Source organism: Elephas maximus, chromosome 17, assembly GCF_024166365.1.
Source record: "Elephas maximus indicus isolate mEleMax1 chromosome 17, mEleMax1 primary haplotype, whole genome shotgun sequence".
Lineage (NCBI taxonomy): Eukaryota > Metazoa > Chordata > Mammalia > Proboscidea > Elephantidae > Elephas > Elephas maximus.
Window position 1 is genome coordinate 49,730,998 of NC_064835.1, and position 576,716 is coordinate 50,307,713.

Below are 576,716 nucleotides of genomic sequence, written 5' to 3' on the forward strand. Positions count from 1 at the left end.
GTACATTCTTCTCTGTTAAATTTGCGAGTGTTTTATTTTGGAATTTTTGCAGCAATATTCACTGTAGATTTTGTTTTCAGAATCATTTTGGTTTAGTAAAATGAGTTGGGAGGCATATGTTCTTTTCTAGCTACTGAAACAAATGTTGAGGTATTGAAGTTATTGCTTTCTTGCAGCTTTGAAAGACATCATCTGCATAACCATCTGGGCCTGGCATTCTTCTAAGTAGTAACAATGTGTGTGTGTGCGCGTGTGTGTGTGCTGTTATACAGTGAGTAAAGGCTGATGGCTGCTTTTAAAACAGTGGATTAACAATATTAAACAGCACTTTTTAATTGTTTACTATTTTCTGCCTTGATTTTTACTCTGTTTGATAGTAGCTTCTGTGATGGTTAAGGTTGTGTGTCAACTTGGCTAGGCCATGATTCTCAGTGGTTTGGCAGTTATGTAATGATGTAATGATGTAATGATGAGATCTGCTATGAGCAGTTAATTAGTTGAAAGACAGTTTCCTTGGGACGTGGCCTGCATCCAATATATATGGATTTTCTGGCAAAGCTCACTGGCTTTTGTTTACTCTGGATCCTGCACCTGGCTTGTCGTCATCTAACCTTGGGTTCTTGGGGCTTGAGCCAATGGCTTGCCATATTGCCTGCCTCTCTTGAGATTTGTCAGTCTCTTCAGCCCTTGAGCCAGCAGTCTGCCATCTGACCTGCTGATATTGGGTTTGTCAGTCCCTGCAGCTATGTGAGTCAGAAGAAAGCTCCAGTCTGAAGCCTGACCCACGGACTTGAGACTTTCCAGTCTCTACAACCTCATGAGCCATTTCCTTGATATACATCTCTCTCTCTTTTTATTTATATGTATATATACATATATACATATCACTGGTTTTGCTTCTCTAGAGAACCCAGCCTAAGACAATATCTTAACAATTTTCTGAAAGAACTGTTGCAGATACACCTCTTCTGAAAGAACGTGGTTGAAAATGTTTACTTTTTCTGAGTCTTCTAAAACTGTTAAAAAAAAAAAAGTAACTTATATTTATGATCAAAACTGATCTCTTTAGTCTTTGCCATCTTGAATTATACTTTCTTTTAAAAAAATGCTCCCTTTTTAAATCTTTGTTTATAATCTTTTCTTAAATGAGCCATGCTTTCTTTGGTTTTTGAGACATGTGGAACTGGACTCAGCTGCATATGACAGAAAATCCCCTAAAACCCAGTGCCTTAAATATCACAGAAACTTGTTCTTCTCCTCCATTAAGACACCTGCGAGTAGGCAAGCTGGACCTGGTATAGCAGCTCCAAGGTCCCAGGCTCAGGACTGAGACCCCTTGCAGCTTCTTGCTCCATCATCCAGCATGGAGTTTCTATCCTTAGGGTTATTTCCTGGCCCTGGGTGAGAGTGGGAGCCTGACTTATGTATTCAGTGTGCCCTGCTACAGGCCAGGCCTAGGATGTGAGTAACTGATGCCTGGGTCCAGGGAGGTAATGCCTGCTAGAACCCAGGTGTTTCTGAGGATGAAATGAGAAAATAAACCTCAAACACAGAACACAATGTCTGGCACCCAGGAACAGCTTCAGCTTTTTCTATTGATGTCACTTCATTCCAGGACCTGTTTATACAACTCCCAGATTCAGCTTCCTTACTTGGCCCCCAAGCCATGTTGCTAAGTTCCGGCCACCAAGGCTCTCAGCCTAGACTATCTGAGCTGTAACTATTATTCCGTCTGTAGTTTGATTTTCTATTTACTTTAATGGATTACCCTGAGGGTAAACATTTTATAAATAGCCCAGTTCACTTTAACAACTCTTATTTCTTCAAACGTCAGGGAGCAAGATAAAAGGATTTTTTGGAGGATTAAATCCATGGTCAATTTAGACCACTAGTCTGGACTTCCACTGAGTCTGATTCATGGAGTAGTATTTATATATTTCGTTGTTGCGAGATGCCATTGAGGTGGCTCTGACTCATGGCGATCCCATGTACAGTAGAATGAAATGTTGCCAAATCCTGTTCCATCTTTATGATTGTTGAATGCTTGAGTTTATTGTTGCAGCTACCATGTTTTTTTAGTGCCTTCCAACCTTGCAGGCTCATTTTCCAGCAATATATTGGACAATACTCTGTCATGATCTATGGATTATTAGGCTAATTTTTGGAAGTAGATTGCCAGGCCTTTCTTCCTAGTCTGTCTTAGTCTGGAAGCTCTGCTGAAACCTGGCCACAATGGGTGACCTTGCTGGCATTTGAAATACTGATGGAATAGCTTCTAGCATCATAGCAATATGCAAGTCTTCATAGTACAACAAGCTGACAGATGGGGAGGGGGGGTTATGTATTACTCTCTCCTTTTTAAAAATCATCTTCTGTGAATGGTGATATATCCTGAGTCTTATTTTTTAACTTTTTATGTTGAAATAATTTTAAACTTATAGAAATATTCTAAGAGTATAAAGATTTCCATATATTCGTCCCTTAAATTCATCAACTATTAATATGTTGTCACATTTGCTTTCCTTTTCTCTCTCTCCACACACATATACGATTATTATTATTTTGCTAAACTCGTTGAGAGTGAATTGCAGACAAGTGCCCCTTCACCCCTAAATACTTCAGCCTATGTCTTCCAAGAACAGGACATTCTCTTACCTATCCACAGTATAATTTCCATAATCAGGAACTTTAACATTGATAGAATATTATTATCTAATATAAGGCCCATATTCAAATTTCACCAATTATCCAGTAATGTCCCTTACAGTATTTTGTTTTCCAATGCAGAATCTAATGCTGACTCAAGCACTGCATTTGGCTGTCATGTCCCTTTAGTCTCTTAATCTGGAATAAGTCCTCAGCCTTTCTTTGTCTTTTGTGATCTTGACCTTTTTGACAGGTGAATTGTTTTGCAGACTGTCCTTTAATTTGAATTTGTCTGGTGCTTCCTCGTGATTAGATTCAGGTTGTGCCTTTTTGGCAGGAGTATCACAGGCATGATGCTGAGTTCATTTCAGTGAATCATATCAGGAGGCATATAGTGTTGATTTATCCCATCATTGGTGATGCTAGTTTTAACTTGTTCTTTTTTTATAGAATGAGGAAAACAAAAACACTAGATGAGTGGAATCATCACATGATAAGCTTAGCAGCATCCTTCTTTCATCATCGAGAATTTTCTAGGCCTTTGTCATATTTAACATCTAGAGACTTAACTAGTGTTCTTTGACTGTGCTGTCTTATCTCGATGTGGCATTTTCTGCCTATCTTTTACTTGCAGTGAGACATCATAGGTGGCAAGTTGGTGTGTATGTCTATCAGTCTTTAATTACCCCAGCCCTGGTTTTTGGCAGGGATGTTTGGAATAGGGCTATGATGACAAAGAAGTTTAGATTTCCTCCAGCAGTCCAAGTCTGCCTACCCCAGAGTAGTCCATGGAGTCCCCAGGGATTAAGAGATTAATATGGAACCTCTACACAGCACTCCAGCACATGACTCTGCTGGACGTCAGTGACTTGAGGGGCTCAGCATCCATCTACCCTGTTCTTAATAGTGGTTCCTGATTTTCATTCAAAAATTTATTCCTTCTTAGTTCGCTTTCCCTGTGATTCTAATGATTCCAGAGGCAGCATATGACCTAGGTTTAAACTAATCAGAGTCTTTTGCTACCCTGACCAGTGTGATTGGGCCAGGGATGGGCACAAGACCTAATTCAGGCTGGTGAAAGTTAGGTCCAGGGTTTTTGTTTAAACTGGATGGAGAAAAGTTTTCTTTTTTGCTGTTCTTACACCTGGGAGGGATGTAGTCTTTGAGCTGGAGCAGCCATATTATCACCATGAGGAGGTTCAGTCTGAGAAGGGAGAATTCATAAGCAATACTGAGAGATGGAGTAAGAGAAACCAGGTCCCTGTAACATGGTTTGACTATCTCCGTCAGTCATACCTGAAGCAAAACCTATTCCCTGGACTTCTCATTTACTTGAGCCAAAAAAATCCCTTTTGCTTAAGCTGGGTTGGATAAAGTTTTTTTTTTTTTTTTTTTTGGTCACAAATCAAAGAATCCCCATGATACACTGATTGTGTACCTTACAGATTTTTTCCTAAGAACAAGCCAGATCAAATAATCTAGACATCTGAGTAGCAGGAAACAAAATAAGGGACAGCTTGGTAGAAGATAACATTTGGACAAAAAAAGTGGCTCAAATAATAAGTCCTTTTTAGCCACAGATACCTCAGATGAAGGTCTTAGAACTGCACTGATGCAGAAGCGAGGATTTTTCTCAGTAGACTTGCCTCCCTAGAGAACAGGATTTCTCCACAATGCACAAAGAATTCTTGGCTATGGGATTAACGGTTTTTATCTGACAACCAGGGGCCAAGTTCTTGTGGTCCTATTGACTTCTATGAGTCACAACGCTTTAATGTAGAAATAGACATGAATGCTACAGAAATTCAGAGTAAATGTTGAGTAAATCCAGACCTGTGCCAATAGGGTTGTATCTTACACAGTGTTAAGGGTTCAGCCTTCTGAATTTCACTGGGGAGATGAAAAAAATAAGCTTAGTGCCCTTTTAGTTTTAAATCAAGACACAAAACTTCATCTTCCCTGATTTTGCCATTAATCTGGGTTACCTGTTTGTCTCTTCTGTGAGAGAATGAGGTCTAGGAGAATCCATTTTGTTTATTCTGAGCAACCACTTAACCTACAGACTTTCTGGGTGGTGCAATGGTTAAGTACTTGGTTACCAACTGAGGGGTTGGAGATTCAAATCCACCCAGGAGCACCTCAGAAGAAAGGCTTTGAGATCTACTTCTTTTTTTCTATTGTGCTTTAGGTGAAAGTTTACAGCTCAAGTTAATTTCCCATTCAAAAATTTATACACATATTGTTTTGTGACATTGGTTGCAATCCCCACAATGTGACAGTATACTCCTTTTCACCCTGGGTTCCCTGGGTCCATTCAACCAGTTGCTGTCCCTTCCTGCCTTCTCATCCTGCTTTTGAACAAGAGCTGCCGATTTGGTCTTGTATATTTGACTGAGCTAAGAAGCACATTCCTCACGTGTATCATTTTTTGTTCTATAGTTCTGTCTAATCTTTGTCTGAAGAGTGGACTTCGGGAATGGTTTCAGTTCTGCGTTAGTGGAGTGTCCAGGAGCCGTAGTTTCTGGGGTTTCTCCAGTCTCTGTTAGTCCCTTAAGTCTGGTCTTTTTATTTGAATTTGAACTCTGTTCTACATTTTTCTCCTGCTCTGTCCAGATGAGATCTATTTCTGAAAGGTCACAGCCATTAAAAACCCTATGGAGCCAAACAATAATTTACCTAAACTAGTAAAGGATTGCATAATGCAGGTTGATAACTTGAAGCACTTACTAATGAAGACCAAAGACCAAAGACCACAGCCTTCAGTATGGATTGCACCTCAACAAAAAGAAAACAAAAACCCTCACAACTGGACCCATGAGCAACACCATGATAAATGGAGAAAAGATTGAAGTTGTCAAGGATTTCATTTTACTTGGATCCACAATCAACAGGCATGGAAGCAGCAGCCAAGAAATCAAAAGACGCATTGCATTGGGTAAAGATGCTGCAAAGGACCTCTTTAAAGTGTTGAAGAGCAAAGATGTCACCTTGAAGACTAAGGTGTACCTGACCCAAGCCATGGTGTTTTCAATCACATCATATGCATGTGAAAACTGGACAATGAATAAGGAAGACTGAAGAAGAATTGATGCCGTTGAATTGTGGTGTTGGTGAAGAAAATTGAATATACCATGGACTGCCAAAAGAATGAACAAATCTGTGTTGTAAGAAGTACAACCAGAATGCTTCTTAAAAGCAAGAATGGCAAGACTGGGTCTTACATACTTTGGACATGTTGTCAGGAGGGATGAGTCCCTGGAGAAGGACATCATGCTTGGCAAAGTAGAGGGTTGGTGGAAAAGAGGAAGACCCTCAACGAGGTGGATTGACACAGTGGCTGCAACAATGAGCTCAAGCATAACAATGATTGTAAGGATGGCTCAGGACCGGGCAGTGTTTCGTTCTGTTGTACATAGGGTCGCTATGAGTCAGAACCGACTCAACGGCACCTAACAACAACAACAGTAAAGGATGGAAACCCTGGTGGCGCAGTGGTTAGGCGCTATGGCTGCTAATCAAAAGGTTGGCAGTTCGAATCCACCAGCCACTGCTTGGAAACTCTATGGGGCAGTTCTACTCTGTCTTATAGGGTTGCTATCAGTCGGAATCGATCTATGGCAACAGGTTTGGTTTTGGTTTAGTAAAGGATGTCTGCCTTGAGCACTGTGTTTTTTTGGTGAGCACTCACCAAAGATTTATTTAACTCACAAATTAAGGAACAAGTAGGCTTACAAATTTCAAATGCCTGGTTCAGTGGCAGAATTCTTGCTTTCCATGTGTGAGACCCAGGATCATGGGTCAATGCACCTTATATGCAGCCACCACTTGTTTGTTAGCAGAGGCTTTCTTGTTGCTATGATGCTGAGCAAATTTCAGCGGAGCTTCCAAACTAGGGCAGACTAAGAAGAAAACCCTGTGGACCACAATGATCCGATCTGCAAATGATCATGGGGCTGGAGCAGGACCGGGCAGTCTTTCATTCCATTGTGTTTGGGGTTGCCATGAGTTGACAGTCAACTGGACAGCAACTAACAACAATGGGCTTACAAAGTGAATTCAAAGGATAGATACATATGAAAAACTTGAAATCTTACCAATTTTCTGCATGTTAACTTTGATCTTTACAAAGCCTCGGTTGTAATAAACAGCAAGTAGTAAGTCAAACAAAGTTACATTTTCCCATAGAAAGTCAGATGACATTTAAGCAGACTTAGCATAACTTTGAAGGGCATGAAATAATCTTTTGCCTTTGTTTTAGGCTGGGTTTTCTGGAGAAGTATATAATACATATACAGATTTATGTCAAGGAAATGGCTCACGTGGTTGTAGAGGATGGAACATCCCAAATCTGTGGGTCAGGCTGGAGGCTTCTACTGATCCATGTAGCTACAGGTGCTGGCGAACCCAAGATTGGCAGGTCAGACAGCAGGGCTCTTGCTCACAGGCTACAAAGGCCAACGAATCCCAAGATTGTAAGACAAAGCGGCAGGTAAGCTGCTAGCTCAAGTCCCAAGAACCAGAGGTCAGACAAACAGGAGCCAGCTGCAGGACCCAGAGAGAGCAAAAGCCCATGAGCCTTGCCAGAAAGTCCACCTATATTGGATGCAGGCTATACCCACAAGGAAACTCCCTTTCCACTGATTAGCTACTCACAGATTTCATCATGGAGGTGACCACATTATAGCAAATCTCATCATGGAAGTTATCACATCATCATACTACTGACAAACTACATCATAACTGCCAAACCACTGAGAATCATGGCCCAGCCAAGTTGACACACGATCTTAATGATCACAGCCTTATTTCCAAGTTTTGAATAAAAAAATTTTTTTTTCAATTGTGCATTAGGTGAAAATTTACAGTCCCATTCGGTAGTTGGTACATAAGGTGTTTCATGGCCTTGGGTTTCATTCCACACAATGTGTCAGCAATCTCCCCATTTCCTCCCTGGTTCCCTGTTTTTTGTCCTGATTTTCTACCCTTCCTGCCTTCTCAACTTTGCTTTTGGGCAAATATTGCCCTTTTGGTTTCATATAATCCATTGGTCTAAGAAGCACGATCCTCTCAGGTATTACTGTTTATTTTATGGCCTTGTCTATTGTTGGGCTGGAAGGTGGTCTCCAGGAATGGTTTCAGTTCTAGGTCAGAAGGGTGTCCTATGACCATTGTCTCGGGGTTTCCTCCAGTCTCTGTTAGACCAGTAAGTCTGGTCTTTTTTGTGAATTTGATTTTTTGCTCTACATTTTTCTCAGAGTCGTGTAGGCTGTAGTGCATGTGGTCTGTTAGTCCTTTGGACTAATTGCTCCCTTGAGTCTTTGAAGATTTTCTTCACTGTCCTTTGTCCTAGATGAGAAGAGACCAATAGTTATATCTTAGATGGTGGCTCACAAGCTCCTGAGACTGCAGACACCACTCACCAAAGTAGGATGCAAAACATTGTCTTTATAACCATGTTGTGCCAATTGATGCAGATGTTCCCAGAGTCTTTGGTCCTTTGCATTCGAACAGAGGAACTTCATCTTGTAAGGTGTTTGGTTATTTCTAAGAGGTTTCCCTGGCTGTGCCCCTTGTGTGCTCTTTTGTCTATATTAATATGTAAGGAGAACCTACAGTCATGTATGTAGACTTATCCACTACCACACCTGTATCTGCTGGTGGGTGTGCTCCCTTACACCCTCCCACATCTCTTATTGTTGAAGTGTTGGCATTTTCTATACATTTTAGTGATTAGACCCTTGTTGAATGTGTCATAGCCAAATATTTTTTACCAATCTGTAAGTTCTCTTTTTACTCTTTTGTTTAGCATACTTGTTTAATTTTTAGGAGGGCCTAATTTTTTTTTATTTATCTAGTTCGTCTTCTGCTGTGTGTGCATTTTTAGTTACATTTGGCATTCTATTTCTGCCACATATTAGGGTCCCTAGTGTTGTCCCTATAAGTCAGAATTGACTAGACAGCAACAGCAACAGCATTTTTTTTTCTCTTAGTGTCGTCTCTATTTTTAACTCCATGATCTGCATAGTTTCAGGTTTTATTTTTAGGTCTTTGATTCATTTTGAATTAGTTTTTGTGAATGGTGTGAGATATGAGTCCTGTTTCGTTTTTCTACAGACAGATATACTGTTTCATGAGCACCATTTGTTGAAGAGACTGTCTCTTCCCCATTTAATGGACTTCGGCCCTTTGTGCATCAGTTGTCCATAGGTGGATACATTTAGGTCTGAGTTCTCAATTCTGTTCCATTGGTCTATGTGTCTGTCATGTACCAGTACCAGGCTGTTTTGATTACTGTGGCTATATAGTAGGTTCTGAGATCAGGTACTATAAGGCCTTCTACTTTGTTTTTCAATAATCCTTTACTTATCTGAGGCCCCTTTTCTTTCCATATAAAGTTGGTGATTAGTTTTTCCATCTCGTTAAAGAATGCTGTTCGAATTTGGATCAGATTGCATTATATCTGTAGATACCTTTGGGTAGTACTGACATTTTCACAACCTTGAGTCTTCCTATCCATGAGCACTGTATGTTTTTCCATTTATGTAGGTCTCTTTGGTTTCTTGCAGTGGTGTTTTGTAGTTTTCTTTGTGTAGGTCTTTTCTATCCCTGATTAGATTCACTTCTAAGTATTGTACCTTTTGGGGGACTATTGTAATTGGTTTTGTTTTCCTGATTTCTTTTTGAAGTTCTCTTTGTTGGTGTAGAGGAATGAAACTGATTTTTGTTTGTTGATCTTGTAGCCTGCTACTTTGCTGAAAACTTCTATTAGTTTCAGTGGCTTTCTCGTGAAATCTTTGGGATTTTCTATGTATAGGATTATATCTTCTGTGAATAGGGATAGTTTTACTTCTTCCTTACCAATTTGTATACCCTTTGTTTTCTTTTCTTGCCTTATTGTTCTATCTAGGACTTCCAGCATAATGTTGAATAAGAGTGGTGATAAAAGGCATCCTTGTCTGGTTCGTATTCTAAAGGGAAATGCTTTCAGTCTCTCTCTGTTGAGAATAATGTTGGCTGTTGGTTTTGTATAAATGCCCTTCATTATATTGAGGAATTTCCCTTCTATTCCTATTTTGGTGGGAGTTTTGGTTTCTTTCAGTAGAGTTTTGTAGTCCAATGGATACTGGACTTTATCAAATGCCTTTTCTGTGTTGATTTTGTGATTCTTGTCTTTTGTTTCATTTATGTAGTAGATTATGCTGACTTATTTTCTATTGTTGAACCATCCTTACATATCTGGTATGAATACCACTTGGTCATGATGTATTCTTATTTTTGATATGCTGTTGAATTCTATTGGCTAGAATTCTCTTGAGAATTTTTGCGTCTATATTCTTGAGTTTTTATATTCATGAGGGATATTGGCTTACAATTTTCTTTTTTGTGTTGTCTTTGCTTGGCTTTCATAGTAGGGCTATGCTGGCCTCATGCAATGAATTTGGGTGTATTCCTTTCTTATCTATGCTCTGAAATAGTTCGAGTAGTACTGGTGTGAGCTCTTCTTTGAATGTTTGGTAAAATTCACCAGTGAAGGGAACCAGGGCTTTTTTTGTTGTTGTTGGGAGTTTTTTGTTTTTTTTAATGACTTCTTCAATTTTTCCTTTTTTGTTGTCTGTTCAGGTTTTCTACCTAAATTTTTGTTATTTGTGTAGTAGTGTGGTTCTAGAAATTTTCCCATATCCTCTAGGTTTTCAAATTTGTTGGAGTACAATTTTTTACAGCATACTGTTTATTTCAGCTGTTTCTATTGTAACATCATGCATCTCATTTCTTGTATGGGCTATTTGCTTCCTCTCCTGCTTTTCTTTTGTCAATATGGCCAATGGTTTGCCAATTTTGTGGATCCTTTCCAAGAATCAGCTTTTGGTTTTGTGGATTCTTTTTATTGTCTTTCTATTCCATTTCATTTATTTCTGCTATAATCTTTTTTATTTCCTTTTTCTGGTGACTGTGGGCTTCTTTTGATGCTGTCTTTATATTTGTTTGAGTTATCAGGTTAATGTTTTGGTGTTGTCCCTTTCTTCTTTTTTGAAGTGTGTTTATTGTCCTCTGATCACTGCTTTTGCTGTGTCCCAAAGGTTTTGGTAGGAAGTGTTTTCATTCTCATTTGAGTCTAGGAATGTTTTTATTTCCTCTTTGATTTTTTCTATTACCTGGTAGTTTTTAAGTAAGGTTTTACTCAGTTTCTATGTATTTAATTTTTTTCCTTGCTCTTCCTGTTATTGACAATTTCAACTTTTATACAGTCGTGATCAGAAAAAATGCTTTGCATTATTTTGATGTTTCAGAATTTTATTAGGCTTGTGTTATGGCCTAAAATGTGGTCTAATATGGAGAATGATCCATGTGCTTTGGAAAAGAATAATGTATACTTTGCTGCTGTTGGGTGGAGTGTTCTGTATATATTTATGAGGCCAATTTGGTTTATTTTGGCAATTAGATCATCTGTATCTTTTATGAGTTTCTTTCTAGTTGTTCAGCCTTTCAGTGAAAGGAGTGTGTTGAAGTCTCCTACTGTTATCGTGGAACTGCCTATTTCTCTTTTTAATGTTGTTAGCTTGTTTTATGTCTTTTGATGCCCTGTCATTAGGTATGTATATATTTATTATGATTATGTCCTCTTGGTTGTTGTTGTTGTTAGGTACCACCAAGTTGGTTCTGACTTATAGTGACCTTATGTACAACAACATGAAACACGGCCTGGTCCTGCACCATCCTCACAATTGTTGGTATGTTTGAGCCCATGGTTGTAGCCACTGTGTCAATCCATCTCATTGAGGGTCTTCCTCCTTTTTGCTGACTGTCTACTTTACCAAGCATAATGTCCTTCTCCAGGGATTGGTCCCTTCTGACAATCCGTCCAAAGTATGTGAGACAAATTAATTGTCCAGCTTTCGCATGCAAATGAGGTGTTAGAAAATGCCATGGCTTGTGTCAGGCATACCTTAGTCTTCAAAGTGACATTTTCGCTTTTTAACACTTTAAAGAGGTCTTTTGGAGCAGAATTGCCCCATGTAATACATTGTATGATTTCTTGACAGCTGCTTTCAAGGGGAAGAAAATCCTTGACCACTTCAATCTTTCCTCCATTTGTAATGATGTTGCTTATTGGTTCAGTTGCGAGGATTTTTCTTTTATATTGAGGTGGAATCCATGCTCAAGGCTGTAGTCTTTGATGTTCATCAGCAAGTGCTTCAAGTCCTCTTCACTTTCAGCAAGCAAGGTTGTGTCATCTGCATATCGAAGGTTGTTGATGAGTCTTCCTCCAATCCTGACGCCATGTTCTTCTTCATAGAGTCCAACTTCTCAGATTATTTACTCAGCATACAGATTGATTAAGTGTGGCGAAAGGATACAAACCTAATTCATACCTTTCCTGATTTTAAACCATACAGTATCTCCATACAGTTCTGTTCAAATGACTACCTGTTGGTCTATGTACAGGTTCCTCATGAGCACAATTAATATTTCTGGAATTCCCATTCTTCACAATGTTATCTGTATTTTATTATAATCCACACGGTTAAATCCCTTTGCATAGTCGATGAAACACAAGTAAACATCTTTTTGGTATTCTCTGCATTCAGCCAAACTTCATCTGATACCAGTAATAATACCCCTGGATCCACATCCTCTTCTGAATCCAGCTTGAATATCTGGCATTCTCTGTTGGTGTACTGCTGCAACCATTTTTGAATTATCTTCAGCAAAATTTTACTTGCATATGATATAAATGATATTCTTCAATAATTTCCTCAATCTGTTGGATCAGGTTTCTTTGGAATGAGTGTAAATATGGATCTTTTCCAGTCAGCTGGCCAGATATCTGTATCCTAAATTTCTTGGCATAGATGAGTGAATGATACCAGCATTGCATTCATTTGTTGAAACATCTCAGTGGGTATCTTGTCAATTCCTGAAGCCTTGTTTTTTGCCAATGACTTCAGTGCGGCTCGGACTTTTTCCTTCAGTAGCATGGGTTCTTGATCTTATGGTGCCTCCTGAAATGGTTGATTGTCACCCATTCTTTTTAGTTCAGAGACTCTGTGTATTTCTTTCATCTTCTTTTGATGCTTCTCGTGTCGTTCAATATTTTGCCCATAGAATCCTTCAATATTGCAACTCAAGGCTTGAATTTTTTCCTCAGTTTTTTCAGCTTGAGAAATGCCAAGTATGTTCTTCCCTTTTGGTTTTCTAACTTCAAAGGGCTCTGCATATTTCATTATTGTCTTAGTCATCTAGTGCTGCCATAACAGAAATACCACAAGTGGATGGCTTTAACAAAGAAATTCATTTTCTCACAGTCTGGTAGGTTACAAGTCCAAATTCAGGATGTCGGCTCTAGGCAAAGGCTTTCTCTCTCTGTCTACTCTGGAGGAAGGTCTTTGCCCTCAATCTTCCCCTGGTAGAGGAGCTTCTCAGGGTCCAGACCCCATGTCCAAAGGATGAGCTCTGCTCCTGGTCCTGCTTCCTTGATGGTATGAGGTCCCCAACTCTCTGCTTGCTTCCCTTCCCTTTTATCTCTTGAGAGATAAAAGGTGGTACAGGCCACACCCCAGGGAAATTCCCATTACACTGGATCAGGGAGGTGACCTTAGTAAGGGTGGTGTGACAATCCTACTCTAATCCTCTTCAACATAAAATTACATTCACAAAATGGAGGGCAACCACATAATACTGGGAATAATGGCCTAACCAAGTTGACACGTATTTTGGGGGGGACACAATTCAATCCATGACAAATATAATAATTTACTTTGTTTTCTCTAGCCACTCTTGGAAATCTTCTGTTCAGCTGTTTTACTTCATCATTTCTTCCATTGGCTTTACCTGCTCTACATTCAAGAACAAGTTTCAGAGTCTCTTCTGACATCTATTTTGGTCTTTACTTTCTTTCCTATCTTTTTAATGACCTTTTGCTTTCTTTATGAATGATGTCCTTGGTGTCATTCCATAATTTGTCTGGTCTTTGATCATCAGTGTTTGATGCATCTAGTCAATTCTTGAGATGGTTTCTAAAATTCTGGTGGGATATATTCAGGGTCATATTTTGGCTCTTGTGAACTTGCTTTCTTCAGCTTCAAGCTTGAACTTGCATATGAGCAATTGATGGTTTGTTCTGGCCCCTGGCCTTGTTCTGACTTTTGATATTGAGCTTTCCATTGTCTCTTTCCACAGATAGAGTCAATTTGATTCTTGCGTATTCTGTTCGATGATGTCTACATGCATGTTGAAAAAAGTATTTCCAGTGAATACGTCATTGGTCTTGCAAAATTCTATCACGCAATCTCTGGCATTGTTTCTGTTACCAAGGCAATATTTTCTAAGTACAGATCCTTCTTTGTTTCTCACTTTTGCATTCCAGTAATTATCAATGCAACTTGATTGTGTGTTTGATAAATTTCAGACTGTGGAAGTTGATAAAAATCTTCAATTTCTTTGTCTTTGGCCTTAGTGATTGGTGAGTAAATTTGAATAATAGTCACATTAACTGGTCTTCCTTGTAGACATATAGATATTATCCTATCACTGACAGTGTTACATTTCAGGATAGATCTTGAAATGTTCTTTTTGATAATGAATGTTCTTCAATTTGTCTGTCATTCCCGGTGTAGTAGACCATATGATTGCCCAATTCAAAATGGCTAATACCAGTCCATTTCAGCTCACTAATGCCTAGAATATCGATCTTTATGTGTTCCATTTCATTTTTGACAACTTCCAATTTGCCTAGATTCATACTTTGTACATTCCACATTCCTATTATTAATGAATATTTGCAGCTGTTTCTTTTCATTTTACTAGTGCCACTTAAGCAAATGAGGGTCCTGAAAGCTTGACTCTATCCATGTCTTTCGGGTCAGCTCTATTTTGAGGAGGCAGCTCTTCCCCATTCATATTTTGAGTGTCTTCTAACCTGAGGGACTTATCTTCCTGCACTACATCAGACAATGTTCTGCTGCTATTCATAAGGTTTACACCAGCGAATGTTTTCAGAAGTAGCCTGCCAAGTCCTTTTTCCTAATCTTTCTTAGTCTAGAAGCTGTGCTGAATCTTGTTCATCATGGGTGACCCTACTTGTACTTTAAATTCTGGTGGCATAGCTTTCAGCATCACAGCAACACACAAGCCACCACAGTATGAGAAACTGACAGATGCATGGTGGTCCTCTTGGTTGATTGACTCTTTAATCATAATATGGTGTCCTTCCTTATCTTTTATGGTGGATTTTGCCTTGAAATCTATTTTATCAGAGATTAATATTGCCACTCCTTCTCTTTTTTGTTGTTGTTTGCTTGATATATTTTTTCCATCATTTGAATTTTAATTTATTTTTGTCTTTGTGTCTAATGCATGTCTCCTGTAGATAAAAGAAATAGCATATTGATATTGTTTCTTTATCCACTCTGCCACTCTCTGTCTCTTTGTAGTAGAACATAGAGAGATTCATATCACGGAAATGGCTCACACCATTGCAGAGGTTGTAACATTCCAAGTCCGTGGGTCAGAAAAGGGGCCTCCCCCAATTCACATAGCTGCAAGGGCTGGTGAACGTGAGATCGGCAGGCTGGAGAACAGGGCTGTTACTCACAGGCTGTGAAGATCAATGAATCCTAAGATTGGCAGGTAAGACTTCAGATAAGCTGCTAGCTCAAGTCCCAAGAACTGGAGGTCAGACAAACAGGAGCCAGAATGAGCCAAAGCCCCACCTCCCAAGCCCTGCCTGAACGTCTTCCCACACGCCATGCAGCCCACATGCCCAAGGAAACTTTCCTTCAACTGACTGACTACTCACAGAAGATCCCATCATGCGGGTGATCACGTATCAAATCTCAACGGGGAGGTGATCACATTATATGACTGCCAAAACACTGAGAATCATGGCCCAGCCAACTTGACACACAACCTTAACCATCACACTGATGGTGATTCTCTCTTCCCCTCATGTAGTTAGAGGATCCCTACCGTGACTGTGCCATTTTTACAAGGACCCAGAACTTAGGAGATGCTTACTGAATTGTGGTTGAATAAATGAAGAAAATAATGGATTGATTAATAACTGTAGCTCCTCCAGTTTGTCTGGCTTATTGATTTGGGCCAGCCCAGCCTGCTTACCCACCCCCCACTCCCTGCTGTGTGCTTCTACCCAGACTTCCAGTAGTAGTGTTAGCTTCCTGGGTTTATGACACTGTAAATGTCTTGTAAGTTCATCCTGCCCTTCTCTGGGCTTAGTGCCATAGGCACCAATTTTATCATGAACTTGCTTTATTGTCTTTCTATACAGGGTTGCTATGGGTCAGAATCGACTCGACAGCAGTGGGTTTGGTTTTACAATGTGTTGGCCACAGAATTAATTCATGATACTTATTTGGAAGCTTGTAAATCTGTCTCCAAAGCAGTACTGTGACTCCCAAGGTATTTTCAGAGAAATTCCCTGGTATAGGATGCTTGGTTTTTTCCTCTGGAACTTGTAGCAGAGAAATAAAGTCACATAGATGAGCAAAAGTTCTATTTCTCTGTTAAATTACAGCTTCTGTGATTTCCCACAGAATCTGAATTCCTGCTAATTCTCCCTCTGCAATATCTTTCCTAAGTGGCACAAACAGTTAAGAACTAGGCTGCTAACCAAAAGGTTGGCAGTTTCAGTCCACCTAGAGATGCCTCAGAATAAAGGTCTGGCAATCTACTTCCGAAAAATCAGCCTCTGAAAACCCTATGGAGTGGTTTTACTCGACGCACATGGTGTCACCATCAATTGGAGTTGACTCAATGGCAGCTGACAGCATCTTTCCTATCTGCCCCACTCTCCGATTCCTACACCCAGCTGTGTGTTGAAGCCAGTTGGCTCCAGCTTGCTAAGCTAATTGAAAACTTTCAGAAAGTGTGCAAACTGGTTGTTAAACTGTAAGAAGCTTGAAATTGGCAATATTTATGTCATGGAAATCAGTAAATGCTACAAATCAGCTCCTTATCCCCACCCTGAACACAGAGCTGGTTGTTGAACCTTTTACCAGCATACTGCTGTGTACGGAACTTTCCCTAGTTTAAGTCTTCATTACCTCTTGCCGGGACTGTCACAGCATCCTTGCTGTTAGTTGCCTTCGAGTCAGTTCTGGCTCATGGTGACCCCCTGTGTGCAGAGTAGAACTGCTCCATAGGGTTTTCAAGGCTGTGATCTTTCAAAAGCAGATTGCCAGGACTGTTATCCGAGGTGCCTGTGGGTGGGTTCGAACCACAAACCTTTCTGCTAGTAGTTCAGCGCTTAACTGTGTGACACCCACGGATATCTTCACAACATCCTGCTAACTGACATCTCTGCACCTAGACTGTTCCCATTCCAAGTGATCATTTTTCAAGGGCTTCTGACTAACGAGTATCAGAAAACCTAACTGCAGATTTCTTAAGTAAAAGAACAATTTATTATTTCACATAACAAGAAATTCAGAGAGAAGGCATTTTCAAAAAAATTCAGCAGCTTGAGAATTCAAGCACCCAGATTCCTTCCATTTTTCAACATGGCCACCCTCAGCATGTCGGTATTTCCCCTCACGGCTTCAAGATAACTGTTGTAGTTCAAGCATTACGTCCTCACCCAATGGCATTTGTACCATTTTCTCATGTCCTTCTTAAAGGGCAAATATGATCTTCTCAGAAGCCTCCCAGCAGCATTCTTCTAAGGTCCCCTTGGCTAAAATTGTAATCCACACCTATTCTTAAATCAATCACTGGTCAGGTGAATGGAATTATCATAATTAGTTCAGACCACGGTTCTTAACCCTTTAAAACCAGCATTTTGTTTTATATAAAATATTTTATAACAATCCTCTTTCCTGAAATAAAAATCCAAGATAATATAACCCACACACACATATTTTCGAAACATAAATAAATGCAAGCCCTAACTGGAATACAAAGGTAAAATAAAGGTAAACCAATTGCTGGAGAAGGACATCATGTTTAATAAAGTAGAGGGTCAGTGGATATAAGGGAAGCCCTCAGTGAGATGGATTGACGCAACAGCCACAACAATGGATTCAGACATACCAAAGATCATGAAAATGTCACAGGACTGGGCAACATTTCATTCTGTTATACCTTAGGTCACCGTGAGTCAGAGTCGACTCAATGGCAACTAATAACAATTTATATAAAAAAATGGTACACGTATTTCAACATATGTGGTAGATTGTATTGCCGCTCCCAGTTATCTTCTCCTCTCTTAAACATCCCAGCCTGATGGCATGTGACTTTCAGTGTCACACCCCAGTGAAGTCAGGCTTGGTTTATGATTTCTTTGGCCAATGTGATGTCAGTGCAAGTGTCATATCTGAGAAGAACTTGAAAATCCATTGCACGGCTCTGCCCTTCCTCTTTCCCTCTGCCAGGACAACAGGTTATCCCAGATGAAAACTACTCCTTTAGTCTGGCTCTCAGAATAATAAAGACTTGTGGAACAGGAGCAGAGCTGTAACTGATATGTAATACGAAGAAGAAATACATTTTTGTTATTGTAAGCCATTGAAATTCTTTTGAAATTGTTTGTTACTGCAGCATAATCTATCAAAAGCTGACTAATATAATATGGCACAACTATATTCAAGCCCATAAAGCAGCAGTCTGTACCTTATGTATATATATGTTTGCACCTATACATAGTGGTAAGGATTGAATTGTGTCTTCCAACGAGGTATGTTGAAGTCCTAACCCTTGTACCAATGAATGTGACCCTGTTTGGAAATAGGGTACTTGAAGATATTATCAGTTAGGTTGACATGAGGTCATACTGGAGTAAGGAGGGTCTTAATCCTATGTGACTGGTGTCCTTATAAAAAAAAGGAGAAGATACACAGAGACAGACAGAAGAAGGACAGCCATGTGATGACGGAGGCAAATACTGCAAGACAATGAATACCAAGAATTGCTGGGAACTTCCAGAAGCTAGGAGAAAGGTATGAAATAGCTTCTTTCTCAGAGCCTTCAAGAGGAATCAATATGGCTGATACCCTGAATTGAACTTCTAGCCTCCAGAACTGTGAGACAATAAATTCCTGTTCTTTATAGCCATCTACTTTGTGACATTTTGCTACGGCAGCCTTAGAAAACTAATACACACAGCGTCACCATGAACCCAGCAGGCTCAGGTTAACACTGATACAATTGTGTTGTGTCAACAGTTAAAAAATCAAGACAGATATTGCTTTCAGTGCCATGATTTTCTGGAATGGTGAACAACTCTTAGAAAAGCTCCGGATTTAAAAAATATGGCCATCTCTCAATTTATATGGTAGTTGCATTCCTGGAAAATTCAGTGTATATTAAAATTGTGCAACATTAGTTGTGGCTATTAATTATAAAGAAATGTTTCACTTACATGAATGTCTGGTGTTCATAAGTCACGGCTCCATTTACATAAAGTTCAAAAACTGACAAAATTTATCCATGCTGTTAGAAGTTAGGATAGTGGTTACTTTTAGTAGTGGTATGACTGAAATGAGGCACTACAGTGTTGTGATGGTTAAGATTGTGTGTCAACTTGGCTGGGTCTTATTCTCAGTGTTTATATGTGATCACCCCTGTGATGAGATCTGCTGTGAGTAGCCAATCAGTTGAAAGGGAGTTTCCTTGGGCATGTGGCCTGTGTCCAAATATAAGTGGACATTCTGGCTTTTGCCCGTTCTGGATCCTGCAGCTGCCTCCTCTTTGTCTGACCTCTCATTCTTGGGACTTGAGCTAGCAGCTTACCTGCCAAACTTGGGATTTGTCAATCTTCACAGCCTGTGAGCAAGAGCCCTGCTCTCTGACTTGCCAATCTTGGGGTTCTCCAGTTCCTGTGGCTACATGAATCCGAAGAAGCTTGTATCCTGATCCATGGACTTGGGACATTCCAGCCTCTACAATTGTGTGAGCCATTTCCTTGATATGAATCTCTCTCTGTATATATTTATACACTTTACTGGTTTTGCTTCTCTAGAGAACCCAGCCTAAGACATTTGGTACCGGGAGCGTGGTGCTGCTCTAACAGATACCTAAAATGTGGATGGGTTTTGAAACTGTGAATGGATAGAAGACTCAGAAGGAAGTGAGGAGAACTGTTAACACCTGAGATGGCACAGATGGTGAAAAGCAACAGCAGAGAACTGACAACAGTAGAGGACCATCAGCAGCAGACAACCGGCAGCAGCAGAACTAGGGGGCCAGCTTGTGATGACTGTGGAGCTGACCCACGGAGCAAGAGAGCTGAGTGCCTTCCAGCTGAAGTTTACTGGCTGAGTGGGATGCTTCCAGGCACTTATCAGTGAAGCTACAGAGCTTTGGAACACCTGCTCTAGCAGGGCAGACTTGGGCTGAGAGGCCTAAAGGGCTGAAAGGCCAAGTAAACAGGAAGCAGAATTTGAAGAGACAAGGAACACAGGAAGCCGGGTTGCCTCGGTCTCAAAGGGTATGGCCATGATTTCTGGGGTCTCAGAGGGTGGACCTGTGGCCTCTGACATTTGTAAGGGTGGAGTTGCTGCTCAGATGGACTAGGAGAGTGGTGCACCCAAATTCGAGGAAGCCGAGTTGCCATTCCAGTGGGTCTGGAAGGCAGAGCTAAAGCCCAGAGCCAAAGGGGCTCCACTCAGAATCCAGAGAGTGTGGCCAATACCTAGAGTCTGGGGGGCAGGGCTATTGTGTGGATGGTCTCAGAGGACAGAGGATTATTTTTAAGACTTAAGGGTTTAAAATGCGTCCTGTTAACTTGCTTGGTGCCTGTTATGCCTTTTTTTCCTCCAATTTCTTGTGCCTGTTCCACCACTGTACTTTGGAAGCAGTTAACTTGTATTCTAGATTTCACAGATGAAGAGGAATTTTTGGATTTTGGACTTAGAGTTGATTTAAGACTTTTGTTATATGATGGGGTGAATATGTTTTACATGTGTCAAGGCCATGAATTTTGGGGGGCCAAAGAGTAGAATGTCATGGATTGAATTGTTTCTCCCCAAAATATCTGTCAATTTGGCTAAATCATCATTCACAGTATTGTATGGTTGTCTAGCATTTTGGCATTTGATGTGATTTCCCTGTGTTGTAAATCCTATCACTACGATGTTAATGCGATGGATTAGCCTATTGATAAGATCTATAAGATTAGATAGTGTCTTAAGCCAATCTCTTTTGAGATATAAAAGAGAGAAGCAAGCAGAGAGATATGGGAACCTCATACCACCAAGAAAGCGGTGCAGGGAGCAGAGCACGTCCTTTGGACCTGGGGGTTCTGTGCAGAGAAGCTCCTAGTCCAGGGAAAGGTTGTTAAGAAGGACCTTCCTCCAGAACCAACAGAGAGAGGAAGACTTCCCCTGGAGCTGACACCCTGAATATGGACTTCTAGCCTATCAGGCTGTGAGAAAATAAGCTTTTCTTTGTTAAAGCCATCCACTTGTGGTATTTCTGTTATAGCAGCACTAGATGACTAAAACAAGGGAAGATCCTAAAATAAGGGAAGATCCTTTCTTGTCCCTCCTGGATTCTGGTAGCATCAGGTGTTTCTTGGCTTGCAGCTGCTCCATAATTCTGTCACCATATGGCTGTTTTCCTCCTTCTGTCTCTCTGTGTCTCTTCTCCTCTTTCATAAGGAGTCATGCAGATTGGATTAGGACCACCTACCCTTCTCTAGTATGACCTCATATTAACTTAACCGATGACATATTCAAAGACCCTATTTCCAAGCAAGGTTACTGATCAGTTACCAGGGATGAGGACTTCAGCATCTTTTTTTGGGTGACACAATTCAATCTATGACAGGCACCCACTGGGTGCTTAAAAATACATGTTAAATTAAACTGAGCTATAACACACCCTCTGAATTTCATAGAAATCGGCTACCCAAATAGCCAAAAAAAATTTTTTTTTTAACTGGTTAAGGTTTACAGTCCCTATCTGGGTAATATACAGTTTTCTGTCAATAGCCTCAGTTGTGAGTTAACTGTATTACCTCTCATTGTAATAGGATTGCTTTCTGGATTGGGCCTAGGGAGGAAAATGCAGATGTTTGACTTCCTTGAACCATTGTTAACTCCCACAAGCCCATCATGCTTTGCTTCTGTCAGTGCCCAATAGAATGAACAACAAGATAGCAGGGGGTCTGGTGGCGGCTCAGCTTTAGCATGGCCAGGATGGAGCAAGTGAGACTTGTGGTATTTCAGTTACAATTCAATACACATGTATTGAATGACTACTGTGTGAGTCACCAGTATCAATAAGGATCCTTCTTCATTTAGTCTAATTGACATGTATTTCAGTTACTAGTGGGAAGGTACAGAGAGGAGTTGAGAGGAGAGAGAGAATGTCTTTGGCTTGGAAATACAGGAGGGCTTATGGGAGAAGCTGATAATTGGTGAGGCCTTGAAGAATGGCTAATACTTGAGTAATCAGAAAGGAGCTGGAGGACCACTCAAAGTGGAGAAAACCTTCAATGGCAGAGAAGAAGGAAGGAAAGGGCCAGAGAAACTCCCTGGTTTCCTTAGCTCTTTGGAACCAGATATGGACATTGCTTACACAATCTTCAGCTCTCTCCTCTGAATTGAAAATTTGAGGCTTAAAAGCTGGGAATCCTTAGCTCTTCATGAGATTAAAAAACCAAAAAAACCTTTTTTATTTAAATAGAACATACATAAAGTGCTTGCGGTGCACAAAGCATTTGTTGACATCTTGTAATCCACTGTATATCAAACTTGTTCATCCATTCTGTCAATGGCTATATGGGTTGTTTTTGCTTTTTGACTAATATGACTAAAGGTGCCAGGAACATTCTTGAGCATGTCCTTTGGTGGACATACGCACTCATTCCTTTGGGATAGTCCCATGTAGCAAGAAATAAAAATGGCAGGTTAAAGGGTAGGAAGGAGTGTGGCTGGGGTACTTCAATGGTCTTTGACACTCGAGGTGAGGTTCAATGCCTCCTTCTCCATGAAGCCTTCTGAGACTTTCATGTGATCTGGTAGGATCAATGACTGGGAGGGAGGCGGGCCTCAAGTGCGGCCTCAAGGCTGGACTACTCTGGGGTTTTATTATTTTTATTTATTTTTTATTGAACTTTAGATGGTTTACAGAACTAGCTTCTCATTAAACAGTACACATATTGTTTTATGATATTGGTTTACAACATCACGACATGTCAACACTCTCCCTTCTCGACCCTGGGTTCCCTATTACCAGCTTTTCTGTCCCCTTCTGCCTTCTAGTCCTTGCCCCTGAGCTGGTGTGTCCCTTTAGTCTCGTTTTGTTTTATGGGCCTGTGTAATCTTTGGATAAAGGGTGAACCTCAGGAGTGACTTCATTACTGAGCTAAAAGGGTGTCCAGGGGCCACACCCTCAGGGTTTCTCCAGTCTCTGTCAGGCCGGTAAGTCTGGTCTTTTTTTGTGAGTTTTGTTCTACCATTTTCTCCAGTTCTGTCTGGGACCCTGTATTGTGATCCCTGTCAGAGCAGTCAGTGGTGGTAGCCAGGTACCATCTAGTTGTACTGGACTCAGTCTGGTGGAGGCTGTGGTAGTTGAGGCCCATTAATCCTTTGGACTAATCCTTTCCTTGTGTCTTTTCTTCATGCTCCCTTGCTCCTGAAGGGGTGAGTCCAGTACACTATCTCTAAATGACCACTTACAGGCTTTTAAGACCCCAAAGACTACTCACCAAAGTAGAATGTAAAACATTTTCTTTATAACCTATGTTATGCCAATTGAGCTAGATGTTCCCTGAGACCATGGTCCCCACAGCCCTCAGCCTCTGCGGTTTTAATCTTAGGTAGTGAGATGTCTAGGTACTCGTTCCTGAGTACAGTTCAGGAGCCCGGATGGGGTGGGGACTGCTAGGCTTATCTTATAAACTATATGTGGTAGAATGAGATTTCTGAAATGGCAATTCATCACCCTCTTATCCAAATCTCCTTTCCCCACCTGTCCCCATTCAATCAGCTTATTATCTCAAGAGTGGAAAAGTGGCTGTTGGATCTCCTGATGTCTTCTTAAAATTCCTAGGAAGAACAAGGCTGTCATCAGCCTTCCCCATCTCCTGCCCTCTCAAGTGTCATCTCCTCCCCCCTTGCTCATTCCACTCCAGCCCCAGGGGCTTTTTGTTCTTTCCCAAACTCCTCAAGCACACGCTTACCTCAAGACCTTTAGACTCGCTGTTCCCTCTGGCTAGAACCCTCTCATCCCACCCCACAGGTGTCATGTCTCTTCCTCACATCCTTCCAGGTCTTTGCTCAAAGGTTCCCTTTTCTGGAAGGTCCTCCCTGACCACCTGTTTAAAACTGCCATTGCACTCTTGATCCTTCTTTCACCTCAACACACTTATTCTTAAAAGGTCTCCTCACCAGCAGATATACTGTGTTAAGTGGTTAAACCAGAAGTGATTCCCTGTTTTATTTTATCCTCCCAACAGGGTCTATTACGATGCCCCGGCGAGTAGTGAGTTTGACACAATAAAAAACTCCACTGGCTTTGATTCCGACTCACAGTGATCCTATAGGACAGAGCAGAATGGCCCTATAGGGTTCCCAAGGAATGTCTGGGGGATTCGAACTGCCGATCTTTTGATTAGCGGCCATAGCCCTTAACCACTATTACACCAGGGTTTCCAAAAGGACTAGTAGATGACCCAAATGTCGAGTTGTAGGATCCCCAAAACACACACTTGGCCCTGAATCTTGGCTCCCCTACTCACTGGCTATGACTTCAGCAAATCCCATAGGCTCTCTGAACCTGTTTCTCCACCTGTAAAAGGATAATAATCATGCCTTCCTGATAGAGGGGCTGAGAATGAAAGCGCCTAGCACAGTGCCTGGTACACAGCAGGCATTCAGTAAAGCTTGATGACCACCTGGTTGGCCTCCTAATGCGTTTTCCTCCCTTATTTCTCTTCCCCAGGCCCACTTGCCCACTGACAGCACAGGTCAACTCACTCCTTTATGCAAAGCCAGCAGTGGCTCCCTCTGTCCAGGCGTTCCCAGCTCTGGTTTGGGGTGGCTGCCTGACATACTAGCTAGGTTGTAAGTTCTTTGCGGACAGGCACCATCCACAATTCCTATTACCTGCCCTCACCCAGTGTCCAGTCCCTCTTCCCCAGGTAAAAATGTGGGACAAATCACTAAGCAGTGTGCCCTCTTCGCCTTCCTCCTTAAAGAAAAACTCTACCCCTAGAATCACAAGTCTTTCTTCTACTCCTGAACACCCCGAAGCTCTGGGACCCCTCTCCCCTAAGCCCCTCTGGGCTTGCTTCCCCTACCCCTTTCCCGCGGTCTAGAGAGTGTGACCCTGAGGGGGCTCTGCTGCCAGCACCATCCCTCCCGCCACATTCCCATCTTTCCTGCACAGGAGGCTGCTCAGCTCAGCACTCCCTCTAACGGCGAATGATTTTGTGGAAGGTTTTGAGCTAGTGTTAAAAGACAAAAACCTAGGCTGTTCTCCATGGCTCCTCTAGTCCTGATGTTCATACTGTTTCCCAAGATCCCCTTAGTTTTTGTTCTAATGTCTTCTCTTTTAAACTCAAAAAGGAGGCCTCTTCGAGACTTTGTGACTTCACTCAACTTTCCACATCCCTGATTTGATCATTTTCCTGTTTCTTCCCAGTCTTGAAATCACCCGTCCTCTCCTGGTATGCGTCCTCTCCTGGTATGCGTCACAGCTATGAGGAAGCCAGAGGGAAACAGCGGGACTATAAAAGCTTGTCAAAAACAGATCCTGCTCTTTTGGAAAATCATTTTCCAAAGCAGCTTCCAGGAATGACCCAGTGGGGTTAAATTTTACCTGGATTTTTACCAAAACTGCATTATAAGCAACAGCTGATAACCCAAGAAATCTTCTGGGGAAAGAGACAAAGCCAAAATTACAAATGGTCTCTCAGAGCCAGCCATTTGTTCGACCTCCCCCACCCCCGCCCCGCCCCGCAGCAGGAACTCAGACTCCAGCGCGGAGCTTTGCTACAGAGGGACTGTCCCTGCACGCTTAACTAAGAGACTCAGACCACGCCAGCCATGCCACGAGGTGTGTTTTATTTTCATTAATCATTACAAATAATTTTCTATAATATCCAGGGCAAACCGGAGAATTTGGTAGTCCCTTCAGAGACCCACAGGCCGGTGGCATCGGAGCGGAGTGCCCGGGTTCACAGTGCAGTTTGTCGCTCGTGCCATCTTGCAGGTGGCTTTTCCTCCACATCACAACTTGGGTCTCAAAGATGACGGGGTTGGAGAATCCTCCAGGCTCTTAGGAAATTTCACTCCGCTTCTCCTGCTCAATGGCTGTGGAGAGCGGGAAGCGAGCATTGGGGGAGGAAGGCACCTCGAAAATCCCCAACGGCGGCGCCTACAAACCTGGTGTGGGCGAGGCACCCACGAGGCCTGGGGATTAAGAAAGAGGCTTGGGGCTGGGGAGACAAGGCACTTTGTGTAATATAAAGGGGGACTGGGGCTGCCCAGGCCGGGGACATGGGCGGGGGGACCCGGGTTGGCACGGGAAGGGCGGGTTGGGGGGCTGGGCTGGGGGCCCGAGGGCCTGGAGGCGGGGGCGCACTCACTCTCTTTGGTCGGCAGGGTGTTCTTCTCCTGCGTCTCCGTTTTCTTCAGCTTGGCCTTATCGAAGCTGGCGATTTCTCCCATGTCCGGCTTGTCTGCCATTTTCTTAAAACGATCCTAGTGGGCAAACCAAAGCGGTCGGCGTGGCGCGCCGAGGCTGGGGGCCCGTGTCCCCCTCGGCGCTCTTGGCCGACGCCTCTCGACGTGGCACTCCTGCCGGGGCGTTCCCGGCAGCCCCAAGGCCGAGGGTCTGGGCGCGTCCCGCAACCCCCTCGGTAGCCCTCGGCCGGCCCGGGCGTCCCGTCCGGGAAGCCGCCTGTGGCGGCGGCAGCGCGCCTGCCGGGTGCCCGGCTCCGGCTCCGGCCCCACCGCGGTCGGCCCCCGCCCCAGCACGGCGCTCACCGAGGCGTCCCGCTCCCAGCCGAGGTTCCGGGTGCTCCCACTCGCGCCGCTGCAGCAAGAGACAAAAGAGCGGCGCCCGCCCCTCGCCTTAAATACTCCGCGCTCCGCCCCGCCCCTCGGCCGCCGCAGCGGGGGCGGGGCCGGCACCGGAGGGGCGGGGCCGCTGGGCAGCTCACCTCCCCGCCGCGCCTTTCCCCCGACTGCCCGCGGGCTGAGGCGCTGCTTCTCCGGCGCCCTCAGCTCGCCCTACCCCCAGGTTGGGCGCCTCTGGCGCCAAGGCCCCGGGCTTCATTCTCTCCCCCCCGACCCCGGCCCGCCCCGCCCCGCTGGGAATCTGCTGCTTGCCCCGCAGAATGGGCGTGGAGGCCGGCGGGGGAGGGGTGTGGGTGGGGAGTGTGTGAGTGTGTGTGTGTGTGTGTGTGGTTGTGGGTGTGGATGTGCGAGCGTGCACGCGTGCTCTGCGGCCATCCTTGCTGGCAGAAGACACCCCACCTCTGTGTGGTCCCCAAGTCTCTTGTCTGTGCCCCTCCAGACCCCTCCCCCGCCCACCCTTTTCCTTTCTTCCGGGAGGCTGAGTCCTTGCTGGGTCTCGCACCAAAACGGTCCGAACCGAGGGCTCTAGAGCTGAAAGGGAGGGCGGGGAGAGGTGGACCCATAGGTTGCCAGTGCCCTTTGCTCTGGTCGGGGGCCAGTTTCCCTCTTGTCCCCCTTCCCTGAGCGGGGCGGGCCCTGCAGGAACCATGGCGGCGGGTGCTTCTTAAATGCTTGTCGCCTGTGTTGTCTGAAGGGTGGTGGTGGGAGTGGGGAGTCCCGAGAGGGCTGAGGCCTTTCCCAGGCTTCCTAGGAGCACTGGGTCGGAGGGTGCGGTTTTCCTCCTTGAGTTAACCTTGAAGATGCTTAGATCTGTATTCCCGGAAACGTTCTTGTTTTTCCTATTAACCCAGTAGAGCAGTGGCAGAGTGCAGTTATTCAACTCTTTCAGCTCGTGCAACACCTTTAGGTAATAAATTCCATACATTTACAACCCACGGGGTGAAGCTGGTCATTGTTTTGTTTGACCTGAACTTTCCTTTTGCAAGCCTTAGGGAGTATTACTAAGTTCTGTTAAGGAGGGGTTTGGTGGGAACATCCTGAATTCTGTCCAGTCCCTTCCTGATTTTATCTACTTTTCTCACATGCACTTAGTGTATTTGGGACAGTGGGGGAGAAGCTTAGGCTTATAAGTTTGGCAAAGGAAACTCCTTCTGTGACCTTGGGCAAGTCTTTTCCTATGCCTCAGTTTCTTCATCTGTAAAACTGGGTTGATATAAAGCTTAAATAAGGAGCCCTGGTAGCACAATGGTTTATAAGCCCATGGCTGTTAGTCAAAAGGTCAGAAGTTCTAACCCACCAGTTATTCCAAGTGAGAAAAGATGTGATGATTTGCTCCCGTAAAGATTACAGCTTAGGAAACCTTATGGGGCAGTTCTACTCTGTCATATAGGATTGCTATGAGTTGGAATCAACTCACAGGTACACAGCAGCAACAACATAAAGCTTAAATGTGATAAAGAACAGGCATTAAGTGGTCGTTTAATGTGGCCTCACACTCTCACTTTGTGTATCAGTCAACTGTTACTACAAAAATGCTATGTAAGAAGCTACTCCAAAACTCAGTGGCTTAAAATAATCATTTATTCTTGCTCAGGCATCCGTATGTCAGCTGGTGCTGGGCTGGGCTAGGCTGAGCTTGGCTCCAAGCTTCGAATTGCATCCAGGTCTGTTCCCTGGATCTCTCATCCTCTTTAGACCAGGGCACTAGCTGGAGCTTGTTCGTCTCAGGGTGATGGCAAAACAGCAAGAGAGCTGTGCCACAAGAGATTGTAGACATGTTGAAGTATGTATAAATGCACTTCAGGCCAGCCTCATGTCCTCTAATATTCCATTGGCCAAAGCAAGTTATATGTCCAAATCCAACATCAATGGGGTGAGGAGATACCTTCCACTCATGGTGGAGGGGGAGAAACACAATATTCCCTGAACAATAGTCCAACTTCATAGTCAGGGAAGGCGAACTACTGTGACAAATAGCCCCAAAGCAGCTTAATACAATTAAAATTCATTTACCATTCATGCAACTAAGCTGGTGTTCCTGGTTCAGCAGGTCTCCTACATGTAGTGATTTAGGCACCCGGGTCCCTTCTTTCTTGTGACTGCCCCTCTCTAAGTCCTGGAAGTCCACTCCATTTAGTCAGTGGATGGGGAAAAGAAGGAGGGGATGGAGGGCTGTGCTGGCAGTTTTATGGTCCAGGTTTGCAAGTAATCTCCATCACTTCTGTCTTCATCTCTTTGGCCAGGACTCAGTCACATGGCCTCATCTAATGGCAACAGAGGGTAGGAAATGCAGTCTAGTTGAGTGCCCAGGAAAAAAGAAAGCAAGGTTGGATGTACTTGGAGCAGTCTCCACCATACACTGTTGAAGGATCTGCCAAAAATTGAGCTTAAAAATATCAGGACACCAAGACAGTGTCTCTTTGGAGAGCTCCACTGGCACTCGATTCCTTTTCAGATGCAATGCCAAGCATTACTTAGGCATCGCCTTCTTGGCTCCCCATCTTTAACCTAAACATGGAAATATTCAATTTTCCTAAGTGTCTGAGTTTCAGTATTATTCACTCAGTGAGTGGTCTTCTAGCTGAGACCTTGCCCTGAATATTAAAATTACTTTCCATGGGGCAGAAATTTCATAGACCCATGGTGAACTCCAATTCCAACTTCCCTTTATTTGGGAAACAAAGAAATCGGTTCTTCTAAATATATAGGTATGGAGACACAAGTTCAAAGATAGCAAGGACGCAGGATTCTCAAACAAAGGAGCTTTAAGCAGGCTGGCAGACATTCCCGTTTTTCCTCAGTGCAGCTCTGTGGCCCATCTCTCAGAAAGCAGGCAACCTCTTTGGCATTTGTTACCTAACAGTGGTCAGATTTATTAGTATCAGCCAGTCCCATGGGTAGTTGTCGTCAGGTGCTGTTGAGTCAGCTCCGACTCACAGCAATCCTGTGGGTCAGTAGTGGTTTTAAAACATCTGTATGTTCTTTATACCCCTCACACCGTTTGAGAAGATGTATCCTGTTGGTGCACAGTGATGGGCAAATCACATTGATTAAGGGGAGGGTTGCACAGCCAATTACGCAAATGCTGTCAATACATTGTACACCTGCAAAAAGTTGAATTGGCAAAAGTTGTATGATAGACATATTTACAGCGATGACACACACACACGTAAATGAGTAGCTGCTGAGGCTGCTTATGTACAAGCAAACACCTCATGGGATTTTGTTCCTTATTTGGAGGTTTAGGATCATGGTTTCTTGGGACATCCCAGTTAATTGACCTAATAGTGTGTTTAGTGCTTCTGTTTTATCTCCTAGTCCTTTGCATAGTGCCTGGGGTCTTAAAAGCTTGAAAGAGGCCATTTGAGGCACAACAACCGGTCTCTAATCACCTGGAACAACACAGGAAGAAGGAGAGCCAGAAATAGGAGGAGGAAATGGAATGTGTGGCTAATTGCCTCCATGAACAACTGCCTCCTTCGCCATGAGACCAGGAGAACTGGATGGTGCCCAGCTACCACTACTGAACATATTGGTCAAAGGTTCTATAGAAAAATCTTAACCAAAATGCGGAAAATGCAGAATGGAATTTCAAATTCTCATGAACTCCAGACTTTCTGGAGCCATGGAGTGTGGGTGAACCCCTGAAACTATTGCTCTGAGGTAATCTTTAAACCTTAAACCAAAAATATCCCGAAGTCTTCTTAAAACCAAACAATAGTTTAGCTTAAGTAGTAAAAAATGTCTGCATCGACTATTACGCTCTTTTAAGATCTATATAGGATCAAACTGACAACAGCAACTTGAAAGATTAGATAGGACTCTTACGGGGCAGAAAAGGAGTTGGTGGTGCACTGGTTAAGTGCTTAATTGCTAACCGAAAGGTTGGTGCCTTGTACCCACCAGCAGCTCTGAGGGAGAAAGATATGTCAGTCTGCTTCCATAAAGATTAACCCAAACCAAATCCATTGCCGTCAAGTTGACTCTGACTCAGAGTGACCCTACAGGACAGAGTAGAACTGCCCCATAGAATTTCCAAAGTTGTAATCTTTTGGAAATCCTGGTGGTGTAGTGGTTAAGTACTATGGCTGCTAACCAAAAGTCCAGCAGTTCAAATCCACCAGGCTCTTTGGAAACTTTGTGGGGCAGTTCTGCTCTGTCCTATAGGATTGCTATGAGTTGGAATTGACTCAAGGGTAATGGTTTTGGATTGGGGCAATGAGTTTATGTTAATGAGGTAGGAAAACTTAGAAAAGGAGAGTGAGAATGGCTGCACAGCTCAAAGAAAGTAATCAATGCCACTGAGTTGTACATGTTGAAACTGTTGAATTGGTATATATTTTGCTGTGTATATTCTCAGCCACAACACTAACAAAATAAAAAAATAGATTTATCGTGGTGAAATATATATAACAAAATATTTGCCACTTCCACCACTTTCACGTGTACAATGCAGTGACATTAATTACGTGGAACCGTCACCACTATCCATTTTCATTCCCCTTAAAAGAAATTCAGCACCTATTAAGCGATACCTCCCCATGTCCCCCTCCTACCCACCTGTAGTAACTACTAATAAACTTTGGTCTCTCTGTGTCGTGGATTGAATTGTGTCCCCCCAAATATCTGTCAACTTGGCTAGGTCATGATTCCCTTGTACGATTGTATGACTGTACCATTTTATTATCTGATGTGATTTCCCTGTGTGTTGTATATCCTACCACTACGATGTAATAAAATGGATTAGTGGCAGTTATATTGATGAGCTCTACAAGATTAGATGGTGTCTTAAACCAATCTCTTCTGAGGTATAAAAGAGAGAAGTGAGCAGAGAGACATGGGGATAATATACCACCAAGAAAGCAGCACCAGGAGCAGAGCATGTCCTTTTGACCTGGGGTCCCTGTGCCTGAGAAGCTCCTCAACCAGGGAAGATTGATAACAAGGAATCTTCCTCCAGAGCTGACAGAGAAAGCTGTTTCCTGGAGCTGACATCCTGAATTTGAACTTGTAATTTTTTTTTTAACCTACTAGACTGTGAGAGAATAAATATCTCTTTGTTAAAGCCATCCACTTGTGGTATTCCTGTTATGGCAGCACCGGATGATTAAGACACCATACATTTGCCTATTCTATGTATTTCATGTAATTCCTCCCACCATTTTTTATATGGACTGGCCTTAGTGACTTTCTCCTAATGAATAAAATGTGGCAGAAACGAGACTTATAAGGTGAGGTCATAAAAGGCCAGTCACATTCTTCCTCTCGCTCTCTCCTTCTCTCTGTTTTTCCCTCTCTGGATGCCTCCCTGCTGTAAGGAAACCAAGCACCTCCAAGGAAATGCCACCTATAGGCATTCCAGCCACAGCCTCAGTTGAGCTCAGCCTTCATCAACCACCAGACATACAAGTGACTGAGCCTTTGAACTGCCCCTGTTAATGCCAAGTGGAACAGAGACAAGTTGTCCCTGTCCAAATACCAGATTCATGAGCAAAATAAATGTTGCAGTTGTTTTAAGTCACTAAGTTTTGGGTGTTTTGTAACACAGCATCAGATAACTGGAACACCATGAGATGGAAAAATCATGAACCTAGCGGTGTCAGGGTCACAGATCCCATCTGGTGATTTTTTTTCTGTCCTCTACAACACTCACACAATAAACACTTATTGAACACCCATGGAGTGCCTTGCATTGTACTGGGTGTGGAGGATATAAAGATGATGAGGCCCTTGAGTTACAAGTTAATTGCAGTAGATGAACGACTCTAAGTCAATCAGTTATGCTCATGTTTATGACTCATGTCTACTTATGACTGGAGGTGTCATTTACGCCTGACAACATTTTGGCCTGCTGGTTGGAACAGATTGTATACTCTTCACAGATGGCAGAGAGAAAGCCAAACCACTCAACTCCAATTACATTTCCATCTTCTTTGTCGAGAAAGATGCTCTTGAAAATGTAGAGCTAATAAGAGGGACATAAGGGAGACTGCCTTGGAAGAAGTATAGCCAGAATGCTCCTTAGAAGCAAGGATGGCTAAACTTCATTTCTTGAGATTTGGACATGTTGTCAGGAGGGACCAGTCCCTGGAAAAGGACATCATGCTTGATAAAGTCAGGGAAAAAGAGGAAGACCTTCAACGAATGAGATGGATTAACACAGTGGCTACAAAAATGGGCTCAAACATAGCAAGGATTATGAGAATGGTGCACGACGGGCAGTGTATTATTCTGTTGTACATAGGGTTGCTATGACTTGACTGCACCTAAAAACAAGGGAGACTTGATGACTGTCAACCTAGGGGGAAGGCTTTGGAGGTTTGCCATGAGGCTCCATTCCCTCAGGCTTATCCAATTTGACATTTTGATTAGGGACTCCAATGGCGGATTACATTAGGAAGGATACAGCTCTGTAAGCCCTAAAGCAAGCTGGAATTAGGGGAGAAATGGACAAAATATGGATGAATCTCATAGGGACAGAGATGAAGCCATCTTGGCCCAAATACCAACTCCACATGCACAGGATGGGAAAACATAATTAACTTGGTTAACTCTCAAGTGGCAGTGAGATTTGTGGCTGTATGAATGAGAAGGAACCCAGTCCTGGTTTCCTTTGAATGTAAAGAAGACATTCACTCCTGCTTCAAGGGCCTTTGTCCTCCCTGTTCCCTCAGCCTGAGATGCTCTTCTTAGTTCAGATACTCACATTGTGTCCTCTCTACTTCTTTTAGGAACCTGCTTAAATGTTCCCTCCTCAGACAACCCTCCTTGGTTACCCCATATAGGGTAACACGCCTGTCATTCTCTAGCCCTTTACCTTGTTTCACTTTTTCCTGTGGAATCCATCTCTACCAAACATTTTATATATTTATTTCTTTGTTTACTGTCTATCTCGTGCACTAGGAAGTAGGAGACCTCATTTGTTTCATTCACCACTTGATATGAATTGTGTCCCCCCCAAAAAATGTGTGTCAACTTGGCTAGTCCATGATCCCCAATGTTGTGTGATTGTCCACCATTTTGTCATCTGATGTGATTTTCCTATGTGTTGAAAATCCTTCCTCTACGATTTTAATGAGGTGGGATATATGGCAGTTATATTAATGAGGCAGGACTCAAGTTACAAGATTAGGTTGTGTCTTAAGTCAATCTCTTTTAAGATATAAAAGAGAGAAGCAAGCAGAGAGACATGGGGACCTCTTACCACCATGAAACAAGAGCAAGGAGAATAGTGTGTCCTTTGGACCTGGACCTCTGGCTGAGAAGATCCTCCACTGGGAATATTGACAACAAGGCTCTTCCCCCATAGCTGACAGACAGAAAGCCTTCCCCTGGAGCTGGCACCCTGAGTTTGGACTTCTAGCCCTATAAACTGTTAGAAAATGAATTTCTTTTTGTTAAAGCCATCCATTTCTGATATTTCTGTTGTAGTAGCACTAGATGACTAAGACACCACTGTACCCCCAGCCCCTAATGCGAGGCCCGACACGTTATAGGTGCTCAATCAATATTTCTTTGAACAATTGCATAAACTTTCTAATCAAAATGAAATAAGTTACTCTGGGTGGAGGTGATGAGTTCCCTGTCATTGGAGGCATTCAATGAAAAATGGATAGCCAAGTATTTGTGAGTAGGCTCACAAGTGATCGAAACTGCTATTCCCTGGATGACTTTCCTGGCCTTTTTATTGCTGCTGTTTGAGTTGTGATATAGTCTTCTTTTGGGTGCCAGTTTTGCTAGCCTGAAAAAGAGATATGACTCTCATACAAAGGAGACACCAGAAGCAAAGAAATCAGGATGAGACCTCTGAATTTTGCATGTCATCTAAATGTTGTTTTTCTTTTTAGGTCATGGAGTTTAAAGACTCATTCAGGATAAAATTGTGAGGTCATGTGGACCTTTGAGTAATGGTTGTTCTTCTCTGCAGATGTGTGGATTAACCCCTGAATAAACCAGCACAATTGCTTAGGTAGCCCAAATGGCTAACAGTGTGAGTGAGAATAGTTTTTTTTTCAGTTTTCACCTTTGGTGCTAAAATAACAATAATGACAGCAAGTAACATTATTGAGAAGTTATTGTGTTCCAAAACCTGCATTAAGGACCTTACTTGTACTATCTTACTTATCACCAAAATAGTGTGAATGGTACTATTTTTATCGTTTTTGCTTTACAGAGGAGGAATCGGAGCTTGACCAAGATCGTACAGCTAGTAAATGGCATTACTAGGGCTTATATTCAGCTTTTGCTTATTCCAAAACCTGAGCTCTTAACCACTGCACCACACCTGTCTAGGCCTTGCACCAGGATTTGCATACTGGCAGCCTGGACGCAGCTGGCATATGTATTTTTTTTCCTAGCCGCAGCCTGTTAAATTTGTCATTTTGCTCTTTTATAGCCTTTCTAAATTCCTCTATTGCTTTTTCTGTGTGTTCCTTGACTTGCCTGATCTTCTTCCTGATCTCTTGAAAAGCTCTGAATCTTTCGATTTCTACCTCCCGTAATTCTAAGATATTATCTTCCTCTGGGAGGTTTCCTGGTTCTTTGTTTTGGCTGTTTGCTGGAGCCATCATGGTCTGCCTCTTTATGTGATTTGATATTGACTGTTGTCTCCAAGCCATCAATAATTTATTATATTTATTTATTTATTTTATGTTTGCTTACTGTGTTCTAGCTTCTTGTTTTGTTTTGGTATGCCCAAATATCCTGGTTGTGTGAGCTAGCTTGATTATTGGTGTCTTTGAAGCCCTCACGTCCTGTCATCTCGTGGGTAGAGCTGCTACTAGGTGTGTGAGCCCAGGAGTAAAAACCCCAGACATCATGAAACAGAGAGGAGCTGCCCCTGTTGGGCCCTGTCTGATTTCTAACCTCCAGAAACTCTGAAATCATATACACGATTGTTCTTGTTTTAAGTTACTAAGTTTTCACGGATGATTTGTTATGTAGTCAGAGCCACTGGAACATGCAGTGAAGTTTGTCTTCTCCCCTGCTCCCCAGCTCTCCCATTTCCCTCTCTAGAAGTGATCACTATTACCAGTTTCTTGTGCACTTTTTTAGAGATACAAGCAAAAAACAAAACATATATAAATGTTCTTATTTAATGTTATATACGTTCATTTATTTGTTTTCACAAATGATATCATATTATTATACTTCCTGTCCCTCACTTTTTCTCCTTAATGCATCTTGGAGGGAAACTGTGGTGGTGTAGTGATTAAGTGCTACGGCTGCTTACCAAAAGGTCAGCAGTTCAAACCCACCAGGTGCTCCTTGGAAACTCTATGGGGTAGTTGTACTCTGTCTTATAGGGTCACTATGAGTTGGAATTGACTCAATGGCAATGGGTGGGTGTATCTTGGAGATTATATCGGTATCATTGCAACTCTGGAAAGGAATGTGAAAAATGTGTGCTTTCAAGCAAAACCGCCTTTTCTGTTGAAAACCTAGATGTATGTTCATTATCCTAGACATAATGAACATAATAATACTTACAGCTAAATTTCTATACAAGTACTCTGTGTCCAGGATCCAGTGGGTGGTTTAGTGGTAGAATTCTTGCCTTCCATGCAGAAGATCTGGGTTTGACTCGCAGCCAGTGCATGTCATGCACAGCCACTACCAGTCTGTCAATGGGGGCTTAAGTGTTATAGGACCAGGCAGTGTTCATGGAGGCAGCATGAGTCAGGGGCCAACTCAAAACGGCAGCTAACAACAACAACACTACGTATCCATTTCTGTTCTAAGTGCTTTACATGTGTTAAGTCTTTTAACCTCACAACAGTTCTAGAGCAAAATACCTCTCTATTTACAGGTGAGGAGATGGAGGCACAGAGAAATTAAGTAATTTACTATTGCTCATCTTGTTAGTGATAGAGCCAGGTTTGAACCCAAGCAACTGGGCTCCAGAGTCCACTATTTTTTCTTTTTCTTATTAAAGACTATCTAAAAGTCCACCATGTGAATGTATTATAATATTTAACCAATAACCTACTGGTCTACCTTTACATTGTTTTCAGTTATTTGCTACTACAAACCTGGCCTACTCCTAACATTTGCAGGACCCAGGACAGGAGTACAAATTGAGGCCACATACCACATGTGTAAATATTTCAGTTATAAAGCAAGCTACCATACTGGTAAATATATTCTGTTTTCATGAATAACAGATATAATTTCCTAACACAATTTTAAGAATGAGAAAAATGTGGTAAAAATATCACAAAAGACAGAATTTAATAAATATTATGTAGACAGGGTGATTTATTGATGGACTTGGATATTTGAAAGAAAATGGACTTGGGATATTTGAAAGAACAATGAAATAAAAATATATAATTTATAAGTTATTATAAGGTTATTCCAATTTTTTTTCTTGCCTTTGCTTAGCATAATTACTAATTATATTATCAGTATTCTCATATGACATGTTCTATAGACAGTAATGTCCTAAAAGATTAAAAAAGAAAATGTGACTGTATTGGAAGTATATAAAATTTGAATATAATTTATAAAAAATGTGAATTCAGTTATGTAAAAAAAAACTATAAATTTCATATATGTTTTAAAAAAGATATTTTCTCCTAAAATATTACTGTTATCTACTAATAAGGTAATAATAAGGTAAAGTACAAATATTTATTTATGAATGTCAAAATTTTAAATCAAACTTATTTAAAAATAAAGTATTTAATTTGAAATTTTGTAGATATAATTGAATTAAATGAATAATTTTATACAAATGAAACTATTTGTAATTCTACCATTCAACATTCATTTCGTGGGCAACGCAAAGAAGCTATATTTTGCTTCCTGTGTGTTGTGCGTAGACCTACATGTATGAAAATTTAAGAATAATATAAATTTTTCACTACTGCAAAATATTCTTCAGCTGTCATATACAACTGTTGGGAACACTCTGCTAATTCATGAGCAGCTCTGGAGCCACAGGCTGGAATAGGAAGAGAAGTAAGAAAATGGATATTTAGCACCCTGGGAATAATCATTATGCAGGAATCTGTGACATTCATGTGCTTGGAGAAGAAAGATTTGAGTGACAGAAGCATTTACCTAAGCCCATCTGTCACTCAAATCATCCCTAAACACTGAAGCCGAATCATCCGTCACGCTGACAGTGGAACAACCCACAAACCCTGGCATTGAAGTGCAGTCACCCTTTGCTTCCAGGATATAGAGCAGGGGGAGCCTGTGGGTTGCTTGTGTACGGGGGAGGGTGGAAAGGGTGGAGAGGATAGGGATGGAGAGGTGATGGGTGGGATCCTCTCACCAGAGCCGGAGGGTGGTACCGCTACAAACAATGCTGCTATGAATTAAAACAAGCAAACAAAACTTGTGCAAGTGCAGGATAAATTCTCATCATTTCTTTCTTAATTTTTGAAGTTTTCACCAATTTTCATTCATTTCTGGCTTCTTTTAATTTGAGTAATTTCCAGAAAATTGGCCCCGGCTTCATACTATGTATTTTATCCTCCTCCCTAAAGAATATGCAAAACCTCCATTTTCTTTCTAGTTAATTCACTTCTTTCAGAATTCATATCCTTTTTCTGTCTTTTTTATGACAATGTGCTGCTCTTTGGCTTGGAACCAAATTCCCAGACCCTGTCCCCCAGTTAAGCCTTGTAAAAAGACAATAATTTGTAATAGGCAAGATAGGATAAAAGGTTTCACTTACTATCATTGCATCCTTGAAAAGGTAAGTGTGTGAGCTTTCAGGCCAAACCTCCTCCTCCAACGAACAACTAGACATATTTATGAAGCACCTTGGGTATCATACGGGGTCTGGGGTCAGGAGACCTAGGTCCAAGTGCTGGTATCAACACCTACCTGTGCCCTTGGAGAGTCACTTTATTCTCCTAACTTTAACTTCCTCATCTAAGAAACGAGGATAATAAAAGAGCTGTCATGAGGATCGGTGAAACCAAGTGTCTGAATACAAAGGGAAGTGTGTCTCAGCTAATTTTATTTATTAATTTATTTGAAATTTTATTTATTTTATTGTTGTTGCGAATATACACACCAAAACATATACCAATTGAACAGTTTCTACATGTACAGTTTAGTGACGTTGATAATATTCTTTGTGTTGTGCAGCCATTCTCACCCTCCTTTTCTGAGTTGTTCCTGCCTCATTAACATAAACTCGTTGCTCCCTAAGTTTTCTATCTAGTCTTTCCACTTGCTGTTGTCAGTTCAATCCCATATAGATAGTTCTTAAAAGAGCATAATGCTGAAGGCAGGTCTTTTTTTTCTTCTTCTTGTATTGTGATTTAGATGAAGGTTTACAGGGCAAATTTGTTTTTCATTAAACAATTAATACACATATTGTTTAGTGACATTGGTTGCCAAACCCATGATGTATCAAATTCTCCCCTTCTCAAACTTGGGGTTCTCCATTACCAGCTTCCCTGTCCCCTCCTGCCTTCTCGTCCTTGCCCCTGGGCTGGTGTGCCCATTTAGTCTCGTTTTGTTTTATGGGCCTGTCTAATCTTTGGCTGAAGGGTGAACTTCAGGAGTGACTTCAGTACTGAGTTAAATGGGCATCCGTGGGCCATACTCTCAGGGTTTCTCCAGTTTCTGTCAGACCAGTAAGTCTGGTCTTTTTTTGTGAGTTAGAATTTTGTTCTACATTTTTCTGCAGCTCTGTCCAGGACCCTCTATTGTGATCTCTTTCAGAGCAGTCGGTAGTGATAGTAGGGCACTATCTAGTTGTGCTGGACTCAGTCTGGTGGAAGCTGTGGTACTTGTGGTCCATTAGTCCTTTGGACTAATCTTTCCCTTGTATCTTTGGTTTTTTTCATTTTCCCTTGCTCCAGAAAGGGTTGGACCAGTGGAGTATCTTAGATGGCCACTCACAAACTTTTAAGGCCCCAGATGCTACTCACCAAAGTAGAATGTAGAATATTTTCTTTACAAACTATGGCATGCCAATTGAGCTAGATGTCCTCAAGACCATGGTCCCCAGCCCTCAGCCCAGTAATTTTGGTGAGTAGCATCTGGGGCCTTAAAAGCTTGTGAGCAGCCATCTAAGATACTCCACTGGTCCAACCCCATCTGGAGCAAGGGAGAATGAAGAAAATCAAAGACACAAGGGAAAGATTAGTTCAAAGGAATAATGGGCCATGACTACCAAAACCTCCACCAGGTGCAAGGAATTCCAAGGCTTTTTGGCCCCCAGTCTCTCGATGTTCGTGGTCACAGACACATAAATAAGTAGATATGATGGGCATAACAGGTCAAATTTGTAACCAGAAGTCATGGGGGAGTGGACTGCTCCACATGGCTGTGGGTCCTATGAGGCAGTTAAGCCCTGGACCTTTGGCCCTCTGGGGAGGAAGAAAAGAGACAGAACCCCCAAAGACTGAGCATTTTCCTTCAGCGGGACTGGGTGAGCCCCTAAGAGACTGCTTAAACAGGGAGAGATTGGGTTATCATTAATCGGCTCACCCATTCCCGGTCTGCTGGAGTGAGCACTCAAGCATACCCAGACATGTAAAGAAAACTGCGTTTTCCCCCACCAATTTGGGTTCAGTGTATAAACTTTGGTCTCTCCCTCAATTATACAAGTTAAAAGTCTCTCCCCTTTGCTTTGTCTTTTTCCTATCCCTATGTCTGTACGTTTTCTGTGAATGAAGTATAGTAGTTATCACAGTGGAAATATGGTGATTCTCTGGGTGACTGTTTTTTATGTCTGTATGTTTTCTGTGAATGAGGTATAGTAGTTATCACAGCGGAAATATGGTGATTCTCTGGGTGACTGTCAATTGTGCTCTTTAGATTGCAAGCAGCAGAGACTCGTTCAGCTTCCTAAAGGGACAGAGGTGTTGCAGGTTGGGTTTTCCATGAAACTGGCTCTGAGGATGTTTAATTAGCAGGGTATTTATTAAGGAGTGCCCTTGGGGTTAACTTCTGTTGAAAGAGAGGAAGGAAGCGGTATTGGGTAGAGGGTGAAGTCGAGCTTTGACATAGGCTTAATGAGAGCCTCAGTCCCTGTGCCGGCCCCCTCCCCCTGCATCCCCCCAGGAGAACTCTGGATTTAGATTTATCCTACAATGTACTGAGATGGCCACTGGAAGGCTAAGGCAGCTCTGTGCAGCTGAGGCACCCCCTGAAGGGGTTGATGTCTGAAAGCCAGCTGGAGCAAAAAGTCTTCCCCTGAAGGGGGATCTGGGAAGTGCCTCACAGCCTCACATTCTCCATTCCTGAGGATTTAGGGTAAGGATGCCTGAGGCCTGGAATTGGACTGCTGCCTGAAGCCCCAGGGAACTCAGAGTTTCCCTGTTCTCCCTTTTCCTTCCTTGGCACCACCTGGATGGTCCTTGCTGTGTTCTCCTAACCAAGTTCTGGAGAAGCCATTCACATTGACCTAGGTCTGTGATTCCCAAACTGCATTCCATGGAACATTAGTTCTGGAAATGTTAATGTGTCCTTCAAAAGCTGGGTAATAAATACATGTGGGTTCAGTGTACTCTTCCCTTTCTTTTAGTATGTGTTTGAAAAATCCCCAGAATAGAAAAATATATAAATATATCTCCTTCCTAAAGAAAATGCTAGCTGACAGTGAGAGGTAGTATAGGGGTATAAGTTTGGATTCTGAAGTTAGAGTGTGTGAGTTCAAATCTAACACCTACTGGTTGTGTGGCATTGGGCAAAGAACTTAGTCTGCCTAGCTGAGCTCTGCTTTCCTGAGCAGGGGCTGTGGCCAAAATGGCTCCTGTTAGACAGGGACACTGATTACTGGCATGTTGTTATATGGAAAAATATAAATTCCCCAAGTGTATTTTTAAAAAATCTTGAGGAAGCAGGCCAAGATGGCAGAGTAGTCAGATGCTCCATGTCATCCCTCTTACAAGAAAGACCAGAAAAAACAAGTGAATTGAATATATATGACAATTGTCTCTCAAAGTGATGGTGAAATTAGGACATTTCCAGCTAAACAGAAATTAAGGGAATTTGTAAAAACCAGGTCAAAATTACAAGAAATATTAAAGGGAGTCCTTCATTCAGAGAACCATTAGCATCAGACAACAATCCAAGATTAGAACACAGGGCAGATCAACCAGATACCAACCCAGATATGGACTTCTCAAAAATAAAACTAAACTAAAAGACTGAAAATAGGCAACTAGAAACATCAATATGTAAATGACAGTAACATCAAAACAAAAAAGAGGGAATAAATGGTGTAGTTCTAGAACTTCCATATGGAGAAGTCAAGGTGATATCAAGAAATAAAAGACTGGTTTACACTTAGGACAAAAAAAAAAAAAAAAACCCAGTGCTGTCGAGTCGATTCTGACTCATAGCGACCCTATAGGACAGAGCAGAACTGTCCCATAGAGTTTCCAAGGAGCACCTGGTGGATTTGAACTGCCGAACCTTTGATTAGCAGCCATAGCACTTAACTACTACGCCACCAGTGTTTCCACACTTGGGAAAATAAAGGTAAATTTCAAGGTAACCACAAAAGAAGCTAACAAACCTATTCATCAAAATAAAAAAGAAGAAAAACATAAAAACTCAGCAAACACAAAATCAACAATAACCAAAGAAAACCCATAAACGAAAAGAACTCAGCACAGAAAATTAAGCAGAACAAAGAAACCATCAACACCACACACACACACACACACACAAATACAGCAATATGACATCAGTAAACTCATACCTACACTGATTGCAAATAACTTAAATGCACAGGTAAAGAGACAGAGAGTGACAGAAGGAATAAAATGAAAAAACAAACAAAACAAAAACCACTATAAATCTGTGTACTGTCTACAAGAGACAAACCTTAGACACAAAGACATAAACAAACTAGAACTCAAAGGATGGAAAAAAAATACCAAGCAAAAAATAACCAAAAAAGAGCAGGAGTGGTACTATTAATCTCTGGTAAAATAGATTTTAAAGCAAAATCCACCATAAAGAGTAAGGAAAGACACTATATAATGATTAAAGGGTCAATACACTAGGAGGACATAAACATAATAAATATATATACACGCTATGACAGGGCTCCAAAATACATAAAACAAACTCTAACAGCATTGAAAAGAGAAACAGGCAGTTCCTCTAAGATAGTAGGAGACTTCAACATACCACTTTTGGTGAAGGACAGAACATCTAGAAAGAAACTCAATAAGATACAGAAGATCTAAATACCTCAATCAATCAACTCAACCTCATAGACATATACAGAACACTCCACCCAGCAGCAGCAAAATATTGTACAGATGATATAATCCTGTACATTGAAAGCAAAAAAAAAATCCACAAAAAAGCTACTGAAACTAACGGAAGGTTTCTGCAAAGTGGCAGGATAAAATATTAACATACAAAAACCAGTTGGATTCCTCTACGCCAACAAAGAGAACTTGGAAAAGGAAATCAGGAAATCAATATCATTTACTAGATAAAATACTTAGGAATAAATCTAATCAGGGAGATAAAAGACCTACACAAAGAAAACTACAAAACACTACTGCCGGAAACAAAAAGAGACTTACATAGATGGAAAAACATACCATGCTCATGAGTAGAAAGACTCAACATTGTAAAAATGTCAGTACTACCCAAAGCAGTCTATAGATAAATGCAATCCTGATTCAAATTCCAACAGCATTTTTTTTTTTGCATTCCGTTCTTTTTTTTTTTTTTCCTTTTTAATTTATTTATTGTGCTTTAGGCAAAAGTTTACAAATCAAGTCAGTCTCTCTACAAAGAACCATACCCATGCCACCATGCACTCCCAGCTGCTCTCCCCTTAATGAGACAGCACATTCCTCCTCTCCACCCTATATTCCCCATATCCATTCAACCAGCTCCTGTCCCACTCTTCCTTCTCATCTTGCCACCGGACAGGAGTTGCCCACATAGTCTCATGGGTCTACTTGGGCCACGAAGATCATTCCTGACCAGCATCATTGTCTATCTTATAGTCCAGGCCAATCCTTGTCTGTAGAGTTGGTTTTGGGAATGGTTCCAATCTTGGGTTATCAAAGGTTCTGGAGACCGTGACCGTCAGTGTCCCTCCTGCCTCAGTCAGACCATTAAGCCTGGTCTTTTTATGAGAATTTAAGATCTGCATCCCACGGTTCTGCTCCATCAGGGATTCTCTGTTGTATTCTCTGCTGGGGCAGTGATCAGTGGTAGCCAGGCACCATGTAGTTCATCGGGTCTCAGGCTGATGGAATCTCTGGTTTATGTGGCCCTTTCTGTCCCTTGGGCTCATATTTACCCTGTGTCTTTGACGTTCTTCATTCTCCTTTGCTCCAGGTGGGTTGAGACCAATTTATTTATGCATCTTAGATGGCCGCTTGCTAGCGTTTAAGACCTCAGACGCCTCTTACCATAGTGAAATGCAGAATGTTTTCTTAATAACATTTTGTTATGCCAACTGACCCAGATATCCTCTGAAACTATGGTCCCCAGGCTACCATCCCTGCTACTCTGGACTTTGAAGCACTGTATCTATAGATCATTTTGGGCAGAATAGACGTTTTTACAATGTTGAGTCTTCCTATCCACGAGTAAGGTATGTTTTTCCACTTATGTGGGTCTCTTTTGGCTTCTTGCAGTAGTGTGTTATAGTTTTCTTTGTATAGGTCTTTTATGTCTCTGGTTAGATTTATTCCTAAGTATTTTATTTTCTTAGGGGCTACTGTAAATCGTGTTGATTTGGGGATTTAGTCTTCAATGTTCTCTTTGTTGGTGTAGAGGAGTCCAACCGATATACGTATGTTTATCTCGTACCCTGATACTCTGCTAAATTCTTCTATTAGTTTCAGTAGTTTTCTTGAGGATTCTTTAGGTTTTTCTGTGTATAAGACCATGTCATCTGCAAACAGAGACACTTTTACTTCTTCTTTGCCAACTTGGATGCCTTTTATTTCTTTATCTAGCCTAGTAGCTCTGGCTAGGGCCTCCAGCGCAATGTTAAGTAAGAATGGTGATAAAGAGCATCCTTGTCTGGTCCCCATTCTCAAGTGTAATGCTTTCAGTCTCTCTCCATTTAGGATGATGTTGGCTGTTGGCTTTGTATAAATGCCTTTTATAATGTTTAGGAATTTTCCTTCTATTCCTATTTTGCTGAGAGTTTTTCTCATGAATGGGTGTTGGACTTTGTCAAATGCCTTTCTGCATCAATTGATAAGATCATGTGGTTCTTGTCTTTTGTTTTATTTATGTGATGGATTACATTGATTGTTTTTCTAATGTTGAACCATCCTTGCATACCTGCTATGAATCCCTCTTGGTTATGGTGAATTACTTTTTTGATATGTTGTTGAATTCTATTGGCTAGAATTTTGTTGAGGATTTTTGGGTCAAAGTTCATGAGGGATATTGTTCTGTAATTTTCTTTTTTTTGTGGTGTCTTTACCTGGTTTTGTATCAGGGATATGGTGTCTTCATAGAATGAGTTTGGGAGTATTCCATCCTTTTCTATGCTCTGAAATACCTTTATTAGTAGTAGTGTTAACTCTTCTCTGAAAGTTTGGTAGAATTCTCCAATGAAGCCATCTGGGCCAGGGCTTTTCTTTGTTGGGAATTTTAAAATTACTTTTTCAGCCTCTTGTTATGGGTTTATTTAGTTGTTCTGTCTCCGTTTGTGTTAGTTTAGGTAGGCAGTGCATTTCTAGAGATTTGTCCATTTCCTCTAGGTTTTCAAATTTGTTAGAGTACAATTTTTCATAGTACCCTGTTATGATTCTTTTAGTCTTAGTTGGGTCAGTTGTGATATCACCCATCTTATTTCTTATCCAGGTTATTTGCTTCGTCTCCTGTTTTTCTTTTGTCAGTCTGGCCAGTGGTTTATTGATTTTGTTGATCTATTCAAAGAATCAGATTTTCGTCTTGTTGACTCTTTGAATTGTTTTTCTGTTCTCTATTTTGTTTAATTCTGCTCTAATTTTTATTATTTGCATTCTTCTCTTTCCCGAAGGTTTCTTTTGTTGCTTTCTATTTGTTCAAGTTGTAGGGATAATTCTTTGATTTTAGCCCATTCTTCCTTTTGTATGTGTGCATTTATTGATATAAATTGATTTCTGAGCACGATTTTCGCTGTGTCCCAAAGGTTCTGATAGGAAGTGTTTTCATTCTTGTTGGATTCTATGAATCTCTTTATTCCGTCCTTGATTTCTTCTATAATCCAATCTTTCTTGAGCAAATTGTTGTTGAATTTCCATGTGTTTGATTTCTTTCCCCTGATTTTTCTGTTATTGACTTCTAGTTTTATGGCTTTTATGGTCAGAGAAGATGCTTTGTAATATTTTCATATTTTAGATTCTGTTAAGGTTTGCTTTATGGCCTAATATGTGGTCTATTCTAGAGAATATTCCATGTGCACTAGAAAAGAAAGTATACTTGGTTGCTGTTGGGTGGAGTGTTCTGTATATGTCTATGAGGTCAGGTTGGTTAATTGTCGCATTTAGCTCTTCCGTGTCTTTATTGAGCTTCTTTCTGGATGTTCTGTCCTTCACTGAAAGTGGTGTGTTGAAGTCTCCTACTATTTTGGGGGCGCGATCTCACTTTTCAATGCTGTTAGAGTTTGTTTTATATATCTTGAAGACCTATTGTTGGGTACATAAATACTTAATATGGTAATATCTTCCTGGTTTATTGTCCCTTTAATCATTATATAGTGTCCTTCCTTGTCCTTTGTGGTAGATTTAAGTTTGAAGTCTGTTTTGTCAGAAATTAATATAGCTACTTCTGTTTTTATTTTGATTGTTGTTTGCTTGATGTATTTTTTTCCCATCCTTTTAGTTTTAGTGTGTTTGTGTCTTTAAGTCTAAGGTATGTCTCTTGTAGGCAGCATATAGATGGATGTTTTCTTTTAAGCCATTCTGCAACTCTCTGTCTCTGTATGGGTGCATTTAGTCCATTTACATGCAGCGTGATTATAGATAGGTATGAGTTTAAAGCTGTCATTTTGATGTCTTTTTTTTTGTGTGCTAAAAAAAAATTTTTTTTTTTTTGTTGACAGTTTCATTTTTCCACTTATTTTTTTGTGCTGAGTAGCTTTTCTTTGTAAATTGTTTGTTCCTCTTTTTCATTTTAGTTGATTTTGTTTTTGCTGAGTCTTTGTTTTTCTTGTTTTTTATTTTGATGTGTTGGATTGTTAGTCTTCTTTATAGTTACTTTAGTATTTACCCCTATTTTTCTAAGTTTAAACCTAACTTGCATCTCCCTATGTAGCCTTGATTTCTTCTCCATATGGAAGATCTATGACTATTTTATTTATTGATTTAATATTGTCATCTTTTACATAATGACATTGCTGATTCCCTGTTTTGAGAGTTTTTTTTTTTTTAAATCTTGATTCATTTCTGTGATATCCCTATCTTAGTTGATACCTGGTTGCTCTGTCCTGCATTCTAGTGTTGGGTTGATATCTGATATTATTGATTTTCTAACCAGAGAATTCCTTTTAGTATTTCTTGCAGTTTTGGTTTGGTTTTTGCAAATTCTCTAAGCTTCTATTTATCTGGAAATGTCCTAATTTAGTTTTCATATTTGAGAAAAAGTTTTGCTAGATATATGATTCTTGGCTGGCAATTTTTCTCCTTCAATGCCTTATATATGTCATCCCATTGCCACCTTGCCTGCACAGTTTCTGCTGAGTAGTCCGAATTTATTGATTCTCCTTTGTAGGTGACTTTTTGCTTATCCCTGGCCACTCTTAAAATTTTCTCTTTATCTTTGGTTTTGGCAAGTTTGATTATAATGTTTTGGTGACTTTCCTTTGGGTTCTACCTTGTATGGGGTTTGATGAGCAGCTTAGATAGATATCCTTCCATCTTTCATGATGTCAGGGAAGTTTTCTGCCAACAAATCTTCAAGAATTCTCTCTGTATTTTCTGTTATTCCTCTCTGTTCTGGTACTCCAATCACTCTTATGTTATTCTTCTTGATAGAGTCCCACATGATTCTTAGTGTTTCTTCATTTTTTAAAATTCTTTTATCTGATTTTTCTTTGACTGCTTTGTTGCCAAGTGTTTTATCTTCAATTTCCCTAATTCTGACTTCCAGCTTCTCGATTCTGCTCTGCTGACTTTCTACTGAGTTGTCTAATTCTGACATTTTATTGTTAATCTTCTGAATTTCTGATTGCTCTCTCTATGGATTCTTGCAGCCTATTAAATTTTTCATTGTGTTGTTGAATAATCTTCTTAAGTTCCTCAACTGCTTTATCTGTGTGCTCCTTGGCTTGTTCTGCATTTTACCTGATCTCCTTCTTGATGTCTTGAAGAGTTCTGTACATTAATCTTTTGTATTCTACATCTGGTAATTCCAGGAATATATCTTCATCTGGGAGAGTCCTTGATTCTTTGTTTTGGGAGTGTGTTGAAGCAAACATTGTCTGCTTCTTTATGTGATTTATTATTGACTGTTGTCTCTGAGCCATCTATAAGTTATTGTATTAATTTATTTTATGTTTGCTCACTCTGCCCTAGCTTCTTGCTTTGCTTTGTTTTAGTATATCCAAATAGGCTACCAGAGTGAGCTAACTCGATTATCGGAGTCTTTGAAGCACTAATGTCCTGTTACCAGATGGCTAGAACTGTTACCAGGTATATGAGCCTAGGGGTCCATTCACTATTTTTGTATAGATTCAGCGCAGGTGTCCCGATAGTTGGTCACCTAGTGTGTGGTGCAGGCTCTTACCTATGATCTTAGAGGAGCAGTGGTGATTGCTGTATGCACAGGTTTCTGGTAGCTGCAAGGGTCACACTCTGAGGAAGGCGGGGCCTGACAACCTTCCCCCAAGTGTCTGTGAGGAAGGTACATCCCTGTTCTCTACAGCACTCTGGTGGGTGGGTTCTGCAGCCATATCATAGGCACCCAATGCTTTTAACTGTGGGGACTGGTAGACACCACTTATCCTTGGACCCCTGTCAAGTGTGGCTAGGTGGTGTAGGTGGTGTGGTTGGAGCCTCTAGTCCTCAGGTCCCTGCTGTGGGTAGGTGAGGGCTCTATTTAATAGGCAGAGTGGTATCAAATATCAAAAACCTGCCTCTCCACTGCACAGATGAAATAGTTACAGTCAGACCTAGAACAGATTCTCCCTTACAATATAACAGCCAGATCCTATCTGGTGTAATGGAGCCACCTGGATCCATGCAGGGGTGAAAGACAAAGTCTGTGAATCACTTGTGCCTGGACTGGAGCTGCTTCTGCTCTGAGTTTCCAGATAAGGGGAGTCAGTAGAGTATTTCCCCCCCAATTTTTAATTTGCTCCTTCTCTAAATCCAGGAGAATGGCTCAGGAAGTGCAGCAGGACCTATCTCAGGCCTAGGGAAATCAACTGTTAATGAAGCCAGCTAGGACAGAGGGAAAAGGGATCAAGTAGATAGGAGATAGTTCTTTCAAAAGAAGAAGCTATTAGATCCACACAGTAAATTAGACAAAATCACTTATCCTTTTCCCAGAGCTCTGTTTTATCTCCTATTATGGAGGCCTGTATAGATTGTGTGTGCTGGCTGTGTCCCCACCTCAATCACCCCAGGGGGTCAGGGCTGCATCCCCACGCTTGCCTTCTTTTGCTGAATCAGCTGAGTCTTAAACTCTACTGCCAGCACTACTACACTCACACCAGGGGACCAGGGGTACAGTACTTAGGTTGCCTTCTTTCACCAAAGCAGCCGTGTCCTAAATGCCACTGCCAGCCTCTCTGCAGTCACACCACAGGGTCAGGGGTGCACCACTTCGCTTGCCTTCTTTTGCTGAAGCAGCCATGGCCCTGAAAACTACCATCAGCTCTGCCACAGTCGTGCTAAGGAATAGGGACTGAGGCGCTGCTGTGGACTCAGCAACTCCTTGCTGCTTCTGCACCATCTCTCCCTTCCCCGTCACTCAGTCCGATTTCTTAACTTTGCGTTTGATGTTCAGGGTTCCTAGTTTGTCATATATATAATCGAATCACTTGTTTTTTTGGGTCTTTGTTGTAAGAGGGACCACTGGAAGCATCTGATGACTCTGCCATCTTGGCCTCACCTACCCAACAGCATTTTTAATGGGATGGAGACACTAATCACCAACTTTATATGGACAGGGATGAGGCCCCAGAGAAGTAAAGCATTATGGAAAAAGAACAAAATGGGAGGCCTCACACAACCCAATCTCAGAACCTACTATATAGCCATGGTAGTCAAAGCAACGTGGTACTGGTATAACAACAAACATGTAGAACAATGGAACAGAATTGAGAACTCAGGGGTAAATCTATCCATCTACAGGAAGCTGATGTTTAACAAACCGACCAAGGTCCATTAAAAAGGGAAAGGACAGTGTTTTTAACAAATGGTGCTGTCATAACTGGAATGTCCATCTGTTAAAAAATGAAACAGGACCCATACCTCAATCCATACATAAAAACTAACTCGAAATGGATCAAAGACCTAAATATAAAACCTAAAACTATAAAGTTCATGAAAGGAAAAATAGGGACAATGCTAGGGGCCCTAATACATGGCATAAATACAATACAAACCTAACAATGCACAAACACCAGAAAATAAACTTGATAACTGGGAGCTCCTAAAAATTAAACCCTTATGTGCATCAGAACACTTCACTAAAAGAGTAAAAAGAGAACCTATAGACTAGGAAAAAATTTTTGGCTATATCATATCTGACAAAGTTCTAATCTCTAAAATCTACAAAATACTTCAACACCTCAACAACCAAAAGAAAAATAATACAATTTAAAAATGGACAAAGGATATGAAGACACTTTCCCAAAGAAGAGATTCAGGTAGCTAGCAGATACATGAAGAAATGATCATTAGCCATTAAAAACAAAACAAAACCCACAGCCATCGAGTCGATTCCAACTCATAGCAATCCTATAGGACAGAGTAGAACTGCCCCATAGAGTTTCCAAGGAGTGGCTGGTAGATTCAAACTGCTGACCTTTTGGTTAGCAGCTGTAGCACTTAACCACTATGCCACCAGGGTTTCCAATTAGCCATTAGAGAAACGCAAATCAAGACTACAACAAGATAACATCTCACCCCAACCATACTGGCAGTAATCAAAAAAACAGAAAATAATAAATGTTGAAGAGGTTGTGGGGAGGTTGGAACTCTTAAACACTGATGGGGGAATGTAAAATGGTACAACTACTATGTACTCGATGGCACTGTGGTGGGGGGGTTACTATGGAAAATGATATGGCACCTCCCTAAAAAGCTAGAAACAGAAATACCATCTGATCCAGCAATCCCACCCTTAGGAATATACCCTAGAGAAATAAGAGTTGTTACATGAATAGATATACGCACACTCATGTTCATTGCAGCACTATTCACAATAGCAAAAAGATGGAAGCAACCTAAATGCCCATCAACAGATGAACTGATAAACAAATTATGGTACATACATACAACGGAATACTAAGCAACCATAAAAACAATTCTGAATCTGCAAAACATCTCACACATGGATGAATCTGGACGGCATTATGCTGAGTGAAATAAGTCAATCACAAAATGGCAAATACCGTATGAGACCACTATTATAAAATCTCAACAAAGGGTTTACATGCAGAAAAAAATAAATCTTTGATGGTTATGAGGGAAGAGAGGGGAGATCACTAACTAGATAGTAAACAAGTGTTAACTTTGGTGAAGGGTAAGACAGCACATAATATAGGGGAAGTCAGCACATCTTGACCAAGGCAAAGGCATAGGAGTTTCCTAGACACATTCAAACGCCTTGAGGGACCAAATTGCTGGGGCTGAGGGTTGGCGGCCATAGCCTTGGGGGACATTTAGATCAACTGGCATAACATAGTTTTTAAAGAAAGTGTTCTACATCCTATGTTGATGGATAGAGTCTGGGGTCTTAAAAGCTTGCAAGCGGCCATCTGAGATATATCTATTTGTCCCATCCCGTCTGGAGCAAAGGAGAATGAAGAAAACCAAAGACACAAGGAAAATATTAGCCTAAGGACTAAAGGTCCACATGGACCACAGCCTCCAGCAACCCGAGCCCAGAAGAACGAGATGGTGCCCAGCTACTACTACTGATCTGACAGGGATTGCAATAGAGAGTTCCAGACAGAGCAGGAGAAAAATGTAGAGCTAAATTCAAATTCACAAAAAAAGACCAAACTTACTGGTCTGACAGAGACTGGAAGAACCCCAGACACTGTGGCCTCTGGACACCCTGCTGGCTTAAAGCTGAAGCCACTCCCAAAGCCCACTCTTCAGACAAAGATTAAACAGGCCTATAAAACAAACAATAACACAAATGAGGATGGTGCTTCTTAGTTCAATCAAATACACGAGACCAAATAGGCAACTCCTGCCCCGAATCAGGACCAGAAGGCAGGAAGGGACAGGAAAACTGGACAAATGGACACTGGGAACCCACGGAGGAAAGAGGGAGAGTGGTGTTGCATTGCGGGGATTTCAACCAATGTCCCAAATAATTTGTGCATCAATTTTTGAGTTAGAACCCAACTTGTGCTGCAAACTTTCACCTAAAGCACAATATAATTATATATATATATTAAAAAAAAGATGAATATATAAAAAAAAAGATTACGTACTATATAATTCTGTTTATGACATTCTAAAAAAGAGGAAACTATAGTCATGGAGAATAGACCATTTGTTATCATAGGTTAGAAGTAGGGGAGGGTGTGACTATAACGGGTAGAAAAGGGAGTTTTTTGAGGTGACGGAACGATTTTGTATATTGATTATGGTGATGATAACATCTATGTTTTGTTGTGTGTCTTTGAGTACACGTGCTAAAATTCATCAAACTGTACAGACGCACACAAAGTCAACTTTACGGTATTATAATTTAAATTCATATTAGCAAATTTTAGAAAATAAAATTATTTCAGTAAAAAAAAATAAAAAAACTTCATACATATGTATACAAAGACCAGCTGGAAAAAAGAGAATAATTTTATTGATGCTTTATTTCTGGGAGGCTCTAAACATATTTTTTCTCTGTAGAGATAGGCCTTTGCTTGAAGTGAGTATGTCCGTCCACACTTGGAGAGAAGTTGCCACTTGGACTGGAATTCTGTGCCCACAAGGAAGTCCACAGGCGCCATGTTGTTAGCTGCCATCAAGTGGGCCCTCGACTCATGGCAACTCCATGTGCAACTAAGTGAAAAGCTGCCAGGTCCTGTGCCATCATCATGATCATTTGCAGATCGGACTGTTGTGATTCATAGGGTTTTCGTTGGCTGATTTTTTAGAAGTAGATCAGCAGGCCTTTCTTCTTAGCCTGTCTTAGTCTGGAAGCTCTGCTGAAACCTGTTCAGCATCATAGCAACATGCAAGCTTCCACTGACAGATGGTAGAGGCTTGCTTGTGGTGCATTGGCTGGGAATCAAACCTGGGTCTCCCACATTTAAGGCGAGAATTCTATTACCGGAGGAAGGAAAGCATATCCCCGATTTCTTGAAGTTCATCAGGAAAATTCTGGCCAAGTTCTTTTAAACCAACTTAAAAAAAAAAAAAACCAAAAAACTTAAGAGAGTCTTAATTATGGCCTACAAGTGGGAGGAATGACTCTTTTTCAGTTAAAGGTGAAGTCTGTGAGGCTCAGCGCCATATTGATTTCTATTCGTGTGGCAAAAAGAACCTGCTGTTCTGACAAACAACGGACTTCTGGCAACAGATGTAAGAGGCAGGAACGGAGAAGCCTTCCTCGTCGTAAAGTATCAATTGCCAGATTCCAGGGTGGATTCCAAAGGCTGGCGGGGTCTCAGGGGCCAGATGAGGGTCAGAGCAGAAAGACGACCAGAAAGACTGTGGCTGGTGCTGCTGGAAAAGACTGGCCAGGCCAGCAGGTGCAGCTCTTGGGGTCACTGTTTCTAACAAACTAGTCATAGTGGGAATAATAATGATAATACTGATGTTTTCTTTGACATGGGTTTTATTCATGGCACTATTCCCTGCAGCATTATTTATAATCTTGAAACTTGGCCAATAGATGATGTTGTGGAAAACTGTGTACCCATTAACCCAACCAGTGCATTGAGTTAGGAAGAATAAATATGCCTGGAGGTGTAGGGCACACTCTCAACTGGACTAATCAAGTAGTGTGTGCTCAAGGAGAAATCACCTAAAAATCATTACAGAAGTGTGCATTACATTATAAAGGCATACTTGTTATATAAACAAAACAAAACAACAAAAAACAGCAGTACAGAAGCATGCTGTTGTTGTTAGATGCTGTCAATTTTCAACTCATAGTGGCCCCAATGTGACACAGTAGAACTGCCCTATCGGGTTTTCTAGGCTGTAATCTATATGGAAGCAGATCACCAGGTCTTTCTCCCTTGGAGCTGTTGGGTGGATTCCAACTGCCAACCTTTAGGTTAGCAATGCTTAACCATTGCGCCACCAGGGCTCCTTTACGGAAGCACAGAGAATAAAAATTGAAAGGCCCTTCTTCCTTCCCTTTACTTTCCCCAACCTGTACCAACTCCACTCCCTCCCCAGAGTAAAGGTCAGCAATTTAATGTGTCCTTCCATCCCAGAGCATAAAGATCTACCTCATTCTTTCAGATGGTCAAGCAACTTTCCATAATGAGGATTGTTTGAGATTTTTCACTGTTACAATGTTGCAGTGACCCTAGCTCTGTGATTCCCAGAGCGCTGTGTGTGCACATGTGTCAATATTTCCTTAGGGCAGATTCCTACTGTGGAATTTCTAGGTCAAAGGGCATGGACATTTTAAACGGTGCTGAATTGCCTTACAAAAATCCTTTACATTCTTACTGGGTATTGCCATGCTTTTATTTTTGCTGGTTGGGGAGGTGAAAATAGCACCTAGTTGTTTTAATTTGCTTTTATTTGATTAATTAGAAAGTATTTTTTCATTTGTCTATTGTATTTCTCTCTCCCTCCCTCCTTCCCTCCCTTTGCCTCTTTATGATCTTTGCAGACTTTCCAACTAAGCTCGTGTCCTTTTTTTTTTAATTAGGAGATTTTCTGTAGTCTAGATGTTATCTCCTCGTCAGTTTTATACATTTTGCTAATCTCGTTATACATTGCATCATGTCTAATCTTTACAACATCCCTGTGAGGGGAGTGTTATTATTTCCATTTTGAAGACAAAGAAGCTGAAGTTCAGAGAGATCCTGTGACTTGCCCAAGGGTTCGCTCCTCCATGCCACTGTGGCTGCAGAGTAGGGGGTGCTGCCACCTGGGCCACAGAACATGATCTGGAGGTCCATTCTGGGAGTTAGTTCTGCGAAGCTTCTTGTTTTTCCCTTTCCCTCACATCCCATCAACCACCAAGCGCGGCGATTCTGCTTCCTTACTGTAACTTTGCTTCTCTACATCCCCGGCTGGAACCTGGTCCAGCTTCTATTGGCTGTCCTAACAGGTCTCACCATTTTCATCTTGCTCCCTCCAATTTCCCCTCCATGCTATAGCCTGAGTGAGCTTTCTAAAGCTCACTTTTGATTATGCAACTCCTCTGCTTAAAACACTTTGATGGCTCTGCAAAGCGATCGAGATGGGCCAAATTCCTCAGCCCAGCTCACCTTCACTATCTGTTCACTGTTTGTCTCTCCCTCTGTCACTGTTCCCTGCCTTGGTATACGTGTCAGCCAGACCCAATGCTGTGAACACAGCTAACTCTTTCTCATGCCTCAAGGCCTTTACCTGTACTGTTCTCTCTCCCAGGAATGCTGTTCTCCTGGCTAACTCCTACTCAATTTTTAGGAGTCCGTGTAGACCTCATTCTATTGGGAAATTTTCCTTGACACTTCAAGGCTTGCTTATGGGTTGTTGTTATGTGCTGTTATGGACCCTAGTTGCACTCATCCTAAAACCAGTTGCTGTCAAGTAGATTCCCACTCATGGCACCTGCCTGTGTGTCAGAGTAGAACTGTGCTCCACAGGGTTTTCAATGGCTGTGATCTTTCAGAAGTACGTAGATCAGTACATGGATAAGCCTTTCTTCTGAGGTGCCTCTGGGTGGATTTGAACCTCTAGCCTTTCAGTTAGGAATCAAATATATTAATGACCGTTTGTGTCACCAGGGACTCCGTACTCATTCTAATCAAAAACCAAATCCATTGCCTTCGACTTGATTCCTACTCATAGCAACCCTACTACCTTGAAATTTCCTTTTTGTCTGTCTCTTGGTCCTAATGATTAGGATCACCAGGCAGCTTTTAAAATACTGATGCTGGGGCCACACTCTCCCGAGATTCTGAGTTAACTAACCAGGAATTGGGCCTGGGCTTTGGCAGCCTTAAAAGTTCCCCAGGTGATTCTAATGTGCAGCCATGAGTGAGAACAGCACTCTAGAGAAAGCTTGGTGGGACCTGGGGCCACGTCTGTCATCGTCATCATTGTAAAGCTAACAGTTGGCACTGAAATCTTCAGGTATTTAATAAAAATGTGTTGAATAAATTAATGAAGCATCCATTCAAAAGGGATTCAGGATCCCTCAAGGACTAAAAATGGTACATACCAGATCTGCTTTGGCTGGCAACTTAGAGTTTTTTAAAGCTTCTAGAGAACAGTCATTATACCAGAGTCATTATACCAAAGAGAATTAGTCGATGTTCAACCATTTCAAGAGATGGCATATAATCAGGAACCCATGGTACTGAAGGAAGGATTCCAAGCTGCTCTGAAGGCATTGGCGAAAAACAAGGCTCCAGGAATTGATGTAATATCAGTTGAGATGTTTCAACAAACAGATGCAGTGCTGGAGGTGCTCACTCGTCTATACCAAGAAATATGGAAGACAGCTTCCTGGCCAACTGACTGGAAGAGATCCATATTTATGCCTATTCCCAAGAAAGGTGATCCAACCGAATGTGGAAATTATAGAACAATATCATTAATATCACACACAAGCAAAATTCTGCTGAAGATCATTCAAAAACGGCTGTAGCGGTATATTCACAGGGAACTGCCAGAAATTCAGGCCGGTTTCAGAAGAGGACGTGGAACCACGGATATCATTGCTGATGTCAGATGGATCCTGGCTAAAAGCAGGGAATACCAGAAGGATGTTTACCTGTGTTTTATTGACTACGCAAAGGGATTTGACTATGTGGATCATAACAAATTATGGATAACATTGCAAAGAATGGGAATTCCAGAACACTTAATTGTGCTCATGAAGAACCTTTATTTACATAGATCAAGACGCAGTTGTTCAGACAGAACAAGGGGATACTGACTGGTTTAAAGTCAGGAAAGGTGTGCGCCAGTGTTGTATTCTTTCACCATACCAATTCAATGTGTATGCTGAGCAAATAATACAAGAAGCTGGACTATATGAAGAAGAATGGGGCACCAGGATTGGAGGAAGACTCATTAACAACCTGTGTTGTGCAGATGACGCAACCTTGCTTGAAGAGGACTTGAAGCACTTACTAATGAAGGTCAAAGACCACAGCCTTCAGTATGGACTACACCTCAACATAAAGAAAACAAAAATCCTCACAACTGGACCAATGAGCAGCATCATGATAAATGGAAAAGACTGAAGTTGTCAAGGATTCCATTTTACTTGGATCCACAATCAACAGCCATGAAAGCAGCAGTCGAGAAATCAAAAGACTCATTGCATTGGGTAAATCTGCTGCAAAGGACCTCTTCAAAGTGTTGAAGAGCAAAGATGTCACCTTGAAGACTGAGGTGCACCTGACCCAAGCTATGGTGTTTTCAATCACATCATATGCATGTGAAAGCTGGACAATGAATAAGGAAGACCGAAGAAGAGTTGATGCCTTTGAATTGTGGTGTTGGTGAAGAATATTGAATATAGCATGGACTGACAAAAGAGCGAACAAATCTGTCTTAGAAGAAATACAACCAGAATGCTCCTTAGAAGCAAGGATGGTGAGACTGGGTCTTACACACTTTGGACATGTTGCCCGGAGGGATCAGTCCCTGGAGAAGGACATCATGCTTGGCAGAGTACAGGGTCAGTGGAAAAGAGGAAGACCCTCAACGAGGTGGATTGAAGCAGTGGCTGCAACGATGAGCTCAAGCATAACAATGATTGTAAGGATGGCTCAGGACTGGGCGGTGTTTCGTTCTGTTCTGCATAGGGTCATTATGAGTCAGAACCAAACCAACTAGACAGGACCTAATAACAATAACAAAAGAGAACAATCGCTAAGTTGCCCAGTACTCAGAAAAGCTCCCCAGTTATTCAAGTCACTTAAAAAAAAATGCCTATAGTTTTCTTTACATTCATAGTAAAAATGACACATTTAGATCATTGTCACTTGGGTGTGACTGGGCTCCCTTGGGAAGTCCTATCTCCTTCCTGCCCACCTTGAAGCCAGAGTCCTCACTGTCAGGTCCCACAAAACCCACCTCTCAAAGGTTAGTGTGTAATTTAAATTTTACTGAAAATTTTTCATTACACATGAACAGTAAAACATAATCAGAATTCCCTGGTTAACCTCTCTGCCCTCTTTCCCCTCCAACAGCCATCTCCAGTCTCCTTGTCTCTAGTGTTTTCACCCTCCCCACCCCTGGAAATAAAAATCCCTTTACCATCCAGCAATTCAGCACTTTCCCTTCCCCTTTCTGTTTTTATTCCACATAGAAAGTCAAAAGTCTGAAGTAAGCTGAACAGTGACCATCTGTTGTTTCTCGAGCACTCTCCTGGGAAGCCTCAGTTCCTCCTGACATAATCTTTAGACCTTTCTGTCAGGAATCATTCATATAGGCACCAACACTGTACCAGTCTTCCAGGAACAAATTACCATTTATCCCAGCAGAGTGTCAGCCAAGTGGTATGCAGGGAGGGAAGGGGCAGGAGAGCAGGGATAGAGGAGAATGAAAACATGTCAACATGGGGAAAATGGCTGCCCTCACAAGGGGGAACCCTTCCGTAAGAACACTGAAAGCACAAGGGATAGCTTGTGGGGGCTGCTGAAAGTCCCTCAAGTAGAGCCAGAGACCACCAGGAACACTCCTGTAGTTGAATCAGAAAATTACAAAGGTTTGAAATCAATGACCTGATGTTCTACCTTAAGAAGTTGGAAAAAGGGACTTGGGCAGACATGGCTTTGGTAGCATGCTTGTCTGTTTTCCCATTCTTGCCTATTCTGTAATATTCTTTGGACTTGCACAGACATGGCTGTGGCAGTAATCTTGTTAATTTTCCCACTTTTGTTTATTCTGTAATAATTCTTAGACTCAGGCAGACACAGCTCTAGCAGCATGCTTGTCCACGTCCCACTTTTGCCTTTTTAAATATCTGCCAAATAAAACTTTATGCTTTATTAAAATTTGTGATGTTTTTTCACTACAACAGTTAATGGCTTAGTCATCAAGGATATCTGAAGCTATGAATTCAGTCAAACCCTTCAATACCAACAGGGTGAGTACTGTCAGAAAATAAGCCTTTGCTTATTCCTTTTTTCTTCTCTTTCTCATGTTTTCTTGAGCTTTGTTCAGCATATTTGTTTGAAAAACTGGTTGTTTGATTACGGAGAATCTCAGATTTTTGCTTGATGGTTTGGTTAAGAGTGACATTTAGTAACTGTTTTGGTGAATAGCAGTTTAGGTCCGGATTTTGGTGTTTGAAACATTAAAGAGGTAATTCTATTTTCAAAGAGCTTTAGGTCACTGTAAGCTGCAAAAATTTGGCAAGAATCAACCAGTAAAAGCCATTAGGGTGGTCTCCAGTGCTCATCACAAGCGTTAAAGTCTCCAGGATAAGGTGGTCGCGAGACAGGCTAGAGCACTAGACCACCTGCTTTCGTACAGTGAAGGTACTCATGGTCTAAGCAAAACACTGTCCAAACCCTGAGGTGCTCCTCATTAGGTTTCTTTTTGTGTGGCTCAGAGAAAACCTGGAAAATAGTGCTTTGTTTTACCAGATTTGCAGGGCTGTGTGGCAGCTCCTGACCTGTGTTATGAAATTTATGGGAGAAGTGGTAGCTCCGTGCCTGTTTCATGATATAATTTCTCAATAAAGAATCACAACGTTAAAATTAAAACCATCATTGGCTACTTTACTGTCCAATTGGCGGAACTTGTATATTTAAGGTCTAAAATAAGGGACTAGGTCTCTAGCCATCAGAATGAATTAAGTTCAAAAAGAAGGAAACCAAAAGCTTGAAGCTTAGAGCTTAATATCTTTGATTTTAGCCTGGATTTCCTCCCTACTACTGAGACACTGGTTTGGGGTTCCTATTTAAAAACGCTATAAACTGAATATACTAGAAGTAATTTGGAAGATCGGTGACCATTTTGAGAAAATGAACTTTCATTTGTGCTGTCCGTTCTTTCTCCTCTTTAGGGAAATTTTGCTTGATGCTCAGGTTTTGCCAAAAGGTCTAATATTCCTCCATCCGAGGCTCTGGTACGTTAATAAGTTTTATCTAGAACCTGTTTTTTCCGCTGAATTGAGTCAATCTTACTAAATATTGCTATCTACACTTTAGGAAATTAGAATCCCCATATCCTTGCTTTGTGCGGTATTGTCTTGTGAGTTTATGTGGTCTTTCTGTCTTGTTTTGTCCTGAGAGCTTGCTTCTGGTTCGGAGTGTTGTGTCTAAGTTTCTGTCTTGTATCAGGTTAGGGGCAATGACTGAGAACTGCTGTTTTTTGTAAAGCTGCTTTAGAACCTAAGTTCTTTCTTTGTCCAGAAAAACTGCATCTTGTTATCTGTCTTATGACTTAGATTTAGTAGCTACTTAGGTGAAAACCCTGGTGGTGTAGTGGTTAAGTGTTATGGCTGCTAAACCAAAGGGTCAGCAGTTCAAATCCGCCAGGCGCTCCTTGGAAACTGTGGGGCAGTTCTACTCCATCGAGTCGATTCCGACTCAACGGTACTGGGTTTGGTTTTTTGGTTAGTTACTTAGAGAAACTTTGATAAAAATCAGTCTATTTGAAAAGTACACCAAGATCTTTATGTTCTGTATGCCAATCTTAGATATTATATGAAATGTGTTTTATTTAAAGAAAAAGGTTAGTTTTGTCTTAAAGTGAAAGTAACCATTCCAGAACAGTAAAAGGGAAAGAAGTTAGTTATTTTTTGCCTTTCAAAATGCCTAGGTCAACTTAAACATACGTAAATGAATTGTAATGACCTAATCTTGTCTTCTACCGTGACTCAAAAATACTCATGGGTGGGGTCGGATCAGGCCTCCCCAGCCCCAGTCTCCAAGGTCATATAGCTCCAGGGAAGTTTTTGAAAGATGCTTTCCAACTAGATGAAGAACTTTTAAAGACAAAAAGATAAGAAAAATTGCTGCCTTACTATAGTTATCAGAAATTGTGTGGATCCCAATCATAAAATATCTGTGAACAAGTTCTCTCTATTGTAGGGGAACTTTAAGAAGCCAAAAAATAGAAATCACAATGAGACACACTTAAAATGGCCTGGAAAACTGTTTCCAGCAGTAGCCAGACACTTAAGATTATAGCCATATCAATGAATTAATTGGTCAGTTGAGCAGAGACTTTGTGGTTTCCAAAGCCAGTTGATAAAATCTTTAAAGGCTAAAACTGGATTGGAAAAAACATGAGAAATAGTAAAAGTTGAATGAAAACTTGGAATATTTAAAGAGCCTTTATTTCAACTACAGTTATGTTTTATGATATACAGGCTTAAAATAATTTCTAAGACTTTTTAGGTAACTTCTTGATGTTAAATTGAGTTAATAGATATTTGTCATAATTTAAGTTTATATACTTTTCTTTTTGTGCCACAAGAGAAAGGATATATCTATGTGTATATTTGGGTCTGCTGATGAGTGTGCTCAATTTTGTCATTTTAAAGGGATGTGCAACAAAGACAACATTTAAGAGGTTTATTGAAAAAAGAAATTTATTTGATAATGGTCAAAAGTTTTATCTGTCTGACTGAAGTTTAAGAATTGATAATCTTGGTGGATTCTTAGTATATCCTTACCATATGGTATTTTGTTTCAAGATCATTATGTATTATATCTGAAGCTTTTTAAAAATATGGTTAATGGTTATATTTAGAAATATTTTTATCTAAAGTTTTTTTTTTTAAACTGATTTTATTTGGTCTTTACATTAAGTTTGTAATTAATTTCTATCAGGTCTTTCATTATTAAGAGTTTTTTTTATAAATTAATCATGGCCCTATTAAGTTTTATCATCTGCAGATAAGTTTTTACTTTGTGGATTTCCTGAAAACATTTGACCAAAGTATCTCAACAAAGAGATGGACTATATTGGACTTATGAAAAGGACTGTGACTAGATTCAATCAAGATTTCCAGAACTCCTATGCAAAATCTGATGGTTTTGCAGATGGTGGCTGATCCAAAATCACGTGGAACAGAAATTAACTACATAAGACTGAGTAAACTAAAGGAAACTATGCGTTTTTACATGGAAATATTGCTGATGTTTTAAGGTCTTTCTTTCTAGAAGTAAGAAATGCTTTAAAGTCCTGCTTTCTAGATAGAAGAAATCATTTTCCTTTCTCCTAAATTATCTAACTAATGGGTTTAGATATTGTAACTCTCAAATTAGAAGTTCCTATTGGTAAACTTAGCAAAGTTGTAAATGTCATAACCAGGGAAGTGTCTGAAATTCGAACTATGATTTTACAAATTGGAATAGCATTAGCTTTCCTGTTAGTTTCTCAAGGAACAGTTTGTGCCTTAATTGATAAATGTTGCTGTATTTATATTAATATGCAATCTGAGGTTTTGCAGAATGTAGCTAGTTGCTGCTGAGGCACATGAACAGCAGTTACTGATGTTGCTTGTGTATAAACAAACACCTCATTAGATTTCCTTTGTTCAAAGACCTTAGGGTCATGGTTTCACTGTTTTTTTTTCAGACATTTGGCTTAATATTATTTCTAGTGTTCCTATTCTACTTCTTGGTTTGCTATATGGTGCTGGGATCTTAAAAACCAGATGGTGCCCAATTATCATTTATTGAGCATTTTTGATCAATGATTCTATAACAAGATCATGATCCAAAGGAGGGAACCCATAGAAAAGTTGTAATTCTTCTGGAATCCAATTTTCTGGCTTTCTTGGAGGTTAGGGCGACCCACACAGGCTACTTACCTTTGGGAGTCCTTTTGAACTTTGAGTTTTGAGAGAGAGAAATAGAGAGAAAAAAAAAAAAAGTGGTTCCTGAAGGCACTTTGAGTCAAACAATGGTCCAGATAAATGAGTAACACTGTTTTGCTCTGGGTGTTGTGCTTTTTTTTTTTTTTTTAAAGTTCATTCGGTTTTGTAAAACCGATTCCAAAGATCAGACTGAAAGCTATGTTTAAGGTAAAACAGTAATAGTTTAATCAGTCTTCAAGACAGTGTTGTATGAAATACCTGTGTAATGTTTGTAATCAAACTCTCGCCCTCTTGCTCTACAGAAAATTATGTATCTTAAAGAAACCAGATTCTCAGAAGAGATTGATCTCACGGCTCAGACTCCATTTTGTCTTAGGTTCCACTTCTGCTTCTAGGAAAGTGACCCATGACTGTTAATAGGTAAACCAAGGAGGGGCAGCTTGCCCTTGGTAAGAACACTTAGTATGTTTTAAACAGATTAATTGAAGACGTCCAACAGGAGAAGTCCATCCTGTATTGTCTTGCTGATCATGAATTCTCTAAAGGAAACTGGTTTGTCACACGTAAATTTTTCTATACCTTCAGTTTTTTCTAGACAAACTTTGAGTGCCCTTTATGGATAAATGGTTTAGTGTGGTAGATCCAGCTAAACTTATTCAGATGATTCCTTTCCAACTGATAGTGAATTTAAGTGGGCAATCTCTTGTTTAGATTCCTGACCAATATGTGGGCAATCTCTCTGGGAACTTTAAAGAATTATCTTTAGATATTCATAGTATTGATACTAGTAAATGTTAGAAAGGTAACGTTAAATTGTTACACATTGTAAAATTAAAGTCAGATGAAAACTCATTGGTCTAACACTCAGGGTATGGTTGGTAGCTTTAATTCCTACTTATGGTATATTTGAATTGGAGAAATCTTCAAGGAATTTATCAATTACTATAGGACAAATTGGTATAGGGATGGAAGCACAACAGCGATCTCTGACCTCATTGATTGAGGTGGCATTAAATAACGGATAACCTTGGATTTTTTATTAGCCCAAGAAGGTGGAGTCTGTGCTGTAGTAAATACCTCTTGTTGCATTTGAATAAATAACACAGGAGAAATAGAACAGGATATACATAGAATTAGACAGCAAGTTAATTGGTTACACACTGTAACGCCCTTACAAGCACCAGGTTTATTTGGTTGGTTACCATCAGGAATAAGCACATGGGCTAGATCACTACTGCATGGCATGGTTTGAGTCTGTTCACTTCCAGCAATGCAATTGATGAGAACATTGCTATTAAGATCCTGGTAAAGAACCAGATGGTATCCAGTGGAAAATCAGCAGTGTGAATTTAAAGAGCCTGAAATGGCTGCCATTTAGGAGCTCAGCTAAGTCCAGGTATTGATCATCAATGTGGTATCTCCAATCTTCGATCAAAACGAGTGAATGATTTAGGAAATAATATTGGAATCATTATTCCCTGTCCTTAAGCATAGAAAATGTGACCCAGCTGGAGGTAGGCTCCTAAGGACTCACAAGAACACATCAGCTGGGCCCTAAGGTATAAAGACAATAGTTAAGATAATCTTGGAAAATATCTTTTAGGGAAACTTTCACATAAACCAGTCAAACAGAACACTTTCCGCTCTTCTTCTATTAGCATTTAGTGAATACAAAACTTGTTGGGCCAATGAAGACCCTCCTGACTGTTGTTACTGAAACCTGTGCCAATGATTATTAAGAAAGACAATTCAAAATACAGGATCACAGTTTCTAGCCATCTGTGAAAAGGTGAAGCTTTCAATGGTTTTGCCTATTTGTAACGTTAATCTATACTGATGACTCTGTAACATACTTCGGACTTGGGGAGACATGGCTGTAGCAGCATGCTTGTCCATTTTCCCATTCTTGCCTATTCTGTAGTATTCGTTGGACTTGGACAGACATGGCTGTGGCAGTATGCTTGTCCGTTTTCCCATTCTTGCCTATTCTGTAGTATTCGTTGGACTCGGACAGACATGGCTGTGGCAGCATGCTTGTCCGTTTTCCCATTCTGCCTATTCTGGAGTATTCGTTGGACTCAGACAGACATGGCTGTGGCAGCATGCTTGTCCATTTTCCCATTCTTGCCTATTCCGTAGTATTCGTTGGACTTGGACAGACATGGCTGTGGCAGCATGCTTGTCCGTTTTCCCACTTCTGCTTATTCTGTCATAGCTCTTGGACTCAGGCAGACATGGCTCTACCAGCATGCTGTCCACTTCCCACTTTTGCCTTTTTAAACACATGCCAAATAAAACTTTCTTTATGCTTTAAAAAAAAAAGAAAAAGAGCAAAGTAAACCCAAAATATGTAGCAAGGAAATAACAAAGAACAGAAATCAACCAAATAGAACAGACAATAAGAGAAATTAACCAAACTTTGTCTTGCTTTGTGACATATTATCCCTACCTTCCCCCTTCCCTGCAGCCACTGCTGACAGGTCAATAACTCACTTGGTGTGGAGGAAAGAGTATGAAATAACAGGTAATTTTTGAGTTCCTGATGTTTTCTTTACAAAACTAGAGGAAAACGTTTTGGTGTTTTCTTTACAAAACTAGATGAAAACGTTTTGCCAGTAGGTGGCAGCGCTGGCACCTGAAAAACCCCGGCAGGCTGTTGTGCGATGGCCCGGGGACAAACGATTACTGCCGGCTGAAATGAGGGAGTAATTTGTAGACAGGAGAGGAAGTCAACTCCAGAAAGAAAATCCAAAGCTAGCAATTTCACAAAAGCACCCGAAGCCTAAACTTCCATGGAATCAAAGCTCGAAAGGCTTGGCTCTTTGGGACTGCCTCCCCCGCCCTGCGCAGGTCGGCCACAATTTCTACTAGATTCTCAAAGTGGAGTGTGACTTGAAACAATTAACAGTCGCTTCCTCAAACGCCCTGTTGTATACCGCTCAGAAGTTTATCACAGCATGGGTGGGAGCTGGGGCACAGCTAGCTGGTTTTATAACTTTTTCCTTCCTGAAGGATCAATGCTGTGATCCTTGTGGGCGTTGGAGAGGAGAGGGAGCGACGACATTTTGCAGGCCTACTGCGTGCACCAAACGAGGTGCTTTTCATAAATGTCCTCATTTAATCTTTGCAGCAATCCTCCGAGTTCGGTGTTAACATCTTCAATATTGTCTCCAAGATCCCCTTTCCAGGGCACTTCACGGAGTGCGGGCTTTTGTGGGCCGGGACTTTCGGTGGACTCACTCACTAACCACGCTCCAATCTTTTACAGACAACACTTCCAAGCAATTTCCTTTGTTTAAATTAACTTTCCTTTAAAAATTGCCTTCCATTTGTTTCTTTGATCTATATCTTGCCATCAAGAGCCACCCTCAGCATTGGCAGCATAAACACAGACGTAAGGGCTGGAGCCCATACGATTTTAGGTTGAACGTAGAAGACGGGGCTGAAACTCCACTTTTCCCTGCTTGCCGGGCTCACGGGGTGGGCGGCGGCCCCGGCTGGCCTCCGGCGGGAGAAGCCAGGCTGGGGGTCGGCGCCCGTCTCTGCGAGGGGCCGCCGGGCGGCGAAGGGGGGGGTTGGGTCTGACCCCACGTGGCCGCCGCCGGCCTCGCCCGGGCCCCGCCAGGAGGCGGCCGCGCGAACTGCAGGAGCAGGCGAGAAGGCCCGGGACGCAGGCGAGCGCCCCCGGCTCCCAAGCCCGGCGCGCCATGGCGGACGCCCCGCGCGTCCGCAGCCCCGCGTCTGCCGGTAGCCGGCCGGGAGGAGAGCGCGCCTCGGGAAGACGCGCCCGGACGCTCGGGCTGAGCGGCCACCGCTGCCTCTCTCCCTCCCTCAGCGGTCACGGCCTCAGAGCCGCTGTGAGGAGCATGAGTCCCTGGAGCTGGTTCCTGCTGCCGACCCTCTGCCTCCTGCCCACTGGTACAGCCCCGCGGCGCGGTGCGCCCCCCTCCGCCAACTGCGAGCTCAAGCCCCAAGTAAGGCGCGCGCCGGGCGCGGGCGAGGTGGCCGCCGGCACCTCCCGGGGGGTAGTTTCCTTCCGAACTCGGGGAAGCACCGTGCATTCGGACCCCGAGACGACTCCCCGGGCTAGTCGCCCACCTCACACGGCGGCGCAATCTTGTTCGCGCGCCCGGCTGCACCCTTAACTCGCAGGGGCGCAACCCGCTGGCTGCATGGGACCGGGTCTCCAGACCCTCGCCCTCCGCCAGCCCATGGGAGTGCCTGCGGGACCCCCGGGGTCTTGCCAGCCTGCTTCGCGGGCACTAGAGGGTACAGTTCCGTGTAGGCGAACCAGAGTTGGGACTTGGGAACATTTACTTTAAAAGTTTGTTCTCCCCAGCGTTTAATTTCTCCTGGTCTTATCTAAGTTTTAAAAGCACCCTGCAGTTGCTTGATTTAACCTTGGCTTATTCAGTACCTGAGTTAGAAGGGATTTTAGGGAGCTAAAGCCATTAAAGCCATTCCCCCTGTTTTACCGATCTGGGAAACGGAGGCTCAGAGAGGGGCCCCACGTGCGCCAGGTCACAGTGCATTCACGGAGCCACCTCTGTCTGACAGCCTCGCATTTCACTCACACGGCGCTTCCTTAGATATTCGCATCAACGTTTTGCAAAGGAGGCTCGGTGACCTGCCGGCGTCCACCCTCCCTAAGAAGCAGAAGCGGAGCGGAAAGCCGGCTGGTCTCCCGACTCCGAGGCTGGACGACGTCTTTTGAGATGAATGTTTCCTTTTCCTGATCAAGTTTCTTAACGCTCGGAAGTTAGTGTCGTTCTCAAACCTCTCTTGAGCGCGGTGGAGATTGAATCTTGCGTATTTGTATTGGTAGTTTCGATCTCTGTGCGTCCCTCGTGCTGAGAGGGTGATCCCAGACTTGCCCTTCGGGTCGCCTGTGCGGCCTCGAACCCTGGGTGCTGGAGTTCAGGGGTCGGCTCACCCTCGGTGGCACCCTGTGCAGCTCCGGGGCTCCCCTCTATCACTGGCCATTCCTAATTTTTTCCGTCATCCTAACCACAGCAGAGGAGAGGGTGATGACCTAACTGAGCTCTTCCTGGGCTGCAGCGACAGGCGAGGAAGCTACGCTATGCTCCCTAAGGCGCCGCCTGGCTGCGGATAAACCGAGGTTCTCCTGCTAGGAAGGCAGGGGGCGCTGCAGGCGGAGAGGGAAACCGGCACAAGGGACGCCCGCCGTGTGGGAGCGGCTGCTTGTTGTAAAAAGCAGGAGTCCATTTCTTACTATGAAAGCACACGTGTCTTTCGCTTTTGGAAACGATAATACCAGCTCCTTTGAGGAGTGTGTCTAGGTGAGGGATCTGTCTTCATGAGTCTTTTACACCGGGGATTCTCAAGCTCGTTGGTCTCAGGGCCCCTCTACACTCTAAAACAGTACTGCGGACCTCAAAGAGGTTTTATTTATGTGGGTTAATGGAGAAGTTTGTAAAACTCAAGAATATACAAGCACACATTCCATTAACTTTCAGAGCAGTGATGTCATCCCAGGTCATGTAGCCTCTGGAAAATTCTATAGTACACTCGTGAGAGAATGACGATGAAAGAGAAAACACCTTAGTATTATGAAGAAAATAGTTTTCATTTTATGGTCTCCTTGAAAAGGTCTTGGGGACACCCACTGGTCTCCAGACCACCACACTTGGAGAACTGCTGCCCTATTCTGTGGGCAAACTCGGTCTTACCTCTGCGGAGGTCAGAAGGTCAGTCAGTGTCAGGGCTGGACCTGCCTGCTGTGGAGGACATTGTGGGTGAGTCCCTGAGGGGCTTGGGTCTTGAGATTGTAGAGTAGAAGCTCTGGAATCCAGCTGCCAACCTGGCATGGCAGCCCCCTAGAGGATTCTAGGACTGTGAGTCTGAGAACTGGTTTGCTTTTAGGTGCTAATCCTTAGAGTGCCAAGTGGGTCCCCAGTCACTGCAGCGTTTACTCCCACACCACACAGGTTGAGCCTCTTCCTTATCGGTCCTCAAACAGAACTCTTGAGTGCTCTTTGCTGTTCCTGCCCATGGACTTTTACACTGGCTGTTTCTTCCCCCTGGAAAGCTCTGCCCCAGATGGCCACATGCTTGCTCCGTTACTTCTTCCTTCTGGTTATGCTCAAATGTCTCTCAGTAAGACCCTTCCTGCCTACACGATTAAAAGTTATGCCACCCCTCCCTCCCTCCCCTCCCTATCTACCTTCCCTGCATGATTTTTCTCTGTAGCGTTTAGTCACCATTCAGTAAAAAAAATTGTGTTTATTGCTGTCCTCCTCCTACCAATGTAATCTCCATAAGGATAGGGATTTTTATCTGTTTGTTTGCTGCTGTATCCCCAGCGCCTAAAAGAGTCCCTGGCCATGGTGGATGTTGTTGTTGTTGTTAGCTGTCGTTGAGGATCGGTTGTCGATCGACTGTTGTGATCTATGGGGTTTTCATTGACTGATTTTTGGACGTAGACCAGCAGGTCTTTCTTTCTAGTCTGTCTTAGTCTGGAAGCTCTACTGAAACCTGCTCAGCATTGTAACAATACACATCTCCACTGGCAGGTGGCTGGTGGCCGTGCATGAGGTGTGTTGGCCAGGAATTGAACCTGGGTCTCCTGCATGGAAGATGAGAATTCTACCACTGAACCCCCACTGCCTCCACCCTGGCCGTAGTCGATGCTTTGTTGAATGAAAAGAATAAACTAAAGCCAACTTAGTATCATCCTTGCTGGTGCACTGAAGAGCACTCACTCTGATCATGCCAGCTACAAGTGCGGCCATCACAGGCCTCAGGATGCTGGGATGGGAGGAGCTGAAGGCTCTAGCATCAGGGAGCTAGCCTACACTACACAAGTTGTCATTGTGTTCCTTGTTCTGTTTCATTGCATGGATTACACAGGTATCTGTGAAAATCTTGCTTTGATTCACATTTGACAGCACTCAACGTGTCTCTGTCATCTGTGGCCTTTTCTTTCTCTTTTGGGGACAGTTGCAACAAGGTGTGGAAAAAGGACATGTTAATAGTGTTAGGTTTTTTTTTTTTTTTAAGTTATCGTAACATTTAAATATGTGGCTTCTTCTAGCAGGATGTGGTGGCCATAATTACAGTGAAGTGGTATAGTAGAGCAAGTGTGTGTGTGTGTGTATGTGTGTGTATAGACACACAGCCCTACCCCTGAGGGTGTCAGTTTGAGGGAGGTAGAAGCAGTTGCACCTGCGGTCAGCGCAGTGGTCTGGGGCTCACCAGTGGCCAAAGGCAAAGTAAGAATTCCCTGATCAGGAACCCTAAAGACGCTCTTTCAGCTGTGCCCCGCCAAAGGTGTGCCTGGTAGGTCAGTGTGGTTGGTTGGATGCTGGTAACCATACCCAGTGGGATGGTTCCCGTGCACAGAGTGGGAGGTGTGTGTGCACTCCCAGTCACTGCACAACTGGATTTACTGAAGAAGATTCTATAGGTATTCATCACTTAAAAAAATAACATTTTTGAGCTCCTTATGTGAGAACGTGAATAAGATGCAGCCCCTGCCTTTGGAAAAGAGAGAATGGGAAAAGCTGGCACCCTGAGGATGTAAAGATGTCAACACGGTATTTATTTGGGCAGGTTGTTGGGGCTGGGGAAAAGGAGCTGGGTAGAGCCTTTTAGATTTGGGGTCAGGTAGCGCTTGTGAGCAATAGTGTACCTGTAGTGTGCCCTCAAGTTGATTCTGACTCATAGCTACTCTACAGGGTGGAGTAGAACTGCCCCAGAGGGTTTACTTTTCCTAGGCTGTAATCTTTGCCAGAGCAGATTGCCAGGTCTTTTCTTTTGTGGAGTGGCTGGTGGGTTTGAACCACCTACCTTTTGGTTAGCAGCCAAGCACTTAACCACTGCACCACAAGGGCTTCCTTCAGTATTCCTCAAAAACCGAAAGCAAACCTGTTGCTGTCAAATCAATTTCAACTCATAGTGACCCTACAGGGCAGAGTAGAACTGCCTCATAGGGCTTCCAAGGAGCCCCTGGTGGATTCGCACTGCCAACTTTTTGGTTAGGGTTCGTAACTGTTAACCACTACGCCACCAGAGCGCCTCAGTACACCTAGTGGGATAGTAATTGATAAAAGATTTGACTCTGAATCAAAAGTAAAGTCTGTTTTTTATGTAAGGCCATGTAATACGATGTTCAAAACTGAGGCTCAGCAGCCAGCCTGCCTGGCTTGAAATCCTAGATCCACCATTTAGCAGCTATGAGACCTTGGATAGAGTAATAAACCTCTGAGGGCCTCAGTTTCTCCATCTGGCAGTGCCTGTTTAGTAGTGCAGCCCTCCCAGTTTCTCTCCTGAATGGGCACAGGTGTTCACCTCCACTGCTCCACCAAAACTGTTAATCTAGGTCCCCAGTGACCACAGTGTTACTAAATCCAAAGGACAGTTCTCGAATCCTTGTCTTCTTTGACCACATTTAACCTAATTGCTTACTTTCTGTCTTTGGAGCACATTCTCGAATTGGCTTCCCACTCTCCTGGTGGTTCCAACAACCTCTCTGGCCACTTCTCATTCTCCTTTGCTGGACCCCCCCCCACCTCACCCCAACTTCCCAAAGTTAGAGGGCCCCAGGGTTCATTCCTTGACCTTTCCTCTCCTATCAATACACAGTCCCTTGGAGATCTCATCCAGTCCCGTGGCTTTCAAATAACATCTAAACAGGGATTATGTCCTCAATTTTATCTCTGGCCCAGGCCTCTCCCATACTCCAGACTCATATTTCCACTTGCTGACTTGGCATCTCCACATGACATCTCATTTCAACACGTCCAAACCCAAAGAACCCTGTCCCACCCCTGTCTTGCCCATCTCAGTTGATGGCAACTCCCTCTTTCACTTAACAAATTCATCAAAATCCTGTTGTCTCTAGCTTCCAGAATATATCCAGAATCTGATCACTTCTCACCGATTCTGTCATTACCACTCTGGTCTCTCCTTTAGATTATTTCAATATCCTCTTAGCTGACTAACCTTTTTGCTGTTTGTCCTTGTCCCTCATCACAGCAGCCAAAGGGATCCTATTTACACGTTACGTCGGTTTGTGTCACTCCTGTCTTACAAGCCTGTGCAAGCTCCCACCTGCTTAGCATAAAAGCCTGAGCCCTTACAGTGCCCTCAACCAGTGTGATCTGGCTCCTGCTCACCTCTCAGACCTGATGCCCTCCTTCTTTCCTCATCAGTCATTCCACTGCAGCCACCTGGCCTCCTTGCTCTTGGAACACACCAAGGACCTGGCTGCCTTAGGGCTTATGCATTGCTATTCTTTCCTGGAATGTGCTTCTCCCAGATAGTCCCATGATTTGCCCCCTCATCTCCTTCACAGAGAGGCTTAAATGTCTTTTCGTATATTCAGTGACATTCCTGATCACCCTGGTTAAAATCTGCCTCCCCCTCCCTTCCTTTCCTGCTTCTCCAGGGCAACTATCATTACCTACTCTGAGGCCAAGGACCTGTGTTTTATTCACAGCTGTATCTCCTGGTGCCTAGAACAGTGCCCCACCACTCATCTGTCAGTTTGCTGTACTGTGGGGGCTTGTTCGTTGCCGTGACACTGGAAGCTATGCCACCGATATTTCAAATACCAGCAGGGTCACCCATGGCGGACAGGTTTTAGCGGAGCTTCCAGACTAAGGCACAACTAGATAGAAGGATCTGGTGGTCTACTTCTGAAAAGAATTAGCTAGTGAAAACCTTATAAGTAGCAGTGGAATATTGTCTGATATAGTGCCGGAAGATGAGTCACTCAGGTTGGAAAGCACCCAAAATACAACTGGGTAAGAGCTGTCACCTCAAAGTAGAGTCAACGTTAATGACGTGAATGGAGTAAAGCTTTCAGGATCTTGATTTGTTGGTGTGGCATGACTCAGAATGAGATGAAATAGCTGCAAACATCCATTAACAATCAGAACATGGAATGTACAAAGTATGAATCCAGGAAAATTAGAAGTTGACAAAAAGAAATGGGGTGCATAAAGATTGATATCCTAGGCATTAGTGAGCTGAAATGGATTGGTATTGGCCAGTTTGAATTAGACAATCATATGGTCTACTATGACAGGAATGACAGATTGAAGAGGAACATTCATTATCAAAAAGAGCTTTTCAAGATCTATCTTGAAATACAATGTATCTACAAGGAAGACCAGTGAATACAATTATTATTCAAATTTATGCACCAACTATTAAGGCCAAAGATGAAGAAATTGAAGATTTTTACCAATTTCTGCAGTCTGAAATTGGTCAACCATGCAATCAAGATGCACTGATAATTACTGGTGATTGGAATGCGAAAGTTGGAAACAAAGAAGAAGGATTGGTAGTTGGAAAATATGGCCTTGGTGATAGAAATGATGTCAGAGATCACATGATAGAATTTTGCAAGACCAACGAATTATTCATTGCAAATACTTTTTTCCAGCAACATAAATGGTGACTATACAAGTGGACCTCACTGGATGGAATACACAAGAATCAAATCAACTACATTTTTGGAAAGAGACGATGGAAAAGCTCAATGGCATCCATTAGAACGAGGCCAGGGACTGACTGTGAAACAGACCATCAATTGCAAGTTCAAGTTGAAGCCGAAGAAAATTGAAACAAGTCCATGAGAGCCAAAGTACAGGCTTGAGTATATCCCATCTGAATTTAGAGACCATTTTTTTTTTTTTCTCAATAATAGACTTGACGCATCGAACACTAATGACCGAAGACCAGATGAGCTCTGGGATGACATCAAGGACATCATATGTGAAGAAAGCAAAAGGTCATTAAAAATAAAGGAAAGAAAAGATCAAAATGGATGTCAGAAGAGACTCTGAAACTTGCTCTTGAAGGTGGAGTAGCTGAAGCAATTAAAAGAGCTGAACAAATGATTTTAAAAGGCAGCTTTAGAAGACAAAGTAAAGTATTATAATGAAATGTGCAAAGACCTGGAGTTAGAAAACCAAAAGGGAAGGACATGCTCGGCATTTTTTAAGCTGAAAAAACTGAAGAAAAAATTCAAGCTTAGAGTTGCAATATTGAAGGATTCTATAGGGAAAATATTGAACTACGCAGGAAGCATCAAAGAATGGAAAGAATACACAGAAGATGGAAAGAATACACGGAGTCACTGTACCAAAAAGTATTGGTTGATGTTCAACCGTTTCAGGAGGTAGTGTATGATCAAGAACTGATGATATTGAAGGAAGAAGTCTAAGCAGCACCAAAGGCATTGGCAAAAAACAAGACTCCAGGAATTGATGGAATACCAGTTGAGAGAGATGTTTCAACAAACAGATGCAGCACTGGAGGTGCTCACTTGTCTATGTCAACCAACTGACTGGAAGAGATCCATATTTGTGCCCATTTAAAAGAAAGGTGATCCTTTCTTTCAAATGGGAAATTATTGAACATGCGGAAATTATTGAACAATATCGTTAATATCACATGCAAGTAAAATTATACTGAAGATAATTCAAAAGCTGTTGCAGCAGTCCCTCGACAGGGAATTGCCAGAAGTTCAAGCTGAATTCAGAAGAGGACGTGGGACCAGAGATATCATTGCTGATGTCAGATGGATCTTGGCTGAAAGCAGTGAATACCAGAAGGATATTTAGCTATGTTTTATTGACTAGGCAAAGGCATTTGACTGGATCGTAACAAATTGTGGATAACAGAACACTCAATTGCACTCATGTGGAACCTGTACATAGACCAAGAGGCTGTCATTTGAGCAGAACAAGGGGATACTGCGTGGTTTAAAATCAGGAAAGGTGTGCATCGGGGTGTATCCTTTCACCATACTTACTGAATGTGTATGCTGAGGAAATAATCTGAGAAGCCGGACTATATGAAGAAAAATGGGGCATCAGGATTGAAGGAAAACTCATTAACAACTTGCGATATACAGATGACTCAACCTTGCTTCCTGGGAGCAAAGAGGACTTGATGCATTTACTAATGAAGATTAAAGACTACAGCCTTCAGTATGAATTCCACCTCAACATGAAGAAAACAAAAATCCTCACAAGTGGACTGATAAGCAACATTATAATAAATGGAGAAAATATTGAAGTTGTCAAGGATTTAATTTTACCTGGATCCACAGTCAATGCCCATGGAAGCAGCAGTCAAGAAATCAGATCACGTATTGCATTGGGCACATCTGCTGCAAGAGACCTCTTTAAAGTGTTCAAAAGCAAAGATGTCACTGTGAGGATTAAATTGTGCCTGACCCAAGCCATGGTATTTTCAGTTGCTTCATATGCTTGGGAAAGCTGGACAATGAACAAGGAAGACCGAAGAAGAATTGATGTCTTTGAATCGTGGTGTTAGTGGAGAATATTAAATATAGCATGGACTTCCTGAAGAACGAACAAATCTGTCTTGAAAGAAGTACAGCCAGAATGCTCCTTAGAAGCGAGGATGACGAGACTTTGTCTCACATACTTTGGACATTTTATCAGGTGGGACCAGTCCCTGGAGAAGGACATCATGCTTGATAAAGTAGAGGGGCAGCAGAGAAGAGGAAGACCCTCAACGAGATGGATTGACACAGTGGCTGCAATGATGGGCTCAGGCATAACAATGATTGTGAGGGTGGCTCAGGACCCCGCAGTATTTTCTTCTGTGGTGCATAGGGTTGCTATGATTTGGAACTGCCTTGACTGCACCTAACAACAGCAACACAGTAATTTGCTAATGTTGTCATCATGCCAACCCCCAAAGACAAATAAAAATCAGACTTATAAAGATTCTGCTAATAAAAGGCAGCAATAATGAAAACAAAACAACAAAAAAATGAGGTATTTGACTTACCTCAGAACCAACTTGTGACGGGTCATTGAAACAGAACCCTGTCATAAATAGAGGGCTACCTATCTTTAAATAACCCCTGGGACGCTTATTACTCCAAAAGGGGATGCCTGGGGGCTAGAGACCCTGTAGGTGATTCATCTCCTACTACTAATTTAACCACTAATAAGTTAAAAAAAAATAAGAAGTTAAAAAAATTGTTTTTAAAAACATTCTTTCTTTCGTTTCAATGAACGAATTATTCATTTATTTAACAGTTACCTGTCTAATTTGTTTATACCATAACCTTACAACATGGGTTATAATCTAACTTTTTCAGAGGAGGAAACTGAGGTGCAGAGAAATGAAGTGGGTTTTAAAAATCTAAGTGGGGTAGCAGAATTTAGACTTATTTTGCCCAATTAGTGCATCTTTGAAAAGATGTATGTATGTGTGAGCAGAAATGTAATTTAAATCCATTAAAAACCAAGTCGCAGTCTGGGGGCTAGTGAGATGTACTTTGTTTGACCTGCATGACATTTAAGAAAATTGAGGCGACATTTAAAAATTGGAAGATTTTATTTAAAATCAGAAATTTCTAGTTTCTTCTGAAAAGTCCATTCTGGAGCACCAGGCCTGTGTTCTGTGTCCAGCGCTGGCTGGCCTGCTTAGCAGTATCCTTTATGGGGAGTTGTAGGCTCAGTTCTGCTGACCTCCCCCACTGCTATCTCACCCCGAGCCCACGTGCTTCCCTGCCTGCCTCTGCCCTTACCTGGGTGTGCCGTCCTGTCACATGATGTTTTTGTGGAAGGTGGCAGGTACTGGGTGGGAGAAGGGAAGCTGAAGGCTGTGAGGGTAGTGCTCCTGCTTCAACCAGCCCCACTCTAACCTGTCTTATATTTTGAGGTCCTGTGTCATATTTTATTTGAAAATGAAAGAGGATGGGGCAGTTTACTGCTGCTAAATAATCACACACAAATGCAAATAGTTGGAAACTCCGACATCCAGGGGAGAGTGTTATATAGAAGCCTCTTGTAAAGGGAATGAGTTCCAAATTTTCTTTCCCATAAACCTGAGTTTTCACATTTCCCATTGCAGGATGCGTGGTTCACGCCAGACATCTGACCTTTACGCTATGTGCTTCTTTGTACAGCATCTCTTAATAAATGGACCTTAATGAATGCCTGCAGTTGAGACTGAGGGTGTCCCTGGGTGGTGTAAACAGTTCACACACTCGGCTGCTAATGGAAAGGTTGGAGGGCTGAGCTCACTCAGAGGTGCCTCGAAGGAAAGGCCTGGTGATCTCCTTCTGAAAAATCAGCCATTAAAAACCCTATGGAGCACAGTTCTACTCTGACACACATGGGGTCGCCATAAGTCAGAGTTGACTCAGTGGCAATTGGTAAACTGGTCGAAACCTAGAGGGTTCTCTCTGTTGAACCAGAAAGCCTTTGTAAGAAAAAGAGCTTAAAGGGAGAGGCACAAACTGTGAAATCAGGGGCTCATTAGGACAGTGATTTCAACCTTGGCTGCACATTGGAATCACTGGGGGAAATAAAAAAAAAAAAAAAAACCCGAAACCCACTGCCATCGAGTCGATTCCGACTCATAATGACCCTATAGGACAGAGTAGAACTGCCCCATAGAGTTTCCAAGGAGTGTCTGGTGAATTTGAACTGCAGACCTGTTGGTCAGCAGCTGTAGCACTTAACCACTACACCACCAGGGTTTTCATCACCAGGGGAGGTTGAAGAATATCACCTCCGAGTCCCACCTACAGAGATCCTGATGTGATTTAAAAGTTCTAGGCATTAGACTTTTAAAAGCTTTTCAGGAAATTCCAGTTTGCAGCCAGAATTGAGAACTTCCACCTTGGGAAACATTGGATCTGAGATCTGAAGAAGCAGAGACCATCCGGTCTGCCTGGGAGGTAACAGTGGACTCCTCAGGTATATATTTGTGCGTCCTCAGAGTCCTCTGGGAAACCCTGGTGGCCTCGTGGTTAAGAGCTACTAACCAAAAGGTTAGCAGTTTAAATCCCCCAGGCACTCCTTGGAAACCCTATGGGGCAGTTCTGCTCTGTCCTATAGGGTTGCTATGAGTCGGGATCGACTCGACTTTTTGGTTTGGACTCCTCTGTGACTCCCTTCTTTAACTTCTGCCTATTTCATAAGGTAGGCCTGGGGCAAACCCAAAGCTGGTGACTGCTATTGCTTTCTCGTCTGTAATAAACCTTTTGGTGCAAAAGGTGGGAAAGAGGGCTGAAATGCAGGCTGCGCTGAGGACTCCTGCTCTTGACACACAAGTCTAAATCCCACTTTGATAATTTCTTCCTGCAATTTGGTTTGTCTAATTCATTTTCTCACATTCCTGACCCTTCATATCGTGCCTTGTTGTTGCCTTTTTTGTTTTAGCAAAGTGAGTTGAATTCTTTCTTGTGGACCATAAAGCGAGACCCACCGTCTTACTTCTTTGGCACGATCCATGTCCCGTACACCCGGGTTTGGGACTTTATCCCTGACAACTCCAAGGAGGCTTTTCAGCGGAGCAGCATTGTGTACTTCGAGCTGGACCTCACGGACCCCTCCACCATCTCGGTCCTCACCAGGTGTCAGATGCTGCCGCAGGGCGAGAACCTCCAGGATGTGCTCCCCAGGGACATCTACTGCCGCCTCAAGCGCCATCTGGAGTATGTCAAGCTCATGATGCCCTCCTGGATGACCCCAGACCAGCGTGGCAAGGGCCTCTATGCTGACTACCTCTTCAATGCCATCGCGGGGAACTGGGAGAGGAAGAGGCCCGTCTGGGTGATGCTCATGGTCAACTCCCTGACTGAAGTGGACATTAAGTCCCGTGGGGTGCCGGTCTTAGACCTGTACCTTGCCCAGGAGGCTGAGCGACTGAGGAAACAGACTGGGGCGGTAGAAAGGGTGGAAGAGCAGTGCCATCCACTGAATGGGCTGAACTTTTCACAGGTAAGACTCTTTGTGTGAAGCGTTGGGTGGTACATGATTGTGTGGGTGAGTCTGTTAGAAAATAAGCCTTTCGGTCAGCTAGATTGTTTATCTGTGTATTGCATAGAAAGAAAAGTTAATTTTTTTCTTGTCATCCCAACAAATATTTACACTTTGATGCCTTATTTTAATTCAGGTTATTCATTAAGAAGCTGCTTTGAGAGGATGTAGAAAGTGTGGATGCCAGATTGGTTGTCACAGGGTACACTGCCCAGTTTGAAAATGATACGAGCCATGGTTGCTTTAAGTAACATCAGTCCCTTTGGATTGTGGCTGTCCGGCCCTCTTAGGACGCTCCCCTCAGGACAGTCCCTTTCCAAGGCAGAGTTATGCACCTCTTACCCGTGGTTTGTAGTTGCTACTCAGGCCACTGGGATTCAGGCTGATGTGCAAGAGTTCTCTATTAAATTTCGATTGTTTGTTTCGGTGAATTTTTTTTTTAAAGTGTGTCAGATACATCTGGGAGGGCTGATGGGAACTTTGCAATAGGAAATAAGTATTCTTGTTTTGCAGATATTCTTAGTGGTTGGCCGTGGAATGTTGTCCTCAGCATTTGAGATTCCTGTTAACTGTCTTAGTGTCCTAGGACTGCCGTAACAAAATACCACAAATTGGATGGCTGGGAAGAACAGAAATGTGTTGTCTCATAGTTTTGGAAGATGGTGGCTCAAATACAGGGCACTGGCAGCGCTATGCTCTCTCTTTCTGGTAGTGCTAGGAGAAGATCCTTTCTTTTTCTTTTTTTCTAGTACAATATTTTTTGAACATTTTGTTATGCTTAGGTGGAAGTTCATATAGCAAATTAGTTTTCCAACGAATGATTCTTACACAAAAGGAGATTCTGTCTTATCTCTTTGAGCCTCTGTAGCGCTGGGCATTTTTTGGCGTTCCTTGACTTGTACATGTTTCTTGGCTTGAGACAGATCGGCACGTGCTGTCTTCCCTCCGGGCGTGACTCTCCCTGTGTCTGTTCTCCCCTTTTATAAGATGCCACTCGGAAGGGATCAGGTCTAGGACCTACCCTACTATAGTATGACTTAACTGATAATATCTTCAAAGAAAGGCCCTATTTCCCAAGACAAAGTCACATTCACAGGTATGGGGTTAGGACTTCAACGTATCTTTTTGGCGAACACAGTTCAGTCCATAACACCAACTGTCTTGGCCTTAGCAGATCTTAAAATGCTGAACTAGGATTGTTATTTCAAGGATTTAAGGACATTCAGTAGTTTAAAAATAGTGTTCCTGAGTGGATAATGAAATTTTTGGGGAATTTACCTCGCTAAAATTTTGTAATACTAACAAATACTCGGATGCTAGACTATAGCATTTGTTTGGCACATTGAGATTTATAGAAAAGATCACCAATTTTTTTTTAAATTATTATTTGGAAACCCAAAGAGCCAATATTCTAACTTTTTAAATGTCTGCACTTAATCCAATGTTTTGAAAATATAAGATTCTCAGTACTTTGATTTAAAGGTTCATTGATTTTTATCTTACAAGTGTGAAATTTGTGAACATTTTAACCTGAGCCAAAGCCTTCTTTCATGCTTCTAGTGGGGGAAAAAAAAAAGGACTTGGAAGTAAATTTTAGCTTAAGGAAGATACCTTTGTAGGAAAGTGTGTAGCACCATTAAGAGAACGTATTCAAGAAACATTTTAGAGCCCTACAGTTAGAGACTGGAGTGTCATGTTGATTTCATGACATGCTTCTAGGATTCATGTAGGTATTTTATATTATAAAGTAAATTTCTTATAAGATCTTGAGGTTAAGCTAGTGAGATTAGAGTTGTTTAAATTTAAGAGGAAATCCTTATATGACTCGTGGCTCAGACTTTTTTTTATAGTCTATTCTTCCATGTTGCATTAATAGAAGTCAACATTAAACTGCTCAAAACTTCAGTGTCCAGCTCAATGACTTTTTAACATATGCGTATACACATATAACCATCACCCAGATCAAGATATTGAACATTTCCATCACCCTAGAAAGATAGCATGAAGTTTTTATTGCAGCGTAACTATGTAGAAAAGCGCACTCGAGGAATTTACACACGGTGAGCACAGCCATGGGTCCAGCACCCAGGTCAGGAGACAGAACAGCACCAGCTCTTCCGTAACCCCTCAGTCCTCCTCCCCCACAAGCAGGACTGGATTAAGGCGTGTGAGGGCCCTAAGCACTGATAATCTGTGATTCTCCCTCCTCTGCTTACTCATGTATTTGAATGCGATATGTGAGATACATATATATATATATATATATATATATATACATATATACATACATATATATGTGCATGTGTTTCACTGGCTAATGCTTTTCAGAAGTAGACTGCCGGGTCCTTCTTCCTAGTCTGTCTTAGTCTGGAAGCTCAGCTGAAACCTGTCCTCCATGGGTGACCCTGCTGGTATCTGAATACCAGTGGCGTAGCTTCCAGCATCACAGCAACACACAAGCCCCCACAGTACGACAAGCTGACAGATTCCATGGGGAAAATATTAAATGATGCAGGAAGCATCAAAAGAAGATGGAAAGAATACACAGTCATTATACCAAAAGGAATTAGTCGATCGATATTCAGCCATTTCAAGAGGTGGCATATGATCAGGAACCGATGGTACCGAAGGAAGAAGTCCAAGCTGCTCTGAAGGCATTGGCGAAAAACAAGGCTCCAGGAATTGATGGAATATCAACTGAGATGTTTCAACAAACAGATGCAGCGCTGGAGGTGCTCACTCGTCTGTGCCAAGAAATATGGAAGACAGCTTCCTGGCCAACTGACTGGAAGAGATCCATATTTATGCCTATTCCCAAGAAAGGTGATCCAACCGAATGTGGAAATTATAGAACAATATCATTAATATCACACGCAAGCAAAATTCTGCTGAAGATCATTCAAAAAGGGCTGCAGCAGTATATTGACAGGGAACTGCCAGAAATTCAGGCCGGCTTCAGAAGAGGACGTGGAACCAGGGATATCATTACTAATGTCAGATGGATCCTGGCTAAAAGCAGAGAATACCAGAAGGATGTTTACCTGTGTTTTATTGACTATGCAAAGGCATTCGACTGTGTGGATCATAACAAACTATGGATAACACTGCGACGAATGGGAATTCCAGAACACTTAATTGTGCTCACGAGGAACCTTTACATAGATCAAGAGGTAGTTGTTCGGACAGAACAAGGGGATACTGATTGGTTTCAAGTCAGCAAAGGTGTGCATCAGGGTTGTATTCTTTCACCATACCTATAACCTGTATGCTGACCAAATAATACAAGAAGCTGGACTATATGAAGAAGAACGGGGCATCAGGATTGGAGGAAGGCCGATTAACAACCTGCGTTATGCAGATGACACAACCTTGCTTGCAGAAAGTGAAGACTTGAAGCACTTACTAATGAAGATCAAAGACCCAGCCTTCAGTATGGACTACACCTCAACATAAAGAAAACAAAAATCCTCACAACTGGACCAATGAGCAACATCATGATAAATGGAGAAAAGATTGAAGTTCTCAAGGATTTCATTTTATTGGATCCACAATCAACAGCCATGGAAGCAGCAGTCGAGAAATCAAAAGACACATTGCATTGGGTAAATCTGCTGCAAAGGACCTCTTCAAAGTGTTGAAGAGCAAGGATGTCACCCTGAAGACTAAGGTGCACCTGACCCAAGGCATGGTATTTTCAATCACATCATATGCATGTGAAAGCTGGACAATGAATAAAGAAGACCGAAGAAGAGTTGACGCCTTTGAATTGTGGTGTTGGCGAAGAATATTGAATATACCATGGATTGCCAAAAGAACGAACAAATCTGTCTTGGAAGAAGTTCGGCCAGAATGCTCCTTAGAGGCAAGGATGGCGAGACTGCGTCTTACATACTTTGGACATGTTGTCCGGAGGGATCAGTCCCTGGAGAAGGACATTATGCTTGGCAGAGTACGGGGTCAGCGAAAAAGAGGAAGACCCTCAACGTGGTGGATTGACCCAGTGGCTGCAACAATGAGCTGAAGCATAACAACGATAGTAAGGATGGTGCAGGACCGGGTAGTGTTCCGTTCTGTTGTGCATAGGGTTGCTATGAGTCAGAACCAACTTGACGGCACCTAACAACAACAACAACAACATATGTGTGTGATACATATGTGTGTGTGTCTTAGCTATCCAAGATATAGCTTCTATTTAAATACGGCTGTAATATTAGCAATTGAACACAAAAGTGGCATATGCCATTTTAGTGGAATGAGATGAACTGGATTATAAGATTTTTAGTGGATGCGGGGTACTAAGGTTTTTCCCATATACCACATTTTCTACAAAAAGAATATTCCACATATTCTACAACAAAGAAAACAAGTCAATGAACCTAGTTGTTTCAACCATCAATGCAAAATTCTGTTGATCTCCCAGAACAAAAAATTAACTTTCGCTGGTTTTGCTTTAAATGGCTCATACTTCAATTTTGATGCTTGTTTCATAATAAATGGTGTAATTATAAATGAACACACAAAAGTATGCCATAGAAGAAAATTTAATGATTAGAAAGCAAATAATACAACAAGTTACTATATTTTATTTTAAGGTGGATCTTTCATGTCTGACATGTTATAATTAAAAACATTTATTTCTATTCTTTGCTCTTATAAATTCTTCAATGATTTCATCACAGTGAAGCTGCTGAACAATATCTGCTTCCATACATAATAAGGATAATGAATCGAGTCTTTCTTGAATCATCGTTGTACACTGAGGATTTTTGAGTCTCTTCAGGGTCAGAAATGATCATTCTTTTGTGCAGTTTGTGGTCGTTAAAGTTAGGAATATATATAAAGCAATTTCAACATTGGGAAATGCACATTGTATTTTATCTTTTATTGTGGAATCAAACATGCCTACATGAGTAGAATTTGTCTTTTCTGAACCCGGAAACTTAGTACTCATGAGAGAATGAAATTGTCCTACTTCTTCATCAAGGTTTATATTTAATTCATGGGAATAAGCCTGCACTAATTTCTTGCCTGCCTTCATGTATTCTTCATCAGGTATATCCGCATTGTTTAAGAAGGAAAATCGATTTGAAAGAACTTTATATGCTTTTGTCCTTCTTTTCATGCAAGACTCAAGTGTGTCAATGAAGGTGTAATATGTGGTTAGGCAAAACTGATCTTTGGCACTCAGTGCTTCTGGAGCACTTCCGTCATTTACTTGTTTCTTTCTAATGCTTCTGCGATGGTGAACTGCTTGATATTTAGTATTTGGCAGTATTTGTTTTGTTGTGTTTCTAAAATTTCCTCTTACAGTATGTAAATACCCTGTTAATGAATGATTGAGATCTGTGCATGTCTTTAAGTTTATTTCTGAATCTTGGAGAACTTGACTCATCTGATGAAAATGCTGCAATATATTATTCCACATAAAAAATATATTATTCCACATAACCGGCATAAATACATACTCTAGTGCCTGCATTTTGTTGGCAATGTTTTCAGTTTCTTTTTTGCTGTCTCCTTTTTCTGTCTGGTCTTCAGCAATGTTTTCTAAGGCATCTAGAATCTGAATGTACGATTCCAGGATTGGACTCATTGCTACAGCATGCACTTCCCAGTGTATGATAGAAAGACATTTTAATACTTGATCATTGCCTAAATATGTTTTAAGAACAGCTCATTGGTGAGTAGAGGTGGCAGAAAATGTGTTGAGTAACTGAACAGGAGAAAAAAAATCAACTGTTTCTAGACAACCGCCTCCTGTGCTAACTCCTGCGAGATTAAGTAAAGGTGCAGCACATGGTATGAAAATGGCGCATTCAGTATGCTCTAAAATTGTCTATTGCATGCCTTTATAATGCCCTGACATATTGGCAGCATTATCATAAGACTGGCCTCTGAACTTAGAAAAATCAATTTTGCAAACTTCACATGAATAGTGAAGTACTTGATTTGCAGTTTTCACCAGTATGACTTTTTAAGCTAGTAAATGTGATAAATTGCTGGACAGGGATATTTGAGTTACTCCCAAGAGACCCACCAAGATAAGGAGTTTCAATTACACAGGTGGGGACTGTAGGAGACAGATGTCAATGAAGGTGTTGAGGTGGTAGGGGCCTCATAGCTTAAACAACCTTGCTGGTGGTCGCCCTCGTGACTCTGCATCAACTTTATTTCCAGCTGGCACATTCTCACACATTGGAGCTGGTATCAGTTTCATTTAGTGTCCTGCCAGTTCCCTTCCACTGTGGCACTTGCTTTTTCCTTGTGTCCTGTCTGCTTGGCATCTATGGGTCTTTGCTTTGGACAACTGATGCCACTGTTTTGTTGATGTCCTAAGCACATGTTTACCTTGCTTATTGGCTAATTTGTCCGTGGCCCCCAGGATAACCACTATCCTGACATCTTTAAGCATAAATTAGTTTACCTGTTTTAGACCATCACATACATGGAATTATTCAGTATGTCCTCTTTCTTAGTTGGTGTTCTCTAGAGAAACAGTACCAGGAAGACATATGTGTGTGTATGTATGTATGTATATGTGTATATATGTGTATATATATATATATAAACCAAACCCAGTGCTGTTGAGTCAATTCCAACTCATAGCGACCCTATAGGACAGAGTAGAACTGCCCCATAGAGTTTCCAAGGAGCGCCTGGTGGATTCGAACTGCCGACCCTTTGGTTAGCAGCCGTGGCATTTAACCACTACACCACCAGGGTTTCCATATATACATATGTATGTATGTATAACCCACATATATTTATTTACTTTAAAGGATTGACTCAGGCTGGAGTCTTCTGCAGGCATGTGTTCCAAGGTCCATAGGTCAGGAGATGGGTAAAGTGCAGCGTCAAGAGATAGAGATCTGTCAAAATATCTATTTATAGTCTGGGGGCAGGGCACACCCTAAGGAAACTTCCCTTTCAACTGATTGATTGATTACATTATGGAAGGTGATTAAATTGCATTGCATTACATTACATTAAGGAGCAACTAGTCTAGTATTTGGCCAAACTACTGGGAACCAAAAAAAAAAAAAACCAAACCCAGTGCCGTCAAGTCGATTCTGACTCATAGCAACCCTATAGGACAGAGTAAAACTGCTCCATAGAGTTTCTAAGGAGCGCCTGGTGGATTCGAACTGCCAACCCTTTGGTTAACAGCCGTAGCACTTAACCACTACGCCACCAGGGTTTCCATAGTCTAGCCAAATTGACAGATAAAATTAACCATCACACCCCTTTTAGTGTTTGGCTTGCTTCACTCATCAGCATGCTCCTGACTCGCTCAGGTGGCTGTGTGTAGTTGTCTGCCATTCATTCTCATTGCTGTGTAGAATTGTAGAGTTCTAGAAGATGTTTTGGGATCATGTTCAAAAGAGTCTACCGTCTCAGTAAGCCCAGAGTACAGTGAGATCATTTGTACTTATTTTGATAGAAGATGAGCCCTAACTCATTTTTCAGGGCCCCTCCCTTCCCCTGCCCATTTGAGGAGTGGCTAGTTCCTTCCTCCTTGTTCTCTATTGCTCTGAAGAAGGGTGTCAGTGGGCCCCTGCTATACAGTGAGGTGGGGGGCGGGGGGGGGGATAGACTCCACGGGCTGCTGAGCCACTTCCCCAACCGGCTGTAGCGAAGAGACAGAGGGCAGAGGAGCAAGGGGAGCCGAGTCTTACCTTCCAGACATGGGAAGAGTGCCCTGTAGGCAACCCTGTGGGCCTGTACTCCAGGGCTTTCCCATCTACGGCTGGATTTGTTGGGTGGGCCAGATTGTGATTGAGAGGCAGCTGAGGCTGGGCCAAAGCATTGAAGAACGTTCTGCTGGTAGTGGAAGGAACACTGGACCTGGGGTCAGATGTTCTGGGGTTAGAACTCCTGCACTGTCACTTACCCATATGTGACTTGAACCATTCACTTAACTTCTCTGAACTTCAGCTTTGTCATCTTTTGAATGGGGATTATAATACTTGCCCTACCGTCCTGTTGTCAGAAGCAAGTAAAACAGTAAGTTGGAAAATAGTTTCTAAATATTATACACCAATAAGGGAAGGGGAACTAATATACTTGCCTATTGCGAGCCAGGCCTCATCCTAATTTTGCATTTAATCTTTGCAACTTTTCAAGATAGGCAGTATCATACCCACTTTATAGACGAGGAAACTGAGGCTCAGTGAGCTTAACAACCTTGCCTTAATCATATAGATAATAAATGGAGGAGTTGGAGTTTGATTCCAGATGTGTTAAAGTTCATGGTGACTTGAGCCTCCAATAGAATATGGTGGTCAGCATGCGACCCAGAGGGTTCTGGGGCTGTGCTGCCAGTTCATTAGCCACTAGACACAAACAGCTGGCTAGTCAGCACTTGAATGATAGCTAGTGTGACTGAAGGAGGAAATCTTAAATTTTATTTAATTTTAATTAATTAAATAAAATATACAGTGGGTTTCAAAAATTAAGTATGACAGAACAGAACATATATCATGTGTAATTTTTTAGATTGATTGAATGTTGAGATAATAGTGCTTTGGATATATTGGGTTGAAGAAAACACAGCATTAATGTATTAGTGTCCCAGGGCTGCTGTAACAAAGCACCACTAACAGGGTGACTTATCAGAACAGAAATTCATTTTTTCACAGCTGTGGAGGCCAGGAGTCAGAAATCAGGTTGTTGGACTGACACCCATTGCCACAGAGTTCTGACTCATGGCGACCCCATATGTTATAGTGTAGAATTGCTCCATAGGATTTTCTTGGCTATAATATTTATGGAAGCAGATCTCCTTATACCATGGTGCTGCTGGGTGGTTTGAACTGCCAATCTTTAGGCCAGTCCAATCAAAACCAAACCCAGTGCCGTCGAGTCGATTCTGACTCATAGCAACGCTATAGGACAGAGTAGAACTGCCCCATAGAGTTTCCAAGGAGCGCCTGGCGGATTCAAACTGCCAACCCTTTGGTTAGCAGCCGTAGCACTTAACCACTAAGCCACCAGGGTTTCCCTTTAGGCCAGTAGTTGGGTGCAAACCATTTGTACCATCCAGTGACCTCTAACTTAACTGATAACTTCTTCAAAGACCCTGTTTGCGAACAAGGTCATGTTCATTTATGTGGGTTAGGACTTCAGCCTATTTTTTTGAGGGACACATTTCAATCCATGACTATTGAATTTAACTTGGTTTTTTCTCTTTGAATGTGGCTATTAGACATTTAAAATGATGTATGTGGGGCATACCATCTTTCTTTGATCAACACTGACCCAGGATGTTTCTGGATGGGTGTGTCTCAGTCAGGCCCACTTGGCGGACATGCTACCTGTGATCTGCCCCGTCTCCATATCTGTGGAGCCAGCCTTTGGGACTCAGTCACATTCTAGGTTTAGGCTCTGAGCCATGGGATCCAAAACGTAATATGTATGTAGCCAACAGGTGTAGGGCTGCTCTCTGCTTTCCATACGCAAGACCTGCATCTTTGGGATTTACGCTTTCCGAGAGGCGGTGAGTTGGATGTGAAAGTCCTTTGCAAACCCAAAAGTGCTCTTCATACTATCCTCAAGGATTCTTATTTAATTGGTATTGTGCAAAGAATTGTTTCTTTGTTGCTCTTTACTCTTGCCAATAGATGGCACTAACATATTTCATGTTTGCGTTTCAGCTGTCACGCTTCCATGCCCTTCTACAGTAGTTTCCTGCAGTAGGTATTTCTACCACATCTTGCCCCTTTTACCTCTAAAACCCTGACGACTCACTCTTTTAGCTGAAAGTGAAACCTTCAGCAGTGGTTTGGGCCCAGTGGACGTACTTTGCGTCTTGTGAAGGAGTGCATTTCCTGAACCACACTTCTAGGGAGCTGGGAAAGTGGAATCTTGCTTTTTTGGAGCAAGTTCTCTTCAGTCTGGTCAATCATCGAGTAGAAGGAGCAACTGGACTGTAGAACAAAAGAGTGAACATAGTTTCAGGAAAGGTCCAGTGCCAGGCAGAATAGCAGTGTTAGCGTCTGTCCTTGGAAGAGGCAGGGCAAATTCCTAGAAAGACGCTGTATTGCTCCCTTTCTGGCTCTTAAGGGCAAGGTAAACATGAAGGGGGCAGTGATGACTCAGTGATAGAATTCTAATCTTTCATGTGGAAGACCCTGGTGGGATTCCTGCCCAATGCACCTCAAGTACAACCACTACCCGTCTGTCAGTGGAGGCTTGTGTGTGGCTGTGATCCTGAATAGGTTTCAGTGAATCTTTCAGTTTAGGAAGAAAGGCCTGGTGATCTACGTCTGCGAATCAGCCAGTGAAAACCCCATGGGTCGCAATGGTCCGATCCGCAACCAATCATGGGAATGGCGCAGGGCCATTCCATCGTACGTAGGGTCGCCCTGAATCGGAGGCTGACAACAACTGCTACAGGAGTGAAGTCCGATTTGCTGAGGGAATTCCCTTTCCCTAATCTTAAACCCCAGAGCCCTGTTGGCTCTGTGGTTAAAACTCGGCTGCTAACCGAAAGGTCAGCAGTTTGAATCCACCAGCTGCTCCTTGGAAACCCTTTGGGGCAGTTCTGCTCTGTCCTATAGGGTCACTATGAGTTGGTATCAACTCAATGGCAATGGGTTTTTTTTTTTTTTAATCATAAACTACCCTCAGCGAGATGGATTGGCACAGTGGCTGCAACAGTGGGCTTAAGCATAATGACTCTGAAGATGGCGCAGGCAGGACTGGGCAGTGTTTTGTTCTGTTGTACATATGATCATTATGAGTCAGAACCGACTCCATGGCATCTAACAGCAACAAGAATCATAAACCCTAGTAAAAACAGAGAGTTTCATGTTTGAAATTGACCTTGATGCTGATGGGCAACTTTTCCACTTTTTACTTAATTGAAATGGAATGAGCTTGAAAAGGGAGATTCTAACATTTTATTTTCCTTAGTATGTTTGCCTTTGATTTATGGTGTTGGTGAAGAATATTGACTATACCACGGCCTACCAGAAGAATGAACAAATCTATCTTGGAGGAAGTATAGCCAGAATGTGCCTTAGAAGCAAGGATGGTGAGACTTCATCTCATGTACTTTGGATATATTATCGGGGGGACCAGTCCCTGGGGAAGGACATCATGCTTGGTAAAGTTGAAGGTCAGCGAAATAGATGAAGACCCTCCACGAGATAGATCGACATGGTGGCTGCAACAATGGGCTCAAAAGTAGCAGTGATTGTGAGGATGGGGCAGTACTAGGCAGTGTTTTACTCTGTTGTACATAGGGTCACTATGAGTCGGAACTGACTCCATGGCACTAACAACAACAACAACAAATATTTGGTTTAAAATAAAGGGCCAGAAAAAATATGTGAAATCTGCCCTAAAATATGGGTAGATTTGTCTATGGACATGTAGTACAACACCCTTGGTAGTGATCTCTGTGAGCACACGCTGTTCCTACGCTGGCCCCTTCCCTATGCTGTCCCTCTGGGCTGTGGCTGATTCATCTAACCCATCATTTCCTCTGTGAAGGCTTCCTGTTATGCATTGAATTGTGACCCCCAAAATATGAATCAGAATCCTAACCCTTATGCCTGTGGATGTAATCCTGTTTGGAAATCGGGTTTTCTTTGTTAGCTTAATTAGATTATACCTGAGTAGGGTAGGTTCTAGATCACTTCTGAGTCATAAAAGGAACAGATCAGACACAGAGGCAGGCACATGCTGGGGAAGACAGATGGCATATGAAGATCACCAAGAACCCAGAAACGCCGGGGACAACCTGCAAGGGAGGAATCCGCATGGCCGAGACCCTGGTTTGGACTTTTAGCCTCCAGAACTATGAGAAAATAAATTTCTGTTCTTTTACACCATCCTCTCGTGGTATGTGTGTTACAGCAGCACTAGGAGACTAAGGCACTTCCCGAGTTCAGAGTTGGCCTTCTGTCCTCTCTGCGTCCCCCAGGAAGCCTCTGCTGGAACCCTGGCCACTCATGCTCCTGGGAGTGCAGGCTCCGCAAAGGCTGGCCCATGTCCTCTTGGTACTTGCATTCCTAGCTCTTAGCACGGTGTCCGGCACACGGGAGGTGCTCACAAGGGTTGTTGGAGCCCTGCTGGGCCACCGAGGGTGTGTCAGCTAGATGGGACTTATAAAAGTTGAGTTTCAATGAGCACAGCTTGAAAACACCAATGGGAGATCAGGGAACTTGTAGGTACTGTGGCAAAAAAAGGCACAACAGGAAGTATGTGCTGTTTACTTAAAAAAGTTAAATACAGTCTTTGTCACAGCTGTGTAGATGTAGAACTAGCATCTAAAATTCACATTAAGTCCTTTTTTTTGGTGGTAGATTTGCTTTTATTCCATTCTTTTGCTTTTTTTTTTTTTTTTTTTACATTCTTCTCCAACATTCTGTCATGGAGAACTTGATGAATGTGAATCAACATGAATCCAATCTGGAAAATGTGGAGATTGACCCAGTCCCCACCTTCTCACTTCACCACCATTTCTGACACCAGCTGCTCACTTGGCACACTCTCTCTCTGCCCCTAGCCACTGGGAGCTAGGTAAGAGGTCATGAGCTGAAAGGACACTGTCCTTTAAACTGCCAAATAGGCAGATGCCAGCTGCAAGTTTGGGAATCTACATGACACCCTCATTTTCACTTGCTGGTTCCCCCTCCTCCTTTGGGTTAGGTAATTCACTAGAACAACTCGCAAAACTCATTGAGAGTACTATACTTAACCTGTTGCTGCCAAGTGAATTCCCACCTGTAGCAACCATGGTTACAGATTTATTATAGCAAAAGAATGTAAATCAGGATGGTCATGAGGAAGAGACGCATGGCGAGGTCTGGGAGGGTCCTCAACACAGAGGTTTTGTGTCCCAAATGATGCACTACTCTTTTAGATGCATGGATGTTTTTGACCAACTAGGAAGCTTTCTGAGCCTTAATGTTCTGAGCTTTTATTGGCCAGTCCTGCATGATAGGTAAAGTCATGCTTCCTGAAGCGAGTTGATACCAGCCTTTGAGATGAGTCTTCTGGTTTCAGCCCCCATTTGCAGCACAAATCTTCAGGAAGTCCCAGACCAAGGCACCCCAATTACTCCAAGGGTTATCTTTCAGAAACTAAGGACAAAGTAAAGTATTATAATAGAATGTGCAAAGACCTGGAGTTAGAAAACCAGAAGGGAAGAACATGCTCTGCGTTTCTCAAGCTGAAACAACTGAAAAAAAAGTTCAAGCTTGAGTTGCAGTATTGAAGGATTCTATGGGCAAAATACTGAACAATGCAGGAAGCATGAAAAGAAGATGGAAGGAATATACAGAGTAGCTGTACCAAAAAGAATTGATCAACTTCAACCACCTCAGGAGGTAGCATATGATCAAGGACCGATGGTACTGAAGGAGGAGGTCCAAGCTGCACTGAAGGCATTGGTGAAAAACAAGTCTCCAGGAGTTGATGGAATACCAACTAAGATGTTTCAACAAATAGATACAGTGCTGGAGGTGCTTACTCATCTATATCAAGAAATTTGGAAGACAGCTTCCTGGCCAACCGACTGGAAGAGATCCATATTTATGCCCATTCCAAAAAGTGATCCAACAGAACACGGAAATTATCGAACAATATTATTTGCAAGTAAAATTTTGCTGAAGATCATTCAAAAGCGGTTGCAGCAGTACATCAACAGGGAACTGCCAGAAGTTCAAACCAGATTCAGAAGAGGACATGGATGAGAAATACTATTGCTAATGTTAGATGAATCTTGGCTGAAAGCAAAGAATACCAGAAAGATGTTTACCTGTGTTTTATTGACTATACAAAGACATTTGACTGTGTGGATCGTAACAAATTATGGATAATTTGGGAATTCCAGAACACTTAATTGTGCTCATGAGGAACCTGTACGTAGACCAAGAGGCAGCTGTTTGAACAGAACAAGGGCATACTGCATGGTTTAAAGTCAAGAAAGGTGTGCATCAGGGTTGTATCTTTTCACTAACTCAATCAGTATGCTGAGCTAATCTGAGAAGCTGGACTATATGAAGAAGAACGCAGCAGCAGGATTGGAGGAAGGCTCATTAACAACCTGTGATATGCAGATGACACAACCTTGCTTGCTGAAAGTGAAGAGAACTTGAAGCACTTACTGATGAAGATCAAAGACTACAGCCTTCAACTAGTTTGTTCTGTAAACTTTTACTTAAAGTACACTTAAAAAAAACAAAAAACTACAGCCTTCAGTTTGGATTGCACCTCAACATAAAGAAAACATAAATCCTCACAACTGTACCAATAAGCAACATCATGATAAACGGAGAAAAGATTGAAGTTGTCAAGGATTTCATTTTACTTGGATCCACAATCAACATCCATGGAAGCAGCAGTCAGGAAATCAAATGACGTATTGCATTGGGCAAATCTGCTGCAAAAGACCTTTTTGAAGTGTTCAAAGGTAAAAATGTCACTTTGAGGACTAAGGTGTGTCTTATCCAAATCTTGGTATTTTCAGTTGCCCCATATACATGTAAAACCTGGACAATGAATAAGGAAGACTGAAGAAGAACTGATGCCTTTGAATTATGAATTTGGTGAAGAATATACCATGGACTGCCAGGGAATGAACAAATTTGTCTTGGAAGAAGTACAGCTAAGAAGTACATCCTTAGAAGCAAGGATGGCAAGAGTTCGTCTCACATGTTTTGGACATGTTTTCAGAAGGGACCAGTCCCTGGGGAAGGATATTATGCTTGGTAAAGTGGAGGGTCAGCAAAAAGAGGAAGACCCTCAATGAGATGGAGTGACACAGTGGCTGCAACAGTGGGCTCATAACAATGATTGTGAGGATGGTGCGCGACCGGGCACTGCTTCCTTCTATTGGACACGGGGTCGCTATGAGCCGGAACTGATTTGAAGGCACCTAACAACAACAATAACAAGGACAAAGCTCTTCTTAGTTTGGGTAAAGCTAAATTCTCTACTCCACTACGTAATTTTTTCTGTTCTTATGCTTAGCCCAGCGGTACTGCTGCAGTTCTGATGTCAGAGTTTTTGACATCTGTTCCTTGAATAAACTTTATCTCTGCTTTTGCATGGAATATTGACATGAACATTGTGGGTGGGTGTGGTCTTCATACGTTTAGGAACTCTGAGCTGGGCCCTTAGTTCTCCCAGGGGGATCTTTTACAGCACTTCTTTGCCTTGGCCATCCTTCTACTTAATTCCTTATTTTGTGACCAGAAACGGAACACTGAATTGACCGTATACTTATGGATGTGATGTTCACAAGCCTCCAGATGCAGACTTTAAGCTCAGTGTTTCCAGTAAATGTCCTTGTAGCTCCTGGGAGCATCCTGTGCAGGGCTTGAGTTCTCTTTCTTTTTATTGTAGGCTTTATTTGGGGTGCATTTCTTAAGTGCTCAGCATGGACCAGGTACTCTGTTTCTCATTTTGGGGAATCAAAGACAAAGCGGGTGTTGTCCTGCCTCCCCCTGGCCCAGGGCAGCCCCTCTAAAGTCCAAAGTGAACTTTTAAAAGCACTAGGTATTTTTGTCCATGTGCAAAGGCACCGCCTGTGTTGCTGGTGTGATGCCTGTGCCTCAGCTGGACCTGACCCTGCTTGGCTGCCAGTAGGGTCACAAGAGAAGCAGTTCAAGGGAGGCTGTGGCCTAGTTTCTGCCCCAGTTCCCTGCCTCCCACCCTGGTGAACTATGCTAGGTGTTGTTAGTACCTGTTGAATTGCCACCTACTCATGGTGACTCTGTGTACAACAGGATTGTTTTAGAAGTATATTGCCAGACCTTCCTTCCTAGTCCATCTTGGCCTGGAAGCTCTGCTGAAATATGTTCAGTATCATAGCAACGTGCACAAGCCTCCACTGACAGACAGTAGAGGCCATGCTTGAGGTGCATTGGTTGGGAATCAAACCCAGGTCTCCTATATGGAAGGTGAGACTTTTACCACTGAACCACCTGAAACCTGAGCAGCCAGCTCTTCTTCCTTGCTTTCTTTTTACCTGAGTCTGACCTTGACACTTCCGTTGGTGTATCAACCCAAAGACACCTGTAGACTTTAGGAATAACTCCCAGCATGTCTCTTTAGGAGTGGTAATGGGAGTGTGAGAAAGCTCAATCTCCCCTCCAAAGAGCCCACTTCCCAGGCAGGCATGGATGAGGGAGAGTCTATCCCACAGCAAGGAGCAGGGAGGGGAAGGAGACAGGTAGAAGTGGAGTTAGCTGTTGCTTGTGACCTCCAAAGAGCCTGTGAAGATCTCAGTGGGTTGAGGTTCTCCGTGGCCCAGGGATGGAGTGAGGGAGCTGCCCTGAACCTGGAGACGGTTGTTAGTGGGGTTGTATCATGTCATTCCATGGGCATAACGGCCCCTCTTCTCCATCGTCTTTTCCGTTCTCCCTCCTGACATTGACATTTTGTGCCAACCTCCCTCTGTACACCCGTCCAAGGTGCCCTTGCCTTTGCATTCACAATAACTCAGGGCTTAAAAGGGTGTGAGCAGGGCTTTGGTGCCAGCTGCAGCAAAAGCTGTGGAATCATAAAATGAGAGCGCTGCTAGAATCCTTGGGTGGTGCAAACGGTTTACACACTCTGCTGCTAACTGAAAGGTTGGAGATTTGGGTTCACCCAAAGGCACCTTGGAAGAAAGTCCAGGCAGTCTTCTTCCCAAAAAGGGACCATTGAAAACCCCATGGAGCACACTTCTACTCTGACACACATGGGTTCGCCATAAGTTGGAGTTGACTTGATGGCATCTGGTGGTAACTGGCTAGAGACCTGACAGGGTCTCTATAAGTCTGAACTGGCTTGACAGCACCTCACAACAACAACAACAATTTCAGTTATTCACAACTGCTCAAGGTCACCCTTCTGCTGTGTAGTCATTAGTGGTGTTAACTGAGTATTTATTTCCAGCTCTTCACCTTCCCAGCACCTGGTAGGATCTCACTTCTTGGCTCTTTGGGTTTAGGAGGGGCCATGAGGCTGGTTCTGACCAAGGAGTTGTGAGCAGAAGTGACATGTGTCACTTCTAGGCTGGAGCATTTAACTGCCAATGGGAGACCCTCCAGAGTTCTCTTTCTTTCTGGTATGGTGACCAGCAATGTTTGAGATGGTGCCTCTCCACCAGCCTGGGTTCTGGAGTGACTGGGATGAGCGCGGCCCCTGCAGAGATTTTCTTTTTTAACCAGCCAGGAAGTGAACCTGACCTTTCGGTTCAAACCCACCAGCCACTCTGCAAGAGAAAGATGTGATAGTCTGCTTCCATAAAGATGACAGTGTTGGAAACCCGATCGGGCAGTTGTACTCTATCCTCTAGGGTCACTATGAGTTGGAATCGACTGGACGGCAGCGGGTCTGGTTTTTGGGTTAACGATTCCGTATGTGGTTAACTATGTGTGATTAGCTGGTTATTTGATTAGAACAAGTTTAGCGCATTCTTCACAGTTTGTTGCCCCTGAAGCTTGGTTGTCTTGTCACAACTTAAAAAAAATTTAAAGGGAAATTACCTTTCGGGCAATAGAAATAAAAAGAATAGAGATTTCTAAGGAGGGACTGGGATTGTCTGGGAGTACTTAGCAGGGGTTGTGACTTTGCCTAGGTCTTGAAGAATGGGGAGATTGATTACCCCAGCATTGCGTAAGATTTGGGGAAAAGGGGAAGTGGATGTGCTCAGTCTGCCATTGGAGGTCAGGGTGGGATTTGGGAGAATTGCGGGGGAAGGAGAGTAGAAAGGAGAGAGTGTGGTCAGGAGACCTGTGGCTGGCACTGCTGGCCTTCTTCCCACCACCAAGGAGAGGAGAAGGCTTGGAAGGGGTTCAGGAGGTGTTAGGAAGAGAAAAGACGGAAGGCCCAGGCTCCCTGGTGCATTCATCTGTGCTCTCTCAGCGTGCTTTCCTGGTGTTCATGTTAGGAACCATTCCCACTTAGAAAATGGCTGGAATGCCACTGCAGATCTGTTTCTCTGGTCCTCAGGCTTGAGACCTTTTGCTGAGAAGAGCTCAGGTCCATGTTTTGAGAAGGATTTTTTCCCCTGAAAAGCAGACCTCAACATCCAAGGAAGTATGCAGAAGTCTTAGCCCCCAAGTCTGGCAACAACTATTAACAGGACAAAAAGCAGCAGGGATTTTCATCGCCATCTTGCTTTGCTTGGCCAGTCTAGATAGCCGCCCAAGGCAGTAGACCCCTATCATGTAGAAAAGGAGGAGGGTTTTTAAGGGTGGCTGGGATGGGAGACAATGGGCCTCAAAAGGACATCTCCACTGCCTGGATGTCTAGGTGAGGTGGGAGAGGCAAGGACCATAAATCCTCAAGCTGTCTTAAAAAATCATCTGAGTGGAATGGCCTGAAGACAAGGGAGACCTTCCCCTACTGCTCCCAGACTACACTTCAAGGGATCGAATGGTTCTCAAAAGTGAACTAAGAGAGAAGAAGACACAACAACCCAATGCCCAGAAGGTGAGGCCAGGGCCTGAACAGATGGGAGGCCCTTTGTTCGGGGAGCTGGGGGACTGGTGGGGTGGCACGAGGCTCCCTTGAGGCACATAATGGGCGGTGCCTTTCATATGCAGAGCAGCCCTTTGATCTGAGGGGGATGAAAGTGCTGGAAAGTGGAGAAGCTCACTGGGGGGCCTTTGTCTTCGCCTGCCCCTTTAGTCCATGGGCTCCCACAACAATGGCCCAACTGGGACCTGGGTCTCCCCACAGCTGAAGAAGTCTCAGGAAAGAGAAAGAGGCCTGCTGCAAATGTGGCCAGGGAGCTTAATCGATTCTTTCCACAGCTCAGAAAAAAAGGGAGAGAGAAGGAGGGCTGTGGGGAGGCAAGAAGAGAGTGGAAAGAGAATTGGGGGGGAAGGAAGGGTGGAATTTGCAAACCGAAGTAAACGGTCTGATAATATGCTAGTTGCTTTCCCCAGTGAACACGGCTTTTCAGAAGCCAGTGCAGATGGAGTGAGTGTGTGTTACTGGAGGGACGGAGAAGGGTATTCAGCAAATAGCAAGAGGTTATTGATAATCATTTTTATTGATAATCATTTTTTAAAAGCAGTAAACTATAAGGCAAGTGCTAATGTGAAAGCAGAAATCAGTCTATTGGTCTATTTTCTCTCAGGGAAAAGTAAGTCCTTCTGTCTTCACATCATCAGAAACTCCATGCTAATGGGAGTTTTATCATAATTGTAATGATTTCCAGTAGTTCTCCCTTTTTTCTTAACTTTCTTAAGATCTAAAGTAATTCAAATTAAAAGGGACTTGATACAAAGCAGTTGGTATCTGGCCCAGAGATGAGTATTTTCTGCTTTCTAGGTGTGATTTTGAGCCTGTTCTGTGGAGGTAGGTGTACTTTTTTGAATTTAAATTTCATGACTTAGCTAGTGCCCTTACGATCAAGTGGAGTCCCTGGGTGGTGCAACGGGTTAAGCCACTCAGTTGCTAACTGAAAAGTTGGAGGCTTGAGTCCCCTAAGAGGTGCCCCGGAAGAAAGGCCTGGCAGTCTACTGCCAAAAAATCAGCCATTGAAAGCCCTGTGGAGCACAGTTCTACTTTGATTCATGTGGGGTTTCCGTGCCTCAGAATCAGCTGGATAGCAACTGGTACGATGTCCACATGGTTTGGGGAGGGAGGGAGCAGGTGGAGTCATGGCCTATGTAGGGCTGTCCCTTCCAGGGGCTGTGGCTTGGGTAGGAGGGTGGGGAAGAGGGGGTGCAATGATTTGGCACCTCTGCTACACCTAGCAGGACAGAAAAGTCTGAAACAAGAAGAGGAGAGTTTTGTGGATTTTTTTCCCATGCGGTGGAAATTGCCTGGACACAGTGACCTCTGTGTGAGGGGCATTAGTTAACAGAAGGTGGAGGGTGACGGATTTGAGGCTGTCTCTGAATCTTCTTACCTGAGTGCTGCTGTGCTGACCAGGGCAGGGCCTTCAGGAGAAGTAGGTATACTGCCTCTCCTCGCTTCGGGTGCACGCGTCCTAAGTAGTGAGGCCTTGCCTTAGGAGAGGTTAACTTTAAACACCTTGGAAGGGTCAAGGTCAGTCTTACTGTCCATCCCCCTGTTATTTTATCCAGTCTTTTTAGTGGAAAGAATGTGCATGAATTTGGAGACGGTGGGATCTGAGTTTGAACCCTGGATCACCCATTTCCTAGAATTGTGACCTTGGGCCAGAGATCAAACCTGTCTGAGCCTGTTTCTCATCTGTAAAATGAATGCAATGAAACAAGTGTCATGGGAGTGTTGTTGTTTGGTGCTGTTGAGTCAGTTCCGACTCATCGTGACCCTAGGTACAACAGAACGAAACACAGCTCGGTCCTGTGCCATCCTCACAGTCATTGCTATGCTTGAGCCCATTGTTGCAGCCACTGTGTCAATCTATCTTGTTGAGGGTCTTCCTCTTTTTCGCTGACCATCTGTTTAACAAACTGTGATGCCCTTCTCCAGGGGCCAGTCCCTCCTGATACCATGTCCAAAGTATGTGAGACGAAGTCTTGCCATCTTTGCCTCTAAGGAGCATTATGGCTGTACTTCTTCCAAGACAGATTTATTTGTTCTTCTGGCAGTCCATGGTGTATTCAATATTCTTTGCCAACACCATAATTCAAAGGCGTCAATTCTTCATTGGTCTTCCTTATTCATTATCCAGCTTGTGAATGCGTATGAGGTGATTGAAAATACCGTGGCTTGAGTTAGGGGCACCATAGTCCTTAAAGTGACATCTTTGCTTTTTAACACTTTTAAAAAGTGGTTTTTTGCAGCAGATTTGCCCAATGCAATACATCATTTGATGACTGCTTCCATCAGTATTGATTGTGGATCCAGGTAAAATGAAATCCTTGACAACCTCAGTCTTTTTTCTGTTTATCATGACGTTACTTATTGGTCCAGTTGTGAGGATTTTTGTTTTCTTTATGTTGAGGTGGAAACCCTGGTGGCGGAGTGGTTAAGTGCTATGGCTGCCAACCAAAGGGTTGGCAGTTTGAATCTGCTAGGCGCTCCTTGGAAACTCTATGGGGCAGTTCTGCTCTGTCCTATAGGGTCGCTATGAGTTGGAATTGACTCGACGGCACTGGGTTTGGTTTTGGTTTTGGGTTATGTTTAGGTGTAATACATACGGAAGTCTGTGGTCTTTGATCTTCATCAGTAAGTGCTTCAAGTCCTCTTCACTTTTAGCAAGGCCAGTTCTGTCACCTGCATAGCACAGGTTATTAACAAGTCTTCCTCCAACCCTGATGACCCGTTCTTCTTCATATAGTTCAGCTTCTTGGATTATTTGCTCAGCATACAGATTGAATAGGTATGGTGAAAGGGTACAGCCCTGACACACACCTTTCTTGAGTTTAAACCACGCAGTATTCCCTTGTTCTGTTCGAATGACTGCCTCTTGTTCTATGTATAAGTTCCTCATGAGCGTAAGTGTTTTGGAATTCTCATTTTTCCCAATGTTATCCACAATTTGTTATGACTATTGCATAGTCAATAAAACACAGGTAAACATTTTCCTGGTATTTTCTGCCTTCAGTCAAGATTCCTCTGACATCAGCATGTTCTATTCCAAATTGGGCTTGAATTTCTGGCAGTTCCCTGTTGATGTACTGCTGAAACTGGTTTTGAATGATCTTCAGCAAAATTTAATTTGTGTCTGCTATTACATTAATAATAATATATATTTTTTTTTATTAATGATATTGTTTGATAATTTTTGCATTCTGTTGGATCACCTTTCTTTGGAATGGGTACAAATAATAGATCTCTTCAGGTCAGCTGGCTAGGCAACTGTCATCCAAATTTCTCGGCATAGACGAGTGAGTACCACCAGCACTGTGTCTGTTGGAACATCTAATGGGTATTCCGTCAATTCCTGGAGCCTTGTTTTTCACCACTGCCTTCAGTGCAGCTTGGACTTCTTCCTTCAGTGCCTTTGGTTCTTGATCATATGCTAATTCTGGAAATGGTTGAACATTGATCAGTTCTTTTTGGTACAGTGACATTTCCCCCCAGCCTGCATGCTGTTTTCTGCAGACACATGTTTTACTCCCTTCATTCCTCTTGCATAGTCCCTCCTTAGTCTTAGGCATTCTGTTCTGGATTAAGTTAGCAGGAGAGACAGGAACAGGGTTGGGGTTGAATTCTGTTTCTGAATCTGTGGTTTGCCACCTTATATGTCCTTACTTGCCTGTCTTGGTGCTCCCGTGACCCACTCCCTTGCCAGTGACTGGTTCAGGAACCTGGGCTTAAGCCAATCAGCACACAGCATTCCCGAGCTACTCTTATTAGTCTGGGTGTTAACATGTGTCCTAAATTGGCCCAATTAAAAGGAAGAGGAGGCAGTGGTTAGAAGGGAGGTTCTCTTCTGCTCTGGCTGGGCTTGAATTTTCCAGTTATAAGGGAAGTCCAAGGATAAAGCAGTTATATAGATAATAGGGGAAACTCTGGCGGTGTAGTGGTTAAGAGCTTGGCTGCTAATCAAAAGTTTGGCAGTTCGATTCCACCAGGTGCTCCTTGGAAACCCTGTGGGGCAGTTCTACTCTGTCCTGTAGGTTCACCATGAGTTGGAATCGACTCGATGGCAACTGGTTTTTATAGACAAAAGGAGCCCTGATCTTAGTATGCTGGGGCCTCCCCTGTTTTTGGACTTCCTATGTGAAGGTCCTTTTCCTTATGGTTTAAACCAATTTGAGTCTCCCTCTGTTTATCTTGATTCTTCTTGCCTCTGTAACTGCTCGATGTAAACTCCCCATTCCTTACCTGAAGTCACCATTTTCTTTACAGTTATACCGAATATGTACCTTAAACAGCATGTCGTTTGCTCTTGCTTTTGAACTGTTCTGTAATTAGAACTATATAATTTTTAATATGCGTTCTTCTGTGTCTTGCTTTTTCTTCAACATCTGTGCTAATGTATATAGCCACCATTGCTTTTCACTGCTGTTTATCCACTCACTGGTGCCTATACCGTGATTTATTGGTTCTCTTGATGGACATTGGGGCTGTTTCCGGTGTTTTGCTATTACAAATTGTTTTGCTCTAAACGTCCTCACAGTTGTCTCCTGAAACCCATATATGAGAGTTTCATTCTGCGATTGCATGCTTTTCCTTTTTATTTAATTAAACTGCAGAAAGGAAAGCCAGAGTGACTGTCTAGGGATGCTTCCGTGAGCCCTGGCCCCCACTGCTGTTTCCTTCTCTGGTGCCTGTTTAACCTGCTCTCTGGGTGACACAAAGGATTAAGCACTTGGCTGCTAACTAAGAGGCTGAGTGTTTGAGCCCACCCAGAGGCACCTCGGAAGATAGGCTTGGTGATCTGTTTCTGAAAGTCATAGCCTCAAAAACCCTATGGAGCAGTTCTGCTCTACATACATGGAGCTCCATCAGCTGTAATCAACTCAACAGAAGCTAACATCAACAACAACAAAGGTCACTTCTCCTTGGTCTCAGGAATTAGGTACCAGCCTCTTGCCACCCCTCTGTGGCACCACCTGCTCCTCAGCAGAGTCTTGAACGCCATGCTTTCCTCTCCCAAGAGGCAAGGCCACTGTTTTCGAAGTAGGACTGGCTTCGGATTCCTCAATAGCCAGTCCATCTGGGTCTCCTACTTGCAGAACTCAAACTAGCTGGAGATGGGCTCCTCCCCTGTTTGCAAGATGCCCCAGACTCCTTCATAAGCGGGTGTGGTCAGGGGATAGCCGGGTCTGTAACCCCTATTGCACCATCTCTAGTGGTTCCATAGTGGGCTAAGGAGGTGATTTTCGGGTTGCTTTGTCTTCCTCTGCTCTGTGGTGACTTTCACCTGTCCTGTGGCAATGGGAACCCTTCCAACCAGAAGTTCTATTCTCCATTCCTTTCCTTCCAGGTTTCATCATTGGGCTGGGAGACCCTGGCTTCCATCCCATTCACTCATGGGGCCCTCATCTTTGATCTTGACCAACTTTGATCTTGGGCACTTGCTGTCCTTCTCCAGGTTGCTTAGCATTCTGTTCCACCATTCTACCTTTCATCTTCTTTCCTAATGCCTCTTGCCTTGCCCACAATTGCTATTAAAAGATTGACAGTGAATGACAAGGACTTATGTGAGGGCATCTGCTATGTGGCAGTTTTTACTTAAGAGAGTTCATTGTAATTACATCAGCAAAACAGAGTTGGTGCCAACAGCCAGGAGGATGAGTAGCTTGGCAGGCTAGTAACCATATGGGAGCCATTAGAGGAATTCTCCTTGGAGCGTGCCAGGGCTTTCCGAAGGCTGGATTCCAGAACTTGGAATGTGGATTTCTTTTGAAATGATGTTTTAAATGGTAGTTTCTGGGTTAGTCCACAGAAAGGCTTAGGCTTGTGTGGAAAATTATAGAAAGCAATACTGTTGTGGAAGCATGGTGGCCCCATCTGCCAACACCCTGACGACACACATCCCCCTGTAAGAATGAGTCAGACTTTGAAAACTTTGATGGCAGGATGCCATCCTGCCTCCATCCTGGTGCAGGGAATTGTCATTCACATGCCCATTGGAGAATCGAGCTAGGAATTGACTGCAGTGCAGCACATACAAACAGTTCTCTGAAGACATTTCATATTTGAAAGAGTGGACATGTTAGGTATTCATTTCTTTAGGTTCTTGAAGCTGTAACCCTGACTTGAGTTCAATCAGTGGTTTGCAGCCTGGCTTGTACATTGGAGTCACCATGGCTAGGGGTGGGCAGGGAGCAGGGGAGAGAGAGTTCAATGTCCTGGCCTCACCCCAGATCAGTTGAATCAGAAGCATTAGGTGTGGGGCCTGGGGATCAGATAAAAGGTCCCCAGATGATTCTAACAGTGAATAGCCAGAACTGAGACCATAAAGTTAGACTGTCTAAAAACCAGCTGTATCCTGGGTTGGCATGAGCGACTTTTAACCTCAACCTGGCCAGCTGCGCGTCTCCCCAGGCTTGCTCCTCAGGCCTGGTAGCCCTTGTTCCTTGTTCACACCTAAACCATTCCAGATGTTCATCACATTGCTCATGGCCACGCTCTTCTCCATCTCCTCCATCTCCAGGCACAGACCTTGAGACCTACTGAGGGAGAGTTAAGGCCACAGTTTGGAACCCCTGTGGCCTCCTCTCCTTACACCTTCCCACCCCCAGTTTGCCTGTCTCCATCCCCACTCACCTGCCCCACAGGCAGAAATGTCCTCTCCCACCTAACTCTACTGAGTCCTTTTTGGCTGTCCTCCACCTCTTCACTTTTGTCTGGGACCTTGCTTCTTCAGCCTTGTTTGGTTAGCTGATACCTTTCTTTTTTCGAGAACCCATAAACATACTCATTGTCCTTTTACTATAAAAATAGTTATTCCTTATGCCTGTCTTTGGCGCTAGTGTACATTCTTCTATTGTTCACAGTCAAGATTCTAGAAAAATTACCTGCTGTTTGTGTCCCTTGGTTCTTCCGCTCATTCACGCATCTCCCTGCTCTAACCTGGCTTTTACTTTTACAGCTCCACTAATTTGGTTCTGGCCAAGGTGTATTAATTATTTATTACCTTGTAACAAATCTCTCCAAAACTAGCAGCTTAAAACAGCAAACATTTATTATCTCATACAGGGTTAGTAATCCAGGAGTAGTTTAGCTGGGTGATTTTGGCTCGGAATCTCTCATGAATTTGCATTCAAGCTGTTAGTCAGGGCTGCAATCACCTGAAGGCTTGACTGAGACTGGAGAATGTGCTTCCAAGATGGCGCCCTCAACATGAGTTTTGGCTGCAGACCCTAGTTCCTTGCTGGCTTTTGACAGAAGGCCTCATTATCACCACATGGACCTCTCCACAGGACTACCTGAGTGTTTTCAGGATGTGGCAGTTGGCTTCCCCCAGGGCAAGTGATCCAAGAAGAGAGTGAGAGCAAGCAGGACCTAGTCTCCGAGTTGTAAGTAGCCACTTCCACATTATTCCATTAGTTAGAAGTGAGTCACAGAGTCCAGCCCACACTCAAAGGAAGGGCTATGAAAGAACATAATTTTAAAACATTTTTTATATCCAGTGAAAACGCTTCAGATTTTCTACTGGAACCCTTGCAGCCTTTGACCTCCTACACTGAGTACTCCTCACTTTCCTATTTTGCCTCCAGCTGCTCCTCCCAGCTTTTAAGTCAGTGATCCTTGCCCCTTGACTGTACCTTTAATCACTAGGGCAGCTTTTAAAATGTTACTGAGGCCAGGGCCTTATTTCCAGGCCAATTAAATCAGACACCCTGGGTGTGAGCTCTGAGCATCAGTATTGTTTTAAAGTGCCTCACATAATTCTAGTGCACAACCAGAGCTGAAAACTCAGTCTTAAATACTCCCTGACTTCTCTCCTGTTGTTGTTGTTGTATGCCATCAAGTCAATTTCAACTCATGGTGACCTTCTAGAACAGAGTAGAACTGCCCCGTAGGGTTACCTAGGCTGAAATCTTTACAGGAGCTGCTGGTGGGTACGAACCACCAACCTTTCAGTTAACAGCTGAGCACTTAACCATTGAGCCACCAGGGCTTCTTGATGCCTGTCCTAGACCCTCCTATGCTTTCCCGAAGCCCTGGGGACTTCAGGCATTTTCAGCACAATTATAATCCCAATGATTTAGGAATCAAGCCCCACAAGACTTTATTTGTGCTTGTTATGAAAAGGGAAGCCCTGGTGGCTTACTAGTTAAGCACTATGGTCGCTAACAAAAAGGTCAGCAGTTCGAATCCACCAGGCACTCCTTGGAAACTCTATGGGACAGTTCTACTCTGTCCTATTGGGTCACTATGAGTCAGAACCAACTAGATAGCAACAGCTGTTTTTTTATGGTTATGAGAAGGAGGTAGAGGGATGATGTTCAATAAACTATCTTTGCTGCTGCCTGCCGCTGGTCCCCTGGCCCTGGTTTCCTGCCCTGTCTATTGGGTGCTTGTTGAATGAACGATGCTTCCTGTCCCTGGGAGATGTAATCCACTCTCTGTTGCCCATTCTGGGTAAGTGACTGTGGCAGCTTGGCGTTCACAGCGGAGGGCCTGCCTGTGTATGGGATACACTGATGCAGGATCACTTACTTTTCTCATCTGCCTAGGTATCCTGATCACTCCCCACTCCCTCGTACCACCTGGGTCCACCTTGTGTTTCCACTTAACTTTGCAAGTGCTGAGGGCCACAGTGTTTCTTAGACTTTAATGTGCATTACCATTCCTGGAGGGCTTGGTTAAAATACAGATTACAGGGCACACCCCCAGAGTTTCTGATTCATTACGTCCAGAGTGGGGCCCAGGAATTTGAATTTCTAACAATTTCTCAGGTGATGCAGACTCTCTTGGTCCAGGGATCACACTTTGAGACCCACTGAGTTAGGGAGCTAGTGTTAGGTCCAACTTATTTTGTGGAGATGAGATCGAAGGGTGTTGGGACTTCCTTCCAGTTCTAAGGGGGAACAGAAAGAAGCTCGGGTAAGGCAGATGCTTGGCCAGTGCCTGAGGCAATTTGGGCAGGGAACAAATATTTACTGTTGTCTTCAGGATATTTAAAACCTTTTCCCTTTAAAAAAACAAAACCATACCCGTTGCCGTTGAGTAGATTCTGACTCGTAGTGAACCTATAGGACAGAGTAGAATTGTCCCATAGAGTTTCCAAGGAGTGCCTGATGTATTCAAACTGCTGACCTTTTGGTTAGCAACCGTAGCACTTAACCACTATGCAACCAAGGAACCTTTAATATAAGAAGGGTATCCTATACCTGATTGAGCTCAAGCTACACAGCAGTGCAGCCCTGAAGGAAGGAGACAGACATGTATAAAAATGAAGTAGGTTAAATACAAATAAACACCTTATGTGAATAGTTTTTTTGGTTCAAAAGTTTAGATGCATGGTTTTGTGAACCTCTACAGTCAACTGGCCTAATATTGTTTTTAGAGTTTCTGCTCTACCTCCTAGTTTAGTGAGTAGTGCATAGGGTCTTAGAAGCTTGTGAGCAGCCACCCAAGATACAATAATTGGTCTCTCTTCACCTGGAGCAACAGAGGAAGAAGGAGACCAGGAATCAGGGAATGAAATGGAATGCAGGTCATATTTTGAGTGCCTTCCAAACTGGGGGACTCATCTTCTAGCACTGTATCAGATAACGTTCTGTTGCTATTCGTAAGGTTTACTCTGGCCAATTTTTTAAGAAATACATTGCCAGGCTCTTCTTCCTAGTCTGTCTTCATGTGGAACCTGTTCACCATGAAAGTCTTAGTTATCTAGTGCTGCTATAACAGAAATACTACAAGTGAATGACTTTAACAAATACAAATTTATTCTCTCATGGTCTTGGAGGCTAGAAGTCCAAATTTAGGGCACCAGCTCCAGAGAAAGGCTTTCTCTCTCTGTCAGCTCTGGGGGAATGTTCTTGTCATCAGTCTTCCCCTGGTCTAGGAACTTCCCAGCACAGTGACCCAAGGTCCAAAGGAAGCACTCCACTCTGGCTCTTCTTGCTTGGTGGTAACGAGGTCCCTCTCCTCTCTGCTTGCTTCTCTCTTTCATATCTCAAAAGAAATTGACTCAAGACACAATCTAATCCTGTAGATTGTGTCCTGCATCATTAACATAACTGCCTCTAATCCTGCCTCATTAATATCATGTTGTTGTTAGGTGCTGTCGAGTCAGTTCCAACTCATAGCGACCCTATGCACGACAGATTGAAACACTGCCTGGTCCTGAGCCATCCTTAGAATCGTTGATATGCTTGAGCTCATTGTTGCAACCAATGTGTCAATCAACCTCGTTGAGGGTCTTCCTCTTTTCCGTTGACCCTGTGCTCTGCCAAGCATGATGCCCTTCTGCAGGGACGGATCCCTCCTGACAACATGTCCAAAGTATGTAAGACGCAGTTTTGCCATCCTTGCTTCTAAGGAGCATTCTGGCTGTACTTCTTCTAAGACAGATTTGTTCATTCTTTTGGCAGTGCATGCTATATTCAATATTCTTCGCCAGCACCAGAATTCAAAGGCGTCAATTCTTCTTTGGTCTTCCTTATTCATTTTCTAGCTTTCACATGCATATGATGTGATTGAAAATACCATGACTTGGATCAGGCACACCTTAGTCTTCAAGGTGACATCTTTGCTCTTCAACGCTTTGAAGAGGTTCTTTGCAGCAAATTTACCCAATGCGATGCGTCTTTTGATTTCTCGAGTGCTGCTTCCATGGCTGTTGATTGTGGATCCAAGTAAAATGAAATCCTTGACAACTTCAGTCTTCTCCGTTTATCATGATGTTGCTCATTGGTCCAGTTGTGAGGATTTTTGTTTTCTTTATGTTGAGGTGCAATCCATACTGAAGGCTGGGTCTTTGATCTTCATTAGTAAGTGCTTCAAGTCCTCTTCATTTTCAGCAAGCAAGGTTGTGTTATCTGCATAATGCAGGTTGCTAATTGATCTTCCTTCAATCCTGAGGCCCCGTTCTTCTTCATATAGTCCAGCTTTTTGTATTATTTGCTCAGTATAAAGATTGAACAGGTGTGGTGAAAGAATACAACACTGGCGCACACCTTTCCTGACTTTAAACCAATCAGTATCCCCTTGTTCTGCCCAAACAACCACCTCTTGATCTATGTAAAGGTGTCTCATGAGCACAATTAAGTGTTCTGGAATTCCCATTCTTTGCAATGTTATCCATAATTTGTTATGATCCACACAGTCAAATGCCTTTACATAGTCAATAAAACACAGGTAAACATCCTTCTGGTATTCTCTGCTTTCAGCCAGGATCCATCCCGACGTCAGCAATGATATCGCCGGTTCCATGTCCTCTTCTGAAACCGCCCTGAGTTTCTGGCAGTTCCCCGTTGATATACTGCTGCAGCCCTTTTTGAATGATCTTCAGCAGAATTTTGCTTGCGTGTGATATTAATGATATTGTTCTATAATTTCCACATTCGGTTGGATCACCTTTCTTGGGAATAGGCATAAATATGGATCCCTTCCATTCAGTTGGCCAGGAAGCTATCTTCCATATTTCTTGACATAGACGAGTGAGCACCTCCAGCACTGCATCTGTTTGTTGAAACATCTCAATTGATATTCCATCAATTCCTGGAGCCTTGTTTTTCACCAATGCCTTCAGAGGAGCTTGGACTTCTTCCTTCAGTACCATCGGTTCCTGATCATATGCCACCTCTTGAAATAGTTGAATATCGACTAATTCTTTTTGGTATAATGACTCTGCGTATTCCTTCCATCTTCTTTTGATACTTCCTGCATCATTTAATATTTTCCCCATAGAATCCTTCACTATTGCAACTCGAGGCTCGAGTTTTTTCTTTAGTTCTTTCAGCTTGAGAAATGCCGAGCGTGTTCTTCCCTTTTGGTTTTCCATCTCCAGCTCTTTGCACATGTCATTATAATACTTTGTCTTCTCGAGAGGCCCTTTGAAATCTTCTGTTCAGTTCTTTTACTTCATCAATTCTTCCTTTTGCTTTAGCTGCTCGATGTTTGAGAGCAAGTTTCAGAGTCTCCTCTGACATCCATCTTGGTCTTTTCTTTATTTCCTGTCTTTTCAATGACCTCTTGCTTTCTCCGTGTATGATGTCCTTGAAGTCATTCCAGAACTTGTCTGGTCTTCAGTCACTAGTGTTCAATGTGTCAAATCTATTATTCAGATGGTCTCTAAATTCAGGTGGGATATACTCAAGGTCATATTTTGGCTCTTGTGGACTTGCTCTGATTGTCTTCAGTTTCATCGTGAACTTGCATATGAACAATTGGTGGTCTGTTCCACAATTGGCCCCAGCAGATCACAAAATGGAGGAAAACCACACAATACTGGGAATCAAGGCCTAGTCAAGTTGACACACATTTTTTCATGGACACAATTCAATCCATAACAATTGTGACCCTGCTGATATTTGGAATACTGGTGTTATAGCTTCCTGCATCACAATAACATATAAGCTACCACAGTATAACAATCTGACAGAGGTTATATATGGTTTAAGGAGATGTGCACAGGTGCCAAGTTGAAAACAGGTCAGCTGTGATGGTTAAGTTTATGTGTCAGCTTAGGTAGGCCATGATTCTCAGTATTGTCCGTCATTTTGTTATCTGATGTAATTGTCTTCCATTTTGTGATCTCCCATAAATAATATAATATAATCACCTCCATGATGTGATCTGATGTAATCAGCCAATCAGTTGTTATAGTAGTTTCCTCAGGAGTGTGGCCTGTGCCTAATATACGTATGGACATTCTAACAAAGCTCGCTTGCTTGCTCTGGAGCCTGTTTCTGGCTCGTTGTCATCTCACCTCTGCTTCTTGGAACCTGAGCCAGCAGCTTATAGTCTGACCTGCTGACTTTGGGATTTGCCAGCTTCTGCAACCCTGTGAGCAGCAGCCTGCTGTCTGGCCTGCCAATTCTGAGTTCATCAGCTCCTGCAACCACGTGAGTCAGGAGAAGCCTCCAGCTGATGCCTGATCCACAAACTTTGGAACTTGTCCGCCTCCACAACCATGTGAGCCATTTCCTTGAAATAAATCTCTCTCTATGTATACACACCACTAGTTTTGCTTCTCTAGAGAACCCAGCCTAAGACATCTGCTCTTGAACACAGAGTAGCTAAAGCGAAAGGAAGAAATGATAGCATAAAAAAGCTGGACAGAAGATTTCAAAGGGCAGCACCAGAAGACAATGTATTATAATGAAATGTGCAAAGACCTGGAGTTAAAAAATCAAAAGGGAAGAACATGCTCATCATTTCTCAAGCTGAAAAAAACTGAAGAAGAATTTAAGCCTTGAATTGCAATATTGAAGGATTGTATGGGCAAAATATTGAATGATGCAGGCAGGAATCATAAAAGAAGATGGAAAAAATACATAGAGTCACTGTACCAAAAAGAATTGGTCAACATTCAGGCATTTCAGGAGGTAGCATGTGATCAAGAACCAGTGGTACTGAAGGAAGAAGCCTAAGCTGCACTGAAGACGTTGGCAAAAACAAGGCTCCAGGAATTGACGGAATACCAATTGAGGTGCTTCAACAAACCGATGCAATGCTGGAAGTGCTCAGTCATCTATGCCAAGAAATTTGGAAGACAGCTTCCTGGCCAACTGACTGGAAGAGATCCGTGTTTGTGCCCATTCCAAAGAAAGGTGATCCAACAGAATGCAGAAATTATCACACAATATTATTAATATTACAAGTAAAATTTTGGTAAAGATCATTCAAAAGCAGTTGCAGCAGTACATCAACGGGAACTTCCAGAAATTCCAGGTGGATTCTGAAGATGACCTGGAACAAGGGATATCATTGCTGATGCTAGATGGATCTTGGCTGAAAGCAGAGAATACCAGAAAAATGTATTCTGTGTCTTACTGACTATGCAAAGGCATTCGACTGTGTGGATCATAAAAAATATGGGTAACATTGTGAAGAATGGGAATTCCAGAACACTTAATTTTGCTCATGAATTAGCTGTAAATAGACCAAGAGGTAGCTGTTTCAACAGAACAAGGTGATACTGCGTGGTTTAAAATTAGGAAAGGTGTGTGTCAGGGTTGTTTCTTTCACCATACTTAGTCTGTATGCTGAACAGATAATCCAAGGAGCTGGAATATATGAAGAACGTAGTTTCAGGATTGGAGGAAAACTCCTTAAACACTTGTGATATGCAGATGACACAACCTTGCTTGCTGAAAGTAAAGAGGACTTGAAGCACTTACTAATGAAGATCAAAAACTGCAGCCTTCAGTATGAATTACACCTCAACATAAAAAAAAAAAAATCCTCAAAATTGGACCACTAAGCAACATCTTGATAAATGGAGGAAAGACTGAAGTTGTCAAGGATTTCATTTTACTTGGATCCGTAATCAGCGTTCATAGAGTTAGCAGTCAAGAAATCAAACGCATTGCATTGGGCAAATTTGCTGCAGAAGACCTCTTTAAAGTGTTGAAAAGCAAGGATGTCACTTTGAGGACTGACCCAAGTCATGATATTTTCCGTCATCTCGTATATATGCCAAAGCTAGGCAATGAATAAGGAAAACCGAAGAAGAATTGGTGCCTTTGAATTATGGTGTTGGTGAGGAATATTGAATATACCATGGACTGCCAGAAGAATGAACAAATCTGTCTTGGAAGAAGTATAGCCAAAATGCTCCTTAGATGTGAAGATGGCGAGACTTCATCTCAAATACTTTGGACATGTTATTGGGAGGGACCAGTCCTGGAGAAGGACATCATGCTTGGTAAAGTAGAGGTCAGTGAAAAAGAGGAAGACCTTCAACCAGGTGGATTGACACAGTGGCTGCAACAATAGGCTCAAGCATAGTAATGATTGTGAGGATGGTGCAAGACTAGGCAGTGCTTCATTCTGTTGTATGTAGGGTCACTATGAGTTGGAACCAACTCGGTGGCATCTACCAACAACATTATAATAACTCCAGTATTTGTTTGTGGAAGGGCTTTAATTTGTCTACTAAGGACCAAAAATCAAAAACAAAAAAAGGGGAGGAAATACCTGTCTCTCTGTGCAGTAAAAGGTTAACTCAGCAGGTCTGGGTTGTCCACACCCTGAGCATTCTAAAGAAAAGTTTGACCCTTTTCTGGCTCCTGGAAGGTACCCTCTAAGCCCTTAGAGCGTCCTGCCTGATGAGTGTCTTCATTTACTTGGGGGCTGTGCCTAAAAGTCTATGCTAACAATGTGGTTTATTGTGGGGACCTTGGGCCTCATGGTATGAACTTGACTCTGGAGAGGTTGGAGCCATGCCTACATGACTGACCCCTGATAAGAACCCTGGACACCAAGGCTCAGGTGAGCTTCCTTGGTTGTCAGTACTCTGTGTGTGTTGTCTCACATTGTTGCTGGATAATTAAGTGCTGTCTCTACTACACTGTGAGAGGACACCTGGAAGTTTGTGTCTCCTGGACTTTGCCCAGTGTGCATTTTTCTGCTGCTAATTCTAATCCATATCCTCTCACTGTAATACACTGTCACTGTGAGTATAATGACTTTACTGAGTTCTATGAGATCTTCTAACAAATTATTGAACCTGAGGGTGGTCTTGGGAACTCCTGAATACAATCGACTTCCCTCCCTCCCTCCCTCCCTCCCTTCCTTCCTTCCTTATTACCTGTCTGTTTGTCTGTCTATCTATCTATCTAATCTGCTTTTATATGCAGGGACTGTCCATGGAAAGAGATACAAGACACTGGCAGCAGTGATTGCTTTTAAGGAGGGTGACTGGGGAACAGGAATGGGAGGGAGATATATGTCTTTTAGGTTTGAAATTTTTACCTTATGCATTATTGTTTTTGTTGTTACCTATATGGCCAGCCGTGGCCTGACCCAAAGGTTCTCCCCAAGGAGAGCCCTGCCTGCACTGGGCTTAGCTCCAGGGCAGCTCTGAGGCATGCATATTTACTCTGATGTCTAAGAATTCTGAATAGTAAAAGTGCTGCAGCATGGAGGAGAGAGAGCTAAATGACACTGATATGGATTGAACTGTGTACCCCTAAAAGACATGTTGAAGTCTTAATCCCTGGGACCTGTGAATGTGACCTTGTTTGGAAATAGGGTCTTTGAAAATGTTACCAGTTAGTCACCATGAGGCCATACTGGAGTAGAGTGGATTATTATCCAATTTCAGTGGTGTGCTATAAAAGAAGAGAAGAGACAAGGAGGGAAGACAACCACTGAGTTATGTTGCAGCTGCCAGCCAAGGAACACCCAGGGCTACCAGAAGCTGGGAGAGACAAGAAACAATCTTCTCCTAGGGCATTTGGAGAGAATATGGCCCTATAAACCAAAAAACCCGTTACCCTCAAGTCGATTCTGACTCATAGCGACCCTATAGGACAGAGTAGAACTACCCCATAGGGTTTCGAAGGAGTCCTTGTTGGATTTGAACTGCCAACCTTTTGGTTAGCGGCCTTAGCTCTTAACCACCACGCCGCCAGAGTTTCCCGTGGCCCTACGGACACCCTGAATTTGGACTTGTAGCCTCCAGAACTGTGCGAGAATTAATTGCTGTTGTTTGAAGTCACCTACTTTGTGTTACTTTGTTACAGCAGCCCTAGAAAACTTGTCCAGTGACCCACCTCTTTGGTCATGTTAGGTGGCATGCTAACAAGTGCTCAGGGTCATCAGGGGAGCATTCAGACTCCAAGAAAACCCTGTAAGGACTCTTTGACCTCACTCAGAGACTTTTTCACCAGAAACTCGTCTTTGGTCTTTTTCCAGGCAGCCTGAGTTCAAGCAAGAGCTTTCCCACCTTAAAAGTAAGCAATGCACAGAGGCTTCCCCAGATCCCTGCTAAATCAGTGGGAGTGGGCATCCCCTGGTGGCTGTCCCTGGAGGTTCTCCTCTGAGCTTTCATCTGGTTTTCACTGAATGCATTTCATTCACCAGCTTGGGCTCTGCCAATGGGCACCATGTGCCAGAACCCCTTCTACCTCATCTCTTAGGTGGTCTCTTGAGGCACACTGGTAAATGGCTTATGGTGTGCTGGATTTTAATCTGCAAGATGCTAAGCCATTTCAGAAGTAATTAGGATATAAACACAGTCTTAAAGCCACGCTTCCCCAGGTCTTTATTTGGGGTGGTTGCAGCAGCTCCAGAAGGAAAGGCGTGTGATAATTACAGGAAGTTATATCAAAGATTTAAAAAGTGCATTTCTGTGGTTTTTAGCAATGAAAGAAAGATTTAGCATCAACTCAGATTCACAGTCTGCTTGTCAAACTTCCTTAAGACGCGTGTTTATAGTATGGTCTCTGCCTGGGTAACACAGGACCTCTTTCCCCAAAAGGCAAAGCAGCGAAGGGATAAACCTTAAAAGAGTTTTGAGTTGCTTATGTATGGAGCTATCCTGGCAAGTCTGAAATCATGGAGTGAAAGTTTAACTTTGGGCCCTTACCTCTTATCCTTGTTCCAGAATCTTCTATAATACACCAGACCCCTTTCCCACCCTCTTTCTCAGATTGCTCTTGACAGGCCCCCACCCCACTAAGGTAAAGTGGAAGCTCCATAAGAGCAAGAATCTTGTCTCCTTGTTCCCTACTGTATCTTTGGGAGTCCTTGGGTGGTACAACCAATTAATGTGCTTGGCTGCAAACTGAAAGGTTGGAGTTTCAAATCCACCCAGAGGCACCTTGGAAGAAAGACCTGACAATCTACTTCTGAAAAAAATCAGCCATTGAAAACCCAATGAAGCAGTTCTACTCTAACACACATGGAGTCACCATGAGTTGATGGCAACTGGTTTTTTCACTCTATCTTTAGTGTTTGGAGCAGTAGGCATATAATGACTTATTGACTGAATTAATGAACTGAAGAAGGAATGAGTAAATGAACTTCAAGGATGTTTAGCACTTTACTGGCTTGGATCTTATCCTTTATTAGTTGACATAAGAATGAACTTTCATGACACCTGTCATCACCCATTATGCGCTCTGGTTCTTGATGATGCTCAGTCTGCCAACCACTCAGTTTCCAGAATCCTCGAGTAACCCTGGGTTATGGTTGGCATTTTCCTTCCCTTCTCGTCCCTCCTCCTCTTCATACCTCTGCTGTCCCCAGGCCTCCTGGTCCTTTAGGACCAAGGCTCAACAGGGAACTTTAATGGATGACCAGTTCATCTTCTAACAGGGACCCTGTGTAATTCTGAGCAGGGAAATGCCTGATATGCTGATTCATTGTAATGCACTGAACTCCCCATCAACTGTTTTATATCACAGGGAGTAGAAACAGTACAGGGGTACGAGTTGTATGCATCTCCTAGGGCTGCTGTGACAATGTACATAACCTAGGTGGCTTGAAACAACAGAAATTTATTCTGTCATGGCTCTGGAGGCTAGGAGCCTGAATTCAGGGTGTTGACAGGGCCATCCATGCTCTCTCTCAGGCACTAGAGGAAGATCCTTCCTCATTTTCCAGCTTCGGGGTCCCCTGGCACTGCCTGGTTTATGGCAGCGTAATTCTAATCTCTGCCTCTGTCTTTACATGGCCATCTTTGCTCTGTGTCTGTCTGTGTCTCTTGTTGTAAGGATACCCATCATTTTTGTAAGGAACGGTCATTTTTATAAGGAACATTTGCTTTTTGTAAGGATTAGAACCCACCCTACTCCAGCATGACATGTTAACTTAAATTACGCCTGCAGAGATGCTCTTTCCAAATAAGGCTACATTCACAGGTACCAGGGACTAGAACTTAAACAAATCTCTTTTCGGGACACAGATCAACCCATAACAGGAGGGAGGCTTGACGTCCCAATAGCATGTCCAGTCCAGGCTTGGAAGATGGCATGAAGAAGGTAATTTCGGCTAGTGAGAAATTTCAACTACGGAGAAAATAAAACAGGATAATGGACTAGACAGGAGCCAGGGTGGGACACTGGCTACCTAGATAGAGGTCAGGGGAAGCTTCTCTGAGTGCTGAACTAAGAGCAAAGGTGGAGAAAGACCCTGGGTGACCGAGTGTGCCAAAGGAGGGAATAGCAGACCGGGAATGACCACAACTGGGCAACCAGCTTTAGATGGTCTATGAGATATTAGCTGAAGTTTTGAGGCTTACTGTTTAATAGGGCAAATATGAGAAATGACATTTTTGAGCCAGAGAACCTTTCATGGCTGTGGAGATGGGGAAGGATTGAGGAGTCTTCATGATCTCTTGGATTTAGTTTAAGGGATTGAAGCCTCCTTAAGGTTAGAGGGTTGTGGTCAACACTGTGTTCACCTCCTTCTGGTTCCCAACCCCTTCCTGGTACATGAGAAGACTACATTTCCCAGCCCCTTGCAGATTAAGCAAGGCCATGGGACTTCTAGCCAATGAAATGTGGGAATTCCAGGCTGAGACATTTAAGTGCTGGTAGGTCACCTGCATGTTCATTCTCTTCCCCTGCTATGGCATCCCTGGAAACTATACAATGGAACAGCAGTGTCACAAGATAAAAAGAACTGAATCTCTAAGGGACTAGGTGGATGAAAGAGCCACTCACCCACATCAGACTTTGCATGAGTCAGCTGTAAACATTTACGGGCTGAGACATTGAGATTTCAGGTTTAATTGGCTATCGTAACACAATACCTGACTGATACAAGGGGAGAATATGGGAGCTTAGAAAAGGGAGGCTTGGGTGGGACAAGCACCCAAGGAAGAAGCCCAAATGCGGGACTCCCAAAGCTGCTTGAGGCATAAGCTCAAATAAAATGTGAGTCTAGGGGTGGGGTGGGGTGGGGTAAGCTCAAACTGTCCTAGAGGGCAGTCTGTTAATTTCTCAGCCATTTTTACTTTTTTGAGAAGTAGAAGTGAACACTAGCGAGTCTGGCTTTCCTGGAAATGCTTCCTGTTTGGCTTGGTAGGCTGGGAATTTGCCAGGCTTGTCCTATGAGCCGCCATCTGCCTCAGACTTTAGATCTTGATGGAAGCATTTCTAAAATGTATTAACTCACTAAAGGTTTGTTGAACGTTTGCTGCGTGCCAGGTCCTGTGTGCCAGGTGGCAGAGGTATAGTGATAGCTGCTGCCCCTGAGGAGATAAAAACGGGGCAGTGAGATTAGTGGTGGGAGCGTTCACAGGGTAGTCCAGTGGCAGAATCCTCACCTTCCATGGGGGAGACACAGGTTCAATTCCTGGCCAAAGCACCTCAACACAGTCTGTCCCTGGAGGCTTGTGTGTTGCTAGGATACTGAACAGGTTTCAGCGGAGCTTCCAGACTAAGATGGACTAGCAAGAAAGGCCTGGGAATCTATTTCCGAAAATCAGTCACTGAAAATCCTGTGGATCACATAATTGGTCATGGGAATTGCACAGGACTGCGTGGCATTTTTTTTTGCTGTGCATGGGGTTGCCACGAGTCAGTGGCTAACTCCATGGCAGCTAGTGACAAAAAGAAAATTCACAAGATGTACTCTGGGCAAAAAGAAAATGGCAGCTCGCTATGAGTGGGAGTTAGTGATGGGAGGCTCCCCCGAAGAGGGGGTTCTTTGGTTGAGTTTTCAAAGGATGATATGTATTTTACTTGTGGACAAAGGTGGGAAGAATATTCCAGGCAGAGGGAACAGCACATGTGCAGTTACAGCACATGATTTCCCTGGTGTGCTGCTGGGGCACGTCAATGAAGGGGGAGGGAGTAGTAGCTAAGATTGGGCTTCTTTATAAAATTTGCTTGGGAACATTTTCTGTTGTACTACTTAATGCTTATTTATGTATTTTAATGGAGAATCTTAAAAAATTTTAGTTTAACTTAAAAAATTTTTTAAAAAATTACATTTCTTTAATAAAAAAAGTAAAAAGTTTCTAGAAAAAAGAAAACTCAGAATCTTTTAAATAGTTTGTATTTGTTGATTCAGTAGTCCTGGTCTTGTTGTTGTTGTTGTTAGGTGCCGTTGAATCAGTTCCGACTCATAGCGACCCTGTGGACAACAGATTGAAACACCGCCCGGTCCTGAGCCATCCTTACAATCTTTGCTATCCTTTAGCTAATTGTTGCAGCCACTGTGTCAATCCACCTCGTTGAGGGTCTTCCTCCTTTCCGCTGACCCTGTACTCTGCCAAGCATGATGTCCTTCTCCAGAGACTGATTCCTCCTGACAACATGTCCAACGTATGTAAGACGCAGTCTCACCATCCTTGCTTCTAAGGAGCATTCTGGTTGTACTTCTTCCAAGACAGGTTTGTTCATTCTTTTGGCAGTCCATGGTGTATTCAATATTCTTCGCCAGCGCCACAATTCAAAGGCATCAATTCTTCTTCAGTCTGCCTTATTCATTGTCTACCTTTCACATGCATGTGATGCAATTGAAAATACCATGGCTTTGGTCAGGTGCACCTTAGTCTTCAAGGTGACATCTTTGCTCTTCAACACCTTGAAGAGGTCCTTTGCAGCAGATTTACCCAATGCAATGCTGGGAATGACAACTTGAAGAGGAATGGTGTTGCATTCATCGTCAAAGAACGTTTCAAGATCTATCCTGAAGTACAACGCTGTCAGTAATAGGATAATATCCATACGCCTACAAGGAAGACCAATTAATACGACTATTATTCAAATTTACACACCAACCACTAGGGCCAAAGATGAAGAAATAGAAAATTTTTATCAGCTGCTGCAGTCTGAAATTGATCGAACATGCAATCAGGATGCATTGATAATTACTGGTGATTGGAATGCCAAGGTTGGAAACAAAGAAGAAGTCCTGGTCTTAGGAATATGAAAACAGAAAAAAACTTTCTGTTCACAGATAGTATTATTCATGATAGTTTTTTAAAAATAATTTTTATTGTGCTTTAAGTGAAAGTTTACAAATCAAGTAGTCTCTCATACAAAAACCCATATATACCTTTCTATACACTCCCAATTATTCTCCCCCTAATGAGACAGCCCACTCTCTCTTTTTGTGTCCATTTCGCCAGCTTCTAACCCCCTCCACCCTCTCATCTCCCCTCCAGGCAGGAGATGCCAACATAGTCTCAAGTGTCCACCTGATCCAAGAAGCTCACTCCTTACCAGCATCCCTCTCCAACCTGTTGTCCAGCCTAATCCATATCTGAAGAGTTGGCTTCGGGAATGGTTCCTGTCCTGGGCCAACAGAAGGTCTGGGGGCCATGACCACCAGGGTCCTTCCAGTCTCAGTCAGACCATTAAGTCTGGTCTTATGAGAATTTGGGGTCTGCATCCCACTGCTCTCCTGCTCCCTCAGGGTTCTCTGTTGTGTTCCCTGTCAGGGCAGTCATCGGTTATAGCCGGGCACCATCTAGTTCTTCTGGTCTCAGGATGATGTAGTCTCTGGTTCATGTGGCCCTTTCTGTCTCTTGGGCTCATAATTGCCTTGTGTCCTTGGTGTCCTTGATTATTCTTTGATCCAGGTGGGTTGAGACCAATTGATGCATCATAGATGGCTGCTCAGCTAGCATTTAAGACCCCAGACGCCGCTCTTCAAAGTGGTATGCAGAATGTTTTCTGAATAGATTTTATTATGCCAATTGACTTAGATGTCCCCTGAAACCATGGTCCCCAGACCCCTGCCCCTGCTACGCTGGCCTTCGAAGCATTCAGTTTATTCAGGAAACTTCTTTGCTTTTGGTTTAGTCCAGTTGTGCTGACCTCCCCCGTATTATGTGCTATCTTTCGCTTCACCTAAAGTTGTTCCTATCTACTATCTAATTAGTGAATGCCCTTCTCCCACCCTCACTCCCTCCCCCCTCTTGTAACCACAAAAGAGTGTTTTCTTCTCAGTTTAAACTATTTCTCAAGTTCTTATAATAGTGGTCTTATACAATATTTGTCCTTTTGCAACTGACTAATTTCACTCAGCATAATGCCTTCCAGGTTCTTCCATGTTATGAAATGTTTCACAGATTCCTCACTGTGCTTTCTCGATGTGTAGTATTCCATTGTGTGAATATACCATAATTTATTTATCCATTCATCCATTGATGGGCACCTTGGTTGCTTCCATCTTTTTGCTATAGTAAACAGTGCTGCAGTAAACATGGGTGTGCATATATCTGCTCGTGTAAAGGCTCTTATTTCTCTAGGATATATTCCAAGGAGTGGGATTGCTAGATCTTATGGTAGTTCTATTTCTAGCTTTTTAAGGAAGCACCAAATTGATTTCCTAAGTGGTTGTACCATTTGACATTCCCACCAGCAGTGTAGAAGTGTTCCAATCTCTCCATAGCCTCTCCAACATATATTATTTTGTGTTTTTTGGATTAATGCTAGCGTTGTTGGAGTGAGATGGAATCTCATTGTAGTTTTGATCTGCATTTCTCTAACGGCTAATGATCGTGAACATTTCTTCATATATCTGTTAGCTACCTGAATGTCTTCTTTAGTGAAGTGTCTATTCATATCTTTAGCCCATTTTTTAATTGGGTTATTTGTCTTTTTGAAGTTGAGTTTTTGCAGTATCACGTAGATTTTAGAGATCAGGCGCTGATCAGAAATGTCATAGCTAAAAATTTTTTCCCAGTCTGTAGGTAGTCTTTTTACTCTTTTGGTGAAGTCTTCGAATGAGCATAGGTGTTTGATTTTTAGGAGCTCCCAGTTATCTAGTTTTTCTTCTGCATTCTTTATAATGTTTTGTATACTGTTTATGCCATGTATTAGGGCTCCTAACATTGTCTATTTTTTCTTCCATGATCTTTATCATTTTAGATTTTATATTTAGGTCTTTGATCCATTTTGAGTTAGTTTTTGTGCATGGAGTGAGGTATGGGTCTCGTTTCATTTTTTTACAGTTGGATATCCAGTTATGCCAGCACCATTTGTTAAAAAGACTGTCTTTTCCCCATTTAACTGTTTTGGGGCCTTTGTCATATATCAACTGCTCATATGTAGATGGATTTATGTCTGGATTCTCAATTCTGTTCCAATGGTCCATGTATCTGTTATTGTACCAGTACCAGGCTGTTTTGACTACTGTGGTGGTATAATAGGTTCTAAAATCAGGTAAAGTAAGGCCTGCCACTTTATCCTTCTTTTTAAGTAATGCCTTATTTATCCGGGGCCTCTTTCCCTTCCATATGAATTTGGTGACTTGTTTCTCCATCTCATTAAAGAATGTCGTTGGGATTTGGATCGGAATTACATTAAATGTATAGATCACTTTTGGTAGAATAGACATTTTTATAATGTTAAGTCTTCCTATCCACGAGCAAGGTGTTCTTCCACTTATGTAGGTCTCTTTTGGTTTCTTGCAGAAGTGTACCGTAGTCTTTTACATCTCTGGTAAGATTTTCCTAAGTATTTTATGTTCTTGGTGGCTACTGTAAATGGTATTGATTTGGCGATTTCCTCTTTGATGTTCTTTTTGTTGGTGTGGAGGAATCCAACTGATTTTTGTATGTTTATCTTGTATCCTGATAACTCTGCTGAACTCTTCTATTAGTTTCAGTAGTTTTCTGGAGGATTCCTTAGGGTTCTCTGTGTATAAGGTCATGTCATCTGCAAATAGAGATACTTTTAGTTCTTCCTTGCCAATCTGGATGCCCTTTATTTCTTTGTCTAGCCTAATTGCTCTGGCTCGGACCTCCAACACAATGATGAATAAGAGTGGTGATAAAGGGCATCCTTGTCTGGTTCTCGATCTCAGTGGGAATGCTTTCAGACTCTCTCCATTTATGGTGGTGTTGGCTGTTGGCATTGTATAAATGCCCTTTATAATGTTTAGGAATTTTCCTTCTATTCCTATTTTGCTGAGAGTTTTTATCATGAATGAGTGTTGAACTTTGTCAAATGCCTTTTCTGTATCAATTGATAAAATCATGTGATTTTTGTCTTTTATTTACGTGATGGATTACGTTAATTGTTTTTCTAATGTTGAACCATCCCTGCATACCTGGTATGAATCCCACTTGGTCATGGTGAATTATTTTTTTTGTATGTTGTTGAATTGTACTGGCTAGAATTTTGTTGAGGATTTCTGCATCTACATTCATGAGGTATATATGTCTATAATTTTCTTTTCTTGTGGTATCTTTACCTCTTTTTGGTATCAGGGATATGGTAGCTTCATAGAGTGAGTTTGGTGGTATTCCGTCCTTTTCTATGCTCTGAAATACCCTTAGTAGTAGTGGTGTTAACTCTTCTCTGAAAGTTTGGTAGAATTCTGCAGTGAAGCCGTCTGGACCAGGGCTTTTTTTGTTGGGAGTTTTTTGATTACCTTTTCAATCTCTTCTTTTGTTATGGGTCCATTTAGTTGTTCTACCTCTGTTTGTGTTAGTTTAGGTAGGTAGTGTGTTTCTAGGAATTCATCCCTTTCTTCTAGGTTTTCAAATTTGTTTGAGTATAGTTTTTCGTAGTAATCTGATATGATTCTTGTAATTTCAGTTGTATCTGCTGTAATATCGCCCATCTCATTTCTTATTTGGGTTATTTGCTTCCTCTCCTGTTTTTCCTTTGTCAGTTTGGCCAGTGGTTTATTAATTTTGTTGATTTTTTCCAAAAAACCAGCTTTTGGTCTTGTTAATTCTTTCAACTGTTTTTCTGTTTTCTATTTCATTTAGTTTAGCTCTAATTTTTATTATTTGTTTTCTTCTGCTGTCTGTGGGTTTCTTTTGTTGCTCTCTTTCTATTTGTTCAAGTTGTAGGGATAATTCTTTGATTTTGGCCCTTTCTTCTTTTTGGATGTGTGCATTTATTGATATAACTTGGCCTCTGAGCGCTGCTTTTGCTGTGTCCCAAAGGCTCTGATAGGAAGTGTTTTCATTCTCATTGGATTCTCTGAATTTCTTTATTTCATCCTTAATGTTTTCTATAATTCAGTCTTTTTTGAGCAGGGTATTGTTCAGTTTCCAAGTGTTCAATTTCTTTTCCCTGCTTTTCCTGTTGTTGATTTCCACTTTTATGGCCTTATGGTCAGAGAAGATGCTTTGTAATATTTCAATGTTTTGGCTTCTGCTAAGGCTTGCTTTATGACCTTCATGATAGTTTTTTAAAAAAATAAAATCTAAATGTTTCACAGTAGAAGGTGTTTAACTAAATTATGGCATATGACATAAAATGTGATGCTTAGGAAGAGTTTAGTCATGTGAGAAATGGCTACGTTGTCACACAAAAGTTCAGGATGCTAAATTTTACACATTAGCCCTTGGTATCTGCGAGTTCCACATCGGAGAACTCAACCAACAGCAGATCAGAAATATTTGGGGAGAAAAGAGTTATGTTGTTGCTGACACGTACTATGTAGTTAGGCCTAGGATGGCTGCATCTGTACTGAAAATGTACAGACTTTTTTTATTGTCATTACTCCCTGAACAATACAGTATAACAACCATTTACACAGCATTTATATTATATTAGGTATTATAAGTAATCTAGAAATGATTTAAAGTATATGAGAGGAAATGCCTAGGTTATATGCAAATACTATGCCATTTTATATAAGGGACTTGAACAGCCTCAGATTTTGGTATCCATGGATACGGAGGAATGACTGTATATAACACAGTCACTGTATAAAATTGCGTAGAATGTACTGAAAGGAAGTATACTCACATGTTGTTCAGGAGCTGTAACCTGTGACTGATGAAATTATGGGCAATTTAAAATTTCTTTTTTATACTTTTCTGTTTCCTAAATTACCTGTAATAAATGTGTGTTGCTTTTAATCTGAGTAGGAAAAGGCTTTTAACATGCCTTCATATTTGCTTTTCTTTCTACCCTTTTCCTTCTGTTCTTCCCTCGCTCCTAATTTTAGGTTACTCAATCCTTAGTTTAAGCCTAGTAATTTAAATTAGACAATATGACAAAAACGAATTACTGCCACTTGATAGCAGCATACCCTCATGTTCAGCTCAGTGGTGAAGATCTTGGGCTCTGGTATTAGACTGTTTTGGTTCAAAGCCCAGCCTTGGTTTACTAAGCAACGTTCCTTTGAGTAAGTTATTTAACTTAGTGTTGCCTCATTTTTGTCACCTTTAAAATAGATTTAAAAATAGTTACCACCCCAGGATTGTTAGAAGAATTAAATGAGACCACAAACAAAGCACTTAGCATGCTGCCTGATATGTCCTAAACACTCAGAAAATTATTAATATTATTGGCTTAGTTTTAATATGTAAACTTCTTTAAAGCTTCATCTTCAAAAGCAAATCTAAAAAGCAAAGACAAGCATTCAAGCAAGGACTTGTAAGCGTCTCATAATAAGGTGAAATATCTTAAATGTGAATAGCATTTGTGTATGTTGAGAAGGGACCGAAAAAACAAAGTACACATTTAATCTGTGATGTGGCCCATACCTAGTCTTAACCAGTTTGCAGACTGGCGTGCCTATTAGAATGGATGACTCATTCTTCTCTAAATACCAAGAAACCTTAATTTTTCAAAATCATTGGGAACTCCTGGAGGAAGTTCTGCTAAAGACAGATAACCTGTGTGTCTTAGTCATCTAGTACTGCTATAACAAAAATACCACAAGTGGATGGCTCTAACAAAGAGAAGTTTATTTTCTCATGGTAAAGTAGGCTGAAAGTCCAAATTCAGGGTGTCAGCTCTAGGGCAATGCTTTCTCTCTCTGTCAGCCTTCTCATTAATCTTCCACCGGACTAGGAGCTTCTCCGTGCAGGGACCCTGGGTCCAAAGGATGCACTCTGCTCCTGGCACTGCTCTCTTGGTGGTATGAGGTCCCCCGTTACCCCTGCTTGCCCTTTCCTTTTTATCTCTTGAGAGATAAAAGGTGGTGCAGGCCACACCTCAGGGAAACTCCCTTATATTGAATCAGGAATGTGACCTGGGTAAGGGTGTTACAATCTCACCCTAATCCTCTTTAACATAAAATTACAGTCACAAAATGGAGGACAGCCACACAATACTGGGAATCATGGCCTCACCAAGTTGACACCTATTTTGGAGGGACATAATTCAATCCATGACACTGTGCTTGTCCTGAATGCCTTTTAACTAAAAAAAAAAAAAAAAAAACAACTTATTGCCTTTAGGAGAACAGAAAAATCCATCCGTGGCTATTTGTGATCCAGCCAGACTTTGCAACTTGGTTTAGATGAATCAGACTGAGAGAAGATGTCTGATACGTTGGCCTGCGCTGGCAAACCTGTGGATGTTTCCTAATGTCCCCCTCCCTCCTCTCCAAAGGTGTGTTCATCCAGGCAATCTGAAGTCAGCTAGCAAATCCCATTCCCAGTGGAACTACTCCCAATTCCAGCCAGTGGCTGTGGATTTGCATGGCTTTAGAATCCAGCAGGGCTGTGGAAGGCTCTTTCCTCATTTAGGCCCTAATTTGCAGACATGCAACTGGCGTATCTACCTCTCTTGACACAGCCGTGATTACACGCCAACAAGCAATTTGTTAGCTCAGTTTGGGCTCGTCACCCACAGAAGGATAGGGAGGATGGGAACATGGTGCGACTCAGAAGTTCCCGTCCCAAGATAGAAGAGACTGGTTTGCAGGTCTTTTGGGGAGATGGCCTTCAAGAGACGCTGCTGGAAAGGTCCCTGCTGTACAGAAGGGGGAAGTGGCTTTACAAAGAAGGATTTGTCCCTCCTCCCCCCGTTGGTGAAGGCCACATGACAGGGACAGCAAATATTACAGTTGTCAAGGGAGGCAGGAGTGTGGAAGGAGGGTCGCATATGGGTGGGAACTACCACAGTGGCCTGTGGGAAGCAAAGCAACAAGCCACTCACAATGAGGAGGAGAACGGATGAAAGGATAAAGAAATGGGGTTGGGCCGGTAAGATCCTTTGCTGACTTGAGACCTGTAAGTGTGTCATATCCAGAGAATTTAAAACTTCTTGCTGAAGACCTCATGGCTGGAGTGCTCAGACAGATGAAGCCTGTCTGTATTTCAGCAGAGGTGGAGGGAATGTCTTAGTTTTTTAGTGCTGCTATAACACGAATGGTGCCCTGGTGGTGCAGTGGTTAAGAGTTAGGGTGAGCTACAGCTGCTGACCAAAAGGTTGGCAGCTCAAATCCACCAGCTGCTGCTTGGAGACCCTGTGGGACAATTCTACTCTGTCCTATAGGGTTGCTATGAGTCAGAATCGACTTGACAGCAATGGGTTTTTTTTTTTTTTTTTGGTTATAATTGAAATACCACAAGTGGGTGCCTTTAACGGGCAGAAATTTATTTTCTCACAGTTCAAGAGCCTAGAAGTCCGAATTTAGGGCATCAGTTCTAGGGGAAGGCTCTCTGTATCAGCTCTGGGGGAAGATCCTTGTCTCAGCTCTATAAGCGGAGCATTCCTTAGTCCTTGGAGATCTCCGCGTGGCATCTATATTCCCCCCATTTGTGCTTGCCTCTCTCTGTGTCTGCCTTGTTCCTTAAAAAAAAAAAATTATATCACCTTATATCAGGTTTAGTACGCACCCTACACTGGCATGGCCTCATTAACATAACAAAGAAAATCCTATTCCCAGATGGGATTACATCCACAGGGATAGGGGTTAGGATTCCAGTGCATATTTTTGGAGAACACAATTCAATCCACAACAGAGCATTCCAGCAAAGGCAATATCCTGTGTACCGATTACCTGGGGAGCATGTGGAAAGTTATCTGTTAAAGGTTCTATGTCAGCATCATGCCTGTGGGGAGAGAGAGAAAATGCCACAGATCTCTAGTGCTGTCCGGAGCCTTGAAGAGAGTGACTGGCCCCAATTCCCACCTGATGACAGAACCTCCTCAGCACCCACCCAGCTCTCCAGTGTCAGGCAGAGTCACTGCTTTGTAATATTCCTTGAATCTGGAATCTGAATCAAAGATGCAGTGAAGCCACGTAAAATTGTGCACTGCAGATTAGTAAGTAAGCACAAGTAAGCCTGTGTGTACCTTGCTTACTGTAAGCCCGTGCATACCTTGCTGACTGGTTAATCTGCCCCGGGTGGAAACCTGTTTGTGTCTGTCTGTCTGTGTGTCTCCAGCCTCTCCCTGCCCCATCTCCCCAGCTTCTTCAGCTGTTCCTCACAAGCTCTTCGGGTCTCCTCACCATCTTGGTCACTCTTATGGGAGAGTTCCCGGTAGACTGTGTCCCTCTGAAAGTGGTTTCCCCAGTGTGATCCAGGTGGGGCTGATTTGGGCAGAATTGTCTTCCTTTTCAAAGTCCCTGAGTGGCGCAAACAGTTATTGCGCTCGGCTGCTCACCAAAAGGTCAGAGGTTGAAGTTCACTCAGAGTTGCTTGGGAAGAAAGGCTTGGTGATCTACTTCTGAAAAATCAGCCATCGAAAATCCTGGGGCTCGTAGTTCTCCTGTGGCGCATAGTTCTCCTGTGGCGCGTAGTTCTCCTCTGACACACCTGGGGTCGCCACGAGTCAGAGTTGACTGAACCGCCACTGGATGTCCTCCTTTTCTTCAGGCATTTTCCGGGGACTTGTGTCACCTTTTTTAGCAGCACCATCAGCGTCCTTCCATAAAGAGCACAGAGGTGAGGCTGTTGCAAACCATGGACAAAAGAAATAAGGCAGCTAATAGTTGTCTTGTCAGTGAACTTCAAAGGGACCTAAAGTTTTCTCCCCTCTTTTTCAGGTCGTCTTTGCTTTGAACCAGACACTCCTGCAGCAGGAAAGCCTGCGAGCTGGCAGTGTCCAGATCTCCTACACGATGGAGGATCTCATCAAACACTATAATTGTGGTGACCTCAGGTCTGTCATCTTCAGCTACAACAGCTCCCAGGTGAGTGCCCTTGTCCTCTGCCGAGCTTGGTGTGCATTGAAGTACTAAATAAAGACATTACCTGCTGACACCGGCAAGTGGGTACAAAAGAATGAGGTCATGAGGGGCTTTAAAAATAAAATTGGGCCGATTTAGGTGTCATTGAATGAGATGCTGTAGCTAAGGAAGACATTTTTTTTAATGAAACTTTTAAGGAACGAGAGGGGCAATGATGAGGGTTGATTCCAGGATTCCAGACGAAGGACAAAGCTTCAAAGAGTTCAGCAGCAGAACTCATGGCTCAGGCAGTGGGTGGCATGAGCTAGCCTTAGAAACTGGTTGTGATCTGAGTCTGATGACTTTGTTAATACTTTTGGGAAATGATGGAGCAAAACTTTGGCTGCAGCTTTCAGTGGCTTCCAGGAACATACGAACATGATGAGGTGCATGAGAAGCTGGGAAGGCTACCAGCATTTCCAGATGTGGGTCCCATCCTGCAGTATTGCTGGATGAGGGTGGCTGAGCTGGTGGATCCAGTGTAAACACAGGACAGGCCTTAACTGTGGGCCATCAGAGGGAAGGAAGTGGCGGTCAGACCTCAGAGGACTGACTGCAGCTTCACACAGGGGGGAGGTGGGACAGAGGTTTGTTATGGTTTTATTAACAAATTTCTCATGGGATAAACCATTACCCTTCCCCCCACCCCTCAAGGTGATGTGGAAGTGGCAGGTACTAGCTGACCTTCTGAGTGGGTGAGCATGTTGTTGCCACCTCTGAAACCAATGTCTTCATGCATGATGGTGGGTGGGAAAGAGAGAAGAGAACTAGTGGGTGCGAGTGATGCTGTCCAGGTGGGTGTTAGGTTTGGGGACCTTGCCATAAGGAAACATGCATGAACAGAAGAGGTAAAGAAGAAACAGCAGCCTTGGAGAGAAGGACAAGATGAGCTGAGTCCAGCATCAGCCCAGGAAGGGGACATTTCACTAATAACAGAAGTGTCAGAAGATGTTGTCAGCTTTCCAGAGAGTCTAGTGTGGAAGGGGAGTCCCAGGCTGATGCAAACAGTTAACATGCTTGGCTGCTAACCAAAAGGTTGGAGGTTTGCATTCACCCAGAGGCACGTTGGAAGAAAGGCCTGGCAATCTACTTCTGAAAGCTCAGCCATTGAAAACCCTGTGGAGCGTAGTTCTACTCTGACACACATGGGGTCGCCATGAATTGGAGTTGACTTTCTGCAGCAACTGGTAGACTGGGAGGAAGTAAGGCCAAGGCAAAGTGTGTGTGGGGGGGGTGGTGGATGGAGCGAAGAGGAAACAAGAAATACGTAAGAGAAGGAATAGTAGAATTTGTGGTGATGATGATTCTTGTGTACACTCGTGGTGGGGTTGGGGGAATGGGGAGACAGATTAAGATGAATTGGGAAATTAAAATTTGAGGCAGCAGAAAAAAGCTAACAGGGAGGGATTTGGAAGTTCTCAGGGCAAATGGTAAAACTGATGAACCAGTTGCGAGGTGGATATCTTACCTGTGGCTCCTACATACCTGTCCTGCTCATGGAGTCTCTTCAGGAGATGTGGGATATCAGGGGGCATGCCTGCCATTGTGGAATGAGGGCTGGCTGGCCAGGGCTGAGTGGTGCAGCCCGAGGGTGAAGTTGGCGTGTTCCAGCCTCTTCCCACACATGACCCAGAATATGCAGGGTGGAGCAGGATGGTAGCAGAAGGCCATCCCGCATATTCTGGGTCGCCTGTGGGGAAAGGCTGGTACATAGGGAGTGAGTGCTCTGCTGAAGGGAAGAGATTTTGGGAAATTGACATGACTGGAAAAAAAAAAAAGATGACAGTAAAAGATAAAGGCCTTGGTTTTAAGGAAATAACAAAAAGAGATCTGTTACCATAAAATGGAAATTGATGGCTAGATAACAGTGTGAGGACTTTCAAAGGTCTTTGAGAGGCAACTGGGCAATAGGAGAAGCAGGCAGCTAGAAGTCCTATTTTATTTTTAACTAAGGTAGTGGTTAACCTTGTTAAATCCCTGGGTGGAGGAGAGAGCATGTGCCAGGAGAAGGTGTGGGGAGGCCGACGTTAAGGAGGCCAGCAGCCCAGAGGGTGGAAAGAAAACACAAAGTGTTAGCTTTAGCCTAAGCCACAGAGATGCAAAAATCACCCCCGAATGTCACAAATTTAGACATAACTGCACTGTCCTTAACCCAAATACTGAAACCAGCTAATGTGTGTACCTGAATCAGCTGAAATCTTTGCCAAGAACATTGGAGGAAGTAACAGAAAAAGAGGAAATGGAAAAATAATAAAAAATTTAAATTAATGGAATTTATAAAACAGTCAAATGTTTTTAGATTTCCCATGAATTTGGTAGTAGAATCACAGTTATAATTCTCAGACACATAATTTCATCTAAAACTTATTTTTATAGTAACACGTGAATCAAATGAGCTAAAACTATGGCTGTGTTTTACCTCCTTATGTCAAGAAATGGTCTCCTATGTCATCACATGACATCAAACGGAACTGTTTTAAATAGCCTGAGAGTTCTTTCAGTGTAGGTCTCTTAGTATTTTTTCACTTTGGTTACAGAAAATGCTATTATAGTTTGAAAAAACAGCAGCAGAGACTCCAGAAATGGTGCATCACTCCTCACCCCTCTTTTGATGCCATCTTGATTGTCTAGGCTAGGTGATTTGTGGCTCCAATGAAGCAGCTTCGGTAATAACTCTGTTGCCCTTAATTTTTTCTGTATTTTTATTTTGGCGGAGGTTCCCAGTTTTATTAATGCCACACTACCGCCTGAGGAGCTTGTCACTGCTCAGGAGATGGACAGCTACTTCCGCCAGGAACTCATCTACAAGCGCAACCAGAGAAATGGGGAGGCGGGTGAAGGCCCTCCTGGAGGAATTCCCCGACAAAGGCTTTTTCTTTGCCTTTGGAGCTGGTGAGTTGTAGGTCACTTTTGATTAGACCCTGGGGTCTGATGGTTCTACCATGGGGAAGGGGATGCCGAGGTGAGCCCCTGGTCAGGGCCTGTGTTAGCTGTGAGGTGAGATGAGGGGAGTGATGCCTCCCTTGACTTATTTCTGTCACGAAGTGATTCCTCCTGGTGCCTGAGTACCCAGCGTGGTTGAAACATTGCCAGACAGCCTGGTATACGTGGCGTCTCCCATGACCTCTGTCTCCGCTCGAGGCTCGTGATTATTCCCCAGCTGGGAAGGCATTTCTCCCTTCTCTGAACTTGCACTTAATCTCAGCTTCTTTTATGGGATCTTTGACTTTTTTTAACTTTTACTAAAATTTGTCTGTCTTTCCTCTCCTACCTGACTATGCGCCTCCCAAGTGTAAGGCTATTAACTATTAATAGCATACATAGACATGGACTGGGAAAATTATTTTATTTTCTTTTTGAAATAAATTCTCTCCTCTTCTGGAGTGGCTCTAACATAGCTTTACAATCTCAAGAGCCTAAGGACAGAAATGCCAGCGGCTGGGTAGTGTGTAGAAAGAGCGCTCTCTGGCCTGGTTTTTCTCTTCTGGATTCATCCACTGTCTTAATAAACTTGGACAAGTCACTTCCCTGTTTCTTCAGCAGCGAGATGGAGAAATGGGGAGAAGCACTTCTGGAATGGTGGAGTGAGGACCACCCAAAATCCGCTTGTACACAAATATTTATAGCACCATTATGCATGGTACGCAAAAAGTGGAAACAACCCAAAATTCCCATCAGCTGATGAATGGACAGTCAAAATGTGGTATATATCCATACAACAGAATACTGTTCGCCATAAAAAGGAGTTAAGTCGTGGTACATGCTACAGTATGGATGAACTCTTTAACATTATGCCAAGAGAAAGCAGCAGACGCAAAAGGCCACACATTTTAGGATCCCATTTATATGAAATACACAGAATAGGCAAATTATAGATACAGAGTAGGTTAGCCTTAGCCAGGAGCTGTGGGAGGGCTGGGCTGGGCGCAGGATGGAGCATGACCACTAATGGGTATGAGATTCTTTTTGGAGTTGTGAAGATGTTGTATACTTCAAAAGGGGGATGAATTTTATATGTGAATTATGTCCAAAAAAAAAAAAAAAAGAGGGGTTGGATGCCTACATCTTGTTTATTGAAAAGTTCTATGGGAAAACAAATTTCAGAGTCTGTGTGGGCAGTTTCCGTCTTCTGTACATGTCATGTGCCGCGTTTGGATTGTGGACTGTGTGCTTTGCTACACTCTGCCCACGTCCGCCTTGTCCCAACACAGGGCTTTCTCTAACAAAGCTGTTACTCAGAGTCTGTCATCGAGGCACTCTGACAGCGGTGGAGGTCCCCAGATCCCCCCTGACTTGTCCCCTAGTGGGGATGATGGCGGGCCTGGAGTGGGGCTCCACCGAGGCGCTGCATTATACATACAGTACACAGAGTCCTGGCTCTGTCCCAGCGGGTGGCGCGGTCTGAACCCATGGCAGGCGCGCAGGCCGCCAGCCCCGGGAATCGGCCTTCGCTTCCCGCTCCTGCGGGACTAAATTCCCTTTTAAAAGCTTTTCCTCTTGTCCAATGTCGGGATAATGGGGCTCTGGGTGGAAGCTCTGAGATGAAGGCGACGCGCGCGGTAGCTGAGCCTTTGCCAGGGCGCACGCATTCCTGCGCGGAGGGAGTGCTGAGCTGTTTGGAGGGCGGGCCCTCAGGATATGGATTGTGCTGGTAGATGGCCTGGGTGACTCTGTGACACCTGGGCCTGTGTAGTGCTCAGGCAGGGTCGGATATTTTTTTTAAGGTACGCGCAGGCTTGTTTGTGCTTATTTACTAATTCGTAGTGAACTATGAACTATGGGTTTTACCACATCTTTGATGGGGGTGGGAGGTGGTGGGTCAAGGGGGAGGCAGGTGAAATTGTGCAGTACAGATTAGTAAATAAGTTCAAGGAAACCTGTGCTTACCTTGCTTACTGGATGATCACTCCCTGTCAGGAATTGTAAACTTGAAAAGAGGTTTTGATCCTGTGGGACGGTGCTGTGGGCTTGGGAGAGAGACAGATGCTAGCTGTATTTAGAAGCAGAATCTTTGATGTGGTGAAAAAAAGTGAAATTGTGCATTACAGATGACCTGGTAAGCAAGGTAAGCACTGTGCTTACCTTGCCTATTGGATAATCCACCCCTGTACATGTCACCCCCTCTGGGAAGTCTTCTTAGACATTTGGAGTGGAGTTACTCCCTCCTCAGTGTTCTCATGCCGTTTGTACTTGTTACCTTTAGAGAATTATTCTGTGGAGTTATATTTATTGGTCTGCCCCGTGTGTGGGGCCAGGCGGGGGCCAGGAACAGCCTGTTTCCCAGTGCCTGGAACATAGACTGTGCTCAGTAACTGTCAGACGGGGAGCAGCATGGACTTCAGTCACCTCTCCTTGCTTTCTAAGTAATAAGGTGCATGATTTAGAGAAGGGCTTAAAGGAACACACACCACCATGTATACCCAGTTCACAAGCTTACTGCTGCTTAAATTTCTTTTACGAGATAAAATGTAAACATTTTAAATTTTGTCTACTCCTTTTATCTGGAGCCCTGGTGGCACCAGTGGTTAAGAACTCAGCTGTTAACCAAAAGGTCGGCTGTTCAAACCCAAAACCCTATGGGGCAGCTCTGCTCTGTCCTATACAGTCACTATGAATCAGAATCGACTCGATGGCAGTGGGGTTTTTTTTTTTAGAATCTACCTGAAACTTTCTATGAGTGTCTGATACCTTCGGGAATTAGGTTAGATTCCAATTTGTCCTGGAAGAAGAACCTTAACTGTTCCTGTTTTCAGCTAAGGCCAGGAATCTGTTCCTTTCAGGCCTTTTCAGTTAAATACCTTGGAGGGTGAATGCTGTATTCTGGGGGGCAGCTCTGAGACCCCCTCTTGGGAAGCCATCCACACGTCCAGTAATGAGCGGGAACTGACTTTGTATCCAAACTCCCCAGCTTGTTAAAAAAAGGAAAACCATAAATCAAACAGTTTTTAATTTTTACAAAACTCTCTCTTTCTGGCCTGGCATGTGGACTATGTATAGAATTTTCCATTCCAACAGAAAAACTTGCTTCCATAATGGCAAAGCATTGTTAATAGGGGCCGTTCATTCACTCAACAAATATCTCTTCATTGCTAACTGGTTGAGAGCGTGGACTCTGGAGTCAGACCACTTAGGTTTGATTTGCAAGTTGCTTAATCCCCCCGTGCCTCATTTTCTTCACCTGTAACACGGAGGATGAAATGATATGTGAAGTGCTGAGAACTGTGCCCAGCACCTAGCAGTGCCCAGAGTTAGCTATTTTTATTACAGTGATTGCCCTCTGCCAGGTGTGCTTGCTAAGGGCTGGGGGAGTGAGGGTGGGCATACTGAGGACTTGGTTTGGAGGCAGAAGGTTGGGTTTGGTGTCGGGGTACTCTCCTTAGCTGTGTGACTCCAGGCAACTCACTGCTCTGGCCCTCAATGTCCTTGTGCCTGACATGCTGCTACTTACCTGTCCTGCCTGCCTTGCAGGGCTGTTGTGAGGCTCCATTCCAGAAGCTCCCTGGAACTGTCCTTTGCTGGAGAGCTGGGAGGGGATTGGCAGGGTTATTTCTTTGTGCTGGGGTGTGTGTGTCAGAGGGTATGTTTGGTGCTCCTGAGAGCTGCAGAGATTCTGATTGTTTTTTCTCACTGCAGGTCACTTCATGGGCGACAACACAGTGCTTGATGTTTTGAGGCGTGAAGGGTATGAGGTGGAACACGCCCCCGCTGGACAACCCATCAACAAGTAAACTTCCTGTGCTTCTATCCTGGTTGGGGAGCAGCTAGGGGAGCCAAGACCCCCACAGGGCTGTCTGGGTATCAGGGTGGGTTGTTATTCTGAGGGTCTCCAGAAGACCCCAGCAGAGCCGTTTTCCCCAGACCCAGCGAAATGGCCATTAAATGGATGCTGAGTACCTGGCTCAGCTGACATTGATGTGGCTGGGGCTTGCGTCAGACAGTTGGCTGGTCACACTGGCCTTTTCCTCAGCAGTGTTTGGGACAGAAGGGAAAGCGAAGAGGAGGTTGCTCCATGGGCTTGGGGTCTCCAGGAGGGGTGGTTAGGTTAAATGTTCAGTGCCCCTTGGCCTAGGCTTTTGGAAGTTTTAGGGAGACAGAATGGTGGAATCAGGCCCACAGTGATAAAAAGGTCCGAAGGGACCAGAGGTGCAGTGGGGCCTTCCAGACCTATCTTGGGTCTGGGAGCAAAGCCCTTTCTCTTTCTCTTAACTGTTTCTCCACCCTAGATTGATTTATTTCTTGTCTTTATGCAGAGCCTCCCTCTGCCCCTGTGGACCTTTCTGTAAAGAACTCAGGAGGTTCAGACCCCAGTTCCTCTGATATCTCACTGGCCTCCCAGGCTAGTCTTCTACCTGGTTTCCAGTTCCAGTGGCACGGGTGGTCCCTCTCCCCCTTTCCTCACGCCCCACTTCTCCAGATCCATGGTCACTAGCGCCTCCTCCTGGCAGAGGTCTCAGTTGTAGTGAGAGTTCTCTAGGAGGCAAACGCTTTTCCCCAGGGGATAGAGACAGGGCATGGTCCAGCTTCCTGTCATGCCCCTCTTTCTCCTTGGAAGACCCACCCTCACCTCCATCAGCTCAAGCCCACTCCACTCTCTGTCCCCTCACTCCAGAGGCTCCTGCCTGGCAGTCCAGTTTGCATCCCTGGAGCCGTGATCCTCCTAGTCTCCCTTGGCTACCTCCCAGGCTTGTCTTTCTGCCACCTCTCTTCATACCCCATACTCAGGGTGTCAGTAACAACAGTTCTGCATATTTCTAAAGCACTTCCCAGTTTACAAGAGCTTTTACGTGAGACTTCTGATTTTTAACCTTCACCAGGGCCTTTGGTTTCCTCCATTAAAGCCTCTCTCAAGCTGCCCCTCTTCTCCAGTCCCATGGTCATCGCCCCCTTCCAGGCCCTTCTTTCTCTGGTTCATTCCTCACTCTCTGTGGGAATAATCTTGTAAGTATCCCTTACTCAGAAGCCTTCAGTGGTTTCTTACTGTCCTTTGCAAAAGTCTAGTTCCTTCATGCTGAGGCCTTGGCACCCAGACACTACCTGGGTGGTAGATATGCTCCTTGCTTCAGAAAAACATCTGTCCTGGTTGCAGCCTTTCCGTGTTTGCTAATGCTATTTCCTGTCTGGAGGGCCCTCCCCTCTTCCCTTGATTGGGAATAGTGTGCTTCTCCTTGGGTCAGCTCTGCTCAGTCTCTATCCATCTCTCCTGCCTGTTCTCCTTCAGCTCTGGAGGGAGAGCTGAGCCCCTGCTGGTTCTCTGCTCATTTCAGGGGAACTGGGGGGTCTTTCTTCACCCACTGGACTGTGTGCCAGAACCCCTGGTCTTTTCTCAGCTGCTTGCCCCAGGCTGGCTGACTGGACCAGGGTTTGTACACAGTCCCTGTGGGGAGCTGGTTGTTCCCAGGCTCCCTAGTTCTGCCTCTAACCCTGATATCTGCCCTGGGGGAAGAGAAGTCAGGAATCCGATTTCTAAAAGGGCTCCAGAGGATTCTGATGCACAGTGAGGGTCGAGAAGCAGTGCGCTCATCAAACTGGGCTGCTCGCTCTTCCAAGGGAGGAAAATGACGTTTGTTGATCACTTGTCAGGTGGTGGTAGCCAGGTTCACATACACACTGTTAGTCCTTAATCTGCCCTGTGAGGTACATCATTTACTGGTGAAGAAATTGAAAAGTCACACAGCTAACCAGAGCCACACGGATAGCCAGGGCCACACAGCTAACCAGAGTTTCCTATCAGGGATTCGAACACTCACTACTTCCACCCCCGACTCTTTGTATCAGAATCTGTGAGATTTGGCAGAAATACCACATCTTCCACCACTGCTCCAGCCTGGGGTCATCCTCTTGTGTGATCCCAAGGAGTGTGATTTGTGCCTCTGTGGTGGCCCTTCTTGCTTTCACTAGAGTCTTCAGGCCAGGGGCTACGTCCTACTCAGGGTCGGATGCGCAGCAGTACCTACCCTGGCGCCTGGCACACAGTAGATAACCAGTTGGGCTTGGTTGATGTGCAAATATCATCATTGCATGACCGCCCCTGTGCATTCATTTATTAGCCAGTGCAGGGAGAGAGTGTCTAAAAGCTTTTAGTGGTGAACTAGCCTATATTCCTCCTGGTTGAAGCCATAAGGGAAGATGAGTTCTCCAGAGGGGCTCCTGTTCGGGGGCGGGGGGGTAGGGGTCGAAGGGCCCAGATCGGGGAGATGCCCACAGTGGGTAAGTTGGTGAGGAGAACCAAGACAGCTGTGGAGATACCTGCTTCCCTCCTCCCTCTATGGCAGCCCTGGAGACTTGAGGGATGATTCTGATCGTATGGAACTTGAACTTGGGGCAGGCTGGTGTGGATGGGGGACAGGCGGACTGTAAATGGTGACCGAGCTTACTCCATGCTCAGGCCCAGCCCCAGGTGTGACCCTGAGTTTTGGGGTAGTCCCATCTTAGGATAGGGAGTGGTGTGTGTGTTGGAGGCAGGAGGGAGGTTGGCAGCCACTACCTTCCAGCTATCAGGAGGCTGGAAAACACAGGATGTGCTCCAGGCTTTAAAGGTGCCCTTCCCTGGACAGAGAAGAGGAAGCAGGAGTTTCCTGCTGGGCTGATCTGCAGAGGGTTTAGCCAGTCCCTCCCCCTACCCCGGGGATAATGGATACTGTATTAGTTTTCTATTGCTACCGTAACAATTACCACAGACTTAGTGGCTCAAAACAACACAGATTCATTATCTTACAATTCTGTAGATCAGAAGTCTGACATGGGCCTCACTGGGCTAAAATCAAGTTGTCAGCAGGGCTGTGTTCCCTTCTGGAGGTTCTAGGGGAGTGTCTTAGTCATTTAGTGCTGCTATAACAGAAATACCACAAGTGGATGGCTTTAACAAAGAGAAATTTATTCTCTCACAGTCCAGTAGGCTACAAGTCCAAATTCAGGGCATCAGCTCCAGGCGAAGGCTTTCTCTGTCAGCTCTGGAGGTCCTTGTCATCAGTCTTCCCTTGGTCTGGGAGTATCTCAGCACAGGAACCTCAGGTCCAAAGGACACACTCTGCTCCTGGCTCTGCTTTATTGGTGGTATGAGGTCTCCCATCTCTCTGCTTGCTTCTGTCTTTTATATCTCAAAGAGATTGGCTGAAGACACTATCTAAGCTTGTATGTCTCATCGGTTTAACCACCACTAATCCATCTCATTTCATCATAGTGATAGGATTTACAACACATAGGGGAATTACATAAAATGGTCAACAATCACACAATACTGGGACTTATGGTCCAGCTAAGCTGATGGATATTTTTTTGGGGGACACAATTCAATCCATGACAGGAAGAATCTGTTTACTTGCCTTTTCCAGCTTTTAGAGGCTGCCTATATTCCTTGGCTTGTGGCCTCTTTTCTTCACTTTCAAAACCAGCAGCATGACATCTCTCTGATTATTTTTCTATAGTCATATTCCCTCTGACCATGGTCAGGGAAAGTTTTCTGATGTAAAGGACTCATGTGATTAGATTGGGGCCACCCAGATACCCAGGATAATCTCCCCATCTCCAGGTCCTTAACTTAATCACAACTGCAAAGTTCCTTTTACCATGTAAGGTAACATTCATAGGTTCTGGGGACTAGGATGTGGACATCTTTGGGAGCCATTGGGCAAGTCAGTTCATTTTCCTGGCCCTCAGTTTCCTCATTTGTAAAGTGGGTGTTATGATTCCTCAGGACCCGTCACCTCAGAAATTTGAGAAAGATGTAAACCAGGAAGAGTGAAGCTAATTTCTTCTGGACCTCCATTCCCCCACGCCTCAGCCCTACTCCTGCCCAGAGGGCTATTAGCTTGACCCTCAAGCCTTGGCCTAGGCTACCTGAAATAACTGGGCTGAGGTCTTAATGTGTTTGTGAACTGAACAGAACCAAAGCTGTGATTTGTCCCACTGTGGATCCACTGCTTGAAGCCATAGATACCAGACGTAATGAGTTTGAGACCATGTTCCTTGCTAAGTTAGAGCAACAGACAGTTCTTGAGGGCCTACTGTGTGCCAGGGCCTGTTTAGGTCATATGGAGGCCAAGAATGACACAGATAGTCTCTGCAATTGAAGTCTCATCAGGGCCTGGGCGTGATGGCTGTCTGCTGACCATCTGATTCTGAATTCCGTAGAAGGCCACTAGAATCTTAGAAAGCCTTAGTTTGGTCACTTGCCCTCCTTGGGCCCCAGTTTCTTTGTTGATGGTACGACAGTTCTGTGCCAGATTTTGTGTTGGGCTCTGGAGACAGGGATGAATATAACAGGTCCTGTCCTCCAGGGGGCTTCTATCTCTGACTGTTCCTGGGATTCCCAGCCTCAGGTACAGTTGTTGCTGTTTTTAGGTGCTGCTGAGTTGGTTCCAACTCATAGTGACCCTATGTACAACAGAATGAAATGCCGCCCGGTCCTGCGCCATCCTCACAGTTGTTAGTTTGAGCCCATTGTTGCAGCCACTGTGTCAATCCATCTTATTGACGGTCTTCCTCTTTTACGCTGACCCTCTACTTTACCAAGCATGACGTCCTTCACCAAGGACTGGTCCTTCCTTATAACATGTCCAAAGTATGTGAGACAAAGTCTTGCCATCCTTGCTTGTTCTTCTGGCAGTTCATGGTATAGGTTTCAGAGTAGGGTCTTGTATTCTTTCTTTACCATCTGAGAAATTCCCTTCTTTTATCCTTTTTGCCTGACCTGTTTCTCTTTTTCATTTTTCTTCTTTTATACCTTCCCCCTTCCTCGCACAGGGCCATGAATGCTAACTAGCCTCTCAGGTTCTGTTAGGCTGTGGTCAGAACAGGCATGATTTCTTCAGGTGGGCAGTTTCTCAAGGCTGAATCAAAAGGGAGTAATCAAGGTCTTACATGTGCTGGTCTGCTGCACCCACATCATTGGAGGAGGGAAGCTGGCAGCATGGCACATCCACTGCTCCCCTTCCTCAGGCAGATGGAAGCTTCAGGCCTCTTGCTGCCTTTATAAGGAGACAATGGGATTGATCTCTAGTTGCTGGAATTCTTCCACTCACACCGAAGACCACTGACAAAAGACCTGCTGTAGGAGGAAACTTGGTCTTTCTAATGGCTTATTTCTTCACTGAAGTAAGTGTTTAGGGCCAAAGTCACCTTGAAGGATAAGTAGAAATAAGTTTGTACTTTCCACCAGTTGTGAAAAACATACCTTTCCTTTGGGAAATTTGGTTTGTGGCCAGACCTGGGGTGAGGTGGGAAGAAGCCAGCCCTGTGAACACTGACAGTTCTTCACCTGGGACAACAGCCAGAGGCTTTTTCCAAGTACTGCCCTCATAATGGTACAGGAGGAATTAACAGGGTTAAAGGCCACTATAACTGTTCCAAGCAGCTGAAGTGGTGTAATGGTTAAGCGCTTGGCTGCTAACAGAAAGGTTGGCAGTTTGAATCCACCAACGGATCGGCAGGAAAGAATTCCTGGCGATCTGCTTGGGTAAAGATTACAGCATAGGAAACCCTGTGGGGGCAGTCCTCCTCTGTCCTATAGGGCCGCAGAGTCAGCATCAACTCAAGGGCACACAACAACATAACTGTTCTAAGCAAATGGCATTTAAACACTTTTTATCCATTTAAATACCATAACCTTAGTGACTTTCTACTGACAGTGGTGACCTGTTGTTAGGAAAGGGCAGTAATTATATGCAGCTAAACAAAACAAAACAAAACCTCATATTTCCTCTTCAGGGCTGGGGGATTAGGAGAGAGTACGGTGGGACTGGTGGTGCAGTGGTTAAGAGCTGGGCTGCTAACCAAAAGGTGGAGCTTTGAACCCACTAGCCACTCAACAGGAAGAAAGATGTGGCAGTCTGCTTCCATAAAGAAAGATTACAGCCTTGGAAACCCTATGGGGCAGTTCTACTCTGTCCTATAGGGTCGCTATGAGTTGGAATCCACTAGACGGCGATGGTTTTTCGGGGCTTATGGTGGAGTTATATAAGGGAGAAATAAAGGCATCAAAGTGATCAACTCTCGAGGCTCCTTCAAGAACCAGATAATTCCCACTTTTCTGGTCTCGTCCTGAACTTTCCCGTTATCTGCCTTTCGAGAAGTCCCGAACTGTAAGAGCAGGGTTAGACACCATGCCGTGTCACCTTCCACCAAGTACCTCCTCCTCCCATTCGGGTTTACAGAGAGAAGAGTAAAGTGCCCTCCCCACAGTGGGTCCCCTCAGCCATCGCTGCTCCGGAAGTTCCCGTCCCACCAGCGCCGGAACCGGAAGCTGGAACCGCGGTGCACTCACTGGTGCCGCCATACGTGTCCTCTTCCGGAAGTGCTGACCTGCGCATCGAGGCGGAGCGGAAGTTCCAGAAGAAACGAAGGTGGCTGCCGAGAAGGCAGCAGCTCCGGCAGTTCAGCGACCTGTGGGTCCGTCTGGAGGAGAGGTGAGGCGGGTGGCCTTGGCGTCTGCCCTCACCCCGGGAGTAGGGGTGGGGCGCAGCCACAAGAACCTTCCTTACACTGCTCCAGGGGGAGATTCAAGACTTTGGTAGGGGTGGGAGCCCCCTCATGGAGCAGCCTTTCTCTTTGGGTCGGCAGCGGCGCGGTTTCTGTCCACCAACAGAGAGGAATCCAGCGTTAAGGTGGTTGCTTCTGGGCAGCAAGTTTATCTTTGTTAAAGAACACATGTAGGGGCATGGATGGGCCTGTTACAAGTAAGGTGAGGCTGGAATAAAGGCTGAAGTAACGAGTTTCCAACCCTTTCTCTGCTGCTTTGCGGAGCTGAAAGTAACTCCGTGGGAATGGACTTATTCAGTCCCACGTTTTACAGGGAGGTTGGTGACCACAGAATCTCAGAGATGCCTCAGGGTGGATCAGAGGTGGATGAAGAGCCAAGGGTGGTGACCCAGCCTGGAACTGCAGGGCACAGGCCGCTGGAAGAACCATACCGGCGAGGTCTGGGGTCCAGGATCCAGTTCACTTCAACCCACATTTTATAGAGTCCCTCCTACGTGCCTGCTGTTGTGTTGGGTGCTCTGGCTGTGGCGCGAACGGGACAGACGCTGGCCCTGCCTTCATGGAGCTCACAGTTTGGATGTGTCTGGAGGAAGCCAGATTTTGAGTCCATGTTCTCCAGGGACATGTAGAGTGCTGTGGGAAATGTGCGTGGGTGTGAGTGTGTGTGTGTCTGTGTCTGTGTGTGTCTATGTTGGGGCTGTTTAGGGTGGAGGGTCAGAAAGGTCTCCCTGAGGAAGTGACCTTTTAGCTGATACTGAGTAGAAGTCTGGCAAAGTGGAGCCCAGTGACTAGAGCTTCTGAGTCTAGATCAGGGCATTCAGGGACGCAGTGCTTGCACAGGTGCACAGTAAATGCCAAGTAAGGAGCCCTGTTGGCACAGGGCTGCTAATGGAAAGGTTGGTGGTTTGAACCCAGCAGCCACTCCACAGGAGAAAGATGTGGCAGTCTTTCGTAGATTTACAGCCTTGGAAACCATGTGGGGGCAGTTCTACTCTGTCCCATAAGAACGCAATGAGTCAGAATAGACTCAACAACAAAGGGTTTGGTTTTGTTTAGAATTTCGAATGAATGAGTGAGTGAATAACTGAATAGGGAGGGAAAGGAGTCCCAGGCAGAGGAAACAGTGTAAAAGCCTAGTATAGGAAAAGCATCACATTAAAGAAACCAAAATTAGTTCTGGCTTGAGCCCAAGAAGGGAAGGAGGGTTGGGGTAAGATGGGTCCAGATAGGTAAACAGGGAAGCGTGACTGTGAGAGCCTCCTACCTGAGGGAAGGAGGGAGCCCCTGAAAGCTTTGATAATGTGCTGTGTGGTTTGCATTTTTAAATGAACGGAAGCTGGCAGCCAGATGGTACCTGGAGACAGATCCTGTTGGTGTCCATGTCTCCTATGGTGCCTTACCCAGGGTGGCTCCTCAGCTATCCATCATTCACGACGGAGTAGATGGACCTGCTTAGAACTTTTTTACCCTGGACCATTTTCTTTCAAGGTGGCCATGGGGTTGGTCACTTTAAACCTGAGCTGAGCTGAAAGGACCAGGTGAATGTGAGGTTGTAGGCTTCTCAGCTTGCATTGTCTTGACCTGGGATGTTTGTGTGATGTTCACACCAGCCCTGAAGTGTGGAAGGGAGAGAGGCAGAGACCCAGGGAGGAGCCCCCATGACCTGGCGTTCCTCTGTGGGTAGCCTGTGAGGAGGGCCCTTGTCTGAGGTTGTCGACAGGTTAATGGTAACAGACTCCGATTTGGGCCTTCTTACAGCAAGAATTTTAATAATCAGTGAGCCAAGAACCAAATAGCAGGGGAAGAGCTGGCCAGTCTGCTAGTCTCAGTGCCCTGTATCATTTGGTTTTCTGGTAGCAGTGGTAAAGAGGGCCAAAGACACAGGAAGCCTATTGACATACTAACACCCATTTCTGTCTTTAAAGAGAAAAGGTGAAAGGAAGTTGTTGGAGCATCTGGGGGCTTTGGAGTGTGCAGGGGTTCCTGCTGTGCCCTGAGACTGCCTTCTCTTTGCTTCCTAGTGCTGTGGTCCCACATGTCCAGGTCCCCATCCTAGACAGGCATATCTCCACTGAGCTGCGGCTCCCTTGCCGGGGGCATTCCCACCATAGCCAGACGGTGGCCAGCAGTGCCTGCCTGTCTCTCTGGACTCTTGTGTTCTGGATGCTGGTGCTGGCTTTGCAAACAGAGACTCCCCTTCTGTAATGGCTGGGGCACCCAGGCCAAGACCTTGACTCTGACCCTGGGACATGAAGGACGGCTGCTCCTGCACTCCACACTCTGCTCTGGCCTTGACAGGCCCAACCCAGGAGAGGAGACTAAGGATAAATGCCATTGTTGATTCTTCTCTTCCCAAGGAATGACTCAGGGTATCCAACAATGTTGGGGGGAGGTGTACAGTTTTGGAACATAGCTGTAAATGAGTTATATGAAAATAATTAAATGTTTTTTTGTATAGACTTTTTCCCCCCATAATGTATATATATATCAGGCAGACAACTCTTGCCCACATCCTCTGAGGGCTATCACTACTTCATTCCTGGGCTCTATGCAGCTGCAACTTCAGATCCCTTCGTGTGCTGGCCTTGGATCCTGGTCCTTTTTCCCACCGCTTTTCCTCCCCGTAAGCTCCTGGTTCCGGATGCAGGGGAGTCAGCAGGCCATGGCACCTTTGTTCTGCCTCTCCCTATTCGAGATCTGAAGAATTCTGGGCTCTGACCAGTACTTTGATTCCTGTATAATATGTGACTATATCTCCCAAACATGCTGAAGGTGACAGGGCTGATGGATAAGTTTAATCAGAGGTGCTGTGCCAGAAAGTGATTTTCAGATTTTGTGCTACCAGTTATTGCTGTCATTGCATCAGCCTCCCACGTATTGGGCTCTGAGCACAACTTTTTTGGTCTAAAGATGGAAGAATCCAGGCCATGTGACTGAAGTGTGTACAGGGCCTTTCATGTTTGTGTGAAGAGCGAGGGGCCTGGTGGGTAAGGGGTGCTGAGTCTTGGCCCTTTCCAGGGCCCTAGCAGGTTATTGACCACACATGGGTTGAGGTGGGTGCTTGACGTACTGCTTTCACATCAGAGCTTTGATTACCAACAGGAAGAAAAACACTTTATTGTAGGTTATGTGTGACATAAAAACTGCTTGTGCCGCCCTTTTAAGTCAAAGCAGAAGTAACATTTGTTGTGGTCACATATAAATCCTGCAGACTTTCTCCCATCAGGAGGGGAACCAGCTGTCTGGCCTGGTTCTTTGCCAGCACTGAGGAGACACCTTTTCACTCATTAAGCTGGCAGAGCAAGGCCGATCCCTTGGCAATCCAGTAGTCTTTGGACCGCTTGGAGGGTAAGAGGACGGTCACCACAAAGTTGGTGGAATGACCTAATTAAGGGTACAGAAAAAAAAAGTTATTTCAAGGATAAGCCCTGGTGCAAAGGGCACTATATTGGGAGTCAAGACACCTGGGTTCCAAGTAGTTCGTGGGTTTCAGTTTTATGCTCTAAGATGAAGACAGAACAAATGATCCTTTAGGGCCTGTTCAGTTTAGACTCTGTGTAACTTTATGAGCTGTTTCAAGTTCTCCGCAGTCTGGCTTAGTGTTCGCGTGATGTGTAGTAACCTGTGGGTGCAGAGTGGCTGCAAACCTGACTCGGGGAGCACTGGACTGGGACCCAGACCTGAGCTTTCACTGGGACACAGGGGGATGCATTTTGTAGGTTGAACATCCACTCATTCACAAGTCCGTCTGTCCATCCGTCCATCCATCCATCCTTTGTTCTACCCTGCAGTGGTAGCTACCAGGGAAACAGATGAATAAGCACAGTTACAGGTGTCCTGTCCTCAGCTCTGGGACATCTGACGGAAGAGGTTGTTTTTGCAGCTTCTTCAGTGTGGGCCTGTGTGAGGGGCCACGACCAGGGTGAGAAGGAGGTCCTGCCTTCAAGATGGGAGCTGCTGTTTCTGGTTCTGCACATACAATAGGCCCAATCGGTGTGGAGGTTGGGGAAGGTGCTGGTGTTCCTGGCAGAGAACGCCCCTGTCTCCTGCTCTCTGCCTTCAGATGCCATTCCCTGAGTGGTGGCATGCCAGATGCCCTGGTTAAAGCCAGCACTTGAGCGACAGCCTCCCAGTGCCAGCAGCCCACACGCAAGGGAAAGCAAGCCTGGACAGACTTCATATAGAATTACCGTTTTTCTGTGGCCCCGGAATTTAGATCAAGGTCCTAAACACCCCCTCACAACCTCCTCTGCCCCCAGTCCAGGCTTCCCAGGGCCAGGTTCAAAGTTGCTGCTACCACCCCCAGATAATCAGTGACTGCCCATGGAGTCTGCAAGACTGCATCAGGTCCCCTCCTCTGCAGAAGCACTTGGAGGCATAACCAAACCTTTGGATCCATCATCTCAGAATTAAATGGAGTAAACTCATTCTTGGGCAGAAAGGAACCCTGGTGGTGCAGGGGTTAAAGTGCTCAGCTATTAACTGTCAGGTTGGTGGTTCGAACTCCCCAGCTGCTCTGCAGGAGAAAGACGTGGCAGTCTGCTTCTGTAAAGATTTACAGCTTTGGAAACACTGGGGCAGTTCTGTTCTGTAGCGTCACTACGAGTTGGAATCGACTCCATAGCAATGGGTTTAGCCAGAAAGGAAGTCATGTGCCTTTCAAAATTCTCAGTCTCACACCCACCACTGCTTTCCAGTGGGTTCACTGTGAAGGGCTGCTGTGACTCAGCCATCAGGTAATGACTGTCCTGGGGTGTGTGTGGTCCCACATCGTGTTCGCAGCCCACGTGGTCTGAGGCTCTGGGAGGCCAAGGGTGGGTTGGGACATCTGCCACAGTGGCTGCAAAGCCTGTGGTAAAATCAAGAGTACAGATGCCTCACCAGCTGGTTAAATGGTTACAAGGAAGTAGGCATGGGCTGCTTATGGAAGAGAAGTGGGATGATGAGAGGCAGGCTGCGGGTAGCTGCGTGTGTGTAAAATGGGGGTAGGGATGAAGATTCTATTCCTGACCCGGAAGGGTTGGTGATGCTTCATTCAGTAGGTGAGAACCTGGCAGGCAGGGACGGATGGGCCTTGGAACCATCAAACCAGGTAAAAGGAAAGAATGCTACCTCCATACAGGCCAGGGTCTGTCACTGGGCCTTGAGGGACCAGCTCCGAGGAGGGAGGGGCTGCAGCCCCAGTGAAGGAGTGTGTTTTGTTCCGGCCTCCGCTGACTTGTAATAATGTGAGAACCGACTGTGTCATTATCCCTTACACTGATACAGCTAACAAGGGACTTGGTTGTGTATTCAGCATCCTTCTGTAACTTCCAAATTAAGAAAAAATATTGAGGAATATTAAGACTGCACCGATCCATGATCCAAACCTACTATTAACGTTTTATCATTTTTCTCTCTTAGTGGGAATAGCAAAATATTATGGATGAAATTGAAGTTCTTTTTGTCCCCCATCCCCATCACATCCATGTACTCCTCCCAGATTGTTTTGAAGCAAATTCCAGACGTGTCATTTTATCTGTCAGTATTTTAGTATGTATCTCTAAATCGTGGCTGTTAAAAAACATAACCATATATCATATCTTAATGATTCCCTAATGTTAACAAATATTTAGTCATTGCTTAAATTTTCCTAGTTACCGTGTGCACATGCATGTGTGTGTGTGCGCGCCTGTCTATACGTCTATATATGTTTTTCTTTTTAACTCTGTGTGATTTAGGATTCATACAAGGCCCATAACTTGGGACAGTGATGTGTCTCTTAAATCTCTTTTAATCAGTAGGTCCCCCTCTGCTGCTTTTGCCACCCCTTGCAGTGCATTTGTTGAAGCAACCAGGTTGTGCATCCTGTCAAGATTCTGAGTCAGTACTTTGCTGACTGCATTCTGTGGTGATTTTAAACACGTTCCTCTATACTTACAAAGGTGTGGTTAGATCTAGAGGTGCAGTCACATTCAGGCTCAGGTCTCTTGGCAAGAAATACTTCATAGGTGTTGTGTACTTACATGAGGAAACCCCTCAGGTCTCATTGCCTTTTTTTGGGGATATTAGCAGCCAGTGGTGATTATTGCTTAGAACCCTTATTTCATTAAAAGATCAAACCAAACCAAACCGTTGCAGTGTAGTTGATCTATAGGCTGTAATCTTTACGGAAGCAGACTGACCTCTTTTCTCTCGCAGAGTGGCTGGTGGGTTCAAACTGCCAACCTTTTGGTTAGCAGCTGAGCGCTTAACTACTGCGTCACCAGGGCTCCTCCATAGAAAAAAGATTACAGTTTTGGAAACCCTATTGGGCAGTTCTACTCTGTCCTCTAGAGGGTCACCATGAGTTGGAATAGACTCGATGGCCAGGGGCTAATCTTTAGGAAGCAGACTGCCACATTTTTTTTCCCAAGGTGTGGCTGGTGGGTTTGAACCACCGACCTTTCAGTTAGCACCTGGGTGCTTACCCAGTGTATCACCAGGGCACCAAAAAGCTGCTAGAACTAATAACTGAGTTTAGGAAGGTCTAATTCTAACAAATACTAAAATGTAGCAATTAAAATGGTGTTGCACTGGCACAAATAGATCGAATGCACTGAGTACTGTACTCACGTGGGAACTGGACATATCCTAGCAGTAGCATTTAAAATTGGTAGAGAATGGAGAAATTATTCCATGAATGGCGTTGGGACGAATGGTCATAGTAAATTTAGATCCTTATCTCATACCACTTAAAAAATTAAATCACTGATGGATTCTATGGACTTAATCATCACTAAACTTTAAAAAAGGAGCCTTGGTGGTGCAGTGGTTAAAAGTGATTGACTTCTAACTGAAAGGTCAGCAGTCGGAAACCACCAGCAGCAATGCAGGAGAAAGATGTGGCAGTCTGCTTCTGTAGAGATTTACAGACTTGGAAACCCTGTGGGATCACTATGAGTTGGAATTGACTCATTGGCAGTGGGTGGTGGTGGTGGTGGAAGTTTTAAAAATTATTAATCCCTAATGAAATAAACTTTAAAAATGATTGATCCCTAACGAAAGCTAGAAGGATGTTCACCTGTGTCTTACTGACTATGCAAAAGCATTCGACTGAGTGGGTCATAACAATTATGGATAACATTGCAAAGAATGGGAATTCCAGAACACTTAATTATGCTCATGAGGAACCTGTACATACACCAAGAGGTAGTCGTTTGAGCAGAACAAGGTGTTACTGCGTGGTTTAAAGTCAAGAAAGGTGTGCATCAGGGTTATATCCTTTCATCATACTTATTCAGTCTATATGCTGAGCAAATAATCTGAGAAGCTGGACTGTATGTAAAAGAGCTTGGCATCAGGATTGGAGGACTCATTAACAACCTGCAATACGTAGATGACAAAACTTTGCTTGCTGAAAGTGAAGAGGACTTGAAGCACTGATTGATGAAGATCAATGACTACAGCCTTCAGTATGGATTCCACCTCAACATAAAGAAAACAAAAATCCTCACAACTGGACCAATAAGCAACATCATGATAAATGGAGAAAAGATCGACATTGTCAAGGATTTCATTTTACTTGGATCCACAATCAACAGCCGTGGAAGCAGCAGTCAAGAAATCAAAAGATGCATTGCATTGGGTAAATCTGCTGCAAAGGACCTCTTTAAAGTGTTGAAGAGCAAAGATGTCACCTTGAAGACTAAGGTGCGTCTGACCCAAGCCATGGTATTTCTAGTCGCATCACGTGCATGTGAAAGCTGGACAATGAATATGGAAGACCAAAGAAGAATTGATGCATTTGAATTATGGTGTTGGCAGAGAATATTGAATATACCATGGGCTGCCAGAAAAATGAATAAATCTGTCTTGGAAGAAGCACAGCCAGGATGCTTATTAGAAGCAAGGATGATGAGACTTCGTCGCACATACTTTGGTCACGTTATCAGGAGGGACCAGTCCCTGGAGAAGGGCATCATGCTTCGGAAAGTAAAGAGTCAGGGAAAAGGGGAAGACCCTCAATTCAGTGGGTTTACGCAGCGGCTGCAATAATGGCTCAAGCATAAGGACTACTGTGAGGATGATGCAGGACTGGGCAGTGTTTCCTTCTGTTGTACATATGGTCGCTCTGAGTGGGAATCGACTTGGCACCTAACAACAACAACAACGAAATAAAAAAAATTCCATAATGATTACAGGCAAGAAACCCTGTGGAGCAGTTCTGCTCCGTCACATGGGATTGCTAGGAGTTAAAAATTGCCTCTTATGGCACCCAACAAGAATACATTAACACATTACAAACAAGCATTACTTATATAATGGCAGTCCGTACTCTATTAGAACAGGTAGAATTTAGAACATTTATAAATTTGTACACCATAGTTAGCTTCATTTTAAGCCTGGTTAAGTGGCCCAGATTTCTCTGTGTAGATTACAGTTTAGTGTCTGGATTTGCTCATAGTCGTATTCCGTCATTATTTGTACCAATCTAGAACATCCTCACCTGTGGTTGACAGCGTTCCTGCCCGGCCCCCTGTTTTATAAAGTGGGGAGTGGTAAAGTGTTGGGCATGGCTCGTAATTCTGTTGAGGTTCAAAATGCACCATGGGCAGCATTGGATTCATCTGACCAGGCAATGCGTCTTCTATCACCATCTCCTTATCATCCCATCGAGAAGCATCCATGAACATCCCATGAACAAGAACGCCATCTTCAGGAGAGGGCAACTGAAAGATACCCAGAGGTTTAAAGGTAGGAGGAGAAGGGGATCAACGGTTGTGGGCCATGTTCTGTGTCCACGGCCTCATCAGTTAATTCTATAAACCACTCTATAGAGTGCTGGGCTGCTTACACTTCCCAGAGGAGGATACTGAGGCTCCCAGGGGTTAAATAACTTGCTTCTCAGTTTGACACCAAATCTCATGCTTCACATGTTTCTCCAGGATATCTATCAGAGAATACCCACTTCTGGGTTTCACATTATCTGCTGTCATCATGTAATTACTTCTCCCCTTGGGAGGCAGATAGGGTAAGAGGGCTGTGATTATCATCGGGTACTCTCAACAAGGCCTTGCAAGGATCTGGGTGCCTTTCTAGATCTAGAAGGTAGATTATTACACAACTGCAATAATATTTGCAAAGTGTCTATGAAAAATTCCTCTTTTTAATATATATAAATTATTTTTGCTTTTTAATGCTTTTATTAAAGAAAGAGAGACCCTGCCCCTCAGTGTCCTGTGATTGGATGTCACCACTGGTGTACAATTTCTGTCCTGAGAAAAGTCGTAAAAAGGCTCCTCCTTGGAACCGGCAGTAGGGTGGGCTTTCAGAGGCTCAGGTGCAAACTTCAGGCACCCCTGAGTCATCATTCCTCCAACTGTGAGTGAGTGGTCAGTTCTGGGGCCCGGAACTTCAGCTAGTTGGAGCCTTGCACCTGCAGGCAGAGGACCCAGGAGTGTGGACTATAGGCAGTACATTTTATAGTGAATGAAAGGAGGGGAACTTCTTTGGCTGGCTTCTGCTTTGTGGTATCTGAGCTTTCTGTCTTGGTACAGCAGGTAGGGTTGGCATTCTTGTTTGCCGGGCTGCTGTGTATGCTCGGGAGCCCTGGTGGCACAGTGGTAAAGAGCTCACCTGCTAACCATCAGAGTTAGTTTTTGACCATCAGAGCCAGCCAGTGTGGCACAGAGCAGACCAGCATCCTGAAGTCCTATTCGAGGGCTTTTATGTGAGTGCTGCTCTGCCCTCCTGCAATCTCATTCCTGACAAGGGATGCTGTCCTGCTAGGAGGGTCTTGAAGTAATGAAGAATGCATCTCTAAATTTGTTTTCTCCTTACTTTTAAAGATATTTTGTTGCTAAAACAAATTTCCTTAAAAATGTAAGCCTTTTACCATTATAAGACACAGGCAAGGAGGAGCCATGGCATGTTACAGTATTTCATAGGTTGAGCCATGGCATGTTACAGTATTTCATAGGTTAAGCCATGAATATGTATAGTTTTGTTAATCAGGGCAAAAAGTAGATGAGTCAGATCTGAGTGGGGTGATGCAGATATAATTACCCAGTAGTGATTAATACTAGTACCGTGGTATTTTAAGGAAAGTTTAGTAAAAGCTACTCACCCCAACTACACTGATTGCTTAGCGAACCCTTTCTTGGCAAAAGCAGTCTGGAGCAGATCTTTGATTTCATGGCATGTATGTCCATCTCAGCACACCTAAGCTGGGCAGCCTAGACCTATGGCAGTGGTCCTCATCCCTGCCTAGCCACTGGAATCACCAGGGGGGCTTTAAAAAGTTGACCTGGGCCCACCCCTAGGGATTCGGACATAGCTGGAGTGTGAGCCTTAAAAAAGCTGTACAGGTGATTCTGACCTGCAGCCAAGGTTGAGAATCACTGGTATTCTACAGCAGTGGTTCTCAAACCTTAGGGGCTAAGAACCACCTGTAGGACTGTTACAACACAGATTTCTGGGCTGCACCCCGGAGCTTCTGGCTCAGGAGGTCTGGAGCGGGACCCGGGAATGTGCATTTCTAACAAGACTCCAGGTGATGCTGGTGCTGCTGACTGGGGGAGCGAACTTTGAGAACCACCGCTCCTGAGGGAGTAGGTAAGCTATGTAAGTAAGCAGTTTAAAACTGCTTCTTTAGCGCATTCCTGCTGGTTACGTAATGCAGTTATGTTACATAACTGTAGCAGACCATCACTTCTGCTGGGAGGCAGCTGAATGAATGACAGAATTGTGGGCCTACTATGTGCTGGTCCTGTTACATCAGCTATGTCATTTAATCTGCACCGCCACTGTCAGGTTGGTAGCATCAGTCCAATTTTATAGACAAGAACACTGAGGCACAGACATGTTACTCATTGCTCCAGCACACACAGCTGGTGGGGGGTAGAGTCAAGATTCAAGCTCAGGCCTGATTCTGAAATGCTTGCTCTTTAAAACTTCTACTATATTGGCTCCACAGGGAGAAGAAAATGACTGTAGGTATCTAAAGAAATAAAACAGTTGCTTTAAACCATCTCTACAAATCAGACTCATTTAGGCAGTCCCCCAGTGGTTAAGTGACACGGGTGCTAACCAAAAGGCTGGCAGTTCTAATCTACTGGCCACTCCTTGGAAACCCTACAGGGCAGTTCTAGTCTGTCCCCTAGGGTCGCTTGGGTCAGAATTGACTCGATGGCAATGGGTTTGGTTTTCTTTTAGTCATTGCTAGTTGGTGAGTTTGACTTGGGCACGTGATTCCCATCCTGTCCCTCCCTCTTCCCATGTAAGCAAATGGGAGGCGGGGTGGGGAAGGGAGATGGGTGGAAATGCAGAATGACAGTGGGGTCCAAGCTGCTTTGCTGTGACAGTAGTCAGGTGGACAGTACCTCCACGTCCATGGGCAGTTCTTGTCCAAATTTCACTGTCTTGGCAGCTTCTATCACTGCAGCTTGGTCCCGATAGGCTGGAATCACATTGTACTTGAAACTAAGCTCGTCTATAGGCAAATTGTATTTCCGGGCATGATTCTGAAGAGTTCCTATAATACAAACGAGAAGGTTGGGTCCTCCAAACAACACCGCTCAGCCTGAGCAAGAGGTGGTGTGGCTTGGTTTGAAGGGTGACCCCAGGCCCAACAATCTCCCCAACCCTGGTCAGTGCCTCCACAGGCTGCTCCAGCATTCGAGAGTTCTAGTCTCCACAAAGAAGACCCAGTCATCAACACCTTATTCTGGAAGCCTAAGTCTAAGTGTAGGGCTCTGCCAGAGAGGGGCTGTGGGGGTTTGAAGAAACTTGGGCACTGGAGACTTTGGGGAGCAAGAGGAGGGGCTTCAGAGCCCAATCTCCCTCACTTTAGATTCTTGCCCAGCTTGTCATGTATGGGCTGTTACTAGAGATCCGCATGGGAGAGATTAAGGGCTGGACTGTTTGCATCTGGATGTCCAGACCCAATGGGGCTCCCTAACTGGATTCCCCTCCAGCTGCTGGAGGGACATCAAAAGCATTTTTTAGAGGGAAGGAAGCTGGCCCCAGAGCTGGGGCTGGAGCAGCTGGAGAGCAGCGGGTGCCCAGAGCGTGGGTCACACTGGGGAATGGAGCACTCAGCATTCACAGAGGCAGTGGTGCCTGCACTTGGTAACCTGAGAGGGCAGGAGTTAGGTTGCTAGGGAACATCTGCTGTGCATGTCATCCATGTTCCTCGTGGGCTAGAATGAGCAGCGGGACTTGTTGGACTGCCGCATCCTCAGGCCATTAGCAGCCATGCCATTTTCCAGCTCCTAGAGACCCACATGTAACAAACTGCGGCCTTTCCTGTGGGATTTTCTGGCAAAAGCACTGGTACCTGTTAGAAATCCTTGAGGAAAGAAGAAACCGGAGATCCAGAAGGACTTCGGCTGTCCTCTTTTAAGCCACAACTGAAGGAGAAACATTACACCATAACACACTTATTTCTGAGATAGAGTTTGCCGTCTAAACCAAAGTCATGTTCTGGAGGGCCTCTCAGGAGGCAGGACCTAACCAGTCCAGGGTTGTCACTGGCTTCATTCTTACTGCTTGTCCGGCCAGTCTTCCTCACCCACCTAGCCTGACCACAAACACAGAGCCTGGTCATTACGGGGAACGTAAGAGGGAGACAGCAGCAAGGCTACCTGTCTCAGACTGGTTCTGTACCTCACAGTGGGGCCCCACAGATTGGATCTGAAACCCCAAGGATGGCCTGGAATTAAAATGGAATGTGGGGATAAGGGCCTAAGGCAAACTACGTTATAACGAGTCTAAGACTTTCCAAGTGATAACCATTCTAGAAATTTCTGTTTCTCTGGGCTCAGATGATCCCTCAATGGCTGTCGATATTTCGGTTACCCAGAGCTTCCTAAGAACCTAAGGGGCAGCCGAGGCACCAGATTCATCAAACCCCAAAGTAGTGAATTTTCTTACATCCACAAATGAGGTCCTCAGAATAAGGTCTTTGACCCACGATCCTAGTGGCTTCAGGGAAGGGTAGGCTGTGTTGGACCATAGAGAAGGGACCTGGTTGTTGAGGAAACTGTTATAGACCTTTTCCATTTCTTCAGACATCACCACAAGTCCAGCAATGGCTTTGTTGAGCGTTTCTAGAGAAGTCTGAAAGAATAAAAAATGTCGGTGCCCTTCACAGAGGTAATTTTCAAGCATGAATGACACCCACAGTGGTAGAGGCATAGCTGTCTAGGGTGGGTGCTGCCTTGGGCTGAAGGGCCCCTTTGCTGGGTTCCATCTTCTCTGCACACTGCCTCCTGGGCCAGACCCTCCAATCTTGCTTGCATTTTTATAGGATGACACCATGGTGGTGTAAGATTTGCGGGTGGAGAGCGGTTGAGGCAGTTAATGGCAGAGTACAGGGCAGTGGAAAATGAGTGGATTATCCAATAAGCAAGGTAAGCATGGGCTTACTTACTAATCTATAGTGAACAGTTTCACATTTTTCACCACATCAAAGATTCTGCTTCTAGGTATGGCTGCCATCTGTTTCTCTCCCAACCCCACAGCACCTTCCTATAGAATCAAGGCCTCTTTTCAGATTTACAACCCCTGACAGGGGCGGATGACCCAGTAAGTAAGGTAAACACGGGTTTACAAGTGCTTACTAATCTGTAGTGAACAATTTCACCTGGGTTTCATTTTGATGTGGGTGGTGAAACTCAGGTGAAATTGTTCATTGCAGATCAGTAAATAAGCACAAGTAAACCCCTGCTTGCTTTGCTTACTGGATAATCTGCCTTTGAGTGAAAGGAGGGAAGCAAGGGAATGTCCCCTAAAGCTGAGAGAAATGGCTCTCGGTCCTCCTTGCCACTATCTAGCTCTCCTTCAGGCCAGCGGAAGAACGGGCTTGATGGTTAGCGATACGGGAACCAAGTGGGGAACCTCGTCATGCCACTGGCCAGCTCTGCCCAGAGGGCAGCCCCGGAAGCTATATCAGAAAGGGGAGGATTCTTAGATGAGACCAGTCTTCCAGCGGGTACTGGAGGGTCTCCTCGTACGAGAAGCATTTCTTTCAGACATGAGCCTTATCATGCCCTCCAACAAAAGACAGGGCAGGCGTAGTGCTGAGAGACGGCTGGCCTGGTAGTAGCTATGAGAAATACAGGGTGATTCTTGCCACTTGGCCAAGGACAAAGGTAGGGTGTATAGTTGGTCATGGCCCTCAGGGGTTCCAGTTATGTGAGCAGTACTGTCATCTATTGGGAAAACACAATAGGAAGATGTTAGAGGCCAAATTTACATTGATTAAAAAAACAAAACAAGGCCCAGGATGGCATGCACACAGCCCCAGAGACAGTATGAATGAGACAGTCACCCTCCCATCCCTTCACTTTACAGGTTTATTCCAGGGCCCTTTCCACCACCTCCCCACGTCTCTTTCCACAAGAGGCCGTAGCAGGAAATAAAGAAGGGTTATAATTAGATTTGTTTTTAGGACCTGAGAAACCATTGGCAGCAGAGTGCAGGAAGGAGGCCCTTAGCCAGAGCCAAAACAGTATTCCATCTTAGACATTGAAAATGGAAAAAAAATAGCAGCGGACTTGTCTAAAATGCAGGGAGAACTGATAAATGAGAGCGACTGCTAGGCCCCTCCAGCTCTGCTTCAGGTAGACAGGGGTCACATTGCAGTTGATTCTCCAGAAGGAGGCAGTTAACACGCAGGTGTATTAAATGGAAGAAACCAAACAAAAAAACCAAACTCGCTGTTGAGTCTGCTCTGACTCACAGTGACCCTAAAGGACAGAGCAGAACTGCCCCTTAGGTTTCCAAGGAGTAGCTGGTGGACTCAAACTGTCCACGTTTTGGTTATGAGCTGAGCTCTTAACCATTGTGCCACCAGGGCTTCATAAATGGAAGAAAGCACACCTCAAAATGTTGCTGTCAAGTTGATTTCGACTCGTAGTGACCCTATATGGCTGAGTAGAACTGCCCCATAGGGTTTCCTAGGCTATAATCTTTATGGGAGCAGATTGACAGGTCTTTTCTCCCACGGAGCAGCTGGTGGGTTTGAACCACTGACCTTTCAGTTAGCAGCGGAGCTCTTAACTAGCACTACCAAGGCTCTTTCCCCTAAGGCTAGATGCCTAAATAATGGAGTACGCTTGTCACTCCTAGGACCTGCCTTGTCCCTCAATTATACAATGATCTGGAGGTGAGAGAACCACCCAAGATGGAAGCCCCTGAGGCCCCTGGGTGCTGCCGCCTGCCCTTGGCCCTCTAGGTGAAGTGTAGGTGAGATTGGGAACAACGCCAGGCAGGGACTGGGGCAGAGGCTAGGGTGTAGAAGACCTCTAGTGAGGCACAGAGTACAGTGGTGTGCTCCACCCCACTCTCCCTTCAACGCCGGTGCGTGGGGAGTGAGTGCTCCGCTGTGACCCCTGACTGCCTGACGCTCCAGCAGTTGTTGTGTTAGATGCTGGGGTGCAGGGATGATGAGATAGAGTGATAATGAAGCCGATAAATGGGGGGCCTAATACAATTGAGGTGAGGAAAAGGAAGTCAAGATAAAGCTGTTTTTTAGTCAGCATGGATGGAGGATGATTGGAGGCAAAGACTAAATTAGAAGGTGACAGGTAACCCAAGTGTGAGTGATGGAGGTCTGAAGTGAAAGGTTGTAGGTGGATTAGAAAGGGCAGATGAAAGACAAGGGACAATGGTGGGTGACTGACTGGATATGGAGGGGACAACTATGACTGGTGATTTATTGGGAAGTCAGGAACTGAGGACTGGAGATTAACCTAAACTTAACCCAACCCCTCAAAATATTTGAACAGGGATAGTTAAGAAGATAGTTGTCAGGCAGTCTAAAAGGGCAAAGGTCACTGCATCTTCCCAGTTTCTTGTCAAGGATACTAAAAAAGACTTAAGTAACCAATGTTAGTTATTAAGAGGGGCAAAGAACTCTCAATTTACTGTGGGAATACATTGCTTGGAACACTAAGTCTAGAATACTGTATCATTCATCACCGCAGGCCTCCTGTGTCCCAGTATCCCTCTCCACTTCTTCCTTTGAATAATCACACCCCCTTAATTTTAGCTAGGCACATAGCAATCGGACTCAACGGCACTGGGTTTAGTTTTTTTTTGACATAGCAATCCGCCTAGAGACTACATTTCCCATCCACCTTTGCAGCTGCCGTGTGGCCCTGTAACCATACTTATGCTAATGGAATACAAGAAGAAATAACGTATGCAACTTCTGGATCACATTTTTATGAGGAAGCTCCTTGCCCTTGGTCCTCTCTTTCCCCCTTCTCACTGGTTGGCCAAAAGGACAACCTGCAGCAGCTTTAACCATCATGTTGAGGCTGGAAGAGCTGACCTGCTGTCTGGGATTCCTAAAAAGGCTTGAAAAGCAGAACTGTCTACCCTCAACAGGGCTGCTTCTGGGCTGTTGGCTGAGAGGAAGGGAATTTCTATCTTGTTACTGTATTTTGGGGCCTTCATCACAGCAGCTTAATCTGTACCCCATTTCATTCAGTACAGAGGGTGATAAGCCCTGGCCCGGGCTGCCGAGCCTGCTGACACTGGTGCATGCCTCACTAGATGCCATAGTCCCAAGGTGGGGACTTCTTATACTCAGCTGACCCAGCGCCCACCTAGCCACTGAACCCAGGTGATGCCAGCCAAGCAGCAACATTCAGAGATGCTGTGTTCTAGTGGGAGACCTACCCCACTTCTTCTCTAATCTTATCTTGAGCCTTGACTCTCTGCTAGGTATTTGATTCCCTGATCAGCAGTAAAGCTTTTCTAGTCAATGCTCAGTATTTGGCCTCTAACAGTCTTTATTTTCCCTTAGCAAAGTTATGCACAGAGAAACTAGACCACACTTAGCCATCATTATGAATGCAAGGAGATCCAGAGAGAAAGTATCCCTGAGCGTAAGACGAAGGACCAAACAGTTGTTCTCAAATTTTAGTTTCTTTGGAATCATCTGGAGATTTCATTTAAAAATTCATATTTCCAGGCAGGCCTTACCTCAAGAAATTCTGATTCAGTAGGTCTAGAGTGGGATCAAGGATCCCTGGTGCTGCAATGGTCAAGTGCTTGACTGCTAACTGAAACGTGGGCGGTTTGAACTCATTACCCTCTTTGTGGCTGGTGGGAAAGATGTGGCAGTCTGCTTCCATAAAGATTACAGCCTTGGAAGCCCTGTGGGGGCAGTTCTACCCTGCCCTATAGGGTCACTATGAGTCGGAATTGACTGAATGGCAACGGGTAGGGTGGGATTAAGGAATCTACATTTTGAATATGCACCATAGGAGATTTTAACAGCAGGCCTTTTGTGGCTCACATTTTGAGAAACTCTTTCCAAGGGCTATGCTATTAAATGTAAACTAGACATCAGAAGCAAGCCCTGAATCTTTCTTAATCTTGGGTTTAAGTCCCTGATCAAACTTCTGGTGAGTAAATGATAATTCCAAGGGTGTATGTTCTCAGAAGAAATACAAGAATGCTCCTTAGAAATGAAGATGGCAAGACTTTGGCTCGCTTACTGTGGACATGTCATCAGGAGGGAACAATTGCTACAAAAGGACAGCAAGCTCAGTAAAGTAGAAGGTCATCAAAAATGAGCAAAACCCTTATTGAGATGGACTGCCACAGAGCCTCAACAATGGGCTCAAATACACCAAAGATCCTGGCGATGGTGCAGGGCCATGCAAGGTTTTGTTCTGTTGTACATAAGGTCTCCATGAGTCAGCCGACTCAAAGGCAACTAACAACAACAAATGTTCGGGTGATGGGGAGACCAAGGATTTGTAATGGCACACATTCGCTCAGTCATTGAAATAGGGGATGCAGACACATTAGAGAAGGATCGATTGAATTTTAGACAAGTTTGAAGAGATGTGAGCTTATTCAAATAGAAATGCTGAAGTGATAGAAGTGGAACATCCTAAGCACACTCATTGTACAATTGTCTACGAAGCCTTGATACCCAATAGCAGTGATGAAAGTAAGCTCTCATACATGTATTAACTTCAGCAGATTGTTAAACCGGTCCACTTCCTGTCCAAGAACAGTGGTCAAGGAGTTAAGGCGTCCTTGAGGATCCTTGGTGAAAAGGCTCTCGGAAGCACCCTCCATTTCCAGTGTTTCTGAAACACACACAGTTGACTTCTCAGATCAGTCATCACTGTTTCTATCTGTATAACTTTGTTATTGTAATGTGCTTATCTTAACATTTTAAAGCCAATTTCTCCCATTGTTCAAGTCGTATGTACAGGGCTTAAATCTGACAAAATCTCTATAATTTAGAACTCTTTGATGATTCAACTCTATTATAGAAACAATGAGAGAAAATCAGGCTTAAATTCAAGCATACCAGGAATCAATCTGTCTGTCTATATCTATCTGTCTGTCTATCTGTTATCTATCTATCTATCTATCCTGTCTATCTACCTATCTACATATCATCTGTCTATCTCAAATGTTAAACTAGTTCATTTTGTTTTTCACCTTAAAGCATGTTCCTCATGGCCATTTTCATCTTCTCTGCCAGTCTAAGCATGGGGTCTGTGATCCTGGGATGGGGAGGGTAGGTCCTTGACCGCTGAGGTAAAATACTAGAGGCTGGCTGTGCTACCTGAGGTGACTGTGGGGGAGAAGGGAGAGGTAGAGAGGGGAAAGGATGAAGTGAGAGGTCAACACAGCCCAGCGGTATCTTAGAATTTGAGTGGGGGTTTTGCCTAAAAGGGTCTCTACAGTGAATGAGGCGGCTTTGCGGGAGGGCATGAAAAAATGGGCCTAGGCCTGGGCCTGGGCTGAGTGGGAGTCAGTCAAGCAGACTTCAGGGCAAGACAAGGGACATCCTGTGACCAGAGGGCACTGTCCTGGGACCCGAGTCTTGCCCTCTGCCATGCGGGTGTGTGAGCCACGGCTCTTCCCCAAATTCCTTCCTTGCATCTAGGAGAGAAAGGACTGGGGTGGGAGACAGAGATGAGAGAGACAGCATTTATCCCAAGCTCCTGAGCCTCACTCAGAGGAACTGACTCATTGCACAGGCCAAGGTTTAAACTGGATGAGAACTTAGCTCTTCTTTCCTCTACAATCCAGCAGGTGAAGAGCCATAAAAAAAAAGGAGATATAAAAAAAAAGAAAAAACTGCATTTTCCTTGCATATCTGAGTGAAGTGGAAAAATTAGGGGCTCCAAAATTCATCCTTATTTTAATAGGGAGCACCCTTTGCGTTTGTTGGCAGGCCACACCCACCCCCCACAAGGCACCTTCTCAAGCGCCACTATGCCGATCCTCTTCCATGTGTTGCTTTAAAAAAATTAGCATAGCATGCGTACAGAAACATCTTGTGAGGGGAAGTCCTGATCAGCAAACAAATGCAGACAGAGCATGTTATCTGCATAAAAACACGATGTATCAAATTTCTTCTTAAGCGCTCACATTTTGGCTGCTGGAGGAAAATCACACAGCAGTGTGGGTAAGCACAATCTCCCTGGGCCCATGGTGCTGCTGCAGTAATGTGTCCCTGGTCTTTTCTTCCTACCCTTCCCCTCAGGGCTATTCCAAACCCTCAATTCACAAACCATTTGCATTCCTGTACCCTCATTCTTAGTAGATGACCTTGCCTTTCAGTTTCATAGTAAAACTATAGGCTTTATGATGCTTGGAGAGAGAAACCTACATGTCAGTAGGACTCTGTGAAACAAGTACATTCTTTCTCTGGTCATCCATCCAAATATCCATCTCTGTTCCATTCAGCCCTCCATCTTATATTCATTGAATTGAAAATTGCTTTCTGAAGTAACCAACTTAGTTTACCTCTACATCAACAAAGCCCTCTACTCAAGTAGCCATTCTTTTGAGGGCCTGCTCCAAGGAGGAGATAATGGGTTCTGAGGTCACACTTCTCCTTTCTCTGGGGACCTTCAGGGTATTGGTGAGACTCAGTTACTGGTCTCTTCTGCCTCGATTTTCTTTTCCCTATAATGACATCTCTTGCAACCATGAATAATACAAAAAAACAAAAACAAAAACAAAACCCATTGTCATCAAATTGATTCTGACTCATGGTGACCCCATGTGTTACAGAGTAGAACTGCTCCATTGGGTTTTCTTGGGTGTAATCTTTATGGAAGAAGATTGCCAGGCCTTTCTTCTGTGGTACCATTGAGTGGGTTTGAACCTCCAACCTTTCAGTTAGTAGCTGAGGACAAACTATTTGCACCACCCAGGGATTGGACCCTGGAATGACAGACTAAGAAAATCTAACTCTACAGCCAATCTAAGAAAAGTGTGAAAGTGAATCTCTTGTCATCATTCAGAAGATTCCTTAACTTAACAGAAAACAAGGTGAAATTAATTTAGCCATTTCTCCTGAATGGAGAAAAAAGAAAATAAAATCAATTCTAGAGCTGGGCTGCCCAATAGAACTCTTCACAATGATGGACACATTCTATACCTGCATTGCCCAATATGGTAGCACTTGCAATGTGGCTCGTGTGACTGAAGAACTGAATTTTTAATTTCTTTTTATTTACATTTAAATTTAAGTAGACAACATGTGGTTAGTGGCTGCCGTCTTGCAAGGTGCTGGTCTAGAGATATCAATAATGAAGTCAAGGGAAGCTCAGGAAAAGGTCTGGTTAAAGTTACATTGGGTTAGAAACCAACTTGCTCCTAATAGTTCTGGCAGTTGAGCTGTCAAGGTGCTGTAGGCTTCTAGTCTACAAATGGAGAGCTCCATGTCAGAATGCAATGAGTAAAGAAAAGTCCCTACATCATAAGCAGGTTTGGACACTTGCTTATCAGTTGGCTCACTTTGAGCTTATTCTTAAAAGTGCCACTGCATACAGATGCTGGGAATTATTTATTACCTAGAACTCTGGCCCGGACAGAAGCAACAAGTTCTTGGACAATTTCATCATTGCTTTTTCCTTCTCCACCTGAAGAGGACCTTGGCTGAACTTCAAGTATGGTGTTGATTAAAGTGTTGGTCTCTTTGTACTGTAAGGGTGATAAGAGACAGAACAGTGAAGACTCAAATTCTTAAATCATTCTGTAGCACATATAGTTTACTTATAGAAATAATGACAGTTCTCAAAAACAAGGGAAAGAAATATATGTTGAAGATAGAGTTTGTAAAAAGTGCTTATTGGAAATGCATAGTATATAGTTGTTGGTGTTATATTTTAATATCTTCAGCTAATCATTTAAAAGGCAAATATAAAAATGAGGAAGAAATCATGAGAACACAGTTTTAGGACATACTTTTATTTAAATAGCATTTTTCCTAATTAGAAAAGTAATATAGCTTATTATAAAAAATTAAAAAAAACAGAAAAGTATAAAGAAAATCTACTCACAATCCTGCTGTCCAGAGATAATTATTTATAACATTTTGGTTTTCTCCTACTTTGGACATTTTCTACATATAGGTGCATCTAGTTTATGAGATTGGGTCCATATAATTTATATAGTATTCCTTCTTTTTCAGTTTCCTTTTTCAATATCGTGAGCATTTTCCCATACCACTGAAAATTTTATACAAACCTTGCTTTTAGTAACTATGTGTCATTCCGTGGTATCAGTGTGCCACAGTTAATATAGTCATTCATCTACTTTTTTGGACATTTTTAGATCTTATAGAACTTGGGAATAGAATCTATATGAATTGCATACTCTACCTTTGAAAGTTTTAAAATGATAGATTACTAGAAGGGATGTTTTTAGACTATGTGTTACCACATGGATGGCTAAAAACATTGTATCAATTTATGCTCCCAACAATGGTGTATCAGGGGACCTTGTTTTTCTGTGTCTTTGCAAGAATTAATATTGTGTCAAAATTTAGGCTGGGTTCTCTAGAGAAGCAAAACCAATAAGGCGTATATATAAAAGATATATAGAGAGAGATTTATCTCAAGGAAATGGTTCATGTGGTTGTAGAGGCTGGCAAGTCCCAAGTCTGGGCTTCGGGTGTCAGGCTAGGGCCTTCTTCTGACTCATGTAGCTGCAGGGGCTGAGGAACCCAAGATTGGCAGGTCAGATGGCAGCCTATTGGCTCACGGGCTACACAGGCCAACAAATCCAAGATTGGCAGGTGAAACGGCAGGCTGCCGGCTCACAGGCTGTGGAGGCTGATGAATTTCAAGACTGGCAGGTAAGATGGTAGGCTGCTGGCTCACAGGTTGTGGAGACTGACAAAGCTCAAGATCTATAGGCAGTATGGCAGGTCACTGGCTCAAGTCCCAAGGGTCAGATGACAACGAGCTGGATGCAGGCTCCAGAGCAAGCGAGTGAGCTTTATCAGCATGTCTACATATATTGGATGCAGGCCACACCCTCAAAGAAACTCCCCTTTCAACTGATTGGCTGCTCACATCAGATCACAAAAGTGGAGGATGACTACACCATTACACAACTACCAAATTACATCATTACATGACTACCAAACTGCATCATTACATAACTGCCAAACCACTGAGAATCATGGCCCAGCCAAGTTGAAACACAACCTTAACTATCACAATAGGTAAAAATGGTTTCATATTGTTTTGCAATTCTTTGAGGATTAGCAGACTTAAACTTTTTAAATATGTTCATTGGCCAAATGTATTATTTCTTTATATTCATGTAATTTGCACATTTTTGATTTTTTGTGTTTTTATTATTGATTTATAAGAGAGATGGTTTTTTTGGGTATGATAGTTGACTTTTTTTTGTTTCAAAAATATTTTGGTTTGCCATTTATAGTTTGATTTTCTTGTGAACTTTCTGATATGATAAAATCCACTGGCCCTTACAAAAGCAATATATTTTCCCATTGCTTTTTATGCTTAGAAATTCTTCCCTATTCCAAGATCAGTTAAATATTCTCCATTTTTCTTCTGTTCAGGAGCAAGGTATCATTCTCATTTCCATTTGTTTGAATCTCATAGAGATTCTCACAGAGATTCTCATAGAGAATCTCATAAGGGTAATTCTCTTGGTGTTCCATGTTTAGATATCCATGTGCAATAGTGCTTCCAGGATGGGTGGTGGGATGTTTCAGGTACAGTATTATCTAAGTCCCTCCAGATCAATCCCACTCCAATCTCTAGTCCTTGACCTTGAAACTCCAGCCCTAACATTTGTCATCCACTTACCTGAGTGAGAGAAGCTCAGAAAATATAACCTGGGACTCTAGATCTTGATTATTGAAATTATAGTTTACATAATAGACACTTTCAAATATTACATCTGACATTTCATTAGGTGTTGAACACATACGTCAGGTTATTTACTTAAAGCTATAGTTGAGCAGTTTGGTTTCCTTGTTCAGTGCCAGTCATTTAACATTATGTCTTCTCCATTTTAGTTCTTGACGTCTTGTTGAATGGAATGAGTTTTGAAACATTTAGTATGCCAGCCTGGTATGGGTAGAGACTTCTAGTGTGCACCCATTCCTAGCTCTCCTCTCCTTTAGGACATAGCAAGGATTACACTTCCACACACCCTTGCAGTTAGGCGGGACACATGATTAGTTCTGGCCAATGAAATGTGAGCAGAAGTAATGGTGGAATTTCTAGCTGAGGCAGTGAAAAGCCTATGCGTAGTTCTCTAGTGTCTCTCTTCCCATACTGCAGTGAACAAAGAAGCAATTTGTTCTAGTTAATGCAGCTACGGTGTAATAAAGCCTCTGCCAGACTGGGTCCCTGAGTGACTCTGTGGAGCAAAGCCCCTCTGCCAACCTGCCAACACAATCATTGTTGTATTAAACCACATGAATTTGAGTAATTTTGTTAATTGTGGCATAACCTAATCCATCCTAATATGGTAGCATTTTTTTTTTTTTTTGCCGGGGGGATGAGGAGTGGGCCAAATGTTTATATGACCTTTTTCTTTATTATTGTAGTTCCAAATTTGTGCCAGGATCTGTCCAGGCATGGCTTCAGATTTTTTTTTCCCAGCACAGCAAAAAGTAATTAAAGACCTTCTTGAAATATTGCTTGTTATTGTTTCGTTGGATCTCCTTGCACTATTCTCCATACCTATTATCATCTGTTATAATTTTCTATCTTTTTTGGACATTTTAATCTCCATTCTGGAATGCTTATTAAATTTGTTCCCTGTATCACATGTGTGATGATCTATATATCAGTTCTGGTCTTCAGGTCCCCAGAGCAGATTTTGATTCTGCTATGATTATTTTTTGGTTCCTTGGAACATTTCGTTCTCTCTCATCTCATGGCATCCTTTGTATTTACATTTCAGCCTGTTCTCACATTCTGGCTCTCTCTTTTGTACAGGCTAGGTTTTCTTATATCCTTTCCTAGATGCCAAAACACATACATTTTTCTGGTTCCTGCAGTAGATGATTTGCAGAAGGTGACTGAGTCTTCTGGATGGTATTTTGTATCCCTTATTTTTTTTTTTTTAATCCTTGAAGAGGAAACCCTGGTGGTGTAGTGGTTAAGTGCTACAGCTGCTAACCAAAAGGTCGGCGGTTAAACCCACCAGGCACTCCTTGGAAACTCTGTGGGGCAGTTCTACTCTGTCCTGTGGGTCGCTATGAGTCGGAATTGACTTGACGGCAATGGGCTTGGTTTTTTGGTTTGGCTCCTTCAATATGTGTGTTTGTTTCCTATTTACTCAAACCCTGTTGGTTTTTTCTTTTCATTTATTCAGCCTTTAAGGAGAAGAGAGATAACAGATCTGAGTTTGCCCATAAACAGTCTATGCAGATGGCCCTTGACTTATGCTCATTATCCTCACTGGAGGCAAGTTTCTTCCTTGTATTCCCAGCTGATGTGCACAGGTCAAAGTCCAAATTTCATTACTAGTTTCTAGTAACATCTATGTAAGTACAACTTGCTGGACTGAGGAAGGAATCATTTATATCTTTTCTATTAAGACTCTTTTGGTTGCAGGAGGTAGAATTATCTATCCTAAACCAGCTAAAGCATAGACAAGGAATCTGTGGACTCATATAACTGGAAAGAAAAGAACACAAGTTGCATGGTTCTTGGGCATGAAGGGATGGATCTAAAACTCTGTTCCCTGTGCATGATTGGCTGTTTCTCTCTAGGCTGCCTTCATTCTCTCCTATGGAGGATGAGCTTCTTTGGTGTAGTTGTGGGAGAAGAGGTGGGTTGGGGGTATCAGGGACAAGGCCTCATAGACAGCTGCAGATACAAAGCATCCTAGCCAGTGATCCCAGAGGAAAACATGAGCCCTCTCTCCTTGCCCCTCTTCCCCTCCCCAGCATCTCTATATAAAAACTCAGGAAAGGACTCTCATTGGCCTAACATGGACCATATGACTACTCCTTGGACCAATTAGCATGACTAAAGGGTGGGGTGCAGCTTTGGCCAGGCCTGAATCATATATTTGCTTACTTATGTGGGGGTGGAAGGTTGCTGGAAATTTTATCAGAAGTTCACGGAATGGGGAAGGAGCAATTGCCCCAAAGGAAAGGGATGAGAGTGGGGCACGTCCTATACCACAAAAATGGGGGAAGGGAGGCCAAGCAGGAAAACCTACCAGCGGGCTGCCGCATGCCTGCTGTTCCATTCTTAGTCATGCTGATCCAAAGGGAAATACAAAAACCACACTCCTAGGTACACACTACCGACAGCTTTACCCGTACAACACTGCTTCATTTCTTATAGAGAAGCCTCCACGGAGACTTCCCCTGCCCTCCGCCGCGCTTCCCCGATCCCCTGGCAGCCTGCGAAGCCACAGGTTGTAACTCTGCTTGGCCTGAACACGCTGCTGCCAACCACAGTTTGAATTTGGTGCCACAATCCTGCGCATGCGTGAACCAAGATTTTGGCGCATGTGCAAGACCTGAAGAGCTGTGTCCTCAGTCTGTCCTTGGACCTGAACATCACTGACATGATTCAACATCCAGACCTCCAAATGTGGACATGGGAGGGCTAAGGGCTAAGGGCGGAGAGTTCTGGGCCAAACCCAACCCCCAGATGACATGGGAGATAAAAAGCTCCCCTACTCCCTCAGACATTGAGCACCTGGCCTTATACGTCTCAGTAGACCCAGCGCGGCTCCTTGTGGGCGCAGACAATAAATTTCCACTTTCTGTTTCCCTCGCAACTGGCGGTGTGGCATCTGTCTTATTTTGATCGGCTAATAGGACAGGACACAGGAACCCTTGTTCGGTTACAATAGGATGTGGTGAGCCTTACCATATCCACATGCCCCTTTCCCTCTTTCCCCCACCCCACCCACCCCGGAGCAGTTACGGGTAAATGTTAGCACTAGGTTTGGCCACGTCTTTTTCCTCCTGAAAGTAGACTGTATCTTAGAAAACCAAACTATATTATTTTAACTTTCTGCCCAATGGCAAATTTAATGGCAGAAGGCACGAAATAAGGTGTCACTGCACTGGCCTCTTGGTGTTCTCTCTGAAGGACTCACTGTTTTTTGTCTGTGTGTGTGCGTGTATGTGGGTTCCTTAATATCTAGGCAGACCTCACCCTCTATCACTTGCAGTGAAAAAATTTAAGTTGAAAAGAAAGATGATTCGCCTTAAGGCTAAACCTAGTCCCCAACCTCTAAAGCTTTCCAGGGTCCCCAGGAAGACACCTCATTTCATGATTTTGGCTCACCTACAGATGATTTGGCAGTTCAAATCTGCCAGGCACTCCTTGGAAACTCTATGGGGCAGTTCTACTCTATCCTATAGGGTTGCTATGAGTTGGAATTGACTCGATGGCACTGGGTTTGGTTTTTGGTTTTGGTTACAGATGATTGACCACGGTGGACAATGTAACTAAGAGCGCTGGCGGTGCCGGATCATGAGGGAGCCTTGACTGCTGTGCTGAGGACCTTGGACTGTCCTTAGGTAATTGTGAGGCATTGGGAGGCCTTACACAGAGGAGAAAAAGAAGCCAGTTTGCCCTTTGGACCCATCGCTGTGGTCTGGCACTGTGACCTTGATGAATCATGCTTCGTAAGAAAATCATTTTAATTTATCTCTTTGGACATTCGTTACTGTACTTTCATAACCTAATCATCTGTGGATCCCAAACCTTTGTGTGATATGATGCGAATGTGCCAGCATGGAGGGAGATGGGCAAAGGAGACAGGGCTGTATTATCATCCAAATCCCCACGCTGTGGTAGACTGTGAGCGGCAGATTATGGACGAGGCAGAAGGCAGGGAGGTGGAGGGGATCCGTAGTAACAGGGAAAATACATGATGAGCTTAGAATTCTGTGAAGGGCCCAAAGGTAACAAGCTGAATACTGAAGTCAAGGTGGAAATCTTTATTTTATTTTTTTATTTAAGGATATTATAAATTACAGAACTAGTGAGGTGGTTCCTGAAGTTTCAAGTTTATATAAACAAGATGAATATGTTTTTTAAGTTGCAAGGCCACATACCTGGAAAGCTAAGTTGGCATTTTCATGCATTCCAAATACTTCTGGGTCATCTATCAAAGGCAGATTTTCAATGTAGTCCCTAAACTCTTGAAGGCTGTCAGCCAAGGGTGCAAAATAGATGCCTGTGATTAAAAAGACAGAAGGTAAACATGTCTCAAACAGACTGGCTTTATACTGCTGGGTTTGGGGCCTCCTTTCTTGGCTCTGATGGTGGTTCCAGCTAGCTGCCTCACAGAGAAAAAACCCAAACCCACTGCTGTCGAGTCAGTTCTGACTCATAGCAACCCTATAGGACAGAGTAGAACTGCCCCATAGAGTTTCCAAGGAGTGCCTGGTGGATTCAAACCACCGCCCTTTTGGTTAGCAGCTGTAGCTCTTAACCACTATGCCACCAGGGTTTCCTCACAGAGAAAAGGGACTGTTTTTCCCAGCCTCTTTGCTTGCACTGCTGTGTTTAGTGTTATCACCTTTTCTTGAGGCCTTGAGCATCTGATCACTCTCCTAAGTTTTTGGGTGTCTCCTCCAGAACATTCCAAGCTTCTGAGAGACTAGGGCTGTGCTGCTGAAAGACAGCACCCGGACTGCCTCCTTAAGGGCTCCAAATTTATGCTGGGTTAGACTGCTTTCTCATTTGTTTGATAAACAACAACAATCCTCCCAGTCCTCCAAACCAAAAGCGATATATGCAAAACACTGAAATCTAGGGTACTCAATTTTCCATAGACATTAGAGGATATACAGTTGAGTCTTATTAGTCTCTTTCAACTCAGTGGTAATCGCAGCCCTGGTGACGCAGCGGTTAAGCATTTGGCTGCTAACCAAAAGGTTGGCAATTCAAATCTACCAGCCACTCTTTGAAAACCTTACGAGGCAGTTCTACCCTGTCCTATAGGGTCGTTACGAGCACGAGTCAGAATCCACTCAATGGTAATGGGTTTGTGCACTAATCAGACTGCCCCCTCAAAAGGGGTCGACAGTTAGGAACCATTAATTTACTTGCTGAGCTATCACCAACTCAAGGACCTGTTTCTTACTCAACTCACTGTAATGGAAGCTCTCTTTAATTGCATTCCAAGTATATTAGAAAACATATTTAAACTAAACAAAACCAACTTTAAAAGAGAAATTCAAAGTTGTTACTGCACAACATGTATCCCTGTACTTTTACTACCAAACCAGTTTTGAAGGTTGTCAAGCATGGCAGTGGGGTGGCGGTGGGAGCTGGTGGTGACGACTGGAGATAGAGAGCTGCTAGGTGGAAAACTGAGAGATGCTGTCAATGGTTTCTTGGCAAAGGTCTTTTTTGTAATATTGAAAAGTCATTTACCTGATTCCGAATATTTATAATCGGCTTCTAATGTCTCAGGTGAAAAAAATTTTTTCAAGACAGTACGAAGGCATCGTTGATCCCAGGTGTCTGTAACTCTACCACCGTATGTAATTTCACCTGAAAAAGAGTTTGCATTTTAAAATAGTTTATTGTTCGTTTTTTATTGATAAGCATACCCAAATTTTAATAAAACATACCAAATAAAACATATTTATTTGGTGCTGAATATGGAGATACCACATCAGAATTTCCTTCCACTGCCCTTCAAAAATAGAATACAAGGCAATTTTTTAAAAGGCAGAAAGGCAATATGGTATATGTACTTTATTTTGGGTTTTCCAAATAATATAAAATAAAGCCACAGAATTCTGTGTATTCCTTCCTTCTTCCTATTCTTTTGCTTCTAAATCTTGATTTTGGGTCTTATCCTGTCATTGACTGGAGTATTCTAGAACACACACACTTTCCACGAAATAGTGCTTCTTTCTGGGGCCAATAAGAAAAATATTTGCAGAAAAGCATTCAAACTCCAAGTTGCTGTTGTTAGGGGCCATGGAGTCAGTTCCAACTCATAGGGACCATATATGTACAACAGAACCAAACACTGCCCAATCCTGTGCCATCCTCACAATTGTTATTATGCTTGAGGCCATTGTTGTAGCGACTGTGTCAATCCATCTCACTGAGGGTCTTCCTCTTTTCTCTGACCCTCTACTTTACCAAGCGTGATGTCCTTCTCCAGGGATTGGTTCCTTCTGATAACATGTCCAAAATACATGAGATAAAGTCTCACCATCTGTCATAGATTGAATTGTGTTCCCCCAAAATATGCATATCAATTTGGCTGGGCTATGATTCCCAGTATTGTGTGATTGTCTACCGTTTTGTGATTGAAATAACTCTCCTATGTGTTGTAAACCCTAAAGCCGAGGGAGAAGAGTTGCTGTCCTTGTGGGCCTGGAAGGTGGAGCTGAAGCCCGGGGCCAAGAGGCCTCCACTCAGAATCCAGAGAAGTGTGGCCAATACCAAGGGTCTGGAGAGCAGGGCTATTGTGTGAGTGGTCTCAGAGAACAGAGGATTATTTTCAAGCCTTGAGGGCTAATGTAATGTGTTCTGCTAACTTGCTTGGTGCCTGTTACCATACGCCTTCTTTCCCTCCAATTTCTTCCATTTGTAATGGAAATGTCTAACTTGTGCCTGTTCTACCATTGTACCTTTGGAAGTAGATAACTTGTATTCTAGATTTCACAGATGAAGAGAAATTTTTGGATTTTGAACTTGGAGTTAAGATTTTGCTGTGATATGATGGGGTGACTATGTTTAACATGTGACAAGGACATGAATTTTGGAAGGCCAAATGGTGGGATGTCATGGATTGAATTGTGTCTCCCAAAAACATGTGTATCAATTTGGCTGGGCCATGATTCCCAGTATTCTCTGATTGTCCACCATTTTGTGATTGACATAATTTTCCTATGTGTTGTAAATCCTAATCTCTGCCTGTGGTTAATGAGGCAAGCTTAGATTACGTTAAAGAGGATTAGGGTGGGATGTAACACCCTTGCTCAGGTCACATCCCTGATCCAATGTAAAAGGAGTTTCCCTGGGGTGTGGCCTGCACCACCTTTTATCTTACAAGCAATAAAAGGAAAGGGAAGAGAGCAGAGAGGGGGGACCTCATAAGACCAAGAAAGCAGTGCCAGGAGGAGAGTACGTCCTTTGGACCTGGAGTTCCTGTATGGAGAAGCTCCTAGTCCAGGGGAAGATTGATGACAAAGACCTTCCTCAAGAGCTGACAAAGAAAGCCTTCCCCTGGAGCTGACACCATGAGTTTGGACTTTTAGCCTGCTTGACTGTGAGAGAGTAAACTTCTGTTTGTTGAAGCCATCCACTTGTGGTATTTCTGTTATAGCGGCACTAGACAACCAAGACACCATCCTGACTTCCAAGGAGCATTCTGGCTATGCTTCTTCCAAGACAGATTTGTTCATTCTTCTGGCAGTCCACAGTATATTTGATATTCTTTGCCAACACCATAATTCAAAGACACCAATTCTTCTTTGGTCTTCTTTATTCATCGTCCAACTTGCACATGGGTATGAGGCAATTGAAAATACCATGGCTTGGGTCAGGTGCACATTAGTCCTCCAAGTGACGTCTTTGCTTTCTGACACTTTAAAGAGGACTTTTGCAGTAGATTTACCCAACGCAATAAGTCATTTGATTTCTTGACTGCTGCTTCCATGGGCATTGATTGTGGATTCAAACTCCGTAGACACCTTATAAATTACGCCAAGCTAGGGAGGAGAGAGAGAGCCAAGGTGAAAGAAACGATGTGCCTCACAGAAATTATGTTATGGGGAATTAAGACTCACTGGTATCTAGCTCTTTCCACAGAGTGGCTATGTTCAGCATGCTCCACTGCCATCTCAAAATTACAAGTAGGAAAGAACCACACTGGAATGATATCTATTACTGATATAATTCTTTGGCAAAATTCCAGATCCATTGCTACAATTGATTATTCACCACTGTAGTATACCTGGAAGAATCTCATCCTTGGTACTGACATTGTCAACTTCTGAATCCCCATTCTCATTTCTATCTCTTCTATTAGGTGAGGAGGAAAAAAAAATTTTTTTTCATTCTCTTTCAAACTGAGATTGTTGGTTGAGTTATTTCAGTATTTCGGTCTTGGAATCTCAATAATTTATTTCTTCCGAGATAAGAGTGTATTTACTCTGTGTCTCCTGTAGGAACACCTATCTTTCGTCTTGTGTTGGAGCACCCTTTGTTAGTCTTGTTGGATTAGCCTCTCACTCAGGGAGAAAGGAGGGGGAGTAGGTACCAGGGCTGATGATCAAGTAGCTGAATCTCTGTATTAGCAATTCTAAGAGGGAAGGAGGAGAAGCTGCTGTAACTTCCTGGGAATATTCTTCAGCCATTCCCTGGTAAGTCTAGGAACACAAAGTTGGGTTAAATTTCTGCAGCGGATCCATCAAGGCCAGCTTGAAGCTTTTCTTGGATCCTTGGGGCTGGATGAGAATGTAAAGCTCAAGGTTCTCCAGCTACATGATGGCATTAAGAAAGGAGGATGGCCAGGAAAATTTAGACTCCAACACTTAGTGGTGAGAGAAAAGAGTTTCCTTATATTATTCTAAAAAAAATTTTAATCGAAAATCTCTATATTTTGAGAAGTAGCACAAAGATGTTTTTCTTATGAATTAAAAGATTTTGTGCTTGTCCATCCAAATTTAGTTTTATCCTTTTGCTTGGCTCAAACCTAGTAAATAAAGAGCTCTACCATTTTGACTCAGGGTAGATGAATCACAGTTCAGGAAGGAGTCCTGTGGGCACGCTCTTCCCAGAAGAGGGGCGTTGGGGCTATCCACCATACATGCCCACCACCTGGCCTGGCCCCAGCACCAAATTCCTTCGGTCTTCACTGCAGAGGCTGAGTGGTGGCTTCCTTCTTCTCTTCTTTTCCTATTCCCATGGCCTGGCTTGGGATGGGCCAATGCAAACTGGACAGGCCTGAGATTGGGCTCTGTCCTTACCTATTTTGAGATCAGATACGTCTCCAACAGCACTCCTGAATTTATGCATTGCTGGAGCCCACACCGTGAAATTTTTAAGACCCTTCCCCACAACTCAAAGTACCTTCCTATGTATATAAAGCCCCCCAAATATTTCCCTGTTTGTTCTCTACTGTCTAGTTTCCCCACGGCTGTTACTAGAGCCCCTTGTTCAATCCATCATCTTGCTTTTATTGTAGCTTTGTAAATTGTTGTACCTTTCCCAGCCTAAAAGACTTTAACTGCTAACCATTGCTTACAAGGTAGAGCCAAAATTCATTAACATGACACATAGGCCTTTGAGAGTGTGGCCCTAGCTCACCTTTTTAAGTTTTGTTGAAGATAATTTTTTTCTCTATTCGCACTTTCCCTTTGTACACACCTCTGTTCCAGCCCTACTGAAATACTAACTATTTCTACAGTCAAGCCACACCTCACACACTGCTGGGCTTTTCACATCACTGTCCTCTCTGCCCAGTGTGCTCTCCTGCCTCTTCTCTCCTGGTGAGCCCAACTTCCCCACTGTTCAGCACCCAACTCAATCAGTTCAACTTCCTTGGTGAAGCTTTCCCAGATTCCTCCCGATAGTATTAGTTGATCCTTCTAAATCCCCACAGCATTGTGTATACACTTCTATTTTGGTGATTATCATAACATTATGATTTACTCATTCTTCCTCACTCCCTAACCCATGTGCTTTTGGTAGACAGGGAATATGTCATCTGTGTATTTCCAGCATCTATCATTGTGATAATATCTTCTGAATGAATTCATAAATGGCTGCCTAAAATTCCACCATTAGCAAGTATCACCACCTGGATAAAGCATTGCCTTTTTGCTCCTATCCTTTTTTAAATAACAGCTTCTTGTTATGTGCTGTTGAGTCAGTTCCGACTCATAGCGACCCTATGCACAGCAGAATCAAACACTGCCTGGTCCTGGGCCATCCTTACAATCATTGTTATGCTTGAGCTCATTGTTGCAGCCACTGTGTCAATCCACCTCGTTGAGGGTCTTCCTCTTTTCCCCTGACCCTGTACTTTGTCAAGCATGATGTCCTTCTCCAGGGACTGATCCCTCCTGACGTGTCCAAAGTGTGTAAGACACAGTCTCGCCATCCTTGCCTCTAAGGAGCGTTCTGGCTGCACTTCTTCTGAGACAGATTTGTTCATTCTTTTGGCAATCCATGGTATATTCAATATTCTTCACCAACACCACAATTCAAAGGCATCAATTCTTCAGTCTTCCTTATTCATTGTCCAGGTTTCACATGCATATGATGTGATTGAAAATACCGTGGCTTGTGTCAGGCGTGCCTTAGTCTTCAAGGTGACATCTTTGCTCTTCAACACTTTAAAGAGGTCCTTTGCAGCAGATTTACCCAATGCAATGTGTCGTTTGATTTCTTGGCTGCTGCTTCCATGGCTGTTGATTGTGGATCCAAGGAAAATGAAATCCTTGACAACTTCAGTCTTTTCTGTTTATCATGATGTTGCTCATTGGTCTAGTTGTCAGGATTTTTGTTATGTTGACGTGCAATCCATACTGAAGGCTGTGGTCTTTGACCTTCATTAGTAAGTGCTTCAAGTCCTCTTCACTTTCTGCAAGCAAGGTTGTGTCGTTTGCATAACGCAGGTTGTTAATGAGTCTTCCTCCAATCTTGATGCCCCGTTCTTCTTCATATAGTCCAGCTTCTCGGATTATTTGCTCAGCATACAGATTGAATAGGTATGGTGAAAGACTACAACCCTGATGCACACCTTTACTGACTTTAAACCAATCAGTATCCCCTAGTTCTGTCCGAACAACTGCCTCTTGATCTATGTAAAGGTTCCTCATGAGCACAATTAGGTGTTCTAGAATTCCCATTCTTCGCAACGTTATCCATAATTTGTTCTGATCCACACAGTCAAATGCCTTTGCATAGTCAATAAAACACAGGTAAACATCCTTCTGGTATTCTCTGCTTGACCAAGGTATAATTTTACAAGTCATAAAATTTACATACAGTTTATGTGTTCAATTCAATAATTTTTAAAATAAATTTACGAAGTTGTGGAACCATCACCACAATCTAATTTTAAAACATTTCTATCACCTCGAAGAGAAATTTCTCAGCCATTTATGATCCCTCCCCATTTTCAGTCCCCTGTATTCAACCACTAATGTACTTCCTGTCTCTATAGGGTTGGCTTTCCTGGAATTTTCATATAAATTCATACAACATGTGGTCTTTTGTGTATGGCTTCTTTTATTTAGCACAATATTTTCAAGGTTCATCCATGTTGCGGCAGTAATTTATTCCTTTTTATGGCTAAATAATATGTTTTATCCATTCATCAGTTGATGGACATGGAGGTTGTTTCCACTTTTTGGCTATTGTGAATAATGCTGTTATAAACATTTGTGTAGAGATATTTTTTAATTTTTCCTGGGTATATACCTAGGAGCGTAATTACTGAATTGTAAGGTAACTTTATTTTTACACTTCCCAAAGCAATGGTGCCATTTTACGTTCCTACCAGCAATATAGGAGGGTTCCAATTTCTCCACATCCTGTTAACATTTGTTATTATCCTTTTTTTTTTTTTTTTTAAATAGCCTTCCTAGTGGGTATGAGGTGGTACTCATTATGGCTTCAATTTTCATTTCCCTAATGACTAACTGAGCACATTTATATGTGTTTATTGGCCATTTGTATGTCTTCTTTGGTATATTCAATATTTTTTCAAATCTTTTGTTCATTTTTTAAGTGGATTACTTTTCTTCTTATTATTGAGTTGTAAAAGTTCTTTATATCTTAGGATACAAATCCCTTGTCAGATATATAATTTGCAGATACGTTCATTCTGTAGCTTGCCTTTTCACTTTCTTGATGTGTTTGTTGAAATGCAAAAGTTTTAAATTTTGATGACATCCAATTTATCATTTTTTACTTTTATTGCTTGTGCTTTTGGTGTCTTATCTAAGAAATGATTACCTACCCAAGGAAACAAAGATTTACCTCTATGCTTTCTTCTAAGAGTTTTATAGTTTTAGCTGTTACATTTAGGTCTATCACCCATTTGAATTAATTTTTGTGTATGGTGTGAGAGAAGCATTTATATTTATCCTTTTGCATGTGAATATCCAATTGTCCTGGCACCTTTTGTTGAAAAGACTACACTTTCCGCATTGAATTGTCCTGGGACCGTTGTCAAAAATTAATATGGCATAAATGCAAAGGTTTATTTCTGGACTCCTAATTCTGTTCCATTGATCTATAGGTCTACTGTTATGCCAGTAACACACTGTCTTGATTATTGTAGCTTTGTAGTAAGTTTTGAAATTGAGAAATGTAAGTTTTCCAATTTTATTCTTTTTTTAGATATTGTTTTTGCTATTTGGAGTCCTCTGCAGTTCCATGTGGCTGTTAAGATTAGCTTGTCAATTTTTGCAAAAATGCCTGATGAGATTTTGAAAAAGATTGCGTCGAATCTATAGATCAGTCTGGGGGAGTACTGCCATCCTAACAATATTGACTCTTCCAGTCCATGAGCATGGCTATCTCTCCATTTATTTAGATCATCTTTAATTTCATTCAGCAATGTTTTACAGTTTCAGTGTACACATCCGTACTTCTTCTGTTAAATTTATTCCCAAGTACTTTATTCTTTTTGATGCTATTATGAGTGAATTAAAAGAAATATCATTTTTGGATTGCAGTTGATAGTTGAACATTGCTTTTATATCCTGTGACCTTGCTGACTTTGTTTATTACTTCTAGTTGCTTTAAAGCCAATTTTGTAGGATTCTCTGCAGACAAGATCATGTCATCTGCAAATAACAACAGGGTTACTTCTTCCACTCCAATCTGGATGCTTTTATTGGTTTTTCTTGTCTAATTTCCCTGGCTAGAAGCTCTTCTGCAGTGTTGGATACAAGTAGTGAGAACAGATACATCCTCTCTTGCTCCTTTCTATTCTTTTAAAAACACAATTACTTCCACAGCAGTAAAGATTGAGGTCCCCTGAAAGGTCAGATGTTCTAGGAATGAAGGAAGGGAGGGAAAAAAAAGGAACAGGAAAATTCAGGGTGAGTAGAGTAGAGGGTGCCAGAGAAAAATTCTGCCTACATTACCATTTCACTAATCAATCTTGGCCCTATTAGCATAGCTGAAAGCAGAAGTATAAAATATCCCCTTCTGACTGGCCTCCTAGATTCCAGCCCTCCTCTCGTGATCCATCCTGGGGACTGGTCCTTATCCATCATCACTGTCATTTCCCACCCTCTGCTCAAACATGTCCCAAGGTTTCATCTGCCTTTCAAGGCTCTAGATTACCTGATACCCCTCCGTAGTTCCCCTTTCCCCTTACTTGCAGAGGAAAACCGCCCATTCCCAGACACCAGTTCTCTCCTCTGCCCTTTTCAGACCTCTCTCCTTCCCCCGTTCTCAGGGCAATTCTTCCCTCCCTCGTTACTTGGGACCACATGGTCAAACTGGATTTAGTTCTGGCAACAAGATCCCCACATGGCTATAATTAATATTTGCCATGACTGTAATTCCTGAAAGATTTTTTCCTTTTTCACAAATATACCAAATTCAACAGGTCTCTACTAGTCAACAGATTTTTACATTCTTTTGAATTTAAGACCACTGACTCTGGAGGCTAGACTCCTCGGATTCAAACCTTGGCTCCACCACTTATAAACTGTGTGCTTCACTTTCCTCATGTGTAAAAGGAGGGTAATACTAGTCCTCGCCTTATGGAGTTGTTAATGAGGATTAAATACACTGATTCATGGGAAATGCTTAAAACAGTGGCTGGCATGATTTGCTGTTATTGTTGTTTGGGAAAACATCTGCCCCATTTCCATGTGTAAATATTTTTATGATGTTCTTATTGGGTTTTCTTCTCAGGGTCTTATCTCCACAAGGGGAATATCAGAAGTCATCATCACCACCACCAAACACTGGGGAGGACACCGTCTTCCTAAGGGCTTGGACCTGGTGGGCAGAAACCAACAACCTTGTGGGCACAGCTGGATGCCCTGGTCCTGTGGAATACTGACCAGTGATGTAAATCAGGGCATCCCAGGGGATCTTTCCTTCCTGACAGTAAAGGTTGAGGTTCAGCAAAGCACATTCCCTGTCACTGTCGTTAAACTCATAGCAGATATTCCAACCCAGAGGGCCAAACTTTTTTCTCTCCTGGAACAGAAAATGAAACCAGTTTTAAATAAAATTTGATGAAATCAATTTTGTGTAAATTATTGAAAATTTAGAGGTTCCTTTTGCAGTAGGGCACCCTCATACTGCAAAATCTGTAAAAATCTTCCAGTTCAACTTTAATTAGGTTTTTACCAAAGATTGAAACAGAGGAGGCATTTCTTCCTCCAATACTGCTCCCCCCCTTATATTCCCAACAGAAAATTTGTAATTACTGGAAATTTGATAGACCTGCCAAAAGAACATTTGTTCATCAGGGTAAAATAAAGTAACACATTTTCCCATCAAAATATGAAAAAAAAAAAAAAACCAACCTCTGAGTTTTCTGACATAAAAATACTGACACTGTTATCATAGAGAGCGCTAACCTTTCAGTCATGCCATGCTATGCTGATTCCATACTAACTTCTCCATAGTAATAGCTTTTAAAAAAAACTGATACACAGATCCATAATCCTTGTCTCATAATGTCCCATATTGAAATATTTCCCCTCTTATTATCCCTTTATCCCACCGTAATTTCTTAATTATGAACTGATAAATCAGGAGACTGGTCCCATGTTCCCTCCTCTTCATCTCAAAATTTCCCCAAATCTTAAACCAACTCCTCATCTCAGCTGCTTTTGTTAGTGGGACAAAGGCCTCATACCCAGAGCCCCTGATCCCATCCCCTTGGGCTTCCTCTAGGACCTTGTTCACTTATATCTTGCATCCTTAATTTTTTTTTCTTCTTCTTTCTGTTTCTTTTCCGTTATGTGGCATAAATTTGAAAACCAGGCAGCCAGTCTAATCCAGACATCATCTAGAGGTATGTAGTCAGAGAGTCAGAATTCAGGTAGAAAGCCACAGGATGGATACCAGAGCAGAGCAGTGAGGTTTGAACACAGGGAAGCAGAAAGTGGTGCCAAACTGAAGGTCATCTTTCAGGAGACTTGACGCTCCAGGAGACTTGATGCTCCAGTCATAGGTGGGGAGGAAGCTGTTAAGGGTGCTGAGCCCCCTTGAACAGGAACAGGTAGGAGAGAAATTATTGCAGGAAAAATAAGGAAGACTCGATGACTGACAAGATATATGTTTGTGAAGAAGGAAGAATGAAAATAATCTTGAAGTTTTGACTGAAGGTGACTGAGAGAATGAGACTACCATTTGCAGAAAGAGTCTGCAGGAGAAGCAGATTTTGGGAGTGATGCAGAACTGAGGACATCAATTTTGCGCTTGTTGAATTTGACCTACTGCATTCATCCAGGTGATGGTGTTCTGTAGACAGAGATCACAACAGAGATGGAAGCTGAACCTGGGAAATACTGAGGCAAGGGGGTACAGAGATTGGTGCTGAGTTAAAGCAATTTGGATTCAGACACAGAACTGGGCCCTCAGAGTCTCCCAATGCCATTTGTGACCTTTCATTTAGCTTTTTCTTTTTTAACAGAATACACCTTTCTTGTTGCTGTGAAAAAGCCGAATTGAATATACCTGAATAATTGCGTGAAAGAAACAGATGCCGAATATTATTTGTCTCCATTTTCTTCCAAGTATATTTTCTTCAAAAAATGAAGGTGTCATTTCCGTAAATGCTCGCCTGATATTTGCACGTAAGCCTTTTGGAGGCTCATTAGTTACCTGGAGTTAGACGGAACATACATGGGAGAGAGTTTACAGATTTGAACTATTTCTAATTAACACACATGTACTGAGGTCATTAAGCAGAATGCCCCCAGCATAGTCCAGCCTGCTGTGTATTTGGCTGAGCCATGGTCCTGGGAGAACAGGGCCTGGCCTGGCCCTCAGACCTACAGTGAGCGAACCAGCTGCATAAGGACCTTAAATACTTCTATTTGGTGCCCATTTCTCTCAACATGGGCCAGAAAACATGCTCAGACCTTTTCCATTGGATTTTTCAGTCATCCCAACATATGGCATTGTCTTACTCTTTCACTTGATGATGTGGGGCAGGGAGGGAAGAGGCACTCCTTTGCTCCCGGGTGAACATTCATATGCAGAGGCATCCTACGTACTGGAACTTTCTGCACTGAAATCCAGCAACCATATCACCTGTGCTTTCCTACCTCTCAAGTGCTGAAGCAGTCCCCTAACTATGGGAGGGGTTCCATTCTCATCACTTGGCACCCTGGACATTTTCTTGTAGAGAGCAAGAGGGGGAGGAGTTGAATGACCAACAGGACTAAGGCATCCTGGGATGGGCAGTGGGTTGGGGAACTGTTTCCCAGCTTGCTATATAAGGTGAAAGGATGTTGGCTTCCACCTCCCCACCCTGGCTGCACAGACCTCAACGTGGCCCTGTGTGGGGCCTGAGCCCACTGGACCTACTAGGTGAACGCTCCGAGGTCAATCATCTGACGTTGTTCAAACAAGGCATACGTTACCTTGACAGAATTTTGAAGAACTGTGACAGGAAATGTGTTACTAGGCATGGAACTTAAAAAAAGCCGAAAAGTGTCCTTGATAACAATATCTGTTTAAAACAAAGACAGAACAACAAAACAAAAAACTGTTGAACTCTTAGTAACATTTTTCTATAAGAAATAATTGTTATAGGGTAGGAAAAATGATGTAAACTCTGTTTTAGGACCTGGCTTAGCTAGTTTAAGTATGTGGGGATGGGGAGGTCTTTCTGGAAACTTCACATCGGAGGGCTTGGCAGTCTAGAAGCTGGCACACTTGAGTAAAGAAATTGGGAGCATGTTAATTTTCAATACGTGGTCAAGATGTTAAGAGATTTCCCTTTGAAATGGGAAAACTCAAAAAAAAAAAAAAAAGGCGATAGTTACTGCCGGTGCATTTGTACTTTTTTATTTTCCCATTAAATTTAAGGCAGATGGCATGAAAGTGATCAGAAAAGCTTTCTCCCTTCTGCATAGAAGCTGCAAAGGGAATGAAGTAGCAGGGATACAGTGAGATACGTTTACTTTCTGAGCTGTGGGCAGAGAACCTAAAAAAGGACAAACTCTACTCTAGGTTCAAAAGGCCAAAATGCAGTCGGAAAACTCATTGTTCCCATCACCGGAAGACACAGCACTGTCAGAGAATGACTTTCTTAGCATTGGCGTTTTGTGTGTGTGTGTGACATCAATTACATTCAGCATATTGTGCAACCATCACCACTATTCAATTCCAATTTTTTTCATCACCCTTAACAGAAACTCTGTACCCCTTAATAATGTCCCCCTTTCCCCTCCCACCGGCCCCTGGTAACCACTAATGAACTTTGGTCTCTATGCCCTTGGTCTCTATGCCTACTCTAGATATTTCATAAGGAGCCCTGGTGGTGCAAGGGTTAAGCACTTGGCTGCTAACCGAAAGGTCAGCGGTTTGAAACTACCAGCCAGCCACTCTGCAGGAGAAAAAGACATGGCCATTTGCTTCTATAAAGATTAAAACAGCCTAGGAAATCTTATGGAGCAGTTCTGCTCTGTCCTATAGGGTTGCTATGAATCAGAATCGATTCAGTGACACACAACAACAGATAAATAAGTGGGATCGTGCAGTATTTTGTTCTCTTGTGTCTGCTTTATCTCACTTAGCATAATGTTTCCTAGGTCCATATTGTAGCAGGTATCAGGACTTCATTCTCTTTATGGTAGACTAATACTCCATTGTATGTATGTACAATATTTTGTTTATCCATTCATCTGTTGATGGACATTATGATTGTTTTAACCTTTTGGCTATTGTGAGTAATTCTACAATGAACATTGGTATACAAGTACTTGTTTGCGACCTTGCTTTCAAGTCTTCTGTGTATGTATCTAGGAGTGAAATTGCTGGATCATATGGCAATTCTATATTTAACTTTTTGAGGAAATGCCAAACTGTTTTCCACAGCACAATTTTACGATCCCACCAACAATGGATGAGGGTTCCAATTTCTCCACATCCTTGTCAACACTTGTTTTCTGTTAGCATTGGTTTTTAAGTATACATTATTGTTGTTAGGTGCTGTTGAGTTGGTTCCGACTCATAGCATTCCTATGTACAACAGAACGAAACACTGTCTGGCCCTATGCCATGCTCACAATCACTGTTATGCTTGAGCCCAGTGTTGCAGCCACTGTGTCAGCCCATCTCTTTGAGGATCTTCCTCTTTTTCACTGACCCTCTACTTTACCAAGTATGATGTCCTTCTCCAGGGACTGGTCTCTCCTGATAACATGTCGAAGCAATGTGAGATGAAGTCTCACCATCCTTGCTTCTAAGGAGCATTCTGGCTATGCTTCTTCCAAGACAGATCTGTTTGTTCTTCTGGCAATCCATGGTATATTCAGTATTCTTTGCCAACACCATAATTCAGAGGTGTCAATTTTTCTTTGGTCTTCCTTATTCATTGTCCAGGTTTCACGTGCATATAAATGCGACTGAAAATATCATGGCCTGGGTCAGGCGTACCTTAGTCCTCAAAGTGACATCTTTGCTTTTCAACACTTTAAAGAGGTCCTTTGCAGTAGATTTGCCCAATGCAGTAAGTCATTTGATTTCTTTCTTTTTTTTAAATATTATTAATTTTTATTGTGCTTTAGGTGAAAGTTTACAAATCAAGTCAGTCTCTCATACAAAAATTTATACACACTTTGGTATATACTCCTAATTGCTCTCCCCCTAATGAGATAGCACACTCCTTCCCTCCACTGTTTTCGTGTCCATTAGGCCAGCTTCTGGCTCTCTTTGCCCTCTCATCTCCCCTCCAGAAAGGAGATGCCAACATAGTCTCATGTGTCTACTTGATCCAAGAAGCTCATTCTTCATCAGTATCATTTTCTATCCCATATTCCAGTCCAATTCCTGTCTGAAGAGTTGGCTTTGGGAATGGTTCCTGTCCTGGGCTAACAGAAGGTCTGGGAGCCATGACCACCAGGGTCCTTCTAGTCTCAGTCAGACCATTAAGTCTGATGTTTTTATGAGAATTTGAGGTTTGCATCCCCCTGTTCTCCTGCTCCCTCAGGGGTTCTCTGTTGTGTTCCCTGTCAGGGCCTTCGTCAGTTGTAGCCGGACACTATCTAGTTCTTCTGGTCTCAGGCTGATGTAGTCTCTGGTTTATGTGGTCCTTTCTCATTTGATTTCTTGACTACTGCTTCTGTGGGCGTTGACTGTAGACCCAAGTAAAATGAAATCCTTGACAACTTCAATCTTTTCTTTATTTATCATGATGTTGCTTATTGGTCCAGTTGTGAGGATTTTTGTTTTCTTTATGTTGAGGAGTAATTCATACTGAAGGCTGTACTCTTTGATCTTCATCAGTAAGCGCTTCAAGTCCTCTTCACTTTTAGCAAGCAAGGTTGTGTCATCCACATGCTGCAGGTTGTTAATGAGTCTTTCTCCAATCCTGATGCCCCATTCTTCTTCATATAGTCAAGCTTTTCAGATTATTTGCTCAGCACACAAATTGAATAAGTATGTGAGAGGATACATCCCTGACACATACATTTTCTGACTTTAAGCCACACAATATCCCCTAGTTCTGTGTGAATGACTGCTTCTTGGTCAATGTACATGTTCCACATAAGCACAATTAAGTGTTCTGGAAATCCCGTTCTTCACAAAGTTGTCCATAATTCATTATGATCCACACAGTTTTTTTGCTTAGTCAGTAAAACACAGATAAACATTTTTCTGGTATTCTCTTCTTTCAGCCAAGTTCCACCTAACATCAGCAGTGATATCCCTGGTTCCACATCCTCTTCTGAATCTGGCTTGAATTTCTGGCATTCCCTGTCAATGTACTACTGTAGCCGCTTTTGAATGATCTTCAGCAAAATTTTACTTGAGTGGGATATTAATGATATTGTTTGATAATTTCCACATTCTTTTGGATGACATTTCTTTGAAATGGGTAGAAATATAGATCTCTTCCAGTTGGCGGCCAGAGAGCTGGCTCCCTCCCCAGGGCCTTTGCACTAGCTGTTCCCTCTGCCTGGAATGCTCTTCCCTCAGATCCTGTCACTCTCTTCAAGGCTTGCTCAAAGGTCACCTTCTCAAAGTGGTCCACCCAGACTTTTTAAAATTGCTACAAGTCCTTGCTTCCTACCCCTATCCCATCCCATCTCAAACCTTCTAATCCTCCTTACCCGACTCTCCTTTTAATTTTTTCAAATCACCTAGCACTTTCAATCATACCATAGGAGTTATCCATTATCTGCCTCCTGCACAAGGATGTAAGCTCCACAAGGGCAGGGATCTTTGTTTTGTTCACTGACATGCTTTATACACCTAGAATGCTGCAAGATACATAGTAGGTTCTGAAATATTTATTGAATGAATGAATGAATGAATGAATGAATGCAGATCAAAAGCTGAATTTTTGCTTCTTGGTTTGGTAGTATAAATTTGTGAGCCACATTAAATAGCCAGAATTAAAAATTAGTTTTAGTAAAATTCTTGAGCAACACTAAAGTTACTTGAATGGTAAAAACAAGACAAAACAAACAAACAAAAAACTCCTAGTCATAGAAGTCAAATAGCTACTGTCTTAGGCACTTGGCTACTTATACGCAAAACCAGTAATGCATATAAATATATATAGAGAGAGATTTATATCAAGGAAACGGCTCACACGATTGCAGAGGCTGGAATGTCCCAAGTCCATGAATCAGGATAAAGGCTTCTCCTGATTCACATAGCTGCAGAGCCCAGGCAACCCAAGATCTGCAGGTCAGAGAGCAGGGCTATTGCTCACAGACTGTGAAGATCAACAGAGCCCAAGACTGGCAGGTAAGGTGCTAGCTCAAGTCTCTAGAACCAGAGGTCAGAAGAACAGGAGCCAGCTGTAAGATCTAGAGCAGGCAAAAGCCAGAACATCCACTTATATAAGATCACAGGCCACACGCCCAAGGATACTCCCTTTTGACTGGCTACTCACGACAGATCCCATCGTGGGAGTGATTGCATATAAACAGTGAGAATCGTGGCCCAGCCAAGTTGACACCCAATCTTAACCATCACAACTACCAAAATCTTAGGGCTAATGATTTCATTAACCAAAATACCAAAGAATGGAAAAGGCCAGGTTTGGAGAAGCATTTTTTTTCATACTTTTTCTCTTATAATTTCAAAAGTACCAAGAATCTTAGCTTTCATGGATATCAGAGAATTTTAGAGTTGGGAAGAAATCTTAGAAAACATCTTACAATGGAACATGTAGCAATGATGTTATCTAGTTATTTTATAGCTGGAGAAAACGAGGCCCAGAAAGATGATGTGATGGGCACAGTCAGGAAGTGGTAGAGGCAGAACTCAAACAAAGGTCTCAGAACTTCAAGTCCTGAGTTCTTTTTTTTCTTTCCCTTTCTCTTTTAAGTTTATTACCTGAATGTATTTTGTGTTATACTGGTTCAAGTTAAACGTCAAAACTCAAATGGTTAGGTTGAAAACAATTGCAGCAAGGGCCAAAAGAGGATTTTTCTACCCACTTAAGCTTTAGTGAGCCAAAAGCACTTAAAACTCACAAACTGAACTTTGGTCAGCTTCCATAGCCAATCAAATCTACTTGAAGAACTGGGAAACGTGCTTGTCCTGGTTATTGGGAAGCTGAACGATGGCTCGTACTCTGGAGGTTCACATAGTACCACTGCAGCAAATTGCTTTTTAGTGTCTTCCCTAGTATTTTTTAATAATTATAATCCCGATCATCAGAGACCCCTGAACAGAAGCAATCAGTTACCAGCTGCTGTTGAAATAATTCCAGCTCGTGGTGAGTCCATGCGTATCAGAGTAGAACTATTCTTCATAGGGCTTTCAATGGTTGATTTTTCAGAAGTAGAAAACCAGACCTTTCTGATGAGGTGTAGGCTGGCCAGTCTGTTAAAGGAATAGCTCTCCACCTTAACTGTTGTTGTTATTGGGTGCCATCGAGTCAATTTTCAACTCATAGAGAACCCCATGTGACAGATATTTACAGGAGCAGAGTGCCAGGTCTTCTTCCCATGGAGAAGCTTGTGGGTTTGAACCACCAACCTTTCAGTTAGCTGCTGAGCACTTAACTGTTACATCACCAGGGCTCTTTCTCCACCTTAATACGTAGCAGTAAATAAGGTCAACTTGTAAGATTGTATAGTTCTCGCCTTCCCAGGATGGTTTCTGTGGTCAGGGTACAAAAGGTGCCCAAGTGAAAGGACCCTGGATATCCCAGACAATGGCTCTCTCCTATGGCCTCTAGGTAGTGTGGTAGAGGGTGTCCTATGTAGTTTGTTACCAACAATGCAATTGCTAAGGTTTTGATTATTTTTATACTAACATTTTCATATGAGTAGATTCTAACTTCACTTCTTATCTCTTGCCAGCCATTATACTTTCTTGAGTAGGAAAAGAAAGTGGTGCTATTATAGTATAGCTAGTACCAGCCACTGTGAATAATGCTGGGCACACCCTGGGGTGTGTGTGGCTATGAGGCACCTGTGAAAGTTAGTTGTGTGGGTTACAGGGAGTATAAAGTGGTAAAACACTGCTCTAGGGAATTAGTAATTTGAACTCTGTTCCTTAACGTCTCTTACTCTACAGGGAGAGATTTAATTTCCTTTCTTTGCCCTAAGTCCATTTTCCTATTTCTTTTTATCAGGTTATCATGCCTATGTGTAATATCTTTTAAATTCAAATGTCCTTCCATAGAAGGCAACATGAAACAGAAATGATACAGTGGATCATATCCTCACTTGGAGTCTGAGGATTTTATTTGAACCCTAGTTGTGAAACAACTAAACCTCTCTAGGTCTCAAACTTTTCCTCTTTAATATGGGGAAACACAAAGCCTACAACAAAGATTTGTTACAAGGGTTAGATTCAGTAACCAAATTCTACATAAAAATGGGTGCTAGGTGCTCAGCATACTTGGATCTGTGAAAGTTTTAATTAGTTCCTCCATTGCCAGCATCCAAGAAACAGCAAGATGGCAGTTTTGCAAAAATACCCAGTTTCCTGTTTTCATTGCATCCTTGATCATTTTCTCAGCAATGGGTCCTTGTCCTTGCCCCAGCGAAATTGACTGCACCCTGAAGTAAAAAACAACAAAAGATTATTTAATGCTATTTGTAAGCAATCTAAGTATTAAGAAATGTAAATACAGTAGGCTGTTGTCTAAAATATGCAGACATTTCCAATGTTCATTCTGATAGCTCATATTCTCACACATATGAAGGGTCCTACCATTGGAATAGTGCCCATACTCTAATGAAAATATTTTTTCTTGTTTTTTTAAAAAGACATTTTTATTATAACACACATATTGAAAAAAGCAAAAAGAAAACCAAAACAAATATAAGCTGTATGAATTATCACAAATGGACATCTGTGGTTGAGAAGGGAACTTTGTCAACATCCCAGAGATACCTACCATGTCCCCCACCCCATTATTTCTCCATTCTCTTTCCAAAAGGTAACCATTATCCTGACTTAACACTATAGATTAGTTTTAAAATTTTTGTAAAAAATTGAAGCCTAACATATGTACAGAAAAAGTGTACCAATTATTTGCAAACAGCGTAATGAATTCTCCCAAAGTGAACGTACACATGTTCCACCACCGTGGTCAAGAAATAAACATTGCCAGCACCCTCCCAATCACTGTCCCTTCATTCCTTAATGCAACAACTATTTTGAATTATAACACCATAAATTAATTTTCCTTGTTTTTGTATTTTACATAAACGGAAACTTAGTATTATTTTGTATTTGACCTATTTCAATTAACGTTATGTTTTTGAGATTCATATATGTGTTGCATGACATTTAGTTCAGTCATTTTCATTGCTGTATGTTACACTGGGTGATTATACCACAGTTTATTCATCCATTCTGCTTTTGGGGTGTCAAAGAGAGAAACTGATAGCAGGTATCTTGATTTGATTTGGGGTTTTCTAACTTAGGAAGCCAAATATTCACTTTAAAGGATTTCTGACCAAAATTAATCTGCCAGAGGCTTTTCTTTCACTCAGAGTTGCAAATCCTTTCTTTCCTGTTTGAAGCCAGGTTTACTAAATTTGAATTTCGAAAGATATGGCAGGGTGGAGGGGCAGAGGCCATTTTGTAAACTGATATCCTGTGATCTCAGTAAAAGGGAGCAGACTGGGTTCAATCAATCATGTTAAGATTAGCCAACAATTGATCTTCTATATTTCTCCTTCCTCTTCTCTTCATAAGCCTCATTGTACCTAGCTTCTTCCAGCCATTTGCTTTTTTTGGAATTTTATTTTATTTTTTCTTCCAGCCATTTGCTTTTTTTGGAATTAAAATGGTCTTCCTATGTGCATATAGAATAACTGCTCAGAATAAACCTTATGTTCAAATTCTGTTGAGTTTATTTTTAACAAGGGTATTTCTGGTGCTTGGTTATTACATACAATGAGTCAATAAACATTCTTGTACCTGTCTTTTGGTACACATACGCAAGTGGAACTGCTAGATGACAGTTAACTTTTGAAGATAATATTAAGCTGTTTTCTAAAGTGATGGTACCATTCCACACTTCCATCGGCAGTAGAGGAGAGTTTCTGTTCCTTCATCTCCTTGCTAATACTTAGCAGATGAATAGTGGTATCTCACTGAGATTTTAAACTGTTTCCTCTATTAATGAGGATTTGCACCTTCACACAGGCTAATTTATTGGCCATTTGGCTCTTCTGTTTTGTGTGATCTGCTCTCCCATCTTTTTTTTTTTTTAATTGGGTTGTCTGTCTCATTGATTTCTAAGAGTTCTTTATGTAGGAGATAAGCCCTTTTTAGTTACATTTGCAACAAATATTTTCTCCCACTCTTCCAGTTGGGAAACCCTGGTGGCGTAGTGGTTATGAGGTATGGCTGCTAACCAAAAGGTTGACAGTTTGAATCCACCAGCCACTCCTTGGAAACCCTATGGGGCAGTTCTACTTTGTCTGTAGGGCCACAATGAGTTGGAATTGACTCGAAGGCGAAGGGTTAATGGGTTTTCTTCCAGTTGGCTTTTTTTCTTTTTTTTTTTTTAATTCTTTTAATGTTGTCTCTAATGAACAGAAATCCTAAATTTTAAGGTGCTTCAGTCCAATTTATCAATCTCTTTATGGTTATATTTTTTGTGTCTGATTTAAGAAAGCTTTCCACATCAAATGTCAGGATGATATTCTCTTATTTATTTATTTGCTTATCTATTTATTTTGCCTTCTATGTTTAGAACTACAATCTACCCAGAATCGATTTATGTGTACAGTGTGAGGTATGGGTCACATTTCATTTTTTCCACATCCAACCGACTCAGGACAATTTACTGAAAAGATTGTTTTTCTTCATGGCCACGTGGTACCATCTCTGTCATAAATAGTGCCCATATAGACATGCATCTGTATCTAAACTCTCTATTCTGTTTCATTCATCTATTTATCTAGCCTTGCACTGTCTGAATGACTGTAATTTTATAATAAGTTTATAGTAAGTCTTAATATTTGGTAGAAGAAGTCCTCCCGCCTTGTTTTCCTTCTTCAAAATTGTCTTGGTTGTTTCTTTTTTCTTAATTATTGAGATAATATTCACATAACAAAAATTCACTATTTTAACTGTTTTAAAGTATACAATTCAGTGGCTTCCAGTACATTCACAATGTTGTGCAACCATCACCTCAATCTAGTTTCAGAACATCGTCATCACCACAAAACAAAGAAACAGAAAACCCATATACATTAAGCACACACTCCCCATGCCCGCTCTCTCCGCCAGTCCCTGGCAATCACTAATCTGCTTTCCGTCTCTATAGGTGGAAACCCTGGTGGCCTAGTGGTTAAGTGCTATGGCTGTTAACCCAAAGGTTGGCAGTTTGAATGCACCAATTGCTCCTTGGAAACTCTATGGGGCAGTTTTACTCTCTCCTACAGGGTCACTATGAGTTGGGATTGACTCAACAGCAACAGGTTTGGTTTAAGTGGTTTGGTCTCTATAGATTGCGAAATATTTCACATAAGTGGAACCATACCATGTGTGGCCTTTTGTGTCTGGCTTCTTTTACTTAGCATAATGTTTCCAAAGTTCATCCATTTTATAGCATGCATCAGTACTTCATTTTATGGGCAAATAATATTTCATTGTATGGATATACCACATTTTATCCATTTATCTGTTGATAGGCATTTGGGTTATTTTTTTACCTTTTGGCTATTGAATAATGTTGCTATGAACATTCATGTATGAGTTTTGTTTGAACACGTGTTTTCAATTCTTTTTAGGTGTATACCCAGAATTGGACTTGCTGTGTCACATGGAACCATAAAACTGTTTCCACAGGGGCTGCACCATTTTACATTGCTACCAGCAGTGCATGAGGATTCCAATTTGTCCACATCCTCACCAACACTTACTTTTTATTTATTTATTTTTATTATACCAATTCTAGTGGGTACGAATTAGTACTTCATGGTGGTTTTGATTTCTATGAGCAGGAATCGATTCAGTGGCAACCAGTTTTGTTTTGTTTCTTCATTTTTTTAATAACTAATAATGTTGAACATCTTTTCATTTGCTTGTTGGCTATTTATATATCTCTTGGGAAGGTCTATTGAAAGTACTTTGCCCATTTTTGGATTGAGCTCTCTTTTTGTTGTTGAGTTGTAATAGTTCTTTATATATTCTAGATCAGAAACTCTTACCAGATATATAACTTGGAATTATCATCTCCCATTCTGCTGGCTCTCTTTTTATTTTCTGGATAATGTCTTTCGATGCACAAAAGTTCTAAATTTTGATGAATTCCATCTAATCTATTTTTTTCTTTTGTTGCCTGTGCTTTTGGTGTCATCTATGGGAACACATTGCAGAATCTAAGGTTGTTAAAAATGTACCCCTATGTACAGTTTTAGCTCTTATATTTAGGGCTACTGCCATTTTGAATTAATTTTTCTGTGTGGTTTGAGATACAAAATTCATACTTTTACATATGGTTATCCAATTGTCCCAGGGCTATTTGTAGAAAAGACTATTCCTTCCCCCATTGAATGGTCTCAGCACCCTTGTCGAAAATCAATTGATCACAGATGTATGGGTTTATTTCTCAACTCTCAATTCTATTCCATTGACCTATATGTCTATCCTTATGCCAGCATCTACCACTTGTCTGTCAATTGGTCATACTGTGGTCACTTGTGTGTTGCTGTGATGCTGGAAATTATGCCATCAGTATTTCAAATACCAACAGAGTCATGCATGGTAGACATATTTCAGTGAAGCTTCCAGACTAAGACAGACTAGGAAGAAGGACCTGGCAGTCTACTTCTGAAAAAATTGGACAGTGAAAACCTTATGAATAGCAGTGTAACACTGTCTGTTATAGTGCCAGAAGATGAGTCCCTCAAGTTAGAAGGCACTCAAAATATGACTGGGGAAGAGCTGCCTCCTCAAAGTAGAGTCAACATTAATGATGTGGATGGAATAAAGCTTTCAGGACGTTCATTTGCTGATATGGCATGACTCAAAATGAGAAGAAACAGCTGCAAACATCCATTAATAATCGGAACCTGGCATGTACGAAGTATGAATCAAATTGACTACATCTGTGGAAAGAGTTGATGGAGAAGCTCAATATCATGGGTCAGAACAAGGCCAGGGGCCAGAACAGACCATCAATTGCTCATATGCAAGTTCAAATCAAAGCTGAAGAAAATTAAAACAAGTCCATAGGAGTCAAAATATGACCTTGAGTATATTTAGAGACCATCTCGAGAATAGATTTGATGCATTGAACATTAATGACTGAAGACCAGACGAGTTGTGGGATGACATCAAGAACATCATACATGAAGAAAGCAAAAGATCACTAAAAAGACAGGAAAGAAAGAAAAGACCAAAATGGATGTCAGAAGAGATTCTGAAACTTGCTCTTGAATGTAGAGCTGCTAAAGTGAGTGGAAGAAATAATGAAGTAAAAGAGCTGAATAGAAGTTTTCAAAGGGTAGGTTGAGAAGACAAAGGAAAGTACTATAATGAAAAGCGCAAAGACCTGGAGCTTGAATACCAAAGGGAAGAACAAACTTGGCATTTCTCAAGCTGAAAGAACTGAAGAAAAATTCAAGACTCAAGTTGAAGGACTCTATGAGGAAAATATTGAAGACATAAGAAGCATCAAAAGAAGATGGAAAGAATACACAGAGTCACTGTACCAAAAAGAATTGGTCCATGTTCAGCCATTTCAGGAGGTAGCATATGATCAGGAACCAATGGTATTGAAAGAAGTCCAAGCTGCACTGAAGGCATTGGCAAAAAAAGTCTCCAGGAATTGATGGAATACCAACAGAGATGTTTCAACAAATGGATGCAGTGCTGGAGGTGCTCACTCGTCTATGCCAAGAAATTTGGAAGACAGTTACCTGGCTAACCGACTGGAAGAGATCCATATTTATGCCTATTCCAAAGAAATGAGATCTAATAGAATGTGGAAATAATCGAACAACATCATAGTATCATATGCAAGTAAAGTTTTGCTGAAGATACTTCCAAAGGGGTTGCAGCAGTACATTGACAGGGAACTGCCAGAACTTCAAGTCATATTCAGGAAAGGAGGTGGAACAAGGGATATTATTGCTGATGTGAGATGGATCTTGGCTGAAATCAGAGAACACCAGAAAGATATTCACCTGTGTTTTATTGACTATGCAAAGACATTCGACTGTGAGGCTCGTAACAAATTATGGATAACATTGTGAAGAATGGGAATTTCAGAACACTTAATTGTGCTCACGAGGAAGCTGTACATAGACTAAGAAGCAGCTATTTGAACAAAACAAGAGGATATCGTATGATGTAAAATCAGGAAAGGTGTGCGTCAGAGTTGTATACTTTCACTATGCTTATTCAGTCTGTATGCTGAGCAAATAATTCGACAAGCTGGGCTATATGAAGAAGTTGGCGGCACCAGGATTGGAGGAGGGACTCATTAACAACCTGTGATATGCAGATGACACAACCTTGCTTGCTGAAAGAGAAGAGGACTTGAAGCACTTACTGATGAAGATCAAAGACTACAGGCTTCGGGTATGGATTACACCTCCACATAAAGAAAACAAAATTCCTCACAACTGGACAAATAAGCAGCATCATGATAAACAGAGAAAATACTGAAGTTGTCAAGGATCTCATTTTACTTGGATTCACAATCTATGTGCATGGAAGTAGAAGTCAAGATATCAAAGAAATTATTGCATTGGGCAGATCTGCTGCAAAAGACCTCTTTAAAGTGTTAAAAGCAAAGATATCATTTTGAGGACTAACGTGTGCCAGACCCCAGCCATGGTATTTTCAATCGCCTCATATGCATGCAAAAGCTGGACAATGAAATAAGGAAGACCGAAGAAGAACTGATATCTTTGAATTATGTTGTTCGCAAAGAATACTGAATATATCAGGGATTTGCAGAAGAACGAACCAATCTGCCTTGGAAGAAGTATAGCCAGAGTGCTCCTTAGAAGCAAGGAGGGTGAGACTTTGTCTCTCGTGTTTTGGACCAGTCTCTGGAGAAGGACATCATGTTTGGTAAAGGAGAGGTTCAATAAAAGAGAGGAAGACCCTCAGTGAGATGAATTGACAAAGTGGCTGCAACAATAGGCTCAAACACAGCAACAATTGTGAGGACGGTGCAGGACCAGGTAGTGTTTTGTTCTGCTGTACATAGGTTTACTGTGAGTTGGAACTAACTTGATGGCATCTAACAACAACAACAACAGCATGCCATTCCACATATCTTGATTACTGTAGCCTTGTAGTAAGTTTTGAAATCGAGAAATGTGAATCTTCCAACTTTGTTCTTTTTTCTTTAAGGTTGTGTTTGCTATTTGGAGTCCTTTGCATTTCCATATGAATTTTAGTATCAGCCTGTCAATGTCTGAAAAAAACATTTCCATATGAATTTTTGATAGGAATTTCGTTGAATCTAGAGATCAATCTGGCAGTGTTACCATCTTAATATTAAGTCTACAAATCCAGGAACAAAGGATGTCTTTCCTTTTATTTAAGTTGTTAAGTTTTTTCAACAACGTTTTGTAGTATTAAATATACAACTCTTGCAACTCCTTGGTTAAATTTATTCTTAAGGATTTTATTCTTATTGATGCTATTGTAAATGGAATTGTTTTCCTAATTTCATTTTCTGATTGCTCATTGCCGATGTATGGAAGTACAACTGATTTTTGTTTGTTGACCTTCTATACTGCAACTCTTGGAAATTCTTCACTATTTTTATTAGTTCCCCAAGCTTTCAAACATACATCTGTTTTTTTTTTTTTTTTTCTATTTTGTCCAAGTTTCCTATTTGTTTTCTCATTGGAAAAATTGGTTTGAGTTCTTAGTCTGCCACTACTGGAATCAGAAATACTTAAATAAGAATAAAAAACCAAAAACCAAATCTGTTGCAGTTGAGTAGATTCTGATTCATAGCGACCATATAGGACAAAGTAGAACTGCCCCATAGGGTTTCAAAGGAGTGGCTGGTAGATTCGAACTGCCGACCTTTTGGTTAGCAGCTGTTTTAACCACTGTACCACCAGGGCTCCAATTAAGCATAAATTACCTTTACCTCATTACTATACCCCACCAGTTTTTGATATGAAATATTGTTTTTGTCATTTATTTCCACTTATCAGAAAATTTCCATTATGATTTCTCTTTAACAGATGAATCATTCAGAAGTGCATTTTTGGCTTTCCAAATATTTTAAAAATTAACTATTATGATTGAATTCTAATGTAATTTTACTGTGGTCAGAGACTGTGCTCTGGTTTATTTTTGAAATGTGTTGTCTGTCCTTGTGATCCAGTTAGCAATGTTCCATGTGTACTTGAAGATCTTGCATTTGTTTTATTTGTTGGATGTAGAAATGAGCTTATTAATTTCATTGTCTGAATAGTTTACATCCTTACCAATTTTGCCACTTTTGTGTACTTTATAATAGGTTCTATTACAGATGTATTAAAATTTTCCATATTAATGTTGATTTATCAATTTCCTCTTGTATTAATTACTCCAGTTTTTGTTTTACACATTTCAAGCTTTGTTGTTGTATGCATTTTCACAATTGGTGTCTCTTCTTTGTGGCATGTTTTGTATATTATGTAGTTTCCCTCTTTATCCCTAATAAACCAAAACCAAACCCACTGCCACTGAGTCAATTCTGACTCATAGCGACCCTATAAGACAGAGTAGAACTGCCCCATAGAGTTTCCAAGGAGTGCGTGGCAGATTCGAACTGCTGACCCTTTGGTTAGCAGCCATAGCACTTAGCCACTACACCACCAGGGTTTCCTTATCCCTAATAATGCGTTTTATTTCAGACTCTACTTTGTGATGCATTAGAACAATTACTAGCTTTCTTTTGGTTAGTATTTGCATGGCATATCTTTTGCATCTCTTTATTTTTTACCTTCCTGCATGGCATTTTCTAAGCAGCCTGCACTTGAATGTAAAATTTAAAATCCAATCTAATGATCATTATCTTTTCATAGGTGAGTTATATATTTGTACTTATTTAGGTATATTTGGATTAATTTCTCCATTTTGATTTTTTATCTTCTTTCCTACTTACTATTGTATTGAAATATTGCACCTCGTGTTCTTTTGCCACTCTACTGATTTGGAAGCTACAGATTATATCTTACTTAAATTGGTTTCCCTTAAAATTTCAACATATCCATTTGACCACTAAATTTCTTAAGGGAATCTAGAGGTACTCTGTATTTCTTTTTTCCTTCTAAACACATTGAGAACTTAGCACCCACTAACTACTTATTAACATCCTTCCTTACTTTCTTGTTATCCTGAATTCTGCCTTTACCTTTAATAAATATTATAAAATATTTAAGACTGGTGCAATGAATTACTTAATATGGCCCTTCTAGCCATGGTCTTTGTGACTCACACACAATGATTGAGTGAGACTATACAAATAAGGTATATGGCACCTGTGATGTTGGGTTTATGTGTCAACTTGGCTAGGCCGTGATTCCTGGTATTGCGTGGTTGTCTTTCATATTGTGATTTGATGTAATTATCCTCCATTTTATGTATTGTAAATCTAACCTTTGTATGTCAATTAGGCAGGATTAGTGTAGGGTATATTTTGAGTTAATCTCTTTTGAGATATAAGAGAGATAAACCAAGCTGATCAGGGAGACAGAAGCAAGGAGAGACGGGGGAAGAGAGATGCCAAGCCACATGACGACCGCCCAGGAGCAGAAGCTCAAAGAGACAAGGACCTTCTCTCAGAGCTGCCAGAGAAAGAAAGCCTTCACCTAGAGCCAGCACCCTGAATTTGGACTTCTAGCTTCCTAAACTGTGAGAAGATAAATTTCTGTTAGTTAAAGCCACCCATTTGTGGTATTTCTGTTACAGCAGCATTAGATAACTAAGACACTCATCTGTATTAACATACATCCCCCAACCCACTGCCACTGAGTACATTCTGACTCATGGTGACCCTATAGGACAGAGTAGAACTGCCCCACAGGGTTTCCATAGAGTAGACTGCCACATCTTTCTTCCGAGGAGCAGCTGGTAGGTTTGAATCGCCAACTTTTTGGTTAGCATCTGAGTGCTTTAACCACTGCACCACCAAGGCCCTTATTAATATATATCCAAGCAAAAATAACCTGTTGCCGTCGAGTTGATTCCAACTCATGGCAACCATATAGGACAGAGTAGAACTGCCCCATACGATTTCCAAGGAGCGCCTGTTAGGTTTGAACTGCCAACCTTTTGGTTAGCAGCCGTACCTCTTAACCACTATACCACCAGTGTTTTCATTGACATACACAGTTCTAGTTTATTCATTCAATTCTATGAATATACCATAATTTACATACTCATTCTTCTATGTGGACATTTAGGTTGTTTCCAACTTTTTTCTGTTGTTGTTTTAAAGTTTTTATAAATGTTCTTTTACATGGTTCCTTGCAAACACGTGACTAATTTTTTTGTAGAGTGTAAATTCAGTAGTGACTTGTTGAGGCATAGGGAATGCCATCTTAGACTTCAGTAGATATTGCCAAATAGCCCTTCACGTGATTTTTATCATTTTTTCACTCCCATCTGCTATATGAGTGTCTTCATAGCTGTATATTTTTGCCAGCATTTTGCCAAACTGATGAGCGTGAAATGATATCTCATCTAATGGTTGTAATTTATTGTTTCCTAATTACTAGAGTTTGGATAACTTTTCATATGTTTTTCAGGCATTTGGAGCCCTGGTGGTGCAGTGGTTAAGTGCTATGGGTGCTAACCAAAAGGTTGGCAGTTTAAATCCATCAGGCACTCCTTGGAAACTCTATGGTGCAGTTCAACTCTGTCCTGTAGATTCACTATGAGTTGGAATCAACTCAGTGACAGTAGGTTTGGTTTGGTTATCAGGCATTTAGGTTTCCTTTTCTGAGAATTTCTTGTTCATATTTTTGTCTTTATTCCTTTTTGGTTGTTTACTTTTTTCTTATTGCTTCATAGAAGCTCCTAATAATTCGGGATACTAATTCTTTTTTTGGGACTTCGGAACTAAAGGCAATGCCTAAGGTCACAAACCCCAAGTGAACAGATAGGCTCCATCATCCCATAGTAACCCCCAGTCCAGGGACCAGGCCAGACCAGCCAGACCATCAGAGCTGGAGAGCACCTCGTGGATCTGAGAACCTTCTCTCCCCTGCCACTCTGTGGCCTTGTGTACTTTCCTGCCTACCTGGACTCCATCTCGGAGAGGATTGAGGAAGAAGTGGAAGTCAGGAAGACTGAGCTTTCATGAAAAAGAAACCAAATCACCTTACACTGAAGGAGACAATTAAATCAGAAAAAAATATAATAATGTAAACGGGCAAGTTTTAACTTCCCTCTTCCCCTTATTACCCAGCAGAATGGAGGGTCCTGAGAAAGATGAGATTAAAAATAGGACATAAGGAGTTCTTTTTTTTTTTTTCACATTTGAGTGTAGGGAGTAAACTGCAATCCTTTTACAGTTGCATTAAAGTCATGTCTTAAATACCAAGCAAGGTTTGATCACTCTGCCATTATATTATTACGATTTAACATTTTAAGCAACCTCCCTTTTTCTTAAATGAAATTTACATCTGCTTGTATGATTTTTAGACCCCATTTTAACAACACAAATATCTAAACTTATTTAGTAAGGAATATCTGAATGTAAGAATTGACACTCAAGGAGGGAATGAATGAAGGCGAATTTCAACAAGGAAACGTTCATAGTGATTATTAAAACTGCACAACGTGACCTTACCTTTCTGAATACCCACTTTCTCGGGCAAACCTCTGAAATGCGCCCATGGGATCTGAGCCTGTGCTTAAGATGAATATCAGAGGGGTGTTGAAGGCCATGTCTTGATACAGAGTCGCCAGGTCCACAGGTGGTGTCTCTATAAACTGTTTCCCAAGATTTTCTATCACAAAGTCTGTAAGAGCAAAAACCACCTGAAAGTTGAAAAGATAAACAAACAAACAATATATTAGATGAGGATTCTTCATAATTTTATTCTAATTCTCTTCTCTTAACACCTCAGAGGGCGGTGCCCTGTATTTCTGCATTCATTCTCTCTTGGTGGGGCATATCTCTTCCTATTGACATAATACTGTGGATTTGTAAACCTATTATCTGCTGACAGCTATAGTTCTCAAGACTTCACAGAGCAAGATGAACCACTAGACCAGAAAAAGGTTGTCCTTCATTATTCCATCTATCTTCAAACCTGCCATCTCACCACCCTCACCTCCTGTCCCTCCCTCTCGTCTTCTAATTGGCTTTACTTTCAGTGCCCCCATTGTCTCTTTCTGTGTTATTGCTCTTCCCTCTATCCTGATCTCCCCATCATCATACATTAGGCTTCACTATCTCTCATCCCTAGAAAAAGCAAAACATAAAAACTGAAACTTCCCTTAATTATACCCCCTTGCAGCTGCTATTTCAATTCTGTGCTCTCCTTCATAAACTAATTTGATGCCAAATATTGTCTCCCCATGCCATCTCTCATTCACCCATCCACCTCTTCTGACTTTTCTTGGGAACCAGTCTCAGGCCTGGTGATCATGACCGTGCCTGGCCATTACCTACACTGGTGTGTTTCCTTCACTGACCCCATCCTGGCGTCTTATTTTATTCCTGCTCTTGCATGCCTTGTCAGAGTTTTACTCCAGGTCTGCCCCTATATGGAGTCTTTGTGTGAGGCATCCTTTCCTCAAAGTATATTACTTCAATGTGCCAGAAAGTGTCACGCACGCCTACAATGTCTACAAAGTGATGGCTCCCTCAAGGGTTGTGTATTGCACATCCCACACAACGGTAAGCAGCAGCCTTGCTTTAACCTTATCTCTCTATTTGATACCATTAGTTATTAACACTGCCCTGTCTAAACAAGTCTAATCAGTTTTTTTGAGGGGATGGAGAGGCGTCTTAAGCTGGTCCAGGGCCATGGCCTTTGATCACAGCCTTCTGTGGCCAACCTGGAAAAAGGTGCTCCCATGTTTGCCCATCTAAGTGAGGGTGCATTGTATAATCATAAAGGCTGCATGGTTCAGAAGGGACAGCCCTGCAACAGGGCTGAGTGTTTGGGGCTTTGTTTTAGTTCTGTCACCATGTGTTTTGCCGGGTCTCACAAGTTTTCCACCTTTGACAGGGTGCAGTCTTACCACTTTTATTTTAAGCATTGAAAAATGTGTGCTTTATTTTTTAATTAAAAAAAAATTATTGTACTTTAGATGAAGGTTTACAGAGCAACCTAGTTTCTTATTAAACAATGTACATATTGTTTTGTGACACTGGTTGCCAGCCAATGTCAACACTCTCCCCTTCTTGACCTTGGGTTCCCCATTACCAGCTTTCCTGTCCCTTCCTGTTTTCTCCTCCTTGGCCTTAGGCTGGTGTGCCCATTTAATCTCATTTTGTTTTGTGGGCCTGTCTAATCTTTGGCTGAAGGGGGTGACTTCATTACTGAGCTATAAGGGCATCCAGGGGCTATACTCTTGGTGTTTCTCCAGTCTCTGTCAGACCAGTAAGTCTGCATTTTTTGTGTGTATGTAAATTAGAATTTTGTTCTACATTTTTCTCCAGCTGTCTGGGACCCTCTACTGTGATTCGTGTCAGAGCAGTTGGTGGTGGTAGCCAGCCAGGCACCATCTAGTTGCGCTAGACTGTGGAGGCTGTGGTAGCTGTTGTCCATTAGTTCTTTGAACTAACCTTTCCTTGTGTATTTTGTTTTCTTCATTTTCCCTTCCTCCAGACAGAGTGAGACCAGTGGAATATCTTAGATGGCCGCTCACAAGCTTTTAAGACCCCAGACGCTACTCACCAAGGTAGAGTGTAGAACATTTTCTTTATAAACTATGTTATGCCAATTGAGCTAGATGTTCCCCAAGACCATGAGTCCCCACAGCCCCCATCCCAGTAATTTGGTCCCTCAGGGAGTTTGGATGTGTCTGTGGAGCTTCCATGACCTTGCCTTGGACAAGTTGTACTGGCTTCCCCAGTGTTGTGTATTGTCTTACCCTTCACCAAAGTTACCACTTATCTATTGTCTATTTAGTGTTTTTACCTTCCACCCTTCCCCTTCCTCGTAACAATCAAAGATTATTCCTTTTTGTATGTAAACTTTTTCATGAGTTTTCATAGCAGTGGCCTCATACAATATTTTCCTTTTGTAATGGACTTATTTCACTCGGCATAATGCCCTCCAGATTCATCCATGTTGTGAGATGCTTTGCAGATTTATCATTGGGTAATATTCCATTGTGTGTGTGTACAATAGTTTGTTTATCCATTCATCTGTTGATGGGCACCTAGGTTGTTTCCATCTTTTTGCTATCGTGAATAGTGCTGCAATGAACATGGGTGTGCATATGTCTATTCGTGTGATGGCTCTTAGGTCTCTGGGATATATTCCTAGGAGTGGGATTGCTGGATCATATGGTATTTCTATTTCTAGCTTTTTAAGGAAGCACCATATCATTTTCCAAATGGCTATACCATTTTGCACTCCCATCAGCAGCGCATAAGAGTTCCAATCTCCCCGCAGCCTCTTCAACATTTGCTATTTTCTGTTTTTTTGATTCATGCCGGTAATGTGGGGGTGAGATAGTATCTGTATTAGTTATCTAGTGCTGCTATAGCAGAAATACAACAAATAGATGGCTTTAACAAAGAGAAATTTATTCTCTCATAGTCTGGTAGCCTACAAGTCCAAATTCAGGGTATCGGCTCCAGGGGAAGACTTTCTCTCTTTGTTGGCTCTGGAGGAAGGTCCTTGTCATCAATCTTCTCCTGGCCAAGGAGCTTCTCAGCACAGGGACCCTGACTCCAAAGGACGAGCTATTCTCCTGGCTCTTGTTTCTTGGTGGTATGAGTTTCCCTTGTTTCTGCTTGCTTCTCTCTTTTATATCTTAGAAGAAATTGGTTTAGAACACAATCTAATCTTGTAGATTGAGTCCTGCCTTATTAACATATCTGCCACTGATCCCACCTCATCAACACCATAGAGATAGGATTTACAACATACAGGAAAATCACATCAGATGACAAAATGGTGGACAATCACACAATCCTGGGAATCACGGCCCAGCCAAGTTGACAGACATTTTGGGGGGTCACAATTCAATCCATGACAATATCTCATTTTGGCTTTGATTCACATTTCTCTAGTAGCTAGTGATCTCGAGCATTTCCTCACGTATCTGTTAGCAGCTTGAATGTCTTCTTTGGTGAAGTGTCTGTTCATATCCTTTGCCCATCTTTTAATTGGATTATTTGTCTTTTGTTGTAGAAGTGTTGGGTTTTCCTGTAGATTTTAGAGATTAGACCTTTGTTTGATTTGTCATAGCCAAAATTTGTTTTCCAGGCTGGAGGTTCTCTTTTTACTCTTTTGGTGAAGTCTTTTGATGAGCATAAGTGTTTAATATTTAGAAGATCCTAGTTATCTAGGTTATCTTCTGGTGTTTGTGTGTCGTTAGTTATAGTTTCTATCCTGTTAAGGCTGTGTATTAGGGCCTCGAGAGTTGACCCCATTTTTTCTTCTATGATCTTTGTAGTTTTTGGTTTTATATTTAGGTCTTTGATCCATTTTGAATTAGTTTTTATATACGGTGTGAGGTATGGGTATTGCTTCATTTTTTTGCATATGGACATTCAGTTTTGCCAGCACCATTTGTTAAAAAGACCTTCTTTTCCTCATTTGATGGATGGACTTTGGGCCTTTGTCAAAGACCAGGTGATGGTAGGTGGATAGATTTACATCTGGGCTCTCAATTCTGTTCCATTGGTCAATGAGTCTGTTCTTGTACAGTACTAGGCTGTTTTGACTACTGTAGCTGTATAGTAGATTCTGAGGTCAGGTAGTGCATGTCCTCCTACTTTATTCTTCTTCTTTAATAGTGCTTTACATTCTGGGGCTTCTTCCTTTTCCGTATAAAGTTAGCGATTAGTTTTTCTATCTCTTTAAAGAATGTTGTTGGTATTTGGATTGGAATTGTATTGTATTTGTAGATTGCTTTGGATAGAAATGACAGTTTCACAGTGTTAAGGCTACCTATCTATGAGCATAGTATGTTTTTCCATTTATGTAGGTCTCTTTTGGTTTCGGAAACGCTGGTGGCATAGTGGTTAAGTGCTATGGCTGCTAACCAAGAGGTTGGCAGTTCGAATCCGCCAGGCGCTCCTTGGAAGCTCTGTTGGGCAGTTCTACTCTGTCCTATAGGGTCACTATGAGTCGGAATCGACTTGATGGCAATGGGTTTGGATTGGGTTCTTTTGGTTTCTTTCAATAGTGTTTTGTAGTTTTCTTTGTATAGGTCTTTTATATCCCTGGTTATATTTATTCCTAAGTTTTTTTTTTTTTTTAGGAGCTACTATAAGTGGTGTTGTTTTCCTGATTTCCTTTTCGTAGTTTTCTTTAATGGTGTATACGAATTCAGCTGATTTTTGCATGTTGATCTTGTATCCTGCTACTCTGCTGAATCTATTAATTCCAGTGTTTTTCTTGTGGAGTCTTTTGGGTTATATATAGTATATCATCGGCAAATAGGGCAATTTTACTACTTCCTTACCAATTTGGATGCCCTTTATTTCTTTTTTTTTGCCTTGTTGCTGTAGCTAGGACTTCCAGCAAAATGTTAAATAGGAGTGGTGATAAAGGGCAACATTATCTTGTTCCTATTCTCAAGGGGAATGTTTTCAGTCTGTCTCCATTAAGAATGATGTTGACTCTTGGTTTTGTATACATGCCCTTTATTATGTTGAGGAATTTCCCTTCTATACCTATTTTATTGAGAGTTTTTATCAGGAATGGGTGTTGGGCTTTGTTGAATGCCTTTTCTGCAGTGATTGAGATGATCATGTGATTCTTTTCTTTATGTACAGGATTACACTTATTGATTTTCTATGTTGAACCATTCTTGCATACCTGGTATAAATCCCACTTGGTCAGAGTGTATCATTTTTTTGATATGATGCTATTGGCAAGAATTTTGTTGAGAATTTTTGCATCTATATTCATGAGAGATATTGGTCTGTAATTTTCTTTTTTTGTGTCTTTGCCTGGTTTTGGTATCAGAGTTATGCTGGCTTCATAGGATGAATTCAGAAGTATCACTTCCTTTTCTATGTTCCGAAATAGTTTTAGTAGTAGTGACGTAAGCTCTTCTCTGAATGTCTGGTAGAATTTTCCAGTGAAGCCATCTGGGCTAGCACTTTTTTTTTGTTCTTGGGAGTTTTTTTCTTTTTTTTTTTTTAAATTACCTTTTCAATCTCTTCTCTTATTATGGGTCTGTCTAGATTTTCAACTTCAGTTTGTGTTACTTTGGGTAGGTAGTCTATTTCTAGAAATTTGCCCAGTTCCTCTAGGTTTTCAAAATTGTTGGAGTATAGTTTTTTATAGTACTCTGTTAATGATCCTTTTTATTTCAGTTGGGACTCTTGTAATGTCCCCATTTCATTTCTTATTTGTTTTTTTTGCATCCTCTACTGTTTTTCTTTCATCAGTTTGATCAGTGGTTTGTCAATTTTGTTGATCCTCTCAAAGGACTAACTTTAGGTTTTGTTGATTTTTTCTATCCTCTATTTCATATATTTCTGCTCTGATCTTTATTATTTCCTTTCCTCTGGTGGCTGTGGGCTTCTTTTGCTGTTCTCTATTTGTTCAAGTTGTGTAACTAAGGTTTTGATTTTGTCTCTTTTTTCTTTTTTGATGTGTGCATCTATTGCTATAAGTTGACCTCTGAGCACTGCCTTTGCTGTGTCCCAGAGGTTTTGGTATGATGTGTTTACATTCTCATTTGATTCTAGGAATTTTTTTATTCCATCTTTGATTTCTTCTATTACCCAGTGGTCTTTAAGCAGGATGTTATTGAGTTTCCATGTATTTGATTTTTTTCCCTTGCTCTTCCTGTTATTAATTTCTACTTTGATGGCATTGTGATCAGAGAAGATACTTTGTGTTATCTCAATGTTAGATTTTATTGAAGGTTGCTTTGTGGCCTAAGATGTGGTCTATTCTGGAGAACATTCCATGTATGTTGGAAAAGAGTGTGTACTTTGCTTCCATTGGGTGCCATATGTCTATGGGGTCAGGCTGGTTGATTGTAGCCTTTAGACCTTCAGTATCTTTGTTGAGTTTGTTTCTGTACTTTACCAAGAGTGGTGTGTTGAAGTCTCCTACTATTATTGTGGAACCATCAATTTCTCTTTTCAGTGCTGTTAAGACTCTGTTTTATGTATTTTGGAGCCCTGTCATTGGGTACGTAGGTATTTATTATAATTATGTCTTCATGGTGAATTGTCCCTTTAATCATTATATAATGCCCTTCTCTTTGTCTTTTATGGTGGATTTTGTTTTAAAGTCTATTTTATCTGAGATTAGTATTGCCACTCCTGCTCTTTTTGATAGCTGTTTGCTAGATATATTTTTTCCATCCTTTGATTTTTAATACATTTAGGTCTTTGTTTCTAAGGATCGCTATAGGGTTGCTATGAGTCGGAATTGACTTGACAGCACTGGTTTTTACTGGGTCCCTTGTAGACAACATATTGATGGGTCCTATTTTTAAATCTATTCTGTCACTCTCTGCCTCTTTATGGGTACCTTTAAGCCATTTACATTCAGTGTGATTATTGATAGGTATGAGTTTACTGCTGTCATTTTGCAGTGTTTTTTTTTTTTTTTTTTTTGTGGTGCTGATGGGAGAGAAGAAACCAACAATCAAACAAAGAAAAAAAAATCAAAAAGAATAAAAACAACAACAACAAATATGGTGGTGGGGGTGCTGGTTGTTGGGGGTGGGTGGAATTGCGGTGGCAGCAAGCTGACGTCTCTCTCGCCAGGTGGCACTGCACAGCCAGCTAGGAAGGGGTGGAGGCAGCGCAGGGCCTAGGTGAGTGGAAGGAAGAAAAGCAGAAGGGGAAAGGTAAAGAAAAACAAAAAATATAGCACTGAGGGAGCTGGCCTGTGGGGCCAGAGCAGACCTGGGGAGGCCATGTGCCAGAGGCTCTCCAGCCAAGTGGTACACAGCCCACCAAGAAATTAAGGGTGGTGCACAGGACTGGGTGGATGGGAGAAAGGAAGGGAGAGAGAGAGAGAGAGAGAGAGAAGAAACAATAACAGACCAAAAAAAAAAAAAAGAAAAGAAAAACAACAATGACAACATACAATAAAAACCAAGCAAACAATAAATAAATAAAATGGTGCTAAGGGAGCTGGTTGGTGATGACAGTACAGGCCCGGAAGGCCACACACGGTGACTCTCCAACTGAGCTGTGCAGCACAGCCCCTCCAGAAGTGGCAGGGGCAGAGCACAGGGCTGGGTGGGAGGAAGAAAGGAAAGGAGAAAGAGAGAAGAAACAGATAAAAAGAAAAAAAAAAAGGACAAAGCAAATAAACCAAAAAATCACAGCCCATCAAGAAAAGGAGTGTATGGCACATGGGCTAACTGGGCAGGAGAAAGGAAAGGAAGGAAGGGAGAAAAAGAAACAACAACAAAAAAAGCAAAGCAAACAAACAAAATTACAAAGAAACAAAAAAACAAAAAATGGTGCAGAAGGGGCCAGCTGGTGGGAGTGGGGTGGACTTTGGCAGCAATGATCTTGTGTCTCTCTGGCCGAACACCTGTGGCCCATTGGCAAGCAGCTGAGGCTGCATAAAGGGAAGAAGGATGGGGGGTGGGAAAACGTGTATCCCTGGTTACTGGGTGCTCTGTCTCATGTTGGGAGCTCTGTGAAGTTGCCTTCCCATATTCTCTGTCTGAGTTCTTTGGTGGCTGAAGCCCAAGACAGTGAATCTGGCCATGTTAGCTGGTATGGGGCCTCCACTGTGTAGCTCTCTTCATTCTCTGTCAGTTTTTTATTCCATTTAGTGCTTGATCGAGTTCTTTATTCCTTCTTTTGGTATTTAGGCTTCCAGGATTAATGTTTGTATCTGTTTTACTTAGTTTTTTGGGTCTTTGCTGCAGAGTGGTGGCACGGTGCTTCTGTCTATAGCACCACGTTGGCTCTGCCTCCAGTCTTGACCATTTTTCTTGCTCTCTATTAGTGGAAAATATTCAAGTTTTCCTTCTCTGACAGGTTTCCACCTTACACAGGTTTTACACAGGCTTTTCGGCTTTTGCAGGCTTTACTGTATAATTCACTTAGCCTTTATAGTTTCAATTTCTTTATTTAAAAAATTTTTCTTTACTGTTTTACATTGATTTGTGTTTGTTTTAAAAATGATGACATGTTTCAGAAATTCAGAAAGTAACAATATAGAACTATGTGTTCATGACCCAGCTTTTACTTCTATCAAATCCTAGAATTTTGTCACAGATTTTTTTAAGGTTTTTTTAAATTAACTTATTTTGTTCTTGTTGAGAACACATACAATAAAACACACACCAATAATTTCTACATGTACAGTTCAGCTACATTGATTCCATTCTTTGAGTTGTGCAACCATTCTGACTCTCCCTTTCTGAGTTGTTCCTCTCCCATTAATGTAAACTCACTGCCCCCCCAATCTTTTGAGTTGTTGTTGACACTTTGATCCCATACAGATAATTCTTAAAAGAGCATAATGCTCAAGGCAGACATTGTTTACTAGTTAAGCCAAATTATTATTTGGTTTTAAGAAGACTTCAGGGGATATTTTTGGTTTAAGTTTTAAAGATTATCTCAAGGCAATAGTTTCAGGGGCTCATCCAGCCTCCATAGTTCCAGAAAGTCTGGGGTCCATGAGAACTTGAAATTCTGTTATTTTCCCCCTTTTGATCAGAATTCTTCTATAGAATTTTTGAACAAAATGTGCAGTAATGGTAGCCGGGCACCATCCAGTTCTTCTGGTCTCATGGAAAAGGAGGCAGTTGTTCATGAGGCCATTAGCCACACATTCTATATCCTCCTTCTATTCCTGACTCTCCTTCTTCCTCTGTTCCTCCAGGCAAATAGAGACAAATTATTGTGCCTTGGATGGCCACCTGCAAGCTTTTAAGACCCCAGGCAGTATTCAATGAACTAGGAAGTAAAACAGAAGCACTAAACACGTCATTAGGCCAATTAACTGGAATGTCCCTTGAAACCATGACCCTAAACCTCCAAACCAAGGAACCAAATCCTATGAGGTCTTTGGTTATACATACATAAGTAGCCTCAGCGGCTACTTTTTTTTTTCTTCTGGTCATTGTAAATACATCTATCACACAACTTTTTCCAATTCAGCTTTTTACAGGTGCACAACTTATTGACAGCAATTACAGTAATTGGCTGTGCAACCCTACTCTTAATCAGTGCTATTTTTCCATTACCATTAACTCCCCTTTCCCCCTCCCTTCTGCTCTTGGTAGCTGCTAATAATCTTTGGTCTTATACATTTGCCTTTTCTTATCTTTTTATATAAGTGAGGTTGTACAGTATTTACGCTTTTGTGATTAACTTATTTCACTCAGCATAATGTCTTCAAGCTCCATCCATATTGTAGCATGTATCAAGACTTTGCTTCTCCTACTGGCTGAGCAGTATTCCACTGTATGTATGTACCACATTTTATTTATCCATCTACCTGCTGATGGGTATTTAAGTTATTTCTATCTTTTTGCTATTGTGAATAGTGCTACAATGAACATTGGTATACAAGTCTCTGAGTCTCTGCTTTCAAGCTTTTTGGGTATATACCTAGGAGTGGAATTTGTTTTTATTTAAAACATTTTTGATGGCATAAAATATTTGTTTTTTAGTTTTCTAAGAAGTGCTTGAAAAGTTTATAATAAAGGACAACATACAAAGCACCAATAAGCTATTTCTTAGGGCTTCTAGCTAAATACCAAAGTGGTAATACACTCATGAAATGTTTTTGAACTCAAAAAAGTTGGAGAACTATTTCCCTTGTAAACAGGACAAACTGCCATTAATATTATACTGAGATCTGAGTTTCCAATGCCTTTATTAATGAAAGGTCACAAGCTATTGGTTAAACGTACAATTTCTCATGTGAATGAATTGATTTTTGTTACGGAACATTTCAAATATGTAGAAGCTAAATTTGCATAAAACATACACTCTGTTAGATTCTGTCCTATCCAATATATTTCCAGGTCCCTGGCTGGCTCTCCAGCCTTTGCTTTTATCATTCTTTGTGTAAAACGCTATGTTCTAGGAATAACATGGAGTCTCTATTTCTGATGAAGTAAAAGAGCTGAACAGAAGATTTCAAAGGGCAACTCAAGAAGACAAAGTAAAGTATTGTAAAGACACATGCAAAGACCTAGAGATAGATAATTAAAAGAGTAGAGCACGTTCGGCATTTCTCAAGCTGAAAGAACTGAAGAAAAAATTCAAGCCTTGAGTTGAAATACTGAAGAATTCTACAGGGAAAATATTAAATGATGTAGGAGGCATCAAAAGAAGATGGAAGGAATACACAGGGTCACTGTCCCAAAAAGAATTGGTCAATGTTCAGCCATTTCAGGAGGTAGCATATGATCAGGAACCGATGGTACTGAAGGAAGTCCAAGATGCACCGAAGGCATTGATGAAAAACAAGGCTCCAGGAATTGACAGAATACCAACTGAAATGCTTCAACAAAAGGATGCAGTGCTGGAGGTGCTTACTCATCTATGCCAAGAAATTTGGAAGACAGTTACCTGGCCAACCAACTGGAAGAGATATATATTTATTCCTATTCCCAAGAAAGGTGATCCAACCAAATTCAGAAATTATCAAGCAATATCATTAATATCACATGCAAGTAAATTTTTGCTGAAGTTCATTCAAAAGCAGCTGCAGCAGTATATCAACAGGGAGCTGCCAGAATTCTATTCAAGCCAGATTCAGAAGAGGACATGGAGCTAGGAATATCATTGCTGATGTTAGATGGATGGTGGCTGAAAGCAGAGAATACCAGAAAGATGTTTACCTGTGTTTTATTGACTGCAAAGGGATTTGACTGTGTGGCTTATAACAAATTATGGCTATCAGTGCGAAGAATGGGAATTCCAGAACACTTAATTGTGCTCATGAGGAACCTGTACATAGATCAGGAGGCAGTCGTTCAAACAGAACAAGGGGATACAGAGTGGTTAAAGTCAGAATAAGTGTGTGTCAGGGTTTTATCCTTTCACCATACCTATTCAATGTGCATGCTGAGCAAACAATCTTAGAAGCTGGATTATTTGAAGAACGGGGCATCAGAATTGGAGGAAGACTCATTAACAACCCGAGATATGCAGATGACACAACCTTGCTTGCTGAAAGTGAAAAGGACTTGAAGCACATACTGATGAAGATCAAAGAGTACAGCCTTCAGTATGAATTACACCTCAACATAAAACAAAAATCCTCACAATTGGACCAATAAGCAATGTCATGATAAATGGAGAAATGATTGACGTTGTCAAGGATTTCATTTTACTTGGATCCACAATCAATGCTCACGGAAGCAGTAGTCAAGAAATCAAAAGATGCATTGCATTGGGCAAATCTGTTGCAAAAGACCTCTTTAAAGTGTTAAAAAGCAAAGATGTCACCTTGAAGACTAAGGTGTGCCTGACCCAAACCATGGTGTTTTCAATAGCCTCATATGCATGGGAAAGCTGGACGATGAATAAGGAAGACTGAAGAAGAATAGACACCTTTGAATTGTGGTGCTGGTGAAGAATATTGAATATACCATGGACTGCCAAAAGAACAAACAAATGTGCCTTGGAAGAAGTACAATCAGAATGCTCCTTGAAAGCAAGGATGGCGAGACTATGTCTCACATCCTTTGGGAATGTTATCAGGAGAAATCAATCCCTGGAGAAGGACATCATGCTTGGTAAAGTAAAGGACCAGATAAAAAGAGGAAGACCCTCAACAAGATGGATTGACAGTGGCTGCAACAATGGGCTCAAGCTTAACAGCGACTGTGAAGATGGTGCAGAACCGGGCAGTTTTTCGTTGTTATACACAGGGCCGCTGTGGTCGCTGTGAGTTGGAACCAACTCGACGGCACCTAACAACTATTTCTTAGAGGCATCTCCCAAAATTGACCATTTGTACACTCTAAATAACTAAATAAGTCTAACCAATTTATGAATCATAACTGCCATGCTGAGCTTTAGTAGAAAGAAGTATAATACAGTCCTTTAATGAAAAACAAAACAACAAACAAAACCCTACCATTTGGTGTAAAATGCTGTAGCCTCTGTGAAAAAACAGTTTGGTGTTTCCTCAAAAAGTTAAGCATAGAATTACCATATGATCCAGCAATTTCACTCCTAGGTACGTACCCAAAGTCTTGAAAGCAGGGATTCAAACAGATACTTGTACACCAATGTTCATTGCAGCATTATTCACAACAGTCAAAGGGTAGAAATATTATGGAATATTATGCTGCTATAAAGAGAAATGAAGTTCTGATACATGCTACAACATGGATGAATCTTGAAAACATTATCCTGAGTAAAATAAGTCAGAAATAAAAGGATAAATATTGTATGATCTCACATCCATGAAATATGCCGAATGTTATTGTTCTTAGGTGCTACAGAGTCGGTTCCAACTCACAGAGACCTTATGTAAAAAAGGCGGAAACACTGCCTGGTTCTGTGTCATCCCCACAATTGTTGTTATGTGGAATAGATAAAAAATTTATTAGTGGTTACCAGGGCCTGTGGAGAGGAAGGAATGAGGAGTTATTACTGAAGGGGTACTGATGAAAATCTTTTGGAAATGGATAGTGGTGATTGTTGCACAGCAGGGTAAATGTAATTAATGGCACTGAATTGTACACTTAAAAATGGTTAAAATGGGAATTTTTTTTGTTAAATATATTTTACCATAATCCAAAAACAAACAAAACAAAACAAATCCTACCTTTTCTTCTTTACAACACTTAACAAGAATTAGCTTATGGAAAGAACTCAATTCTGGATTCCAAATGTCTTGTCTCATGGCCTCATTTTCCAGAATCATGACCTGCTCTTCTGATTTTGTCTTACAATAGCCTTCCCAGTCCGGTGGGTTAATATAAGTCTCAAAAGACCCTGGAAACACAATTGAAAAAGATTCTTTATATTTGTTTTTTACTTTGAAATTAAATAAATGTATTTTTGGTAGCTTAAAAAATTGCTACATTTACTGTCAGTTTCAACCACAAATATAAATACGTTAATCTCCTACCCAACCAAATTCTAAAGAATTTAAAATTAGATCAGAAAAAAAAATCCAACAGCAAACCACTTTTACAAAGAGCAAAACTAAGACAAAATAACAGAAAGGATACATAAAAATACATCAAGTAAATGTGAGCATAACACCGAAGTGGTGAGATAAATTAGAATATTGGATAAATTAGAATTCAAGAAAAATACAATTCAATGGGACAAGCAGATCAAGTTATATTTATTAAAATAATAAAGAGACAATAAAATGACCTTATGTGTGCCAGATAATAGCATTAAAATACATGAAATAATCACTGTGGGAGGTAGAAGAAAACCTAGAAAAAAACCCCATGGTAGTGGTGGGAAGTAATACATAACTACCAGGCTAGGACTGATGAAGTAAATAGAAAATTCTGGCATAGGTAATTTGAACAATATAAATAAGTATCTTGACATAAATTCAACTTCTGTCCCAATAGATAGAATACATCATTCACTGCCCACCTTCCATGCAACATTTATGAGGAATGGATTTGCGTCTTACATGAGGGTTAGGATCCTCGTTAGCCCTCACAACGCTTATAATGTGTAGCAAGAATTAGCATGGGAACTTCTGTAGGGACAGGGCACATGGTGTGCTGGAAGCCTCTCAGCAAGGTCACACAGCCAGTGTGTTCTTCAATGACGGAACAGGCTCCTTGGGTTGAACGTTAGGCAAAATAGTGGGTTGCATTTCAGAGCTGGAAAACTACTTTCTCCACCTAGTCTGCTGAAGTTCTTCTCTGAGGGTCTAACAATGGCAGTCAAAGAGCTGCTGACAGAAATTTTGTGACACTCAGATGAGGGCCCTGGAGTAGTGTGCTGCTCTGCAAGACTTCCAATTTCTATATAGAAGACAGAGCTTCACATGATACGAGATCACAGGGCACACCACACCACAGTGCTTTTCAGCGGAAGGTGGCTACATTGCTCTGAGGACCAGGTAGCAGCACCATTTATTCCAAAAGGACTGCTTTTCTCCTGAGGTTTCATTATTTATTGTATAATCACTAGGACTTGGGCCAACAAGACAAGATCTAATCATGCATATTATAAGTGATAAATCTCAACTAATAGGGCATGGAGCACTTGGAAACCTTCAAAGACAAAAGATTAAGGCAATTAGGAAGCTTTTGAACATAAGAATGACATTGGAATTACAATTAAACATCTCTTACAAAAATCTAAAGCTCACTTTTAGAACACAAGCACGAAATTTCACACATGTACAACCTTCATAATTCTGCAGGATTTAGAAAACAAACCGTGAAATTTAACAAATGAAATCAGGGAAGGTGTTTTAATTTAGTTTGCTGAAATTTTGAGTCCCAAGTAACGGATAAGATCGTATGGTGCCTTTTATGGAAAAGGAATGAATGATCCCCAGTATTACTTTGCTTTTCAGCCTCCACCCATTCCCTTTCTTTGGCTCTGTATGTATGAGGATCTATCTAGCACTTTCTGCTTTGGGTCTGTCTCTAACATGCCCATCTCTGGGCTTCTTCTGAGTGTTTTTCTTTTTGGGTTCACCTCTACCATTAGTTGTCCTGTCTAGCTGCTCCAGAATACAGAAAATGTTTGAAATATATTTACCGAAGAACATTTTAATACTTCTAGTCTTTATTATCCTCACACATCTGTCAGCGTGTCATACTGTGGTGGCTTGTGTGTTGCTGTGATGTGAGAAGTTATGCCACTGGTATTTCAAATACCAGCAGGGTCACCCATGCTGGACAGGTTTCAGTGGAGTTTCCAGACTAAGACAGACTAGGAAGAAGGACCTGGAGGTCTACTTCTAAAGAAAAAATTAGCTAGTGAAAACCTTATGAATAGCAGCAGAACACTGTCTGATACAGTGCTGGAAGATGAGCCCCTCAGGTTGGAAGGCACTCTAAATGCTGCCTCCTCAAAGTAGAGTCAACCTTAAAGACGTGGATGGAGTCAAGCTTTCAGACCTTCATTTGCTGATGTGGCATGACTCAAAATGAGAAGAAACAGTTGCAAATATCCATTAATAATAAGAACCTGAAATGTAAAAAGTATGAATCTACGAAAATTAGAAATTGTCAAAAAAGAAATGAAACACATAAACATCGATATATTAGGCATTAATGAACTGAAATGGACTGGTATTGGCCACTTTGAATCAGACAATCAAATGGTCTATTATGTTGGGAATGACAAATTGAAGTGGAATGGCTTTGCATTCATTGTCAAAAAAAAATTTCAAGATCTATTGTGAAGTAAAATGCTGTCAGTGATAGGATAATATCCATACACCTACAAGGAAAAGCAGTTAATACCACTATTATCCACATTTACACACCAACCACTAAGGCCAAAGATGAAGAAATTGAAGATTTTTACCAACTTCTGCAGCCTGAAATTGATCAAACATGCAATCAAGATGCACTGATAATTGCTGATGATTGGAATGGGAAAGTTAGAAACAAAGTGGAAGGAAGAGTAGTTGGAAAATATGGCCTTGATGACGGAAACAACACCAGAGATCACATGATAGAGCTTTGCAAGACCAACGACTTCTTCATTGCAAATACCTTTTTTCACAACATAAACAGCAACTATAAATGTGGATCTTGCCAGATGGAATACACAGAAATCAAATCAACTACATCTGTGGAAAAGATGATGGAAAAGCTCAATATCATCAGTTAGAGCAAGGCCAAGGGCTGACTATGGAATAGACCATCAATTGTTCACATGCAAGTTCACAGTGAAGCTGAAGAAAATTAGAGCAAGTCCACAAGAGCCAAATTACAGCCTTGAGTATGTCCCACCTGAATTTAGAGATCTTCTCAGAGTAGATTTAATGCACTGAACACAAATGTCTGAAGACCAAATGAGTTGTGAGATGACATCAAGAACATCATATATGAGAAAGCAGGAGGTCATTGAAAAGACCAAAAAGAAGGGAAAGACCAAAATGGATGTCAGAAGAGACTCTGAAACTTGCTCTTTGGGTGAAGAGTAGCCAAAGTGAAAGGCAGAAACGAAGTAAAAGAGCTAAACAGAAGATTTCAAAGGGTGGTCTGAGAAGACAAAGTAAAGTATTACAATGAAATATGCAAAGACCTGGAATTAGAAAACCAAAAGGGGAGAACATGCTTAGCATTTCTCAAGCTGAATGAACTGAAGAAAAAATTCAAGCCTCAAGTTGCAATATTGAAGAATTCTGCTGGGAAAATATTAAACGACACAGGAAGCATCAAATCAAGATGAAAAGAATACACAAGGTTACTGTACCAGAAAGAATTGGTTAACGTTCAGCCATTTTAAGAGGCAGCATATGATCAAGAACCAATGGTACTGAAGGAAGAAGTCCAAGCTGCACTGAAGGCACTGGCGAAAAGCTGGGCTCCAAGAATTGATGGAATACCAACTGAGTTGTTTCAACAAAAGGACGCAGCACTGGAGGTGCTCACTTGTCTATGCCAAGAAATATAAAGACAGCTCCCTGGCCAACTGGCTGGAATAGATCCATATTTGTGACCATTCCAAAGATAGATGATCCAACAGAATGTGGAAATTATAGAACAATATCATTAATATCACACACAAATAAAATTTTGCTGAAGATCATTCAAAAGCGGTTACAGTAGTACATCGACAGGGAACTGCCAGAAATTCATGCCAGATTCAGAAGAGGTCATTGAAGGAGGAATATCATTGCTAACGTCAGATGGATCTTGGCTGAAAGCAGACAATACCAGAAAGATGTTTACTTGTGTTTTATTGACTACACAAAGGCATTTGACTGTTTGGATTATAACAAATTATGGATAACAGTGCAAAGAATGGGAATTCCAGAACACTTAATTATGCTCATGAGGAACCTGTACATAGATCAAGAGGCAGTCGTTTGAACAGAACAAGGGGATATTGCATGGTTTAAAGTCAAGAAAGATGTGCCTCAGGGTTGTATCCTTCCACCATACCTATTCAATCTGTATGCTGAGCAAATAAGCTGAGAAGCTGGACTAGATGAAGAAGAATGTGGCCTCAGGATTGGAGGAAGACTCATTAACAACCTGAGATATGTAGGTGACACAACCTTGCTGGCTGGAAGTGAAGAGGACTTGAAGTACTTACTAGTGAAGACCAAAGGCTACAGCCCTCAGTATGGATTACACCCCAACATAAAGAAAACAAAAATCCTCACAATTGGACCAGTAAGCAACATCATGATAAACATCATGATAAAGATTCAAGCTGTCAAGGATTTCATTTTACTTGGATCCACAATCAACAACCAGGGAAGCAGTAGTGGAATCAAAGAACTCATTGCATTTGGCAAATCTGCTGCAAAAGAACTCTTTAAAGTGTTAAAAAGCAAAGATGTCACTTTAAGGACTAAGGTGTGCCTGACCTAAGCCATAGTGTTTTCAATCACCTCATATGCATGACAAAGCTGGACAATGAATAAGGAAGACTGAAGAAGAATTGATGCCTTTGAATTATGGTGTTGATGAAGAATGTTGTATTTACCCTGGACTGTCAGAAGAACGAACAAGTCTGTCTTGGAAGAAGTACAGCCAGAATGTTCCTTGGAAGCGAGGATGGTGAGACTTCATCTCATATATTTTGGACATGTTATCAGGAGGGACCAGTCCCTGGAGACATCATGTTTGGTTAGGTAAAGGGTCAGTGAAAAAGAGGAAGACCCTGGACAAGACAGATTGACACAGTGGCTGCAACAAAGGGCTCAAACATAGCAACAATTTTGAGGATGGTGCAGGATCGGGCATATTTCATTCTGTTGTACATAGGATCGCTGTGAGTTGGAACTGACTCGGCTGTACCTAACAACAACAGTCTTTATTAAAAAATCAAATGAGTGTATTAGAACCCTAGTAGTGTTGGTCCACATAGACTTTAAATGGCCACACTTACTGGGTATATTCAGTTAAATAGATATTCATGTTCTAAGTATAAGGTTAATCACTAAATGAATAGAAATAGAACACAGAACTTCAAATCAATAGAGGGGGAAATAACAAAAATAAGAATGTAGACAATTCACCTGAAGTCAAGAAAGAAGGAAAAAAAAAAAAAAAAGAAAGTCTGGGAAAAAAAATCTCCACAAAATAAGATGATAGAAGTCTAAACAGGTTAGGGTTTCTCAACCTTGGTCCTATTGGCATTTTGGACCAAGTAATTATTTGTTGTGGGAAGCTCTCCTAAGCACTGGAGGATGCTAAATAGCATCCCTGGCCCTACCCGCTGGATGCCAGTGACTTCGCCCCAGTTCACCAAATCTGTCTCCAGAAATTTCCAAATTTCCCACAGGGGACAAAATCTTCCCCATTTGAGAACCACTGAAATATATCAACAATCATAATAAACATAATTGGATTGAACCTTTCCTGTTAAAAAGGAGAGACTATCAGACTGCTCAAAACAACAAAAAAATCCCACTAATGATGTACCAAAAACATGATGACACAAAACGTTGAAGATAAAGCATGTAGAAATACATAGAGGGGGAATGCTAACCCTGGTTAAGCGTTGTGCTGCTAACCAAAATGTCAACAGTTTGAATCTACCAGCAGCAACTTGGAAACCCTATGGGGTATTTCTTCTACTCTGTCCTATAGGGTGACAATGTGTCAGAATTGACTTGATGGCAATGGTTTTTTTTTTAAAAAAATAACAATATTAATATTAGAAAATAGATTTTATAGCAAAAAGAATTTTCAGTGTAGAAAGAAATATTATTTGATAATAAAAAGAAAAATTTACAGAAAGATAATAATCTTAAACCTAAATGTACATAATAACCCAGTTTCACAAGATATACAAAGGGAAAAATCCCAGAATACAAAGAGAAATTGCCAACCATACTGTTACATCTTAATATACCTCTCTTAGAAATGACAGGTCAAGTGTATAAAACATTAGTAAAATAAACATAATTAATAAGTTTGAGCTAAAAGTTGCATATAGAACCTTGAGTTAAAAAATAAACACATGGAACATTTTACATAAACTGAACGTGCACTAGCTGGCAAAGAACATCTAAACAAATTACGAAGCATCCATTTCATGCAAACCATGAATGTAATTAATATAACTAAATTATAAACAATAAACATTTAGAACAGAAAGGGCTACATACTGAAACTTGGGAGGAAAAAATTAATTTGGAATGTTATAACTCAGAGCAGTAGCTACCTCTGGGAAAGGGAGAAGGGATGGTGGGAAGGAACATGAGGAGATTCTGGGATGCCAGTGCTTGCCTGTTTCTTGATTTAGGTGGTGATTAGATAAATGTATCCGGATTTGGATAATTAATCAAATTGTACAACTTGAATTTGTGCACTTTTCTGTTATATGTCATCCTTCAAAAAAAAGTTAAAAAAGATGCAGGTCAAGCTGTACTTAGAGATAAACTTATAGCCTTAAAATGGATATAATAATAGACATGAAATATTGAAAATTCATGGGTGAAGCATTAAAGGAAGAATCAGAAAACACAGTTTTTTAGTAATTAAATTTCCTTTGAAAAATACTGATATAGGAGAAGAGGTCAAAATAAATGAGGCATTAAAGTTAGGATTCAAGAGGCTGTTTATGACCCCTTGCAGCAAATTCTTTTTGTCATTTTACCTATGCGTATGGAAATTGGATGTAGCAATAGATATTGTGTAATTCCTTTAAAAACTGGAAATGATTCTTCAAGGTCACAGCATGTGAACCATGTGACAGTAAGTAGCCAGGGAGCTTCAGGCTTAGGAGGACGTTCCTATTAGAAGACAGAAAGCAATAATAATAATTCAGAAAGACAACCATGAAATACATTTTCATTTTGTCTGAGTGAGAAAATCAATCTCTAATTAAAAAAAAAAAAACAACCAATGCCCTTGAGTTGATTCCGACTAATAACAACCCTATAGCAATCCTATAGGACAGAGTAGAACTGCCCCACGGGTTTTCCAAGGCTGTAAATCTTGACGGAAGCGGACTGCCATATTTTTCTCCCTTGGAGCGGCTGGTGGGCTTGAACCTCTGACCTTTCAGTTAGCAGCTGAACTCTTAACCATTGCGTCACCAGATCTCCTTCCAATCTCTAATAGCATGTTACAAATAACCATTTACCTAGGGCAAGTAATAAAAAAATGGTGAAACAGAAATGGTTTTGAATCAATCCTGACCCTTGCACAGAAGTGTAGCTGATGGAACTTTTTCAGGGTGACATTACAGAAAGCAAATTTGACCTGATGATCCCTCTTGGGGTTAAGGATTTCATTTCTTCTAGAAAACTGCAGTCTCCAAATCAGATCCCCAGATTTTCTAACCCGAGGAGGTGGAGAATGCCGAGTAGTGGAGCAGTGTGAGTAGGAAGGCTGATGGCAATCTCAGCCCGGCTGGGACGAATACATGTCTAATCGTTTCAGACAGGCTTAGAATGTTCTGGGAAGTCATATTATGCTAGATGTTAATATTTCATGATGCGCTTATATGTGGATTAACAGTTTAAAAAAGACGGAGAAACAGCTGTGATTGTAGACTGAAACTAGTTCTTTGAGAAATATTGTGAATATTTGATTGAGGCCTTGGGCTGCATTTTCAAAAAATAGCTTTATGGAGATACAATTAACGTATTATGCAATCCGCCCATTTAAAGTGTATAATCTAATGGACTTAAGTATAGTCACAGATATGTGCAATCATCAACACCTCAAGTTTAGAACATTTCATCACCTCAAAAAGAAATTGTCCCTTTAGCTATCACGTCCTCATCCCTGTAATCCTGCCGAGGCATCCACTAACCTACTTTTTGTCTCTACAGATTTGCCTTAATACTACAGATATTTCACATAAATGAAATCATATAATATGTGGTCTTTTGTGGCTGGCTTATTTCACTTAGTCTAAGGTTTTCAAGGGTTATCCACATTGTGGTATGCATCAGTACTTCAGGCCTTTTTATGATGAAATAATATTCCATTGTATGGCTATACCACTTTTTATTTATTTATTCATCCCTTGATGGACATTTTTCTTTCCACTTTTTGGCTATTATGAATAATACTACTATGAACATTTGTGTACATATTTTTGTTGGATATATGTTTTCATTTCTCTTGGATATATACCTAGGAGCAGAATTGCTGGGTCATATCCACGGCACTGGGTTATGGTAATTCTAGGATTAATTGTTTGAGGAACTGCCAGATTGTTTTCCAAAGCAGCTGCGTCATTTTACATTTCCCCTACCAGTGAATGAGGTTTCTGATTTCTCAGAGGAGTCTCCTCTGAGCGTTTCCAGCTTGCTGCTTGAGCTACAGATTTTGGGCTCGTCAGCCCCCGTAATCATGTGAGCTAATCCCTTGAAGTAAATCTCTCTCCCTCTCTATGTATATGTGTATCTTACTGGTTCTGTTTCTCTAGAGAATTCTGACTATTCATCTGTTGATGGAAATTTAGGTTGTTTCCATCATTTGGCTACTGTGAATAGTGCTGCAACAAACACTGGTGTACAGGTATTTACGTTCCTGCTTTCAATTCTCTTGTGTATACACCTAGGAGTGGAATTGTTGGATCACATGGTAATTATATGTTCAAATTTGGGGGAACTTCCAAGCTGTCTTCCACAGAGGCAGTACCATTTTACAATCCCACCCGGCAATGGGTGAGGGTTCCAATTTCTCCACACCCTTGCCAACACCTGTTGTTTTCTCTCTCTTTTTTTTTTGATCATAGCCACCTTGGAGTAAAGCATTGTCTTATGTGGTTTTGCTTTGCATTTTCCTAATGACTGATGACATTGAGCATCTTTTCGTGTTCTTGTTGGGCGTTTGTATTTCTTCTTTGGTGAAATGTTTATTCAAGTCTTTGTTCATTTTTTGATTGGGTTGTCTTTTTGTCATTACGTTGTAAGAGTTCTTTATGTATTCTGGATATTAAACCTTTATCAGATATATAATTTTTTCCCCAATCTATAGGTTATCTCTTTACGTCATTGACAATGCCCTTTGAAGAACAAACATCTTAAATTTTGATGAAGTCCCATTTATCTACTTAGTCTTTTGTGCTTCTGGTGTCACATCTAAGAACCCATTGTTAAATACTAGGTCTCGAAGCTTTACTTCTATGTTTCTTCTAAAAATTTTATGGCTTTAGTTCTTAAACTTATGTCCTTGATTCATTTTGAATTAATTTTTGTATACAGTGTGGAGTGTAGGTCCAGCTTTATTCTTTTGCATGTGGAAATCCAGTTGCCCTAGGCACCACATTTATTAAAGAGACTATTCTTTGCCCATTGAATAGACATAGCACGCTTGTTGAAAACCAATTGACTATGTACGTATGGGTTTATTTCTGGACTCTCAAAATTGTTTTTATTGGCTTATATGTTTATCTTTATACCAGTTGTTGTTATCAGTTGCTGTAGAGTTGATTTCAACTCATGGTGACACCAAGTGTGGAGAGTAGAACTGCTCCAGAGGGTTTTCAAGGCCGTGACCTTTCAGAAGCAGATCACCAGGCCTGTGTTCTGAGGCACCTCTGTGTGGGTTTGAACCATCAATCTTCTGGCCTATCATTATACTAGTACCGGGCTGTTCTGAAAGTGTAGCTTTATGGTGTGTTTTGAGATAAGGAAGTATGAGTCCTCATACTTGGTTCTCTTTTTTCAAGATTGCTCTGGCTATTTGGGAGCTTTTGCACTTCAATATAAATTTGATGGCTAGCTTTTCCATTTCTGTAAAAAGAAGAATGCTGAACTTTTGATAAGGATTGCATCAAATCTATAAATTGCTTTGGATAGTATTGACATCTTAACAACAGTAAGTCCTCCAATCCATGGACATGAATGTTCTTCCATTTATTTAGGTCTTCTTTTTTTGCACAATAATTTTTAGGTTTCGGTATTCAAATCTTTCACTTCCTTGGCTAAATTTATTCCTAGGTGTTTCATTATTTTAGATGCTATTTTAAATGAACTGCTTCCTTAATTTCTCTTTTCAGCATGCTCACTGATGATGTATGAAACCAAACTGATTTTTGTGTGTTGACGTTGTGTCCTGACACTTTGCTGAATTCATTTATTAGCTCTGGTGGCTTTCTTGTGGGTTCTCTGGGATTTTCTATATATAGGATCATTTCGTCTGAGAAGAAGGACAGTTTGAACCTCTTCTATCTCAATTTGTATACCTTTTATTACTTTTTCTTGCCTAATTGCTGTGGTTAGGACTTCTAGTACAACACTGAAAAGCACTGGTAAGAGTGGTCATCCTTGTTCCTGATCTTAAGGCAAAAGCTCTCAGTCTTTATTGAGTATGTTAGCTGTGGGCTTTTCATAAATGCTCTTTATCAGGCTAAGAAAATTCCCTTCTAGTCCTAGCTTGTTGGATTTTTTTTTTTATCATGCAAGGATGTTAGGTTTTGTCAAATGCCTCCTCTGCATCGATTGACATAATTGTGTGGCTTTTTTCCCCCTTTGTTCTATTAATATGGTGTATTACATTGATTGATTTTCTAATGTTGAACCACCCTTGCATTCTTAGGACAAATTCTACTGATCATGTTATGTAATCTTTTAAATATGTTTTTGGATTCAGCTTGCTAGTATTTTATTGAGGATTTTGCATGTATATTTATAAGGGATATTAATCTGTAGTTTTCCTGTTGTGTCTTTGTCTGCCTTTGTTATCAAAATGAGTAGAATGAGTTAGGAAGTATTCCCTCCTCTTCTATTTTCTGGAAAATTTAAGAAGGATTAGAGTCACTTCTCCTATAAATGTCTGGTAAAATTCCCCAGTCCTGGACTTTTCTTTGTTGGGAGGTTTTTGATTACTGATTCAATCTCTCCTATTTCTTCTTGAGTCAAGTTGGAAATTTATGTATTTCTAGGAATTTGTGCATTTCACTTTGATTTTCCAATTTGTTCGTATACAATTGTTAATTATATTCTCTGATGATCCTTTTTATTTCTGTAGGATCATTTGTAATGTACTTTGATTATTGATCTGAGATATTTACATCTTCTGTCTTTGTCAGTCTAGATAGAGGTTCTTCAATTTTATCAATCTTTTAAAAAAACAACTTCTAGTTTCATTGATTCTCTATTCTGTATTTCACTTATCTCTGCTCTGATCTTTGTATTTTCCTGCCTTTTGGTAGCTTTGGTCTTAGTTTACCCTTCTTTTTCTAGTTTTTCAAGTTGTAGAGTTAGGTTATTGATTTTAGATCTTTGCTCTTTTTTAATGTAGGTGTTTGCCGGTATGAATTTCTCTTTGCTGTGTCCCATAAGTTTTGGTATGTTGTGCTTTCGTTTATGTTTGACTCTAAGTATTTTCCAATTTCTTCCCTTCTTTCTTTCTGGACTCATTAGTTATTTAACAGTATGTTGTTTAATTTCCACATGTTTGTGTTATTTTCCCTCTGTTATTAATTTATAATTTCACTTCATTGTGGTTGGAGAAGACACTTTTTATTATTTCCATCTTTTTAAATTTACTGAGACTTGCTTTGTAACCCAACACATGATCTATCCTAGAGAATGATCTACGTGTATTGGAGAAGAATGTATATTGTGCTGTTGTTGGGTGGAGTGTTCTATATATCACTGCTGGTCTAGTTGGCTTATAGTGTCATTCAGGTCCTCTATTTCCTTATTGATCTTCTTTCTAGATGTTCTACCCATTATTGAAAGTAGTATGTTTAAGTATTCAACTATTATTGTAGAGCTTTCTATTGCTCCCTTCAATTCTGTGAATGCTTTATATATTTGTAACTCTAATGTTAGGTGCATTGTTATATCTTCTCAGTGAGTCGACCCTTTCATCATTATATAATGTTCTTCTTTGTTATAACAGATTTTGACTTCAAGGTCTATTTTGCCAGATATTAAAACTGCTAGCCAGCTGTCTTTTGATTATTATTTATATGAAATATTTTCCCCATTCTTTCACTTTCAACCTATTTTTGTCCTTGGGTCTAAGATGTATCTCTTATATGTTAGACAACACATAGCTGGGGCTCATTTCTTTTTTTTTTTTAAATTGATTCTGCCTTTCTCTGCCTTTTGATTGGAGCATTTAGTTCATTTATATTTATGGTAATTAACAATAAAGAAGGACTTCTGTCATTTTAAAAATTCCTTTAATTTGTGTCTTATGCCTTCTTTGTCCCTACTTCCTCCAATACTGCCAATCTTTGTGTATATATGTATTTTTCAATTTTTTTGTAGTGAACAATTTTGATTCCCTTCTCTTTTCTTTTTCTTTATATATATCTAAAGGTATTTTCTTTGTGGTTACCATGATAATTACATTCAACACCTTACATTTATACCAACCTGGTTTAAATAAATGCCAACTTAACTTCAGTAACATAAAAATAACTCTATACCTAAACCACTCCTTCCTTGCTCCATGTTTATGTTGTTGTTATCCCCATTACACCTTTATATGGCATGTGACCTGTAACATGAATTTATGTTCTTTTCTATGCATTTGTCACCATAAAGCATGAAAGACATAACATTTAGAATTATCAAGAAAAAACACCTTAAGATTTGCCTTTATACTTGCCCATGCAATTACCTTTATTAGAGAGCTTTCTTTCTGTGTTTGGCTTTGAGTTACTTTCTAGTGTCCTTTATTTCTCATCTGAAGTTCTCTAAAGGACTCTAAAGGGGTATGTCTAATGGTTATGAACTCTCTCAACTTTTATTTATCTGGGAATGTCTTAATTTCACCCTCATTTCTGAAGGACAGTTTTGTTGGGTATAATATTCTTAGTTGACAGTTCTTTTCTTTCAGCACCTTAAATATATCATTTTATGGTCTTTTGGCTAAGGTTTCTGAGATGAAATCCACACTTAATCTTATTGGAGATCCTTTGTATTTGACTATTCTCTTGCTGCTTTCAGGATTCTCTCTTTATCTTTAGTTTTTGAGAGCTTGATTATTATGTATCTTAGTGTTTTTTTTTTTTAGTGTAGATCTCTTTGGGTTTATCTTACTTTGAGTTCATTGTTGTTCTTGGATTTGCAGTTCATGTCCTTTGTCAGATTTGGAAACTTTGCCATTATTTCTTCAAATATTGTTCCTCTCCTTTTCTGTCATCTTCTTCTGGGATTCGTATGATGCATATGTTAATTCGCTTAATGATGTCCCACATTTCCATCAGGCTGTGCTCAGAAGTCTTGAGCCTTCCCTCTTGGTGTTCCTCAGTCTCCATAATTTCTTATCCTCTAGACTGCTGATTCTTTCTTATGCCAGATCATATCTGTTGTTAAATCCTTCCAATATGTTTTTTATTTTAGATATTTTGTCTTTCAGGTCCAGAATTTCTGTTAGGTTTCTTTTTATAGTATTGATCTCTTTTTTTTATACTCATGATTTGTACATGCATCGTTTTCCTGATTTCCTTTAGTACTTTGTGTTTTCCTTTAGTTCTTTTAACTTTTTTTTGTTGTTGTATTTTTCCAATCTGTTCATTATTTGGGTTTTCATAATACCATTTCTTTTCTTTCATCTTGTTCACTTCAGTGGATCACTGTTCCCTTACTTTGTGTGCCTTGAGTTTTTTTTTGTTGAAGCCAATATGTTAGAATTTTACATGGTGTTAGCTTTCTGGAAACCCTGTTGGCATAGTGGTTAAGTGCTACAGCTGCTTACCAAGAGGTCAGCAGTTCAAATCCACCAGGTGGTCCTTGGAAACTCTATGGGGCAGTTCTACTCTGTCCTACAGGGTCACTATGAGTTGGAATCAACTCGACGGCAGTGGGTTTGGTTTGGGTTTTTGGGTTAGCTTTCTCAGTTCCCCTGATTATATGATGCTTTCAGCAGTGATAATTGCTGCAAGAAACTTTTAGGCAGGCATAGCCTTTAGACTTTGCTTACTGCTCCCTCTCTCTCCCTGTGATATCTCCAGTTCAGGCCAGACCCAGGTGTTAGTCTTTTAGTGTCTCCTAAACAGGTCTGAAAAAACACACTTATCAATTCACCCTCAGGGGGACACAGACTACAGGCTTAGGTTACCGCTCCCTTACCCACTCTGTGAGGGCTCTGTTTCTGGCAAGACCACAGTTTTGTCTTCCCAGCTACCGCCAGACCAGTCAGAGTATACACCCTGAACGGTTTACTAGCAAGATCTACTCTATTTCTTTTGGTGTCAGAGATCTGGGCCACTCCTAGTACACAGAAGAGCTGTGGGTTGACTAGGGCTGTAGTTATGGCTCTACTGTAGCTGTCTGTCTGCCATGCCAGGAACAGGACTGGTGGGCACACCCTGAACAGCGCTCCAGGGAGATCTGTCTTATTTGTCTCAGAGACAGAGGTCATGGCCCTCCCTAGTGCACAGGAGAGCCGTCTATTGGCTGGGGGTGTGGGAGAGGCTGAGGAGTGCTGATGTAGCTGTCCACTGCCAGAGTAGGAGGGGGAGGGGTGAGGATGATTGAAGAAGTGCCTTTTCACTGTATGAGGTTTGTTCTTGTCTTTATTCAGTTTGTAGTTCCTTGTTAAGGTCCTTTGCCTACCATTTCAGAATTTTTACAGGGCTAAATATGGACTTCTAGTTGCTTTTCTTGGTGTTCTTGTGGGAAGGTCAAGATTTTAGACCTGCTCATGCTGTCATCTTCCCAATAGTCCCAAATACTCTTAGAGTTGCTAGTCTCCATAGGCATTTCTAAACATCTAATATACAAATCTTAATTGATTTGATATATTTTGAGTTCTGATAAGAATCTGCAAAATAAACCACTGGCTTCTGTATAAATTTTAATGAATATTTTAAATAATGGATGTCAAGAAAAATCTTCTGGGTGTGATATTACTCTTTCTTACTTTTTTTTGGATTCTTAGCATTCAGAAAAAATACTTTAAAAGATCATCACTTTAAAACATTAATTATATAGACTGGATACAGTCAATGAGAATAGCCTGGAGACCTCAATCTGCAGAAATTGCAAATTTCACTTTGCCGACATTTAACATAAACTGGAAGGTACTGGAGCCATTGTGTGTCAGTTCCAAATGCCTTCCATGTGTCCCTGAACTCATTTCTTTGATAGTATCCTGAAACTCCTACTTCTGCTCACACCAGCCAGTCCCCAGTTTCAGCCTTCACCCCTGTCCGCTTGTGGCTTTTGCTGTAGTTGCCACCTTCTGGAAATTTATGCTTTGTTATCTGGATTTGCTTTATCTGGTGCCCCAATGAACATTCCAGATTCCATGGGGTATGTATCTCTTCCTCTCCCTCGCTCTGGAACCTGGACACTCCCCATTTCCTCTAGGCCCTCCCCGGGGCCCTTTGTGTCACACCATCTCCCTGCATTACATCGTCTTGCCACAGGTATTTGAAACTCAGTGCATATTTTTCCACAGAAAAATTTTTTATACATGGTGTTGGTTTCTTACATCAAAACAGAAAATCTCATTTAGACCATAATGTGGCCAAGAAAAAAAAAAAATGTAGCATTTGTGATGAAATGGAAAATACCACTATTAAAATGCTGGTAACTAAATAAAATAATTAGGTAAAATACAGCCTCAGATACATCTTTAAAAAAATCAGTCAACCATGAAACCAGAACTGGTTACCATTACCGAACATTTTGATCAAAGATTCTATAGAAGAATCCTGATTAAAAGGGGGAAAATGGAAAACAGAATTTAAAATTCTCATGGGCTCCAAACTTTCTGGAGCCATGAGGGCCAGATGAACTTCTGAAACTACTGCCCTGAGATAATCTTCAAAATTTAAACCAAAAATATCCCCTGAAGTCTTCTTAAAAACAAATAATAGTTTAGCTTAACTAGTAAAAAATGGGTGCCTTGAGTTTTTTTTTTTTTTGAGCATTATGCTTTTTTAAGAACTATCTGTATGGGATTCTTAGCGACTCAAAAGATTAAAGAGGAACCTTAGGGGGCAGTGAGTTTATGTTAATGGGGGAGGAACAGCTCAGAAAAGGAGGGTAAGAATGGTTGTGAAACTTGAAGAATGGAATCAATGTGACTGAATTGTACATGGAGAAGTTGTTGAATTGGAGTGTGTTGTGCTGTGTATATTCTCAACAACAATAATAAAATAAAAAAGTCAGTAAGCAAAAAAACAAAATGAAACAAAAATCAGTCAACACTCATTTACATTTCCCTGTAGTAGAGGAAAAGAAAGTTTGAAAATTATTTCTGGGCAACTTTAAGTTTCAAGTTTGATGGTTTTAAAACATTTAAAATTTATTTCAAAATAAGATGCTCACGAGAAGCAGTAGGTTGTACTCGACTAGGCGTAGGCTTTGGAAGCTTAGAAATAGGTCTGAATCACACTCTGTCACGCGCTGGTTATGTGATTCTATGATCACTGGTTAGGTTACCATGACAAGTTACTTAACCTCTCTGTGCCTCATCTATCTCACATGTAGACTAGGGATAAAAGTAGGAACTCACCTAAGAGAAATATTGAGGGGAATAAAAGGGTTAATATACATAAAACACTTAGCAAGTCCTACATTAAGTGTTACCCTGTTTATAAGGTTAAGATAGCATTAAGTAAGAATGAATAGAATATGTGTGGATGCCAGATAGAGGCAGGCAGAGGGGGGTAGACTGGAAGGATCATCTGGTGGAGAAGCTTTGTCTAGACTTGTCCTAGGAGCATGTGGTGCTGAGAGTGAAACAGAGGCGCCAAGTTCAACTTCCCAGCGATAAGCAGAGGCTCGAAATACTCCCAAACAGGTGCAGCTGTCAGGTCTGAAAGGGCTAAGGGCAGGGCTTGAGACTGGCAGGACAGAGCCAAGAATTTAGAGTGGGACTGAGATGGAATTACAGGCAAGGGCTGGGGGGATTGTGGTATGTGAGAGAATTAGGCCAGTTTAAGGAGTTGGAGCAGGAAAGATAAAAAGATGAACATGAAGAAGGGACCTGTAGCAGAATTTGTATTACAGGATCATAGAAAGTGGCAATCAAGTTATTACTTCCCATGTTTTATAATGAGTGATGTCTGCAGGCAAGAGAGGGCCGTGATGTCAAAAACGGTATTGCCAAGTCTGAATCACAAGGCACTATAAACACCTTCTGTCAGTTTTTAACTCTTCGTATCTGTAAGATAGTCATTTTTTCAAAATATGTTCACATCTACTACTCGAAGGGTACTCATGGCATCCCTTTTCTACAGTTGAAGAAATGGTGTGTAATGAGGTCAAAAGTTACCAATGTTACACAGCTGGCTGGAGCAGAGCTGAGCTATTCCCTGGGCTTCCTGACCCCCAGCTCCCTCTCCCCTGGGCCACACAGCCACCAGAGTCCCTGAGGAGCACTGGCTGGTGCGTGTGGAGTCTATCTAGCATGGCATTCACCACCTAAATGTGAAACAAGTACCTTTTCTAGTCCTGCAGAACCTCGGAGAAAGAAATTCCATTCAGCATCAGTTAGACTTCCTTGCTGACGCATAATCTCAACACAGAGCATAAAGCTGTAGATGAGTTTATGTTGTTCAAAAAGTCCTCTTGAAACGTTGACATAAGCAGTCAGGAGAGTTTGCTCCAGTAGTATTTCCAGGCGCTTCTCTAGATTGCTTGACTTTTCAGAAGTTTCAATTGTTGTATTGAACAACTGTGTGAAAGAGAGCTCTATTAAAGTTTCGATTTAACTCATTCTCTGTGGAGAAAAGAAAATCCCTGTTTCTCTCCTTCCTCCATCCAAATTCAATGAGTAAATAGCAACCCAGGAGGTGAATACTGTACTATGAAAAGTGTAGAATCCATCTCAAATTAATACATGATATTTATTTATTTTCTGCACCTCTTTCTCTCTCCATCTGGAATGTGAACCCTGGACTAGCATTTTTCAGAAACGTAACAATGCCAAAGTCCTGATGGTATGCAAAATGTGTCATCTTTACGTGAGACAGGAAACATTGAAAAGGGGAAATAAGCTGGTATCACCAGTTTTTTCACATCCTCAGAAAAGGGTTTGACAAGCCCTTCCTTCTGGGGTGAGAGAGGTAAGGACAAGGTAAGTCATGGACTCCTCTTGGCACTTCCCCAAGATAATGCCTAGGGAGTGGGAAGAATGTGCTGGACTTTTCTTAGAAATGTAAGAGAAACTGATTTTAGAGGAGACTTCCACTCTGCTTCCTACTTGGGAATTTTGAGAGCATGCTCTTCCCCACTGGTGCCCCACGCTGCAAGGGCATGGGGAAGGCAGGAGAGATGGCGGTATTGAGGGCTTAGGTATGAGAGGGTCAGAGGCAGCCCTACTCATTTCCTGCAACTTTCAAGTACGTGCAGGAAGAACAAAAAAATCACAGCCTTAGGCTGTATGAGGAAGCTGAGCAGAGGCTGAACTCCTGGGCTGCCTGGAGGTCCTGGGGCAAGGGAATCTTGAGCAGAGACTGAAGGGTTAGTCCCACCGGGGGACTAGGGGGGCACATGGCTGCAGTCCCGGAGGATCCACAGCACAAGGAGGCAAAGAAGGCAGGTAAGGTAGTGTCTGTCTAATTCCTGGGTCACCTGGAGAGGAACCAAAACACATATAGAGAGCAGACAGATCAAAACAGACTAGAAGCTAGAACCGGCTGAGGACCACGGCAGATCAGGGCCAAGAGTGTACTCCACTCTTCCCTAAAAATACCGCACTGCAGTTGTGCAGGGCTCCCTGTGACCCGCCCCTCCTGCCAACTGGATGGAGTACACAGGGAGGGAAAATAGCCTGACTGTGTCAGTGGCTCCTTACCAAAAGATAGGCCTCCATTTACAAAAATCAAAACGTCTTGGAGGGTGCATACAATGATTTTAGAGAATTGGGAAATCCCTCGTTAATGCTTCTGCAGGTTTGGTTGACAAAGGCTATTGGATTTGTTATTTTAACACACTCAGTAGACAAGAGGATTAAGATTTCTTTAACAACCTGACAAGAAGCAGAGAGGTGGAAGCTCAGTGAAGATGTAATAAGTTTGGTGCCAAAATAAAACACGGCAAATCTGAAAACATACTAAATGCTTTCAGCATAGATCCCAGGTGGGCTTGGTAGAGGGTGTCTTGGCTATGGCTGCCACCTGCAAATATGGATGGGTCTCTGGTTTCCCTTTCAAACAGGGCTTTGATGATTCATCCTACATTCCTTTCTCTCTCAGCCCAGGATATTGTTTTTAAAACCGTATTTACTTTTATTTCCTGTAGGGGCTTTTAAAACTTCAAAAGGTATGAATCCCCACACACCCCGGATAAAAAAGTGTTATCGTTGTCATTTAGGTGGTATTAAAGGGTTAACTGGAAACCCTGGTGGCGTAGTGATTAAGAGCTACAGGTGCCAACCAAAAGGTCAGCAGTTCAAATCCACTAGGGGCTCCTTGGAAACCCTATGGGGCAGTTCTGCTCTGTCCTATAAAGTCATTAAGAGTCGGAATTGACTCGATGGCAATGGGTTTGTTTGTTTGTTTTTTTAAAGGGCTAACTAATACTTACTTTGCTTGGCTTATTCTCCATCAACTAAAGGAAGAGAGCAGGGATGTGAGAATGGCAAACCCTTGCCTTTAGGAATTGAAGGTGAACCCCAGAATTGACAGTTTGAAAAAGTAGCCAAGGCAAATGCCATCTTGCTGAAGGAGAGCCCAGGCATATCTAAACAGCATGACAGTTCTCTCAGTTTCCCATTTCCATTCTCTCCCGTAACTCCTGTTGCTGCTAGAGTACTAAATAAGTGTACTAAATGAGAACTCTAGAGGGAAAACCAAGCTTGCCCGAGCGTCATAAGATTGCTTGGAATATCATAGGAGTTTACGTTAACAGTTCTCTTATGGAGAGATGAAAACAGACTTCATTCATGAAACGTTCATGAAGTGTTATACGGTGCTGGGCACCATGGAGAACACAGGGTGGGTGGAGCTTCATTTCTGCTTTTGGGAGGTCAGACTGCAGCAGGAGAGAGAAGCCCACCACCCAAGGCAATGTGATATAAGTGCCATATGAAGCATATCAAATGTGTTGGATTAAAGACTGCTGCACATTCTTCGTTACTCCTCCTATTGAGAGATGGAGTCTAATTCCTCTCCTCTTGAATCTGGACTAGGCTTAGTGAATTTATTGACCAGTAGAACGCTGCAGAAGTAACGCTGAATGACACCCAAGGCTTGGTTGGAATAAGCCTTGCAGCTTCCACCTTGGTTTCTTAGAACACTTGCTTTTGGGGGACTCTCTCATGGAATCCAGTTGCTAGGCTGTGAGAAGCCCAAGTCACATAGAAAGGCCACTGTAGGCTCTATGGTTGACAGCTGAGCCATGTGAGTGAGACATCTTGGAGGTCCAGCCCAGCTGAGCTTCCAAATGCCTGTAGCCCATCAACAGGCTTCACTGGAGAAGGCAGCATTTAAGCTAGGAGGGAGGACAATCTAAACAGAGGGAGAGCCCTAAACATAAAAGCCTCCAGTGAGTCCAGTGGATGTAAATGCAGCAATTAACAGAGGAAAAATGGGAAATGTGGCTGGACAGATAGAACAGGGACAGCTTGGATGTAGCTCTGAACTCTGACCTCCAGACCACCTAGTCTGAACTGTGTTTGATGAGCAATATCTGTGAAAATCTATTTAGGTGCCCAGGGATGTGGAACAGTGTTTCCCTAACAGCGGGCCTAGGCTGGCCTGGCTTCCAGGTGGGAGAGTCAGCAGTGACTAAAGAGTGTGTTTAGGAGGATATAAAGACATGTTGCAGGAAAAGAGGATGTATTTACAATTCCCTACTGTTTTCTACTGTGAGTTGTATTATGTGGATGAGCATGGATGCTTAAAGAAGCAAGAGTGGGCTAAACTGCTCTGCAGAGAAAAGAGAACCAAGTAGACAAGAGGAGGATGGGAAAACAGAACTGTGGGGCTGTGTGTGGGATAATCTGAAGGGAAGAGGCCACTGGTAGCTGAGAGAAATTGGAGGCAAACAGATGGGCCTATTGGGAATGCTTGCTAAGCTTTGCTGTGTAATGAGTGATGCAAACTCTCACTCCCCTCAAAATTTTCGGTAAAATCAATATTGTTCACCAAAGCTTTGTGGCATTGAATATCTTTTTGAGAGATACACTGAAACGCTGCCTCAAAGAGCGAGGGGTGGGAACAGATCCTGCTCACAAGGGCTCAGCTGAAACACAATCGTGAATATAAGATAAAGCAGAGAGACCAGAAACAAAATGGAAAGGCCTCACAGACATAAGGTGAACGTGGGAAAGGAGACGAGGGCTTTTAGGATTCCTCTGCATGAAAGCCTGGGGGCGGTGGTGGTGGGGTGGGTAGCCTGTCATATAGAAAGTTTTGGAGTGGGGGAAGGCTAGAGAAACCAGTTTGGTTAAGACTTGAGGCTTGAGATACAACAGAGAAAACACTAACAGTGGGAAGGAAGTCAGATTACTGTAGAAAATCATAAAGAAATAGCTGCGACTCTTGGAAGAAAAAAAAGGCAGGGAGGCAAGAAGGAAAACAAACAAGCTAGTGAGTCGTTGAGAAAGCCAGGAGAAAATGGAATGTGCAAAGAGGCTTTCTCTCCTTCCTCTACAGATTGTTCTATGCACGTTGGGGATGCACAGCTTTAGGCGACACAGCAGCGGGAGTCACTCTTAAAACTTATGTCCAAGCCCAAACCCCAGGGATTTTACTCAATAACCAGATTCATGCTTGTCTGAGGCCAGAAGGAACTCAAAAGGGTTTAAAGGGACACCAGAGGGAGAAATTTCATTAACAACAATAGCAATAACAGCAACAACCACTGCCTTACCTGTTTAAAATATTTTAGTGAATACTGATACATGGGATCTATCTCTGAGAGGCTTGCAATGACAAAGTACATGACAGAGCCTTGTGTGGCTACTGGGCGGTACTTCTCACGAGCAACATTGATCATCTTTTCAGTGGACTCTGCTTCTTTCAGTCTGGTTTTAATGGCACCAGAAGTGATCTGAATAAACATACAATAAACAATAGGTTCTCAGAGGTCTGTTTCAGAAAAGCAGTGAGATTTTGGAATACATCCAGCTAGGCGGGAAAGAAATAAGAATACAATGAGATAGTGATTTTAGGAAAGGGTTGGTGTCCACATGGAATGACTGAGTCTCAGGACCCAGTGACCTTCTCTTACCTGAGGTGACCTCCTTCCTTCCAGAGTTAGCAATGGGCAGAGGGAGACAGGCAATACAAATAGCTCTGAAATAATTGGAGCAGTCCTTCCCTAAGACTTGAACCTGAGTTACTTCTGAGAAACACTAACACAGTACTGCCAGTTACCCCCTAATTTCCTCATGTGCCGTCCTAAACAATCCAGGGACCCCATAATGAAAGAAGGCATGCAGGAAGAAGGGATACTCATGAAACTGCCCAAAAGAGGCTGGAAGCGGTACCACGTCCCACCTGGGAATAACAAAGACGACTAATATTCTCATCCTTCTTTTTCTATACTCCCAAGTGTAGACATAAGGAAACATGGGGCTAGAAGCTGTTCTTTGGGAAAGGTTATACACCTAAGCAAATTGGAGATGTTTTCAAGCCCTTCTGGTGTTCTTTGAGTTTTCTCTATTTTGGGCTTGTGGCTCTGGGAAGCTTTTTGGCCAACAGGCTCTCAAGATTCCCTTTTATGTCTCTTTCAGTCTTTATTCCTGTCTGTTCCTGTTCTTACTCCCCCACCCCACTTCTTAACAGGCTATTGATGTTCCTAGCTTCGGGGATCCTTTATCTCTGGAGAGTCAAAACGTTGAGAGCTTGGGGGATCTTTTATCTCTGGAGAGTCAAAACGTTGAGGGCAAGGACCATGAAAAATCGCCACGGGAACTGGCGGATCAGGATTTGCTCTGTTGCTAAAGGGGACCATCAGGGTACTGTCTAGACTAGTGTTCTCGAATAGAAATATAATGTGAGCCACATATGTAATTCTGAATTTCCTAAATTCATTAAAAATAAAAAGAAACAGGTGAAATTAATTTTCACGATATATTTTGTTTAAACCAATATAACAAAATACTCTCATATCAACATATAATTGATATAAAAAATTATTAAAGAGATATTTCACTTTTTTTTTTGTATTTTTTGACACCTGGTATGTATAGGTGACAAGTGGTTACTGGCTGTATCAAAGAGTGCACATCTAGACTGTCTACTTCAGCCCACAAGGAAAGGAAATGAGGGATTTAGTGCAGAAGCTGTGTCCAGGAATCAGAAGGCTGAAATTCTCCAAGTACCGACTCCTTAGAGCCTGAGGCGGGGGAGAAAATGTAGACCTGAGTAGGAAACCCCAATCTCGATACTGGACTCAACTAAAGGATTCTTATGAGTAGAAAAAAGGAAGTTGATATGCGAGTAGTTGGATCATGGAGACCAGATGGAAAATGATTTTTTATTCCCTGGGGAGTGCAAGGCCCTGCAATGTAGAGTCCGGGCTAAAGAGAAGGGAAAAGTGGATAATTTTTTTTATCTTTGCCAGAGAACATTAGGGCATCGAACACCTCAGCTGAGTCTGGTGACTACCTGTAGACATTGTACTGCAGAGACTTGATACATGAGACTATTTTAAACGAAGGCGATGGGAGTTGAGAGGAGTGTAAACTATAGGCAGGAAGTGGTGGGAAGTGCAGCCCAGCATGAGTCTGTCAGATCTCTATAGAAAGGATGTCTCCAAAGCAACTCCTCACCAACAAATTAAGGACCCAGTTTCCAGATAAATATGGTGGTCAAAACACCTTTACTCCCTACTGAAACCACAATAAAATTATAATAAAGGGATTTAGAAAAATGGTATGAACAAACAAGGATGAAGGGAACAGGAAAGGACAGATGAAAATCCGAGGAGCTAGAAAACAGAAGGAAAAGTGGTAATGACTTAGCAGGTGCAGGAAAATGGATTCCTGAGCTGGCAGAGGGGAAAGCCAAGAACCCATCCAATTGATAAAACAGAATTCCCTTCAAGGGCTTAGGGATTTATAGCAATAAATACCCACTAGAAGTGGGAAGAGCCTAAAAAACGAGAATTGATTGAAAGACCCTCAGGCTATCTCCCCCATACCACCCAGCCAGGGGGTTGCTTGTTCCCCACCCTGGCAAAACAATAGATGTTTACTCCGAAGTAAAAGGGACCGTTTCTGAGTGGAAGGAAGCCAAGTTCAGTTGAGGGCAGGGTTGTTGTTGTGTGTCATCAAGTCCATTCTAACTCACAATAACCCTATTGGACAGAGTAGGCTGACCCACTGGGTTTCCTAGGCTGTAATCTTTACAGGAGCAGATTGCCAGGTCTTTTCTCCTGTGGAGTTGCTGGTGGGTTCAAACGGGGAACTTTTGGCAGCTGAGTGCTTAACCATTGTGGCACCAGGGCTCCTTGGGGACAGGGTACCATACTGAAACCAGAGAGATTAATGAATGTATACACTCTGTATGCTGAGACCACAGCTTTCCTCTTCTGAGCCCCCCAAATAGTTGCAGCCAGGTCTTTTATCTCCAGGTAATGTAGAGTCGGAATCGACTCGACAGCACTGGGTAATGTAGGCATTGAATGTGTAGCTATACTCAGGATACAGTTATGGTGGGAGGCTGGGAGGCAGGAAGGGTGTGTGTGTGTGTGTGGTAGAAGTCCAGGAAGAAAGATAACCAAGTCTTGATATTTTATTGTGGATAGAGAATAATTAATGTGTAAAACGAAAAACTCAGGAAGTAGCAGCAATATGAGTTTATTGTCTAAAGATTAAGAACACAATTACCAGCAAAGGGGTTCATAGTTGCCTCTGTGAAGGAAGTCATGGGAGGAGGGTGGAAGAGAAGGCAGGGATGCTAGTTTTCATAACAAGCTTTGTAGAGCTATTTCATTCTTGAAGCAGTTTGCAAGTAAAACTTTGATAAAAAAATAAATAACAAATGGATTAACAACTAACTGCCAGCAATGAAAAACACAAGGAAAAGCCAAATGAAAGGCAGACAAAGAGACAGATGGACAAACAGGCAAAAAGAGAAAGAGGGGAAGGAAATGGAGATTTAGGATTACTTCTTTATTATTTCTTCAGCACTAAGATTTCCAGAGACTAGGATCTAAAGCAGTAAACCATTTTTAATGTCCATGAAAGGCAATGGAAATAATCTATGTGTTTCTTGTCTTTTGAAGTCAAAGGGATTTGTTAAATAAATTATTTTCTGTTTCTCATGAATGAATGACAATCATCTTGTAGGCTATCTTCCTAGTACACACTTTTATATTATGGTTTGAATCTGAGGAATAATTTGCTGGATTTAATTTACATTTAATGTAAACCTTTGTCTTACTATGGGGTGTTCATTCGTTCATTCAGTTGACAACTATTTATTGAGCACTAATTATGTGCACCATCCTTAGCCCCTGGAGAAGGATTATCAAGGTGAACTAGTCACAGATTCCAGCCACATAAAACTTAACCACCTAGGAGAAGAAATAAGATATGTAATTTGATAGCTGTGATATAAGGTGAATAGTGACAAGTGCTGTAGAAGAGGTTCAGCTAAGGTGCTATAGAAGTTCCAAGGAGGAAGAGATTAATTCCATCTGGGAATACCAGGGAGGCTGCCTGGAGAGGGTGATATTAATATAAATATGTTTGTTCCTTTCAACTCCTATCTTGTCCCAGTTCTTTATACTACGTGCTTTGTTAAAAATGCAGGCAAGACAAGAGGAGCAGTTAGTTGTCTACAGTTTCTCTTTTCTTCCTTTGGTTGCTGAGGGCTCTGCTAGCCAGGCACGCTCTTGCGTGTGCCCCTGGGACAGCCGCCATTCTTACTGTAAAAGCCCTTGCAGTACACTCAAAGGCCATAGCTGTTAACTTTGGAAATAACCCACTTTCTATAAACACTAAAAATATTTTCCTTGCCTTTGAATCCTGGAGTGTGTCAATAAGTTCTTCATTGTCCAAAATATTTCCTTCAGATGTAAAGAGCATTTTTAGGATTTTCTCTTCGATAGCTTTCAACTGGTTCTTGTCAGTGTTGATTCTCACAATGAGCTTGATTCTTTGTTCTTCCAACTCAGGTTTTTCAAGTCGCACCACATCACTGGAACCAAAGTGTGAATACCTAAATTAGATGTTGTCCGTGTCCTAAGGTGGCTTCTATTTTCCTTTTTCTGTTTCCAATTGTTCTTATTCTGAATACTATTTAGCTGAGTATAAATACTATTAACCGAATCTGAATGCTCAAGGCCCCTCCTTTGGTGAGGTTATTACCTATCTATCGGTTCTCATTCTTTATCTTGTATTTCAGAGCCCTGCACCCTACCATAATTCCCACATCTTCTGCTCATCTTCAGAAAACCTACTTAATGCTTGATTTTGTAGTCATTCAATTTCTGTCTCTAATATTACCTTGTCCCAAGCTGAAAATGGTGCCTGGAGCATACTTTTCATATTGGCATGAAGCCTTCTCCTTTCCCTCATTTAGGGAGATTCTCACTACCTCCATCATCTGAAGAAGGGGGCCTACCACCAGGTCCACGTCTATCTAAACATGTGAACTTAAGTCTCCCTTCACTTGCCCACTCATAATTTGTGTGCCCAGCCCTCTGTTTGCAGGAGTTAACCTTTATTAAACAGTGCTCTGTGCTAAGAGTTTTCTATGGCTTATCTTTTTCAGTCCTCTGAATGTTCCTGGGAGGTGGGCACTGTGGTTACCACCTCCAGATGGCATGTGAGCAAACAGACTCTTGTGGGTCACTTCCCAAGGTCTCAAGGCTAAGAGAGGCACAGCTGGGCTTGAACCTGGGTCTGCTGGCTCCAAACCAAACCCATTGCCGAGTTGACTCTGACTCATGGTGACCCCATGTGGTACAAAGTAGAACTGCTCTATAGCATTTTCTTGGTTATAATCTTTATGGCGGCAGATCACCAGGCCTTTCTTCTGTGGTACTGCTGGATGGGTTTGAGCTACTAATCTTTAGGTTAGTAGTAGAAAGCAAACCATTTGCACCACCCAGGGACGTCTGCTGGCTCCAGAACACATGTTATTACCCACTATGATACAATGCGTCAAATAACAACCTGATGTACATGCTGAATTCAGAAACTTTAAAAAATGATGTGAAAGCTGTAAGAAAAATCATCACCTTAGATTCAGTTGTTTAAGGAAGGTTTTCAGAAAAGGGTTTGTAGAATTTCTAAGATGAAGGTAAGCTCAGGAGACAGCTTGATAGAATCATAAACCAAATTAGACAAGTTAAGCATCATAAGGGAGTGCCAAGATGTGAGGATGAATTAGGGCTTCTGAGAGAAGAAACAAAGACAGGAGGAGGTGGACTTTGTGGCATGGTTTAGTGGAACTCCTTGAAGCTGAGGAAAGGTATTGTCCTATCCCAGCAAGGACTGAAAAATTGCTGTTGGCAGCCTCCAGGAGGCAGAGAGGTGAACTGTAGTTTTCAAAATTGTGAAGACCCTAGAGAAAATTTCCAGTGAACAGTTGGGTGCAATGAGCATCTGCTGCCTGGCCAGGTGCTCAGCAGAGCAGAGGACAACCGAAATGGGCACCATTTGTCAGAACTCTGGAGACAGAACTGTAGCCTTATACCGGCTGGAAGTTGTCAGGTTCCCTCTTCAATGCCATCAACGAGGGAGATGCCACACCCCATGAATGAGTCTCAGCATTTCCCTTGGTGTCAGGGTACTTCTTTTCCCAGGCAGTCTAACATGCTGACAGTTAGCAGCACAGCTAAGCTTAACCATTTATGAGGATAAGTTGGCACACAAAATGTCATTAGATATGTCACTAGAGTATGTCCATAAGATGTGTGAAATACCGTTTGACTGGAAAGACATGAACTTAGCAGAAGTTAAACAAGTTAGCAGCCAGTAGAATAAATTCCTGAAGGAAATAAGAAAAATGAGACAAATTTATTAGCAATAACAGGGGTTCTTGGGGCTAGTGATAGGATGATCTTGACTCTAAATAAGGGGTTATATTTCTTTTGAACATAGGTCTAAATTATATTTTCCTTTAGTGTTTATGTATATGTGTGTGTGTATAAAACTGGTTTTTAACCAACATCAATGTCATTATTTGAAAAAAATATTTTAAAATTTCTGTCTCCTGAACCTCAAGGCTAATTTTGAAGATTAATACATCAATTTGTAGCCTCACTTTTGGTAAATGGGTTAATCACATATAGAGTATACTGAGGGAGGGTTTTTTTTTTTTTTTTTTTGAGGTAGACAAATGTAGGTATAATTAAATGCTCTTGTTGTTGTCAGCTGCCATCTAGGCAGCCCCTGGCACATGACGACCCCACACACAATGGAACAAAATGCTGCCCAGTCCTGCACCATCCCAATGATCAGCTTCGGATTGGACATTGTGATCCATAAGGTTTTCACTGGCTGATTTTCTGAAGTAGATTGCCAGCCCTTTCTTCCTAGTCTATCTTAGTCTGGAAGCTCTGTTGAAACCTGTTTAGCATCATAGCAACACACAAGCCTCACTGACAGACTGGGGCTATGCATGAGGTGCACTGGCCTGGAATCAAACCTGGGTCTCCTGCATGGGAGGTGAGTATCTACCACTGAACCACCAATGTCCTCATAATTAGATACACTAGGAAAACATCTGCAGAGAAGTGAAACAGGAAAAAATATATTTGAGAGTAGAAGTTTTTTCATAGGTGTGGAGAAATGAGTCTCTAGAAATAAGAGAATGACTTTGTTCCCTTAGCCAAGGTTGGAAATACTGACAAAGGGGAATAGGCAGGGGTGGGCTGCAGGCCTGGCCCAAACAATGGATGAGAATTAAGGGTGTGTCTCTCATCAGCTTGAGAAGACTGTGCTCAAGATCAGCAGCTATGAGCAGTGATGTAAATGGTAAAGGATTTAACCACGCCAATTGCTATGGATTGAATGTGTCCTCCCAAAATGTGCGTCAACTTGGCTAGGCCATGATTTCCAGTATTGTGTGGTTGTCCTCCATTTTGTGAGCGGATGTAATTTCCCATGTGTTGTAAATCCTAACATTTATGATGTTAATGAGGCAGGATTAGAAGCAGTTATGTTAATGAGGCAGGACACAATTTACAGGATTAGGTTGTATTTTAAGTCAATCTTTTTTGAGATATAAAAGAGAGAAGTGAGCAAAGAGGAGAGGGACCTCCAAACAAGAAGAGCCAGGAGTGGAGCATGTCCTTTGGACCCAGGGTCCGGCACTGAGACGCTCCCAAATCAGGGGAAGAGTGATGACAAAGAACTTCCACCTGAGCCGACAGAGACAGAAGGTCTTCCCCTGGAGACGGCACCCTGAATTTAAACTTCTAGCCACCTAAACTATAAGAGAATAAATTTCTCTTTGTTAAAGCCATTCACTCGTGGTATTTCTCTTACAGCAGCACTAGATAACTGAGACACCAGTCTTTTTTAATTGAGAATTAATGTGTGGTGCTTTGACACATTAAAATCTTTTCTACAACAAAATTTCTAAAAAAAAAAAAAATTAGGAAATGTCTGTCCCTAGGAGTGCTGGTGGTGCAGTTGTTAAGCGCTTGGCTGCTAACCAAAAAGTCAGGGGTTCAAACCCACCAGCTGCTCCATGGAAGAAAGATGTGGCAGTCTGCTCCCATAAAGATTACAGCCTTGGGAACCCTACGGGGGCAGTTCTACTCTGTCCTATAGGGTTACTGTAAGTCGGAACTGGCTCGACAGCGACTGGTTTTCTTGGTTCCCTTAGCACCCCTCCTCCTTTTTCTTTACCTTAACAACTGATCCTCCAGACCTGACTTGGTCACAGTGAAGTTGATGATGGTAACTTTAATGCACACCTGGAAGAGAAGCACAGAGAACACAAAAATGGCTACTTAAGTACAGACTAATGAAACAAGAAGTAAATTGTTTGTTAGAGCATGGCTAATTACCACTCAGCTGGATATGTCTCAGGTCTAATTGTGTCCCCCACCATCCCCCCAACCCCAAAGTGTCCTACAAATCCTGATAAGATTTTCCCTGCCAATATGAGTGACAACCTTGTTTCTCAAATAGTACTGTTATAGAATCCCACATGGTGATTTAAGGAAAGGTGAGCCAGGAAATGGTTAGAAATGGTGTTTTAGGATTAACAGTTTAGATTCAATTTCCAGCTACCCCTTCAGTAGACGAATGATGTAGGAAAAGCCAAGCTATTCACTGGCTCTGAGCTTCAGTTCCTGGTACTTAAAAATTGGGATATAATATTAACAACTCATAGTGTAGTTGTGAGACTAAATGAGGCAATAAAATCACTTAATTATAGTGCCTTGTACTCAGTAGGTCCTTATAAAAAATTAGCTATTTTTTTCTTTTTTTTTTTATTGTACTTTAGATGAAGGTTTACAGTTTCTCATCAAACATTTAGTACACACATTGTTGTATGACATTGATCAACAACCCCATGACGTGTCAACACTTTCCCTAATCAATTCCGGGCTCCCTATTACCAGGTTTCCCGTTCCCTCCTACCTTCCAGTCCCTGCCCCAGGGCTGGTACGCCCCTTTAGTCTTGTTTTGTTCCATGGGCCTGTTCAATCTTTGGCTGAAGGGTAAACCTCAGGAGTGACTTGATTACTGAGCTGAAAGGGTGTCTGGGGACCATACTCTCAGGGTTTCTCCAGTCTCTGTCAGGCCAGCAAGTCTGGTCTTTCTTTTTGAGTTAGAATTTTGTTCTGCGTTTTTCTTTAGCTGTGTCCCGGACCCACTATCGTGATCCCTGTCAGAGCAGTCAGTGGTGGTAGCCGGGAAACACCTCGTTGTACTGGACTCAGTCTGGTGGAGGCCAGCTATTACTGATAATAAATGCAGCTTTACATATTTTATCTCATCATAATATTTTTATGGAAAACTGTTACAAGAAGATAAAATATCCTTACATTACTTGAACGTGAATAAGTCAACAGTAAAAGACAATAAATACAGTGTTTGAGTGCCTCCAGGACATTTTATATACATCATTTCTTATCTAATCCTCACAACAATCCTTATAGTAGGCTTTATCTCAACTTCCTGGTTGACTGACTTGAGGACCCAGTAGATGGAATAATCTACCCACCGTGACAGAGTGGCAGGTTGGGTCTAGGGTGCAATGCTGTCTTTCAAAATTAAATAAGTGAGAAATAGAAGGCTGCAAGTCAGCACATAGGTCACTTTTCCAAATTCTTAATGGGATCTGGGATAGGGAACCCTTGCAGTGGCTGTGTAAGTAAACCCCTTGAAGGTGACAAGGAAACCCTGACTCTGGCTATTAATATTATCTCCCCATCCTATTCAAGAAGTGTGTCAATTTCATTCAACTTGACCCTATCTAGTTAAGACAGGTAGCTATGAGAAATCCAACAGTGAAATTAAAATGACAATATTTGGAATGGTATATACAAGGACTTTTTGGGGGGGGGCGGGTGGAGAAGTAAAGTTTTGATTTGTATAATCTCTTCCCTGTTGGTGCGCCTGACTTGAAAAGACGCTGCGGACCATATGTGAACTTGCCTGGAGCTGTGGCAGCCCCAAGGGTGTGTGGGAGTGCAGCTGGCTACCGAAAGCCCTGTGCAGGAGTGAAAGAAAGAAATCACAGCTGCCTTTATTTGTTACAACTGCTTAGGCTCCACAGCACAAGAGTGGGAATTCTTTTGGATCCTACAGTGGCTCAGGGGCATGTGTACCGAAGTGGAGTTCACACAGCTCCTCTCAAATAGTTTAAGAGCACAGAAGTAGGGAACACGAGGCCCCTCCCTCAGTATTCTACATTCAGATACTGGACGTTTGAATTATGATTCTGTACCGTTGCCCGTTCATCAGAGGTTTCACGTAGGCAGCCTCTTTATTTGGGGCTATGTTACATGGGCAAGCGCACACTTAAACATTGACAGACCCTGACACAGATTCTCGGTTAAGCTCTGATGCATTTACCTACCACAAAAAAAGGCCTGTGCTGAGGGAGGGAGAGTAATGATGAGAAGGGAATGGTGCCCTGGTCCACAGGCTGTTTATAAGAGCAGCTTGTGGACCAGGAGGAGATGGGGAGAGTGCCGGAGAAGTGCATAGCCTACTGGGACCTGCAGCGGCCTGGGGACAGAGTGGGCGGGACTGGAGTGCCACCTAGATGGCCAATGTTACAGCAGAGGAGAAAGGTGGTGGGAATCAGAATCATGACTCAGAAGAGAAGCAAGGGTGGAAGAAATGAAGGGAGAGGGTGTGCGGAGGGGGAAGAGGAGGAAGGGACGAGAGTTGTTTGCTTCAGATGGCTCAGGTGGCCACCATACTCTAGAGACTCATCACACCATTCCAATCCAGTCAGGCTGGCGTTCCAGACCACCGGGCTTACCTCAGGCAGATAGTGAGGATTTGGCATTTTGGTTGTCATGTAGAACCTAAAGTTTTTGTCGTAATCAATGTCTGAGTCTCCAAGGCGAATGAGAAGTCTTCCACCACTAAAGAAAGTCTGTTTCAAAAGAACGGGTTCTAGAGCTGGGTCCAAAGTTTCTTTAAGCTGAAAAATGAAAACAAAACAAAACAACACAAAAACAATAAGGAGTTAAAATGGCATCAACTTCTCAAAATTCCTTAGGCCTTAAAAGTCACTGAGTGAGCGTTTTTCCATGATCTTATAGACATTTATCAATATTCCTGCCTTACCTCTAACAATGTATATTTTTTAGTGATTACCTTGTCAATAGCCTAAGGAAACAAGAGCATGTAAGGGCAATAAACCTATTTAGACTGATCTCACACACATATTCATTCCCATGAGCAATGATCTAAGAAAGAAGAGGTGGGGTAGATTTAGTCACTGTAGGATAGTCCTTCAACAGGCCCCAGACAAATGGAGATCTGGGAATTTTCATGGTTGTTCTAAGTCAGGGGTTGGTGAGCTATGACCTGCAGGCCAAATCCGAACCCCTGTGACCTGTTTTTGTATGACTGTAGAGTTAAGATAGTTTTTACGTTTTTAAAGCATTGTAAGAACAAAACACAAAACAAGAAGAATATGAGACAGAGAATATGTGTCCTGCAAAACCTAAAATATTTATTATTTGGTTGTGGACCTTTACATGACAGGTATTTTTTTTTCCCTCCATTTTCTCAAAGAAAAATATAGTTTTTTTTAAGAACTTGGGCATGCAGACATTGCCATCATAATGTCACGATATATGCGATGGGGTGCCATGGCCCCAACGTCTTCCCAATATTTGACTGTAATCCATAGTAACCAGTTGATTTCACATTGTGACACGGTATCCATACCTGTAAATGCTTAAAACAAAAATTTATGAGGCAAAATTTACCCCTATGACCCATGATGTACTTTTGTGGGTTTTTTTTTTTCTTTTTATTCTAGTTCATTAAAAAATGCTGGTGGAGATTGACTAAATTGATTTCATACCCATGAATAGGTAGAAACAAAATTTGAAAACACCACCTCAGAAAATGTAGAAAGCAGCTGGGGGTACAATGATAAAGACCCCAAGTCACCGAGTGCAGGGAAGGCCCAGTCAGAGTGCCTGGTCCACCCGGTCTACCCCTCCTCTCAGGGACGCTCTGCTGCAGTTAAAATGCTCAAAAGAGGCGGACCATCAGTCTTTCCTCCACTGCCATATGAGAGGGAACCTCTCAGGACCTCCTTTGTCAGGAAGTAAACCTGGGCTCAGGAACCCAGTTTGGAGCTAACATAACTGTGCCAAAGGTTTTGGGAGACCTCACCCTCTGAACACTTCAGGGCTTGAGGAAGGGCCTGGGATCCATTACAGAACTTCCCTCTGTTGGCAAAGATCAGAAGGTGTGCATCGAGTCATCTTGTGCTCTTTATGGCTTGAGTGGGGAATATGATGGATTTTCTCAGCAGGCAAGGCTGCTCAGTTTACTTAACCTTCCTGTGCCTCAGTTTCCTCACTGGTAAAATGGGATAATAATAGTAAGTACCTTGTAAGGTTGCAGTGAGGATTGATGAGTTAATATAAAAGTACTGAGAACAGAATCTGGTAGGTTGTGAGCACTCAACACTAATTATTCCTAGGTGCCACGCCAGTGCTGCAGCTAATCTGTCCCAGGTTAATGGTCTTTTCTGAGCTCTTGCCTTTCTGTCGAAGCAGAGACACTGCTGTTGTTGTGGTTAGGTGCCATCGAGTCAGTTCTGACTCATAGGGACCCTACGGACAACAGAAGGAAACGCTACCCAGTGCCGCGCCATCCTCACCATCATTGCTATGTTTGAGACACTTCTAAAAAGAACAACCACAACAAAAAAATCCATTTCCACTGAGTCAATTCCGACTCATGGTGACCCTACAGGACAGAGTAGAACTGTCTCATCGGATTTCCAAGGAGCAGCTGGTGGATTTGAACTGCTGATCTCTTGGTTAGCAGCCAAGAACCTAACCACTGTGCCACCAGGGCTTCTAGGCATGGTTAAATGGAGCCTGGCTATCTCAGTACCCTGCGTGTTCCTTCAAAGCTTTAACCACAAGTTCTCTTCCTTCCCCCTCCCTCTCATCCCCCTTTGCTGTTTATTATCTCCATCTCCAACTAGACTGTAAGCTATTCATGATAGGAATCACATCTATAGTGTGTGTCATTGGTTCGCAAATAACGTTTGTTGAATGAGTGAACAATTTTAAAAATATCCATTCTCTGAGTGATATCTGAAGAAGTGGAGCACCTAGACTCAACGAACATTTTTATTTTTTTTATAAAATTCATTCTTATCAGTCGTTAATTCTAAAATTATATCCAAGTAGATAATGTTTATACTCACGGGAGTGTTTTATAAGTTTCAAATCATTTGCGTGTATAGATGGTCCCCAACAGCACTAGTGTTTGAATTTCCAGGGCAGCTAACCATCAAGAGGGTCAATGGCACTTGAGAATCAGTAGTGTCAGGAAACAGAGGCCATCCCCCTTAGCATCAAAATGGTGTTTGAGAAGGGAAAATTCATTCAATCAACAGGTTCCTTCCCAAATGAGAGTGTACTGTTTCAGGAGCAAAGCAACTGGTTTGACCAATTTGAAAATGGAGTTGACTGGTGTCTTTGGCATGATGCGGATATGGCCCGTATAGGATTCTACATCTGATCTGAAATTTGGGAACTAACATGAGAAAGAAAGGGAAAAGCCAACCTCTTCCAGTAAGACAGGCAAACCAAGTCGGATCGAATTCTCAAGTGTACGTAGAAAATTACTGTCCGTAAGCTTAATGATCTTTAAACCACTTTTGCTCTCCTTGTTTCTTATCCAACGGTTTGCCTGTACGAGAAAGCACAGAACAGGACATTTACTTTTACACATAGCCAGAAAGAGAAAACTTTTAGAATAAAGCTTAACAATTTTGTTCAATCTAAAAGGAGTTTTGACAAATAAAGACAAAATAAAATAAAAATAGCCACCCCCTGAAAGAAATAATTTAAGACCAACTTGTTGTTATTCAAATTTGGGATAAATGAAGAAAAGAGCCATCTAGGAAAAAAGTTATGGTATCCAGCTGTCTCCTTTTCACAGCTGCTCCCTTCTCCAAGCCCCATTTAGTACCATCTGCTCCCTGGACTTGGGGAGTTGGATGATGGGAGTCTGTAAACTCCAGGAGGTTTGCTCAGAACTCATCATATTCTGACTTTCTTCTGATCCCTCAGACCTTTTAGGAGCAAAGGACTACACAGGAGAGTGATTTCCTGTCCCAATAAATAACAGAAAACTAGTGGTTGATTTAAACAAAACCAATCAAAATTAATTATGCAGAGCACTTGAACACTTCCCTTCTGACTAGATGGCTTCTGAACTCCCTTCTAGGTCAACATTGCCATGATGTTACAAGTTCATTAAATTCCACTGTTATAATTTCTAACAGACAACACAAAAGTAACCAGTGTCAATAGGTCACTCTTCTTGTTACATACCTGATCTTGAGGATCAATCATCAAAGGCCACCGTCGCCCCTGAGTAACTAAAATGCCATTTTCTGTTGATATCATGTCACGAGGCAGTCCATCAGTGTTCCACTGCCGTATCTCATAGGGATCTCCAAGGATGTTAATGAGACTGAAGGAAGTATCAATTGGGATGTTCAGAAACACACAATCGTTGATCCAACACTCTATAAGCTGTAGAAGAAAAAGGAAAGTTTATTTGCAGAGTCAGGAGAACTCAGTAAATGAAGGGACACAAAGTGTGGCAGTCAGGAGTAGAGCACGGCCGGAAGAGCTAAGCCCTACAGTCTCCACAGCATCCTGGCATCAGAGCATGGGGCAATCACTGCTGAGGCACGAGAAACCAGAAAACCCATTGCCGTTGAGTCAACTTCAACTCATGGCAACCACATGTGTTACAGAGGATAATTGTACTCTATAGGATTTTCTTGGCTGTAATCTTTATGGAAGCAGATAGCCAGGCCTTTCTTCCTTTCTTCTGGGTGGGTTCAAATTGCCAACCTTTAGGTTAGAAGTCAAGCGCAAACCATTTGTGCCACCCAGAGACCTTGTAACAAAAGAAGTGTACTAGAAATCGGGAGACCTGGGCCCTAGAACTATACCATTAACTAGTTGCGGCTTTGAGCATGTCACTCCTGTGTCTGAACCTCATTTTTCTCATGTATAAATGACAGAGTTGTCATACTGGTTTTCAATCAAGAGTGTATTGCCCCTCTTGGGAGAGCCTGGAAGCATGCAGAAAAGTTCTGGGTTATCACAATGACTGCGGGTCATTGGAAAAGAGGGATGCTAAACCTCCCTCAATGAGAGGTACAGTCCTGCACAACAGAACTGTCTGCCCCACAAGGCACCATTGGCCCCAGGGAGAAATACAGCATCAGACGACCCCTGAGTTCTGTAGTCTATGTGAGTTCTCTACTATATGATGTTTTATAACTCAAGGACAAGGGTGAAACATTTTTTAAAATGTTTTTAGAAAGGAATTTCATAGAAATGGCTTTAGTATCCTTTCAAATAATTTAATTTTCTAGCAAATGCACTTAGATGGAACTTTTTATTAATTGTAAAGATAAAAAATAAATGAACCACAGATTTGCCCTGCGCTCAGCCCCCTTCCATTGCCTAGCCCTTGGCAGCAGTCTCGCGAACATTTCATCCTGGCAGGTTTAGGTGGCCAGAAGGCTTGGGGCTTACTGTCCCTTTTCCTTCCCCAGGTTCTTATCCTATGTAAGCACGTGGTGAGCCGCTGCTGGAGGCAGCAGAAGGAAAGGGAGGATGGTGCTGAGGAAAGCCCGGGGGTAGATCATCACCACCTTCAGGGAGAGAGGGAAGGCTGTGGAGCATGTGAATACCTTTCCATCATGGAGAACCTCCATGGTGGACAGCCCCCATCTGATCTCAGGAGAATAAAACCCCTCCAATGTCCCACCTGCTTTTCACCGCTCCTTAGAGGAAGCAGGTTTGCTCACCAGTTGCCTGTATTGGGCTGTGAATGCCCCATAATAGGCCACACAAGCCGCAGCTATGAACACGTTCCCAACGATATTCGAGAGCTCTTCCTCAAATTTCTGGATGCTTTCTTCCCATCGAACTTGCTCGTCTCCTAGTGCCGCTGTAAGCTTTCCAGCACGCGAGAGGCGGGCTTGTGTCAGGGCCATGGTCTTTGCTGGGAAATTTTAAGAAAATCAGATGATGGTATTCAGTTATTGATGATGTTATTCATTAACGTTTTCCTAAAATGTTAATTGTTCCATGCACAATGGAACAAAACGCTGCTGGGTCTTGCTCTATTCCCACGTCAGTTGCAGATCTGACCATTGTAATCCACAGGGTTTTCATTGGCTGATTTTCAGAAGTAGATTGCCAGGCCTTTCTTCCTTCTTAGTTTGGAAGCTCCATTGAAACCTGTTCAGCATCATAACCTGTTGCCGTTGAGTCAATTCCAACTCATAGTGACCCTATAGGACAGAGTAGAACCGTCCCATAGAGTTTCTGAGGAGCACCTGGTGGATTTGAACTGCTGACCTTTTTGGTTAGCAGCCATAGCTAACTATGTCACCAGGTTTCCATTCAGCATCATAGCGACATGCAAACTCCAATGACAGATGGGTGGCGGCTGTGTAAGAGGTACACTGGCCAGGAATCATACCTGGTATATAACAGGTGAGAATTCTACCACTGAACCACCATACTGTGGGTTAAAAATTTACTTGCCTGCTTTTGTTTCTAGCGGAATTAGCATTATTTAGCTAACGATGTCAGTGTGCCTCTATGAAACCTTACACTAATTCAGCATTATTTCCCATTTCAGAATTAAGTCCAAGTTTGCCTCTTCCATGCAAAGAGCTCTTTTTTGCTACTCCTTTTTGGTTTTACTCTAGATAAAGACAGTGCCCTCTCTGTGTGTCTGGAGTATTTGTTCTCTGTATCAAATTCATATGCTGTTTTTTCTGATACCATAACATGCCCCATAAAGCCTTGTTCCCATATAGGATGGTGAGTGTATGCAATACATACAGTTTTTCTAATTTCGTACTAGAAGGTTAATGGGATAAAACTAATGAAAACGTATCCTACATGTTGGATGAAAGCTGAGATTTGACTTGTTGAAAACTCTTTCTACTTTTGAAAAGTCAGGTATTTCATGACCACTATAAATTCTATTAGTGACTTACCCAGGCTTTCCTTTTCGTTCACACCTTTGTCATATTCATCCTGTAAGGACTGTATTTGATCTTCTACTTGTTTTAGTAAAGCCTGCTTTTCTTTCAGGGTAGCCATAGTAATATCAAGTTCAGCCTAATAAAATCAAGTAAATATTTGAGAATAGCCCCCAAAAGAAGGCCGAATTTGCATATTTATAATGCACATTTTTCAAAAATCTGATTTATGTTCCATTTTTCATGTCCAAAAAGATTTGGATATGGTACACAAAGTTAATATAGAGTAAAATATACAAACAAAAGCCAATAAAACAAAGTCAAACAAGAGAAATCCTAAAAGGCACGGAGAAACAGATGTACCTAGCATTTGGGATGAATTAGTTACTACAGTGGAATACTAAATTTAAACAATGAAGCAAGTACCCACGTAGGGGCGAAAACTAATCTCTCCTAACTAGTTCCCCATAGGAGGGTTAAGCAACGACAGGGCGACAGTCTGCAGGCCAAAACCAGCCTGCTGCCTGTTTCTGTACAGCCTGCAGGCTAACGTGAATGGTAAGTAGTTGGAAAATCATCAAAAGAAGAATATTTCACAACCTGTGGTAATTGTATGAAACGGTATGGAACTGTGTGAATTTGAAATCAGAGGCCCTCATTTAGGAAGGTTCCATAAATGAAGTTATATTGGCACACAGCCGCACTTGCTCATTTGCGTATCATCTGTGAGGTTTTTTGCACGGCAGTGGCACAGTTGAGTAGTTGCAACGAGACCATATAGCCCACGGAGCCTAAAATATTTACTATCTGGACCTTTAGAGAAAAGTTTGCCAGTCCCGGTTCTACAGCCATGATGCTTTAGGTAATCTGCTCCACTAAGTGATCATTCTTTGTTCTACTTGAGAAGACTATGGACCTCACATCTGATTGCAGTTAAGCGGGTTTTTAGAACTCCAGATGATACCATCACGTGTAGGGATATTTAGCAAATGGAAACATAGACCATCAGATGCTAGAGCTAGAAGGTACCTCTAGCTATTTCCCTCTTTTCAGATGATTATACTAAAGACTCTTATTCTCTTTTTATGCCAGAAGAGGGCTCATTTTAGAGGTCACTTCTGAATAAAAATTCTTAGACAAGTTGTTGCTAGGTGCAATTCAGTCGATTCTGACTCATAGGGACCCTACGAACAATAGAAGGAAATACTGCCCTGCCCTGCCCTGTCCTCACAATTGTTGTTATGCTTGACCCCATTGTTGCAGCCATTGTGTCAATCCATCTCACCAAGGGTCTTCCTCTTTTTTGCTGACCCTCTACTTTACCAGGCATGATGTCCTTCTCCAGGGATTGATCCCTCCTGACAACATGTCCAAAGTATGCGAGACGTAATCTCGTCATCCTTCTACAGGAGCATTCTGGTTGTACTTCTTCCAAGACAGATTTGTTCATTCTTTTGGCAGTCCATGGTATATTCGATATTCTTTGCCAATACCACAATTTAAAGGCATCAGTTCTTCTTTGTTCTTTCTTATTCATTGTCCAGCTTTACATGCATATGATGTGATTGAAAATACCATGGCCTGGGTCAGGTGCACCTTAGTCTTCAAGGTGACTGTCATGGATTGAATTGTGTCCCCCCCCCCAAAATGTGTGTATCAAATTGGTTAGGCCAGGATTCCCAGTACTGTATGGTTGTCTTCCATTTTGTGATTGTAATTTCATGTTGAGAGGATTAGGGTGGGATTGTAACACCACCCTCACTCAGGTCACCTCCCTGATCCAAGGTAAAGGGAGCTTCTCTGGGGTATGGCCTGCACCACCTTTTATCTCTCAAGAGACAAAAGGAAAGGGAAGCAAGCAGAGAGTTGGGGACTTCATACCACCAAGAAAGCAGCACCAGGAGGACAGCGTGTCCTTTAGACACTGGGTCCTGTGCCTGAGAAGCTCCTTGACCAGGGGAAGCCTTCCTCCAGAGCCGAAAGAGAGAGAGAAAGACTTCCCCTGGAGCCGATGCCCTGAATTTAGACTTGTAACCTACTTAAAAAAAAAAGACTGTAAGAAAATAAATTTCTCTTTGTTAAAGCCATCCACTTGTGGTATTTCTGTTATGGCAGCACTAGGTAACCAAGACAGTGACATCTTTGCTTTTTAACACTTTAAAGAGGTCTTTTGCAGCAGATTTGCCCAATGCACTGTGTCATTTAATTTCTTGACTGCTGCTTCCATGGGTGTTGATTGTAGATCTAAGTCAAATGAAATCCTTGACAACTTCAATCTTTTCTCCATTTATCATGATGTTACTTATTGGTCCAGTTGTGAGGATTTTTGTTTTCTTTTTGTTGACCCTCATACTAAAGGGTCTTTAATCTTCATCAGTAAGTGCTTCAAGTCCTCTTCACTTTCAGCAAGAAAGGTTGTGTCATCTGTATAACGTAGGTTGTTAATGAATCTTCCTCCAATCCTGGTGCTGCGTTCTTCATACGGTTCAGCTTCTCGAATTATTTGTTCAGCGTACAGATTGAATAAGTATGGAGAAAGGATAGAACCCTGACACACATCTTTCCTGACTTTAAACCACTCAGTATCCCCTTGTTCTGTCCAAACAACTGCCTCTTGATCCATGTACAGGTTCCTCATGAGCACGATTAAGTGTTCTGGAATTCCCATTCTTTGCAATGTTATCCATAATTTGTTATGATCTACACAGTCGAATGCATTTGCATAGTCAATAAAACACAGGTAAACATCTTTCTGGAATTCTCTGTGTTCAACCAGGATTCATCTGATATCAGCAATGCTATGGCTGGTTCCACGTCCTCTTCTGAATCTGGCTTGGATTTCTGGCAGTTCCCTGCAACATTCTCTTTTCAGTGATCTTCACCAAAATTTTACTTGCGTATGATATTGTTGGATAATTTCTGCATTCCTTTGGATCTCTTTTCTTGGGAATCAGCACAAATGTGGATCTCTTCCGGTCAGTTGGCCAGATAGCTGTCTTCCAAGTTTCTTAGCATAGACGAGTGAGCACTTCCAGTGCTGCATCCGTTTCTTGAAACATCTCAATTGGTATTCCATCAATTCCTGAAGGCTTGGTTTTTGCCAAGGCCTTTTTTTTCGGTGCAGCTTTGACCTCTTCCTTCAGTACCTTCGGTTCTTGATCAGAGGCTACCCTCTGAAATAGTTGAATGTCGACCAATTCTTTTTGGTATAGTGACTCTATGTATCCTTTCCATCTTCTTTGGATGCTTCCTGAGTCACTTAATATTTTCCCCATGGAAGCCTTCAATATTGAAACTTGAAGCTTGAATTTTTTCTTCAGTTCTTTCAGCTTCAGGAATGCTGAGCGTGTTCTTTCCTTTTGGTTTTCCGTCTCTAGGTCTTTGCACATGTCATTATAATACTTTACTTTGTCTTCTTGAGCTGCCCTTTGAAAACGTCTGTTCACCTCTTTTACTTCATCATTTCTTCATTTTGCTTTAGCTACTCGATGCTCAAGCGCAAGTTTCAGAGTCTCTTCTGATATCCATTTTGGTGTTTGCCAAGTTAGCTATTGTTTAAAAAGAAAGCTAATTTCAAGAGTTTTGTCACTACCTATGTTGTGTGGGGTCCCAGTAGCATTGTAAAGAAAGCTTGAATGATAAACAGTCATGACTCTTAATTCTATAACACAACACAGTACAGATAATGCACCTGCGCAGCACGAAGTTTTTGTCTCTTTGGTTCGACTTCTTTGACTACTCGAGAGTATAAATCCATTGCTCGTACCCACATGCACATGGATTTACATGCTTTGGACACTTTCTCCACTTTTTCAGGTACAAAATCAGGATTATTAATATACTTTTGAAGCTTTGCCAATATTTGAGGCTTTATGTTTTCCTTGTCATATTCTAAAAGCCTTCTTAGAAAGTTAGAGTCACCAAGAAGTTGCTTTGCTGTTGGCCAGTCAGGCCTGAAAGACAAACATAAGTTAGCAGCATAGTAATAAAGTAATACAAGAACAAAATAAATGCATTCCCTTGGGAACATTCAAATATTATCCCAATAAGTACTTTTAATCTCTATAGCACAGTTCCAGTAATTGGTATATTAATAGAAGTGCACCACAATTCATGGGGAGACAGGTAATTGAATGACTAAGGTTCCATCCACCTCAATTTTGGCAGAGAAAGGATTATAAAATTATAGAGTTTTAGAAATGTAGGGTATTATAGAGATAATAGTTTTATTTTTAAAATGCCCCAGACACTTACATTTTACCTTTGTCTCAGTTTCAGAAAAACAAAACAAACCCGCTGCTGTCGAGTCAATTCCAACTCATGGCGACCCTACCGGACAGAGTAGAACTGTCCCATACGGTTTCTAAGGAGCCCCTGATGGATTCGAACTGCTTACCTTTTTGGTTAGCAGCCGTAGCTCTTAATCACTATGCCACCAGGTCTCAGTTTAGGCTCCTAAAATCTCTTGCCAAGACCACTACAATCACCTTTTAATTGGGTTTAAGTCTCTTGGTCACCCCTGCCCCTTCTGAACTTTTGCCCGATTGGTCTCTCTAACATGAAAATCTGATTATGTCAAAAGTGCTCACTGGTTCTCAGTCCCCTCTGCCAGTGTTTTCCATCCATTCTCTGCAGAGCCTTCGGGCCCCATTGAGGTGTGGCCAGGAGGGTCAGGAAGGTGCTCTGGCCTCTCTACTCTTGCTCTTATCAAGGCAGCTCTTACATTGCCTTGAAATTATTATTTTTCATGTCTATCTTCCCACTAGACTGTATGCCCCTTGTAGGGAAGAGCTTTATCTTGGTATCTCCATCACCTAGAGCAAAATAGATGTTCAAAACATGCTTGTTGAATCAATTTGTTGAATCACTGAAACCAACGAATGGGTGCAGAAGAGAATGAAAACATACAATAAAAGCCAAAATATCATAAAGAAACCCCACCAGGTAGTCTGGTAATACATGAGTCAGAATTACTCACTTTGCATTCAAGAGAATGGAAATTGCTTCCATTACTGTCATGACCAAATCTGGGGGCTTTGTAAAAACTCTGATTTCAGATATATCTGCTTTATCTAATGAATCCAACGCTTTATTGGCAGCATCAAGTGCAGGTAGGGCTTCTTCAAGGTCTCTTTGAGCATCGTCAGCTATGGCTTGGGTTTCTTCGGCTTTCACTTTTGCCATTGCTTCATCCTCTTGTACGATGTGACGGACCTAACCATTGAAACATGACTGCTTCAGTGGTCTCAATATTTGAATTTCAATAATAATAAGTCATATTTGCCCTTTGGATTAGAGCAAAGAGGAAAGGGCATTAGCTCTATTGCATTTTATGCTCTCCTTTATCCCTCTCAAGCCATGTTGATAGACTAGTAGAGAAAAAATTATTATAACCACAGTTCCTTTTTAGGGGAGGAACAGCTGCTTTATTTTGATTGGTAGGTGGTACTTTGCTCACAACTCCCCTGTCCCACTCTTTGCACTGCAGCCATTCTTAGAGAACCAGGCTGATTTACTGAAGGGAGATTGTTTACGACTTCAAACATTGCTAGATTTTGCTACCATTTTATTACTTCAATGACATATAAAATAAAACAGTCTAAGCACTGTAATTATTTCATTGCATATAAGTGATCAACTGGTGATGGAAGCCTACCTGATCGGCACTTTCTTGATCCACTGCCAGCTTTTCCATCAGGGCTTCAACATCTTGTGATTTTGTTAAAAGTACAGGTTCTAAAGCTGAGAGGTCTAATTTCATTTTATCTACTAGTAGGTTCGTTTCTAATAGCTTGGTTAGACCATTCTTCACCCGACCCAGTGCCTAAATGACAATGAAAATATCTATTATAGTGAGATTATAACTCTTTGGTGATCCAATTATTTTCTGCTTTTAACTTTTTATTGATGGTATATGTTTTCATTAATGGAAGCATGCCGAATCATTGAGTGTGTCTGAATTTTTGGTAGGTAGTATGAATTTTTTTTCTTGCCCTCTCCCTCTCCCATAAGTCTACCCTCAGTGCCCTGAGGTACATACATAGTACCACTAATTCTACCTCAGAGCTCCCCCAGAGTCCACTGGTACATATGTGTAACAAGTAAAAATTTTCAAAATTTCTATTTTTCCTACCAAAAATCCAGATGGCGCACACCCGTCTCTTTGGTTTCAAACAACCATAAAGGCCTCTGCCTTGTGGCAGCATGCACTATCAGTGGTGTGGCAGCTTCCCAATAAACCCCAGAAGCTGTAAAAGTGAATGGTCGCTATATGTACTGTCAGGCACAAAAGAGATAAACTGTAAGTTTACTAGCATCTTTACTCATGTACAAGAATTTTACATTTATAGAGTTGATAAGTCAGTTTGTAACACTTAAAGTTGTGATACTGCAGAGCTGCTTAGGTAACAGAACCCTGGGGAATGGCTATGACACTCACCATGGTGGGTTTGGATCCATGCCCCCTGGTCACAGCAGTAGAAGCTCACTGGACTGTGGGCCCACGGTAGGCGGGGACCACATCTTATGAATTTTTATTCCCCCAGCATAGCATGTTATCACATCAAATGGATGAGGAACCAGTTCAGGTAGGAATTTCTAGAGGCCACAGCTCTAGGAGCTTGTTCACTCAAGGTGGGTCAGCAGGGCTGAGAGGCCCCAGGGAGTCAGGGTCCTAGGTGCCCAGCTCAGGTTGCTGGATCCGAGCCCCACTTTTCAGTGGTTAGGAACTCTTGACTAGAATCAAAGAGTGGAATCTGGCAGAGAAGGCAATTGGGAATAACGGTTTTTTCTGAAGGTGGTTAGAAAGCTTTGTTTCCAGTTGGCAGATTTCAAAAGAATTTTCCATGTTACTTTACAAGGCATGCATTTTATCAGGTAGTAAGTCATTGAAAAGCATTTTAACTACCTAAATGGTAAATGATTTCATTTTACTGTGTTTAAAATGTTATTTAACAGCCTAATGATGATGATGGAAGCTGCCGTTTTTTGAGCACCTCATATGTGTCAGATCATACCTCAAGCACTTCACAAACAGTATCTTATTTAAATTCCACAACAATCCAAGAGGAAAGATATTTTGAGACCTTATTTTCTACTAAGGTTGACAGAAGTTATGTAACATGTCCAAGGCTGCACAGCAAGAAAGAGGCAGCTCATAGGTTGTCTATAGTCTGGGTGACACCAAAGCCCTTGCTGTTAATGGGAACCACTGCCACGTTAGACCACTAAACCCATTGTTATTGCTAAACAAAAAAGTTCTCCTTTACATTAAGTACTTCAGAGACAACTAGTTTCCTGCTTAACCGTGATGCTGTTGCAATGCTCATGTCATGCTACTAAGTCAAGACATTTAGGTGAATGATAGCAGACAAAATATAAATATCAAGAAAGGGAAGGTCCCTGGACTGACAGCATCTCCAGTAATAGCATGAGGCAACTTTTTGCCATAGTGTAGATGTCAAGGGCACATGTCAGGATGGAGAGTACTCCGGCAGGTAAAGGCAGCACAGAAGCGTTTTACTTATTCTGGCACAAGTTTTGAGTTTGAGTGAAAACATTTTTATTGAAAATATTAAACTTACTAAAACTAACTGTTTCTTCTTTTCATTCAGCATGGACAGGTAGAGGTTGATCAGCTCCAAGTAGGAGGTGGGCGTTGTGTAGTACCGCCTCCGGAGCTCTGTGTAATAGCGCTCTGCCATCTGGGAGACACTCAGGTGGACATTCACACACATGAGGGAAAGCTTTTCTTTCAGTTCTACATTTCCAGGGTCGACATTTGCAAAAAATGTCTTTGATACGGAAAGAAGTGCTTCTTTGGGCCACTTTAAATAAGAAAACAATTTGGAAAATCTGTTGGTCATTTCAATAACATACAGTTGAACAATTAAGAAATAATTATTTCTCTGGAACTCTTCCTTGCCTTGTACCCACCCCACCGCCCCTTAATGAATTAAATGGCTCTGTCCATTAGAGCCAGGCTCGAGTCTGGTTTTGCTCAGTGTCTGGCACACAGAAGTTGTTCAATAAATATTCGTTGACTGAATAAATGATTGGGTGTCCTTAGACTAATTCCAGGAATAAAATAATGTACATTACCAGAACCTCATGCCCTCATTGTGCTTATTATGCAGTTGGACTTCGGGCCCATCATTATAATCACTGTCCGGCTCACACCTCAACTCCTTTGCCCCTCTCTTGTTTCTCTGAGTTCACCTGAACCCTATTCAAATGTGACTCTGTTACTCCGTGCCTACAACTGTGCGGCTGAGCATGACTGGAGGAAAATTTTTACATGCAACCATGCTGACGGGCCTTGCTTTAACTTCATGACAGTGTAGCTCAGAAATCCTAATAGATTTCTAATACATTCACTTTTATACTCCCCTAAGTGAATATTTCACACCTTGTTCTGCCCACTCAAGCCTCTAACACATTCTCTTCACTCTCACTCGATGGTCTTGCTCCTTACATGAATGTAAACATAGAAACAATGAAACTGAACTTCAGCAGGCTCCTACCCTCTCATCTACCCCTGATTTGCCTCTGTGTTCATCTACTCTGCCCTTCCTCTGGTTACCCTGGGGTAGGCTGTGCATGCTCAGGTCAGCCCTTCATTGATGACCCTGCCCCTTCCTTCCTACTCAATGACATTGGCTGACAACACTTAGCTCTTTCTGCCGCACCATCTATTTCTCTTTTTCTGGATTATTTTCATCAGCACATGAGCATGCTGTTTGTGTTTCCCATTTAAAAATACTTCTCTCATGACTTCACACCTGTCTAGCTATTGCAACATCTCTCTGCTCTCCTTTGGGGCAAAACTCCTTGAGGGAGTAGCTTTTACTCGCTGTCTCTGATTCCCTTCCTCTCTTCTCTCTTGAACTCTCCCCCTACCACTCCATTGAAACAGCTCTTGTCAAGACCACCAATAACTTCCACATTGCTAAATTCAGTGGTCTCTTCTTCCTTATAAATCCTGTGTTTGCCATTGTCCAATGAGAAGAATATGGTGATTTCATCCCTGGTGTGTGAGTAAATTCCTTGCACCCTTTAAAGCTCAATCCTGTGAGTTATTCTTTGACAATATGTTATTCCTTTAAACTCAAGCAAGTCCAACTTCTCCATGAGCTATTCAGGGTTGTCACCCACCTGGACAAACCAGTCAATGGTGCAGCAGTTCACAAGAGATGGAAACATCCGGCATCGGGATCGAAAGGCCTCCCCAACAGGGCTCATGCAGAGAACAATGTGCAGCTTCTGGCGGACTTGGCTGATAAAGTACTGAAACACCTGACCCCCCCGCCAAAAAAAAATTTGATATTTTTCAATTTAAAATAAGGATGACACTACAGTGAAAATAAGTGTTGGCTAAGAACTGATGCTACCAATATCAAATATGAAAAGTGACAGCACAGTAGATACGTGAGTTGTCTTGTTTAATATCTACTCCAACCTCTTTCTATTACACGGTTTGGAAAGATTAAAAATGACACTTTGCAGACTCCACTGTAACTAGGGATCCGGATGTGGTTTAGGTCCTCCTCATCAGGTATTTGAGGAGATCCCTTGAATAAAGTGGAGGGGGTATTCATGGAGGGTTTTGATTTGGGATAGAGGATCAATAGGAGACAGGCAGCAGAAGTAGCATAGATCTGGAGCCATTATCTCTGACATGGCGGAGGAGGCAGGGTTTGGGAGCTGGCAGCTGAAGCACTGACATGCTGACTGGTTTAGAGGCTTCCTGGTTCAGCAAGAATGACTGTGGTAGAGTAGCAGGGGTGGGGGTCTGGGGACCATTGTTTCAATTGGCATAAGGAAATGTACTAAGAAAACCTTCTGCATTCCACTTGGTGGGTGGCATCTGCGGTCTTCAATGCTAGCAAGCAGCAGCCACCTAAGATGCATCGATTGGTCTCAACTCACCTGGAGCAAAGAAGAATGAAGAACACCAAAGACAAAAGGTAAAGATAACCCCGAGAGACAGAAAGGGCCACATAAGCCAGAGACTACATCAGACTGAGACCAGAAGAACTAGACGGTGTCTGGCTACCACTGGTGACTGCCCTGAAAGTGAACACAGTGGGGAATCCCTGATGGAAAAGGAGAACAGTGGGATGCAGATCTCAAATTCTCGTAAAAAGACCAGACTTAAGGGTCTGAATGAGACTAGAGGGACCCCCGAGGTCACGGTCCCCGGACCCTCAGTTAGCCCAAGACTGGAACCATTCCCGAAGCCGACTCTTCAGACAGGGATTGGACTGGACTATAAGACAGAAAATGATACTGGTGAGGAGTGCACCTCTTGGCTCAAGTAGACACATGAGACTATGTGGGCAGCTCCTGTCTGGAGGCGAGATGAGAAGGCAGAGGGGGAGAGAAGCTGGTTGAATAGACACAGGGAATACAGGGTGGAGAGGAGGAGTGTGCTGTGTCATTAGGGGGAGAGCAGCTAGGAGAACATAGCAAGGTGTGTATGTTTTTGTATGAGAGACGGGCTTGATTTGTAAACTTAAAGCACACACACACAAAAAAAGAATGGCTGCGGCAGAAGTGGCAGCTTCCTTGGTCCCTGGCTTCTGCAGTGTGCAGTTTACATCCATTCCCAGGGGTTCAGCCTGGAATCTCTTTCTTTGGACTCCCAATGATTCTGTGCCCTTCTAATAAATCCCTTTCTGGTTACATTAGCTGAAGTAGATCCTGCCGTCCATAACTATGAACCTTGACCTAGTGATACAGGAGATTTTTATGAAAGGACAAAGAAAAGACACAAGGAAGAACAGCCCCAAAAAGTTAAAAAAAAAAAGGTGCAGAAATAAGGGACAAGACTTGTGTATGGAATCTAGCACATTGTTGGAGAAATGAAAGCTGAGAGCAGCTAAAGTTGTCCCTGAGAGAGTGAGCGGAAGTGGATTTCTGTTTAGTTGTGGTATAGCCTGGCTGGTAGGCAAAGGGGTCAAAAGTGCTGGACTCTCCTCAGGTGGGTGCTGCGGATGGGAGAATAAAGGTGGGCTTAAAGGAGGATGTGGGAAGCTGGCCAGTTTGGACAAGACTTTGACCCTGTGAAGGGCAGCGGCGTTTCTGCTTTTTCGCTTTCCACAGATTTCTCCGGAAGTCTGGTGAAGCAATATTTTAAAACAGAAAATTAAACACACAGAATTACAAAGAAAACCAACATTGTTGAAAAAAAAAAAACAACTCTATCCATGGTCTCTTTTTCTGTGTGTGCAAAGTTTATTAAAAATAATATGTTGCTAATAGAGTACTAAGGAGCCCTGGTGGTATAGTAGCTAAGCACTCAGCTGCTAACCAAAAGGTTGACAGTTCAAACTCACCAGCCACTCCATGGAAGAAAGATGTGGCAGTCTGCTTCTGTAAAGATTACAGCTTTGGAAACCCTATGGCTCAGTTCTACTCTGTCCTATAGGGTAGCTATGAGATGGAATCGATTCGATGACAATGGGTTTTTGGAATAGATTACTAGTTTGGGGGCACAAAAGAAATTTGAGTTAGACTATTGTAACTACTGTTCCAGTGCTAATATATATTTTCTCATGATAAATATATATGTAACAAATCATTTGCCCTTTCAACACTCTTCACATGGTTCAATGACTTGAGTTATGTGTGTCATTCAACCATTATCTGTTTCCAAAATTTCCCATAACCTTTAACAGAAGCTCAGTGACCCCCTAAGCAATTTCCCCCTTTCCCCTTCCTATCTACAGATTAGTTAAGGGAATTTTTGGATTCTTAAATAAAAGGCTAAGACAGCTTTTTATTTATAAAACCATGTGGCCATTTCGGTATGTCCTACCTCATCTCTGTTTCCCTCAGAAATTCCTACTTCTTTTGCTCTTGGTCTAGTTGCGGCTAAAACCTGCTCCAGTTCATCCTTTTCAAATAAATTAGGCACTTCACCCGAGTTCAGGATGTTGTTTATGTCTTCCAGGAACTCCTCCACTACGATCTAAAGAAGAGAGCAGAATGGTTGCTGCAACAACCCACGTACCACTTTGGATTTGTTACATTTAAACTATAAAGCAAATATTGTATCTGACATTGACATTGAATGAATTATATGTTTAAGAAAAGATAATCTCAAAAATTAGATACCCAAAACCCATTAGATAGAATCTTAATATTCTAACATAGCAAGCAAGTGCATTGATTTTTTTCATTTTTCTTTCCTGTTTTGTTTCTTAGAAGGTATTGATATTTTACAGGGTTCAAGCCATGTGTAAGCATTTTAGTTACTGCTTTATGACAAGTATTAATCCACAGTTATGTACTTATCATATTTATAACCATTAATGGGAGTATAACATGCCACTGAGTTGATGCTCCATATGTTTACATGGATTTTAGATGGTTCACAGTTTCATTTACATTATAAGTCCATATGTGGGCTTATACCTTTTCTCCCCAGTTAGATAATTTCTGTAGGATAAATTCTCAGGAGTGAAATTAATAATGGAAGTTCATAAATATTTTACGGATTTTGAAGATTTTACCATTTCCCATTCCAGTACGACTTTATTAACTTTTAACATATACTTTTGTTATTTTGGAGAGTGTAAATGTTTCTTTCGGAGATATTAATTTCTTCATGTGTTTTAAAGCCTTTTTTTTTTTTTTTTTTTAGGAACTTCTTATTCACATTCTATTACATTATTACGGAGCCCTGGTGGCAAAGTGGCTAAGTGTTCAGCTGCTAACCAAAAGGTTGGCAGTTGGGATCCAACAGCTGCTCCTAGGAAACCCTATGGGGCAGTTCTACCCTGTCCCATAGGGTTGCTATGAGTCGAAATCAACTCAATGGCAAAGGGTTTGTTTGTTTTTTACATTATTATATTTCTTCTAGTGGTGTGTTTGTCTTTTCCTTGTCCACTAGTAATAAGTAGTTATATATTGGAATATAAACCATTGCATATCATAGATGTTAATTTCTTTCCCATTTTCTGTTTGTATTTAATCCTGTTTACAATGTTTTAATAACTAAATGGAAGTTTAAAATATTTATGGGTCAAATCTATTTTCTGTTCCTTGGCTAATTTCTAGAAAGGTTATTGTCCCTAAAGTTAAAACACGCAAGTGTAGTCAGTGTTCATCATCTACTATAGAATACATTAAAGATCAATTAAATTGGTTGTTGTAGACGTAGATGTAATCCCATTTTAATTTTAGTAACTTTAACCCTAAAACATAGCCCTTATTTTTTTCTTTTCTCAGTCAGAACATATTTCCCTAATAACTAATTCCTTTCTTTTATTTACTTCTATGAACAAAAAAAAAAAAAAAAAAAAACTAAACCCATTGCCATTGAGTCGATTCCTACTCATAGAGACCCTATAGGACAGGAATAGAACGGGCCCATAGGGTTTCCAAGGAGAGCCTTGTTTTAAAAGAAAAGTTAAAAAACATTCTCATCTTTTTCGCCTTTGATCATATTTAATTATTTAGAATTTAAAAAGGGAAAATAATACTGGGTAAAATAAATAAAAATGTACTATAAAAATTGAGGTCCACAAAATCTATCAGAGGGAACGATCCCTTGTACTTCATCCTACAAACCGTTTATAGCACATGTGTAATTGTAAAACCTGCATTTCTCCTGTTCTGACATGAGGACTATTATATGTACCTGGGTGTCTGTGAAAAGGAAAACCATATTCTTGTCTTCTACACCAGCCATTTTGTACAACTTCCTCAGGTCTTCGTGAAAACTATCATAGTTATAACCCCGGCTCAGTTCAATCTGCAGACATTTGTAACCACATATATGAGCTGCAAGTCTGGTAAGAGACTGCTTTCCTGTGCCTCCTACTCCAACAAGCAGGGCATTGCCTCTTTCCTGACGTATCATCCGGGCAATCCTGCAGGAAGCAAAGCAGACAAAGACTAGTGTCAAGTTTACAAACGTGGCTTCTGCTGTGAGGGTCTGCCTCAGTACAGAACGTTGGTGGCCAGTGGTTCATCATCCAGCAAGATGCCACAAATGAGGGACAGGGTGCCTCTGGGGTTCATTCTTGAGAGAAAAGTACTGCTGTGCTTTTCTCTATTTACATATCTCCCCAGTTCCCTACAGGCTGTTGGTTCTCTGCGCTGGGCACACAAATTTAGAGTAAAAGTGAAATCTCTTCTCCCTTCATCAGTGTGAATGATTTTGTCAGGGACTCTGGCCAATCTAAGCCACAACTTACATTAATCATTATTTTGGCAAGCCGAAGTCTCCCTTTTTGGCAAGCCAGAAAAATGACTGGCTCTAGGTAGGGGCACTTCTGTTCATAAGGAGGGATCAGTGGGAACAACCTGAAATGGATTTACTGCAAGATGCCAGCAAAATTTTAGAAAATTTCTGATTTGTGTTAAAAAAAAAAAAAAGATGAAAAAAGCATTGCAATCATGATACTAAAGCAAGCATTCAGAAACAAGGGGAAAAATCCAAATTTAGGAAAAACTGGATGGAGATAGAAAACCTGACAGCCAAATTGAAAACCTCGGTGAGAAAAGGGCCCCCTCAAATAGGACACCATGGAAAATTGATTAAGTGGAGTAGAAGACAACCTCAACAAATTTACTCAGAACTCAAAGAGAAAAGAAAATTTTATTAAAATGATGAAACAGAAAATGGAAGATAAGGAGAAGAAATCTAGGAGAACCAAGTGGGATACCAGAAGTCACATAATAGGACCTGTAGGAGAGACAAGAGGGGATAGAACTGAAGCAATCGTGACTGAAATAATAGAAGAAACCCACTGGAGCTGAAGCCACAGATCTAAAGAAGTTGCTGAGGGTCAGGAAAGAAAACTGAAGAGGAGGGGCAGAGCACTAAATCTTTTTTGGGAGAAAATATAAATATGCGTGTGTAGCAATGTACATTTTAGGCATAACTGAAAAACTTTGTGAGTATCTAAGGCAAAAAAAAAAAGGCAGAAATAATAAATTATCCCCGCAAAGGAACAAATACCGGTAGGTTGGCCTCAAATATATATTGTACAAGATGATATTCCACAAGACAATGATTACGGAGGGAAAAATAACATGTAATATTCAGAAAGTAAATCATCTGCAAACCCATCTGTCATAGACTGAACTGTGTCCCCCAAAATATGCGTCAACTTGACTAGGCCATGATTTCCAGTATTGTATGACTGTCCTCTATTTTGTGATTGGATGTAATTATTCTCCATTTTATGATCTGATGTAAGTTATCTTCCGCTTTGTGATGTGTTGTAAATTCTAACCTCTACAGCTTAATGAGGCAGGATCACTGTAGGGTGTATCTTGAGTCACACCCTTACTCAAGTCACACCCTTGCAGGAGTCATACCTTTTATCTTACAAGAGATGAAAGGACAGAGAAGTGAGCAGAGAGAAAGGGACCTCACTACCACCAATAAAAAAGAGCCGGGATCAGAATGCATCCTTTGGACCTGTGATCCCTGCTCTGAGAACCTCCTAGACCCAGGGGAATATTGATGCTGAGACACATGGAGACCTCCAAGGAATGCTGGGCCCCCAGATGTTGAAAGGAGACAAAGACTTTCCCCCAGAGCCAACAGAGAGAGAGGAAGCCTTCCCCTAGAGCTGGCACCTGAATTCAGACTTCAACCCTCCTAAACTGTGGGGGAATAAATTTCTGTTTATGGTGTTTCTGTTATAGCAGCAGTAGATAACCAAGACACCTTCCTAAGAGGTTCTTTGAAGATATACATACAGCTGAATAAAATTTAAAAATCCAAAAAAGGCAGAAGGGATGTCAGTATAAAAGTGAGTATTAGATATGAGAGTCAAGTCCATATATTGTTGATAAGATGATAAATTAGTAATGATTCTGTCAATAAATTCTTTTTAAAAAGAAGATACATAATGTAAAAGTGATAATTTCTTCCATGTTTCATCATTATCATAATTTAAAATCTCAGATTGGGTCAACACAAAGTAGGAAATCATGAGAGAAACGTAAAGGAGGTTTAATTTCTCGTATTGTTTTACCAGAAGCTATCTATGTGTGTGTGTATATATATATATATGTCTAGTTTTATTCATGATGATGCTGATAATTGGAGAAAGCAAGGTTCAAATATTTAAGATGATAATTGCTTCATTTATTTATTTATTTTATTATAGAAGTAAAACATGGCCATTGTAACTGAAGAGAGAAAACCACTGCTAACATTTTCCACATGTAAGCTCCATTATGAGGGGCTGGGTGCCCATGTGTCAGGCATGTCCCTCAAAGGACTCTTGGAATGGGTAAGAGTTAGTTTATAAATAGATGGAATCTTCGATCCTTGGGTTCAATTTGTTTCACTGTAATCTTAAACCCCCTCTTTGGGCATGCATATGATTAGCCCTGGTGTGCTGTGTAAGTCCCCTGTAAGCCACTTCAGATATTTTTGTAACAAGACAGGACATATAAATACAATAAGAAACAATCTGTTAATATTTAATGAATAATCCCCCTTTGGTGAGCGGTGTCTGGGGTCTTAAAAGGTAGCAAGTGGCCATCTAAGATGCATTAATTGGTCCCAACCTACCTGGAGCAAAGGAGAATGATGAACACCAAAAACACAAGGAAAATATGAGCCCAACAGACACAAAGGACCACATAAACCAGAGACTCCATCAGCATGAGAATGGAAGAACTAGATGTTGCCCAGCTACCACAAATGACTGCCCTGACAGGGAACACAATCTGATGGAGCGGGAGAAAAGATGGGTGCAGAGCTCAAATTCTAGTAAAACAACCACACTTAATGGTCTGATTGAGACTAGAGAGACCCTAGAAGACATAGCCCCTGGACTGTCTGTTAGCCCAAAACTAAAACCATTCCCGAAGCCAACTCTTCAAAGATTAGACTGGACTATAAGACATAAAATGATACTGGTGAGGAGTGTGCTTCTTAGGTCAAGTAGATACATGAGACTAAGTGGGCAGCTCCTGTTCGGAGGTGAGATGAGAAGCCAGTAGGGGACAGGATTTGGTTGAATGGACATGGGAAATACAGGATGGAGAGGAGGAGTGTGCCATCACATTATAGGGAGAGCAACTAGGGTCACACAATAATGTGTGCATAAGTTTTTGTATGAGAAACTGACTTGAATCGTAAACTTTCACTTAGAGCACAATAAAAAAGGAAAAACAAATATCTAGTAAATATAATAACCCTTGGGAGTCCATAGAAAGTTCATGCCAAACGTATTTAAAATATATTTTAAAAACTTCTAAACTACAGTGAGATATGCTAATAGACCTTTGTCCTTCTAGCAATCTATTTAAAGAATTGTATACAACTTAATTTTTAGCTTTTAACACAAAAGAAATTAGATCAATGCATTATTGAGCACCTTACAGCACTATACCTTGAGACATGTTCTATAGCATCCTGGAAGAACACCAACTTCACTTCTTTGGGATTAGTGAGGTTATAATCATCAAGATAGTCTTGTAGAACATGTGCGATTTTCTCCATATCGGGCATATCGTCATAAATTCGTTCACTCTTGTCTATTCCAAACTGTAAAATGATTTGTGGGAGAAAACCAAGTTGGATCAATCCTGATATATCAATATACATAACATACATAACCTTAGAAGGGAAGATTATTTTATCTATGTCATTAGTTAAATCATTCACTGGTATATATGCCAAACCAAAAAAACCAAAGCCACTGCCATCAAGTCTATTCAGATTCATGCCAGCAGGGCTTTAAAATCAAGGAAAGCTGGATTTTCACTGATAACTGGAAAGTTCACTTCATTTAACTCTTCAAGTGATACACTGAATTTTCAGTGAATTATTCAATGCAATAAAATTTACACAGCAGCTTGGAAGTAGGTTTTTCATGTTTTTCACTTATATGTTACTCTGGTTTCATACTTTTGCTTTAAGGTAATTGGCATCAGAGCAGCTAAATGGGTTGAAAATTATGCATGGTAGGCTGTTATGGTTATAACAAATCACACCATAATTATATGTAGTTTTTGCACAGCAGTCGTCTTGGATTAAATAAATTGTGGACAATGAAATCTGAGTTGTAGACTAGGGAATTGAGTCCCTTTTTGAACCTGCCAAAGTCCCTGGGTGGATTTGAACTGCTGACCTTTTGGTTAGCAGCCTGAGCTCTTAAACATTGTGCCAGCAGGGCTTCTAGGGACTATTATCTCTACCTGAAAATAAACTTTGAACTTTATTTTTTTACTAGATATATTAAATAGATATAATTCACACAAAATTGTTTATCAGGTGGTAATATTCATCTGAGGAGCCCTGGTGGTGCAATGCTTAAGTGCTCGGCTGCTAACTGAAAGTTCAAACTCACCAGCTGCTCTGTGCAAGGAAAGATCTGGTGATCTGCTCCCTTAAAAATTAAACCAAACCAAAAAAACCAAACCCATTGCTCTCAAGTCAATTCCAACTCATAGGAACACTATAGGACAGAGTAGAACTACCCCAGTGGATTTCCAAGGAGCACCTGGTGGATATGAACTGCTGACCTTTTAGTTAGCAGCCAATCTTTTAACCACTGCACCACCAGCACTCTTTAAACCCTATGGGGCAGTTCTACTCTGTCCTCTAGGGTCGTTATGAGTTGGAATCCATTCAACAGCACACATCAACAATATTCATCTAGAGGAAGCCTACCAGAGTGGTGAAGTGTCACATACATACGTATATAAAGATGAGTTCATTCATTTGTTCAACCAGCATTGATTGACAGCCTACCATGGACCTGGATCTGTGTAGGGAGCTGGGGATATAGTGTGAACAAAACAGACATGGTACCTCCCCTCTTGGAGACACCTGATAAAACACAATGGCTGTCTGTTCAGCCTAGGCAGGGTGGTTAGACTGAAGAGTTACTCTAGGCAGATCCAGAGGGTAAAATTAGGGCCCACGTGTAAAAGTTATTGGGGGGCAGACTTGGGGGGTTTAATATAAGGAAAAATTTGCTACTCATAGTTACCCAAAAATGAAAAGGGAAGTTCTACTAAGTAACTTCTCATCGCTGCAAGTTTTTGAGCTGAGGCTAAACAGACACATAGAGTGCAATAAGAGGATTCTGGTCCTGAATTAAGAGACTGAACCTCTTTGCTTCCTTCCAAATCAAATGCCTGACTGTTCTCTCCTTCAAGCTATAATAAATGTGATTAGATCAGGGGTCAGCAAACGTTTTCTGTAAAGGGCCAGACAGCAAACATTTAGGCTTTGTGGGTCAGTCATATGATCTCTATGGTGATTATTCCACTCTGACGCTGTAGTGCAAAAACACACACAAATGAATGGGAAGGGGTGTGGCTGGGTTCCAATTAAATTTTATTTACAAGAACAGGAGGTGGGTGGATTTGGCCGATGGGCCATAGTTTCCTGACCTCTAGTCTAGATCTGTAACCTTCCCCGATCTAAAGTTCTGGTAGAATTTAAACCTGAATTGGAAAATAGTAAGTGCTTTAAAATCTTAAAATGCAGTCAGTACAACATACTTGCCTTAATAAAATCTCCAAATATGATGGGCTTATTCAAAAAATATTCTAGGTCAATTGCAATTCCAAAATGTTTGTCTATTTAAAAAACAAAACATATTTTAACATAATGATAAGTTTGACTGCAGTATTTTAATGATAAAACATAGAGAATAATACCAGCTATTACTTCACTTAGAAAACTTAATTAGTATAAATGAAGACTGAGAGAGCCATGTTAACACTGAAATACTTTAGGTTGATGGTCATCCAGATTTAAGATTAAAAATATTTAACAAATATTTTTAAATTTTATTAAATAAAAAGTGAGCACATTATTTAATAAGAATTTCTTTAGAAATATCATGGCTGCTTCTCAGACAAAACACTATTTTTCGTACTTTTCCTCCTCTACTTAAAATTCTATACTGAATTTAAAATAGTTAAGCTTTAGGTCTTGAATTTAAAGAACATAATTTTGATAATAAATCTCATACATTTGAACCATCAAAGACAAGAACTTTTACTCATGAATGACTAAAATTCATTTTGCATTACTGTATATAAACTCATTTAATTTTCCTTTACAGAAGCCAAATTGCTTTTCTCCTACCAGAAAAAAAACCAAAACCTAAATAAACAAATAAAAAACCAACAACAGATAAATAAAGATTTATACTCACTGGCCATTTCTGTCAAAATAACATGGAAATAGTGCTTATCTTCATTATTAATCAAACGATCATGGAAGACTCTTTGACATTCATGACAAAAGAGTCTAAATATCTGTATTTCTTCTCTTATTGTTCCTGGATCACACTGGAGAATACCTGTATTTTAAGAAAAGAAAAAAGAAAAATTCTACCTTTGTGAACTATCTAGTAATAGTTTAAAGGTTACTGATTAGGAAATCCTTAAGTCCAAGTGTACCCCACAATATAAAAAATGGATGCTTCTCTTATATACACACATATAATGGTGACCTCATTTTTTGAAACCAAAATTGGAACACAGAATCTGACAAAAACACTTTTTTCCTGTTTTGTGATGTTTCTTTAACTGAACACGTGACGTGGTCAGACTTCACAATATGAGCAAAGCTGATCTCATTATTACACTGGGTTGCAATATATTAATTGGGGAGTGCTATATTTCTTGAAAAATATATATGTTCGAAAAATGGGGAAATGTGAAGGAGTGTTGAGTTTCTGTTTGGGTGATGTAAAATTCTTGGAAATGATAGTAGTGATAGTAGGCCAACATGGTGAAGGTAACTAATGTCACTAAATTGTATACTTAAAATGACTAAAATGGCAAAGTTTTTGATATATGTTTTTTACCACAACCAAAAAAAAGAAAAACAAACAAACAAAAAAAGGGCAGAGGAGTTAACAAAACAAAACAAAAGGCAAAGGACTTGAATAGACATTTCTCCAAAGAAGATATAAAAATGGCTATCAAGATGCTTAATTTCACTACCCATTAGGGAAATGTAAATTAAAACCACAATGAGATATCACTTCATACCCACTAGGATGGCTATTATAAAAAAAATGGAAAATAACAAATGTTGGGAAGGTTGTGGGAATATAAAGTGATGCAGTCACTACGGAAAACAGTTGGGCACTTCCTAGAAGAGTTAAACGTAGAGTTACCATACAAACAAAACAACCCAGTGCCATATAACTCAGCAATTCCACTCTTGGCTATATATACCCAAAAGATACGAAAGCAGTGACTCGAACAGACTGATGTTCACCAGCATTCATTACAGCATTATTCATAATAGCCAAAAGGTGGAAAAAAACCAAGTGTCCATCAACAGAAGAACAGATAAAATGTGGTCTATACATACAATGGAGTATTATTCAGTCCTAAAGAGAAATGAAGTTCTGATACATGTTCCACACAACATGGATGACCCTTGAAAACACTACACTGAGTCAAATAAGTTAGGCACAAAAGGTCAAATACTGTTTGATCCCACTTATATGAAATATTTGGAATAGTTAAGCCTATTGAGACAAGAGAGGATTGACAGGTACCAAGGCTGGGAGAAGGGGGGCTGGGGAGTTAAGAAAAAAAAATTATGTATATAGGTGGTCCAGTGGTTAAGGGTTCAGGTTGCTAACCAAAGGGTCGGCAGTTTGAATCCACCAGCTGCTCTTTGGAAACCCTATGGGGCAGTTCTATTCAGTCCTATAGGGTTGCTATGGCAACAGCTTTAGTAACCCTTTTTCCTCCTGATATTCATACTGTTTTCAAAACCTTGATTCCCTCTTGCATTCTTCCCCAATGCTTAGTTCTCATCAAATGCCCCTGGTCCTTCTAGCTCTTGCTCAAATTATTCTAAGTACTTCAAAATAACACACACACACATTTTACATATATATATATATATATATATATATAAAACACTTATAATCACAAACTCAGTTCTAATGATTTCAAGTTACAACTAAAGCACTGATGTACAGCAGAACCTGGAAAAGCTCATGCTTCATGGGGAGCGGGGGGCCCTGACATGGGGCTCCTACACTGCCGACGGGACAGGGTGAGTAGCTGCGATGTCCACACAGCAGACAACGCACACCATACGACACAACACGGTAGGTGCTGTGCTGCTGCTACGGAGCAATAGGCTATTTCTATGCATAATAATGCTACACTTTTGTGTGTGTGTGTGTGTGTGATATCTATGTGTTTTGATATGACTGAAGTTTAAAAATTTTTTTTAGCCAACATTAGTGGAAATAAAGAACTTTCCAAAACATTTTGATGATATATGGGGACAAGGGAAAAGATATTCAAAACTGGGATTTCATGGCTATTTTATAATGTACAAAATCAGAGATAAATGGACCCTGAAGTTTGAGGCTCAGGAGTTATCTAAAAGATAGGAACAGAAGGTCAGTGGGGAAGGGAGATAAATGACTAGATTAGACAATGTCTGAGAAGCCAGAAGTGAGTCTGAAGCAGTTCATTACCACTAAAGAAACACAACCATATTCCAGAGTTTTCTAGGAAAAATGAGTTCATCGATGCCAGGGCTATACTGCCAATGTAGGAGGGCAAACTTTCAGTGGAGGAAGAGGAAAACAAGTTATTGTGTCATTTTGTGGCAAGGACAGTGTGCCACTTTCAAATGGCCCCCAGCAGCCTGTGAAGGAGGAACCAGGCTACAGGGCAAGAAAAAGAAAAGGGAATCCGAGTTATCAGAATAGGAGCTGGGAAGATCAAGGATCTGTGGTGAGATGGGGAACCAATGGAAATGAATGGAGGGTGCAGTCAGAGGATGAGGGCTCAGTACACTACCTTGCACACATTTGGATAAATCTCTCAAATTAAAGACGTAATGGGACTTGGCTGGTGTTGGGAGAAGGTCAATGCTCATCCTGTTATAAATCTCGACTGCGGCTTCGACGATGTTTGATGCAGTTTGCTTTACAGCTGGTGGGAAGTCACTCAGGAAGCCGTTTAAGATGGCCTGGAACCAGAAACATAATGGGAGAGGGTTAGATTTTATTTAAAAATTTTTTTACCTAATATTTATCTTTCAAATACACCAGATCTGATGATACTTTTTTCTAATAATAACCGGAAAGTCAATTCCAATGCAAGGACATCTGGGTACTAACGTCCTTCTGTTCACTCCAGAATATGTTGTCAAGAATGGGCTCACTCCTGCCTTCTCTGACTGTTCAGTGGTGCCTGAGTGGCATTCATATCTAACTAGTGAACTTACCAAGCTTTACTCTCAAGTGATTTAGACTCCTGCTGCCTGGTGGGTCCGGAGGGTCTCCGTGGAGGGCCCAAACTCACCTGGAAATGAACTAAAGTCCTTTCTCTGATTTTTATGGGTGGATAACCCACAATTCTTCGTGTAGATAACCCACAATTCTTCGTGTAGATTTAAAGTATGGCTTACTGATAACTATGAACTTCTCCCAACCCCCCGTTTTCCCATCTCAGTAAAGGGACCCACCTTCCACCAACTAAGGAATGTAGAAGTCTCTTGACACCCCCATTCTCTGTCCTCCACAAGCAATCTGGAATACATTTCTTGAATCAGTCGGCTTCCTTCTGTTTCCCTGACACTACCGCATTCCGGCATCCTCTCTTTTTATCTGGGCTTCTGCTCTCCCTCCTCACTGGCCTCTGCACTTCCTCTCTTGCCCCACTTTTGTTACCTTTAATCCTGCAAATCAGGTCATGGCAGTCCCCTATCCAAACTGTTCAACAGCTCTCGGTACACTTCCCATACCTCCATGAGGCCCTGCGTGGCCTGGCTCTGCCTCCCGGCCTGCCTCCCCACCTTACCCTTCTCCCCTCACTACTCGCTATGTCCAAGCCACACTAAACACCACACTTTTGCTCTCTCCTCCCTTAGGATCTCTGCACATGCTGCTCCCTCCTCCCAATACACAACCCCCATGACTCTCCACTTGGCTGGCACTTCTTTATCCTTTGGGTTTTAGGTTACATGTCACCTCCCCAGAGAGGTCTTCCCTGGCCACCCAATCTAAATTAAGTCTCCCCATTAGTCTGTCTCATGGCTCCCTGATGTTCTCATATACAACTTACCACAGTTTAAACGTACGTGCTTATTGGCTAGCTCCCCATCCTCAGTTGCTGGGGAAAAATCATTATAGAATTTTAAATAGATAAATTCCCATCACCATTAACCCTGGAATTACTCATGGGAGAAGCCAACAGAATGCGTATCAATATTAGCAACTCAGTCCTTGTAACTTTAGATTTAGGGCTTACATTCAAGATATTTTGAAATAAATGGAAATATTTGTTTTCTCTGACCACAATGGGCCTGTTGCTGAACATTAGTTTCAGTTGTTTATGAAGACAACCTCTCATTTTGAGCTACCTCCTTGGGGGTTTCCAACATAACATTCTCCACATGGCCCATATTTTCAGTAGGACCATTTAAACTGCAATCTTTAGATTTGATGAAAAACTAGCCAGCTGTATATGTGTGAAGGAGAACAGACAGATGAGAATTTTGATTTTATTTATGTAGATTAGTTCACTCATCTGTTTATTATCTGTCTCTGTGGTGGAAGCTCCAAGAGGACAGGGATAGCAACCATTTTGTTCAAAACGATACCAATATCTGGCAATGGTATGTGCTCAACAAATATTTGTAGGGTTCCTAAATTGATATTCATAAATCAAAATTAGCATGTAGTGGAGTTGACTGAGGACCACAGCCAGGTATTCCATTTATGAGCCTGGCTGACACGATGCGTTTGGCAGCATTGCAAAGCTCCTACGTCCACATGAGATGCACATGCGCATGAGATAGTCAGAATTCCCACAGCTTCGGGTAAGGATGCTTTGGTGTAAGGACATTACTAGTATTTTATGGGATTGATCATGGTTTTCCATTGCTATTGTTACATCTTTCTAATTAGAAATTACATTTAATTTAATGACAATACTATCAATTTAATTTTTTGTGTGCTGTTTCGGTAATCCCTAGAGTGTACAGTGATGCATATTTTTGTCATATAATTTTCTCATAAGTAAACACTAAGGTATGTATGGATTGTGGTTCAAGGAAGAGTCACCCATAACCTCACGTGTTCCAACATTTGTGCAAACAGTGACTTGCCATTAGTGGTGTGCCCCCTACATATATGTGCTATTTAATTTGGAACAGACTATAAAAGTGCAGTATTATTATTTATTGTTTTAAAACTAGTACCCAGAACCCAGTGCTGTCGAGTTGATTCCGACTCATAACAACCCTATAGGACAGAATAGTAGGTGATTAAAAACTATATATATGGGTGCGTATGTATGTATTTTACCTGTATACTTTTTAGGCTTGGTCTCCTATACACCCCCTTTACCATTTATTTCCTGCCTCTACAATGGCATTTACCCAAGTATCTTCTGTTTCTAGGATCTGTTCCTCCCTGTCAATTTGCATCCTCCAAGACTACCTTCTCCATGCAGCCTTTGCTGATTGGCTACAGTATTCTCTAGTTATGGTGCTTCATGTTCTTTCATCATCATTCTACTCAAAATAATGTCTGGTTATTGAACACTTGGAGCGCCGGTGGTGCAGTGATTAAGAGCTCAGCTGCTAACCAAGAAGGTCGGCAGTTCAAATCCACCAGCTGCTTCTTGGAAACCCTATGCGGCAGTTCTATTCTGTGCTATAGGGTTGCTATGAGTCAGAATTGACTCGAGGGCAAGGGTTTTTTGGGGGATTATTGAACACTTGGGCTGAGTACTTTGTATTTAATCTTTGAAACGACCTTACAAGGCAGGAGTCCTTATCCTTCCCATTTAAAACAGGGGGCAGTCATCCCCTAGGGAATTAGTGCACATGTGCATGCGCGCGCGTGCGCACACACACACACACACACACACACACACACACACACACACAAACCCATTGCTGTTGGGTTGATTCCGACTCACAGTGACCCTACAGGACAGAGTAGAACCGCCCCACAGGGTTTCCAAGGAGCAGCTGGTCGATTTGAACACCAAGCTCTTAACCACTGTACCACCAGGGCTCCAAAGGAATTAGCACAGGTGGATGACATATGGGTGGGTGGTCTTGTTGGAGGTGGTGGTGGTGGTGGCAGGGGCGGAGTGCTGTTTTACCTATGTTGAGCTTGAGCTCATTCTGGGAACAGCAGGTGTTGCTGCTTGATGGGCAACTGGACACACAGACCTGGTGGTCAGGTATGAGGGGAGAACACAGGTGAGGGCTGGCTGGGCAATGGATGAGATCTGTGAAGACACAAAGGCCTAGGATGTAGCTTTCCTTAAAGGCAGGGGCTGTGTTTTTGACAATCTTTTTGCATTCCTAAAACTATCTCCGGGGCCACCAACAAAGAGGCAGGGATACAAATGCCTGTCAGCTTCTCCCCAGATGTTTCTGTGTTACCTGGTTTCTGCTCAGGGAAGGGATAGGGGGGCTCCTTAGAAACACTTTTATCGTGGGAGTCTTATATGTGTATATTTCCTGCTTGCCTAGGTTTAAATCCACACTCACCTGAAAGATCTGTTTCAGACTGTGCTCGGAGGGCATCGGGAGGCACAGCATGCTGAAGTGGCGGATGAAGCGGGGGGTCACAGGGTTGCGGCCACCACCGGGAGGTGCACATGCTGATACAATCGTTACATCCTAGGAGGGGAGAGGTCCACTCGGGTCACCCAGCAAAGAAAGTGGAGGCTCTGCCCATCCCAACAGCAAGACACAAAGTCAACGGTTTCTGAGGGCCTACTAAATGCCAGCATTGCTCTCGAAGCTTCAGACGCATTATCTGACTCAAGCCTCACAACAGCCCCAGGAGATCACTGTTATTGTCCCCATTTTATCGGTGGGAAAAAATCAAGGCCCTGGATGGCTAAGTAATTTGTTCAAGGTCCTTCAGTTAACTCATCTACCTTGTATAAATACTCTCATGTAAAAACTTAAACTACCATAAGAATTTGTATCTGACGTTAAGATATATTCATTCTTTCAGCAAATACTAAGTAGCAGGCTTTGTGCTACTTACACATAGCAGGCATTATGCTGGGCTCTTGTGGCTAAAACGGAGAGAAAAAGTCTCTTTCTCCCTGCCTTCATGGAGCTTGGGGGTAGGCTAGAGCTTAATGCTATAAGCGAATAATCTCAGAAATAAATACGTGAATATTAACCATGGTGAGTTTTTTGAAGGAAGGGATGTAATGCTATGTCAATGCTTGATACTGGAACCTAACTTAGCCCATGAGGTCAGAAAAGATTTCACAAAGTGTGAGTGGAGATCCAAAGACTGATAAGAATCAAGAGACAAGGACAAAGTGGGGAAGCAGGGTACATATCATGCAAAGGGAACAGCGTGTGCAAATTCCTTCAGTGGGAGGGGAGCCCTAAAACCAACAGAAAGGCACTGATGCGTTTTAAGAATGGGATGACAGCATCTGAAAAGACCACTCTGGCTGTCTGCAGGCTGGGGACAGGCTGCAGGGACATGGAGACCAGTGGTGGTCTCAGCATTCCAGGAAAGAGATGGCTTGGCTTCACATGAGGGAAATGGGGATGAAAAGAAATAATTGATCAGACAAATATTTACTGTGATTAGCCTATATGTTAGGAGGAAATTCTGGAACCTGGAAAAGCCAGTGAAGAAAAAATACAAAGCTGATACTTTTAGAAATTGATCAAGTTTCTAGGAGGCCTGAAAAAGTAGATGAGCGGTTTCTCTGGAACGCACCTCTCTTCTTCTTGGCCTCCGATCTATACTACGAAGGCCTGAGGTAGGTAGGTTCCTGTTACTATGTGAATTCAGCTCCAACAAGCAACAGCCTAAGCTCATCATAAAGATAAGGGGGAGACAGGTCAGGAGCTCACAGTCTAATGGTGAAGAATAAGACATAGGTGATCACACAAACAGCTCTAATTCAAGACAGAGCATGATGGTCATTAACAGAGACACACAAAATGTTCCACATAGGTAAATGAGGACAGCATATTGAAATGGGGTACAGGGAAGGCACTGTGAGAGAGGTAATTTGGAGATGGACCTTGAAGGAGCTGGAAGATTCTAGTGGCAGAGCTGGAGAGTGAAGGCCTTCCAGGCAGGGGACACCCTCACAAAGGCACATGGGTGGGGGTAACAGGTACAGCCAGGAGAAAACAAGCCATCTGCTTCAGAGGGGTTGTGGGGCATGTGTTGGGGGCAGTGAGAGACACCTGGGTCAGAACAGCAGTCTGTGGCCCTATGATGGAGACCCTGAACTCCATAGTGGGGCATTTCCACATAACTCATTTGGCAGGAGTCACCGGACACCTGAGTTGAAGACTGGCATAGTGGGAGGTTTGACCTGGTCATTCCCTTCCTACCCTCATATTCCTGGCAAAGAGACAGGGAAATTCTAGAAGACTACAGCTTACAGTGGAGATAATAATCTTCCTTCAACAGGCTATTGGAAAGATAGTTAGAAAAACTCTTGTGGAAAGTAGAAAGCCTTATGCAAAAGGATGGCTTTGTTTGCTAGGTGTCCTAATTTCATTCTGACTGTTTTCAGGAGAGACCTTCCTGTTGAATACAGACTGCAGATAGTCTGGGAGAAGAAAGCTGCTGACCTCTTCCTGGCAGCTGAGTGTAGGCTTATCTCCCATCCCAGGCTCCCTGTACGAGTGACCAAGAGGTCCCTTTCTCGGGACCTACTCCCTGTGCCCCTTCAATTCTCACTTCCACTGCAGCTTGTCCTATCTCTTCAGGCTCCATTTCCCTCTCTGCCACTTACTCTTACTTTATTCTTCCTCTTTAAAGAATGACGATGTCTTACTTATAGGAAAAATCATGATTCATCTCAAATGCTCTGCTTTTTGTGATTGCAGCATTTCACCTGTCATTTTCCATGGTAACTCACCCTTCCTTGGCTTAGGCTTTTGCCAGAATATGTTGTTGTTGTCAGATGCCATCACTCAGAATTGATTCTGACTCATGGCAACCCCATGTGTGCAGCGTAGAGTGGCTTCATAGGGTTTTCAAGGCTATGATCTTTCAGAAGCAGACTACCAGGCCTGTGTTCCATGGTGCCTCTGGGTAGGTTTGAACCACCAACCTTTAATTTAGTAGATGTGTGCCACCCAGGTTTGCTGTGAGCTCCACTAGAGGAGAGATTTTTGACAGTTTTACTCTGGCATCCCTCACTAGAAAAGGACATCATGTTTGGAAAGCAGAGGGCCGATAAAAGTGAGGGAAATCCTCAATGAGATGAACTGACACAATAGGGTCAACAATGGGTTCAAACACATCAAAGATCATGGAGATGGCATGGGACCGAGCAACGTTTCATTCTGTCGTTATGAGTTGGAGCCAACTTGATGGCAACTAACAACAACAATAATCCCCAGGACATAAAATAGTTCGGGCACATAGCAGATGCTCAATAAATACTTGTTGAATGAATGAACGAATGCATAGACTTTTTACCCACTCTTGCAGTTTAAATTGATAGACTCTGTGTCTATTATGTTGCATTAAATGCTCAATATATATAAAAGTCTAAAGTAACCTGTTCTTTTTGGCTTCTAATTACAACTTATATTCTGAATTTTTATCTTCCTGTTCATGCTTTCTCCAGAGTTCTTGCTTAAGAAGTCAACAGCTTGAATAGAGCTCTACTTAGATGTCCCAACGCACCTGAGTTTAACACGGGAGACAGGGAGGAATCTTGGGTAAAAGCACAGATTCGTGAGTCAAATGGCCTGGGTTCTAATCCCAGTTCTGTCATTCAGCAGTGTGACCTTGGGCTGATTACCTAACTGTTAATGCTCTGGTCCTCTGTTTTTCATCTGTAAAATGAGGCTAATAGCACTGTCTTATAGAAAACTGGGAAAGTTAAATGAGTTAGTAAGTGAGAGGCACTTAGAACAGTGTCTGGTACAAGTAAATGTTTGTTTTTATTGTGAGCAAAACTAAACTCACCCTCCTTTTCTGTCTAGGCTGGTGGTTCACATTCTCCCAAACAGAAATAGGGCAGTCAGCCTAGGTTCCTATTCTTCCCTCAGTCTCCACACTCCACAGTCCTATTAATCTTCCCCTCACCCCTGCTGGTCACACTGGGCTCTAACTCTCTTCTCCTCTCGGATCCTGCAGTTGCCTCTGGTCTTGCCTCCTCTCTTGTCTATCCCTACCGTGTAGCCAGTGGAACCTTTCCATATAAATTCCTTCAGAGGCTCCCCATCACTCAAATGGCAAATTCGCATTCCTTATCCAGGATGCCTCCTCTGAAAACCTCCCAGGTGTCCTCTCCTGCTGCTTTGGTGTTCACACGTCACACTGCATGGCATTTCATAGTCCCTGCCCCTGAGCTGGAAAACATTCCCTTTGTCCTGCTCTGCCTTCAAAATACAGCTTTGAAATCACTTTCTCTGGGTACGCTTCTCTCATGCTCGACCCAGCTCTACGAAGTCTCCCTCTTGTCTCTCCACTCATCACCCTGCATTAAAAATACACATCCTGTCCACTCTGAAGCTGAGCCCTTGGGAGGCGGAGGCTGTCTCACTTGTCTGTGAACCTCTGAATCAAGCATGGCAGGAACTCAACTGAATGAACTGAATTACACGAATTAAATTGAAAGGCATCAGAGAAACACTGAAGTCACGTTCCTTCCTTTGCCATTTAAATTTAATTACACAAAGTAATTTAAAACCAAAAGCAACCTGTATTTCTTTCCAAAAGAGTTTGTTTCTGTCATAAAATCCGCCAAAATCTTGGTACTGCCGGAGTAATTCAATGGGAGGCTGAGAGCCATAGCGATCCAGTCTGGGCATGTTTAAATCATCAACAAAAATCACCACTCGTTTGTTTCCTGGTGCTCCTGGGGGGAAAGAAAATGAATTTAAGAATTATGATTTGCCCTTGGAAAACGTCAGACAAAGCTTAGGTACGGATTTGGATAAAGTGGACACCTTGTAGACCATCATGAGCTCAGTTCTTTCTTGAGTGAGGAAGGGTCCAGCAGAGTCTCTCCCTGAGGAGGACAGCCCTCTCCCTGGCCCCATCTGGACCCCTTCCGGGAGACATGGACCTGGCCAGAACGTCCATGTTGTCAGGTGCCCACGCCCCCTCACTCTCAGAAGCACGTGACCTCCAGTTAGATCTGAACTTTTCTCAGTCTTAGCACAGCTGCTGCCCTTGCCAACTGTGTGGCCTGAACATGGGGTGAAGAAGGTCATTTTATTTTCACATTAGGAAGCAGAACACCGAAGGTTTCCTTACACAAATGCCATCTACCACCCTCACAGGGAAAATAGGGCTGGGTGTTAAAAAACATGCTGATCACATCAAAGAGAAATGCGGTATAGTGCGGGTGCACAATACCACATTTAACTTCCAGAAAGTCAATATACATACTCATCAGAAAAAAAAAAAAAAAGATTGAGTGATGGCTGGGGCAAGAGAATGACCCAGGTAGAGCTGGTGACTCCACCTAATCAGCAAATAGGCACATCCCTGTGGTTGAGATTAACTACAGAAGACGCTTCCAAGGTAACTGAGGCAAACTCTGTGCTCCATCCCATCCTCTGGTCCCTGGAAGCCAGGTACTAGGGCAGGGAATGGGGAAAGATTCTAACAGAATCACTCATAAAGATATGAGCCCTCCACCAGAAAGACAGACAAGCATCTGTTGCCCTGTGCATAACTGGGCAGAAAAAAGAGAAAAGGAAAGAAGAGGTCAGTGAAGCATCTGGTATCTCCACTGTTTAGGGTAGAAAGGCCAACAGGATGATAAACAACGTGGAAGAGAGCAGAGTTTGAGCATCTGGCCAGTATCCCACCCAGGAAGGCTATGAATGGGCAAGTGGACTCCAGCAGCAAGAGGCTATGGGGTGCACCTCCGGGGGGTGAGAGTGAATGGGATCTGAAAGACTGCTTCCCAACATCAGAGAGACTTCCAGTGGGGAGGCCAGTGCTTGGCCTGTGGGGGACTCTTTGGGAGTCCCTCAGAAAGCCCACTCCTGGAAGCCTTTCCCATATAGCTTGAACAGTAATTCAGTGCCAGAGAAGCAGGGTCAGTCCACAGAGTTGTTGGGTGTTACTGAGTGAGTCCTGACTCATAGTGACCCTGTGCACACCAGAGCAAAACACTGCCCAGTCCTGAGCCATCTTCACCATCATTATAATGCTTGAGCCCATTGTTGCAGCCACTGTGTCAATTCATCTCGTTGAGGGTCTTCTTTTTTCTGACATTCTACTTTAGCAAGCATGATGTACTTCCCCAGGAATTGGTCCCTCCTGGTAACATGTCCAAAGTATGTGAGACAAAGTCTTGCCATCCTCGCTTCTAAGGAGCATTCTGGCTGTATCTCTTCCAAGACAAATTTGGTATATTCAATATTCTTTGCCAGCACCATACTTCAAAGGCATTAATTTTTCTTTGGTCTCCTTATTCATTGCCCAGGTTTCAAATGCATATAAGGTGATTGAAAACACCATTGCTTGGGTCAGGCACCTTAGTTAAGAGTCTGGCTGCTAACCAAAAGGTCAGCAGTTCAAATATACCAGATGCTCCTTGGAAACCCTATGGGGCAGTTCTACTCTGTTCTATAGGTTCACTATGATTTGGAATCCACTAGACAGCAAGGGTTTTTTTGTTTGTTTTTTAATACATGCAGACCTCGCCAGATGGAATATATAGGAATCACATTGACTATACATGTGGAAGGAGATGATGGAGAAAATCAGTATCATTAATCCGAACAAGGCCAGGGGCCGACTGCAGAACAGACCATCAATTGCTCATATACAAGTTCAAATTGAAGCTGGATAAAATTAAACAAGTCCACAGGAGCCAAAATATGACCTTGAGTATATCCCATCTGAATTTAGAGACAAACTCAAGAATAGGTTTGATGCATTGCATATTAATGACTGAAGACCAGACGAGTTGTGGGATGACATCAAGATCATCATACATAAAGCAAAAGGTCGTTAAAAAGACAGGAGAGAAAGAAAAGACCAAAAAGGATCTCAGAAGAGTCTCTGAAACTTGCTCTTCAATGTCAAGTAGCTAAAGCAAATGGAAGAAATGATGATGTAAAAGAGCCGAATGGAAGATTTCAAAGAGAAGACAAAGTATTATAATGAAATGTGCAAAGACTGGAGTTAGAAAACCAAAAGGGAAGAACACATTTGACATTTCTCAAGCAGAAAGAACTGAAGGATTCTATGAGCAAAAAATTGAATGATGCAGAAAGCATCAAAAGAAGACAGAATGAATATACAAAGTCACTGTACCAACAAGAATTTGTCGATGTTTAATCATTTCAGGAGACAGCATATGATCAAAAGCCGATGGTACTGAAGGAAGGAGTCGAAGCTGCACTCAAGGTGTTGGCAAAAAACAAGGCTCCAGGAATTGGCAGAATACTAATTGAGATGTTTTGACAAATGGATGCAATGCTGGAAGTGCTCAGTCGTCTACGCCAGGAAACTTGGAAGACAGACAACTGGAAGAGATGCATAGTTGTGCCCATTCCAAAGAAAGGTCATCCAGTGGAACATGGAAATTATCGAACAGTATCACTAATGTCACATGCAAGTACAAATACGCTAAAGATAATTTAAAAACGGTTGCATCAGTATGTCAATAGGGAACTGCCAGGAATTCAAACCAGTTTCAGAAGAGGATGTGGAATGAGGAATATCATTGCTGATGTCAGACGGATCCTAGCTGAAAGCAGGGAACACCAGAAAGATATTTACCTGTGTTTTATTGACTATGTGAAGGCATTCGACTGTGTTGATCATAACAAATTTGTGAAGAATGGGAATTCCAGAACACTGGAACCTGTATATGGAACCTGTATATAGACCAAGAGGCAGTTGTTCAAACAGAACAAGGGGATACTGCATGATTTTAAATCAGGAAAGGTGTGGGTCAGGGTTGTATCCTTCCAGCATACTTATTCAATTTGTATGCTGAGCAAATAATCCGAGAAGCTGGACTATATGAGGAACGGGACATTGGGATCAGAGGAAGACTCATTAACAACCTGCATCATGCAGATGACACAACCTTGCTTGCTGAAAGTGAAGACTTGAAGCACTTACTGATGAGTATCAAAGACTATAGCCTTCAGTATGGATTTCACCTCAACATAAAGAAAACAAAAATCCTTACAGTTGGGCCAATAAGCAACATTATGATAAATGGAGAAAAGGTGGAAGTTGTCAAGGATTTCATTTTACTTGGATCCACCATCAATGCCCATGGAAGCAGCAGTCAAGAAATCAAATGCCATATTGCATTCGACAAATTTGCTGCAAAAGACCTCTTTAAAGTGTTAAAAAGCAGAGACGTCACCTTGAGAACTAAGGTGCACCTTACCCAAGCCATGATATTTTCAACTGCCTCATATGCATGTGAAAGCTGGAGAATGAATACGGAAGACCAAAGAAGAATTGATGCATTTAAATTATGGTGTTGGTGAAGAATACTGAATATGCCATGGACTGCCAGAAGAATGAACAAATCTGTCTTGGAAGAAGTACAACCTGAATGCTCCTTAGAAGAGAGGATGGTGAAACTTTGTCTCATGTGCTTTGGGCATGTTATCAGGAAGGATCAGTCCCTGGAGAAGGACATCATAGTTGGTAGAGGGTCAGTGAAAAAGGAAGACCCTCAATGAGATGGACTTACACAGTGGCTGCAACAATGGGCTCAAATACACCAACGATTGTGAGCATGGCTCAGGACTGGGCAGTGTTTTGTTCTGTTGTGTATAGGGTCGCTATGAGTCGGGACTGACTAGATGGGAACCTAACAACAATAGCAATATTTTTGTCTTGTGCATTGCTTTAGTGATTTATTAGCTTAATTAATAATTTATGCGGGACAAACTAAAACGCTAATTCTTACCTAGAATATTTTTTCTTTTCCGCTCCAATTTTGACTCAATGATCTCTTGTGTTCTTGCAGATGAAGTTTGAGCAGAAAAATTTAGATAAACAGGAACATAGCCAGCTGATTCTTGAATTTTATTTAGCAATCCTTTTGCAATAACAGACTTTAAAATTTAAAAAAAGTATGTTAGTTGATTTCAAATTCAAAATAATATTTTTCCATTGTCTATATTAGTAATGATCCAATAGGATCAGTAAGAAACAGGATAGAAAGGTGAGAGGTTAAAGCTGTATTGGAATGTCTGTTCTGCTCTTGCTGGAGATTCCATTTAGTTATATCTATGAGAGCCAAAGAAATATTTCAATTGACTCTATCTCAGCCAAAAGCTTTCTTCTATTTTCATACCCAAATCCATTCTGAATACCATACAAGCCAATTTGATAGCAAGAGTCACAGAAGGGCCCAAACAAATGCTCTATTTCTTTTCGAAATAATGGAACCTGGAGACAGTGAAATCCTGTTTATGTGGAATCCCCAAAACCAAGAAGTCCAACAACTAGCATTTCTCCCCATGCTTGACTTTTTTCCACAACAGTCAAATGACACTGTTGTTGTGTTAGGTAAATAGGCAGAGGGACAGGCTGACCTTCATCAACAGTCTACTGGGGACACAAGCTGCCCTGACCAATTCCTATCCTAACCAGTGCAGCAGGCAGCCCCAGAAACTTCAAGGGCACACGAACGATGGCCCATAGGATGCTCTGGTTTATATAATATTGACACCGAGGATTTATTCTGAAATTGGCAAACTTTGCAACAATTACTAGGGTTTGTATAGATTCAGCATAGCTACCTTCTTCCTGAAAAAGTTATCAAAATTTAAAAGAATTTCCCGAGAAATAATGTATGATTTCTTACGCTTACAATTCTAAGTCCATCATGTTCTCAATTTGGACATTCTTGTATGATACGGGTTTCCTACCTTGCCGACTCCAGTGATTCCAGTAAACAGCACTGAATGCTTGACTGCCAGTAGTTTTTCCATTAGATACCCAAAGCGCACCGTGTCAGTTGTGGGGACAAGCATTTCGAAAAATGGAACATCTCGGCTGTACTTGAAGGCAGGTATGATTCGTTCCCAGGGGTCCAGCCGTTTGGTTTCAAAGTCCATGTGAATGCTCCACAGATCACCAGAACTGGGAAGCTAAAGTATAAAGTTAAACACTGCCTTCAACAGGATTGACTTATGGGAAGAGAAATAATCCCACAGAAACACAGGAAGTCAAAGAATGTGAATGGATTTGGATTTCTTTTTTCTTCCTGGGTAGCTGACTCTAATTCTTTAAACACAATCATGCGACACAATGCATGAGAAAATCTGAGGTATTGATTATATTGTTGTTATTGTTGTGTGCCATTGAGTCAATCTATACTCTGTCTTCTAGGGTTGCTATGAGTCAGAACTGACTGGATGGCAGTAGGTTTGTTTTTGTTTTTTTAAATAATTGATAGAGAAGGTGAGTTAGACAGAAAGTAGATTAAAGGCAAGGGAATAATAAATAGGCTATCTTAATAGCCCAGAAAAGAAATGATAAGCATCTCAATATTCCAGAGGCAATGATGATAAAGAGAACAGGAGATAAAATTTACTGGACTTAGTGTTTCATTGGTAACGGGAAGATGATTAGCAAAGAAAGAATCTATAATACTCCCTGGGTCTTGGCTAGTGCTGGGTGGCTCTAAGGCCACTAACAAAGACAATGAATACAAGTCCAATAGCCCATTCATTGGGATTTGCAGAGAGGAGGAGGAATCCAACTTGTCATCTGGACTCCTTGCTGCTACCCAGATGGTATGACCACTGCCAGGCCAGACCAAATATTCCCTGGTCACAATCCATCAATGGCATCTCACAGCACTCAAGAGAAAAGCCAAAGTCTTTATGGTAAGGCCCTATATGATCTGCCTCTCTGCCACCTCTCTGACCTCATCTCCTACCCCACTCTCTCTTGGTCATTCCACTCTGACGTCGCCAGCCTCCCTGCTCCTTCTCAAGCTTGCCAAGCACTTTAACAAATCATGGCCTTTGTACTTGCATTTTCTTCTTACAGGAATGCTTTATCCTTCAATAATCTCTAGCACTTTGACTTTCTTCAAGACTCTGTCCAAATCTGACCTTATTAGCAAAGCTTCCCTGACTGCCATATGTAAAATCCCCCATTTCACCACGGCACTCCCTATCACCCTTGCTTTGCTTAATTTTTCTCCATAGCTGTCATCACCATCTGATGTGTATTTGTTTGTCTCCTTCTGACTCCCTCTACTCCAATGTAAGATCTGTGAGGCTACAGACTTTGGGTACTTTCTTTAATCTTAGTACCCAGAATTGTGCCTACCATGTAATAGATTTCAATAAATATTTGTTGAATTGAATGTTGAACGCTTGCTCTGGGCCATCTTCTGCTGCCCTTTGATGATATCAGATCACTTCCTGTAGCCCAGTGGGCTCTGTCCGTAGTTCATCCAGTCCAATTATGATGCAATCATTTTGAGGATTCAGCAGGGTTTTATAACCACAGGTGTTAGGTTCCATTAATATAAAGGTCCTAATCCACAGGTCTGATTCTTTACTCAGGAAACTTTTTTTTTTCCTCTTACTAACTTCTTGTTTTTATATAATTTAGAATTTACAGAAACATTAAAATAATAGCACAAAGAACTCCCACATAGCCTTTATTCAGGTTACCTGACTGTTCAAGTTTTGCCCCACTTATCTTTCTCTCACTCTACGAGAGTCAGCTGTAGACAACATTCCCCCTTACCCTAGACACTTGAGTGTGTATTTCCTAAAAACAAGGATATTTTCTTACATAATCACAGTAACATGATCAAAAGTAGGAAACGAAACACTGACATTATTATCTATTTTACATTCCATATTTAAATCTCCCCAATTGTTCCCATAATGCCATTTAGAGCTACATGTTTCTTAGTCTAGGATCCAATTCAAGACCATGCATTGAATTTAGCTGCATCTCTTTAGTCCCTTTTAATCTAGAGAAGTTCCTTGGCTTTCTTTTTCTCCCAGACATTGTGAAGAATATGGGCCAGGTTATTATCATTATTTTTTATTTATTGTGTTTTAAGTGAAAGTTTACAATTCATGTCAGTCTCTTATATACAACTCATACCCACCTTGCTATGTACTCCTAGCTGCTCTCCCCCTAATGAGACAGCATGCTCCTCCTCTCCACCCTGTGTTCCCCGTGTCCATTCAGGCAGCTCCTGTCCTCCTCTGCCTTCTCATCTCCCCTCCAGGCAGGAGCTGCCCACGTAGTCTCATGTGACTACTTGAGCAAAGAAGCTCACTCCTCACTAGTATCATTTTCTGTCTTATAGTCCAGTCCAATCCCTGTCTGAAGAGTTGGCTTCAGGAATGGTTCTAGTCTTGAGCTAACAGGTCAGATTATTTTATAGACTGCTCTTCAGTTTGGGGTTTCCAGGCGTATGCTCACGATTAGATTCAGGTCATGCATTTTTTAAAGGAATACCACAGAAGCAAAGTTATTTCCTTCTCAGTGCACCATATGCAGAGGCACAGGTTTGCCCCAACACCGCTGATGTTAAATTGATCACTAGATAAGGTGGTGCCTGAAAGTTTTCTCTACTGTAAAGTTTTTTTTTTTTTTTTTTTTCAGATTTTACTGTATTTTTGCCTTTGCAAATAATCAGTAATTTGTGGGGAGATACTTTGAAACTGTATAAATATTCTGTTTCTCATGAAACTTTCACCCACTAGTTGCAGCATCCATTGATGGTTCCTGCCTAAATCAACTATTACTATTGCGAAATGACAGCTTTGTAACCCCATCATTCCTTCTGCATAGATTAGTTGTCATTCTCCTGGAAGGAAGAGCTTTTCCTTCTCCCCAATTTATGTATGTATATTTTTATTACAACAGTATGGATTCACATATTTTTATTTTATTTAGCAAGTTATAATCCATTGCTATCATTATTGATTTTAATGCTCAAATTTTCCCATATCTCCATCATTCTTTAAACACTTCTTTACTATCTGGCATGAGAAGATGTTCTACTTTCATTTTATACTTTCCCTGCCCCATCCTGGAATTAGCTATTTATTGAGGAGCCCTGTTTCCCTTTAATGGAGAAGAGTATTTAGGAATTAATTATGCTTATTGCTATAGAGGTGTCATTGCTTCTTGTTCCTTTCGGCACACAGTGCCATGAAATTTATGTATGGATGGATATCTAGCTAGCTAGCCCCATTTTCATACATTTATATGTATACAGAGGAGCTCTGGTGGCACAGTGGTTAAGTGTTCAGCTACTAACCAAAAGGTCGGTGGTTTGAACTTACTAGCTGCTCTATGGGAGAAAGATGTGGCAACCTGATTCTGTAAAGATTACAGCCTTGGGAACCCTATGGGGCAGTTCTGCTCTGTCCTGTAGGGTCACTATGAGTTGGAATTGACTTGATGGCAACAGGTTTTTTTTTTTTTTTTTAATGTATACATATTTAAAAATAAGCCATGAGTTCATACTGATACCTTTAGTTCCAATCTAGTAAGAGAAAGTATATTCTAATCCTTCTCCTTCCACATTTGTAAATCCCTTTTCTAACAGTGAGAAATGTGGCTGCCATTGTTGTCAAAATATTTATTCATTTACTCAGTCTTAGAATGTACAGCAAGTAGTTTTAGACTTGCTAATTTATCTCACTATGAAAAATAAATCTACTAACTACAGTTTGATATTGTATGGAATATCACAGTGAATTTTTATATATTTTTACACCTTACTCTCTTTTTATGGCCTGGAGAGGACTTCTAATTTTTTGTTTGTTTGTTTAATTTAATAATGTTATCTAAGGTTGGGAAAAAATTGAACAGTTTAAAAACACTTTAGTCAAGAATATATATTTCCAGTAAAACTAGGGCTCTTAAAGTTTCAGTCTTAAATTTTAATTTTAATGATTCGGAATTACCATGTCAAAATTTAATTTATTTGGCTCTTACCCTGGCATCAGGATTGTCATCAAATTGGGTTCTAATGAATGTATCAAAAGAATCCCAGTAGTTTTCAGTTAAGTTTCCACCCACAGACCATAAATAACAGAACACAAAAGTCTGACATAGTACAGTGTTCAGTTTTGTTTGTTCCTGAAAGAATAAAGATAAACAGTTTTAATATTTCATAAGTAAAAATCGGAAGAATCCTAAACTGTGAAGTCTAAAGACTTTTTTCTTTCTTTTAGGTTCAAATATTCTTAAAGAGGCACAGTCCTTCATGGGTTGGTCCGCAGAACAGCGTTTCCATTTAGTCATACATATTTGAACACCCTGAAAACGAATGGCAAGGTATATGCAGAAAAAGAATCCCAAGGTTGTCTTTCAACCTGCTATTACAACTCCATTTGATGCCTGCATGAAGCTGTTTACACAGCTGCTGGATGGATGGACACATACAGGGAACGTGACAAAGACTGAGGGAATGGAAACGTTGAAGAGAGGAGTAAACTAGAGGGCGCCTAACACTCCTTCCACCTGTGAGTTTCTGTGCACCCAACCATAGTCATCAGTCCCCTGAAAAATTAATTTGAAAAAGAAAAGATCATATCATAGAAAATTTGGAGTTATTTGCAAAGCATCTACATAATAACCTCATTTTCCCAGCTTCATAGCAGTAAGAAAATCCTTCATACCATTGTCAAGTTAATGCCATCTTTTGCAAGGATCAAAGACTCCAATAAGCAACAAAGTGTACTAATTTTGCTGATGTTGACTTGGGGAATCGCTTGGCTGCACTTTTTATGGATAAAATTTAAACCATCATCAACATAACGCTGAAAAAGGTTCAATATATATTCCTGGGTTTCTTCATTCAGCTGAAAATAAAGCAAAACTATTTTATCAAGACTTCATAAGATATATAATTAAGTTTGGAAACAGGTTGATTCAAATCTGTACATTTCAATATATTCGAAAAGTCACAAGCTATGAAACAAGTTAAATTTTAAAAAACCAACTTCTATGACTAGGAGGGACACATAGGGGATTCTGGTGGCAATAATATTCTGCTTCTTGCTCTGGCGGTGCATACACAGGTGTTCATTTTACAATTATTTCTTAAACTGTCAACATATATATTTCAAGTACTCTTCCGTGATGACGATGTCTGTCACAACTAAGAACAATGAAAGAGAAAAAACATAAAAGAAAAGAATTTTTTTTAATTAATTTTTATTAAGCTTCAAGTGAACATTTACCATTCCAATCAGTCTGTCACATGTAGGTTTACATACATCTTACTCCCTTCTCCCACTTGCTCTCCCCCTATTGAGTCAGCCCTTTCAGTCTCTCGTTTCGTGCCAATTTTACCATCTTCCCTCTCTCTCTATCTTCCCACCCCCCCTCCAGTCAAGAGTTGCCAACACACTCTCCCGTGTCCACCTGATTTAATTAGCTCACTCTTCATCAGCATCTCTCTCCCCCCCGCTGACCAGTCCTTTTCATGCCTGATGAGTTGCCTTCGGGGATGGTTCCTGTCCTGTGTCATCAGAAGTTCTGGGGAGCATTGTCTCTGGGATTCCTCTAGTCCCAGTCATACCATTAGGTATGGTCTTTTCATGAGAATTTGGGGTCTGTATCCCATTGGTCTCCTGCTCCCTCAGGGGTTCTCTGTTGTGCTCCCTAACAGGGCAGACATTGATTGTGGCCGGGCACCAACTAGTTCTTCTGGTCTCAGGATAATGTAGGTCTCTGGTTCATGTGGCCCTTTCTGTCTCTTGGGTTCTTAGTTGTCGTGTGGGCTTGGTGTTCTTCCTTTGCCTTTGCTCCAGGTGGGTTGAGACCAATTGATGTATCTTGGACGGCCACTTGTTGGCATTTAGGACCCCAGGCGCCACAATTCAAAGTGGGATGCAGAGTGTTTTCATAATAGAATTATTTTGCCCATTGACTTAGAAGTCCCCTCAAACCATGTTCCCCAGACCCCAGCCCCTGCTCTGCTGACCTTTGAAGCTTTCATTTTATCCCGGAAACCTCTTTGCTTTTAGTCCAGTCCAACGAGGCTGACCTTCCTTGTATTGAGTGTTGTCTTTCCCTTCACCCAAAGCAGTTCTTATCTACTGATTGATCAATAAAAAGCCCTCTCCCTCCCTCCCTCCCTCCCCCCTTTGTAACCACAAAAGTATGTGTTCTTCTCCGTTTTTTCTGTTTCTCAAGATCTTATAATAGTGGTCTTATACAATATTTGTCCTTTTGCCTCTGACTCATTTCGCTCAGCATAATGCCTTCCAGATTCCTCCATGTTATGAAATGTTTCAGAGATTCGTCACTGTTTTTTATCGATGCGTAGTATTCCATTGTGTGAATATACCACAATTTATTTACCCATTCATCCGTTGACGGACATCTTGGTTGCTTCCAGCTTTTTACTATTGTAAACAGAGCTGCAATAAACATGGGTGTGCATATATCTGTTTGTGTGAAGGCTCTTGTATCTCTAGGGTATATTCCGAGGAGTGGGGTTTCTGGGTTGTATGGTAGTTCTATTTCTAACTGTTTTAAGATAACGCCAGATGGATTTCCAAAGTGGTTGTACCATTTTACAATCCCACCAGCAGTGTATGAGAGTTCCAATCTCTCCGCAGCCTCTCCAACATTTATTATTTTGTGTTTTTTGGATTAATGCCATTCTAGTTGGTGTGAGATGGAATCTCATCGTAGTTTTAATTTGCATTTCTCTAATGGCTAATGATCGGGAGCATTTTCTCACGTATCTGTTGGCTGCCTGAATATCTTCTTTAGTGAAATGTGTGTTCATATCCTTTGCCCACTTCTTGATTGGGTTGTTTGTCTTTTTGTGGTTGAGTTTTGACAGAATCATGTAGATTTTAGAGATCAGGCGCTGGTCTGAGATGTCATAGCTGAAAATTCTTTCCCAGTCAGTAGGTGGTCTTTTTACTCTTTTGGTGAAGTCTTTAGATGAGCATAGGTGTTTGATTTTTAGGAGCTCCCAGTTATCTGGTTTCTCTTCATCATTTTTGGTAATGTTTTGTATTCTGTTTATGCCCTATATTAGGGCTCCTAGGGTTGTCCCTATTTTTTCTTCCATGATCTTTATCGTTTTAGTCTTTATGTTTAGGTCTTTGATCCACTTGGAGTTAGTTTTTGTGCATGGTGTGAGGTATGGGTCCTGTTTCATTCTTTTGCAAATGGATATCCAGTTATGCCAGCACCATTTGTTAAAAAGACTATCATTTCCCCAATTGACTGACACTGGGCCTTTGTCAGATATCAGTTGCTCATACATGGATGGATCTATGTCTGGGTTCTCAATTCTGTTCCATTGGTCTATGTGCCTGTTGTTGTACCAGTACCAGGCTGTTTTGACTACTGTAGCTGTATAATAGGTTCTGAAATCAGGTAGAGCGAGGCCTCCCACTTTCTTTTTCTTTTTCAGTAATGTTTTGCTTATCTGGGGGTTCTTTCCCTTCCATATGAAATTAGTGATTTGTTTCTCTATCCCCTTAAAATATGACATTGGTATTTGGATTGGAAGTGCGTTATATGTATAGATGGCTTTTGGTAGAATAGACATTTTTACTGTGTTAAGTCTTCCTATCCATGAGCAGGGTATATTTTTCCACTTAAGTATGTCCTTTTGAATTTCTTGTAGCAGAGTTTTATAGTTTTCTTTGTATAGGTCTTTTACATCCTTGGTAAGATTTATTCCTAAGTATTTTATCTTCTTGGGGGCTACTGTGAATGGTATTGATTTGGTTATTTCCTCTTCGGTGATCTTTTTGTTGATGTAGAGGAATCCAAGTGATTTTTGTATGTTTATTTTATAACCTGAGATTCTGCCAAACTCTTCTATTAGTTTCAGTCGTTTTCTGGAGGATTCCTTAGGGTTTTCCATGTATACGATCATGTCATCTGCAAATAGTGATAGCTTTACTTCCTCCTTGCCAATCTGGATACCCTTTATTTCTTTGTCTAGCCTAATTGCCCTGGCTAGGACTTCAAGTACGATGTTGAATAAGAGTGGTGATAAAGGGCATCCTTGTCTGGTTCCCGTTCTCAAGGGAAATGCTTTCAGGTTCTCTCCATTTAGAGTGATGTTGGCTGTTGGCTTTGCATAGATGCCCTTTATTATGTTGAGGAATTTTCCTTCAATTCCTATTTTGGTAAGAGTTTTTATCATAAATCGGTGTTGAACTTTGTCAAATGCCTTTTCTGCATCTATTGATAAGATCATGTGGTTTTTATCTTTTGTTTTATTTATGTGATGGATTACATTAATGGTTTTTCTGATATTAAACCAGCCTTGCATACCTGGTATAAATTCCACTTGATCAGAGTGAATTATTTTTTTGATGTGTTGTTGGATTCTATTGGCTAGAATTTTGTTGAGGATTTTTGCATCTATGTTCATGAGGGATATAGGTCTAAAATTTTCTTTTTTCGTAATGTCTTTACCTGGTTTTGGTATCAGGGAGATGGTAGCTTCATAGAATGAGTTGGGTAGTATTCCGTCTTTTTCTATGCTTTGAAATACCTTCAGTAGTAGTGGTGTTAAGTCTTCTCTGAAGGTTTGGTAGAACTCTGCAGTGAAGCCGTCTGGGCCAGGACTTTTTTTTGTTGGAAGTTTTTTGATCACCGTTTCAATCTCTTTTTTTGTTATGGGTCTATTTAGTTGATCTACTTCTGAATGTGTTAGTTTAGGTAAGTAGTATTTTTCCAAGAATTTATCCATTTCTTCTAGGTTTTCAAATTTGTTAGAGTACAATTTTACGTAGTAATCTGAAATGATTCTTTTAATTTCATTTGGCTCTGTTGTGATGTGGTCCTTCTCGTTTCTTATCCGGGTTATTTGTTTCCTTTCCTGTTTTTCTGTAGTCAGTCTAGCCAATGGTTTATCAATTTTGTTAATTTTTTCAAAGAACCAGCTTTTGGCTTTGTTAATTCTTTCAATTGTTTTTCTGTTCTCTAATTCATTTAGTTCAGCTCTAATTTTTATTATTTGTTTTCTTCTGGTGCCTGATGGGTTCTTTTGTTGCTCACTTTCTATTTGTTCAAGTTGTAGGGACAGTTTTCTGATTTTGGCTCTTTCTTCTTTTTGTATGTGTGCATTTATCGACATAAATTGGCCTCTGAGCACTGCTTTTGCTGTGTCCCAGAGGTTTTGATAGGAAGTATTTTCATTCTCGTTGCTTTCTAAGAATTTCCTTATTCCCTCCTTGATGTCTTCTATAACCCAGTCTTTTTTCAGGAGGGTATTGTTCATTTTCCAAGTATTTGATTTCTTTTCCCTATTTTTTCTGTTATTGATTTCTAGCTTCATTGCCTTGTGGTCTGAGAAGATGCTTTGTAATATTTTGATGTTTTGGATTCTGCAAAGATTTGTTTTGTGACCTAATATGTGGTCTATTCTAGAGAATGTTCCATGTGTACTAGAAAAAAAAGTATATTTTGCAGCAGTTGGGTGGAGAGTTCTGTGTAAGTCTATGAGGTCAAGTTGGTTGATTGTTGTAAGTAGGTCTTCCGTGTCTCTATTGAGCTTCTTACTGGATGTCCTGTCCTTCTCCGAAAGTGGTGTGTTGAAGTCTACTATAAATGTGGAGGTGTCTATCTCGCTTTTCAATTCTGTTAAAATTTGATTTATGTATCTTGCAGCCCTGTCATTGGGTGCGTAAATATTTAATATGGTTATGTCTTCCCGATCAATTGTCCCTTTTTCATTATATACTGTCCTTCTTTATCCTTTGTTGCGGATTAAAGTCTAAAGTCTATTTTGTCAGAAATTAATATTGCTACTCCTCTTCTTTTTTGCTTATTATTTGCTTGATATATTTTTTTCATCCTTTGAGTTTTAGTTTGTTTGTGTCTCTAAGTCTAAGGTGTGTCTCTTGAAGGCAGCATATAGATGGATCGTGTTTCTTTATCCAGTCCGTGACTCTCTGTCTCTTTATTGGTGTATTTAGTCCATTTACATTCAGCGTAATGATAGATAAGTAAGTTTTTAGTGCTGTCATTTTGATGCCTTTTCATGTGTGTTGTTGGCCATTTCATTTTTCCACATACTTTTTTGTGCTGAGACGTTTTTCTTAGTAGATTGTGAGATTCTCATTTTCATAATGTTTAACTTTATGTTTTTTGAGTCGTTACGTTTTTCTTGGCTTTTTTCTTGAGTTATGGAATTGATATTCCTTTTTGTGGTTATCTTATTATTTACCCCTATTTTTCTAAGTAAAAACCTAACTTGTATCATTCTATATCGCCTTGTATCACTCTCCATCTGGCAGTTCAATGCCTCCTATATTTAGTCCCTCTTTTTGATTATTGTGATCGTTTATCTATTGATTTCCATGATTTCCTGTTATGTGTATTATTTTGTTTATTTATTTATTTTTTAGAATTAATCTTAATTTGTTTGTTTTTGTGCTTTCCCTATTTGAGTTGTGTTGATATCAGGACGTTCTGTTTTGTGACCTTGTATTGTGCTGGTACCTGATATTATTGGTCATCAGGCCAAACAACCTCCTTTAGCATTTCTTGCAGTCTTGGTTTAGTTTTTGCAAATTCTCTAAACTTGTGTTTATCTGTAAATATCTTAATTTCGCCTTCATATTTCAGAGAGAGTTTTGCTGGATATATGATCCTTGGTTGGCAGTTTTTCTCCTTCAGTGCTCTGTATATGTCGTCCCATTCCCTTCTTGCCTGCATGGTTTCTGCTGAGTAGTCTGAACTTATTCTTATTGATTCTCCCTGGAAGGAAACCTTTCTTTTCTCCCTGGCTGCTTTTAAAATTTTCTGTTTGTCTTTGGTTTTGGCAAGTTTGATGATAATATGTCTTGGTGTTTTTCTTTTTGGATCAATCTTAAATGGGGTTCGATGAGCATCTTGGATAGATATCCTTTCGTCTTTCATGATGTCGGGGAAGTTTTGTGTCAGGAGTTCTTCAACTATTTTCTCTTTGTTTTCTGTCCCCCCTCCCTGTTCTGGGACTCCAATCACTCGCAAGTTATCCTTCTTGATAGAGTCCCACATGATTCTTAGGGTTTCTTCATTTTTTTTTAATTCTTTTATCTGATTTTTTTTCAGCTATGTTGGAGTTGATTCCCTGGTCCTCCAAAAGTCCCAGTCTACATTCTAATTGCTCGAGTCTGCTCCTCTGACTTTCTCTTGCGTTGTCTAATTCTGTAATTTTATTGTTAATCTTTTGGATTTCTACATGCTGTCTCTCTATGGATTCTTGCAACTTATTAATTTTTCCACTATGTTCTTGAATAATCTTTTTGAGTTCTTCAACAGTTTTATCAGTGTGTTCCTTGGCTTTTTCTGCATTTATCCTAATTTCATTTGTGATATCTTTAAGCATTCTGTAAATTAGTTTTTTATATTCTGTATCTGATAATTCCAGGATTGTATCTTCATTTGGGAAAGATTTTGATTCTTTTGTTTGGGGGGTTGGAGAAGCTGTCATGGTCTGTTTCTTTATGTGGTTTGATATGGACTGCTATCTCCGAGCCATCACTGGGAAACTAGATTTTCCAGGTAATCAGCTGGTACGCTGGCTCCTAGTTCTGAAAACGATCGCTGTCTGCCCGTATTTGTTCGTTCTCCGTCTCTAAGTCTGTGTTTGTTGTTCAGAGTTCGTAGATTGTTATGTATGTGATCGATTCACTTGTTTTTCCGAGTCTTTGTTGCAAGAGGGATCCGCGGTAGCGTCCACCTAGTCTGCCATCTTGGCCCCGCCCCCCAAAAGAAAAGAATTTCAAAGGTCTATGCAAGGTAGAAGGAGTTATTTCAAATATTTTTAAATGAATCGAGGAAGGTTTAAAACCTTGCAATCGTCCATGATAAATTCTCAATTACTTCCTTTAATAAGGTACTCTGACAGTAGACCACGATAGTCTTAAAATGTTGATGCCTAAGAGTGAGGAAAGCAGTAGTTTTCTGATTCATCTTCGGAGGGGGAAAGGCCAGGAAGAAGACGACTTTGGGGTGGAATGGAAAAAACATTTTAGTGGACCACTTGTTAAGCTGAGGTAAATGAAGCCAAAATCCTATTTTGGAACGGAGAGAGTATAGAAGACAATATGGGGCTGAATTGTTCATGTAAAAGCTTTCCTTCATTGTGGCTGGAATTATACCTCTGAGGTTAGAATATGTCCTGGGTCATGAAGCTAAGATTGTGGTGGGAGGTGAACTGGTTTTCTCCTCTCGCTGGCTCTCAGAGGTATTAGGGGCTTTCAAAACCTAATAACAATGACAGCTAGTGTCTGGGTTTAAGTTTTCTTTTTCTTCATTATCCCCAGCCTTCTGCCAAGTCTTTTTAATGCCCCACGCTGTTCTTATCTGTGTTTTGTAGGACACAGGAAGGGGTTTGTAACTAACAGGAACCAGTGTGGTGAGAATCCAGGTACAAGTAGGCAGGAACCACGGTGGTTTGGCTGACTGGCAGGCCATACTGAGGCCATATTTGGGAATTCTTAGGGAGAGGTACTAGGTTGCACAGTAAAATTCCCACAATCAAGCAGAAGGGAGCCTTACCTATTGCTATTTGGGCACTCAAGGGCAGGGTGGGCCCTGAAGACGGTTAGATTGGGGAGGGATATCTGGTTGCACTTACTTTTTTAGAAATACTCTTCATCCATGTTTGAACATACGGCATCCATTTCAGTTCTTCAGGATCAACAAACACCATCCCACATCGGCTGACTGTTGCAGGGGAGGCAACCTTTAGGTCTTGCACCTAAAATTGAGGGAAGTTGAACAGGAAACCGCCAATATGATTCTTCCTTTTTCCAGTATTAATGAATCACAGTTTTAAAGTTTAAGCTAACATTAATTTTTTAAATAAGGATTTATGTGCAAGGGAGTGGGAAAGTGATAAGTAGTCAGGAATGGAGAGGGACAGGGGAGTGAGGCATAAGGTGAAAAGTAAGCAAGAGTATAGAAGGATACGGTCAAATTCTTACGGGAGGGAATAGGTGTTTCTTTCCTTTTCTCTTATTTCCTGCTCATTCTTATATCCCAACAACTAGCCTAATACCTAGCACAGAGCAGGCATTCAACCAGTGTTTGATGACTGAATAGAGGAGGGGTGGTATCCTCCATAACACTTTGCAGCTGTATCTGATCCATGTCCCTCTTTCAATCCCTTCATCAAATGTTCACACCGTAGTGGGCAAATTTATGCATATTAAATATGGTGATTATTTTTTACTTAGCATTCCAAATTATGTAAAGTCACCAGTATATATAAACAAGACACCATAGTAGGTATTATAGATAGTAAATGATACCTCAGTGTGAGGAAAAACAATTTAATGATGGTATGCTAACCTAACAAATTATTTCACTCTGTAGCAAGGCATACATTTACCTCAAAAAGCATGTGGATTTGAGGTGTGAGTTTAATCCTCTCACTGTTAGCCAGGCAAAGCATCTTGTTATCATCCAACACTGTATTCATATTTTCAATCCAAAGAGCATCCACTGGCCCATCACTGATGATCCACTTATGGTCTTCTGAAGTATCATTCACAGCTGCTCGGACGCTTAGTGCCATCAAACCATCTTTCCATTCCAAGGTTATGGCATTTACTTCGCCATATAGTTCACCCATTGTAATTGATTTAGGATTAAGAACGTATGTTTTAACTGGCTGGTAAAAGGGATTGTCTATACCAAGTTTTTGCAAATTCCCTAAAGTTTCTGCTAGTATTTGGTAAACTGTGGTCTTACCACCTCCTGTTGGCCCAACGAGCATAACACCATGCCTCACTAACATAGTTTCATAGAACTGTATGACTTTTTTCACCATACATAGCTCGGGTTGGAGATTTTGTCTGGTCATGACATCTATAATTGTTGACTGCAAAATACCATAATCGTGCTCCGGAATTAGGACTCCAGGAAAAAGGTCAGATATGATTCCACTAACAAAACAAAAACAAAACCAGTTAGGAACCACTGGTCACTGATATTTTCCCACGTTTGTTCCAATGAATTGATTAAAGATTATAATGAGCCTTATTTATCATCACTGATCTGATTTTCTACTGAATATATACAATACCAGTCTGTCCTGTGTGCTGACAGGCCATTTCTCTGATGACTTGTATGATTTTGTTTGCTTTCTGTTCATGAGACCAATGTTTCTAAGTACATAAAGAGCTTCTTGAGAGTTGGTAATATCTTTTACACTTCTGTGAAGTGTGTGGCATGGTACCAAGCATGCCATGATGAGACCTCACTACCCAGCTATAGGAATGGCTAAACTAAAAACAGTGAAAACACCAAAAGCTGACAGGATGCAGGGAAACTGGATCAACCATACATCGTAGGTGGAAATGCAAAATAGTACAGCCACTCTGGAAAACAAGCTGTTTCTTAAAAAGTAAACATTCCCAGGGAAATAAAAATTCATGTTTATAAAAAAAAAAACTATACATAAACATCTATAGCAGTTTTACTTGTAATAGCCCCAAACTGGTAACAAGTTAGATGTCCTTCAATGAGTGAACGGTTAAACAAACTACGGTATATCCCCATCATGGAATACTACTCAGTGAAAAAGAAGGATCCCTTACTGACAAGTGCAACAACCTGGGTGAATCTCCAGAGAATTATGCTGAACAAAAATGGCCAGTCTCAAAAGGTTACATACTGTATGATTCTATTTACAGTAATTGCCTTGTTTTTCCAGGTCTCACAAGTTTTCCACCTTTGACAGGGTGCAGTCTCACTACTTTTCTAGGTTCCAGCTTTCACAAGTTTTACTGCATATGACACTCATGAAATGACAGAATTCTTAAAAATGGTCACCAGATTAGTGGTTATCAGGGGTTAAGGAGAGGGTGGATGCAGGAGGTAAGTGGATGTGGCTATCAAAGAGCAACACGAGGGGTCCCTTTGGTGATGCAAATGTTCTGAATCTTGACTCTATAAATGCCAATATTCTGGTTGTGATATAGTTTAGTTTTGCAAGATGTTACCATTGAGGGAAATTGAGTAAAGGGAAGACGGGATCTGTCTGTATTATATTTTATGCCTGCACGTGAATCTACAATTATCTTAAAATTAAACATTAAACAGAAAAAAAGCATCAACCATATATCTGACCTTTTTTTTTTTTTAATTCAACCAATAACAAACAATTAAGTGTAAATACTTGGGTGTAAGGTGATTGTTGGAGGCAGGAGTGGAGTTTGGGGGGCTGGTGGAGATGTCTTTCACTTAGTTTCTATCCATTTATATTAACTGAGTTAGTTGTAACAAGTACGTAACAAGACACTATTATGAACTGAATTGTGCCTCAGAAAGATATACTGAAGTCCTAACTCCCAGTAGCTGTGAATCTGACCTTGTTTGTAAGTAGAGTCTTTGAAGGTGTTATCAGTTAACATGAGATTATACTGGAGTAGGTGGGCTGTAATCCAATATGAATGGTGTCCTTATAAAAAGAGAAGAGACACAGACACAGAGGGAAGACGGCCATGTGGAGACGGAGGCAGAGAATGGGGTGATGTGTCTACAAGCCAAGGAAAGCTGTGAACTGCCAGCAACCAACAGAATCCAGGAAGAAGCAAGGAAGGGTCTTGGCCTAGAGCCTTTGGAGAGGGCATCGTCTTCCTGACGTCTTGATTTCAGACTTTAGTCTCCAGAGGTGTGGGGCAATGATCTTCTGTTGTTTTAAGCCACCAGGTTTGTGGTACTTTGTTACGGCAGCCCTGGGACACTAACACAGATAACTAAATGTTAACTTGGTTAAATGAAAGCAAGGGAATTAAAGGGAACCGACATATAATTCCACACAAGGACAAATGAAAGAAGGAGAGACAAAGAAAGTGAGAACAAATTTTTCGAAGATGAAAAGGAGACAGATGACTGGTCCCTTAGGAAAGTAGAGAAAACTGCAGTCTGAACAGATGACGCCTTGACATGAGTTAAGACCTTGGGGTGCTTGACAGGACAGAGAGGAGCTATCCCAAAAGCAAGATCTACACGTGTGTGTGTGCACGTGTATGTGTGCGTGTAAACTCAATCTGTGACAAAGAAAGCATCACTAATCAAAGGAGGACAGCTCATTGTCCTGCATAAGATGATACTTATCATACTTATTATATTTCAAAACAAATTACAACTAAAGTTAGATATAAAAGTAAGTCATCAAAAACGAGAAGGAAATAAAAGTGAATATTTATTGTCTCATAGGAAAAGAATTTCTAGACATAAACAATTTCTAGGCTGAAAGATGGGAGGAAAGTATGTGGGAAGTGAGGCAAGAGAAGTCACTCCAGTGGGAACACCAGTTTGGGTAAAGTCATTGTAACACAAAGTGTCTTGCACTCCAGAAAGCAAAAGGGACATTAGGTGTCCCAGCAGCCAGCCAACACAGGTGACAGCGGCTTAGCTGTGGTGGCTCTACTGCCAGAAGCCTTACTCTCCTCTGTCTTAGGAAAGAGCATAAAGCTCTTTTTAAGCCGTCCTGCATCTAGACACCTTGTCGACCCCATCTTGTAGGACGACCTATCACATACTCCTCTTCTGGTACACAGGACAAAGAGTGGTTAGTCTATCCTTAGAAATAGCCCAAGGCCTACCCAACTGCCAGATGTCTGAGTTTATATCACACTCCCAAGTTAACAACCTGCACAGTACATCTGAAACCAGTCTATTAATGCACTGAGTAAAAGAACTGACTTATCTGAGAAATTAGAGAATTGACACAGCAGAGACCTGAAACCTAAGTTGGCAGCGGGGGAAAAAATTAGTCTTGAGAAAGCCTCAGGAATTGGCAACACTAGGTGTACATGAAATTAGGCTTGACTGTGAAGTTGAGAACAGGAGGATTGGCTGCAAGTCTGCTCTTCATGCTATTAGACCTTCAGATCTGCTTACTAACCCACAAGCTGGGCAGCTGCCCTAAGCTGGGGGACAGCAGGTACAGCCCAAGGTAAGAACACCATACTGAAAACAGAGCATTAAATACATGATGAGCCCCCTGGCTCCCTCTATTGGATAGTGGCCTCAACAATATCTCAGGAGTCTCTGGGTGGTGCAAATGGTTTGCACTTGGCTGCTAACCAAAAGGTTGGTGGTCTGAATTCACCCAATGGCATCTCAGAAGAAAGGCCTTGCAATCTACTTCTGTAAGACCACAGCCGCTGAAAACCAAATGGATCACCACGAGTCAGAGTTGACTCAAGCCAAGGTTTTTCGGTCTTTTTTTTTTAATTTGTAAAACTATTTTTTTTAGAACTATGAACATGTATAACTTGGATAAACAAATAATAAATGAAGAAATAGATAAAAGGAATCATATTTATGTTAAACCTCAAGTCTGGTTTTTGCCAAAGTTATGAGTTTCTCTGAGGTCAGAAGGTTGTAACCAAATACCAATTTGTGTAGCATACAGCCTAGTGATCAATATTTTGAAAAAATTAAGTGAAATAGTGTTAAAATTTCATAATCTTTATTTTAAACTAGTATTTTGCAAACTGCAATAAATATCTCTGGAAGAGATGAAAAAGTTTTTACCTTGTTAGAGACAGAAGTAATTGAACATAAGGCTATCTTTTACCTCCACACGATAGCTATGCTTTATTCTGAAACATCTAGAAAATTACCTGAACAGAAGAGCGTCATCTGTAAGGAATTTTGGCAAGTTGGAATCTCGTAATGCTCTTATCAATACCACATCTTCACTCAGGTTTGGGTTTTCTCTTTTTAAAGACCTAAATTCAAAAGAATATTTCAGATGATATTATGAGAAAATACGACAAAACGTGGTTTTCCAAATCCTTTTTGTGGGTCAGGGATTCTGTGTGTAGACAGCTGTGGAGAGCTGCCCCTATAGATTCCTGCTGGAACACAGCCTTGGGGGAATAACAAAGATGTCTTCTTAACACTCCCCACCCCCAACCCCGATTAATTCACACTTCATCCAAACTGAATTTACAGTTCCCTGCATCCAACCCTGATGGCGTAGTCGTTGAGTGCTATGACTGCTCGTCAAAAGGTTGGCAGTTCGAATCTGCCAGCTGCTCCTTGGCAACTCTATGGGGCAGTTCTGCTCTGTCCTATAGAGTTGCAATGAGTTGGAATCTACTCGATGGCAATGTGTTTGGTTTTTTTGGCTTCCCTCATGATGTTTCATTTTCTTGTGCCTTTCTTTTCTCTCTGCCCAGAATGCTATGCTGCTCTATTTCCCACTAACTCGTATTTCCCCTTCAAAGCCCAGCCCAGTTCTCCCTCCTCTAGGGAGCTCCTCTGTTCCCATTCTCAGGGAACCTCCGGCACAGCCCTATCAATGCCCCCAGCACATAGCTCCCAGATGACTGCTCATTCGTCTGTCTCTCCCACGGGTCTGTACTTGGTTCTTTGAACACTAGTGTATCCAAACCTCTTAGTATGCCTTAAATGGCAAGCCTATAAAAAGGAGAAATACTGAATTTGGGAGGTTAAAAAAAAGAAAAGGGTAAAAAAAAAAGGAAGATCTGTGCAGAGCCTAGTGATACAGGGCCAGACAGAGAGGCCCTGGATATGCGAAGACTGAGCCAGTGAGGCCGACAGAAAGGACTAGAGACAAAAGAGTTGCTTTGGAGGACTCTGGACAAGGTGGAGATCCAGAGGTAGTAGTCTGAAGGAGTTATGAAGAGAAAAGCTGGGGGGTGAAACAGGAAAGACTCTTGCTGTACTAGAAACTATAAAGCTCGGTCCTGGACCATTCTGTAAAAATAGAGGTGAAGCCCATGGTGGAAGCCTGAACTGAAGATGGAATAATGAACGCTAAAGGCTTTGTCAGGCGACATGTATGATTTGCCTTATTGAATATGAATAACAAACTGTACTTTTTAAGTCTAGCCATCCTCTCCTGTGGTAGTAAAGGTTTTTGTACACTTAAACCCAATGTATCTGATGAGCTCCTGTGGACCTGAAAGTTGGTCAAAGTCTAGTTGGGACTCAGGGTCAGCCTGAGGGTCGCACAGTGGAAAACTTTGGCGGGGTGAGGAGAGACACCTCAGTTCACTGGGATGTGGGGGTATAGGGGAGAGAAGGATGACAGGAGAGGAAGCTGACGTGCATTAATCGGTTACTATCCACCAGACGTCGTTCAAAAAGTCTCCTGTGAATTTCCCATTTAGTTCACTGATTATGTGATTTGGCATTTCACTTTTTACCTCTTTGGTTTCTTACCCAGCCATGACCAGTACAGACTTCACGGCTCTCATGCCAAAGTCATAGTGATCCTGCTGAGAGAGCTGCTCGCTGCAGAGTTTATACATCTGAGTCATTTTTCTTGCCAATATTTTACTGGACTCAAATCCTTCAGAATATAGAATTACCTAGAAAAGGAAAGTATGATGCAATATTTATTATATTATATTGATAGTCTAATACATTAGCATAATACCAGCATGTTCAAAATTTACTGTAGGTATTGTACCTCTCCAAGTTGTTATATCATTTAACAAAAGAATGTAACTATAAAGATTGAGGGGCAAACGGTTTCCTGTGCGTTGGAAGGCGGAAGGTGGGATATTGCATGGGGACACCTGGGCACCAATTCTTTCTCTCTCTTGATGAAGATGTTATGTTGGTGACATTTGCTTCAAGAAGCATCAGGGCCAATGACTGAAAATGTTCACACTGCAGAGGTGAAATGGTGTGATCAGGCCTGACTACATAAGGCCAATGTTGTAGCAAGAATTGAGCTTCTCTAATCTAGGAGGAACGTCACACTGGGGGACAGTATCAGTGATAGCAATGTGTTCCCTTTAAGCTCCCTGGAGTCAAGGGAAGGTATGCAATGATTAGCAGTCTCTCCCCTGCCCCATAAGGTCTCTGGGTGGTGCAAGCAATTTGCACTTGACTTCTAACTTAAAAGTTAGTGGTTTGAACCCACCCAGTGATACCACAGAAGAAAGGCCTGGTGATCTGCTTCCATTAAGATTACAGCCGAGAAAACCCTAGGAAGCAGTTCTGCTCTGAAACACACGGGGTTACCATGAGTTGGAATTGACTTGATGGCAATGGGCTTAGTTTTTTCTTTTTTGGTCTCCTGCCCTGTGAGGCTACTTTGCTTCTGACAAGTTTCTGCATCCTTGGTTAAGTAAACTGGAGGATGCCTAGTGTCTTTGACAATGGAGGTGGGCTTTTGCCTTTCCCCCAATCCAGAATCTACCAGAAACACTGCAGTTGGCCTCAGAAGCAGGACTTGAAATGATGCAGAGATTCCTTACTGGTGTCTGTTTTGTTTACTACGCTATCACTACTGATTTGCACAGCCCTGTGCACACAGTGGAAATCCTGGTGGCGTAGTGGTTAAGTGCTACGGCTGCTAACCAAAGGGTTGGCAGTTCCAATCCACAAGGCGCTCCTTGGAAACTGTATGGGGCAGTTCTACTCTGTCCTATAAGGTCACTATGAGTTGGAATCGACCCGACAGCACTGGGTTTTGGGTACACACAGTAGATGATTAAAAATATTTACTGATGACAGACCTGGTTCATCCAATCTGTAAGAACAATAGGAGTAGCCCTCAGAAGACTGGATTTTTAAATTCCTCCAATTAATTCCTGGGTAATATAGCAACAGGACACAGCATGGGATATAAACAAAGTAATGGACTGAGCTCTAAACCAGGTTTTCTTCCTACCAGTCCTGGGACAACGAGCAGGTCAGCCATTTATCTTCCTGGCCCACAGAGAGGGTCAAGAGTGATGACACCATCTACCTCACCTGTTTACCACCTGTCATGGATTGAATTATGTCCCCCCAAAAATGTGTGTATCAATTTGGCTGCGCCATGATTCCCAGTATTGTGTGGTTGTCCTTCATTCTGTGATTGTAATTTTATGTCAAAGAGGATTAGGGTGGATTGTAACACCCTTACTAAGGTCACATCCCTGATCCAATGTAAAGGGAGTTTCCCTGGGGTGTGGCCTGCACCACCTTTTATCTCTCAAGAGGCAAAAAGGAAAGGGAAGCATGCAGAGAGCGGGGACCTCATTCTACCAAGAAAGCAGTCCTGGGAGCAGAGCACGTCCTTTGGACCCGGGGTCCCTGCATGGAGAAGCTCCTAGTCTGGGGGAAGATTGATGAGAAGGCCGACAGAAAGAGAAAGCCTCCCTCTGGTGCTGGTGCCCTGAATTTGGACTTTTAGCCTACTAAAATGTGAGAAAATAAATTTCTCTTTGTTAAAGCCATCCACTTGTCATATTTCTGTTATAGCAGCACTAGATGAATAAGATACCACCCACTGTGCCCAAAGAGGATTCTGGGGAACCATGAGATGCTATAAGCATTATACTAATAAAAGTTGCAATTTTTCTAATGATAGGATTTGGAATGATCTATTCTTAAGCAATTGTTTGCTTCGCTTCGTATAGAAGAATATTTAGAATTAGTTGTTACCACAGGAAAATTACTTCAGATTATCAAATATATTTGCACACAGGCAAAAAACTAACTCTGGCTATTGTTTATAAACAAATTCATCAAGGGCCTTTTCGTTTGTGCTTTCTGAGAAATTCTGTTCTTAAAGGGGTAGAGTCCCTTGTTGTGAATGCGGCACTGAGCGCAAGGAGTCTTTCTGGAGTCCTGGAAATGTCCTATGCTTTGATCTTGGTGTCAGATAGGTAAATACATGTGTAAAAATCAGCTGAGTTGTAGCCTTACGATCTGTGCACTTCACCGTATATATATTATACCTCAATAAAACCTGTCATAAAAAACACACGTAAAATTTAAATACAGTGATTCTTCACTAGTATGAAGGAACAAGAACCAGTTTAAATCATTAAGCTAATTATTTAATGATTAACCCTCGTGGCACAGTGGTTAAGAGCTCTCAGCTGCTAACCCAAAAGGTCAGCAGTTCAAATCTACCAGCCACTCCTTGGAAACCCTAAGTGTCAGTTCTACTCTGTCCTATAGGTTCACTATGAGCTGGAATCAAATCAACGGCAACAGGCGTGTTTTGTTTTATTTTTTGACTAAGGAGCCCTGGTGGCACAGTGGTTAACCTCTCAGCTGCTAACCAAGTGGTCAATGGTTCAAACCCACCAGCTGCTCCATGGGAGATAGATGTGGCAATCTGCTCCCGTAAAGATTACAGGCTTGGAAATCCTGTGGAGCAGTTATTGACTAGATGGCATACAACAACAACATTTTTTGACTAAGGTGATATAAACTTACAAACCAATCCCTACCCTTGATCATAGCAATTAGTACTGCTTCTACACTACCCCTTGGCTCTAATAAAACATCATGGGTAAAGACAAGTGAGAATAATACAGTATTTTTAGAACTAACACAGACATTTTAATTCCTAGAGATGAACTAATAAACCCCAATAAACTGGTTAATTAAAATCATTTATTTATTCCAGTTTTAGGGGCCTACTATATTTCAGGCACCATTTTGGGCACTAGGGATACAGAAGCAAATAAAACAGCAAAAACCAAATACAGACCAAAATGTTCTCTATGATAACAATCTTAAAAAAACTTACACTTAAATATAAACAGTAATGTGAAACCATAACCAGGGTGCATTCATAAAGGAAACTTTCTACCGTGATAGAATCATACGTATATTAAACAAGCTTTAAGTTTTGCTCCTTTGTAATGTGAAGCTCACCTCTGCAATCAAGGCATAATTTGGAACCATCATGGCAAACGGTCTGAACAAGGCTTTCAGATTATCTGGCAATTCGGTTCTGCCTGCATATCCAGGATTCATTGTGATGAAGGCTGCGCAAGTCATAACCAGCTTTATTTCTCTCCCCTCAAACATGAATCTAGAGAGCTGTTTAAAGACAAGAGAAAGTACAAGTTAACACATCTCCAGACATTGGTAAATTCTTACATATATATTACTACTCGAATATAAAACTTGTGTAAAGTCCCATTCAAGTACAGAATAATCAATCCTGCTGTCTGACAATGGGGAGCATTTCTCTCCTGACTGTCCTGCCTGTTCCCAGTCTCTTCTGGGTTGTTCCATGCTCTCTGCTCCTTGCCCCTGCGTGTCCAAACTCTCTTCCTTCCTGGGCTAGTCCTGAAATCTTCCAGAGCCTCAGTATCTTTTGCTGAGCCTTCTCGATTCCACTTAGACTTAATGGCCACTAAACGTTCTGCATCCCTACTTTCTGATATTTCCCAAGAAATCCCAATCTGGTCTTATTCCTTGGGTGTTGAGGCCTCACTGTCATCATCTTTGGCACCAACCCTCACTTTTACTCAACAGCAAACATTTGTTGACCACCTGTTGCAGGCGAGGCACTGGGTAAGGCTTGGAGGTACAGAGCTGAAGGAGACTCACTGCTTAGCCCTCAAGAAGCTCCCAGGCTTGCTGTGTGGAGTGAGACCTGGAAACCGCGATCATACAGTGCAAGAGACGCTACAGTGGACGTGTGTGCAAAGCCTGTAGAGAGCAAAGGGAGAGGAGGGAAGCCTGCCTGAGGCATGAAGAAAGAAGAGAGGCAATTCAGGTAAATAAGCAGTTGCAGCCATTTCGGGCAAGGAAGTAGGAGCAAGAAACAGCACTTCATGTTCAAGGAATGACCAGCGATTCGCTCTGCCGAAGGGTAAAGTTCCAGTGGAAAGGGTGGAGGCTGGAGCCTGAGTATAGAGTCTTGTACAGTAGGCTAAAGGATTTAGATTTTGTCCCATGGATGGCGGAAAGCTAAGAATTTTGAGCACAGTGATTGGATCAAAAACGGCAGTGGAGAGGTTGGACATGCTATGGACAGAGAAACCAGTAAGGAATTATTCTTTGGGAGGTGATGATAGTCAGAATTAAGAAGGTATCAGTGGGAATGGAGCTGAAGGCATGGACTTGACAGGCAACTAGCAGATACAATTAAGGGGGCTTGGTGATATCTTAGATTCTGGGGTTGATAGTAATAGGCGAACTCAGAGATGGGCTCCTGGAGGCAACGTTAACAGACGAAGGAGCACAGGGAAGACGAGGGTGGAGCCGGAGAGATGCATCATAGGCTGGAGGACAGACCACTGGCTGCTGCAACTGGAGACCAGTCCTGCTTCAGCTAAATGCCTGTTTGTGTTCTTCAGACCTCCAAATCTCTGTGCTTTAGTTTCTTCATCTGTTCCGGGGCATATGTCCACTCCAAATATCTTGCCTGGCTAGTGGCAATGTTGAGGCTGGGGTGTGGTTGGTTGCAGATGTTCTTCTACCTTCCTTTTACCTCACACGACTGCCCTCTAATTGGCAACATTTCAGTCCTGTCTCCATGCTCTCTGGTCCCTCCCTCCTTATTCCCCATATTTTGTTCTCAGCCAATTGCTCAGCAAGGTGATAATGATTTAGGAGCTTTGGAAGCTATATCTGGAAATCCTTGCATTTAATACAGGCCTCCCCAGAGAAAGTGGGAAGCAGGACGGTGCATATCTGAAGGGGCTGGGACTTTAGGGTCCTACTGATTTAGCTTCACGTCTTGGTTCTACGGTGTACGTAGAAATATTTAACTTCTATGAACCCTTTTCACCTAAAACTGGAGAAAATTCTACCTACTTCACATTGGTTTGGTGTGAAGAGGAAATAAGTACATATCATTGGAACTTGTACAATTTAGCAGCTCATCAAAGGCCAATTCCTATTTTCTTTTTATTTGTTCTACAACTTGCTTTCTTTGGCTAAAGTGATAAAAAAAATATATAACAACTCTTCAGCAGAGCACCTTCCAATGAGAATGCTCTCTATCCATAGAGCTAGAGCTGGGTCCAGAGGTCTCCTGGCTGTGCCAGGATCAACCCCCACGGCTGGGCTGTTAGGGGAGAAGGTGCAGGCATGTGAGGGCCTCAGAGCAGTGGCTATTTAAATATTACATGACTGGCGAGGCTGTGCTGGTGTGTATAGGCAGACCACCAGTTCTACCCTTTGGTGATCTTATGACCACATCTCAGAAGGACAACGCAGAGTTGAAGGGGCCTTGGTCTCATCCTTCACTGCCATCAGCTTCTGGATACAAAAGCCCTTCTCCATTGGTCACATGGGGGTAAAACAAATTTTAAAAAACTGGGTCACTTCAGCATCTTAATCTGACCCCACGTTCCTTGGATTTTCCAATCCAGAGAGCTCTAGAGAGCCAAGATCCTTTTGGATTCCCCAGGACTCCTTCCCCATTTCCACAGCACTAAGATCAGCTGCTAACTGAAAGGCTGGTGGTTCAAACGCACGCAGCAGATTTGTGGAGAAAGACCTCGAAATCTGCTCCCGTAAAGTTTACAGCCTAGGGAACACTATGAGGCAGTTCTACTCCGTCACATGGGATCACCATAAGTTAAAATTGAGTCAACAGCACCTAACAACAACAGCAACAACAGGTTGAGCCTGGGGGCTGTGACGAAGGCAGTGGAGCCCAGAAGCAGCAGCGTTAGGGAAACCTAGTGGAGAAGTAAATGCCAAAAGCAAGAACAAGAATGGTGAGGAGGAAAACAGGAGATGAAGGACAGAGGAACAAAGTGTGAGTGCATCTGGGGTATGTGTGTGTGTGTGTGTATTTGTTGAAGTTGAGGTAGGGCAGAATTCCTTAAGGGCAGGGACTGAGTCTCACAGGCTCTGTATCCTCAGGTCCCAGCACAGCGTCTGACAGGCAGCTCTTTTTTCCTGTATTGCCTGATGAGGAGTTAATTCACCCAGTTAAGTCCTGTTGCTATAGTACTCACCCATTATACTGGAAACATGGACTAGACTGGCCAAAGTTAGCACTGTCCCTCCTACAATGCAACATTCTGTAAGTAACTTGTTGTTGGCTGCCGCCAAGTCAGCCCCTGACTCATGTGACCCCCATGTAAAATCAACAAAACTCTGCCTGGTCCTGCACCATCCCCATGATCAATTGCGGATCTGACCGTTGTGATCCATAGGGTTTTCATTGGCTGACTCCAGGAGTAGCCTTTTTTTCTAGTCTCTTTTAGTCTGGAAGCTCTGCTGAAACCTTTTTAACATTGTAGCAACATACAAGTCCCCACTGACAGACGGGTGGGGCTGCGCTTGAGGTGCACTGGCTGGGAATGGAACCTGGGTCTCCTGCATGAAGGCAAGAATTCTACCACAGAACCACCAATGCAATCCTGCAAATTAATTGCAAACGTTAAAAAAGCAACCCCCGTAGACAGTTTGCCTACCTTTGCGGCTTTGGCATTCCTAATGGTAATGAGTTGCTGTGCGATGACCGACAAAACTTCTATGTCAATTCGATTAAATTCATCAAAGCAGCACCAGGCCCCTGACTGGGCCAAACCACTGAAGAAGCGCCCCATCATCTAAAATCACAATAATGTTGTTAACTTTGTCCTGCATATTTCAGCTTCTTCAAAACTTACATTTCAAGATGAAATATTGAAAAAGAAAAGAGGTGGGACCTGCAAATAAGCAATAGTTTTATGTGAACAATGGGCTATGTTAGAAGTCAGCACCTTTCTACAAAAGGAAAGGTCTTTTTGCCTTAAATGATGTGAACCTCATTTTATTTTTAAATAAAATTACAACCCGGCCAGTTTTCCTTCTTTTTCATAACCTCCATTGGCCTCTGGAATACTTGGCAGGCTCTCAAAGAATCTGTCACATGGACTAGACAAACCTAAGGACTTAAAAGCATGAAAATTTTACTAATGGAAACTTTCATTGTCTTTTCAAGGCATTATAGACAGCACACAGGAGCTACTGAGCAGAAGCATAGCTGCAAAACTTAAAAACCAAACCCATTGCCATTGAGTCAATTCTGACTCATAGCAATGCTATAGGACAGAGTATAACTACCCCATAGGGTTTCCAAGGAGTGGCTGGTGGATTTGAACTGCCAACCTTTTGGTTAGCAGCCATAGCCCTTAACCACTATACCACCAGGGTTTCCACAGCTTAGGGTAGTGGTTCTTAATTTCTTCTATAGCAGAATCCTAATGGCAGAGGAGAATGAATACTTATTTGTGGTGTTTATGGAAATGCCCACCTTTCTTCAGAGACTTGAGTTTTTAAGCATTCATACAAATATTGCATCACACTATATCTCTGTTGAAAATACAGCTAATGGTTTTCTCGTGTCAAGGTGGTTAAACTGAGCATATACTACTACCTCTCTTCCTTCCAAATCCCCTGAAATCACAGAAAGCTGGAGTTCCTGTGTGTCTCTCTCATGCTTATGCCTCTACCTGCTGATAAAAACAAATGGAAATGGACTAGCAACAGGAAGAAAGTTTGGGAAAAAATTAGGGAAAATGAGAAGTACATAGGAACAAATTGGTATATGTAGCCGAGAAGGGCAAACTGCAACCCAAAACAACAGAAGGAAGAATTGTCTCTTATTGTGGCCTCGAAGAAACTCCAAACCCAACATCAACACAAGCAAGGGAAGCAGCTCAGGCTCCTGGAGCTACTTCAGAGATTAGACAAAGACCAGCATTTGGAACAAGCCAGGTTTGTGGGCGGCTCCTCACCTTTGTCCTTTCCTTCCCCGACCCCAGCAGGGCTCTTGAGATTGCCAGCAATGATTTCCTCCCATCAGGCTAAAACCCAAGGACTGTCCTTTAGAGAAAGGGAGATATCTGCCTGGGTGGGGGGGGGGGGGGCGGGCATTCCAGAGAAGGCAACAGATCTGGGGGACAAGGAAAGCAGAGTTTGAGATGATTCCAGACCTCCACATCAGTCACTGAGATTCAAACATAAGGGAAAGACAGCTCCACCCAGGAGTGAAACCCACTGAAAGATGCCACCTTAGACGGAAAATCCTTATTATTGGGCATGTATAGGGTTTTTCTGGAGCCATGGTGGCACAGTGGTTAAGAGCTACAGCTGCTAACCAAATTTCGGCAGTTCAAATCCACCAACCGCTCCTTGGAAACCCTGTGGTGCAGTTCTGCCCTGTCTTAAGGGGTTGCTATGAATCAAAATCAACGCAGTGGCAACGAGTTTTTTTTTTTTTTTTTTTAAATAGGGTTTTTCTGGCTTCTTTGTTGCTCCACACATTCCGTGGGGAAGTCTGCGGTCAACGTATCTTGCACTTGGCAGAGCTCACAGTAGCTCTTACGTTTAAAGGAAGAGCCTGTTGAGGAAATGAGCTCTCCACACCAATCAGCTTAGTCCTCCATCCATACTGATGAACCAAGAAGCAATGATTAATAGGCATTTAGGAAAAATCAACATCAAGAAAGAGAAGGAATGAGAACGAACTGAATGTGGATAGCTTTGGAGAAAACGGAGATAGTTTAGGGAACAGAAGAGAATTTTTTAAGAGATTCATATAAAATCCTCAGAGAGGTTTGAGAGGAAATGGCATTCTGATAATAAAACAAGATGGTATAAATACACACACACACAAACATGCACACACATAAAGAATTAGACATAAGAAGCAGTCCTTGAAAATTAATAATATTTACAAGGTTAAGAAAATTAAGTGGATACAGTGAATAATAGAATGGATAGAATTAAAAATCAAGCTGGTAAACTGGAAGACAAAGCTGAGGAACTAACTCATCTGTACTGTAGAGCAAAGATCTTTACAAACTCAGAGTACACGTACCCCTGTGGGTACACATCCCAAGGGACACTTGTGAATGGGCAGTTGTAAAGGGCTCTTTGCTAAAGTGTATCTCCTTGAGAAGACGCCTGCAGTCTGCTGGGTCTTCTGGGTCTTCATTTCCATCTACCCTTCACAAGCGCCCCTGTCCTCCATTCCTGACTGCGCAGTTTGTGCCTGCCTAGGGGGAGAGTGAGAGTTTGAAATCCAGTGCTTGTTGGCTCTGTTCACCAAGTCATGTGCCCCATGTTCAAGGTCCTGTGGATGCTACTAGCAGGTCTGCTCTCAGCCAAAATAAAACTTACTGGGGTGCATTGTTCCAGGATGCCAAACAAGGGGGACAATTCCGAATATTGATCTTGAGCAAATGACTGCTTCCAATGACTGACTAGATAACAAATCCTTTTACGAGTCAGGTAGTTTCCCATTCTTTGCTTCCAACAAAAGTGAAGGAAAGGTCAATGCCCTCAAGCCAACGATCACCAGGAACATTCTCCCAGTCAACAAAATTGGGTTTATTACTTGTTTTAACAAGGGAGATCACACAGGAGTCTTTCAGTAAGACTCCATTGGGAGGGCTTGTTTTAAGGTTTGGGCTTTTAGTAGTAAATTTTGAGGAACATTGAATGAAGCAGGGTTTTGCTCTGAATTAGATGCTGTCAAAAAGCAGGGTAATTCTATGACAGAAATAAAAAAATCAAACCTGTTACTATTGACTCATAGCATCTCTATAAGACAGAGTGGAACTGCCCCATAGGGATTTCAAGGAGCGGCTGGTGGATTTGAACTCTCAGCCTTTTGATTAGCAACCACTGGTTATAACCACCAGGGCTATCATAATACTATTTATCTAGGAGACTGAAGGACAGTGTGTCAAAGACATCATTGGTAAAGAAGCAGTAGTACTCAAGTTAACCAGGAGAGGGGGATGTTTGGTCATTTTTGTGGTTTGGACATTGTTCTTTCTGTCTGTCCTTTGACATGGTGTGGTCTTTTGTTTTGCTCATCATGGACCTTACCTGATGTTGGTGTTCTGTGAAATTGTTCGTGTTCAACCAGAGAGAAGCTTGTAGCCTGTTTGAGTCATGTCAGCTCTCAGCTGACAGAAGTCAGGAGCTATTTTTTCTTCTTTTTTCAGAGATTTAATTAATAGTAGTTGATTCATCATTTAAAAGAATTTTTGTAATTATTTCTACCATTTTATTTTGTGTTGCTTTCTACTTGATTTGAAAAATGTTCTATTTCGGAAATTTATAAACATATACAAGAGGTGACAGAATGTACACATATCCCAGCTTAATAATTACCAATGTTCCACTCCTTTTTTTTTTTTTTTTCTTTTTTTTCTTTTTTTTTAATAACTTTTATTAAGCTTCAAGTGAACGTTTACAAATCCAATCAGTCTGTCACATATAAGTTTACATACATCTCACTCCCTACTCCCACTTACTCTCCCCGTCTTGAGTCAGCCCTTTCAGTCTCTCCTTTCTTGACAATTTTGCCGGCTTCCCTCTCTCTCTATCCTCCCATCCCCCCTCCAGGCAAGAGTTGCCAACACAATCTCAAGTGTCCACCTGATATAATTAGCTCACTCTTCATCAGCATCTCTCTCCCACCCGCTGACCAGTCCCTTTCATTTCTGATGAGTTGTCTTCGGGGATGGTTCCTGTCCTGTGTCAGCTGAAGGTCTGGGGAGCATGGCCGCCGGGATTCCTCCAGTCTCAGTCAGACCATTAAGTTTGGTCTTGTTATGAGAATTTGGGGTCTGCATCCCACTGATCTCCTGCTCCCTCAGGGGTCCTCTGCTGAGCTCCCTGTCAGGGCAGTCATCGACTGTGGCCGGGCACCAACTAGTTCTTCTGGTCTCAGGATGATGTAGGTCTCTGGTTCATGTGGCCCTTTCTGTCTCTTGGGCTCTTAGTTGTCATGTGGGCTTGGTGTTCTTCATTTTCCTTTGCTCCAGGTGGGTTGAGACCAATTGCTGCATCTTCGATGGCTGCTTGTTAGCATTTAAGACCCCAGACGCCACATTTCGAAGTGGGATGCAGAATGATTTCATAATAGAATTATTTTGCCAATTGACTTAGAAGTCCCCGCAAACCATGTTCCCCAGACCCCCGCGCTTGCTCCGCTGACCTTTGAAGCATTCATTTTATCCCGGAAACTTCTTTGCTTTTGGTCCAGTCCAATTGAGCTGACCTTCCATGTATTGAGTGTTGTCTTTCCCTTCACCTAAAGCAGTTCTTATCTACTGATTAATCAATAAAAAACCCTCTCCCACCCTCCCTCCCTCCCCCCCTCGTAACCACAAAAGTATGTGTTCTTCTCAGGTTTACTATTTCTCAAGATCTTATAATAGTGGTCTTATACAATATTTGTCCTTTTGCCTCTGACTAATTTCGCTCAGCATAATGCCTTCCAGGTTCCTCCATGTTATGAAATGTTTCAGAGATTCGTCACTGTTCTTTATCGATGCGTAGTATTCCATTGTGTGAATATACCACAATTTATTTACCCATTCATCCGTTGATGGACACCTTGGTTGCTTCCAACTTTTTGCTATTGTAAACAGAGCTGCAATAAACATGGGTGTGCATATATCTGTTTGTATGAAGGCTCTTGTATCTCTAGGGTATATTCCTAGGAGTGGGATTTCTGGGTTGTATGGTAGTTCTATTTCTAACTGTTTAAGATAACGCCAGATAGATTTCCAAAGTGGTTGTACCATTTTACATTCCCACCAGCAGTGTATGAGAGTTCCAATCTCTCCGCAGCCTCTCCAACATTTATTCTTTTGTGTTTTTTGGATTAATGCCAGCCTTGCTGGTGTGAGATGGAATCTCATCGTAGTTTTAATTTGCATTTCTCTAATGGCTAATGATCGAGAGCATTTTCTCATGTATCTGTTGGCTGCCTGAATATCTTCTTTAGTGAAATGTGTGTTCATATCCTTTGCCCACTTCTTGATTGGGTTGTTTGTCTTTTTGTGGTTGAGTTTTGACAGAATCATGTAGATTTTAGAGATCAGGCGCTGGTCGGAGATGTCATAGCTGAAAATTCTTTCCCAATCTGTAGGTGGTCTTTTTACTCTTTTGGTGAAGTCTTTAGATGAGCATAGGTGTTTGATTTTTAGGAGCTCCCAGTTATCGGGTTTCTCTTCATCATTTTTGGTAATGTTTTGTATTCTGTTTATACCTTGTATTAGGGCTCCTAGGGTTGTCCCAATTTTTTCTTCCATGATCTTTATCGTTTTAGTCTTTATGTTTAGGTCTTTGATCCACTTGGAGTTAGTTTTTGTGCATGGTGTGAGGTATGGGTCCTGTTTCATTTTTTTGCAAATGGATATCCAGTTATGCCAGCACCATTTGTTAAAAAGGCTATCTTTTCCCCAGTTAATTGACACTGGTCCTTTGTCAAATATCAGCTGCTCATACGTGGATGGATCTATGTCTGGGTTCTCAATTCTGTTCCATTGGTCTATGTGTCTGTTGTTGTACCAATACCAGGCTGTTTTGACTACTGTGGCTGTATAATAGTTTCTGAAGTCAGGTAAGGTGAGGCCTCCCACTTTCTTCTTCTTTTTCAGTAGTGCTTTGCTTATCCGGGGCTTCTTTCCGTTCCATATGAAATTGGTGATTTGTTTCTCTATCCCCTTAAAATATGACATTGGAATTTGGATCGGAAGTGCGTTAAATGTATAGATGGCTTTTGGTAGAATAGACATTTTTACTATGTTAAGTCTTCCTATCCATGAGCAAGGTATGTTTTTCCACTTAAGTATGTCCTTTTGAATTTCTTGTAGTAGAGCTTTGTAGTTTTCTTTGTATAGGTCTTTTACATCCTTGGTAAGATTTATTCCTAAGTATCTTATCTTCTTGGGGGCTATTGTGAATGGTATTGATTTGGTTATTTCCTCTTCGGTGTTCTTTTTGTTGATGTAGAGGAATCCAAGTGATTTTTGTATGTTTATTTTATAACCTGAGACTCTGCCAAACTCTTCTATTAGTTTCAGTAGTTTTCTGGAGGATTCCTTAGGGTTTTCTGTGTATATAATCATGTCATCTGCAAATAGTGATAACTTTACTTCTTCCTTGCCAATCCGGATACCTTTTATTTCTTTGTCTAGCCTGATTGCCCTGGCTAAGACTTCCAACACGATGTTGAATAAGAGCGGTGATAAAGGGCATCCTTGTCTGGTTCCCGTTCTCAAGGGAAATGCTTTCAGGTTCTCTCCATTTAGAGTGACATTGGCTGTTGGCTTTGCATAGATGCCCTTTATTATGTTGAGGAATTTTCCTTCAATTCCTATTTTGGTAAGAGTTTTTATCATGAATGGGTGTTGGACTTTGTCAAATGCCTTTTCTGCATCAATTGATAAGATCATGTGGTTTTTGTCTTTTGTTTTATTTATGTGATGGATTACATTAATGGTTTTTCTGATATTAAACCAGCCTTGCATACCTGGTATAAATCCCACTTGATCAGGGTGAATTATTTTTTTGATGTGTTGTTGGATTCTATTGGCTAGAATTTTGTTGAGGATTTTTGCATCAATGTTCATGAGGGATATAGGTCTATAATTTTCTTTTTTTGTAATGTCTTTACCTGGTTTTGGTATCAGGGAGATGGTGGCTTCATAGAATGAGTTGGGTAGTATTCCGTCATTTTCTATGCTTTGGAATACCTTTAGTAGTAGTGGTGTTAACTCTTCTCTGAAAATTTGGTAGAACTCTGCAGTGAAGCCGTCCGGGCCGGGACTTTTTTTTGTTGGGAGTTTTTTGATTACCGTTTCAATCTCTTTTTTTGTTATGGGTCTATTTAGTTGTTCTACTTCTGAATGTGTTAGTTTAGGTAGGTAGTGTTTTTCCAGGAATTCATCCATTTCTTCTAGGTTTTCAAATTTGTTAGAGTACAATTTTTCATAATAATCTGAAATGATTCTTTTAATTTCATTTGGTTCTGTTGTGATGTGGTCCTTCTCATTTCTTATTCGGGTTATTTGTTTCCTTTCCTGTATTTCTTTAGTCAGTCTAGCCAATGGTTTATCAATTTTGTTAATTTTTTCAAAGAACCAGCTTTTGGCTTTGTTAATTCTTTCAATTGTTTTTCTGTTCTCTAATTCATTTAGTTCAGCTCTAATTTGTATTATTTGTTTTCTTCTGGTGCCTGATGGATTCTTTTGTTGCTCAGTTTCTATTTGTTCAAGTTGTCGGGACAGTTCTCTGATTTTGGCTCTTTCTTCTTTTTGTATGTGTGCATTTATTGATATAAATTGGCCTCTGAGCACTGCTTTTGCTGTGTCCCAGAGGTTTTGATAGGAAGTATTTTCATTCTCGTTGCTTTCTATGAATTTCCTTATTCCCTCCTTGATGTCTTCTATAACCCAGTCTTTTTTCAGGAGGGTATTGTTCATTTTCCAAGTATTTGATTTCTTTTCCCTCGTTTTTCTGTTATTGATCTCTAGTTTTATTGCCTTGTGATCTGAGAAGATGCTTTGTAATATTTCGATGTTTTGGACTCTGCAAAGGTTTGTTTTATGTCCTAATATGTGGTCTATTCTAGAGAATGTTCCATGTGCGCTGGAAAAAAAAGTATATTTTGCAGCAGTTGGGTGGAGAGTTCTGTATAAGTCAATGAGGTCAAGTTGGTTGATTGTTGTAATTAGATCTTCCGTGTCTCTGTTGAGCTTCTTGCTGGATGTCCTGTCCTTCTCCGAAAGTGGTGTGTTGAAGTCTCCTACTATAATTGTGGAGGTATCTATCTCGCTTTTCAGTTCTGTTAAAATTTGATTTATGTATCTTGCAGCCCTGTCATTGGGTGCGTAAATATTTAATATGGTTATGTCTTCCTGATCAATTGTCCCTTTTATCATTATATAGTGTCCTTCTTTATCCTTTGTGGTGGATTTAAGTCTAAAGTCTATTTTGTCAGAAATTAATATTGCTACTCCTCTTCTTTTTTGCTTATTGTTTGCTTGATATACTTTTTTCCATCCTTTGAGTTTTAGTTTATTTGAGTCTCTAAGTCTAAGGTGTGTCTCTTGTAGGCAGCATATAGATGGATCGTGTTTCTTTATCCAGTCTGTGACTCTCTGTCTCTTTATTGGTGCATTTAGTCCATTTACATTCAGGGTAATTATAGATAAATAAGTTTTTAGTGCTGTCATTTTGATGCCTTTTTATGTGTGTTGTTGACAATTTCATTTTTCCACATACTTTTTTGTGTTGAGGCGTTTTTCTTAGTAAATTGTGAGATCCTCATTTTCATAGTGTTTGACTTTATGTTAGTTGAGTCGTTACGTTTTTCTTGGTTTTTGTCTTGAGTTATAGAGTTGTTATACCTTTTTGTGGTTACCTCATTATATACCCCTATTTTTCTAAGTAAAAACCTAACTTGTATTGTTCTATATCGCCTTGTATCACTCTCCATATGGCAGTTCAATGCCTCCTGTATTTAGTCCCTCTTTTTGATTATTGTGATCTTTTACCTATTGACTTCCATGATTCCCTGTTATGTGTATTTTTTTTTTTTTAATTAATCTTAATTTGTTTGTTTTTGTGATTTCCCTATTTGAGTTGATATCAGGACGTTCTGTTTTGTGACCTTGTGTTGTGCTGATATCTGATATTATTGGTTCTCTGACCAAACAATATCCTTTAGTATTTCTTGTAGCTTTGGTTTGGTTTTTGCAAATTCTCTAAACTTGTGTTTGTCTGTAAATATCTTAATTTCGCCTTCATATTTCAGAGAGAGTTTTGCTGGATATATGATCCTTGGCTGGCAGTTTTTCTCCTTCAGTGTTCTGTATATGTCGTCCCATTCCCTTCTTGCCTGCATGGTTTCTGCTGAGTAGTCAGAACATATTCTTATTGATTCTCCCTTGAAGGAAACCTTTCTTTTCTCCCTGGCTGCTTTTAAAATTTTCTGTTTATCTTTGGTTTTGGTGAGTTTGATGATAATATGTCTTGGTGTTTTTCTTTTTGGATCAATCTTAAATGGGGTTCGATGAGCATCTTGGATAGATATCCTTTCGTCTTTCATGATGTCAGGGAAGTTTTCTGTCAGAAGTTCTTCAACTATTTTCTCTGTGTTTTCTGTCCCTCCTCCCTGTTCTGGGACTCCAATCACCCGCAGGTTATCCTTCTTGATAGAGTCCCACATAATTCTTAGGGTTTCTTCATTTTTTTTAATTCTTTTATCTGATTTTTTTTCAGCTATGTTGGTGTTAATTCCCTGGTCCTCCAGATGTCCCAGTCTGCATTCTAATTGCTCGAGTCTGCTCCTCTGACTTCCTATTACGTTGTCTAATTCTGTTATTTTATTGTTAATCTTTTGGATTTCTACATGTTGTCTCTCTATGGATTCTTGCAACTTATTAATTTTTCCAGTATGTTCTTGAATAATCTTTTTGAGTTCTTCAACAGTTTTATCAGTGTGTTCCTTGGCTTTTTCTGCAGATATCCTAATTTCATTTGTGATATCATTAAGCATTCTGTAAATTAGTTTTTTATATTCTGTATCTGATAATTCCAAAATTGTATCTTCATTTGGGAAAGATTTTGATTCTTTTGTTTGGGGGGTTGGAGAAGCTGTCCCGGTCTGCTTCTTTAAGTGGTTTGATATGGATTGTTGTCTCCGAGCCATCACTGGGAAACTAGTTTTTCCAGAAAATCCGCTAAAAAAAAAACTGCAGTCAGATCCCTATCAGAGTTCTCCCTTTGGCTCAGGCTATTCAGATGTTAATGAAGCCGCCTGGGAAGGGTGGGGGAGGGAACAGAGAGATAGGAGAGTAGCACCTCAGAATATAGCCAGAGTTGCTTGTCTTGCTTGGAATGACTGTTATATCTGAGATTCCCGCGGGCGCGTCGCCTATGTGTGCTGGCTGTGTGGAGATTGCCCCCGGGGGGTCTGGCCCGCTGGAGTCACGGTCAGATCCTCCGCTTCCAGCCCCACGCCCAGCGTCAAGGCTCCCCTACTGGGACGGTGCACTCTCAACTCCAAAATCAGTCGCTGCCTCCCGGGGACTTCTCGTCTCTCCAGCCGCGTGGCCGTGCCGCCCCCGTGAACTAGGTGGGCCCCCTCCCGGGGTTAGTTCAGATGGGTGGAGTAGCTCCCTGTGCTTGTGCCGCGACCGAGTGTCCTGGCTGGAACGCTGTTCTCCCCACTCCAATACCAGTCGCTGCCTCCCGGGGACTTCTCCTACCGGCTGCGTCCCACGCCGCCCGCGCGACCCGGCTGGTCCCCTTCCCGGGGTTAGTTCAGGGGGTGGAGCAACTCTCCGTGTTTATGGCGTACCTGCGTCCAGTCCTAATCCCTGCGGGACGGTTCCCCGGCTCGGATGCTGCTCTTTCTGCTCCAAGATCAGTCACTGCCTCCCGGGGACTTCTCCTACCGGCTGCGTCCCACGCCGCCCGTGGAACCAGCTGGTCCCCGTCCCGGGGTTAGTTCAGGGGGGTGGAGCAGGTCTCTGTGCTTGTGCCGTACCTGACTGGTACGCTGGCTCCAGGCTCTGGAAACAATCGCTGCTTCCCCGTATTAGTTCGTTCTCCGTCTCTAAATCTGTGTTTGTTGTTCAGGGTTCGTAGATTGTTATGTATGTGATCGATTCACTTGTTTTTCCGTGTCTTTGTTGTAAGAGGGATCCGAGGTAGCGTCTGCCTAGTCCGCCATCTTGGCTCCGCCTTCCACTCCTTTTTTTGTTTTGTTTTTTGCTCTCCAATACTTTTTTGTTGTCATTGGAATATCTTAAAGCAATCACCAAATAGCATATCATTTCACCAAAAATTCTCTAACACCTAAGAACTTAGAAAAACTCAACCAAACAACCAATATCATAACAGACATCAACAAAACAACAATAAAAAGCACTAATTCCTTAGTATCATCTAATCCTGGTGCATGTTTCAAGGTCCAAACACTGTATTTGATTAATATGTTTCTTAAGCACGTTGCCGTCGAGTCGATTCCAACTCATAGCGAACCTATAGGACAGAGTAGAACTGCCCCATATGTCTCTTAAGTCTCTTTAAATCAGTAACAGTTCCCTGCACCATCCTCCTTTTATGCAATTTATTTTTCGAAGGTCGCTACTTTTATATTTATATATATTTGTATATTTTCGTGGTTATGAGTCGGAATCGACTCGACGGCAGTGGGTTCTTTTCTACAGGTTAGCAGTAGTTAAGATCTTGGCTGCTAACCAAAAGGCTGGCAGTTCAAATCCACCAGCAGCTCTTTAGAAACCCCATGGAGCAGTTCTACTCTGCCCTGTAGGGTCTCTGTGAGTAAAAATTAGCTCCACAGCAATAAGTTTTTATAGGTTATTTTCCGTACAGAGTTTTTCACATTCCGTATTTGGCCGATTGCATTCTTGTGGTGGTGTTTGACATGTTCTTCTATTTTCTATATGTCCTGAAAACTGGTATTTAAATTTAGAGGCTTGATTAGATTAGATTGAGGTTTAAATTTTTTTTAGTGGAAATACTTCATAGATTGTATATCACAACAGGTGATACATACTACTGATTACCAGCCTGACCCATCCATTATAAACATTTCATTAGTCCTTTACCTACTGTCTTAGCAATGATGATCATTGCCAGTTTCTTTGTTGTTGTTGTTATTCATAGATTTTAAAATAAAATATTTAATATATTTATTTATGTAAATAATATATTTAAATTAAGGTAGTTTAAAATATTTAAAATCAGAATTTGATGAGTTTTGATCTACTGCAGTTGTTATTATTATTATTCTCATAGTGTCCCATCTTTGGCCAGTGGAAGCCTCTCTAAGAGAGATTCTGATTCTTTTTTATTTGACCCCAGTGCTTCCGGATCTTTTTCTTGTTATAGACGAGACAAAATGTCCCAAGCTCATCTCATGCATTTCCTGCCCTAGCCCTAGAACCAGCCCTGGTTACTTTTAGTAGAAACTTGTATTTAAGATCACAATCTGGGTACCAGAAGTGCTGCTACTAGGTTATCAATGCTTCTAGGCCTTAGCAGAGGGCAGAAGTAGGAAATTGTGATGGTTAAGATTGCGTGTCAACTGGCTGGACCATGATTCTCAGTGTTTATATGCAGTCACTCCCATGACGAAATCTGCTGTGCGTAGCCAATCAGTTGAAGGAGAGATTCCTTTGGGGTGTGGCCTGCATTGGAATATAAGCAGACATTCTGGCTTTTTGCTCACTCTGGATCCTGCGGCTGCCTCCCATTCGTCTGACCTCTGGTTCTTGGGACTTGCGGTATTAGCTTATTTGCTGATCTTGGGATTCGCAGATCTTCACAGCCTGTGAGCAAGAGCCCTGCTCTCTGACCTGCCAGTCTTGGGTTCACCGGCCCCTGTGGCCAGGTGAATCGAGAGAAGCCTCTATCTTGATTCATAGACTTGGGATGTTCCAGCCTTTACAATCGTGTGAGCCATTTCCCTGATATAAATTTCTCTCTATGTATTTATATGCTTTACTGGTTTTGCTTCTCTAGAGAACTCAGCCTAAGACAGAAATAATACCTAACTGAGAGAAGGTTAGTATAAAAAATACATAAAAACTGAGCAAGAGACGCGAATAGATATTTTATAGAGGAGGAAACCCCAATGGTTGTAAATATTTGAAAAGGCACTCAACCTTACTAGCAACCAGGGAATACAAAGAGATACCCCTCAGATTGGCAATTCAAAACCCCGATAGCAGCAGATATTCTGTTACCTACATACTTACCACAAAAAAAATAATAATAATTAAAATAGTAAAAATAACATTAAAAAAAAAATCTGATAGCATTGGTAAAGGCATGGAGCAAAGGCAACTTGTGATAGTTCCGGCAGATAGTTCCAGTGTCGGATGCATACATTATCACAATTGCTGTAGATAACCATTTGTCCTTACTCAGTCAAGATGAAGACGGACACCCTGAGACCTGCTCGTAGGTTTACACGCAGCAGAGAAATCAAGGAGTTCATGCACCTGGAGACACAGGTCAGTGTCACAGAGTGGCGTTGTTTCTAATAGAGCAAAATACTGTATTAGAAACAAACTAAATGTCTATCAGAAGGAGAATGAATGAATAAATCTTGGTATCTTCATAGAACGGAAGGGTATACAGCTGTGAAAATGAATAAAATAGACCTTACAGGCACCAAACTGGATGAGTCTCATAGACAAAGTGCTCAGTGGACAGACAAAATGATATGACATTTTATTTAGGGGTACATATGTATCATACATGCATATGCATGATAATCCCCAAAGTCAGGATGAAAGTTACGCCTGGGGAAAGGGACAGGGAGGGACTCCAGGTGTGCTGGAGCAGGAAGTTGGAAGGTCATGTGTAATAAAATCCTGATCTACTTATTAATGAGTTGGTAGATATTGTCTGAAGCTGATACATACAAATTTATAAATATACGTGTTTTTACAGATTTAGTAGCGATCACCAGAAGAACTAAAAACAAAATCAGAAAACTTATCTCTGGGAAGGAAAATTTTTACTTTTCATTTTGGATCTTTCTGCACAGTTTGAGGTTTTTCATGTGTAGACTTTTTTTTAATGTTACTGAGTATGAATTCTTCCATAGACTGGTGACAACAGTTTCCCATATTCTTTCCTGAGGGTACTTGGAGGCCTGCCTCTGCCATCTTGCTTTATGGGTAGAGAAGTCACCTTTCTTGTTTACCGTTCTCCCAAGCAGCTTTTCCAGTCACTAATTCCTCTCCCTAAGAGTCCCTGGGTGGTCCAAACAATTAACGTGTTTGCCTAACTGAAAGGTTGGAGGTTTGAGTCTTCCCAGAGGTGCCTCAGAAGAAAGACCTGTTGATCTACTTTTGAAAAATCAGCCACTGAAAACCCAATGGAGCAAAGTTCTACTCAGACACACATGAGTCTCCATGAGTCAATTCAGAACCCACTGCAACTGGTTTAACCGGTTAATTCCTCTCTAAGCTCTCCCGCTGTGAAAGAGCTGAGTGCCTAGGTTGCACTTCCATTGTTTTTTGTTTATTCAGCAAAAAGACTTTCCCAGCAATGTCCTTTCTATTCTAAGACTTAAAAAAATAGATTAAAAAAAAAAAAATGTGTCCCATTAAACACTAATTCCAGGAGGTGCTTCTGAAAAATAACGGATTTACTCTATAAAAATTAATGAGTTCAATTTACTTGGCCAATTTAAATGTTTATATTCTATATTTAGACATTATACAGGTATTTGTGTAACTTTCAGAAAAATGAGAATATTAGCTCTGTGTGTTAGTGGATAAAAGGAACCCATGATCAAAATGAAGTAAAACAGATTTCCTAACTGTGGGGCTCCATCGGCATGTAATGTGCTACTGTTTGTTGTGAAATCAGGAGGGGAATGAGGCATAGCATGGACTTCTTTTTCTTTTTATCTGAATACGTTATAGTACTATCCCAAGAAACATACTTTGAGGAGATGCTGTTTTACATACCTAATTTTGCATTGTATTTCTTTCCCATAATTGAAGGGCTCTAATCTTTTCTCTGACCCTAAAGAAGACACCCAAAGCAGCTGCCATCACCCCATTCTCTCCTTTTGCTATGTCCTGTTGCAAGTAGACAAGGGTGTGTAAAACACACAATGTTAGTATTCAGATGCTGGGACTGTACCTTGTAGTCCAAACCATCAGAGCAGTTAAAGACCACACACTGGATGGCAAGAGCTTTTGCTAGGTCTTTGGTAGTCTCAGTTTTCCCAGTGCCAGCAGGACCAGCTGGGGCACCCCCCAGGTCGAGTTGCAAAGCACCCATGAGGCAAAGGTAGCAACGATCCTGAAGAAATCAATAAATTGTCATTATTGAAGGGAACCAATTGTAGCCACTTCTACATAAGTCCTTTCCTTTCTGTAGGAGAGGGGCACTACTTTGCATGAAAGGTTTTACAGAAATTGAAAGATACTCAAAGAACCACACGCATAATCAAATGATGCAAATCTCTGCTTCACAAAGATGAATTCATGGCAAATCCATTGAGGTGTAATGGATTGCTTTTGTGTGATCTTTCTTGCCATGGTCTTGTAACTCCCACTCAGGTGATTGGGTGGGACTGTGCAGACAGGGGAATTGTATTCCACCTAGGGATTGGTCAGTTTTGCCATCCCTGCTGGGCTTGAAATGAGTGATTCCAGAGGTGGGAGGAAGAAGAGCCCACCACCATCAAGAAAGGAGAAACCAGCAGCAGAGACTCAGCAGCAGGAGACAGCATGGCGGGCTTCCTGGCCCATGGAGAGAGAAAGCTGAGAGCCTTTGGCAGAGGCCGAGGGCCAAGGAGAGGTATACGTGCAAGCACAGCTGGGAAGAGACTGTCCTGATGGAAGAACTGTATCCTTGAGTATCCTGAGCCTGAACTGTAACCTGTTACTTCCCTAATAAACCCTGTAATTGTGAGTATGGTCTGTGAGATCTGTGTGGTCATTGCAATGAATTATTGAACCCAGCAGAGAAGTAGAGAGTGCTGTGGGAGGGATGGTTGGTGTCAGAATTGGTAAAGATGGCGGAGAGAGGAAGCTTGTCTGGCTTCCACGTCATGGGAGTCAGCCTTGCACCATTGATCTTGGTTCTCCTTCCCCTTTGTGGGGTTGGAGGAGGTCAGATGCCACCCCCACGCCATTTTTACATCCGTTCATGAGTTAATGTTAGAGAAAACTTTTAAAGACTGATTTTGGTAGGAAAACACTTTTGTGTCAACATTGACTTAAGTGAGCAGTAGCTTACCGTGAGAGGAGTAATAACTAATCTTGGGCATGCACCTAAATATTCGTAGCCATAAGTGTACTGAGACAGCGCCATTCGAGCCACACAATTATCCAGGTCTACATCCCAATAATAGCGCAGTTGTCGCTGCCAGTCAAAGGATTCAACTCCATCTATCTACGTAAGTGAGACAAATGATAACACATTAGATGCAGTAATTTCGGAAAGAAATATATGATTTTATTTAAATGAAGCACTTACCTTGGCTTCAACAAGTTCGGTGACAATGTCTCTTGCATGTACATCAATAGTAATTAAGGCAGTTATGATGTTTCTGTGCAATTTAGGAAGACTGCCTCGAACTAATGCAGCCAGGGCATTTAATCTCTACAAATTAAAAAAATCGTCATGATGAATTTTCAAACATCAGCTTATGTATATATATATATGTATATATATATAAACCCACTGCTGTTGAGTCGATTTGACTCATAGCGACTGTATAGGATAGAACAGAAATTCCATTGAGGACTTTAATGAGAGAGTTTTCTCTTATTCCAAGAAAGATGGTTCCTCCTTTTCTTTTTGTTTAAGAGTGAGTGTTTAAAAATGCAATATTGTTTGGAAAGAGCATTGAATTTGGAGTTGAAAGTTAGGCCCACCTATAAAACAGCATTTCCCAGACCCAGAATGGTATTTAGACTCATTCAGTCATTTATATTTTTATTAATAGTTGCCTGAGGGGTCTCTAAAACAGCAGAAAAGTATATCTTGAGTCTAGAAATAGAAACAGTACAAATTCTGGAGTTTTCCTGGATGGAATGAACTTTTTTTGCAGGAGATATCTAGGACCTAGTAAACACAATTTCTCTTTAAAAAAGTTGCAAACCATTATGACCGTGATGTTTTCCTCTTGAATTGTTTTCCTCCTATTTTTATAAGCAGTCTTTTAAATACTACACAAACACCAATTACTCCCAAGAAAACTCAAAGGTAAATGGTTTTAGTGAGAACCCCAAAGCCTTACTGGTCACGTCAGAGCATTAGAATTTCAGAAATAAAGTGAGTTGCATCACCATACTGACAAAAACCCCTGAGACCATCCTGCACAGCAATATGTTCACTGTTACTGTTAAAAATCTCACCTCAAAGTTGACTTTTTCAAAAGCTTCCAGGGCTTCTTGGCAGTCCCCGCCATCTGTTTCCAAACACTCTGTCAAATCACGACACCACATGATCTGAGAAACGGTCAGGACAACCTGTATGAAAACATCTTTCTTAAGCGTGTGATGCATCTCACCAGAAAGAAGACTCAGAGATGGAAACAGAACAAGCGTAAGTTACCTGAGAAGGGTGGCCAGCAATCACCCAGTTCGTCCTCAGTTTCCCCTGATAGTCAGCGATCGCAGCCTTGCACAGGCGGCGCAAAGACGAGAACATGGCTTCTTCCACTTTACCAAGCCATTCCTCCACGTTGCCTCGGGCCTTGAGGCCTTTTCCCAGGCCAACCTAGGAGACAATCAGGGCAATGAGGAAATGTCTCCCATGGGACTCACACCCTGTGTGTTCTTTGTACTTCTGTAATATAACTCCATGCTGTGTAAACACTGAAGCCTGACCACTAATACTGGAAATTGTACCCTGGTGGCACAGTGGTTTAGTGCTACAGCTACTAACCAAAAGGTAAGTGGTTTGAATCCACCAGGCGCTCCTTGGAAACTCTATGGGGCAGTTTTACTCTGTCCTATAGGGTCGCTATGAGTTGGAATTGACTCGATGGCAACAGATTTTTGGGTTTTTGGTATCCCACTTAGGGTCGCTACAAGTTGGAATTGACTCAATGGCAATGAGTTCTTTTTATATACCTCTCCCCCTCTACTTATTGCTTTAATTCTTACTGCTTTCTGTGGGAGCTTACCTCCACAAAGAAAAGTCTACATACACTGCGTGAATTTCCTCACTTATCACCTCCTTATTTGCTGCAATTTGATTTTTGCCCCCAACCACTCCTCTAAATCTGTGCTCATTAAGGTTACTGATGTTCCCTGAACCATCAAGTCCAACTGACACTTTTCAGTCCTTCTCATATTTGTTTCTTGGATTTCCAATAACCAAATTGCCCTGCTTGTCTTGGTCTCCATCTTTTCTTCTTCTACTCTCCCTCTAAATTTCTTGTTTCTCCAGGATCCTAGCCTTGGTCTTCTCCTTTCTCTTCTTCTGTACCAGTGACGAGCAAATCTTTTGCAAAAGGATCAAATGAGGACAAATAATATGTGTATGGGCTCCTGCTACTCACACATACACTCCACTGCTCTGCTGGGACTGGACTCCTTGGCGTGTCCCTGCACATTTCCTCTGTCTGGAATGCTGTTCCCTCCCATGTCCACATGGCAAAGGCTCCTCTCCATCTTCCTCAGCTCCCTGTGTGTGTCACTCTCTGATATGAAGTCACCCACTCAGTGGTCACCGTGTGCCATGCCCTGGATATGCAGCCGCTGCTGATGGTAACTAATACCCGTCCAGTGTACTGTGTACTGTGCTAAGTACATTCTGTGTATTAGCAACTGACCATCCTCCTAGTTTCATTAACCAGGTATTATGATTAATTCCCATGTTATAGATGAGGTTAAAAGGTAGGTCTGTGTCTTGCATCCAGGTGGCCCGGCTGTAGAACCAATGCCTTTACCTAGTCTGCTATTGCACCTATGAGTTGGGTAAGACATGGTTCCAGTTTTCTCTACCTGGTTACCAGGCACAGAGCACATGCCTCTGTTACTGCATTTACTGTGGTGCTTTTTCGTTGTCTGCGTGACTGTTGGTCTGCTAGGCTGTGAACTCTCTGAGGGCAAGTCTTTCATCTTGGAAACCCCCAAGCCAGTAGAATACATGGAACACAGTAGCACTTGATGAATGCTTAGAGAGAGAATGAATAAACCTCTACCCTCAACAGGAGAAGAAACAAGCTTTATCTACAAATAAGAATAAACAAAAAGCTTCTTACCCTTTCTCCCTCTGGTGATAGCATTGCTAAAATATCATTAGTATAAACCTTTTCTGGTTCTCCTTCTATACCAGGAATTTTCCCTTCTGCTGGAGGCATCAGAGCAAATTCCAGCTTTGAAATGGAGTCAAAGCACTTCCTTAAGTGTGGCTGCACGGCTTGGGGATTTCGTGTCTGGGCCAAAATCTCTAGAAGTTCATCATTTGACAAGAAGTAAAACCTGGATTAAAGAAAATATTTAAAATATAACTTGAAATTGAAGCAAAGCCTTGGATAAACAAACAAACAAACAAAAATATAAATCCATTAGCCACATCTCTTTTCCATCCACAGATTCTCTGAACCGCTAACCTGCTGGTCCTGGGTTTCTGGGAGGGTCACATGTCCCTAAACATAACTGTTGTGAAGATTAGTGATGAAGCATCTCAAACACCTATAGTTAGTGCCAGGTGCATAAAAGATAAAGGTTTTTAATAAAAGTTGTTAAGCAATGCTGGCTCTTGCTATTATAATGATTTGTATGTATCACTTGGCTTTGAGCTCCTAGAGTGAAGCTGTGTTATTTTTTCCCCTAGAATATAGCCTAGTATCTCACATGTACGTAATTTATCGGATGAATGGATGGATGGCTAAGTGGGCAGTGACAGGAACCTTGTCTTGTCCTGTGAGTGTGCACCCAGTGATCCTTCCAATCCAAAGGCACACACTGTTCCCTGCAGTATCTGCTACTGTGAAAAGTGGCACGATATGATTTGCCAACACACCATTTCCAACTACATGAAGCTGCACCTACGTAGAAATTAAACGTTTGTATATATTTCAATATTATTATCAGCAAAACAGGTAAAGGAAATTGTGAACTTATATAGAATACTATTTTGCTATAAATCAGGGGATGGCAAACTACAGCCCAGGGGCCAAATCAGCCTGCTGCTTGTTTTTATAAATAAAGTTTTCGTTACACAGGCATGTCTGTTTGTTTACATACTGTCTATGGCTCCTTTGGAATGCCTAGGGGCATGGTGGTTAAGTGCTACAGCTGCTAACTAAAAGATCAGCAGTTCGAATCCACCAGGTGCTCCTTGAAAACCCTATGGGGCGGTTCTACAGGGTCGCTGTAAGTCAGAATCGGCTCAACGACAATTTTTTTTTTTATGGGTTTATGGCTCCTTTTGTGCTACAATGACAGGGTTGAGTAGTTGCAACAGGGACCAGCCTAAAATATTCACTATCTGGTCCTTTATTTAAAAAAAAAATTGCCAACCCCTGCTCTAAATAATGAAAAATATTGTTCCAAATGCCAGTCTTTATGAAAATAATTTCTGTATTATATTCAATCATTCCAAATGAATTTGGTTTATTATCCTATCTGACTATCCTGACTCATTCTATAATAGTTTATTAGGGACTAACTGCTAAGATTTAAGACAGTGGTTCTTCAAAGAAAATGTTTCCAATCAATAGGATTCTTTTCACTGCTGTCCACATCCCTACTGTCTCATGTTTTGAAGGACTAAGTGTACAAACCAGTGCCCTAGGTTGTCATCAACTCGGTGATATCCCTGCAACAGGGAAAAGCTAGGACATTTTTCAGGATCGCTTCCCCTTGGACTGGATTCTGCCTGTAAGAGGGTCTTCTGTGAGACTGAGAAGGTGGAAAACAAGAGAAGCCACACTTCTCCTATGGAGGATGTGGTCAATCATGGGGCACTGACGGACCGAAGAGGTACAGTTTTGTCTTTGGTTTTCACGCATCCTCCTAGACAATCACCTCCTTTTTTTACTGCAGGCAGCTGAGACTCCTGGTGGAGCTTCCTGCGATCTCCGCCTTCCAGATTTCCTTAAAACTCACTTCTTTCCTTCTCCTGCCTTCCAGCACCTGTGTAAACCTCTAATTCCCTGTAGGAAACCCCTTCTCTAAATACCTGGAGTGGTGTCTCTGTTCCTGACCAAACCTTTCCCAAATAATGCAACTCGATGTTAAGATGTAACTATTCGAGTCTGCGCTTTGGCTGAAGGCCTAGGACCAGAGTTGCCAACCACTCTCACATTTCAAAGCAAGATGTCAGGTCACCTGGGACCAATTTGCAAGGAGATAGGTGAAGAGGGTATAAAAAGATGAACACCTTAGGGTATAAAAGTGTTAACTCTGGAGAGGCTGGGGAGCTGGAGACAGGATTTTTTGGAGAGAGAAGTGCTAAGCGTTCTCCCTGCCCCCACAAGGCAGGGGTGGATGGACTTTGTCCCCACCTCAAGCCTAGAGAAAAAGGCTCCATGGAGGCAATGTGAAGAGCCTGGTATGTGTCTTCTGAGGAGGGGGACACAGAGAAGTAGAGAGTGCTGTGGGAGGGACGGTTGGTGTCAGAACCAACCGCCTCATAGGAATCAGCCTTGGGCTGTTGATCTTGGTTCTCCTTTCCCCTCCTGAAGTTAGAGGAGATCAGACACTGCTCCCCCAAGCCATTTTTACATCTCCCTACCTTTTTTTTTTTCAACTACTGAAACAAACAACTGTAAAGGGTTAGACTACGAGCCCTGTGAGGGCCGGAGCAGTATCATATTCATCTCTGTGCCACAGCACCTAACTTGGTCCGTGCCTCATAGGAGTCTTCATTAAGGTTTGTGGAGGGAAGTTAATGGCACACAGAGCCACCTGGCAAAGCTAATGCTTTTTGGTGTTCAGTATTATCAGAGGTAGATTTGTGTCTGGGTTTTTAGAAATATCAAAAACAGTGTATAGACTGTCTCCCCAAACCTTTAAGCTCTGATCTGGCTTTGGGACACCCAGGTTGGGAACTACTGATTTAAGAGTGAATTTGCTAAAAATAAATAAGAGTAACAATACAATGATAAAATAAATAAGGATAATAATAAAATAATAAAATGAAATAAAAATAATAAAAAAGTTAAATAAGTTGCAAAACTTAAACTCTTCTATCTTTTTCCATGTGGTCAGTTTACAAAATGTTTTCTGAGTAACTTTTTAGTAAAAATATTTGTGCACATTCTTCAAAGCCTCTAGTACTGTTAAAACTCAACTGAATCTCTGGATCTTGGGTTTCTTGGGCACACACATACCCTGCCTAGTACCCGGGAGCAACCCTTGTTAGCCAAGTAATGGAGATGAGGACCTAACACTGGCTGCCACAGTGCCTGCCCTAGGAGAGATCTTTTTTTATTGTACTTTAGATTAATGTTTACAGAACAAACTAGCTTCTCATTAAACAATCAGTACACATATTGTTTTGTGACATTGGTTGCCAACCCCATTACATGTCAACACTCTCCCCTTCTCAACTCTGGCTTCCCCATTACCAGCTTTCCTGCCCCCTTCTGCATTCTCGTCCTTGCCCCTGGGCTCGTGTGTCCATTTAGTCTTGCTTTGTTTTATGGGCCTGTCTAATCTTTGGCTGAAGGGTGAACCTCAGGAGTGGCTTGATTACAAGCTAAAGGGGTATCTGGGGCCATACTCTCGGGGTTTCTGCAGTCTCTGTCAGACTAGTATGTCTGGTCTTGTTTTTAGTTAGAATTTTGTTCTATATTTTTCTGCAACTCTGTCCAGGACCGTTTATTGTGATCCCTGTCAGAGCAGTCAGTGGTGGCAGCTGGGCGCCATCTAGTTGTGCTGGATTCAGTCTGGTGGTCCATTAGTCATTTGGACTAATCTTTCCCTTCCATCTTTGGTTTTCTTCATTATCCCTTGCTCCAGACTGGGTGAGACCAGTGGATTAACTTAGATGGCTCCTCGCAAGCTTTTAAGACCCCAGACACTACTCACCAAAGTAGAATGTAGAACATTTTCTTTAAAAACTGTTATGCCAACTTAGCTAGATGTTCCTCGAGACCACGGTCCCCACAGCCCTCAGACTCGTAATTTATTCCCTTATGGAGTTTGGATGTGTCTATGGAGCTTCCGTGACCTTGCCTTGGACAAGCTGTGCTAGCTTCTGCAGTATTGTGTACTGTCTTACCCTTTATGAAAGTTACCACTTACCTATTGTCTATCTAGTGTTTTTCCATCCCCACCCCTCCCCTCCCTTGTAACCATCAAAGATTATTTCTTTTTGTGTGTAAATGTTTTCATGAGTTTTTATAGTAGTGGTCTCACATAATATTTGTCCTTTTGTGATTGACTTATTTCACTCAGCATAATGGCCTTCAGATTCATCCATGTTGTGAGATGCTTGGCAGGTTCATTGTTGTTCTTCATTGTTGGGTAGTATTCCATTGTGTGTATGTACCGTACCTTGTTTATTCATTCATCTGTTGATGGGCATCTAGGTTGTTTCCATCATTTTGGTAGTGCGAACACTGCTGCAATGAACATGGGTGTGCATATGTCTATTCATGTGACGGCTCTTAATTCCCTAGGATATATTCCTAGGAGCAGGATTGCTGGAGCATAGGGTATTTCTATTTCTAACTTTTTAGGGAAGTGCCATATCATTTTCCAAAATGGTTGTACCATTCTGCACTCCCTCCAGCAGCGCATAAGAGTTCCAGTCCCCCCGCAGCCTGTCCTAGGAGAGATCTTAACAGCTAATGAGAAAAGGCCATGAAAGAGGGATCATTTTGTTAATTCTCTCCATGGTATATAGCACAGTGTGCCTCAATGACTGAAGTTAAGGGCTTTTGCTATCATTAAGTAGTCATACTATGTTGCTGCTGTTGTTAGCTGCCATCAAGTCAAATTCAACTCATGGTGATCCCTCATGTGCAGAGTAGAACTGCTCCATAGGATTTTCGAGGCTGTGACTTTAGGGAAACAGATCACCAGGCCTGTCTTCTGAGGCACCTCTGGGTGGGTCTGAAGTTTCAACCGCCAACATTTTGGCTAGTAGTAGAGCACTTAACCATTTATGCCACCCAAGGACTTCAGTCATACTGTGTCGTTGTTGTTGTTAGCTGCCATCCGGCGTGTTCCAACTCAGAGCAACTCCATGTACGTTGCAGGCCATTGTTGCAGCCACTATGTCAATCCATCTCGTTGAGGATCTTCCTCTTTTTCAATGACCCTCTCTCTGCCTTACAAGCATGATGTCCTGCTCCAGGGATTGGTCCCTCCTGATAACATGTCCCAAGTATGTGAGACAAAGTCTCACCATCCTTTATTCTAAAGAGCACTCTGGCTATACTTCTTCCAAGACAGACTTGTTTGTTTTTTTGGCAGTTCATGGTATATTCAATATTCTTCACCAACACCATAATTCAAAGGCATCAATTCTTCTTTGGTCTTCCTGATTCACTGTCCAGCTTTAGCATGCATATGAGGTGATTGAAAATACCATGGCTTGGGTCAGTTGCACCTTAGTCCTCAGAGTAACATTTTTGCTTTTCAGCACTTTAAAGAGGACTTTGCAACAGATTTGCCCAATGTAATACATTATTTGATTTCTTGATTGCTGCTTCCATGGGCATCAATTGTGGATACAAGCAAAATGAAATCTTTGAAAATTCAATATTTTCTCTGTTTATCACAATGTTTCTCATACTATAACTGTATATAATTACACTGCAATGGTTTATTTATATGATTGCCCACTTGTTGACTGTGAGCTCCACTGGACAGGAATCTGGCCTTTTCTTCTTTGCCATCTTCAGCACTGAACAAAACTCTTGGTATGTTTTTGGAATGAATGAATAAATAAATTCATTTTAAGTTTGTAAAATAAGGAAACTACAAAATGACCTCTTAGACAACCTGGGAAGTGACACTCTTAGGCCACCAATTAAAACAAAGAAAGTTGTTCTGCAACACAGGTTTCTCTGATTTTTCACATACACAGCTGTGGACATATGCCCATATGGGGGCACATGCATGCATACACATCCTCACTGTGAAACAGTGCTGCAATCAAGAATCCTTTCAGCACCTCAAGGACATACCTGCCTAAACCATTACTAAATATTATATCTGTATCCTTGAGATTTACAGTCACCAATCAAGATACCAGCTGAATTTCCACAAGCACATATCTGTCTTGTTTCCCTCTCTGGTTATGGTTTAAGTATATCCTTTCAAATTGATGGGTAATCTTAACTACTAAAAAAAAAAAAAAAAAAAATTAGGCTAGTTACTAAGATTTATAAACTTACCTTGGAAAGATAACTCTTTTTGATTCCAAATAGGCCTCTAGACACTTCTGAATTTGGTCAAGCAATGCATTATTGTTTTGAAAAGTCTCCAGAAGTCCTGTTCATTGAGAAAAAACAAAGACAAAAAAAAAAATTGGTCAAATTATGTTAAAATAGAAAACACAATTTTAAATGGAAGTAAAATATGATATTGATATTTTAAAGTTTTGGTTTTATTTCAAAGAATGGTCTAATAAATTAAAATTTGGGGGACTGGCTAAGAATATTAACTAGTTCTTTTAATAATAAAATTGACTTTGATATTAGTATTACCACATATGAACAAGTGTACTTAATATCAAACATTTTTAGCCGATGTCCCTGCTTTTTTGGGGGCTCAGAGTGCACAAACCAAAGTCAAATAGCTGTCCTCTCCTTGACCCTCCAAACAAAGCCAGTCCACAAACCCTGCCCATTCTTTGTCATATTCTCCTCGCATCTTTTCTGTTTCCTCTGTCATCTTTAGATGCCAGAATTGTGACAGTAGGATCCTTCATCCTCATCACTAAACCATAGCTCCTTGTTGAACAAGATCCATGTGTCACTGATCTTTGTAGTTTGGCACCCATTACAGCGCCTGGCTTCCCTACTTAACCGAGAATCAAATCCAAAGTTGTTACCATGGCCTCCGAGGCTCTATGTGATCCCATCCAATCCCATCCCAAACCCGTCCACATGCACTCACCTCTCAGACCTCATCTCCTGCACACTTCCCCACGTGTGCTCCCCTGGAACCCGCACTGGTTCCTTGCTGACAGCTGCGCATACCAAGCATGCCCTCACTGGGGGCCTTCCATTTGTTCTTCCCTCTACTCTAACACTCCTCCCCCTGGATCCACAAACAAGCCTCCCTCCCTCCCTCGCTCCTGCAGGTTTCTGTTCAAAAGTCCGTTTATCGAAAAAGCCATCCATCACACACACAAACACCGTTCACATAGGGCAGCTCCCAGCCACACTCTAGCCCCTTTACCCTACTTTGTTTTTCTTTACAGTCTTATCATCACCTGAAATGATACATACAGGTCCATGCTGCGAGGTATTTTCCTAAGCTAATTTTTTTTACAGCAACATGTAGAAGAGGATTAGCATGGCAGCACCTATGAGGGTGCCTCACAGGGAGAGGGTGCGGCCGGCAAACAAACACAGAAGGTGTCAGTTATTTGCGTAAAAACACAGTAGTCGTGTTGGGTCAGGTTTTGTTGTCAAATGAGTTTTGTCACCAATTTTACACACAAAATAACTTGTTTTCAAAGCTTTTTTGAATTGCAGAAATGAGGATAAGGAATTATGGATCTATACTTGTTTTTTATAGCCTGTTTTCCACAATACCTTTAGATTATAAACTCTATTCAAGTTGGGGGTTTGTTTTGTTCGCCATTGCATCTAAAGTGCCAAGAACAGAACTTGGCGCAAAGTAGGCACTCAAATATTTTCTGAACCAATGAATTCATCAATGAAGAGAAAGGGCCTACTGAATATTTATTCGATAAATGAATGGTCAGGTTTCTTTGTTTTAATGCAGGCTCTGGAGACAGAGCCTAGGTTAGAACCCATCTCTGACATCTATTAGCCATCAGGTCTTATGTAAGTTACTTAATCCCTCTAAATCTTGGCTTTTTCATTTAGAAAACTGGAATAATAATAGCACCTTCCTCTTTGACAGAGACAGCCACGGACAGAAAACAGTGGAAAAATAAGATCCCATAGGACACAAAGTGTAAGCCCAACTGTCTTTCAGATGTGAAGGCTAGAGACAAGTAGTTGTTAATGTGTAAGGTCTCAGAGAATATTCTTCCATGAACTTGTACTAAGTTTATTTTATTGCTTTTTTTGAACTGCATACTTCAGTATTTAGGTATAAACAAATATCATGATGTCTGTAATTTACCTTAAAACAGTTCTGTACATAAAAATATAAAGTGGATTCAAAACAGCAGCCTGAAAGTAAAGACAGCAAATATATGCAACCCTTTCTAGAAGTTTTGCTGTAAAGAGAGGCAAAGAAACTGAAGAGAGATATGGAATTATGGGAGAATTTTTAAAGTATTATGGAACATTCTAGGGCCTTTTGATTCTGCAACATTCAGCTTCTTGGGTGCAGGTGAGGAGTTGTAGATAATGGGTTTACCTAAAATGAAGGTTTTGGCAGATAAAAGTGATAAAAAAAACAATGTTAAGAGTGTAGGGGAGAAATTCAATAATGGATGACAAAATCTTTTTTGGGTAAAGAAGGAAGTGGGAACACGAGGGAGGTGTTGGGTTGACAGATCTATGGATTGAAGGTTTCTATGAAGTCAAAGCAGAGAATACCAGAAAGATGTTGAACTGTGTTTTATTGCCTATGTGAAGGCATTTGACTGTGTGGAGCATATCAAGTTATGGATAACTTTGTGAAGAATGGGAATTCCAGAACACTTAGTTGTACCCATGAGGAACGTGTACATAGATCAAGAGGCAGTTGTTCAAACAGAACAAGAGGATACTGCATGGTTTAAAGTCAGGAAAGGTTGTGTGTCAGGGTTGTATCCTTTCACCATACTTATTCAATCTCTATGCTGAGCAAATAACCCAACAATCTGCACTATATCAAGAGGAACGGGGCATCAGTATTGGAGGAAAACTCATCAGCAACCTGCATTATGCTGAAAATGAAGAGGACTTGAAGCACTTATTGATGAAGATCAAAGACTATAGCTTTCAGTATGGATTCCACCTCAATATGAAGAAAACAAAGATCCTCACAACTGGACCAAAAAGCAACATCATGATAAATGGAGAAAAGACTGAGTTTGTCAAGGATTTCATTTTACTTGGATTCACAATCAACACCCATGGGAGCAGCAGTCAAGAAGGCAGATGATGCATTGCACTGGACAAATCTGTAAAAGACCTGTTTAATGTGTTAAAAAAGCAAAGATGTCACCTTGAAGACTAAGGTGAGCCTGACCCAAGCCATGGGTCACCTCTTACACACGTGAAAGCTGGACAATGAATAAGGAAGACAGAAGAAGAACTGATACCTTTGAATTATGGTGTTGGCAAAGAAGATTGAATATACCATGGACTGCCAAAAGAATGAATGTTTTGGAAGAATTACAGACAGAGTGCTCCTTAGAAGCAAGGATGGTGAGACTTTGTCTTACATACTTTGGACATGTTATGAGGACAGATCAGTCCCTGGAGAAGGATATCATGTTTAGTAGAGGGTCAGTGAAAAGAGGAAGACCCTCAACGAGATGGATTGACACAATGGCTGCAACAATGAGCTTAAGTATAACAATGATTGTGAAGATGGCACAGGACCGGGCAGTGTTTTGTTCTGTTGAACACTGGGTCACTATGAGCTGGAACTGACTCAATGGCACCTAACAACAACAACAACAACAACAACATGAAGTCAAATGATTGTTCTCTTAGCAAGTGAGCTGGTAAGATGGAAGGTGGGACTCATAGAAAAAACTCTTGACAGAATCTTACTTCAATTTTTTTCTATTTAATATTTATGAATTAATGGGAAATAAAGAGTTAGAGAATCTGTTTTAGAAGTAGTTCAGCAGATGTAGCACAACTGGAGAATAATTTCAAAATGGGAAGATATACTGTCTGAGGTTTATTTTAGCCTTTGTAACAAGTGAAAAAGATAAAATGATAATAAAGTGGCATTGATCTGCTAAGATCCAGAAGTCTATGCAAGAACATACCAAGACTGGTTACAATTCTTTTAGTAATCCACTCACACTTTCCTATTTGGTACTCTACATGACCATAGGGTGTACATTCATAAAACATACAAATTTTGTTTTATACCTGGTTGAGTAGCGGCTCGAAGAGCATTAGGCAGCCGGTTCACCTTCCTCATGATTTCTTTCCATGACTTATCCACCTGAAGGAACATTTTGGCCTCCGCAGGCAACTGCCTCTGAATATCTGGAGCATTAAAAATACTTTCGAGGTAGAGCCAGTTTCTCTGACAGTTCAGCCACTCTTCCTAGGAGAAAAACATGGACATTATCAGATTTTAGCCTCCAACTTGAAACCATACAGTTACATTAAACACAATTATCTGGGGGTTCACTGTAATTTTTCTTTGGGGACTGTTTTATGGTTCCTCATAGGTTCTTTGAAATGAAATCTCCTTAAATGGTCTAAGAATACCTCAGCCTGATTTTACCCCACTCTCCACTGAGTTATGAATCTGCTTTGTGGTAACCGGAATGGAACCAGAGAAACATGCTTAAAACACCCAGAGGAGACATTCTAGAGGGAGGCAAGATGCCTACTTAATGAAATCTGAGGGATTGAGGAAATGGTGAGTTTAGTGGTTATTTCCAAACTTATAAAGGATTATCATGAGGAAAATTTTGATTTTTTTCCCTCAATTACTCTACATAGTTCCTTCTCCCTTTTTTTGGAAAGAGATTTCTAAAAATTAAACACTTTTTAAAAGAAATATGATTCATTTTCTTCAACCATAAAGATAAATCCTGATAGTGGCGGAACATGTAGTAAACACAGAAGACTGGGAAGAAGAAGGCCAATCATTGCCCCTCCTCTTAGAGACAATCACGGTTCATTAAAGAAACCAGAAACACAGTCTCAGAATTAATATCCCTACAGCTGACCTTTCCTCTGTGCCTCCTGCCATTGTGCATCTAAGTCCGGATCCAAGAAAGAGTTTCTCACAGTTCTCTTTAGATTCAGGAGTATCATCTGAGCCTTTATGTCACAAACATCCCTGGTTTATCTCAGGTCTCACACTCTCTAACAGTTAACTCCCTGGGTCCCCAGTATCCAGTACAGACTTCTAAGAATCGTCTTTGAAAACATATTCTTTAACTTTGATCTGTAGTTCCTCCCAGCATAGGGCTCAGCCATTAGTCCAAAAGCCGGACAGGGGTCAGATAATAGGGTTTTCATTGAATGGGATAGATTCCTAAAAAGTTCTTTATGAAACAAAGTTGGAACCAATTATCTTTTTGCACTTACTGCCTTTATAATTTCACAGATAACTTCCCATATTAGAATATATAGGAACTTAAACATAATTAAATCAAGCTAAAAATCTGAAGTCTAAGAAAGACTGGATAAGAATAAGGTGAGATCAGTGCAAATGGGTTCTTTGTTTTTTTATTTGTTTCACTGTGATAGAATATGAGGTGGAATACAATAAAAGGGAGGTGTGTATCACAAGGAAGAGTTCCAATGAGACTTCAAGCAACGGTGAGTATTTTTCTGGTAGATATAATGCAGTGGCAAGTCTCTTAAGGTGGCCCCCAAGATCGAGTGTTCACACCCTTGTGATTCTCTTCTCGACTGTGGGTACCACCTGTGACTTGTTTCTAGCCATAAGAACATGGCAAAGGTAATGGATATACATGTTACATGCATATGATTATGTTTCATAAGACCGTAACTCCCATCCTGCCAGGAGACACTCTCTTCCTTGCTGGATTGATGAAGCAGGAGGTGACATTGGGGAAATCCACATTGCAAACAACTGCAGGCAGCCTCTAGGAGCTGAGGATGGCCTCTGGCTGACAGCCAGCAAGAAATTGAAGACCTCAGCCCTACAGCTACAAGGAAATGAATTAGCCAACAATCTTTCCCAGTTGAGCCTCTGATGAGAACCCAGTCCTGGCCGATACCGTGACTGCAGCTTTGTGAGACCCTAAGCAGAGGATCCAGGTAAGCCATGCCCCAACTCCTGACCCACAGAAACTGCAAGATAATAAATGTACGTTTTTTTTTAAGCCACTAAGCTTGTGGTAATTTGTTACATAGCAAGAGATAACTAATACAAGGGTAACGGTAATAACATTAAGCTCTACAATCACGTAAAGAAAAGCTCACCATATTTGCATTTCCCTTACATTTACAGCATAATAAAATGTCAGCACTTAGATCTTATAATTCTAAATTACATGATGTTTACATGATAAAGCAAATGATTTCTCAAGATTTTTTGGTTCTCCATTTCTCTAAGTCTAGGAATTAAAATTATCCTTACTCACCAGTGTTTGATTAAATAAAGCAAGTTGTTTCTGCCACTCATCCACGCGAGTTTTTAGTGGACCAACATAACGTGACGAGGCAATGGTTGCAATGTTGATGGTGCTGTCATCAAGAAGCACCTTTAAAGAAAGAAGGAAATGCATGCAACACCATATTTTTGTGCTCTCAGTTGTAAGTATGGGTATTTGATCCCAAGAATCCATTTAAAAGCTAACTTTTTGAATGAATAGCTTAGACCCACCTACTGTTTCCTGCCCATCCATTTCCCCTCCCTATCCCCTTCACTGTGGCTTACAACCGACTATGATGCCTCTCAAAGATCGCCAAGGGACTTCTGATGGCCAAATCTCTGCTGCTTTTGTCATTTTTAATGGCTCAAATCTCTGTTTTGTTCAGCACCCTTCTCCTCTCTCCCCCACTATTAGGTAATAGCTCTTACATCATTTGGTCACCCTGGTCTTCACTTCTCAAAGTGCCCTATACTTGAAAAATTAGATGTCTTCTATCTAATGAAATATCCCTTTCCCTCAACTAATTTATGGAAGAGGGAAAATGAACACATTCAGATCAAGCTCTGAATGGTTGTAGACAACTCTCCCTTCACTCCCATGCTGTGATACTCCTACTTACACTACAGCAATTCTCACAAAACATGTGAATTTTTAAAATGTGTTTGTTAATCTAACGGGTTTTAATTGCTCTGTTTAAATGATAACCTTCTTGAGAGCAGAAATCACATTATACGGCATCATTTGACCCCATACTTACTGACCTTCACCTTGTGTCTGCTCTCTCATCTAATCTGGTCTGGGTACACCCTACTAGGCTAGGAATTTGCCTTCTAAGTTAGGCTATAAGATTCAGCTCCCTCTACTAAACAAATGTACCTTTAGATATTCTTAAGTCACTAACAATATTCCAAACACATGGATTAAATTTTCTTCTTTTGTGGTTCAGAGCAGGGCCACCTACTTGTAATCTCAATAAACTAAAGTGAACTTAGCTTCTTAGTGTGCTATAAACCTGGCATGTTCACTCATACTTCTTTGCCTTGTTTAAGTGGTTTGAAATGCCCTCCATTCTCTTCTACGTCAGTCAAATCCCATCTAATCTTTAAGGTCCACCTTGTCTTGACTGGTCCAGGAAGGATTCTTTGATCATTTCAGCCATCACTGATCTCTTTGCTTTTCCAAATTCTTCAATAGTTATGAACTCTACGATTACCACTCTTACACATATATAACAGCTTTACTGCTTTGTTAAATATTTCATTCAATTACTGAATGCAATAATTCATATTAATTATATCATACTCATATCTTGCCTTCCTAATTAGGTTTTTTATTTCATGACTCTCACATTTCATACTTCCTGAGAATCTTCTACAGAAGATTAGAATTAGATATGGCCAGAACCTTTACGTAAGTTTTTAATAACCCAGTTACCTACCTGTATGTCGTCTGTGCCACCCAGGATAAATACATCTTTGGAGTCACGGTGAGGCAGAATGACAAATTCAGTTGTTTTCCAAGAATCTTCCACCTTAGAAATAATCCAATTCTTAGAATACCTAAATTCATTTTTTGTTTTGGCACTCAATAAAAGTTGAATAAAACAAATGAAAACTCCATAATTATATAATTCTATTCCTTACCGTCCTTAAAATTCTTTTCTCAGTTAGATGACACTGATTTGCTTAATTTCATTTAACTAATATTAATACATATGAATAACCTGTGATACTTCAATGTGTTACGTACCATCACTTTATGCTTTAACTAAAAGTAAGAAATTTCCATTTAGGCATGCAATCTGTAGGAGTATGTATATTTTTAAGGTAGAATGTGAGGAGGCAGTGAAATCTTAATGCCTTTCAAAGCATTTGCACAGTCTTCTCTGGTAGTTGGGAAGATAATTTATTTTGGTTTGAAAGATCTCTCTTGCTCTGTGGGTCTTTATATAAGCAGACAATTTCAAAACTTGTTGCCATCAAGTTCTTATTGGGCTACAGGCTAAGCAGAAAGAGGAGATTTATACAGGTGATAATTATCATGGTAAAAAGCGTAACCAAATTACAGAAGGATGAACGAGAGGGTGAGAGCTGCAATGTTAAAAGTCCATCCAGATACCGAAAAGTTGACCATCTTGACTGGTCCAGAATGTAAAGATTCTGAAAATCTTTACATTCCATAATAATCAGAATATATATTTTTCAGACTTACCTTTTTAAGAATTGTTTCTAAGGCAGCTTCTCCAGAAGCCTGTCCAGAAATGTCCTGTATTTCTTGGGCAAAGTCAAAAACATGCAACTCAGAGAGCCTCTCCAAGGTTAGTGGCATTTCAAGGTCCACTAGGGTGGAATCAACTGTTTGTTCAATAGCTGCCCAATGTCTAGGCTTCAAAGTTGGGTTCCTCAAGTCAATGATAACTGGAAGCTGGAAAACAAACACTCTCAGAAACACCACGCTTTTTGTCTTAAAAACCGTCCTAGGTTTCTGGTTTCAACTTGGGGAAGGACATAGCTAGAAGGAATATTAGTTCCACTCTTACACCAAAGAAAAATCTAAACTAACTGAAAATTAATGTCTTTTCTTGAACCCATTAGAGAACAGAGGTTTCAGGACAACCAATTAACCCTAAATTTGGGGAGAAACAAATCCTAAGAATTTGCTAACCTGGGGCAGACACTGGGATGCCATATAAGCTAGTAATATGATTTAGCTAAACTTCTAAAAATAAATTGCTAAAGAAAGAGTGTGGGGTAGCAGAGAATGTGCAGTCCTTGGAGCCACAGATATAGAGGTGTTTACAGGGAAAATTGGGGAGAATCCTAAGAAAGCTTCCCTTTTAGTGCTGGCTAGAGGAGGGAACAGCAGCACTACTGTAACTCTAACCAGAGCATATCCTCTAGCTTCCCTATGGAACAAAAGCCTTAATACAAGGGGAAAGGGCAACAAAAGCTGTTACTTTAGGGCACTGGTGATGTCTCATTGCAATTAGAGAAATGAAACAGGAAAAAAAGCTCTAGTTCTGGAGGATGGGCAGAAATACATGCAAGGCTCAGCACTATAGCTGGAGGAGGAATAGGAGCACCTGTGAAGGTCAGACCTCTAAAACCCAGGATCACAGTGCCTTTAGTGTATTAAGAAGCTTAACAAGAACATCACGGAATTCCCCTCCCCACTTCTCCCACAAGGCTAAGAAGTGTTGAGTAAAAATAACAGTGAGATGTAGCTTGGGAAGCTGCAAGAGACAGATTCTCTATGGGATACAGCACAAGGGGAGGACCCAAAGTCAGCGGGAAAGAGAAAATAAACTTTGGTAAACCAGCCCAAATCCTAACACAAGGTATCACTAGAGAAATGTGAAGCTTTTGGTGTGCTTAGGTTCAAAAATCCTCAAGCCTAGCCCAACTTCTAATTAGATTTAATACAACATGCTACACTAAAAGCCAAACAGAAGAAAAGGCGTGCTCATCTCCAAGCATAAAAACTATTTACCTCCATATCTGCTGTATTACTTAATATGCCTCGCTTTCAACAAATTATTAAGAGGCGTACAAAATGTCAAGAAAAACACACACTCAAGAGGCAAAGCAACAATCAGAACCAGATTCAGATATGACACACATATTGGAACTAAAAAAAATTTAAAATATAACTGATTAATATGTTAAAGGCTCAAATGGAAAAGGTAGACAATATGCAAGATCAGATAGGTAATTTCAACAGAGAGAATAGAAATTATAAGAATAAAACGGAAATGCTAGAAATTAAAAGGACAATGAGGGAGATAAAAGAATGCCTTTGATGAGTTTGACACAGCTGAGAAAAGAATCAGTGAAACTTGAGGATAGATGAATAGAAATTCCCCCAAACTGACACACAAAGAGAAAAAAGAGTTAAGGAAAAGAAAGAAAGAAATATAATAGGAATCCCAGAAAGGAAAAGAGAGAGAGAAAAGGGTAGAGAAAAAAAATAGTTGCAAAGCTGTTCAAATTAGAGATAGACTTTGAATCACATAGCTAAGAAACTTAGAGAATACAAGCAGTATAAATACAAACACCACCACCACACCTAGGCATATCATATTGTTGTTGTTAGCTGCCATCAAGTTGGCCCACAACTCATGGTGACTGTGCATAATGAGATCAGGACATTGTGATCCATACAGTTTTCACCGGCTACTTTTGGATGTGCATTGCCAGGCCTTTCTTCCTAGTTTGTCTTAGTCTAGAAGCTCTGCTGAAACCTGTTCAGCATAAGAGCAACATGCAAGCCTCCACTCACAGATGAGTGGTGGCTGTGTTTGAGGACCACATGCTGGGAACTGAACCTGGGTCTCTTGCATAGTAGGCAAGAATTATATTATTAAACCACCATTGCCCTCTGCCTATCATATTAAAACTGAAGAAAACCAAAACAAAGAGAAAATATTGAAGGCAGTCAGAAAAACATGACGTATCTAAAAAGGAACAAGGATAAGAACTACAGCAGACTTCTTGTTAGGAACTATGCAAGCAAGAAGATAAGAAAAGCATACCGTTACGTTGCTGAAAGAAAAAGAAAAAACAAAAACTGTCATCCCAGAATTATAAACTCAGTGAAAATACCTTTCAAAAATTAAGAATAAAGGCTTTCTCAATACAAAATTTGAATTTGTTGTTGATAGACCTACTTTTTAAGAATTATTAAAGGAAGCTCTTCAGACAGAATGAATATGCTAGGAGTCAGAAACTTAGATATAGACAAAGAAATGGAGAACACTGGAAACGGAGTCGATTAAGGTAAAATAAAATTCATTTTCTTTCCTATTTTTAATTGCTTTAAAAGACAACTATCTACAGCAAAAATAGCAATAATATGTTGGGCTTATAAGTAAAATACATGATAATATTAACACAAAGGATGAAAAAGAGGAATTGGGAGCATACTATTATAAGGCCTTTATCCTATGCATGAAAACTTTGGTACAAAACAGGGCTACAGGAATTGATGGAACATGAATTGAGATACTTCAACAAACTGATGCAATGCTGGAAGTGTATACTTATGTCAAGAAATTTGGAAGACAGGTACCTGTCCAACCAAATGGAGGAGAACCATATTCATGCCCATTCCAAAGAAAGGCAATCAAAAAGAATGTGGAATTATCATATAATAGCATTAATATCACAGGCAAACAAAATTTTGCTGAAAATAACTAAAAAATGGCTGCAGTTGTACATCAACAGGGAACTGCTAGAAGTTCAAGCCAGATTCAGAAGAGGACCTGGACTAAGGGATATCGTTGTTGATGTCAGATAGATCTTGGCTGATAGCAGAGAATAGCAGAAAGATTTTTACCTGTGTTTTATCGACTTCATGAAGGCATTAGACTGTGTGGACCATAACAAATTATGGATAACATTACAAAGAATGGGAATTCCAGAACACTTAATTGTGCTCATGTGGAACAGGTACATGGATAAAGAAGCAGTTATTCAAACAGATCAAGGTGATACTGTGTGGTTTAAAATTGGAAAAGGTGTGTGGCAAGGTTGTATCCTTTGATCTTACTTATTCAGTCTGTATGCTAAACAAACATTCTGAGAAGCTGGGCCATATGAGGAAAAACACAGCATCAGGATTGGGGGAAGATTCATTAACAACCTATGATATGCAGATGACATAACCTTGCTTCCTGAAAATGAAGAGGAATTGAAGCAGTTAGTGATGAAGGTCAAAGACTACAGCCTTCAGTATGGGTTACACCTGAATGTCAATAAAACAAAAATCTTCACAATTAGACCAAGAAACAGCATCACAATAAATGGAGAAAGCATTGAAGTTGTCAAGGATTTCATTTTACCTGGATCCACAATCAATTTCCATAGAAGCAGCAGTCAAAAATCAAATGATGCATTGCTTTGGGTAAATCTGCTGCAAAAAATCTCCCTAAAATTTTAAAAAGCAAAGATGTCACTTTGCTAACTAGTGTATACCTGACCCAAGCCATGGTCTTTTCAATCACCTCATATGCATGCTAAAGCTGGACAATGAAAAAGGTAGACAGAAGAATTCATACATTAGAAACGTGGTGTTGGTAAAGAATAGTGAATATACCACAGACTGTCCTCCTCCCACCCCCCCTACACACAAATGAACAGATCAGTCTTAGAAGAAATACAACTAGAATGCTCCTTAGAAGTGAGGATGGAAAGACTTCAGCTTACTTGCTTTGGACATGTCATCAGGAAAGACCAATTGCTAGAAAAAGACATTATGTTTGGTAAAGCGTCTATGAAAACTAGGGAAATCCTCAATGAGACTGATTGACACAACAGCCACAACAATGCATTCAAACATACCTATGACCATGAAGATGATACAGTCTAGGCACCATTTTGTTCTGTTATACATAAGGTCACCATGAGCTGAAGCCAACTCTATGGCAACTATATCAACAACCCTACAACTGAAACAGTATATTATTGTGAAGGATGATTCAGATTAATTGGAAATCTATGTTTTAAACTTAGGATGATGATGTTAGCTGCCTTTGAGTCAGCCCCTGACTCATGGCAACCTACGTGTTACAGAGTAGGACTGCTCCATAGGGTTTTCTTGGCTATAATCATTATGGAAGCAGTTTGCCAGGCCTTTCTTCTATGGAGCCGTTGGGTGGGTCTGAACCACCAATCTTTAGGTTAGCAGCTGATCACAAACACTTGTGCCACCCAGGCTCTACAAGCCTAACATAACTACTAAAAATGATTTAAAAAGAGGTATGAGTAATAATCTCAATAAAAGAGACAAAATGGAATCATACAGCATATGTAATAAAGGCAGAACAAAAGGAAAAAAGAAACAAAGGACAAATGGAATAAACAGCAAACAGCAAAATGGTAGATTTTAATCCACTCCTATCAATAATGACTTTAAATGTGAACAGCGTAAATATACCATTTAAAAGACTAAGATTGTCACATTAGATAAAAAAGTAGGAGCCTTTTATATGCTAAGAAACCCACCTTACATATAAACACATAGATACATTAAAAAAGTAAAGAAGATTGAGAAAGAAATGTCACACAAATAGTTGGAGTAGCTATATTAATTTCAGACAATGTAGACTTAAAAATAAGGAATCTTATTAGAAGTAGAGGGGGACATTTCATAAATGATAAAGAGGCCACTTCTCCAAGAAGAAATAACAATACTAAATGTGTACGTACCTAAAAACTGAGCATCAAAATAAATGAGCGAGGCGGCCATTTCTTTGTATGTTACTCAGAATTTTCTGTATGGAAAACTTGCGTATTCTATTATTTATTTCTTTATCTGGGCATTTATTTATACCAGTATGAGCTCAAAGTCCCAAGAGCCAGAGGTCAGATGAACAGGAGGCAGCTGCAGGATCCAGAGGGAGCAAAAAATCCAGAGCATCTGCTTATATTTGGATGCAGGCCACACCCCCAAGGAAATGCTCTTTCAACTGATTGGCTACTCACAGCAGATTCAATCATGTGAGTGCTCACATATAAATACTGAGAATCATGGCCCAGCCAAGTTGACACGTAATCTTAACCATCACAATCCCTTTGACATACCTCTGTCATTTTGTGTTTTGAGCACTTCTTTACTTTCTGGCACTACAAGATGCTCCACGCTCATCTAGTATATTTTCTGCTCCATGCCTAGAAGCAGTCATTTCTACAATGATTCCTGATTCCTTTTATTGGAGAATGGTATTAAAAACCAAGTTCTACTTAACGACAACAACAACAAAAATCTATTGATTCATGTAAAAACATAGGAGGATCTATTTTTATATGTATAGAAGCTTCATTCTAATTCACAGAGCTGTGCAACCATCAGTACTATCTAATTTTAGTTACTCCTTATGGTTGTTAGTTTTATATGTCAACTCATCTAGGCTATAGTACAGTTATATAAACAGACATTAATCTAAGTGTTGCTGAGAAAGTATTTTGTGGATGTGGTTAACATCCACAATCAACTGACTTTAAGTGGAGATTATCATCAATGATGTGAGTGGGCCCCATTCAATCTGCTGAAGGTCTTAAGAGCAAAAACTAAGATTTCTCAGAGAAGAAGAAATTCTCCCTGAAGACTACGGTATTGATTTCCTACCTGAGTTTCCAGCCTGCTGACCTGTCCTATATATTTTGTATTTGCCAGCCAATTTCTTAAAATCAATCTCTCTCTCTCTCTACCCCCTCTACCTCCCCCTGCCCCCACCCGCCAACACACACATGCATTTTGAAGTGATTCTGTTTCTCTGGAGAAACTGAATGATACAGATTTTGGTACCAGGAAGTGGGGTACTACTGTAACAAAAAATTTTAAAATGTGGAAGTGGCTTTGGAATTGGGTGATGGTAGAAAGAGGCTGGAAGAATTTTGAGGCGCATGATAGAAAAAGCCTACATTACACTGAAAAGACTACTGAGAAAAGTATAGATGTTAAAGACAATTCTGGTGAGAACTCAGAAGCAAGAATTGCAAGGAAAGCTTCTATTAGAGAATACATACATTGTCACGGACAGAACATTAGTAGAAATATGAACATTAAAGGTGTTTCTGGAAAGGTCTCAGAAAGTAATGATGAATATGTTATTAGATCCCAGAGGAAAGGCAATCTTAGTTATAAAATGTCAGAAAACTTGGCTGAATTGTGTTCTGTTGGGGTGAAAGTAGAACTTATAAGTGGTGAACTTAGACATTAGCTGAAGAGATTTGTAAGCAATGTGTGGAAGGTGTGGACTGGTTTCCCCTTAATGCTTATAATAAAATGTGAGAAGAAAGAGATAAATTGAAGAGGGAACTGTTAAGCCAAAAGGAACCAGCACTTGATGATTTGGAAAATCCTCAGCCTATCCACATATTAAACGACTCAGGAAGCACCAAAAGAAGATGGAAGGAACACACGGAGTCATTATACCAAAAAGAGTTGGTCAACTTTCAACAATTTCAGGAGGCAGCATATGATCAGGAACCTTATAGTACTGAAGGAAGAGGTCCAAGCTGCACTGAAGGCATTGGAGAAAAACCAAGCTCTGGGAATTGATGGAATACCAATTGAGATGTTATCAACAAACAGATGCAGCATTGGAAGTACTCACTCCTTTATGCCAAGAAATATGGAAGACAGCTACCTGCCCAGCCGACTGGAAGAGATCCATATTTATACCTATTCCCAAGAAAGGTGATCCAACCGAATGTGGAAATTATGGAACAATATCATTAATATCACATGCAAATAAAAATTTGCTGAAGATCATTCAAAAGCAGCTGCAGCTATACATCAACAGAGAACTGCCAGAAATTCAAGCCAGATTCATAAGAGCACATGGAACTGGGGATATCATTGTTGATGTCAGATGAATCCTGGCTGAAACAGAATACCAGAAAGATGTTTATCTGTGTTTTTATCCACTATGGGGAGGGATTCAACTGTGTGATCATACCGAAATATGGATAACAGTGCAAAAAATGAGAACACACTTAATTGTGTTCATGAAGAGCCTATACATAGATCAAAAGGCAGTCATTCAAACACAACAAAGGGATACTGTGTGGTTTAAAGTAAGGAAAAGTGTGTGTCAGGGTTGTATCCATTCACCATACTTATTCAATCTGTATGCTGTATGCAAATAATCCAACAAGCTGGACCATATGAAGAAGAATGGGGCATCAGCATTGGAGGAAGGCTTCTTAACATCCTGTGATATGCAGATGACACAACCTTGCTTGCTGAAAGTGAAGAGGACTTGAAGCACTTACTGATGAAGATCAAAGACTACAGTCTTCCGTATGCATTCCACCTCAACATGAAGAAAACAAAAACCCTCACAACTAGTCCAATAAACAACATCATGATAAATGGAGAAAAGATTAAAGTTGCCAAGGATTTCATTTTTTTTTTTTACTTTCATGAAGTTTTTAATAAGCTATCATTTTCTCACATGTACACTAGTAACCTTAAAAAGACAAATATTCACTACCAAAAGTTAAATACTGTACAGTTTATAAAAAATATAATTTTTAAGAATTTATAGAGTAATAAAGGGATGGTACTTACTTCAAATGGATTAAAGAAGAAAATTTCACTTGTTAAGAAATTTAACCAGAAAATAGAAAACTTCTAGTTTCCCTAAGCGGACACTTTTAAAAACTCTTAGTGAAGCTAGGGAGATACTATTTTAGTTCTACACTTTATCTACATAGCTTCAAAAAACCTTTAAAAAATATTTTCCAATACATACATATAAGGCTGCTAAACACAGTGCACAACTAGACTAAAAAAGGACTATACTAGAATGTCAAGTCCTGATGAATAGTGATATGTCTCATTTATCTTCTATCTCCTGTTTCTAGAATGATGCCTGGCTCAAAGTAAAAATGCTAAGCAAGAGTTGTTGCTTTTACCTGAACTGTGGCAAACATACATTTTTACCTCTGGTCAAGTGTCACTCCACAGTGAGCACTACTTTTTAAGTACCTGAGCCGCAGTCCTGGTTCTTGGCCTTAGACCTTAAATTGAGTAAGGTACGCCAATATACAAGGAGCCCTGGTGGCATAATGGTTAAATGCTAGGCTGCTAAATGAAAGGTCAGTGGTTTGAAATCACCAGTGGCTCTGCAGGAGAAAAGACCTGGTGATCTGTTCCTGTAGATTACAACCTACGAGACCCTATGGGGCAGTTCTACTCTGTCATGTGGAGTCACCACAGGTTGGAATCAACTCAACGGCACACAACAGCACGCTAATCTGCACTCATTTTTTACATCAGTCTTCCCACAGGATCCTCAGAACCAAACTGTTACTGAGCTGTGAAGCTTCTCTTACGTGGTCTGATTCTTATTTCCTGGATAACAGTTATTATCAGTGTGCAAAAGTAATGCATTTTCAGTGCAGGATAAATATGTTCATACGCATAAGAATTAAATAAATTCCTTGCTTTTCCAAGTTTTAAATAACAGATACACAGCATCTTAAATTATGACATAATTAGCAATTTTTAGACAATGAATACAGTATTACAATGTAACGTGGTAGGCTTCCATTTTAGGAAAATAACGTTTTACATGAAAAAAAGATTTATTATCATTCGTGTAAAATACAATTTAGAATAAATCTAAATGTTTAGCTTCAAAGCACTTAGAAACAAACATGGAGGTGCTTTAAGATGTACAGTCTTCATTTTGTCCAAAAAGCATATACAAAAAGCTCTCTTGCAATTTATTGATCATCACCTCGTTGCCTTAAATTTCTAGATTTTCTATTTTCAATTCTTCTCTTTTTGAAGACTGGGGCCACTCCGTCTGCCACAACTCCAAGAGAAGTGACTTTTTTCTTTAAATACTACTTTGGATTCTCCACCACCATCAGCTACTGAAGTTGATATATACTCATCAGCATTTGGAAGTTCCAAATCTACTTCCTCAGGTGACTCAACCTCTTGTTTAATTTCTTGCCATTCTCTATATGGGTTTGATTTTTTAACAGCTTTGGATTTTTCTTCCTTCGGACATGATGAATCCTTTTCTCGTAGGCTTTTTTCTTTCTGTGATTCTGGTTTAGTTCCTTCATTACTTTTATTTTTTTCCTTAAACTTTATTGTCAGCTTTTGTGTTTTTGTGGCGGGATCTCCTTCTACTTTCTGCTCTTCATCAGAATCGTTATGGGAATCTGATGGTTTGGATTCTTCTAGGCTGCCAGCTGCCTTCTCACTGATCTTACCAGAAAGCTGACTGCCAGGGTGTGGAATAAAATCTTCAGGTTTTTCCCATTTGGATTCTCCTGTTTCTGTATTATAATAATATGTATAACCATCTTCACTTACACCTTCTACCCAAACAGGCTTCACTGTCTTTTTTAAGTTTCCTTGAAATCCTTCAGGTTTCTCCCACTGAGATGCTCCTGTGATAAGATCATAATAGTAATGATAACCCTCAGAGGTTATGCCTTCTACCCATGTGCCCTTTGAAGGATCTTTTTTCTTTTTCTTCTTTTCTTTCTGCTGAGTTGATGCAGAGGTGGGTGGGGTGGTACTGGCTACTGGTGATACACTTGGTTCTGAAATGTCTGACTCTAAGCCAAGTCTTTTCAAATCCTCTTGGTATGCTTTCAGGGCAGCTGCCTCCATTGCAGCAAACTCCTTTGATGCCTTTTCTTCTTCCTTTGCCTTATCCAGGCTTTTCTGTTTAATCTCGCTGATTCTTTTTGCCACATTTTCTATATGAGTCTTTCCTCTTTCATGAAATTCAACACTAGGTCTATTGTCCGCTATCCAGCACTTGCAGTAATCACAGAATTTCTTTGGTTGTGACTTCCAATAGTCTGCCATGACTCCACCAGCCGCTCCGCACGTCGCCCCTTGGTTCGGCTCCGACTTGCGCCGTCCAGGCGGGGCCGGAGCGGGGCCAGACGGCCGCGAGGCCTACCCGAGCCTCTGATCCTGGACACCTCTCTCCTTCTCGGAGAGGAGCATTCCACGGTTCCCCAAGGATTTCATTTTAATTGTGTCCACAATCAACATCCACAGAAGCAGCAGTCAAGAAATCAAAAGACGCATTGCATTGAGCAAATTTGCTGCGAGAGACCTTGAAGTGTTAAAAAGCAAAGATGTCACCTTGAAAACTAATGTGCCCCTGACCCAAGCTATGGTGTTTTTAATTTCTTCAAATGTATGGGAAACCTGGACAATAAATAAGGAAGACCGAAGACGAATTGACGCCTTTGAATTATGGTGTTAGCAAAGGATATTGAATATACCATGGACTGCCAAAAGAACAAACAAATCTATCTTGGAAGAAGTACAGCCAGAATGCTCCTTAGAAGCAAGGACGACGGGACTTTGTCTCACATACTTTAGACATGTTATCAGGAGGGATCAGTCCGTAGAGGAGGACATCATGTTTGGTAAAGTAGAGGGTCATCGAAAAAGAGGAAGACCCTTAATGAGATGGACTGGCATAGTAGCTGCAACAGTGGGCTCAAGCATAGTGATTGTGAGGATGGTGCACGACAAGGCAGTGTTTCATTCTGTTGTACACAGTGTCACTATGAGTCAGAACTCACTTGAAGACACCTAACAATAACAACGTCCACATGTATCATTTGTTGTTGTTGTTAGATGCCATCAAGTCAGTTATGACTCATAGCGACCCTATGTACAACAGAAGGAAACACTGCCTGGTCCTGGCCATCCTCACAATCCTTACTATGCTTGAGCCCATTGTTGCAGTCTGTGTCAAGGTTTTTAAGAATTTTATATCAACAAAACACTGCCAGCTCAGACTGAAGGGGATAGAAATAAGATGAAAGGAAGAAAGACTCTGAGGGCAGAGCCATGGATGCAGAAGTAGAGGCCAGAGAGGGTGGGGCCGTTGCTGCTGAGGGCTAGGGGGTGGGCTGCACACCTAGAGGATAGAGTTTTGAGCTACAGAGGATTATTCTCAGGCCTTGAAACCAAATAGAATTTGACCTGCTGGGTTTTGAACTTGCTTGGAATCAGTGACCCCTTTATTCCTTCCAATTTCTCCCATTTGAAATGTGAATGTCTATCCCATGCCTGTCCCACCCTCCCACTTTGGAAGCAGATAACTTGTTTTCTAGTTTCTCAAGTCTGCAGACAGAGAGAAATTTTTCCCCAGGATGGATGATACCCAGAGTGTCACATATACCTGACATAGATGATGGGATTTGGAACTTTTTGAGTTGATATTCAGATGAGATTTTGGATTTAGAGTGAATGCTGGAATAGGCTGTCTTTTGGAGATGTTGGGATGAGGTGAATGTATTTTGCATGTGGTATGAACATAAAAAAAAAAAATTTTTTTTTTTTTTTTTTTATGAACATAAGTTTTGGAAGCCAGAGTGCAGACAGTACTGGGCTGAATAGCATCACTCCCAAATTCATGTTCACAGAGAACTTAGAATATGATCTTATTTGGAAATAGGGTCTCTGAAGATATAATTAGTTAAGATGAAGCTACACTGGATTAAAAAAGTGGGCCCTAAATCCAATGACGGGTGTCATAAGAAGTGGAAAGGACGCGTTAAGAGACACACAGAAGAGAAACCATGTCAAGACAGAGGCAGAGATTTGAGTGATGTTTCTACAAGCCAAGGAATGCCAAGGATTTCTGGCAATCACCAAAAGCTGGGAGGGAGGCATGGGACAGATTCTCTTTCAGAGCCTCCAGAAGGAACCAACCTTGATTTCAGAGGTCTGAAATGTAAGAGAATAACTTTCTGTTGTTTTAAGCCACCAAGTTTGTAGTAATTTGTTATGGTAGCTCTAAGAAACTAACACACTCCCCATTCCTCCTTCCCTACAATCCCCGGTAAGCACTAATCTACTTTCCGTATCTGTGGATTTCCCTATTCTGGACATTTCATATGAATGAAATCATACACTGTATTAGTTTTGTAGGGCTGCTGTGACAAAACAAAATTGGGTGGCTTATAAGAACAGATCTGGAGGCTAGGAGTCTGGATTCAAGCGCGTTGTCAAGGTCATTATCTCTTTGTCCACTCTAAGGGAACATCCATCCTTGTCTCTTCTAGCTTCTGGTAGCTCCAGGCATTTCTTGGTTTACATTTTCACGTAGCTGTCTTCTCCATGTCTTTAAGTCTCTTCTCTTTTATAAGAACAGCACTATAGTTGGATTAGGACTCACCCTACTCTGATATGACCTCATGTTAACTGATAACTCTTCATAGGTCCTCTTTCCAAACAAGGTCACATTCTCAGGTACCAGAATTCAGGACTTCAACATATTTTTGGAGGGGGCACAATTAAATCCTTAAAATATACTACGTGGCCTTTGTGACTGGCTTCTTTCACTTGGCATAGTATTTTCTAGGTTCATTTATGTTGTAGTATGTATTTGTGCTTCATTCCTTTACATATATATACACATATGTATATTACATATATAATATTTCATTGTATGGATATAGCATATTTCATTTATCCATTCATAAGTTTTTTTTTTTTTCAATTTTGGCTATTATAAACAATGCTTCTATGAACATTCATGTACAAGTTTTTGTGTGAATATGTTTACATTTCTCTTGGTCATATACCTAGGAGTGGAATTACTCAGTAATGAAATGTAAACATATTCACACAAAAACTTGTACATGAATGTTCATAGAAGCATTGTGGTGTAGTGGTTAAGAGCTCAGCTGCTAACCAAAAGGAATTACTCAGTAATTCCACTCCTAGGTATATGACCAAGAGAAATGTAAACATATTCACACAAAAACTTGTACATGAATGTTCATAGAAGCATTGTGGTGTAGTGGTTAAGAGCTCAGCTGCTAACCAAAAGGTCAGCAGTTCAAACTCAACAGCTGCTCCTTGGAAACCGTATGGTGCATTTCTGCTCTGTCCTAAAAGGTTGGAATCGACTAGATGACAACGGGCTTTATTTTTTTTTTAATGGTAACTCTATGTTTAACATTTTGGGAAACTGTTTTCCAGGACCCCAGTCACTTTGGAAAACAGTGTTTTGACTAGATATTCTAAGTCTAAAGGTAAAATAATGACAAAACAAAACAAAAAGCCTGTACAAAAACATTCAAGGTGGTAAATGTGCTTCTCATTCTGCCTGAAGCTTTGCTTACTCTTCCCATCCACCCATGTCTTCTTTTAGTCCTTTTTCTCATCTCTTAAAAAAATCTAATGCAAACTTGTTAAAAGGATATAGTCATTTCCCTTTTCCTTTCCATTTTAAGCACTTGCTCAGCAGTGATAGGTTTCAAAGAGACATCCCTGCACACCCACTGTCCAGCTTCCCAACCTTTTTCACATTATGGCATACCTGGACAATGGTAGTATTGGCATGATGCTGTGCTATAAATGGACAAAGCTGCCTTAGCTTCATTGAGTTTTCTCAGGACTGAGGGGTAAGTTCCTTGGCACACCTACAACACATTCCTGCACCATCTGCCCTCTCACCACTTGGGAATTCTTACTCTAAATGGCCTTCTAACCAAGGTGTTCAACTGCATGATTTGGCCAGTTGAAGGTAGGCATACAGCCTGCGCATCTTCAGAAACTGAATTTGTGTATTCTTTCCTCTCTCTGCAAAGCAGATTGACTTAAATAGGGAGGAATTCCTGACCATCGTTTCATTAGGATCAAGTTATAAACAACTGACCTGGAGTTTTTGAATTAATTTCTACGGATCTTACCTTTTCTTTCATTTTTTCCACCTTATGTTTGAGCTGGGGCACTACATTGTTGGGTGGCAATCCTTTTTCCAACTGAGCCACAAATTTGGCATATTTAGTAACCTGGGAGTTTAGCATTTCTGGATCCAGGCAGTCAAATTTGGACTAAGAAAAATAAAAAATAAAAAGTTAAGACCTATGATAAAAGGTAAGCTTGAATTAGTAACCATATTTTATTTTAGTCATATTTTCCTAGTAGATAAATTGTTAATCCAGGTCATTTCTCTACTTTTGGAAATGAAATTACTAATGTTATATCAGGCACCTCCTTTTTATTCTTTCAAGGTCCTTGTCTCTCACATCATGGAATGTAATACTGCATTCCCTGTAGTTTAATCCTGATGCCCAACACTCTTAAAGTCTTCTAAGGGGACAACTAATTTTCACTTTAGCTAGGTAGAAATTTCTAATCCAGTAGTCTCCTTTTATTTGATTATGTACACCTTTAATACAAATCTTTTAAAGATGTCCCCCAACATATGCTTAGATTTCTATAAATGTATCTATCAATTATATAAACATTTTGTTGTTAGTTGCCAATGAATCAATTCCAACCATGGTGACTCCATGTGTTATAGAGTAACACTGCTCCATAGGGCTTTCAAGGCTGTGACCTTTCGGAAGCAGATCGCCAGGGCTGTCTTCCAAAGTGCCTCTGGGTGGGTGTCGACCACCAACCTTTTTACTAGGTGCACGTACATATTGACATATCAGAAAGTCATATGAACTTACGGCAATAGGAAATTTGCCAACCTGAATTTTTTCTTTATTTTCCTAGATTCAACATTTTCCTTGTGCCCCTATTATGTCTTCTTGTGCATCTCCTATGGCGAATGCACTTCAGTTTGGAAGTCACCGCTCTAATCTACAGCAGTAATCAGAAAACTCTCTAAGATTCTTCCTTGCTTTCCAGGAGCATTTGCTACTTCTGAGATAAGTCACAAATGACTTAGGAGAAAGCCCTTAAAATCCTCTAGTCCCACCAAAAAATAAATTCCATAAGGGTTTGAACTTTGTTCTTTTTATTCTCCAGTGGTATCCCTGGCCCTAGAACATTACCAGGGAATTTCTGTGTCACTGCCATGTTTACCAGCTATCAGACTTCTAAAGTTATGTGCAAAACAATGTGAAGTTGATGATATTTCCAACATGCCCATATTATACCTGAAAGTATGAGTGGCATCCTGTTTTATCTCCTACAGGGTTGGCCCTAATTAAGGTTTGAATATAAGGGTCGACCCTAGAAATCAAACTCTATGGTGGCTGTTGGTGCTGTCCTCCCTAATTAAGCAAATTTATTATTGAGTTCTCAAGGAAAGATCATAGATCTCATCACTCTAATTATATTCTGTTGCAGTGAACTAACTGGTCTCTTTTATAAATGACAGCAAGAACAGACACCTAAGGTGTGTGGCTCACAAATAGAATTCTACAATCCTCAAGAATCCTTGGGTGTATCATGAGAACACTGTGTTAAAAAACCACCAAGTAGTTAAATGTCTGTCACGCAGTGAGGTCCTCTGATGCTTCCCTCATTTAGCCTTATCAAATGGAGGCACTGAGAAGCCTGCCTTATAATAATGCATTCTGCTCTGGAGTAGTGACAGAAGGACCTTGGTGCATTTCACTGAAAAGCTGATAGTAATTCCTATAAAATTGTAACATAGTATGTTTTACTGAAATTAGGCATATACCAAATTGTTAAAAGTTATAATTTATATTATTAGGATTTTGATTTTAGTGAATACAAAAATGATTTAAGAACTGAGATCTTTTTTCTACCTTTAACCATTCTTGTTGGAGTTTATCCCATTCAGAGAAAGAATCCCACAGCAATTGTTTGAGCTTCAATTCAGCACAAACTTCCTCCAAAGCCTCAAACTTGGATACTTCTACCTTTAAAAATATAATAAGCAAAATACATTATTTAATTTTCAGATATAAAGACCTTATGTTATCCTCCCATTAGTAATTCTTGATCAGTGACTACTTGGTAGAATATTTATCCTAAGTGGGGAAAGAAAAAGAGAGATAGAAGCAAATGAGGGGTGGGACCCTACGTATAATTTCTTTTGGAGTGAAAAAATATAGCTCCTTATTTTAAGAACTTAAATATTCTCCAAAGACATAACTAATATAAGCATATTATGTGAATTCTACCTCAATTTGGCACACTCGTGTACATATAGGCCTAGTCTATTTTGGAAAACAGGTAAGTCTTCAGAGGCATGATTTCCTTTAGGGCTTGTACGCTAAATGCTGGAAGAGGGCGAAGATGTTTGTGTGGTAGCTAGCGATGGTAGTGAGGCTGGAGATGTTATGATGGAAAGGGTAGCCTGGTTTTATATCTCTTCCTAATCCCACGGACTGTATCCGAACCTTGTGGAGAGAAAGGTTACAATCTAAAAAAGCCATTTTTCCTGAGAAGATTTGAAGACTGCCTTAGCTGGGTGAGGAAACCTCTGGGAAGTTGGTTGCACAGAATTGTGAGGCCTGTGATACATTAGGGTTTTGACATTTTAGCCCTAAGTCTTCCCTCGAGAGTTAGACATGATTCCATGGACTCTGGACCTACTGGGCTTCTATTCTATCCCGCTAACAGCTTGGAGCTACAGAAGGAAAGCTGCATCTGAGATGATCATAAAAGAATCAGTCAAGTACAGACATGGAGTGCAGAAGACAGGGGGACACATTTCTTCTGTTTCAGGCTCTGGGTAAAGCAACACTATTCCTTCTGATCCATGAAGTGCCCACCTGTTAGCTGTAAATTTTCATCAAACAGTTTTTCCTCCATACCCTTCCTACTGCACACCTTCCTGTCTTGTAAGTCAACTAACTCAGCCTGGGAACAGTTTGCACCCTGTTTCTCTGGCACACAACCTTCTGCCTCATTGTACCAGCTGCACTGCCTTGTGTGAACTCATTATTCTGCAGATTTCTCTTCCAAGCCCTGGGATTTCAAGTGGACAGCTCCTCAAGCACTCGGGCCATCCAGCTGGGGTTCTGGGAGAGATTGGTACATTCCCATACCACATTCAGACATGCTCTGAGGCTTTTGGGTAAACCAACAACACCTCCCTCATTGCTGGTGGGCTCCCTGGCTTTAAGCCTAGGAATATTCTCTTTTTTTATTAGTCTCTAAAAGTGGTCCAGAACACCTGCATCCCTCCCCACTTTCTCCTCATTTTTATAAGGCACATCTTTCAGTCTGTCCAACCTGCCCTTTTGGCCCACCTATCCCCTGGCTTAGCTGAAGATCTCCTCCTTCCATCAAACTGGTACACCAAACCTGAGTAAATCATGCGCTATTCATGGACTCATGGCACACACATGAATCTTATATAAGAGAGAACAGAGGGGCTTTAACTGACCACATTTAAAAATTCACATACATTTTAATGTGGAAACTACAATGCATGATCTGAGAGTTTTCAATAAATCGCAACTACTATTTAATAAGAAGTATGCACTTTTTTATGCACTAATTTTTTTTTTTAATCACTAAACATTTCAAAGGCAGGAAAAAAAATTTTTAAAGGCAGGGAACACATCAAATATTGTGTTTCAGACTGTCCCTAGCCCAGTGGCTAGCACACGGTGTCCAGCAGTGGATGTCTACAGTCACTGTGCTGAAAGTACATGGATTCCACTTTCCATGCACACATTTTAAAAATCTGTAGGGCTGCCGTTACCTTAAAATTCTTCTGATAGGATTTGTATTGAAACGCACGTTTTTGTAGATCATCTACAACTAATTGCAGATCGTTCAACATGACCTTTATTTTGGACTGGTCAGCCGTAATATCCAAAATCTGTGGATCCTGTAAAATTAAAATAGTCTTTGGTTAGGAATTCCTACTTTTTGATGTAGACTAATTAGACTAAATGAATTAAACAATTTCAAAAAAATATTTTCTCCAATTCTCTTTCCACTTAAAAAAAAATATGTTAACATGTTTGCTTCTCCTGAACTTTAAAGCAGTGTATGCCATAAAAAATACATAAATGTATGCAGAAGTGACATGGAGATAACAAGGTTTTTAAACGGTACCTAATGTGTTTTCTCTCATCTGCTTTCATCTCCTGCACTTCTTCAACCAGTGTGACTTCACAGAAGGAGAGGTGAATGTAATAGGGAAGAGAAGGAAGAGGATAGGATATACGGAAAATTTCCATTTTACAAAAAGGGGAAGCAGAAAGTCTTTTGAATTCTGAGAGGGAGGAAAAGAGAAAACAAAGAATAAACAGCCAGACATAAGTTTTCTGGATGACCTGATGGGATTGAAACTTCAGTGAATGAGAATGGAATGGTTCAGCAGGAAAGTAGAAACACCTAACTATGTTTGGGAGAATCTGACAAAATGGGAGCAATCAGACCATTATAGCCATAGCTTGGGGAGGCCAATTGTTCCAGCTCTGGTTCAGCATGGCCCTGCATTCAAAATGGCAATAGGCTCTAGATGATTCTGGCACAAGGAACTGCAGAGAGAATATGGGAGTGTGCATGTGTGTGTGTGTATACATACCTAAGACTAGAAGAGGTGAAAAGCCCCAGGCCACGTGCTACTACAAGCTATTGGCAGGATACTACAAGCTATTGGCGCCAAGCTAGCATGGTGCCTAAAGAACCAGGAAGGACCCTTAGTGAACAATGACCTGGGCACCCAGATACGGACCAGCCAAACTGCATTGGAGGTCGCTCTGGCCCTGAGGGCAGCAAGAGGACCACATACCCCTTCCCTCCATCCACCATGAGGCAATGCAACCTACCCGTAATGGGGCAGGAATGGGAGGGTTGGTGGCAAAGGTGGTCAGGTCTCTTAAGGGCAAAGAAATGCCTGATAGGGAGTTTAAATTTTGAATGGAATTAAAAACTATCCAAAAGAGACCAAGTTAGAATGAAAGAGACATTTTCTGAAATGAACTCAGTTGTTATCAATTGTCAAATTTAGGTTTTTCTCTGCTACTCCCTTTATCAGCAGGCGCTGGGTCTTAACAGCAAGATGGTATAATTTATGCAAAGAATGAAGTTGCAGTTCTTTGCTTAAGGATGATGGTAAATTTATTCCAAATCCTCTGTGGAAGTACTTGTCATCTCACCACATAGAGCGAACCCGCTATTATTTTTGTATATCTGCATCATGCTTTTTACAATACACCATTACACATAAAGCATGTGCTGGTACTTTATGCCTTCTCTAGCAATCTAGCTATACACATATACATTATTCTTAAACAAAAAATAATTAGTCACAATTTCTAATGTCTGCTGTGTATCTAATACAGTATATAGTGCAGCAGTTAATAGCGGACTATTAATCACTGGAAACCCTGGTGGTGCAGTAGTTAAGTGCTACAGCTGCTAACCAAAAGGTCAGCAGTTCGATTCCACCAGGTGCTCCTTGGAACTCTGTGGGGCAGTTCTACTCTGTCCTATAGGGTCACTATGAGTTGGAATCGACTCGACGGCAGCGGGTTATTAATTGCTAGACACAGACTTCCAAAGCTTGAATCCTGGCTCCTCCATTTATTACCTGTGTGATGCCGGGCAAGTTACTTAACCTTCCTGTACTTTAGTTTCCTTCTCTACAAAGTGTGAATGACAAGACTCATAGGTGTTCTGAGAATTAAATGAGTTCAAACATGCAAATATGCACAAGAATGTTCCTAGAAGCATTCTTTATAACTGCCCCAAACTGTAAACAATCCCATTGCCCATCAACCTTGGAATGGATTAGTACATTGTGGCATAAAATGAAATACTATACAGCAATAAAAAGGATAAGTTACATATATCCACACGTGGTGACAAGGATGAAGCTTAGGAATATGAAAAACAAAATAAAGGACACAGTGTATCATTCTATTTCGCTGAAGTTCAATAACAGGCAGAACTAATTTATGGTATTGGAATTTAGGATAGTGGCTGCCTTTGGAGAAGAGGGAAGGATTAATGATTAGAGGGAACACTAAGGGACTTCTGTCGCTGTGTGCCGTCAGTCGATTCTGACTCATAGGGCCTGGTATGACAGCAGAACTTCCCCTGGTTTCCTAGGCTGTAATCTTTATGGGAGCAGATCACCGAGTCTTTTCTCAGAGAGCTGCTATTGGATTTCAACCGCTGAACTTTCAGTTAGTTCCCAGCTGAGCACTTAAACCACTGTGTCACTGGGTGACTTCTAGGGTACCAGTAATGCTCTAGTTCTTGACCTGAGTAGTAGGTATGTGGATTTGTTCACTTTCTGATAATTCATTGAGTTGTAGAATTAGGTACAGTTATGTAGAGTTTTCTCTGTGAGAAAATAAAAAAATAATACAAAAGTGAAATCAACGCCAAGTCGTTAGAACAATACTTGACACAGTAAGCCCCCAAGAAATGTTGGTTATCACGTTTGCATGTCAACACAGAGAAATATGTATTGTACTTTTTAATATCTGCATTATATTCCTTTGAATGGATGTGCTCTAACACATTTTATTAATCTTCTGCTGACGGACATTGAGTTTGTTTCCAATTTTTCTACTTGATTATAAATTTACGTAGTTTTATAGTTCTCCAGTAAGATTTAATGTTAATAGTAAAATAACAGATGATTACAAAATCATACTTGCATGTATGTTGCAGGTAAGAATCACTCAGACATCTATTCTAAAGTCTTTAAAAAATTTCCCCTGTGTCTTTTGTACAATAAAACTGGTACAGATCAACCAAATATTCTTCATTACCATTTATCAATTTATACTCTGCCTCTTTCCAAAGGAGAATTTTCTAATATTGCAGCTAAGCAAACTTTAAAATTGTGACAGTAGCTGTAAAGTGTGCTGGCAAGTTGTAAACATATTAATTTCAAAATAATAAATACAATCCACTAGGAATATAATTCAATGTTACATGTGTACTTTACTTGCAATGGTCTGAAATCTATTCTGTACTTAGAGATTCAAAAACCCTTCCAATTATCAATAGCAGCTCAAAGACACTGTTAATTGGTTAGAATGAAACCATAAAAACAAAAGCTAAATCAGATTAAAAATAAAATATGCTCCTTAAAAGGTTTAAGTGAAACATAACAGTAAAACTTTACCCAGTTTTTTTTTTTTTTAAGTCCTGCTTTAGCTTACCTGTGCTTGCAGCTTTACTTCGTTCACTTCATTGGTAAGCTCTTCAAGATCCCTACCCAAATGCAGACAAAATTGCTTGATGCTTGTATCTCTATCGCCCACTGATTTATCAATGGCATTTCGAACAGCAACGATGGATGGCTTCATAGTTGCAAAAACAGCAAAGTCTTCAGGAGGCGTAGGGACCTGATATTGCTCAATAAGCTTGTACATTTGAATCACTACGTTAGCTTCTTCTTCGAGGCTTTCAATCTAAATAGAAACATTGGTTGCTTGTTAAATGCAACAGAGCCCTATTACACCCTTTATGTTTTTTGTTTGGCTTTTGTTTTTTTAACTGGAAAAGCTCACTGTGCACCGTGAACATTAGTAAATGTGAAAAGTGAGCACCTGAGGAGGGCGTGTAACTTTACAATCAAAGTGGCTGAAGCCGCTGGATGCTAAGTACAGCACGATACAGGTTATCAGGCTCAGGAGGTGAGGTGTTCAGAGCTCAGCACAGTTAGTGTTACGCTTATGTTTATTTTCTCCCTCTCTGTCTGTTTTTGCTCTCTGGTAGGATTAAACAGTGCCAATACTGAGAATTTTCAGAGACAAGGGCTGGGAGGATAAGAGGGGCTGTGGTTCAGCTGTAACATCTGCGCCTCGGGGCATGTGCTGAGCAGTGACGGTCCCACAGCAGCCCCAGGTGTGGGCAGGCCGTGGGCCTCGCTGCATAGCGAAGAACCCAGACCTATGGTTCTTTCAGAGAATCTGCAGCTTCCCAGTATCCTTTCATAAATTCTTTTACTATATCCAACTGACTTCTAAACATCTTCGCTTTGATGAATGCTTACAGTGGACAGTGTATTTGTTGTCTCTCCTTATTTTCTGTCAACTGACTCCCTAATTTGGAGGGACATCCCACTGCCACATGTTAGAGAGGGAGGGGCTGTGTGTGTACAACTTGATCAAGCTTCCTGGTCATAAGCTGAACCAAGCAGCATCAAACCGGGACCTGGATGACCCAGCTCAGTCCTGATTTCTCTCTGACACTGAGAAAAGCTAGCCTCTGCAGCTGTTGGCAGAGGTCCTTTGCTTTCCTGTGCAAACAAAACGCAGGTTCTCAACGTGAGAACATACCCGCAGAGAGGCTTTCAGGAAAATGGTTTTCCATCTCTAGCTTGCCTGACAATCATCTGGAAAGCTTACTAAACACAGACTGCTCAGCTCCTCCCCAGTTTCTGATTCTGCAGGTCACAAGTGCCCAGGTGATGCCAATGCTGCTGGTTTGGGACCACTCTTTGAGAACTACTGTTCTAGAGAAGAGCAGAGATGAGAGATAGAGAGGCGTTTTTGGTTTCCTTATGCTCCTCTCGTCCCTGGTTCCTGTTCTTTTTAAGACCTGGCTGTATCCATGCCTTTGAATTCCAGATATCCCTGTAACTTTAGACTAAATCTACTCATTTTTCTAAGCTAGCTACGTGAGTTACTGCTACTTTCAATCAAAAGTATCCTAACATCTCAAATAAAATTATAAAGGGAATTAATGCTCTCTCCATAAAGATCTGTTCATCTTCCTATATTTTCTGTAACTGGGGTATGTGGATGTCCAGGTTTCTCTGGAAGTGTCCTGGTTTATACTTATCGTCCTGGTATAATGATTAAGAGCACACCTCTTTCACTCTCAAAAATATCCTGGTCAGATGAGGAATTATGTGGCCTGCCCTTCCTATACTGGTTAATGGTACCGCTATCTATCCATCCCTTTTAGAAAGATACCTGTCTTAGTTATTCCAGTGCTGCTACAACAGAAATACCACAAGTGGATGGCTTTAACAAACGGAAGTTCATTCCCTCACAGTTTAGGAAGCTGGAAGTCTGAATTCAGGGGACCACTTCCAGGGGAAGCCTTTCTCTCTGTTGGGCTTTGGGGGAAAGTCCTTGTCGTCAATCTTTCCCTAGTGTAGGAGCTTCTCAATGCAGGGACCCTGGGTTCAAAGGACATGCTCTGCTCCAGGCTCTGCTTTCTTGGTGGTAGGAGGTCCCCCGTCTCTCTGCTTGAGTCTCTATTTTACATCTCAAAAGAAATTGACTCAATATGCAACCTAATCTTGTAGATTGAGTCCTGCCATATTAACATAACTGCCTCTAATCCTGCCTCATTAACATCATAGAGGTAGGATTTACAACATATAGGAAAATCACATCAGATGACCAAATGGTGGACAATCACACAATATTGGGAATGAGGGCCCAGCCAAGCCAACATGAACTTTGGGGGACACAATTCAATCTGTAACAACACGGAAGAGTCATCTTGGACTCCTCTTGCTGATCCCTCATTCAGTTGCCTGCTAAATCCTTCAAATTTTACTTACTTAATATCTCTATAATCCATTCCCTCTCTCCTGTCCTGGACAATACTGCTTTAATCACCATTAATCAGCTTTCTCCATCAAGCACCCTTTCTCCCTAGCACACCAAGCACCATGTCCTGCTGCCTCAAGTCTTTGCACATGGTTTTCCTTCTCCCTGGAACGCCTACCCGAATGTTTGGATGTACCTCACAGCATGACTTAAATACTCCACCCTCTGCAATGCCTGCTGTGGCCCACGGGCAAGGCTCACCACAAACGCCCTAGAGTCCTACCACAGAATCTTACACCTACCCCATTATTGTACCAATCACATTCTAATAACTGTCTGCTTTCATTCTAGACAATAAAAAAAATAAATAAAGAAGCTCCTGGAAAACAGGTTTACTCGTTGTTGTAATCCTTGCTTAGTGGGTGCTCATTAAGCTTGCTGAATTACTGGTTGAAGTTCCAAGATGAGCTGCTTATATGTGCAGAGCATCTCCTTAGGGAAGCTGCTTCCCCAACACACCACCCAGCAATGCACAGACAATGTCTTGGACACAGTCTGGGTTTTCTGCATGGCACACTGACTCTCTTGTTCTGGAACCACAAGGTGACAGCAGTCTACCCTTCACAACCATTGTATACAATGTGATCTCACCTTCCTGTCATAGTTTACAGGACAGGAGATGGTATCTGAATTCATTTACTAGACATTTAGAATTGATATTGGGAGAAAGAGATTCTGTCTCAGTGGCTGGCTAGACTTGCAATGTCTAGCTGCTGGTGGCCATGTCTCTGCTGTTAGATGAAGCAGCAGAAACAGCTTGTCTGCAGAGGGACAGGATAGGAGCAAAGCAGACAGAGAGATGCAGAGAGGAGAGACTGAAAGAGAGCACTACCTGAGTTTCCTACAGCCTCCCCATTCCTGGTTCTAGTCAGTTCCAAAGCCTAGTTATATTCTTGGCTGGGGAGTCCATGAAACACCCTTAAACCTTTAATTAGGGTCTCCATTTTAGCTTAAGCTAGCTAAAGTGAGTTTAGCTTATTTGTCCAAAGAAGCTTAATAAATACAAATAATAATAAGCGTTTGACATCTTTAGAGTCCTGAGGTGACGTATAAGCAAACCTGAGAAAAATCTATAATTATCTGTAAAATTGTTACTTTTGTAGGCATTTGAAATAATCTTCATTATTAACTCTGTTAACAATATATGAGACTATTCAGTTGTTAATGATTTGTTTCGTTCAGTTTGTATTCTTTTTATTTTGCAACATTTCTTCAATTTCCAGGTATTTAAGAAAACAATTTATGTCAATTTCTAATGTTGATGCCAGACTGATATGAGTGAAAGCTTATGAATAACTGACTACTGAAGTCAAATGCTAGGTTGCCTGCCACAGGGAAGACCCTGAGAGGAGGAAACCAAGAGTTCCCAGAGAGAAAGAAGCAAGGGAGACAAAGGAGTGAATGACAGAGAGTGTATGTGAGAGACAGAAAGAGAGAATGTGTGTGTGTGAGTGACAAAGAGAGAGAGAGAGAGACACCTTACCACACCATTTACATCATTTGAATCCTTGAATCTACTGTTCTCTCCCCAACAACTTCTCCACTTAAGGCAGTTTGAGTTGGGTTTCTTTCATTTGTAAGAGAAAGGATCTTGACTACTACACGGATAAAGACTGAGGGCCAAAGACATCCATTATAACTAATATCTAGATCCCAATTTTATTATCATTTACTACAAATAAGAAATACAATGAACTGTAGTTGAGGGCATGGGCTTTGTGGTCAAGGAGATCTCCCTTTAAATCCCATCTCCACCTCATACGAGCTCTGTGATCTTGGGCAACATAACCTGTTTTAGTCCTTGTTTCCTCATCTGTAGAATGAGGATAAATATCATCCATACTCCTCAAATTTTTGTGAAGATTAAAAAATGTAATGCCTGTCAAAAATTTAGTACAGCTCCTGACTTGTACTAAGTTTGATGAATGTTAGCTGTCGTTATTCTGTGACACAGGGTATCTGCTAACTTGGTTTGAAAACGTTTCTGACATCTTGGCAGCCATTTCCTAATCTTCAGTCCCTCACTCTTTCTTGCCATATCTCTCCCTTACCTAGTACTACACCTGGAAATTTGAGTTACATAGTATCATCAACTCACTCTTTCCTGAATTTCATCAAGAAACACTAAGCTGTTGACATATTCTATGGTGGTCGTTGGAACAAACTCCAGTTTATACTCTGCATCTTGTGCCTCAGAAATAATGGCATCCACTTTTTTCTTGCTTTGACGAGGAAGCATAAAATTGAGCACCTATGGAAGAAAAAAACAACAACATGGTTTATAAATACTTGAATATTTCCGTTTTAGTATATATTTTATATACATCCTCATTAGACATTTTTTAAATCAGCAGGCACTGGAAGTAGCAGTGTATATTAAGGGATTTTTTTTTTTCTCATTAAATCACTGCTAGTCAAATGCACCGATAGCGCGTGGTCCCCAGAACAAACAGGATAGGCTGCACAGCTTACTAACATTTGCCTTAATGCCCTCTGTCTTGTAAGTATCCTTCCTGCTTCTTGGACCCTACATATGTACACTGTGGGGGCTCCCCAGCATTCGTTCCACTCCTGCCTTGTTGGGTGGTAGCCACGTGGTTTGAGGGAAATTGACCTCAATTTCTAAGGATGGAGTCTGACTGATCTCTAGGCAAATATGAGCATGCTATCCTCATGTCCTAAACATAAGCATGGTTTAGGGTGGACCTCTGACCTTAGTTAGTCCAACCAGATAGATGTCCAAGGCTTTTGTTTAACTCTGAAGGAGAGTTGTGTGTTCAGAACCCCAATCTCTCTTTCTTTCTCTCTCTGTTTATGAACAAGGGTATAATTAGACTAGGGAGGTGTTTGTGTGTGCATCATTATGAATTAATGTCTCTCAGCTCCAAATCCACTTTTCATGGCCTGTTCTACTCATCAAAACCCATTGCCCTCAAGTCATTCTGACTCATAGCACCCCTATAGGACAGTAGAACTGCCCCAAAGGGTTTCCAAGGAACAGCTGTCAAATGTTCATGGACTGCCAAAAGAATGAACAAATCTGTCTTGGGAGAAGTATAATCAGAACACTCCTTAGAAGCAAGAAGCAAGGATGGCGAGTCTGCGTCTTACATACTTTGGACATGTTTTCAGGAGGGACCAGTTCCTGGAGAAGGACATCATGCTTGGCAAAGCACAGGGTCCTCGGAAAAGAGGAAGACCCTCCACGAGGTGGACTGACACAGTGGCTACAACGAGTTCAAACACAACAACGATTGTAAGGATGGCACCGGACTGGGCAGTGTTTCGTTCCATCGTGCATACATCATCTTTATGTGTGATGTCCTTGATGTCATTCCACAACTGGTCTGGTCTTGGGTCACTAGTGCTCAGTGCGTCAAATCTGTTCTTCAGATGGTCTCTAAATTCAGGTGGGATATACTCAAGGTCATATTTTGGCTCTTGTGGACTTGCTCTGATTTTCTTCAGTTTCAGCTTGAACTTGCGTATGAGCAATTGATGGTCTGTTCCACAGTTGGCCCCTGGCCTTGTTCTGACTGATGACATTGAGCTTTTCAATTGTCTCTTTCCACAGATGTAGTCACTTTGATTCCTGTGTGTTCCATCTGGAGAGGCCCACCTGTATAGTTGCTATTTATGTTGGTGAAAGAAGGTATGTGCAATGAAGAAGTCATTGGTCTTGCAGAATTCTATCATTCAATCTCCAGCATTGTTTCTATTACCAAGGCCATATTTTCCAACTACCTATCCTTCTTTGTTTCCAACTTTCACGTTCCAATCGCCAGTAATTATCAATGAACCTTGACTGCATGTTCAATCAATTTCAGACTGCAGCAGCCGATAAAAATCTTCTATTTCTTCATCTTTGGCCTTAGCGGTTGGTGAGCAAATTTGAATAATAGTCGTATTAACTTGTCTTCCTTGTACACGTATGGATATTATCCTGTCACTGACAGCATTGTACTTCAGGATAGATGTTGAAATGTTCTTTTTTTTTTTTTTAAATTAACTTTTATTAAGCTTCAGGTGAACATTTACAAATCCAATCAGTCTGTCACATGTAAGTTTACATACATCTTACTCCCTTCTCCCACTTGCTCTCCCCCATTGAGTCAGCCCTTTCAGTCTCTCGTTTCGTGCCAATTTTGCCAGCTTCCCTCTCTCTCTATCTTCCCATCCCCCCTCCAGTCAAGAGTTGCCAACACACTCTCAAGTGTCCACCTGATTTAATTAGCTCACTCTTCATCAGCATCTCTCTCCCCCCTGCTGACCAGTCCCTTTCATGTCTGATGAGTTGTCTTCGGGGATGGTTCCTGTCCTGTGCCAACAGAAGGTCTGGGGAGCATTGCCGCCGGGATTCCTCTAGTCGCAGTCAGACCATTAAGTATGGTCTTTTTATGAGAATTTGGGGTCTGCATCCCACTGATCTCCTGCTCCCTCAGGAGTTCTCTGTTGTGCTCCCTGACAGGGCAGTCATCGATTGTGGCCAGGCACCAACTAGTTCTTCTGGTCTCAGGATGATGTAGGTCTCTGGTTCATGTGGCCCTTTCTGTCTCTTGGGTTCTTAGTTGTCATGTGACCATGGTGTTCTTCATTTTCCTTTGCTCCAGGTGGGTTGAGACCAATTTATGCATCTTAGATGGCCGCTTGTTAGCATTTAAGACCCCAGACGCCACATTTCAAAGTGGGATGCAGAATGTTTTCATAATAGAATTATTTTGCCAATTGACTTAGAAGTCCCCTCAAACCATGTTCCCCAGACCCCCGCCCCTGCTCTGCTGACCTTTGAAGCATTCATTTTATCCCGGAAAGCTCTTTGCTTTTAGTCCAGTTCAATTGGGCTGACCTTCCATGTATTGAGTGTTGTCTTTCCCTTCACCCAAAGCAGTTCTCATCTACTGATTGATCAATAAAAAACCCTCTCCCTCCCTCCCTCCCTCCCCCCTTCGTAACCACAAAAGTATGTGTTCTTCTCAGTTTTTACTATTTCTCAAGATCTTATAATAGTGGTCTTATACAATATTTGTCCTTTTGCCTCTGACTCATTTCGCTCAGCATAATGCCTTCCAGATTCCTCCATGTTATGAAATGTTTCAGAGATTCGTCACTGTTCTTTATCGATGCGTAGTATTCCATTGTGTGAATATACCACAATTTATTTACCCATTCATCCGTTGATGGACACCTTGGTTGCTTCCAACTTTTTGCTATTGTAAACAGAGCTGCAATAAACATGGGTGTGCATATATCTGTTTGTGTGAAGGCTCTTGTATTTCTAGGGTATATTACGAGGAGTGGGATTTCTGGGTTGTATGGTAGTTCTATTTCTAACTGTTTAAGATAATGCCAGATGGATTTCCAAAGTGGTTGTACCATTTTACATTCCCACCAGCAGTGTATGAGAGTTCCAATCTCTCTGCAGCCTCTCCAACATTTATTATTTTGTGTTTTTTGGATTAATGCCATTCTAGTTGGTGTGAGATGGAATCTCATCGTAGTTTTAATTTGCATTTCTCTAATGGCTAACGATCGGGAGCATTTTCTCACGTATCTGTTGGCTGCCTGAATATCTTCTTTAGTGAAATGTGTGTTCATATCCTTTGCCCACTTCTTGATTGGGTTGTTTGTCTTTTTGTGGTTGAGTTTTGACAGAATCATGTAGATTTTAGAGATCAGGCGCTGGTCGGAGATGTCGTAGCTGAAAATTCTTTCCCAGTCAGTAGGTGGTCTTTTTACTCTTTTGGTGAAGTCTTTAGATGAGCATAGGTGTTTGATTTTTAGGAGCTCCCAGTTATCTGGTTTCTCTTCATCATTTTTGGTAATGTTTTGTATTCTGTTTATGCCTTGTATTAGGGCTCCTAGGGTTGTCCCTATTTTTTCTTCCATGATCTTTATCATTTTAGTCTTTATGTTTAGGTCTTTGATCCACTTGGAGTTAGTTTTTGTGCATGGTGTGAGGTATGGGTCCTGTTTCATTTTTTTACAAATGGATATCCAGTTATGCCAGCACCATTTGTTAAAAAGACTATCTTTTCCCCAATTAACTGACACTGGTCCTTTGTCAAATATCAGTTGCTCATACGTGGATGGATCTATGTCTGGGTTCTCAATTCTGTTCCATTGGTCTATGTGCCTGTTGTTGCACCAGTACCAGGCTGTTTTGACTACTGTGGCTGTATAATAGGTTCTGAAATCAGGTAGAGTGAGGCCTCCCACTTTCTTCTTCTTTTTCAATAATGCTTTGCTTATCCGGGGGATCTTTCCCTTCCATATGAAATTGGTGATGTGTTTCTCTATCCCCTTAAAATATGACATTGGAATTTGGATCGGAAGTGTGTTATATGCATAGATGGCTTTTGGTAGAATAGACATTTTCACTATGTTAAGTCTTCCTATCCATGAGCAGGGTATGTTTTTCCACTTAAGTATGTCCTTTTGAATTTCTTGTAGTAGAGCTTTGTAGTTTTCTTTGTATAGGTCTTTTACATCCTTGGTAAGATTTATTCCTAAGTATTTTATCTTCTTGGGGGCTACTGTGAATGGTATTGATTTGGTTATTTCCTCTTCGATGTTCTTTTTGTTGATGTAGAGGAATCCAAGTGATTTTTGTATGTTTATTTTATAACCTGAGACTCTTCCAAACTCTTCTATTAGTTTCAGTCGTTTTCTGGAGGATTCCTTAGGGTTTTCCGTGTATACGATCATGTCATCTGCAAATAGTGATAGCTTTACTTCCTCCTTGCCAATCCGGATACCCTTTATTTCTTTGTCTAGCCTAATTGCCCTGGCTAGGACTTCAAGTACGATGTTGAATAAGAGTGGTGATAAAGGGCATCCTTGTCTGGTTCCCGTTTTCAAGGGAAATGCTTTCAGGTTCTCTCCATTTAGAGTGATATTGGCTGTTGGCTTTGCATAGATGCCCTTTATTATGTTGAGGAATTTTCCTTCAATTCCTATTTTGGTAAGAGTTTTTATCATAAATGGGTGTTGAACTTTGTCAAATGCCTTTTCTGCATCAATTGATAAGATCATGTGGTTTTTATCTTTTGTTTTATTTATGTGATGGATTACATTAATGGTTTTTCTGATATTAAACCAGCCTTGCATACCCGGTATAAATCCCACTTGATCAGGGTGAATTATTTTTTTGATGTGTTGTTGGATTCTATTGGCTAGAATTTTGTTGAGGATTTTTGCATCTATGTTCATGAGGGATATAGGTCTATAATTTTCTTTTTTTGTAATGTCTTTACTTGGTTTTGGTATCAGGGAGATGGTAGCTTCATAGAATGAGTTGGGGAGTATTCCGTCTTTTTCTATGCTTTGAAATACCTTCAGTAGTAGTGGTGTTAAGTCTTCTCTGAAGGTTTGGTAAAACTCTGCAGTGAAGCCGTCTGGGCCAGGACTTTTTTTTGTTGGAAGTTTTTTGATCACCGTTTCAATCTCTTTTTTTGTTATGGGTCTATTTAGTTGTTCTACTTCTGAATGTGTTAGTTTAGGTAGGTAGTGTTTTTCCAAGAATTCATCCATTTCTTCTAGGTTTTCAAATTTGTTAGAGTACAATTTTTCGTAGTAATCTGAAATGATTCTTTTAATTTCATTTGGTTCTGTTGTGATGTGGTCCTTCTCGTTTCTTATTCAGGTTGTTTCCTTTCCTGTATTTCTTTAGTCAGTCTAGCCAGTGGTTTATCAATTTTGTTAATTTTTTCAAAGAACCAGCTTTTGGCTTTGTTAATTCTTTCAATTGTTTTTCTGTTCTCTAATTCATTTAGTTCAGCTCTAATTTTTATTATTTGTTTTCTTCTGGTGCCTGATGGGTTCTTTTGTTGCTCACTTTCTATTTGTTCAAGTTGTAGGGACAGTTCTCTGATTTTGGCTCTTTCTTCTTTTTGTATGTGTGCATTTATTGATATAAATTGGCCTCTGAGCACTGCTTTTGCTGTGTCCCAGAGGTTTTGATAGGAAGTATTTTCATTCTCGTTCCATTCTATGAATTTCCTTATTCCCTCCTTGATGTCTTCTATAACCCTGTCTTTTTTCAGGAGGGTATTGTTCATATTCCAAGTATTTGATTTCTTTTCCTTAGTTTTTCTGTTATTGATTTCTAGTTTCATTGCCTTGTGGTCTGAGAAGATGCTTTGTAATATTTCGATGTTTTGGACTCTGCAAAGGTTTGTTTTATGACCTAATATGTGGTCTATTCTGGAGAATGTTCCACGTGCACTAGAAAAAAAAGTATATTTTGCAGCAGTTGGGTGGAGAGTTCTGTATAAGTCAATGAGGTCAAGTTGGTTGATTGTTGTAAGTAGGTCTTCCGTGTCTCTATTGAGCTTCTTTCTGGATGTCCTGTCCTTCTCCAAAAGTGGTGTGTTGAAGTCTCCTACTATAATTGTGGAGGTGTCTATCTCACTTTTCAATTCTGTTAAAATTTGATTTATGTGTCTTGCAGCCCTGTCATTGGGTGCATAAATATTTAATATGGTTATGTCTTCCTGATCAATTGTCCCTTTTATCATTATATAGTGTCCTTCTTTATCCTTTGTTGTGGATTTAAGTCTAAAGTCTATTTTGTCAGAAATTAATATTGCTACTCCTCTTCTTTTTTGCTTATTGTTTGCTTGATATATTTTTTTCCATCCTTTGAGTTTTAGTTTGTTTGTGTCTCTAAGTCTAAGGTGTGTCTTCATTTGGGAAAGATTTTGATTCTTTTGTTTGGGGGGTTGGAGAAGCTGTCATGGTCTGTTTCTTTACGTGGTTTGATATGGACTGCTGTCTCCGAGCCATCACTGTGAAACTAGTTTTTCCAGAAAATCCGCTGACTGGTACGCTGGCTCCTGGCTCTGAAAACAATCGCTGTCTCCCCGTATTTGTTCGTTCTCCGTCTCTAAATCTGTGTTTGTTGTTCAGAGTTCGTAGATTGTTATGTATGTGATCGATTCACTTGTTTTTCCGAGTCTTTGTTGCAAGAGGGATCCGCGGTAGCGTCCACCTTGTCCGCCATCTTGACCCCGCCTCTGAAATGTTCTTTTTGACGATGAATGCAACACCATTCCTCTTCAAGTTGTCATTCCCAGCATAGTAAACTATAAGATTTTCCAATTCAGAATGGCCAATACCAGTCCATTTCAGCTCACTAATACCTAGGATATCAATGTTTATGCATTCCATTCATTTTTGATGATTTCCAATTTTCCTAGATTCATACTTTGTGCATTCCAGGTTCCGATTATTAACAGATGGTTGCAGCTGTTTCTTCTCATTTTGAGTTGTGCCACATCAGCAAAGGAAGGTCCCGAAAGCTTCACTCCATCCACGTCATTAAGGTCGACTTTACTTTGAGAAGGCAGGTCTTCCCCAGTCATCTTTTGAGTGCCTTCTAACCTGGGGGGCTCATCTTCCAGCACTATATCAATGTTCTGCTGGTATTCATAAGGTTTTCACTGGCTAATGCTTTTCGGAAGTAGCCTCCTGGGTCCTTCTTCCTAGTCTGTCTTAGTCTGGAAGCTCAGCTGAAACCTGTCCTCCATGGGTGACCCTGCTGGTATCTGAATACTGGTGTCATGGCTTCCAGCATTACAGCAACACACAAGCCCCCACAGTATGACAAACTGACAGACACGTGTGGGGTACGTAACATAGTTTGTTTATACATTCATCTGTTGATGGGTACTTAGGTTGTTTCCATCTTTTTGCTATTGTGAATAATGATGCGATGAACATGGGTATGTATATGTCTATTCATGTGACAGCTCTTATTTCTCTAGGATATATTTCTAAGAGTGAGGTTGCTGGATCCTATGGTATCTCTATTTCTACTTTTTTAAGGAAGCACCATAACATTTTCCAAAACGGATGTACTGTTTTGCATTCCCACCAGCAGTGCGTAAGGGGTCCAATCTCCCCAAAGCCTTTCCAACATTTGTTATTTTCTGTGGTTTTTGTTTTGTTTTGTGTTGTTTTTTGATTAGTGCCAGTAAAGAGGTCCTTTCTAGCAACTGGTCTTTCCTGAGGACATGTCCATAATAAGCAAGCTGAATTCTCGCCATCTTTACTTCTAAGGAACATTCTTCTAAGGCTGATTTGTTCATTCTTTTGAAATTCCATAGTCTATTCCATATTTACCAACACCACAGTTAGAACTCATCATTTTCTGTCTTCCTTTTTCATTGTCCAACTTTCACTAGAAGATGTATATTCAAGCAAGTTTTGTTGGTATGGAATCTCAGCTACTTCTCTGCCATCTAGTAAGCCACTGACATTCCCTCATCAACAAGATCTAGACCTCAGCCATGGTAGTGATGGTGGCGGTAGGGATTCTTCCTAGAGTGCTCTATCTCTGTCTTAGAGGTAGCAGATGCTTCTTATATCTGGTAGTCCTATATTCTTTATAGTTCTCTTTACTTCTTAATATCCAATCTCTAGTTACTCCACTCTGCTATTATAGTTAATAATCCTTTACATCAACCTTTCTTTCTTTAAATTCATTTGTTTTCTGTCTCCTGATCTGAATTAGGCTAATACAGTATATGTGGGAGTGTGATGTAAAGTATATTTCTTATTGAGGTTGCAATTCCAAAAGTTTGAAAAATACTACTTTGGTCATACCAGGTATATAGTTGTTGTTGTTAGGTGCTGTCTTAGTCATCTAGTACTGCTATAACAGATATACCACAAGTGGATGGCTTTAACAAAGAGAAATCTATTCTCTCACAGTCTAGTAGGTTACGAGTGCAAATTCAGGATGTCACCTCCAGGGGAAGGCTTTCTTTCTCTGTCGACTCTGGAGGAAGGTCCTTGTCCTCAATCATCCTCTAGTCGAGGAGCTTCTCAAGCACAGGGACCTGGTGTCCAAAGGATGTGCTGTGCTCCTGGTGCTGCTTTCTTGGTGGTATGAGGTCCACAACTCTGTGTTTGCTTCCCTTTTATCTCTTAAAGTATAAACTGTGGTTCAGGCCACACTCCAGGGAAACTCCCTCCACACTGGAACACACTAATCCTCTTAACATAAAACTACAATCACAAAATGGAAGACAACCACACAATACTGGGAATCATGGCCTAACCAAGTTGATACATGCATTTTTGGGGGGACATAACTTGATCTATGACAGGTGCCCTCGAGTCGCTTCTGACTCGTAGTGACCCTATGTACAACAGAACGAAATACTGCCCAGTCCTGAGCAATCCTCGTGATCACTGCTATGCTTGAGCCCATTGTTGCAGCCACTGTGTCAATCCATCTTGTTGAAGGTCTTCCTCTTTTTTCACTGACCCTCAACTTTACCAAGTATCATGTCCTTCTCCAGGGACTGATTCCTCCTGATAACATGCCCAAAGTATGTGAGACCAAATCTTGCCATCCTTGCTTCTAAGGAACATTCTGGCTGTGCTTCTTCCAAGACAGATTTCTTCATTCCTTTGGCAGTCCATGGTGTATTCAATATTCTTTGCCAACACCATAATTCGAAGGCATCAATTCTTCTTTGGTCTTCCTTATTCATTGCCTAGCTTTCAGGTGCACAGGAGATTATTGAAAACACAATGGTATGTGTCAGGCACACCTTAGCCCTTAAAGTGACATCTTTGCTTTTGAACATTTTATAAAGAGGTCTTTTGCAGCAGATTCACCCAATGCAATGCGTCTTTTGATTTCTTGACTGCTGCTTCCATGGCTGTTGATTGTGGATCCAAGTAAAATGAAATCCTTGACAACATCAATCTTTTCTCCATTTATCATGATGTTGCATATTGGTCCAGTTGTGAGGATTTTTGTTTTCTTTATGTTGAGGTGTAATCCATACTGAAGGCTGTAGTCTTTGGTCTTTATCAGTAAGTGCTTCAAGTCCTCTTCTTCAGCAAACGAGGTTGTGTCATCTACATAACACGTGGGGGAGGTATATAGTAGAGCTCAAAAATGTCTGTGGAAATTGAATTGAATTTACTCCAACCATATTTTTTTCTTTTCTTTTTTTTTTTTTAAAAACAAATGAATAAACAAAGCTGCAGAAGAAAGCCTAATGCCATACAACTCATCAGTGACAGAACAGAGACTAGCACTTGGCTCTGCAGTCTTTAATATAGTGCTCTGCCCTCTGTCATCTATAGTAGAGTCAGCAAACATCTTCTGTAAAGGGTCAGGTAGTAAATAATCCGGCTTTGCAAGTGATACAGTCTGTGTTTCAACTATAGGTAGACCCCGACTTATGACGCGGTTCCATTCTGACAACTCTGTACTAAGTCAGTTCTGATGAAAGTTGAATACTTCTTTTTTTTTTAGTTTTCATATTATTGCCTTTTATTATCAGTGTCTTTATACATTCGATCTTTGAACATCTGCAAGTGAACATCTGAGAATGATAACATCAGGAAATTACATGCTGCAACACTGTATATAGTGAAAAATACATAGTCCTAAAGATAAGATGTGAAAAAAAAGACGACAGTTGTGAGATTCATTGTAACTTGAATACGTCATAAACTGGGACTACCTGTACTCAACTCTGCCCTAGTAGTGAGAAAGTAGGCATAAACAATATGTATACAAATATATAGTAAAACTCTATGTACAAAACAACTGGCAGGCTAGAATGGACCTGTGTACTATAGTTTGCTGATCCCTGCTCTACGCCACTGTCTCTCTGGAAGTATCTGAGAGACATGTATAATCTGGCTCCTAAAAAAAGACCTGAAAGTTACTGCACAACCAATGCAAATTTCTCTAGCTCTAAAACTCACCAAAACATAATCAAACCTTCGTGGGCAGTACCAGATCTGGAAATGATCCCCTAAATTGATCTCAGCATTTAGAATCAACCTGCATTCCCGAGGCCCAAATCCCACCAGGACACTGAGCTATTACGGTGGGATCTCTTTTGCAGGAAGCCTTGAAATATTCCAACAAAGGATAAAGGAGTGAGAATAAGAGACTAATCTGAGCCCTGCAGTCCCCTCTCTTCCTTTGACTGAAAGCTGACTGCGCTGGAGGCAGAAAGAAGAATATGGGACTTTTCCTAAAAGTTAAGGAGGTTCAGTAGTCTTATGTTAATTTTAAATGTTTTCAACATCAGGAAGTAAAGATATGGGTTTTTTGCAGTAAAAAATCATAAAACAATTGTAGAGACCATAATAAATTTTCTCCCTAGTTCATACTTACCTCTAAGCATCGCAAAGGTGATGGAATTAATTTTTCTTTTAGCAGCTTAGTGTCAATGAGCAGCAATCCTACATTCCTGGTAGGTCTTAGAGCCACTGCATCCTTGTGCTGTTTGTGATACTTTTCCAGTTGTTCACTAAAGAATTGCACATCTACATAATTTATATAAAGTGTAAAATGTACTACATTAGATTTTAAAGGACCAATGAGAAAATAAATTAAAAATCATTGCATTAATAAATTTACACATGTACTTATTACATTCCATGGATAGACTACCTTGTATAGCTTTGAAATGTTAATTCAGAATGCTTTGTAATATTTTATTTGTGTAACAAATGAATATTATAATATCTCCTATTGAGAGATAACAGATGGAAAAAACTTATAATTGCATTAGAGAATCCAGTCTGGAATGAACTAGATTCTAGAGTTAGATTTGTCTGAAGCTAGGCTTAACCTAAGGGGTCTCCCACATGATACCTCAAATGAAAGCATTTTGAGGATATTAACAACAAAAAAAATCTCAAAGCACAAGAGGTCAAGCGTAGGTAAATGCGTCTCCAGTCTTCTTCCCAATGCTTCTCTGCCACTCCTGCTCCCAACATCATGGTGAAGGCCTTTGTCAATTTGCACCTGGCAAATGTTGCGATTGCATTTTTTAATCTTGCTGCTTCCATTTCCTCCCTTATCCAGTCCACCTGGTACTGGGGAAGTTCGGTTATCCTTGAATACACTTTTGTCACCCTATAGGTCAAAAACAGCTCTTTCTAAAAGAAATATAATTCTAAACTCCTGTTTATCTTTCAAAATTCTGTATCCTCTGAGCCCCTAGGGATTTAGCTAACTTTATTTCCTGTGACTTCTGGTGCTTGGGTCGGATTGATTTCCTCCCTTTCCTCTCCCATGCCTCCCTCCCCCAACCCAAGGAGAAAAGGGTGTTGGTTCCTGCCTTTATTCATACTATGTGCAGTCCTGCATATAAGGGGCAGTTTGACATAGTATAAAGAACAAACCAGACAGGGTGTTAGAAGACCTGGGTGTAAGACTTCCTTTTAACCTCTATGTGGCTTTGGGTAGGTCACGTAATCCTTCTGAGACTCGCCTTCTTTATAATACAAAATGGGGACAATTACCTGTCCTACCCATTTCAGAAGTTTTGATGTATGTGTGTTTCTGAGAACTGGCAAAATAAGGTTATCAAATGATCCCTGGTAAAGAAACATGTATTTTCCAAACTTACTTAAGCAGAGTCTTTTTTTCATGGTATGAAATTATCCTTCAGAATAGTGGTCCAAGGAAAACCAGTTTGGGAAAGACTAATTTGGTTCAACACTCTCATTTTACATATAAAAACAACTGAGATCAATAGAGGTTCAATGACATGGCCATGGTCACACAGCCAAAGAAAAATAAAAGAATAAGGATTATTAGAAAAGAAATACCATTCATTTTCTGTCTCTTTTTGAGGAAGGAGAGGCAGTATGCATAATGTTTAGTAAGCGCACAGGCTTTCAAGTCAGAGAAACCCTTCTCTCAACCACTTGCTGCATAATGTCGAAGTTGCCTTATCTCTACGTATCTTGGTTTCCTTATTTGTAAAATGGGAATGCTAAGATAAACCTCATAGAAGTGTGAGGATTAGATAAGATCCCTGAAATTATTAGGAAACAGTGTAAGTATAGAAATCATTAGTAAACACTGACATTTATAGGAATTCAATACTAAGATGTGGCTGATTATGTCAGGAACACAAAACCTGGCCCTGATCATCCTCTGGGGGCAATCAGGGGACGGTCTGGAAAAAAACTTAGATAAAAAGATGCTCATTAAGTATCTGCAATAAGTATCAGGCATTGTTGTAGTAGTTTGAGAGCGTTAGATAACAGGCAAAACTTGGTATCCAAGGGGTAAAGCTAACTTCTATCAGCTTCTGACAAACAACTGGATTTAGAGGGTTAGGAAGTACCAGGGAGCTGTAACGAGGAGGAGAACACGGTTCAGGAGTCCAGACCAAGTACTCCAAAAGCCCAGCCAACAAACAGTTAATACCTGCAAGCTCTGGTTCTAGGACTGGTTTCCAAGGCAGGACTGACAAGTTAAGATAAGACAAAATTAAGGGTAACCTGGAAGTCTGGTGACCTCACTCAGATGGGAACTTGGCAAAGGATCAAGAGTTATGTGGTGTTGTGAATGTGGTAGCAGAAGGACAGCAGGAGGCCAGGAGGCGTTGAGCTCAAGGATGTGAGAAGGTTTAAGAAATGAGAACTTTTTATGTGTATTAGGCACACCTCATGGGATGAAATGCCAGGGTCTATACCTTACAGCCCCTGTGGTGCCATGTCACAGCACACGAGGCATCATACCCCTGTCAGTTTACTTTGGTCCAGCACACACTTTGTTTCAGTATGACAGCATTGTCAAAGACCAGTAATAGACTTGTCTATTTTATTTTTCTTCCTAAATTGGGATCCCCCTTTTCTCTCTCTAGGAAGTCAGTGTCTTAAAAAATGGGGTCTGTTTTAGATTTTAAAAACTTAAGGGAACTTACACCATATAAAAATATCAAGTTAAAATAGATTGACAACCTAAATATATAAGCTAAAGCCATATAACTCTTAGGAAAAAATAAAGGTAAATTTTCATGACTTGGATTTGGCGATAGATTCTTAGCTATGATACCAAAAGCATGAGTAACAAAAGAAAATATAAATCAGACTTCATCAAAATTAAAAAGAAAATTGTGTATCAAAGGACATTATGAAGGAAGTGAAAAAAACCCCCCTGCAAATCACATATCTGATAAGAGTCTAGTATCCAGGATATACAAAGAACTCTTGTAAGTCAACAACAAAAAGACAAACAATTAAAAAAATGGGCAAAGATCTTGAATAGACATTTCTCCAAAGAAGATATACAAATGGCCAACAAGCCCATTAGTTGTTAGGGAAATACAAATCAAAACCACAATAAAGTACCATTTGCGCTCACTAAAAAAAAAAAATGACTATATTGATAAAAATTGAAAATAACAAGTGTCGGCAAGGCTGTGGAGAAATGGGGACACTTGTACATTGCTAGTAGGAATGCAAAATGGTTCAGCCGCTGTGGAAAACCGCTTGGCACTTCCTCAAAAAGTTAAACAGAGGATTACCATGTGATTCTTCACAGCGTCATTATTTACAATAGCCAAAAGGTGAAACCAATGCAAATGCCCATCAAAGGATAAATGGATAAACTGTGACATAGACACACAGTGAATTATTATTCAGCCACAAAATGGAATGAAGTAGTGATATACGCTACAATGTGGATGAATCTCCAAAACATTGTGATAAGTGAAAGAAGGTAGCTACAAAAGGTCATACACTGTATGATTCCATTCACATAAAATATCCAGAATCAATCCATCAATCTATAGAGACAGAACACAGATTGGTGGTTGCGTGGATCAGAGGAGGTGGAAAAGGGTAAAGGCTGCTTGATGGGTAAGGGATTTTTCTCTGGAGTGAGGGAAATGTTTTGAAATTGGATAGAAATTGTAGTTACACAACACTGTAAATATACTAAATGCCACTGAATTAAATTTAAATTGCTTAACTCTGTTATGGGAATTTCACCTTAGCACAGGTGTAACTTCATATCAAAAGAGAAGTCATTAGGGACAGATTGCTTACCATAATATCCTGAAATGAATAAATAAAGCTAAAGAAAAAGGTAATTCTATAGAAAATAACCTAGAAATGAATAAAATCTTGCCTTCTCTCAAGCCAACTGTCACAAGCTACCATTCACTGTCATAACACACCACCAAACAGAAACCTAGAAGGCTGCAAACCTTGATATCCCTATCAAGATGAATTAGTAAGGACAAATGCAAAACTTACCAGGTTCCTCAAGTTTAAGAGCTTGTAAATCGAGACTCTCATTTTCCCTGAAGAATATCTGGAACTTTTCAAAGGTAGCTGCATATAGTTGGGCAGATTCAAATGCTGCCTGAATGGCTTCCTAAATGTTATAAACAAACAGACAAATAAAACTATGTTTTTCCTAAGCATAATTCAATTAATATAACTAAACAAACAAACATGAATGTCTTCTCTGAGCCCAACCTGTGGATACATAAATCAGTAAAGATACCATCCTTGATGTCAAAGAGCAGTTAATGGATTCAAGAAGAAACTCTTGTGGAAAAAAAAAAAAAACTTTAAATCTGACTTTCGAAGAATTGTTCTCTATGACTGAAAGAAAGCACACTCACACTTTGTTCAGCTTCAGAGTAAACTTATCTATCAGTAATAAACATATGGTAAATAGCAACGTCTGTTTATTTTCTAAAATACAAATTTTATGTCAATTAAGAGGTGTTTTTTAAGCAAAGGTAAAACTCTTTATCATGTCTACAAAATGACTGCATTAATCTTAGTACCAAACCCTCTGTACCAGTCAGTCCCTTATTCCAAAAATGAAACTTTCTCTAATCTCTTTTAGACTTGGCTCCAACCTCTCCTTCCCCATAAAGACTTCTCAAACCAAGAGAATCATTTCCCATATATATAAATATGTATGTACACACACAGGTGTGTGTGTGTGTATGGAGCCCTGGTGGTGCAATGGTTAAGTGTTCTGCTACCAACCAAAAGGGTGGCAGTTTGGACCCGCCAGACACTCTGGGAGAAAAGACCTGGTGATCTGCTCCCATAAAGATTAAAACTCGTTGCTGTCAAGTCGGTTCCAACTCACAGCAACTTTATAGGACAGAGGAGAACTGCCCCACAGGGTTTCCAAGGAGCAGCTGGTGGATTTGAACTGCCAACCTTTTGGTTAGCAGCCTGAGCTCTTAACCACTGTGCCACCAGGGCTCCTTGTAAAAGATTACAGCCTTGGAAACCCTATGAGGTAGTTCTTTTTCTGTCCTATAGGATCACTACGAGTTGAAATAGATTCGAAGGCACATAACAACAAAAAATATATACAGTCGTGTGTCACCTAACGTCCAAGACACATTCTGTGACATAGAACATTATGTAATTTGGACATTGTGCAAACACCATGTTATACACTGCTGCTGCCTACCAGTTGAAGCATATACCGTTATACCGTAAGCTCTTAATTTGTAAGCAGGGAAAGTTCACACTAAAATAATGAGAGCAAGTACAGTACAGTACATACATAAGCCAGTAACACAGGCATTTATTATGATTATCAAGACATGTATTATAGCTTATATATGTACTAACCATTATACGCCAGGCAGTGCAATCAATTTGTAAACAAGAGACATGAGAAACACATGTTGCATGTAGGAAGTTGTTGTGTGCGGGAAGTGTTGCGTTCGCTACATCAGTTACATCTGCTATGTCCTAATCTTCAATCAGGGTTTCTGAATTCTTTTATAATGTTATGGGACCACGGATGTACATGCAACTGGACATTGCCCAAACAGAAGTTATGTGGTACATGACTGTATATATAATCATATGCTGAATGCCTATGAATGGCAGTTGGGATTTGTCTGTTATTGGTCTTGGTACATGACCCCACTGGTTGCCCTCCATACCCATCCAAGACCCTTGCAAGTACCTGAGATTTGTCCCAAGGAAAACTAAACACAATAAATAAAACCGCACAAACTTAAAACACCAATGCTAGGTAAAGCAGCTCTGAGTCATGCTTTATGGGTGGTAGACTAGTAGTCCCCACCAGTACCCCCAGTGCCATCGAGTCGATTCTGACTCATAGCGACCCTATAGGACAGAGTAGAAAGTACTAAATTAAGAAATTAACATTGACATTAATACTATTTTCTAACTATTGACCTTACACAAATGTTGTTCCCCTTTGAAATCAATAAAGACCTTATGGAGAGATGCTTTGAGACTATGTAAATTTTTGTTTCTCATCATACTTTCCGCATACTAGTATTAGCATGCATTGATGATACTTGTCTATTTCTATGACGACTAAAAATGGTAATTTTTCTAATTATGTTTTCCTTTTACATTTATTAGCCGGTATCCTATTCCAAGTGAAACCTTTCTTTTATCATTCATTTATTCCCACTGTGGACTCATATATTCTCATTTTACTCAAGGGGTTAGGATAATGTTACTATCATTACTTATGCTAATGCTTATATTGTCACAGGAAGACCCTTTAGGCTGTTTTTTTTTTTTTGTCTTTCCTACACGTTTCCATCATTTTTCAGGCACATTCTTATTTTCTGTGTCGACAATATGCTCTGGGCTTATCTTGTACTTTCCCTGACTATCTTGTTATCTGACATTTCGCTTTTACGACAATAGTCAAAAAATTTGCTATCTATTTTGAGTATTAATGATGTATGTTGACAGTAACAAATGCCAAGGTGTAACCCTAGTTGTGATGGTTAAGGTTATGTACCAACTTGGCTGGGCCAAGATTCTCAGTGGTTTGGTAGTTATGTAATGATGTAATCTGGCAGGTATGTAATGATGTAATTTGGCAGGTATGTAATGATGTAGTCATCCTCCACTTTGTGATATGATGTGGTATCGTTATCCTTCAATTTCACATAATGCCAATTTTTACATAATGACCTGGTGTTTGGAACCTAACCATGTCTATAGGTGAGGAGTGGGTTTATAAAAACAAATGTCTGGGCACTAGATGTGCTCACTGATGTTAGGATGTCATTGCTTATTGGCCATCTCAGCAGACGGATCTAGGAAACACACACACACCCCAAAACAAAAACCAAGCCTGCTGTCGTCAAGTTGATTTTGACTCACAGCAAACCTGTACAACAGAGTAGAAGTGCCCCAGAGGGTTTCCAAGGGTATAATCTTTACAGAAGTAGATAGCCACGTTTTTCTCCTGTGAAACAGCTGGTGGGTTCAAACTGCTGATCTTTCAGTTAGCAGCTGAGCACTTAACCACTGTACCACCAGGGCTCCTCACACACACACACACACACACACACACACACACACACACTACATATATACACAAAACCCTATGTATTTCTTTTTCTACTGATCATTAAAAAACTTGAGTTAAGGATGACTTTTATCACCACTCTTATTCAACATTGTGTTGGAGGTCCTAGCCAGAGCAATAGGGCAAGAAAAAGAAATAAAGGGCATCCAAATTGGTAAGTAAGAAGTAAAAGTATCCCTATTCACAGATGATATGGTCTTATACAAGAAAACCCCAAAGAATCCACAAAAAAAACTCTAGAACTAATAGAAGATTTCAGCAAAGTATCAGGATACAAGATAAACATACAAAAATCAGTTGAATTCTTCTACACCAATAAAGAGAACTTCGAAAAGGAAATCATCAAATCAATGCCATTTACGATAACCTCCAAGAAGATAAAATACTTGTGAATAAACCTAACCAGAGATGTAAAAGACCTATACAAAGAAAACTACAAGACACTACTGCAAGAAATCAAAAGAGACCTACAAAAGTGGTAAAACTTACCTTGCTCATGGATAGGAAGACTCAACATTGTGAAAATGTCAATTCTACCCAAAGCAATCTACAGATACAATGCACTCCTGATCCAAATTCCAATGGCATTTTTTAATGAGATGGAGAAAAAAATCACCAACTTCATATGGAAAGGGAAGAGGCCACGGATAAGTGAAGAATCACTGAAGAAGAAGAACAAAGTGGGAGGCCTAGCACTACCTGATTTTAGAACCTATTATACTGCCCCAGTAGTCAAAACAGCCTGGTAGTGGTACAACAACAGATTCATGGACCAAAGGAACAGAATTGACAGCCCAGAGGTAAATTCACCCACCTATGAGTAGCTGATATTTGACAAAGGCCCAAAGGCAATTAAATGGGGGAAAAAATTGTCTCTTTAACAAATGATATTGGCATAAGTGAATATTTATCTGCAAAAAAATGAAACAAGACCCATACCTCACACCATGCACAAAAACTAACTCAAAATAGATCAAAGACCTAAATACAAAATCTAAAACGGTAAAGATTATGGGATAAAAAATAGGGACAATGCTAGGAGCCTAATACATGGCATAAAGAGAATACAAACCATAACTAACAATGCACAAACACCAGAGGAGAAACTCGATAACTGGGAGCTCCAAAAATCAAACACTTAATGCTCATCAAAAGACTTTACCAAGAGAGTAAAAAGAGAACCTACAGAGTGGCATCTGGGGTCTTAAAAGTTTACCAGAGGCCATCTAAGATGCATCAATTGGTCCCAACCCACTTGGAGCAAAGGAGAATGAAGAACACCAAAGACACAAGGAAAATATTACCCCAAGAGACAAACGGGCCACATAAACCAGAGGCTCCATCAACCTGAGATCAGAAGAATTAGATGGTGCCTGGCTACCATCAATGACAGCTCTGAGAGGAAACACAACAGAAAGTCCCTTAGGAGTGGGAGAAAAGTGTGGAGCAGAACTCAAATTCATGTAAAAAGACCAGACTTAATGGTCTGACTGAGGCTGGAGGAACCCCTGAAGCCATGGTGCCTGGAAACTCTGTTAACCCAGAACTAAAACCGTTCCCATAGCCAATTCTTCAGACAAGGATTAGACTGGACTATAAGACATAAAATAATACTCGTGAAAGCGTGCTTCTTAGTTCAAGCAGATAAAAAAAAACATGAGACCAAATAGGCAGCTCCTGTCTGGAGGCGGGATAAGAAGGCAGTAAGGGACAGGAACTGGCTGAACGGACACAAGAAACCCGCGGCAAAAAGGGGGAGTGTGCTGTCACATTGTAGAGACTGCAACTAATGTCACATAACAATATGTGTATAAATGTATGAGAAATTAACCTGAGCTGTAAACTTTCACCTAAAGCACACACACAGGCACACACACAAACTGTGAGTTCATAACTCCAATTCCAATATGGCACCATAGGATTTATTCTAGCCTCCCTTCTTGGAGGATGAGAAACCTTGTGTTTCCGTTATCCATGGTATATTTACTTATTTAGTCAATTCTAGAATACACAGAAAACAGTTTCAGAATTGCTAACACACTAATACCATGCAAATATCACTGTAAAAAGCAAGCCTATTAACTAGAGTTCAATATTTGCTTATAGTTATTTGGTCTGTAGCCTGAGAATATAGTATATACAGTCAAAATACTGTTTTCAAAAGTGCTTGGTTTAGTTATTTTTTTCCTCTTTTGAAAGCTTCATTGTTGTTATGTTACTCATTTGAAATGTAGTCAGATTCATTTATTTTTGTTTGTATGCTATCTTAGCTTTTTGTTTCCAATCCTTGTTGATTTTTTTTTAGCATGTGAAACATTAACATGGCTCCAAAAGTCAGAACTATATTAAAAGGTATACTCTGAGTAGTGTCACTGTAGTGTGTATGCAGGTTTGTAATATATTGCAAAGTTCTTTCCCATCATTTGCATTTTCACCAGCAAAGAGTGAGTGTGCCTGCTTTTCCACAGGCTAGCCAACAGAATGTATTATCATACTTTTTAATTTTGCTAATCTGGTAATTAGGAGGAAACCCTAGTGGCATAATGGTTAAGAGCTACCACTGCTAACCAAAAGATCGGCAGTTCGAATCCACCAGGTGCTCCTTGGAAACCATATGGGGCAGTTCTCTGTCCTGTAGGGTCGCTATGAGTCAGGATCAGCTCAATGGCAAAGGGTTTGGCTTGGTTTTTTTGGGTAGTTAAGAGATGATATCTCAGTTTCATTTAAATTTGCATTTATCTTAGGGTAAGGAAGAATATCTTTTCTTATGTTTAGGTGCTATTTTTGGTGAATTTTCTGTTGATGTCATTTGGCCATTTTTCTACCTGGTTTTGGTCTCTACCCTCCCCATTTATAACAATTCCTTATATATTAGGAATAATAGCTCTTTAGCTGTGATATATGTTGCAACTAGATTCTCCCAATTTGTGAATTGTATTTTGATTTTATGGCTTTTTGCCTTGCACTTTTTTTTTTTCATTTTTATGTAATCAAATGTGTCAATTTGTTTTATTTTTGCACCTGGATTTTGAGTCATACTTAGAAATCCTTTCCTTATGAAGAAGATTATAGAATTCACTCATGCTTTCTTCAAGTACTTTTATGGCTTAATTTTTTTTTTTTTTTGCTTTTAGATCCCTGAATTATTTAGAATTTATTCTCATGTGGAGTGTGAGATATGGATCTACTTTTATCTTTTTTCAAATGGCTAACCAGTTGTCCTAGCACCATTTGTTAAAAAGTCCATATTTATCTCAGTGATCTGAAATTCCACATTTTTACTTAATAAATCCCTACATGTGTTGTTGGCACTGAGTTGGCTCCAACTCATGGCAATACCATGTACAACAGAATGAAACATTGCTCCGTCCTGTGCCATCTTCCCAGTCATTGGTATTCTCAAGTCCGTTGTTGTGGTCAGTATGTATTTTGAGTTCCTTACAACCTTTTTTTTTTTTTAACCTGGGGTTCATCTCCAGCACTTTATCAGGCAATATTCTGTTGTGATCCATAGAGTTTTCATTGGCTAATTTTCAAAAGTAGAATACCAGGCCTTTCTTCTTAGTCTGTCTTAGTCTGGAAGCTCTGCAGAAACCTGTGCACCATTGGTATCTGAAATATTGGTGACAGACCTAGCAGCATCATAGCAACACCACCATAGTACAATAAACTGACGGATAGGTGGTGTACTTGGGTGTAATTCTGGACTTTCTATATCTATTCATGTGCCAGTATCACATTCTTTTAATTATAGAGTTTATGTTAATATATGACTATCACCATTCATACCTTTTCTTTTTTCACTGTTTTCCTAGTTCTACTTACCTGTCTACTTTTCCATATAAACGTTAGTATAAACTTTGCCTAGCTCCATGAAAAAGCTGGGATTGGTGTTGAATTTATAAATTAACTAGAGAGAACTGATATCTTTATTATATTGAGTCATCCCATCTCAGAACATTTGTTCAAGCTTATTTTTGTGTCTTCCAGAAGTGTTTTGAAGTTTTTTTCATACAGCTTTTTAAACATATCTTATTAAGTTTATTTGTAAATATTTCATGTTTTTTGCTATTATAAATGAATTTCAATATAAGGCATTTTCAGTGTTCTAGAACAGTTTATGGAGCATTGTTACTACCTGGTCTTTTAGAGATGTGATAAAATTCCCCTGTGAAATCACTGGGCCTGCTACTCTTAGTGGGTTATTTCCGAGATAATTTTCTCTAATCCTTCTACAGAAATTGGGAAGTTTTCTATTTCTCCTGAGGCCAGTTTTGGTAAACATATTTCCCTGAGAAAACTATCTATTTCGTCTAGGTTTCCAAATTTATATGAATAAATATCTCTAAGTTAATTTCTTAGGGTTTTTCATATTTTTCTGTTTCAGTGGTTTTTCATTCATTATATCGTTTTGACCTTCTATAGCCTTACTTATTTTTGTGTAGTTGACCTGTCTTATACTGAGAATGCTGTTGTTGTTAGGTGCTGTTGAGTCAGTTCCAACTCACAGTGACCCTATGCACAACAGAACGAAACACTGCCCGGTCCTGTGCCATCCTCACAATTGTCGTTATGCTTGAGCCCATTGTTGTAGCCACTGCGTCAATCCATCTCATTGAGGGTTTTCCTCATTTTTGCTGACCCTCTACTTTACCAAGCATGATGTCCTTCTTCAGGGACTGATCCGTCCTAATAACCTGCCCAAAGTATGTGAGATGTAGTATTGCCATCCCTGCTTCTAATGGACATTCTGGTTGTACTTCTTCCAAGACAGATTTGTTCATTCTTTTGGCAGTCCATGGTATATTCAATATTCTTCGCCAAAACCACAATTCAAAGGTGTCAACTCTTCTTTGGCCTTCCTTATTCATCATCCAGTTTTCACATGCATATGAGGTGACTGAAAATACCATGGCTTGGGTCAGGTGCACCTTAGTCCTCAAGGTGACATCTTTCCTTTTCAGTGCTCTAAAGAACTTTTGCAGCAGATTTGCCCAATGCAATGCATCCTTTGATTTCTTGACTGCCGCTTCCATGAGTGTTGATTGTGGATCCAAGTAAAATGAAATCCTTGACAAACTCAATCTTTTCTCCATTATCATGTTGCATATTGGTCCAGTTGTGAAGATTTTTGTTTTCTTTATGTTGAGGTGTAATCCATACTGAAGGCTGTAGTCTTTGACCTTCATCAGTAAATGCTTCAAGTTCTCTTCACTTTCAGCAAGCAAGGTTGTGTCATCTGCATAATGCAGGTTGTTAATGAGTCTTACTTCAAAGCTGATGCCCCATTCTTTTTCATATAGTCCAGCTTCTAGGAGTATTTGCCCAGCATAGAGGTTGAATATGTATGGTGAAAGAATACAACCCTGATGCACACCTTTCCGAACTTTAAACCAATCGGTATTCCCTTGTTCTGTTCCAACGCCTGCCTCTTGATCCACGTACAAATTCCTCATGAGCACAATTAAGTGTTCTGGAATTCCCATTCTCCACAATGTTATCTACAATTTGTTATGATCCACAGAGTCAAATGCCTTAGCATAGTCAATAAAACACAGGTAAATATCTTTCTGGTTCTCTGCTTTCAGCCAGGGTTCATCTGACATCAGCGATGATATCCCTGCTTCCACGTCCTCTTCTAAATTTGGCTTGAATTTCTGGCAGTTCTCTGTTGATACACTGCTGCAGGCACTTTTAAATTATCTTCAGCAAAATTTTGCTTGCATGTGATATTAATGATATTGTTTGATAATTTCCACATTCAGTTGGATCGCCTTTCTTGGGGATAGGCATAAACACGGATCTTTTCCAGTAGGTTGGCCAGTTAGCTGTCTTCCAAATTGCTTGGCACAGATTAGTGAGCACTTCCAGCACAGCATCCATTTGTTGAAACATCTCAATTGGTATTCTGCCAGTTCCCGGAGCCTTGTATTCCGCCAATACTTTCAGTGCAGCTTGGACTTCTTCCTTCAGTACCATCGGTTCCTGATCATATATTACCTCCTGAAATGGTAGAAGGTCAACCAATTCTTTTTGATATAGTGGCTGTGTACTCCTTCCATGTTCTTTTGATGCTTCCTGCGTCATTTAATATTTTCCCCATAGAGTCCTTCAATATTGCAACTTGAGGCTTGAATTTTCTCTTCAGTTCTTTCAGCTTGAGAAATGCCAAGGGTGTTCTTTCCTTTTGGTTTTCTATCTCCAGGTCTTTGCACATGTCATCATAAAACTTTACTTTGTCTTCTCAAGCTGCCCTTTGAAATCTTCTGTTCAGCTCTTTTACTTCATCATTTTTTCCTTTTGTTTTAGCTATTCGACTTTCAAGAGCAACTTTCAGGGTCTCTTCTGACATCCATTTTGGTATTTTCTTTCTCTCCTGTCTTTTTAATGACCTCTTGCTTTCTTTATGTATGATATCTTTGATGCCATTCCACAATTCGTCTGGCCTTTGGTCATTAGTGTTCAACATGTCAAATCTATTCTTGAGATGGTTTCTAAATTCAGGTGGGATATACTCAAGGTTGTACTTTGGCTCTTGTGAGCTTATTCTAATTTTCTTCAGCTTCAACTTGAACTTGCATATGAGTAATTGATGGTCTGATCCACAGTTGGCCCCTGGCCTTGTTCTGACTGCTGATACTGAGCTTTTGCATTGTCTCTTTCCACAGAGGTAGTTAATTCGATGCCTGTGTATTCCATCTGGTAAGGACCATATGTATAGTTGCCATTTATGTTGGTGAAAAAAGGTATTTGCAATGAAGAAGTCATTGGTCTTGCAAAATTCAACCATGCAATCTCCAGCATCATTTCTATCACCAATGCCATATTTTCCAACTACCAATCCTTCTTCATTTCCAATTTTCAGCAAGTATCCTGATCATATGTTTGATCAATTTCAGACTGCAGAAGTTGGTAAAAGTCTTCAGTTTCTTCATCTTTGACTTTAATGGCTGGTGCATAAATTTGAATAATAGTCATTAACTGGTCTTCTTTGTAGGTGTATGAATATTATCCTATCACTGACAGCTTTGTATGTTGGGATGGATCTTGAAATTTTCTTTTTGACGATGAATGCAACACCATTTCTCTTCAAGTTGTCATTCCCAGCAAAGTAGATCATATAATTGTCCAATTCAAAATGACCAGTACCAGTCCATTTCAGCTCACTAATGCCTAGGATATCAATCTTTATGCATTGCATTTCATTTTTGATGACTTCCAATTTCCCTAGATTCATACTTCGTATTTCCGGGTTCTGATTATTAATGGATGTTTGCAGCTGTTTCTTCGCATTTTGAGTCATGCCATATCAGCAAATGAAGGTGCCGAAAGCTTGACTCTATCCACGTCATTAAGGTCGAATCTACTTTGAGGAGGCAGCTCTTCCCCAGTCGGATTTTGAGTGCCTTCCAACCTGAGGGGCTCAGCTTCTGACACTATACTAGACAATGTTCCATAGCTATTCATAAGGTTTTCACTGGCTAATTCTTTTCAGAAGTAAACTGCTGGGTCCTTCTTCCTAGTCTTAGTCTGGAAGCTTAGCTATACCTGTCCTCCCTGGGTATCTGAATACTGCTGGCACAGCTTTCAGCATCACAGCAACACACGAGCCCCCACAGTAAGACAAACTGATAGGCATGTGAGGGTATACTGAAAATAGTGTGTTAAAATCTATTCACAATGTTTCTACTTATGTTTCATTTTATTTCTTTGCTTTATAAAAGTGTTTCCTATGTTATCTGGTGAATAGAAACTTCTATTTTCATTACGAATTGTGGCTTTAAAAATCATTAACTGTCATATTTAATAGTTTTTGACTTAAACTCTACTTTTTCTAATATCAAGGGATGCAGAAATGAGTTAGTACAGCAGGCCTAACTTCTGTCCTTTGAATAGCTTGCTTGCAGTGTTGGTCATTGGCTGGTATCTGTGAGCTTGGATTTCGTGGAGGGTTCCCATCATTCCCTAACTTGTAAGAGTGGCTCACTGTGCCTAAACTGTTTGTGCAAACATTGTGGTTTATGATGAACACCTACTTCTGGGGATCTGGAATTTTGGTACATGCTAGGCAGAGGGTGCTTTATAATGTTGTTGTTGTTGTTGTTAGGTGTCACCAAGTTGGTTTCAACTCATAGGGACCCTATGCACAATAAAACAAAACACTGCCCAGTCCGGTGCCATCCTCACAATCATTGAGCCCATTGTTGCAGTCACTGTGTCAGCCTATCTTGTTGAGGGGCTTCCTCTTTTTCGCTGACCTTCTACTTTACTGAGTGTCATGGACTGAATTATGTCCCCCCGCCCCAAAATGTATCAACTTAGTTAGACCACGTGTGTTTGTCCTCCATTTTGTGATTATAACACCACCCTTACCCAGGTCACCTCATTGTTCCATTGTAAAGGGAGTTTCCCTGGGGTGTGATCTGCACCATCTTTTATCCCTCAAGAGATAAAAAGGAAAGGGAATCTTGCAGAGAGTGGAGGACCTCATACCACCACGAAAGCAGCACTAGGAGCAGACAGCATCCTTTGGACCCGGGGGCCCTGTGCCTGAGAAGTTCCTCAACCATGGGAAGATTGAGGACGAGGACCTTCCTCCAGAGCCAACAGAGAGAACGCCTTCCCCTGGAGCCGATGCTGTGAATTTGGACTTGTAACCTACCAGACTGTGAGAAAATAAATTTCTCTTTGTGGTATTTCTGTTATGGCAGCACTAGATGACTAAGACACTGAGCATGATGTCCTTCTTCAGGGACTGGTCTCTGCTGACAACATGTCCAAAGTATGTGAGACAAAGTCTTGCCACCTTTGCTTCTAAGGAGCATTTTGGCTGTACTTCTTCCAAGACAGATTTGTTCATTCTTCTGGCAGTCCATGGTATATTCAATATTCTTCGCCAACACCATAATTCAAAGTCATCAATTTTTCTTTCATCTTCCTTATTTATGGTCCAGTTTTTGCATGTATATGAGGCAATTGAAAAGACCATGGTTTGAGTCAGGAGCACCTTAGTCTTTAAAGTGACATATTTGCTTTTTAACACTTTAAAAAGGTCTTTTGCAGCAGATTTGCCCAATGGAATGCATCATTTGATTTCTTGACTGCTGCTTCCATGGGTGTTGATTGTGGATCCAAGTAAAATGAAATCCTTGACAACTTCAATATTTCCTCCATTTATCATGATGTTGCTTATTGGCCCATTATGAATTGTGGCTTTAAAAATAATTAACTGTCATATTTAATTGCTTTTGTCTTAAACTCTACTTTTTCTAATATCAAGGGATGCAGAAGTGAGTTAGCACAGCCACTGCCATCAAGTCAATTCTGGCTCATAGCAAACCCGTAGGACGAAGTGGAACTGCTCCATAGGGTTTTCCAGGAAGCAACTGGTGGAGTCCAACTGCTGACCTTTTGTTTAGAAGCTGAGAGTTTTATGAGGATCTGTCTGAGAGTTGATTGTTCTGGGTCAATTTTCCCAGGTACCCTAAACAGGCTGTTTAAATATATAGATTCAGGGTATTTTCTTGGACTGTAGTTATAAATGTTTGTTCTATGCTCTTGTTTTGTTTTTTCTCCTTCAGGGTCTCCAGTTATATGTACATTATTTCTTCTTTGTCTGTCTTCCATTTTAGATATGTTCTGACACTTTTTACTTATTGATTAATCTTATTTTCACTCTCTTGGTTGTGTTTCTGTCTTTTTTCTTTACACTCGTCATTAAATTTTAATTTGAGTTTATTCTCCCTTGGATATCCATGTAATTTAGTCTTCATTCCTGATTCTTTTTGTCTTTTTTTTTTCCTGCCAATCTTTGTTTTCAATTTTGAGTTTTTGATTCATTGTGTTTTTTCCATAAACTCAACTGCTTGTTTGAAGACATATAATTCAATTTGTTAGGCTGCTTTTGCTTCACAGTCATTTTTTTTTTTTGGTGGGGGAGGGAATATTCATTTTCTGCTTTAATTGTCATTTTGTTTTCTTCTTATAGTAGTTCTCTACGTATTTAATATATTTTAATATTTTCAGTTCATAGATTTTGATTTGTTTACAAGATTTAAAATTCAAGGGCAGCCTCTTCTGCCAGTATATAAACATATAGTGTTTTATTGGGGTGGGGAGGAGAATTGAGAGTATTATGATTTTTCTTTCTTTTTTGTCTTGTGGACTTTAAATTTTCCCCATTTGCTTCATTTACCTGGCACTACCCAAAGTTCAAATAATGCCTCTGTTTTTCCTTTCTGATCTTATTTTCTCCTCTAGAAGGGATGTCACCTTGCATAACTTGCACACTGAAGTCCCTTTCCTATAGTCAATACTGTATCAGGATTTTTAAAAAAAGATTTTTTGCTTTTAGGGTGGACTAATTCTTTTGGGCAACCCTATCCCAGCTCCATTTTATAGATGTGGAAACTGAAGCCCAGTGTGAGGTCCTGACTTGTCCAAGTACCCACAGTGAGCTTCTCCTGACATCAGGTCCAGGGTCCTTTCTTCAGGAAATAGAACAGATGTCATTTCATTTCTTTTCTAATGGACCTAAAAGAGTTACATTATGTTTCAACAAAGTATAAAGAATATTTAATGACAAAGGACTAATTTTAGATCAACCCTTCTTGTTTTTATGCATTTTTCAGGACTGCCCTCATTCTCTACAAAGGCTTATGGCAGAGCATAAGAAAGAATTCTCATTGGGATTTGTGTTTATTTTTCTACTCAAAGGTAATGTGAAGTTTGGGTTTTCTCTGTCTTCTCCTTACTAGCTAAAGGATTGAATTTTATTTGGTTTTATTTCTTCTCCTCATAGGTCATTATTTTTTAGGATATTATAGGGAAATTCATATTTAGAAGTTGCCACCAAGGATAATAAAAAAAAAAAATCTTTTTTTTTTTTTTTTTTATTATCCTTGGTTCCTCCTGGCTGATTTTTAATTATAAATGTAGTAGCTATCACTTTAAAGAAAAGTAATTCACTAAGAGAGTCAAAGTTGATGAAGCAGAATTCTATTTTGGTATTTGTTTCTAGGCTAGTTGTTGTGGTAGTTAATAAATGAAAGGAGGCTGTGGAAGACATCCTTAGCACAAGTACTGGTGCAAAAGAAGCAAAGATCTAGGATTAAATTTTCTAATTAGGTTCTACATTTGATTCTATATACAGTCAAAATAATTTGCAAAGTTAAAATTATGAAATGAGGATCAAGGAAATAGTGTCTAATAACATGGTCCCAAGCCAAATCCACTGTCATCGAGTTGATTCTGACTCATAGTGAGTGACCCCATAGGGTTTCCAAGGCTGTAAATTTGTACAGAAGCAGACTGCCACATCTTCCTCCTGAGGAGCTGCTGATGGTTTCGAACTGCTGACCTTTGGGTTAGCTGTTGATTGCTTTAACCACTGCCCCACCAGAGCTCCTTAATAACACAGTAGGAGCTTATAACTCTTGAATTGATGATTTAAAGTAATGGAGTTGGGAATAAGAACTTCATCATCAGCAGGTGTAGAGATAATAGACGAAATATCTTTGATTTTAAAAATTTTACTGGGATAGTTAGAACCATATCTTTATAAAATAAACAAATTTAAACACTATGTTAAAACTTAACATTGACCTATTGCTCCTTGGCATCCAAGTACTGCTGGACCTTACAAACTTAACATTGACCTATTTGTCAGTATATCTATGACACATACGTATGACAGTAGTAGGTCAATGTTAAGTTTGTAGTACTTGGGTGCCAAGGAGCAAAAGCAATTACAGTAAGTCAAGGACTACACTGGTCACAGCTTTGTCTCCTGTTTTTCAAGCAGAGGATTAGGTTACCCGGAGATCTAGCAGAGAAACAGCCCAAGGAGTAGTGCTGTCTTTTATCTTCTCACCTCAATATTCTCTAAAATGGGTTCTTATTTTTAAAAATTGGGGCATTGAAGCTGACAATTTTAGTACAGGGAGTACTATTTCCAAAACCCTCATACGCGCTTTAGGTGTTGTTGTTAGTTGCTGTCAAGTTGGCTCTGACTCATGGTGACCTTATGTATAACAGAATGAAACATTGCCCATCCTCATGATTGTTGGTATGTTTGAGTCCAATGCTTCAGTTTTTAGTGTTTGCATTTGAGGGCTATGAGCAGATGCCATTACATTTCTTTTCAAATGGGCTGAAAAGAGTTACACTGCGTCTTAATCAAACCTAAAAAATACTTAATAACTAATGACTTCAATAAAAAAATTCTGTTGGCTGCTAAGCCATCCTGATTCCACCTGTGTCTCTCAGCATCCTTTACAGCCATACTGCTTCACTGGAACACACACAAGTAGACAGTTAATGGCATATAACTCTCTTGCCAGATGATATTTTAATGCTTTTAAATAGTTATACTTTATGGGACAAATTTTAAAGGACAAACAACATTATTTTCAACTTTTACCATTTGGAGATTAGGCAGTATTCCGATTTTCACAAACAGAACACACAAATAATAAGAAATAAAGAAAATATACTATTCAATTTCCTAAAAATATAAGACTATTATAAAGCAGTTTTAGGTAAGTAAACATACCTTTATTTGATAGATGATTGTGTGAAAATTTTTATCATCATCAAATACTGCTGATAAACTTGGTCCAGGTCCACAAGTTTTTTCTTCAAGTTTGTTGTTAATGTAAGGGCTGGTGAAGGCATCAAAATATGGATCAGGCACGAGATTAGGAACTGATAACACAGTGTTCTGAAACTGATTAATTGCAGCTGAAATACCATCCTGTTAGAGAAAAAAGAATAAATATAAATATATAGTTATATTTATGAATATTTCTGAATTTTCTGAAATGCTAGAACAAATAATAATTCATTCAACCAGGCCAAGTGCTGTGTTGACTCTGAGTATATTATAATCAGAAGACACAGCCCTTGCTTTATGGAACCATATTTTCCAATAGAGAGAGAGAGACAGATAAACATAAAATCGCAACACATTGTGAGGAGTGCTACATTTGAAGTATGAAGAAAATACAGTAGGGTCTTGTTTTAGTCACCTAGTGCTGCTATAACAGAAATACCAAAAGTGGATGTGTTTAACAAAGAGAAATATATTATTCCCTCACAGTCTGGTAGGCTAGAAGTCTGAATTCAGGTGCCAGCTCCTGGGGAAAGCTTTCTCTCTCTGTCAGTTCTGGAGGAAAGTCCTTGTCATCAGTCTTTCCTTGGTCTGGGAGCATCTCAGCCCAGGAATCTCAGGTCTAAAGGATGTACACTGCTTCCAGCTATGCTTTCTTGGTGATATGAGGTTCCCAATGTCTCTCTGCTTGCTTCTCTCTTTTATATCTCAAAATAGATTGACTTAAGACACTGTCTAATCTCGTAGACTTCATCAATATAAAAAAAAAAAAAACCCAGTACCGTCGAGTCAATATAAGTGCCGCTAATCCATCTTATTACATCATAGTGATGGGATTCATGAAACATAGGGAAATCACATCAGATGATAAAATGGTAAACAATCACACAATCATACAAGGGAATCAGGACCTAGCCAAGTTGACAGATATTTTGGGGGGACACAATGCAAGCCATGATGGTCTTAAGGGACATAAAGCCAAAATATGCCTCAGGGAATCAGGGAAAGTTTAAAGGGAGGATTAAACATGTGTATTCTTTAAGCAGTAATTTCTGTTCCCAAAATCTAACATGAGAGAAAAAAATTAGGCACATAAACAAAGATGTATGGACCAGGACACTCACTGCAGCATTACTAACAGTAATATCTAGAGAAACACCTAAATGTTCGACATCACAGAGCACTTACACAATGGAAAATTAAGCAACACTTAAAATAGCATATCCAAGGGTTTTTTGATGGCATGGGGAAAGCTTATGCGAAATGAGCAGGGTATAAAATGGAGTATAATATGACCCCAATATATGTATATGATCTTATGGTAAGCTATATATGTCTGCATATCAGTATACAGGCCTCCAGGCGCTCCTTGGAAACTCTATGGGGCAGTTCTACTCTGTCCTGTAGGTCACTATGAGTCGGAATCGACTCGATGGCACTGGGATCGGTATACAGCGAAACAAAACCACAAGGAAATACATCAAAATGTTACAATTTTTTTTTAGTGGCATATGAGACTATGGATGATTTTAAAGATCTTTTTCTGTGCTTTTCACAGTCTCTGCAATGAACATGAATTAGTTCATAATTTATAAAATAATACAAAATCTAACTGGAGAAAATGAGGTAAAGAAAGGGTACTTCTTGAAATGAATCTTAGAAGATGAGTGAAGTTCCCCAAGTGTCCACTCCAGGAGTAGAGTCCTTGCTAAGGCTTGAGCCCTGCTGGCTGGCAGGTTTGGGGGCTATACGTCATTTAGGAGCTGGAGTGTTTACCGTCAATGGAGAGAAACAGACACCATGCCACTCCCTCCCCTTCCCCCCTTAAAGGCCTTGTGCAAGATGCTGAGTTCTATTGTTAGTCTACAGGCCAGTTTCCCCCAGGCTGCAACCACGGATTGCCCTGAGGATAAAAGGGTTCCATGTCTGGTAAGTTTGGGAAGAAATCCCAGGTTAAACAAAGCTAAACAAGCTTCTTCTCAGGATCTGCCAAACAGAATTCTTCACATCTGTTAATATGCAAATGTATATTGCATCCCCTTTTCTCCTGGAATAGCTATCAACATCTCACAGAGCATCCTTTAAAAAATGCTACTTTAGACAATGGAGAAATGTAAAGCCGGAAAGTGACATGACTAGATTTGCCTATGAGAATGATCTCACTGTTGGCAGTGTGGAAAATGGATTAGAAGGAAGAGAGGCAGGCAGACCAGAACAGACGGTGATGACAGGTCAGATAGGAGATGATGACATTCTGACTGAGAGGAGTGGAGGAGGGGATGCAAGTAAGGATCATAGGATTTGGTGACTTGATCTTGATGAGGTGAGGGAGACTCTGGGATGACTCCCAGCTTGCGGGTTTGAGCATCTATCTGGATAAAGCCTTTCATTGAGGTGAAGACAGGAAGGGAGGAGCAAGTTTTGGAAGAAGTTGATAAATTCAATTTATTTTGCTGAGTTGGAATTAACTGTGGGACATTCAGATGGTGACTTCCAGATGGCTATGAGACTGGAGCTTATGAGAAAAGCAGTAGTTGGAAACACATATTAGTTGCTCTTCGAAAAGCGGTAGTTACAACAATGGACACATGTAAGAGCACCCAGGAAGAACATGGACAATGTGAAGAGAAGAGGAGGGAGCCCCTTAAGATAACCATAATTAAGGATCTCACACACACACACAAAGAGACTGGGAGAGAAGACTGAGAAAGGAAAACATGTTGTTACAGAAGAGCCAAGAGAAATTAAACCAAGGGTGGGGTCCTAGATGGGGATGTGTGTTAAGACCAGTGGCCAAAATAATAATGAGAGCAAATAGAAAATTTATGAATGATAGGCTAATTTTGGATTATATGAAGTAAAAACTTACATGTTGGTGTGAACACATGAATGTGTTTCTTATATCCAGAACTTGGCCATATGTTCTTTACATGCAGGAATTAAAATACCTGTGTGGGAGGCAGGTCCTACATTAGGGAAAGGGAAGGGTATGTCATTTTTTGAGGCCTGATCACTTGGGGATAAAGGGAAGAACAACCAGTTGCTTGCTGGAGAGAGTCTTCTCTGTCATCTGCTGCACAGGACACCTGCCTTCCAAGTGAAGGAAATGAGTCTTCTGACCAGGAGGGGGCATGGAAGCCTAGTGCTTCTGTGTGAGAGCTCCTGAAGGAGGCCCCAGCACAGGGATCTCAGCAGTCTGCTATCATTGTACATGTCTTAAACAAAACAGTCTATTTCTTAAATCCACGGTCCAATGACTGCTGGAATTGGAAGCAACCCTGGAACTTACCTGCCTCCCCACCTTAGAGATGCAGAAACTGAGCCTCAGAGAGGTAACTGGTTTCCCCAATGTACCATAGCTTATTAATTGTAAAGCCAAGACTAGAATCTAGAGATCTAGTGCTATTTGCACCAAGGCATACCAGTTAACAGCAGAAAATATAGACTAAATGATTTACTAATCTATGCACATACACAAACGTGCCTCCAAGATTCCCTCCCCTTGGTATACAAACCCAGTATAATCCCTCTCCTCTAGAGTATGAATGGGACTTGTGAATATGATGGGATGCCACTCCCGTGATAAGACGACATTACATGGCAAAGGTGAGGGGATTTTGTAGTTGTAACCAAGATCCAAAATCAGTTGATTCTGAGTTACTCAAAAGGGAGGTTATCCGGGATAGATCTGACTAAATCAAGTGAAAGCCCTTAAAAGAGAGATTGAACTCTTCCTGAAACAGAGCTTCTCCAGCTGGTATTGAAAAGTCAAAAGCCATATTGTGAGCGGCCTGTACAGTGAGCCACATGGCAAGGAAATGTGGGAGGTCTCAAGAACCTAAGGGTCATCCCTAGATGACATCCCACAAAAAACGGGGTCCCATAGGTACATGAAGGTGAATTCTTCTAACAACCCAAAAGAACTTGGAAATGGATCTTTCCCCAGTCAAGCTTCTGATAAGACCTCAGCCCCAGCCAATACCTGGATTGCAGCCTAAGAAACCCTGAAGTACAGGACCAAGCTAAGCTCTCCCAAGACTCCTGATCCAGAGAAACTATGAGATAATAAATGGGAGTTGTTTTAAGCCGCTAAATTTATGGTAATTTGCTATATAGCAGTGGAAAACTAAAACAACAAAATTCTCTCATAAGCAGCATACTTTAAAAGATTTCAAAAAACAGTATTTAGAGTAGAGTGATTTCTTGGACTCTTATTACAGGGATGCCAAAGAGGCAATTCTAATTTTGTATAGAATATGTTGATAGTTGTCATGGATTGAATTATGTCCCCCCAAAATGTGTGTCAACTTGGCTAAGCCATGATTCCCAACATTGTGTAATTTTCCACCATTTTGACATCTGATGATGAGTCAGGATTACAGGCAATTATGTTAATGAGGCAGGATTCAATCTACAAGACTAGGTTGTGTCTTAAGTCAATCTTTTTTGAGATATAAAAGACAGAAGCAAACAGAGACAGATAGGGGGACCTCATACCACCAAGAAAAAAGAGCCAGGAGAACAGCGTATCTTTCAGACCCAGGGTCCCTGCGCTGAGAAGCTCCTCCTTCGGGGAAAATTGATGACAAGGACCTTCCCCCAGAGCCAACAGAGAAAGAAAGCGTTCTCCTGCAGCTGGCACCCTGAATTCAGACTTCTAGCCTCCTAGACTGTGAGAGAATAAATTTCTCCTTGTTAAAGCCATCCACTTGTGGTTTTCTTTTATAGTAGCACTAGATAACCAACACAATAGTGTATCTTACCCTACCTCCTAATTTGTCCCAAGTCAAAGAAACTGTGCTAAACATTTAGATCGTTTTTACGTAAGTGTAGTGCTGCCCACAGAACAATGCCTGCTTTTTTGTATGATCAGTTTGGAGAAGTAGCAATGGCAGTTCTGCCAACCAATTGCTAGCAAAACAGTGGCTTCATTTTCCAACAAAGTGCTATCCAACAAGGGCACTGTACAAAGAAACACGCACCAGGAAGTCTTCCAAAGAAGGCTCGAAAAATAGTGACTGGACTGTCAACATCAGCTCTGTGAGAAACATGGGAATGAGAGATTCATCTTCTTCTTGCTTTTCCAGCAAAGGGGGTGCCTGAAACATGGATGTTTTAAGTGTTATAAAGATACAAGCACCAAGGTGTCGAATAAAAATTGTAAAAAGCTGTATTACAAGAGGCACATATTCTTAACTTTATAAAATTAGCCGATCTTATAATTTTGACACATGGGAAGTCTTTCAAAGAATATTCACAGAGGCTGAAAAAAATAAAGGCAAATAGTGAAAGACTACGTAATGTAAAATTTCTCCCCTTATAAAAACACTATGAACAAAAAGGAAGGGCAAACATCAAACTGGGAAAACGTATCAGTCAGTAATATACATAGCACATAAAAACACTTGTCACTGATCAACTCTGATTCACAGCGACCCCATGTGTGTCAGCGCAGCACTGTGCTCCATAGGGTTTTCAGTGGTTGATTTTTTCAAAAGTAGATCACCAGGCCTTTCTAGGAAGGCAACTCTGGGTAGACTCAAACCTCCAACCTTTGGGCTAGCAGTCAAATGCATTAACTAGTTACACTATATTAATATACTCGATGGCACTGGGTAAATATACTTAATTGAAATATATACTGATAATAATATTTAAATAGATATATGCTCAAATAGAAATGTGCTTAAATATAAAATGGGCAAAGGGCTTGATCTGACTATTCTCAAAAGAAAAATACCAATGATCAACAAATCGCTTCTTTCTTCTTTTCCTCAAAATAGTTTATGGAGGAACAATGTTTATCAAATGTTTACTGTATGCCAGGCACAGTACTAAGCGTTCGTGTAATTTCTACACCAACCATATGAGGCAGGTACCATTGTTACTCTCATAAAATAATTTAGATCTAGAGAAGGTAAGACATTTCATCCAGGACACACTAGCTAGTAAGTGGCAGAACAGAATTCAAACCCAGATCATTCTGACCTATCTTCTTATCCCTGCTCTGAGGTGGCAATTAAAGGAATGCGATGTTAAAAAGCAGTGATATACCACTTAACATGCAACAGGCTGACAAAGATCAAAATGAAAGATAATTATCTAGTGTGTATTGTGCGTAAATGCTCATTCTCAAACACTGCAAAAAAGGTTGTAAGTTGACAGAAAACTCTCTACAAAGTTATGCATCAGTATGTATCAAGCTTTAAAAATTCCGCATATTTCTGACCCCATAATTCCACATCCAGGAATTTCCTCTAGGGAGAAAAATGAGAGGTACATGAGAAATATACAGGCGAGGAGGTTCTTTGCAGTGAGAAAGTGATTAACGATAGGACATTGTTCACGAAATTTATATAATGTGAGAATATTACACAGCTGTTGACAAAATACATATTGACTTGAGAGATTTTTTTTTTTATTGTACTTCAGATGAAGGTTTACAGGACAAACTAGTTTCTCATTAAATGGCTAGTACACATACTGTTTTATAACATTGGTTAACAACCCCAGGACATGTCAACACTCTCCCTTCTCAACCCTGAATTCCCTATCACCAGCTTCCCTGTCCCCTCCTGCCTTCTTGTCCTTGTCCCTGGGCTGCTGCACCCCTTTAGTCTCGTTTTGTTTTATGGGCCTGTCCAATCTTTGGCTGAAGGGTGAACCTCAGGAGTGACTTCATTACTGAACTGAAAGGATGTCCGGGGCCATACTTTCAGGGCTTCTTTAGTCTCTGTCAGGCCAGCAAGTCTGGTCTTTCTTTTTAAGTTAGAATTCTGTTCTATAACTTGGGAGATTTTTTAAATAATATATTACTAAGTAGAAAAACAGGGAGTCAAACAAATAAATAAACAAATAAAATATGATGCCTCCCCCCACCCCTTGAAAGTAGTTTTCTTTGCTAGCAGAAGACTCTTTTCTTTGCACATTTCTGTGTTTTTTTTTTTTTCACATTTTCTGTATTTAACACATAGCATTGCTATAATTAGAAAAACGTTACTTTAAAATGTGGTAGTATTTAGAAAAAGGAAGGATTGATAATGAGGGGGAAAGGAAACAATGAAAAGGAGTATGTGGTCACTATTCAACTTTTGGAGAAAATGGAAACTAAGGCAAAGTATATTCATTAGGCCTTGAAACTGCATAGTTGGGTTTCCTGGGGAGGAAGTTGAGATGTGGAGGTAGGAAGCTTGATGAAACCAGTAAGAATATTTTGTTATGTTCTCAGATTTTCTGGCATGAAGCTGTCATCAAGGCTGAAGCTAGGGAAAAGCTTACTGGGAAATATGGCTATGAGATAGTATGAATTATCTCAAGGTGAAATTATTCTTCCGTGACCCTAGGATCAACTCGATAGGTTAGCCACTCAAAGCACAAACATTTGCTTCTATGACTTTGTTCTTCTCACCTCTACACCACTGCTCATTTCTTCCATTTACATCACCTTCCCTGCTTCCCTCTGCCAGTTCATGCCTATGATAGCCTCCAAACTATAAGCTCCTTGGGGGCAAAGTTCCTGTCTATGAATATCATTTCATCACTGTATGTCCAACACCCAGCATAGGGATTGACACACACAGTAGGTACTTAAGAAATATTTGTCAAATAAAACACATTAATAGCCCTTAGCAAATACCTGTGACACTGGTTAAGAGCTCAACTGCTAACCAAAAGTCGTCAGTTCGAATCTACCAGCTGCTCTTTGGAAACCCTATGGGGCAGTTCTACCCAGTCCTATAGGGATGCTATGAGTCAGACTTGGCTCGGCGGCAGTGGGTTTTGTTTTGGTACGAGAGAGACAGTAACATACTGTCAGCACAGTGGATTCTCAGTTTATTATTAGATACTTGCCCATATGCTGATTTTCACTCTGTTAGTGCATATGTGTATGACTGGTCCTGATTATGTGAAATCCTCCCCACATTTCTTCTATTTTTCTAGTACACAGAAAATAGCATAACTCATAGTACACGGTAAACCAAAACCTGCTGCTGCAAAGTTGACTCCGACTCATAGCGCATCTATAGGACAGAGTAGAACCGCCCCATAGGGTTTCCAAGGGGTGGCCGGTGGATTTGAACTGCTGACCTTTTGGTTAGCAGCTGAGCTTTTAACCACTGTGCCACGAGACCCAGTAAGCACTCAATAAATGTTGACCAGCGGACATTCTTAACTTCATTGTGAATATACCTTTTTATCAGTGACTTCAGGCTTGTCTTCACTAATCCATTTCTGAATGACATCTGCTGAAGGTGTTCGTTTTAACTTGTCAGTAAGATAACTCAAAAGAGTGTTAACAGAATTTACTGTTAGGTCATGCATTGTGTTCTCAATTAGATAGTCATTTAGACGGATAAAGCTTGAAAGGAAAAAAAAAATACAGCTTCAATTTTCATTACGTATTTTTGAAAGTGATATAAAGCAAGCATTTAAATTTAAAAATGCATTTTTTCTTCAATTTCAGTTTAATCATATTACAATATCAGAGGTTTATTGCCCAAAAGAATTGTCTGTAGACATCATTCATTTTAAGACACAAATATTCCAATATATAGCATCAATTCTAGCTTCACTAGGTGTTTTAACTCTTCTGTAGGCTATTTAGTGAGAAATATAGTTGTTATAGAAAATGCACATAGTTTACCTAGCCTAAAGGGCCATGCAGTTTTTTTTTTTTTTTTTTAAGATTTAAAGGTAAGATCAATGAATATACAACTTGCATTCTAATGGTAAAGGTGTGAAATCTTTGCTATTGAATAAATGTTGGTTGATAACAATTGGTAGCCTAAAGGCACAAATCTTATTCTTCCTTACTTGAGTACTTAGAAAGCAGATTGTGTCAGCAAGACATTTAGAAGAACTTTTGATTCTCCTTAAATGGAACTCCAGGTGCCTCTAGCACCTGGAGGCTGACCGTGGTGGTCTCAGGGACTGCTTTATTGACTTCTGTTATGACACAGATATTTTTGTAACTGAAAATGAAACTGGTGCATGGTGGAGATTTACGAAATAGGCAGCTGCAAAAGCTGGGCTAAATTACTGAGCATTGAGTAACAATGATATATGCATTACAGGACTGCAACTTGACAGATACTGTTTGGTGACTTTGTTTTTGAGTTATTTGTAGTCAGTCAAATTTTATCATCCTGACTTATCTGAGTCATCAGGTTTTAGAGTGACAGGAATTCCAAACTCCAGAACAGTCTCAGTCAAGATCCAGTTGGGTAGCAGGTGGCAGAGATAATCCATAAAGGAGAGTCCCCTGGTGAAGCACTAGGAGGTGACAGCTTTGTGTGGTTGTGCGGCTGCCTGCAGTTCTTCAGTGGCCAGAAAGAGGGAGCTGGCCCTCCAGGCCCACTTAAGGAGGCCCACAAACCTCTGTGTGTCTGACTTCTCCCCATGGCCTGCTCCACTGCTGGTCTCCAGGCTCCAGGCTGGGCCAGAGGAAAACAAACCCTTCAAGACCAAAAAGAAGCCCTTGGTCTTGGACATGCCCTCCAGTCTCTACCAGCTATCCAGTCCCAAAGCCTGGGTGGAAATCAGAGACAGCCTTCTGGGATATGCATTCAGGCTACCAAACCCCCAAATCCCTCTTCCCCATCGGTGAATCCTCTGATGAAGGGCTTAATTTTTAATGCAATTTGAGAAAGATGATGTTCTCATTTTTCTTGAAAGAAAGAATAATCATTTACCATGTCAGCCTCATGCAGTGATGCCTTTTGCTGGCCTGCTCTGTGTAGGTCATTTTCTCAGAGTCTCCGTAAGAGGGCATGTCACATGGCATCTCAAGGTGACCTGAACTTTCCGATAGACTAAGAATATCTAAGGACGACAGAAGACACAACAAGAATTCTTGTGTAAAAATTCCTTTTTTCTTTTTTTCAATATGGACTAAAAGAAAAGGGAAGTAAAAAAAAAAAAAAAAAAACGACGACGAAATCCTTTGGTTCATGAAGCATCTCAAACCTCAGGAGATAGCTTGGTTATCCAAAAGAATTCACATCAAAAGATGTCAACTCAATGAAAGACTGTAGTTTACTAACATTCTTTCAACAGGGTTTGATCTGTAGACACACAACCTCTTTCCCAGAAACATCTCCAGCCTCTTTCTTGCATCATCTTCTAGAATTCATGATCAACTAGGGCCAACCCTGTGATCCATCCAGTCCCTTAATTCTAACAAACCCACTGTCTGTACTAATACGTTAGCCATATCTTTAAGCAGAGAGGCCACGAGTCCACAGTAAAATGTTTGGGAAATAAAGGTTTTGTACCCAGTTTAGAACCAAGTTAGGAATACTATACACAAGCAGGAGTAATGCAAAGAAAATGCAATATCTCTCTCCACAATATACATTAAATTTGTAACCTATCAAGCAAAATTTTGGAAAAACTGAAAAGTTGGATCAGTATTTAAACTTAGGAAAAGTGGAATTAAAAAAAAAAAGCTCATATTTTAGACAACCATCACTTCTGATACACTGAGGTTCTTCCCCCTTCATACCGATATTAGGTTCATATCCACAGTCATCGGGAATAAATCCTACATCACGCAGAGCAATTCGACAAGCCTTCCTGACCACATCTTTTGCTTCACTTCGAAATGCTTCTAGGCGCTCTGTCACCTAGACATTGATGAATATGTACAATTAATGGTACTTAAGTAGCAATAATAGGGAAAAAATATCTTGAACGTTACAGACAAAATTCCTTACCTCCCCTAGACGTATAACTTGAGCAGCCTTAAATTCCTGCAGTGTGTAGGTATGCCCTTTTTCAATATGACAAAGTCCCATAAAACTCAATTGATAACACAATTCATTTATTTTAAGAAGAGCTGGTCTCAAATACTGAATGAAAATAAAATTTATCATAATTTAGTAAAAAAAAAAAAATCCTGTGTTTTAAAAGCATGCAAACATTTGGAAAGCAAGAATGGTTATTAGGGACAACAAACAGCTGTATATGTCAACTTTAGCTACAACTGCAAGGTGCATACACTAAATAGGAGCACTTCTAAAACTTAGTTTTGAAAGTATTTTATCTGACTTAACCATCAGATTAATTTGTCTGAGTTCCTTTCTTTTCATTTTGATTTTTTTTTTTTTTTTAGCTATCTAAAGAATAAAATTGAGGGCAAGTAACAGAGGACTGGGCAGTATTTTCAATTTCAACAAGCTTGGCTCATGGATACAAAGATTCTTTGGGTCACCTTGAGGACTTCACAATGTCCAGACAAGATAATAATGGAGGGGCCTATCTAATGAGAAAGAAGCTATGGCACCGAATAAAGCCAAATTTAACTTTAAAATTCAGTGGGTAACAAGTTACCCAAAAGAAAATTTGTTCATTACCAAGAACCTTGAAAAGTGGACCAGGAAGATAAGTGGAAGTGATTGTGAGATGACGCTACACTACCTTAACTTAATCTTTCTCTATGGGTATGCTGCCATAATAAGTCAGAGCTCTAGGCTGCTGGCTTTGAAGCCACACGTCCTAAGAAAATTGTTCCAAGGCCTTTTACCCTCACTTCTCTTTATCTACTCAAGGGAGAAGCTGTTACATTAAATTTAAAAAAATTAACATTTATTTATTCGCATATGTGACACTGTTTTATGTGTTATATACAGCACACCACTGGGCTCTTTTCTAGGAGTTTTCAAACCAGAACAAACATTTATTCAGACCAAGAATGAAACCGTGTATTAATTATTTACACTGAGTACAAAAATGGGTACAATGGGTAATAAAGGTGCTAAATTAAGAGAACTTTGTGAGAAACATACGGGAAGTTATGTAGTCCTTAAGGTTCATCTCAAGAGAAATTTGCATGATAAGAAACAAAAGTTTGAAGGCTAAATCTATAATTGAAATAAGAGACTAAATAAATTAACATGAATACAGCATCTAAAACCAGAAAGTCCTGGGCATTGTGGCGCCCTGGTGGCGTGGTGGTTAAGAGTTCAACTGCTAACCAAAAAAGTCAGCAGTTTGAATCCATCAGCTGCTCCTTGGAAACCCTATGGGGCAGTTCTACTCTGTCCTATAGTGTCGCTATGAGTCAGAATTGACTCAACGGCAAAGGGTTTTGGTTTTTGGTTTTCAGTAAAGGGACAAATAGCCAGGATTAAAGGTGCAGGTCTAGAGCAAAACCGATATTGATGTTACCAAAAAGGGTAGTGTGATAGTGGGAATTCTTCAGAAGAAGAATGTATATAAATAACCTAAGAAATTTCTTTGGGTTAGCCTAAATATCTGGCTGTCAGCATAAAAAACAGACATAGAAGCTATTGTGAATACAAGCATGACTGGAGTTTTTTTGTTTCTGCTATTAGTAAATTTCATATGGAATCTGGGTTGGGTGGTTCATTCTTGGGCTGGTGGATCACTAATCCCATTGGAAGCTGACAAGAACTAAGTATTATGTGTAAGATAACAGCAGAATTATAGAAGGAGGAAGAATTTATCACCATATTGCTTGGTTTCGATACATAAAAGATTGAGATAGCTAGCTAGCTATAATTTTTGTCTGCTCAGGACACTTCCCCAGACCTACTCCTAATTCCTCTGGTAATAGAATTCCTTGTACCATGTGGTTTTGGTTTAAGGCTGGCTGCTCACTTCACCCACCACAGGACTGAGGAAAGGGCACATATCCAGGCCTGATTTATCGGAGTACCCCTGGCTTCTGGCTTCAGGGGTTGGCTCAGGATTGGGGATGTCAAGAAGCTGAGTCAATCAGTGTTTTCCAGCAAGACGCACTCTCTTTTCACTAAAAACAGCCAGCTCGAACTGGAGCTGTAGGTGGTGCTCTCTACTACAACCTGTGGAGAGCCAACTGAGAAAGAAGCAGATGCAGAAAAACATACAACTGAAGACTAAGAGAACGAAGGAAACATAAGGTTGACATATCATTTGAGTCTTTGAAATCAGCAATGGGTAAAGGTATCTTCACTCTCTGAATTACACGGGCTCTATATTGTTGCTGAAGCTCATTAAATTGAGTGTCTGCCAGCCGCACTGAAATGAGTGTCAGCCCTTCAAGACACAGGTGGAAATCACTGTTAGTAATCTGGGGCCAGATACTGAGTCAGAAAGCATTTGGGGAAACTTTAGAGACTTTGGCTCGAGGATCCATCAGCAGAGCTGCACTTGCTGTGAAAATCTAACAAAATCGGTCATGCTGGGGCACCCTGAGTTTGGTTGGAATGCAAGAACCCTTTGGATTTGCCTGTCTTGCTTTTCACCAGGGCACCACACCTTTATTTTACCCTAATCTGGGCCACCGAAACATCTGTGTGATCTGTGCAACTAGGTGCTTAGAGAACCACCAGAATCAATCCGACACTCTGGGCTCATTCCCGACCCAGTGTAGAAATGGCCGCACCAAAAGGCGCATCCCTTAATAAGGGAGGGAAGTGTTATATTAACTGTGAAATTAAGAGTGGCCTTGTCTGCAAAGCAATTACTGACTAAAACAAAAAATGGAAGAATTTCGATTACAAAAGAAAATGCAAATTAAAGTGAATGATAATGGTTCAGTGAATGTGAGAAATAACTGAGAATCACCTGAAAAGTATCATGTACATTAAAATTACACGTGCTGTTTGTCAACAAGCAAAAGCATGAAGTACCTAAAACAAAAACAAACCAGCAAAAAAAAAAAAAAAAAAACAAGCCTGCTGCCATCAAGTTGATTGTGACTCATAGCGACCCTACAGGGCAGAACACAACCGTCTCATAGGGTTTCCAAGAAACAGCTGGTGGATTCAAACTGCTGACCTCTAGGTTAGCAGCTGAGCTCTTCATCACTGCGCCACCAGGGCTCCAGGTTAAAATCATGTGCAGTATGAATAGTATTAGAAAATTAATACTAAACACATGTTGGAGTCTAGATAAAAGCAAAACCTTGAAATGTTAGAAGGCATAGTCCCAGATAGCTTCACTGGTGAATTCTGCCAAACATATGAAGAAATATTAATACCAATTTTTAATAAACTCTTCCAAAATATCGAAGAGGAGGGAATGCTTCCCAACTCATCCTGTGGGGCCAGTTTTATCCTGATACCAAAGCCTGATGAATATATCACAAGAAAACTGTGCACTGATATTTCTTATCAATATAGATGCAAAAGTCCTCAATAAATACTACCTACTGCTGTCAAGTCGATCCCAATAAATACTAACCAGCTGAATTGAGCTACATATGAAATGGACCGTGACCAAATAGGATTTATCCCAGGCATGCATGCTTGGTTTAACATCTGATAATCAATTAATATAATAACCATATCAATAGAATAAAGGACAAAAACCACATGATCATCTCAGTAGATACAGAAAAACACTTGGCAAAATAACATAGTTTCATGACAAAAACACTCAACAAACCAGGAATAGAAGGGAACTTCCTCAGCCCGGTTAAGGGCATCTATGAAAAACTCAGAGCTAACATATTAATGGTGAAAGACTGAATATTTTTCTCCTAAAATCAGAAAAAGACAAAGATGTCCACTCTAGTCACTTCTATTCAACACTATAATGGAGGTTCTATCCTGGGAAATTAGGCAAGAAGAAGAAATAAAAGGCACCTAGATAGGAAACGAAAATGTAAAACTATTTCTGCAAATGATATGATCTTGAATATAGAAAATCCTAAAAATTCCACAAAAAAACAGAGCTAATAAACAATTCTAGTAGGGTTGCAGGTTACAGGATCATAACACAAGCATCAATTGTATTTCTATACAGTAGTAATGAACAATCCGAAAGTGAAATTAAGAAAACAATTTCATTTACAATAGCATCAAAAAGAATAAAATACTCAGGAATAAATTTAACAAAAGGAGTGTAAAACTTACTCTGAAAATGACAAAACGTTGTTGAAAAAAATTAAAGGAGACCTAAATAAATGGAATAAAAACATCCCATATTCATGGATCAGAAAACTTAATATTGTTAAGATGGCAATTCTTCCCAAGTTGATAGACAGATTCAATGCAATCTCTATTAAAATCTCAACTGGATTCATTCAGAAATTGACAAATTAATTCCAAAATTCATATGGAAACTTAAGAAACTCAGAATACCCAAAATAATCTTATAAAAAACCCAACCCCCCCCCCCCCCAAAAAGTCTGGAAGACTCACACTTTCTATTTCAAACTTCCTACAAAGCCACAGTTATCAAGACAGTGTGGTACTGGTATAAGGACAGGTATACAGACCAATGGAATAGAACTGAGAGTCCAGAAATAAACCCTCACTTTTATAGTCAGTTGATTTTTCACAAGGGTGTCAAGAAAATTCAGTGGGGGAAATTATAGTCTTTTCAACAAATGGTTCTGGGTCAACTGACTATCCACATCCCCAAGAATGAAGCTGGACCCTTACCTCACCCTGTACGTGAAAATTAACTAAAAATCAGTCAAAGACCTAGATGTAAGAGCTAAAACTATAAAACTCTTAGAAGAAAACATAGGTGTAAATCTTCGTGACTTGGATTAGGCAACTGTTTCTTAGATAAGACACCAAAAGCACATGCAACAAAAAGAAAAAATGAATAAATTTGATATCACAAAAATTGAAAACTTCTGTGTTTCAAATGAGACCATCAAGAAAGTGTAAATTTTTATAAGTCATGTATCTGATAAGGGGCTTATATCTAGAATATATTAAAAAAAAAAAAGAATATATTACATCTCTATAATTTAAAAAAGCCAATCAGAACACGGGATATGAATAGAAAGTTTGCCAAAGAAAATATACAAATGGCCAATAAGCACATGAAAATACGCTCACTATCATCAGTCATAGGGAAATGCAATTCAAAACACAATGAGATGTGGAACAATCTATATAAAAATTGTTAAATGAAAACCTAATTTGCTGTGTAAATTTTCACTGAAAACACAATAAAATATTTTAAAAAAAGAAACACAATGAGGTACCACTTCACAACCAGTAGGATGACTATAATAAAAAAGATAAGTGTTGAAGAGAATCTGGAGAAATTCTACTTCTCATACATTATTGGTGGGAATGTAAACAGTTTGACAGTTTCTCAAAAGATTAAGCATATAGTTATCATATTGCCCAGATATTCTACTTTTAGGTATGTACACAAGAGTGATGAAAACACATCAAAAACTTGTACAGGAATGTTCATTGCAGCATTATTTGTAACAGACAAAAGGTGAAAACAATCCAAATATCCATCAATTTATGAATGGATAAACAAAATGCGGTGTACCCATATAATGGAATATTATTCATCCATAAAAGGGAACGAAGTACAGATACAGGCTATGACACGGATGAACCTTGGAAACATTATGCTAAGTGAAAGAAATCAGCTACAATGGATCACATATTGTAAGATTACATTTATATGAAATGTCCATAGAATGCAAATCTATAGAGACAAAAAGTGGATTAGTGGGCCTTAGAGCAGAGGACCTGGGAAATTGGGAGTGATGGCTAATGGGTAATGAGGTTTCTTTTTATAGTGATAGAAATGTTCTAGAACTAACTGCAGTAAACACACTAAAAACATTGAATTGTATACTTCAAATGGGTGAATTGTATAGTATGTGAGTTATATCTTAATAAAGTTGTTATAAAAAAAGGTGTCAGTAATGTTGGTGATAAAAAAATACATAAAATAAAAATTTTCAAGGACTGTTCCACATTTTTCCCTTCAGACTAGTCAAGGGGAGTCATCCATTCTGGCTTAACTAATTGTAAATATAAGATTAATGGTAAGAAAAGTCTTATGAGTGGGTAACTTTAGCATCTGATAGATATTTAAACCATAAAAATGGGTCCATTATTTAGGTCAATCCTTCCCTCTTGAGTCATGATATACAGCTAAAGGCCCTCAAAATGTGTTGGATTAAAACTTGATTGTAACCATCGTACCTAATGGTTGGTAGCTTCTGAGGACCATCAAATCATGTCTGAATATGAAAAAGTGCTAGCAACTGTTCAGCAGGTGCTAGATACATAACACTAATGACCGAAGACCAGACGAGTTGTGGAATGACATCAAGGACATCATGCATCAGGTCATCAAAAAAGACAGGAAAGAAAGGAAGGACCAAAATGAATGTCAGAAGAGATTCTGAAACATGTTCTTAAGTGAAGAGTAGCTAAAGCAAACAGAAAAAATGATGAAGTAAAAGAGCTGAAAAGAAGATTTCAAAGGGCAGCTTGAGAAGACAAAGTATTATAATGATAGGTGCAAAGACCTGGAGTTAGAAAACCAAAAGGGAAGAACACACTAGGCATTTCTAAAGCTGAAGAACTGAAAAGAAAAAAAAAAAAAAAATCAAGCCTCAAGTTGCAATAGTGAAAGATTCTATGGACAAAATACTGAAAGATGCAGGATGCATCAAAAGAAGATAGGAGGAACACACAGAGTCACCGTACTAAAAAGAATTGGTCGATGTTCAGCCATTTCAGGAGGTAGCATATGGCCAAGAACTGATGACACTAAAGGAAGAAGTCCAAGTTGCACTGAAGACATTGGCAAAAAACAAGGCTCCAGGAACTGACAGAATACCAATTGAGATGTTTCAGCAAACAGATGCAGCGCTGGAAGCGCTCACTCGTCTATGCCAAGAAATTTGGAAGACAGCTACCTGGCCAACCGACTAGAAGAGATCCATATTTACGCCTATGCCAAGAAAGAAAGGTGATCCAACTGAATGTGGAAATTGTCAAACAGTATCATTAATATCATCTGCAAGTAAAAGTTTGCTGATGATCATTCAAAAGCTGTTGCAGCAGTACATGAACAGGGAACTACCAGAAATTCAAGCCAGATTCAGAACAGGACGTGGAACAAAGGACGTCACAGCTGATGTCAGATGGATCGTGGCTGAAAGCAGAGAATACCAGAAAGATGTTTACCTGTGTTTTATTGACTGTGCAAAGGCATTGGACTGTGTGCATCATAACAAGTTATGGATAACATTGGGAAGAACAGGAATTCCAGAACACTTAATTGTGCTCATGGGGAACTTGTACATAGATCAAGAGACAGTTGTTCTAACAGAACAAGGAGATACTTCATGGTTTAAAGTCAGGAAAGGTATGCATCAGGGTCATATTCTTTCACCATACTTATTCAATCTGTATGCTGAGCAAATAATCCAAGAAGCTGAACTATATGAAGAAGAATGTGGTACCAGGATTGGAGGGAGACTCGTTAACAATCTGCGATATGCAGAAGACACAACCTTCCTTGCTGAAAGTGAAAAAGGACTTGAAGCACTTACTGATGAAGATCGAAGACTACAGCCTTCAGTATGGATTACACCTCAACATGAAGAAAACAAAAATGCTCAGAACTGGAGCAATAGGCAACATCACGATAAATGGAGAAAAGATTGAAGTTGTCAAGGATTTCATTTTACTTGGATCCACAATCTACATCCGTGGAAGCAGCAGTCAAGAAATCAAACGATATATTGCATTGGGCAAATCTGCTGCAAAAGATGTCTTTAAAGTATTCAAAAGCAAAGATGTCACTTTAAGACTAAGGTGTGACTGACCCAAGCCATGGTGTTTTCAATTGCCTTATATGCATGTGAAAGTTGGGCAATGGATAAGGGAGAGTAAAGGAGAATTGATGCCTTTGAATTATGGTGTTGGCGAAGACTATTGAATACACCATGGACTACCAAAAGAATGAACAAATCTGTCTTGGAAATACAACCAGAACGCTCCTTAGAAGCAAGGATGGCGAACCTTTGTCTCACATACTTTGGACATGTTATCAAAAGGAATGAGTCCTTGGAGAATGGTAACATGCTTGGTAAAGTAGAGGGTCAGCAAAAAGAAGGAAGACCCTCAACAAGATGGACTGACATGGTGGCTGCAACAATGGGCTCAACATAGCAACAATTGTGTGGATGGTGCTGGACTGGGCAGTGTTTTTTTTTGTTGTTGTTGTTGTATGTAAGGTCACTATGAATAGGAACTGACTCAACAGCACCTCACAACAACAACAGATATATAAAGGCGCCCTGGTGGTGGAGTGGTTAAGAGCTCAGACTGATAACCAAAAGGTCAGCAGTTCAAATTTACCAGCTGTTCCTTGGAAACCCTGTCCTATAGTGTCACTATGAGTCAGAACCGACCCGATGGTGATGGTTTTTTTTTTAGATATATAAAGTAATAGCCACTGGATGGCTTGGCCTTTCAATACATAAACAGAAACTCATTCATTTTGATGACAGTCTCAGATGCCAGTACCCACTAAAACAAATCACCTAACTTTAGCAACAGGTCTGGAGTCCCAAGAGCATTTCTTTGGAAGACTGAAAGGGCCAGGGTTAGGTCCTCTCACAATCTCCTAGGAACCATGCGTTTATAGCTCAGCATTCCCTCCTACCATTTGCTTCAGTTAAGTTATTGAGCACAGCTCTTTCTGTTCTAAATGATTCCTCTCTCTGATGCGCACTGCTGGAGCAAGCTGCATTGCTGGGAATATGTGCACTGATGTTAGCTGAGGTCTAAAGCAGTCTGTTAGGAGCAATGGTGAAGATAAAGAAATATAAAACATGGCCTTACCCTCTCAACTCTTAAAATACTGTTGTTGTTGTTGTTGCTAGGTGCCATGGAGTCAGTTCTGACTCATAGCAACCCTATAGGACAGTACAGAACTGCCCCATAGGGTTTCCAAGGAGTGGCTGGTGGATTTGAACTGCTGACCTTTTGGTTAGCAGCTGAGCTCTTAACCACTATGCTATCAAAAAAATGCTACCAGGGCTCCTAAAATACAATAGAAAGAAAAAAAAAAAGTTTTCAAAGCAAATCTATATAACATGTACATATCAAGAAGTTGGTACAAGCCTTTTGCTTCTGGCCATGACAGAGTAATCGGTATAGGGCTAGTCCTCTGCTGTAACAACCATTAATCAAGACAAAATACAAGAATAACTTTTCAAATGTTAGCAACAGGTGATGTGGAACCTCAATCTCTGAGAGAAGGGAAACAAATGAGGTAAGCCCAGCGATGGATTACCCAATAAGCAAAGTAAGCACGCCCTTAGTTCAGCAACAAACCAGAGGCACCAGCTGTCCAAAGCAAAGACCCATAGACACCAAGTAGACAGGATACAAGGAAAAGCAGGTGCCACAGTAAAAAGGAACCGGCAGGGCATTAAATGAAATTGATACCAGCTCCAGTGCATGACAATGTGCCGGCCGGAAATAAAGTTCTCACAGGGTTATGAGGGTGCCCACGCCCAAGGTTGTTTAAGCTATGAGTCCCCTACCACTTCTGCACCTTCGTTGATATCTGTCTACTATTGTACCCTCCCATGTAATTGAATCTTCTCATCTTGGCAGGTCTCTTGGCAGCATACTATTTCTTTCTAATAAACAAGAGGTGGGGGTGGGCCGTTGGGTCTAACTCTTGTTACGTTCCCCCACTAAAAATTTTATAATCCAGTTCATCTTATTCCACTAACATCAGCATGTACCACTTTTGCATTCAATGACTAATATTATTGTTGTTGTGTGCCAAAGAGTTGATTCGGACTCACAGAGACCCTATTTAGCAGAGCAGAACTGCCCTATGGGGTTTCCAAGGAGCGGCCGGTAGATTCGAACTGCTGACTATTTTTGGTTAGCAGCTGTAGGTCTTAACCACTGAGCCATCAGGGTTCTGCTAATATTATATTATAATTTATGCGTAATATGATAATTGCATTTAAAAAGAAGTTACATCATGGGCAGCTAAGACACACATACATATACATATAACACATATATCCCGTTCAAACGGGTGAGTAAGCAGAAGAGTCAGCATAGATCTTCAAGGCTTAGGGCCCTCACGTGCCTTAATCTGGCCCAGCGTAAGCCCCACAATTGCCCTGGCTTTCTGCCCCGATGCACTTTCTGGACTGCAGTGAAGTTAGGGGAAAACCCAAACAGAGATGTCAGTTTGAGGAGACAAGGGGACAGAAGCTGGAATCCAAGGTCACTGAATACAGAATTTTCAGGGTAGGTTTTAGAGAGACTGTAGTGTACAGTGAAGGCACTCCAGAAACCTGCGTATGGTCTTTGGTTAAATATTAAACCGTGCATGTGCAGGAGAAAACACCATAAGGACAGGCAAAAAGCTACCTGGAAAAGAACAACCAGGGAGTTGTGAGCTAAAAAACTACTGTTGCATGCACAGGCTAGGAAACATTTGTGGACACAGCCAGCCAGAGTGGAGAGACATCGTTGAAAACCGCAAACATTCAGAAGAGCATCAAACCAAAAAGCCCAATGCCGTTGAGTCGATTCCGACTCATAGCGACCCTATAGGACAGAGTAGAACTGCCCCATAGAGTTTCCAAGGAGCGCCTGGCGGATTCGAACTGCTGACCCTCTGGTCAGCAGCCGTAGCACTTAACCACTACGCTGGCAGGGTTTCCAGAAAACCATTGCAAGCTTAAAAGGATGCTAACTTTCTAGCCCGCTAGGAGAAGATATTATCAAGGCCAAATCACCACCATTATGAATGGTGGGCTGACAGAATAGCGACTCTCAGCATATAAATAAGAAAACAAGTCTTGAGGACTGATAGAGGTCATTTTAAAGACAAATCCAAACAACCATTTCACGTAACTAATAACGAATTCATGAAATGCATAGTGTTTAAGATGTGATAAAAGATGAAAAGTGGTTAAAAAATTTTTTAAAGGAGGTAAAATAGCTTCAAATGACTGATGGATCCTTAGTGAATTTGAGGTCTGAGGGTAGAGTCTGACGTTTTTTTGTGGAGGAACTGGAATATTTTTTTAAGAATGCTGGACGGGATCGATGACTTGAGGTGGTACATCTTATAGATTTGTTTTGCACTAATATCTTATCACTGGACTGGGAATATCTTATCAATGGTAGCCATATTCCTTTAATGATCCTTTACTGAATGACTGGCATGTTGATAATAGTCTTTCAGATTAACATAATCTAAGCAAAGGATTTAACAGAAAAAAAGCAAACTTGAGAATTCTGACCTGAGAGGGTGATGATGACTCAGTGTCATAGAAATAGGCAGCCGAGGAATCAGTGCTCTGAGCATGACAGTAATGGTGATTCTAGTTCATTCCCAGGCACCAAACAGAAAACTTCTCACGCAAGTTGAAATTCAATGGCCAATTTTAAATATGACCACATACTTTTTAACATATTTTTCCATGATCACTTTATCCTCCAAAATAAATACTGAAGTCTTCCCTACTGTCTGAATGCATGGTAGAGGAACACATATGATATACTAGGAGGTACTGGCCCTTGAACACAAGACCCCAACTTATTTGGGACCATAAAGTCCAGAGTGTCATAGATGGTGGCAGGGAGGGGTAAAGAGGGACTGCCAGTCTACCCTGCTCAAAAGGATATACAATGTCCCTAATCACAACAAAGGAAACCATAGATCCAAAATCTTGAGGCTGCTTCTAACCAAAGGTGCCCTGTGCAACTCTCTTCTGATAGATTGGCATTTTGCAACTCTAGGTAAAGTGTAGGAACACCAGTAGACTGCCTGAGTCCTAAGTTAGAAGACAGTATGAAAACCGTGAATTTCTCTAAAAAGATGAACCATTCTATTTCAGGGACAGTCTATACCAACACCGGTAATATAGTCATACTTTCTTTTTTCTATGGGTAATTATTTTAAAACATAAGAAATACATACAGGATTAACAATGAACAAATTTTTTTGTAGAGATTTTCGACATCCAGTAATTTTCTTGGAGCGGACATTCTTCCTCCATACGTTAAAAGCCTTCCATTTCCGGAAGAGTGAAAATATGGGAATCTTGGTGAGTTCTATGTGATACAGGTATTCCTGTTCCCATCGATCAAGTTCAATATATTCAATGTCTTCATTAGTAATGTGTGTTACTGCCTTTTGGCTAATAGTATAGTAGTCATTTTTATTGAGGTTCTCATAACTTACAATTCTATGAAGAAATGAAAATTGGGACAAATGAATAAAGTATTCAATACAAAATTAAACAACCACATTACTTTTTTGTTCTGAAGAGAATAAAACATTTCTGGAAATGAAATGTTATTTAAAGTTTTAAAATTCCAATGAACTACTACTTTCAGGTTGAATAAATTACGTAAAAAAAGAGGAGGGTAGAGCCGCTTTTAAACAACACTTGGGCTTATTATAGCTCTTAACAAAGATTTTATAACATTGGTAATATGCTTGATAATTTCAGTTACATAATTTTTACAGTAAAACAAATTGATTAAGCATTTTTAAACATCATAGCCCTATATGACAGCTACCTAGAAATAAATGTTTATTAATAACTCTAGAAACTATTCAACATTAATTTTATAATAGCTTTATACTACACAGTATTGACAGAATTACAAGACAGAAAGAGCAAATCAAGAAAATGGTATTATAAAAGATTTAGAATTAAGACCCAGATTAACCTACAGTGTATATACAACTTATCACATACAAAATAATTATTATTGAGAAATTGTTTAGCTCAAGATATCCTGTTTTCAACTGTCAGCAACAGCATTCTTCAACTATGTGAGTTGCAAGAAATAGCTCAAATTAAAAAAGAAAAGCAATATGGAATTGGGAACAGGAGAAGAAAACAAAGTGATGAAACTAGGAAGGTATGATTCTATAAATTTTAAAATAAGAATTTATCTACAGGCACAAAGATATTTTCTGAAATTTTAGCTATAACATTGAAATATTGTATGCAATTTAAATATCCAGTAGTAGAGCAAATGTAAAATACACTATAACAACTTGAGAAGATACATTTGGGGTTTTAAAATAAACTTTTTAAAGACTCTACTGGCATTTAGGATAATAAAATACACGTAAAGTGCAAAAACAAAACCATCAATTGTTTCTATGTTAAAATTATGCAAAAATACATGAACTAGACTAGAAAGAAACACTGCTAATTCACTCCAAAGAAAATCAACTGCTTCCCATGTCTGTGTCCTTGACTCTGCATTCTGAACCTGGAGTCCATGCCCTTTAGGATAGCCTTCAGGTCATCGATGAAACTGTTATACATTAAAAAAAAAAAAGTTATGTACATATATGTCATCAGTTTTGAAGAAATTGGAACAAAATTCTTATGTGCTTTGGGTCTATTAACCAAAAACCTAAGAACCCCTGGTATAAATCACTAAGTCACTTTTAATTTTTAATTTATATTTTTGTTTTAATAAAACTGGGTAAGAAAAGTATTTCTAAAACGAGGGCATGTTATAACATAGTTCATAAAGAAAATGCTCTACTTCCTACTTTGGTGAATAGTGCCTGGGGTCTTAAAAGCTTCCAAGTGGCCATCTGAGATAGACCTATTGGTCCCATCCCATCCGGAACAAAGGAGAATGAAGAAAACACAAGGAACGGATTAGTTCAAAGGATTAATGGACCACATGAATGACAGCCTGCATCAACCCGAGCCCAGAAGAACTAGATGGTGCCCAGCTACCACCACCGACTGCTCTGACAGGCATCACAACAGAGGATCCCAGACAGAGTGGGAGAATAATGTAGAACAAAATTCAAATTCACAAAAAAGACCAGGCTTACTTGTCTGACACAGACTGGAGGAACCCCTGAGACTATGGCCCCTGGACACTGTTCTAACTCAGAACTGAAGCCACTCCCAAAGTTCACCTTTCAGCCAAAGATTAGACAGGTCTATAAAACAAACAATAACATGCATAAGGAACGTGCTTCTTAGAGCAATCGAGTATATGAGACGAAATGGGCACCACCTTCCCAAAAACAAAGACAAGAAGGTAGGAAGGGACAGGCCAACTGAATGAATGGAAATAGAGAACCGGGTTTGGAAACGGGCAGAGAGCTGACACATTGCGGGGTTTGCAACCAATGTCACGAAACAATTTGTTCACAAATTTTTGAATGAGAAACTACTTTGTAAACTTTCACCTAACCCACAATAAAATGAAAAAAAAAAAAAAGAACACGGAAAACTAACTACAACTTTATGGAATGACATGATCTGTATAAATGGGTGAGGATTGACTGCGTGACTTAAAGGTAAAGGCAGGAAAAAAAAAAAACCTAGGGCATGTTGTTAGCTGTTGTGGAGTTCAATTCATGGAGACCTTATGTATAACAGAAAGAAACGTTGCTCAGTCCTGTGCCATCTTCATGATTGTTGGTATGTTTGAATCCATTGTTGTCGCTTTTGTGTCATCCATCTCATTGAGGGCTTCCCTAGTTTTCTCTGTCCCTCTACCAAACGTGGTGTCCTTTTCTAGGCATTGGTCTTCTCTGATGAAGTAAACAAAACGAAGTTTCACCATCCTCCCTTCTAAGGAGGACTCAGGTTGTATTTCTTCTAAGACTGATTTGTTCATTCTTCTAGCAGTCCATGGTGTATTCAATATTATTCACTTACATCACAATTTGAATGCATCAGTTCTTTTCCTGTCTTACTTTTTTATTGTCCACATTTCGCATTCATATAAGGCAACTGAAAAGACCATGGCTTGGGTAAGGCACAAGGTGCCAGAGGTGAGTACAATTAAGTGTTCCGAATTTCCCATTGTTTGTAATGTTATCCATAATTTGCTATGATCCACATAGTCAAATGCCTTCAAGTAGCTGATAAAATACTGGCAAACATCTTTCTGGTATTCTCTGCTTTCAGCCAAGATCCATCTGACATCAGTAATGATATCTCTCCTTCCATATACTCTTCTGAATCAAGCTTGAACTTCTGGCAGTTCCTTGACAATGTACTGCTGCAAAACTTTTTGAATGATCTTCAGCAAAATTTTACTTGTGTGTGATAATAGTGATATTGTTTGATAATTTCCATATTCTGTTGGATCATCTGTCTTTGGAATGGGCACAAATATGGATCTCTTCCAGTTGGTTGGCCAGACAGCTGTCTTCTATGATAAGTGAGGGCTTTCAGCACTGCATTTGTTTGTGGAACGATCTCAGTTGGTATTCTATCAATTCCTGGAGCTTTGTTTTTCACCGATGCCCTCAGTGCAGCATGAAATTCTTCCTTCAGTACCACTGGTTCTTGATCATGAGCTACCTCCTGAAACAGCTGAATGTCAACTAATTCTTTTTGGTACAGTTGTTAGGTGCCACTGAGTTGGTTCCAACTCATAGCAACCCTATATATAACATCCTCACAATGTTTGAGCCCATTGTGGCAGCCACTGTGTCAATCCATCTCATTGAGGGTCTTCCTCTTTTTTGCTGACCCTCTACTTTACCAAGCATGATGTCCTTCTCCAGGGACTGGTCCTTCCTGATAACATGTCGAAGGTATGTGAGACGAAGTCTCACCGTCCTCACCTGTAAGGAGCATTCTGACTTTACTTCTTCCAAGATAGATTTGTTCATTCTTCTGGCAGTCCACAGAATATTTAATATCTTTTTTTGGCACAGTGACTCTGTATATTCCTTCCATCTTTTTTTGATGCTTCCTGTGTCATTCAAAATTTTGTGCATAAAACCCTTCAGTTTTGCAACTTGAGGCTTGAATTTTTTCTTCAGTTCTTTTGTCTTGAGAAATGCCATCATGTTCTTCCCTCTTGGTTTTCTAACTCCAGGTCTTTGTACATTTCATTATAATACTTTACCTTGTCTTCTTGAGCCACTCTTTGAAATCTTCTTTTTAGTTCTTTTACTTGATCATTTCTTCTGTTCACTTGAAGCTATTCTGCCCTTAAGAGTAAGTTTCAAAGTCTGTTCTGACATCCATTTTGGTATTTTCTTTCTTCTCTTCCTTTTAATTGCCTTTTACCTTCTTCATGTATGATGTCCTTGATGCCTTCCCACAAATCTTCTGATCATCAGTCATTAGTGTTCAGGGTGTCAAATCTATTCTTTTTTTTTTTCTTTCCCTCACTTATATTCTGGAGATCACTTTTTAGCAATATAAAGACTTATTCTTCATTCTTTTTATTTTTTTGTGCCTCAGGTGAAAGTTTACAGCTCAAGGTAATTTCTCATTGAAAAATTTATGCACATATTGTTTTGTGACATTGGATGCAGTCCCCACAATGTGATAGCACCCTCCTCCCCCTTTCCACTCCAGGTTCCCTGTGTTCATTCATCCCGTTCCTGTCCCTTCCTCCCTCCTTATCCTGCTTTTGGACAGGAGCTGTCCATTTGGTCTTGTGTATCTGATTGAACTAAGAAGCATGTTCCTCACATGTATTATTTGTTGTTTTATAGTCCTGTGTTTGTCTGAAGGGTGGGCTTGGGGAATGATTTCAGTTTGGAGTTAAAACACCATCTGGGGGTCACAGTTTCGGGGGTTCTGCCACTCTGTGTCAGACCATTAACTGTGGCCTTTTTATGTGAATTTGAATTCCATCCTACATTTTTCTCCTGCTCTGTCCAGGACAAATCTATAGTCTAAATTAAGGCTGGATATATTCAAGGTCATACTTAGGCTCTGATGGACTTGCTCTGATATCTTTCAGTTTCAACTTGAACTTGCATATGAGCAATTGATGGTCTGTTCCACTGGTGGCCCCTGGCTTTGTCTTGATGATATTGAGCTTCTCCATCATCTCTTCCACAGATATAGGCTATTTGATTCCTGTGTAATCTTTCAACAAGGTCCACAGGCATACTTGTTGATTTAAAAAAAGTATTTCTGACAAATAAGTTCATGGTCTTCTTTACTTCCAAGGAGCATTCTAGTTGTACTTCTTCCCAGACAGATTTGTTCATTCTTCTCGCAGTCCATGGTATATTCAATATTCTTCACCAACACCGTAATTCAAATGTATCAATTCTTCTTCGGTCTTCCTTATTCATTGTCCGGTTATTGCATCCATATGAGGCAATTGAAAATATCATTTGGTCAGGTGTACCTTAGTCCTCAAGGTGACAGCTTTGCTTTTCAGTACTTTGAAGAGGTCTTTTGCAGCAGATTTGCCCAATGCAATATTTTGTTTGATTTCTTGACTGCTGCTTCCATGACATTCAGCTATGTGGATCATAACAAATTATGGATATCATTGCATAGAATGGGAATTTCAGAACACTTAATTGTGCTCATGAGGAACCTGTACATAGACCAAGAGGCAGTCGTTCAGGCAGAATAAGGGGATACTGCACAGTTTAAAATCAGAAAAGGTGTGCATCAGGGCTGTACCCTGTCACCATATTTATTCAACCTTTATGCTGAGCAACTAATCCGAGAAGCTGGACTATATGAAGAAGAGCCAGGCATCAGGAATGGAGGAAGAATAATTAACAACCTATGATATACAAATAACTCAATCTTTCTTGCTGAAAGGGAAGAGGACTTGAAGCACTTACTGATGAATATCAAATATTACAGCCTTAAGCATGGATTTCGCCTCAACATAAAGAAAACAAAAACCCTCACAACTGGACCAATAAGAAACGTCATGAAAAATGGAGAAATATTGAAGTTGTCAAGGATTTTCTTTTACTTTGACAATCTTTCTTTACGTTCAAATAAAAAAATCCCTAAGTTGAATTTTTGCTTTGAATCTTTAATCTTTGTTAGTATGTATTAATATATTTTCAGGCAGCCCATGGTTTATTAAGTTCATTCAGGTGCTCAAATGACAATTAAGTAACCCAGTTGTGAAACCAAGAACTATCCTTCACTAAATCTGCAAAGTTGAATCGTTCACAAAGTATTTTCCAATTCTTGACAAAATCTTTCCTTTGGATCACCATGCACTTCAGAATGAAACAACAAAAGCAGTGTTCTGCTCTAAGTTCTTGTATAAACTGAAAACAGATGGTTACGTTGGACCTTGAATTTTATTGTATTCACCATTTTGATATTAATTTGGAATTCATCACTGCAGGGAAACACTTGCATATGGGAGTTCCTCTGTGAATAAAATAATGCATTACTTAAATATCAGGGCTGTCAGAACAAACTCTAGATGTAATGGACATTCTTTCCAGCCTGCATGGTAAAACTGTAACTCTGCGATAGCAGGTCAAGCTGACATTAGATATCACATATTCTTGCAATTCACAGTTTCTTGATCTGATACTAAACTCAAAACAGAATTTCGTTTCATATTTTGTTCTTGCATATGCTTTAAAAACTTCAAACCCTTTTCTGGGCAGGATGGATGTCTTATGGTAGGGATTCATACAGCTTGCTTGGCGCCACTGGCTCATTTGGTAACACTGCCATCATTTCCATGCAAGTAAAATATTTTGGCAAAAGGATGCAGCATGATTGAGATTCATAAATCCAAGTTTGAGATTCTCCTAATTTTGTTGTCTAAGTAGTTCCTGACTTCTTTTCTTTTTCTTTTGGACTACTGTTTGTCCTGTACATCTAATTATTTTTCAGTTTTAATGAAAATTGTCCATTAGAGTGGAAAGATAAATATCTTTCAAAATTAAATCTATTTAACCATAAATTATTCAAGGAAATTATAGACCTTAATGGCGTCAGAAAATGGATTAAAAAAAATTTAGGTGATTTGCATTAAAAATACTTTAAAAGATTTAACAAACAATAATGTAAGAAAAACAGAAAGCACTGATATATAGATTTCATTAATTTAAGAAATAAAATTATGAAAAATTAACAAAACATAAATATTACTTAAATGCATGTATGATCAAAAATACTCTAAAAATTGTAAAGGTCTATAGTCCCCTTTAATAAATTAATTTTATTACAAATATATTTAAAAATTATCTTTTAGAAAATTATTTTTAATTTTTAAAAAACAAGAAATTCGATTAAGACTCAGGTTTTGTCTAGTTGATAACATCAAAAGTCAAACAAGAAGAAAGGAGGAAAAGACAGGTAGAATGGATAATCAGAAAAATCTAAGAAAATTGCTTAGGAAACCAAAAACCAAGCCAAACCCATTGCCGTCAAGTCGATTCCGACCCATAGCAACCCTACGGGACTGAGTAGAAGAACTGCCCCACGGAGTTTCCAAGGAGTGCCTGGTGGATTCCAACTGCCGGCCTTTTTGGTTAGCAGCCGTAGCTCATAACCACCAGCCACCAGAATCCCCCCTAAATTCACAGGAATGATCTTCACTGTTAACGATTAGTTTCACACACACAAATTTTTTTTTTATCTTATTCTGCAATTCAAAAACTTACATAAGCACGCTTACCCTCAACATCTTGCGTATTTCAAGTTGGAAACAAAATCTTCAACTTGCTTTTTTACTAGAGACACTGAAAAGATGCACAGTCAGCGGCAACCCTGACTGGGTGAGACTCAGTGTTTACTCTGTCAGTGCGAAGACAGGAGGCATCCTGTTGCTTGTGAACATTCTCTTGGAGCAGCAAAGCCTTTCTTGCTACTGTGTGAGGAACTTTTAAATACTGAGGTGCCGGTAGGTCCAACTGGAGAGATTTCAGAACTAAAATTAAGCACTGGATTCGGAAATTAAACTGAGGATTTTACTTCTACACATCTGATAACCTTTAGGCTTCTGTTAAAGTTGCCTTTCGAAAAGCAAAGCTCAGTCGCGCTTGTTAAGAGTGTTCCCACAACTGGCCTTAGAAAAAACTTCATCGAGTTGTTAAATTAGAGCCTATAGATAAACCTGTTGCTTTAATTACCTTAAAAAGTTCCCCAACACGTGCCTAGGCGTTATCTCAGCTAAATACGCAGAATTTATTTATACTTTCCTTTTTTTTTAACTAATGGTCAGAAACCCTGGTGTCACAGTGGTTAGCGCTGTGGCTGCTAACCAAACAGTTGGCAGTTTGAATCCGCCAGGTGCTCCTTGGAAACTCTACGGGCCAGTTCTATTGTCCTATAGGGTCACTATGAGTCAGAATTGACTGGAGGGCCTTGGTTTTTGGTTGTTTTTTTTTTTTTGGTCTATTTCTCAGAAAGCCCCACCTTTTTCCCCAGAAAGCAATGAATAAAACATGAGATCCTTCCTGCCTAAAACCCCTTATAATCTCCAAGAAAACATCCATTCAGGGAGAAACTAGAGGCTAGCGTAGGCAGAGGCCCCTCTCCATCCCTCCCTCACAAGCTCTTTTTTCTTGTCATTAATAAACCTTTGTTCGTGTGGAACTTCTGAGCCTCTTCTGGTCATTCTTAGTCAGTAGACGGCAAGAACCTGAACAGGACTTAGTCCCAAGCTGGGGAGCCTTGTCCTATAACAGTAGGACATTATGTAAGTGTATGAGAAGCACAACTAACAGTGCATGACTGCATAAAAATTATCTATGCCCTTAAATAGAGAAATAAAAGATAAATGGGAAAAATAAATAAGATTGTTGTGATTGGAATCCATTTATCATTTGATGACAACCATAATTATATTTGATCATATGTATCATTAATGCTCAATCAATTATGGATATTTGCAATCTTATTTATAGTTTTCAATGTTAAATAAATTGCTTCATGAAAGAGAACTCACTTGAGGTTATATGTGTCATATTCAATGGAAGACCTTGCCACTGCAGGGATCATATAAAGAAATCCAAGATTTTCATTTTCACGTACTATTTTAATGATTTGCAAGGGATCACGGATGTTGGCTTTAATAACCTCTTCCCGGTCATGGAAAATATGCTCAGGGTGAGTTGAAGAACTAGTCTTGTGGAGACCTCGTTTTCCAAGACTGGTGCGTGGCAGTTTGGGCGGAGAGGGAGAGAACATTTCAACAGAGGGCCGCTGTATTTAAAACAAAACAAACGATTGTTGTACATAAAGAGTTTTTGCAAAAAACTAAGCTATAAAGAAGTGACACACTATTACCCTCAAGTACTAATTAATTATTACACTGCTTTTTTTTTTTTCTGCAGGAGACATCAAGGGATCAGAGGCAAGCATTTTGGAATTGAAAATTTTCAAATTGTTGTTAGGCCATGGTATTCCTTCTCAGTGCTCCCTCCCCAGATACCCATCCCCTTCCCAAAAAACTGCCACAGTGGCCACTACCACTGCCTTCTCCTCTCCTTTAACTCAGTGTCCATTACATCCAAATAACACCATCTTCCTGGGGTTAATGGGAGCCCAGCGCTTTTTGCTCAGTGGCTCTGCATTCACCCTGGCTGTGGTTTCTCCCCTCAACCTCCTGACCTATTCTGACAACCCTGGTGTTTTCCTATGGATGAGACCCTGGACAGCTATTATTATAACTCCTACTGAACTACTTTTTTTGTGAATGTGAGGGGTGGTCATATTGAGCACTGGGAATTACTGTGCCACAGCCTTAGAGAAGCACATATTTATTAACTAATAATTGCCCATTCTGTAGGTGGAGCTTCTCCAATTTAAATGTGCCTATGTTTTTTATGAACTACCTGGGGATCTTGCTAAAATGCAGATTCTGATTCAGTCACTCTGGGGCAGAGCCTGAAATTCTGCATTTCTAACCTGCTACCGGCCAAGGAACCAAGGTTAGAGCCTCAAGGCTAAGTCCTCCTCCCCACCCTGCTCACACACTGAGCTCTGCTCTCATCACCAGATTTCACTGTCTGCACTCTCCATGTCACTGCTCACACTCCCTTGTTCCTTCCTGACAAACCCAAGGCAACATCACTCACATACTTTCCTACTGTGAAGGAGGCTGATCACTCTGTTTGAGGAAATCTGACGCTAACTCCAGTCCTCACCACTTTGCTTCTCTGACAGTACAGGGGTAACTGGCTTTAAGATAAAGGAATTCTTATAGTGGAATGCTTTGATGAAAAAAACTAATTTAAAGATATAAACAATTTCTCTATTTCCTGTTAGTGTAGCTGATAGAGGTTGCCATTTCTGCAAGAGATTGATTATCACAAGCTCTGTGGAACAACTGCTCCAAAAAGTTTGTATTCACAGGGATCATTAGTCTCTGATTAAACAAACCCAGTTGCACAGAACTGTGAGAGAAGTCTGGAAAGTTCAAGAGCTGTGTCCCATGGTACAAAAATGGAAGGAAACACATCTTTAAATTTAAAAAAGTGCTTCTTTCATTCATTGGCTAGGGATGGCGCCAATGGCACTGTTTTCTCACATGAAAGAGTAGGCTACACCTGAAAATACCCAGAATCAGAAAAAATGCACACTGCCCAGCCCAATGTTTCAACAAGGGCTATGATCGATTTTAATATTTTATGAGAGTAAAGTATTAATATTTTAACAAAAAAATCTCTTTAACACATCCTTTTAAAAGTTTTATTGCATTCTAAGTGAAAGATTTTTTTCAATAATATGGCTACACAGTTTCACTGAGGCGTTTATTTCTAATTATGCAATTCAGCAGGAAGATGTGATTCAATTTATGCAGTAACATATATTCAGATTCTTTGGGTGGGGCTTTAAAGAAGGCATTAATTCAGAAAGACTACAGAAACCCTGGTGGCATAGTGGTTAAGTGTTATGGCTGCTAACCAAAGGGTCAGCAGTTCGAATCCGCCAGGCTCTCCTTGGAAACTCTATGGGCCAGTTCTACTCTGTCCTATAGGGTCGCTATTGACTCGACGGCACTGGGTTTGTTTTTTTTGGTTTTGGAACACCTGTAGTCCTCCTCTCTGATGAATGCCTGGTTCCAACCTGACAAGTCACTAATCTTCCTTAATTACCAGAAGCCTCCAACTTTCCTTCCTTTCTTCTTTATCTTCCAAGAAATTCTCATTGTTGCATTTCCATTCTAAACTCATTCCAAGAAACTGATATCCAAAAATTAACCCCCTTCTCAGAATAAGTATTCTTTCATATACATTACCCTCTTTCTCCCACATTTCCATTTAAGCCCTAACTCTTTACTGGATTCTTCACTGACAGCTACAAGCAGGAAGCATATTTCGAAAGTACACATTCCTTCTCAGCACTCCCGTCCATCTTAGATGCCCAGACAATGTCTCACCTCTTCTTCAGATTCAAGCTGTTAAAGTCCACTTTATACCAAATGAATTAATTTGGAGGCAGTCAGATTTTTCCTGGCCCTATTTAAGGTAGCTCTCTCTCTCCCCACTTCCCAAAAACCGTGTTAACTGGGGCTATACAATTTCATACAATTTATTATATGATTTAATTCTGCCAGAATGATCTCATCCATATCCACAGTGAGCTAGCTTCTTTTTACTAGCTTCTTCTCAAGGCCCTGATTCTCCCACCTTCTCTGCCTCATTAACTTGCACTTATTCCTCTGAGCTTAGAGCAACTTCCTAGAGTGGCTTTCCTTCCACTGACTACGTCCTGGCCACTGGATGTAAGTCTCTGCTCTATTCGGTCTCCCATCATTTTGTTCCTTAAATGACCAATGAGAGCTCTTATCACATCACACTGCGCTTGAGGGTTCACCTGTCTATCTGCCTTCCTCCAGACTATGAAAACTTTAAGGACAGAGCTTGTCTTCAACTCTGCATTTCCAGCACTCTAGCCCAATATCAACCAGCACTGAAATATTTAACGAGCATTAAAGGATCCTCTCAATAAAAACCTCTATTGGTATCTTTATTGTGGGTGTGGCCTTCACATGTTCAACCGCCTCTGTTCCTTTCTTTAATTACCTATTGGCATTCATATTAATTCAAGCTCTGGTCATGTCTCCCTTGAGCTACTGTTCACTGATTTCCTACAAGACAACTTCCTCACTCTACAATTCTCACTAGTCAGAAAAGTTGTCTTTCTAGTTGATTCAGTCTCTATTTTATTACCCTTCACCAAGGCCTTCAATGACTGACTTTGTAAAAATGACAAAAATTTTATATGAGTTATAATAACATTCAAAATACTATTTAGCCCATTTGGCATGCAAGAAAAGATCAGAAGACACTGTACAGATGTTGAAAGTTTCCTTTACGATTTTACTCTACAGTCCAAGTTTTCCTTACATAGGAAGAACTAAGAAATATTCTATTCCCCAAATCCATTATGCAACCTGATAGAAAAAGATTCTGCCGCTATTTTTATGAGTTAAAAGCACATTGACAATGCTATATGAAACTTAGATTAATATTCAATTAAGTATTTTAATCCTGTACCTGCATTTTTTTCATAGCATCTTGATACTCAGGAATCTTAGCCAGTGGTTCAGATCCAACAGAAGTTTGTTCTCCAGTGACTGCTAGAGGTTTTAAGGTTCCGGAAGCAATTAACTGAAATCGGTTCTGTTCATATATGTATTCTGGCTGTTTACGATCTTGGTAGACTTTTAGCACTGGCTTCGGAGAATAAAAAGACATGTTAATCTTTTTCACATAAGACAAATCTGTAAATACTTCTTATTCTTCACTACCTTTGGACTCTTCTCTGTTGAAAATTCATCTTCTCCTTGGACGGACTTCCTATCCAAGGCAAATCCTAGCAGCAGCTACCATCATTGTCTATCCCTGACTTATTGTCTGACTAAGATTTTTCTCCCTGGTCTCTACTCATTTTATATCTTAAATGACCAATGAATGCTGCTGGGATAAGGCCATTCAGAAACAGCTCAGACGCATGAGATCACACACCCATCAGTTGCCCATTACAAACACCCACCATTCGCCCCGTTCACCACCACTGCTAATGTGTGAAGGAGTGTGCAACTCTTCCACCCTACCCAAAAGTAATCAGTCACTTCCCATAGCCATAACTGATTGAAGGTCTAAGAAATGGTGGCATTATTTTAGGCTAATCAAGCTTAAAACTAAGGCAACGCTATTAAAGGCAACAAAAACCTAGTTTTTCACATAATACACTAAAGCAAGTAATTCATCAGAATGGCTTTTAGCTACTAAGCATTATAAGTCCAGCATGATAGCTAATCAGAGATGAGAAAAAAAGGCTTAAGAGTGAGCAGAAACAGATGTTAAGTTTCTAGATATATGTAAATTACATTTGGTTTTAGACAAAATCCTCTTGAACCATTCATGGAAGAAAAGATTAGCTGATGCTACAGAAATGGGGGGAGATCTCAGCTATGTAATAGTGCTAAAAAGGAATAGAGACCAGAATCACAAGTTAAGAAAAGGGATTAGAGGCAGTGTTGGTTTGGACAGAATGACTACAGGGGGCCAAACAATGATCAGCAAAAATGATAGAAAGATAAATGCACATTTACAAAACCCTTCTCTGAAGCCCAATAGCCCAGTGAATGTGAACAAGAAAACTTAGCTGAAATTAAGGAAATTAAGTAAATATGCTAACAACATATCACTACTAGATATAATTAGGACTAAAGTAAAGAAACACTGGGAGTTAAATACACAACTACTTCCCTCCCATACATTGAGAACACAATGTAGAGTAACAGATTGTTGTCTTCAAATTTGTGAAAAATACCTGACTTCTCAATAGCAACAATGGAAGTCAGAAAAGAGTGGACTGAAATTCTCAATATAGAATTCTATGCCCTGTGAAAATATCTTTTAAGAACTGTAGTAATAAAGACATTGTCATACAAGCAAAAAATGATAAAATCCATCACCAGTACAATTGCAATAAAATAAATTTTAAAGGATTTCTTCAGGCAGCAGGAAAGAAATGCAGTAAGAAATGAAAAGCAATAAATACTGGCTAGATTCAAACAAATATCAGCAGAATAGAGAGTAATAACAATGTTGTGGACTTTAAAATACAGAAATAAAATAGATGATAAATGGTATACAAGGGTGTAATCTGGTAGGAAGGTAAAGTTATTAATTAACATTGAACTTTGATAACTTTAAGATGCATGTTGTAATTTCTACCGCAACTAACAGTAAAAGTGTATAAATTTCAACGAGTAGTTTGAAAAAAGGAACTAAAAAACAATCAACTCAAAGAACACAATAAAACACAGAAAAGAGACAAAGAACAGGTTGGATTTAGAAGGCAACAATGGCTGCAACATTGGGCTTAAGCATAACGAGGATTGTGAGCATGGCGAAGGACTGGGCAGTGTTTTGTTCTGTAGCACATAGGATCGTTATGAGTCAGAACCTACTCAACGGTACTTAACAACAACAAATATGTTGCAAATATTAACTGTAAATAAGACATTTTTACAAAATATATTCACACATTCACTTACACACACAAGTATATACATATATATAAAATAATAATAAGAGAGAACTAAACTGATGTCATATATATTAATGATATCAATAAATGTATACAGATTGAACAGCAGTATACATCATTACGTGAAAAGAACAGGTTAGAAAATGTATGCAGTACAGCACCCTTTGTCTAAGAAATTGGGGGATACAAATTTACATGCATATGTATGTGTATATAATTTGTTTATACTTCTAAAAATGGAAAGAAACTATAAAATTAAAAAATATGTTACTATAGCAGGAAGCTGATTATAAGGTAGAGATAAGTCGTTTTGGTATACAATTTTGTAGATTTGATTTTGTAACTATTTTAATGTTTTACATAATTACAAAACACAGTTAAATTTTAAAAGTGAATTGCTAAAAGAACACAAAAAATATGAAGCAAACACAAATGTGTACCTAGTTTGTAGCACAACTATACACATGGCCAAGTGACTTAGAATACAGTAATCCTACTATACATTCCTAAATGGATATATCCTTAGACACAGGGGTAATTATTCACGTTGAGGATGAGTAGTTAGTGTAGGCACTGTCAGGAAGGGTAGATAGTGTAGGCACACTGAGCAGAGGTAGTTAGTGTAGGCACACTGAGCTGGTGAAGTTACTGCAGGCACACTGTGCAGAGGTAGTTAGGCTAAGCACACTGAGCATGGATAGTTAGTATAGGCACAGAGAGTAAGGGTAGTTAGTGTAGGCACACTGAGCTGGGGTAGTTAGTGCATGCACACTGAGCAAGGGTAATTAGTGTAGTCACGTTGAGCAGGGGTAGTTAGTGTAGGCACACTCAGCAGGGGTATTTAGCATAGGCACGCCAAGCAGGGGTAGTTCCTGTAGGTAGTTAGTGTAGGCACATTGAGCAGAAGTAATTAGTATAGGCACCTTGAGCAAGGGTAGTGTGGGCATGTTGAGCAGGGGTAGTAAGTGTTGGCACACTGAGCATGGATAGTTAGTGTAGGCACGCTGAGCATGGGTAGTTAGCGTAGGCACACTAAGCAGGGGTAGTTAGTGTAGGCCCACTGAGCAGAGGTAGTTACTGTAAGTGGTTAGTGTAGGCACTTTGAGCAGGAGTAATTTGTATAGGCAAGTTGAGCAGGGGTAGTTAGTGTACACACATTGAGGAGAGGTAGTTACTGTAGGCACATTGAGCCAGGTAGTTAGTGTAGGCACATTGAGCATGGGTAGTTAGTGTAGGCATGTTGTGCAGGGCTAGTTATGTAGGCACATTTTGCAGGGATAGTTATGTAGGCACACTGTGCAGGGTTAGTTATGTAGGCATGTTGAGCACAGGGGAGTTATGTAGAGCATGGGGCAGTTATGTCGGCAAGTTCAGCACAGGGTATTTACATATGCATGTTCAAAACGGGGTATGTCATGGATTGAATTATGTCCCCCCAAAAATGTGTGTATCAGTTTGGCTGGGCCAAGATTCCAGTATTGCGTGACTTTCGTAAATCCTGCCTCTGTGATTTGGACGGGGTATAGGCCACAGTTGGGTTAATGAGGCAGGACTGAATTTACAAGATTGGATTGTGTCTTGAGACAATCTCTTTTGAGATCTAAAAGAGAGAAGCTAGACGAGGGACAGGGGGACCTCATACCACCATGAAAGCAATGCCAGGAGCAGAGCACATCCTTTGGACCCAGGGTCCCTGCGCAGAGAAGCTCCTAGTCCAGGGGAAGATTGATGAGAAGGCCGACAGGGAGAGAAAACCTTCCCCTGGAGCTCATGCCCTGAATTTGGACTTTTAGCCTACTTTACTGTGAGGAAATAAACTTCCGGCTGTTAAAGCCATCCACTTGTGGTATTTTTGTTATAGCAGCACGAGATGACTAAGACGGGGTAGTATAAGCACAGTGAACTCTGAAGAGCAGGGCAGCAGCAGTCAGTACTACATCTACATTACAAATGGGAGTTTAGTTTCAACTCAACAATATGTGTTACTTCGCATTTTCTATTTTTTGAATTTTACTGGTTTTGTAAATTTATTTGTATTTAAGATATTAATTTATATATTAGCAATTGGAATTAATTCCTAAGTTAATATTTTTGCATATAAATTAACACTAGAATAAACCTAACAAATCAGCCCTAGAGATCCTCAAGAATGTTTCTGTATTTAAGTTTAAGAAACAATGGAATAAGTGTTAACATTCACATGTACAAAAACCTCAAAAAATGAGCTCAGGAAAGCTTGACAACCTAATTTTAAGGTGTGCAAGGGCTATAAACAGATAATCCACAAAGTAAGTAATAAATATGTCAATGAATGAGTGAAAATATACTTCACTAATAAGATGCAAATTGCAACAACAATGTGATGCCATTTTTAACCTATCAGTGTAGCAAAAATAAAAGAACTGATAGCACCAGGCTTAGCAAAGATGTGAATAAACAGCCCCTCTTATACACTGTAAGTAAAAAGGTCAAATGGTTAAATCTTTATAGAGGATTGTTATTGTTGCTGTTATGTGCTGTCAGTCAATTCCGACTCATAGTGACCTCATGTGTGACAGAACAGAACTGATCCATAGGGTTTTCTTGGTTATAATCTTTATGGGAGCACATAGGTCTTTTGCAGAGGCACTGGATGGGTTTGAATTGCCAACCTTTGGGTTACCGAGCACTTAACTGTTTGTGTCACTAGAGCACCTTTTATAGGGGGTTACTGGGCAATATTTTTCAAAATTAAAAATGTATATCTCCTAAAAAAAATCATTGCCATGGAGTTGATTCCTACTCATAATGACCCTATAGGACAGAGTGGAGCTGCTCCATAGAGTTTCCAAGCAGCAACTGGTAGATTCGAGCTGCTGGCCTTTTGGTTAGCAACCAAGCTCTTAACCACGGTTCCACCAGGGCATCCTACAACCTCTATATTTATAAGTACAAGGACAAAACCATTCAATATAGCATTATTTGTAATAGCAAAATAACTACAAAAAAAAAAAAAAAAAAGGAAATAATCTGAACTCCCAGCAATAGGAGACCAGTTAATGGATAATGTGTTATGACACTTTCATACAAAAAAATACAATGCCGTTGTTAGACAAGATACCTCTAGGAGGTGGAGCCAACATGGCACTACAGACAAAAGCACCATAACATCCCTCCAAGTAAAGACCAGAAAAACTAAGTAAAACAGAGACAAACACCAATCCTGGAGCCCTAAGAGTCAAATGAAGAGATAAAGAATTCAACCAAACACCAAATGGGATAAGAAACTGACAGAGAATAGAGAGTGAGGAGAGATATGGAGTGGAGGCCCCCCATCAGCTAACGCAGCATGGATTCGGCATCTTGGACTCCTGTTGGAGATCAGTGGACAGGGAGTATGGGAAAGCAGCTTCATGGAGCTCCCAGCAGGAGACAGAGCACCTGGTAACCAGTGACACATGCTTTCCCACACCCCACCCTTCTTCCCCCTGCTCAGCCTATGCCGAATCCTGGTGGGCCGTGCTAGCTCAGCTGGGGAGGCACCAGCTCTGTGACACTTGGATTCACTCTACCCACACTGCCTGGCTCCTTCAGTGCCATTTCTTTGTTTCTGTTGTCGCATTTTTCAACTTCTTTTAGTTTCTTCCCTCTCTCACCTCCTTCCCTTCCTTTCTCTCAAACATCTGGCTCCATATGCCAACTTTTCTTCTTCTTGACAGTCTGTGAAGTGCTGCTCCACCAGGGAACCACTTCCCTAGTCTGCACCGCCACACTGGTGGGATCCTTGGGGCCTTTTAATTTTTTTTTTGTTTTCTTTTTTCCTTTTTGTTTTTCTTCATTTCTCAGTGTCTTGTCTCTCTCAACTTACCTTCTTTTCCTGTCTCCTGAATACCTGGAACTGTGTGCCATTTCCTCCCCATCTAGACAGGCTGCACCATGCAGCTTGGGAGCCACTTCCCTAGTCTGTGCTGCCATGCTGGTAGGATCCCTGGGGGCATTTTTTTCCTTCTTTTTCTTTTTCTTCATTTCTTGGTTTCTTGTCACTCTACTTTCCTTCTGTTCTTATCTTCTGAATACCTGGTGCTGTGTGCCATCTCCACCCTTTCTTTCTTTTTTTTTTCTTTCTCTCGGTTTCCAGTTTCTTATCTGCCTTCCTTCCTTTCCTTTCTCCCGCCCACCTACCCACAAGTGCCATATCTGTCTCTTCTTGATGGGCTGTGGAGAGTCTGCTAAAGCCTGCAGAACCAGGGGGAAGTGACGCTAACTCTGTAAAAGTTAAGTCCAAGTGTCTAACCTACTGTGCAGGATCAAAAAAAAAAAACCTCCCCCCTCTGGGAAGTACCTCTCTCGCATTTACCCGACCCCTCCTTGCTCTGCTCCAGTCCCTGTCCAGCTTCAATGATTGCCATGCCCCCTGGGCTGAAAGTGGGACCCTTTGCATACCCAAGCCATTCTCCCAGGAAAAAATAATCTGCCAGCTCCCCTAAGCTAGGAAATCAGGGCAGGCACAGCCCGTTTGCCAAGGCACAGGCATAAGGGATCCATGGACTATGAATGCCTTTCACCCCTGCCTAGACCTGTGTGGGCCCATTTCAACAGTGTAGGTCCTCAGTAGCACAGTAAAACAGAGTATAAAGCTGGAGCCTATTTTCAACAGCAACAGCTAAGGGGGAGTGGCAGATTCATGACATTTGACACCACTCTGCCCATTAAGCAGGGTCCTCACCTACCCACATCAGAGGCCTGAGGACTGCTGGCTCCACCCACTCCACGTGGCCACCTGTGACAGGGATCTGAGAATAAGTGGTGCCTCCCAGTCCTCACAGCCAACAGCACTGGGTGCCCAAAATCCAGCTGCAAAACCAACCCACCCAAGTGCTCTAGGGAACAGGGACATGCCTTCTACTCAGGCACTCGGGGCAGCCACCAGCCCCTTACCTTGCTGAGCACATACCTGTGCCTACTCCAATCACCCCTACGTAGCCCTGTGCATCTAGGACTGTAGGTGAGAGCCTGCACCACACACTCAGTGAAAACCTGGTCACCTAAGCTGAACCCACACAAGAAAAGTAAATGGACTCCTGGGCTCACATACCTCGTAACAGCTCTAACCACCTGGCGACAGGATGTGACAGCTTCAAATCTGCCAATAATCAAAGTAGCTCACACAACCAACCTATTGGGCCATAGCAAAACAAAACAAGAAGCTAGGGCACAGTAAGAAAACATAAAATAAATAAATATAATAACTTATTGATGGCTTGGAGACAACAGTCAATGTCAAATCACATAAACAGGCAGAACATGAGGGCTTCAGTAAGTGACCAAAACAAAGAACCAAGAAGCCTCCCAGAGGAAGATAAGATCTTGGAATTACTGAAGTTAGAATTCAAGTTAGACTATACAGAGCTCTTAAAGAGATCAGGAAGGAAACCAGGCAAAATGCAGACCAAGCCAAGGAACACACAAACAAAGCAACAGAGGAACTTAAGAAGGTTATACAAGAGGATAGTTACAAATTTAACAGGTTGCAAGAATCCATAGAGAGACAACAGAAGTCCAAAACATTAACAATAAAATTTCAGAATGAGACAACTCAATAGAAAGTCATAGGAGCAAAACTGAGGCAATAGAAGTCAGAATTAGTGAGACTGAAGACAAAGCACTTGACACCAACTTATTTGAGGAAAAATCAGATAAAATAATTAAAAAAAATGAAGACACCCTAAGAATTACATGGAACTCTATTAAGAGGAATAACCTACGAGTGCTTGGAGTGCCAGAACAGGGGGAGATAACAGAAAATGCTGAGAGAATTATTGAAGATTTGTTGGCAGAACACTTCCCTGAGAAGATATCTATCCAAGAAGCTCATTGAACCTCACACAGGGTAGATCTCAAAAGACAGTCGCCAAGACATAATCAAACTTGCAAAAACGAAAGATAAAGGGAGAATTTTAAGAGCAGCTAGGGAGGAGGGGCAAGATGGCATAGTCAGACGCTTCCGGTGATCCCTCTTACAACAAAGAACAGAAAAAACACTGAACTGATTATGTATACAACAAGCTAGGAACCCGGAGCGTCGAAGACAAAGTTAAGAAATCAGACTGAGTGACGGTGGAGGGAGAGAGAGTGCAGAAGCAGTTGGGAGTTGCCAAGCCCGTGGCAGCGCCTCAGCTCCGAATACTTGGCACGTTCCTTGGTGCGATTGCGGTGGAGCTGATAGTAGTTTTCTGGGACACAGCTGCTTCAGCAAAAGGAGGCAAGTAGAGTGACCCTGTGGCGTGTCTGCAGCTGTGCTGGCTGTGTGTTTAGGAAGCAGCTGCTTCAGCAAAAGAAGGCAACCGAAGTGCTGGCACCCCTGATCCCCTAGTGTGATGGCTGTGGGACTGGTGGTGGAGTTTAGGACATAGCTGCTTCAGAGGAAGAAGGCAAGCATAGACGCAGCCCTAACCCCTTGAGGCAGTATTGGTGGGGACCCAACCAGTGCACACAGGCTACACACCCCTCTGGAATCTGAGATAAAACAGTGCTCTCAGCACAAGGTAAGTGATTTTGTCTAATTTATCTCATGGATCTAATAGCTCCTTCTTTTGAAAAAACTCCTATCTATCTGATCCCGCCTCCCTCTGCCCCAGCCAGCTTCATTAACAGCTGATTTCCCTGGGCCTAAGATGGGTTCTGTTGCACTCCCTGAGCCATTCTCCTGGCCTTGGAGAAGGAACAAATTAACAGACGGGAGAAAAATACTATGCTGACTCCCCTAATCTGGAAGCTCAGAGCAGAAGCAGCTCCAGTCCAGGCACAAGTGATCCACAGACTTTGTCTTTCACCCCTGCATGGTTCCAGGAGGCGCCGCTACACGAGACAGGAACTGGCTATTATGTTGCAAGGGCGAATTTGTTTGAGGCCTGACTGTAACTGTTTCAGTTGTGTGGTGCACAGGCAGCTTCTGGAGGTTTGATACCACTCTGTCTATTAAACAAGGCCTTCACCTACACATAGTAGGGGCTGAGGGCTGGAGGTTCCATCCACGCCACCTAGCCACTCGCAAAAGTGGTCCAAGGATAGTGGCTCCGACCAGTCCTTACAGGTATAAGCACTGGGTGCCTAAGGTACAGCTGCAGAGCCCACCCATGAAAGGGCTCTAAAGAACAGGGATGCTCCTTCCTCAGTGACACTTGGGGGAAGGCTGTCGGCACCCTGACTTCCTCAGGATGTGACCCCCTGATGCTACCAGAAACCTGTGCGTACACCCATCACCACTGCTCCTCTAAGATAGTAGGTGAGAGGCCACACCACACACTAGGTGGCTGACTATCAGAACACCTGAGCTGAATCTATACAAGAATAGTGAATTGACTCCTAGGCTCATATACCTAGTAACAGCTCTAGCTATCTGGTAACAGGACATTAGTAGTTCAAAGACTCCAATAATCAAGCTAGCTCACTCTAGTAGCCTATTTGAGTATATCAAAACAAAGCAAGAAACTAAGACACAGTGAGCAAACAAAATAAATTAATAGAATAACCCATAGATGGCTCAGAGACAATAGTAGATATCAAATCCCATAAAGAAGCAGAACGTGATTGCTTCAACGAACTCCCAAAACAAAGAATCAAGGACTCTCCCAGGTGAAGATGTATTTCTGGAATTACCAGATGTAGACTACAAAAGATTAGTGTATAGAACTCTTCAAGACACCAGGATCGAGATTGGGCAACACGCAGTAAAAGCCAAGGAACACACAGATAAAGCAGTTGAAGAAATTAAAAAGATTACTCAAGAACATAATGAAAAATTTAATAAACTGCAAGAATCCATAGAGAGACAGCAATCAGAAATTCAGAAGATTAATGATAAAATTACAGAATCAGACAACTCAATAGAAAGTCAGAGGAGCAGAATTGAGGAAGTGGAAGGCAGAGTTAGTGAGACTGAAGATAAAACACTTGGCAACAATATATTCAAAGAAAAATCAGATAAAAGAAGCTAAAAAAAAAAAATGAAGAAACCCTAAGAATCATGTGGACTCTTTCAAGAAGAAAAACTTGTGAGTGATTGCAATACCAGAACAGGGAGGGATAACAGAAACTACACAGAGAATGGTTGAAGATTTCTGACATCATGAAAGATGAAAGGATATCTATCCAAGATGCACTTCGAACCCCATATAAGGTAGATCCTAGAAGAAAGTCACCAAGACATATTACCATCAAGCTTGCCAAAACCAAAGGTAAAGAGAAAATTTTAAGAGCAGCCAGGGATAAGCAAAAAGTCACCTGCAAAGGAGAATCAATAAGAATAAGTTCAGACTACTTGGCAGAAACCATGCAGGTAAGAAGACAACGGGATGACACATATAAAGCACCGAAGGAGAAAAATCATCATATACCCAGCAAAACTGTCTCTCAAATAAAAGGTGAAGCTAAGACATTTACAGAGAAACAGAAGCTTAGGGAATTTGCAAAAACCAAGCCAAAACTACAACAAATACTAAAGGGAATTCTCTGGTTAGAAAATCAACAATATGTGATATCAACCCAACACTGGAACACAGAACAGAGCAACCAGATATCAACTCAGATACGGAAATCACAAAAATAAATCAAGAAAAAAATGCTCAAAACAGGGAATCAGTGATGTCGTTATATAAAAGATGACAACATTAAATAAATAAATAGAGACTAAATAAAGTAGGCATAGATCTTCCATATGGAGAGGAAATCAAGGGGATACAGGGAGATACAAGTTGGGTTTAAACTTGGAAAAACAGGAGAAAATATTAAGGTAACCACAAAGAAGACTAACGATCCTACACTTCAAAATAAAAAACAAGAAAAACATAAAGATTCAGCAAAAACAAATTCAACAACAATGAAAAAGAGGAACGCAGAATTTACAAAGAAAAGCTTTTCAGCACAAAAAAGTAACTGGAAAAATGAACCTGCCAACAACACACTAAAAAAGGCATCAAAATGACAGAACTAAACTCATACCTATCTATAATCACGGTGAATGTAAATGGTCTAAATACACCAGTAAAGAGACACAGAGTTGCAGAATGGATAAAAAAAATGATCTGTCTATACACTGCCTACAAGAGATACACCTTAAACTTAAAAACATAAACAAATTAAAATTCAAAGGATGGAAAAAATATATCAAGCAAATAAAAAAAGAACAGGAGTGGCTATACTAATTTCCAACAAAACAGCTTTCAAACTTAAATCTACCACAAAGGATAAGGAAGGACACTATACAACGATTAAAGGGACAATATACCAGGAAGATATTACCATATTAAATACTTATGCGCCCAATAACAGGGCTTCAAGGTACATAAAACAAACTCTAACAGCACTGAAAAGTGAGATAGCTCCACAACTATAGTAGGAGACTTCAACACACCACTTTCAGTGAAGGACAGAACATCCAGACAGAAGCTCAGCAAAGACACAGAAGATCTAAATGCCACAATCAACCAACTTGACCTCATAGACGTATACAGAACACTCCACCCAACAACAGCCAAGTATACTTTCTTTTCTAATGCACATGGAACATTCTCTAGAATAGACCACATATTAGGTCATAAAGCAAGCCTTTGCAGAATCCAAAACATTGAAATATTACAAAGCATCTTCTCTGACCATAAGGCCATAAAAGAAGAAATCAATAACAGAAAAAGCAGGGAAAAGAAATCGAATACTTGGAAACTGAACAATACCCTGCTCAAAAAGGACTGGGTTATAGAAGACATTAAGGGTGAATAAAGAAATTCATAGAATCTAATGAGAATGAAAACACTTCCTCTCAGAACCTTTGGGACACAGCAAAAGCAGTGCTCAGGGGTCAATTTATGTCAATAAATGCACACATACAAAAAGAAGAAAGGGCCAAAATCAAAGGACTGTCCCTATAACTTGAAGAAATGGAAAGAGAGCAACCAAAGAAACCCTCAGGCACCAGAAGAAAGCAAATAAGAAAAATTAGAGCAGAATTAAATGAATTAGAGAACAGAAAAACAATAGAAAGAGTTAACAAGACCAAAACATGGCTCTTTGAAAAAATTAACAAAATTGATAAACCATTGGCCAGACTGACAAAAGAAAAACAGGAAAGGAAACAAATACCCGAATGAGAAATGAGATGGGTGATATTACAACAGATCCAACTGAAATTAAAAGAATCATATCAGATTACTATGAAAAACTGTACTCTAACAAATTTGAAAGCCTAGAAGAAATGGATGAATTCCTAGAAACACACTACCTACCTAAACTAACACAAACAGAGGTAGAACAACTAAATAGACCCATAACAAGAGATTGAAAAGGTAATCAAAAAACTCCCAACAAGAAAAAACGCTGGCCGGACGGCTTCACTGCAGAGTTTCTACCAAACTTTCAGAGAGGAGGTAACACCACTGCTACTAAAGGTATTTCAGAGGATAGAAAAGGAAGGAATGCTCCCAAACTAATTCTATGAAGCCAGTATATCCCTGATGCCAAAACCAGGTAAAGACACCACAAAAAAAGAAAATTACAGATCTATAACCCTCATGAACTTAGATGCAAAAATGCTCAACAAAATTCTAGCCAATAGAATTCAACAACATATCAAAAAAATAATTCACCTTGACCAAGTGGGATTCATACCAGGTAAGCAGGGATGGTTTGACATTAGAAATACAATTAATGTAATCCATCATATAAATAAAACAAAAGACAAGAACCACATGATTTTATCAACTGATGCTGAAAAGGCATTTGACAAAGTCCAACACCCATTCATGATAAAAGCTCTCAACAAAATAGGAATAGAAGGAAAATACCTCAACATAATAAAGGGCATTTATACAAAGCCAACAGCCAACATCATCCTTAATGGAGAGATTCTGAAAGCATTCCCCTTGAGAACAGGAACCAGACAAGGAGGCCCCTTATTACCACTCTTATTCAACATTGTGCTGGAGGTCCTATCCAGAGTAATTAGGCTAAATAAAGAAATAAAGGGCACCCAGATTGGTAAGGAAGATGTAAAAGTATCTCTATTTGCAGATGACATGATCTTATACACAGAAAACCGTAAAGAATCCTCAGAAAAAAACTATTGAAACTAATAGAAGAGATCAGCAAAGTATCAGGACACAAGATAAACAAACAAAAATCAGTTGGATTCCTCTATACCAACAAAAAGAACATCGAGGAGGAAATCACCAAATCAATACCATTTACAGTAGCCCCCAAGAAGATAAAATATTTAGGAATAAATCTTACCAGAGATGTAAAAGACCTATACAAAGAAAACTACAAGACGTTACTGCAAGAAACCAAAAGAGACCTACATAAGTGGAAAAACATACCTTGCTTATGGATAGGAAGACTTAACATTGTAAAAATGTCTATTCTACCAAAAGCCATCTATAGATACAATGCAATTCCCATCCAAAGTCCAATGACATTTTTTAATGAGATGGAGAAGCAAATCACCAACTTCATATAGAAGGACAAGAGACCCCGGATAAGTAAAGCATTACTAAAAAAGAAGAATAATGTGGGAGGCCTCACTCTTCCTGATTTTAGAACCTATTATTCTGCCACAGTAGTCAAAACAGCATGGTACTGGTACAAAAACAGATACACAGACCAATGAACAGAACTGAGAATCCAGACATAAATCCATCCACATATTAGCAGCAGATATTTGACAAAGGCCCAAAGTTAATTAGGGAAAAGACAGTCTTTTTAACAAATGGTGCTGGCATAACTGGATATCCACCTGCAAAAAAATGAAACAAGACCCATACCTCACTCCATGCACAAAAACTAACTCAGAATGGATCAAAGGCCTAAATATAAAATCTAAAACGATAAAGATCATGGAAGAAAAAATAAGGATGATGCCAGGAGCCCTAATACATGGCACAAACAGTATACAAATCATTCCTAAAAATGCAGAATAGAAACCAGATAACTGGGAGCTCCTAAAAATCAAACACCTATGCTCATCCAAAGACTTCACCAAAAGAGTAAAAAGACTACCTACAGACTGGGAAAAAGTTTTTAGGTATGACGTTTCCGATTGGTGCCTGATCTCTAAAATCTACATGATTCTGCAAAAACTCAACTACAAAAAGACAAATAACCCAATTAAAAAATGGGCAAAGCATATGAACAGACACTTCACTAAAGAAGACATTCAAGCTGCTAACAGATACGTGAGGAAATGCTCATGATCATTAGCCATTAGAGAAATGCAAATCAAAACTATAATGAGATTCCATCTCACTCCAACAAGGCCGGCATTATTCAAAAAAACACACAATAATAAATGTTGGAGAGGTTGTGGAGAGACTGGAACACTTTATACACTGCTGGTGGGAATGTAAAATGGTACAACCACTTTGGAAATCGATTTGGTGCTTCCTTAAAAAGCTAGAAATAGAACTACCGTACGACCCAGCAATCCCACTCCTTGGAATACATCCTAGAGAAATAAGAGCCTTCACACGAACAGATGTATGCACACCCATGTTCATTGCAGCAGTGTTTACAATAGCAAAAAGTTGGAAGCAACCAAGGTGCCCATCAATGGATGAATGGATAAATAAATTATGGTATGTTCACACAATGGAATACTATTCATCGATAAAGTACAATGATGAATCCATGAAACATTTCATAACATGGAGAGATCTGGAAGACATTATGCTGAGTGAAATTAGTCAGTTGCAAAAGGAGAAATATTGTATAAGGCCACTATTATAAGAACTGGAGAAACAGTTTAAACAGAGGAAAAAATATTCTTTGATGGTTACAAGATGGGGGAGGGAGGGAGGGAGGGAGAGGGTTTTTCACTAATTAGATAATAGATAAGTTTTATTTTAGGTGAAGGGAAAGACAACACACAATACAGGAGAGGTCAACACAACTGGACTAAACCAAAAGCAAATAAATTTCCTGAATAAACTGAACACTTCAAAGTCCAGCATAGCAGGGGCAAGAGTTTGGGGACCATGGCTTCAGGGGACATCTAAGTCAATTGGCATAATAAAATCTATTAAGAAAACATTCTGCATCCTACTTTGGAGAGTGGCGTCTGGGGTCTTAAACGCCAGCAAGCAGCCATCTAAGATGCATCAATTGGTTTCAAACCACCTGGAGCAAGGAAGAATGAAGAATACAAAAGACACAAGGTAATTATGAGCCCAAAAGACAGAAAGGACCACATAAACCAGAGACTACATCAGCCTGAGACCAGAAGAACTAGATGGTGCTTGGCCACAACGGATGACTGCCCTGACAGGCAACACAACAGAGAACCCCTGAGGGAGCAGGAGAGCAGTGGGATGAAGACCCCAAATTCTTGTTAAAAGACCAGACTTAATGGTCAGACTGGGACTAGAAGGACCCCAGAGGCCATGGTCCCCAGCCTTTGGGTTAGCCCAAGACAGAAACCATTCCCAAAGCCAACTCTTCAGACAGGGATTGGACTGGAATATGGGATGGAAAATGATACTGGTGAAGAACGAGCTTCTTGCATCAAGTAGACACATGAGACTATGTTGGCATCTCCTGTCTGGAGGGGAGATTAGAGGGCAGAGGGGGCCAGAAGCTGCCCGAATGGACACAAGGAGAGAGAGTGGAGGGAAGGAGCGTGCTGTCTCATTAGGGGGAGAGCAATTAGGAGTGTATAGCAAGGTGTATGTAAATTTTTGTGTGAGGGACTGACCTGATTTGTAAACTTTCACTTAAAGCATGATAAAAATTAATTAAAAAAAAAGAAATTCTTAGGGAGAAAACTGCAAGGGGGAAGGTCAATGCCAAAATTTTCCTAGAATGAGGAATACAGAATCTCCCAGTTTTCAGAGCATTTTCCTTAGAACCTAACCTCATGCTCTCCTCCTCTAGGGAAGACCGTCACACGGAGATGCCACGCTGTGGAGAGGCCTGGGGTAAACAACAGCGCTTACAGGGCTCACCACAAATATTTTCAGGGGATGAACACTAAGGGCCACCTTGAAAAAACAAAACAGATAAAAGTTGAGAAAAATGTGGTTTAACAGGACACAGCCATATACTAGGTGAGACTCTGAAGTAATATAACTGACAGATGAATAGACAACCAGAATTAGTATGTTCAAAAGACCAGTCCTTATAGCAGTGTTAACATACACAGTATTTTCAGAATTTCTTTCAGTATGCCTAGTTCACATGAAACAGAAGAAACTTTCCTTATTGTTTTAGAGCACACACTGGTTTTTGTTAAAAATGGCCTTACCCAGGCTGACCTCCCACCTTGTTGATCAGACATTGCCTGGAATGACTTCTGACTATTAAGCAAATAAAACAAAATCCATACACACGTACATAGTGAAGGTACAAAGAAAAACAAGGAAGAGATTATTATAAAGGTCAGGAGAACGTTTAGCTTTAAGGGATAGAAGGGTGAGGTTGGGAAGGGACATGGGGATGGGTTTCTGGGGTACTGGCAATATTCTGTTTCTTGAGTCAAGCAGTAGTTACATGGGTATTTGCTTTAAAATTATTTATCAAGTATACAAGTGGGCTTTAAGTATTTTTTTTCCTTTTTAATTGTGCTTTTGGTGACAGTTTATAGAGCAAATCAGTTTTCCATTCAATAGTTTGTACATAAAGTGTTCTATGACATCGGTTGTTTACGTAGTTTTCTAAGTGTATTCTATTTCATAATAAAGAGGATTAAAAGAAAAAAATTAAGTTACCTAGAAGAACACAGAAATTATTTTAAGCCTGTATAACATAAAACATACCTAATTGAAATAAAGATTCTTTAAATTAAAAAAAAAAAAAAAAAGTACCATACAATCCAGGAACCTCACTCCTTGGACTATATCCTAGAGAAATAAGATCCGTCACATGAATACATATATGCGCACCCCTATTCACTGCAGCTCTTTTCACAATAGCAAGAAGATGGACACAACCTAGGTGCCCACCAATGGATGAATGGATAAACAAATTATGGTATATTCACACAATGGAATACCACACAATGATAAAGAACAATGATGAATCCTCTAAACATTTCACAACATGGATGAATCTGGAAGGCATTATGCTGAGTGAAATTAGTCAGTTACAAAAGGACAAATATTGTATGAGACCACTATTATAAGCACTTAAGAAAAGTTTAAACACAGAAGAAAATACTCTTTGATGGTTACAAGGTTAGGGAGGGAGAGGGGTATTCACTAACTAGACAGTAGACAAAAATTATCTTAGGTGAAGGGAAGGACAATACACAATACAGGGGAAGTTGGCACAATTGGACTAAACCAAAAGCTAAGAAGTTTCCTGAATACACCCAAACGCTTTGAGGGACAGAGTAGCAGGAGGAGTGGTCTGGGGACCATGGTTTCAGGGGACATCTAGATCAATTGGCATAACAAAGTTATTTAAGAAAATGTTCTGCATCGCACTTAGATGAGTGGTGTCTGGAATCTTAAAAGCTATCAAGTAGCCATCTAAGATGCATCAGTTGGTCCCAGTGCACCTGGAACAAAGGAGAATGAAGAACACCAAAGACACCAGGAAAATATCAGTGCAAGTGACAGAAAGAGCCACACAAACCAGAGTCTCTATTATCCTGAGACCAGAATAACTAGGTGGTAGCTGGCTACCACCAATGATTGCCCTAAAAAACAACAGAGAGTCCCTGACCGAGTGGGAGAAAAGTGGGGTGCAGAACATAAATTCACGTAAAAAGACCAGACTTAATGGTCTGACTGAGACTGGAGGAGCCCTGGAAGACATGGCCCCTGGACTCCCTGTTAGCCTAGAATTGAAACCATTCCCAAAGCCAACTCATCAGACAAAGATTAGACTGGACTATGAGACATAAAATGATGCTCCTGAAAAGTGTGCTTCTTAGTTCAAGCAGATGCATAAGACTAGATGGGAATCTCCTGTCCGGAGGTAAGATGAGAAGGCAGAAAGGGACAAGAGCTGGTTGAATGGACACAGGGAATCTGGGGTGGAAGGGAGGAGTGTGCCTCACATTATAGGGAGAGCAACTAAGGTCACATAACAATGTGTGTATAAATTTTTGTACGAGAAACTGACTTTAGCTGTAAACTTTCACTGAAAACACAATAAAAAAAAAACACACAATGAGATACCATTTCACCCTGACATTACCGGCCCAAATCAAAAAAACAGAAGATAACAAATGTTGGAGAGGCTGCAGGGAGATTGGAACTCTTATGCACTGCTGGTGCTAACGCATTTTGGAAAACAATATGGAGCTTCCTTAGAAAGCTAGAAATATAAATACCATATGATCCAGCAATCCCACTCCTAGGAATATATCTTAGAGAAATAAGAGCCATATGCACACACATTCATTGCAGCATTGTTCACAATAGCAAAAAGATGGAAACAACATAGATGCCCATCAATAGATGAATGGATAAACAAACTATGGTACATACACATAATGGAGTACTACGAAGCACCTCACAACATGGATGAATCTGGAAGGCATTATGATGAGTGAAATAAGTCAATCACAAAAGGACAAATGCTATATGAGACCACTACTATAAAAACTCATGAAAAGGTTTACAGACAAAAAGAAACAATCTTTGATGGTTATGAGGGAGGAGAGGGGCAAGGATGGAAAAATGCTAAATAGACAATAGATAAGTGGTAATTTTGGTGAAAGGTAAGACAGTACACAATACTGGGGAAGCCAGGACATCTTGTACACGGCAAGGTCACTCGAGCTCCATAGACACATCCAAACTCCCTGAGGGACTGAGTTACTCGGCTGGGGGCTGTTGGGACCATGGTCTCAGGGAATATCTAGCTGAACTGGCATCACATAGTTTATAAAGAAAATGTTCTACATTCTACTTTGGTTAGTAGCATCCGGGGTCTTAAGAGCTTGGGTGCAGCCAACTAAGATACTCCACTGATCTCACCCCAGCTGCAGCCATGGAGAATAAAGAAAACTAAAGACACAAGGGAAAGATTAGACCACGACTACCACAGCCTCTACCAGGCTGAGTCCAGTACTACTAGATGGTGCCCGGCTACCACCACCAACTGCTCTGACAGGGATCACAATAGAGTGTTCCGAACAGAGGTGGAGAAAAATGTAGAACAAAATTCTAACTCATAAAAAAAGACCAGACTTACTGGCCTTGACAGAGATTGGAGAAATCCCAAGAGTATGGTCCCAGGACACCCTTTTAGCTCAGTGATGAAGTCACCCCTGAGGTTTACCCTTAGCTTCCTCTCTGGGTATGCCCTCAGCCTTCCAGCTCTTTAGCCTTCCTCTCTACCCTGAACACAGTTCTTTCCAGAAGCCTTCTCAAGTACTTGCTGCTGCTGCCTTTTAATCACCACTTCTAGACCTCCTATTGAAAAAACTAAAAATAAAAAACTTTCAGCACAAGTAGATGGTACCCGGCTACTACCACTGACTACTCTGACAGGGATCAAAATAGAGGGCCCGGGACAGAGTAGGAACGTGTAGAACAAAATTCTAACTCACAAAAAAAGACCAGACTTGCTGGCCTGACAGAGGCTGGAGAAACCCCAAGAGTATGGCCTCCGCACACCCTTTCAGATCAGTAGTGAAGTCACTCCTGAGGTTCACCTTTCAGTCAAAGATTAGACAGGCCCATAAAACAAAATGAGACTAAAGGGGATCACCAGCCCAGGGGCAAGGACTAAAAGGTAGGCAGGGACAGGAAAGCTGGTAATACGGAACCCAAGGTCGAGAAGAGAAGAGTATTGACATGCTGTGGGGTTGGCAACCAATGTCACAAAACAGTATGTTTACTAACTGTTTAATAAGAAAAAAAAAAAAAGATACCTCTACATGCATTGATTGAAAAGATTGCTATATGTGTAAGTGAAGTAAGCACTTTGTAGATCAATGTGTACTGCATAATCTTACTTTAAAGCTACATATGGAAAGCTATATGGAAACCCTGGTAGTGTACTGGTTAAGAGCTACAGCTGCTAACCAAAAGGTGGGCAGTTTGATTCCACCAGGCACTCCTTGGAAACTCTATGGGGGCAGTTCTACTCTGTGCTTTAGGGTGACTATGAGTTGGAATCGACTCGACAGCAACAGGTAGTATGTTTATTCACACACATATATACATAAATATTTGAATAGACATATAGAATAGTCTAGAAGGACATACTATAATAGTAGTTAACATCTGAGGGAGGAAGTGAGTGAGAACTTGCAATTTTCACTTTACATACTTTCACTGCTGCTTTACATGCATTGATCATTATCCAAGGGCATAAGCAATTTCTTAAAATTAAGTATTTTCAGACATGTACAAAACTTTTCAGGACAGTAGGCAGGTACTTTGAACATAATATAACTATATATACATCTATACATTACTCTTACTGAAGTATTAAATAGTATCTTAATATCTAAAAGAGCCTGATTACAACGACATAGCTAAGAATCTGCATGGTACGTAATCCTAGAAAGCAATTTATCTACTAGAAAACTTTGTTCACCACTCTATCCCCTAACTTCAAACAGTGCCTAGAATTCATTTGATATGTGTTCAAAAAATGTTTGGAGTGTTTACGACTTCATAAATAAGTCTTCACTTTTAGGCTTTCATTTCTTTTTTGTCAAATAATTAAGAGTCTGGAAATAACTTCCATCCCCCAATTCAATTTTGCAACATCCTCTGTAGCCTAAAAGTGACTAAAATGCTGGTTTTTGCACTTACCAGAGGCTCCAGTTTTACTCGCTCCTGTCGCTTTCTTGTCCTCTCCTGAGCTTTTGTAGTGTGTCCAAATGTCAAGACTTGATTACCAGATGCCTGTTCTGTGGGGATTATAGCGCTCAGTCTTCTCCTTGCTCTCAAACTATTCAGTCTTGAAAATACAGAGTTTTCGACCTGCTCTTCAGTATTTTGCAGGTCAAAGTCACTGTTGTTGGTCTGAAAAGCCATCCTTAACCCTGAAAAGGGTGGGGACAGGAAATGAACAATGAAAAGTACAGCCAAAGGATTAGGGGAGGCTGTTCAGCAGAGACATACCTAAGGACCAGGGAAGCTGAATTCGCTCATTCCCCCAAAGAAAATCCATCAAAGTCAACCCAGTTTTTCCAAACTGAGATTTGAACCAGAGAAATGAAATGAACTGTGCCTACAGGGAGCCCTGTAACTGGGGTGGAGCCCAGGAATTTGTATTTCTAACAAGTTCTTGGGTGATGCTGGCCTAGTTAAAAAAAAAAAAAAAAAGGATGAAGACAGGACAATTAGTATTGAGATCAGTGTTTCTCACACTTGAGTATGCAAAGTATCTCCTAGGGAGCTTACTTAAAATACAGGTACTTGTAATACAGGCAATCTGAGAAATACTGCCTAGACGCTCCTGAAGAAACCAAACAAAGGAAAAAGAGTTGAGAGCTAAAACCAAGAATAGTGTTTCTCCGGCTTTTATGTGCATAACCATCACTTGAGGGTCTTGTTAAGACGCAGATTCTGATTCTTACACTTTGATTAGCAAAGTCCTAAAACACTAGAGCTATGAGCCTTTCCTAACAGCTTTGCATTCTTCATCCCCTCTCCCACCCCTACCCCCACGAGATGGGTGGAAATACTGCCCTTCAGAGTAGTATTACAGTATCACAGTACAAGAGATTCTGAACCAGGTGTCTACAGACCCAGGTTTTAACCTAGATCAGTGCTGACCAATAGACATAGAATGAGAGACCCTTGTATGCAATTCTAATTTTCTAAATAACCACATTCAAAAAACAAAAAAAAAGGGACAGGTGAAATTAATTTAATAATATTTATCCAAAATATTACCATTTCAACATGTAATCAATAGGAGAATTATTAATATGATATTTTACACTTTTTTTTTAACCCCACATTCAAAATCCTGTGTGAATTTTACACTCAGCACACATCTCAATTCAGACTAGCCACACACGGCTATGGGTGACCCTATTGAACAAGGCAGGTCTAGCCTTAACCACTCAATGTGGGCTCTAGACCAAGTCTCTTTTACAGCTCTATTCTTCACTTTCCACTTCTTTAAAATGATAGGTAGTAGCTAATCACAGAAATGCCCTCCTGTTGACTTTGGCTTCCTGTCTTATGTGCTTCGAAAGCCATGCCTTGTCTCCAGCCCAGAAGTTGAAGCTCAGCCCCAAGGGTTTGTCCCACAGGACTCACCGAGTCAGATTAGAGAAGCCGCCGCTGAGGGTCTCCAGAGACCCAGCAAAGTCAGGTATGGGAGTAGAAAAGTCGGCTGTACCCAGGAATGTTTGCAGTTGCCTAGCAGCCACCAAGCTCCTACTAACTTGCATTGCACCAGGGCGAGACCTGTCGCCAAGGCAACGCCTCAGCCAGCCACAGCTCTTAGTCCAGGGCAGTACCTGGAAAACTAGCCAGTCAGTGTGTGTGGAACATTTTCTGAGTCTCTGGTTGGTGGAGATCCTGGACTCAGCCCGCCCCTCTCCTCTTCAGCACTGGGAACTGAACACTGCCCAGGCCCGGCTAGCAGGGCTGCGGAAAAAAACACAAGGAGCTGGTTAATTCTGGTAGTTCATTCGCTTGTTGACCGCCAGCTCTTACTGCCGCTCCATCCCGCAGATCCCTTTTCCTTCAAGAGGCTTAAAACTGACATGACATTCACTTTAATCTAAAATTCTCTGGTCAGCATAATTTGTAAAGAAAATGTTCTGCATCCTACTTTGGTGAGTAGCATCTGGGGTCTTTAAAGCTTGTGATGGACCCTCTAAGATATTCCACTGTCCCCACCCTGTCTGGAGGAAAGGAGGATGAAGAAAACCAAAGACAGGAGGGAAAGATTTAGTCCCAAGGACTGACGGACCACAACTACCAAAGCCTCCACCAGACTGAGTCCAGTGCAACTAGATAGTGCGGGAGATCATAATAGAGGGTAGACAGAGCTGCAGAAAAATGTAAAACTAAATCCAAACTCACAAAAAAAAAGAGCAGACTTACTGGCCTGACAGAGACTGGAGAACCCCCAAGAATATGGCCCCTGGATACCCTTTTAACTCAGTGCTGAAGTCACTCCTGAGGTTCACCCTTTAGCCGAAGATTGGACAGGCCCATAAAACAAACATTAATACACATAGCTCAACCAGGTACATGAGACTAAATGGGCACACCAGCCCAGGGGCAAGAATGAGAAGGCAGGAGGGGACAGGAAAGCTGGTACTTACTGAAGATGCCTATCCCAGTTAGTGATCAGCAGTCCTGTCACCTGCCTTGAGGAAATGTTACACCAGATGGCAGAGCCCTGGTTTTCAACCTCATCTTCAAAATGACATAATCACCACCAGAACTCATTATTTTATTTTAATTTGCCTTTTCTATCTCGATACCTGTTGTTGCCTTGAATACCATACTCTATACATGAAGTGCTATGTGTATTATGGAGCCCTGGTGGCATAGTGATTAAGAGCTTGACTGCTAACCAAAAGGTCAGCTGTTCAAATCCACCAGCTGCTCCTTGGAAAACCTATGGAGCAGTTCTACTCTGTCCTATAAGGTCGCTATGAGTCGGAATCTACTCAATGACAACGGGTTTGGGTTTTTTTAATGCCCATATTATACTTACAACTTGCATTTTCTCAATCTTAACATATTCAGATACGTTTTAATTGCTGGGTATGACACTATCTACAATTTAGAGAATCATATGAACATAGAGCTGGAATGGAGATTGTTGTGTGCCATCAAGTTGACTCATAGCGACCCCATGTGACAGAGTAGAGCTGCCCATATGGTTTTCTAGGCTGCAGTCTTTAATCCGATCTTTATGTGATTAACAAGGGAACTGAGAGCCTGAAAGAGCAAGTGATTTACCTAAAGTAAGGCAGCTGCTTGTGGCAGAGGCAAAACTAGAATACAGATCTCCCAATCCCTGATTACAACCAGAAGCAGAAAGGGTGTAAAGTTGATATAGAAGTGATTCAGAAAAACCTCAAATGTAAATATAACAAATAGTAATTCCCCAGAGATGAAAGATACCCAAAAAAGCCTAACAATTTGGAGTAAGCATAAAATTGTAATAATATGCAATGTAAAATACACCCAAAAATTGATTTCATTTTAGGTGTGCAGTAGTATAAAATCTTAATCTGTTCTCTTTGAAGATAAAGGCTATTGCTCCTCAATCCCAGAATCCCCCCCTTTTTTTTTTAGATGAAACCAGTTGCCATGGCATCAACTCCAACTCATGGCAACCCCATGTGTGTCAGAGTACAACTGTGCTTCATGGGGTTTTCAATGACTGATTCTTTGAAAGTAGATCACCGGGCTTTTCTTCTGAGGTGTCTCCAGCTGAACTTGAGCCTCCAACCTTTCGGCACCATTTGCACCACCCAATGACTCTTTCGTAGATAAAAGTGGGTTGTATTCAAGTGTTACCATATTTAGCAGAGAGCATTCCAGGAGTGAAAAAGGGGACAGCATGGGCATATAGAGTTTTATGAAGATATTGCTATAGCGAACACTACTCATCAAGTCTTACCAAACTTTTTCTTTTAATTTTGTTTATTTTTTGTTGTTGAGATATACACAGCAAAACATTCACCAATTCAAGTTTCTACAAGTACAATTTAGTGACATTGATTACCTTCTTCAAGTTGTGCAACCGTTCTTACCCTCCTTTTCTGAGCTGTTCATCTCCCGTTAACATAAACTCATTGTGCCCTAAGTTTCAAACATTTTTTTAATGTGGCAAGATGTTATCTTCATTATCAGCTGAATTCTTACTTAATCAATGTAGACATATGAGAGCTTTGGGTATGTTATATTGTTTTTTTTTTCATAGTTCCTGTAAATATTAGTTTACTACTCATCTGTTAATTTATCATGCTATGTGTCTTGTGTGTTGCGATAATGCTGGAAGGTATGCCACCAATATTTAACATACCCGTTAGATCACCCATGGTAACAGGTTTCAGTGGAGCCCCCAGACTAGGACAGGGTAGAAAGAAAAGTCTGGCAATCTACTTCAGAAAACTAGCCAGTGAAAACCCTATGGATCATAACACAGTATTGCTTGATATAGTGCTGGAAGATGAGCCCACTAGGTTGGAAGGTACTATACAATGGCTTCAACGATGGACTCAAACGTGCCATGAAGATGGCACAGGACTGGGCAACATTTTGTTATGTTGTATATAGGATTGCCATGAGTTGGAGCCAACTGGGCAGCAACCAACAATAACAACATAAATAATAATTGTTACAATTTATTGTGTGCTCCCTAGCGCCAGGTATTGGGCTGTATCCTTTGTATTTGTTCTGTAAAATACTTGCAACAAGTCTGAAATTCCCAGTTCTGTAATGGTATTTCTTATGCTTAGATAATCTCTTCTAGGTTGTTATTGACAAGGGTGTGGTCAATGGAGCCTGATAAATTCGGTCAAGATAGACAGTGAAGCAGTCCAGGGCAGCAACAAAGATTTCCATGACTGTGACTAAGATGTTTTGCTAGGAGAAAAAGTACGACTTGAGGCCTTGAAAACTGAGTAGAAAGTTTGAACACTAAGAAGTAATTGAACAGTTTGTCAAATAAGAAGATCCTGGCAAAAGGGGAACTGGAAAAATAAATTGAGAGTTAGAAGTGAAAAAATACCAAATAATGCATAAACCAAAACCAAACACATTGCCATCAAGTTGATTCCAAATCATAGCGACTCTATAGATATGATAAATAATTTGTATTATGAATTAATTTCTCTTTCATATAATTTGGAATATATTTCTAGGCCAGGTTCATTTTCTTCAAAAATCAGACTTGTCTGGAAGGTGGTGGCAGAGATACCTAAGGTGACCCCCAATGATTCCCACCATTGGTGTTCGTACTTTTCTGTAATCTCTTCCCCTTAAGTGTGGACAAGACAGACCTGTGACTTGTTTCTAAAGGTGAAGGGTTATCACTCTTGTGATTGGGTTACATTACATGACAAAGGTGATGTGATAATCGCTCTTATAATTAGGTTATATTACATGACAAAGGCAAGGTAATAATCACTCTTATGATTAGGTTACATTATGTAACAGAGGTGGTGGGATATCACCCCTTAATTGGTCACATTATATAAAACTCTATTTTAGTAGTCTAAAACTAGAGACTTTCCTTGTGTGCTCAGTGAAGTAGTAGCCAAGCTGGGGAACCCACATGATGAGGAACTGTAGGGGCTTTAGGGACCACAGGTAACCTATGAGACCTGAGGCTGGCCTCCAGTCAAGAGGCTATAAGAAGTCAAGACCCCCAGTCATAGAGCTGCAAGTAAATGATTTCTGCCGACAACCTGAGTGAACTTGGGCATGAATTTTTCCCCTGTTAAAATTTGAGAAGAGGACCCAGCTAAGCTATAACCATATTCCTGGCCCACGGAAACTGGCATAATTGATGTGTGCTGTTTTAAGCAGTTACATTTGTGGTAATTTGTTACATAACAATAGAAAATGAATACAGAAGTCAAATAGAATTCATATATGCAAATATTGATTGAGAAACTGTTCTGTAATAGGCATTGAGCAAGATGCTGGGGAAATAAAAATGAATTTAAAAAAAGTGTATCCTTATCTTAAATAGTTAAATTTCTATAAGATTTTGAGTCCAAGAATATCCAGTCTTGAAATTATGCTCCTGGGTATGTGGTGGACTACATTCTGAAAATTTTTCTGAAGCAAAACACCCCTGCATTTTTATAAATTCCAGTGCACATAATTGTAACAGCATTGCTGAGCTCACAGGAATAAGAGAATTCACAAGGGTCAAAACAACAATGAGATGAAACCAGAGTGATAAGTAATATGGAAGTACGGCCATTTTGGGAGCAAATGCCCATGCAAAGAACCTAGAGATTTGGAGATTAATATTGAGCAGGAATAGGAGAGTAGGCTTTGCTTTAACCTATGTGAAATGGGGGAGCTAAACTTTAAGTTTCCACTCAGAACTGGGGCCCTTGGAAAGCCAATTCACTCAGTGACAGTTTGGGCTAGAAAAAGATTGAGAGTGAAGAAAGCGTGCAACAAAACCAGAATGTCTCTACCTGCAGCTCCAAGTAGAAAATATTGTTAAAATTTTATTTTTCTAAGAATTTTAAGCCATAATCTAGCTCTTAACAGCTCTGTTTTTGGAAAAAATGCAACCTACTAGAAAATTATCATCCAGGAAAAGCCATCATCAACTCATACCCCTCAGCATTCCCACAAGTGTGATTCAGCCAAATACAAATTTATTATAAAACCCAAAACCCAGTGCCGTCGAGTTGATTCCGACTCATAGCTCTGCTATAGGACAGAGTAGAACTGCCCCATAGAGTTTAAAAGTTTCTAAAATATAGAAGAAAACAAGCCAACCCAAACATGAGTCAATAGAATAAATAACAGATTTAGAAGGTAAATATTTCAGATATTGGGACAATTACATATAGAATATATCATATGTATTTAGGAAATAAAAAATTTTTTTTTAATTTTATTTATTTATTTCTTTTTCTTTTTTTTTATTTAGGAAATGTTCAAAGAAGTAAAAGATAAAATTACAAAGTAATTATGAGAGGGACAGCAACAAAAATAGTAGAGTAGAAAACTCCAAAAGTCTGTCCCTCCACAAAAACAGTGAATAAGACTTCAGTGGCTTTAGGGACATCAATGACCACACACAACAGAGAATATAGTCTTTAGAAACAGTGTTGAGGAATTTCAGTAAACAATTACAGACCACAACAAGCAGCAACAACAAACCCTGGAGAAAAGCAAGAATCTTATGTCCAGAGTTACCACCTCAAAATATTAAAGATGATTACGTTGAAACAAACAATTATGAGGCATGAGAAGAAATAAGAAAGTACAGCCCATTAACAGGAAAATATGTATATAAATTAATAGAAACTATCCATGAGGGAGCTTAGACATTGAACTTAGTAGACACAGACCTTAAATCAACTATTTTAAATATGCTCAAAGAGCTAATGTAAACCATAAAGAAAAAACTAAAAGAAACCATGAAGAGGACTCACAAAATAGACAATATCAATAAGAGAACTTGTAAAAGGAAACCATATAGAAGTTCTGGAGTAGAAATTACAATAACTGAAATGAAAATTTCACTACAGGGGTTCAACAACAGATTTGAGCAGTCAGAAGAAAGAATCAGCTAATTTGAATATAAGTCACTTAAGACTACACACTGTTAGGAGCAGAAAAAAAAAGGATGGGAGAAAAATACATCAAGTGTACCAACATACGCACACTGAGAGTCCCAGAAGTAGAAAAGAAAGAGGCAGAAGGAATATTTGAAGAAACAATGTACAAAAATTCCCAAATTTGATGAAAAACAGAGATCTACACATCAAAGACATACAATAAATCCTAATGAGGATAAACTCAAAGAGATCTTCACTTAGACAAATTGTAATTCAAATGGTTGAAAGCCATAGACAAAGAGTCCTGAAAATAGCAGGAGAGAAACGATTTGGCACATACAAGAGATCCTCAATAAGATTAACAGCCTATTTCTCATCAGAAACGATGGAGACCAGAAGGTAGTGGGATGAGATATTCAAAGTGCTAAAAGACAAAAACTGTCAACCAAGAATTCTATCCAGCAAAACTATCCTTCAAAATGAAGAAGAAATTGAGGTATTCCCAGATAAAGAAAAACTAGGAGAGTTTGTCACTAGTAGAACTGCCCTACGAGAATGCTAGAGTCCTATGGGCTGAAATGAAAGGCCACTATGCAGTAACTCAAATCCACACCAAGAAATAAAGAGCACCATTAGAGATAACTACATAGGTAACAATATATATATATATGTATATATATAAAAGTCAGTATTAATATATTTTTGGTAAACAACAACTCATTTTCACTTATATTATTTAATAAACAACTACGTAAAACAATAATTATAAATCTATTAAGGTGCACCTGACTCTACTTGGCTTGAGTCAGGTGCACCTTAATCTTTAATCTCAGTGTATAAAGATATAATTTGTGACAATAATAACATAAAGGGTAGGAAGAGTTATATAAGAGCAAAGTTTTTATATACTATTAAAGTTAAGTATGTATTAATTAGAACTATCTTGTTATAAATTAAGATGTCAACAGTAGTCCCAGGGCAACCATTAAAAAAAAAAAATTAAAAAATATGTAGTACAAGTAATGAAAAAGAAATCAAAATGGTAAACTAGAAAAAAGAAAACCAACACAAAAAAGGCTGAAATGGAAGAATTGAAGGAAAAAAGATATATATATAAAACAAGAAGTAAAATGACAGAAGTAAATCCTTCCTTATCAGTAATTGTTTAAATGTGAATAGATTGAACTCTCCAATTTTTGTTGTTTTTAAGTGCCCTTGTGTTGGTTCCAACTGATAGTGACTCCATGTACAACAGAACGAAACACTGCCTGGTTCGGTGCCATCCTCACAATTATTGCTACACTTGAGCCCGTTGTTGCAGCCACTGCATCAATTCATCTCCTTGAGGGTCTTTCTCTTTTTCACTGACCTTCTACTTTACCAAGCATGATGTCCTTCTCAGGGACTGGTCCCTCCTGATAACATGTCCAAAGTAGGTGAAAAGAAATATCGCCATCCTTACTCCTAAGGAGCATTCTGGCTGTACTTTTTCCAAGACAGATTTGTTTGTTCTTCTGGAAGTACATGGTAAATTCAATATTCTTTGCCAACACTATAATCCAAAGGCATCAATTCTCCTTCAGCCTTCCTTATTCATTATCCAGCTTTTGCTTGTATCTGTGGCAATTGAAAATGCTCTGGCTTGAGTCAGGTGCACCTTAATCTTTAAAGTAACATCTCTGTTTTTCAACACTTTAAAGGACTCTTCTGCAGTGGAAACTCTCCAATTAGAAGGCAGGGATTCTACAGCTAATCTAGTCAGTGAGAAAAAACCTAAAGGATAGAGTGAGTGGTGATAGCTACCTGTTACAGAGTGAATTGTGTCCCCCCAAAATGTGTGTCAACTTGGCTAGTCATGATTCCCAGTATTGTCCACCATTTTGTCATCTGAAGTGATTTTCCTATGTGTTGTAAATCTTACCTCTATGATGTTAATGAGGTGGGATTAGTGACAGTTATGTTAATGAGTTAAGACTCAATCTACAAGATTAGGTTGTGCCTTAAGTCAATCTCTTTTGAGATATAAAAAAGGAAAGTGAGCAGAGAGACATGGGGACCTCATACCACCAAGAAAGCAGAGCCGGAGGCAGAGCATGTTCTTTGGACCTGGAGTTCCTGTACCTCAGAAGCTCCTTGACCAGGGAAGGTTGATGACAAGGATCTTTCCAAAGGGCGGACACAGAGAGAAAGCCTTCCCCTGGAGCTGGTGCCCTGAATTTGGATTTCTAGCCTCCTAGCCTGCAGGAGAATAAATTTCTGTTCATTAAAGCCATCTACTTGTGGTATTTCTGTTATAGCAGCACTAGATAACTAAGACACTACCAAAGAAAGGAAAAAATAAGTAACTACAACTGAGGGCTTTGATTTTTTTTTGAAAGAGTAGAATGTGACACATGAAAAGATGCTCAATGTCATCAGCCATCAGAGATATGCAAAGCAAAATCAAAATGAGAAACTCTTTCACTTCCACTAGGATGGATAAGAGTAATAAATAAACAAATAATGTTGGCGAGGATGTGGGGAAATTGGGAAATTGGAACCCTCATCTGTTGTTGGTGGGAATGCAAAATAGGACAGCCGTTGTCGAAAAAATGTGGTGGTTCCTAAAAAAACTGAAAATAGAACTACCATAAAGAAAAACCAAACCCATTGCCATTGAGTTGATTCTAATAGTGACTCTATAGGACAGAGTAGAACTGCCCCATAGGGTTTCTAAGAGGCAGCTGGTGGATTCGAACTGCCAACCTTTCAGTTAATAGCCTGAGCTCTTAACCACTGTGCAACCAGGGCTCCAGAATTACCATATGATCCAATAATTCCACTCCTAGGTATATACCCAAAAGACTTGAAAGCAAAGACTCAAATAGACACATGTACACCAATGCTCGTTGCAGCACTACTCACAATAGCCAAAAGGAGATAAACAGATGAATTGATAAACAAAATGTGGAACATATATATAATGTAATGCTACTCAACCAGTAAGAGAAATGAAGTCCTGATACCAAAAAACTACAATATGGGTGGAACTTGACGATATCATGCTGAGTGAAATAAGTCAGTCACAAAAGGACAAATATTATATGACCTCACTTATATAAAAAGAACAGGCAAATGTGTAGAGACCAAAGCTTATTAGTGGTAACCGGGGGTAGGAATGCATCTGTCAGTTTGTCATACTGTGGGTGCTTATGTGTTGCTGTGATGCTGGAAGCTATGCCAGCAGTATTCAAATACCAGCAGGGTCACCCATGGTGGACAGATTTCAGTTGAGCTTCCAGACTAAGACAGACTAAGAAGGAGGACCTGGTGGTCTACTTCTGAAAAAAAAATTAGCCAGTGAAAACCTTATGGATAGCAGCAGAACATTGTCTGACATAGTCCTAAAGATGACCTCCTCAGGTTGGAAGGCACTCAAAATACGACTGGGGAAGAGCTGCCTCCTCAAAGTAGAGTCGACCTTAATAACATGGGTACAGTCAAGCTTTCCGGATCTTCATCTGCTGATATGGCACAACTCAAAATAAGGAGAAACAGCTGCAAGCATCCATTAATAATCAGAATGTGGAATGCACAAAATATGAATCTAGGAAAATTGGAAATTGTCAAAAATGAAATAGAATGCATAAACTTCGATATCCTAAGCATTAGCGAACTGAAATGGATTGGTATTGACCGTTTTGATCTGGACAATCATGTGCTACTATACTGGGAATGACAAATTGAAGAGGAACGGTGTTGCATTCATCATCATAAAGAACATTTCAAGATCTATCCTGAAGTATAACGCTGTCAGTGATAGGATAATATCCATTCACCCACAAGGGATACCAGTTAATACAACTATTATTCAAATTTACACACCAATCACTAAGGCCAAAGATGAAGAAATTAAAGATTTTTGCCAATTTCTGTAGCCTGAAATTGATCAAATATGCCATCAAGATGCATTGATAGTTACTGGTGACTGGAATGAGAAAGTGGGAAACAAAGAAGGACTGGTAGTTGGAAAATATGGCCTTGGAGATAGAAATAATGCCGGAGATCACATGATAAAATTTCACAAGATTCTTCATTACAAATACTTTTTTCAGCAAGGTAAACAGCTACTATACACCTGGACCTTGCCAGATGGAAGACACAGGAATCAAATCGACTACATCTGTGGAAAGATGATGGAAAAACTCAATATCATTAGTTAGAATGAGGCCAGGGGCCAATTTCAGAACAGACCATCAATTGTTCATATGCCAGTTCAAGTTGAAGCTGAAGACAATTAAAACAAGTCCACGAGAGCCAAACTACAACCTTGAGTATATCCCACTGGAATTTAGAGACTATCTCAAGAATAGATTTGACTCATTGAGTACTAATGATTGAAGACCAGACAAGTTATGGAATGACATCAAGGATTATTATACATGAAGAAAGGAAGAGGTCATTGTCTTAGTTATCTAGTGCTGCTATAACAGAAATTCCATAAGTGGATGGTTTTAACAAAGAGAAATTTATTCTCTCACAGTTTGGTAGGTTACACACCCCAATTCAGGGTGTCAGCTCCAGGGGAAGGCTTTCTTTGTTGGCTGTGGAAGAAGGTCCTGGTCCTCAATCTTCCCGTGATTGAGGAGCTTCTCAGACACAGGGACCCCAGGTCCAAAGGATGCGCTTTGCTCCTGATGCTGCATTCTTGGTGTTATGAGGTCCCCAACTCTCTGCTTGCTTCTCTTTCCTTTTTATCTATTGAGAGATAAAAAGTGGTACAGGCCAAACCTCAGGGAAACTCCCTTTACATCAGGATCAGGGATGTGACCTGGGTAAGGGTAGTGTTACAATCCCAACCTAATCCTTTTTAACTTAATATGACAATCAAAAAATGGAGGACAACCACAGAATACTGGGAATCATGACTTAACAGGAAAGAAAAAAAAAAAAAAAACACCAAAATGGATGTCAAAAGAGATTCTGAAAGTTGTGCTTGAATGTCAAGTAGCTAAAGCAAACTGAAGAAATGAAAAGAAAAGAACTGAATGGAAGATTTCAAAGGGTGGCTCAAAAAAGACAAAGTAAAGTATTATAATGACATGTGCAAAGATCTGGAGTTAGAAAACCAAAAGGGAAGAACTTGCTTGGCATTTCTGAAACTGAAGAACTGAAGAAAAAATCCAAACCTCAAGTTGCAATAGTGAAGGATTCTATGGGCAAAATACTGGATGACTCAGGAAACACCAAAAGAAGAAGGAAGGAACACATACAGTCACTATACCAAAAAAAAATTGGTCGATGTTCAATCTTTTCAGGAGGTATGATCAAGAACTGATGACGGAAGAAGTCCAAGCTGCACTGAAGACACTGGCGAAAATCAACGTCCCAGGAATTGATGGAATATCAATTGAGATGTTTTAACAAACAGATGCAGTGCTGGAAGTGCTCACTCATCTATGCCAAGAAATTTGGAAGACAGCTACCTGGCCAGCTGACTGGAAGAGATCCACATTTATGCCTATCCCAAAGAAAGATGATCCAACTGAATGCAGAAATTATTGAACAATATCATTAATATCACACGCAAGTAAAATTTTGTGGAAGATCAGTAGTACATCAACAGGGAACTGCCAGAAGTTGAAACAGGATTGAGAATAGGGCATGGAATAAGGGATATCATTTCTGATGTCAGATAGATCCTGGCTGAAAGCAGAGAATACCAGAAAGATGTTTATCTATGTTTCATTGACTATGCAAAGGCATTTGACTGCTTGGATCATAACAAATTATGAATAACATTGGGAAGAATGGGAATTCCAGAACAGTTAATTGTGCTCTTGAGGAACTTGTACATAGACCAAGAAGCAGTCATTCTGACAGAACAAGAGGATACTGTGTGGTTTAAAGTAAGGAACGATGTGGGCAGGGTTGTATCATTTCACCATATTTATTCAATCTGTATGTTGAGCAAATAATCCAAGAAACTGGACTATACGAAGCAGAACAGGGCACCAGAATTGGAGGAAGACTCATTAACAACTTGCGTTATGCAGATGACACAACCTTGCTTGCTGAAAGAGCACTTGAAGCACTTACTGATGAAGATCAAGAGCTATCACCTTCAGTATGGATTACACCTCAACATAGAGAAAACAAAAATTCTCACAACTGGACCAATAAGCAACATCACGATAAATGGAGAGAAGATTAAAGTTGTCAAGCATTTGATTTTCCTTGGATCCACAATCAACGCCCATGGAAACATCAGTCAACAAATCAAAAGACACATTGCATTGGGCAAATGTGCTGCAAAAGATCTCTTTAAAGTGTTCAAAAGCAAAGATGTCACTTTAAGGAGTAAGCTGAGACTCACCCAAGCCACAGTGTTTTCAATCACCTCATATGCGTGGGAAAGCTAGGCAATGAATAAGGAAGGCTGAAGAAGAATTGATGATTTTGAATTACGGTGTTGGTGGAGAACATTGAATGTTCCATGGACTGCCAAGAGAATGAACGAATCTGTCTTGGAAAAAGTACAGCCAGAATGCTTCTTAGAAGCAAGGATGGCAAGACTTTGTCTCACATACTTTGGACATGTTATGAGGAGGGAGCAACCCCTGGAGGAGAGCATCATGCTTGGCAGAGGGTCAGTGAAAGAGAGGAAGACCCTCAAGGAGATGGATTGATACAGTGGCTGCAACAATGGACTCAAGAATAACAACGATACGAGGATGGCGCAGGACCAAGCAGTGTTTTGTTCTGTTGTACATAGGGTTGCTATGAGGTGGAACCAACTTGAAGTCGTCTAACAACAACCACAGGAGTGGGACAGAGAGGGAGAAGGGGAGATTATTGCTTATGGAGTATTGACTTTCAGTTTACAGCAATGGAAAAATCACATTAATTAAGGGTAGGCTTGCACACCAATTAATGCTGTCAATAAGTTGTACACATGTAAAAAGTTGAATTGGCAAAAATTATGTGATAGATATATTTACAACAATGACAAAAAAATAAAAGTAGATGATGAGGCTGATTATGTACAATCACCTCACAGGCTCTGGTTCCTTGGTTTGGAGGAAAACTTGGTTTCCTTGGTTCCTTAAGGTCATAGTTCCATGGAATATCCCAGTTAATTCACCTAATAACATACTTAATCCTTCTGTTCTACCTCCTAGTTCATTGTGTAGGGCCTGGAGTCTTAAAAGCTTGTAAGCAGCCATTAAAATTACAATAATTGGTCTCTATCACCTGGAGCAACAGGGGAAGAAGGAGAGCCAGGAATAGAATGAGGATATGGAACCTGCAGCTGATTGCCTCCACGAACAACTGCCTCCTTTGCCATGAGAAGAGAAGAACTGGATGGTGTCCAGCAATCATTACTGAACATTTTGATCAAAGATTCCATGGAAGAATCCTGATCAAAAGGGAGAAAATGCAAAACAGAATTTCAAATTCTCATGGATTCCAGACATTCTGGAGGCAGAGGCCCTGGATAACCCCCCAAAACTATTGCCCTAAGATAATCTTTAAACCTTAAATCTGAAATATCCCCTGAAGTCTTCTTAAAACCAAATAATCATTTAGCTTAACTAGTGAAGAATGTCTGCCTTGAGCATCATGCTTTTTCAAGACCTATCAACGTAGGATCGAATTGACAACAACTCAGATTAGGTAAGAATCTTAGGGGGCACCGAGTTTATGTTAATGAGGGAGGAATGACTCAGAAAAGGAGGGTGAGAATGGTTGCACAACTCAAAGAATATAATCAATGTCATTAAAATGTACGTGTACAAACTTGAATTTGTCTATGTTTTTGCAACCACAACAAAATAAAAGAAGTATTTTTAAAAAGAGGAGAATATGAGTATCAGGGCCGGCCAACATGGGAGTGTGAGCAGGACAAATGCAGTGTGCTTTTGCTTATCTTCGCTACTTTTGAGCCACTGCTCACCTAGTCCTTTAGGAGCAAGATGCGTTTGACCAGAATCCCTGGATGTTTTCTGCATTTCACAACCTCATGAAATCACCCGGTATAAGCATCAATTTCTCTTAAGTTTTGAATCTGAGCAGACTTTAATTCCAAAAAAAGAAAAGAAAAAAACTTTTAGGTTAAGAATTGTTAAGCAATTCCGTCAATCAAACTTATGGGAATCTCTCCTCTAGAAAAAAAAAAAAGTACCCTTGTCCGTGGATTTTTTTCTAAAGAAGTTGTGAAACCTGAAAATAAATACCCGTTGATAGGACAATGATTGAATAAAAAATAGTAGGTACACATCACAGAGTATTATGAGCCATTAAAAACAATTCATTGTACTTAAGGAGCTCTGGTGATATTTCTCTAAGGTGTAGTCGAGGGGGGAAACAAAGTATGTATATAACATGATTTTCTTAAACAAATAATGATGAAAATAATATATATGAAAATATATATACATATTCACTTGCATATTATTTTAGTCATCTAGGGCTGCCATAACAGAAATACAAGTGGATGGTTTTAATAAAGAGAAGTTTATTTCCTCACAGTAAAGTCGGCTAAAAGTACAAATTCAGGGTGTCAGCTCTAGGGGAAGGCTTTCTCAGTCTGTTGGCTCTGGGGGAAGGTCCTTGTCACCACTCTTCCCCCTGGTCTAGGGGCTTCTCAGGCTCAGGGACCTTGGGTGAAAAGGACGTGCTCTCCTCCTAGCGCTGCTTTCTTGGTTGTATGAGGTCCCCACGTCTCTCTGCTCACTTCTCTCTTTTATACCTCAGAAGAGATTGACATAACACATAACCTAATCTCCTAGACTGAATCCTGCCTCGTTAACATCATAGAGGTAGTATTTACAACACACAGGAAAATCACATCAGATGAGAAATGGTAGAGGATGACACAACACTTGGAATCAAGGCCTAGCCAAACTGATACACATTTTGGGTGGATACGATTCAGTCCGTAACACATCTGATTATTAAAGAATGGAGAAATGTATAGAAGGGTATTCATTAACATGAGTTACCTGCTGGAGACAGAAGGAGCTGCATATGAGAGGACAGAGAGAGGAAAGAGAAAGGGGAAAGCCAAATCCCCTATCAAACACGGACACTGACAATGAAGTTAAAGCTATCGGCCTCTATTAGTCTGGAATGAAGTGAAAGAGGAAACCCAAGAAGCAGAGAAGGAATTGCACTATAGGACTAATTGTCTCCGTGAATCACTGCCTACTCTACCTTGAGACCAGAAGGAGCTAGATGGTGCCTGACTACCGCTACCAAAAGTTCTAATCGGGGACACGATAGATGTATCCTGATGGACAAGGAGAAAAATATGGAACAGAACTTCAAGTATTTAAAGAATCTAAGTTTACCCGACCCATTGAGGCTGGAGGAGCCCAAGACTATCACCCTCAGTTGCTCTTCAAACCTTGAATCACAACTATCCCCTGAAGTCACCTTTAAACTAAGTAACAGTTTAGCTCAAACACAGACACACACACAATAGAAAAAATAGTATTCATTATATGCATTCACGTAAAATTATATATGTATGGGTGCGTGTATATGCTTTTAAAAATGTAATATTAAACTTTCTGTATAAAAACATATTGTACCTATCTGAAATGGAGTTATTTAGCAAAGACTGCTGAAAACGAAGTGATTAACAATAAAATCTGAGTTGGAAAAAAAAAAGGAATTGTTATATCAAACAGATATAAAAGGGTTCAAATGCTAGTGCTTCATACACAGTAACAAACTCTTGAGAATAGAGTCTGAATAAGGGTAAATTGGAGCCGGGTTACTCTGTAAGGGCCAGGCCCAACCGCACAGAGCAGGTGATGACCATCGATGGCCTGGAGAAGCAGGATGGAATACCCCGTTAGTGTCAAAACTGGTGCAAGATGGACGGGAGGCTGGCTGGTATCCCAGCCCACAGATTCGTGGAATAGGGATGGGGTAAATATCCCAGCCATGACATCTGGCCTCTGAGAGCTCTCCTGCAAGTGCAGAGAGCAGCATAAAGGTTCTAGAGAAGTCATTTTATTTTCTGCAGGACCTGGTTGGTGGTCCTGTGAAAGTTTAGGTATAGTAACCTAAAGTTTAGGTATAATAATCTACACCATCTGAAAGGACGTTGGTGCACTACAGTATATTGCCATATTGCCATATTATGTTGCTTTATTGCCACCTAGTGGTCGAATGGCTGTACTGCCCTATAGGGTTTTCTTGGCTGTAATCTTTACGGCGGAGCCCTCGTGGCGCTGAGGTTAAGAGCTCGGCTGCTAACCAGAAAGTCGGCAGCTTGAATCCACCAGGGGCTCCTTGGAAGCCCTACGGGGCAGTTCTACTCTGTCGTATAGGGTCGCTATGAGTCGGAATCGACTCGACGGCAACAGATTTAGTTTTAGTTTGGAATCTTTACGGAAACAGATCACCAGGTCTTTCTCCTGTGAAGCGGCTGGTGGGTTCAAACTGCCAACTTTTTGGTTGGCAGCCGACCGGTTTAACCATTGCGCCATCAGGGCCCCTTAAATATGTATAGCAAAAGCTATATAAAATATATAGTAAATGTATAAAGTAATCACCAAGCCAAGATAAGAAATGACCATGCCTCTTGTCATGATTTTGTGGTCTGTCATTATTTTTATTGTCTTAAGCCATATTGAAGCTCAGTCAGCTAATACCAGGAAGGCTCCGGAAGTTATGCTTTCAAATAGTAAGAAGATAGTAACACACAGTGGATAATAGCAGGAAACTCTGTAGTTTCCTGAGGGGCTGAGGTAGTTGGATAAAAAGTGTTTGAAAAGACTATTCTTGTAGACTTCAGGGTATATATGGCATTTTGAATATGCTTGTCATGGACTGAATTATGTCCCCCCAAAAATGTGTGTATCAACTTGGTATTCTGTGCTTGTCCCCCATTTTGTGATTGTATATTATGTTAAAGAGGATTAGGGTGGGATTGTAACAGCCTCACCAGGTCACATTCCTGATCTAACGTGAAGGGTGTTTCCCTGGGGTGTGGCCTGCACCACTTTTTATCTCTCAAGAAATAAAAGGAAAGGGAAGCTAGAAGAACGGAGGGTCCTCATACCACCAAGAAAGCCGTGCCAGGAGCAGAGTGCATCCTTTGGACCTGTTGTCCCTGCGTGGCGAAGCTTGTAGTCCCGGAGAAGATTGATGAGAAGGCCGACGTAGAGAAAAAACCTTCCCCTGGAGCTGATGCCCTGAATTTGGACTTTTAACCTACTTTACTGTAAAGAAATAAATTTCTCTTCATTAAAGCCATCCACTTGTGGTATTTCTGTTATAGCATCACTAGATGGCTAAGACAATGTCCAACAATTTTGATTCCCTCCTAAAATCCCACTAAAATGACCAAAGATATATATATATACACACACACGCACACACACATTTATATATATATAAATAATAAAAAGGAATTAGGAGAATGGGAGAAGAGACAACCGCAATAAAAAATTTGAACTCAGGGAAGGAGAAATATGAGCTGAAAACAGACACACAAAAAACAGTGGATTCTAAGCAATGGTGGGGAAAGGTAATAGCCAGCCTGATATACACCATAGAATCCTCTAAAGACTCTGGAATTGGTGGTACCAGGCACTTCTGGAAATAGGGGCTTAGATAAGGAGATTGACTGATAGTCTGTTCATGAAAGCAGCAGGTCTTCAGGTGTGTTCCACCCTCCCCAATATCAGGAGAAGACTGGAAATGTGTTCTGTGGGGTGGATGAAACAGAGGCCCACTAAGCACACCTGGAGGTGGCGTACCGCTCTGAAAACAGGGGGATTACCTGAATGTGTGTGCACAAGATGATGAGATCATCCAACCCTCTTTTCTTATTTAGCTCCCATAATGGTGGCATAGGGTGTCTAACCATCTCAGTTTTCCTGGGATTGAGAAGATTCCCAGGATATAGGGTTTTCAGTTTTAAAAGCAAGACAATCCATAGCAAATTGGATGATTTGGTCATCCTAGCCTCAAAACATTGGCAGTTAGACCTTGACCTTCTGGGCAGGAGACTGGGAGAATGTTGTCTAGAGAATCTGACCACCCTGAGTGAAGCCCTGAGTGTATGAAGAGGACTGGCTTTATAACTAATTGGTCTGACCAGACCAACTTCATGGTGATAGTCACAGTGAACAAGCTCCCCCTGGGTGGGTGGGGGTTCCAATTGTGATTTTAGATCCTCAATTTCAAAAATAAGCAGAGAAATAAGGATAAACGCACTCGGCTGCTAACTGAAAGCTTGGGGGTTCCAGTCCATCCAGAGGTGCCTCAAAGGAAGACCTGGTGATCTCCTTCCAAAAAATCAGCCATTGAAAACCCTATGGAACACAGCACCGCTATGACACATGTGGGGATGAGTTGGAATCGACAACGCAAGGAAAGCCCCTGACACAAAAGTCGGAAACCAAAGCATTCTAACAGGAAACAAAACAAAACAAAAAATCAAAACCCAGACAAAACAAAACTTGAGAGCAGGCACAGGATTCAGTATCGCATTATCACCCACAGTCTTTACTAAAACAATGGACCTGGGAGAGAGAATCCTTTCTTCCTCTCTAGCCATGGTGCTGATGGAACATGAACCTGGAGCTGCTAGAGGTCATAATCCTCTCTGCAAAGAGAAGACCACAGTCGGAGAAAATGAAACTGACCCAATTAGAGATGCATCAATCAGAAATCAGCTCAGCCTAGGGTCCTGGTGGCTTTTCATGGCAAGATCCAATTGTCTCTACGGCTAGCTCTACTACATTCTTTCCAAAGTTTAGTTGTGTAAGTCAATAAATTTCACCTTCTTTTTTTAAAAAAGCTTAAATTAGGCTGAATAGAGTGTCTGTCATTCACAACAAACTTGTCCTGGCATGGCCCTGTCATCAATGCCATTGCCTCTTCTACACATCTGCTCCTTTGTTCATGTTCTACATCCAGAGAGTTTCCAAGTCAACTTGTTTGTCCCTGTATAAAACAAGGATTGTACAAACTCATGACAGTAAAAGTAGACAAGGTTTCTGTGAGCAGTGGAGGTTCTTGGCAGACCAAGAAAACACTGACTTTCCGTTATTTCTCAAGATGGAGTTCTAAAATAAAATCTAGGGGAAAATGCCAGAAAGACAAATAATCTGGGCCACAAAACAAAGAAAAAGAAAAAAAAAGCAAAACACTGTGTGACAGTGTTAGCCTTCCATACAACAGTGAAGAACAGGGTCTGTATTGGTTAGGACTGTGTTCAATACCAAGTAACAGAAAATTCAAATAACAGTTGCTTAAATAAATAGGGTTTGTTGGGGCTCGTTGATGTCAAATGTCTCTATGATCCCCTTGACCTTTTCATCATGGTGACAATATGGCTGCTGGATACCCAGCCATCATGTCCACCTCTAAGACAGAAAGAAGGGGAAAGGGTCAAAGAATTTATTGGTCCCTTTATGACAGAAAAGTGAAAGTTCTCCCAGAAGCCCATAGTCAGACTTCTCCTTCTGTCTCATTGACCAGAACTGGGTCCAACGATCACGTCTAGCTGAAAGGGAGGCTGAGAAGGTAGGGAACCAGACTGTCATATATGACTTAGAAAAATATGATCCATCACTAGGACTGGACACATTGCCAGCCCAGACAAAATTAGAGTTCTATAAACTAGGACTAATAAGCAAAAAGATATTGTATAAGAAAGTTTGTCTGCCTCAGGAACCAAAGTCGCGGTTGTTAGTTGCTGTCAAGCCTGCTCGGACTCGTGGCAAACCTATGCAGAACAGAACAGAATGCTGCCTAGCTCTGTGCCATCTTCTCGGTCATTACTATGTAGCACAGGAACCAAAGTAAGCAGGTTAAACTGTTAAAAACACAGCTAGAGCTGAAACCCTCACATATTGCTGGCGGGAATACAAAATGGTACAGACACTTTGAAAACCTTGGCCTTTTTTTATAAAATTAAAAACACATTCTCCGCATGACCTAGGCATTTACTCAAGAGGAATAAAAACTGATGCTAACACAAAAACCTGTATGCAGGTGTTTAAAGCTACTTTTCAAAAACTGAGAATAACCTAAATATCCATCACTGGGGGAATGGATGAACAACTGTGGTACGTGCATACAATGGAACTGCTACTGAGCGATAAGAAGGAACAAGCTACTGATACACGTAGCAACATGGATGAAACTCAATGCATTATGCTAAGTGGAAGAAACAGAATTCAAGATTGCATACTTACGATTCCACTTACATGACGTCCTGAAACAGGCAAGACTGTAAGGACAGAAAACAGATCAGTGATTGCCAGAGGCTGGAGGGGTTGAGGAAACCCCGGTGGTGTACTCGTTAAGAGCTATGGCTGCTAACCAAAAGGTTGGCAGTTTGAATCCACCAGGCTCTCCTTGGAAACCGTATAGGGAGGTTCTACTCTATCCTATAGAGTTGCTATGAGTCGGAATCGACTCAACAGCAACAGGTTTGGTTTTTGGCTTTGGAGGGGTTGACTTCAGTGGAGCACAGGTGAAATTTGGGGGTGGAGGCGCTGTTCTATATCTTGATTGTGGTGGTGGTTACAGGACTGTATGCATTCTTTAAAAGGCAAAGAATTGTATGCTGCTGTGAAGGAAACCCTGGTGGTGTATTTGGTCAAGTGCTATGGCTGCTAACCAAAAGGTCTGCTAACCCATTCAACGGCAATGGGTTTTTTGGTTTTAAGGGGGTGAATTTTAGTTTATGTAAATTATATACTTAAAAAAAAATCACAGTTGAGACTTCCTAAAAGAAGCTGGAGAATAAAAGGCAAATAAAATAATAAAGACATATCCCACTTCTGCAGAAAAATGAGCCAGAAACAATCATTTCTGCTTCTGTTGCAGTCGAAGGAGTTCAAGGCCTGAAAAATACATCACCTTTACAGATTCAGCTTTACCACGACATGAGTGGAACTTAAGCTTCAGGCTCTTCACTTGCAGAAACCCCTTCCAAGGCCCCACAAGGGCCCCGGCATGTCTTCACGTGGTCATACCATGGACGTGAAGTTGGTTCCAACTCACAGCGACTCTATAGGACAGAGTAGTACTGCCCATATGGTTTCCAACGAGCACCTGGTGGATTTGAACTCCTGACCTTTTGGTTAGCAGCCAAGTTCTTAACCACTCCGCCACCAGGGCCCCTCACATGGTCATATGTGTTCATAAAATTTGCAAAGGTAGTATGCATTCTGTATTCTTTTTCTTAAAGACAACCCCCTGCAAACTGTATAAACTTAAAGATCCGTAAAATTGAATCTACCCCTTTCTTACTCTTAAAGCTGATTGATGAACTTGGCATGTGGGTGTCTGATGGATTTGTTACTGCAAAACAGGGATTCAAGCCCCCTGCCACAAAGCCAATACAGAGATGGGGTGAGGTAAGCAGCAAGAGGCCTTTATTGTACATGGGTATACAAGAGAGAGGAAAATGGGCTCCTCTAAAATCTGTCTGTCTGCTGGAGACCAACCGGAGGGTTTTATAGGGTTAGGGCTTAGGCCTGAAGAATCTGGAGAATGGCAGTTTCACCTCTGAGGGGGCATGCTGACCACATTTCAGACATGTTGACCTTCTGTGGGTATTCTTTAGAGGTCTTCTGATGCCATCCTGGTTTCAGTCACAAGACGGGCCTCCATTATCTGGTTGTCTCGTCCCAGATCTTATTTATCGTTGTTCTGCTTGTTCAAGAGGAACATAGGTTAATTTTAAACTTTATAGAATCATGGAGAATGGGAGAGGGAAGGGAGGAAACAAAGCACAAATCACAAAATCACTGGGGTATGTAAATGCTAATAGTGCAAGCCATGTAAGAACAATGCTACAATACCCAGGACGTTAGGCCCCTATAGTCTCTTTCTCACGCTGCCCCTTTCAGACTCACTCTTGCAGCCTCCAGAAAGTACACGTTCATTTTAGACTTCTGACCTCTAGAACAACACGAAAATAAATTTGTGTTGTTTCAAGTCGTGAGGTTTGTGGCAATTTGTTAGGGCAGCAACAGGAAACTAACACACTTGCCTAGTATTCCTATCTTTGGACATCCCGACAAGTTCTTACCTTTTTCTGCATATCTTTGTAAGCATGTCTCAATTATTTTCTTAGGACAATTTCCTTTTCATGTCTAAGAACAGAGTACCCAATGTGTATTCCTCAAACTGTGTATAAAAGTGTACACATGAAGATTATTGAAATGTCAAGTATTTTGTTACTTATATATTTACCACAATTAAATGAAAAAGTGGGCCAACATCTTTACAGTGTGTCCGCTAACAAAGAAGACCGGAGGCAGGACTCCTACAGAGACAAATTTGACACCTACAAATATCACATTGTGTTGTAATGTCCTAGAGTAGGATGTTTGTCCCAGTAGTGTACTGACCTCTCTCTGCAGCTCTCTTCATAAACAGTGACTTCACACCAGGTCCAAAGTGTATAGTCAGCAACTACGCAACATGCTGCTGACCTGGGAAAGCCTCCTGCCCTTGTTCTCTGGCTTTTTCTACCCGTAAGCCCCAGTGTTGGTGAAAGCCCATCAGGGCTTCAAGGGCAGGCTTCAGACTACTAATTCATAGCCACCTCATCTGAGTGTCTCCACGTACCTTGAGATTTAGCAGCAAATCTTTTCTACATTGTCTATGACTTTAATGTGGGAAATAAATTTGGGTTCTGTCTTCTCCATCCAAAGATCAGAGGAGACAGCTTATCGGCTCTGAAGGGATTGCTCTTTGTCATCCAGGGATACAATACGACCCAGACTTCGTGTGGTTATGAGGCATGAATAATACAGCAGTTTCTCAAGCTGTCAGGGATAAGTCGGGTTTCCTCAAGTCTTCAGAAGGTTCATATCCCAGCCCAGGCGCTGCCACTTCTATCTTGAGTGCTTGAACTTCAGGCATTTAGATAATGTGATGATATCCTATATTTACACAGCACCTGCTATTGTCCAGTGGGATTACAATGCCCCATTTGATCCTCGGAATAGTTCTGGATGATAGGAAGGGCAGGAATGCAAGTTGCCGTTTGACAGATTGGGAAATTCAGTGCACAGAGAAAATGTACCTTTAAAAGTTTTAATCACTACCAAGACCCAAATCACAGGGCTTCTGACTCCCAGGCCATATCTACCACTTTTGGCCACGGTGAGCCAGTAAGACAGAAAATTAAACACCTGTGTGAAGCTAAATCAGGTTTTTGGGTGAAGCTAAAGTAAATGTTGTTAGACCTGTGGCCTGGCTATTTTTGGCTCTTTGCTGCCCCCAGCTGGCAGCTATGGCTCTCCAGGTAGCCCAGGCCTCCTTTGCTCACTTGTAATCCCAGCACTGACCACTGTCCAGACACATAAGCGATGCTGAATGAATATTTGTTTAATGAATGAGTAATTGATTGGTCTTAACCATTAAACTCCCTCTAAACCACGGGGTCCAGGAATACCACAGATGGTTTTGTAGGACGGATTTCCTTTGGAATCTATGCCTCACCGTGGTCTCTTGTTTGCTCAACACTTTGTTTTTCTATTGCATTTACAGCGAAAGAAAACTCCTCCTTTCTTGCTATGGGAAAGGCAAACAGCCATGCAAACCTGGAAGATAGCCAGGGCAATAAAGGTTAGCTATTAACCACCACCAGGCAAGATAATTCAGCTACTTATCAAGTGCTAGGCACCTCCCTTTGGGGTCCTTTGCTGACTTTTTCCAGCTCAAAGTGGCAAGGCAAGGCAGATTGTGGGTTTGGGCAGTCATCGTGTGCACAGGCTCCTTGCTTCCCAACCTTCCTCGTCTAGGTGGCCGGTTGTTAGTTGCTGGTCGATTGGACTCCTACTCATGGTGGCCCTATGTGTGTCAGAGCAGAACTGTGCTCTGTAGGGTTTTCAGTGGCTGATTTTTCAGTAGTAAACTGTCAGGCCTTTCTTCTGAGGTGCTCTGGGTTGACTTGAACCTCTGACTTTTTTGTTAGCAGCTGAAAATGTTACCCATTTATACCACTCATGGGTATCTAGGTGACAGCAGGTTATAATAAATACCAGGCAGCTTGAGGTGGAAAGACTCACAGACAAGCAGTGGGCTGGCTGAGAGGTGAGTGAAGCTGGAGGAGGGGCAGCCTCAAGGAACTGATGAGGGGGGATAGGCTTTATTAGCCTGTTACATACTCCTGGAACTTCAAATTTGTTTTGGAGCTATTTGAGGTAAAACCCCAACCTTACTTCCCACTGGTGGTCTCTCGAGACATTGGGTTCCTTGTATTTTATACCAAAAGCAAAGGTACAGAATTGTGAGAGTGTTATGATATGTTTGAGAAAGACTGAGTAATATAAAGATATTTGTAGGGTAAGGTAACGTCTCTAATGGGAAGTGAGGCAGAAAGGAGAGTTTGGGGCTAAATCCTAGAAGTTATCAGGGATAAGTGTTAAGATAAATTATTTTCCACATTATCACACAAAGTTGATATTATGTGTAAAAGTCACAGTTTTAATCTCTTTTTAAAAACAGTATCTCACTAGCATTTATCCTATAGTAATTGTAGATTTTTGAAGCTGGGGACACATCAAAGAATTTAAAGCTTTAATTTCAACTCTGTTTCTAGAGGCATGGAAATAAAATCAAGAGGTCAGAGCCTGGGGAGAAGAAGAGACAGCAACCCATCTTGTGTAGTCTGAAGTATTTCTAAGCCCCACAGATGAGTAGGGATGTGCAGTGGATGTCGTGTTAATGGGGGTCTGGAAGGTCCCACAGATGGATTTTAAGAATTACTTTGGAGGTGCAGGAAGAGGTTGTGTTTTGTACCACTCTAGATGTGACGGACTAGAGAAGGTTGGACACTGAGGTGGCACATGATTTCCTTCCGGAAGGTGTGGCATGATGGAAATCTCCAATATCGAAGAAAAAACAAAAATTCCTCTTGGGCAGGAAGGAGGTAAGCACTCCTGTGTGTTTACAGCACCACCCAGTACAGCCTTGTGGACTCGTGTAGTTCTGCCCCTCCATCAGTGCCATCTGCTCACTGACAGCACCAGGTTTTACCCTTAAAGGATCATGAAAACATCTGCAGTCCAGAGGCTATCGCAAGTCACTGCCCTATCAAGTCTGCTTTCATTCGTTCCAACGGCAATAGCCATGACTGGGCACCTGAAGGCCCTGGGCTCCTTTCCCTTCCTTGTTTTCTTCTTCATTTTCTATCCCTCCACCCTTCCCAGTCAGTTGTAGACTGCAGGACAGATTCAGTTGTGTAGGAATTTCCTCAGAAGAGGATGTGTGTACTCGATGGCCGTAAAAATATCTAATACAACTTACTTGGTAATCTCCATTTCAGTTCTTCTAAAGCAGATCCCAATGTCATGAAGAAGTAAAATAGCTCAAAGTACTTTCCCCAGTACCACCAGAAGGTGTTACATAAAGTGGAACCATATACCATTAACACATCAATTCTTCCATTTATAGAACATATGAAAATTCACCTCCATGGAGCTATATGAGACCGTTTGCACACTTTCATACAATCGGTATAATTCTTTTGGGCTGAACTGTCATTTCTTCCATGATGAGGGAGCAATTCAACAGTTTAAGCTACTTGGTAGAGGTAAACTACAATGGCATGGTGATCTACTTCATATATTGGCCCAAATCATTGGATTTAACTGCTAGCGATCAGTTAAAATGCAACAGTTAAAGAGTACTTGGAGAATCCTATCTTGGCTGAGTACCGAGTCTGCCTCAGTAGGGGGCTAGTTCTGAAAGGGACTGGAAGAGGAATCTTCCTTTTCTGACTATTGTTAAAGCAGAGGGGCTTCTACTTTACACTCCTACATTTGGGAGTGGACTGGATGTCTTCAAGTCCCTTTTAATTCTTATTCAGTGATCAGTTCTGCATGAAAGCAGTAGTAAGTTTGAATAAGTTGAACAACTTTGAATAAGTTAACTAGTTTACCAAGTTGAATTGAGGTGGCTAGGATAAGTCAAAATTGATTCTGCTTGGTTTTCAAGGCTTGTCATTTTTTGCTCCAGTTTTCCATCTATGTTTACTTTCCCTGCACAAACCCTTTCCTTGATCTGGGAGTTACTCTTCACTCTATGTCAACACCTCCCACTTTGTTCTCGCTCCTAAAATGTCCTTTCCTTTCCCGTCTACCTACCCAAATATTACTAATCCTTCAAGCCCTACATACTCCCTGCAAACTTTCATTCTCACCATTGGGGATCTCTTCACCATACTCCACAACACTTTGCCTTTCATTATTATTACTACCACCACCACACTACCTGGGTTTTCTTTTGCTTCCTAAATCCTATACTGAGTGCTGAGGAAGTCAGCAACCCAGAAATGCCAACAGGAGTAGCAAAAAAAATTCCCCTAAAAGCATGCTCTCTGTAGCCAGAATGCCGGGAAAGGAGCAGCTTAGCAAGACAGAAAGCTTTTAGAAAATAATCATCCTACTCCAGCCAAACATATGGGAAAAACGGTGGCCCCACTCCAGCCCCCCTTCTATCAATAAAGGACAAGTATGTAGCCTAGACTTCCACACTTGCCCAACTGTGAGGAGGTGTTCCCTGCTTCTTCCACACCCTGCTGCCAGAGTAGAGTCATAGAAGACCTAGCGGGGAGCTGGGACTTTCATCCCCATCTAATAATAATGAATCCTGCCCCCCACCCCCTCAACAAAGGATGTCAGTGGAGACCAGATGGGGATGCTGAACTTCTACCCACAACAGTGGTGATGATACACACTTTTCCTTCCCCGTTGAGGTGGTGTCAGAGGTAGCCAAGTAGGATGCGAGAATTTTCACCACCATTTTTTTTTTCTAGTGGTAACAAGTGGAAGCCACATGGGAAAAGAAGCAATGCTTCCCTTTCTCTCCCAGTTAAGGAAGTGTCCGCAGAGGCCTGGTGGAGAACTTAGACTTTCACCTACACCTGATAGTAACAAGGCAGACCTCTCCTTCCCCCACCAGAATGATGTCAGAAAAGACCTGACAAAAAAAGATTCAAATAAGATCCAGAGTCTTATAACATGATAGCAAAAATGTCCAGGATACAGTTGAAAATCCCAGCAGGAATCAAGAAAATCTAAACTTGAACGAGAAAAAAATAATCAATAGTTGCCAACACTGAGATGACACAAATGTTGGAATTATCTGACAAGAATTTTAAAGTAGTCATCAAGAAAATGCCTAAATAGGCTTGAAACAAATGAAAAGTAGAGTTTCGGAAATAAATAGAAGATATTAAAAAGTACCAAATGAAATTTTTAGAACCGAAACATAGGATAACTAAGATTAAAAAAAAAAAAAAAACTCAGTGGACGAGCTTAACAGCAGAAAAGAGAGGACATAAGAAATAATCAGTGAAGTTGAAAATAGAACATACCCAGTTTGAACAACATAGAGAAAATAAAGTGGAAAAAAAAAGAGAACAAAACCAGAAGGATTTGTGGGATTATCACAGAGGATTCAACATTAGTGCTTTTGGAGTCCCAGAAGGACAGGAGTACCAGACGGAAGGGCTTAAAACATACAGAAAGAAATAATGGATGAAAACTTCGCAAATTTGGCAAAAGATGTAGGCCTAGAGATTGAAGAAGCTGAGTGAACCCCAAACAGGGTAAACCCAAAGAATTTTATGCCAAGACACATCACAATCTAACTTCAGAAAATAGTGACCCTATAGCACAGAATAGAACTGCCCCATAGAGTTTCCAAGGAGTGCCTGGCGGATTACTGAAATCAGTGGGAGAGAAATGACACCTTACCTGTACAAGAATAACTCAAATGAGAGCAAATTTCTCACCAGAAACATGGAGGCCAGAGGAAGCGGTACAACATTTTTCTAGTGCTGAGAGAAAAGAATTGTCAACCTCAAATTGCATATCATGTGAAATTATCCTTTAGAAATGGAGGGGAAATTAAGACATTCTCAGATGAAGGAAACCTGAGAGAATTTATTGCCAGAAGACCTACACTTAAAGAATGGCCAAAGGAAGTTCTTGAAACAGAAGGAAACAACAAAAGGAGGGGTCTTGAAACATCATGAAAGAAGAAAGAACAATAGAAAGAACAAAACTATGAAAAAATACAAGAGACTTTTCTTCTCCTTTTAAGTCTTCTAAATTATATTTGATGGTCAAAGCAAAAAATATAACATTGTTCGATGTGGATTTTCATGTATGTAGAGGAAATATTTATGACTATTATGTTTTTATTATGTTATAAAGAAGAGGAAGCCCTGGTGGCACAACGGTTAAGTGCTTGGCTGCTAACTGAAAGTCCGTCGGTTTGAACCCACCAAGCAGCTCCATGGAAGAAAGATCTGATGATCTCCTCCCATACAGATTAAAGCCTAGAAAACCCTATGGGGCAGTTCTACTCTGTAACATGGGGTCACTATGAGTCGAAACCAAATCATGGCACCTAACAACAATGTTATGAGTGGAGGAGGGTAAGAGATTTAAAAAGAACTAAGTTTTCTATACTTCTCTCAAACTGTAAAATGTAGACACCAGTAGATTTTTGTGGTGATGAAATAGTTATCTTGATTGCAGTGGTGGTTAGAGGAATCTGTTAAAAAATGACAACAACAAAAAACAAACCCATTGCCATCTGGTCGATTCCGACTCACAGCAGCCCTACAGGACAGAGTAGAGGTGCTCCATAGGGTTTCCAAGGAGTAGCTGGTGGATTCAAACTGCCAACCTTTGGTTAGCAGCTGAATGCTTAACCACTGTGCCACGAAGGCTCCACAGGAATCTATACATGTGATAAAATGGTATAGAACACACATACACATTGAGCCAAGGTCAATTTCCTGGTTTTGATATTGTGCTATAATTATGTAGGATGTAACCATTGGGGGAAATCAAAGGCATCCAGGACTTCTCTGTACTACCATTGAATCTTCCTGTAAATCTGTATTATTACAAAAAGAAGAGTTTTTAAGAAGTGACCAATAACAGCAGCATACACTTTGCTGCTCTCTTTCTCATCTCCTCATGATCATAACAGGTGACGGGGTAAACGATTATATCCTGGGGAGCTAGAGTGAGTGAATGAAAGAGCACACAACCCAATGTGACTTCTATTGTGACATTTCTGTTATCCTCAATACTGGCTGGCACATGTATAACCAGCATAACGGGGAGACTCAAGGCTTTAGGTATGAAATCCTGAGAACTACTGATCAAAAGTAGCGAGCTGCCAAATGCCAGGGGCTACAAGGAAATCCAGGAGTTAAATAAAATGTATCCCCCCACCCCCCACTTCTTTGCATTCACCACCTCCCACATTCCTGACACCTGTGTTTTTAACTGCCTCCTCTGGGGGGGCCTGAATCCTGCTAGCAAGGAAGAAAGCCAGAGAGGCGTGGAAGGTCTCCCAGGCCCCCTACACTGAAGCCGTGCTCTCGGAACCCTAGATTGCCTCCAACAATGAGAACAAACTGACCACAAGAGCTACAGCGCTATTCAGGGCCACGTCTGCCAGGCCCTGATAAGTGATGTCCAAGTCTTCCCTGAGGAGCTGGCTCCCGAGTAGCGCTGCTGGAGAAAACAGAGCTGCGAATCTGCAGTTGTTGCCTGTCATGAGTAAAACAACAATTGGGCTGGACAAATCCCCTAGGTTGGCTTAAGGCTCCAGGAAGACAACATGATCTCAGCTTCCTCAGGAGGGAGAAGCTTGCCCTCTCTCTCTTAGTCTGTCTTTTTAAAATGAGGTGATGCTATTCAATAGCTTGATAAAGTAACTGCCCGTCTGATTTTATTTAATTTTTAGGAAAATCCAAAACTTTTGGTCATCTATTTCACCCAGAGGCATTACTTGAACACGGTTCCAATACCACCCTAAAAGTAACAAATTGGATGAGAGGGAAGGAAAACTAACATTTACTAAGGACTTTCTATGTGCCAGGAAATGTGCAAAGTACTCTTGTTATTCCTTTGATCTCTCATAATAATCCTGTAAGGTAGGTTTTGTGATACATATTTTACATATAGCAAAAGTCATACAAGACAGGTACACCCACCAGAAGCTAAACTTGTGAATGTGTGTGTGGATTGGTTCCCTGTTCTCTAGCAAAAGAAGTTACTCCCTTTGTCACAGCGAAGGCAGATGCAGGTAGTCACCTGGGAACCAATGAAAAGAGCTTCCCTTAAATGAGTAGTGGAGACCAACATGGGATGATAGGATGTGGCCTCTTTTAGAGGGCAGGTATAAGGGAGGGGCCCCAATTGTCTGAAGATGAAAGAGTGGGTCACCAGCAATGAAGGAGGTTAGTGAATCTGCAAGGTGACAGATACCTGGACCAGTCTTGAGTCAGTATTTCAGGATCACTGTGTCACTGTTTAGGAGGAAAATGGAGGCTCAGCTATGCTGCCTCAGGGCATGGGCTTCTGCAGCCTTGAACCCTTGGCCCCTCTAACTCTTTCCATCAGAGTGACAGAGCTGGATGGATCACTCCTTTGCCCCTTAAGATTGTTATAAGCATCAAGAGACACAAAGTGTAAACAGAGGAGGTATACTCAGAGGAGGTATACCTGAACTTCTCACCTTCTTGCTGTTACCAGCATACCAGGAACAAACCAGGGCACATGAGTTACTCCTCAGGCCCCATTAAGTACAAATGAGGAATCTGACACTCGAAGAGATAAAGCAATTTTCCAAAAGTAACTGAGGCCCTGGGTGGCGCAAGTAAGTAGTGTGAGGCCTCCCACTTCGTTCTACTTCAGTAATGCTTTACTTATCCAGAGCCTCTCCCTCTCCTTATAAAGTTAGTGATTTATTTCTCCCTCTTGTTAAAGAATGTTGCTGGAATTTGGATTGAAATTTCATTGTATCTGCAGATCACTTTGGGTAGAACTAACATTCTCACCATGTTGAGTCTTCCTATCCATGAGCATATGTTTTCCCACTTCTGTAGGCCTCTTTTGGTTTCTTGCAGTAGTGTTTTGTAGTTTTCTCTGTATAGGTCTTTTATGTCCCTGGTTAGATTTACTCCTAAGAACTTCATCTTTTTGAAGGTTATTGTAAATCATTTTGATTTGGTGATTTCCTTTTCAAAATTCTCTTTGTTGGTGTAGAGGAATCCAACTCATTTTTGTATGTTAATCTTGCATCCTGCGACTGTGCTGAAATCAATTAGTTCCAGCAGCTTTCTTGTGGATTCTTTGGGGTTTTCTGCGTATAAAATCATATCATCTGCAAATAGGAATAGTTTACCTCTTTCTTAGCAATTTGGATATTCTTTCTTTCTTTTTTTTTGCCATATTACTCTAGCTAGGACTTCCAGCATGATGTCAAATAAAACTGGTCATAAAGGGCATCCTTATCTGGTTCCCATTTTCAGGGGGAATGCTTTCAGTCTCTCTCCATTCAGAATGATGTTGGCCGTTGGTTTTGTATAAATGCCCTTTATTATGCTGAGGAATTTCCCTTCTATTTCTATTTTGATGAGAGTTTTTATCAGGAATGGGTGTTGGACTTTGTCAAATGCCTTTTCTTCACCAACTAATAAGATCATGTGTTTCTTTTATTTATGTGGTGAATTATGTTGATTGATTTTCTAATTTTGAACCATCCTTGCATAAAAACCATAACCCACTGCCATTGAGTCGATTCCAACTTATAGTGACCCTATAGGACAGAGTAGAACTGCCCCATAGAGTTTCCAAGGAGTGCCTGGTGGATTCAAACTGCTGACCATGGGGCAGTTCTACTCTGTCCTATAGGGTCGCCATGAGTCGGCATTGACTCAATGGCAATGGGTTTTTTTTTATCCTTGCATACCTGGTATGAATTCCACTTGGTCATGATGCATTGCTTTTTTTGATACGTTGTTGAATTCTATTGTCTATAATTTTGTCAAGAATTTTTGCATCTATGTTCATGAGAGATATTGACCTGTAGTTTTCTTTTTTTGTGGTATCTTTGGCTGGCTTTGGTATCAGGGTTTTGCTGGCTTCATAGAATGAATTCAGGAGTGTCCTTCCTTTTCTATGCTCTGAAATAGCTTGAGTAGTATTGGTGTTAGCTTTTCTCCTGAAAGTGTGGTAGAATACTCCAGTGAAGCCATCTGGGCCAGGGTTTATTTTTTGTCAGAAGTTTTTTTTTTTTTTTTTTTACTACCTCTTCGATCTCTTCTTTTATTATGGGTCTGTTTATGTTTAGTTTTTCTACCTCAGTTTATGTTAGTTTATGTAGATAGTGTGTTTCTAGAAATTTGTCCATTTCCTCTAGGTTTTCAAATTTGTTGGAGTACAATTTTTCATAGTATTCTGTTATGTTTTTTTTTTTTTTTTCAGTTGGGTCTGTTGTGTTATCACCCATCTCATTTCTTATTTGGGTTATTTGCTTCCTCTCCTGTTTTTCAGTTTGGCCAATGGTTTGTCTATTTTGTTGATATTTTCCAAGAACCAAATTTTGGTCTTGTTGATTGTTTCAACTGTTTTTCTAGTCTCTATCTCATTTATTTTTGCTCCAGCATTTATTATTTTCTTTCTTCTGGTGTCTGAGGGCTTCTTTCACTGCTCACTTTCTATTTGTTTGAGTTGTAGGGTTAATGTTTTGATTTAGGCCCTTTTTCTTTTTTTGATATGTGTTTATTGCTATAAATTGACCTCTAACCACTGCTTTCGCTGTGTCCCAAAGGTTTTGGTAAAATGTGTTTTCATTCTCACTTGATTCTGTGAAATTTTTTAAAAATTCCATCCTTGGTTTCTTCTATTACCCAGTAGTTTTTAAGCAAGGTGTTGTTCAGTTTCCATGTATTTGTTTTTTTTTTTTTTTTCCATGCTGTTTCTGTTATTGATTTGTACTTTTATGGCATTATGATCAGAGAAGATTCTTTGTATTATTTCAATGTTTTGGATTCTGTTAAGGCTTGCTTTGTGGCCTAAAATGTGGTCTATTCTGGAGCATGTTCCATGTGTGTTGGAAAAGAATGTATGCCTTGCTGCTGTTGGGTGGAGTGTTCTGTATATGTCTATATGAGGTTGAGTTTGTTGATTGTGGCATTTTGATCTTCTGTATCTTTACTGAGTTTCTTTCTAGATGTTTTGTCCTTCACCAAGTGATGTGTTGAAATCTTCTACTATTTTTGAGGGGGACTGTCTCTCTTTTCAATGCCATTAGAGTTTATGTATTTTCGAGCCCTGTATATACATTTATTATGCATATATATTCATTATGGTCATGTCCTCCTAGTGTATTGATGCTTTCATCATTATATAGTGTTCTTCCTTACCCTTTATGGTGGATTTTATCTGTTTTATCAGAGATTAATATTGCCACTTCTGCTCTTTTTTGGTTATTATTTGCTTGATATATTTTTTCCATCCTTTGAGTTTTAGTTTGTTTATGTCTTTGTGTCTAAGATGTGCCTCTTGTAGACAGCATATAGATGGATCGTGTTTTTTATCCATTCTGCCACTTTTCTGTCTGTTTATTGGCGCATTGAGGCCATTTACATTGAGTGTAATTATTGATAGGTATGAGTTTACCGCTGTCATTTTGATGCATTTTTGTGTGTGGTGTTGATGATTTCTTTGTTCCACTTAATTTTCTGTGCTGAGTTCTTTTTGTTTATGTATTTTCTTTTCATGTCTTTCATTATTGTTGATTTTGTGTTTGCTGAGTCTTTATGTTTTTCTACTTTTTTATTTTGATGGGTAGGTTTGTTAGCTTCCTTTGTGGTTACTGTCATGGATTGAACTGTGTCCACCCCAAAATGTGTGTCAACTTGGCTAAGCCATGATTCCCAGTATTGCGTGATTGTCCACCATTTTTTAATCTGATGTGATGTTTCTATGCGTTGTAAAGCCCACCTCTATGATGTTAATGAGGCAGGATTAGAGGCAGTTGTGTTAATGAGGCAGGACTCAATCTACAAGATTAGGTTGTGTTTTAAGTCAATCTCTTTTGAAATATAAAAGAGAGAAGCGAGCAGAGAGAGAGTGACCTCATACCACCAAGGAAGTAGGGCCAGGAGCAAAGCATGCCCTTGGACCCAGGGTACCTGCATCGAGAAGCAACTAGACTAGGGGAAGATTGATGACAAGGGCCTTTCCCCAGAGCCAACAGAGAGAGAAAGACTTCCCCTGGAGCCACTGACCTGAATTCAGACTTCTAGCCCCCTAGACTGTGAGAAAATTAATTGCTATTTATTAAAGCCATCCACTTGTGGTATTTCTGTTATAGGAGCACTAGGTAACTAAGACAGAATTTTGTACCGAAACAGCGGGGTACTGTTCTAACAGATACCTACACGGTGGAAGCAGTTTTGAAACTGTGAATGGATAGAGACCAGAAGAGTTTTAAAGTGCCTAATAGTAAAAGCCTAGATTGCCTTGAAGAGACTGTTGGTGGAATTATGGATGTCAAAGACAATTCTGGTGAGCTGTGTCATGGATGGAAATGAGGTGAGCTATGTCATGGGTTGAATTGTGTCCCCCCAAAATATGTGTCAACTTGGCTAGGTCATGATTCCTAGTATTGTGTGATTGTTCACGATTTTGTCACCTGATGTGATTTCCTATGTGTTGTAAATCCTACCTCTATGATGTTAATGAAGGTTGATGACAAGGACCTTTCCCCAGAGCCAACAGAGAGAAAGCCTTCCCCTGGAGCTGGTGCCCAGAATTTGGACTTCTAGCCTCACAGACTGGGAGAGAATAAATTTCTCTTTGTTAGAGCCATCCACTTGTGGTATTTCTGATATAGCAGCACTAGATAACTAAGACAAGCTGTTATGCTGGAGATGATACAGATGGCGAGAAGTGGCAACATAGAAAAGGCAGCAGCAGAGAAATGGCAAAAGCAGAACCAGAATAGTGCAAGATGGTGCTGGAGCTGACCCATGGAGCAAGTCAGCTGAGTGCCTTTGTGTAGGAGGCTTCCTGGGGGAGTGAGGTGACTTCGGGCACTTATCAGTGGAGGTAGGCTTGCTGACCCACGAAGCAAGAGAGCTGACTGCCTTCCGGCTGAAGTTTACTGGCAGAGTAGGGTGCCTCTAGGCACTTATCGGTGGAGCTACAGGGCTCTGGAACACTTGTCCCAACAGGGCAGATGTGGGCAGTGAGGCTTGAGGAGCTGAGAGACCAAGACACAGGAAGCAGAGCTGCCTCAGTTTCAAAGGGCAGGGCCACGACCTCTGGGGTCTTAAAGAGTGGAGTTGCCACTCAGATGGACTAGGAGAATGGGGCCACCCAAAGCTGAAGGAGCAGAGTTGGCATTCCAGTGGGCCTGGAAGGTGGGCCTGAAGCCCAGGGCTGAGAGAACTCCACTACAGATCTGGATAGTGTGCCCAATACCTAGAGTCTGGAGGCAAGATCACTGTCTATATGGTCTCAGAGAAAAAAATATTTTCAAGCCTTGAAGGTTGTTATGTGTTCTCTTGACTTGCTTGGTGCCTATTATTCTTTATTTCCAATTTCTCCCATTTGTAATGGAAATTTCTAGCTTGTGCCTGTTCTACCATTGTATCTTTGGAGGCAGATAACTTATATTCTAGATTTCACAGATAAAGAGGAATTTTTGGATTTTGGATGTGATTTAAGATTTTTGTTACAGTATGATGGATGGGGTGAAGTGTTTTACATGTGGCAAGGACATGAATTTCTGGGAGCCAAAGGGTGGAATGTCATGGATTGAACTGTGTTCCCCAAAAATGTGTGTCAACTTGACTAGGCCATGTTTTCCAGTATTGTGTTGTCCACAATTTTGTCATCTAACGTGATTTTCCTATGTGTTGTAAATCCTACCTCTATAAATGGAAACCTTGGTGATGTAGTGTTTAAGAGTTCGGCTGCTAATCAAAAGGTCAGCAGTTAGAATCCACCAGGTGCTCCTTGAAAACCCTATGGGGCAGTTCTACTCTGTCCTATAAGGTCGCAATGCGTTGGAATCCACTCAACGGCAATGGGTTTGGTTTTTTTTTTTTTTTTTTTGGTTTATGATGTTAATGAGGCAAGATTAGAGGCAGTTATGATAATGAGGCAGCACTCAATCTGCAAGATTAGGTTGTGTCTTAAGTCAATCTCTTTTGAGATATAAATGAGAGAAGCGAGCAGAGAGACAAGTGCAAGAAGCAGAGTGCACGTCCTTTGGACCTGGGGTCCCTGTGATGAGAAGCTCCTAGACCAGGCGAACATTGATGACAAAGACCTTCCCCCACAGCTGACAGAAAAAGCCTTCCCCTTGAGCTGGCACGCTGAATTCATACTTCTAGCCTCCTAGGCTGTGAGAATTAATTTTTCTTTATTAAAGTCATCCATTAGTGGTATCTCTGTTATAGTGGCACTAAAAAAAAAAAAAAAAAAAAACTAGATAACTAAAAATAAAGAGATTTACCTTTATTTTTCTAAGTTTAAACCAGTCTTTTATTTCTTGATATTGCCCTGATTTTCTCTCCATATGGAGGTTCTATAACTATCCCATTTATTCCCTTTTTTTTTGTTTTGACCATATCTTCATTTACATATTCACATATATTTTTAGTCTTTTAGTTTTGTTTTGTGAATTCTCTACCTGAGTTGGTATCTGGTCGAGCTGTCCTGTATCCTTGTCTTGGATTGTTGTCTGATGTTGCTGGTTCTCTAACTGGAGGACTCCTTTTCATACTGTAATTTTGGTCTGATTTTTACAAATTCCCTTAATTTCTGTTTATCTGGAAATTACCTAATTTCACCATCATATTTGAGAGACAGTTTTGCTGGATACATAATTCTTGGCTGGCAATTTTTTCCTTCAAGGCTTTACCTATGTCATCCCATTGCCTTCTTGCCTTCGTGGTTTCTGCTGAGTAACCAGAGCTTGCTTAGTCTTACTGGTTCTCCTTTGTAGGTGAACTTGTCATTTATCCCTAGCCACTCTCAGGATTCTTTCTTCGTCTTTTGTTTTGGCAAGTTTGATTACGACATGTCTTAGTGACTTTGTTTTGGGGTCTATCCTGTATGGGGTTTGTCAAGATTCTTGGACAGATATCTTCTCATCTTTCATCATATTAGGGAAGTTTTCTGCCAGCAAATCTTCAAGAATTCTCTTTGTGTTTTCCACTATCCTGTCTGTTCTGGTACTTCGATTACTCATAGGTTTTTCCACTTGACAGTATTTTACATAATTTTAGGCTTTCTTCATTCTTTTTTTTTTTTTCCGATTTTTCCTCAAACAAATTGGCGTCAAGGGATTTATCTTCAATCTAATTCTGAATTCCATTGTCTTAATTCTACTTCTATGACCTTCTAAGAAGGGGTGCTGAAGATGTAGGCAAAGATTTTTGATGAGGTGATGAATCTGTCCTGCTGTTCACCTAGCTGAGTGTGCAGGGGTGTTCTCCCTGGTCTTTGGGTTGGGTACTGTGTGTGTGCTCCACAGCTTACCAGTTGGTCAGGGTGCAAGTGCCCAGGTTGTCAGTCACTGAGTGTGTGGTGCGGAGACTCTCACTTACAGTCCTGGGTGAGCAGGGCTGCGTGGTATGTTTGGAGCAAGCACAGGTCTCTGGTTGCAGTGGGCAGCGATGTGGGCGGGAAAGACAGGAGGCTGTTGGCTGCCCCTGCATGACCAGATGGAGGGCATGCCCCTGTCTGTTTCAGTGCATACTGGGGGAGGTGCTGGTGTAGTGCCCTGCTTGGTGCCATTGGCTGGAGAGATTGGGAAGCACCAGTAATTTTCAGGCCCTTGTTGGGGGCAGCTAGATGGAGTGGGTGCTACTGCCAGCCGTCAGGCTCCCTGTGTGGGTGGGTGAGGCCCTTTCTTATGGAGCAGGGTGGTGTCGAATGTCACAAATCAGCACCTCCCACTTGGCTGCTGCAGATGAAAATGGCTTCAAGTGGGTGTCCTGCCTATTTCGTCCTAATGAGGGTGTGTTGCACCGGATTGGTCTGCAAGGTGCTGGTGCCAGTAATTGGTGGAAGTGAAGGGCATGGACTCCCTATGCCAGTGGCTGGGTGAAAGTGTGGAAGGCATCCAGACCCAGCAGTGAGGTCTTGGCTTAGGGGGTGTGGCACTGTTGAATGCAACTAGACTGGTGTTGGAACGGGGAGGTGGATGAATGAGAAGGTAGTGTTCCTTGGTCATGGAGCTCTATTGTAGGGAAGGGTTATGGTGCACGTGCAGTGGTTTGGGAGCTTGTATTTAACTTTCACAGGTCTGGTGTCACTCCTCTTTGGTTCTGGAGGTATGTGCAGATTCACTGTTGCTTGGCTGCACCAGATGGGGTGGGTTTTGGCTTGGGATCTACTGTTTGCCTCAACATGTGTGTGCTGTGCAGATTAAGCTAGCAGGATGCTGGCGATCCCACAATCCGTGATTCACTATTTCTGCTGTTTTTGCATTGTCTCTTCTTCCACCTGTTGCTCAGTCCTATTCAGCTTTGTCTTTGATGATTAGTGTTCCTACATTGTCATATATATCCGATTCACTTGTTTTTCCAGGTCTTTGTTGTGAGCGGGATGAAACGATGCGTCTGACTTTCCCACCATCTTGGCCCTGCCTCTCCCTCATTCTTTAAGAAAGGAGGCTGGCTAGGAGGGCTAGTCCCTGTAAAGGGAGAGGAGAGAGCCTGCCTCTGCTCAAACCAGCCAGTGGTGTCAGCTGCTTCTTTCTAAGAACTGTGCTGTGTGATTCTCTCTCTCTTTGAAGCTGCACTTCAGAGGAAAATCATCTCCTGATTTTCTGACTTATCTCTCCTCCCAGTTCCCCAAAAGCTGAAGCTTTGTCTGGGGTTAAGTGCTTCTGATTTGTGTTGTACCATCTTCCATAAATAAAGACAGGGATATTAGCTCTCTATTCTCTCTGTTTGCTCCGTGAAGGGATGAGTGATGCCAACAATTGGGCCTGAGGGCTTAGGCTCCTGCACTAACCCCACAGGCCTCAGCCTCTATTCAAGTGTGCTTGTATCACTACGATGAAGCAGCTGTTTTTCCCTTTAGAAGGCAGTTTTTATTTTTTTTCTTTTCCAGAAAGAGGTTTGGGAGAACCTAGAGAAGGTTCTTTTTGTTATACTCTCTTGGCAGTCTGGCTGCCTGCACGAATACATAAAAAGCTTTGTCAGGTTCAGATTGCAGCAGGAAGATACTTTTGCAATATTAATCAAGTATTTCCTTCTGTTATTTGACCCTTTCCTCACCAGTATTCATACCTCTCCTCCCCATCAATTTGTTTGGCATTTGGGTCTACTGCCCCAAGGAAAGAGCGTGGACCTCCAGGCCCCAAGAAGAACAGAAATAGATTAGATTTAGGACAAAACTGAGTTAATGCCTCTAAGACCAAAAAAGGATCCTCAGACTAGGGAAGAAGAGGGAAAACTAGGAGAGTTTTGATGTGGATTCCTTCCTTCTTCCAGCTCAGAGGTGAAAAGTGAGTAATTCACAGAATTACCAGATAGCTTTGAGGGATCCATGAAGCAGCAGAGACTTGTAGAGAGAGAGACCTCTTGGCTCCTGCAGGGGTATTAGTAAAGGCCTGGATAAAACCTCTTAGATGGTGCTATTGTGAGTCTCTCCCAATGGTCCATACTCTCTGGAATGCTGGCTCTATGAATCAGAATCAACTCGGTAGCAAGGGGTTTTTGGTTTTTAGGTTCTTCAGAAGCTCCTCTATCCCACCCCACCTGGGGAACTTCATCTGCATGGTATCCTGTTGCAGTATGCACTCTTTGGCTGACTTCCTGCCCACTCTTTGGTCTGTTCTGCCCCTGGAGGTGTCTAACTCAGTCTTTTATGCTAGGGTTCCTTGTCTCAGCAGATGGTCCTCTTAATGGGAAGCTCAGCTTTTTTTCACGGTGTCCATTTCACCCATGGAAATATTATACCTCTTGCCACACCAAATACTACTCTGCCTGCCAATGAGAACTGCTCCAGCCAGCCTCTTACCTTTAGAATTCTCCAGGCAGGAAGCAAGCATTCATGTCTATGTTTTGGTCTGCTTTTCAAATCACTCTTTGACTAAGCTCTACTTCAGAGCACTGAGGTGGGCTCATGTATGTGAGACAAAGTCTCACCATCCTTGCTTCTAAGGAGCATTCTGGCTGTACTTCTTCCAAGGCAGATTTGTTCTTCTGGCAGCCCATGGTATATTCAATATTCTTCCCCAACACTGTAATTCAAATGCATCAATTGTTCTTCGGTCTTCCTTATTCACTGTCCAGCTTTCACATGCATATCAGGCTTGGGTCAGGCACACCTTAGTCCTTAAAGCGATATCTTTGCTTTTTAACACTTCAAAGCATTCTTTTCCAGCAGATTTGCCCAGTGCAAAGCGTTCTTTGATTTCTTGGCTGCTGCTTCCACGGGTGTTGATTATGTATCCAAGTAAAATGAAATCCTTGACAACTTCAATCTTTTCTCCATTTGTCATGATGTTCTTAACGGTCCAGTTGTGAGGATTTTTGTTTTTTTTTTTATGTTGAGATGTAATCCTTACTGACAGCTGTAGTCTTTGATCTTCGTCAGTAAGTGCTTCAAGTCCTCTTCACTTTCAGCAAGCAAGGTTGTGTCATCTGCATATCGCAGGTTGTTAATGAATCTTCCTCCAGTCCTGATGCTTCATTCTTCTTCATACAGTACAGCTTATCAGATTATTTGCTCAGCATACAGATCCAATAAGTATGGTGAAAGTATACAACCCTGACATACCCCTTCCTGATGTTAAACAACAGAGTATCCTGTTGTCCTGTTCAAAGGACTGCCTCTCAGTTCCTCATGAGCACATTTAGGTATTCTGGAATTACCATTCTTCGTAATTTTATCCATAATTTATTATGATCCACACAGTCAATTGCCTTTGCAGAGTCAATAAAACACAGATAAGCACCTTTCTGATATTCTGTGCTTTCAGTCAAGATCCATCTGACGTCAATAATGATATCCCTTGTTTCACATTGTCTTCTGAATCTGGCTTGAGTTTCTGGCAGTTCCCTGTTAATGTCCTGTTGCAACCACTTTTGAATGATCTCCAGCAAAATTTTACTTGTGTGTGATATCAATGATATTGTTTGATAATTTTTGCATTCTATTGGATCACCTTTCTTTGGAAGGGGCACAAATATGGATGTCTTCCAGTCGGTTGGCTAAGTAGCTCTCTTCCAAATTTCTTGGTATAGATGAGTGCGCACTTTCAGCGCTGCATCTGTTTGTTAACATCCCAGTGGGTATTCTGTCAATTCTTGGAGCCTTGTTTTTCGCCAGTGCCTTCAGTGCAGCTCAGACTTCTTTCCTCAGTACCCTCGGTTCTTGATCATATGCTACCTACTGAAATAGTTGAACGTTGACCGATTCTTTTTGGTACAGTGATTCTGTGTATCCCTTCCATCTTCTTTTGATGCTTCCTGCATTGTTTAATATTTTCCCCGAAGAATCTTTCACTATTGCAACTAGAGGATTGAATTTTTTCTTCAGTTCTTTCAGCTTGAGAAATGCCAAGGGAATTGCTTTTGGGTTTCCAACTCCAGGTCTTTGCACATTTCATTAGAATACTTTACTTTGTCTTCTTGAGCAGCCCTTTGAAATTTTCTGTTCAGCTCTCTTACTTCATTTCTTCCTTTCGCTTTAGCTATTCTACATTCAAGAGCAAGCTTCAGAGTCTCTTCTGACATCCATTTTGGTCTTTTCTTTCTTTCCTGTTTTTTAATGACCTCTTGCTTTCTTCATGTATGATGTCCTTGATGTCATTCCACAACTTTTCTAGTCTTCGGTCATTAGTGTTCAACATGTCAAATCTATTCTTGAGATAGTCTCTAAATTCCAGTGGGATATACTCAAGGTTGTACTTTGGCTCTTGTGGACTTGTTCTGATTTTCTTCAGCTTCAACCTGAACTTACATAGGAGCAACTGATGGTCTGTTCTGCAGTTGGTCCCTGGCCTTGTTCTAACTGAAGATATTGAGCTTTTCCATTGTCTCTTTCTACAGATGTAGTTGATTTGATTCCTGTGTATTCCATCTGGCAAGGTGCACATGTATAGTTGCTGTTCACGTTGTTGAAAAAAGGTATTTGCAATGAAGAAGTTGTTGGTCTTGCAAAATTCTATCATGTGATCTCCAGCGTTGTTTCTATCACCAAGGCCATATTTTCTAAGCACTGTCCCCTCTTCCTTGTTTCCAGCTTTTGCATTCCAATCACCAATAATTATCAATGCATCCTGATTGCATGCTGGTGAAAATCTTCAACTTTCTCATCTTTGGCCTTAGTGGTTGGTGTGTAAATTTGAATAATAATCATATTAACCGGTCGTCCTCGTAGGCATATGGATATTTTCCTGTCACTGACAGCATTTTGCTTCAGGATAGATCTTGAAACATTCTTTTTGACAATGAATGCAATGCCATTCTTCTTCAAGTTGTCATTCTTAGCATAGTAGACCATATGATAGTCAGATTCAAAATGGCCAATACCAGTCCATTTCAGCTCACTAACACCTAGAATATTGATGTTTATGCGTTCTATTTCATTTTTGATGGTTTCCAATTTTCCTAGATTCATACTTTGTACATTCCTATTATTAATGGATGTTTGCAGCTGTTTCTTCTGATTTTGAGTCATGCCACATCAGCACATGAAGGTTCCGATAGCTTGACTCCATCCATGTCATTAAGGCAGACTCTACTTTGAGGAGGCAGCTCTTTACCAGCTGTATTTTGAGTGCCTTCCAACCTGAGGGGCTCATCTTCTGACACTATATCAGATAATGTTCTGCTGCTATTATAAGATTTCCACTGGCTAACTTATTTTTCAGAAGTAAACCACCAGGTCCTTCTTCCTAGTCTGTCTTAGTCTGGAAGCTCAGCTGAAACCTGTCCACCATGGGTGACCCTGCTGGTATCTGAAATACCTATGACATAGCTTCCAACATCACAGCAACACACAAGCCACCACAGTATGACAAACTGACAGGTGCATGGGGGTTTGTGGATTAATAATTATCAATAATTATAATTTATGAAAATAAACCAAAACCAAACCCATTGTTGTAGAATTGATTTCGACTCATAGCCACCCCATAAAACAGAGTAGAACTGCCCCATAGGGTTTCTAAGGAGCAGCTGGTGGATTTGAACTGCAGATCATTTGGTTAGAGCTGAGCTCTCAACCACTGTGCCACCAGGGCTCCATTAATGATAACAACTACCTTATGAATGTTCATAAGGTGCCAAGAGCTTTATATAGTAATGTATTAACTGCTTACAACACTCCTATGACGTAGGGAGTTTCATCCTCATCTCAGAGAGAAAACCTGAGACCCATAGGTCACATAGCCTTCGGCAGAGTAGGAATTTGAATCCAAATCTGTCTGACTCCAAAAATCAACCCGTATATATAGACGAGGGGTACAGTTACTGTCTAGTGCAATTCTTCCCCTACTTACAAGCTACAGAATAGGGATCAGGGTGTAATTATTGTGAGGGGTTGAAATATCCTTAGGCTCAGCAAACACTGTCCGTGGATTGAACAGTATTTCCCCTATATATCAATTCAATTCAGTTCACCAAATAACGTGTTCTCTATTTGTGTCAGGTATTCGCTGTTCCAGGTGCTGGGGATACATCAGTGAACAAAAAAACAAAACAAAAAAAACAAAACAAAAAAAAAAACCCTAAAATACCTATCCCCATGGAAATACGAAACTGTTAAAATCATACTGAGATACTTTTTTCTGGTCATCATGCATCGTACTGATTAAATGAAACTAAAAATGTGACTACAAATCACACACCTCAGTGTAAATTTTAATGACAACCTAAGTAAATCGGAATTTTAATTTTATTGATGATAATGATGATGGCATCTCAAGAACACTGTGGAAAGCAGGGAGTGGGATTATTTTCTTGTTTACCCTTTGACTCTGTGACTGTCTGATGTCCCTTTTTTTAAACCACTTATGGAAAGAGTGAACAGTTTGTCCATTCAGAGAGCAAAGTCACATTTGATCTAGAACTTCACACCTCCAGGATCCCTAGGGAGGAGGCACTCATACACTTAAAGTTAGTTAGAGGCTGTGTGATAGTTTGTTTAAGCAAAAGATTTATATTCCAAGAAATTAAGTGTCAGTAAGGTAGATTATGGAAACCCTGGTGATGTAGTGGTTAAGTGCTATGGCTGCTAACCAAGAGGTCGGCAGTTCGAATCCGCCAGGCGCTCCTTGGAAACTCTATGGTGCAGTTCTACTCTGTCCTATAGGGTCGCTATGAATCGGAATCGACTCCACGACAGTGGGTGGTTTTAAGGTAGATTTTGTAAATTCTGGGGCAGGGCTAAGAGCTACGGCTGCTAACCAAAAGGCTGGCAGTTTGAATCTACCAGGTGTTCCTTGGAAATCCTATGGGGCAGTCCTACTCTGTCCTATGGGGTCGCTATGTGTTGGAATCGACTGGACGGCAAGGGGGTTGGTTTTGGTTTAAGGTAGCTTTTAGAGCCCTGGTGGTGCAGTGTTTAAGAGCTTGGCTGCTAACCAAAACGTCGGCAGTTCGAATCCACCAGCTGCTCCTTGGAAACCCTCTGGGGTAGTTCAACTCTGTCCTATAGAGTTGCTATGAGTCGGAATCAACTAGATGGCAACGGATTTGGCTTTTTAAGGTAGCTTTTAAAAGAAGCCCTGGTGACGCAGTGGCTAAAGCACTCGGCTGCTACAGCGGCTCAAACTTACCAGTCGCTCCTCTGGAGAAAGACAGCTTCCATAAACATTTACAGCCTCGGTAACCCTATGGGGACAGTTCTATAAGGTATGAGTCCAAATCCAATCAACTCCATGGCAATGGGTTTTGGGCAAGGTAGCTTTTGGTTTTTCCAGTCTCCTTCTGCCCCTCACTGGAAGTTCAGATTCACCATTACCATCCCTAATCCCTCTGAGTCCTCACTGCTGCCCACAAGGGTAGGTGGGGAAGAGTATTTTACTTTCCAAAGGCCAGAGTAGGAGAGTGAAGATACAGGAAGATGGGTCTAGGGATACAGAAAGTTCTGGCACTGCTCTTCGCACCTCACTTCAGTTTCTTCACTCCTATTTTTTCCTCATGCCCTCACCTTCTCCATCTGCCTATCTTCCTTCTCCCCTTCCCGCATGTGCCAATTTAAATTAAACCCCAGTCGCCGCCAGCAAACTACATTTCCCACAATGCTATGCGCCAACCTATCTCGCGTGGGGTTTTCCTTTAGCTGCCGGTATAATTAATGTCCAAATAAACTCACATTTTCAGGGAAGAACCAAGCCATTGTCCACTTTTATGTTAAGACTCTTTTCTCATGTCCACCTTTAATCCCCAATGCTCCGTGAAGAGTCCTCTCCGTATGACCATTCCTTCAGGCGACTGCCCTAGCCACCCTCCTTCCCCCGGTGCCTCGGCCCCTGCCAGGTCCCCGGGGGCCTGGGAGTGTCATTGGTGGATGACCGCAGCCTTAGGTGCTGCCGCCGCGACCATGGCCTCTGGTAGCTGCGGCTTTGCCGCCTCCCGTCTCCTGACGCGCTATTTTCTCGGTGAGCCTCTCCGGGACTTTCTCTTCTTGTGCTCCGCGAGTTTCTGGGCCCTCCGAGCCTAAAGCCCTGGCCCAGGTCACGGCATGACCCAGCGGGGCGGTATGTGGAAGGGGGCCCGGAACCGCAGAACCTCGGGGGCTCGAGACCCTGGTCGGGGCTTTCCGGAGTGGAAGCAGCTTCGGTGTATATGTGTGTGGCGGGGGGAGCATAGCTAGACCCGGAGCTTAGGCTGCTGGTGGATGGAGGCTGGGGGCGGTGGTAGCTGAGCCAGGACCTGGGTCGGGGAGCCCTGCAGACCTGATGAGTTGCAGGGTAGGGGGCTGGAGTCTAGACTGGCCCCACTTGGGAGTGGGGAGTGAGGTGATGCAGGTTCAAGTTAGCTCGGAGCTTGAATTTCTGTACTGAGAGAGAGGAGAAGAATTCCTCAGTAGGAAATTTGGGGGTGAGGCTGTCCCATGTACGGAAGGGTAGTAGACTTAGAATTGTCTTTCGTATGGATTGTAGGGGTAGAGGAAGGATGGGTTTTACACCCAGAGTTACCAGAGCCCAGAAGACTCCCAGAAGCTTAGGGTTGGTTGGGACTTTAACCAACTTAATTGTAGCCTCTCCGCCGTGAGAACCCCTCCAGTTCCTGAAAACTTAATCCCCAAGGCTGCTAGTCTTACAGCAGTGCTGATATTGAAAATTATTGCTGTGTTCAAAGTCTTTGTGTTTGTAGGTAGGTTGTAGTTGAAAGAGACTTTGGAATCGGTCACATTGTGTTTGAGTGTGAGTATTAAACTTAGGCACTTAATTTATTTCTCAATTTTTGTTTCAGATCCCATGGAATGGGAAGGATAGTACCATATTGTAATTAATTGGAGACACCAACACTTGGCATTTGTACCATTATTTTGTCTGCCACTAACATTGGAAAATAGTTGCTAATTAAAGTTGAGACACACTGTTGGTTGTTGTTCTGATTTAAGAGATGTTAAAAAGTGAAAAACCGTGCATCTTAGCAATGATGCAGTATGGGATGATCAGGGTTTACTATTCAGAATAAGCAGTTTATGTAAAGCACCTGGTATGTAATAGATACTCAACCGAAGTTAATTTTCTTCTCCCCTCCTGTCTTTCACTTTGCTCCTAATTCTAGTGCTTGTACTGAATATTGGATGAGACTTAATTCCTTCCTTGAGAGGATTACATTCTAAAAGTGTACAATGATGAGTGTGTGCTCAACGTTGTTGTTAGGTGCTGTCCAGTCGGTTCTGACTCATAGTGACCCCATGTACAACAGAATGAAACGCTGTCCGATCCTGCGCCATCCTCAAAATTGTTGCTATGTTTGAGCCCATTGTTGCAGCTAATGTGTCAGCCCATCTCGTTGAGAGTCTTCCTCTTTTTCGATGATCCTCTGCCAAGGATGATGTCCTTCTCCAGATAACATGTCCAAAGTATGTGAGACAAAGTCTTGCCATCCTCGCTTCTAAGGAACATTCTGGCTGTACTTCTTCCAAGACAGATTTCTTTGTTCTTCTGGCAGTCCATGGTATAAAACCAAAAAAAACCAAACCTAGTGCTTCGAGTCAATTCCGACTCATAGTCAATGGTATATTCAGTATTATTTGCCAACACTATAATTCAAATACATCAATTCTTCGTTCTTCCTTGTTCATTGTCCAGCTTTTACATGTGTCTGAGGTGGTTGAGAATACCATGGCTTGGGTCAGGTACCCCCAAAGTGACATCTTTGCTTTTGAACACTTTAAAGAGCTCTTTTTTAGCACATTTGCCCAATACAACATGTCCTTTGATTTCTTGACTGCTGCTTCTATGGGTGTTAATTGTGGATCCAAGTAAAATGAAATCCTTGATAACTTCAGTATTTTCTCCATTTATCATGATGTTGCTTTTTGGTCCAGTTGTGAGGATTTTTGTTTTCTTTGTGTTGAGGTGTAGTCCATACTGAAGGCTGTAGTCTTTGACCTCCACCAGTAAGTGCTTCAAGTCCTCCTCACTTTCAGCAAGCAAGGTTGTGTCATCTGCATAACACAGGTTGTTAATGGGTATTTCTCCAATCCTGATGTCCCGTTCTTCATATAGTCCAGCTTCTCTGATTATTTGCTGAGCATACAGATTGAATAAGTATAGTGAAAGAATACAACCCTGAAGCACACCTTTCTTGATTTTGAACCACAAGTATCTGCTTGTTCTGTTTGAACAACTGCCTCTTAGCCTGTGTACAGGATCTTGGCTGAAAGCAGAGAATATCGGAAAGGTGTTTACCTGTATTTTATTGACTATGTGAAGGCATTCGGCTGTGTGGGTCATAACAAATTATGGATCACATCGTGTGCTCAGTAGTTACGCTTAATTACCAGTACCCTTGAGGACAGAAGGGAACCCTGCTGGTGCAGTGGTTAAGAGCTTGGCTGGTAACCCAAAGGTTGGCAGTTTCTCCAGGGCATCCTTCGCAGCAGGAGAAAGATGTAGCAGTCCGCTTCTGTAAAGATTACAGCCTTGGAAACCCTATGGGGCAGTTTTACTCTGTCCTGTAGGGTCGCTATGAATTGGAATAGACTCAGTGGCAATGGATTTTTTTTTTTTTTTTTTTTTTTGAGGACAGAGGGCTGTCTGGATAACTTTGGCAAATGAGAAAGAGTTGGCTTTAATTTCTGGAGTTTTTTTTTTTTTAATTGTATAACTTCAAGGACAATTGAGGGTTTCTTATGTAGGAGAAAAAAAAAAAGATTAGTTATACCCAATAAGGTTAAGAGCTCAGCTGCTAACCAAGAGGTCGGCAGTTCGAATCCACGTTGGAAACTGTATGGGGCATTTCTACTCTGTCCTGTAGGGTCACTATGAGTCGGAATCGACTTGACGGCAACGGATGTGTTTTTTTTTTTTTTTAATAATCACTCTGGTCAGCAGTGTTTAAGCAGCAGGAATGAAGTGTACTGGGTACTGGCCTAAGCCACTTTAATTTGAATAGGATGTGGATTAGGGTGTAGGAGAAAGTCAGATGGGAAACCCTGGTGGCGGCGTAGTGGTTAAGGGCAACAGCTGCTAACCAAAAGGTCAGCAGTTCAAATCCACCAGGCGCTTCTTTTGGAAACTCCGTGACCCTATAGTGTCCTGTAGGGTCGCCATGAGTCGGAATTGACTCGACAGCAATGGGTTTTAGAAGGCCAGATACACAGCACAGCCGCTGTGGTGGGAAAGCCCAGGAAGGCGATGCCGGCCTGTTTTTCTCTCCTGGAGTCTTGTGAGGATGAGGTTCTGAAAGATGCCAGCATTACACAGGTCCCCTGTCTTAGGAGGAGGAGAGTCTAGAGAAGAAAATGTGTCTCAAAGATCAGGTTCTTTCATCTGCCTTCAGCAATACCTAACAATTCTCTTCCCACAGAAATGGAAGTTCTTTCTTCCTAGTCTACCAGGAGCAGGAAGGCTTAAGAGATCATCTTGTTTAGCTTTCTGTTGCCCGAGTGGTTTTTAATTATCCAAGTCATAAGATTAACTTGTTATTAAGGATCTGAGAGGTTTGAGATGTAAACCAAGGCTTCTCCTGTATTAAAGGGGTTTCAGCCTACCGTGTTTCTTGTATGAAAACCTGCAAATCCCCCAATTTTTCTCTTTCCCATGCCACATTTCTAAGCCCTTTTCTACACCTACTTGAAAAACGGCAGCCACAACAACATCACTTAGCAGACTTTTTTAGGCAGTCATAAATTACTTAGACTCTGAAGTTGGTAATGGAACCCTTCATACTGGGGAATTTTGTCCCCTTTGTTTTTTTAAGTTCCGGTTAATGGCACATTGTGTGCTGAAGGTCAGAAGTGTTGCAATATTGATTTGAGTTAGAAAGCAAAAAACATACAGAAAAATAGATTGTAGATTCCTTCCAGAGTCCTGTTGGGGTACAGCCCTGAATGTTTAGAAATTCCAGAGCCAAAGAAGCAGTTTTATAGCTGATGAAAAAAAGGGGAAGAATCCAGCTGAAGTGGGGAGAGAAAATGAAAAAATGAGAAAGATTATTCCATGAGAAAGTTTAAGGATTTCATAAGTACTTTTGAAGGTGAGGTAGTGGAAGTTTTTCAAGAAACATAAAGCAATGCAAGATCATTTAAGCCAGGAGTTCATGTAGGTTGAGTCTTTTAAAATAAATAGAGAACAAGAGCCAGGATTTTTGAACCTCAGAATTATGGTATTTTAATGCCAGAAATTGAGACTTAAAGTCCAGCTGGTCCCACACCTTTCTTTGGTGAATGAAGAAATAAACCCAGAAAGGTTATGCTTCGTAGCTAATATCGGAAGCTAATATAGAATCCAGGTCTCTTGGCTGTCTTCTGTGTCCTTTCCACTAATACTTCCTCCTATGCAGTACTTTGCACCTCCTTTTTTGAAGCTGGGACTTTGTGGCAGCCTCAGTGGTTTGTTGAGAATGTGACCACCCTGCGCAAAGGTACCATTTACCTTTGCCGTGTATTTGCCAGGTTGTGTTGGCCTGTTTTCAGCATCAAGGAAACATTTATTAGTTTGGAAAAGGGCACACTCAACAGTGGTGCTTCTCATGATAGCATCTGTTGCTATTGCATCAAAGAAACAAATCTTCATTTCAGAAATACACGTGGTCCTGAACTGAGTGTACCAATGTAGCCATGAGAAAGTGATTTGATTTTCTCAACGCAGAGTTCTACCAGAGACACGTAATTAGGGATTTTTTAAAAAATAATCTGTCTAAGTATAGACGAATGATTTCATTTCACCAAAGAACAAGCATTTCGTTGCTTTAGATTCACATTTTTTTACATTTCTAAAATTGACAAGTATATTTATGATCAATTTGCCAAATTGTTTTTTCTTGTACTTAACGTAATGGTACCTCTTAAAATCAATTATATCTTAGATATGGTGAAATAATGGTACTTACAGCCAACTAAGTTTCATTTGTAAGTCAATATTAAGTGAATATTTTATTTCATATTTGAATGCTTATTTGGGGATAGGGGACTGCCAGGCTACTCTGCTGTGTTGTAAGGACCTTATCAGTGGGGACTGTAACAGCCTGTATATTGCAGATGATTAATAAGCATACATTTGTTAAATGACTGATACATGCATGAGTAAATGAGCAATAGGGAGGCAGTTTGAGAGGCGAGCTGGACGAGGAGTATTTTCATGAACAAAGTCTCAGGCTGTTAGCAACACGGTACTTGGTCACACAGGGCTGTGGTTTGAGTCCCATTTGGGCAGGTGTTCTTTGCCGTAGATTGCACTGTTAATGCCATTAGCCATTTTATAAATGATGCCACTCTGTGTGGGGAAGAAGACTCAGTATGTGGATGATGGACACAAATCTATCACCCCTGTTGGAAGCACATCTTAGGCTACTCAGCCCCTTTCCTTCCTAGCCTCTATTACAGTTTGTACTTTTGTGTTTCTTTGTACTTCTGGGACTGTTTTGTGTTTATCATTTAATGTCTCTCTCCCTTACAGGGCAGGAAGCTTTAGGTGGATAGGGTGTGAGTTATCCTGTTCACTCCTGAATCCGTAGCACCCAGCAGATAACCTGGCACAATGAACATCTCAAAGCAGTTTGGTCTGCTCATTCTGCATCAGTAATAACTATGATTATAAAATAGCTCATAGTGATAAAACACTTGCTGTATCCTAGGTACTGTTCTAAGTGCTGTATGTATTATAATATTAACTAAGTTAATTTTTATATCTTTGTATGAGTTAGATACTGTTGTTATAATTCCCCATTTTACAGCCAGGCTGTAGTTTTAAAAATGTTTCTTATGTTAAAAACTTACAACTGTATGTGTGTATACTACACATTATATGTACACTCTGATGAGTGTATTTATACCTAAACATATAGGCTGTACATGAAACATAGATAAAACATTTCTGATTGGACTTTCATGATTTTAAAGTAGGAACTGTATGTTTTTTGTTTTTTGGAAATGACTTACCTTTGTGCGCATTTCGAGTTGTGAGCCCAGTTTAGGAGTGTACCAGGCACTGTGCTACCCAATTTACAGGACCGTCTCACATCAGCGTCTCAGCCTCCTCAGGGTACCTGTTATCCCATTTACGGACGGGGAGACAAGCTAAGGGAGGACAAGACCCACCCCAGGTCACATGGCCTGTGAGCAGCAGAGAAGAAACTCGAGCCCAGACCTCTCTGGTTCCTGGGGCTAGGCTCCCAACTGGAGTCCCTGGGTGACACGGACAGTTAAGTGCTCGACTACTAGCCGACAGGTTGGCGATTTGAACCCACCCGGCGGTGTCTGGGAAGAAAAGCTGGACGAACTGCTTCTGAAAGGTCACAGCCTTGAAAACCATATGGAGCAGGTCTGCTCTGCACACGTGGGGTCACCATGAGTTGGCAGCTAACAACAGCATGTGTCAGCTGCTCTGGGATGCAGTCTCAGGGTTAACCTGGCAGATTTGTAAGAACTGAAGAGAAGGTGACTCTACCACGTCCCCTCGAGGTTGCCCAGGGTGTGACAGTCACAGACTTTACCATCAGGCAATTCTTCTGGATGGCCAGCCTCAGGCCTTCCTGCTGCCCTAGTATTTAATTTTAATTTAATGCTTATTTTATTAGGAGTAGTTAAGTTGGACATCTCATCATCTGCTGATTTACCATTTGTCATCAGTTGTGTTTCTTGTTTCTGACCTGTCCGTTTTTCTGTTGGGTTTTTGGTCTTCTTGTTGGCTCTTCATGTTGTTCAGGTTAATTCCTTGACTGTTACACATTTTGAAAACCCTCTTCAGGTTTGTCACTGCATTTAAATTTTCCCATGGTGTGTTTTGCTGTAAACTCTATTCTTTTGTCATTGAGTGAAATAGTCAATTTGTGTTATTACTTCTGGATTTCATTTATATATTAAAAAAAAAAATAGGTCAGCATGGAATTTGTGCTGTATTCCTGGAGCTTTGGTGACCACATAGTATTAGGGCCTGCAGTCCACATATGGATTTTAAGGAAACTTATGATCTTTGCGTATACAAACAGAGAGGTAGATTTTTTTTTTTTCTCTTTGCTGACCATTTGCAGCTTGAGATTAACAACCTTCAATTCACAACAAAAAGAGATGGAACTTGCAATATTTAGCATGATGTGTGTGTTTCTTGTGTAGACTCAATCTCTTTTTCTGAAATTTAGTCAAATTAATGATAGTTCCTGTGCTTCTCCTCTGTGTAAGGCATTGCACCTAATACCATGGGAGACACCAAGATGAACAGGACACAGTCTTTACACTCAAGGAATTTACAGTAGTTCTTGGAAGGTGGTGTTGAGTAAACTTTCAGTTCATATTGACCCCATGTGACAGAGTAGAACTGCCCGGTGAGGTTTGCTTGGCTGGAATCTTTCCAGAAGTGGATTGCCAGGTCTTTCTCCCATGGGGCTGCTGGGTGGATTCAAAGCACCAGCCTTTCAGTTAGCAGCTGAGCACTTAACCATTGCTCCACTAGGGCTCTAAAAGTATTTCAATGATACTTTAAATAAATTTAACCTAAAATAATTTTACTTAGAAATAATGTGATAGGGTAACAGATTTGTGCACCTCTTTACGTACGTTGTGATAGACCACATAAAAATGTTTTCAGGTTCCATTCTTTTTTTTTTTTAAAGATTAGTAACTTTAAAAAGTTTATTGTGGATGGTAGGTATGAAATTGAGGATAAGTACTTTGATTTTCCTCCCACATTTCTGTTTCATCTTGCAAAACTTCCTAAAAGTTTCCAATCTTTGAAAACTTTTTTTATTTTTCAGGGGTTTATTTTGATTTGAATAATTTTTTAAAATTGTGCTTTAGGTAAAGATTTATAGAGCAAATTAGTTTCTCATTAAACAATTAAAATACATATCGTTTTATGACATGGGTTGCCAGCCCTGCACCATGTCAGCGCTCTCCGCTTCTTGGCCTTGGGTTCCCCATTTCTGTTTGTCCAGCTTTCCTGTCTCTTCCTGCCTCCTTATCCTTGCCCCTGGGCTGATGAGCCCATTTAGTCTCATGTACATGGTTGAGCTGTGTGTATCATTGTTTGTCTTATGAGCCTGTCTAATCTTTGGCTGAAGGGTGGGGTTCCATTTTTCTTAATTTCAGTTTCTCTACAGTCCCCCCGACCCCATTATATCTACAAGTCATGAATGCCATGTGAAGATTTAGGGAATCTTCACTGTACAGTGTTTTATATAAATGGAATTTATATAGGTTAATGTAAGTGGAATTAAATGCTTAGGAAGTTGAGTGCAGTGAAGCTCTAATTGAAACATGAGAGATGTTTCAGGTTTGGCCACCAGCGTACACTCTGTGTTCTAAATTTAACCACAGGAAATAGCTTACTATAGTTGTTTGGTGGCCGTGTCATAGAGTTCAGGTGTGTGTTTAAACTCAAAGGATGGGCTGTTGTGATTGAGCCTCTTTAAGCAGTTGACAGACGATTGAAGGTTTGCACCGCGAACCACTTTGGATTCTACAGCAGAAGCAGTGTAGGCTGTTTTCTTGTTACTTAAGGCATCTCAGTGATAATGTGGGAGAAGAAGAAATGAAGTAAGGAAATGCAAGGAGCCAGTCTGGCCTGATGCAACGTTTACACGTAGCCCTTTGCATTCTTTACCACCCACTTTACAGAGAGCCACGGGAGGATGAGGGAGAGGAGCAGCGGAGGTGCAGGGCTGGGAACGGGGAAGACTGCTTTCAGCCTGTGAGACTCTGGGCCTTAGATTGTATAAAGTGGGGAAGAATGGGAGAATGACATATGTTGTTTAAAATTTGGTGAGTTTTACTTGGAATTTAAGCATATTTTCATTATTTCCTTCTAAATGCAAACAGCAAAAAGACAGTACAGTGAAACCTGTGAGAGCTGCAACTTGATGTGACTGCCTTGTTTTTCGGGGTTTCACAAGTTTTCCGCCTTTGACAGGCTGCAATTTTAGCCGTTTTCCTGTCGCTGTCTATTAAGAATCCTATCTCATAAACACCCAGAAAGTGTTGGTTTTTTGTTTTTGTTTTTGATATTTGGTTTAGTGTCAAACAGGTTCCTTGTTAGAGCACAGTGGGGTCAGGAATTTCATTTCCATATCTTAGAATTCATATTTGGAGGGCTACTCAAAGATGACGATAATCTGTTCTAGCTTACCTGAAGCAAGGTCTGTAGGAGTCCGGGCCTGATGAATGGACGTGGAGATCACATGTACATGTGTGTGCACACGTGCCTACACATATGCATGATAGGCCTGCAGGATCTGCTTCATTAGAAGCTGTGGGATGGCAGGGGCATTACAGAGACTGAGCAATCCCAAAGGGCTTGGAGACTGCCTAGGAGGTGAGCTGCTGTTCATCACACATTTGATCCAGTTTTTATGAGCCCCAGAGATCTGGCGTTGTGAAGTCTTGAGCTCCCTAGGGTTAATCCAGGAAGTCTGGAGTTATTAGGAGAAGGTAGTGATATTAATTGGTCTGGTATTGAGGCCATGCTGCTACCAACATAGGCCCCTCTCTCAGGGCCACTTCTGCCCTGGTGGAAGGAAGAGTCAACTGTCTGATGTCCCGTTTCTGAAGTTAGTATTACAGTACTTGTGGAGGACCAAACTGTACCTATGAAAAGCAAGTATGGGCTCTGGGTACCCTGATCTTGTCATCTGATTGTGTAATGTAATCTTCTTCCTTCTGGTCTGAAAACTGATCAAACCCAAACCAAACTGGTTCCAACCCAGTGACCCTATAGGACAGAGTAGAACTGCCCCGTAGGGCTTCCAGAGAGTGGCTGGTGGATTCGAACTGCCAACCTTTTGGTTAGCAGCCAAGTTCTTAACCACTACACCACCAGGCCCTTCCCCCCACCTCGCCCCCCCCCCCCAAAAACAAAAAACTGATAGATGGACCAGTTTTTGAGAAATCCAGGAGTGGGAGGGGCTGACAGAACAGGTTCTGCTGCATAGTCAGGAATAGCAAAGGGAGTACAGCATGTATCTCTTCCACAGGTATTGGGAGAGCCAGGAGCCAAGGGCAGTAATGGGCCCTGAGTGATATAGTATTGGCTAGGTTGGGCTCTGCTGCACTGCTCAGTGGAGGCAGTCGCTCAGGTCACAAATTCCTGTTATCTTGTCCAGTGGTCTAGGATCAGGTGCTTAGTTAAGCCCACTGTGCCAGGACTTGACCCACAAAATTTTCTCATGGCCCCTTGTTCAGCATAATCTAGTCCAAGAATGTAGCTGTCAGTTACTCAACAGTTGTAAGAGTACCCAGAGCAGCCCTTTCCTGGGTACTTAGGCTGAAATCTGGGCTTAATTCTTCCCTAAGGGTGCAGAGAATTCCAAAATTCAAAGTTGTTAAAAGCCGAGGTTGGTACACGAGGCAAGGCAATTTAAGAGGTGCTCAAAGGGCCAGAAGCAGATATTGATGCATCCTCAGTATGGAACTTGAAGTGTGAAGATACAGAGGGCACGAGACAGTGATTCAAGGCAGAAAGCACAGGGTGGCCCCTGGACAAATATGTGATAATACATTCTTCTCTGGGACTAGCTTTCATGGGTTGCCGCAGTGGCAGGTGGACAGCCTGGCTGCTTTGAAAGGGTCACAGAGATGCCAGGTGGCTGGCTCTCCTGGGAGTCTAGAAGGTAGCCAGAAATTCCCACAATTTGAAATCATCTGTTCTCTTCCTGGAAACCCTAGTGGCATAACGGTTAAGTGCTATGGCAGCTAACCAAAAGTTCCGTGGTTCGAATCCACCAGGCATTCCCTGGAACCCCTATGGGGGAGTTCTGCTCTGTCCTGTAGGCCTGCTATGAGTCGGAATTGACTTGAGGGCAACGGGTTTTCGTTCTCTCTCTACTGATTTTTGAAAAATGGGGAGCTGGCTGGAATAACTGCTTAGATTTCTCAATTTTCATGAGGAAACTACTTTTGGTAAAAAAATAACTTTTTGTGTATCCCTCTTATCTATTTTTTAGTTTTCTCTATTTCTTAATAGAGAAAAATCAGTTAAATGATATTATATTTTAGGCATTTTTTATTCTAGGACTTAACATTTAATATAATTAAACCCATTGCCGTTGAGTCCATTCTGACTTATAGTGACCCTATAAGCCAGAGTAGAACTGCCCCATAGGGTTTCCAAGGTTGTAATTTTTAAGGAGGAACCCTGGTGGCACAGTGGTTAACTGCTTGGCCTCTAACCAAAGGTCGATGGTTCAAACCCACCAGTGCCTCTGTGGAAGTAAGATGTGGCAATCTTCTTCCATAAGGATTATCACTTCTGTTGAGTTGATTCCAACTCATAGCAACCCCACAGGGTTTCCAAGGCTGTAAGTCTCTATGGAAGCATACCGCCATATCTCTCTCACATGGAGTCGCTGGTGGTTCCTTTTGGTTAGCAGTCAGTCACTTTAACCACTGTGCCACCAGGGCCTTCTGTAAAGATCATAGCCTTGGAAACCCTATGGGGCAGTTCTACTCTGTCCTATAGAATTGCTGTGAGTCGGAATCCATTCGATGGCAATGGGTTAGTACTCTTGACAAAGTTTGCTCCTTAGTGTTATTATTTGTAGGTGCTGGCCTAAAAAGGCTGGGGAGCATATGTGGCTGTTTAGTAAACGTTAGTGGGGGCGACAGTAGTGTGAGGGATCGTAGGTAGTTTGCCGTCCCTGCATTTAATTTGAGCCGTTAGAGTTTTTCTTTCTGAGGAATGAAAATGATAAACTTCAACTTTTCTTTCTCAATTCAGAAAAAGCTATAAGAATTCAAGATTGTGGTTCTTGGTAAAGTGGTAATCCTGGAAAGTAGAAAAATGTCTTTTTTGTTTATTTTTAAAAAAAAAAAAATTTTTTTTTTTTTTATTCCTATGGTCAGTATGTCTCACTTAAAAAGTGACATTTCACTTTGCAACATAACTCTTGTATTAGAGGATTATTTTTTTCTCATCAAGTTCAAGTCATGGTCCAAAAGCTTGGAAAAGGTATAATGTATCATATTTCTTTACTCCTCAGTGCAGCAGAATGGAATTCGACATAGTTCCTATGTGTCTTCCCGGAAACATCTCTATATCGATAAAGATACAAAAGTTATTTGCCAGGGATTCACTGGCAAGCAGGTATGTGTATCTAGTTTTTTTTTTTTTTTTTAGTATAAACAAGAGATAATAAAAGATTAACTGTTTTATATTTTTTAATATTCCAGAAGTAATAATACATGATTGTTGCAGAAAAATGGGATAGGTTAGCAGTGAGGTTGTGTCTTAAACCCAAGGTGTCAGTTTCTTTCTTCTTAAAGGAGCTATGACAAGATAAAAGCAGTTAATGGCTTTTCTGTAATTAAAAGAATTGTCATGTCAATTCTGCAGTGTTTTGGTGATGTAGAGCGGGGCTGGCAGCCTTTTTCTGTAAAGGACCAGGTAGTGTCTCAGGCTTAGCGGGCCATACAGTCTCTGTTGCAGCTACTGAACAGCATTGCAGTAGCAGAAGCAGCCATAAGAAAATATGTAAGTTAACGGGCATGGCTGTGTTCCAAAAAAACCTAATTTATAACCTGAATTTACAAAAATTGGTGGTCGGCCAAATCCCACAGGCCAGTTTGCCAGCCCCTGATCTGGAGGATGGTATCTAAACAAACAAATTCCTATTAGTTTGTTTGTAAAGCTCTTAGAACCTGCTTTAAAATTACATAGTTTTTGTTTTGCTTTTCAATGAATTTGGTTAGAAGGTTTTTTCATGTAAAATACCCTTTTGCTTTTTTACTTAAATAACTGGGCAGAAAAAAAATCTCAGTTACAGTAGGCTTTTCTTCTTCTGCTCCTCTACTTCTTTAAAAAAAGAGAAATCTACCACCAACAAAGAGGAAACGTCCCCAAACCCAACATTTTGTTCATAGGTAAAATTGGCTTAGTTATTTTGATAGCCAGGCGTTTTGTTAGTATCACATCCACTGTATACATCCTGATGACAGTAGGTGCTCACCTAAGATTTGAAGTGCATTCTGTCACCCACCTTCTAAATGAAATTGTATCCATCCCCCTTTTTGGTTATATATTAATTTCGTTAGCACAGACTTAAATCTTCAATTAACTCAAATTCCCTGTGTAAGTTTATTATGTATGACTTTCTTTTTCTTCTTGCTAAACTTTATATGATCCCATGACATTTTAACCTCTAAACTTTTCGAAAGAACCATTCATTGTCCATGTTATAAGCACTATTAGACTGTCTCTTCTTCTTAAATTAGGTGTTGGCTTGCCTAAATATTTAAATACAGGATTGGTTTCAGCTACCTGCAATTACATTTTTTCTCATTTACTTTCCTTTTTTAGTTCCAAGTTTATTTATTTATTTTTATAATTTAGTTTTTGTCATTGTTGAGAATATACACTGCAGAAAACCTATACCAATTCAACAATTTCTACATGTATAATTCAGTGACATTCATTGCATTCTTCAAGTTATACAACCATCTGAATTGTTCTTTCCCCATTAACTCACTGGTCCCTAAGTTTCCAATCTAGTCTTTTGAGTTGCTGTTGTCAATTTGATCCCATATAGATAGCTCTTAAAAAAAAGCACAATGCTCCAGGAATGAAGAAACCAAGGTCACACGATAACTAAGAGCCCAAGAGACAGAAAGGGCCACATGAACTAGAGACTTACATCATCCTGAGACCAGAAGAACTAGATGGTGCCCGGCTACAACCGATGACTGCCCTGGCAGGGAGCACAACAGAGAATCCCTGAGGGAACAGGAGATCAGTGGGATGCAGACCCCAAATTCTCATAAAAAGACCATACTTAATGGTCTGACTGAGACTAGAGGAATCCCGGCGGTCATGGTCCCCAAACCTTCTGTTGGCCCAGGACAGGAACCATTCCCGAAGACAACTCAGCAGACATTAAAGAAACTGGACAGTGGGTAGGAGAGAGATGCTGATGAAGAGTGAGCTAATGATATCAGGTGAACACTTGAGACTGTGTTGGCATCTCCTGTCTGGAGGGGGGATGGGAGGATAGAGAGAGTTGGAAGCTGGCAAAATTGTCACGAAAGGAGAGACTGAAAGGGCTGACTCATTAGGGGGAGAGCAAGTGGGAGTATGGAGTAAGGTGTATATAAACTTATATGTGACAGTCTGACTTGATTTGTAAACGTTCACTTGAAGCTCAATAAAAGTTAATAAAAAAAAAAAACACAATGCTCTAGGTAGACTTACTTCTTGTTTGGTTTTAAGAAGACTTCAGGGAATATTTAAGGTTTAAAGATTATCTCAAGGCAGTAGTTTTGGGGGTTCATCCAGCCTCCATAGCTCTAGAAAGTCTGGATTCTATGAGAACTTGAAAATCTTTTTTTTTTTTTTTAAGTAATTGAGAGTCTGAACTGTCTTATATTTGTTGATTCAGATTTTGTTACTCTGGGGGTAATGATGAGATCTGAAATTTAGGGCTTATCACCACAGGGAATCTGCATTCCGTCTTGTTCTTTTTTCCAGTGCATACATTGTTCCACATTTGGATGAGGAATGCTTGTATTTCAGAGGGGATTCCAGCAATGCAGGCGTCCAATGGGTGCCATCTAATTTTTCGTACCAGCTTTTATGAGTTGCTAAAACTATTCCTGTTCTTAATTGTGGACTGGCTGGTGAGAATGGGAAAACTAAGGAAAATAAGCTTATTCTGAATGGAAATGTTATCCCTGTTTATCACTACATGAGGACCAAAAGTACTGGTCCATTTGAATTTACCTAGCAGTGTAGTCTAAGGCAGTGCTTCTCAAATTCTAATGAAAGACCAGTTTGGGTTTCGTTTGTTTTTAATTTTCAACCCAGTGTGGATCAATACTTTTTTAAAGTACCGTATAAGTGATAGCAATATTATACTGCTATAAAAGTTTGCACACACCCTCCTTTTTATTAGTTTTTTTCTTTTCTTGCTTTAATTATTTATTCTTTCCTTTTTTTGTCATTTTAGTTTTCTTTTTTCCCTTATTGCAGACCACACTGCGTAGCACTGCTCTAAGGGAGAGAGCACTGACCTTTGGTTCTTTCCAGAACTCTGCAGCTGATTTTAGACAAGTTAGTTAACATTCTTGGGGCCAAGTTTCCTATTTTGGAAGAGAAGGAAGTTGAATCAGAGAATTTCTTAAGTCCCTCTTAAGGCTCCAATTTTTATGCCTTTAGTAGAACTTGAGTAGTTGGGGCAGCACTTCAGGTCCCTGTGGAATGACTGCAAAGATCCATTAATTTTTTTCCAACATCTATTTGAAATGTTGGTTTAGGTGCCATACTGCAGTGAACTAAGCAGACAAAAATCACTGCCCTCATAGGATTTCCACTTTTTGTGTAGGAGGGGAGAAAAACATATCGACAAATCAATGAATAAATTATGTGGTATGTTAGAAGGTACAAATGTTGTCGAAAAAAAAAATCAGGGAAAAGAGGAGTGTGTGCCTGACCTCACGTTGAGATCTGATAGGAATAGCATTCCAGGTAAAGGGGACAGCAAAGCCGTGAGGCGGGAGTGTGTCTGCTGTGTGTGGAATCTGCAAGGCAACCGTGGTAGCTGGAGTGGAATGAGCAATGGGAGAATAGTAAGCGAGGCCAGGCAGGTAAGGGGTTCTTAGGTGGGGAGGCAGGTTGTGTATTGACTTATAGGCCATTGTATGGAGCTGGGCTTTTACTGTGAATGAAATAGAAAACCTTCAGAGGGTTTGAGCATAGATGTGACATGATCTTCCTTAGGTGTTTTACAGGATCACCCTGGAGGCTGTATTGAGAGTAGATCGGAAAAGAACAGTATCAAGAGATATTGGTGACATAGACCAAGGTGGTAGTGGTGGTAGGGGTATTAAGTTGTTAGATTCAGGATATGTTTTGAAAGTAAAATAAGATTTACTAATGGATCTGATGCTGGATATAAGAGAAAGAGAAGAATCGAGGAAGAGCTTAGTATTTTTGGTGAACATCTGCTGTAGGTGGACTGTGGAGGGGAGTGATCAGGAACTCAGTGTGGGCGTGTTAAGTTGGAGGTGCTGACTAGTTCTCCAAGTGGAGATACCAGGTAGGCAGTAGACAACCTGAGTATGGAGTGCAAGGCAAGCGTCTGGACCAGATATCTGGTGTGTGTGTGTATGAGTATGTATGTGTGTGGGAGTGGTCATGGTACAGATGGTATTTATTGCCATGATATGGGATGAGATCACCCAGGGCACAAATTTAAGGAGAGGGGGAATGATGAACTATTACAAATGCTGAGAGAAAGGTCAAGTAAGATGAGGACCAGGAACTGACCATTGGATTTGGCAGCATGGAGGTCACTGGTGACATTGGTAAGAGCAGTTTCAGTGGAGAGGTGAGAGAAATGACACCATGAGTGTATGGATGATATAGCAGAAAACATGGGAGAATAGCAAGAGTGATGTCCTTTAGTGGATGAGAGGAATTGGTATTAGTGCACAAACAGAAGGAGCAGATTTAGCTCAGAGCACAAACAGTTCTTCCATGGAAACAGGGAAGCCAGGATATGTGCGAATGGGTGTGGGTAGGTGGACAGATGTGGTGATAAGAACTTGTAAAAGTTCCAGTCTTCCTAAGGGCCTGTTTCCTCAGTGAAATAGGAAGCAAGGTCTTTAGCTGAGAGTAGGGATGGCCTGGTAAGTATTGGAAGTTGAGGAGGGAGGAGAGGGTGTGAATGATTGTCTAGGACAGGGGTTCTCGACTAGGGGTGATTTGCCCTCCAGGGGATATTTGGCAATGCCAGCAGATATTTTGGGTTGTCATAACTGGTGTGCTACTGGCATCTAATGGGTAGAGGTCATGCTGTACCATGAGGGATGCTGCTAAACATCCTACAAAGCACAGGACAACCTCCCACAACAAAGAATCATCCTGCCCAAAATGTCAGTAGTGCCAAAGTTGAGAAACCTTGCCCTAGGTGGAAGGAGAGTAAGTGGGTACGTAAATACAAGGTGTTGGCTGGGCAGCAGTAAAGGCTCACTTTTTTAAGGTTAAACCAAAAACCCAAACCAAACCTGTTGCCGTCGAGTCGATTCTGACTCATAGTGACCCTACAGGACAGGGTAGAACTGCCCCATAGTGTATCCGAGGAGCGCCTGGCGAATTTGAACTGCAGCCGTAGCACTTAACCACCACGCCACTAGGGTTTCCTTTTCAAGGTTAGTGATCATTAAAGGGTGACCAGGTTGTTTTTTTTTCTCCAGCCGCTGTTTGGCCACCTGTCTGCAGTTTTAGACTAGGCAGAGAATTGGATTTAACCAAGATTGTAAATTTGCCAGATGTGTAAGGTGAAGTGAGAGAGAGACAAGGTTGTTGTTTGTGAGTATAATGACTGTGGATTTCAACACGGTAAAGAGAAGTGTGAGGAATCAGGACTTGAGGACAATGGAAAGGACGTGTTCTTTTAAATAAGTACCAGGGTATTTCTGATCATCAGCCAGGTTTGGAACTGGAATACAGCTATTTTGGCCTTGCAGAGTTTTACTTCAAGGTTGAAAGCTGTGTTTAGTGAGTTGATGAGAATCTTGGTTATATGTCATTGTTGTACTCTGGGAAATGGTTAACCTATTTGTTTTTCTTTTCCTACGTTGCTTAAGACTGCCTTTGCTTCTCTTCAGGCTTCCTAGCCTGCCTTTCTCATGGAACTTGTGCTTTTTTTTTTCCCCAGGGCACTTTTCATAGCCAAAAGGCATTAGAATATGGCACCAAACTTGTTGGAGGAACAACCCCAGGGAAAGGAGGCCAGATGCATCTGGACTTACCCGTCTTTAATACTGTGAAGGAGGTAATTAATGGTAACTGAGTTTGGTAAGAAAAGAAAAGCAGGAGAAGAGCAAGCATACTTTGGGTAGAGATCTCAACTGGGTCCCTTTTGGGAGAGACACTTGCTCTTTGAAAATCCAGTAACCTAGAGAAATTTGAATTGAATTAAAAACCAGTGGGTTTACCTTGGTCTTACGAGGTCAGGATGGTTTGGTAGTACAGGACCCTCAAATTCATGGATCCCAGAGCCTTTCTAGGTAGACTGTTAAACCGTTACTATCCTCCCCCTTATCCAATGGACCCTACTCCCACCCCCATTGCATTTTTCCTGGATGCACGGGCAAGGGGTCACATGCTGGTACTTTTCTGTTTGCAGTGACCTTCTCACTGTAAGAGCTTGAGTATCTGCACCTGCTTCCTGCTATCCCTTCACATATCAGGATGACAAAGCTTCAGAGAAGTAAATGCAGTTCTCTGGCCAGAAACATTGGAGATTTCTGATTTGGCTTGTCATCTTTGTGAAGGTTATATGCCTTCTCTACTTGAAGACTCTGGAGAGATCCAACTTAAGGGCCCAGATGATTTTCTACAGATTTGAAGATACTTTCTCCACAGCCTGTGTCCTTTTTGTTAATAAGCACATACTAGCTTTTAAGGAAAGAAGTGTCGTGGCCTGGCTTCTGTTTGCCTTATTATCCTTTTCTTACCCTTTAGTTTTCCAGGTTGTTAGTGGTATACCTGTCAGCCACCCCTCCCCAACACTGCATGGGACTGTGTGCCAGGCACTATCCTAAGTGCTTCTTACATATTGCCCACATAGGCCTGCCACGACTCTCTGAGATAGGTGCTATTATCATCCTCATTTTACAGACAAGGACACTGGTGCAGAGAGGCTCAGGATCTTGCCCATGGTCTCACAGCTGATAAGTGAGACTTAGCATTCTAAATAACGTGTTGAGTCTCTGTAAAAAAATGGAATGTGGAGTCAGAGTGACAAATCACAGATTCTTAGTCTATTCTCCAGATTGCTGATTTCTTTTTCTTTTATTCTGCTTTAGGTGAAAGTTTACAGCTGAAGTTAGTTTCTCATATAAAAATTTACACACATTTTGTTATGTGACTCTAGTTGCAGTCCCTGTAATGGGACAGCACACTCCCTATTTCCACTTCGGGTTTCCTGTGTCTATTCAGCCACCTCCTATCCCTTTGTGCCTTCTCATCCTGCTTCCAGACAGGAACTACCCATTTAGTCTCGTGTATCTACATGAACTAAGAAGCACAGTCTTCATGAGTATTATTGTTTCATGTTTTATAATCTAATCTCTGTCCGAAGAGTTGGCTTCAGGAATGGTTTTAGTTCTGGGTTAACAGAGTCTAGGGGCCATGCCTTCTGGGGTTCCTCTAGTCTTAGGAAGTTAAGTCTGATCTTTTTACATGAATTTGAGTTCTGTACCCCACTTTTCTACTGCTCCGTCAGGGACTCTGCTGTGTTCCCTGTCAGGGCAGTCATTGGTGGTAGCCAGGCACCATCTAGTTCTTCTGGTCTCAGGCTGATGGAGTTTCTGGTTAGTGTGGCCGTTTTGTCTCTTGGGCTAATATTGTCTTTGTGTCTTTGGTGTTCTTCATTCTCCTTTGCTCCAGGTGGGTTGGGACCAATTGATGCATCTTAGATGGCTGCTAGCAAGCTTTTAAGACTGCAGATGCCACTCACCAAAGTGGGATGCAGAACATTTTCTTAACAAACTTTGTTATGCCAATTGACTTATATGTCCCCTGAAACCGTGGTTCGTAGACACCGCCCCTGCTACTCTGTTCCTCCAAGTGTTTGGTTGTGTTCAGGAAACTTCTTAGCTTTTAGTTCAGTCCAGTTGTGCTGACTTCCCCTATATTGTGTATTGTGTATTGTCCTTCCCTTCACCTAAGATAATTCTTGTCTACTGTCTAGTTAGCAAATTCCTCTAGGATATATTCCAAGGAGTGGGATTGTTGGATCGTATGGTACTTCTATTTCTAGCCTTTTAAGGAAGGGCCAAATCGATTTCCAAAGTGGGTGTACCATTTTACATTCCCACCGGCAGTGTGTAAGTGTTCCAGCCTCTCCACAACCACTCCAACATTTATTTTTCTCTTTTTTTGATTAATACTAGCCTTGTTAGGGTGAGATGGTGTTTCATTGTAGTTTGGATTTGCGTTTCTTGATGGCTAATGATCGTGAGCATTTCCTCCTGTATCTGTTAGCCACCTGAATGTCTTCTTTGGTGAAGTGCCTGTTCCTATCCTTTGCCCATTTTTTAATTGGGTTATTTGTCTTTTTGTTGTTGAGTTGTTGCAGTATCTTGTATATTGTAGAGATTAGACCCTGATCAGATATGTTGTAGCCAAAAATTTTTTCCCAGCCTGTAGGTTCTCTTTTTACTCTTGGTAAAGTCTTTTGATAACCGTGTTTGATTTTTAGGAGCTCCCAGTTATCTAGTTTCTCTTCTGGTATTTGGGCATTATTAGTTATGTTTTGTGTTCTGTTTATGCCATGTATTAGGGCTCCTAGTGTTGTCCCTATTTTTTCTTCCATAATCTTTATCGTTTTAGATTTTGTAATTAGGTCTGTGATCCATTTTGAGTTAGTTTTTGTACATGGTGTGAGGTATAGATCTTGTTTCATTTTTTTGCAGATAGATATCCAGTTATGCCAGCACCATTTGTTAAAGAAACTGTCTTTTCCTCATTTAACAGACTTTGGACCTTTGTCAAGTAGCAGCTGGTCATAGGTGGATGACTTTAAGTCTGGATTCTCAATTCTGTTCCACTGGTCTATGTATATTATGTATATGTTGTTGTACCAGTACCAGGCTGTTTTGACTACCATGGGGGTATAATAGGTTCTAAAATTAGGTAGTGTAAGCCCTCCCACATTGTTTTTCTTCTTCAGTAGTGCTTTACTTATCTGGGGCCTCTTTCATTTCCATTTGAAGTTGGTGATTTGTTTCTCCATCTCATTAAAAAATGCCTTTGGAATTTGGATCAGGATTGTATTGTACCTGTAGATTGCTTTGGGTAGAATTGACATTTTCACAATGTTGAGTCTTCCTATTCATGAACAAGGTATGTTTTTCCAGTTATGTAGGTCTCTTTTTGATTTCTTTCAGTAGTATCTTGTAGTTTTCTTTGTATGGGTCTTTTACATCTGTCTTAGTCATCTAGTGCTGCTATAACAGAAATAAAACAAGCGAATGGCTTTTACAAAGAGAAGTTTATTTCCTCACAGTAAAGTAGGCTAAAAGTCCAGATTCAGGGCATCGCCTCCAGGGGAAGGCTTTCTCTCTCTGTCAGCCTTCTCATCAATCTTTCCCTGGACCAGGAGCTTCTCCGCACTGGAATCCCAGGTCTGAAGGATGGGCTGTGCACTGGTTTTTGGTGGTATGAGGTCCCCCAACTCTCTGCTTGCTTCCTTTTCCTTTTATCTCTTGGGAGATAAAAGGTGGTACAGGCCACATCCCGGGGAAACTCCCTTTACATTGGATCAGGGAGATGACCTGAGTAAGGGTGGTGTTATGATCCCACCCTAATCCTCTTAACATAAAATTACTATCACAAAATGGAGGACAACCACACAATACTGGGAATCATGGCCTAACCAAGTTGATGTACACATTTTTGGGGAGTCAGAATTCAATCCATGACAACATCTCTGGTTAGATTTATTCTTCAGTATTTTATCTTCTTGGGGGCTATTATAAATGTTATTGATTTGGTGATTTCCTCTTTGAAGTTCTCTTTGTTGGTATAGGGGAATCCAACTGATTTTTGTATGCTTATCTTGTATCCTTATACTGTGTTGAAATCTTCTATTAGTTCCAGTAGTTTTCTTGTGGATTCCCTGGGGTTTTCTATGTATAAGATCATATTATCTGCAAATAGGGATACTTTTACTTCTTCCTTACCAATTTGGATGCCCTTTATTTCTTTTTCTTGCCTGATTCTCTGTTTCCCTATTTTCAGTGTTTTAGCTTTGATTTATTTTTGTGACTTCTCTATCTGGGTTGATATCTCCTTCTGTCCTGTGTTCTAGTCTTGAGTTGTTATCTGATGTTATTGATTTTCTAACTGGAGGACTCCCTTTAGTATTTCTTGTAATTTTGGTTTGGTTTTTACAAATTCCCTTAACATTTTTTTATCTGGAAATGCCCTGATTTTGCCATCATATTTTGAGAGACAGTGTTGCTGGATATATAATTCTTGGCTGGCAGTTTGTTTCCTTCAAGGCTTTATATATGTCATTCCATTGCGTGCATGGTTTCTGCCGAGTAGTCAGAGTTTAGTCTTATTGACTGTCCTCTGTAGTTGCTCTTAAAATTCTCTCTCCATCTTTGGTTTTGGCAAGTTTGATTATGATATGTCTTGGTGACTTTCGTTTGGAATCTACTCTGTGTGGGGTTCGATGAGCTTGTATAAATACCTTCTTATCTTTCAAGATATCGGGGAAGCTTTCTGCTAGCAAATCTTCAAATACTTTCTCTGTATTTTCTGTTAACCTGCTCTGTTCTGGTACTCCAAACACACTCGTAGGTTATTCCCCTGGATAGAGTTCCACGTAATTCTTAGGGTTTCTTCGTTTTTAAAAATTCTTTTATCTGAGTTTTCCTCAAATAAATTGATGTCAAGTGCTTTATCTTCAATCTCAGTAATTCTGACTTCCATTGCCTCAATTTTGCTCCTATGATTTTCTGTTGAGTTGTCTAAGTCTGAAATTTTATTGTGCATCTTCTGGAATTCTGTTTGCTGTCTCTCTGTGGATTCTTGCAGCCTGTTATATTTGTCATTACGCTCTTATGTAACCTTCTTAAGATCCTATGTTCCTTTGTCTCCATGTTCCTTGACTTGTTCTGCGTTTTACCTGATCTCCTTCCTGATCTCTTGGAAAAAACCAAACCAAACCCAGTGCCGTCAAGTCGATTCCAACTCATAAGACCTCTGTATATTAATCTTTTGAATTCTACCTCCGGTAACTCCAAGACTTTATCTTCCTCTGGGACGTTTCTTGGTTCTTTGTTTTGATTGCTTGCTGAAGCCAGCATGGTCTGCCTCTTTATGTGATTTGATATTGACTCTTGTCTCTGAGCCATCAATAAGTTGTTATATTTATTTATTTTATGTTTGCTTACTGTGTTCTAGCTTCTTGTTTTGTTTTGATATGCCCAGATAGGCTGCTCATGTGAGCTACTTTGATTATTGGTGTCTTTGAAGCTCTCACATCCTGTCATCAGGTGGTTAGAACTGTTATTAGGTATGTGAGCCCAGGAGTCTGTTTACTTTTCTTGTGTGGATTCAGCTAAGGTGTCCAGGTCATCGGTCACTGAGTGTGTGGTGCAGTCTCCTACCTATAGTCCGAGACGGGCAAGGGTGATTGAAGTAGACACAGGTGTCTGGCTACAATAGGGGGTTATGTGCTGAGCAAGGCAGTGGGTTGATGGCTGCCCCTGAGTGCCTGGGTGGAAGGTGTGTCCCTCTTCCCTAGAGTGTGTAGGTGGGTGGGTTTTGCAGCCGGACTTTAGGCCACCCAGTGCTGTTGGCTCTAAGGACTGGGAGTTACCACTTATTCTCGGACCCCTGTCACGGATGGGTAGGTGGAGTGGGTGGAGCCCCAGTCTTCAGACCCCTGATGTGGGTAGGTGAGGACCCTGCTTAATGCAGGGCAGTGTCCAATATCATGAATCTGCCACTATCCCTTAGCTGTTGCAACTGAAAATAGGCTTCAGGTATATACCCTGTTGTTACTGTGCTGAGGGCCTATGCTGTTAAAATGGGCCCACAAAGGCTGAGGCAGGGATGAAAGGTATTCAAAGTCTGTGGACCCCTTATGCCTGTGCTTAGGCAAAAGGCTGTGCCTGCCCTGAGTTCTCGGCTTAGGGGAGCTGGCAGATTATTTTTTCCTGTTTGTTAATTTGTTCCTTCTCCAAAGCCGGGAGAATGTCTTGGGCCACATGACAGGTCCCACTTCCAGCCCAGGGGTCGAGGCAATTGCTGAAGCTGAACTGGGAGTCGGGACGGGGAGAGTAAATGAGAGAGAAGTACTTCCCAGAGTGGGGGAAGGGTGCTTTTGATCCCATGTGGTAGGTTAGGTGCTTACACTTAACTTTTGCAGATTCAGCGCCACTTCTCCCTGTTTCCGGAGGCTTGCACAGACTCTCTGCTGCTCGGTTTCTCCCCACGTGGAAAATGCATCCTGAGCGCTACTGCTTGCCTCAACCCATGCGCGCCGGCCCATCCAGCCTGCGGGGTGCTGGCGAGGTCAGGTCTGGCAAATCCTCACTGCTCCTGAACTGTCTCTCTTCCCCTGCCGCTCAGTCTGACTCAACTTTGTCTTTGATTTTCAGGGCTCCTAGATTGTCATATATAATCAATTCACTTGTTTTTTCGAGTCTTTGTTTGTAAGAGGGACCACTGAAGCATCTGACCATTCCGCCATCTTGGCCCCGCCTCCAGATTACTGATTTCTTAATACTTTCAAAATGATTTTTAAACTGAAATTTAATTCTTTTGCATAGAACTAATATATGGTTAGTGTAAAAACTCATATGACATAAAGGTGTATATAAAGTTAAATTTCACAGTGTTTTCTCCATCTCAGGTTTTGCCTCTATAGAGAGTTGATTTAAATTCATTGTGTGTTACATTCTTTTTCTACATTTATATGAATATATGTAAAAATGGTCGTAATTTAAAAGAAACTTAGTGTACGTTCTTGACTAATGAAAAATCTAGGAAATAATAAATATTTAGAATTGATGTATTGACGATAAAAATGTACCCCTCTCCCTCTTTTAAACATAGTTTAAGGTATGTTTTGAAGTATTAGATATTTTTCGAGTACAAATTTATAGACTTAATCTCTTTTCAGAGTACTAACCTCAAATTGATATTAATTTGTAAGTTTAATCCTAAACTATATGAAGAAAATATTAAATCAAATGTGGATTTTTTTCATTTTACTTTAAACTTGAAAATAAGATGGACTATATATAGTATTTGTGTGTGTGTGTGTGTGTTTTAAGTATACTGTATTTTAAAAGGTAAAAAAGTGTATGTTCTGTAGAGGGATCGTTTAAGGTCTTTTTGCTTTAGTTTTCTTAAGTTTTTTTTTCCCCCCTCTAAATTTTATTATCGCTGACTGTATGACCTTAAAATATAGAGAGAAGTGGTTTTCGTAATTCCTCTTGTGAGACTTCTCTTGTCAGGAAGTTTATTTTTATTTACTTGTTTATTTTTGCTTTCTTTTAATGACAGTTTAATGTCGCTAAGCAATCCCTTTATTATTCATAGTGACATAGATACTAGACACGGCATTTGGAATATTCCAGAAGTTCTTGGACAGATACTGTTTATTTCTTACCATTCAGGTTTTACAAAGAGTTTTCTGAACAGGTAGAAGAGAAACCCTTCATCCAGTATCACTTGGCAGCGCCGTACATCTCTTGTCACAGTCCAGCTTCTACCAGTATTTGTAGCCTTAAGAGGTAGATATATTTTCAAGAAAATGCCTACGTGCCTGTGACCTGACTTCTTTTGGTTCCAACCAAGTTTTTATTTCATTTCCCCATCCCCTCCCCCTTCCCCCACCATTACCTTGAACAGAGTTTTTGAAAACTTATTTTTAACTCCTGGCCTTACTTGTGGATGATCTGTCAGCACCCTCTTGACTTTGTTCTTCTCTCACTGTCAAGATGCCTCTTCTTATTAGGGATATAGTTAGAGAGAGTGCCTCCGTCTCAGGCGGTGGGGAATCATTCAGGGATGGTTCTCAAAGATGCTGTCTTTTACTTTTGCCCCTTCTGGTTGTACCTATATGTTTGTAGCTTAGTATTCATAGCCATTATAGAATACTTTTATTTATAGCTTGATTAAGTTACAGTTTTACCGTTCCTAGGGAGGCAGCCTGCTATAACTGAAAAGAGCATAGGCCTTGGAATCAGACACACTTAGGTTTGTATATTGATTCTGCCACTTCCTAGCTGTGTGACCTTGTGCAAATTATTTAATATATCTTGGCCTCAGCATCTTGCTTTGTAAAATAGGGATAATAATTGTGCAGGGTTGTGGTTGGTGAAGCCTTAATGAGACCTCTAGTGAGCCCTTTCTCAGGCCCTATCACAGAGTAGGTGCTGCTACTCTTGGAGAGTCAGAGATCACTGACAGTCTGTGTTCTCCAGGAGCTTAGGTTGTAGTAGGAGAGATGTGGCTATGCCTAGATGTGGGTAGAGGGATACATCTGTATTGATACAAGTAGAGAGTATGAAAGACCAATGTCCACCGTGAGAACACTGGTCAAATTCATGGTTGCCAAGTGCTTTGCCTGCATTATGAGAGGTAATATAGCAGCAGAACCTAATGCTTATTTCACCTGTGTTCGTATTCTCTGGACATTTATGCATATGCATTTTAGATTTGTTTCTTTCTAATAAACATGCATTTAGGGTAAAACGTCAGCTAAAAAAAACCCCTTCATTTTTGTTGTCTCTTGATAAGGTTTACTAAGTACAATGTATTTTTAAACAGATGTTTGAGAGCGAGTTCAGAGGGCTTGGGAGCTCCATAGTTCTTGTTCTCCTGGGGAGGTGTAAGGTCTTTGATACTTTATAGGTGGTACAATGTCTTAGTCAACATGAGCCTGGAGTAGAACAACAGAAATAGGCCTGGCCACAGGATTGAGGGGACACAAACACAAATCAGACAGTGCTTTCAGGTTTGCTGATATGCCATCACCTGAGGGAATGAGATGTCACAGAACCTTTCCATCCATGTTGGAACTCAAAGGGTCAGATAAGGCCCTGCTTGATTCTGCCCTTTTTGGGCAGCCTGGTGAACTTGAGCTTGAGCATAGGAAGAGTGAAGACATTGGGTGTCTCCTGGTGATATCCTTTCCTGGCCTCAAGTCTTTCTTAAAGTCATGGTATTGAATTTATTTTACAGTGTTTATGACTTAACCAATAAATGAAGCACTTTATGGTTAATATTTCAGGCCAAAGAAAAGACAGGAGCCACAGCATCTGTCATTTATGTCCCGCCTCCTTTTGCTGCTGCTGCAATTAATGAAGCTCTTGAGGCAGAAATAGCCTTGGTTGTGTGCATTACTGAAGGTATTCCCCAGCAGGACATGGTACGGGTCAAGCACGCACTGCTGCGCCAGGGAAAGACGAGGCTGATCGGGCCAAACTGCCCTGGAGTCATCAATGTGAGTGTAAAAAATAAGCCTGGATTTAGCCTCTCCCAAGGCTAACCAGCTTTGAATCAGCCCAAGTGTATGTGACCTCTGAATTGCCTTTTTTTCTTCCCTTCTTTGAAACTATGGTTTATTTTCAGCCTGGAGAATGCAAAATTGGTATCATGCCTGGTCATATTCACAAGAAAGGAAGAGTTGGTAAGTATGTTTGTTATTTTCTTATAGGTGAAAAAAAAGATATTTGCCTTAAACATCCAAAAGTTGTAAGGAAAATTTGTGACTATGCAAATCATATTCATTTAAATTATTTTAACTTGAACTTACCGGAGAGGTTTTGTGGTGAATTGATTCTGTCTCCTGAATTGAATGAGTTTATTTGAGAAGCAATTGTAACTCTTCAGGATCAGTGAATATATCCTCTAGGGTTTTTGAAGATTCTCTTACTGCCCAGCATGCTGTTAGATTCTTCCATGTGTTTGCATGTTTCAGTAGTTCATTTTATTGCTGAATGGTATTCTATCGGGAAGCCGTGGTGGCACAGGTTAAGTACTCGGCTGCTAACCAAAAGGTCAGCTGTTCGAACCCACCAGCTGCTCCATGGAACAAAGATGTGGCAGTCTGCTTCTGTAAAGATTACAGCCTTGGAAACCCTATAGGGCATTTCTGCTCTGTTCTGTCAGGTCATTATGAGTCGTAATTGACAGCAATGGTTATTTTGTTTGTTTGTTTTGTTTTTATCATTCTGGTGTATGATTATACCACAGTTTGTTTATCCTTTCTCCCATTAATGAATGTTTGAGTTGCCTTCAGGTTTGGGCCATTGTGAATAAGGCTAAAGTGAACATTTTGTGTTTACGTCTTTTTGTGGTGTGGCCACATTTTCATTTTTTTTGTTGTTGGGGTAAAATATCGAGGTAATAGGGTAGAAGTATGTTTAACTTTTAAAGAAATTATCAAATATTCTATGAAGTGGCTATATCATTCTGTATTTCCACCATCAGGGTATGAGAGTCCCTACTGCTCCACATCTTCTCAAACGCTTAGCATTGCCAGTCTGTATCTTAGTCATTCTGGTGGGAGTAAAGTGGTATCTCATTGTGGTTTTAATATGGGTTTCTGTGATAACTAATGATGCTGAATACCTTCTCATGTGCTTTTTAGCCATTCATATATCTTCTTTTGTGAAGTATCTGTGCAAGTTTTTTGCTTATTTATTGAGTTGTTTGTCTTTTTATTATTAATTGTAGAGGTTCTATAAATATTCTGGATATAAGTCCTTTGTCAGATGTGTGTGCAGATATATGTGCTATGTGTTTATGTTTAGTTTTTCTGTGTCTTTTCCAAGAATTCAAATTTATTTTTACTTAGCTTTTTTTTTTTGGATATCACGAACTTTCTCAAAATGTATTGGCAATATTGTACCACTCCTTGTTTAGCTCCTTGAGGAAACAGCCGCATTAGCATTTCAAAATTAGCCACCTTATGCCTATTTTTAAAATCTTCACGCTTAACTCTCACTTAGTTATTCTGTTTCTTCATAATGATAGGTGGCCACCGCATTTTCTTTATCTATAAACCATGGCTACATTACTACTAAGTAAGAATAACTGTAGTGGGTGAATGTGGGTTGTATCTTTTATAGGAGTAGGTTAAAGTTCATGTTTTTTTTTTAATTATGGCTGCCAGACAGCTTATCAAGTTGTCTTATAAGGCAGGTTACGGGGGCTCCATAGGCCAGCTGAGTTCCAGTGGGTGTGGCGTGATCCTTGTAGTCACTGATGTTCTTATACATATTTGAGTACTATTTGTACTGCTTTGAGTGGCTGCTGCTACAGTCTTGAAGTGAGTATGGAAGGAATGTCCTGTGCTTAATTACTTTTCTGATCACTGCCCTACTTTCTAAGGTGCCCATAAGCCCACAAAAACAAAATACTAAAAGACGTTCAAGGATATCCTTTAGACCTTGGTTTCTCTGACTAGCCTTGACATTGATGAGGACTTTTTTTTTTTTTTTAATCTTCACCTAAAAGAAAATGTTATGCTGTTAAATTTTTGAGGGGTTGAGGAGAGGAAAAAAAGTCGATCGTGCACTGCCCAGTCCTGTTTTGATACCAGCGCTGATATTCTCAGTAACCTCAGTGACTGCAGATCTTTAAATTAGAATTTAGGGAAAGGGAGAGTTTTTCAGCTCTGTGGGTATTTCTGAAGGACATAACGTGACATGATGGCAGTACAGTAGTATTAGTGGCTTTCCAGTTTGTGCTAATGACAGCTGACAAGATCACGTATCAGCTAATTCAATGTATTGAAGGAAGTAACTAGATTCCAAATTGATGATATTTAACTTTACTGTATTTTTGTACTTTCAGCCACATGTGACATACTTGACTCTTCCATCTTCTTGAAAATTTTCCTTAAATTTTTTATATTGAGGTAATTATAGACTCACATGCAGCAATAATACAGACAAATCTTGTGTACCCTTTACCCAATTTCCCCATGCTTTTTTAACATCTTAGAAAACCATGGTACAATGTCATAATCAGGATATTGACGTTGATACACTCAAGATTTAGAGCATTTCAGTCACACCCAGTTCCCTCCTGCTTGCCCCAAGAGCCTGAAATCTGAATATCAAGTTGTATCCTGACCGCCCTCTGATTCTCCAGTTAAGAACACTGTTCTCCTACCATCTGGGTCAGTAAGAGACCCCCAGAGGTGTTCTAGCTCTGTGGTGACTATCTTCCTTGCTGGACTGTAACCGTCACATCAGTAAAGACTTTTCCTCACCCCTGTGTTCTCAGTATTGAGCACAGCTCCTGGCACAGAAAGTTCTCAGTAAATATTTATGAATACGTCAAAACTGAAAACCCTTCAATGGAGCACTGCCACCACCTTCAGCAAAATCTAATTCCAGTCGTTTTAAGACCTTTCAGTAACTGGATCCTAATTTATGACAACCCCACCTCCCCAGCTGTCTTATCTCCCCTGTTCTTAGAGCCTTGCTCCCTCTGCACCCTCTCTCCTTAGTAGTCCCTCCTCTGTGGGCCTTTCATAACTGAGAAGGTTTAGAGAAAGGAAAGATCATATCTCACGTATGTCTGGGCGTGAGATCAGGGAAGACCTCGAGGAGAAAGTCACATTTAAGCTTATCGTGAGGGATGGTTAGATCTTTGTCACATGGTAGAGGTGAGGGGCTCTGTGTTACATGGAGCAAATGTGAAAAGGTAGGAAAGCATGAAGTATGATTGAAGGATAAAACAGTTTCACTAGGGTAGGGAAATAATGGCAACAAATCTAGAGAGGTGGCTGGAGCTGTGCTAGGCTGGGGAGCTGGTGCAGAGTTCCATATGAAGCAAGGCCTCCCTGGGGGGTGGCATGCTTATAGCTGTCACCGTCTGGTGAAGTTAACCTACAAAAGCATGCTGACAGTGCTGTGTGCGGTACAGCCCAGCAGTGACCGAGATACACACACCTGCCTTTCTTTCACTTTGGTTTGTGTGGAGCATCTGAACTTACGTGTACCCAGATTCATAGCTAGAAGATGAGTGTTTCTGAACGGATCGTGCACTTAGCACCCAGTGAGTATGCAGTGACAGTAATGCTTGTGGTTATGATTTCGTCAGTGTGACGGGAACTCTGATTTCCCTGCTGGGGGATCATGTTGTTAGAGAAAAATCTTCCATGTCTCTAAAGAATGCACTGAGGCAGAAGTTTAAAGAAAGCATCCATGGACACCCTGGAATTATTCACCGCTCCAGAGTTGTTTTCCTGTACCTCAGCCAAGCATGGTGAGCTACAAGAGGAAACGTCTTTGGTGGACCAAAGAGAAGACATTGAACTGCCATCACGCCCATCCCCACCTCCATGTATACACACCTTGTCCAGATGTAAAATTAGATGCTTTCATACGGGCCTGTTTTATAAAGGAAATTAGATGGTGGACTTGAATCCAGAAGGATCTTGACTTTATTCCCCAATTTTCTTTATATTAGTTTTAAAGCCTGTATATTGTTTGAAAATAATTGGGAAACTAGTTTTGGAGGGAAGCATCATGACTGATGCTAGTTTTACAGGCTGAAGATTTTGGTGGTTGTCTTAGCCAGCTAGTGCTGCTGTAACAGAAATACCACAAGTGGATAGCTTCAACAAAGGCAAACTTATTCTCTCACAGTCTAATAGGCTGGAAGTCCAAATTCAGGGAGTCAGCTCCAGGGGAATGCTTTCTCTGTCTACTCTGGAAGAAGGTCATTGTCATCAATCTTCCCCTGTACTAGGAGGTTCTCCTCACAGGAACCATGAGTGCAAAGGACATGTTCTGTTCCCAGATGGGGTTCTCCCTCTCTGCTCACTTCACATTCTTTATATCTCTTGTAAGGTAAAAGGTGGTGCAGGCCACACCCCAGAGAAACTCCCTTTACATTGGATCAGGGATGTGACCTGAGCAAGGGTGTTATATCCCACCCTAATCTTCTTTAACCGTAGGCAGAGATTATGATTTATAACACATAGGAAAATCACAAAATGGAGGACAGCCACACAATACTGGGAATCATGGCCAAACCAAGTTGACGCATATTTTTGGGGAGCATGATTCAATCTATGACATTAGTTTAATAGTTTGGGTATCTATAAGTCTACTCCATTATATTCAGCCCCTGTAAGCAGGATGTACCTACCAAGTTCATACTGACATTATCCCCTTCATAAATATTCCCAGAAGGTCTTTCTGGCATTGTTTCTGTAGTCGTAAAAGAGCAATAACTGATAACTTTGAAAACTCTTTTCTTTAAGCCTTCTTATTTTATCATTTGAAAATGTTGGGATATATTTTATGTATACCCATGTTAGTTACTCCAAGTATTTGTAATTTAGTTGACTGTGTGATAGTCTGTCATGTGAACACAGTCTAATATTTTTTAATTCTCTTTAAGGTATCGTGTCCAGATCTGGCACCCTGACTTACGAAGCAGTTCACCAAACGACACAAGTTGGATTGGGGCAGTCTTTGTGTATTGGTGAGGGATTTTTGCCAAAATCATGTTATTGGAGTATAGTCTCTCATTGAATGAGTATAGTGGTAATTCCAGATTAGATTATTTGCAAGAGTATTTGCTGTCATTTTATTAAAAGGATTTTGTGATTTGAAATTTAATTTGCTTAAGCGTGAAGCTCTTAGGTATTTTTTCAAGATTCATAGTCCAAGATTTGATTTCCATGTTGAGGAACAAGTGTCTTGGGTCATGTGGCCCCTGGAAGATAGCATTGGTGCCTGAACACATCACTTACTTTGCTTGCTGGGAACACAAGGGTTCTTCCTGCCAGCACTTTGTCACCAGAATTATGTTAGGTGTTTCACAGTTACTTAATTCTTTGCTGTCAATTACCTCATTCTTAAGGCAACTCTCCAAGCCGCCTCTGAATTGGGAAGTACTCTCACAGCTTTATTGGTGAGAAAACCAAGGTTGAAAAAGGTCGAGTTCCCCAGAGCCTCTTTTTTGTCACATCATACTGCCTCCCACTGAAAAAAAAACTAAAATTCCAAAAAATTTTACATTTTAAAATTATTTCAGTGTTTGTGACCAAAAACCAGGCAAATTTCTCATTTTTATAAATATTCCTTCAAATCGTTAGACTGCCTTTTAAAAACCTTTCAAAAATAGTTTTTATTTTTTTGGTAATAAGTTACAAATTATAACCCTGGGGTGTTTTTATTAAGATTCAAATCTATAAACTCAGTTTTGCAAACACCTGTTGAGCCTTTCTATGTGCAAAACACTGTGTTAGACGTAAGGTGACTTAGTGGGGTGGAGAGTAAGAACAGATTTTGAGACAGGGTTGCCAGTTCCGTCTTCTCCAGCTTCAGTTTTTAATTTGTGAACTGAGAAGAATGATGCTCATCTCATAGAGAGGTTGGCAGAATTAGGAAATAATAGGCCTGATGTGTACTAAGGCACACAGTTGGCACTTGATAAATGCTAGTTCCCTTCTTTAACTTTGTTTTTCAGAGATGTATTGAAAAGTAAGAAATTAATCCTGCCCTCAATAAATTTAAAAGTTAAAAAGTGACAGCCAGTCTCTAGGAACGTTTACTTTAATCCTATGCAAATAAACCAAAAAAAAAAAAAAAAACCAAACCCACTGCTGTCAAGTTGATTCCAACTCATAGTGACCCAACAGCACGGAGTAGAACTGCCGCATAGAGTTTCCAGGGAGTGCCTGGTGGATTCAGGCTGCTGACCTTTTGGTCAGCAGCTGTAGCTCTTAACCACTACACCACCAGGGTTTCCCCCGTGCAAATACTCGTTTGTAATTGTCATGTGCTTGCAGTAGAGCCCCTATGTCCAGGCTCTGTCTTCACGCACTCTGGATCTAAGGGGGTCTCGGCACCTTCCACCCTCTCTCTCACTGGGACTTGTTTCTTAAAACTTATGAGTGGTTCCTCTACAGTGTGCCTTATCAGATAGTTCATCATGCAAAGAAAGCTATCAAATGTATAATCAGAGGAGACATTTTCACTTGCCTGTGGTATAACATCAGCTTGTAATACAGACATGTTTTCTTAAGATGCTCATTTAAAAAAGTTATCTGTGAATAATTTTATGGGAGGGAAGAGACTTGAGAAAGGAGCTAAAACTAAAAGAGGGTTGTCTAGTGTGAGTCTCAGGAACCACCCACCATTTAGCATTCTTGTCATATTACAAACAGAAATAAATGTAGCATTTTGTGGCTGTTTTAACGTTAAATGCAAGAGTGAAGATACATTTCTTAGAATTCAGGAGGAGGGGCAGGCAAAATAAGAAAACCTGTAGAAACAGCATTTCTTGACCTAAATTCCATGGTTCATCATTACATTTTCAATCGGTGTTGATGTTCTTTGATTTTTTTCAGGCATTGGTGGTGATCCTTTTAATGGAACAGATTTTATTGACTGCCTTGAAGTCTTTCTGGATGATCCAGCCACGGAAGGCATCATATTGATTGGTGAGATTGGTGGTAATGCAGAAGAAGATGCTGCAGAATATTTGAAACAACATAATTCAGTAAGTTTGTGTCAGGAAAAATATAGCTCTGTCGTTTGGGTTTTCTAGAGGAGCAAAACCAGTGGAACATATATACATACATGCCCATACATATACGTATACACACACATACATGTACATAGAGATTTATTTCAAGGGATTGGTTCATGGAGTTATGGGGCTGGCAGGTCCAAAATCCGTAGGTTAGGTGGCAGGCCAGACACTTCTGCAAGCTTATGTCCCAAGATCCATAGGTTGGGGCAGGCCAGACACTTCTGCAGGCTTACATCCCAAGATCCATAGGTCAGGGGGCAGGTCAGAGACTTCTGCAGGCTTATGTCCCAAGATCCATAGGTTAGGCAATGAGAAGAGTGGTCCAAAGAGAATGAGCTCTGCCAGAATATCTGTTTATATTCTGAGGTAGACCACAACCCTAAGGAAACTTCCTTTTCAATTGATTGCTTGATCACATCAGATTACATCATGAAAGGTTTACATTATATTGAATTACATTACTTTATGGGACAGCACACCAGTTCAGTATCTGGCCAAACCACTGAGAATCATAGCCTAGTGAAGTTTACACGTAAAATTAACTATCACACTCTTAAATGGTATTATAGGCTTATTTTAGAAATTATATTTATTTTTTCAAGGATTAGTTTTTCATAAAAACATGAAAGATAAAATTAAACCTTTCTCTGCTAGGCCTTCAGTATCTCTCAGAAGAGTCTGGACTCTTTCTGGGTTGATTCTCCACCCCCTTCCCCACAATGCCTGTTCTCTACTTGTCTGCTCTGAGCCCTTCTCCCCAGGTCCCATCGCACACCTGTGAAGTTTAAGTACTTAGTACAGGTATAGCAAAGTAGCACCTGCTGCATAGGAAGCACCCTTACTGAGCCGTTAGCTGTGGTTATTGCTCAGTCTTCTTACTTACCTTACATTGCTTTTGTAGAGGTCACTAGTGGCCTTTATTTATTCTTCATCTCTCCATCCTCTTGGTTTTTCTCCTGGGTCTTCTCCTCTTTATCCTTCCCTGGATCTGTTTTCTGTGCCAGTCCTTAAGTGTAGATGATCCTCTTATATAAACATCGTGTAGTTTCCAAGGTGGAAGCCTCAGAACTCTCTCTCATCCCATTTCTACCCCATTGCCAAGATCTGTCTCTGAGACCTCTGCAGTGTGTCTCAGATCAGAGCCTCATCAGTCACTAGTTCCTCAGCATTGTTCACACCCTCATCTTGTCTCACCAGGCCATCTCAACGACTTCCTCTCTGTTGTCTCTGTTCCTTTTCCTCAACCACCACCTTCCTCTCCCAGGCCATCCTACTGAGGCCACCTGAATTATCTCCTTTTAAAACACAGACATTGGTGCCTCATGCTTGTTAAACCTACAGAGTGTTTCCCATTACATGTAGGGTAAAGGTCAGCCTTACCATGGTATTCCAATCCCTCATGTAACACTGCCACCTTCCTTTTCAGATCATGTCCCATCTGCCATGCCACTTGTTTTCATTCTCACTTGGCTTTGCTCCTTCCTTCTGCAAGGAGCCCTTAATATCTGACTCTCGTGCTAGACTGCATTATGGAGGGCAGAGAACTGATATCCTTGGTGCCCAGCCCAGTCCCCTAACACAGTAGGCACCATTAAATGTTGAATAAATGAAACAGTAAAGTAGATTGTCAGGAGATTAGAGTAAAACGTTATTAGAATCTTTTGAATTCAGAAATTCAAATTAAGTTCGGAATTTCAGTAAAAACTGCCTTCTTTTTGGAAAGAAAAGATTTAAGTTAACACGACATGACACTGTGTTAAAAGTATATTTTACAAATTTATTTAGGCCCAACTTTGAGGCTGTTGGATAGCTTAGAATTTAGTGGGGAAAGCTATAGATACATATTTTCTTTTATTCCACACATTTCCCTACTCTGGATTAGTTTTTTGGAAATCCTGGTGGCATAGTGGTTAAGAGCTACGGCTGCTAACCTAAAGGTCGGCAGTTCGAATCCACCAGGCGCTCCTCGGAAACCCTATGGGGCAGTTCTGCCCTGTCCTGTAGAGTCACTGTGAGTCGGAATCGACTCGATGGCAATGGGTTTTGGAGTAGTTTTTATGGAATTGACGTTTATTGAGGACCTGCTGTGTCTAAGATTCTTGGTTAAGCAGTTCCGGTGACATTACATTTCGCACACTAGGCATGTAGTAAACGCTCAATATATGTTAGCTGCTGCTACTACTATGGGTATTACTGTTTCCATAACAATACTTATTTGCAGAAGTTATTTAATTTGAATGTGATTCTTTGAATAAGATGGTTTTGTCTTCCTTTTATGAATGAGGAAATAGGCACAAGGTTAATACCTTGCTAGTACTAGGTGCGTGGCGAATGAGCCAGGGGTGGGATTGGTACCCAGCTTGGCCTGACTTCACTATTACACCATGGTGGGATTAGGAGTCAGTTTGCAGGGGTTTAGGACAAAGAGGCAGCAGGCCTGGCCCATATATTTGGCTTATACTGATACCGTTCTCATTCATCTTCCTGTTCTTAGGCTTTCCCGCTTCCCGTCATTTTGATGCCCTGTTTTGGACCATACTTCTGCATATTCTTTTGATTGAGTTTTTCTCTGCTTAAAAAATCTCAGATGACTCTTTTTTGTCAGTAGGACAGAGTAAATTTGTTTGGCATTCTGGGCTCATAATCTTGCTCCCTTCCAGTGTAACAGTAGTCCCGCCATTTGACAGGGTGGAGGGGAATCAAATATGAGAGGCTTAGATCTTACTCAGAGCCCACGAGTGAATGAATAAATGTCTTGTGGAGTGTTTTCTTTTTAATCTGTTTTACTGGTGCTACAGAAGGTGCTAGGCACAGAGAGATGAGTGAGGACACATTCCCTTTGTTCAGGAAGTTCATAGTTTCACAGGGGGAGCACATGGAAGGTAAGTTACACCAGTGTACTGGGCTTAGCAGTAGAAACGTGAAAAGTGCAGCAGGCTTACTGAAGAGAGCCTGATCAACTCTAAGGGCATTTGTGGAGGGCATGTGACAAAGAGTCAGGGAAGGCTTATGGGGGAAGAGTAGGCCTAAGCAAATCTTGGAAGTTAAATGGACATTCGCCAGGGATCCAAGGGTGGTGGAGAACATTCTCAGCAGAGAAGCAGGCGTGGTGTATTTGGGAAGCAATAAGCAGTTTGGGGTGCCTGGACGGTGATGTGAAGACTGTTGTAAGAGGAGGCTCCAGTAAGCGGTGTAAGATCAAGCAGAGCCTTGCGTGCTGGCACCTTACTGTGAGTTAAGGCTGTAGGGGGCAAACTGTTTGTGGTCATCCACTGCCATACAATCCTGGTAAAAAAAAAAGAAAAAGTATATATGTATGTATGTATATAATGCCAGTTTCATTTAAGAATGTCCTGATGAAGCAGTAAAAATTATTAATTTTATTAAATTTCAACCCATGGGTCAATATTTGTGATAAAGTGGGAAGTAGATATAAAGTGCCTTGTGGAGTGTTTGAGTTGCAAGCCCTTTTTTCTGTGGAGAACCAGTTGTACTCAAGAGACTGACTGGCAGACAAAGTGGTTATTCAGATGCAGGTGTTTGGCAGACCTTTTCTCAAAAGCGAACAAAGGAAAACGATACTACCTGTTGCCGATGATAAAATTTGAGCTTTCAAGCAAATATTAACCCAAAACCCAGTGCCATTGAGTAAATATTAGAGTTTTGGAAAACTTGTACCTGCCACTGTAAGCTTGGCAACTTCCCCCCACTTAAAAGCTTTTCTAATGAGATTGGAGGTAATACTGACATGTGATTTGTTGATATTGAATGGTTAAACCTATCAGCTTTTGGAAGATCTATGTAACTCAGTGAACCCATATTTTCCAACTGACTAATGCGTGTTACAAAATCATTACAAGTAAAAGGCCCATTCAGAGTGCAAGACCAATAGATTTTAAAATGACAGGACATTGCCATGGCTTCATCCCAACACTGTATCTAATCTTTAAGAAATTACCTCTTGAAGAGTTTTAGGGAGTGTCGAGGAACAATATCCACAGTTATCTGAAAAGCTAAGGAAGTACTTTTCCCTTTTGCAGTTAGCTATCTGTGTGAGGCCAGATTTTATCCACATCCACCAAATAACGTAACAGACAGGATGCAAATGCAGGTAGCAGAATCCATTTGTCTGTTGTTAAGTTATATATTAAAGAGACCGCAAAACTGAAACCACTCTTCTCGCTAGAATTTTTTTTTGAAGATATGTGTTTTTCCTTAAAAAAATGTGTTATTCATTATTTTTAAATGAGTTTATAACATTTAAAGAATTTCTTTGGGATCCTCTATGATTTTTATCAGTGTAAAGGGGTTCTAAGACCAACAGTTTGAGAACTGTCAGCTTGGGTAAAGGTGATGGTGCCTGAACCAAGGCTCCAGCTCCCTTTGCGCTCAGGCTCTGCCTTCCACCGGCCTCTCTGTTTTACCTGGATGCCGTATTACCGCTAGACTCCTGTTGTGAACATAGGATTGTCATTCATGGTGAAACTTAACCACATATTCATGTGTTGCTTTATATTATTACTTAACTGATTCATGTATACACATATTATTTCTTTAACTACGTTATGAGTCTAGAGCCTAGGAATTTTTATATTTTCTGTGTGTGGGTTTTTAGTGTTACAGACGCACCCAGAGGGTGCACATCAGAGCGGATTTTTGTTGAATAAAACCAATCCTGATCTTCTTTCTTAGACGTCTTAGAATTTCAGAGTTAAAAGGGCCAACCCTTTGCCGTCTAGTTCAGTCACTTCAGTTCGTCTGGTGACTCCTCGTCCTAGCTCCTTCGCTGTATACCTTCCTACCTCAGCTTTTCATTTAACAAGTGTATTAACGGTGAGTTAATAATGAATCAGGACACAAGATCATGTTGTTTTATATCAGCCTGAGCTTATGTTTTAATTCATTATTTTCATAAATCACTTTTCATACCTCACATAACGTACATTTTTAAATGTGTTTCCCTGTTTTTCAAATGAAAGAGTCACGTTTGTTGTTGTTGTTAGGTGCCGTCGAGTTGGTTCCGACTCATAGCGACCCTATGCACAACAGAACGAAACACTGCCCGGTCCTGCGCCATCCTTAATATCGTTATGCTTGAGCTCATCGTTGCAGCCACTGTGTCAGTCCACCTTGTTGAGGGTCTTCCTCTTTTCTGCTGACCCTGTACTCTGCCAAGCATGATGTCCCTCTCCAGGCACTGATCCCTCCTGACAACATGTCCAAAGTATGTAAGACGCAGTCTCGCCATCCTTGCTTCTGAGGAGCGTTCTGGCTGCACTTCTTCCAAGACAGATTTGTTTGTTCTTTTGGCAGTCCACAGTATATTCAGTATTCTTTGCCAACACCACAATTCAAAGGCATCAACTCTTCTTCGGTCTTCCTTATTCATTGTCCAGCTTTCACATGCATATGATGTGATTGAAAATACTATGGCTTGGGTCAGGCGCACCTTAGTCTTCAGGGTGACATCTTTGCTCTTCAACACTTTGAAGAGGTCCTTTGCAGCAGATTTGCCCAATGCAACGTGTCTTTTGATTTCTTCACTGCTGCTTCCATGGCTGTTGGTTGTGGATCCAAGTAAAATGAAATCCTTGACAACTTCAGTCTTTTCTCCATTTATCATGATGTTGCTCATTGGACCAGTTGTGAGGATTTTTGTTTTATGTTGAGGTGCAATCCATACTGAAGGCTGTGGTCTTTGTGATCTTCATTAGTAAGTGCTTCAAGTCCTCTTCACTTTCAGCGAGCAAGATTGTGTCATCTGCATAACGCAGGTTGTTAATGAGTCTTCCTACAATCCTGATGCCCTGTTCTTTTTCATACAGTCCAGCTCCTCGTATTATTTGTTCAGCATACAGATTAGATAGGTATGGTGAAAGAATATAACCCTGACGCACACCTTTCCTGACTTTAAACCAATCAGTTTCCCCTTGTTCTGTCCGAACAACTGCCTCTTGATCTATGTAAAGGTTCCTCATGAGCACAATTAAGTGTTCTGGAATTCCCATTCTTCGCAGTGTTATCCATAGTTTGTTATGATCCACACAGTTGAATGCCTTTGCATAGCCAATAAAACACAGGTAAACATCCTTCTGGTATTCTCTGCTTTCAGCCAGGATCCATCTGACATCAGCAGTGATATCCCTGGTTCCACGTCCTCTTCTGAAACCAGCCCGAATTTCTGGCAGTTCCCTGTTGATATACTGCTGCAGCCGTTTTTGAATCATCTTCAGCAAAAGTTTGCTTGCGTGTGCTATTAATGATATTCTATAATCTCCACATTCGGTTGGATCGTCTTTCTTGAGAATAGGCATAAATATGGATCTCTTCCAATCGGTTGGCCAGGAAGCTGTCTTCCATAATTCTTGGCATAGATGAGTGAGCACCTCCAGTGCTGCATCTGTTTGTTGAAACATCTCAATTGATGTTCCATCAATTCCTGGAGCCTTGTTTTTCACCAATGCCTTCAGAGCAGCTTGGACTTCTTCTTCAGTACCATCGGTCCTGATCATATGCCACCTCTTGAAATGGTTGAATATTGACTAATTCTTTTTGGTATAATGACTCTGTGTATTCCTTCCATCTTCTTTTGATGCTTCCTGCGTCGTTTAATATTTTCCCCATGGAATCCTTCACTATTGCAACTCTAGGCTTGAATTTTTTCTTCAGTTCTTTCAGCTTGAGAAACGCTGAGCGTGTTCTTCCCTTTTGGTTTTCCATCTCCAGCTCTTTGCACATGTCATTATAATACTTTACTTTGTCTTCTGGAGAGGCCCTTTGAAATCTTCTGTTCAGTTCTTTTACTTCATTAATTCTTCCTTTTGCTTTAGCTGCTTGATGCCCAAGAGCAAGTTTCAGAGTCTCCTCTGACATCCATCTTGGTCTTTTCTTTCTTTCCTGTCTTTTCAGTGACCTCTTGCTTTCTTCATGGATGATGTCCTTGATGTCATTGCACAACTCGTCTGGTCTGGAAAAGTCATGTGTATGTTTATTAAAAAATTATTCCAGTAAAGTTGAAGTATAGTATCTAAACATGCTCAGGGCTGTTTTCTTGAGCTTCTGTGGAAAAGTCGAGCCATCTCAAAGGAGAATGTTGTGGTTTAACATTTGTGCTGATTTCTTAGTAAGGATGAACAATGGGCTTTCCCCGGCCCAAGCCATTTTCCACGTACTGGCAGAGTCATGAATTTGAGGTCCAGTTTTGATAGCCTTCTTCATTAGAGTGCTATCTGGACAAAACATACTTTGTTTAAAATACCGCTTTCTTTCCAGGGTCCAAATGCCAAGCCTGTGGTGTCCTTCATTGCTGGTTTAACTGCTCCTCCTGGCAGGAGAATGGGTCACGCAGGAGCAATTATTGCTGGAGGGAAAGGTGGAGCAAAAGAGAAGATCTCTGCCCTTCAGAATGCTGGAGTTGTGATCAGCATGTCTCCTGCCCAGCTGGGAAGCACCATCTACAAGGTGAGCCGTGGAGTGACCACAGGGTCCACTCAGGGCCTGGGAGCCGTGGCTTTTGCCTTCTGAGTCCTAATCTGTTTTATTTCATTCTGGTATGGGGCTTTACAGTCTGTAGATCTCCATTAATGTCCTAATTGGGCATGACCAAAAATAACTTTCTGACTGAAAAACTTCTTTAAAGATCGGGTTTGCTGCTTTGTCTGTGGTTCAGACACGACTTAGATCATTTCTGAGTTCAGAAGAAGTGCCATGCCGTCCATTTGGGGGTGCAGAGAACTGCCATCAGTTTTGTTTTGTTTTGTTTTTTTCCATGGAGGGCCTCCGGATACAGCTACCTTGATCCCATAGGTCTGTGTTTCCAGGGAGGGGGCAGAAGGCTGAGTAACAGGAAGTGAAAACTAGAAGAAGAAGGAGTCAGGGTGGAGGGAGAGCCAAAGAGGGGGTGAAACTCAGCTTTTGTTTCTGGCCCTGGCTGTGTCCTGATGCCATTGTTTAGAGGTGCCACTTCCTAACTATTTGCTTTGTGTTTCCCTTTTTAAAAGAACATTTTGGTTTACAATATTCTGTATGATTTGATGTCTTCCATAATCTCTTTGAAATGATCTTCAGCCTGTCTCTTTGAGTGATTATTTTAAGGCTGTCTCTCCCTGTTATTTTTATGATGGTTATAGCCTCAGAAACAAACAAACAAACAAAAAACACTTCTTAAGCATGTTGAAAATAGGCCCAGGTTGTTTCCCCAGGTGGGAACAGTGCTCAGAGAATACTTCACAGTGCTGATTTGTTACCTTCTTCTTTGAGGTTAATAAAACAGAATCCTTGTTTTATTAATTCTACATGATCCTTTCTTTTGGAATATGACATTGTGCACCATAGTATTTGAACGAAATCTGGGTGGTTAGTGAGTATGTGAAAAATATTTTCGTTTGAAAGTGAGGGAAAAAGGAAAAGCAAGTGGTTGGATTCACCTTGGAGACATGTATTACCAGTTCCCTCCGGTAGGTGGCAGCAAACATCTGCCCATTTTGTTGTAGTGTCCTATAGGGTTGCTATGAGTCGAAATTGACTCGACAGCACTGGATTTTTTTTTTTTTTGACTTTGATTATGTAGAGGGTGTGAGTCTCACTGTTGTTTCCTTTTCAGGTATTTCTAAGGTTCTTGCCATTTTGTACAAATCTTAACTGAATCTGTGTTTAGTTTTATTCTCGAGAAACTAAACAAGCCTTCTGTTTCCATTGCTTATTAAAAGGGCCAGTTGTGGTTCACGTAGAGCCTTACAGGCTTGGGTAAGAGCCAGGTTTGTCAGCCCTCAGGAATAACACCACAGTGGAAAAGTAACTGTAACTCAGAGTCTGCCTGTCTGCTTCCTGCTTGAGGAGACATACAGGTGGGGCTGTGCCTCCCGCTTAGTGAGGTGCACGCTGACACAGGCCCACTCCAAGGCCGTGACTGCGTGCTCAGGCACCTGCATCTTGGTACATTTTACTTCTGTAATAAAATAAGAGGTTCCAGGTACATTTTACTTCTGTAATAAGAGGTTCCAGAATCATTTTGACCATGAATGTAATTTGGCTCTTTTATTCCCCTCCCCACTCTTCCCCTTCGCTCCTCTCTCTTTCTAAAGGAATTTGAAAAGAGGAAGATGCTATGAAAGAAAAATAAAACCAAAAAACTTCCTGAAACTGTGGAATGAATCATTATAGCAAAGAGAACCAGCAACAGTTGCTCCTGTTGTCTACTAATTGTCAAACTCTGTGCCTGAAGTTGGTCCTTCAGTACACCGGGAACTCCTGTTTTGAGATGTTTTCACTTGACTGTATCACAGACAGAGCCAATAAATCTACCTTTTGATTTGAATATGGATTTTTGAGACTTCTTATTGTCCCAGTATGGGGAGTGGGAGATATGAAGGGTGTGTGTGTGCGTCTGTGTGTTTTAAGGGGCTCTGCAGAGACAATTCTAAGTGAAACCTTGGAGAGAGCAAGGCTGTATTAACCTCAGGATGGTGTTTGTTGAGCGATCTGAGGTCCCTTGTGTTCTGTATATATATGATAATACCCATCTCGCAAGGTAGTTTTGAGAATAAGAAATAAATGCACAAAGCCCCTTGTTTGTAATAAGGCAGCTTGTCAGTGCCCATCATCAGCATCATCACCTCCATTGTTGGCACTGGCAGCAGCAGCAGGACTACAAGCAGAAGGTAGTCCTGGGAAATGGAGGGTGTTTTTCCATGGTTTTCCCGTGGCTCTGCAGAGGACAGTCCTCTTCCCCGTCCAGAGCCTACATTCTTTGTTCAAAGTTTAAGATACTCACTGCAAGCTGCTAACCGTCCTACTTCATGTTTAATTTGGACAGTGATTTTTAGCAAGAAGCAATTCCAGTGAGTAATTGTCACTACAGAAGACAGGGTGCCGTCCTCAGGAGCTTACATTCTAGAGAGAAAGAGACATAAAATATTCTCAAGTTGTGTAACTGCGCTGAAGGAAACAAACAAAAGTTTCAAAATAGTATCGGGGAAGCTTTTGAAGAAAGGCGGATCAGGGAAGCCTCACTGGGGAGGAAGTGAGTGGGACCTGAGGGCGAAAAGGATGAGCAGCCTGTGTCAAGGCAGGAGGGGGCAGAACTCATTTTGAGGAGGTGAAAGGATATTGGGTACCTGGGGATAGTGAGCCCTGGGTGGGGCTGGAGGAGGTTTTGGGGGCCTGGGGAAACAGGTACTTCGGGAGCTCACAGATGACCATGTCAGGCTGCAGAGGGCAGAAAGAGCAGGTGTCAGGAGAGGGATCCACAGCCCCAAGGGATTCTGCCTGGGCCAAGGGACACAGAGAATGACTACAGGGTTGGATTGACATTTGTTCCCACTCATTGGTGTTTGCTCTACTTGAAAATGGGGAGAATGACCTCCATGCCACGAGGTACCGGGCAGATTAAGTATTACAGGGTGTGTGAGAATGTTTGGCTAGGCAGGGCTGGGGCTTGGCTGTGCTGAGGACAAGCCAGGTCAGGCTGACCTCACTGGCCAGGCAGCAAGGCCCTGCCTGGCACCTCTGTCTGGCATCTCCAACCCAAGTTCCCCACATGGCAAACATGCCCTTTTTTTCTTTATCTCACTGAGGCGTTATGGCAAGGACACAGTTCAGATGCGGGCAGGTGACTCTAACAGAAGAGATCCTTTTCACGGGCCACTTCCCACCCCAGGCCGTTCCGGGCCTGGCTCTACACCTTGCCCTTCCCCTGAGTCTCCATCCTGGGACAACCCGTCCCCTCACAGCTCTGCTACTGGTGCCAGAACCAGGTTGCTTAGTGCCCCCTTGGCCCTTTATCTTCTCTCTCCCACCCCCACCTTCTCTTTCCCGCTCCCTTTCATCTTCTCATCTTCCCTTCACCCCTTCCCAGGGCCTCGTGCAGCCACCCCTAACAGTGTCTCACCTCTGTTCACTTCTGCACCATCACCACTTCTGGTCTGAGGCGCTCAAATGGCAGCAGGCGTGGTATTTGGTTCTGGTTGTCCTGATTCCATTTTTACGAACAAGTGAAAGTGCAACTCACAACCTTGGTACATTTTAAGACTTTTAGTACGGAAATTGTCAAACATTTAGAAAGTAATTGTAATATATAATGAAATCCCGTTACCCATCACCCACCTTCAAAGATTATCAACATTCTGCCATTATTGTATGATCCACACCACCAGTCCCACCCGCTCTGTGTTGTTACAGTTGTTTTATTGAGGTAAAATTCATATATGTTGAAATGCACAGATCTTAGCCATACCAAACCAAAAAGCCAAACACACTGCCGTTGAGTCGATTTCGACTCATAGCGACCTTATAGGACAGAGTAGAACTGCCCCATAGAGTTTCTGAGGAGCACCTGGCAGATTTGAATTGCTGACCTCTTGGTTAGCAGCCGTAGCACTTAACCACTACACCACCAGGGTTCCCAATCTTAGTCATACAAATGGCTAATTAAATAAAGGATAAACCCCTCTCATGACAAAATTTATTTATTTAATGGGTAATTAAATTCATACCCCTCTCATGATAAAAAAACATTTCCATCTTTCTAGAAAGTTCCATCATATCCCACCCAATTGCTTCCCCCATAAATAACCTCCATTATTTTGTCTACCTTAGATTACTTTTATCTGCTTTAGGATTTTTTTTTTTTTAAATAGGATTTTATATAAAGGCAATCATACAGTATGCAGTCTTCTGTATCTAGGAGGCTCATCCATGCCATTGCTTCTATTAGTAGTTCGCTCCTTTTTATTGTTGTTAGATGCCATTGAGTCAGTTCTGACTCAGAGCAAACCTACATAGAGCAATGAACACTGCCTGGTCCTGCGCCATCCTCACAATCATTGTTATGCTTGAGCCCATTGTTGCAGCCATTGTGCCAATCCATCTCATTGAGGGCCTTCCTCTTTTGCTGACCCTCTACCTAGTGTGATGTCCTTTTTATTGGTGAATAGTATTTCATTGTCTGTATATATACCACAATATATCCATTTTCTGGTGTTTGATCTTTTGGGTTGTTTCTAGCTTTTGACTGTGCTAATTAAAGCTGCTTTGATACTTTGTGAACAAGTGTTTTTTGTAAACATATACTTTTATTTCTCTGGAATAGATACCTGGGGGTGGGATTGTGGGGTGAAATAGTATGAGTTTATTTTTTTTCCAAAGTGGTTTTATGTTTTTACATTTTCCCCAACAAAACATAGAGTTTTGGTTTTCCATATCTTTGCCAACATTTAGTGTTTTAGTCTTTTTAATTTTAGCCATTCTAGTGGGGAGTACGAGTGGGATTTATTATTATTACTTGTGTCTTTTGATGAACTGAAGTTTTTAGTTTTGATAAAAGGCAATACTGTCTTAGGCTGGGTCCTCTAGAGGAGCAAAACCAGTAAAGCCTATAAATATATGTATAAACTCATATAGAGAGAGATTTATATTAAGGAAAAGGCTCACGCAATTGTAGTCTCTGAAACGTCCCAAGCCTGTGGGTTAGGCTGCAGGCTAGACAGCAGGGCTCTGGCTCACAGGCTGCAAAGACCAACACATCCCATAATTCACAGGCTAGATGGCAGATAAGATGCTAGCTCAAGTCCCAAGAACTGGAGGTCAGGCGAATAGGAGCCAGTTGCAGGATCCAGAGCGAGCAAAATCCTGGGAGCCTTGCCAGAAAGTCCATTTAACATTTGATGTGGGTCACACCCCCAAGGAAACTCCCTTTTGACTGACTGGCTACTCCCAGCGTATCCCAGCATGGAGGTGGTCACATTATATCACATCTCACCATGGAAGTGATCACATCATCATACCACTGCCAAACTATATCATAACTGCCAAACCACTGAGAATCGTGGTCCAGCCGAGTTGACACACAACCTTAATGATCACAACCACTTACCCAGTTTTTTCTTTTCCGTTTAATACTTCCTGATCTTATCTAAGGAATGTTTGTTTTCCCCAAGTTCATGATGATATTCTTCTGTTTTCTTGTAGAAGTTTCATTGTTTTAGCTTATACGTTTAGCTATTATATCAACCTTGAATTGAGTTTATGGTGTGAGGTAGAGTTCAAGATTGAGTTTCTTTTCTCTGTGGATATTCAGTGGTTCAGCAATATTTTTGTTAAGGAATCTTTTCTTTGCCCATTAAGTTACTTTCATGCCTATGTAGAAAATCAATTGACCATATACATATGAATCCATTTCTTCGCTGTATTCTACTAGGCTCTTTGTAATTCCATATAAATTTTAGTTTAAATTTAGTAATTCCACCAAATTATGATGGAGTTGAGTTGAATCTATAGACTATTTTGGGGAGAGTTGTCACTTAATAATATTGAATCTCGTGAAATTTTTTGTTGCAAAAAATGTACAGATATAAATTGATTTCTCTACATTGACCTTGTACTCTAAAACCGTACTAAATGCATTTATTAAATCTAGTAGTTTTTAAAAATAGATTCCTTAAGATTTTTATTTTTAAGAAAAATTCTTGTCATCTATGAATAGAGTACATTTTACTTCTATCTTTCCTATTTTCACACCAGTTTTCTCTTTTTCCTTGCTATGTTGCACTTACTAGGCCCTCTACTACAATGATGAATAGATGTGAGAGCAGGTGTCTTTGCCTTGTTCTCAATCTCTGCAAGTTTTTCCATGTTTCACCATTAAAGATGATGCTAGCTTGAAGATGGTCACAGATGTCCTTCAGCACATCGGAGAAGTTCCCCTCTATTCGAAGTTAGCCGAATGTATTTTTGTTGTTTGTTAAATCCTAAATGGGTGATGAATTTTGGCCTTTGATTTTTCAGAATTTATTGAGATAATTATGCATTTTTTCCCCTCCTTTTTAAAATTAATACTTTTTTTTTTTTGGTGTGTTTAAATATTTGATTTTAAATGTTAACTTGTATTCCTATTGATAAATTCCCCTTGGTCATGATCCCATCCTTGTCATATGTTGCTGGATCAATTTGTTAATATTTTGTTAAGAATTTTTATGAATGCGATCATGAGGGATATTGGCCTTCATTTTATTTTCTCATAATGTCTTTGCCAGTTTTGGTATCAGAGTAATATGGGCTTTGTGCAATAATTTGGGGAGTGTTCCTTCTTCCTGTATTTTCTGAAAGAGTTGGCATAAGGTTGATATTATTTCTTCCTTAAATCTAATAGAAGACACCATTAAAACCATCTGAGCTTGAAATTTACTTCATGGACAGTTTTTGGTTATAAGTTGGATTTCTTTGCTAGATATAAGGACTTCCAGATTTCCTATTTGATCTCGTGTCATTTTTTTGTTAAGTTTTAAGACATTTTGCATATTGGGAGGACCATCAGGAAACCCTGATGGCATAGTGGTTAAGAGTTTAGCTGCTAATTAAAAGGTTGGCAGTTTGAACCCACCAGGTGCTTCCTGGAAACCCTATGAGGCAGTTCTAAGCTGTCCTATAGGTTTGCTATGAGTCAGAATCAACTTGATGGCAACGGGTTTGGTACTCCCTTCCACGATCTGGTGTGCATTCAGGTAATTGTCTTCTTATAAATAATTTATCCAGATTTGTTGAATGACATCTGTGGAAAGGTTAGTCTGATCAAGTTATTCCATCATGACCAGAAGCTGGAACTCCTTCACTGCATCATTTAAGAGAAATGAAAAGGTCCCACTTGTCCAGCACCACCTGCCCCACCTGCCTGCCCTAGAACAGGTAGCTGTGGACAGGCTGGGGCATGGCATTCTCAGATGTAATTAGGTATGTGTAGGTATTTCACTGAGGGCTCCTGGGTTTCACCGTGTCCTGTGAGAGTCCCATGCAGTGGCTTCAAGATTCATGTACATATGGGTGATTCATCTACGTATGCTAAGATCTGAGCAGATTTCTGTGATCTTAAATTCTTTTGGTCTTTCTAGGCCAGTGTTTTACTATTCTGAACATCTCACACATTTCTTGTCTCCCTTGGTCCACAGCCCCTTCAGGAGGTTGTGCTGTGTCGTAGATCCTCGCTGAGGGAAGCAGCAGGATGCTCTCGACTCAGGGGAAAGTATCCGCCATTCCTCTTCTTGAGTCATGCTAAGGCCACACCTAGCCATTTTTCAGGTGGAAGAGCTGAAATTCATGGAGGTAAAGCCTAAAATCACAACCAAGTTGGTGGCAAATTGAAAATTAAGCTGAGGTTGCTTCTCCTGGCTTTCTGAAGGATGTGAGGAGGGCTTTTGAGCCCGTCATAATGAAGTAGTTGAGCTGATGAAGAGGTGCTTAGCATAGACAGCATATGCCGGGGCATGGTAAGGCATAGAAAATTGTTATTAAAACAATGTGAATTATGCTTGTGACCCACCCTGTTGCATTTCACGTAGTCTAGAAGTAGAATAAGCTTGCCCTGAGCCTTCGGAGTGGAGGGCACCATTACAGTATGGTCCGTGGCTGTGAAATGGAGTAAAGCTGGGAGACCAGGAAGGAGTCAGGTACTTGCCCTTGGCTTCAGTGATGTAGTGCCCAATGGCCTGCACTAGTGAGCTGACCACAGATAACAGGGCTGGATTATTGAAGGCCATCTTGGCAGCCTTGGGAGAGGCCACTGGAAAAGGAGTGTCCACTCCATATGAATTTCGCTTTATCAAGAATTCCATCAAAGCTCTGTGGGGCTGCTGTCAGCCCTGTCAGGTCTGGAATTGAGATTTGAAATTGTTTATGATCAAAAACCTGGTTAGGTATGCGGTGATCCAAGGGAAAATGGAACTGACAATGTGAAGGTCAGGACGCATAGCTTTTATTCAAATGAAGGAGTTCTATCTTTTAATAACTTTCCATACATCAGTATTCTGATCAGTTGGAGTTATATGGGAAGGAAGGCATCTTCTCAGCTGCTGAATTAATGATGTTTCAATGTTGGAGAACTTTAATTTTGACAGTGGAGGTCGGGAGTGCTTTGCAATGTGATCTATCTGGTGCTTTAGTGATTCTGAGCAGCTGGAGAAGGAAGAAGCGATAATCCAGAGAAAAGTGTGTCACCTTCAACAAGCGATCTGCCGGGCAGTGAGGAGGGGCAGACGAACTCAAGAAAGTGTCCCATAGGAGAAACAGTCATCTTCAAACACCATCCAAGACAGGCAGTGCAAAGCCAGGTTATGACAGTGTTGGTCATGTAAGAACCTACCTGCTCCCTGCTCCCCTTGCTTCTCCCTCTGTATCCCTGCTCCAAGTCCAGCAGGGGGAGAAGTCAGCTGGCAAGTGAGGAAAGTGGTGAGGGCAGAAAAGAGGCCCAGCCTGCCCCTCCCTGTGGTTGAATTCCTGGCTGCAGCAGGCCCTGGAGGAGTTGAAGTGAGGGGATGGGATGGGGACCATGAAGGTGAAAAGCCTCACCTCTGAGTGGAAATTATTAATATCTGGAATTAGATATTCTAAATTCTGAATGGATTGTGTGATTTCCAGAAGTACGAGGATTTTGCATCTTTTAAATGGGAACACAAATTTGCTGGGGGGAATAGAAAAAAATATCCTACTGTTAGTTTCCTGAGGTGGCCATCCCAAATCACCACAAACTTGTTGGCTTATAACAGGAGAAATTTATTCTCTCATAGTTCTGGAGGCCAGAAGTCTGAAATCAAGGTGTTGGCAGGACAGCGCTCCCCACGGAGGCTCTGGGGGAATCTCTTCTGGCTTCTGGAGGCACTCCTTGGGATCCTTTGGTTCCCAGCCTCATCACTCCAGTCTCTGCCTCAACCTTCACACTGTCTTTTCCTGGTCTCTCTGTCTGCTCCCCCCTATGTATCTAATACAAGGACACTTGCCATTGGATTTAGGGCCCACTCAGATAATCCAGGATGACCTCCTCATCTGAAGATCCTTTAATTGCAAGGACCGTTTTTCCAGATAAGGTCCCCTTCACAGTTACCGGGAATTAGGACATGGATGTCTCTTTAGGGGACATCATTCAACCCAAGACATTCCTGAGCAAATTTAAAGGGACCGCGAGAGAATAAAACCGAAGCGCTTTGTGACTGCATCCCATGAGTCATGCCTGTTCCACACAGCACTGCTGGGGTATGGACAGAGGTAGGGCTTGATGCTGAGGTCTGAATCTGCACTTTACTCTGAAAGCCTCTAGGGGGCACTGCAGGAGGCTCAGCCTGGGATAAAACCAAAAACCAAACTCATTGCTGTCAAGTAGATTCAGACTCACAGTGACCCTGTAGGACAGAGTAGAACTGCCTCATGGAGTTTCCAAGGATGGCCTGGTGGATTTGAACTGCAGACATTTTGGTTAGCAGTCGTGGCACTTAACTACCAGGCTAGTAGGGTTTAGGAAGGGGCCAGGCATATTCGGTTCAGGAGAACGGACACCAGACTCCGGGACTCCATGGGGGAGAATGTTTTTTTTTTTAAAGTTCAAGGTCATCAGTGGAAAGTGAAGAATAGGGAGAGTTGTTGGAGGGTGGAGGAGAAAGGAGAACATATTCTTCTCAGGAAAATAGTTAAGGAAACTAGTTCAGGTCTTTCTTGGATTGTTGTTGTTAGCGGCCATGGAGTTGGCCCCAGCTCATGGCAACCTCACATACAACAATTGTACCATTGTGATACACAGGGTTTTCATTGGCTGGTTTTTAGAAGTAGTTCACCAGGCCTTTCTTCCTAGTCCATCTTAGTCTAGAAGCTCTGCTGAAACCTATCCAGCATCATAGCAACATGCAAGGCTCCACCGACAGACGTGTGTTAGCTGCCCATAAGGTGCGTTGACTGGGAACTGAACTCAGGTCTCCCCCATGGAAGGCGAGAACTCCACCACTGAACTATCACTGTTCTCCACACTTGGACTAAGTACTCATAATTGTTTTCCTGCCTCATCTCTCCTCTGTCTTTATTGGCATACATCTTCATATTTTCTGTTCTTGCTCAAGAACCTTCAATGAATCCCTATTGCTAAGGGGGCAAAGCTGAAACTCATGGCCCACCCCAACCTTGGCCTGACATTCCTTCTGCTTCTCATTCCGGTCAAGGCTCTGCTTCTCTGATAAGCCAGGGGGAGGCAAGCTTTTCCTGTAAAGAAGCAAAGAGTACGTGTTTTCGGCTTTGCCTGCCATAGATCTCTGCTGCAACTATCTGAGGCTGCCATTGCAGGGTGAAAGCAGTCATAGACCATGCTAAACAACTGAGCATAGCAGCAGTGTGCCAGTACAGCTGTGTTTGCAGTCACTGAAGTTTTCTTTCTTCTTCTTTTCGCTAGATTTTATTGTAATAAAACAGATAGAACAAAAAAAATTCTGCCCTTTGAACTATTTTTTCAGTGTAAAAATCAGTGACATTAGTTACATTCACTAGTTGGGTGACCATTACCACTATTATTCCCAAAACTCTTCCGTCGCCCAAACAGAAACTAGGGGCCCTTACACGATGGCTCCTGACTCCTTTCCCCCAGCTCCTGGTGACCACGAGGAGATTTCTGCGTCTATGCATTTAAAAAAAATGCATTTAGCCTTTAGTAAATATTTCATCTAGGTGGGAGCATACAGTATTTGTCCTTCTGTGGGCACCAAAATTTGGATTTCATATAATCTTCACTTGTCAAAAAATATACATTTTTAATTGTTCTTCATCCACTTAAAAATATAAAAATTATTCCTAGCTTGCAGGCCTTACTAAAACAGATGGCAGCCCTGGTTTGGTCTCTGGGCCGTAGTTTACTGACCCTGAGATGAACCATACTGGTTGCCTTCTTTACTCTGATCCTCCTGCCTGCCTAGAATCCATTGGCTTACAGCTCTAAGTCTGTTCCGTATTGCAACCCAAATGCTTCCCCTCCTTCTCCATCGATCTTCGTCAATCCTCCACTGGCCCCAAAGCTCCTAGTGACTACACTTGGCGTTTGACCTCCTGTGGCCCAAGCTGTCCAAGCTCCTCACAGTGTTCATCTGGGTCCTGCTATTTGCCTCTCCCATATGTCTTGTCGTTTCGAGCAGGCCGAGTGTTTCTGAAGGGCAAAGCTGGTGGTTTGTGTCCCTCTGAATCTCCTGGCGTCACGCCCTACACTTATTTGGCACTCAATAAATATTAATTTAAAAAAGCTACTTTTTAGACCATGCTCTGCAGGGCCCAAAGGAATTATTTTATGCACAAAGTTCAGAAATAAAAAGCCAGAACCCAGCAAAATCACTTCCTTTTGCATTCTTCATTTTGATGATGTCTCTAAGGTGTGGTTTTCTAGATTCTTTATGTCTGTAATATACTCCAAATTACCTTATATTTCTGTTGTATCTAACAGATTGGAGGGGACATGTAAGGGTATGGGGCCTCCGGTCACCTGGAGTCATATACCACAACCTTTCGGAGTAATCTCAAGAACAGACCATGCCACAATGTTTTACTAAGGGCTTTTACAGAGTACCAGGTAATTATGCACCATAAACTTAAACCACACTACGAGGAAGCAACAGGAATTTTGGGCTTGTTGCATGTAATCCAGTCAGTTGGGACAACGGCAATTAAGGCTACTCTGGGTGAAACTACTGTATATCATTCAATCCAGGCACTGTTTGGAGGAACATCCAGAGGTTACTGAACACGTATTATTTGAAATACTGCTATACTCTGGGAAGGGAGGAAAGAGAAAAAAACAGTGGAAGATTTTGAATAATCCAAATTCTGTGCCTAAGGTATTTAAACCTGTAAACTCTCCAGCCTGCCCCCATTTCAGGGACATTCAAAGTCAATCTGCTGAGCCTTTAACCTGAACTCAAATTAGCCTACACTCTACTTTGCAGTCAATAAAGATAATTGTTTAGGTCTTTCTCCCTCTCAAGCATTTTTTCAAAATGAGGTCTGACCTGATTTCTCCCCTCTTTTCTCTCAGAGTCATCAGTTACGTGAGGGACTTCAGGGCTAGTGGTTACTCAGAAGCAGCCCACAGGAATCCAGTTTCAACACCACAGCTGGATCCTGCCCTCGGTTTTCTCTGCTGAAAAAGACAAACACCACACACCCAGAAAGCTACCTGCAGATATTCTGCCCCTTCTTTCCTCACCAGGCTCTAATCTCTACCTACACAACCAAATTAACTAGTTGCTAGGAAGTGCACCTAAAATACCTTACACAGGGTAACAGTTTATTTTATTTATACACATACACACACACGTATACATGTATGCATAGGTGTATTATTATCCTTGTAGTGGCCCAAATGGTTAATGTGCTCAGCTGCTAACCGAAAGGTTGGAGGTTCAAGTAAACCTGGAGGTACCTCAGAAGAAAGACCTGGCAATCTACTTCTGAAAAATCAGTCAATGAAAACCCTGTAGAGTACAGTTCTACTCTGACGCACATGGGGTCGCCATGGTAATATTATAACCCCTTGCTGTTGAGTCGATTCCGACTCATATCGACCCTACAGGACAGAGTAGAACTGTACCACAGGGTTTCCAAGGCGTGCCTGGTGGATGCGAACTGCCAAACTTTTCATTAGCAGCTGTGGCTCTTAACCACTATGCCACCAGGGTTTCCGGTGATATTGTATATATGTAACCTGTAAAAATGCAGCAAGCAACGGAATGCTGGAGATCTCTCTCACCCATTTTTCTCACAATGCAGTCTTTCTGTGAGAGTCTTTGAGATGGTCCTTCTTTTACAGGATGCCGTACTCTCTGTCGGCATAGTGGTTAAGTGTTACTGCTGCTAACCAAAGGGTTGGCGGTTCGAGTCTGCCAGGTGCTCCTTGAAAACTCTATGGGGCAGTTCCACTCTGTCCTACAGGGTCGCTATGAGTCGGAATCGACTCCACGGCACTGGGTTTGGTTTGGTTTTGGTTATACTCTCTGTGAGTCAGAATCAACAACAATGAGTTTTGTTTTTTGGTATACCCTCTTTTTTTTTTTTTTTCCTGGGGAGCCCTGGTGGCACAGAGGTTAAGAGCTCAGCTGCTAACCAAAAGATCAGCCGTTCAAATCCTCCAGTAAAAAAAAGCAAACCAAACCCAGTGCCGTCGAGTCGATTCTGACTCATAGCGACCCTATAGTAGCTCCTTGGAAATAGTATGGGGCAGGTCCAAACAAAAAAAACTCACTGCCATCGAGTCAATTCAGACTCATAGAGACCATGTAGGACAGAGTAGAACTGCCCCATAGAGTTTCCAAGGAGCGCCTGGAGGATTTGAACAGCCGACCTCTTGGTTAGCAGCTGTAGCACTTAACCACTAGGCCACCAGGGTTCTCTACTCTGTCCTATAGGGTCGCTATGAGCCGGAATCAACTCGATGGCAACAGGTTTGGTTTTGGTTTAATCTTTGGAAGTAGATCGCCAGGTCTTAATTGCAACCTTGTAAGAGACCCTGACTCAGAGGTATTCAGCTAAGCCACACCCAGATTCTGGACTCACAGGAACTGTGAGATAACAAATGTTGTTTTAAGGTACTAAACTCTGGGGTAATTTGTTATGCAGTAATAAATAACTAATTTAATAGATTTAGGGCAAGGCCCAAGAATCTGCATTTTTAACAAGTTCCCAGGTGACACTGATGCTGCTGGCCTGGGTACCATATTTGGAAAACCACTGATCTGCACCATCCTAAGATCATCCTGTCTTTAGCTTCCCCTTGGAGTAACTGAGGCATCGTTTAAATCTATTTCTCAGATAACAAGCCTTCCTGTATCCTTTCCACAATTGACATCCACCACCTCAAGAGTTATCTCCTTGGACCAGTCTTCCTTGGTTATTTAACTCCAACCCAGGAGTGTTTACTGATGTGTGGTAGGCACATAACTTGATTTCAGTGTTAACTTTTAAAAATCTTTCCCCATCCAGCATCTCACACAACTCTCTAGGAAACAGAATAGGGCAGTTGATATTAACTCTTATTTTAAAGACAAGAAAATGGAATCACCGAGAGGTATATGAGTTGCTTAATTGTACAAAGAGATAGAGTCATAATTAGGGTTAGAACTCTTGTTTCCTGATTCCATGAACTCACTCTTTTCTAACCTAACCCTTCACTTAATACCTACACTTTGGTTTTATGTCCAACAGTTGTTTGCTAAATTTTTTAATGTCCTAGTCATGGATCAATGGTTTCAAAGGATAGAAACTCCTTAACTAAAGAGTTAAGGACTATGGGACACGTGGGGACTGAAACTGAAGGGTCCAGAGCCATGACCACTTCTTGCATCGTTCATAGACCCTCCGCTTCATTCTCCTGCTTCCTCTGTTTACTCGTAGCTTTTCTGCTCCTCAGAACTTCAGGCTGATTTTGCCTTTGGTTTTCTTAAGGTGCTCAAACATAGCGATGATCATGAAGATAGTGCAGGACAGAGCAACATTTCATTCTGTTGTGCTTAAAGTTGCCATGAGTTGGAGCAAAAACAACAATAAATACTGTGAACTATCTTTCAATGCCCTTCCAGATTTCTTGTCCAGTTAGTTAGTTCTTGCCCTGGTCAAACGGCAGAGGGGCTTGCCTGCAAAGTCTGCAGGTATATAGCTAGGAAGGTAGATTTAATATATATATTTTAAGACGTAGACGTATTTTATTTCTTAAAGAAGAACAAAAAAAACCAAGTGACTAAGCTTGCATCAGAGGATACTGAAAAAGACCTAATATATTCAAATTGATAGTCAACTGAAACCAAGATGGCATCAATTGTAAGGCACATCATTATTTTATGTATTTTTAAGAAGAAAAAGTGCTGACTATTAAACAATGGCAAACCACTAAATGTAAGACACAGCACTATTTCAGAATATTAGTATGTAGAAAAAAATGATCAATGGCCTGAGCAAACATATGTGGAATTGGTATTAACATCAGTAAGCCCTGGTTCTCAGCAGATCTGGGGTCTGGAAGACCCAGGAATATAAAACTGACAACTCTGTTGTCACTAGGAAAAGAAAGCATTGGAGTTGGAAGTCTCTTTAGAGCTCATTTAATCAGCCTCCCTCCAGGGAAGAAAAAGACATGTCCCTCTTACTGATGGGGGATCTTCTGGTTTCTTCCAATTACTCTGAGAGTTGAGGAATTTGCTACCTCACACAGCATCCTGTAACATCTTTGGGTGTAAGTTATCAAGTAATGGGGTCCCGATTTAACCCTAAACCATGCTTGTTGTTGTTAGATGACACAGAGTTGATTTTTGACTCCTAGGGACCTTATTGCGCACAATAGAACTGGCCCATAGGGTTTCCAAGGCTGTAACCTTTATGGGATGAGATTCCCGAAGTCTTTCCCCCCCAGTAAAGTAGCTGGCAACTTAATCACAGCACCACCAGAGCTCCTTAAACCATGCTTACTTAGATTCAGTCATGTTTTGCAATGTCATGATGATTAATAGGGTGTGTGTCACCTGTGGAATGAGGAAATGGGGTCCTGTACAGAAACCTCATCCTGAGGGAAGAGAGAGTTGGGCCGACAAGTTTTGTCCAATGATAATGACTCAGTTTAGTCATTCATCCTTTCTCTCATTCAATGAGAGTACCTGCCATGTGCCAAGTTCTAAATCAATGAGAGAAGCAGGTTGCCAGTTTCTACCCTTTATGCTCACAGCTCTTCTAACTCCAGTTTGGAAAATATAATATTAGAAGAGCTCTGATTGGGTAAGTTTGGGTTGGGTATCTTGCCTGTTGTCCAATCAACCACCCCCATGGTTGCAGGGATGTAGCACAGACACAGTCACTGGCCTTTCCCTCCTGTGTGACACAATGAGATGGTTTGAGTGCCTCCAAGCACAATGTTGGTTTTGTCAGCTAAAGATAGGGACACACCATGGCACACTGCTTTGCCCCAGGCCTCAAAAAGGCGGATGTAGACTGAGAGCAGGGGAGGTGAAAAATGATACTACATGATATCAGAGGGGCTGTATTTATCACTTAAGAAGATAACTCTTGAGGTACTGCCCCCAAAATTTGGGAGACATTATAGTGGAGGAAGACCTTGAGGTTCCATAATAGAAAACTGAAGGACAGAGCCAGTTACATATTATTTGCCAGTGCTAAATAACTCTGCTTTGAACACCAGCTGTACTCAGGAAAACATACAACTGTGTAGTGGATCTTAACTGTCATTAATAAAAATTAGCATTTTATTAAAACTTTAATAACATATTAATAAAGTGCTGAGTGTGTTTTATTTACTCATGTTTGACTGTACATAATGCTGTTTTCTGATATAATTAATGTGTCCAGTAGCCAAAGTCTTAAAAGAGCTATCAATAGGTGTCTATGTTTATAGTACACAATACTGGGGAAGCCAGCACAACCTGTATAAGGCAAGCCTATGGTAGCTCCATAGACACACGGACCTGAAGGCTGAGTTGCTGGGCTGAGGGCTGTGGGGACCATGGTCTCAGGGAACCTCTAGCTCAATTGGCATACAGAGTTTATAAAGAATATGTTCAACATTCTGCTTTGATGAGTAGTATCTGGGGTCTTAAAAGCCTGTGAGTGGCCATCTAGGATACTCCACTGGTCTCACCCGTTCAGGCACAAGGAATAATGAAGAAAACTAAAGACATAAGGGAAAGATTAGTCCAAAGGACTAATGGACCACATCTACCATGGCCTCCACCAGACTGAGTCCAGTACAACTAGATGGTGCCCCGCTACGACCACTGACTGCTCTGATAGGGATCACAATAGAGGGTCCCAGACAGAGCTGGAGAAAAATGTAGAACAAAATCCAACTGAAAAAGAAGGCCCAGACTTGCTGACTTGACAGAGACTGGAGAAACTCTGAGCATATGGCCCCCGGACACCCTTTCAGCTCAGTAATGAGGCCACTCCTGAGGTTCATACTTTAGCCAAATATTGAAGAGTCTCATGGAAAAAAAGAAGACTAAAGGGGTGCACCATCCCTGGGGCAGGGACTGGAAGGTAGGAGGGAACAGGACAGCTGGTAATAGGGAACCCAGGGTTAAGAAGGGAGAGTGTTGACATGTGGGGTTGCATTTATTTGATTTTTAGTGAGGTTGAACATCTTTTCATATGTTTATTGGCCATTCATGATTTTTATTTTTCTGTAAATGGCCTGTACATGTATTTTTTAAATTTTTGTATTGAATTGACTTTCAACAATTGTTAGGCACAGTGTCCTATTAATACCATTAGTTTAGATTTTATGTTTTGTTCCTTCAAAAAATTGTGCATTCTTACTCATTTTTTTTTGTTTGTTTGCTTTATTTTTCAGTTACTGAGAGAGGTGTCGGTGGTAGCATAGTGGTTAAGAGCTTCGCTGCTAACCAAAAGGTCGGCAGTTCGAATCCACTAGCTAGCTGCTCCTTGGAAACTCTATGGGGCAGTTCTACTCTACTGTATCCTACAGGGTTGCCATAAGTTGGCATCTACTCAACGGCAAGAGGTGGGAGAGGCATGATAAAATTTCATGTTTTACTCATGGATTTATTGCATTTTCCTTGTGTATTGTATATATATATTTCATTGTATTATATATATATTTTCTTGTATATTCCTTTCTATATTGCTTTACAAATTTTGAGGCTGAGGTAATAGAGACATACAGATTTAGAATTATTATACCTTTCTGGTGAGTTAAACCTTTAATAACCTTTTTAATCTCTCACAATGCTATTTGCCTTAATGTTTGTTTTGTCTGATATTAATATCACTACACTGGCTTTTTTTTGGTTATTATGTCCCTAGTATAATTTTTGTATTCCTTTGCTTTCAACATTGCTCAGTAGCAATATTTTTTGCTGTTTCTTGTAAACATTTAGCTAGATTTTTAAAAATATAATATGAAAAAATTTATCTTTTAACTGCAGAATTGAGTCCAGTTATATCTATCATGATTAGTGATATATTTGGATTCATATTTCAAATCTTAGTTTTTTCTTTTCAGTTGTTGCTCTTCCCTTTTTTTTTTCCTTGCATTTGTTTGAATTATCTAGGTTTTTCCTCATTCATTTTCTTTCCTCTACTAACTAACACGAGGAAACCCTGGAAGCATAGTGGCTATGTGGCAGTTCAAATTTACCAAGCGCTCATTGGAAACTTTATGGGGCAGTTCTACTCTGTCCTATAGGGTTGCTAAGAATCGAAATCGACTCGACAGCAGTGGGTTTTGGTTTTTTAACTAACATGGAAGCTTTTCTCTCAATATAGTTATCCTGTACATCTCCCTGTTCTGCATGAGCTACATCTAAAGAGGCTTCAAGTACCAAATGGTCTATATGCTAAATTAACTCAGTAATCTGCCTCCTGCCTCCTATACCCACTCCTACTCCCTGAGTTCAGGCCCTTATAACTCTGCGTCTAGGCTCTCTTTCAAAAACCAAGCTAATGGTGTTAATAGCTAATGGTATTAATCTAACAATTGTTGAAAGTCAATCCAATAGAAAAATAAGCAAAAATACATATACAGGACATTGACAGAAAAATACAAACCACAAATGGCCAATAAATGTATAAAAAGATATTCAACCTCATTACAAATCAAATAAATGCAAGAATTATTATGCAAGAATTATTGCAATATTTCTCTGTTTCTTCACTCCCCACTCTTCTCTCTCCCAGAGTGCTCTCTACAATATAACATTTGCTTACAACTCTTCTGTGGCTTCCCAATTCTTTTTTGGATAAAAGTCTAATCCCTTTCCCATGGCAGGCATGGTCCATGCCATTCTCCGGTGACTGGTTCTTCTGCAGCTCCCTTGCTGGTGGGCCTGGAATCTGCCCTTCTCGAGAGGCCTCCGTATGTCTGCACACACTGCTCCTCTGGGGGAAGCTAGTTCTCTCTAGTGTACAACTTGTACACTTGACAGTTCTCCATCCACTGTTCATGACTCATTTCAGGATGACCTTCTCCGTGGCACATTTCAGGTTATTCTGATCCCAGAAAAATTAGCTGCATCTTCCTCTGTGTTTTTCTAGCATCTGGTGCGGATCTCTAGCTCCTAGCTGTACTTCTGATCACATTTGTTTGGCAAATGCTTGTTTGAGTGTCTTCTTTTTCTAGACCGTGAGCTATTAAGGGCCAGGAGCATGTGTTATTCCTATTCCCAGGGTCTAGCACACACTTCGCCCAATTCTCATTTGTTAATTAATCACTAAGATAATGTCACTAAATAAAAAAGGAATTTGTTTTGTAAATCGTATCTACCTCACTATTGATACTTGCATGCTTTTTTTGTTTTAATAAGAGTGACTTGTCTTCCTAGTTGCATCGTGAGTTTTATGTGGGCAGAGTCCATGGTTTGTACTTGGTTGGTGCTACCTTGGCCCTTAGCAAACTGTTGAGTACATAAAAAATCATCCAGGAAATATTGTTTGACTGGTGAGAGACTAAGTGTAGCATACATTTTGGTCACTTATATTTTATCTATAAAATATTAAAATATGTCTTTTTATTAAAATAAGGATGTGACAGATTAGTAGTAATAACTCACTAGTTACTTAAGTATAAGTTGACATATGGGGGGGTAGATAAAAAGGCTCAAGTACCTGGGACAAATCTGTTCCCTCTTTAGTGGAGCTGTAGCCACCTGGCCACCAGGTGCTGCTAGTCAATCCTGGCCCTTCTCAAGCAATGCAGGCTCCTGGAGAGGCCCATCTTGCCAATCCTGGGGAGAAGAGGGTCATAAAACTGCCTTCTGGTTGGCTCAGTTAATTTAATCTGCCCTTTTACTTCTCAGAAACAGAAAAAGTAAGGAAGCCATGTGTCTTCACGCTCAGTCCTCACGCAATCTTATGCATGCTTTTTGGTTTTTCTTCTCTTTTCAGAAGGCATTGTCCTTCCTTCCTCCCAGTGATATAAAAATGACTTAGGATGAGGTTCTTTAATAGCCAGAGGCTCATCTGTTTATTAGGAGCCCTGGTAGCACAACGATTAAGTACTCGGCTGCTAACTGAAAGAGTGGCAGTTCACATCCATTCAGCGACTCTGTGAGAGAAAGACCTGGCGACCTGCTTCCATGAAGATTATAGCCAGGAAAACCCTGTTGAGGTAGTTCTACTCTGTCACATAATGCCACTAGGAGTTGAAAATGACTTGATGGCACCTAACGACAACATCTGTTTATTAGCATAATGTCTCTCAGCAGTTAAAACTCGGGCATTAGACCAGAAGTTCTCAAAATAAGGTCCCTGGACCAGCAGCATCGGCATCACACAGGGATTTGTTAGAGATGCATATTGCTGGGTCCCCAGCCTAGACCAATCAGACAGTCTGGGAGTAGGTACAGGGGTCTGTGTTTAGCAAACCCTCCAGGAGATTCCTATGCATGGCACAGTTGGAGAACCACTGCTCAGGCTGAGGATCTACAATGGTAGATGCTCCCCTCACCCCATGTTTTTTTTTTTTTTTTAACCATGACCGTTTTAACAGCACCAAGACCAAAACCAAACCCACTGCCATCGAGTTGATTCCAACTCATACCAAGCCTATAGGACAAAGTAGAACTGCCCCATAGATTTTCCAAGGAGCACCTGGTGGATTTGAACTGCCAGCCTTTTGGTTAGCAGCCATAGCTCTTAACCACTATGCCACCAGATTTTCATTTAACAGCAGAGACCTGTTTTAAACAGTCATACGACAGTGTTAGAGCAATACATGACTAGGTCACGTCACAATAGCTAGAAAGGCAGCTTGGCTTGGTCACTAGGTGCTGAGCTAGATGTCAGCCTGCATTCAAACCCTACCCCACCATATACTGCTCCTCATCTGAAACACTGAGATAATAATAACAGTAGCCAGTTGCCATCGAGTTGATTCCAACTCATGGGAACCCGTGTGTTTCACAGTACAACTGTGCTCTGTCGGGTTTTCAATGGCTGACTGCCAGACCTTTCTTCTGAGGCATCTCTGGGTGAATTTGAACTTCTCACTTTTTGGTCAGCAGCTGATTGTGTTAACCATTTCCACCATCCAGGCACTCCGAGATAATAATGGTAATTTTACCTTATAGAGTTGCTGTGAGGAATGAAGGCGTTATTATTGATAAGTCCGTAGAGCCGTGTCTGGTGCAGAGGGAGTGATATGTGAGTGATAGTTATGTGAGTGATAGTTCAATAAAATAAATGAACCTGAAGCTGAAGGTTTAAAGAACAGCTCCCTATGAGAGCGACAAGAAAGGATGGGTGGAGTAAGTCACACCCTTGCTGAGTGGTGTCTGCTTTTGCCGCTGGAGACCACTGCCTTTGCACTGGGCCAGTGTTGTTCTCCCAGATGTTGAGGAGAGAGCTGGCCTGTCTATGGCTCCAGAGTCCAGGGAGTCTGTCTGAGTATATTCCATCAGGATTGAAACCTCTGCTGCTCTGATTGCTGGAGGAGAAAGCAGTAAGCAATACAGTTATCCTTCCTCAGGAAGTGGCAGGTGTCCAAGATCCTTGGGACATAATTTGGCCAGATTTAGGATTTCATAACTTTCAAAAAAAAAAAAAAAAAGAATTTTTTTATGTGTATTTCTTTCTTAAAAAATCCAATTGCAACATGATCTAGGTACTAACATTTGTCCCTGTTGGTTGTTGGGCATATCCTCCACCAGTTGGCAAATCTCATGTATTTTAACCCCACCTTCGGCTCTCTCTAATCTCATTTCATCAATCCTTCCCAGCTCAGGCACGTCTGCCTTCATATGGCAGACGTGGCAGGCTTTTCATCTCCCCCATGTGAATGACTTGTTTATTACTGTAGGGGGTCCCTGGTCTGAGGAAACCGCTAACAGATATCCTCCAATAGCACTCAGAAGGGGCTTCATGAATAATAATGGCCGTGTAAACCAGAGATGGGCTTGGACATTGCCTCTTTGAAATTCATACATCATCCTAAGTGCTGTCATTTAAACAGAAAATGTAGAAAGCTTCCCGTGAAGGCTGAGTCTGAAATACACTTTCTTTACAAAACTTATCATTTCAGCACAAACAAACAACAGAAAGCAGGGGTGGGAGTAGGTGATTCCCAGCATGTGTTTTACTTGAGCACGAAATTTGTTTTTCTGATCATACTGAGACTTTTCACAGACCCTGGCTCTAACTTTTAAATTTGCATTTCCCTTTCTATTAAATATGCCTCAGCTTCCTTACTTCTGGGTAGTAGTTTATGGCATAAGGCAAAACCTGAAAGAGGTCGCCAGTCAGGGTCAGTTAACTCCCCATTCCTTTTGTCTGGACCCACAAAAGAGAACTGTAGAGCTGTATAGGGTCGCTATTAGGAGGAATCGACTTGAGGGCAACGGGTGTGCGTGGGTATTTGGAGCAGGGACTTGAGCTTGTGTCTAAACCACAGGTTCACAAACGTGGCTGCACGTTTTAATCACCTGGAGACTTAAAAAAAATGAATAGATGTTATTTTTTAGAGCTGTTTTAGGATTAAGAAAATTGAACAGGTAATACAGAGAGTTCCCATAAGGACTACTCCTCCCAGCTCACAGTTTTCCTTATTATTAACATCTTGTATTCTTGTGGTACATTTGTTACAATTGATGAGCTAATATTGATACATTATTATTAACTAAATCCTTAGTTTCCATTAGGGTTCATTCACTCTATGTTACACAGTTTTCTTGGTTTTGACAAGTGCATAAAGCCATGTATCCACCTTTACAGTATTGTACAGAATAGTTTCACTTCTGAAAAAATACCCTGTGCTCCATCCGTGTATCCCTCCACGATCCCCCTGGCAACCACTGATCTACTATCTCTACAGTTTTGCCTTTTCCAGAATGTCATATTATCACAATCATACAGTGTGTAGGCTTTTCAGACACACTTAGCAATATGCATTTAAAGTGTCCTGTTAGTAAACTTTTATGCATGTGTCTTTTGTTTTAAAGCACTCTAAAATATATTTTGAAAGGAAAACATAAAATCTCAGTTTAATATAGCTTACTTTTTTCTTTATAGCTTTATTGTGATATAATACATACAACAAACTATACATATTTATGTAACATTTGATACATTTTGACATATATATATACACATGAACCATCACCATGATAATGAACATGTCCATCACTGCTGGAAGCTTCCTTGTGCCCTTTGTAATCCTTTCCCTTCACCCCTGCCAGCCCTAGGTATCCCTAGGCAACCACGGATCTGCTCTCTCTGTCGTTATGGGTTAGTTGGTGTTTCCTAGAATCTTATACAAATGGAATAATAAAGCATGTCTTCTTTTTTGTCTGGCTTCTTTCAGTCAGCACAATTATTTTGAGATTCATGCATGATATGGATTGAATTATGTCCCACAAAATACATGTTGGAACCCTAATCCCTATAGCTGTGGGTGTAATTCTGTTTGGAAATACGGTTTTCTTTGTTATGCTAATGAGGTCATATCAGTCTAGGCTGTGTCCTAAACCTGATTACACTGAGTTATAAAAAGGGCAAGTGAGACAGAGGCAGGCACACACGGGAGAAGACTGACGCCATATGAGAAGCATCTGCAAGGAGCGCCAAGGAACCAAGGAATCCCAGGGGCTACCAACAAGATAGAATTGACTTGGCCAAGGCCCTCATCTGGACTTGTAGCCTCCAGAACTGTGAAAAAATAAGTTTCTGTTCTTTAAAGGCACCCACCGTGGTATGTATGTTACTGCAGCACTAGCGAATTAAGACAATCCATCTTGTTTTCATATTAATAGCTTATTTTTCTTGCTGAGCAATATTTCGTTGAGTAGGTGTATGATAATTTACTTATTTATTTATCTGTTGGACATTTGGGTTGTTGCCAGGTTTTAGTTAAGACAAATAAAGCTGCTATGTATGAATATTCATGAACACATCTTTGGACATATGCTTTCATTTTCCTGAGTAAATACCTTGGGGGGAATTGGCTGCATCGCATGGTAAGTGCGTATTTAACTTTTTAAGAAACTGCAAACTGTTTTGCAAAGTCATTGTACCACTTTGCATTCCTATCAGCAGCATGTGAGAGTTCCAATTGCGTCACATTCTCAGAAACATAGTCTTTTTAATTTTCGCCGTTTTACTAGGTGTGTAGCCTTGGTGGCAGAGTGGTTAACCTTTTGACTGCTAGCCAAAATGTCGGCAGTTCCAATCCACCAGCTGCTCCTTGGAAACCTTATGGGGCAGTTCTACTCTGTCTTGTAGGGTCTCTATGAGTTGGCACTGACTGGAAGAAAATGAGTTTTTTAGTTGTATCTTATCGTTTTGGTTTGCATTTCCCTAATGACTAGTGATGTTGGACATCTTTTCATGTGTTCACTTGCAACTCATATATTTTCTTTGGTGAAATAACTGTTCAAATATTCTGCCCATTAAAAATGTGGTGTTGTAAATATATCTATTACTCAACTTTGGCCAATTCAACTTTTTACAGGTGTACAAATTATTGACAGCAATTACATTAATTGACTGTGGAAAATGGGATGTTTTCTTATGTTGTGTTTCAAGAGTTCTTTATATGTTATGGATACAAGTCCTTTATCATATATGTGATGTGAAAATATTTTCTCACGGTCTGTGGCTTATCTTTTCATAGGACCTAATTCTTTTTTTTTTTAACTTTTATTGAGCTTCAAGTGAACATTTACAAATCAAGTCAGACTGTCACATATAAGTTTATATACACCTTACTACGTACTCCCACTTGGCTCTCCCCCTAATGAGTCAGCCCTTCCAGTCTCTCCTTTCGTGACAATTTTGCCAGTTTCTAACCCTCTCTATCCTCCCATCTCCCCTCCAGACAGGAGATGCCAACACAGTCTCAAGGGTCCACCTGATTTCATTAGCTCACTCTTCTTTTCAGCATCTCTCTCCTACCCACTGTCCAGTTCCTTTCATGTCTGCTGAGTTGTCTTCGGGAATGGTTCCTGTCCTGGGTCAACAGAAGGTTTGGGAACCATGACTGCTGGGATTCCTTTAGTCTCAGTCAGACCATTAAGTATGGTCTTTTTGTGAGCATTTGGGGTCTGCATCCCACTGATCTCCTGCTCCCTCAGGGGTTCTCTGTTGCGCTCCCTGTCAGGGCAGTCATCGGTTGTGGCCGGGCACCAACTAGTTCTTCTGGTCTCAGGATGATGTAAGTCTCTGGTTCCTGTGGCCCTTTCTGTCTCTTGGGCTCATAGTTATCGTGTGACCTTGGTGTTCTTCATTCTCCTTTGCTCCAGGTGGGTTGAGACCAATTGATGCATCTTAGATGGCCACTTGTTAGCATTTAAGACCCCAGACACCACATTTCAAAGTGAGATGCAGAATGTTTTCATAATAGAATTATTTTGCCAATTCACTTAGAAGTCCCCTTAAACCATGGTCCCCAAACCCCCGCCCTTGCTCCGCTGACCTTTGAAGCATTCAGTTTATCCCGGAAACTTCTTTGCTTTTGGTCCAGTCCAGTTGAGCTGATCTTCCATGTATTGAGTATTGCATAGGACCTAATTCTTAAGTTCACCTTGGAAGTTGCCCCACCGCAGTCCAGGCCTGTAAGGAGTGATGCTCAGAATTATGACCCTGAGACTCTGCAACAGCCTCAGGCATCAGTCCTGCAGTCAAGTCACTGAATGTCCTGGACTTGTGTAACTTCCCCTCAGAAGCCTCACTTTGCTGCCTCCCCATCCCTCCACGTTTACCTGTGGCATGGCCACTACTAACATCCACCTACATCATGAATATGATCACGCCACTTCTCGCTTAAAATGATAGATCCCTATATGCTAAAAGGGTCCCTAGATGGTGCCGATGGTTTGCGCTCAACGACAAACCCAACAGTTGGCAGTTCAAATCTACCCAGTGCCACCATGGAAGAAAGATCTGCTCCTGCAAAGATTACAGCCAAGAAAACCCTATGGACCAGTTCTACCCTGTAAGACATGGGGTCACCATGAGTCAGAATTGGCTTGATGACAATGGGTGACTGCTATAATAGCATCATCAACCTTTGGTCATCATGACACATAAGAGATTCGAAAGTACATTATTGTCTTAGTCATCTAGTGCTGCTATAACAGAAATACCACAAGCGGATAGCTTTAACGAAGAGAAGTTTATTTTCTCACAGTCTAGCAGGACACAAGTCCAAATTCAGGGCACCGGCTCCAGGGGAAGACTTTCTCTCTCTTTTGGCTCTGGAGGAAGGCCTTGTCATGCATCAGTCTTCCCTTGGTCTGGGAGCATCTCAGCAAAGGAGCCTCAGTCCAAAGGACACGCTTTGTTTCTGGCACTGCTTTCTTGGTGGTAGGAGATCCCCTACTCTCTGATTGTTTCCCTTTCCTTTTTATCTCTTGAGAGATAAAAGGTGGTGCAGGCCACACCCCAGGGAAACTCCCTTTACATTGGATCAGGGATGTGATCTGGGTAAGGGTGGTGTTACAATCCCACCTAATCCTCTTTAACATAAAATGACAATCACAAAATGGAGCACAACCACGCAATACTGGGAATCATGGCCTAACCAAGTTGACACATATTTTGGGGGGACACAATTCAATCCATGACACTTGTCTTTTTCTCCAGAGACTAAAATCTGGCTCTGCTGGTGTTAGGCAGCTTTTTTGTAGGTCAAAAAGTGTCAAATATAGGCAATTGAATATAATTCAAACCAAAAAATCCCTTTCAATCAGTCCAGCTGTTTTTTTTTTTAGCTTCTGATGCTTTCTGCTTTGGATTGGTCCCTCCTTTTCCTCCAATCCCTGAGCCTTGTCAGGGTACCTTGGGGACAAATTGTTCGCGGCTTATTAATTTCCTCATCCCTCCATCCCACAGGTACTTAGAGTTGACTTTTCTCCTCTCTGCCTGCTACGTTGTTTGACATTCATCCAACTGTCTGCTTTCTGTCTTCATGTATAATAGTCCATTACTAGAGCTATTGCCCAAGTCACTGAAGAGTTTTTATTCTATTTCTTTTCTACATGGTGTTTAAGGGTCATTTCTGATAGGAGAATAATGCAGAAATGTCTTTACTCTGCATTTAGAAACTGGGAGTCTCCCTTTCACTTCTTATAACTAAAATCCAGTGGATAGATGCCCTTATCTTTTCTTAACTACAGGAAGTTCAGATTTTTTACAAGCTTTTCCCCTCTGGGCAGTTTGGAGATTTTCTAGGGAAAGCTTAGCTCATCCTAAATGCTGGTGGTGACTTGCTGCCTCCTGGAGCTATCTGTCTCTGCAGCACATTTTCCTCCCCCTCCGCAGGCCCCTGCTGGCTCCTTGCCCCCGGCTGCTTGTGCTTCCTGGACCAGCTCCCTTCAAGTGCTGTTTTGTCTTGTCTCAGTTTCTTTACTGAAAGAGCCAGCACCTACCTTCCCCTTAATATTCCTCAGTGATAGTGGAAACCTGAACTAAAAATATAAAGTTGAGCAAACATAACCCAAATCAAACCAAACCCGTTGCCCTCGATTCCAACTCATATGGACCCTATAGGCAGTATGTATGTCGTGGCTCTTCACAGATCCCAAGGTCCCACAATGAAGGGGCACTTGTTCCGTATTTGCATTTGCCTAACTCTGAGACTTTGGGTAACTCTGAGATGGGAATTGAAGAAGGTGGTGGGTAGGGAAGGGAGTGGCAGGCCAAAGGCTTGTGGACTTGGGTAAAGCAGAACGCATTCCTTTTAAACTAGTTGATAAATTTATTGATAAATAGTAATTCTTCTCCAAAGGCTTATCAAAGTTTTATATATCTTCACATTTGCATTATATATATGTATATATATACACATACACACGTACATACATATATACACATATACACTCACACGCACATATATATAATTACCTAGTTTTTGGGAGATGAGGAACTAAATAAAATACTGTCCCTAGAGACTTGATAGGGAAGCTTATGTATGGAACAACCCATCTGTAAGTCCCAGATTAGAACAATGGTGTAATGGCATGAGGGAGCCTCTTGTAACATCACATCCTGGTCTCTGGGAGGAAAAGGGAGACCTAATGGAAGGGAGCAATTTTTAATCTCATGCAAAGGTACATTTGAGGTGGTTTCCCAGTATCACACAGATGTCCAGAGAAAGAGAGTTGGGTACCTGGGCCAAGGGCCATGTTCTTAGTTCATGTTCGCTTCTTTCAGTTACACTGTGTGGAATAGCCATCTGTACTCCAAAACATCTCCCCTGCTGGTACTGCCACAAGCCTTCACAATTCAACATCAGTAACCACTCTGGGTTCCATTGAAGGCGCATTAAAATGGCTGTGCTGTCTGGAGGATGCAGAGCAGGGAGAACTTAGAAGACAAATATAGTGGCTATTATACGGTTCCAAACACTTGGGGTACAAAGAAAAAAATCGTGCTACTCTATTTTGCAAATAAAATTAAGTGCGGTTCTTTGCATGTATTAGCAAGAAATCCTTGGCAGAGACATCCCTCTTTAAGGTCTTGGAGTAATTTTGTGCTTGGTGTGTGGAAAATGGAGATGGGACCTGGTTCTCAGGGCATGGTTGTTCTCAATTTTTGTTCTCTTCCTTCTGCTAGCTTGGGGAGTCCCGTAGTACTTGTGACTGGCACTGTTAGCTGCTTGCCCAATATCCATTTCCCCCTCTTACTGTTTGGGATGACCCGGTGCCCCATCCTAGGTGATCCTCACAGCTAGACTAGGTTATGTGATCCAGTTCTAATGTAAAGGAAGGGTGCTGTGGGAGCTTTTGGAAAACTTTTTTTTACTGTTGAAACAAGCAGATGGAGCTGGTATGTCCTTCCCCCTTGTCTGCACCTTGCATGTGGATATGATGCTCAGAGTATGAACGACCGTCTTTGATTAGATGAAGAACTATCTTTTTATATTTATCTTTCAGTGTGAGGCAAGGGCAGACAGGATGACCAAATTGTTAAAACTGAGTTGTTTTTAAAGTTTTGGTCCAACAAGGGAAAGATCACTAAACAAACCATGCAATTATTCACTTTTTTAGGGTGTGCAAAGATCTTTCCAGGAGTTTTTACTTAGAAAACTAGTTGAGTGTCATGACAGTGGAATTTGGATTTAGAACACCTGGGTTTGGGTCATGACTCTTATTTATTAGCAGGACAGATTACCCAACAAGCTAGGTAAGCATGGGCTTACTTGTGCTTACTTACTAATCTGTAGTGCATAATTTCACCTGTTTTTCACCACATCAAAGATGTCGTGAAACCTATGTGAAATTGTGCACTACAGATTAGTCGTTGTTAGGTGTCATTTCTCTCTCCGACCTCCTCAAAGCACTTTTTCCAATTCCTTTTGCTTACGCTTTCTTCTGATGTCACAGGAAGTCATTTCTCTTTCCTTCATTAATAGTCTCCTTTTTGCCAGGACTCTGGAGCCTTTCCCTCTGTATCTCATTAAACCTCACTGTCTGAAGTCAAGGAGCCCTGGCAGCTAAGTGTTTGGCCACTAACCAGAAGGCCAGAGGTTCGAACCCATCAGCCACTCTGTGGGATGGAACAGTCTCAATCAGTAAAGATTTACGGCCTTGGAAACCGTATGGGGCTCTTCTACTCTGTCCTATAGTGTCACTCTGAGTTGAAATCCACTCAATGGCAAGGGGATTTTGGGTTTGGTCCTGAAGTCCTTCTCACTTCCATATTCATAAATTTTATTTCTCACCCATTCCAAAATTTATAGCAATTCATTAAAAAAAAAAAGAAAAGAAAAACTGCTTGATGTTACTGACTCTCCTACCTGCCTTCTGTTTGTGCTCATCCCTTTTCCTGTCAAATCGTACTAAAAGCACAGATGGTGACAAGACTCAATTAAT

At 41.1% G+C, this 576,716-nt stretch overlaps 5 protein-coding genes across 7 annotated transcripts; 2 read left to right on the forward strand and 3 right to left on the reverse strand.

The window, feature by feature from the left end:
* Window positions 1-25,651: 25,651 nt before the first annotated feature.
* On the reverse strand, window positions 25,652-26,693 carry TMSB10 (thymosin beta 10). The gene is made up of 3 exons (XM_049856748.1): window positions 26,595-26,693; window positions 26,195-26,309; window positions 25,652-25,919 (listed from the first exon to the last, which is right to left on the reverse strand). Exons 2-3 carry the CDS (start codon window positions 26,292-26,294, stop codon window positions 25,885-25,887), a joined length of 135 nt encoding a protein of 44 aa, XP_049712705.1. The 5' UTR covers window positions 26,295-26,309; window positions 26,595-26,693; the 3' UTR covers window positions 25,652-25,884.
* A 39,711-nt stretch (window positions 26,694-66,404) lies between these two features.
* On the forward strand, window positions 66,405-144,028 carry TRABD2A (TraB domain containing 2A). The gene is given in 8 exon segments (XM_049856191.1): window positions 66,405-66,709; window positions 77,921-78,481; window positions 127,421-127,567; window positions 130,320-130,424; window positions 130,426-130,495; window positions 134,237-134,327; window positions 140,755-141,006; window positions 143,101-144,028. Coding segments are annotated over 8 exon segments (1,677 nt in total). The 5' UTR covers window positions 66,405-66,442; the 3' UTR covers window positions 143,285-144,028.
* Window positions 144,029-144,113: 85 nt separating this feature from the next.
* Window positions 144,114-459,755, reverse strand: DNAH6 (dynein axonemal heavy chain 6). 3 transcript variants are annotated; one of them, XM_049856188.1, is made up of 77 exons: window positions 459,665-459,755; window positions 458,204-458,436; window positions 437,459-437,638; window positions 433,903-434,159; window positions 425,183-425,450; window positions 413,200-413,334; window positions 412,989-413,109; window positions 412,177-412,306; window positions 410,675-410,843; window positions 407,467-407,583; window positions 402,428-402,628; window positions 386,784-386,904; window positions 382,897-383,048; window positions 371,842-371,994; window positions 367,335-367,586; window positions 363,905-364,033; window positions 361,995-362,108; window positions 360,174-360,317; window positions 346,183-346,395; window positions 345,410-345,502; window positions 343,960-344,079; window positions 341,756-341,936; window positions 337,910-338,006; window positions 331,814-332,033; window positions 330,157-330,321; window positions 329,958-330,071; window positions 329,074-329,199; window positions 328,834-328,989; window positions 327,730-327,891; window positions 312,711-312,848; window positions 309,199-309,366; window positions 305,752-305,900; window positions 304,182-304,289; window positions 299,933-300,488; window positions 299,177-299,299; window positions 291,240-291,422; window positions 290,554-290,697; window positions 286,494-286,715; window positions 285,527-285,674; window positions 281,325-281,482; window positions 277,158-277,289; window positions 273,443-273,614; window positions 270,811-270,957; window positions 270,153-270,226; window positions 268,027-268,181; window positions 264,303-264,534; window positions 262,476-262,628; window positions 259,811-259,951; window positions 258,241-258,483; window positions 256,314-256,481; window positions 255,636-255,871; window positions 254,349-254,610; window positions 250,673-250,796; window positions 249,467-249,663; window positions 247,968-248,171; window positions 247,195-247,320; window positions 244,406-244,570; window positions 241,810-241,877; window positions 237,964-238,144; window positions 233,865-234,044; window positions 229,489-229,722; window positions 218,768-218,903; window positions 211,812-211,981; window positions 198,734-198,924; window positions 187,348-187,508; window positions 180,897-180,985; window positions 179,986-180,132; window positions 178,356-178,494; window positions 169,726-169,845; window positions 168,399-168,520; window positions 161,890-162,019; window positions 159,029-159,156; window positions 153,974-154,159; window positions 153,378-153,450; window positions 152,422-152,573; window positions 149,547-149,769; window positions 144,114-144,463 (listed from the first exon to the last, which is right to left on the reverse strand). In XM_049856188.1, exons 2-77 carry the CDS (start codon window positions 458,426-458,428, stop codon window positions 144,360-144,362), a joined length of 12,477 nt encoding a protein of 4,158 aa, XP_049712145.1. In that variant the 5' UTR covers window positions 458,429-458,436; window positions 459,665-459,755; the 3' UTR covers window positions 144,114-144,359. The 3 variants fall into 3 exon arrangements, with proteins under 3 accessions (XP_049712145.1, XP_049712146.1, XP_049712147.1); XM_049856189.1 differs by lacking the exon at window positions 291,240-291,422; XM_049856190.1 differs by lacking the exons at window positions 144,114-144,463; window positions 149,547-149,769; window positions 153,378-153,450 and having other exon boundaries at window positions 152,436-152,573.
* LOC126060105 (WW domain-binding protein 4-like) lies at window positions 355,068-356,698 on the reverse strand. Its single transcript, XM_049856192.1, has one exon. The coding sequence runs from the start codon at window positions 356,311-356,313 to the stop codon at window positions 355,252-355,254; it is 1,062 nt and encodes a 353-aa protein (XP_049712149.1). The 5' UTR covers window positions 356,314-356,698; the 3' UTR covers window positions 355,068-355,251.
* Window positions 459,756-504,954: 45,199 nt separating the features above from the next.
* Window positions 504,955-548,428, forward strand: SUCLG1 (succinate-CoA ligase GDP/ADP-forming subunit alpha). Its single transcript, XM_049856830.1, has 9 exons — window positions 504,955-505,065; window positions 517,058-517,161; window positions 522,728-522,844; window positions 531,836-532,048; window positions 532,177-532,234; window positions 536,971-537,054; window positions 538,928-539,079; window positions 546,385-546,573; window positions 548,196-548,428. The coding sequence occupies exons 1-9, from the start codon at window positions 504,975-504,977 to the stop codon at window positions 548,220-548,222; spliced, it is 1,035 nt and encodes a 344-aa protein (XP_049712787.1). The 5' UTR covers window positions 504,955-504,974; the 3' UTR covers window positions 548,223-548,428.
* Window positions 548,429-576,716: the final 28,288 nt, after the last annotated feature.

Bases quoted from the DNA above. Each gene is read 5' to 3' on its own strand.
- TMSB10 (XM_049856748.1), bottom strand. From the start codon at position 26,294: ATGGCAGACAAGCCGGACATGGGAGAAATCGCCAGCTTCGATAAGGCC. The intron at 25,920-26,194 runs GTGAGTGCGCCC...CGCTCTCCACAG, and splicing joins CACCCTGCCGACCAAAGAGA to CCATTGAGCAGGAGAAGCGG.
- LOC126060105 (XM_049856192.1), bottom strand. From the start codon at position 356,313: ATGGCAGACTATTGGAAGTCACAACCAAAGAAATTCTGTGATTACTGC.
- DNAH6 (XM_049856188.1), bottom strand. From the start codon at position 458,428: ATGGCTTTTCAGACCAACAACAGTGACTTTGACCTGCAAAATACTGAA. The intron at 386,905-402,427 runs GTATGTTTACTT...TATAACATTTAG, and splicing joins CAATCATCTATCAAATAAAG to GAAGCCATTCAGGCAGCATT. The intron at 248,172-249,466 runs GTGAGCAAACCT...TTTCTTCTACAG, and splicing joins CAGCCCAATACAGGCAACTG to CTTATAGAGTGTTGGATCAA.
- SUCLG1 (XM_049856830.1), top strand. From the start codon at position 504,975: ATGACCGCAGCCTTAGGTGCTGCCGCCGCGACCATGGCCTCTGGTAGC. The intron at 539,080-546,384 runs GTAAGTTTGTGT...CTTTCTTTCCAG, and splicing joins ATTTGAAACAACATAATTCA to GGTCCAAATGCCAAGCCTGT. The intron at 546,574-548,195 runs GTGAGCCGTGGA...CTCTTTCTAAAG, and splicing joins TGGGAAGCACCATCTACAAG to GAATTTGAAAAGAGGAAGAT.